The sequence below is a fragment of the Lepidochelys kempii genome, chromosome 10 (assembly GCF_965140285.1).
Source record: "Lepidochelys kempii isolate rLepKem1 chromosome 10, rLepKem1.hap1, whole genome shotgun sequence".
Lineage (NCBI taxonomy): Eukaryota > Metazoa > Chordata > Testudines > Cheloniidae > Lepidochelys > Lepidochelys kempii.
The window spans coordinates 43,285,535-43,710,248 of NC_136389.1; the positions used below are offsets into that span (position 1 = coordinate 43,285,535).

The window sequence follows — 424,714 nt, forward strand, 5'->3', positions numbered from 1 at the left end:
TACAGCAACCCCCTCCCCCTCAAGTAATCATAATTTTCAGGCTAGAAGGCACCATTATGATCACCTAGCCTCACCTTCTGCATCACACAGGCCAGAGAATTTTAGCCAGGCAAACAACTTAACCAAGGTCATATAGCAAGTTAGTGGTCAAACTGGGAATAGAATTCAGGCTTTCTGCAGCTATCTAGGCACTAGAGACCACACTGCTTACCCAAAACCCTGTATCATGCACCACTGGGATTTGAACCCAGACCCTTCTGGTTTGTAGGCAGCTGCCTTAACCAGCTAAACTACAGTGCTCTGTTATTAACCCCTCTCAGACCCTCCATAGCCCCACCCCAACAGTTCATGCTCTCATCACCCTTCCTAAATGTCTGGGAAGAGGGGTGAGGAAGGTCACCAGATTTAGGCTGTGCTCAGGTGGATCAAAGGTGGAGTGACTTCCACAGGCAAGGACCCTCCTGGGAAACATGGGTTCGGACAGAAGGGACTCCAGCTCAGCTGCCTCCACCCATCACAATTGCAGCTGCGCAACACAGGGGCTGGCTTCTTCTGTTAGCAAGTGTTGGATGCCTGCAGGAAGATGGTAACTCAGCTCTGGGGTCTCACTGTGGCAGGAGTAGCTTCTTATCTCCACCCTGTACATAAGGGCTTGATCCTATGAGGAGTTGGACACCTTAAATTCCCACTGAAGTAAACAGAAGTTACAGAATCATAGGACTGGAAGGGACTTTGAGAGGTCATCTAGTCCAGGCCCCTGCACTCATGGCAGGACTAAGCATTATCTAGACCATCCCTGACAGGTGTTTGTCCAACCTGCTCTTAAAAATCTTCAATGATGGAGATTCCACAACCGCACTAGGCAATTTATTCCAGTGCTTAACCACCCTGACAGTTAGGAAGTTTTTCCTAATGTCCAACCTAAATCTTCCTTGCTGCAATTTAAGCCCATTGCTTCTTGTCCTGTTCTCAGAGGTTAAGAAGAACAATTCTTCTCCCTCCTTCTTGTAACAACCTTTTATGTACTTGAAAACTGTTATGTCCCCTCTCAGTCTTCTCTTTTCCAGACTACTTAACCCAATTTTTTCAATCTTCCCTCATAGGTCATGTTTTCTAGACCTTTATTCATTTTTCTTGCCTTTCTCTGGACTTTCTCCAATTTGTCCACATCTTTCCTGAAATTTGGCACCCAGAACTGATCACAATACTCCAGTTGAGGCCTTCAGCATGGAGTAGAGTGGAAGAATTACTTCTTGTGTCTTGCTTACACCACTCCTGCTAATACAACCCAAAATGATGTTCACTTTTTTTTGCAATAGTGTTACACTGGTGACTTATATTTAGCTTGTGGTCCACTATCACCCCCAGACCCTTTCCGCAGTACTGCTTCCTAGACAGTCATTTCCCATTTTGTGTGTGCAACTGATTGTTCCTTCCTAAGTGGAGTACTTTGCATTTGTCCTTATTGAATTTCATCCTATTTACTTCAGAGCATTTCTCCAGTTTGTCCAGATCATTTTGAATTATAATTCTATCCTCCAAAGCACTTGCAACCCCTCCCAGCTTGGTATCGTCTGCAAACTTTATGCATACTCTCTATGCCATTATCTAAATCATTGATGAAGATATTGAACAGAACCAGATCCAGAACTGATCCCTGCTGGACTCCACTCATTATGCCCTTCCAGCGTGACTGTGAACCACTGATAACTAATCTCTGGGAACGGTTTTCCAACTATTTATTCACCCACCTTATAGTAGCTCCATCTAGGTTGCATTTCCCTAGTTTGTTTATGAGAAGGTCATGTGAGACAGTATCAAAAGCCTTACTAAAGTCAAGATATACCACTTCTATCACTTCCCCACATCCAGAGGCCTTGCTACCCTGTCAAAGAAAGCTATCAGGTTGGTTTGACACAATTTGTTCTTGACAAATCCATGCTCACTCTTACTTTTCACCTCATTATCTTCTAGATGTTTGCAAATTGATTGCTTAATTATTTGCTCCATTATCTTTCTGGGTACAGAAGTTAAGCTGATTGAGTTGTCCTTGTTTCCCTTTTTATAGATTGGCACTATATTTGCCTTTTTCCAGTCTTCTGGAATCTCTCCTGTCTTGCATGACTTTTCAAAGATAATCACTAATGGCTGATTATCCACTAATTGGCTCAGATATCTCCTCAGTCAGCTCCTTGAGTATTCTAGAATGCATTTCATCAGGCCCTGGTGACTTGAAGACATCTAATTTGTCTAAGCAATTTTTAACTTGTTCTTTCTCTATTTTAGCCTCTGATCCTACCTCATTTTCACTGGCCATCACTATGTTAGATGTTCAATCAGCACCTACCTTCCTGGTGAAAACCGAAACAAAGAATCATTAAGCACCTCTGCCATTTCCACATTTTCTGTTGAGTAACGGGCCTACCCTATCCTTGGTCTTCCTCTTGCTTCTAATGAGTTTGTAGAATGTTTTCTTGTTACCCTTTATTTCTCTAGCTACTTTGGTCTCATTTTGTGCCTTGGCCTTTCTAATTTTGGCCCTACATACTTGCGTTATTTGTTTATATTAATCCTTTGTAATTTGACCTAGTTTCAACTTTTTGTAGTACTCTTTTTGGATTTTTAGATCATAGAAGATCTCCTGGTTAAGCCAGAGTGGTCTCTTGCCATACTTCCTATCTTTCCTATGCAGTGGGATAGTTTGCTCTTGTGCCCTTAATAATGTCTCTTTGAAGAACTGCCAACTGTCTTAAATTGTTTTTCCCCTTACACTTGCTTCCCCTGGGATCTTACCTACCAACTCCCTGAGTTTGCTAAAGTCTGCCTTCTTGAAATCCATTATTTTTATTTTGCTGTTCTCCATTCTACCATTCCTTAGAATCATGAACTCTCATTTCACGATCACTTTCATCCAAGCTGCCTTCCACTTTCAAATTCTCAACCAATTCCTCCCTATTTGTCAAAATCAAATCTAGAACAGCCTCTCCCCTAGTAGCTTTCTCCACCTTCTGAAATAAAAAAATGGTCACCAATACATTCCAAGAACTTGTTGGATAATCTGTGTCCTGCTGTGTTATTTTCCCAACAGATGTCTGAGTAGTTGAAGTCCCCTTATCTATCAACTCCTGTGTTTTAGATTATTTTGTTAGTTGTTTAAAAAAAGCCTCATCCATCTCTTCATCCTGATTAGGTGGTCTATCACAGACCCCTACCGTGACATCACACTGTTTTTTACCCCTTTTATCATTACCCCAGAGACTTTCAACAAGTCTGTCTCCTATTTCCATCTCAACCCCAGTCCAAGTGTATACATTTTTTAATATATAAGGCAATACCTCCTTTCTTTTTTCCCTGCCTGTCTTTCCTGAGCAAGATGTATCCTTCTATACCAATATTCCAGTCATGCGTATTATCCCACCAGGTCTCTGTGTTACCAACTATGTCATAGTTGTTTATTTACTAGCATTTTGAGTTCTTCCTGCTTATTCCCCATACTTCTCGCATTAGTATGCATACATCTAAGATACTGATTTGATTCCCCACCCCAGTTCTGTCTTCTCTCTTCCTTATCCCTGCTATAACAGCCCATGCTTCCCCCAAATTCCGACCCTTCTCCCAGGTCTCCATGTTTTTAACTTACCTGTGGGCTTTGGTCACCTGCCCCCTTCAAACCTAGTTTAAAGCCCAGTCTGTATCCAAATATGCTCTTCACCTTCCTGGAATAGCATCCCATGGTCAAGGAAGCCAAAGCCCTCCTAGCGACACCATCCTCACAGCGAGGCATTCACCTCCAGGATGCATCTGTCTCTGCCTGGGCCTCTACCCTTGACCGGAAGGATCAAAGAGAACACCACCTGCACGCCCAACTCCTTCACCCTTACTCTCAGGGCCCTAAAGTCACTTTTGATCTCCTGAGGGTCATACTTTGCAGTATCATTAGTGCCCACATGGATGAGTAGCATGGGGTAGTAGTCAGAGGGTTGGATGATCCTCAACAATCCCTCCATAACGTCTCAGATACTGGCCCCTGGCAGGCAGCATACCAGTTGAGAGTGCTCAGCACCTTGCAGGACTGAGGCTTAAAAGAGGCAGGAATGGTCCGTGATCAGAGGGAGCTGGGGCTGGGGACTGAACGGTCCCACTGGAAGAAACTTAAACACAGCCAAGACTTGGGAGATAGCTGGGACTGGTGTGTATGTTGTTTCACATTGAATTATGGGGTTAATAAAGCCAAATATCATGAGCTTTCCTCATCTTCAGTCCCACCAATGGGTTGTATCTCTCTTTTCTGTTGCCGGGTGGTAGAGATGCTTGCTACATCTTACGCTTGCTAAATTATGCAGGTTCCCTGTGTACAGTGGTTGGAGAGATAAACTAGTTTAGAAAGCTATCCATTCACAGGAGATGCCAGTGCTATTCAGGACAACATTATAAGAGATCACACCATTGTTTTTGGTAATTTGCCTTTTTCTCCAATTCATCGTGAACAGCTTACTAAAAAGCTATGCTTGATTCTCTGCTATCAGTGGAGATCAGAATTGTCTTGGCTTTTTGTACATAAGTTTATTACCAACCAACAAATTGTTCAAGATGAGGTCCTCAGATTTTGCTCTAGAGCAGAATTTCTGTGATTCTATTATACCACCAAACCATCTACACAGTGATTGTCTTCCCCAGGCTCCCAGACATTAAGAAACAGCAATATTCACTAGCTCATCCTCCACAGGTTTAATTTCTAGTTTTTATACATCCTTAAGTCTTATTCTGGAATATCAAATTCCCTGTTTAAGTAACTAGCAGGAATACATCAACATTGTTTACACAGCAGCTCACCTATAAATACATATTTAACCGTTCTTGGTTGCTAACATTGAAACATGTTTAATATCTTGTGTCAAGAAGCCCCGTTTAAGTTCAGAACAGATTATAACCCTAGCAAAACTGTCAAGTACTAATTAAAGTTTGTCTTTTCTTTGCTAGAAACATTGCAGCCAAAGAGGCACCCCACTAAATCTGTGGTGGCCATGCCCCAAATTTTCTTCCTTCTTGTTATTCAGACAGAGAAGTTTCAGACCACAGCTGCTTTTCACACCTGAAATTTTCCTTCTGGGATTTCATCCCAATGATAAATTTTTATAAACAACCACGAGATCATCTTCCTGCCACAAAGACTGCCCTTGTGCAAATGGGGAAAATGAGATTCTCCTCCTACAGAAAGAAAAGGGATTTAGCTTAAATGGGCTTAAATTGCAGCAAGGGTGGTTTAGGTTGGACATTAGGAAAAACTTCCTAACTGTCAGAGTGGAAGCACTCTCTCCCTATATATATATATATATAAAAGCACTGGAATAAATTGCCTAGGGAGGTTGTTGAATCTCCATCATTGGGGATTTTTAAGAGCAGGTTGGACAAACACCTGTCAGGGATGGTCTAGATAATACTTAGTCCTGCCTTGAGCGCAGGGGACTGGACTAGATGACCTCTTGAGGTCCCTTCCAGTTCTACGATTCTATGATTGACAGAATCTTCAACATGGAGAAACTGACTTATTTACTACAAGATATGCGTCAAAACTTTGCCAGTCTCTGGTTTCCTTTTCATACAATTTTATGGAACTCAATTATCCAGGAGCTAATTATTCATCACAATTCCATAACGTTGATATTTACTGGTTACCAACTTACTTCTTAGAGATAATATTGCCTTGTAAGATGACACTGCTGTGTAGTTACAATTGTATATAGAGTACAATTTTTGAAGAAGTGTGGATTTTGTTTGCTCTTGTTTTTCATTTTTCCTTGAATGTTTCTATCCAGGTTGAAATGTGATTTAGATATAAGTGGGCACCCCGTGCTATTTCAGTCTATGTTAATTACATGAACAGTTTTAATAATTGTTAATAGTGAAACTTACAAGAGGAAATATTGCATTGTAATCATTGCCCTCGGTAAAGTTAAGCAAATGCTTAACTGCTTTATTGAACTGGAGCCTTTCAACACACTCATTTCAGTTAGGCCTGGTCTACATCTAAAACTTAGGTCAACCAGATACACCGCTCAGGGCTGTGAAAAATCCATCGACCTAGTTACCTCCTCTTGAAATAGTGGATTTACTACAGCAATGGAAAACCCTCTTCTGTCGCTGTAGTAAGTGTGTACACTACAGCGCTACAGCACAGCTGTAGAGTAGACATACTCTTATAGACTGAGGAATTCGCCAATGTACATCTCTGGCTACTAGTTGATTTAGGTTCACCTAGCTGCTTTAACTCTGTCACTAGCCCCACAGACTCGATTCATGGCTCCATACTCTCTGCCCCCACCACACACAGACCTGAGAATTTCACACACTGAAGATTCTCAGCCTGCATGATTCTCAGGTGCTGATCTACTAACATGTCCACCTCTCAGCCAGTGCTGCTGACCTCTGGAAGTGGGTAGGCAAAACAAACATATAAAGAGGCATGCTCTGAGTTGAAGAACAGCAGATGATACAAATCAGACTATCTATTGCAAGGCCTCCCCTTAATATAGAGGAACCTCCCCTGCTACCTATAAGAAGGCGCAAGCCTCTGTATTTAATGTTATGACTTTTTTTCTTTTCTCATGTAATGATGCCCTTATTTAGGTCATCTCTGGGTCCTTTGGGGATAAAAGCATGAGCCTCTACTTCTTAACTCATAATGACAGGTTTCAGAGTAACAGCCGTGTTAGTCTGTATTTCAAAAAGAAAAGGAGTACTTGTGGCACCTTAGAGACTAACCAATTTATCAATTGATTAGTCTCTAAGGTGCCACAAGTACTCCTTTTCTTTTTACTTCTTAACCAAAGGAGCAGGTCCCAAAAACTCACAGTAAGTAGCTCTCATAGATGCCTCTGCATGGTCTAGCCACTAGAGGGCAACAAAGACACATCATGTTAACCTGGTTTATACATGCATGCATTTGTTGTATTAGGATTATAACTTGCACAGTATGAGACACCTTTCATTACAGCAAAGGGATTCACAAACTTATACCGAAATATAGGAATCATTTCACCCAGTGCTGAAATGCAGCTACATCTGGGATGGAACCTGTCAACTGCTTAACAGTGCACAGCAGCAGTTCCAAAGAGAGAAGAAGATTGTATCCAAATGAAATAACACAGGGAATTTGTAGATATGCAGAATGCAGCTACCTGAGTTTGACTGGCCAGGACAGTTGAGTTAACATTCCTATACTGACAAGTGCACAAGATCTTTAATTATTAATATTATCCATCATTAATAGTGTGGTAGCATCTAGAAGCATCAACCAAGTCAGGACGCAGTTATACTAGGTTCTGTACAAACATATAGAAAATAACATACCTTGCCTCAAAGAGCTTACAATCCACTTACATGGTCAAGACTCTGGTTTTACATCTCTTCCAAAAGGCAGCACAGCTGCTCCTAGGAAAGAGTGCCACTTACTAGATCAATATCACTTCCCGCAGCATACACCATAGGTATTCTTTGGAGGTCTCCACTCCCACTATTGACCCAGCCCTGATTTAGCTGGAGAGATTTGAAATGATCGCACAGGAAGGGTTTTTCTAGACTAGACTTTGACTTCCTGATTTAACTAGTTAATTGACTGCCAGTAAACTCATTAACTAATACCACTGTATTACTAGTCTAGATACTATACAAACATTTGCAGTTTGCCCAGTACTGAAAGCAACAAAGCCGTGAGTTGAAAGCAACAAAGATATTTGCACTTTGTACACCTATAAATAAATAGATGCTTTACAAAAAAAATCCAATAGTTTTTGACTGTGCAAATATCCCTCAAGGCTGAGGTAAAGATTTCCAAAGCTGCCTGAACTGGATAGCCACATCCTTTCCCTGGCTTTGAAAAATCTCATCCCAAACTTTTTGTAGTAAACTTGCCTTTTAAGTTACTATTTGTTAAAATGTTCCCATTCACAAATATATCCACAGCTGAGAAATTGCCTGTCTGCTAATACTGAAATTGATAATATTTTGTCATGCTTCCCTGTGCCCTCACATCTCCACCGGTCCCTTCACTTACACTCTAACTGAAATATAAATTGACCACATTCATCTGTTAAAGCCATTCAGCGGCAGAATATAATGTAATAGGAAGCCATATCAACAACCGATCCAGCTGCAATGTCATGGATTGCTTTTTAATTGGTTCAAAATTACACCAGACTGAATCCTGCATTAGAATCAGGCTTCTGGTATAGAAGCGGGTAGTCAATCAAAGTTCTCTGCACCTTCGGGTACCAATTAAAAACCGTCTTTAGCTTAGGAGCTTCTTTACTAATAACTGTGTTACATTGTACTTAGCTGTCATTTTCTAACCTTAACAACCACCAATTCAGGTTACTGTTACTTTAACTCTTAGCCCTCTGTCTAATGTAATTAATCATCCAGTTACACTACAGGATTTAGAATGACTATATATTAGCCGTAAAAACTTTAGTAGAACTGACTCCCAGATAAATTATTCCAAACCCAATGAAGGAAACACATTCTTGTTGTTTCACTTTCAATATAGCACAGCAAATATGCCAGACACCACCTCATCCAGGAGGCTTGTTACATTCCAGCTCTTACGTGAAGTTGTCCTGAGCTACCTTGTTCCAAAAGTAGAGAGATTTGCAATATAAGGGCCCAATCCTGCAAACGCTTGGGCATCTGCCATGGCCCCTTACAGCTGGGACAGTTGGACATGCTCATTTCAGGAGTCTGATCCTGGAAAGTGGGCAGTGACACAGGACTAATGCTGGGCAGCAGAGTCACCACTCGGAGAGGGGGAATGGAAGAGCTCAAGAGAGTGTGTTAGTGTGGACCCCATGGCCAGGGGTAACTAAGGTCCTGGGCAGTGCAGGCCTGTGGCAAGGGGTTCAATGGCCTCATAGGTTGGGCATTGGCTGTAGGAGCCCTGGCCCCCACGCTGGGTCTCATTTGCACCCTTGGCTGCATTTTCCACATTGTGCCTGGCTGGGAGCGTCAAATCCCCGGTCTGGAGGCCCAAACCCTTTGAGGATCTGGGTCTGGCCAGGGGACTCCTCCCCAGGACTCTCAGGGCCCATCTCTGGGGGGAAGGGAGTACTGACAGGCACTAGTGTTGCGGAACTCTGGAGTAGAGTTTTGGGCCCAGCTTTGTGGCTGTAGATAAATGACTCTTGGTTGTGGGGGTGTCCTGGGGGGAAGGTTATGCTGGATGAAGCTGAGGAGATACTTGTGGGAGGGGAGCTCCAACTTGATGGTTAGAGGGGCCTTTGAGGAAAGTGCCTTCCTCTCTGGGGATGCAGCCCCCTGGCATTCTCCTGATTTACAACACTTTCTCTGCAAAGGCCCTAAGTGTGATCCATTAGTGTAAGCCCCAAAATACAGCACAAGTGGACTGAGTTAAGGATCCTCGGGAAATGGTAATTCAGGCACTTCTGAGCTTGCGAGCTATTGGCTTTGCCACCTAAATGTCCATTTAACATCAGGGTCTGGGGTGAAATAGGGAAAGAGACAGGGCCCAAATTTGGGGGTTTGTCTCAGGAACTAGCCCAGATTGTCTAATACATAAGCTGATAGCAGGGGCACCTGGAGATGGGTACTTCATTGAAATCGCCACATAATAAATGCTTTGGGGAAATATCTGTTACATTTTCCATGTTTCCATGACAACCAGCATCTCTGCCTTTACCCAGGGAAGCTGCTGTTGCAGACAGTGACACTGGTCCTGTTTCTCCTCCCACTCCCTCCTAGTTTCACCCCTGTGCCTGCCATTCATTTCCGTGGAGTTCCTCTTGATACCCCTGGTGTGAGATCAGAATCAGACCTACAGGCCTGGGTTAGGCGAAATGCACTTCTGAGAGTGGGGAATGTTTCCATGAATTGGCTTTTACGGCTTCAGAGGCCCCGGTTCAGCAAAGCAGTTATGCATGTGCTTTATTTACAGCACGTTATAAATCCTACTGTAGTTAACTGGAGTAGAGTTTAGGTATGTGCCTAAGTGCTCTGTTGAGCTGGGACCTGAGGGTCAGATTTTCAAAGGGATTTTGGCACCCAAAGATGCAGATAGATAGCGAGGTGCCTCACTCTCTGGATACTCCTGGGAAGAGTCACACTGGCCCTGGGGACCCACTGGGCTGTTCCCATGGGGGTGAGTCATATGTCCTTTCAGATGCTCACCCCAGGGGATTCTGGGGTCCCCACAACTGTACAATCTGCCATCCCCTGGGCCTCCCCACTCTCCCCATCCCTTTGCAGGAACTGGTTGTGGTTCTGGGTGCCAGTGACTGCAGCTCTCCCTTTCCCAGGAGCTCAATAACAAGTCAAAGCCAGAAGCAGCTCCTGCCTGGGAACCTGAAGTCACAGAGGCACCAAACCGCCCCACATCTGTCCACACAGGTGTTGCCAATGGGCACCTCTGGCTGGGACACAAAGCATGGTCTGGGCCCAGCTGCAGATATGATGAGGGCAAACCCCAAACTCCACTCCATCCCAGATTCCACTCATCCCTAGGTAGGGCTGCCCCCTGCCCCACTGAGTGAGAACTGACCTATTCCCAGCCCCAGATTGAGACACCCTCCCCAGCCTCTGGGCCCCCTGGGGATCCACCCAATCTCCCCAGCAAAGGCCCCAAAGAAACCACTGAACTCTCCTCTGCCCAACAGAACAAGCTGGAAGTGGCTCCCATCCCACCTCTCACATGGAGCACCAGGGTGCAAGTCCCTCCCCATCCCCAGAACAGGTCCTTCTGCAAGGACAAACACAAAGCAGCAGGAATCAGGGGACTCACCCCCAATCTGCACTATGGACACTTCTCAGTTCCCTCCCCATGGCTCAGACCCCTCCAGCCCAATGGAAAAGCTGGAGATAACAGCTGAGCAATGGCTCCTACATCTAATGCTGGCCTGAAACCTGCTCAGAGGGCACAAGGCTTCTTGCCATCTTGTACTTAGCAATTGTATTGGAAGAGGCAATGGAGATGTTTGGAGTTTGGGCAGTGCAGTTCTGCTATTTCTCCGGAGCCCGCTCTTTTTATGTGATTAAATATTGGTACTGCTTTTGGACAGACCAGCCACCATAGAAATACAGGATAAACCGAGGGTGGATTCCTCCTCCTCCTGAAATAGGAGCAAGGAAAAGAAAAAAAGTGTGTGTGTGAAGCTATGTGGCATTGTTATAAGGGAAAAAACAGAAGAAACTTAGGGGTCTGCCAACTCCAATATGCCGTGGATGTTGCCATGTGACTGATCAGTCATTCCCAGGGCAGTAGAGACAAGTCACGCTTCATGTTCCAGTCCAAAACCACATTTGTTTTATTTTATCATGGTGTTCAAACTCTCCGTTCCCTCCCCAGCAGCTCTCTTCATCACTGACATATTGTTTGCACTATTTTTCTGTCATTGCAAGTTACAAAGTCAACCGAGAGGCCCTTGAGAGCCATCTTTCAGCTGAACCTATGAACTATAAGGCATTGAAGATTGCTACCAACACTGACAGTTCGGGGCTCCTTGAAAGGCTCCCCTGACAAGTGAGATTAATGATAGTGTCTAATCTGTAATTATAAAATCCAGCCAGTAGTGTAGTCAAGGGTAAACAGAGTATTGGTATATCCATTAGGGGTGTAATTTTTTACCAATATAGCTGTACAGCCCACAGTAGGACAAAGTCATAGAGCTATAAAGCTCCCTTACACTGGGACAGCACATTCTCCTTCCCACGGGGGAATAGCTGCATGAGCCTACATCTATGCTACAGCAGCACAGCTACAACATGGCACTGTAGATGCTTCCTACCTCAGCGGAAGAGGGCTTTCTGGCAGTGTAATTAATCTACCTTGCTGGGGGGAGTAGCTGGGTGGGCGAGAGAATTCTTACATCTCCCTAGCAGTGTCAGGCGCCCTTACTACAGTACTCAATGCCTGCCCTGACCAACGCAGCAGGTTGATCTAATTTTTAAGTGCAAACCAGGCCCTAGTATAAGCAGCCTTTGTGTGGTAAGTGCACACACCATGTGCGTGGATTAGGCCCTAGAGGGTCTGTGCCTCCCGCACCAGAGGGCCGGGTGCTCCCCTATACCCGGGGCGTGAGGCTGAAGGGGTTAGAGAGAATGAAGTGCCCAGATGTTGTGGTGAGGGGACTGTGCAAGGCCCTTGGTACATGGGGTGTGAGGCGAGACCCTGACCCCAGAACACCCTGCTCTCTAGGCCCCCCTGGACAGGCTCCTGGGAGACCCCGTTTGTGTGGCCAGAGCCCTGAACTCCCCTGCGCACGCCTCTCTGGAGGAGCCCCGCCCCCTCTGGCTGATGCCTGGCCCCTCTCAGTGGCCCGCGGGGGCGATTGTCACGCGGCCCCCCCGTCACCTGGATCACGTGACCGGTGCCGGTGCCATGGCCGGGCTGGGGCTGGCGCTGCTGCTGCTGGGGTTGGTGCCCGCGGGCGCCGTGTGGCCACAGCCCCAGCTGGTCCGCGAGTCGCCGGGCGGGGGTCGCTGCCGCCTGAGCCCCAGCCGGTTTCGGTTCGGCTACGCGCGCTCGTCGGCGGTGGGGCCGGGATGCGCGGTGCTGGACCAGGCCTTCCGACGCTACCAGCGGCTGCTGCGCGACGCCGGCCCGCGGGGGCCAGGTGAGGGGCCCGAGGCCGCGGCGGCCCTGCCAGGGGGTACGGGGCACTGCTCCTGGGGGGGCTCCACGGATGTAGCGCCGCCCTGGCGAGTGCGGGGAGCGGCATGGTGAGGGGAGGCTTGGGCGGGCTGCCGTGGAGTTGGGGAGAGCGGTATGGCGCGAGGGGGGATGGGGTGTTATGTTCTGGTGGAGGAGAGGGGTATAGTCGGGGGAGGATGTGAACTGCCCGGTGAACTGCCCGGGGGGGGGGGTGGCAGGTTCCTGCTCTACTAAATGGTTCCCCGGTGTGCGAAGCCCCCACGTTTTGGTATTTCCAATGAAGGCTCGAGGCTGGCAGGCCAGATACCATCTTGCTTCCCCTGTGGTGCAGGTACTTGGCCTGGGCTGGGGTTTGTAGGGATATTGCAGACTTGGGAACAGCAGACCAGTGTGCTTATTATGTGTGTTGGGGTGCTTCACATTGCTACCTCCCTCCTGTTTGGGAAGCACAAAATAAAGCTCTAACTCCTTGTCTAAAGTGGGGTGCTTACCTGGACTGGAAGCTGGTGGGGCTGGGATAGCTTGCCCTATGTCAGCACTGGGCTTTGAATTAATGCATGTCAAGGGACTTTAAAACTTCTGCAAAAGTAGCAATATTTCCATGAAGTTTTTAAAGAGAGTCCTATAGCGACACTTCTTCAAGCACAAATGTTCCACTGCAGTCTTTGCAGCCCTGGCAACTTGAAATAAAATATTACTACAAACAAATATGCTGCTGGCTTCATGACTTCTGAGACTCAAGGAAATGGAGTGCATTGGTTTAACATAATGTAAGGTTAATAATGTGACTGTATTGACTAACCAGTAGCACCTCTTCCTGTCAGTTGCAAACCTGCAGCCATTGGGCAAGTTGTCCTCAAAGTGTTTGCATGTCTGATTATGAAAAGTGCATGCACTGGGTTGGCTTTTGATTACAGCAGCCAAAAGTCTGTGCTTCCTGCTGGTCTGCATGCCCTTGCTCCTCAAACCAGGTTTTACAGTTGGAAATTAACACGTATGGATAGAGGGCAACAAATAGCAGCTGCACAAAAATAATTCAAGTGATCCTTTTAGATCACGCCTATGGTACATATCCTATAATAATAGCTTATGGAACATCTATGTTCTAACACAACTTTTTCTTTGTAGTGAGTACTGGACTTGTTGGGCTATAACACTGATCTATAGTTGTTGTCCCACAAATACTACAAGCCAAAACCATGTTAATCTGATTGGGGCAGGCAGCAGTGAGTGGGTACAGTTAGATTTGTATATATGAGTCCAGCTGCCTCTTCCTGAGTCACACAAGTAGTATATAATTTCTTCCTTTAAATGCACACACATCTGTTTTCTGTCTTTTAAAAAGCTTGATCTTGTTAAATTTCATAGTAAGATTATATGTTGGTAAACTGGGAGTCAAAGTGGGCTCCTCATTTAAAATGAACCCTTGCAGTAAAATATCTGGTACGGTGCTGTGAATTCTGAGTTTTCAAGACATTGGAAAGTTAATGGCTTGAACCCTCCTAATGGGTCCCTTCCCTAGATTCACACCCAGACTGGCTTCCTGTGAGAACAAAACTGGCTACTAGTTGTCTGTTGGAGTCTAGTAGCCCCAGTCATAGATCAGGGTCCCATTGTACTAGTTGCTGAATGAAAATAATATCTAGCTCTTACGTCAGACTTTTCGTCAGTACCTCTCAAAATGCTTCAGAAAGGAGGTCAGTAACATTATTCTCATTTAACAGATGGAGAAACTGGGGTATAGGCAGGTGAGGGAGAGATAGCTCAGTGGTTTGAGCATTGGCCTGCTAAACCCAGGGTTGTGAGTTCAATCCTTGAGGGGCCATTTAGGGATCTGGGGCAAAAATTGGGGACTGGTCCTACTTTGAGCAGGAGGTTGGACTAGATGAGCTCTTGAGGTCCCTTCCAACACTGATATTCTATGAGTCTGGGAAATTACTTGCCCAAGGTCACCCCACAGGCTAGTGCTAGAGCTGGAATAAAACCCAGATCTCCTGATCCTAGTTCAGTGTTCTCCCTGCACCAAAGAGTTAACAATTTTAACATAAAACTATAAGAAACACAAACGAAATCACAGTGAGATGTCAGGTTAAATGTTTGTAGCAGATATCCCAATCCTTAATACGAGAGGAAGCACAGCAGTGACTTGGCAAACATCCCCTGAACAAGTGTATATAAAACTCAAGCACACTCAAACAGTACACTGTAGATTGTTTAAGCAAAAGAAGTTTCTTCTGGTTTATTAAAGTCGATGATTACCAAACATTACCCTCCCCCCCCCCCCCGCCCAGCCTCCAGACCGGCGAACAAAGCAGTTTCTCTTCCCATCTCGCTTCCTGGATCTTGTCAGTTCTGTCAAACACAGGCAGACACTAGATCAGAGGTGCGCAAACTACGGCCCGCGGGACCATCCTCCCCGGCCCCTGAGTTCCTGGCCAAAGAGGCTAGCCCCCAGCCATCCCCTGCTGTCAGCCATCCCCTGTAGTTATGCCGCCATGTGGGCAGCACTACTTGCACCCGCCCACCTCCCAGGCTTTCCAATAAGCCTGTCCTTCTGCTCTGAGCAGCATGGTAAGGGAGCAGGGGCAGGGGGGTTGGATAAGTGGCAGGAGATCCCAGGGGGCAGTCAGAGGACAGGGAGTGGTTGGATGGGGCAGAGGTTCGGGGGGGCAGTCAGGGGATGGGGAGCAGAGGGTGGTTGGATGGGGAGTGGGGCCCTGGGGGGGTAGTTAGGGAGTGGGGAGTCCCAGGAGGGGGCGGTCAAGGGACAAAGAGCAGGGGGGGTTCTGAGGGGGGTGGGAAGTGGGAGGGGATGGGGGCCAGGCTGTTTGGGGGCCCGCGCTCGAGCCAAAAAGTTTGCCCACCCCTGCACTAGATCCCATTTTCATTGGCAATCCAGTCTTAATTCTAAGAGTGGTGATAAATTGACCATACTTGATTAAATATGGAAATCACATGAACGCTCATTGAGCTCTTATCTGTATGGGATGAGGCTGCTGAATTGGCCTGTGTGTTCTGTTCTGAATTACATTCCTCCCTTTTGTGCATGGGCATCAAGGTGCTTCATAAATATCAATGAATTAACCTGTACTGCCCGCTCGGGTGTCAGGGAAATGTCACCCCCATTCTACAGATGGAGAAACAGGCAGAGCTGACAGGCCAGATCCTCAAAGGCATTTAGGTGCCTAACTCCAAGTCAATGGGAGTTAGGTGCTTAAATGCCTTTGAGGATCTGGACGTAAGTTAATTGCCCAAACTCATAACTGTTTATAAGTATGGGAACAGAATCCAGAGCAGTCCTCCACGCGAGTACTTCAACTACTAGCCCATGTTCCTGCTCTGAAGATGAAAGTGGCACTTATTTTATTCCACCCCACCCCCTTTGGTGTTCACAGGGTGTGATGGTAACCTAGGCATAGAGGGTGTGGGGCCTACAATTCTGGTAACTGTGCTTGTAATCCAAGGTCAGTGCTTGGAGGATTGCCCCTTACTGGAGTTCATTACTGTTGCAAATGCAGGAGGGCATTCACTGCAGGAGAATGTGTCTAGTTCAGAGGTCCCCAAAGTGTGGGACAGGCCCCATAGGGGGTGTGGAGAAACGTTGGAGAGAGGGTGTGGTGGGCCTGGGCCAGCCCCCATGGGGGGCAGGGAGGGAGCACCACCCAGCCCCTCCCAGCTCTGCTCCAGTCCTGCCCCCAACCACCTCCCCAGCTCCTGGCCTTGTCCCCAGCCTCGGCACAGCTTTGCCCTCAGCCACTGGCCACGGTTCTGTTCCCAGTTCAGGGCCAAGGCTGGGGCGAGAGTGGAGCGCACCTGGCTGTGGGCCTGGTTGCCGGCCCCCACAGCCGCCCAGCTACAGCTCCGCTCCCCCGCCCAGCCTTGGCCTCTCGCCCCGCTCCCAGCCCAAGACCCATCTCAGCTCTGGCCCCAGCCTCGGCCCCATTACCCCTGTCTGCGTCCCCCCCACCCATCCCCCTGGGCAGGTGGACGCAAACAGGGGTGGGGGGAGTGACCCTCAACAGTTTGCGGACTACTGGTCTAGTCTCTTATTAAAAGAAGTTGGGTCAGTTCCAAGCCTTCATGCTCTCAGTGCAGAGGCAGTAAGGAATCAGCTGCCTCACTTCACTCTCTGGGAGGGTTCTAAATGTGAGTACGTTCTCTGTCGCTTTCTCCTTGGGTGTCTTGGTTTCTTTACTTCTCTTCAAATCCTGTCCATGGCATCGGGGTTCTACTCTTTACCTTGCTTCCCCCTCTCTCCCTTGTGGTGGGCTGCTGCTGCTGCTGTAACTGCACCAGCTTTGGTTTTCTCCACTGTCTTAGCTCTTTCTAGCATGGCCCTGGCCCTGAACATGCTGCTCACTGTTTGAAGAGTAGTTGGAAGGATACCCCTCCACGTGTTACCCTCTCACAAATGCATCTCTATCCTCAGCACATTCTCTCCATCCAGGAGCACCCGCTTTGGCAGGGGAAATTGTCAAGCACCCCTGTCCCCAAGACAAAAAGCAAGGTTTTTCTATCCTGGCAGGAAGGGGACATGACTTACTCCTGGGTTCATGCTACAAGGTCAAGTACTGAAGGGTGGAAACTTGGTGTGGGATGGCTCATGACTTCCCAGTGAGCCGGTACCTTTTCATGGTGGCTGCAGTCATGTCCTCCAGAATCTAAACTTCCATTTAAAAATATTCCCCTAGCCCTGTTGTCATAAGGCTGTGAACCCAATGTACACTGAGGCTGTAATGTTTGGATAAGTCTGAAGACAGCCTGAAGCAATAGCTCTGAGAAACACAAAATGCATCCCATTAATCAAAAATAAACAGTAAATCACATGCCTAATAACTTGAACCATTTCACCATTGATCAAAGTGGACAAGGAAAGAAGGGAATTGGTAGTATTAGAATTCACTCTGCACAATCTGCAGTGAATGCACCTTATTGCAGGTGAATAGAGCTGGGGTTTGACCAGACAGGAAAATAAACAAGTGGTTCACTCCCAAATCTGACCCTTTAAATAGCAGTGGAAAACTTTTGATTTAAGATCTGAAGGGACCCCACATTTCTAGGTGTTGCTAGAAATATAAACTTACGTGGAATGGTCTCTTAGAATATGAGTTAACTACTTATGCTAAACAATCTGTTCCACCTTGTATTTAGCTGTGATACTGTGTGACCTTTCCCAGACCTGAAGAAGAGCTCTCTGTGGCTCAAAATCTCATCTCTTTCACCAATAGAAGTTGGTCCAATAAAAGATCTTACATCAACCACCTTGTCTTGCTAATATCCTTGGACTAACATGGCTACAACTACACTGCAAACAAAGAATAAAACTAGTATTCACGCTTCACCATCTATGCCAGCAGGAAAACATGACCATCAAATCACTTGGAACATTTCTTAGTGCTTGGACTCGTGATTCTGTGTGCCCATATCTTCCTCCTCAGCTTCAACATGTGCTTGCATTCTTTCCAAAGTACAGTGGCTCATGCAGGGCTCAAATTACTTCCCTTGTGACTTTTCTAATTGTGTTGGTTTAAAAAAAAAATCTTATAGCAAGGTTTTGTTAGGTATAACAGAGAAAAGGGAAAAATCCAAGCAATATATGGAAGGATATATTGTGTTCCATTGAACTAGGTTGAATTGGAGTTCCAGTTAGAAAGGAGCATTGTGATCGTATTTCAGAGAGTTGGGGAGACTTCAATGTGGATTAGCTACTTATTCAAAATGTGCCCATGCAAAACTCTGATCTAGTTGGTCTGGGTTGTTTGTGTTTGGAGTGAGCATCCAGTGCCCACAAACTAAACCCCTCTGAGCTCCGCAAAATATTCCCATCTACTCAGCTTCCTCTTGCCCTTCTTGAAAGAGCCCATTCAAACAAATAAACTTTGCAGCCTGACCACCTGGTTACTAAACCTGGCCTCTGGCAGATGGAGGTGTTGTTTCACACTGTATTTTCACACTGTATTTTCCACTGCATGCATCTGATGAAGTGGGCTTTAGCCCATGAAAGCTTAAGCTCAAATAAATTTGTTAGTCTCTAAGCTGCCACAAGTACTCCTCGTTCTTTTTGTTTCACATTGACACTGAGAACACCCTCCCAGCAGTACTCTCCCATCCACACAGAAGGCTGATAGCTCAAAGTGCTTTAGCTGATTGCAGCTGTCATGGTGTCAGTTGGTGAGAGAGAATCATAGAATATCAGTCCAACCCCCTGCTCAAAGCAATCCCCAACTAAATTATCTCAGCCAGGGCTTTGTCGAGCCTGAGCTTAAAAACCTCGAAGGAGGGAGATTCCACCACCTCCTTAGGTAACCCATTACAGTGTGTCACCACCCTCCCCTTGAAAAAGTTTTTCCTAATATCCAACCTAAACCTCCCCTGCTGCAATTTGAGGCCATTATTCTGTCATCTGCTACCACTGAGAACAGCCTAGATCCATCCTCTTTGGAACGCCCTTTTAGGTAGTTGAAAGCAACTATCAAATCTCCCCTCATTCTTCTCTTCTGCAGACTAAATAATCCCAGTTCCCTCAGACTCTCATATGTCATGTGCTCCAGCCCCCTAATCATTTTTGTTGCCCTCTGCTGGACTCTTTCCAATTTTTCCACATCCTTCTTGTAGTGTGGGGCCCAAAACTGGATACAGTACTCCAGATGAGGCCTCACCAGTGCCGAATAGAGGGGAATGATCACGTCCCTCGATCTGTTAGCAATGCTCCTACTTATACAGCCCAAAATGCTGTTAGCCTTCTTGGCAACAAGGGCACACTGTTGACTCATATCCAGCTTCTCGTCCACTGTAACCCCTAGGTCCTTTTCTGCAGAACAGCTGCCTAGCCACTCGGTCCCTAGTCTGTAGCAGTGCATGGAATTCTTCTGTCCTAAGTGTAGGACTCTGCACTTGTCCTTGTTGAACCTCATCAGATTTCTTTTGGCCCAATCCTCTAATTTGTCTAGGTCCCTCTGTATCCTATCCCTACCCTCCAGCGTATCTACCACTCCTCCCAGTTTAGTGTCATCTGCACACTTGCTGAGGGTGGAATCCATGCCATCCTCCAGATCATTAATGAAGATACTGAATAAAACTGGCCCCAGAATCGACCCTTGGGGCACTCCGCTTGATACTGGCTGCCAACCAGACATGGAGCATTTGATCACTACCCGTTGAGCCCGATTATCTAGCCAGCTTTCTATTCACCTTATAGTCCATTCATCCAGCCCATACTTCTTTAACTTGCTGGCAAGAATACTGTGGGAGACCGTGTCAAAAGCTTTGCTAAAGTCAAGGAATAACACGTCCACTGCTTTCCCCTCATCCACAGAGCCAGTTATCTCATCATAGAAGGCAATTAGTCAGGCATGACTTGCCCTTGGTGAATCTATGCTGACTGCTCCTGATCACTTTCCTCTCCTCTAAGTGCTTCAGAATTGATTCCTTGAGGACCTGCTCCATGATTTTTCCAGGGACTGAGGTGAGGCTGACTGGCCAGTAGTTCCCTGAATCCTTCTTCTTCCCTTTTTTAAAGATGGGCACTACATTAGCCTTTTTCAGGTCATCCAGGACCGCCTCCGATCGCCATGAGTTTTCAAAGAGATAATGGCCAATGGCTCTGCAATCACATCCACCAACTCCTTTAGCACTCTGGATGCAGTGCATCCGGCCCCATGGACTTGTGCACGTCCAGCTTTTCTAAATAGTCCTGAACCACTTCTTTCTCCACAGAGGGCTGGTCACCTCCTCCCCATGCTGTGCTGCCCAGTGCAATAGTCTGGGAGCTGACCTTGTTCGTGAAGACATTGTCAAAAAAAGCATTGAGTACATTAGCTTTTTCCACATCCTCCGTCCCTAGGTTGCCTCCCCTAGGCAGTTGTCTAGTTAGTCAGAACCCCAACATCTTAAACTCCTGGAAATCAGGTGTGGCCAGTGCAGGTGTCAGGACCCTGTTGGGAACTCAAGTCTGCGCTCCCAGCTCCAATCACCCTTGATGCTTCACTGACCCTAATTTGCTGTGATTGTGGGGTTTTTTTTAAGACTCTTGCTTGTGTTCCAATCCCAGACAATAGCTGGCTCATATAACAACTTCCTGGCACTGCTGTTAGCCTGGATCCTTGGCCAACAGGGTTATTATGTGATCGTCTCTATGTCTCAGCTCAAATGGCGAGCATGTCTCCTTCCCTCTGGATGCCTGCTTTATCTATGTTTTTCCAAGGGGTGTGGCTGCTCTGCTATTTGCTTGCTCTCTGATAGTCAAACATACTCTTTCTAGCTAAGATCCATAGGGCTGGCTGGGTGGGACTTAGTTGCGGGCCCTGCTTGGTTATTGTTGCCCCATTAAATTCCTTGCTGGCTGTGGATCTCGTCCCATCCTGGGGATGGCCCTCCATCAAAGGCATATGGGTGCACTTTGCTCTGCTGATGCTCACTGCACTCTTTGTATTAGAGGATTATCTGCGTTCATTGGGGTTGGTTGCTAGATCTCACTGGGCCGGTTAGCATGGGGCAAGATTGTCGGGGGAGATTCTATCAAGGCTCAGTGCTTTCCTTACAAAACCCACTTCTGTTGCATGTAGCATTCCCTTCGCATGCTCCTTGGAGAGCTGGGGCAGTGTTCTTCTCTTTCTCTCTGGGACAGGTTAAAATCGTATGGGCTATTTGGCTAGTGGGTGCTTTGCCAGCTCTCAGTTCATCATTGAGCAGACAACTCCATTGCTTCCTGGCGATGCTGCTTAAAGAACAGCTGGTGCCTGATGGAAAATTCTGAAAGGCCTTTGCATTAGAAACAGTCCTGCCCTTATTGGATCAGCCTTGCAAGAGAAGAACCACAGCTATTGTTCTGCACTTGGAGAGAGCTGTTTATATCCTGCACTATTGGCCTTCCTCTGCCTACTCATAAAGAAGTCATCTAAAAAAATCCCTTATTCTCCTGACTCGAGTCTCCACTTGACCAAGCTGGGAAATGCTGTCCCTTGTTTCTCTTGGTCTTGGGAAGAGTCCTGGGGTGAGTCAAGGCCCTACCTCTTCAATTTAGTGGTGGCTGTTGCTGTGTCACTCCCTCCAGTAGTGGGGTTGTGAGAAAGGGACATTTCTATCCCTGATACACTATGGGATCTGGGTTTTCTGCTTTGCCGAGCATGGGCAATGTGGCAGCCTTTGTTACTGACCTCTCTGTATTTGGGAGTTAAATTAAAAGGCTTGCTACCCATCCCTTCCTCCTTCCCCATATCCTACAATCTGTCATGGAAATATTTTTTGTGGTTCCTTAGAACCACTCTGCAAACTTTAGCTCACAGCACATGGTCCCTCATGCCATCTGAATACTTGGTGGGCCAGAGCCCTTGGGAAGTCTTAGTCTCTGTAACTGTGTGCACTCTCATTTGGATCCTTTAGCATGTTGGGCCCTTCATCTTCAGCCAAAGTGTGTTGGCACTGGTTCCCCCCTTGAGTATTAATCCTCAGGGAGGGGAGTAGCTAATGGTGCTGGTTAAAGTGGACAAAGTATGAGCAGGTGCCATTGGGCCTGGTAGGCAACACCTCTTGCTACTTTAGATCTGAGCTCTTTCTGAGCTGAGACTGGACATAGCTGACCATGGTTCCCAGTGGTGGCTTTACATTACTGCCCCTCAATTAATCATCCTTGAAATTGCTTTGGACAGTCCCACCCCTCGCCCTCCTTGGCCTAGCTGCTCCCATTGGAGTCAGTGAGTGTTTTTGCCGAGGGACTCCAAGGTGGAGCAGAGTTAGGCTGATAATGGGTACTTTGGAAAATCCTACCCCAAATCAAAACTGGGCTCTGGTTTGCAGGAAGGAGTGACTAGGGCTTTCACCTGGTGAGCCACCAAGTGCCACTGTATCCTTTCCACTCTTTAACTTGGCTTGGTTTATTCTCCTCTGAACCTGTTGCTGCCTTGGCCGCACGAGGGGGCCTGATCAGTGGGGACTCTCTCTGCTAATTTAATTGGATTGGGGCCTGGTGATAAGATTACATTACATAAGCCTCTTGATGCACTCTGAGATGCATCATCATCTTCCCCCACAGTGTTTGGAAATGGGGAGGAATGCCTTGGGGCCTCTGTCTCCATCCAAGTACCCTGAAGCCCTGCAGCCCCTGAGACTGTCTAATAAAACATGACCTCACCTCTTCGCTTTCCAAACAGGGTTCTGCTATCTAAAGTTCCGTGTGAGTTGGTGATAATGTGGACTCTGATCTCCCTTAGCTGCCACTAATCAGTCTAACCAGCCTGTCCTTTGGCCTCTCTAGCGCTGGGGGCAGACGGCACTGGTGAGAGTGGCACTTTCTGCTCAGGTGGTTTGTTAGTTATTGGTCCCGTTGCTGATTCTCCCATCATGTCCAAGACAGTGCTTATCAGATTCTGCTACATCAGGCTGTTCTTCCAGGTGTCTGGGTTAGGGTTCGAGAGGCAACACACATTACTCATGTTACTGTTGTCCTGGAATGAGAGAATTAGGCAGCAGCCTAGCAAAGGGTTGGCTGGGTTGTTTGCTTTGTCTTTGTCTTCCAGGACAGGCCTTTGACTTTGGAACTCACTGTCCCCTGTGGTCTGACGAAGCCCCTGTCTCTTGACCTTTATGGCTCTATGAACAGGCAGAGTCCTTGCCTCTCTGGATTAATACCTGCATTTGTCCCACTTGCTGGGGCAGTTCTTTTATTGGCAATTGAAGCAACAGTAACATGACATTCAGCTCAGTCTAAGTTTGTTGCTTTAACTAGGCTGTTCGTAGAGTTTCTCTACAGGACCTCTCTTCCAGACCCTAGTTCACTCTGCCCTGACAGCCCTTCCAACCTTCCTTAGCCCCAGCCTGTAGTTAAAAGCCACCCCTACCACACATGTGAGCAGTGATCAGTCAGCACTTCCATCACTTAACGGACAGCAGGTACCCTGCAAAGCTTGGCTTGGGAGGCAGAGTGTGCTGAGTCGGTGTTTGGTTAATCCATATTCTGTGTGTGTTGCAGAGGATACGCGACCCTGGGAGCCTCTTTGCGCTGAGTTGCTGGTCTCTGTTGCCACGCCGCATTGTGATGGCTTTCCCGACATGGACTCTGTGGAGAGCTGTAAGCATCAGTCCGTCACAAAGCAAGAACTGCTGGTTGGGTAGCAATGATCAGGACCAAAGATCTAGGCCCACTTTACATGAGGAGGTGATATGCTGCAGCCAAACAGCACTGCCAGGAAGCCCTGGATGGAGTGCAACAAATGCAGGGTGTACCCGGCTGTACAGAATGTGCCCTCTTTTAGGGAGTAATTACTTCTGGCAGCTGTCAATGAGACACTTAACCAGGGAGTCTCCTGTTCCCTGGAACCCACAGTGCTGGGCCCACCACTGAGTCACTGCTGTGGAAAACTTCAGTGCTCTGTCTGTTATACCTAGGATCTTGAGTCCTGCCTCACTGGCGAGCAAGTGGCTCTGAGGGAGTGTGGGGCTGGTTCTGGGCCTACAATTGTCAGGAATATATAGTACTCTCTATCCCTAGATCTCCAAGCCCTCTACAAAGGAGGGCAGTATCATGATTTCCATTTTACATTTGGGGAAACTGAGGCATAGGTGGGGACGTGACTACTGGCCCAAGGTCTCCCAGCAGGCCAGTGCAGAACCAGGAGTAGAACCCAGGTCTCCTGACCCCCTCTCTAGTGCTTTATTTGCTAGGCTATGCTGCTTTCCATACAAACGTCAAGTTTACTGTTGCCCTGTTCTTTCTTTAAACATTTTCACCAGAGATTGTATAAATGGGAAGGCTAAGGAAGGGGTTGATTATATCTGGCTCCCACACATCTTCCATTATTTCAGAAGTCCACCTTTCAGTCTCTCATCTGTTGGTGTACACCAGTTATTGTTGAAGTGACCGAAGAGTGCCAAAGGCATTAAGCTAGGCAAGCAGTGTGGATTGGACCCTGGGTGGGAGCAAGGGTTCCTGGTGAAATATTCCTCTTTAAACTATCTAAAACTTGGCAGTGCCCGGCTCAATCCAGGTCCTGGAGCTGGAGCTGTAATAATTTGCAGTGGGGTTCACCCAGCTGGGGAGGGCTGTGCTAGAGGTGCTAACATCCTGTATGATGCTGTGTTTCAGACAAGCTGTCTACTTCAGAGGACCTTTCGCTGCTGTCTTCAGAGAGTGTCTGGGGAGCTCTCCGAGGTGAGGCTGCATTTGCCATTTGGGGTGTCTGTCCCCATTAGTGCTTTCTGCTGAGCCTTGCTGCTGCCTCTACTCCCAGGCCCATTGGATGGAGCATCTCCCTGTTCCAGTGTGTTCTAGCTTGCTTTGTTAATTGGGCTCTTCTTTGGGAGGAATCCATGCCCAAAGCCTAGCTCTGTCTGTCTGCTTCCCACAGGCCTGGAGACCTTCAGCCAGCTCATCTGGAGAGATGAGGACGGGACGGTGAGTGTGACACTTGCTGAGCTGGAGGGAGGCATTGATGCAGTACAGGGTGATGGGTGCAAACTCTAGTGGGGAAGCCCTGCCCTGCTCTGCCTCATGGGGGAAGTATTGCTTAGCTGCTAAATGTGGCCACGCTGTGGCTGGACTGCAAAGAGAATTCTCTTGGGCCTTCCGCCTCAAAGACTGGGGCTTCAGAGGGGAGTTTTTAAACCGGGGACCCAAGTGGACTCCTGGGGCACCAATGAGATAGTGCAAGTAGGGCTGGGGACCTCATGCTTTGGCAATATAAGGCTCTGAATAGTGCCCAGCCCCTGGCAGGAGGGAGCCATGTCCTGGAACTTTGTACTGATTCTTCTGGCTGGCTTCTGCACAGTGCCATCTGCAGGCTAATGAAGGCACTCCTGCCCAGCTGTCCTGTGCCCCAGGGAGGGTGCAGATCTCTGCCTGGGGAGGCAGCTAACCCTGCTGTAAAAAGCACTCTCCTGATGATGTTATGGTGTCTGTATATTTGCTCTGGGCCTTCCCTGAGGGGGCTGTTCATCTACTGCATGCCCTTTCTTGCAGTTCTACCTCAACAAGACGGACATTGTGGACTTTCCCCGCTTTGCTCACCGGGGCCTGCTGCTGGACACATCTCGCCACTACCTGCCTGTGAGAGCCATCCTAGAGACTCTGGTGTGTGCCCGGGTGCTCAAGCACATGTCCTGCCTTGCTGGCAGGCTTGCCAGCCTTTGATGTGGCATTGTAGGCAGAGCAGTCTGGCTAGCTGTTCCCTTCGGCAGGTCAGCTGGGGGCTTCCTGAGGGCCTCTGGGCCTGGGCACTGCATTGGCTCTGCAGACATGTTTGATGGTGCTACAGGGTCAGATAGTGCCTCCCAACCAGGGCCAGCCCTTACAGCTGGGAATAGGTAAAGCACCATGGCAACGCTCAAGGGCGAGGAGAGGAGCTCACAGAGTGAAGCTGTCTGATGGGTTTCAGCTGTAGTGGAGAGAGGGGCTGTCGGAAGGGGGTTGGGTGATGGCGGATCTAAACCAAGGACAAATGCTCCTAATGCCCCACACCCCTTCTAGTTTGCTGTTCTCCTTAGCTCCCCTTGTGGGTTCACTCCCTGGGGAACTCACAGCTGACTCATTTGGACTGTTTTCATTCTCTGTGCAGATGAACTGGAGAAAGAGAGAGAGCCCCACAGACCCTCCCACTACCCTCAAAGCTGGCCTTTTCTCTAGGCAGTAGGAACACTAGCCCACTGCACTTGGAGCAAGCCACAGTGGCTTTTCCAGGAAGAACAGGGCCAGAGGGTGGTGATGGAATCCTTGCAGATAGTCCCTTGGAATTATGCATCTGGTATCTTTTCCCCAAGTCTCCCCCATCCCCGCTGGGGAGCACTGGCATTTCCTGCCAGCCCCAGGGAGTAAAGGACTATAAACCAGTGTGTCTAATGAAGGGGCCTCCCCTGCCTCCCCATGGTTTCCCTTTTCTGTACAATGACTCCTCGCTTAACGTTGTAGTTATGTTCCTGAAAAATGCTACTTTAAGTGAAATGATGTTAAGTGAATCCAGTTTCCCCACAAGAATTAATGTAAAGGGGGAGGGGGTTAGGTTCCAGAGAAATTTTTTTCACCAGACAAAAGACATTATATACATATATAGTATAAGTTCAAACTATTTAATACTGTATTCACCAATGATGATTATGAAGCTTGGTTGAGGCAGGGCATAGTGGGGTCGGGGCGCGGGGCTTGCCCCACTCCGCCTGGCTGGCGCTCCTGCCAGGGGTTGGGGGCTTGCCCACTCCCCAGCTGGAATGCTGGGCAGGCAGAGTGGGATAAGTCCCTGCACTCTGACCCTGCTTCCCAGCTGGAACGCCAGGTGGGCAGAACGGGGTAAGCTCCCACTCCCCAACCCTGCTCCCTGGTTGGAATGCTAGGTGGGCAGAGCAGGGCAAGCCCCCATGCCCCGACCCCTCTCCCTGGCAGGAGCACCGGGCGGGCAGAATGGGGCAAGCCCCCGTACCCCGACCCTGCTCCCCGGCAGGAGCACCAGGTGGGCGGGTGGAGTGAGGCGAGCCAAACAACCTTATAACAGAACGTTGCGCGACTTTAAACAAATATGTTCTCTAATAGATCAGCAACCTAATAACGAAACAGTGTTAACTGGGATGACTTTAAGTGAGGACTTACTGTACAAAGGGAGTACCCCTGGGGCCTGTCTGTGCAGTGCCTACGGTATTTCTTTATTTGGCCTTGTTTACAGGATCTTTGTAAATGAGAGACTCGTTCATCTCCTTGGGCCTAATCTCTCTCACCCCTCTCGTGATGCTGGTGTCCCTTTCATAGAACCAAATGCAAAGCAGTTCATAGATCAGGACAAGCTCGGTTTACAGGAACAAGTGTAAGATTTTCTACACTTTCCACAGTATGCATCCGATGAAGTGAGCTGTAGCTCACGAAAGCTTATGCTCAAATAAATTGGTTAGTCTCTAAGGTGCCACAAGTACTCCTTTTCTTTTTGCTAATACAGACTAACACGGCTGTTACTCAGGAACAAGTGTGGGGCAGTCTTGAGATGGACTAGTGTCTCTTCAAATGATTCCCAACTTAACTGAAATAAAGGGAGGAGAAGAGGGATTAAACTTGTTGGGCTCGCTTCAGGAGTAACAGGGTGAAATTTCCTGGCCTGTGCTATTCAGGAGGTCAGATCAGATGATATAATGGTCCCTTCTGCCCTTTGAGTCTTTGATTCTGAAAATGACAGGGAAGGAGAGAGTGATCTAGGGCTTGGAGAAACGTAAGGAGCCGTGGGAAGGTCTGTTTAACTCTGTCCCTTAGCAAGGAACCCCAGAGCAATAGTCTGAAATAGAATATTTCCAGCCACTCCTCACATTGGTGTTTGGCTCTGAAAAATGGCCCTTACTGGTGTGCCCCCTTTGTGCTTGGAGTCTTAGTTGCCAACCTTACTGACAAAACCCAGGCTGTACTGTGCTTGTAGCCCTGCCAAGCCAAGGTAAACGGCCTAGTGCAGGATTGCCTTACATTGGCAACACAGTTCTGTTCCATCAGTTCCTCCTGTGCAGATCCTGTGGCAGTTTCACAAGTGTCAAGGGCAGCCCTTGACCTGCAGAACCTCTTACTAGTGACAATGGGTATATCCCCCGTGACTCTCAGATCCCAGAGGGAGCCGGAAGGGCTTGTGTGTGTGTATGAGCCTGTCTTTGTGATTGGAGTTTGTTCCAAATGTAAGTCGAGAGGGAATAGCCCTGGGTATCCTGATCCCCATTGGGAGGCCACTTTGGCATAGAAGGGTGTGCGAAAGCAGGCTGGCTGAGCTGCCAGAGTAGGGCGTGGGTGTGTTTGTCTGAATCCTGTTGCTCTCTTATGGCTCCCCAGGACGTCATGGCTTATAACAAGTTCAACGTATTTCACTGGCACATCGTGGATGACCCCTCCTTCCCGTATGAGAGCGCAGCTTTCCCGGAGCTCAGCCAAAAGGTAGCGCATCCCATTTCCTGTGTGGCACCCTAAACTCTGACATGCTCTCAGAGCAAGCACCAGGGGTCCTGTTCTCCCACCACTAATGTCTGGGGCCCCGATTAAAGCCAGTGGGAGTCCCCTGTGTCCTGCAAAGGAGAAGTTGGCCCCATATTCTTTGTCCTCTCCTGATGGATATCTCTGTGCGTGTGCTCTCTGTGTAAAAGGGGGTCCTCAGCCCATATGCCATCAGGCCAAACCTCTGTGCTCCCCTCAGCACCTGATTCTATTAGTACCCCCTCTGTTAGAAACTGCAGCATCATGCATTCTTTGGCTTTGTGTTGCAAGGAAAGATCAGGTTTGAAATAGAAGCCTGGATCACAAATGAAATGAGTCCAGTGGTCTCAGTCCAGGCCTTGGACAATATTTGCATCACTGAATTGCAACATGCATAACTTAGCATAATTGGCAGTGTTGGTGTCTGACGGATCCAGGGCTGGGATAGCGGGGCGGGTTAGGGCAGGATTGAGGTGCACGGGCAATATGTGTGGGGTCAGAGCTGGGATAGCAGGGAATACAGGTCCAGGGCTGCGAATGGAGAGACCCTGGCCATGTGCTGCACTTTAGCTGGCATGACTGGTCTCAGTTTAAGAGCCGTATTCTCTAATTCAGCTGTTCTCAAATTGTGGGTTGGGACCCCAAAGTGGGTATCGACCCCATTTTAATGGGGTCACCAGGGGTGGCTTAGACTTGCTGGGGCCGAAGCCTGAGACCCATTGCCCAGGGCTGAAGCTGAAGCCCGATGGCTTCCGCCCTGGGCATCGGGGCTCAAATTACAGGCCCCCTGCCTGGGACTGAAGGCCTGGGGTTTGGCTTGCCCTCCCCCCTACCCGGGGGGCAGGGCTAGGGCTTGGGTGGGTTCACGCTTCAGTCCCCCTCCTGGCGTCGTGTAGTAATTTTTGTTGTCAGAAGGGGGTCGCGGTGCAATGAAGTTTGAGAACCCCTGCTCTAATTTCACCCTAGAATGTAAGGAGCAATGCTGGTGACCTGTAACGAGCAAGAGCTTCCTTGCTAGCAGCCCTGGGGACAGATCTGGGTCCCCCAGGGGCAGCTGCCCATCTTTCTTCGCTCTTACGTGACTGAGTCAGAACAGAAGTGAGGAAAGAACTTATGCAGTTCCTGGAAATTTGCTGGTCAGCCTGGGAACCCGGGCTGGGCTGCAGCCTGGCAGGAGGAATTCCCAACCACATGCTGGCCTGCTGGGGGAGCACATAAAGTGTAGCCAGTTACTTGGCAGTGTTTGCTGGCAGTGGCTACTGCCCAGCTGGTACTGTTGTGGGAGGGAGGCAGAGCTCTGTGCACTGCACCAAAGCTTTCTAATCATTACAGGTTGCTTGGGCCAGGCACAGGGCCTTTCCTGTCAGCGCAGTGGGAAGCTGACTATTGGCGATGGCTAACGATAGGTGGGGTGGGTCTGAATGGGCGCACACTGGAGCAGTAGGGACCTGTGATTCCTGTGCCCTCCCAGGGAGCTTACAATCCCGTCACCCACGTGTACACGCTGAATGACGTGAAGCTGGTGATCGAGTACGCCAGGCTACGTGGGATCCGAGTCATTTCGGAGTTTGACACCCCTGGCCATACCCACTCTTGGGGCCCAGGTAAGGAACGGGGCCTGCCCTAGGCCCCAAAGCAAAGCGTGGGTTGGGGATTCTGGGGTTGTGCCCAAAGATGGGTCTCAGTGATCTAGGTCTTAGCACAGATATCCAGCTAGATGTGTGTGCATCCCTTTGTCAGAGCCTGGGCCTGGCCAGTAACTTGCTCTTAGCTATCCTGTCCGCTTGTCTGGTGGGTCTGAGGAACTCAGGGGAGGATATAACCAGGCATAGTACAGGGAGATGCTGTTTGTGCTGTCCTCCCCCGACTGTGTACCTCACTCCTGACCTACAGCATCCTTGCTATCCCAGTCCTGGGCCCCCAACGCCTCTGCCAATACACCTCAGCTCATCTCAGCACACACCTGCTCCACGCCTGTCTCAGAACATTGCTTGCTAATCTGCTTCACAAGCACTGAATTTGTAAGGGAGGGGATGGGGTCGGGGGCCATAATCCAGTCTAGGCCCATTAATGAACACAAGATTTAGGCCAGGGGAGGAGAATTCCAGATCTTGGCTAGTCCACGTCCTTCCAGTCAGTTAGTATTGTGCTTTCCTTCGGGAGCACAATAGTCTGGAGCCATCACCCCCTTGTGGGACCTTAGGCCATGTAACTGTTACATTTCCCAGTCCATCTCCTCACGTATGCTAAGAGCCTGGTGTGGAGGGGGTCAGGTTCTGGCCCCTTCCCATCCTGCAAAGATGACTCCCTGCACACAGCTACCTGCTCCAGCGCAGCCGCAGAGTTCTCAGCCTTTCTTGGCATACTTAGAATCATAGAATCATAGAATATCAGGGTTGGAAGGGACCCCAGAAGGTCATCTAGTCCAACCCCCTGCTCAAAGCAGGACCAATTCCCAGTTAAATCATCCCAGCCAGGGCTTTGTCAAGCCTGACCTTAAAAACCTCTAAGGAAGGAGATTCTACCACCTCCCTAGGTAACGCATTCCAGTGTTTCACCACCCTCTTAGTGAAAAAGTTTTTCCTAATATCCAATCTAAACCTCCCCCACTGCAACTTGAGACCATTACTCCTCGTTCTGTCATCTGCTACCATTGAGAACAGTCTAGAGCCATCCTCTTTGGAACCCCCTTTCAGGTAGTTGAAAGTAGCTATCAAATCCCCCCTCATTCTTCTCTTCTGCAGGCTAAACAATCCCAGCTCCCTCAGCCTCTCCTCATAACTCATGTGTTCCAGTCCCCTAATCATTTTTGTTGCCCTTCGCTGGACTCTCTCCAATTTATCCACATCCTTCTTGAAGTGTGGGGCCCAAAACTGGACACAGTACTCCAGATGAGGCCTCACCAATGTCGAATAGAGGGGAACGATCACGTCCCTCGATCTGCTCGCTATGCCCCTACTTATACATCCCAAAATGCCATTGGCCTTCTTGGCAACAAGGGCACACTGCTGACTCATATCCAGCTTCTCGTCCACTGTCACCCCTAGGTCCTTTTCTGCAGAACTGCTGCCTAGCCATTCGGTCCCTAGTCTGTAGCTGTGCATTGGGTTCTTCCGTCCTAAGTGCAGGACCCTGCACTTATCCTTATTGAACCTCATCAGATTCCTTTTGGCCCAATCTTCCAATTGGTCTAGGTCCTTCTGTATCCTATCCCTCCCCTCCAGCGTATCTACCACTCCTCCCAGTTTAGTATCATCCGCAAATTTGCTGAGAGTGCAATCCACACCATCCTCCAGATCATTTATGAAGATATTGAATAAAACCGGCCCCAGGACCGACCCCTGGGGCACTCCACTTGATACCGGCTGCCAACTAGACATGGAGCCATTGATCACTACCCGTTGAGCCCGACAATTTAGCCAGCTTTCTACCCACCTTATGGTGCATTCATCCAGCCCATACTTCCTTAACTTGCTGACAAGAATACTATGGGAGACCGTGTCAAAAGCTTTGCTAAAGTCAAGAAACAATACATCCACTGCTTTCCCTTCATCCACAGAACCAGTAATCTCATCATAAAAGGCTTGAGGCTGCCTGACCCAAACAAAGCACTGGACTGGGAGTCCAGAGGTCTGGGTCTATTCCCAGTTCTGCCACTGACCTGCTGGCTGACCTTGGGTACATCACTTCCCCTCTCTGTGCCGCAGTCTGCCCCTGTCCAGTGGGGTGATGGGACATACCCCACTTGTGTGCTGAGTGTTGAGATCTGTGGCTGGGATATGCTCGCTTGGTGTTGGGGGCTGTGCACTGGCATGTGCGTTACTGAAGCATGAGATGGGAGAAGACAGCTCCAACCAAGCAGCTGCCTGTCCTGTGTGGAGCCTTTGCTCTCTCCTCTCCCTTGTTTGCTGTGCCTGGAGTTGCCTGGCTGTCCCCTCCAGTGGTGGGGAGCAGCAGGTGGCATTGGCCAGCCAGTGACCCAGAGCTTGGTGGCACGTAAACTTCCTTACAGCATTTTTTGGTATTGATCCAGGTGCTCCGGGCTTGCTGACGCCCTGCTATGCAGGCTCGATTCCCTCCGGGGTCCACGGGCCAGTCAACCCCATCCTCAACACCACTTACCAGTTCATGACAGAGCTCTTTAGGGAGATCAGCACTGTGTTCCCAGACTTCTACCTCCACCTTGGTGGCGACGAGGTTGACTTCACCTGCTGGTGGGTTACGCTTCTTTGTAGCTGCTCGACGGCGGCCGGGATAGCAGGGACAAGTCCATGGGATAAATGACCTTGGACTGTCGACTCTGATCACTAGCTAGGAATGGTCTGGATTATAGCAGTGCTTAGAAGCCCCAAATGAGATTGACACCTTGCTGTGCTAGGCACTGTACGTAAATACAGTGAGAGACAGTCCCTGCCACAGGGAGCTTCCAGGCTAAATAGAAAAGAGAGACAGGGAGGCACGGCAGTGCTATTATCAGTGGGGGAACTGAGGCACAGAGAGGCATGAGGTCACACTGTGTTTGTGGCAGAGCTGGGAACACAACCCGGTCCTCCGAGTAGTGCCTTGGCCACAGACCATCCTTCCTCACTAGCAGTCACTCTTGGCCTAATAAAACAAATCAGCCCCCAGCCTTTGTCCTACTACACAAGGCAAGAGACATTAGCGCTGAGTGGCTGCCCGAGGGAAGCAGACACCACCAGCCCATCCAGAGACAGCTCTCTGGCTTGCATCCTTCAGGCCATTGGGGACGATCCCTCCCACCCTGTAGAGATGGCCATTGAGGCACAGCAGCCCCGTGATTCGCTCTCCTTCCTGTTGCTCTCGGCACATGTCTCCAGGGTGCTGCACGCTCCACAGTGTGGCCTGTGCTTTCATACTGCTCCTCTCTTTGATGCACAGGAGGTCGAATCCGGAAATCCAGGCCTTCATGCAGAGGATGGGGTTTGGCCAAGACTACGCCAAACTGGAGTCTTTCTACATCCAGAGGTGAGGGCTGTGACAGGGGCCTGCAGAGAGCAGCAGCTGCAGCACAACCAGTGTGCCTTCTGTGGCTCACACATCCACCCCACCACTCTGTATTTCCTCCTGGGGAGCAGGCCCTCTTGAGAATACCCACCTCTACTCCAAAGCTGGTACCTGGGTATGGCCCCAGCACACCTTGTCCCACACAGGCTTGTGTGGAGAGTTTACCCCAAAGGGGTTCAGGGTTGGTGATGGCTCTCGATAGTGGGTGGGTGATGGACTGGGAGCCCTGGTTAGGACCTGCCTTGGGATGGGGAAGGGAGAGAACCAAGGTAAGCTCCTGGCCTAGGTAATGTTCCTGTCTAGACACAGGCCCTGACTTGAATGATGGAGGCTCTGGCTGGACTCTCCTTGGTCACTGCAGCTCAGTGATGGGGGAGCTGTCCCTGTTTATTCTGTACTGCTTCTCTCCTGGCTCCAGGCTGCTGGATATCATCTCTTCCTATGGCAAGGGCTATGTAGTGTGGCAGGAGGTGTTCGATAATGGCGTGAAGGTGAGAGCCACTCTGTTTTCCTTGCTACAGGCCCCTGGCTCTCAGCAACAGCCGATGCAGTGTGTCTCAGTGTGCCTTGGGAATGGAGGGGCCTGGCTGTGTGTTGATGGAGGGATGTCTGCTTACTGCATGGTCTCCTCCTGCCCCATCCCCTGCTGGGCTCTGCCAGGCACTGGGTTTGCTCTTGGGCCAGGGGTTGGTGGGGGGAATTCTCCACCCTCGCCCATGGGCTTTTTCCCTCCTTTGTTAGCCATGGTTCTTCCCCTGATTCCTTGTGGCCTGATCCCTTAAGAGGCAGGTCTTTGATCCTGTCCCAGGCATGCTCTCCCTTTAGGTCCATAGCTCCCTCCGCAGCAGGTGTGCTGTTCACAATCTGTGGCTATTCGGTCACAGCCTACTCTATCAGCTGCTCACTATACCCACTCCAGGCCAGTGCAGGGGGCTGGCTCACACCATGACCCTGCTGGTGGTGGGGGTGGGTGAGGAATACAACCAGGCACTGTCACTTGCTGGCATGGCATTTGAGAACTCAGAGCTGCCCTGCTGCTGCAGCCTTGCTGCTCCCTCCTCAGGGAAGGCACTCCCAGCATCTCTCTCTCCAGGCCCCTTCCGCTTCTCTTTCCCCAGCTGAAGCCAGCCACTTCTGCCTGGTACCTTGAGGGGATTGTGGGGGTCAGAGAGGGCGTCGGCTAGGGGAAGAGCAGCAGGGACTCCCCTGGGAGCGAGCTGTCTAGGTACTTACACGGCCCTCATTGCCATAGTAACTGAGCACCTCACACTCTTTTCTCACTGGGAGGCTTGCAGGGGCTGTAGTCTGGGGTACTGAGGCACAGGAAGAGCTCAGAGACTTGGCCGAGGTCACATAGGAAGTCCAGAGTCTTAGTCCAGTGCCCTGTCTGCTAGAGCATCCTTCCTAGTTTACCCTTTGGGCTGGGTGCGTGGAGTAGGAAGGATGACGGAAGTGCCCTCCGTGGGGTCAGTTTCACATGAGGGCACAGCATGCCTGTGCTACATTGCTGTCAGGTAGGGGTGTGGTTGTCTAGAAGAATCGTCTTGCTGACTCTTGCCATTACCAGTGCAGCAGTGACTTCCCATTTCTGCTGCAGGGTCCCAGGCTGAGCTAGCAGGAGAAAAGTGTGTACAGCACAGGGGTGTGTGTGGCTCTGGGGAGTGTGAACTGAGGGTCGTCCTTGGGTGGCACTGTTCCCATGTCCCTGCTGAAGGTCCCCACGTGGGTGGTGTGTGCCTTGCAGTGTTGTGTGCTGCAGATTGCCTTGGGGGCTGTTGGCCTGGCTCTTCTCGTGTGCTAGGGGAATGGGGCACGCTGACCCCTTGCATGGAGCATCATGCGTATTTCTGTCATGTGTGGCCAGGTGAAGCCAGACACCATCATCCACGTATGGCGGGAGAACGCCGGGCCGTACCAGCAGGAGGTAGCTCGAGTCACCAAGGCCGGTTACAGGGCCCTGCTCTCTGCCCCCTGGTATCTCAACCGCATCTCATATGGGCAGGACTGGCAGACGGCTTACCAGGTGGAGCCTCTGGAGTTTGAAGGTGTGTCCCTTGCACATGTGGGCTGTGTCAGCCTCCCCTGTGGGGCCTCACACACAGCTGGCTGTCGAGGGGGTGATGTAGCAGTCCTGGCTGGTCAGTCAACTAACAAGCAGGCCAGTCAAGTACTTCCTACTGCTGAACCAAGTGAGCACAAGTTCCTGTGCCCTTGGCTCCAGTGACTGGCAGCTGCCCTGCTTGTTAGGGGATGGGCACTGAACAGCCTCCCTCTGGCGTGAAACAGTCAAACTGTCCTTCAGCACGTGTAGCTGATGTTTGCCATCGGGGACCTCCAGGGCAGAAGCCTGAGTCTCTACAGCTTGAGCTGATTAGCTAAGCCCTGTAGCTGGATGCTATAACAGACTCCTCTCTGTGGGCGGGGACAGAGGGGACATGCCACCCCACATTCTGATCCTTTGTCATTCGAACAAGTGTCTCTTTTGACAGGCAGCCCTGAGCAGAAGGAGCTGGTGATTGGCGGAGAGGCCTGCATGTGGGGTGAATATGTGGATGTAACTAACCTGACGCCCAGGCTCTGGTAAGAGAACCCATCAGAGTGGTGGGGGGCTGGCTTGAGCCCTTCTCTTCTAACATGGGTGATGGTCCTTGGCCCGATTTCCCACTGCATTGTGTAAATTGCAGGGAACTCCACTCCACTGGGGCCAATAGGGTGAAATTGTGGGAAGAGGAGAATTGGGCCCCTGTGTCTCAATGGGAGTACAGCAGGTGTGGTGGTCTCCTGATCTGTCTCCCATCGCTGTAGTGGCTGGCTCACCTGTAAACCTGGATTTATGGCTGTCTGCTTGGATATAGTGAAACTCCACAGAGGGAAGCCCCACGTTGTGGTGAGTGCATCACAGCATCCATAGCGGCTCAGGTTGTAGGGGACCTGTGCCTAGCACGACAGTCTATGGGAGGAAGGCAGTGTAGTGGAGGATTCCCTGTTTTCAGAATGTAGATGTACTGGCAGATCTTAGCAGACAGCGTCCTTCCAGTTGGGCATGTTTCCACTGTAAATGCACAAGCCCCGGGTGGCAGGCAACCTTTGTAGATGAGCAGCTGTGCTTCGGTGCTTTAGAGTCCCCATCTTTTGGGTGCTGAATGGTACCAGGCTTTGGTCCTTGTGCCTTACAGTGAATCCCACCTCCATCTGACTGCCTTGTGCTGAACTGAATGGCCTGAATTATTTACAGTCTCCAGTTCCTGCTGGAGCAGAGTTAACTGGCTGTTATCATAGGCTGGGCACAAAGTGGTTCCTTGAGCTCTTGTTTTCCAATGGCTTTTTTTTTAAACACTCACTTGCTAAATTATTATAAAAATAAAAAATAATTACGTTGACTTAAAATGTTGTCCCACCAGACCAGTGGCCTTGCTCTGCTCCTGTCATTCTCATGCCAAACTGGCCTGCTCCAGGCCCCCCAGCTCAATTAGCAAAGGAGAGGTGTCAGCTAGTATTCTCTAGGCCCTGTGGAACTCATTACCTCCCCCAGGAGGGAGGCATTGTAAAACCTCTATGCGGTTATCGTGCTACCGTCCTCCTTTTGTTTCCTTTCTGCCTTCTCCCCTAGACGCTCTAAATGAATTAATATAACTGTTGATCAATGCCTGATTTAGGGACCCTTATACAGGACTTAGCCAACCTTCCTGTCTTAAAGCCTCTGTAGAAAGACTGGTTAATCTCAGCTCAGCTTTCTCCTCTTCTCCACTTATACTTTACTATGCAGGGGCAGGGGCTCATGTTTTTGCTGCAAAACTTCGTGAGCATGTAATCCTGTGTTGTCTGCTCTGCCATCCCACCCCGTTCAGTCTGTTTCAAGGTATGGCAATGATAGGCATGTTGGTGTTTGTTGGGGGAACATCTGCAAGGAACCAGCAGGTGGGGTTTCCTTAAGTACATTCAGTGTAATGGCTGTGGATTGGCATAACATCCTGTTTGCTAAGAGGCTCCTATTTCTCTTCTTTCCCACCACCCACCTTTCTAGGGTCTGTCTATGCTGCAGTCACCGGGTGTGATTGCCACATGTGCAGACATATCCAAGCTAGCTTTAATTTAGCTCAGGTACCAGTAACAGCGAAGCCATGGCAGTTCTGGGAAGATTTGTACAGCCTGTGCTGAAGTCCCATGCTCCCACAGCTTCACTAATCTGGGCCCTGAGCTAGTTAGATTAAGGCTAGTTTGAGTGTGCTGGCTTGAGCTGCAGCCACACCATTAATCCCGCAGGCAAATGGCACTCTGCTTTCCCAGTGACGTGGAAGCATGAATGGGTCAATGTTATTAATTTGCTCAGGTGCCAGTTAGATTTTAAAGCTGAAACCTGACAAACTAGATTTGCCAATTGAATAAATGTTCTAGCCAATATTGGAATGGAAAATAATTCAGAGAACCCCTTTTTATTTAGTACAGGGAGCAATAGCTTACTCATTAACACTGCCTTCTTTTCAGATTTACTTTTACCTTGGGACAGTGCTTTTCTAATCAGGACACTGAGTTGTTCTTAACCAATCAACAAGTTTATTTATTCAGCCAGAACCACATAAGTATAAAATCAATAGTCTATAGTCAAGTTTAGATGTCAGACGTTCTAGTGTGTACGGAATACAACATGTTGTTTATATCATAGAATAGTACAAATAACCAATATTTCTTATTATGCTTATAATTGTCAGTTATCAATTCTTTAGTATCTGTAGTACATTTGTCATATTTCAAGTAATTCTGCAAAGAGTTAGGATGTACTTGTTTTAAGGCAATCTTAGCAGTGTGGTCCTAGTGTTTGGTACAAAAAGGACTAGTTTAAAACATCAAAAGCAATTTCTTCAAGTTATGATTTAGTTGGGGATTGGTCCTGCTTTGAGCAGGGCGTTGGACTAGATGACCTCCTGAGGTCCCTTCCAACCCTGATATTCTATGATTCTATGATTATTTGACAGGTTTCAGAGTAACAGCGGTGTTAGTCTGTATTCGCAAAAAGAAAAGGAGTACTTGTGGCACCTTAGAGACTAACCAATTTATTTGAGCATAAGCTTTCGTGAGCTACAGCTCACTTCATTGGATGCATCTGATGAAGTGAGCTGTAGCTCACGAAAGCTTATGCTCAAATAAATTGGTTAGTCTCTAAGGTGCCACAAGTACTCCTTTTCTTTTTATGATTATTTGAGGTTCTCTTCAGCCAATTTTATATATTCAATATAGGGTTCGTTGAGGTCTCACTAGAAGGGGTGGTGACTCAACAAGGGAACTTTCAGGTTTTTATTTAAAGAACAGAAATAAATACAATCTCTGAAATGAAATCTCACCCCTCCTTTGTGCTGGGAACCCAGGAAAGGGAGAGTCTGCCCATTCCAGGGGCTGGTCAGGTGTCTGGTATTGAATCTCACTTCTGCAGTATATTTTGGAGAGAAGGTTCAGCGAACTGAGCCCCACCCCCACAGTGACCTCAGTTTTACACCTTTTCAGGGACAGGGAGTGTTGGAGGGGGCATGGCTTTTATTTCCAATTGGATACTGACCAAACAAACTCACATTTCAGCACTCAGTTTTCCTGCTGCTTCCCTCGATAGCCAGTAAATGTTTTTTTTTTTTCATCAGAAGTTTTTTATCAGAGGTTTTTGTTCTTCATTTCAAGGATTGTAGTTCTCTATTAATCCCTACTGTTAATTGGAATTTTCTCCCCTTTTAAGCAATTTCTTTCAATATTTCAAAGCTGTACCCTGTATAGGTGCTTATATCTGTCAATGGTCTTTTTCCTCCTTGTTCTTTACAATTAATATCACTTCTAGAGTGCAACAATAATTGAAAAAGAAAACCAACAAAATTCCTTATAGTTCTGCTAAATTTAGTGGATCTAGCCTATTCATTCTTTGATTATATATACAGCATTTCACATCCTTGAGGGCTTGCAATACAAGAGAAAATATTTTGAAGGAACAAGACTGGAGAGAGGGTGCATTTGATTGATAAAGCAAGCAAATGTACATCTTAAAATTTGGGGTGAAAGCTAATTGGTTGGATTTCTTGGGGTATTGGGAAGTTTGTCCTGTGGAACCTTTAGTTTTCTGGGTCTCACAATAAGCAACTATTTGAACAGTTTATTTGATTTATAGTTGCTCCCCTCTGCCCCAAAAAAGTTTCTGGCACTTAATTCACTCCTAGGATGAAACAGGCTAACGATCACTGCTGTCAGAAAGCAAGGGGTTCCTTCGGGATTTTATGGGCAAGAGAAAGGGGGTGTTCATAGCAGCCAGCTAGCATCACAAGATGCTCTATCCACATGCTGCTCATGAGAGGACCTTGTCTGAGTAACAAGAGCTTGCAGAGTTTGTGTTTCCTGTTTCTTATTTCTGGGGGTCTGAGGTTTCTTAACCCCATCTGTCTTGCACTCTGGAGGTGGATGTTGATCTCTTGTTGTCCAGAGTTCCTTTAGGAGGAGCTAACATTTGGAACAGGCGAAGGAGTTGTAGGTGCAATCCTGGTTGTCATGGAGAAGGGAATAGAATGGTTGCTTTTCTCTTTTAAGGTCTTAAGGACTAATAGTTACTAATAATATTCAAGGCATATTTGACATTCTTCTTCTCACAGCTCCCCAGCCTCCTCCATCATTGTTCCAATTTTTCCTGGCCTCGGAGAGCCTTTTGTAAATCATGTCTGTGCTGACCCCACGTATAGCAAAGTATAGCTGCCTGGGTGTTAGTAATGCCTCTCCACTCCCAGGGATTGCTACTGGAGCCCTTTGCGTTCCCTGGGAGGTTAGTCCAGCTTTTCTGCTGACATCCCTGCATTTCTGCCTCAATAGGAACAGTTTCATCTCACAGTTCAGTGCAGGAGTGTTTGGGAGCGCCTGCTCTTAGCAGCCCTCTGACTTCCAGTGTAGAGTAACACATCTTTGCATCTCATTTCCTCAAGGCCAAGAGCTGGGGCTATAGCTGAGAGGCTGTGGAGCAATAAGACTGTGAGAGGTCTGCAAGATGCATATAGACGACTGGCAAATTTCCGCTGCACACTGCTCAGGTAATTGTGACTTGCCTAGCTCCTTTCATCCAAGACCCCAGCTAGACACAGGAAATCACTCAGTCATCTCTGGGGTGGGGCAGCAGTGAGGAGTGAGTCCCTTTGGAGCTGCTAGGGAATCTAGGGAGGCAGACTGTAACTGGCTGCTGGGATTTCACCAGGGCACTGGGGTTATGCAAAGTGCCATGGCATCATTAATGCCTATGAGTGGTCAGGACCTTAGTTTGCCAACTCTGGTAGATGGCACCACACAGCAGCACAGCACCCCTAGTGCCATGCTGAAGCATTGGTTCAGTGCTGATTCAGTGGCAGAGCACTCCCTACAGAGTTGCCAGCACTGCTGCTTGTAGCATGTGGATTTTTCGTGAGGGTCTCCCTTCAGGTAGAGACCAGGCTCCACCCTGCTTAGCCTGTGAAAACTGGTCTAATCCCTCACTTTCCTGAGCCCTAAAATATCATCAGGTACCTCAAAACTTCAGTATGCAGGGGAGAGAAGAAATGAACCCTGTACTTCAGCACATCACTCTCATCAGGGCACCAAAGGGTTAAGAGTAACTCCCTCCCCTTTAAGGACTGGAAGCCTCAATGGGTTCTGTGTAGTATTCCTGTGTCTCTTCTATTCCAGGCGAGGCATCCAGGCTCAACCTCTCTTTACAGGATACTGTGATCCTGAATACAGTGGGTTCTGAACGGAGAGCTCAGCTGCCCCCACCCCTTCGACCTGCGTGCTGTGTGTGTATCTCAGACAATAGCTGCTCCCATGTGCTACAGGTCGTCCCTGTTGCTCTTGTTCTTGCAATGAGCTGATTTAGATACTTTGCCTTTTTTCTACTGTTTGAATTTTAAATCCAATAAAGAAGGAGTCCCAAAGAGAGAAGGTGCCTTTCAGTCTGTCCCAGTGCCGGGGCAGGCTGTGTGAGGCTCCTGGCCCATCCGCAGCAGGGTAGCTCCAGTCAGCTATTGCACTGGGGATGCACAGGGTTTGGTGTGTGGAAGAGCCCAGGCTGGAGCTGCCGGGTTGGCAGCTACAAACCCTCTTTACTTTGTAGTGACATATGCAGTGCCGCAGTACCAGAGTGAGAGTCGCTTCAGAGCAGATGCCCCCCGCTCCACGCCAGCAGGGAAGCCTACAGACCCTGACCTGCATGTGCTACTACACCCGACTCCTAGTGCAGCAGAACAGCTCCACTCCTGCCTACCTCCATGCCTGCCTACCTCCAGGAGCAGAGGCCTCAGCTCAGGGTTTGCTCCCTGTCCCGAACATGCCTGAGCATGATGATATTGCTGGGAGCCCGGCTGGCTTAGCTCGCGCTGTGTGCCTAACTGTATAGCTTGTGACTGGTCTGTGTCTGTCTCAGGTCTTGGGGGCACAAGGGGTTTAGCCAGGTGGGGCAGGCAGTTGTAGTCTTAGTTGGTTGGATGAAACCTTAGGCTCCGCCTAGCTTTTACCTTGACCACTGAAGGTGTTAAAACTGCAGACTACTTTCTCCATGCTAAGCTGTTACCGTGTGGTAACACCCCCCCCCCCCTTCCTAGTGTGGACACACCTTTGGCGTGTAAGATTCTCTCCGCACCAATGCACAAGCTGTTAGTGCGGACTAGCCATTCAACCCAGCCCTTGTTTGTTCTGCTGTTTCTTTTCTCTTTGTTCCTCCTAACTCTGCCTGCAACCCAGTTGTGCTTTCCTCTTCATGCCACCGTCTCTGCTCCTTACCCTGGATGCTGCCTTCTTCTCTTGCCTGTCTCAAGAGAGTGGCCCCCCCCAAAGCCTCTATGAGGCAATAACTCCAGATTCCTCCCTCAGCTTCCTTCTTGCCTTCTCCTTTTTAGGAATTGAGGGAATTGCCCAATGATATTACAATCCCCGCTGGGCCCTCACTGGCCAGTCCCCTTGTCGGGTATGCAGCCTCACACAGGAGTCAGTCAGCGTATCCAACTTCCCAGTGTTTGAGTCCCTGCAGTGAGGGTCGGCTCAGATTTACCTTCTTCTAGTCTTTATTGAATTGATTGTACACTCCTAGAGGCAGGGACCAGCTTAGCTGTTCACTAGATGATCAGTGAGTTGAGACACTTGTCTTTGACAGCTAGGATCTCCTGGTGAAAGCCCCTACCGATGCAACTGGTATCTGGTTTTGGGTTAATTTTTCTGAACTGGACAAGATGCTGCACTGTAGGAACGCTATGTGACTTTGCTTTAAATAAGCCACTGCTGTGCTGTCACTTCTCTACAACTGTTCAGACATTATGATTGTTAAATTTTCATTAAAAATATCCAGAAATGGCTGAGTTTGAATTTATTTTTCATCTCTAGTTCTAGGGTATATTCTTAAAGGGACGATTATGTCTGCAGTCCTTCCTGTCACCACTAGGGGACAGTCTTGGGAGATCTGCTGTTTACGTAGGCCAGTGGTTTTCAACCTGTTGTCTGTGGACCCCTGGGGGTCCGCAGTCTGTGTCTAAGATTTCCAAAGGGATCCACACCTTAATTTGAAATGTTTTAGGGGTTTACAAATGAAAAAGGTTAAAATCACTTCTGAGCTAAAGCCCTCAGTACTGGCCCATGTCCATGGAGGGTGCTATTAAATGAGGGAATAAGAGGGAACATTTCCAGGGGCCCTGCATTGTAATATGAAATAGTGTTGCAAATCCCAACCTTTTCCATAGCAGGGTGCCCCTTCCAGGCAGCAATCGGGGCAGTGCCATGACCTACAGGGTAAGAACAGTTAAAACAGCCTAAACACTGTATCTGATTTAAAGACTGGGGTAAATGAATTTACTGCCTACAATGTGTGTTACTAAAAAACAAAACAAAAAGGAAAACAGGAAACTGCTGTCTTCAAAGTACATTGAATTGTGCCACACAGCCTGTGCTGAATGAGGTAGACTTCCCATTGGTGCCTTTAGTTGCAAGTGGTTTAGTATGCATGATTTTTATTATAAAGATCACTGGAAAGCCGTGTTTCATAGTGGTTAGAGCACTGGACTGGAACTCGAGGCCTGGGTTCTATTCCTGGCTCTGCTGTAGACCTGCTGGGTAACCTTGGGCAAGTCACTTATCCCTCTCCATGCCTCAGTTTCCCCATCTGTAAAATGGGGATGATAAAAATGCTTTGAGGTCTATGGATGAAAAGCAGTATAGAAGAGCTAGGCAGTAGTATTTCTTTTATCCATGTACGTTTGTTAACTCTTTTAAACATCATCCAACTTATTGAGAGCAATTTTCTGGAAAATCCAGATACATTTTTATCTTAAAAGGTGTTGCCAACTCTCATGATTTCATCGTGAGACTGGCACTACTTGGTGTTTTTTCTTGAAGCCCTAGCTCCTGGAGTCCTGGGGTTATGTGAGATCTCAGCTTTCATTTTAAAAACTTCAAGCCCTCAGTGCGGAAATAAGCTTGAAAACATGATCCCTCAGGGCTCAAAACTCCACAAGGGGAATAAAAAGATCCCAACATTTCTTTTTTTAAAAAAAATCTCATGATTTTTAAAGCAATGTCATAACTTCTATAGGTGGGGCGGGCCTCCCAGGCCCTGCAGGCCTTGAGCACAGCCCAGACTCTCTGTGGGGGGTTGGGGGGAAATCAGGGACGGCCCTGCCTGGGTGGTAGCATGGGCACTTGGAGCAGCGTGGGGTGGGGTAGGAGAGGGAGACAGCACATAAAGAGCCCTGGCATAATCCTGCAAAATCCAGTTCTTGAGCTAAGACCAGAACAACCTGGGGCCAGCTGCGCCCTGCTTTGGAGGCCAAACACCGCCTGGCCTGGTGACCCAGCTCTGGGTGACTCTGCTGAGGATCATGCCTGGCTTCCCCTTTGTGGCAGCAATTCCTGAGTGTAACCCCACCCTGTTATCCCTCAGCCAGGCTTCCTGGCGCAGTCACAGGGCTGGGGGAGGCAGAGGCCTGTGGACAATGATCACATTTGGAGTGGCTAGTTATACTTCACGCAGTGTGGCTGAGGTGCCAACAGGGGGCAGTACTGCTCTGGGGATGAGCGCCCTTCTCCCTTTCTGCGAGGGGCAGCCCACATGGAGGGGAGGGATTCTCATCCCTTCCTATTTTTAAAAGTGACTATAGCTTTTCCCATGCAGCGTAAATTGTTACCATGTGGCGTGGGCGCCTTTGTTCCGCATGAAGCCGGTGAGAGCAGGCGGAGGCTGACTGGCACGGGTTGCCGCTCGCACTACGCCCGATCTCGGCTTCAGAGCTTGGGTAATGGGGAGACTGGGGCCCTACCCCCCCAGCCACAGAAGTGCAGAGCCCTGGGGCTGCTGGTTGTGCTGTCAGGCCTGGTCGCCTGCACTCTGAGCAGAGATCCCCCTACCCCACACACACACTTCCCACAGGCTGGCTTTCCAGTCGGTTTGCAGTGAATGTGAGGCTGCCTTAGGGAGCCTTCTCTACCCTACAGCATGGACACAGCATGAGAAGCAGCAGGGCGAGCATCTTTTGTGCTCTGGTAGCAAAGGGCCTTGCTTGTTGTCTGGCACGGAAGAGAGGGATTCAGCCTCCCATTATATGTCCTTCCTGCTCTGACTGCTCCTGCCTCACGCCTTTCCTCCCCCACCCACAGCGGGGTGTCTCCCTCCTCTCGGCCTCTTTCACCCTTACTTCTTGCCTCTCTGCCCTTCCCCTCACTGCCTCTTTTATCCCGTGTGTCAGCCGCTCTGGGACTGTTGGTAAAATGTCTTACACTGCTGTCTAAGGGCCAGCCCCTCACCACAGCTCAGCAGCCACTAAGGGGGTCCTTAGCCCAGCAGGGAGCTGCCAAACCAGAGCTGAGTTGGGAGCGGGGCTAGATGGACACAGGACCGGACCAGCCCCACCCAGATAGCAGCGGGGTCACTTTCCCCTGGAGCACCCATCAGTGTACCACCTCGCCGATATGGGGTGATGGGCACAGTAGGAGAACCTTGAGTAGACTAGGCTTCCCTCGCTCCCTTTGATCCTCGGTCTCTCTGCTGCACCTGCCCATATGGGGCCAGCTGTAAAGTGGAGTCAAACCCCCACCCATTGGCCACCAAGTGACCATCTGCTGGGATTGACTTGTGATGGGTGTCAGTCTGGGCTGGATCTGCCCTGCCAGCCTGGAGGCAAAGGTGCTGTCCCGTTCCCTGTTCCTAGAACCATTGGGCTACCTTGCTCTCTCTCTTGCACTCTGCAGCTTGAGGGCGGTCTGCTGCCTGTCTGGGCAGGGCTGCAGTGGCCACGGGATGCGATGGAGGTGCCAGCGGGACAGAGCAGCCCGATCCACATCAGGGATTTGTTGTGAAAATCAGGCTGCGCTAACCCAAAGGCCAGGATCAGCTTGGTTTACCCAAGCTTAGGTAAGACTCGGAGATTGCCAGTGGTGGCCTTGGAGTGACTGACTCACCACCTGTGGGCTGCTTTGTCAGAAGTGCTGAGCCCCAGCATCTCCCGTTGACTTCAGCTGCAGCCTTGGGTGCTTCAGGGGGAACTCCCATGTGTTGCCAATGGGAGCTGGGTGTCCTGCTCAGCTGAACTATGGCCCTGCGCACATAGGGCTGGGGGCGGGGGGTGATTGACCTAGCATCGCCACAGCTTCGGACTGCCTGTGAGATGGGGCCCCAGGTTCAGCTGCAGAACTGAGCAGACGTTGATGTCCCACAAGCTGTCCCCACTCAGTCCTGGCCTTGTGGAAAGCTGCCCAATGACGCTAAGGCAAGGAGACAGCTCAGGAGGGTGATGGCTTACTCCTGAGTCCCACGTGGGAAGTTGAGAGACAAGGCCCAAATTCATTCTTGGTGTAACACCACTGAGATCAATGGATGGGGCTCGGTGTATCCCCCCCATCCAGCACACAAGGCCGCCCCACCTCTGGAGAGCGATACCAGGGAAGCCACCCCTGTGAAGCAAGTTTGGGCTCTGGCCAGTGCTCCCTGCGGCGGGAAGCATGCTAAGCTCACCCCAGACTTCAGTCCAGGCTCTACCCACTGGGGTTTGGTGTTCCCAGACCCTTATGAAGAGGGGAGGGGATGGAAGTAAGGGGTCACAGCTTGGAGGGGGCTGGGGAGAAGCAGATGGAGTTAGTCATTGCTGCAGCGTCTGGTGTGGGGGAGGCAAAGCACAGCCAATGATACCACCTGTCTGCTGGCACGGACGGCGTCAGCAGTGTGCTGAGCCCCTCCCAGCACTGGCACTCCACAGCAGCGACTGACAGCCCGGCACGGTGACAGTTCAGTGGGAGTGAAAATGCTCTTTCTCTTTGGAGAGGAAAAAAAGCCCAGGGAGCAAATAATAATCCAGAGCCGGTAATAACACAACTCCCGGTGTTCTGGCCTCGGAGTGGAGCTGCCTCTGCCTTGAAGGCCGCATTCGCCCCATGCCACTAGTGCCATTAGGAGCCACCTTAGACTCTCTCTTGGCGGCTGGCAAGCAGGACTCAGCTCCACCGCAGATGTGTCAGTGCCCTGAGAGCGCTAGACACGGAGATGCTCACACCAAACCCCTGCATCCGCCATGCCCCATCACACGCACAGCCATGCGCCCAGAGGCACGCTTGCCCAGCTGTCCTGCCACAGCCACGAGTATCCATGCGAGATCTCGAGCTACCCGCACAGCCAGATGCTGTCAGGTGCTCACAGCATTGTGCACACACTTGTACGTTCCCAGAGCTGCAGGTGTGCCTGCGGGCTGTGCCCCTACACGTTCATGGTGTGTGCACACGCCCGAGTCACTCAGCTGTGCCCAAACACACCTGGATGTACCCCACCTACAGCCTGATGCTCTCTCGCCTGCCCCCCAATGTGTAACCCCTCCACCCAGGAGCTGGGAAAGCTCCAGAACTCTGTATCACGCTTAGGAAAAGACATTTGCCATTGAAATAAAAGCTGCTGCTCTCCTGGCTTTGCCTCAGCCATTTGTGTAACCCCCTGAGGAGTGAACCCACACCCTCCAGGCCTCCAGGCCTGCTGGGAGCTCAGAGCTGAGATCTGGAGGGCACAGCTGGTGAGCCCAAGTGCCCGCTGGGCGGGGCCCTGGCATGCAGCTTTCCATCCTCCAGCCCTGCTCCGCTGGAAGAGCAGATGGCTGATTATTACCTTGCTCAGAGCTCGGCGGTGAGAATGCTGAGTGAAAAGCACCTGGCGGCTGTTGTCTATCCACAGGGCAGGTGCAGTGCAGGGCCTGCTTGCCCCAGGCTGTCCTGCCCTGTAGGGATCAGCCCTAGGCAGGAGAACACCCCCCTCCCTGGCTCCTTCTGTTCTTGGCCTTCAATGCAACTGCCCCCAAAGGGCCAGCCATGCTGGTGTGTGTGATGACGGGCTGCTCCCCTCCCCCCTGCCAAGGGCTGTATGGGCCATGCCACGTGACATCCCCTCCCAGCTCCCAACCCGCAGTCCCCAGGGCTCTCCTCTCCCTCCCTGAATGCTCTCACCCATGATCTCGAGGAGCGCCCTCCGCGGCCGCCTCTGGTTCCCAGCGGCCTACTGTGCCCTGCATGGCCTCTTCCTCCTCCACCCTTGTCCTTAGTGAGAGCGCCCCCCTGGAGCCATCCCACCCCATAGCAGGCTGAGAGGCCCAAGGCTGGGCAGGAGGGTCCATGCTGGGGACTCGCCGGAGGGAGCGGAGTCCCGCTGGCAGCTGCTTGTGCATGGGACAGAGGGGAGCTCTCTGGGCCTGCCGGCACTGCCTCCCTTGGGGGCCGTTCTGCTGCAGCACTGGGCGTGGCTGCGGAGGGGCACATCCCAGGAGGTCAGGTTGGCTTCCCAAAGCTGCTTGCCAAGTGGTTTGAGAGGGCCCCTGCTTGTTGCTAGGGCAGTTGCTGTGATACAGCAGGTCCCGTGCCGTGGAGCTGGCAGGTGCCTAGCCCAGGAGGGATCAGCAGGTCCAGCTGCAGGTGGCGTTTCATTACTGTAGGTTGGTTGGGGTCCTGGTTGCCATGGCCACACTATTTAAGGCCAGCTCCGTAGTTACCTAAACACAACACCCACTGGAGGGACTCAGAGAAATCCCATGCCCAGGCCGCCCCCTCCCATCATTACCATTCAAACCCTGCCCCGTGCCCACCCGAGGTCTCAGATCCTGTGCCCAGCCCCCTGAGTGCCACCATTCACACACTGCCCCATGCCTGCCCGAGGGGCTCAGATAAAGGCTGTACCTGCCCCCTGCCACCTCCAGAGATGCTTTCCCTGCCCCCACCCAAAGGGCTCAGATTATTACTTTGCTATGTGCCAATGGTAAAGAATCCCAGAGTTGCTTTATTAGAATAATGGAACCAGCGTTATCCCAGAAGCTCCTCCCTCTCTCTGCTTCTCTGTCACTTCTGCTACAATCTCCCCAGCCCCCACCCGGCTTCTTGCTACCAATTCAGACACAGCACACACAGCCACACGTCTTGCCCACCATTTTTTGGCACAAACTGTCCTTAGCAAGAGTAAATACTTACCAACAGCATGTAGAGATCCAGCCAAGTCACTGGCTTCAGCCCCTGCCCATTCACCTTCTGGCCTTGAGCCTGGGTTTGTCTGGTGGATGCACCTGGACCTTTACATCCCAATGTGTAAAGACTGTTCTGGAGGGTGAGGGCAAGTGTCACCATAACAATCTACAGCTGTGGGGTGAGTGCCTTTTCTCTGAGGGTCACACGGCCAATCAACAGGCTTTCAGAGCAGCTGAGGATGGCCCTGGTCTACTGCACTGAGTACTTGGTACCAGTCTCAGCCAGGTAGGGTGTCAGGATATGGCGAGGACAGGTGATAACCAAAGCTGGCTTAAGTGTTGGGCTGCACTCCCCAGTTGCAGAAGGCCTGAGTGTGCTTGGATTTGCAGCCATTTCTTTGGGGCCCCAGGGGATGGAGGTTACCTCTAGGGCTGGGGCAGTGTTATTTTGACAAGTCCCTGGGCTGACTGCAGGGACCGGTGGGGCGTAGCTCAGCAGTGTTAGCATGGGGGGTTTGAGGTGAAATTCTCTGTGCTGCTATCTTGGCTAGTCCATCCCCTGCTGGGTGGTGGGTGCTGGCATAAATATGCCTGAAAAGATACTGTATCCCAAAAGCTTGGAATTTGAAGTGGGCAGACAATGGCCTGTTGGCCAGGGTTATTCCTCCTGGATGCCAGAAGGAGAGAAGTTGCCTTTCTATTGCTCTGTGACCTGGTGATCCAATGAGAAATAGAATCTGTATGGCCCTAGTCAATGGTTCCCTGATAGGTAAGTCCTGGTCCTTACACAGCTCCTCCAAACCTCTCACGTCATGCTAAGAGCTCCTTCGAATTGTGTCTCTCTGGTCATTTGGTAAGAGTCACGTGATGCCATCTTCCTTTTCACTTCAAACTATCTTAGGGGCTTGTAGGGCTTCCTTTGCCATAGTACCTGAGTACTTCACAAATCCTTAATGTATCCATTCCCTGGCAAAGCAGGGTATTATTCCCATAGTACAGAGCGGGAACTGAGGGACAAGTGACTTGCCCAAGGTCACATATTGTCTGTGGCAGAACAGGGACTTGAGAGCTGGTCTCTCAAGTGATAGGCTAGTGCTCTAACCACTGGGCCATCCTTCCTCAGTTTCCTGCTCTGTGTTGGGCCACCACACTGAGACTCATGCCTAGCATTTTGTGAGGCCCTGGTGTCCCATATGCAGCCTTTCCATCATGTCCTGCAAGGTCTGTGGTTCTACAACATGATAGCCATAGGAAATCAGCCCTGCAGTTTTGGAGAGTTCCCATCTCATTGCAGAGGAGTCACAGGTGGATGTGGGATCCCCACTGGAAACTGGGCCAGCTGTGTCTGGTAGCCATGAGTACACTTAGTTGTATAACGCTAGGGGCTAGTTTAATCAGGTCTAATTTCTGCCATGGCTGACCTGCCCCAACAAGTGGTCACTATGTGGGCTTCTCTATCACCCAGAGTTGAAGAAACAGTGGGATCACTGAGGATTTTGTTCAACATCTTTATTAATGATCTGGATGATGGGATGGATTGCACCCTCAGCCAGTTCGCAGATGACAATAAGCTGGGGGGAAAGGTAGATAAGCTGGAGAGTAGGGATAGGGTCCAGAGTGATCTAGACAAATTAGAGGATTGGGCCAAAAGAAATCTGATGAAGTTCAACAAGGACAAGTGCAGAGTCCTGCACTTAGGACGGAAGAATCCTATGCACTGCTACAGGCCAGGGACTGACTAGCTAAGCAGCAGTTCTGCAGAGAAGGACCTGGAATTAGAGTGGATGAGAAGCTGGATATAAGTGAAAAGTGTGCCCTTGTTGCCAAGAAGGCTAATGGCATATTGGGCTGCATTAGTAGGAGCATTGCCAGCAGATCGAGGGAAGTGATTATTCCCCTCTATTCAGCACTGGTGAGACCACATCTAGAGTACTGCATCCAGTTTTGGGCCCCCCACTACAGAAAGGATGTGGACAAATTGGAAAGAGTCCAGCAGAGGGCAACAAAAATGATCAGGGGGCTGGGGCACATGATTTACGAGGGAAGGCTGAGGGAACTGAGCTTGTTTAGTCCCCAGAAGAGAAGAGTGAGGGGGGATTTGATAGCAGCCTTCAACTACCTGAAGGAGGGTTCCAAAGAGGATGGAGCTCAGCTGTTCTCAGTGGTAGCAGACGACAGAACAAGGATCAATGGTCTCAAGTTGCAGAGGGGGAGGTCTAGGTTGGACATTAGGAAACACTATTTCACTAGGAGGGTGGTGAAGCACTGGAATGGGTTACCTTGGGAGCTGGTGGAATCTCCATCCTTAGAGGTTTTTAAGGCCCGGCTTGACAAAGCCCTGGCTGGGATGATTTAGTTGGTGTTGGTCCTGCTTTGAGCAGGGGATTGGACTAGATGACCTCCTGAGATCTCTTCCAACCCTAATCTTCTATGATTCTATGATTCATACAGGTTTAAATTTCTCCAATCGCATGAGAGATCTCTGGGACTGAAGGGCACCTTGACTAGGCCGTTGCTGTTTATTAACGGTGTGGGTGGCTCATGGTCTGTCATAAACTTGATATTATCAAGACCCTGAAAATAGCTTAGGACACATTTGCCTGCCCATGCCCGCACCAGACAGTCGAGGAGACATGGCAAAGCTCCCCGGGACTTTGATGGGGTCAGGATTTCATCCTCTCTCTCTAGCAGGGGATACCTGCTCTTGCAGTGTGAAAGTCACCTGGAAAAACATGCTAAGGGCTCCCAGTCGTCTTTAAGTGGAGTAGCACTCCACCCCTCCCGCAACTGCCCAAATAGTTGTAGGCTCCAAAACAACATAACATGCAAATAGTGGGAGGTGGTCAGTTGATTCTGTAGATCCTCAACTGCATTTGATTCCTGAGTGTCTCTTGTAGGTCATCCATAGAACACTTGGCCTTTTAGGGCCAGATCAGGACTGAATTAGCACCAAAAGTCGATCATGCCGAGGAGCCACATCAGTTCTGATGCATTTTGAGGTGGTGACATTTCATCTGGGGCTAGGCTGATCAGATAGCAAGTGTCAAAAATCAGGACAAGAGGTGGGAGGTAATAAGTGCCTATGTGAGAAAAAGACCGAAAAATCGGGACTGTCCCTATAAAATCGGGACATCTGATCACCGTAGCTGGGGCTTGGACTTTTTCTAGCTTCTCCCACTCCCACTACTTGCAGAGTGGGACTTGACAGCTCCATGTCATTCAAATCACCAATTGAATCTGCTGTGTTGATGGGATAATCAGTAGTTTTCCAAGACTCCTTCTCAATTGTGTGGGCTTGAGTGACTGGCTCAGAGTCCCAGGTGCAACAAGGCATTGAGGCCTTCATTTATCTCCTTAACAGCTGCTCTCTGCTGTTTCTCCTGGGCTAGCCCACCTCTCCCATGCTGGATTCCTTAGTTTTTATTTCATAGAATCATAGAATATCAGTGTTGGAAGGGACCTCAAGAGGCCATCTAGTCCAACCCCCTGCTCAAAGTAGGACCAGTCCCCAATTTTTGCCCCAGATCCCTAAATGGCCCCCTCAAGGATTGAACTCACAACCCTGGGTTTAGCAGGCCAATGCTCAAACCACTGTCTCTCCCTCACCTTCCTGTGCTCCCGTTTCTCCATCAGTTAAATGAGGATAATGTTACTGACCTCCTTTGTGAAGCATTTTGAGAGGTACTGACGAAAAGTCTGATGTAAGAGCTAGGTATTATTTTCGTTCAGTAGTCTCTAAGGTGCCACAAGTACTCCTTTTCTTTTTGCGAATTAGTACAATGGGACCCTGATCTATGACTGGGGCTACTAGACTCCAATAGACAACTAATAGCCAGTTTTTCAACCATGACATCATTTTGCTTGTGCCTACCAGCATATTGCTGTGTCAACGCTCACACTACATCGGCATGGCTTCCAAGTAGTTAGGAAAGGGCTGGGTGCCAGGGATAAGAGTCAACGCTGATTCCCTGATGTGTGTAACTCCAGCGACTTCAATGGGGTTATCCCTGATTTCCATCTTGGGGAGCGACATAAAATCAGGCCCTAGTGTGGGGTAGTTCCTTGTTGGGGGAGAAACGAGTGGACACAGAATCAAGAGGCTCTTACCTAGTGTGACCCTTCGCCAAATGTCAATGGCAGCAAGAAGGAGCAGGTTCTAGGATCTAGAGGACCCTGTCTAGGATCATCTATAGCTGTTTGCTGTGTGGTCGTGACTACAATGTTCCGTAAGCCTGAGAATCTTCCCCTGTGCAAGAGATGAAAGGGCTGGGAGCTAGCCCAGCTGGGGATCTAGCCCAGTCCCAGTGGAAGGGCCAGCTCAAGGGAAAGGGTAGGCTGGGCAGGGGCAGGGATGGGACAGGAGCTGCAGAGCACCATGCACGAGACCTGGCTCAGTGCTGTGCGGGCTGGGCTGAGCGAGGGAACATGTTCCTGAATAGAAGGAGATAATGAAGGAATAATGGAGGTGGCCCCTGTGATTTATGGGAATGGATTAAGTGTCAGTGCTGAAAAGTACAGGTGAAATCGCTGTGACCATCTGTTACCATGTGGGCAAGGCCAGGCTAGGGCATGCCACTGAGTTAACTCCTTCAGTGCCAGACTGGGGAAGGACTAGCGCATGCCACTGAGTTAACCCCTTCAGTGCCAGATTGGGGGAGGGCTAGGGCGTGCCACTGGGTTAACTCCTTCAGCACTAGATCAGGGGAGGGGTAGGGCCTGCCACTGGGTTAAGCCCTTGAGCACTGGAGCAGGGGGAGAGAGCCAAGCTGGGCTAGTTCATTTCCAAGTATTAACCCCTTCAGCACCAGGACTGGAGGATGGTGGCTAGCCTGGGCAAATGTATAGCACTGCATTAATTTCTTAAGTGCCAGGACTGGAGGGGGCAGAGGGCCACACTGAGCTTGGGTAGATCCCTCCAAATAATAATTCCTATAACAGCGGGATGAGGAGGCTGGCATCTGGTCTGGTCTAATGAGTACCATGGCATCTACTTCCCTGGCAGAGGGGCGGTGGGAGGGGGTAAGAGAGCTGAGCTGGACTAGGACCTACCATCATATTAACCCTTTCAGTGCCAGCATTTGGAGGAAGGGGACTGGGCTACTGCATATCACAACATTAACCCATTCAGTACCAAGACTGGGTAAAGGCAGACAGGTTGATGTAGTGCATATCCCAGTGTTAACCCCTTCAGCGCCAGGAGCAGCAGGTGGGGGTAGGTGAATGGGAAGAAGATTGGCGTAGGAATAGGAGTCTTGGGGAAACTGTGGGGACATGTTGGCTACAGATCTGCTGGGGCTGCTGTGCCATTCCTAGAGCAGTGTCGGGCAGAGGGCAGGGGCAGGCAGCAAGCAAGACATGGGGGGAGAGGGAGTGGAAAGCAGAACTCTGGCCACTCCTCTGCCCCTCCATGGTAACAGATGGAGTGGGGGGTGCCCCGGGGACACAGCTCAGGCTGGAGAGGCCTAGTCACACCCTGAGAGACATGGTCTCGTAACCAGCTACCTGATCTTCCCGCTGCCCTGCCATGGTATGGAGGGCAGCAGCAGTGTGCCTGCCTGCCTGACCCCCCTCCAGAGCCCCAGGGGCTAAACAGCTGGGGAGGGGGGTCCATGGATGGGAACACAGGCGAGGAACACCTGCCCTTTGTTGACAGGTCAGGTCAGTGATTCCTGAAGGAAGGCCAAGCTGCCTACAACCCTCTGGCAGGTAGGGATCTGGCCCTGGCTGGAGAGGTCTTCCTTTGCCTCTCCACCACACTAACCTCCCAGTGATAGGAAATGCCACCCAGCTCAGGGCAGCTACCGATCAGGATTGAACAGTGCTAATCTCTGTGATCCACACCCTCCTCCCGGAGCTGCCCTGGCTGGTGCAGCTCACTTTGTCCGCAGCCCTTGATGCTCCACCAGGAGCTGGGAGCCATGCAGGGGTGCATGCATTGTCCTAGCTCTGGGTGCCCAAAGTGGGGATTGCGAGGGGGATGCCGGGGGATCTCAAAGCCTCTAACTCAGAGGTACTGCCTGTTCTCTGGCCGGGAGAGAGAAACAGCCTTTCCTTTAACTGGCAGGTCTCAGCCACAGAGGCAGGGCTGACTGTGGGGTCTGGGAAGGAGCCCCGGCTATGGGGCACTGGGCCAATGGGCGCTGCTGAGAAACGGGAGGTGGGAGGAGGTGGGGCTTAGGTGCCTGGCTGGACCCAATCAGGTGTGAACTCCCTCCTCAGTTCCTCCCACTCCAGCTCCCTCCTGGCCCCTCTGAGCTGCGCCTGCAATGGGCTGCCTGCTGGGATTGTGCACATTGTGCAACTACTGCCTGCCATCTGGGCGCTGCCTGGCCCATTGGCGCACAGTGCCCGCTGCCTGGCTCTCTGCAGCAGGCATGTCCCAGTGTGGGGTCTGTGTGAAGTTGGTGTGATTGCCATGACTGCTCGCGTACAGTTGCCATCAGATGAGAGCCATTCCTGAGAGTAGGCTTACCTGGCACGCCTTGGCACAGTGACCGACCCGCTCACCCCACAGTGAGGGCTGTCGCTGGCTGAGTGGGGAAAACGAGCTACTGGTGTATATGTCAGCCTTCCGAGGGATCCGGTCTCCCGACGGGCTCGCCTAGCTCCTGAGCCATTCGCACCAACACACAGGAGACCCAAGTCGTTACGTGGGACCACACCGCAAGTGCAGATGTGTACAGATATACGCACAGTGCTACATACATTGTAACCGTGCAGTGCGGCTGATGGAGTCTCATCCAGTAGCTTATCTGTGGGGAAGGGGAGGCATTGACTATGAGTGGCCTAAAAAAGGGGTCATGACTTTGAAGCTCAGAGTGTTTCCACTCATCCTGTGGCAGAGATCCTGGGGAGCATCTGAGGGGCCTGCCCGACCCCATTGGCTGGGGGTCTCCTGGGTAGAGCTGTTGGGGGTGATGGGCTCCAGGGGCCATCTGTATGCTAATGGCACAGCCCTACGTCTCCTTTTCATCAGATCCAGACAAAGGCATTTCCTTGCTCTCTCAGCGTCTGGCAGAGACACAGACCTGGACAAAAGCCAGTTGGCTTAAACTCAACCCGGATGAGATGAATGTGAGGCGTGCTGGGAGGGGGCAGCATCCTGAGACCCAGCAAAGCCTGGCATGGCCTCAGCACTCCAAGGCCTTTGCCCCCCACACCCATGGTCAAAGTGGCCTGAGACATTTTTGCCCACATGGGATCTCCTGTGTGACGAACGTCTCACCTCCATCACCCATGCTGGGCTACAGCACTGCTGCCACCTGGGACTAAGTGCAGGGGGCAGCCAACAGCAGTGCACGCTCACCTCAGGGGAGCCCCTTGCTCTTTGCTCTGTGCTGCCTGCTGGGAGGCTGCTGGCTGGAATTCAAGGGGCAGGTTCCTAGGGCAGGTTTCCCTACCTGCCCAGCCCTCCAGCCTGAGTTACAGTGACCCAAAGGCCTCCAGAGGCCAGCTGGCAGAAGGCACAGAGGTACTCGTACATACACTAACAGTTTTGTGCTCTTGGGCTGTAGGTAAAAGCAGGTCGCTCAAAGGTAGCATGTCTTGAGATAAACTTCTCCAGGCAGGATGGGGGAAACATTTATTTTCCTGGGGGACCATTGTGTATTGTGTGTTATACAACAGCTGCCTATTAGCATACTGAATCAAACGCTAATGAAGAGCTGGCAGAGGCTTCAGGAGGAAATGAAGGGGAAGAGGTAAAGGGGGGGAGGGGAAGGAGGCGGTCGTTACCATAGAACAGTGGTTTTCAACCTGTGGTCCATGGACCCCCTGGGGGTCCACAGTCTGTGTCTAAGATTTCCAAAGGGGTCTGCACCTCCATTCGAAATTTTTTAGGGGTCCGTAAATGAAAAAAGGCTGAAAACCACTGCTATCGGAGACAGGGAAATGCCTTGTGAGTTAAGGGCAGGCTTTAGAAAGCATGTTAAGATTTTGTTTTATATGTAGCCTTTTGTTTCCAGTATTCTGACTTTCTATCGCTCAGATCTGTTGGTAAGAGTCTTGTTTTCACTCTTTCTATCTCAGTGCTCTGCTAAGCAGAGCCAGGATCCTGAGCTGACTCCTGCCAGCCGGTGTGTGCTGTTCCTTTGGGAACAGTGTGTCTGAGTGCAGGGAGTGCTCAATGGAGCAGGGCGGGGCGCTGGAGGACGATGGAGTGAGGCCTGATTGTGTTGTGTCGCCAGAGGCTGGTGGAGTCAGGCAGCTGACCCAAGCTTCATGCTGAGGGCTGGTTGGAGCGAGGTGCCTTACAGCTTGGGACACATCATGGAGTTAACTGGGGGTGGCGTGTCCTGAGGAGCTGGGGCCCTCCTCTGGCTCTCATGCCAGCCAGGAGTTCCTCAAAGCCTGAGGCTGACCCCAGACAGAAAATGCCCTTGAATGCAGCTGTTTCTCCAAGTCTTTGATCAGTGGCTCCCCCGCCATCTGCTCTCTATGTCCTGATGCCAAGGGGTTTGGGGGGGTGGTATCTCCTAAGCCAGGGAGAGTTTGTGCCTTCATCTGAGCCACGGGCCATGCTCCCAGACACTGCGGTGATGGACAACATGCGGATAATCATCAATAATAGCTCCTGCTGGGGACAACAGAGTCAAACAGGGTCCATGCACTCATGGCCGGGCAGTTCCCTCTGTTAGCCAGGTAGCCACATATGACCCCTGGGCGAGACACTCATTGCTCAGCATCCCAGCACAGCAGCAGGGTCCATGCTCCCATGCAGATATAAGGGAGAGTGACGGCTGACAGGAGTGGACTGGAGACAGTGGATCTCACTGGCAGTCTCTGGCAAGCCCTTCCAATGAGGTCACCAAGTGACTGACAGCTGTCATGTCAGCCTGCTGTTCCTGCTCCCAGCCTGAAGGGAGCAAGCAACATGAGACATGCAGGGCTGCTCTGCAACCTGTATTCGCTCCTACTGACATGCTGCCACCCTTGGCCTGGGCTTGTGCCCTGGGATCTGTTGCTCGTTCTGCCACTGGTGTGCTGGGTGACACTGTGCAGGTCATTTTCCCTCTCGGTGCCTCAGTATCTCAATCAGTGAGACAGGAATGATGACACTGACCTGCTGCCCAGGGCTTTGGGATCCTGGCCTGGATCTGCAAGGAGCCCTTTAGCTAAAAGAGAAGCGGTCAGTGACTGCCAGAGGGAGACGGAGGCTGAAGAGAAATTCCCCGCCCTGAGCAACTGGGGTGGGCCCTGATATCCGGGTGGGACTCTGCTTCAAGTGGCGGAGCAGATCTGCCTCAGCAGGAAACACCCAGCAGCAATGAATAGGAGGTGGCTCCAGACACAGAGGGAATTTGTAGCCATGCCCCCCTCTCCCTTGAGAGTTGCCACACCCCATTGCACAAGGAAGGCCTTCCAGAATCAGGTAGCTGTGTGGAAACTGGGGGGATCCCCGCAGGCACCAGGGAGCAATGAGTGAGGATAAAGATGTTGCAGAGACGCTACCACCGAAAATGCTTACCCTGGAACAGACCGAAGACACGCTTAGTTTGTAAGCCCTCTGGGGCACAGCTCTTCTCTGTGTACAGCACCTAGCACAACGTGGCCCTGATCCTAAGTAGACTGTAGGCATTACTGTAATAATAATAATTTCCAGCTGCAGCTTCTGTGTTGGCAAGGAAACACAGATACACCAGAGTGCTGAAAGCCAGCCTAGACTGCTAGCTGGGAGAGCCTTGGCCATCTACCCCTGTGTAAAGCCAGATAGAGTGCACTTAGAGGAACAGCCATCAGGCAAGCCACAGCCCCTGCTGGAAGCTCAGCAGCGTCTGTGTGGGGACTAGGCAGCAGCCGAGATGCCGGAGTGAGGACCAGAGACCGTGATTGCAGTTGGTTCTTTTCCAAGTCACTTTTCGTCACCTGAAAGGTGGAAAAAAACAAACGGTTTCTGAGCGGGGAATGGAGAGAATTACTATTCATGGTGGTTCTAAACAGAAAAGAAAAGAGCATTAAAGCCCGCTTTATAAGCAGAGAATGCTCACGTGAAGAGCTCATCCACAAAGACAATTGCCGTGCCAATATCTGCCATGCCACTCCACTTCCTTTAACTCCTCTTTGGAACAGGCGCTGATCAGTCAGGGGAGGGGCTGGCTCCCCGTTCTCTCCTCGCCAACTGGGAACAGCTTGGGCTCCAGGCCTTGGCGCTGACGTCAGGGACGGGGGACGCAAACACCAGCAAGAAGCCACCATGGGGAATGATATAGTTTGTCTGGGATGAGCCCCACGCTTCCCAGCATCTCGCGCCCCAGGGATACCTTTGTATTCAATTGATTGTTAAACAAATCAGCCAGCCTTACAGTGAAATTAGATTAGCAATTTACACCTTTGTAAAAGGATTAGCGGAACTCAATTCTTTTGATGTCTGAGTCTTAATTTGCATCCTTAATGAGATGGGAGCCCATCCAGGGAGCCGGCTCCCGCGCCTCCATGTTTGCAGCTCCAGACAGGATGAGGCAGGGCTGGGTGTCTTTGAATGAGCACTGGGGCTGATTCTGCCCTCAGTTGGGCGTGCTTGGGTCCCAGAGAGGTCAGTGGGGCCCGTGGAGCCAGCGGCGGCCATTATGATTTTGCTGCTGGCTTCTGCAGGGATCAAAATAGCTGTGTAGAGGCTTGGGCTTCAGCCTGGACTCTGAGACCCTCCTCCCTCATGTGGTTTTAAAGCCCTGGCTCCAGCCCAAGACTGGATGTCTGCACTACAGTTTTATAGCCCTGCAGCCTGAGCCCCATGAGCCCGAGCCAGCTTTATTGCAGTGCAGACACATGCATTCCAAAGTCACATGGTGCCAGAGCTACAAGCAACCCATTACACTGGGGCAAGGATAGCCATTTGGTTAGGCCCAGGGCATTCGCCTGAGACATGGGAAACCTAAGTTTGTTTCCCTGCTCTGCCATAGACTCCAGTGACGTCGGGCAAGTCTCTTGGTGTAGTAGGCCTGGCTCTAGCACCCGCTCCAGCAGGGAGGCAGCAGTACAGAACATTGGCCTCGGGGGAGAGACAGTCACTGGGAGGCAGCGTGAGCTGGGGACGGGGCTTGGGACCACAGGGAAGGAGGAGAAAAGAGGCAGTGCTGGGTGAAAAGGGGATTTGCTGAGGAAGCTGGGCCATGAGGGCCACAGAGCTATCCGTGGTGAGGTCGGCCATTGGGACACTGACAGAGGAATAAGGTTTGGGCACCTGGGGAATGGGCATGGCTCTGCAGGTGAGTAGCCATGGGCTGCGGGTGGAGCTGCTGAAAGAGATGTGGGCATTGCAGCATCTGAGCAAAGGAGCATGGCAAGCTGGAGAGAGATGAAGACAGTTCAACTGGGTGAACTGGAGTTTGTAGCCAGGCAGAGGAGGAGCTGCTCCCTGTCCTGGGGTGACATACCATGGAGTTGGAAACCTTCTTTCATGGTGCTGGTAATTTACAGTTTATTGTTTTGCTAAGCGAGTGTTGGATGTTACTTGTTATTCTATTGTTCTGTTACTGATGCTTCTGCCAAATTTCTAGTGGTTTCCTTTAATAAAATTTAAAATGGAAGGTTATCTCCAGTGTGTTGGTTTGCCTCCTCTGCTCCTCACAATAGGCGCAGCCTAGCCGAGGCCTGAGTCACTGCAATTGGCCTCACAAATAGGCTTGGAGGAGTCCAAAGCAGGAGGTTACCATTGTAGAACACGAGTCAGTCAGGAGAAAGGTTTTACAGGTGGGGTCCAACTGCCCCTCGGACAGACACCTCTAAGCATCCCATATTTCTCTGGCACACCCAAGTTACCTAGGTTTTCTGGAGAAGACTATGAAGATTATGCTGTTTCCTTTGGGGGAATTGAAGGTAGTGTTTAGATGGCACGAGCTGCTGAAAAGACAGAAAATAGAGGTTCGCTGCTGGGGCAGCTAGAAGGGCAGTGCGGACGTGGCTGGAAAGGGAAGGCGCTGTAGGGCAGGTATTTCGAAGGCTGGGCTCTATGCTGGACACTTGCACTTTGTCAGAGTTAAAGCGAAGGTTCTTCTTCAGAGTCCAGCAGAGTCTAAGGGAACACACAATGGATTACAAGAGGCTTTGCAAGCAACAGAAAAGTTAGAACCGCTTGAAACCCAAGATACAGACCAATGCTGAAGGCACATTTGTTGAGGAGTTACATGCTGATACTTTAAGGAGAGAACTAAGGCTGTCACAAAGACAGAATCCAGAAATTTCCTTCCTAGACATTAAGGAGGATGCTATAAAATTTCTAGGAGGTAAAGGACCAGACAGGGCAGTTGTGATGTGTCCCCGCATGGATACAAATGTGTTGTTGCCTCGTGGCTGGGAGATCCTAGGCACAGTGTGGTGCAGGCTAGCCAGAAGTCAGAGGATGGTAATTCTGCAATGGAAGATACTTTTCAGAGGAGATTTAGAAGGGAGCTAGAGGGTTTGGATAGTTGTGCACAGGACAACTGATAAGTTTGATCCTGATGGCAACCCTATTTGCAGAAAATGCGGTGAGGTGGGACATATAGGAAGGAGGGGCATGTCTGAGGATAATAATGCCAGGGCATTAAACACAAAGTCACCTGGATTGGGGGTAGGATTTTGGGAGACAGAGAATAGACCCAAATGGCATTAAAGGGCAGGCTACTGCTGTGGGCAGGTGCCCGACTGTGTTGGTTAAGGCTAATGGGATATACATGTGGGCTTTGATAGATACTGGATCTCGAGTCACCACCTTACAGAGCCAGATTTTAGGAAACATTGAACTCCTGATTGGTTGTTGACTGCCGAGAACAGGGTCAGACTGGTAGTAGGACATGGTTTGGCTATCCCATGGGCTGGCAATATGGAAGCTGAAATTCAAATTAGAATTACTAATCTCCAGACCTGGGTATTTCTGTTAGCAAATGTCAGCAGTGAATGTTTACCCCCAGCAATCACCAGCCTGGATCCACTGCAGCATTGTTACAAGGAGTTGTTACAAGTATTAAAGGAGGAGGGGCAGCAGCTCCTCAGTCAAAACAAGAACGTTTGGCAGAACACTACTGGGCATGTCAGAATTTATCAATGTTTTGCCAGTCAATGCGGGAAGCTGGGAAAGTGAGAATAAAAGATCTGCATCCCATAAGCTACACACAATACAGAAACCATTCTCATGTGTAAACCACAAGTTGGTCTACAGGGTCAGAAGGAGATCCCACAATGGTAGCAAAAAGTGTTGTCACAGTGGAAACAGGATTAGTACCAGTTAGGGTCTGAATTATGGAGCCAGACCAATGACACTATATAGAAATCAGGTGGTTGGCATCTGATGTGCACAAGTTGGGCAGAGATCTTGGTGCCTGGGGAACAGATTGGGGAAGTCGGACAGTGATCTGGGATGCTGGGATAGATAGATCCATATGCACGGATGAAGGAAATAGACTTGGGAAGTCCTTCAGCACCTGCAGAGCAGGTGGAAGGATTAGTACAATTAATTAAGAAACATGAAAAAGCTTTCTCCTAACATCCTTTGGATTTTGGGTGAGCCCCCCAGATAAAGCACACCATACTCACAGGGGTACATCCTCCAATTAGGGAATGATTTTGACCAATAGCTACAGCTTTATATTAGCCGGTGAAGGAAATGAAAAAAAGATGTTGGAAGCTAATTTAATAAAAGAGAGTCAAAGTCCATGGGCTGTGTCCATTGTGCTAGTTAAGAAAAAAGATGGGAAACTATACTGTTGTTTCAGAGTAGCAGCCGTGTTAGTCTGTATTCGCAAAAAGAAAAGGAGTACTTGTGGCACCTTAGAGACTAACCAATTTATTTGAGCATAAGCTTTCGTGAGCTACAGCTCACTTCATCGGATGTTAATTACCGAAAATGGAACCAGGTCATCCATAAGGACGTCTATCCCTTACCTAGAATTAAAAATTCCTTAATGGCATTAAAGTCTGCAAGTTTCTTCTCTACTATCGATTTAGCAAGTGGGCACTGGCAAATTCCAGTGCACCAGAAGATCAAGAAAAAAAAACACCTTTGTAACACTCCTGGGACTTTATGAATTTACAAGAATACCATTTTGGTTCTGTAATGCTACACGGACTTTGCAGAGATTGGTGGAGCATTGTCTAGGCTCTGAGAAATTTAATACCATTTTGATGTATCTAGATGACATCAATGTATATTCAGAATCCTTTGGGGAACATTTACAACACATGTATGTGATATTCGATAGTCACCTTTTCGGTTAGGAAATGAAACTTTGAAGGTTTTATTTTTAATCCATACTGTGTGAGTCTATTTGGGACACCCAATGTCTGCCACAGGGAAGGCTCCTGATCCAGACAGTGGCAGAGGAGTGGCCAGTACCTGATTTGGTACAAGACATACAGAAGGGCATAGGATTTCTCAGTTAGCATCATTGATTTATTAAGGACTTTGCTCAAGTTGCTGTGCCATTACATGAATTGTTATAAGACACTGAAGACAAGAACATTTCTAAAGCTGCCCAGGTAAAATGGAGCTCAGAGTGCCAAGTAGCACTGAAGAATTAAAATCTCTCCTAGTGCAACCACTGATCCTGGCACATCCTGATTAGGAACTACCTTTCAGAGTGCATATTGATGCCCATAACAAAGGATGAGGAGCTGTCTTTGCTCAGGAGCAAGATAGGAGGGAGCGAACGATTGCTTATGCAAGTCAAGGCTTAAAGGGGTCTGAAAGAAATTATGAGAAATACAGTTCTTTCAAATTGGAATTCCTAGCATTGGTCTGGGCAGTGGGAAAAAAGTTTCACCATTATCTTACAGCAAGCCCAGCTGAAGTGTTTATAGTTAACGGACTGGTGACATATTTGCAACTGGGCAAACTAGGGGCATTGGAGCAATGGTGGACTTCTCATCTGGTGAACTGTAACTTCACCATCAGGTACCGATGAGGCAGAATTAATGTCAATGTTGATGTATTGTCTAGGCCTCCACAAAAGGTGATTCCAAAAGAAGGCTCAGATGAAAGGGAGGATTTGGAAATGCCTCCATTTCTGAATGTCCCTATCAAAGCAGTACAGGTTTATTGCCAATTCTATGTAAGGCATGAGGTTGGGGATGAAGAGCTAGAACTTGATGTACAGCAAGATTTATGAAAGGAGATTTAATCACAAAGTCTGGTAAACCAGGAATTAGTAAGGCATCTGAGAAAAGACCAAGTGCTGATGTTTGATTGCTGGAAAATGTTACCAGCTGAGGTAGTAAAACTGTAGAGACAACAAAAGCATCTCCAGGAAGAGAATGGGTGGGTAGTAAGGAGGGTTATAGATCCTAAATCTAATAAAGAGCCAATACTGATTGTCTTTCCCAGAGAGAGAGTAAAGCTGGCATCAGAAGCTTATCACAATGTGTCTGGACAGTTTGGACATAAAATGACAGAATTAAATTGAAAACACAGGTTCTGTGGGCTTGGGATGAAGGACGACATTGCACAGTGGTGTCAGAAATGTGAAATGTGCAACCTGACAAATAAAGCAGCAGTTCTGATAGAGCCTCCTCACATCCCGTTCATAGCAAGAGTCCAGTGGAATTGGTGGCCTTTGATCATTTACAATTGGAACACAGCCGGGATGTAGTTACCGAGGTACTTGTCCTGACTGATCATTGCACAACATTTGTGATGGCTGTTCCTGTGAAGGATTTGTCTGAGCAGACTAGGGACCAGGCCTTCTGGGAGTATTTTGCAAGGTCTTAAGGATACCCAATGAAAGCGTTGACAGATCAGAGAGCTGCTTCTGAGTCCCAGTTGTTTAAAGAACTTGGTACGCTTTATGGCGATCATAAACCGAGAACAACAGCATATCACCCTCAAACAAATGGATTGTGTGAAAAAATGAATTGGACTATAATTGGAAGGATTCACAATTTGCAACAGGAACAGAGAGCAGACTGGCCTAGGTTATTACCTGAGTTAATTTATGTCTATAATAGTTCAGTGCATTGCTCCACTGGTTACACTCCATACTATCTAATGTTCAGTAGACATGGAAGGTTACCGATGGACGTAGCTTTATGGATTAAGATAGAGTAAAACATCCTTAATGTGTCTGATTGGGTACATGAACAGCATAAATGAATGAATGTGGCAAGAACCCAAGTGCAACAGAATATGGGAAAAGTTAAGTTCCCACAAGAGTACTATGATAAAACAGCCAGTGCAGAGCCCTTAATAATGGGAGAAAGTCTTGTTGAAATGCACAAGGGGTGGAAAGTTAGCTGACAGATGGATGCCTGAGCCATATATCGTGACTGACATCCCCTATGAAAATTTACCTGCGTAAGAAATCCAAATGGAATCTAATGAGCATGTGACTAACGTTGGACATAGGAACCTGCGGAAGTAAATCTCCCAGTGAAAATGGCGACTCAGAACTCTGGCACTGTGTGTGAGCAGCAGGGTCCCGCTCTTGAAGAAAGGAAATGATGTGGGGGTCCAATAGAACAGTGGGTTTTGATACCAGGGCAGACACCTAGAAGCAAAAACAGGCTGGTATCGGAGATGAGGCTGCTGGTAAATCCCCAGGCAAGTGTGAGGTCAAATCTGGGTATCCCTCCGAAAGGACTGATTGAAGAGGTGACTGGGGTAGAAGGGCCTGAGCTTTGGGAGTGGTGGAATCTGCTAAATGTATGTTAGGACAGTAAAATGTCACTGGTTTAAATATATCCAATGATTAAGATGGTAGGGTATATGTGAGGACATGGACCATTAAGGGAGGGTGACTGCAGTGCCCCTGACCCTGGCTCTGGCCCACTCCAGCAGGGAGGCAGCAGTACAGAACACTGGCCTGGAGGGAGAGACAGTCACTGAGAGGCAGCTTGAGCTGGGGAGGGGGCTTGGGACCTGCCTGAAGGGGGCAGAGAGAAGGCAGTTAGAGAAGAAGGAGGTGAAAAGAGGCAGTGCTGGTGGAAAGGGGATTTGCTGAGGAGGCTGGGCCGTGAAGACTGTGCGGTGCTTAGATACTATGGTGGTGGTGGGGGAGACGCACCGGGGATGGATGGCTGAGAGGCCTGACCTACAGAGTTTGGATCCAGAACTTCTGTGGTTTTGATTCAGCCCATTCCAGAGATGAGGACCAGCCCTGAAGGCTGGATCCATTGCTGGCCCTGTCGAAACTTCCTGAGCTTGCCAACTTGCCCCAAAGAGTTTACAAGCTAAATAGACATGACAAAGGTTGGGCAGGGAAACTAGGGTTGCCAATCCACCAGGATTGGCCTGGAGTCTCCAGGAATTAAAGATTGTGTCATGTGATGACATCTCCAGGAATACAGCCAACCAAAACTGGCAACCCTAGGAGAAACTGAGGCAGAAGGCAGAGAAGTGACTTGCCCAAGATCACCCAGAAGGTTGGTGGCAGTGCTGGGAATAGAATCCAGGCCTGGTTAATGCCTTCTGTAAGTCTCTACTCACCATGTCTCCTGTATTTCAGCACTGAGCCCCCCGCCCCCGCACCCGATGTGTGGCCGACCGGATTGGTTAGGGAGGGTAAGCAGGCACTCCTTGGAAAGAGCGGTCTTGCTCCACCGCAGCTAGGACCCAGCATCTGGCTGATTATTTGAAGCTACAACCCCCCCCCCGCCCCCCACTTGTCATTCCTGTTTCTTCTGTTGTTTCCCGTCTGCATGCTGCATGCACCATAATGGCAGGAGAGAATCTCACGCTTGTGCTCCCCCTAGTGGCTGTGCCACACTGCCACTGCTGCAGCAGGCGGCGATTTCTCTTGAGTTTCAATCAGGGAGGGGTATGTTTTGGGGGCAGAAGATCCATAGATCTGTCCTGCAGGGTGCCTGTGTAGGGGTCAGATAGCAACTGGGGGTGTGACTGAATGAAACTGCAGCTTCCTTCATACATTTCAATGCCAGAAAGGAACCTGTGTGATCCTCTGGTCTGACCTCCTGCATAGGGGACCCATTACCTAGGGAGGATGTGGAATCCCAGTGTAACCCTTCTGCCCGTCAGAGTTGGCAGCAACAAGGGCCGGGTTCAATATCTAGGGGATCCATTCCAATAACACAATGCAAACCGGCTCGAGCCCCAACCCAGTGACCTGGGACAAATATATACCACCCCCGCTGGGCGCCTCCAAGAGGCAATACTTCCCCTCTCGCAAGCACATAGTCTGAGTGTAGCAAAAAGCCTTTTAATAACAGAAAGAAACAATGTGGCATTCTGTTGGGGAAACACCACCAACAGGATTCATAACACAACCCATGAGCAAAAATTGGGGCATGCCCTTTCCCTTTGATTCTTGAGTCCAGCAACCCCAAATCACCCAAAGTCCCAAAAGTCCAGTGGCCCAAAAGTCTCTGTCCCTGGTCAGGGCAGCCCCAGAGTTCGAAAGTTTATCTGCAGAGCTTTACCTCCCAACCTGGGTGGAGATGGGGGGGGAGGGAGGGAGAGAGAGAGGTAAGGGGCACCTTACATGATCTGAAGCTGACCGCCCCACAGCTCCATAGGCCTTCGCTTCGCTCCGCCCTGTTTCGCCAGCCGCCCCACGAACTGCTTCGCTTGGCTCGGCTCGGCTCTGCTCTGCGGCCCACAAGCAGCTCCCGCCGTCCTATGAACTGCTCCACCAGCCTGTCCACAAGGCACTCCAGCACTCCTTGCAAACTGGTCCACAATATATCTTCAGGCTCCCCCACTACTTAACACAGCGCTCAGTGATTTCAGCTCTTAGGTGAATTCAGCTTGTAGTAGGGGAGCCTCAGTGCTGGTACACCATTAGCCCAAAGTGAGCTCAGCAGCCTGTAACTAGACTCCTAATAGAATCAAAATTAGCTCTGACATTCCACAACAGAGAGAGGAGGCAGTGCAATTAGTATGTAAGACCCTCACCAAGAAGCCTATACCACCAAGTATTAATACTTGCCCTCAGCCTCCCTCAATTCACAGAGTTTTGGAACCCATGACCCTTGCCTAGCGAGTGCTACTTAGTTGATGGTGAGTCCCTCCATCATAACAAAAGGCCAAGTACAGTTCCAAGCACAGTTCCCATAATCAGGGTAATAACAGTTTATTCTTCCTGCCCCAATAACAGAGACACTGGGGATCCCACAGCAGCCAAAGTGACCATTTGGGCAACTATGGGCTCATGCTAGGCGGGGTGGGTGTGCCTATGCAAATGAGATCAGCCCCTGAAGTTCTTTTCCACAACTTGCTACACCTCACCACAAGATGTCAGGGTGCAGGTCATCCTGACTCTGCTTACACCAGCACTGGAGGATTTTAAGAATGGATAGGTCTAGGTTTACTTTATCTTGCCTCAGAATACGGGTGTAGAGTTTATGATCTCTTGAGGCGCCTTCTGTGGTTTTATAGCAGAGGCCAGAGAACTGCACCCAGTGATTCCTGCATTCAAGCCCATCACATCTGGTTGAGCTAGAGCAGGTTGTTTAGATGAACATCCAGTCTCGATTCAGAGATGCCAAGTGAAGGAGAATCCACCACATCCTTTGGGGATCTCTTCAGTAGTTAATTCCCCTCACTGGTCAAAATGAGCGTCTTATTTCCACACAGAACTTTGCTGACTTCAACTTCCAGCCATTGGCTCCTGGTCATATAGTTGTTAGATTAAAGGGCCCTTTAATATTGGCCATCTTCCCCGGGCAGGCCTTCATAAACCCTGATCAGGTCACTTTGCCACCTGTTCTGCCATAGGATAAAGAGATCGAGTTCCTTTAGAATCTGCCTGTAAGGGAGTTTTTCTGGGCCTAGGATCATTCTTGTAGGTCTTCTCTGAACCCTCTCCCAATCTCCAACAGCCTTTGTGATGCAAGGAGGCTGGAACTGGCCACAGCCCTTGAGTAATGGTCTCACAAATGCCATATATATATAGGTATCCCCACAGTGTTCCCCTATTAATACAATGCAAATGGCAGTGATGCCACAAGAACATGCAACAAGCCATCTCCCTGGCTGGATTTCAGGACCTTGTGAAGCTGCCAGCACAGCCCTGCTCTGTACAACTCTTCCTCCTTGGATGTGTGTCGTTAAACGGGTTAATATGGGCCTGAGAGGCCCGTTAGCTCACCTGGCTACACATGGAGAGTGGGCCAGGCCTAAGGAAAGCTGAAGTCCAGCTGGGGGGTGCTATAAAGAGAGGGAGGCTGGCGCAGAAGGGGGCTGGTGGGAAGAACTCTGTCATCCCACACTGGGCACTAAAAAGAGCTGAGGGGAACAGGAAGGCTCCTGCAGGGTGGGGAGAAGGCAGGCGGAAAATAGCTGGAAGAACAGGATTGGTGCAAGCTCCTGCTGCTGAACCTGCCCCACGGGTGGAACCAAATGTCTGGGGCGGAGCCCTCGGTGGTGGTGCTTGTCACAAAGAGCACAGGGAGGGGGTGGGGGAAAGATCCAAAGAATGGTAGGGAGGAATCCAAGAGGCAGTAGCAAAGTGCATGATGGAGCAGACTGTGGCTGCTCATCCTAGGCTCCCGGACTGGAACCCAGTGTGGAGGGAAGGCCTGGTTCCCACCCAGCCCCTGGGAAGGTGGCATGAGGCCCCTGACATAAGAGGATAAGGACGACTGAAAACCCAGAGAGAAGGAGGGCAGGTCCCACAGGGCCCAGAGCTGGGGCTGAAGATCCCGGATAAGGACTGCGACTATTTGTTGGACTTCTTGCTACCCTGGCAGGGAAGGGACTGATCCTGCCTGAAGGGCTCTGAAGAGAGAGACCACTGCAGGGCTGGAGTGGCTGCCAGCAGGAGGCACTGGAGAGGAAAGAGCTGCTGTGCTGTACCCAGCCACGAGGGGTATGCTAGCAGCGAGGCCTTCTTCTGCACGCCCTCATTCACGGCTGTCCTCCTCCCTCTCTTCCTCGTGTAATGTGTGGGGGGACTGGGCTGTTTGATTCAGCTCTGGCTATGCATGAATCCCCTGATCACCACTCCCTTCCCAACAGAGAAGCAGTCACATGAAAGAATGGCTGCTTAGATAACAGCTCAGTACAAACCATGCAGCACGACCGGGCCACGTGCCAGTTAACATTCTGGAGATGCAAAGCGCCAGAAACCTGGTAGATCCAGCCAGCTGAGAATTGCCACTATGAGGTGTAAAGCTGACAAAGAAGCTCCCCAGAGGAAGGTGGGAGGGGGTGGCTGGGGAATAGGGGGCAGGGCCTCAAGCAAAGGAGGCAATTGCTTGGGGCCCTACACTTTTGTGGGGTGCCAACAAACAATTTCATGGCCCATCTTTCTCCAGCAGCAGGAATGGAGGGGGAAGCAACTAATTGAATATGCTCAGGCCCCCGCTACCTACACTGAATGCCAGGGCATGGCTACAGGGCCTTCCCTAGTTCCAGCCGGTGCTTAATTTGTGCTAGGGCTGAGCACATCTAGGCCTGGCAGTTCAGAGCCCCGCCACCTCTCGGCTCGGCAGTTCAGAGCCCCAGCACCTCTGGGCCTGGCAGTTCAGAGCCCCAGCACCTCTGGGCCTGGCAGTTCAGAGCCCCGGCACCTCTGGGCTTGGCAGTTCATAGCCCCGGCACCTCTGGGCCTGGCAGTTCATAGCCCCGGCACCTCTGGGCCTGGCAGTTCATAGCCCCGGCACATCTGGGCCTGGCAGTTCATAGCCCCGGCACCTCTGGGCTCGGCAGTTTATAGCTCTGGCACCTCTGGGCTCGGCAGTTCAGAGCCCAGGCACCTCTCGGCTCGGCAGTTCAGAGCCCCGGCACCTCTGGGCTTGGCAGTTCAGAGCCCCGGCACCTCTGGGCTTGGCAGTTCATAGCCCCGGCACCTCTGGGCCTGGCAGTTCATAGCCCTGGCACATCTGGGCCTGGCAGTTCATAGCCCCGGCACCTCTGGGCTCGGCAGTTTATAGCTCTGGCACCTCTGGGCTCGGCAGCTCAGAGCCCAGGCACCTCTCGGCTCGGCAGTTCAGAGCCCCGGCACCTCTCGGCTTGGCAGTTCAGAGCCCCGGCACCTCTGGGCTTGGCAGTTCAGAGCCCCGGCACCTCTGGGCCTGGCAGTTCATAGCCCCAGCACCTCTGGGCCTGGCAGTTCAGAGCCCCAGCACCTCTGGGCCTGGCAGTTCAGAGCCCCGGCACCTCTGGGCCTGGCAGTTCATAGCCCCGGCACCTCTGGGCCCGGCAGTTCATAGCCCCGGCACATCTGGGCCTGGCAGTTCATAGCCCCGGCACCTCTGGGCTCGGCAGTTTATAGCTCTGGCACCTCTGGGCTCGGCAGTTCAGAGCCCCAGCACCTCTGGGCTCAGCAGTTCATAGCCCCAGCACCTCTCGGCTCGGCAGTTCATAGCCCCGGCACCTCTGGGCTCAGCAGTTCAGAGCTCTGGCACCTCTGGGCTTGCTGCATCAGTAATGAACATAAAAAAATTGCTTGTGCCCCAGCACCTAATTGCTTGAGCCCTGGCACCTCTTTTGTTACAAACGAAGCACTGGTTCCAGCCCTCTGGATTGCCAAGTAACTTTGCCTTTTAAATGGGAAGACTCATGCAGGGCCCTGGAAATCCAATTTCTGCCTGTCAAACCCAGCCAGATGACCATCCGTTAAGAGTTAATGGGCTTCAGATGACTAGAGTGCTATTGGCAGGTTGTTTGTGTCTCTTTAAAAGCTGCCTAATGAATTGGATTGTGGGTATTGATCCTGCATTTCCTTCTTGCACTTGTTCTCCTTCTGTTCTGCATTATGGGCCTGTCTGGCTTCATTAAAACTTGCAGCTTGTTTAATCTGTTGGATGGGCGGTGGGGAGGGTTGTGGAGGAAGGGCAAAGGGGGCTTTCTCCACTCCCAGTGTAGCTGTGGGAGGATGGCTGCGCTCCTAGGCCATGGGCCTTTGGTGGTACAGCCCAGAGACGTCCCCTTCCCGAGGCTGCAGATTCTCTCGTCCAGCGGCTGAACAATGTCGGCAATCGATACCCAGCCTATCTCACAATAATGAAAGGGGAAATGGACGTGAGCTTCCTTACCATATCTCAGAGATGGAGAAGGAGGACATGGCCACGGGATCAGAGGGGCAGGGGTGGGAAAGTCTTATCAGGGCGTCCGGGGGTCCTCAGCTCGGGCCTGTCCCCCGCTTTCAGTGGTGTCTGGTCCCTGCCGGCCAAGGGCCCCTTGCAGAGCCTTCAGTGAGACTGACCGCAGGCTGGCTGAGGCCATGTGCTCTTCAAGAGCCATCCCACTCCCAAGTAGCCGCCATACCACCTGCCAGCCCCACCCAGCCTCCTACTCAGCTCCCCTCCCCTGCCCCTTGGGTATAGAGACTCTCTGGCCCTGACTCTGGTTCCTGGGCCTTAGTCCACCTTTGCAGTCTTGGTCTGGGTCTATCCAGGGCCTTCCTCCTCCCTGTCTCTACGTTAGCACAGCTCTGAGGTGGAATGGCAGGTGGGGCTGTGGGTCAGATACATGGGCGGGACAGAGCTGTGGGGCAGGATTGAGGGGCAGTGGCAGGAGGCGGGAGGTGTGCATTGTGTCTCCACATAGTACCCCCTGGCTCCAGGCGATGCTATACCAGCCCCTGCCTTACAGGCAGGAAGACATGACTCCACTCTGTGTTCCGGCTTCACTCATTGGGGCTGACACGGCCGTGTCAGGCACCGGTTGGCCGTGTCGGCCCTCGCTCTGTTGATCTGGGTGTCCCATCACAAGCAATAACGCTGTTCCCCAGGACGAGTTGGAGAATCTTGCTGCGAGTCTCCACTGGCTTTTCTTGCTCATTGATCGCTGTCAGGCCGCCTGCCCATTGCCTGGCTTTCTTGCACACCCACGTGGCACCATGATTAGATCTGATGCAACAATAAGGATCTTAACTTAATTTCTCTTTGGTCAAGCCCCCTGGTCTCCAGAGGGGCAACGGCATTTCTGTTTGCTGACAGCTGGGATGCAGATCAGAGTGTTCAGCTCTGCTCCCTGCTTAATTCACGAGTACTTTTCCTTCCTAGCACTACTGCTCCTGCAGAATTCACCCATTTGCAGGTTCCCATGGCAAGAGACAGCTCAACTGGTGCATTAGTCATTGCTGCCTTGTCCCCCATCCCTGTGCTGTGGCTTGCTGGGCTCGTATGGAATGGAGACTCGCCATAAGGCTCCACAGAGACCTCAAGGGTCAGCACCCTGTGCACCTTCCCTGCCAGGAACTCAGGGTGCTCCACCAGCATTCACTGAGCCTCACACTGCTCCTCCCCCCGGGCACAGAGAGAAGGGACTTGTCCAAGGTGACAGTGAATCAGTGGCAGGGCGAGGACACAGGTGTCCTGCAGAGCAGGCTTTTGGGGCGGCATACAGTAACCCCTTGCTAATGAGGCTATGTGGGTGGGCCACTGAGCTCCCTTCTAATATGAATTCCCAAAGACTGTGTCCCCAGTGTGACCTCAGGGGCCTTGTTCTGTCATCGTGAGATACCACTCTTCCCCTGCAGGAGCATGGCAGTCCCTGGTGCAAAGCAGGCTGGTGTCGGGTCAAGATAGAGGCTTCTTAGGAAACTGCAGGGTGTTGACCATGCAGTTGGTCCCTCCTCCCTTACACTCAGTGCTGCAGCCATGGCCCTGTATGCAGGGGTCACCAGAAGAACAGTCCTCAAGCATCGCCATCTGCGCTGGGGATAGTGTGGCTGCTAAGGCAGCCTGTTGATCAAAGAAGAAAGGAAAATGCCATCTGTTGGTCCAGCTGCATGGGGGTGTCCTGCTGTCCGGAGGGGCTTATGGCTGTGAGCACCAGCCTCAGGGCAGATTGTCAGGAACAGGGCAGACACCCCGAACTGGTGGTGTGTTCTATAGATTTCATAAACCCTATAACAAATGTGAGCCCCTGGATCACTGTAACAGTCCTACCATGGAGTCACAGATAGACAGTCCCCTGGGGCTCTCCAGTCTGTCTTGCCAGGCAAACTGGATTTGGTGATAAATGTTCACTTGCTCCAAAAATGGTCAGGTTGCTTCCAGTCCCAAGAGACCAGTCACTTACCCCAGATCAGTTTCTACTCCAAAGACAATGCATGTAGCCAATCCTGTAATAAACTGTCTAAAGGTTTATTAACTAGGAAAAAGAAATAAGAGCATTATTTACAAGTTAAAGCAAGCAAACATATACACACCAATGAGTTGCAATCTAAATCCTATGAGTGACTGAGTTGGAGTGATCTGTCAATTCAAAATGTCTTTCAGGACAAACCCTGGGATAACTGTGGGCGATCTCTCGCTTCAGTTTACAGTCTCTGGCCCTGGGAGAGTTCCAACAGCAAAGAGATGAAAAATTCTCTTGTGACCCTGTTTCATCTTTTACATTTAGCCTTCCAGGCTATGTGACGAGCTCCCTGGCACGTAGCATTTCCAAGGCAGGAGAGGGCCATTCACCGATCCTTTGTACCGTGATGCTCTTTAATGGCACGTTAGGCTTGACAGGCCTCCTGAATGCAGAGTGGGGTGTGTGATTTTTGTGCCTGGGTTCACAAGTTCAGAGTAAACATTTTCCAAGTTATAAAGCAAACATATGTATTTCCTTCTAGCCTGGGATACAGACATTACCAGTGAGATTAATGCAGGCAGCAACTTACAAGCATTTCATAGTGTCTGAACACTAAATACATTCTTATAAGATTAATACTGATTTTGAGCAAAGCTAACATACAGGGGAGCTGGTTTGGTTTCAAGCTATGAGTTTTTCAGTTCTTAGCTAACCCCTAAGGCCTCGGCCAGAGCTGGCACTTGGTTTACCAGCATCACAGGAGATTCTTCTTCTCTTCCTGGCCACAGCTCTTATATAGTGCCGCTGTGCCCAGCTAAAGAGCTGATGTGTTCCACCCCAGCGGTGATGCGACACTCTAGAGATGAGCCGCTATCATTGCAGGGTGTGGGGGAGGGGTTTCTCTCCACATAAAATGGGCTCCACTGGGGTAAATATCTCAGCTTAGGGTTGCCCATAGGCCCCTGGAGAGGTGTCACATGGGGCTGGCTGTTGGCAGTGATTGGCTCAGGGTGGACGGAGGCTGCTAGATACAGCACAGCAGCATTCCTGTTTAAGTGTTCCATTTACCTGACAAGCAAATTCATTCTCCGCACAGCCAGTGTTTTGGCCAACCCGTCCTTGGGGCTCAGCAGGAAGCCCTGGTTTAAATGAATTGGTTCAGCCGAGGAAATGGATATAAAATTAATGAGAACCTTTAAATAACCCAGCTCTGGAAAAATAAAATACCACTTGCTAAGCTGGGCAGGCAGCAGACAGGATCCATGAATTAAGCTGCTGTGTGCGTCTACCCACCAAAGCATTGCAAAGCGCTTTACAAACAATGCCTCCCCAGTCACATGGGCCAACTGCATTGTCCCCAGTGTCCCCATTCCACAGGGGGAGAAATTGAAAGGAAAGTGACTCAGCCAAGGTTACTCAGCAAGGCAATGGCAGAGCAAAGAGTAGACGCCAGGTCTTGGGGCTCTCTGTGTGAACCACTCAGTCATCATTCCCTCCAGACCAGCCTTCTCCTTGCCTACCTTTTTAGTTGGTTTGGCCACATTTTCCCCTGTCCCAGGGCCTTGTCTGGGCTAGAGATGGTTGGGAAATGGGATTTCTCTTACAAATGAAATTCATTTTTGTTTTGAATTGGAACAATAGGTTGAAATTTCTCCTGGAATAGAAATTCAGAAAAAAATTGGTATATAAAAAGGTTTTATTTCAATATAATATAATATTAAAACGAATGGTTTAAAAATCTAAATGGAATGACGACAAACAATAAAGTTGAAACAAAAGTGTTATGTTCACAGCATAAGAGAAGTTAGTGTATTTATGTATTTATCTTTCTGGAAGGTGGCAATGTAACAAAACTTAATTTCTCAAAATCAAGAACCTTAACACACAAGGACCAAAACCACAGAGAAACAAAGCAGGCTGCTCCTCAAGGCAGTGAGGCACAACTCATCCCACCTTACTCTAGGCTGACTCTTCGCAGAGTGATGGCTGACAGACCCATATCCCACAACTTTCCTACAGATCTCAAAGCAGTTAGGAAACCCCTTACAATTAAAGTGGTAGCTTGTAATTGTAACAGTTTGCAAAACACCACAGAAACGTTTTTCTCTTTTCAAAATGACCTGTTTTGACATTATTAAAATGAAGCGAGAAAGGCAAAATGGTTCATTCAGATGGTTTCCCCATAAAATTTTTTGTCAAAATGGACACATTCCCAGAAAATGTTTTGATTTCTATGAAGCTGCATTTTCTCATGGAAAACTGTTCTGTTTTTTGACCAGCTCTTGTCTAAACTGACAGCTTGTGATGGGGCACATACGCCCCACACTGGCAAGGAGGGGGTTAGTGAGGGCCTGTGGATCCAGTTAGGCCGCCCCGCTACACCTGCATAGGATTGCCAACCCACCAGGATTGTCCTGGAGTCTCCAGGAATTGAAGATTAATCTTTAATTAAAGATTATGTTCTGTGATGAAACCTCCAGGAATACATCCAATCAAAACTGGCAACCCTATACCTGCAGCAGATGTCAGGCACAGGAAAGGGAGTTAAAAGAAAGAAACCTAGCCCACTTCAGGGCTGGCCAGGAAGGAGAGCAAAGGTCTGCTTCTCCTGATGTGAGAGAAGTCCAGAGACTGAGGTAACTTGCCAGTCTGACAAGCCAGAACGGATGGCCAGTGGAAGGGATGGCCAGACCCTGTCAGAGTGGCAGGAGTACTGGTTATTGGAAGTCAAGCCCTGAACAGAAGGGTGAGGTCCCGCTGAGGGTTCATCGGATGACCCTGTTCAGAGTTGTGGCTTTTCCTGATTTCTGTTGGACCTTAACAAGAGTGCCTTGGTTGGAGGACGTCGGCCCTCACACGAGACAGCAATCAACTAGCAGAGACCTGTGGCTGTGTGAGTTGTAACTGGATTGGCCATGAGGGGGCGCCAGAGGCAAACCCGATCTCAGGCCTTGTCTAGAAGCTGGTCAAGTTACAGCAGAGCCTGTAACTTGCCCAGTTTTGAGTGTGTTAAAGCCAGCATGACCCTGTCTACACTAGACTCTTCGGCTGTGTTCGTTAGAATATGTTTCTGTGCTAACATTGCTCATTTTAGCAGGCAAGACCTGCTTGACATTTTGGGTAGCTCTTCACTGCAAAAAGCCCTGGTGTGTTCTCAATGCGTGTTTTATCTTGGGTGAGCAGCTCCAGTTCAGTCCCAGGATACTCTGTAGCTGCTAAGCCAAATTAAAAGCTGATCTGCTGTGTCACTGCTATTCAAAGCCAAGTTAGCTAATGAGGGGTAAGAACACACCTTGGGGGTTTTGTGCAGTGAAGACATTCCCTTTGAAAGGACCAAATTAGAGCTTACCTAGACTAGAATTTGAAAACTAAGTTTGGTTCAGTCATGTTGGGGATCCTTTTGGGTTCGCTGCCCACAGAGGTTTGTGAACCAGAGCGTCGCCGAGGGTGAATCCTGACAAACAGCCAACACTTGGCACAACCAGCCAATGTCCAACTGCATAGCCATAACCTTCTCCATTCCCACATATTGGGATCCAGTCAGCGGCTGGGAACAATATCACATGACTACTGTAACTTACCAACAAAAGCAGTCCTGGATTGGTGTCGGTGTGGAGGTGGGAGTCTGTGGGTTATGTTCATTGATCATGCCTGTGAATGTTGTGAAACTGAGAGTGGGTTTCCCAAGTTACTGGGCTCAGTACAGGAAGAATGGAGGGAAGTTCTCTAGCCTGTACTCTGCAGGAGGTCAGACTAGATGATCATGGCCAAGATGCTCCACAGAATAGTTTATGGAGAGAGATCACCCCCTGCGAATTACTGGCTCTGCTCTGCTAGTGGTTAACTTTCATGGGGTGTGTGGATGTTGCACATCAAACCTATGGTATGGAGATCTCAAGCCAGGAACATTTGCCAAGGAGAGGAACTGCAAGCAAACCACCTTACTTTGCCGCCTGGAAAGTATGCAGATTGCTTCTTGCTCAGGATTACATTTATAAATAGCAGCCTGGCACAGGCTGCTGCTTCTAGCCTCCTCCCTCCAGCCATTACAGAGTAAACTCGAAAGTGAGAGAGAGAGACATGTACATGCAGAAAGAGACAAAGGGAGGAAGAGATGCAGAGAAGGAGAAGAAAAAGGGAGAGAGAAATATACACAAGATGAGAGAAAAAGAACGGGTGGCAACACAGGGAACAAGGCACGCGAGCTGCAGTGTCTTGAAGAATCTTAACCCAGAGCTAAATAATTGTGCTGCAATGTGTGTTGCGTACTCAATTTGCCCTGCTATTGATCCCAGTTAGTAAATAGGAACTGCGAGCCCAATAAAAATTATTTATCCTCCCCAATTCCTTAATCCAGATCCGATCCCCTCGTTAAGGTGATTGACGACGCTGACAGGCGGAACACTGCTCAAACTCCCTCCTGTGCTGTTAGCAGCTTTCGGTTCCCTTCTCCAGCTCCCATCACCTCCTGTTAATGACACTATTGATCCAGCCCTGGCTAGTGGTTCACTGATAATTCAAAGCCCATCTGGGTCTCCAACAACCTTGTAAAACACCCCACTGAAAGCAGGCTGCCGCGGTCCGTGAGGCATGGAGCAGTCCAGGTGCTCAGCGGCCCCCCTGCTGTTTCTGTGGCTTTCCCCAGACCCCTTGATGAGCAGGGTGGGTGACGCTGGCAGACCCTACAGATCCTGCATCACCCCACCACTGCTCTTTCAGGAAGGCATTTCACTGGCCAGAAGGCAGAATCCCCAAGTCCCATCTCCTTGTCCTCCCCACCCGCACACAAACGTCTCCCCAGAGCACCTGCCCCACTCCCCAGAGCCCCTGCATCCCTCTCTCCATCAGATGGCCCCATGGAACAGGCCATTATGCTGTCACTTTGCTGAGATGCTGCATTCTGAGTTGGGCACCTAGAGCACTGGCAGCGCAGACTCCCCCGCCATGCCTGAGCCCTGCCCTGGAGGGACAAAGGGATTTCGGTGCCCATGGCCCAGCCAGTCCTTGGGGGCTGCCCACAAGGGGGGCAGTGAATGCAGATGGCCTTGGTGGGCTTGGGGATGTGGCACTGGCCTGAGGTTCCCCAGCTGTTACCCCTGGGAATGAGTTTTGGCCCCTGCTGATCTGTGTGGGGTCAGAGACGGTAGCAGGCTTCCCATCTGCTGTCCATCCAGCCCTCCTCAGTGACATCCTTCACCCCAGAGCTGCTCAGACAACTGGAATCCTGGGGAGAGCTATAGCCTGGATTCTAGGGCTGCTGAGCCCCAGCCAGGACTTAGGGAGACCTCTGTGGTGCCTGGGAGCTAGGCAGCCAAGGAGAGCCCTAGAGATGTCTGTGTCCAGTAGCCTCAATACAGGATCCCTTTTGTATTCACTGCCCCCGAGTCCTGCCTCTTCCCTACCATACTAGATGCTACAGGGCTAAATACAGCCTGCCTTTATGCCAGGGGCAGGAAGCAGCAACAACCTCCCCTTCACCAAGGAATCTGCCATGACAGAGTGGCACTGGTTGTGGAGAAGGCTTGGCCAAGGTGCTGGGTGCATATGCTAAGCCAGGGCATGACCTCTGCAGCCTCCACCTGGGGAGGTCCTATGGTGCCCCCAGCAGATGTTAAAGCTGCTTCCCTACCCCTTCAGGGCAACATGTTCTGCCAGGATCCAGGGTATAGCGGGACACTCAGGGCTCATCTATGCTAGCTATTGCTGTGGAACAATGACAGAAGCCTTGTTCAGACCAGTTCTGAGCAGGGTCACTTGGCTCGGTGGGAGTCCAGCCTTGTGCCCTCGCTGCTCTAATCACTGGCAGTAGTAACCATGGGAAACATGGGGAAAATTTAGGACAAAGTCTTGGAACCAACCACGTAAACAGGGGAAATGGGCTTGTTTTTCCTAGTTTTCTATTGTTGGGGGCAGGCCATCCCTAAGGTGGCTCCATCAGGTGCGGGACAGGAGACACGCAGGAGTAGCAAGGGTGTCTTCATCACCACAACATATAGCCAGCTTGGCATCTCTCTTAGGGCAGTGACATTGTGGCTAACTTGGCAGGCTGAGCGCTGTGGAACCCTTCTGGTGCAGTACTTGGAGGCTGAATGGGATGGCATTGTTGGATACCACCAGACCACAACCCTAGAGACAGGGCAAGCTGCTTATACCCAGAAACCCTGGGCCTCCTCAGCATCTCCAAACTACCCCTGGTGGCTCTGAACCAGCAGGGTCTACAGTGACGCTTCCATCCTTTCCTGCAGTGCCATAGTCTAGAAGTCGATGGTTTCAGCTCTAACATCTCGACATTGGCCAAGAGACATCACCTCACAATGGGACGTCTCTCCTGAAGTGTTGCTCTCAAGGGCAGCAAGTCCCTGGGCATGATGAGTGCAACAGAGATGGTAGAGCAGGTAAGGAGATGGAGGATAGAGAAGGCACAGAGACAGGAAAGAGGGCTAGGGTTGGATCCCTGAACACTACATGGATTTAGAGCCCAGCAGTAACAATGACCCTGAGATTGGCTGATAACTTGGAGCTCCAGTTGAAGGCAATGGGTTTTGCACATGCTCAGCACCAATTTGGGCCTACATGAGTCTAGGCATTAAACCATGCACCTCAGTATGGCACCAGAAAGGTCACCAACAGCCCTCTAAGATGGTGTGACCAGAGAATGAGTTCAAGTGGTACTCCCAGGCACCCCCATGATGGGGTTGGGTTGGTCTGCACCCAGACATGGATAACCCAAAGGTGCAGTGTAGCAGGGTGGACACCCGCTCAGGCCCAGAGGGGTTTAAGATAGCTCTGGGAGAGGGCTTGAGCAGGGGAAGAGCAGGGCTGATTGGCAGAGCAGCCGCAGCTGGGGGCCATGCCCCAAGCAGACCCAGTGGGCCTTATAAAAGCCAGGGAAGCCAGGAGCAGAAGAGCACTCTCTCTTTAGCTCTGAGAGAGAGGGATCTGGCTGTAGAGACCCGAATAGAGGACCCAGTTTGGAGCAGGGCTGGGGAAAGGCCAAGGGAGCCTGGGAGCTCCGGCTTAGGAAAGCCCCAGGCTGCGGGCCTGGTAGGGTCTATTAGGTACGGGGGTTGCAGGGGCAGCCACAGGTAGGCAGAGGCAGCAGGTCCAAACCCAACCTTGCCTGTGATGAGTGGCTCATACTGCAGTCTGCCCCAGGGCGCAGTGGCTAGCTGGTGACTGGCAGGAGCCTATGACTGAGGTGAGGTAAGGATAGTGTGTGGGGGTTCCCCTGGCAGGGGGAGACCCAGAACTGTGGGGTACTGCCAGGAGGCAGCACCCAGTGAAAGGGGCACTGGGGTCCTGGGAGGGACATGGGAGCCAGCAGCAAGGTGAGACACCAGCCTGAAGAGGGCACTCTAGAGGCTGGAAGGCTAATTCCCAAGGACAACCAGCAGGAGGTGCCGCCGGTGAGTCTGCATCCTGCTACATGCAGGAAGAGAACGTCTTGGTTCTCCTTCTGCTGGGAGCCAGTGACCAGCCTCTCCTGGCTCCCTGGGGAGCTCTTTATTGCCATGAAGTTAACAAAAGAAAATTTCCATGCAATTGACCTTTAAGTATCAGATAATTTATCGTGTGTTTACCCCCAATGACACTTGGTCCCTGCTGGGGATTTAATTACTAACCCAGATTGTTCCAATAAAGCTGCAGGGAGGCAATTACTAGGTGATATTTATGATCAGGTGTAAATATCACCTTCCTCTTGCATTTACATTTGTTATTTATTTCTTCTATCCCCTACCTCTTTCAAGATCAAACAAACAGGTGCTTTATATCCACTGGCTACAATGGCCTGTGGAAGCACGCAGACCCATGGGCTGGTTCGACCCAGCAGGGCTCCTGCTCTCAGATCCCAAGCTGTGATGGTTGTGTAATGTCGAGTGGCCCCATAGAGCGGCACAGACACAAATGAGCCCTGGAAGGAGGCCACCGTGTCACAGTGGCTTTGGTGTGGGGGTTAAAGGTAGAACAAATGGCAGGGGTAGAAGGAGCTGTGCAGAATGCCCCATCCTCCCAAGGAGGAAACCAGTGCTGGGTGCTAATTGTGCTTTAGCACCATAATCTCCACCCAGAGATGCTTTGCAGGCTCCCAATGGCTGGAGAAAGTCCTTGGCAATGTGGGCCATGAGCTCATCAGCTACAAGGGTTTGTGTCTGCCCAGTGTATGCATGGGAGCTGCCAAGGAAAAGCCAGGTAGACACTGGAAGAGGCCTTGGTGCACTCTGCTGTATTGGCCCAATGCCCTGACATGGTACTTGGGTGCTGAGCCCTGGGGGGGGGCGGGGGCTGAGGCAGGGGTATGCTTCTCTGACAGAGAGCACTGACCCAATGCCTCAGCCTAGTTTTAGGGGGCCTTGCAGTGGGGGAGGCGTCCTCTTTCAGATGATGCATAAAAGAGAAATCCCGACTTCTGCTCCTGGCCCTTCTCATGTGAGTCGGGGTGTTAACCCCGCTGGGCTGGCCAGATTCCAACTGAGCCAGTGAAAATATTCTGCTGTTGCTTCACTTAGATAAAGTTTTCCTCTTCCTGTCCTGTTCAAAGCCGCTCTGTAGCATGGCTAGAATGCTCATAACCGATGCTTCATCCCACCTGAGAGGTGACTGCGTTTAGGTGCTAGGTGAAATGACCTCCTTGCTGCAGGCATCATCTGCCATTCCGTAAAGCACCGGGACATGCCCCAGGGAACCAGTCGTCCTCCGAACAGGATGGGACGGAATAGCCATCCCCCACGGGCACACAGCCAAGGCTGCTGTCCTGGCCCAGGGAGCGGGGTGACTCGTCATTGAGACGGCAGTAAGGCATGTAGCGGTAAGATTCGGAGAGTGACTGTGTCTTTGGGGGGAGAGGCAAAAGGGTCATCTGGAGTCCAGAGAAGTGAAGAGCACCAGGAGGCAGGAGCAGGCGATCGGGGCATCAGGTGAAGCCCCAGAAGGGGAGTTAGCGGCTCAGCTGTTGTCTCTGTGAGCGGGAGCATCGACAGACACTAGTGGTTTGTTCTAATGAGGCCATCCTACCTCTGCTCCCGTCCAGCTGTGCTGTGAGGTGTGTTCTGGTGCCTCTGCCGGTTTCTGATTGCTGCCCTCTGCCCTGATGGCTAAACTGGGGAAAGCAACCAACCTCCACACGGTGCCTTCTCACTACGCACCTCCCATGGGGTCTGCACCACATTGTCAGCCAAGCAGCTGATGTGTTTCATCCGCCTGGCAGTCTGGTTCCCCACACATACAGGGGGAACGACAGTTTGTGTCCTCGCCACATGTTTGATTCCTTCAAGAACATCTATTTTTAACTTGTATTTGTCAAGCCGGGCTTGCCAGGGATACACAAGAACATACAGCGTGCGAATCACGGATGGCCAAGGCATTTAAAAATAAACCCAGGCTTCATTAAAGAGCATCTGATACCTCCTGCACAACACTGCGAGACATTCTATTTTGGAATAATTACATGCTGCTCTCACCTCTCCACCATAGCCAACTCTTCCCGGCTTCTTTATTGTCGAGGAGATATGGCTGTTTGCACGAACACAGGAGCTGGGATTCTGAAGGGACCATCTTCTTTCATTGCTTGTCATTCACTGGGGACAGAAGATGTACGTACAAAGGCACCAACAATGTAGTCCATACCCACCCTTATCCAACTCTGCCACAGAAGATTACAGGTCCAGCATCCAATACTACATCTGAATGACCTCCCTTGAATGTATCCCTATCCAGGGGGCTGTCTTTGGGCCCCAAATGGCCCCTGGAAGGTCTCACAGCTTCCTCTTGCTACAAGGAAACAGTGGGGGCCCCCTTGGCTTGGTGCCAGTGGACAATTCTTTCTGGGGAGCAGGCATAAGAGTTTTCCTGCACTAGTGGGGCCCAGGGTAGCTGGATGTCATGCAGCTAACCGCATAACCCACACAGGAGCACTGGCTGAAAGAAAAGCCCAGACATGAGGGGCTAGAGGAGCCCCCAAAGCCCGCTGCAGTCAGTGGAAAGACTCTCTCATGGGTTTCATTGGGTACAGGAACCAGCTCCAGCTTGCAAAGTTCACAAATGGGTCGGATGATGGAAGGAGGAGTCCTGACAAGTTGCAATGGGGATGTGGCACCGGGCAGCCTTCAAGGTCTTCTCTGCCCCTACAGTCAAGGTGCTGAACCCCTGCCATGTCCCATGGAGTCAGTAGCAACTCAGGGCATTCAACACCTCTCCACTTACGCCTGCAGGCCAGCACTCTCGCCTCAGGGTTGGATGCCCAGTCTGAGGCACCTGGTGCTGAGCACCCCCAGCTTTAATTACAGTGAATGAGGAGCTGAGGGTGCCAGCACCCCTGAAAATCAGGCCCAGGGAAAACAGAGGTGCCCTAAATCCAAGGCTACTTTTGAAAATGCTGGTCCTCATGGCGTCATAATCCTCTGCCGTGACATCACCTGCTGTTGCTGTGGAGATGGTTGTGAGGTCACAGACATTGGGTGGGGAAGAAACCATGTCACAATTTAAGCTCCATAGCCCAGGCAGAATGGGTGGGCAGCATTCTGCAGCCCTAAACTCAGCAGGTGTGAGCAGGAAAAGCCACAGTAAATAATCACCAGGGATTCCTCCTCAAGGACTGAGCTCAGTCGCATGGAGATCTTCCTGGTGAGGCTCCGAAGGCAATTCCTAACCTGGACTGGGATCTCCTGTGCCTGGCCAAAAGGGAGAGGAATTCAGCAGGCCACTGCTGTTCTGAGTGACCCCACCGTCAACTCTGGCTCGACAAGCAGTGTAACTGTGAGCAGACCGTAGCCCTAAAGCAGGGGTGGGCAAACTTTTTGGCCTGAGGGCTACATCTGGCTATGGTAATTGTATGGCAGGCCATGAATGCTCACAAAATTGGGGGTTGGGGTGCAGGAGGGGGTGCAGGCTCCAGGCGGGGGTGTGGGCTCTAGGTTGGGCCCAGAAATTAGGAGTTCAGGGTGCGGGAGGTGGTTCTGGGCTGGGGCAGGAGGTTGGGGTATGGGGGCAGGGGTGAGGGCTCCAGCTGGGGGTGCAGGCTTTGGGGTGGGGCTGGGAATGAAGGGTTTGGGGTGCAGGAGGATGCTCCGGGCTAGGACTGAGGGGTTCGGAGGGCGGGAGGGGGATCAGGGCTGGGGCAGGGGGTTGGGGTGTGGGAGGAGGTTGGGGTGCAGGCGCCAGGCGGTGCTTACCTCAAGCAGCTCCTGGAAGTAGCAGCCTGTCCCCCCTACAGCTCCTACACAGAGGTGCGGCCAGGTGGCTCTGCGTGCTGCCCCATCCACAGGTGCCACCCCTGCAGCTCTCATTGGCCACAGTTCCTGGCCAATAGGAGCTGCAGTGGCAGTACTTGGGGAGGGGGCAGCATGCAGAGCCCCATGGTTGCCCCTACACCTAGGAGCCAGAGGGGAGACATGTTGCTGCTTCTGGGAGCCACACGGAGCCATGGCACACACGGAGCGGGGCAAGCCCCCGACTCAGCTCCCTGGTAGGAGCTTGAGAGCTGGATTAAAAGGTCTGATGGGTCTGCTAGCAGTAATTTGCCCACCCCAGCCCTAAAGGGCCTGGTGGGGTGCATATGGTGAGCAGGATTGGGCCCTTCGCGGTTTCCTGCTGATGAAGCACGCAGAAGGTTGGGGCTCACGGCAGCTTGTTTACAGGCAATGTAGACACCACCCAAGGTTGGAGGCCATTGATAGACTGGCTCTCGGAGGACCATGCTTCCAACTGGACCGCATGGTAAGGCAGCGTGGTTTTTTTTTCAAGAGCCCTTTCATGGCTGTCTGTGTAACCAGCATGTGTTCTCGTGCCTTCCGACCCTCAGTCACATCCTCCTCTCAGAATGGTCCTGCTCTTTGTCTGCGGAGTTAATGAGGTTTAATTGTTCATGATGTTTGCAGTTCTAGCCCATGGGGATGATCATTCAGCCCTTGCATTGCCTGAGCTTTGTTGAGCTCTCCCCCTCCTGCCCTCTGCTCAGCGGTGCCTTCTGGGGCCGTTCTCGGACAGCTCCCTTACGGAGGGCTCTTTGTGAAGGACTCTGAGGACCCCCGAGACGGGCCGTGCCAGCGTCCCCGTGACGGGCTGTGCCAGTGTCCCCCTCCCCCCCCGTGACTGGCTGTGCCAGCGTCACCAGCGAAGGGCTGTGCCAACATCCCCTGTGACAGGCTGGGACAGTGTCACCCTGCAACGGGCTGGGCCAGCAACCCCCCCTGACGTGCTGTGCTAGCGTCTCCCCATGACAGACTGTGCCAGTGTCTTCCCCCCTCACCCCCCACAATGGACTGTCCCAGCGTCCCCCTGTGATGGCAATGCCAGAGTCCCCCTGTGACAGGCTGGGCCAGCATCTTCTCAAGATGGACTGTGTCAGTATCCCCTCCCCCCCATGACGGGCTGTCCCAGCGTTCCCCCGTGACAGGTTCCCCCGTCATGAGCTGTGCGAGCATCCCCCCACAACAGGTTATGCCAGCGTTCCCCATTACAGGCTGTGCCAATGTCCTCCTGTGATGGCCTGTGCCAGCAGCCCCCCGTGACAGGCAGCATGTCCCCCACTGACAGCCTGTGTCATGGAGTCCCGGGGCGATGCTCTGGAACTGCTCCCTACAAAGCCAGTCAGGACTTGGGTGCCGTCTCCTCTCTGAGCAGCCTGTCTTCAGGGGGAGAAGCTCACACAGCTTCCACCTTCCTGGGTCTGACCTCGGAGCATTCAGCATCCTCTGCCCCTCCGTGCGCTTCCCACAGCGAGTCTGCCCAGGTGGGACTCGTGGGGAAGCCAGAGGGCCTTGCACCCCACCTCCGCAGTTAGACGTGACTCTCAGTCAGCTGGTAAAACAGAAGGTTTATTAGTCCACAGGAACACAGTGTAGGGCAGAACTTGTTAGCACAGAAATCAGTGACTTTCAGCCAAGTCCATCCTAGGGGGAAGGGAGCCCAGAGCCAGGGTTCTAGCCCTCCTCCCATGCCGCAAGCCAGCAGAGAGTGACTAGCTTCCAGCTGCCTGGCCCTTACCCTGCCCGTTGCTCCTCCTCTGGTCTTTGTCTCACTGCCCCCTCCTGGGTCTCAGGTTATGAAGGGGCAGCCATAGCATCCTTGTAGGCAGCTGGAGAAACCCTCACAAAAGTCACACACGCTTATTCCCACCACCTAGACATTGGTGCAATACAAAGGGAAACTGAGGCACACATAGCATTCATGCAAAACAGTAAGACTCACATACAACATAACAAGGGAAAATCTCCACTTCATCACATCTCCTCTTCAAGACCCAGCTGAGTGGGATCACTTTAGTCAGTGACCTGGAGAAGTCCAGGCCCCCCTCTCCAGGACAAAGCATCAACTATAACATTTGCACTCCCCTTAACGTGGACCTCCTCCATCTCATATTCCTGAAAGGACAGACTCCACCTCAGGAGCTTGGCATTGGCCCCTCTCATCTGGTGAAGCCATGGCAGGGTGAGTGCTCCATGTACACAGTAAAGTGTACACAGTGAAGAAATCTGATGAGGTTCAATAAGGATAAGTGCAGGGTCCTGCACTTAGGACGGAAGAACCCAATGCACAGCTACAGACTAGGGACCGAATGGCTAGGCAGCAGTTCTGCGGAAAAGGACCTAGGGGTGACAGTGGACAAGAAGCTGGATATGAGGCAGCAGTGTGCCCTTGTTGCCAAGAAGGCCAATGGCATTTTGGGATGTATAAGTAGGGGCATAGCGAGCAGATCGAGGGACGTGATCGTTCCCCTCTATTCGACATTGGTGAGGCCTCATCTGGAGTACTGTGTCCAGTTTTGGGCCCCACACTTCAAGAAGGATGTGGATAAATTGGAGAGAGTCCAGCGAAGGGCAACAAAAATGATTAGGGGTCTAGAACACATGAGTTATGAGGAGAGGCTGAGGGAGCTGGGATTGTTTAGCCTGCAGAAGAGAAGAATGAGGGGGGATTTGATAGCTGCTTTCAACTACCTGAAAGGGGGTTCCAAAGAGGATGGCTCTAGACTGTTCTCAATGGTAGCAGATGACAGAACGAGAAGTAATGGTCTCAAGTTGCCGTGGGGGAGGTTTAGATTGGATATTAGGAAAAACTTTTTCACTAAGAGGGTGGTGAAACACTGGAATGCGTTACCTAGGGAGGTGGTAGAATCTCCTTCCTTAGAGGTTTTTAAGGTCAGGCTTGACAAAGCCCTGGCTGGGATGATTTAACTGGGAATTGGTCCTGCTTCGAGCAGGGGGTTGGACTAGATGACCTTCTGGGGTCCCTTCCAACCCTGATATTCTATGATTCTAAGTGCCACCCAAATAGATCTGGCTGCAGCCTTTTAGTCACAGCCTGTGCCAGCGTCCACCATGACAGGCTGTGCCAGTATCCCCCCCTGACGGCCTGTGCCAGCATTCCCCCATGATAGGCTGTGCCAGCCTCTCCCCACAATGGGGTGTGCCAGCATTGCCCATGTCCCCCAGGTCAGGCTGTGCCAGTGTCCCCCAGGTCAGGCTGTGCCAGTGGCCTCCCGCAACAGGCTGTGCCAGCGTCCCCCAATGACGGCCTGTGCCAGCGTCCCTGTGACGGGCTGTGCCAGCCTCCTCCATGATGGACAGGTGATGTGCCCATTTGCACACGGGCACAGCACTGCCCTTGGCTGGCTGGAATGTCACAATGGCTCCAGCAGCTGCCATCATGTTGCCCTCTAGTGATAGCAAGGGAATAAGCCTTGATAACCTCTGCAATTCCTAGAACAGGGGAGGGCATACTTTTTGGCCCGAGGGCCACAGCTGGGTATGGAAATTGTATGGCGCTGACTTCCCCTCTTAGACACATAGGCTCTGACTTCCCCTCTTTTCCGTGGGTGCTTGACCCCGTTCTGCCCCTGGCCCCGCCCTCACTCCACCCCTTCCATGAGGCCCTGCCCCCTCCCCGCCCCATTCCAATTTTTCCCCCAAATCCCTGCCCTGGCCCCACCTCGTCCCCGCCTTCTCCCCAGAGCGCGCCATGTTCCTGCTCCTCCCACTCCTTCCTGGAGCCTGCTCCCCGGCAGGAGCTCAAGGGCCAGATTAAAACGTCTGAAGGGCTGGCTGCAGCCCCTGGGCTGTAGTTTGCCCACCCCTGTACTAGACGCTTTCCTCTCTGCCCACACGGCCACCCTCTCCTCTCAGCCCTGATCCTCTGGTGCCTCGATAATGCCCTCCCCTCCCCTCTGGCTCCTTGGTAATGGCACTCCCCTCCCCTCCCCTGTGGCTTTGAGACCAGCAGCCTCGTTCATCTCAAATCCATTCCTGATGTGGCTGCTAAGATCAGCTGCTCAGACTCTGCAACCACCCCACACCTCCAGTGGTTCCCCATCTTCTGCTGCATCAGACACAAAGTCCTTCCTGGCAACCCCCCTGCCCTCCCCATCCCCCGGCTTGCTTCTCGCCAGGCCAGTGTCTACCTTCGCTCTGCCATTGACACCAGCCTCCATGTTCTCTCTCCAGCCACCCCGCTCGCACCAGTGGGAAACAAGTCTAGCCAGAGTCACCCCCATATCCACCTGCGACTCCCTTCCCCCAAACTCACCTCTGCCATTGTGCCGGAGGGTGGTGAGGTGTGTGCCCTGATTGGCTCAGCTATGCCATGTAGTACCCCCTTGCCCACATGCACTTCTCTGCCTCGTCTGCCCAATCCCCCTTGTCTTTGGGGCAGGGCCTGTCCTTGGATTTTTGGTTTGTACAGTGCCTAGCACAATGGGGCCCAACCCTGCAGAGGCCTTCAGTGCTAGCACAATAGCCATGTTAATGAGAACAGCAGTTAGCTCCAGTGCCTTCGGAACAGGAAGTGTTATCTGTCCTTAGTGCAGCATGGTGGGAGCTAGCTGACACCAACGGGGCTTGGCCGTGGGCTGTGTTAGACACCTGGGGTCTGCAGCACCCACCCAAAGGGAGCTGGGGGATTCAGAGCTAGTTATTCAGGAGCATAGTTAAGAGACGCTATCCGCTTGTGCACAGGAATAAGGAGGCATTTGACCATCTCCATTTGAAACACAGCTGCTGGGCATTAGGGGCTGTGGGTTATTTTTTGTCCTGTCCTAAGGTAGCTGCTGCTGGAGCCAAGACCCTAGATGTGTCGGCTCAGTCATCTGGCCACTCCTATGACTGGCGCCTGGACTCAGAAGGGGAATTCCCCTCCATTCGCTCATGGCTGGGAGGTTCTGCTCCCAGCCACCCCCCATAGCCTCAGTCGGGCTGCAGGGCGTAAGGCAGCAGGGTGGAATTTGGCCCTCTGTGTACGGACAGGCAGCCTCCCACTGCACAGTGACTCCAGCTGTGGTGTGAGCCGGCTGTACGGGGAGAGGGAAGCACAACGGCAGTCAGTGAGCAGTGCCAGTCTGGCTGTGAGGGGAGAGCTCTGGGCTGAAAACATCAACATTCGGGCCCAGACGTACAGGGGTGGGTGTGTCAAATGTGAGTGAAAATCTGAGTGCACAGTGATAACCCTCCCGCCCATTTCCATGGACAGATCTAAAACTCCTGTAGGAGAATGGCACTGATGTTTTCTGAGCTATACACATATGTGCTGGGAGTCGCTAGTGATCAGAACGCCCTGTATAACAATGTGGTGGGTGCTCCACCCCACACAAGGCCTGAGGAGGCTGGGGGGGGGGGGGGGGGGGCAGGTGGACCAATTAACTGCAGAGGCTGCACCTGCAGGAGGAGCCAGGGAGCAGTGAGGACTAATTACAGACAAGGCTCAGCTGGCAGGAACAGGATGCAGCTGTATAAAGCCCAGCAGTTGCAAGCAGAAGGCATTGTAGAGAGAGGCTGTAGTCACTCAGGGGGAGAGATTGTGCACACACGCACCCCCCACCCCCCCCGGGGTAGGACTGTGAAGACCTGGACTGCTTGTTGTAGGGTCCCTGGGCTGGAGCCCAGCATAGAGGGTAGGCCTGGGTTCTCTGTTAAGGGGCAGGTTTCAGAGTAACAGCCGTGTTAGTCTGTATTCGCAAAAAGAAAAGGAGTACTTGTGGCACCTTAGAGACTAACCAATTTATTTGAGCATGAGCTTTCGTGAGCTACAGCTCACTTCATCGGTATGCATCCGATGAAGTGAGCTGTAGCTCACGAAAGCTCATGCTCAAATAAATTGGTTAGTCTCTAAGGTGCCACAAGTACTCCTTTTCTTTTTGTTAAGGGGCAGTGAATTGGAAGACTGCCTGGGACATTGAGAGACTTTGATTACCCCTCCCCCTCCAAGAGGGGAATACTACAGTGACCTAGCTGGAGGGCCAAGCCATAGAGTAAGAGGAGGAGAGAGAGAGATGGAGTGAGTGACTGCAGGAAGGGGTGTCAGACTGGCAGAGCTGGTCCCCAAGGAGGCTTATTCTGTCTTAAGCCTCCTATTCACAGAATAAGCCAGAAGGAGGCGCACAGGGTGAGTAGAGCATTATGTGAGCAGTAGATAGGCAAATGGCTAGCTTAGATAATAAGCAGTCTCCAAATGTCCTGTATAAAATGGCTTGGATAAAGAAGTTTACACACAGATCCATGGTGGGGTCCTCAGAGCTATTGGTTCACTGGGAATAAGGAAAAGGGTAGTTTCATAGAACCATAGATTAGGGTTGGAAGAGACCTCAGGAGGTCATCTAGTCCAACCCTCTGCTGAAAGCAGGATCAACCCCAAATAAATCATCCCAACCACGGCTTTGTCAAGCCGGGCCTTAAAAACCTCTAAGGATAGAGATTCCATCACCTTCCAAGGTAACCCATTCCAGTGCTTCACCGCTCTCCTAGTGAAATTGTTTTTCCTAATATCCAATCTAGACCTCCCCCACTGCAACTTGAGATCATTGCTTCTTGTTCTGTCATCTGCCACCACTGAGAACAGCTGAGCTCCATCCTGTTTGGAACCCCACTTCAGGTAGTTGAAGGCTGCTATCAAATCCTCCCTCACTCTTCTGTAGACCAAATAACCCCAGTTCCCTCAGCCACTCCTCATAAGTCATGTGCCCCAGCCCCCTAATCATTTTCATTGCCCTCCACTGGATTCTCTCCTATTTGTCCACATCCTTTCTGTAGTCAGGGGCCCAAAACTGGCTGCAACACTCCAGATGTGGCCTTACCAGTGCCAAATAAAAGGGAATAATCACTTCCTTCGATCTGCTGGCAATGATCCTACTAATGCAGCCCAATATGCCATTGGCCTTCTTGGCAACGAGGGCACACTGCTGACTCATATTCAGCTTCTCGTCCACTGTAATCTCTAGGTCGTCTTATGCAGAACTGCCGCTTAGCCAGCCGGTCCCCAGCCTGTAGCGGTGCATGGGATTCTTCCATTCTAAGTGCAGGACTCTGTACTTTTCCTTGTTGAACCTCATCAGATTTCTTTTGGCCCAATCCTCCAATTTGTCTAGGTCACTCTGGACCCTATCCTTACCCACCAGCATATCTGCCTCTCCCCCCAGCTCAGTGTCACCCGCAAACTTGCTGAGGGTGCAATCCATCCCATCATCTAGATCATTAATGAAGGTGTTGAACAAAACTGGCCCCAGGACCAACCCCTGGGGCACTCCGCTTGATACTGGCTGCAAACTAGACGTCGAGCCATTGATCACTACCTGTTGAGCCCAACGATATAGTCTTCTTGTTGTCCGTTCATCCAAGCCATACTTCTTTAACTTGCTGGCAAGAATACTGTGGGAGACCATATCAAAAGCTTTGCTAAAGTCAAGGTATATCATCCACCACTTTCCCCATATCCACAGAGCCAGTTATCTCGTCATAGAAGGCAGTCAGGTTGGTCAGGCATGATTTGCCCTTGGTGAATCCATGTTGACTGTTCCTGATCACCTTCCTTTCCTCCAAGTGCTTCAAAATGGATTCCTTGAGGACCTGCTCCATGATTTTTCCAGGGAATGAGGTGAGGCTCACCGGTCTGTAGTTCCCCAGATTCTCCTTCTTCCCTTTTTTTTAAAAGATGGGCACTATATTTGCCTTTTTCCAATCGTCCGGGACCTTCCCCGATCACCATGAGTTTTCAAAGATAATGACTAATGGCTTTGCAATCACATCCGCCAACTTCGTCAGCACCCTCGGATGCATTAGATCTGGACCCATGGACTTGCGCATGTCCAGCTTTTCTAAATAGTCCTTAACCTGTTCTTTCACAACTGAGAGCTGGTCACCTCCTCCCCATACTGCGCTGCCCAGTGCAGCAGTCTGGGAGCTGACCTTGTCTGTGAAGACCGAGGCAAAGAAAGCATTGAGTACTTCAGCTTTTTCCACATCCTCTGTCACTAGGTTGCCTCCCCCATTCAGTAAGGGTCCCACACTTTCTCTGACCGCCTTCTTGTTGCTAACATGCCTGTAGAAACCCTTCTTGTTATTCTTCACATTGCTTGCTAGCTGCGACTCCAGTTGTGCTATGGCTTTCCTGATTACACCCCTGCATGCTCAAGCAATATTTGTATACTCCTCTCTAGTCATCTGTCCAAGATTCTACTTCTTGTAAGCTTCATTTTTGTGTTTAAACTCACTGAAGATTATCTGTTAAGCCAAGCTGATCGCCTGCCGTATTTGCTATTCTTTCTGCACATCGGGATGGTTTGTTTCTGCACCCTCAGTAAGAAATACAGCCAGCTCTCCTGGGCTCCTTTCCCACTCATATTACCCTCCCAGAGGATCCTGTCCATCAGTTCCCTGAGGGAGTCAAAGTCTGCTTTTCTGAAGTCCAGGGTCCGTATTCTGCTGCTCTCCTTTCTTCCTTTTGTCAGGATCCTGAACTTGACCATCTCATGGTCACTGCTGCCCAAGTTGCTACCCACTTCTACTTCCCCTACCACTTCTTCTCTGTTTGTGAGAAGCAGGTCAAGAGGAGCACAGCCCCTAGTTGGTTCCTCCAGCACTTGCACCAGGAAGTCCCCAACACTCTCCAAAAACTTCGTGGATTTGTCTGTGAACTGCTGTATTGCTCTCTCAGCAGATGTCTGGGTGATTGAAGACCCCCATGAGGGTCTGTGATCTGAAAACTTCTGTTAGTTGTCTGAAGAAAGCCTTGTCTACCTCATCCTCCTGGTCTGGTGGTCAACAGCAGACTGCCACCACGACATCACCCTTGTTGCCCTCTAATCTTAACCAAGGCTTAACAAGCTTTTCTCCAGTTTCATACCGGAGTTCTGAGCAGTCATACTGCTCTCTGACATATAGTGCAACTCCTCCACCTTTTCTTCGCTGCCTGTCCTTCCTGAACAGTTTATACCCATCCATGACAGTGCTCCAGTCATGGGAGTTACCCCACTGTGTCTCTGTTATTCCAATCACATCATAGTTCCTTGACTGTACCAGGACTTCTAATTCTTCCTGTTTGTTTCCCAGGCTTCTTGCGTTTGTGTACAGGCTGTGATGGTGCCCCCCATAAGTCTTTACGGAAATATGCTTATGAATGTATATATGACATAACTGGAATATGTTTTATGCTACATATGCCATGTAACATATCTCTGTAAAGGTTATGATCTACTGAATCTATTCATCCTATTTGTATGTATGTCATTATTGTATTCAAAGTTATGAATATTGGCTGCATACTTGATTTTTAAGTAGCCTTTGTAAAGCATCTGGTCAGCTTCTTGAGAAAGGAATGTGCAAATTAAGTGCCCAGTCAAGAAGCACGTAAGGGACAATGAATCAGAAGGCTCCAATCCACATAAGAAGTCTCATGAGGACTTCAAGGTAACATGTGAACAAGCCTGTAAAAATTGAGTCATGCATGAACATGTGACTTGCCCATGTGACTCCAAAACTCTATCTTGGAGCTGGACTTTGCATAGGAGAGAGTCTCTACCCACAAGGAAAAGTCTGTTTAAACCCCTGGGAGACCCCTCCATTTTGTCTTCAGCTGGCTAAAGAGAGAGCCTGTCCACCCCCAAGGATACCTGAAAGAAACTGGAACAAAGGACAGTAACTACAGGGGGTGTGAGTGACTGATGAATATAGAATCATAGAATATCAGGGTTGGAAGGGACCCCAGAAGGTCATCTAGTCCAACCCCCTGCTCGAAGCAGGACCAATTCCCAGTTAAATCATCCCAGCCAGGGCTTTGTCAAGCCTGACCTTAAAAACCTCTAAGGAAGGAGATTCTACCACCTCCCTAGGTAACGCATTCCAGTGTTTCACCACCCTCTTAGTGAAAAAGTTTTTCCTAATATCCAATCTAAACCTCCCCCACTGCAACTTGAGACCATTACTCCTCGTTCTGTCATCTGCTACCATTGAGAACAGTCTAGAGCCATCCTCTTTGGAACCCCCTTTCAGGTAGTTGAAAGCAGCTATCAAATCCCCCCTCATTCTTCTCTTCTGCAGGCTAAACAATCCCAGCTCCCTCAGCCTCTCCTCATAACTCATGTGTTCCAGTCCCCTAATCATTTTTGTTGCCCTTCGCTGGACTCTCTCCAATTTATCCACATCCTTCTTGAATATAAGTTTAGGGGATCTTTCATGCGGGTCCCTACATCTGTACCCCAGAGTTCAGAGTGGTGGGGGGAACCCTGACAAGTTGGATCCCATCTCTGCCTAAGTTTGTCCTGGACTCCAGTGCTAACCTAGTGCAGTCTCTGGCAGGAGACCCTGGCTGGTCTCTTGCATCCACCTAGAAGGCACTGCTGCTCTCCCAGTGAATGGCATGCTAGCTAAGCCTCCCATTTCCACCCACACACACCACTGGCTGAGTGGCCTCCCCACTAATTCCATAAACTAATCAGGGCCAAAGCAGTGAGTATGCACTTGGTGCAGAGAGAGCCTGGGCAATCGGAGACTGCAAAAAGGTTAATGACTCTGGAATTGATTAATTTATGACCTCAATACATCTCCAGTTTTTCGCAAGCAAGATGCTTTTCGGAGAGCTGCCAAAAATGGCATATGTCTCCTTTAAACCCAGCTCTGGTCCCAGCCTGGGCAGGTTGCAGGCCAGGATACCTCCCGGAAAGCAAATCCACAATTAGTTTGTGAAGTTTCGCCCCTAGGCATATGGATGCAGAACAAGCAATGAATGGCATTCGCTGGAGTCTGTTACATTCCCAATTGCCCCAGGTCTCCCTCCAGCTCATACAACTGCTAAGAGAGACCTTTCCAGCTCAATAGCTGTCCCTGGAGGTGATTGTGGGCTGAGTGCGACCCAGCAGCCGTTCCCTGCCAGAGGGAGAGCTCCCCAGCTCCGAGTCAGCCCATGCAGCATGGTAACAGCCCTGGGCTCCTGCTGTAGCATGACTTCCTTTGGTGGATTGCAAGCCTGGGACGAGGCCCTCATGCTTCCTGTCCCCTCTTAGGGCCCTGGAGGAAATGAGTGGGTGGGGTGACCAGTGGGTGCCGCTTTGCCAGAGTGAGCCCAGCATAGTGCTACATGCCTGGCTGCTTCGGAGAGCTGGGAAAGTCCAGGAGGCCTGGAATAGCAGGGTGTGAGTGCGCAGGTCATGGGACATTGAGAGAACGGTGCGGATCCAGGGCTGGGAAAGCAGGCAGCCGTGGGCCAGGACTGAGGGGCACTGGGCAGGGGGATGACCAGGGCTGGGCAGGGGGATGACCCAGGGAGCTGTGGGTGAGAACTGAGGCACACTTACCCCCTCCCATCATATAATGGCCCCCACTTGCCTTAGGATGCTGAGTGAAACCCTTCCTGGGGCTGGTTCATAAGGAAAGCTGCACCCCTGGTAGCATGGCCCTAACCCTGCCTAGAAGGAACAGCTACATCCAGAGCCGCTGTCAAGCTCACCTTGGTGTGAGTGCAACATCGGCACCCCAACAGTGTCCCACCCTTCACCACAGCATGCTCAGCTCCCCATCCTGACCCGCAGCCCCCTGGCTATCCCAGTCTGGGGCCTGCCCCCAGCTCTGTCAAACCCAGCAGAGAGTGAACTAGGAGGCCCCATGCTGGGGCCCAACAGGTGTGCTGGAGCAGGAGGTGAAGCTGGTGCAGCGGGAAGGGAAGGTGGGGGGGATCGCTGGAGGCAGTTCAGCCATAGGCAGAGGCCAGAGGGGCTGTGTTCCCTTCCTGCTCACTCAGGCTGCAGGGAAATGGGGCAGAAGGTGGGGCCTCAGCAAAGGGAGCAGGCTCTTGACCTACCCAGACTGGAAGCTCTCTGGGGCAGTGATTGTCTGCCCAACGGCTTCCTGCTCCCTGACTGGGGCCCTATGGGCGGCCACAACGCAAGTCCTCCTCCTCTGCCCCCCCCCTCCCTAGGGATCTGATCCCACCGCCTCCCCGCTGGCTGGGGTCTCTGAAGCAGGGTAGTTTTGTGCTGCCTTCAAACAAGCCCTTGTTGTTGGTGTGAACGTAGCTGGGGTATCCCTGCACCGCCCCCTCACACAGCGCAGCCTGGCTCCCAGGCAGCCTTGGCTCTGCCCTCCCCACTGGGGAAAAGTGCACGTTACCGCCTCGAACGGGAGTGAAGAGCTCTCAGCAAACACAGGCAGAGAAGGACTGAGCCTGGGTCTGGAGAGAGCCAGATTGGTTCCTGGGACGGAGGTGACAGTATCCACAGGACCCACCATGCTCAAATGGCCATGACACAGAGATGTGCCCCATCTAGACACCACAATGGATCTAGACTCTTCCTTGGGACACTCAGAGGCACAGCCTGTCCTCAGTGTGCTCCATGGCAGAGACAATAACTGGGGACAGCCACGCACCAGCTGAGCTTAGGACCCCCTTCCATCCCAAGCAAAGGGCACAGCCAGAGGGCTCCGCTGATTCTGTCCTGCAGGAAAATGGTTGCAAAGCATATCTTGTGAGTTTACTTGGTAACTGCTAGGCCGCCAGCAGTCCCTTCTCTGGCAAGGACCCATTCTGGTTCTCTGTCCATCTCATTATAACATGCAGGCTAATTGTGTTGGTGACGGCACAGATCCACCGTAGGGCATGAATTGCTGAGCCACTCTCCCAATGCATTTGCATGCGTTTGTTTCTTGCGTGTCCCAGGCAGCCACGCAGTGAAACGGAACCCTACAGGCTGAGAGGGGCTGTGACATTGTCCTGAGGGTCTGGGCCAGCGCATTCAGTTCCTGTCTTCTAATGAACTGTCTTTGTAAATTTCCCCAGAGCTTTGGGCCTTGGCTCCTGTGTGTTCTGGCAGGGAGCAGGGAATTTTTCATGACCCACAGAGTCAATTATGCTGGAGTAATCCCATGCAGGGCGCTGACTGCATTACAATGAATTTGGGTGTAATTTGAACTCTCTCAACCAAATAAGTCAGAAGAAGAAAGAGGCGGGGGAGCGCGTGTGAAAGAGAAATACAGACCAGCAACAAAAACACACACAAAGGAGGAAAAAACAGGCCCTGCCCCCGAACTGCTTGTGCTGGGAGATTTCAGGCAGGAGCCAGAAACTATTGGTGGAAATGCACTAGAAGGAAAATATTTTGGGGGCTCTGTCTGTGTGGTGCAGAAGCTGTGTGCAATGTATGTATAAGGGGACTGTTGCTCCCTTACTAACATTCAATGGGGGTGTTTTAGTTGCTACCTCCCAGTACTAAAAGGAGGAAGGGTCGATGGGAAATCAGGAACAATGGGGAGAGGCCAATGCTCCAGGTCAGCCTGAATGACAGGGTGGGCAGGCTAATCAGGGAGTCAGGAGGCCAGGGAGGGCCCGTCCTCCGTGTGAGCTGGAATTGTCTGGGTCAGACAGAGTGGGGCTGAGCTAAGGAGAGAGCAGGGGTCGGAACTGAGCTGGGGAGCAGAGCAGAGTGGGGCCAGATCCAAAGGGGCCAGAAAAGCAGCCCAGAGAGAGCAGACCCTGTGCTGGGAGCAGAGCTGCAGCAACCAGAGCCAGAGGGGCCAGAGAAGCAGCCCAGGGAGCTGGAGGCAGAGCAGCAGCCATGCTGAGGCAGAGTGGGGCTGGGGCTGGAGCAGTCCGGATCCGGGTGTCGTGAGCAGCTGGAGAGAGCGAGGGGGGACCCTGGGCAGCAGGCCCAGCACAGGGAGACGCCTCATCCAGGAGGCTCTGCAGGCCAGACTTGGGGGGGATTGGTAACCCCGACAGGGCGGGGGCGACGCTGGGAAGAAGGGCCCTGCCACCTAGAGCCTGAGAGCGTCTGGCCACCACCAGAGTGAGTGTCCAACCCACAGCATCCCTGCAGCACAGCCAGAGCCGGAGAAGAAGGCCTGGGACTTACAAGGAACAGACTGTGAACTGCCCTGACGTTCCAGAGACACTGCTTGTGATGTTCCCTGCCACAGAGCGGGTTGATATGTTTCCTTTAACCTTTCCCCTTTTTCTTTATTCTTTTTAAAATTAATTGTTGATTAAATAACTTGCATTTGCTTTAAATTGTATGTAATGATAAGTGGGTCAGAGAAGTGCCCAATGCAGAGAGAGTACCCCGAGTGGGGACACCCTAGCCCCTGTCCTAGGTGACCACAGCAGGGTTGGGGGTCGAGCTCCCCAGAAATCCTGGACCCAACCTTGTCGGGGTTACGAGGACTCTGTCAGACAGGAGAGTGGAAGGGGAGTCCTCAAGGGCAGGGAGGCCTCTGGGTAAAGGAAGTGGGAGCGAGGACTCAGATCCTTTCGCTAGCCCACTTCACCGGGGTAGTGCAGAAGCCAGAAAAGTTCCCCACAATAGCAGGACTATTCCCCCGCTTACACATGAGCTGGGGCAGAGTGACAGGCGGGCTGGAACTGTGAGCCGCTCTCCCAGTTAGAGCACCAGCGGGGAAATATGGAGGGCCAGATCCTCAGTGGGTTAAATGCGGGGAACTCCACTGAAGTCAATACAACAATGCTGATTTGCACCAGTCTGGCCCAGGATCAGGTCCAGATATGGGCTGGATCCATCTCTGCAATTCACACTGGTGTAGTGCGCTGTGTCCCAGTGTGGAGCAAACATCTCCTCTGCTCCAATCCAGCATGGAAGCTGACTCACTGCATCCCCCGGTGCCACAGCCATGCTCACATCCCGCCAGCACTGCCCACTTTGGGTGTCACACAGGGCCTCCTGGCAGAGTGGCGATGGTGCCAGATTCCATAGACTCCCTGCATAGGGCCCAGAATAAATTCAGCCGTGTGGCTGGAGTGTGCCCTTGATAGTGCTAGATTCCCTAGCAAAGAGCCCGAAGGGAGTGGGAGCATTTCCTGGAGCCCTGCCTTTCTGTGAGCTGAGCAAGATGAACCTGCTGCACTGAGTGATGTTCAGTTTCCAAATGTCCCCACTTTCAGGACCAGACTGAGGTCATTCGTCAGCTCCCTGAGATCACCCAGGAGAAGCGGTGATCAAACATCCATTGTGACCCACAGCCTCCCACTCTATCCCCACTGTGCTACCAGCTCTGAACTAAACCTTGATCTTTAGCTGAGCTCAGCAGTGAACTCACCGAAAGCTCTAACCATTTGGAGAGCATCAGATGCCCTATGGGAAATGAATCAAAAGCATGAGTCCAGCTCTGAGTTAACAGGTTTCAGCATCACAACCCACAGCCTCCGCTGAGAAGTCAGGACTGGGACAATAATGGAGACAAGCCAACGTTTTCCAAAGGGGAAAATGTGGAAACAAAATGTAAATAATGTCCGAAATAAGTCCATACACATTTTTCATTTTCATGGGGAAAAAACACCCACAAAACATTTGTGCAAATTTGCCATTTTTTTTTTAATTTTTGTATTTTTTTTCAATGGGAGAAAAATGTCCAGTATTTCCCCCTGATTTCCCTCTCCCCCCATTTTTTCCCAACCTGTTGTAGAAAATACTTCTCGTCCCATCCTCCTTTCTGGAGGTCTCCTTCCCAGAGCCTGCAGCTCAGCAGTGTATCCCCCTTCTTTGCTTCTTCCTGCCTCGTCTGGGATCGGCCTCTTTGCCATCAGTGGGCATAGGGCGTGAGCTGGGTTCACCTGGCATCAAATGGCTGCTTCGCCAGCAGAAGAACAAGGTTATCAATCGTCCCTTTGGGTGCTGTTTTCTAAGCGAGCAGAAACAACTGTTAGTAAGAATAGGCCAAGCTGATTGTTTATGGCTCTTAAAGGGCCCGTGGGAAAACAAATCCATAGCTTCTTAACTATGGCATAAAATCCATAACTGTACATCACATTAAAGGGCCTCCTCCTGCTAATGCATTTATTAATGATCAGCTGCAAAGCATGAGGTGCAAGCTTTGGCTCAGCCTGGCATGGTGACTGGTCGCCTCCATGACTCTAGCATGGCAAGCATCACAGGGCTCTGAGCACAGCCAGCCTCTCAGTGGAGGAGAGAGGCACTGGAGAACCTCTGGGGAAAGGACTTTGGAGCCACAGGTTCTGTGTCCCATCAGCAGCACCCTAGGAATGCATAGGCAGCTGCTGTTATTGCTGCTGGATCCACAAAGCTCTGGGCACTGAGCTCCCGGTCCCCCAAACCTACATTAGAGATGCACTGCTGGGGGCGGAGGCTCTACCTAGGTAGACTGGCCCCGACTCAGCTTCCCCCTTCTTGCCCAGGTGCCCGAGGTCTGGGACATGTGAATTTGGGAGCGTCGGGCCACACAAGCAGGGTCTTTTGCAGGCTGGAAAAAAATCTAGTAAAATAAAAGCAATATACTGTAGATATAATTCAGTACATTCAAAACTGACAGCAAAAGCCAGGCCAAGCAACCCCTGAGCATTCAAATTCAATACAGTAGAAATCCAGTCGAATGCCTGCTAGCCATCTAGTTCTGGGCGTTGCAGAAATCCCATTCTATCACTATTGGAGGCAGGTTTGCTAGTCCAAGACACAATATTTTGCTAGTACACAACAATTGCCTTGCATTAGATTCAGGAAAGAGGCAGACACTGCTGCTGGCTCAGAGGGCTTGGCTGGGACTGGCCCATGGAACTAGTCGGCAACCACTGCTCTCCTGCACTTGTAGAGCTTCTGATTCAGCCTGACCTGGATCTTTCAGGCCAGTGTTGTTTGACCTGCACGTTTCTAGGAAGAGCAGCTTGTCTCCAGCCATGGTCCAGCCCCTGCCCACGCCATTCTGCAATGGGCACTGGGGGGCCCAGTGCCAGGAAGAGCCTGGCAGCATACGGCCCTGGGTGACCTTGCGCCACCTTGAGCAGCTGCCAGTGATAGATCCACCAGGCCCTCCCGCCTGGGATAAGTTTACAGTGTTCACGACACTGTCCCTGCCCTTGCCTGGCAGCTCCCCTGCCCCCTTCGGTTGGTTTGCAACGTGCTCCCATGTGCCCCCACCCATGCCAGGTGCTGTCATGCAGCCCTGAACAAGCCATAGTCAGTGTGAGCCTGTCCGTATTCTTATGCAGATCTATAGGGGAAAACCTGCAGGGCATTGTGCCACTTCTCTTTTGCTGCCTACTAAGCCCTTGACTCTTCCAGTGGCTCTGTCTAGTTGTTTCTCTGATTGTGACCTTGGCTGGCTGTCCCCTGCACACATGCAGAAAGACTAACCGGTAGGGGTAAGGTGGAGGAAGAGCCACCCAGGGGAGGACGTGTTCTCAGAGCTGCTCAAGGCCACAGCCTGTGAGGGCAGGACCGGGGACACGTGAGGAAAGGCAGAAGGAGAGAGGGGGCAGCGGCATATGCACCAAGCCACCATGCAGCAACCCAGGCAGCAAACCCAGCTGCTCCAAAGTACCATGGAGCCGAATGGCCAACGGCCGACACCCAGCAGCCATGGCACTGCTGGGACACTCCTTTCGTCCTGGGGCTCGGAGCATATTCCCTGCGCCCCAGGCACCAGCCTGCCCTAAAGCAGTACTCCTGCCACTCCGCCGTGGTGCCTGACAAAGAGGAGGGGGATGGGCACACGGCTGTGTGACGCAGCCAGCCCCTGGCACTCTCGGCTGTAGCACTGTGTTGGCTGTTCGTTACAGTATCGTAACGTTCTCCTTTGTGATATTCTGTGTCTGACAATACAGAGATCTCATCCCCCCCCGCCCCAAATTCAGAGCCCTTTAACAGATTAGAGGGCCTGGCCATGCCCCAGCAGAACCCAAAGCAGCACCTGGCTGGCCACAGCCCAGCCAGAGTGTCTCTTGGGGCTCCCTCAGGGTTCCAGCGTCCAGCGGGCTCTGCTAGCTGCCCTCAGGTCAGGCTGATCACACCCTGCAGCCAGCCTGGCCCTGCCTTCCAATTCCCCCCAGGAGCAGCAAGTATTACAGGAAACACAGCGTGCTGGAATATGAGGCTAGTCATGAGACCTCTCCACTGGCCCACCCAGCACCTGCTCAGGGCCCAGTTAACACTTTCCTTTCTGCTGTCCAGTTGCCCAGTTTCTGCCTTCATGAGCCAGGGAAGTCTGGGTCCCTGAGAATCAGTTAGCATTGCCGCCCCAATGTGACGGCTCCCAGAGGTAACCAGGGCTGGGAGGCACCTTGCTACCACCTGCCCTTGTCTAGGCCTGTTGCGGGTCAGCTCCCTGACTCCACCAGCCACGGACCACGCAAGCCCTCCCATCCCAGCCTGTGCAGGCCCTGCCATCCTCTTCAGGCTAGTGAGAGGCACCCTCAGAGCCTCTCCCTGGAGTGGCCAGCACCTGGGCCTCTGGGCTCTCGCGGTATTCCCCAAAGGAACAGTGACCCCAGCTAATGGGTTACACGGCAGCTCACCACCCCGTTGAATGCCCTGCACTTCGGATGTTTTATAGTGTGAACACGCTGATGTTTGTTTCCCAGAGAACAAAGCTTTAGGCGATACAAGTAGAAGTCTTGGACACAAATGTTTACATGGAAATCCTCAGAGGTTTTCTGGAGCCTAGACTTACCTCACAAGGTACTGGCCTGGCTAAGGACATGTAGCTCACCCAAAGTCTGTGCAGTGTTTTTCAGCCAGGCTGGCTGGGACCCACCTTTCGTAAGACAGAACCCTCTGGTAGTTCATCTCCTTGGTGAAGGATCTTGGGTGTACCTCAATCCCCCAGCTGTACCTCCCAAATCCATTGTCTAGTACATGCAATTCCTTCCCTGCTGGCTTTGTTGTTTCCTGCAGCTTTCATCTCTTGTGATTTCACAATCTCTTCATTAGCACCAGCTCAGTGATGCAGACAGGCCTCTGCTGGGATACATCCAGTGCCCAGTACACATGTGATCAGACCAAGAGAGGCAGGTGTCTGCTACCCTGGCCTGAACAGAACTCGATCCAGGCACATCCCTGCGGTGAACCTGCCTCTAACTTCAAGACTTTAAGAACACAATTTCCAGCCTAGATACATAACTCCATAAGCATTACATGTGCAGACGTGTCGCAATGATCCTGATACCCAGTGGGCTATGGGCTCTCGGCAGGATCTCACATGCCACCCTTTGGTGAATATGGATATGTCTGCCCAGGGGATCCCTGTGCCCCCCGTGCCCTCCGCTACTTAGCATCATCAGGTCCCTGGGCCACACCCACCAGTGTGAATGTCCCTGCTTGCAGCTTGTCAGGAAGGCCCGTGTACCTGAAGATGTGAGTGTCATGCACCATCCCCAACCAGCCACCATTGATGCTAGCGCCAAATCCCAGTGATCTACCAATGCCTGCATAGCCGGGAGAAGTGCCTCTTTCTGTTATGTGCTCGGAAGCAAGGTGAGGGGGGTGGGGGCACCAGAATCGAGAGACACGTCCCCTCTACCACCCCCAGCATGGTTTGGGAAACTAATTTAATTCAATCCATCAAATATTCCCTGCACATTGACCAGAGTCACAGCCCTGTGTAGCAGGACACACTCAGGGGCCTTGCACACCTGGATGACAACTGCCCCCACCATTGACTTTCCAGCACCTACCTGGTTGTTCACTGACCAGTAACGATCCAGGGTTGCCAGCTTCCCCGGTGAGATGGCCTGCTGCCAAGGCAGCTCTCGTTCTGGTGTCCCTGCGCTGCAGGGCTGGGGTGAGCTCAGCACGCAGATCCAGGAATGTGGCCTTTCACATCTGAAAGCCCATCTTCCAGAAGTACCTCTGCTTCTTCGCCCAATGCACAGTCACCCTGTGGCGTGCACTGCGGGATGTTGTGAAGGCCAAAAGCATAATGGGGTTCCGAAAAGAATTAGATTTAAGTTCCTGGAGGATAGGTCCATCAATGGCTATCAGCTAAGATGTTCAGGGACACAGCCCCATGCTCTGGGTGTCCCTAAAGCCTCTGACTGATGCTGGGACTGGACAACAGGGGCTGGATCACTTGATAATTGCCTGTTCTGTTCATTCCCTCTGGGGCACCCAGCACCACTGCTGGAAGACAGGTTTCAGAGTAACAGCCGTGTTAGTCTGTATTCGCAAAAAGAAAAGGAGTACTTGTGGCACCTTAGAGGCTAACCAATTTATCTGGGCATAAGCTTTCGTGAGCTACAGCTCACTTCATCGGATGCATACTGTGGAAAGTGTAGAAGATCTTTGTGTGTATATAATAAGATCTTCTACACTTCTACACTTTCCACAGTATGCATCCGATGAAGTGAGCTGTAGCTCACGAAAGCTTATGCTCAAATAAATTGGTTAGTCTCTAAGGTGCCACAAGTACTCCTTTTCTTTTTGCTGGAAGACAGGATACTGGGCTAAATGGGCCATCGGTCTGACCCAGTGTGGCCGTTCTTATGTCCTTAAAGTTCTGCAGCCTCTGCCGATCATCTCAGATCATAGAATCATAGAAGATTAGGGTTGGAAGAGACCTCAGGAGGTCATCTAGTCCAAGCCCCTGCTCAAAGCAGGACCAACACCAAATCATCCCAGCCAAGGCTTTGTCAAGCCGGGCCTTAAAAATCTCTAAGGATGGAGATTCCACCACCTCCCTAGTGAACCCATTCCAGTGCTTCACCACCCTCCTAGTGGTCTGCATCACGACCTAATCCTAGCACTCGGGGATCCTTTCACCAGCTCGACAGTGCCCCTCCACCCTGGACAGCTGGTCAGTGATTGCCTGCAGCATCCAGCCAGTTTCATTCACTGCCCCTGGCATCCACTCCAGCTCAGTTGTCTCATGTTCACTGCTGCGCACCTGGCGCTGTGGTAGTCGTCATAGTTCCTCAAATGCAGATGAATGCAAATGCAGACAGGATTGCCCTGTCTCTAAAACACACAAGCCAGCTGTGCTGATCTGTTCGGTATCCATGCGTCAGCAGTGAGGTGGCAGGGAGATTGAAAACAAGAGCCGATTATGGGATGGAACAGGAGGAACTGTGGGAAATTGACCCCACAATGTTCTGAGAGTAGTGCTGGTATCCCACAATGCACTGCAAAAACCCTCCCAGAAGGCAGTGCGTCAAATGGTGATGCGGGGACCTGGGGGACGCCTACATCTTTCACTGATATAGCCTGTTGCTGGGAGGACATGCGGCACCGGGCGAGGCGGCCGAGCCTGATTGCACTCCAGCGATGCAGCACCACCAGCAGCTGTGGGCCAACAAGAGACGAAGCCCCGCGTGGAGCCTGCTGAGGGGCCCATGGGATGTGCACACAAGGGTGCCAGTGTACACTGCCCGCAGAGGGCAACGACCCCCAGCGCAAGCAGGACCCAGTCCGGGGGAGACTTTCGGCTGCTCAACGCGAGCCACGCAGGAATGGTGAAGTGGAATAATTCACGATGAGCGGCTGATAAAGGCTAAACATACCCAGCAGGAGTCCTTGCTGCCTGGGGCCAGGGATGATCCTCTGAGTGGCGAAGGGAGAAGAGTACTAAATGAGCAGAGCTCATGGCCAGGTGTGGCTGGAGGGGGCGGCGCTGTGTGGGGAATGAATGCAGCTCTCATGCCCCCAGTGGCATGATGCAGTTCAGGTTCAAATCACAACAGGGGGATGGGATACGCTAGGAGCAGCAGTGTGGGCTAATGGATAGAGCAGTGGGCAGAGACATAGGGGATCTGGGTTCTGTTCCCTGGCTGTCTGTGACCTTGGGCAAACCACATTCTTTGTCTGCTTTGAGCTTGTCGGGGTAGGGATCATCTCTCGCTGTGTGTGCTCTGTGTGTGCAGCACCTGGCACAGTGTGGCTGCATTTATTTAAGAATTCAGCCTCCCTGAAATCTAGCGCAAATCCCTGAGTAAGTCCCTTGCTGCCACTGTGCCTTAGTTTCCCACTCTCTAGAATGGGGCTAATGATACTTGCTGGCCTGGCAGGGTCTCTTTGACCCTTCCTCTCCAAGTCCCTTTGAAGATGACGGCCCAGGTTCTGCAGTCAGTGCCATGGGGCCCCCTGGAAGGGCCAGTGTTATGCAGGGCTGAGGACGGCTCCCAAAGCGCTAAGTGACACCCCTGTGTGTGTTCTTGCCTGGCTCTCATCTCTTCAGATGTAAGTGCTGCCTAGCGGTTAGCGTGGGGAGATTCTGGCCAGGACTCCAGCGTTCTGTTTGTGTCTCTTCCACTAGCCTGGCCGCATGGCTTTGAGCAAGTCACATAGGGACAGATTCACAAAGGGGTTTAGGTGCCTCATGCTGCAGAGAGGTGCCCAGTGGGAGTTTCAAAAGCGCCTAAGCAGGTTAGGTGTCCAACTCCTGTTGACAGGTGCTGAGCTGCATCGTTCTGGAGCTGCCTGAATCTGGCCCTTCACTTCCTTGTCCTCAATCTACTCAGCTGCCCCCTGGGAACTTTGTGGAAGGCAGAGTTCAGATCCTCCTGCTCCAGAAGCCCAGGCCCCTGAGCTACAGAAGGATCCCCAGGAGCTGTTAGCAGTATAGGGACTGTGAGACACAGTTAAGCAGTCCTGATTCCATCCAGTAGAGGGCAACACAGCAGCCAGCACATTGAGGGCACCTAATGGCCCAGTTAGCCCAGTGTGAACATAAGAACGGCTGGGTCATACTGTGTCAGACCAAAGATCCATTTAGCCCAGTATCCTGTCTTCCAACAGTGGCCAATGCCAGGTGCCGCAGGGGGAATGAACAGAACAGGTAATCACAAGTGATCCATCCCCTGTCTCCCATTCTCAGTTCCTGGCAAACAGAAGCTAGGGACACCATCCCTGCTCATCCTGGCTAATAGCCATTGATTGCTCAATGATGAGGTGCAGGAAGAGTGTTACACGGCAAAGTTAATTCACTGTAGAGGTTCCTCCCCTAACACCCTGGCTGATTTCCTGCTTCCAAATGGGGTGTGGAGCAGTCAGCATTAGGAGCCGGTACAGTACATCTGTCAGAAATTAACTTGGATGACTTGGAATAATGGCCATTAACTCCCTAAAGCAGGCTCCCCGGGTGTCTCCCGCGCCTGTTGTTAATTGCCAAAATGAAGGCAATCTTTACCTTTTCAATGCATTATTGCTTTCCTAACAGCTTTGGAATTTCGGTACCAGAGCAAAGGGTGGGAGAAAGGATCTTTAAATCCAGGCTGCTGCCGATACAGTAACAGACTGTGGCCAACAGAGGCGGGCAGGCACTGGAATTCATGAGCTGAAGGAAAGCCTGCAATTTCCACAGTTGTTTTCCTGTCGAACCAGAGCAAAACCAAACGCTTTGGAAGTTTCCCTGGAAATGAAATTTTTGGAACAAAAATATTTTCAGTCAATTGAGATGTTCCATTTAGATAAACATAAAATGTTTCATCCTGATTTTGCCTTTTTCTATTCTATTCTAGTCTATTCTATTGTCACTTTTGAAATGTTCAGGTGCTGGGTAAATGCCCGCAGTGCTCCTCAGTTCTGACCCACAATCCTCCTGCTACTCCAGGCCTGGGCTTCCACACAGTTGTGTATCTGTGCCAGTTGTGTGAGAACCTTGACCACTGGGGGGGTGGCTCACTTCACTTAGATCCCCTGACTGCCACCAGATGGCGGCAGTTATTACTTCTTGTATCCAAAGGAATGCATTGCACCTACTGACCTAGTGGGGAAAGGCTCCGCAGATCAATGCCAATCCCTGAGCCAGCCAATCCCTGCAGATACGTTATTCCAAAGATCTAAGGAGGGTGCTGCAGACAGTGAATTAAAAAACAACGCAAGATTGAACCCATGCTGCAAACACCATAGACAGACAGACAGGCAGGCAGATTGGGATTGCAAGAGAGACAGACAAGTAGACAGGTGTGTATAGGGATCAATAGAGAGAAAGAGACAGACAGGTATGTATAGGGATGGATAGACAGACAGACAGGAGTGTATAGGGATAGGGAGAGAGAGAGAGAGACAGACAGGTGTGTATAGGGTTAGAGACAGACAGACAGGTGGATGTAGGGATAGATGGATAGACAGACAGTCAGATGGACAGGTGTGTATAGGGATAGATAGAGAGACAAACAGACAGACAGGTGTGTATAGGGATAGACAGACAGACAGACAGGTATGTATAGGGCTAGATAGAGAGACAGAGATGTTGCTTTATATAAAACTCAAAGCTGTTCAGACACTGACTAAGCCCCGTCCAGCCCTCATTAGGGCACCATGTCCATTAACCCTGAATTCCCCTCAGCTTTGGCTGCTGCCTCCTGCAGGGCTGTTAAGGGCCAAGCATCTGTGCTGATTGAGACAGACCAGCCATGTTACCTCGTCCGATGCCTGGTTGGAGATGGGCTCCCAGCTTTCTGCCTGCTGAGCTGGTCCCAGCTCATTCCAGGAAGGTGCGGGTGGAGGATGGAGGGCTGGGCTCCCACAAGGCATGGGAGTGACTGGCTTTTGGAGGGAGACTCCTGGGCGGGGGTAGGGTCACAAAAGATCCTTTGAGAGGGAAACAGGAACCCCAACTGCTGACTGTGGCAACGGGGAAATGGGTGGTTGGGGAGCTGCTGCGCAGCCTGTATCAGAGGTGGGTCCCTGCACAGGACCACATTGGAACCTGTCCCTGCTGATCAGAGAACCTGGACCTTGCTCCTGCGCTTTGGGGTTTACATATACCTGGACGATGACAAGTGTAACTGTGACCTACAGCCTGTGTGTGTACAGGGATCACAGCAGGTTACATGTGTGTGTGGATATACAAGTATGATGGGGTTTATCCCCACCCAGGTGGGAAAAGGGTTAATGGGGGCCTGAGAGGCCCAATACCCACCTGCTGGCACCTGGAGGGTGGGCCAGGCTTGATGGAGCAGCTGGGATGCCTAATATGTATGTGTGTGTATGTGCACACCCCACACCAGTGGGGCCCAGTGAATGCAGTAGGGCGTTGGGGTTAGACCCCTGGGTTCTGGCCCTGCCTTTCCCTAGGGGACTTGGCCCACAACAGCAGTGCGTGGGCAGAAGGTAGCTCTCCTGCTGCCTTTAGTGAAGGAGGGGAGCTGCCGTCTCTGGATCACATTTTCCCAAGTTACTACAAGTGGGGGCCCTTTGTGACACTCTGCACCTGACTCTGAAGGTGGGTGGGGGGCAAAGCCAAGAGGGAAGAAAGGACATGATAAAAGGGATAGACATTTGCCATGCTCTCTCTCTCTCTTCCACCTACATCTACAGACACCACACTAATCTGATCAAAGGGGAGAGCCTGGCTGAAGAGCAACCAGCCGGCCTGTGGTAAGAAGCATCTAAGTTTGCAAGGGTATTGAAAGTGTTAAGATCAGATTAGAATGCGTTTTGCTTTTATTTCATTTGACTAAATCTGACTTGTTATGCTTTGACTTATTATCACTTAAAATCTATTTTTCATAGTTAATAAATTGGTTTGTTTATTCTACCTGAGGCAGTGCGTTTGGTTTGAAGCGTGTCAGAGGCTCCCCTTGGGATAACAAGCCTGGTACATATCAATTTCTTTGTTAAATTGACGAACTCATATAAGCTGGCAGCATCCAGCGGGCATAACTGTACACTGCAGGATGGGGGTTCCTAGGGCTGTGTCTGGGACCGGAGATATTGGCTAGTGTCATTCAGTTGCACAATCCAAGGAGCAGCTTACATGCCAGAGGCTGTGAATGAACAGCCCAAGAGTAGGGATTCTCACAGCAGAGCCGCGTAAGGCTGGCTTCCAGAGTCAAGGACTGGAGTGACCTAGCAGATCACCAGTCCAGATAACACCAGAGGGGAACGTCACACCCTGTTTTGGGGGCCCTGCTTGAGACACCTGGGGGCTGACAGTCTGAGGTGGGCTGAGCACCCACAATTCCCAACAGCTTCAGCTGGAGCCACAGAGATGCAGCGCTTCCAGATACTGAGCCCCCACAAACCAGCGGCTGCTCCTGAGAGCTTTGCCTTCCCCCTCCATGTGCTCCACCTGAGATGGGGGTGTTTGCGGCATTGCCCAGAGCTGGCCAGAGTGTGCCTGCTACTGGGTGGAATCAGACCCACTCAGCAGCATGACATGATCCAACCTGCTACTCGCACATCTCCTTTAGCTCAAGTGGCGGGGGACAGGTCTTCGGCAGCAGGAGGAGCCGAGTTCTGTCCCCGCTATGCTGGGAAGCTTTGCGGCATGGTGCTGTGAGCCGCTCCCTGTGACAATCAGAGCACAAAGCGTTTGGGAGTGAATTGCTCTAGCTCACGGATCCTGCTCCATTTGTCCCAAGCAGGGACAGCAGACAGCAGATGACTGCCATCAGCCCAAGAGCCCACACCCAGCCAGCCCTCTCATCACCCCCACCCAAGCTCCATCGTTTCCCCCTCCTCACTTGGCCTGCGCCCTCAGTGGTGCTGCCTCCTGCAACGGGGCACTTATAAGGCCTCTCCAGGATCCCATGGCACAGCTGAGCCCCCTGAGCCGGTACTGGGGGGCTGGTTGTTGGGGGAAGCAGCTTGGGAGCTAAAGGGAGAACTTGGAGAAGCTACAGGTGGGCTGACGTCATGGAGATGCTGTGGTAGGGAGGGCTCTGATTGGCGGTTACCATGGTGACATGCTAGTGATGATCTTCTTTTGGTTTCAGTGGAGACTCAGGGTTGTGGCTGCTGTTTGCAGGGAGCTGCCCGATGAGGTGGGTCTGGAGATGCTGCCCCAGAGACGCAGAAAGGGTTCCCAGCCCTGCAGCAGGGCGTGTGCACATGTGCGTCACCACCGTCCCTGCAGCAGGGCGGGGCGGTGGTGACGCACATGTGCACACACCCCTGCTGTGCACACACTCTCCCACCCATGCTGCTCACACTCATCTCCATGCATACGCACAATCCCAGTTCAGTTCAATCAGGTTTTACTGGCATGATAAGCAGTGCCAATGTGTAAGAAAAAGGCATGTGCTGGAGTAGGCCCACCCCACCCTGGCTAGGGGCTGGGGGCTAATCCGGGTCCTGACCACTCCTGCCCCAGGGGCGGGTTGTTCCATAGCACAGCACTGTCTGCTGTGTCTCTCCATTCTCCCACGGCAGGCACAGTTTTCCCTTGTTGCTTTTTGATGAGGCATCTTTCATGATTCCAGATACTCCAAGGAAATCTCTCTTGGGCTTCCTTGTGTGTGGGCCATCAGAGTGGGAACTGGCTCGGGCTTGGGCTCAATCTCTCCTGCTGAGACCCTGACATCTCACTGCTCTGCCCCGGCTGGTACCAGCCTGCCTTGCAAAGCTCAATTCCAGGGCCCCTGCCAATGACCTTGCATGGACAGTTCATGCCAAGTCAGGCTGTGCAAAGGGTGCCATCGCGAGCTGTGGCGGCACAGAGCAGCTGACGCCCAGCGGGGCTGGATCTAGCTTTCCTGGGGCCCCTGTGGCAGCATGGATTGCACATGCCTAGCGCTGCTGCTGTACAGAGCCACTGGTGTGCAGCGCTTATTATCTCCTGCACCCACAGTCCAGGCACATCCCATGGGGACACTTCGTCCACCGGCGCTGGGATTGCTGCCACGCAGGGAATGGCCATGGCCCAAGCAAAGCAGTAATGACTGCAGGAGCAGTCTGAGCTGTATTTCGAGCTAGGCAGCAAACATTTTTGGTGTCCTCCCGCCCCTCACCCCCAGAGCAGGCAAGCCCAACCACTGGAGCAAAAATGTCTGGCAAAGCAGATCAAAAAGAGACCAGTGATAAGACACGCTGTAATGATTCTGCCTCTGGCAGGACACAACTGAGAGTATCAATTCAGGACAAATTGCTTAGAGCAGGGCAGTCACAGTCCAAGGCTGGGTTTGCTTTATTATTAAGGCACGCCAAACCAGCCAAACAGAGAGGACTTCGGTTTTACCCCACTGGCTAACCAGAAGTCAGACAAGCAATTCCCTCAGACACTCCAGTTTCCCAGTATCACCACCAGTGCCACTCATTATGGGGCTGTATGGTTATGGAAACCAATGCCCCAGTAAAAGAAAAAAGGTTCTCCTGATCCCAAAGGACCAAGCCCGAGACCCAGGTCAATATACAAATCAGATCTTACTCACAAATCACACTGTTGCCAATCCTTTAGAATCTAAAATCTAAAGGTTTATTCATAAAAAGAAAGAAATATAGATGAGAGCTAACATTGGTTAAATGGAATCAATTACATACAGAAATGGCAAAGTTCGTCATTCAGGCTTGTAGCAGTGATGGAATAAACTGCAGGTTCAAATCAAGTCTCTGAAGTACATCCACAGCTTGGATGGGTCATTCAGTCCTTTGTTCAGAGCTTCAATGTAGCAAAATTCCTCCAGAGGTCAGAAGCAGGATTGAAGACAAAATGGAGGAGGTTTCCAGGGCCTTTTTTCCTCTGACAGGTGGAAGGACACCCCTTTGTTCTTACTGTGGAAAATCACAGCAGCAAGATGGAGTTTGGAGTCACATGGGCAAGTCACATGACTCAGTTCTTTAACAGGGAGAGCAGCCGTTGCTCACTTGCTACCTTGATGGAGCTTGGCTGTTCTCAATGGTGGCAGAGGACAGAACAAGGAGCAACGGTCTCAAGTTGCAGTGGGCGAGGTCTAGGTTGGACATTAGGAAACACATAGGGTGACCAGATGTAAGGGAGAAAATACTGGGACTCATGGGGGAAGCACCAAAAAAAAAAGCCGGAGCGGCCAAAGCCGCAATATGGGGACAAATGGCATCCCGACCATGCATCGGTCAGGATGTGGGACAAAGACCTAAAAATTGGGACAGTCCTGATTTTATCGGGATGTCTGGTCACCCTAGAAACACTATTTCACGAGGAGGGTGGTGAAGCACTGAAATGGGTTACCTAGGGAGGTGGTGGAATCTCCATTCTTAGAGGTTTTTAAGGCCCAGCTTGACAAAGCCCTGGCTGGGATGATTTATTTGGGGATTGGTCCTGCTTTGAGCAGGGGGTTGGACTAGATGACCTCCTGAGGTCTCTTCCAACCCGAATATTCTATGATTCCATGATTCTACCTTGAACGTTCCCAGGAAGACTTCTTAAGTGGATTGGAGTCTCCCAAGGTCCATTGTCAGTTAAGTGTTTCTTGATTGTGCCCTTAATCTGCAAATTCCTTTCCAAGAAGCTGACCAAATGCTTTACTAATGCTACTTAGAATCAAACACATTGAGATACAAGTACATAGCCAATATTCATAACTTCACCTACAAAAATGATGCACACATACAGACAGAATAATCATAACTAGCAAATTATTACCTTTTCATAGAATATCAGGGTTGGAAGGGACCTCAGGAGGTCATCTAAGCCAACCCCCTGCTCAAAGCAGGACCAATCCCCAATTTTATTTTTGCCCCGATCTCTAAATGGACCCCTCAAGGATTGAACTCACAACCCTAGGTTTAGCCTGCCAATGCTCAAACCATTGAGCTATCCCTCCCCCTGATTTCATAGACACCTCACATGACAACCTTTGTACAATATTTGCTGCAAATCTATAGCAATGGTTGCTACAATGATCTATAGGGTCACAGTTCATGTCAACAACGTCACACATGCCCACCCCTGGAAGTGGCCCTGAATGCATGGGGTGCAGTGCAGAATATGTGAGAGCAGGAAGTGGAATGAGGGAGCAATTGGCATGGGACAGAACAGCAGGAACCCAACTGGGGCAGGGTGGGTCTCAGGTAGTGACTAGGGCAGGAGAACTGGCCGAGAGGGGAAGCAGTTAGTGGTGGAAGGCCATGTCCCAGCCAATCATTCCCTGCAGCCCCTTAGGCAGGGCTGGGTCCAACCTAGTTCTCAACAACTCCATGACAGGGTCTTGTTGCTCTCCTCCAGAGAAAGCTTCACAGGCCCGTGTCTTTGGAAACTTTGCTGCAGATCAGTTCCTATCCCATCCTCTTGGGGTTACCCAGCTGGGAGAAAGGCCAGCTGCCGGGTAAGCCAGTTTTTGTACTGAAATGCTTTTTTTTTTTTTTTTTGCACTCAGATAACTTAAAAATGGCTTTCTAAAGGTGCTAGAACTTGGTACCAGCTTGCTGTCCAATGAGGTGCATGCAAAGACATTTGGGCTAGAAATAAAGCCCTTGGCAGGATTATGCGGGGCCTTTATGGGGCTGGGCGATGGTGGGATCCCCATAAACATGCTCATGGTTCTTATTCAGCAGCTGGTACGTGAGCTACTTCCACCAACTGTAACGAGTGAGGCATAAAAGACAGTGGAAGGAGCCCGACGGGGGTGGGTTCCGGCTGCCCCAGGAGCGCTCACTGGGAAGGTCTGGAGTCTGGCTTATTTCACAAAGGGGCAGCCACAGCATGTTGTGGCTCCCTCCACCCCCCTTTGGTTTAAATTTCTCTTGTGGGCTCTCCCTGTGAGCTTGCTAGGGCAGGGTTTATAATGAGAACCTGGCCAGAGCCTGGGGCCAGTATGCAACATTGTATTAAAACAACCCTGCCATCACCGAACATTCTAGCTGCAGCAGGTAAGTCAAGAGCTCAAAGGCTAAGAAATGCCAGAATTAAGGTTGCCATGCAGCCGGAACTGGGCTCCCTTGTACATATGCAGTAAGCTCAATCTTGCCCAACAACTGCATCATCCAGGAGGTCAGACTAATGGTCCCGTCTGCCTTAGAATGAATGAATCACAGCGGAGTTCCATGCCAAAGCCAGAAACAGACACTGACCCTCCCGGGTCCCAGCTTTAACTACAGAGAACTTCCCTGCTCTCCTTAAAACCTCCTGCCTGGTTCATTGTCCAGCTGGTGCACTGACTGAGGCAGGGGTTCTCTACAGCACATCCTGTGTGATCATGTAATTACAGGCTGTATCATAACATATATGGACAAAGGGGCTGAATGGAAATTGCACGGACAACCTTGGTTCGCCTTGCCTAACTCTTAAGGTCTTGACTTTGCAACCTTAAATGAAAAATTTTATAACATGATTTCCTAGGTTTTTTTTATAATAATAATACCTAGCTCTTTCATACCATGTTGTCACCTACTGATCTCCAGGCTCTTTTCAGAGGAGGTCAGTAGATTTATCTCCATTTTACACATGGGAAAACTGAGGCACAGAGCAAAGAAGTGACTTGCCCAAGGTCACCAAGCAGGCCAATGGCAGTACTACCAGGAATAGAGCCCAGGTCTCCTGAGTCCCCATCCAGTGCTCACTCCACTAGGCAACACCACCTCCCTATCTTTAAAGAAAGAAAATGTTGGGGGGGAAATCCCCAAAAGGCCATCATATGGCACCACATTGATTCTACTGCATATCAGCAGTCACTATGGCTCTATTGCAGCCTTTTAGATCTACAGCACAGAGCTCTACTGCATAAGCTGAAGGAGTAACCAGTAGCAGCAGTAAGCTGTTATGCCCTGTATGGACCAGTCACTAGAGGGGGACATGGCATACATAACCCCTTCCCAAACAGCAGTTAGATGGTCAGAATCATGGGTCCCCAGCGGCGTTTTTGGACTGCCCTCTCGTCCAAGAGCTGCTCCAGAGTGTGATTCTCTCTGGTGGTTGGCTAAGAGAACAGCGGGCAATGTGACAGACCTGGCTGCGACTGGGTTCTAAATGCTGCAGACCCGTGCAGGAGTGGGGCAGTCTGGGGCGGGCATGTAGCTCGGTCAGACCAGCCTGCACGCATGTTGTGACCTGGCTGGGATCGATCTACTTCTCTTTGCATGGAGACCAGGGCACCTGAGTTTTACCTTGGGCCCTCATCAGGAACAGCTCTTGATTGTGCTGTTCCCGACGTGCCGGAGGGTAGCACGAAGCAGCCTGATGCGTTCTGACTCACGCAGCACCCACGAACTCTCTCTGCACTGCGGGGCGAGTGATAGGACTGACAGATGTACCAGGCAGGGGATTACATGCTCCACTATGATTACAACAACCTGTTGCCCTCCGGATCCATCTCCCGGCTTTTAGCAAGCGCCGGTAGGTGCTCAGCCCTTGCTGATCAATGGAAGGCAGGAAGCGGGAGGAGCCGGACCTGTGCAGCTATGGACAGGTCCACTGGTACCCCATAGGCGTCTAGGAGTGGGATAATGAACGCTGTGACCCCCATCAAACTTTGCTTTGAATGTTGCCTGCTCCCCTGGTGCTACCTGGGTTTAGTTTAGAGTTAATAGGGTTTCTTGCTTGCAGTTGTGTTCCTCTCCTTTCACCAGTGCACAGACGGCTCCTCCAGGAAAGCAGCTGGGATGGCTGCCATCTTGGACTTGAGCTGGGGACAGCCAGATTTAAAAGCGTGAACTGCAGCAGCCCAGCTGGCCCTGTAACAGCCTGATAGGCTGGGGCATGGAGGGGCCTTGGGACCACCAGTGGGTTACAAGGCACTGTCCTCTGCGGTGTGTGTTCAGGTTGACTTCCTGGGAGCTGAGGACACAAGGCAGGGGGATTTACTGCTTGGACTCTGCTTTGTTTCCGCCCCGCAGGTTTCACCCCAGATAGGAAACAGGCTTTTGCTGGGGAATTATTTGCTTATCTGAGCCCCCTACGGTTTCCATTTGACCTTTAAAACCAGAGGCATAGTTTGAGTGATATATTTGGTGGGGGGGACACGGGACGGGACACACATGCGCTGAAGCCGGTTCCTCTGGCTCTGTCCCCCCGGCTGGAATGGTACCTGGGCTGCCAGTGCTGGAGGGGGGAAGGGCCTGCTTAACTGGGGAGCCCCAGGTGCTGCTGCCATTGAGGGGATGCTGCATGCCAGGCTCCCGCTACCCCATTGTTCCCCTATCCCAGTCTCTTCCCCATCCCTTCCCCTCCTCCTGCCCCACTCCCCTATCCCCTCCTTCCCCCTGCCCTATACCATCCCTCAGGCCTGTGGCATGCCTATACAGAGTCACCAGCAGGTGGAGTGTGGCCGCTGCCTCCAGGAATGCACCAGCCCAGAGTGTCAGGCACGCTCCTCCCACTCCCTGGGAAATCCTTAGTGTGTTCCTCCCTCCCCCGCCCACCCCAGGCCCCTTTCTCTCTGTGTCCCGAGACTAGACACACACAGCCGCTCTCACCTGGGCGCACCGCTGCGGTGTGTTATCTGGAGTGCAACTGGGCACCACTGCCCTCTCCTGGCTGGACCCAGAACCACCCCACTGGGCATCAGGCCCGGCCTGCTCCCAAAAACGGGAGGCTGGGGCTAGTTCTGTGACTGGGGTCTGAGCAGGAGGGTTGCGGGAGGGTGGGGGAAGACCTGCTGTTGGCAGGTGGTTCTGAGTGGGGGTGCGTGTATTGAACTGTTTGCAACACACATTGTCAGGCCTGGGCACATCCATGTGCCAGAGGCCACCGCTGCTTGTATGTGCAAACTGGGAGCAGGGGGCATCTGCCCGTTTGGCAATGAATTCCCTGATGGTGTCTGTGCCTTTGCTCATTGGCAACCCTATGCCTTAGCTATGGGGCCTGGCCACTTTGCCATGTCACCCACATGCTGCTACACACGTTACACAAATGCAAGGCATGGCTCAGGGAGGACTGGTGTGTGTACAAGCTCATGCGGGCACACGTACATTTGTTCACCCATGCACAGGCACGAACATACTTGAACACACGTGCACACACATTCACATTCACATGTGCTCACCAACCCTCCCCGAGCAGGTTTCCTCTCTGCTCCCTCCCCTCTGGGTTGACCCCTGCCTTGCTATGCACCAGAGATCATCAGTGATTCTGTTGCTGTCTCTGGCTGGTGCTGTGTGCATAAATACGAGCGGTGCCCCTGGGCATTGGCCCTGCCCTGACCTCAGCTCTTCGTGCTTCCCTGGTGCTCTTTGGAAGAGGGCAAGGAAGTGTTTCCTGCTTGGCATAATGATGCCAAATCCTCTTTTCTCCTCCCCAGGGACCCAGGGCTGCTTTGCGGCTGCATTGCTCCAATTAACCGGCTAAAGGGCTGACAGTGCCTCAGCAGATGGGACTGGCTTGCTAGGGGTCTGGCTATTGGTATTTCCAGTGCTCGGAACCCTCACACATCTGCAAGTCACCCAGTGCATCTCAGACTGGACCTGCAGTGTCCCATGTTATTCCAGGCTCAGCCCCTGGCCACACAGCTCTGCCAGTACCTTCCTGATCGATACCCCTCCTCCACCCACTATTCCAGCCGTGGACTCTGTGTCGTCCGCCCAGCTCTGCTAATGCTCCTCAATCCTGATCTGCAGCCCACCCCTCGCTGTGCCTGAGTCCCCCCTCCCACAACTCTGCCAGTGCCCCTCAGTCTGTTTGTCTCCATCCATTCCAAACCTCCCTTTGCCAGCACTGGTGCCCTGTGTCTCCCTGGTTGGTCCCAGTGGCTGGCAGTGTTTTCCCTAGAGCTCAGTTAGGGCCATCTCTTCTCTCTGCCCCCACTGTGGGTCTTAGACTCCTGTCTCCAGCCCTGTGGGGTTTGCTCTGTCCTGTCCTCCCAGTGCCTCAGACCATGTCTGAACTTCCCAAGCCCTCCACCTTGCTTTGAGCAGTCACGAGAGTCGTGTGTCCCCGGAGCTGTTGGACTGGGGCCACATCTGGGCTGAGTGGGCCTGGCTAGGTTTGCGGCAGCTTTCAGAGGGGCTTCCTTGTGCCCATCCTTCACTGCAGCTGTTTTCTGTCCTCTGAGTTCTCCCAGAGGCTAGAGACAGGAGCCTGAGGGTGTGGGGAGCTGGATGGCATGAGAGGGGTCATGATCTGCACACCTGCTGGCCAGCAGTTCACGGTGTTAGAATCCTGCTTAGGCCCCATTACCATCTACGGCCCAATTCCCCACCCATTTGCTGTCCCTCGCTCCCCATTCCTGAACAGCCGGGGGCCTGGCGGGTTGGCGTCATTAGCAATAGCCATGCAATGACTGTCCCGGGGACACCGGGGTGGGTGGGTGGAGCAGGTCTCCTGGAGCCCTCAGCTCATCGCCTCTCTGCTCAGGCCCCTGGGTTATGCCCATTCTGCGCAGTGAACAGGGAGTGCGGCGGAGACCCTTTAGCTAGCTGCAGGCCATAACTGGGTCACCTCCACTGCCACGTGGCTGGACATGTGCAGTGCTCAGAGCTTTCCTCCCATGCCTTGGGGCTCTGGTTGCAGTGCACAGATGGGGGAGTGGGGCCTGTTCAGGGAGGGGGGCTGTGGGTGGGTGGGGTCTCCTGCCCCTGTGGTGTTGCTAGGCAGGAGGGGGGGGTAGGAAGGTGTCTCCAGCCCCTGTGGTGTAAGTCAGCAGGGCTCAGAGGCCCATGTGGGGATGGTGGTAGAGGCCCAGGCCTGGGTGCTCTCACCTGGTGCTGGGACCTTCCCGGAGCAATGCCCAGCAATTCCACTCACATCTGGAACGGCTGCAAATTCCTTTTCTTTGCTCCCTCCCCTTTGGGTTGGGCATAAACTTTGTCTCATGCTTAACCCTGAGCTCTGAGTCATGGAGAGGGGGGGAAATTGACTCTCTACCACAACCCCCCCATCTGCCCCACTAGCCCTTACGGCCGAGGGCCCCTTGGCACAGATCCAGAACCTGCTAGGTCCTCCAAGCCATTTAAAGGGCAGCACCCTGGTTTTGCTGAATCACCCAGGGGGCTGGTTAGCAGAGGTGCAGGAAGCTGTGCCTCCTTCTGAGTCGGCTGATTGGCTGCCCTGAGCAGCTGGGCATGGTCCCAGACTTGGGAGTGGGGGTGGGGGTGGACTAGCCTGCATGGAGGGGCTACACCTGTGTGTAAAGAAAGCTCCATGGCAGGGTTTGGCTGCCCACGAAAGGGGCAGGGGGTAGGAGAGGGGAGCTGGGGCAGGATGTGGGGGTTAGATGTTCAGGCCCAGATCCTCCAGGGTATTTAGTTGTCTAACTGATCTCATTGGGTGATAGCCACCTGTGGGGATCCTGGCCTCAGACACTGCTGAGTGTGTGGGTTCACTAGTGGGGCAGCCAGCCATCTGGGGAAGATGCTGTGGTATGAAGCCCGGGGCTCTCCTGGGGACTGGGTGCCTGGCACACAGAGATGGGTAGACAGCTCTCCACGGTCTAGCAGGCCCGCTGAGCTCTTGGCAAAGGGGTGTTAGCATGGGGCTGTGCAGGCAGGGAGAGCTCAGTGTTGGGTGTCTGGAGGGGAGGCCCTGTGGGAGGGAGGGGGGGATTGAACTCGTTTCTCTGCCCTGGCCTTTCATGCCACCACACCGCAGCAGGAAGGGGATGGGTCCTGAGATGTACATGGGGAACTGTCCTTATAGGGTTCCTACATCCCTTCCCCTTGCTGATGGGCTGGAGACCAGTGTGTGGGCCTGTGCATGTGCAGGGGTGTGTCCTTCTCCCCCCACGGACGAGACAGGATACCCGCGTGTGTCTGGGCGCATGCAGACGCAGGAGGACTGGCAAATGCAAATTGCAAAAGAAATGCTGATAATGTTTGTACAAAACCTCCATATATCAGAAATGAGATTAAAAAAGTAATTACCAAAGTCGGGAAGGAAGGACAAATGTATTTCGCAGTGCAACAAGCAGCAGGAATCAATAATTCCCAGCTCAGGTTAAGATGATAAAAGATAAGTACATTTTGCCTTTGGGTTTAGTTGTGAATTAAATGGAGCTTCATGCTGTATAAATTAATTTCCATTTTCCATATAAAACTATCAGTCCTTGCCTGGAAATACTTAAAGGTCAGATAGACACAGCAAATCAGCTTTGCCAAAGGCCTTTGGAAGTGAGCCAGCAGTTTGCAACATGCTGTGAAAACATACCCGCTTAACACACACACATACACGCACACACGCACTTCTGAGTACATCACACCCCCCCCACCTCTCACAGTATCATTAACAATATACACAGTGTGTGTACATGTGCGTACAGATTTCTAAACACACACGATTTGTTACGGGTGATGGCCCCATAGCTGTGGCAATAATAACTTTCTTTCTACTGTAGGGCTAATTTTGACAGTTGCCTCCCTCTGTAACTTTTCTGGAACAAAACCACTTCCCCAGATCTTTTCCTTACAGGGGTCTCTGCTAGAGCGAGGTTTTGGAGGGTGGCTGGAGGCTAATCGGATGAGGAGTTGATGAGATAGGAGTGTTTGAAGTGAGCTGTAGCTCACGAAAGCTTATGCACAAATAAATTGGTTAGTCTCTAAGGTGCCACAAGTCCTCCTTTTCTTTTTGCGAACACAGATTAACATGGCTGCTACTCTGAAACCTGAAAATTTAAAGGTGTCCTAGTCTTGCTAGTATTTCCTGGCATGTCCTATTTCGAGCACACTCCCTGGAGTTGGTCCATTCAGCTGTGTTCATCTGTACCTTTGGGGTAGGGTAGCTGGGAAGTAGCACCGTTCTTTGCTTTGATACTGTGCAGTCTTGTAGGAATGTCACTAGCGAGCCAGCACTTTATAAACTCTGCAGGCTCCCACGATGTGGAGTACATGGAGCCTTAGGAAGTTTGTTGCTTACGTGTGGCTGTTTCCCCTTTAAGACCTGGAATATTCTGGATGGAGTGTTCAGGCTTGTGACCTGCGATCAGCTGCAGTGGGCATTAATTGGAGTTCAAGCCCAAGAATGAACGTCGCTTATAAACAGGGCTACAATTTTGTCACAGAATCTGAGACCTTCGTGACGTGAGCCTGTGTGGGAGCTGCAGGGTGCCCCTGCCGCCTGTGGTGGCTGGGAACTGGAGAGGCCTGAGCTCCCAGCCGCAGTGGGCAGCGGGGGTGCCCTGCAGCTCGCAGCTCCTGCGGGGGCAGCAGTGCCCCGGAGCTCCCAGCAGCCACGGGCAGAGGGGCCCCCAGGAGCTCCCAGCTGCCGCAGGTGCCGGGGTTGCTCCGCAGCTCAGAGCCGTCACGGGCTTCCATGAATTTTTCATTATTGCCCGTGACCTGTACATGACTTTTACTAAAAATATGTATGACAAAATCTTAGCCTTACTAATAAACAAGGCCAGCTCAGTTATTTACCTCGGTTGTTTCTCTGCCTCAGGTAAAATCATTGGAAATAAATTAAAGGCACAATTGGCTGACTGGCTTCCTCAACATTAGACTCCCCAAAGCCAATAAACTGTGGAGTTTCTGGGAGAGTTTGCCCATTGCCACAGATGTGAGAGTCAGCTGGAAGGAAAGCAATGAATGATGGCCTGCCCTTGCCCATTGCACCTTGGAAGAAGAGAAGGGGCTTAACCCCAAAAAAGAGCTGAATTCTCAGAAAATGAAAAATGGTTTGTAGAGACATGGATGGATGCAGTGAAGCAAGTTGATGGCATTTCCCTTCCTGATAATCCGAGGGGTAAGTGGGGCTAAATTTTATTACCATGAGAGAGTCTTGCTGTACTCTGGGCTGGGTGTTTCAAAGGCCCCTAAGGCAGTGCCAGGCTCAGCTCCTAGGGGCTGTTGATAGGAATTGGGTGCCAGATTCCCATGGGCCCCTTTAAGTTGGTGTGCGAGCTGGAGACTGCTTAATGTGACAGCCTCACCGCAGCCCATCTGTGGTGTTACTGAAATCGTTGGAGTCCTTGGGGAAGGAGCTGGAAAGTGGGGAAGCACAAAGCACTGAACGGGGAAAGGAAGGAAAGACCCCTGCTAAGACTGCTGCTGCCGCTTTAAGGATACGTCCACACTGGAGCCGGAGTGAAATTCCAGCTGGAGGAGAACATAAGAACATAAGCACGGCCATACTGGGTCAAACCAAAGGTCCATCTAGCCAAGTATCCTGTCTTCCAGTGGCCAATGCCAGATGCCCCAGAGGGAATGAACAGAACAGGTAATCATCAAGTGATCCATCCCCTGTCCCCCATTCCCAGCTTCTGACAAACAGAGGCTAGGGACACCATCCCTGCCCATCCTGGCTAATAGCCATTGATGGACCTATCCTCCATGAATTTATCTAGTTTTTTTTAACCCTGTTATAATCTTGGCCTTCACAACATCCTCTGGCAAGGAGTTCCACAGGTTGCCTGAGCATTGTGTGAAAAAAATACTTCCTTTTGTTTGTTTTAAACCTGCTGACTATTAATTTCATTTGGTGGCCCCTAGTTCTTGTGTTATGAGAAGGAGTAAATAACACTTCCTTATTTACTTTCTCCACACCAGTCATGATTTTATACACCTCTATCATATCTCCCCCCTTAGACATCTCTTTTCCAAGATGAAAAGTCCCAGTCTTATTAATCTCTCCTCATATGGGAGCCATTCCATACCCCTAATAATTTTTGCTGCCTTTTCTGAACCTTTTCCAAGTCCAATATATCTTTTTTGAGATGGGGCGACCACATCTGCACGTGGTATTCAAGATGTGGCCGTACCATGGATTTATATAGAGGCAATATGATATTTTCTGTCTTATTATCTATCCCGTTCTTAATGATTCCCAACATTCTGTTTACCTTTTAGACTGTCACTGCACATTGTGTGGATGTTTTCAGAGAAGTATCCACAATGACTCCCAAGATCTCTTTCTTGAGTGGTAACAGCTAATTTAGACCCTATTATTTTATATGTATAGTTGGGATTATGTTTTCCAATGTGCATTACTTTGCATTTATCAACATTGAATTTCATCTGCCATTTTGTTGCCCAGTCACCCAGTTTTGTGAGATCCTTTTGTAGCTCTTCGCAGTCTGCCTGGGACTTAACTGTCTTGAGTAGTTTTATATCATCTGCAAATGTAGCCACATCACTGTTTACCCCTTTTTCCTGATCATTTATTAATATGTTAAATAGGACTGGGCCCAGTACTGACTCCTGGGGGACACCACTATTTACGTCTCTACATTTTGAAAACTGACGATTTATTCTTACCCTTTGTTTCCTATCTTTTAACCAGTTACCAATCCATGAGAGAACCTTCCCTCTTATCTCATGACTGCTTACTCTGCTTAAGAGCCTTTGGTGAGGGACCTTGTCAAAGGCTTTCTGAAAATCTAAATACACTATATCCATTGGATCCCCCTTGTCCACATTCTTGTTGACCCCCTCAAAGAATTCTAGTAGATTGGTGAGGCATGATTTCCCTTAACAGGAGACATCCCAGCGCTACCTCTGATGGAGCTAACACACTAACCATCCATGTGCAGCTGCAGCAGCACAAGTGGTGAGCGTGGCTAGTGGTCCCGAGTATGTACCTAGCGTTTCAGATGGGATTGGGCTCCGGTAGCCCTGCTACAGCTGCTTGTCTGGTTTGAGTGTGCCCGTGGGTATGTGTCCTCCTGCTGGAATGTGCATTTCCCACGCCAGTGAAGCTGTACCCTGAGACACAGGGCCTCTGGCTCTCTGCTCTGCTGTGGGAGATGTACATGGAGCGGCTCTGCCGAAGGCAATGGAGTTGTACAGGCCTGAGTGCTCTGGTCTGGTGTCTATAGGTTCTAATACCGCATTCATCACCATAGTACCTGAGTGCCTTGCAGTCATGCAGTAAGCAGCGTGGCTAACATCTGTCACTCTGGTGTTTGTTCTCTCCTCTCCTAGAGAAGAGAAGTGTGTGGAGTGTCTAGTTAGGGAATTTTGTATATAATATACCTTGCTGTGTGCCTGGACTAGAGAAGGCAGGCCCAAGACACGTACATGGTCCTTGCAGTGGGAGGCGGGGAGGTTTGAATGGTCCCTCGTTCCTGGGAGAGCCTGTTCCACAGTCCAGGGTCAGCTTCTGAGACAGGTCTGTCTCCTGCACAGAGGGAGTTTACTCTGGGTAGAGAGCTTCCTGGTGCCAGGGGAGTGGAGCTGTAACCACGCAGCAGAGCGGAGAAGCAGGGCCTAGGGCAGGAATAACCTGCCTCTTTCCTATTGCTGGTCCATCCCATGGTATCTGGTCATCTCATTTCACACGAATTACCCGTCTGGGCCTGCCTGTGGGCCATAAACAACCTAGAACCAGTGGAGCAAGGCTCATGCTATCAAGCCAACTTCAGTTGCTGTTACCAGCCTGGCAGACTCCCTGTATACTGGCCTATTTCAGAGAAATCATCTGGCTAAGATTTGGGGAAAGATTACGTTTTGCAGGCGATCAAGAGCCAGATTTCCTGTTTCCCTGATGCTGGTGTCATCATTTACACCACTAGGTGTAAAATGTGTCTGAATGAGAATGGCACCAATTTACTGTGTCCTGGTGTAAACGATAGTAGTCCACATTTCAGGGCACAGGGAAATGTGTCTCCAAAGGCTGTATTGATTTTCCAGTCCCCCAGTCCCCCATTTACGCCCCACTAGTTTTTCCAATGTCAGTTATGGCACATCAGTAACCACAGGTGGTAAGTGCTGCACAGATGCAGAGGGAACCGCAGGCCCTGTCCCAGAGCTTACAAACTCAACAGACAAGAAGAAGAAGAAGAAGAAGAAGAAGACTCGTGGATAAGTGGGACCACTGGCCACATGGTGTTGATGGGGATCCTGGTACATCCCTGCCCCACCAGGGGGAGTGCTGTGCTTTGTGAGTACACTCCTCTGAGATCCCGTCTGCGCGTACTGATATAATGACAGGTGTCAATTTATACCAGGTTCATTAAACTGTTGCACCTTCATGTGTGGCCATTGACTTTAGCTTGTAAGGCCTGCTCTGCACATGGCTTTTGCAGCCACGTTCTGAGTGAGCTCTCCCGTGCCCTCTACTGAGGAACTGGGGGAAGAGACTGCTCAGGAGCAGACCGTATTTGCATAGACATCTGCTCTGCCTAGAGGATCAGCAGAGAGACCTGCTGTGCCAAACTGATTAATGTTTTGGGTTAAAATTCACTTTAGTCTTGGATGCAGGCTAACGAAATATCGTTATCCTTATTGCATGAGTCAAGGGCAGCAGAACTGTACTTTACATGCACTATCTGAGGAGGGTCACCCTAACTGAACCTCACTTGCTAAGCGGTGGAGGTGGGAAGGTAGGGATGCTCTATCCAAGTGAAAGGCAGGGGGAAAGGGGGACAGGGACAGGGACAGGTGTTGGTGTTCTTATCTGGTGGCATAGTCTCTATTCAATGGTCTTAGATGCCTTTTGATCCTTTCTCCAGGGTTTCAAGACAGAGCTGATCAGAGTGAGCTGCGTGCCCTTGTTTCTGCTCAGTGTTTACTACAACTGAAATTGCTGGTGTGAGGGGACAGTGTTGTGGAGAAAGGCAAAGCAGAGGATTCAGTAGCAGGGAGGTTCCCCGCGGCAGTGGCCCAGTGTGATCATTAAAACTGGCCTAAGGGGCGGAGCCTCAGAACAGGGCATCGCAGCTAAAGGCGAGTGGCAGCAGGGATGCTAGCGGGAAGCAATAGTGGCAGAGGTGGTGGTCACAGAGGTGAACAGCAGCAAGGGCAGGCAGCGGCAGAGGTGTCACTTGACACCCCTCCACGGGGAAGGTGAAACCACCTGAATGCAGCCCTGGATTCTGGGACTTGGCTGACCTGGGACATCCAACCATGAATGGGGTGCGGTGGCAGGTGAGGGAAGGGGCGTGTTAAAGGGACATTCTTCTGTCACACTTTCACCCAGCAAGGTGGGAAACTGAGGCAAAGGACACTGCCCAAGACACTGTGGTATGGGTGTTTACTTTTTGTTTACCTAAGAATGAATCATTGTTGCAGGATTTTCCCAAATGAATGCTGGGCTCCTTCTCATTTTGTTAAAAGTTTTCTGTTGTTATACACAAACTCATAGCGAGAGGGGACATATTGTCTCTTGGAGGCGCGCAGAGGTGGGGTTCAGTTTTCCCAGATTTCGGGGTGCGTGCTCAAACTTGGTCTGTTTTGTATTGTTAAGAGGAACCCTTAGATATTGAACCTGGCTCTTGGTGCTGCTGACACCCCCTGACAGAAGGGTTACATTGGGATAACTATGTTAGTTAGGGGCGTGATTTTTTTTAACTCACGTTGTTATGTTGGTACAACACCTAGCAGTGTAGCTCATTCCCCTTCATGTACAATGATAGCCAGAGGCACCAGAACAGGGGGGCCCAAGGGGCTAGGCCCCATCACCTTTAAAAGTGGGAGGGTATTTTTGCTAGCCATAAGGGTGAACAATGGGGGGGGGGCAGAAAGGAGCAAGCAGGGGGTGGGGACAGGGGGAAAGGGGTGGTGTGGGGGCAAGGCCTCAGGGAAAGGGGCAGTGCAGAGGGTAGGACCACAGTTTGGGTGCCGGTGGCCCCCCCACATTTAAGGAGCTTCTGCTATGCCTGGTGATAGCTCTCTTGCTATAAAGCACCTTTATCTTGCTATAACTGTATCCACCTGTAATGGGGCAGCTGCCCCACTCCATGAGGAAAAGGGCTAGTACCGGCCAGAGAGGTTGCGCAGACCAGCAACCACTCAGCAAGGGCCTGTGGAGAGCCAATCAGGACAAAGGGAGAGGCAGCGAATCAGGTCCAGGCTGGGTCCTATATAAAGGCTGACTAGCGAGGGAGGAGGACTGGCTCCTGGAGTAAGAAGGTAGCACCTTGGACAGAGCAGTGCTGGGCAGGGGTTGAGAAGGTGCATGGGGCCAAAGGGGAAGTGGCTCAGGGAAGACAGGCGGACAAGAGGAGAGAGAAGGAGGGCAGAGAGAGGCTTTCACTAGAGGGTCCCTGGGCTGGGACCCAGAGTAGTGAGTGGGCCTGGGTCCCCCCCTTGCACTGCGCCTGGCCACAGAGGAGTGTGGCCGAGACAGACTGCAACTTGCCCCTGAGGTGAGGGGCTAGACTTTGTGGTTGTGTTTGGCCACTGTGGCAGGTTCTAGCCAAAGGACTGTCATCATTTCCCCCTCCCCACAGCCCCCGAAGGGGCTAAGAACAGAGTAGGGGGCACTGCCAGAGGGCAGTGTCCTGAAGTGGATACTGCCGAGTGGGGAGCACAGCGGTTCCCGAATCAACAGAGCAGTCAAGATGGGTCTTCAAGACAGGCCTCTCCAAAGCAGCCATTTTGGAAACCACAGAGATGGGTCCTCCAAGGACTAGCAAGCCTAGTAACAGCCCGTTAGGGCCTGGCTGGCCCAGATAAAAGGAGCTATCTAGGCTTAGCAGTTCAGTTCCAGGCTGGCTGGGACTACAGGAGGGAAGAAGGGTTCTCCCCTCTGGCCAAAGGAGCCTGACAATCAGAGGCTATGGCTGGCTGAACTTACGTTGCTGGGATTGCTGAGAAAGAAGGACCTGAGGATGCCAGCCCTGAGATAGGCTGGAGATAAAAGGGGCCGGTAGGAAGAGGCCCAGGGAAATAACAGCGACAGACTGGAGTGAGCAGCACGCAGTTGCTGTGTATAGGGTTCCTGCATTGGAACCCAGAGCCGTGGCTGGGCCCAGGTTCCCCCACCAGCCATAAATCTCACAAAGGGGACTGGGCTTATCCGAGAGCCTGAACAAAGACCAAGTTACTGAAGACCCACCGGGGTCGGCTGGCAGCCTGCTGGGGTAAGACAGGACTGTGGTACCGCACCCAGCTGCTCAGAGGCGAGTGCCCCTTTACAGAGCCATACCAGGTTGTTGTGGTGCCTTCAGAGATGCCTACCAGAGACTGTGGCTATAAATCACTCCGCATGCATGTGTGTCACTGACAAGCCCATAACGTGTAACCAGTATGTGGGAACTTGATTGACAGGTTGATGGGGCGTTACACTTTGGTGGCTGCAGGAATGGGACATATCCGTCCCTGAGATGTGTGTGGATATCTACTCCTTCCTTAGTCAGCTTCTCATGCTCTTGGTGTGTGCGGTGGGGGTGGGCCTCTCCTAGACAGAATGGGAGCATGTCTACTATTGACCTCACCCTATGACAGCCTCACACTTCCTCTGGCAACTGGCAGGACAGTCACCATATCAGTTGGGTTGCTGCCGGCGCGTGGCATTGTATTCACGCAGCCCTGTTGCGGGTACGCCAGCCATGTTGGATGAGACAAGAACCACCCCAAACCATGGCCCAGGGCTTGGTGGGAGCCTGGACAGGACCTTGCCATGGGGGTTAGCAGCTGAGAAGCTTTTCTGTTATTTGCAGATTGCCACTGTGTTCTGTGGTGCCAGCTTGGGGGCAGTGTGGGGTGCTATGCCCTTGAATGGGCATGGAGGTACATTTACAGAGAAGATGGCCCTTGTAAGGGGCTCTGAGGTGTTTGCATGGGAAGAGGGATGAGTAGACATTCTGGGTGTTTGGCATGCACATGTGCACATGCAGGGGTGTGTGTGTGTGATTCTTCCCCTGGAAGATGTTCTAATAATGCCTGCCCTGTGGCACACCTCTCCAGAAGGGACCTGGGGAGACTGAAGCCCACCCCCTGGAGGAATCCAAATTGGGACTTGGGTCTCCTGAGGTAGGCAAGCTGGGGAGGTCAGGGCCTGTATGTGCCAGATTGGCCCCCTCCATCTCTGCTCTCTCTGTTTCACTTACAAGGCTGTGTCTGGAGACCAGTGATTGCCCCCAGGGGCCTTCTATAGCATATAGCTGGGCTGGGCTTCATTGCCTCCTCCTGCCGTCACACCACAGATATCGAGGGTGATTCTGCTGCTGGAGAAGTCACATGGATGGTCCTGTTAAGCAGGGGCTGGGTGGAAAGCTTGGGTCGGTCCCCCACCCCCGCTCTTCCCTTCCCTAGAGAATGGCTCCTTTAACAAGCAGTTAATTAGTACTCAAGGGTGAGATGAATCTGTAGGATCAGAGAGCGCTTTAAAGTGCTCCAATGAGAAGGGAGAGGGAAAAAGTCTCCTGCCCATGATGTAATTACATTTTATACAGCTGTGTGGTTCCACACAAGCTGGGGAAGGCTGACCTGATTCTGGCAGCCCGGCCGGCCAGCGCACTGGCCCAGCTGGGGTGGGGAGCTGTCCACAGGGAGAGCGAATGGGCCTTGGTCTGCATAGTCTGTGCCTCAGGAGTGGGGTGAAAGGGGATGATCTCCTGCCCTGTGGCAGCCCAGAAGAACTAACATGACTCACCCCAGTGCTGAGGAGGCCAGGTTTAGTCACTTGAGAGTGTGGCACAAAGACTTCTTGTTTTGTCCCTATCCAGGATATGGAGGCTCGGGGAGTGGGGAGCTCTTGGGGCACCAAGGAATGGGAGGTCTCCATGCCCAGAGCCTGACCCTGTCCCCTGTGAAGTTGATGCAAAACTCTCAGGCCCAGACTCTGAGACCCATGGGTGCCCCTTGGCACACACTCAGGCTGCATGCACAGGAGTCAGGAAATTGGATGCACACCTGGGGCATCCTGCATGTGTGGGCAGCCAGCAGCACGGGCAGAAACTCCCTGATGCTGGGGGGCTCCTCACCGCATGGGGGCACTCCCAGCACATGGGGGTAGAAGGGCTCTCCATGCATAGGGCTGGGTGTGACTGCAGTGCAGACTTCCAGCACAGTGGTGGCAGCATCTTGCCTGTGGATGGGGAAGGCAGAAGAGCGGTGGGATTAAGATGGAGGTGGAGGGGCAAGCAAAGGACAGGAAGAGAAAGGGGCTGTGGGTAGAATTAAGTGGGAAGCCGGAAACATAGTACAGCCTGTGTGGATTGAAATCTCTGGTGTTTGGAGTGGAGATCTGTGAATTCAACTGAATTCGGAGCAACCTGTCCTCTCCCCACCCCCGTCCTGACCTTGAGAGCACTATCAGGCCTGGTCTGTGCAGGTCAATAACCTTTGCAATTGATGACAACTTCAATCAGCCATGGGATTTGTGCTCCTTCTCTTTCTGCCTTTGCCATGGCACTGATGTGAGGAGCTGGGTGCTTATCTCTGGCAGGCAGCTACCTCCGAGCCACATTCAGCCTGATTGATTTACAAGCCCAGGGTTTTTAGTCTCTCCGTCTAACTGCTGGTGACGGGGGGGGGGGGAAAGCTGCTCATAGGTACACGGTGGAGATACATTTTGTTATTGTGAAACATAACTGTGCCCTCCCAAACCCCTCCAGTGTTTCAACTTGTTAATATCAGAGCTTCATCTTGAAGGAGGCAGAAGCAGGAGCCCTTTAGCTATCCAGCCCTAGGAACTCAGCGTGCTACATGAAGTGGGTAGCTCATAGAGTGTGGGGAGGCAGAGAGGAGGGGGGTTGTAGGCCAAGCTATGGACAGGTAAAGGAGAAGGAGTAGCTGGCTACATTGTGGCATGGGAGTTGGCCCAGGCTGGGAGGGGGCACATGTCTGACTGTCCTGGAAACTCTACCCCAGCCAGATGGACAGCATAGCAACGGAAAGCCCTGATTGGTTGAGGGAGTCTTGCCCATGTGACCTCATAGCAATGGAAAGTCCTGATTGGTTGAGGAAATGATGACCTTCCTGGTGGATCCACTGGTAGCTCCTCTAATGAAGGTAGCACAGGGGCACCCTGAGTATTTTGGGGCTAGGGGCCTGTATTAGGCACCTCAGGACACTTCGGGGGTGTGTGTCCGTGTCCGTCTGTCTGTCAGTCTCAGGGCTTGCCTGGGGAGGCTGCCTTTGCTTGTCCCTTGCTGCAGCCATCGTCCATACAGGGGTTGTGGGGTGAGGTGTTGGGTGGAAGAGCTGGGACTTGGCTGTGTGTGAACAGTGCAGAAGGGCCTACCTGAGACACACAGGTCCAACGTGCCCCCCTCCGCCAGTGTCACTCACGAACCCCGGGCACCTCCCAGCCCCTCACAGCAACCCCTTCACACCATAGGGGGCTGGCTCTGAGCCATCCCAGAAGCTTTAGGGCCTGACCCAGTGTCACAAGGCTCAGGGTGCTGGGAGCCCTGGCCCAGCTCTGGTATCTGCCCTGGGCTGCTCTCCCCCACTCGCTGCAATGGGTGGGAGCCGATGAGGATCTTACTGCTGAGCCGTAGCTGGGGACGGGGTGCTCCCTTGCCACGCCAGGCTCAGCCTGGCCCTAGGCCTTCACCCTCGCTCACCCCGTGTGTGGTGCCCAGGCCTTTCCCTTGGCTGGGTTTCATCAAGGATAGGCTAAATATAGCAGGAGGATCCCTTGTTTCTCCCCAGTGAGCCGAGCGGGGGTGGCCAGGGGAGCAGCTGGGGAGAGCCAGCATCCACCCTGTGGGGGCCGGCACCTCCCCAGCCAGGGCGATGGCAGAGGGGGCATGGCGGGAGCTGTGATCATGGGTGATTTGAGGGCTCCCCCACGCACCCACAGGCAGCAATCCCATCTGGTCTCGTCTCCTCTGTGCTCCCCACAGCTCAGCAGGATGTTTGGGGAGGATTCCAGGCGGCTGTGGCTCAGGAAAGCCTAATTGGGTCCCTTGGGCAGCACAAGGGCCCTGTGTGGGTTCCAGAGCCCGTGTTCTCCTGCCTTCAAGTATTTCAAGCCCTCCCTCTCCCCCTCCTCCTCTCTCTGCCCCTCTCCCTCACCCACCTCTTCTCCATCCCTCCTTCCCTCTATTCCACCTTCTCTATCTCCCACCTGTCCCTCCAGTCACCCCTCCCCTGTTTTCTCCCTTCCCTTCTATCCTTCCCCTGTTCCACTGTCCCCATCCCCCTCATCTCCTGCTCTCTCCATCCCCTGAGCCCCTGCCTCAGACGGCACTAGGCTCTCTGCTTATCTCCTTCCCCAGGAGCTCAGCTGGTTCCTTCGGGGGGGCAGCTCCGAAATGCTCCTGTGTTTTGCTCTGATGTGCCCGCTCTCCAGCCCCCTTTTATCTGATTGAGCAGCTGCCCATTTGTCAGGCTCTGGCTGAGCCCTTCCAAGCTGCGCTCTTCTCAGGTCCATCCCATTTATTGGACACCAGCTTGTTCTCCCCGCCTTGAATCACAGCCTCTGGAGCCCCTCTCTGGCCTGGGGCTCTCCGGAGGGAAGCAGGTGGGAGAGCCGATGCCATTACATACCAGGGACGAGTAAGATGGCTTGGCTAAGATCCCACGTGGAGCTTTGTCCCAAAGTGGGATCGGTGTTGCGTGTAACTGAATCTGCAACGCTGTGTGTGTGTTCTGTGGTCTGCACCTTTACATTGCCCCAGACTTGCCCTGTGGGCCGTGCTCCTCTCCACTGGCCACAGCCTGAAAACGTGGTTCCTAAACACTGCCCGGGGAGCTCCACTTTGGGCCCCCATTCCTGAAAATCTTGGCCTAAGCAGCTGGCCCAGGATTACAGGGCCAGTCAGCGGCAGAGCTGGGGAAGAGCCCCCAGGAGTCCAGGCTCTAACCTAGCACAGATCGTTGGCACAACTCCCCTGGTGACGTGGCAGGTTCTGCACCACTTGGACTCTTTAGCTGAGACTGGCTGTCTTAGCTCTGCTCTAGGTCAGCTAGAAGAGATGAACCAGACGCAGGGATCAAGGAGGGAATTCTGTTGCCTGTGTTATGCAGACTGGATCACGCTTCTCCTTTCTGGCCTTAAAATCTCCTAATTTGTGAAGCTCAGCTCTCTATTTACTCGCCACTTCTTTCTTACTGTGTGTTCACAGCCTGGGGTGCAGGTGTGTGTGGCAGGAGTCAGGCCAGCCTAGCAGTGCCAGCTCCCTCCCTTTGTACCGTTGCTAACGACCTGATCTGTCCCATTCCCAGCCCACCAGGGCTCTGCGGCTGGCGGCACTTTCCTTTTTATGCAGTGCTGGTTAGTTGATAAACAGACGGTTCAAGCACCACATGCTTTGCAAGGAAGAGCATCGTGTTGCCTGCAAAGTGCCAGGGGACTTCCAGAAGAATAGCTTGAGCTGTTAAAGTGAAGAGGGAGGCAAAATCATTTGTCTTGCTGCTGCAGCGGCTGTTCCCAGAGCGCAGCGTGGCCAGCGGCAGGTATATCTGCTTGAGTTTGGTTTTCCAGACACGTGGGGCTAGATGGCCCCCGGTGGAGAACATAAGACTGGCCAGACTGAGTCAGACCAATGGTCCATCTAGCCCAGTATCCTGTCTTTCGACAAAGGCAGGAGAAAGATTGGCTGTGGATCCTGGAGGAGCTCAGCAGTCTGGACACCTCGGTTACAAGACTCTCCGCTCTGATGACAGAGTTTCCCCACCATAACCAGCTCCATACCGGAGGTGGAGAAGGAAAGGAAGTGATTTCCCAAGCCTCATCTCCTACAACAGGGACAGAAGAGGAGCAGAGCACTCACGGAGTCCACTAGAGACCGCGCCTCGCAGAGCTAAATTACCAGGGCAGCATTAGACACAGTGATGGGAACCATAGGAAACCTAAGATAGAGATACATGGCTCAGATTCTCCGCTGTTGGCACCACGCAGACATAAACTTAGGAATCTGGCTTGTGGAGGATTTGCCCAGTGTCAGGGTAACCTCCTGGGGAGTAAGAGCACTATTGCAGCTAGTTCACTGTCCTTCTCCGGACCCATGGCTGGAGAAAAGGGGGCATCCCTGCAGCCCAGTGGTCCCTGGCTGCAAGAATGTCCCTTGGGAATAAAGTAGAGCAGTCCTGAGGCTGCTCTGCTTTACATGGAGACTGGCTGACATGTGGGGGGGTCCCCATTCTCTGAGGTCTGTATAGAGCATGTGAAAGTAGCTCAAAGCCACCTTTGCCCTGCTTGGGCTGTGCTGGGCCATCGCCGAGGCTCTGTAGGAATTAGCTATTGGTGAGAGCTGTGGCATTTGGCCAGTCTGGGACAGCCCAGGATTGGGGTAAGTGTTGGGGTGATTCTGGGATCCAGAGTTTGTTGTGAGGGGTGGAGTTCTGTCTGGGCCAGTTTGTGCTGGTCTCACCCCTACAGAGCACAAGACAGCATCTGGAATGCAGCTTTGCTAGCGAAAGGCAGAGTCAGGACTCAGATAAATTACACCCCTGATTCACCCTCTCAGCTGGAGGGAAGGCTTATTCGTAACAACCGCGCAGATAACGAAAGGTTATTTCAGCCCCTGACCAGGCTGCAGCTGTGCAATGATACATCTGAGACCTGCTGCAGGGTCCTCAGGGCCTGTGTCCAGGGCTTGATCTATGCTGGACTTTGATCCGGCCTCCCTTCACACAGATTTTGTCGGTGCAAATAACTGTGGGTGCAATGCTACACACACAATTATTTGTACATGTAATTTACATCACTTAGATAACAAAGCTTCATGTGGTTAGGCATCTCTGGGCCAAAGTCTGTTCTCGATTTCAATGGCGCTCCTCTGGCTATAGCGCTCAAATGCTGTATACTTTGCCTGGGCATAACTGTGACGCCAGCCACTAAAATCAGCAAGGTACGTTTCTAGTATGACCTCTGACCTCCGAAATACGGGCACTTGTGGATCAGATGACAGTTCCTAAGATAAGCATTTAATTAACTACCAGTATTAGGCCTGTGAAAGATCCATTTGAGGTAGAGTCATGTATTTAATTAAAGCTTCTTTAAAGGCTGCATTCCCTTTTGAGGTACCTGCGCTGAAATTTCCTGGATTTCATTAAGAGTTGGAGTATTTTTCTCTCTTTTTTTTAAATTTAAATGTCGGGTTCAGTTACGATCTGGCTGTACTGACAGATCATTTATTTCACTTCCAGACCCAGACTGGTTACTGGCTGTATGTCAAAAGGGCTTTGTCGTTAGTTTTATTTGTATTGCGGTAGCATCTAGGAAATGTTGTAGCACTTCAGTATAGGCACTGGCGGGAGGGCTTCTCCCACCTGCCTAGGTAATCCACCTCCCCGAGAGGGGACCGAAGAACTCCTGACAATGTCTACACTGGAGGTTACATCGGCAGAGCTACATCTCTCGGGGTGTGGATTTCCCCTGAGACATGTAGCTATGATGGTGTAAATTCCCAGTGAAGAGAGTTCCTGCCCTGAAGAAATTACAGGGTCTGTCTTCACTGCAGAGTGAACTGGAATTCCCTACACCCCACTTACTCCTCTTGAGTGAAAGCACCGTGCTGCAAAATAGCCCCCGAACACGCGGTGCTCGCTTGTGCCTGGCTTTAAGATTTCAGGGGGCATATTCCAGGGTTCTTTGCACTGGAGTGAGCTGAGCTGCTTATGAATTCTTTCCTGGTGAATTGAATTGTGGAAGAACGTGTCTGTCCAACAGCATATTGGGGGAAGGCATTGGAGGGCTAGCTGCACTTGAGTGTAGCTAGCCTGTGTCCCCACTGCAGCATGGTTGGGTTAGCAGCTGACAGTTGGTACTAACACAAACTTTAGCCTATATGCCCTGGCAGGCCAGCCAGCTTGAGATAAAAGCACCACTGGGCTAGAGTTGAAGGTTTTATGTGCAGAGTTATTGGCAATACTCCAGTTATAACTCAAGTTAACTTTGCAGTGAAGATAAACCCACAGTCCAAGTAGCCGAGACAGACACATAGCTGGGGAGAAGAGATATCACACACAAGCAGAATGAACAGCATGAGGGTCTGCAAATGTTGTGTTTGATTCCTTTAAAAAAATATTGATGGTGGGGGGTTAGCTACAATGAAAGAGCAAAAGTCCCGGTTGACAGGAAGATTCCACTTCTAAATGGGTGACAAATGAATCATCACAGATGTTCTCAAAGTGTTACAGACATGGGCAGTGCATGTTGGTAGATGGTTTGAAGCATGTCAGCAGCAAGAGCTGCGAGTATTCGGAGGGTTCTCAGTACATGCTAGGCTCTCACTTCAGTGGCTGGGACAGGCTCCCAGCTTCAGAATTGCTTTCCCAGAGCCATTTGCATTGCCAGCATCTCTCAGCATTTTCCGAATGTCACATCTTGTTTGTTCTCTGCTCCAGTGTGGTTTCCTCCTCCCAAAGGAAGGATACTTGCAGCAGGTAGTACTGTGGCTACGGGGTAATGGTTGGGATTGGCTGGAGTCTCGGTGAGTGGCTTGGAGATCGTCTTTGGCAGTGTTACTGTGGAGTTACATTCAGGACTCAGGAGTGAAGGAGCCACTCACTTTCCTGGAGTTCACCTCCCTTTTTGGTTTGTTTCTTGCTCACCTCCCCTGGGTACATTCCCCTCTTTGCTTTATCTGCTGCCCAGAAGCCCTTTTGGTGCTGCATGGCTGTTACTCAGAGCTAAGGTTTTGACCCTCCCCCTCTGTTTCTCTCCATTGTCACACTGGGAGGCACATGGTAGCATGTTGCCGTGTACACATCATTACTACTGGGCCACAGTATTGTCCTGACACCACAATATCATGACAAGAGGGTATCACATTAGCATGAAATAGATTCTTCCAGGGGGTGGATGCTCTTGTATTTACAGCCTAAGGCTAAGGACTGGGACTCAGAAGATCGGGGCTTGATTCCCTCCTCTGCCAAAGACTTGCTGGGTGACCTTGGGCAAGTCTCTTAACTGCTCTGTGCTCCAGTTTTCCCATCTGTAGAGTGGGGATAATATTTCTGTCTTGTTGATTTAGCCCTTGTCTGCCTGGGATGGTTGCATGACTATAATCTGTGGTGTGAACTTAAACTGATCTAGTTCAACAGGTCAAATCCCTGTGCCTCTGTGTGGAGAATCTGATTTCGGGATAAGAGCAGCTTTTATCAATTTGGTTGACATTGATGAGGAATAGATTAAACCAAAAGCTGTGGACTGGTTTAAAGCCCCATTTGTGTTACAATGGAGCTACTTTCCCATGTAGACATTTTCAAAAGCACCTAAGCCCCATTTTCAAAGTGACTGATAAAGACGTAGGCTCAGATGCTCAAAAAAATTGGGGCACCTGCTTTCCATTGAGGATCTGGGCCTATGTCTCAGTGAAGGTCAATGGGACCTAGCTGGAGGGGCACGAAGTGGGGAAATACTAAAGGATGGGGTGGGAGGGAATCACCGACAGGAAGGATCCCCTCTCAGAAAATAAATGAATCAGTGACAAGTCTGTGCCTGCCTGCAAAGGGTTAAGCAGGTCAGACAATACGGAGGCAAGACATAAAATGCAACTAAACAAATAGAGAAAACCTTTTGCTTTCAAGCAGTTTCCATTTATTTAAACCCTGCCATGTTCCCCGGTTCCTTTCTTTAACGAGTTGTCTTTGTAAATTTCCCCAGAGTTCTGGGGCTCAGCTCTTGTTTGTTCTGGCACGGAGCGGGGAGAGGAATTTTTCACGACCCACAGATTCAATTACGCTGGAGTAATCCCGCTCAGGGCGCTGACTGTATTACAATGAATTTGGGTGTAATTTGAAATCTCTGGACTAAATAAGGAAGAAGAAAAGGGGAGGCGAGAGGAGCATTTAAAAAAAAGAGAAAAGACTCAAACTCTTCACATTCCCTTCTCACTAACAGCCCGTTTTCATGGCTTACTTCCTGGCCAGCGCAAAGGAGAGCATGAAAGCGCAGATCAGCTTGAGGGAGGCTGCTACAGCAGCGCAGCTCCGGTCATTGCTGATGTGGTGCTGGGCCGCACGCTCTGCAGGGTGAGGGCCTAGCAGAGCTTCCTGGTCATTTCCTGCTTGCCCAGTGCTCAGAAGGGACTGGTGGGGGAGTGGGGTGTTCTCCTGGCCCAAGGTTCAGATTGGCGATCTCTCACTCTCAGACCTTGACTGTGCGGATGACGTTCTTCTTCTAGTACAGAGCCCAGACAGGTTTTGAGAGGCACTCCAGCAAATCGAGGAGGCGTTGGCCATGGTTGGCCTCCATGTTTTGTGGTCAAAAACAAAGCTGCAAAATCTCGGACTAGCTCCACCCACGAGCCCAAACTGTCGAAGCAGTCTCCAGCTTTTGCTGTTTGGGTTCTGTACTCACCCGTTCCTCCAACACTCACATGGAGGTTCTCCACTGGGATTGGCATCATGGAGTCTGCCATGGGTCATTTACAATGAATGTGGAATCAACATCATCTTGGCACAACAACCAAATTCAGGCTCTATTCAAGCTAAATCCTCCCTGTACTTCTGTATGGTTGCAAACATGGACACTATGCCACTTAGACCAGGCAAAGCTGGACTTTCCACACAAAATGCCAACATTGTATATGGGGCATAAAGTGGAACGACTTCATCTGTAATGCAGATGTTTATGGTTGCTCCCGTCTACAGACTCCTGGGGCCATTGTATGCAGATGGTGTCTTACGCTTTTCGGACATATTGTGAGAATGCCACAAGGCATTCCAGCGAACGCCATTCTCTGGGTGGCTTGTAACATCCGGGATAAAATTCCACCCACTAAGGGGTGGAGGCAGCTCAGAGGCAGACCCCCTATTACATGGGTGTATCATGTCTGTTCCGAAGTTGAACTCTCAATGCTTAGCCAGAGAAGAAGGGTTCTGAGCTTTTTGGTGAATTCTTGCCCGCTCTGAATATGGACCCCTCGATCTGCTGGGCCGGTGCATAGGGAACTCTCCCCAGTCATCTCCTTTGGAGGGGCCTAGGTATCCAGGGCACACTGCCCTGTGCAGCCAGGCCTAGTCCCATCCTCTCAGCTTCTCCTCCTCTCTCACCAGTGCCCCCATCCAGCTGCATGGGCTTTGGCGGGAGGTTTTCTGCCAGGCTGACCCCACCAAGCAGCACCCTGTCATGCTCAGAACAGGGCCAGGGGCTACAGTAGAGTCCAAGGCCTCCATGCTCCCCCTGCATGGGGCCCTGGTCAGCAGATCAGTGTAGTGGGGGATCCACCAGCTACTTCCTAACTTTCCTCATGCAGGGGGAAGGAGAGAGCTGCTGCTAGGCACTCCAGGGAAGAGACCTCTCCACAACTGGGACACCCTGCGGAGCAGAACAGAGCTGGACTGGCTGCTGAGCAGCCCCCAGTGGCCAGCATCCCAGGGTACTTGCCCCCCACTGCTCTGACTGAGCAAGGTGGGTCACCATCCTCAGCTGCCCTTGGGGAGCCCACTGGAGACACCCCCCAGGATGAGAAGCTAGGAGAGTGGCTGATCTGTGAATGGGATGCGGGGCATGAAATGACAGAAGCATTGCAGGGGCGGGGCGGGGCGGGGGGGGGCGGTATTAGGATTGGATACAAAGTCCAGTGAAGCAACGACTTCCACTGATCTCAATGGGCTTTGGCTCAGGACGTCTTTCCATTCCCTTCCCCCGTTCTAATATAGTCAAACCCCAGCCCGAGAGCCACGGAGCCAGATTCTCCCTTCCTGGGGCTTGCCCTCACATCCGTTGCCTGATTTCAGGAGATGAATATTATTATTGAGGTGATATGAGTTATAGGCACGCCAATTGCTCCGATCAGAAGATAACAGGGTCCTTGTCCCAGCATCTGGCTACGCAGAGTTTGCAAGGACCCTTGGGATGTATGACAAGGACACAAACTGAGAACAAAATGCATCTTAAAGACTTTCACTGAGATACAAGTAATCGAATGGGAAATAGTCACTCAGAATTACAGAGGCAATAATATTGTTCTAGTGGTACTTGTGGCAGTCTATACTATAACGGTTTCTTTCAGAGGGCTGCCCCTTTTACAAAGCCTGAACTTTATGTGCCCTCCTTCCACGTCCAGACTGAATGTCCTCACCCACAAAATATCCCGGTACACTCACTCTATAGGCTGGCGTGTTCGTGTGTGTTATGACATAACCTATTAATGCTATTAGCTCATTCTCGCCTCTGTTCTTTCTGGCCTAACCGGTTCTGTCCATGTTCTTTGTGGTGTACTTGTTAGGTTTAAAGAGGATATGAACTTAGGTAGCCCTCTACTTATACCAACTTGCCTTAGCATCCTCATTTATCTATGTTAAAGGTCACAAATGTATATATACTTTATGCTTTAGCTCATCACCACATATCTAGGCTCACGGGCTTGAACATATGTGCGCTAACTAGTCTTAGGTCAACATACAGGAGGTGGCCTGTAGGTTCCTTACGTTACAGCCAGAATACGCTAATACAAATCTATAAACCTATTATAATAAAACAATAATCAAGCCTATAAGAAAAGATATATAAGCAAGGGGGGGTTAGCCCTATAGGCTACATGTCTCTGCTCGGAAAATCTCTGCAGAAGGGACTTGCTGTGCCTGGATCCTCTGTGGCATGTTTCCCTGCTCCGGGCTGCCTTGGTGCAGAGGGCAGCTGGGAGCAGATGCTCACTGTGTCCTGCTCTTCCTCTCTGCCCCAAGCCCCTTGCCATCAGGGGAGTGAGCTGCTGGGAAGCTGGTGCCCATGGGCAAATGTGATGCAGAGGGACAGGCTCGGACGCCTCGGTCCCAGCTCTTGGGCAGGCGAGGGCAGAGCAGGGTTCCACCTCAGTGCAGTCAGTGACCCAGGGACATGTCCAGGTGGGAGCTGGGGGGGTGACTGCAAGCTGGCCAAGCATCCCCAAGGCCCAGTGTATTGATCATGCCAGCACTATCAGCACCGAGCCCCTGCCCGTTACAGGCTGGGATCCAGGGGTTACCAGTCAGCTGAGGCCTGGCGTGAGCCATCACTCTCCTGGAACCAAGAGGCAGCAAGCACAGGACTCCCAGATCCTTGTTAGGCCAGGGACTGCTCCTGCTTGGAGCCCATGGGAGGCTCTCTGGCAGAGAGATCCCAGCTGTGGGGCCCTTCTGAGCAAACAGCAGGGAAAATCTGCGGCTTGGATTGCAAAGAGGTTGATGATTAACTGGGAGGTGAGTTCAGTGCTGCAGCAAGTGGGGTCTGGCGAGCACTGCAATCATGTGGGCAGGGGAGCTAGCTTCCTACGCCCTGCCAGTGCCCCTCAGTGCTGCGGGGCACCCCACTGCTACATCACACCTGGACATCCCTCCCCCCCAGCCCTGCCAGTGCCCCTCAGTGTGTCTGATCTGTGATCAGCTGCAGGGGATGGGGTCTGGGCTGCGTCTGACCTGTGATCAGCTAGGGACAAGTCTGGACTGCATCAGATTCTAACCTATGATTAGCTCCTGGGGATGAGGTCTGGACTGCGTCTAAGCTGGGGACAGGGTCTGGACTGTATCTAAGGTGTAGTCAGCTCCCCACTGCTAAATGAATAATAGTAGGGACCCAGTGAGGGACTTTCCAGAACCCACCCCTGGGGGAGCCAGAGCAGCATCAGGTGCTAGCCAACTGTGTCAGCACTAACAGGCAGGTGTCCCTGCTCAGGCAGTGCCCTCCTCTGGCATGACAAGTGGGGATATGTACCCCTTTTCCTGCCCCCCACCCACCTGACTGCCCTCATTGGGGGTCTGGCCCTACAGAAAGAGGCCTGGGTTCCAATCCACCCACCGTTACGTAGCATGCTGGGGGTGGGGAGCCCAACAGGTGCCCATGTCACACTGATCCCTGATGGGCAGGGCTGAGTGGAGACCTAATGGAGTCCAAACGCCCTTTAAACCCCACAGCTGATCCCTCGCTGGGGCTGGTGAGGGGGCAGCAGGCCCAGCTGCTGCACCGGCTCTGCGGGGTGATCTGTGGCCTGGCACCAAGCCCCAGCACTGGCATTGTTCAGAGGGGACCCCAGAGCCTTCCCATGGGGGGGAGTGGCCTGTCCCTTTAAGGGGGGCGCCGTGCCAGCTCCTGAGGCCGAGGCGGTGCAGGGCTCCATCTGCTGCACTTTACTTGTTGATTGTGAAGACGCAGTAAAGCAAATGGGCCTTTGTCTTGAGCGCTTGGCACAAGCTGCGCTTGGCACGGCCGTCCGGCGTGGGCCCACTGACTGTAATTAAGTGGGATAAATATGTTCTCTTGGCTGGCATTTGCCTGCAGCTCAGCTCTGCTGCTTGCTAAGGTATTCATGTTGGGAAGGAGCCAGCAGGCGCTGCCTAGCCCCAGGAGACACCTTTGGAATCAGAGCTGGGCAAATGAGGCTTGTGTTGGCATGGGTGTGGGGCCTTGGGTCTGGGGGATGGGTGCAGGGGTGGGGGATTGACGCAGTGGGTTGGAAGTGGGGATGCAGGTCTGGGCTCCAAATCAGGGGATTGGTGCAGAAGTGGGTGGGCAGAGGTGCAGGTCTGGGAGACTGGTGTGGGTGTGGGCATGGGCTGGGGATAGTGCAGGGGTGGAGAATTGGCCTGGGCATGGTGGGGAGCCGTAGAGCTGTGCTCCAGGGGATTGGCACAGTGCTGGGTGGGCAGGGGTGCAGGGCTGGGGGATTGGTGCGGGGGTGGGCAGATGAGGGTTTGGGGGTGGAGGACTGGCATGGGGGGGTACAGGACTGGGCTCCAAGGGATTGGCTCAGGGATGGATGTGGGGGGGTGCAGACCTGGGTGATTGATGTGGGGTGGAAGGGTGGGGGGGCATGAGTCTGGGTGATTGATGTGGGGGTGGGGCATGCAGGGCTGAGCTCCGGGGGATTGGCATGGGGTTGGGCAGGGGAGCATGGCTCTATGTGATGAGTGCAGGTATGGATGGGTGGGTGGGGTCACAGGTTTGAGGGATTGGGCAGGCAAGGGCATGGGTCGAGGGACTTGGTGTAGGGATAGGCAGGCAAGTGGGGTGGGGGCAAAGGCACTGGTGCAGGACTGGGCAGGTGGGTGTAGGGGCTTGGCATTGGGGTGGGTAGCCGGGGCACAGGTCTGGGGGATTGGTGTGGGCGTGGGTGTGGGCAGGCGGTGGGCACAGGTTTGGGGGATTGGTGTGGGTGTGGGCAGGTGGTGGGCGTGGGTCTGGGGGTTTGGTGTGGGTGTGGGCAACCAGGGGCACAGGTCTGAGGGATTGGTGTGGGAGTGGGTGTGGGCAGCCAGGGGCACAGGTCTGGGGGTGGGGCGGGCAGATGGTGGGCGCAGGTCTGGGGAACTGGCCTAAGGGTCGGTGGGCCCCAGTTCTGTGACATGCAGCAGGTGGTCTGAGCAGTTGCTGCCCCCCCAGGCCTTGCTTCTGTTGCTATCAACACCCCAAAGAACCCTTGGTGACACTGGGCCCCGCCCAGGAGGGAGCCCTGCTCTCTCAACATGGGTTTCTGTGGTGCCCACCCTAAACCAGCCCCATCCTGCCCCTCATCCACATGCCAGGGGCTACTCACCGGCCCTGCCCCAGTGGGAGAGGCCCCTGTTCCAATCCTGTGGCCCATGGGAGTCTCGTGCATCCTCAGTCGTCTGCCAACAACCCGGCACCCTGCCCGGTGCACTGCCACCTCCTCCAGGAGCCCAGTTCCTGGTGTGTGAGCCCTCCTGCCCTGGCAGTGCTGCAGCCCACAGAGCCCTGCCCCCTTCCCGGGCACCGCCCTAGGGCTCCCTCTCCTGCGTAAGAACCACACTTTCCCACACACTTTCCCATCACCTCAGCTCAGCTGGGGAGCAACCCGGGCCCCCCCAGGCACTGCAGAGTGCTCCGCTCTGGAATGACTCTCCTGTGCCCAGAGCTAGTCCAGGCCCCCCGCCTGCAGTGCCCTGGGTGCTCATTCCTGGGGGTCTCAGGTGAGCTGGGGGGCTCTGTTCCCCAGCTCATTCTCAGCTTAGCCACGCAGAGTGGCCCACGCAGCCCGACTGCTTGGTGCTGGCACCCGGGGAGATGGAGAGCGGCTCGTGGGCGCATGGCACGCGCTGCGGCTCCCTCGCACAGACCATCTGCTGCCTCTTCCTGCCAGCGATGGTTGTGGAGGGGTTGGGAGGAGGCTGCACAGCACCAGCTCCACTGCAGAGAGGAAGCCAAGCCCTGTTTGTGCCAGCTCCATGCTCCGTGGCATGCTCTGAGCAGACTGCGCGGGCCTGCATCGGAGCTGGGGTTCTCATGGTGGCAAAGGAGGATGGTGCCACATTCCCCCTCCCATGTATAGGGCATGGGCCGCAGAATGGGGCTCCCCGCTCCCTGAACGCAGCAGCTCTTTAACCAAGCAGATGAGTGGAGAGCTCCCCAGTGGGCGTGGCATCAGCCAGGCAGACCCGGAGTGTTCAGGCACGTAATTCAGTGACTCTGGGGACCACAACAGGCACAGATCCCAGACTCCAGCCCCCATTTCCCTAGGGCCACCTTGCACCAGGCATTCCGAGAATTAGGGGCACATGATCTGGGGAACCTTGGGCACATGGGCGGGGACAGGGACTTCACCCCACATCTTCACAGCATTCCCACTCAACCTTAGCTGTGCTTTGCGGGGGGGACAAAGGTGAGGGTCCCGCATACCAGCCATGCACAGACAACGTGGATAGCAGGACCCCGGGCCCGTACTGACCAAGCTACAGGGGAATCCCATCCACTGCAGTGCTAGGAAGGTTATAGCCTCTGTAAGCTGCAGCCACTAGAGGGCGACACGTGTGCGTGCGTGCAGAATGCTCATGTTCTCCAGCAGAGGGCAGTGGTGCACACATGCACCCAGGTGAGCTAGGAGGCTGGGAGCCGGGATCTGCACACCCCAAGGCAGCAGCATCCATCTCACAGCGTGGGTGACATGCGGCTGTGTTGGGGTGTATGGACCCCCCACGGATGACAAAGGTGCCAGAGAGGTCTTGGGGGCGGGGCTAGCCCCACCCCCTCAGGTCCTGTCAATCATATATGGTAGGGAGGAGGAATTTAAAAGAGAGGAAAGTGCAGGCCGCTGGGCGGGGGAGGCTCAGGATTGAGTGCGATTGCACTGAGCAGCAGGCTGTGGGAAGACTGATGAAGCCAGGCCCTCCCAGGCAGGGGACCTTCTCCCCAACCCTATGGCAAGGGCAGCAAACTCCCAGGGTGAGCCAGACAGACTAAGCCACAGAGCCAGGGAGATTTCTCAAAGCCCACTCTGCAGGCGCTGTGTTGCTGGCAGCACTGTGGACTCACCCCCCCGCCCTGATTTTGGAGGAGCCCTGGGAAATGGGGTACCCTTGAATGTGTTGGGGTTTGTGACTTTCCTTTCTATCCCCCATCCAGGGAGGCTTAAGAAGGCCACAAAAGGGAAGACCCGCCTTCCAAGTAGTAAGGAATTGGGCCTTGTGCTAGAGCCATCCAGAGCAAATAACTGGGCGCAGTCACCTCCCACCTGCTGGGGGAAGAACCACAGGGGCCTCTCTTACGGTGTTACTGTCACATGCTGCTAGACTCAAGTGACCGTACTACTGCCATGCAGGAGCCCAATGCACCCTTCCCTTCAGAGCGCTGATCCTTGTGCCCAGCTCTGTCCTCTTCCAGCTTGCTGGCTGCCAGCAGCCCAGCCTGGGTAGTGCTCGCCAGATGGTCTGCTTTCCAGGGCAGAGAGCTGTGATGGCCCAGCACCACCGCGTGAGGACACAAGCGGATAGCTAGACCCTAGTAGCTGACCAAGCGTGTGTGCGTGCGTGCATGCCTGTGTGTGTGCACAAGCAACTCCTTCTTAGGGGTTGTGCTGACCTGTTCCTCCAGGACTCCAGAGGCTTCTGCTTGCCTTGGGCACAACCCCTGCAGGAGCTCCTTTCAGGCAGGGAATCCCCACAACTCCCTGCACAGTGGGTCTCCCCAGCGAGCACAGAACTGGCATCATGGGCTCTGTTCCCAGCCACTGCTGCAGAGGGGTGGGTCATGGACAAGGAGGGGGCATGGCCAGCATGCACAGAGCGCCCTGAGAAGCAGAGCGCAAGTTAGAGCAACCTCAGGGCTGCTAACTTCTCCCAGGGGCAAGGCAGGCTGCAGCTGCCCCAGAATATGGGGAGCCCCACATGGCTTAAAGTCACCTTGTTCCTGGCTGTCATGTTCCTGTACCAGATCGGGATTGGTCATAGAGCTTCCTTATGACACTCCAGATGTGTTCAGCATCAGATCCTTTAATACTCTGCCAGATATAGCTGACTGTCATTTAAATAAGGTCTTTTACACAGAGCACCACCTGATAGCTGGACAGTATAATACAGTTCAGCATTCCATTCGCTGTCCCTCTTTAAGTTCTACATTCCTACCATTTACAATATTTACATTGTCATACTGTCTTTGAAGTTAATTCTGCTAAGTGTCTCTGAACTGTACTGGTTTTCTAATGACATGACCTGAATATAACTTGGTCATCTGGCTGTCCATTAGTTGCAACGACTGGCTGTTGGCGGTTTGGAATCCTTGAGTCTTCTTCTTTTTGTTCTGTGTCTGCCACTTGTAGAGTTTGCTCTGTTGATTGTTTTTTCTGAGGAGCAAACTAGATGTTGACAGTATCTGTTGAACTCTCCAGTGTCGGTCTCAATCACATATGATCTGGGCACTGAATTCTTTTTCTTTATGATAGATGGAGTTGTCCATCCCTTTTCATCATTCAGTTTGACATGAACACAGTCACCAGGTTCTAGACCAGGGTAGGCAAACTTTTTGGTCCGAGGGCCACATCTGGTATGGAAATAGTATGGCAGGTCACATGCTGCTAGACTCGAGTGACCGTGCTACCGCCATGCAGGAGCCCAATGCACTGTTCCCTTCAGAGCGCTGATCCCTGTGCCTAGCTCTGTCCTCTTCCAGCTTGGGTAGTGCTCACCAGATGGTCTGCTTTCCAGGGCAGAGAGCTGTGATGGCCTAGCACCACCGCGTGAGGACACAAGCAGGTAGCTAGACCCTAGTAGCTGTCCAAGCGTGTGTGCGTCCGTGCGTGCCTGTGTGTGTGCACAAGCAACTCCTTCGTAGGGGTTGTGTTGACCTGCTCCTCCAGGACTCCATAGGCTTCTGCTTGCCTTGGGCACAACCCCTGCAGGAGCTCTTTTCAGGCAGTGATAGATCCCAGAAACAATGTCTTTTGATTGTCTGTAATATGAGCTAACACCCTAACTACTCTGGTGTGGCAAAAAGCTGCAAAATGTTCATATTTGTGCATTTATTACACACTGCGCTTCTGACTGGACATGCATCATCTCTTGGGATATGACTTTTTCCACACCTTGTGCATGAAGGCTAGAATTTGTCCCTCTTAGCCTGGAAGCTCTCTCTCCTTGCCTCAGGGGTTTAATGATAATGACCTTTAACACTCAAGGGTCTGTTTACAGCTTCTAAGATAGTGTCAGGTTTTTCAAGTTGCGCCTGCCTTTTGTTCTGTTGTTTGACTAATTCTGACTGCTTTGCTCTCTGTATAGCTGTGGCTAGGGTTAAATCTTTCTTCAACTGAAGCTGCTGCGAAAGGTTTTTATCTGTTAACCCAATAATGAGCCTGTCTCTAATATTTTCATGTTTTGCATTCCTAAAGCCCAGTTTTCAGCCACTGTAAGCAGAACTCTTATAAAACATTCAACATTTTCCCCTCGTTCTTGAATTCTGAGCTGAAAACATGCTCTTTCATAAACATCTTTCTGAGGTATAAAGTATACATCAATCATAACCAGAACCCTTTCACAGTCATCTTTGTCTTCAGGATTTAAAGATATATCCTGCTTGCTTCCCCATAGCATAACTTAGAGGAGATCCCTATATATCTCCAAGTTTCTTTGTGGAGTTTGTGTGCAGTGCAAAATCTTGTTTCCAGTCCCTCCATTGTGAAGGTTTGTGAAAGCATGTGAAGGTATGTTTCTCTGTGGCATTGAAGAGTGACATGTTGATGAAATCCGGCAACCTATAATGCTTTATTTCTTCTGTCTACAATCTTTGTTACTGTTTGCCTTCTGTTTCTGTTCTTAATTTACTCCTGACACCATGTCATGTGCCTGTACCAGATCTGGACTTGTCACAGAACTTGTTTATACAAACCAGATGTGTTCAACATTAGATCCTTTAATGCTTTGCCTGGTATGGTTGAGGTTTGCTTAAATAAAGGTATTTTACTCATAGCACCACTTAGTGGCTGAACCATATAATACAGTTTAGTATTTCATCACACCAGCCTTATTCTTCCCTGCCCAAATGTGGGAATGGGGAAACTGAGAATCAAGCTCCTTATGTCTTTATGTTTCTAGTTTTTATAATCCCAAAGGAAACTTTCCAAATGTGAACTGAGTGTGACTGGTGCAGTGTTGTCTTCCTGAGCCTGCAGCCACCCTGAAACAATGGCTCTGAGGAATGTGAACCGTCTCATTCATCACAAGGGGGTGTTAACATCTACGTTACACATTAGGTCCCAGAATTAACATTGTTAACTGTTTCACTGCTGGTCATTTTGTCATTCAGGTTGCATGCTCATTGTGTGGTGCGGGGCAGATACTGGAGAAGGAGACAGTGGGACAGTGGATTGCTGTCAAGGGGTATGCCATAGGGTGACTGGCCCCTTTAAGAGAGAGATGAGCCAGTGCACCTGTGACTGGTCTGCTGACTCTCAGTTAAGCTTAAGAGAAGGCACTTGACTTAGGTCATATAAACTGGAGACAGGAAGGAGACTGGGTGAGGTAGAAACTGGAGAGTCAGGGCCTGAGAGGAACAAGGAAAGGTGAGAGCTGCCTGGGAGAGACAGAGAGTGGAAAGGAATAGGGAAGATTTGGCAAGGAGACTAGTGGAGGGGTTAGCCTGCTGATCTTCCAGGCCTGGAGAGCTACTGCCGGGAGGCTAAAAACAGCCAAGTTATTGGACTGTGTTTGGGCAGAAGAGTCATGGGACTGGTCCCTCTCAGCTGGACAGCGTAGAGCCTGGAGCCTGGGACCAGGACCTGAGTGCTGCGGCTCCCCAGCTGAGGGAATTGGAACCATGCTGGGCCTCTCTCTGTCTTGCTCTGGGAGTCGGGAGGAGAGTTTGCCAGTGGACTGACAGAGAGAGAGACAGTGCTCTGCTTATGGCTAGGCCAAGGGGAAACTGTGGTGTCCTTGTGCCAACAACCTGCCACAGGGGGTTTCCCCAAGTGAGGGCCACCCTATGATAGGAAACCAAGAAGTCAAGTCCCCCCTGCCACCATCAAATTTCCAGTCAACCTTGCATACATGAGTGAGGCACCCCCCTCCCTCGATAAAATCCTTAGCTACCTTCTAAGAGCTGCAGATACGAACCCACCCAACTCCCCTCAACCCCGTGGCCAAACTCTCCAGCTTTCCCCCACCAACCGCTGCAATGCTGCCAGGGATCAGCAATGCAAAAAAATTTGGTAGCTGAATGGGAAGCATGGTGGGCAGTGTAAAATCAATGGAACAGAATCCCAGAACGCACAGCAGGGCAGCTGGACTGGCTGGCTCAGCCATTGTCACACTGCGGCCTTTAGACTGTAAACTAGCAGGGACTGGCTTCTGTTACCTGTTTGTACAGCACCCAGCACAAATGAGGTCCCAGTCCCAGCTGGCACCTATAGGGGCTACTGTACTGCAGTATGGGCAACCCCCCAGCTTCAGATATCATGAGTCAGGCCCCGCAAGTCATGATCTTGTCTTAAATATCAAGCAATTTTTTTAAATGTTATTTTTATTTCCTTTCTGGTTAATGAACCTTTAAGGTACATTGGGTCACATTTTCAAGCTTTTCTCAGCTACCTTGTGGGCTAGATATGTACTAAAAAAAAAAGGCTGAAATTCTCATGAATAATCACATGACTCCAGGAGCTAAGGCTTTAAGAAAGATATCAGATATTGCGAGGCTCGCGTCAAAATCACAAGAGTCTTTAAAGCTCAGGTGTTCTACAAATAGCTAATAATTAGAGCTGGTTGAAACATTTATGGTGGAATGTTTTCCATTGGAAAAAGCTGTTTTGTCTAAATTAAAACTTTCTGAGAGGGGGGGACGGGAGTGCTGATTTCAATGAAATTTCATTTTGAAAAACAATTGAAAAAAAGTGTTTCCATAAGTTCAAAACACAGTTTGGTTTCAGCATCTTTGGAAAGGGAAGTTTAATTTTTTTTTGTTTCAAAATGGCTTTTCATTTTGAAATATATATCATAAATTTTGTTTCAAGAAAAAGTTAAAAATCAAAATTGAAAGGAAACTTTTTGATTGACTGGAAATGAATTTTTTTTAACATTTGGTTTCACAGAAAATTGAGAAATTCTTTGCTTAGGGTCCGATTTGGAACAAAGGCAAATTTTGAAATTGTGGAATGTCTCACCAAAGAGAAATCCTAGTCCCCGCACAGCTCTGCTAATAATGATTAGAAAGTGAGGGTGGCCCAGTGGTTAGAGCACTTACTTAGGATACTTGGGGTCAATTCTTTGCTCTGCTGAAGACTTTGTGTGAACTTGGGCAAGTCAGTTAGTCTCTCAGTGCCTCAGTTTCCCATCTATGTGTTATGAGATGTGCCAGCTTGGACGCACAGATTCTGTGGTGATAGGGGCCTGCTAATTCCGCTCAAAACTTGAAGCTGCCTCCAGTTTCCAGTGTGATACAGCAGTGTGCCACGCTAACCAGGGGGAGGCACTGTAGAGCATAGCTCCAGCTGGCCACAAAGTGCGGAAGATCTTGTTTCTACCCTGAAATCCCTCCTTTTTAGTGGCTTGTTCAAACAGGAAGAAAACAACCCTAAAAGCCCCAACCCCCATATACTTTTATGCGTTGTCTGTATAATTTATATAAGCACATTTAATGCTTTATGGAGAGCCCCATCTGCCTGGCTTCTCACTTTCCAGAGACCCCTTCCTGCATACTTAACAGAAGAGAAAGCAAAGCCCAATAAAGTCTGAATAATGAGCTCTTCAGCAAGCTGGCACATCTCCCATCGCTGCCGCACACTCCTCGGCAGGGACAACTGCCCTATCGAACCATCAGGCTTCCAGCGCCCAGCCCGCCTGGAGCGACAGCTTCCGGTCCCAGCAGGGCTGCCTGAATCCTTCAGCTTTCCGCAGCACATAACCTGGCCTGGATGGGTGGGATTCACAAAGGGAGTTGGACACCCAAACACCTTTGGGAACTCCATCCGCTGTCTCTGCATTTCTTGGGTCGGGGCCAAATTCAGCCCCAGTCTGAACAGGTTACAGTTTCCCTTCAGGTTAAGGGAGCATCTCTGTTCTCTGACCCCCAGGCTGAACCTGGCCAGAGACCTCTGCAAGTGGAGGGTGTTTAACTCAGTGCAGTGTTGTCCCAGTTTCACGGAGATCACCCTGACATCACTGCTGAGCAGTGCCCTGTGCATTGCTTTTCCTCCAGGCTGCTGCTCTCCACCCCAGAGGTGGCTGTTTCCTTGAGGAACTGTCCCTGCCTATATGGCTTGTAAAGTGCTTTGGGAGCCTTTGCAATGGAGGAGGCCCTAGAAATAGAAAATGGAGAGAGAGAGGCTTGAACCCACCCGTGATCAAACAGCCAGGACTTCAGGGTCATTGCGCTCTGCAATGGAACAGGGCAGCCCTGGGCTAGCTCTGCGCAGTATTTAGGCAGTGAATGGGAGAGGCCTGTGGCGAACACGTGGGGCGGGGAGTGGGGAGATCTGGCATTGCTGAAAGCCAGGGGCTAATGGCAGTAGCCAGAAGGGAGAATAGCCCAAACGGGGAGCCCCACAGCTTTGCCACTGTCCTGACCTGCACCCCTCCCCGTTGTGGTTCCAATCCTGGGCTCTGGCCCAGCTGTTCCAGTGCCAGTTGGGTAGCACAGAGGCGGGGTGTGCTCTGATCCCAGGAAGGCTACGGCATCACCAGCCCCCAAGGGCTGCTGCACACACTGTCCCCTCTTTCCTCTGTGCCAAACTCAGCTTCTGAGGCATCCAACCACCTGACTCCCATACATCATCCATGGGGGCAGTGCCTGGGACATGCCCCAGGCTGGCATGTGACCAACCCACGTGAAGCACGTCTGACTGCATGTTACAAGAGGGTACAGCAGGAGCGGAGATCTCAGGTGGGCAGCAGGCCCTGGGCCCTTGAAAATCAATTCAGTTGCAGCTCAAACCTTGCGGGTGCTATGAAACCAGCCCTGATTTGCTGGTCACCTCCAGCCTTCAAACCCCACCTCTTCCCACAGAGACTGGTGGCTTTCTTCACAGGGATGTTGCTGTGCAGTGGGATTCCTCCCCCAGGGTGGGCTGGGATTTGTGGGATTCCAGGACTGTGTATTATGAAGGCCAGCTCTATGTCAGTGAGGGGTATGGTATTATAGAGCTAGACTTATGCTGGTTATACTGATATAAAGGTGTCTGGGTCCAGTGTAGCCTATTCCCCTTCCCATATGGGAATAGTTCTGCTGGACTAAGCACCATTCTACTGGTACAATTGCGTCCACACTAGGGATGTTGTATCACTTTAACTCTACCAAGCTAGCGAAAGCGTAACTACTAGGCTAGGCCTGTGGAGTGTAGGTGTGTCGGCGGAGTTCTCCGAGGCATGCTTTGCCTATGGAGAAGGAGGGATGAAGAACACTAGAAAACAACTGGGGCTGGTCAGTGGCTGGAGGGCCGGAAGAGGCTAGTCTTGCTCCTACTGAGTCTGAGATTGATCCAAAGACCGCTGGAGTCTTTCCATGGGTTTTAGCCATGGATGCTGGGGACTGAGCCCCTTGCTGTACTTATTGATCCACAGAGGCTAGACTGTAGCTGGCCAAAGTGAGCCTGTGGCTAGGAGGATGCCAGGGGCCCAGCATACCTGGGGGTCTAGCATTGCTGTCAGAGCTAAACATCCCCAGGGGACTGGGGCATGCGGCCATGGCCCTGCCTTCCCCTAATGCCCGCACAACTGGGGGAAGGGTGAGCACATGCTGCCCCCTGTAGATGAGTGCAGCAGTGTCCACTCTGGCTTGCTAGCCCTGTGCTCCACAAGGCACCAGGCCTCTCCCCACCCGTTGTGAGCCTAGTCTGTGGAGAGTATGTTGTACCCCGCTAGCCCCCTGGGAGTGCTCCCACTGATGCCTGGCATTGGTACTGGGCTCTACTGGCTCCAAGTGGCACAAGGGAACAAGGCCCTTTGCTTCCCCAGAGAATCTCAGGTGTGCCTGATAGTCTGGGAACATGGAAAAGTTCTGCAGTCTACGAGGAGAAAGAGGAAAGTACCAACTACCCACAATGCACTATGCCCACAGCCAAGAGAGACTGACTACCCACAATGCACTATCCCCAACACTTCCAATAACAGAGGATGTGCCAGCTGGTTCTAGTGAAATAAGAACCACCCCAAACTGCGCCAGGTTCCTGGCCTGGCCTGGCAGACTCACGCAGGTTGGAAAAGCATCTAAACTTTCGAGAGTTTCTCTGAACCCAGCTCTGGCCCTTCCCATGAGCGAGTCCCACGAAGCCCGGGACAGCAGAAACCTGGAGAGCCAAAGCCAGCAAGCAAACAGCAGGAAATCAAGCCAACTCAGCTGGCAGAGCCCTGGCCTGTGGCTGCCCCCCCAGCAGACATGGTGACGGATGAACAGCCATGCGCTGGCTGTTTCCGAAGATGCCAGCTATTTCTGGAGAGCTCGGTTTTCATAATTAAATTCCTAATTATCTGTTTGCTTGTTAATTAGGATTGTCAGGATAACTGGCAATGAGACGCTGCTAAAGAGGCAATTACCCGGGAACGGGCCTGTGCGCTGAGCAGCGATGGCTGTGCGCTCACTCACTGCAGTCAGATTGCTAAAGACATCCCCCAGCTTGGCTGGTTTACACTTTCCTTTATTCCCTTCCTGGTACTGAAATTCGGCTCTAGATGCGGGGTGTTTTTTCATGGGGGCAGGTGCGGGCAGCTGTGTGCTCAACGGGGGCAGCTTTCCTGGGCTTCGTTCCCCCTGGGGGATGCTAATTGCATTTCCCTGCACCCCACATGTCCAGCTGTGCCAGAGGAGGCATGCGCTCCAGGTAGCACCACCACTGCCCTGCCCCAGAGGGCCTCCCAGAGCCGCACGCTGGCTGGCAGCTGCTGGGGCGATGCGCTGAATCAATGCAGCTCCTGGGCCATTTTAGGGCTGTGCCAGTGTCCCCAAGCCGTTCAGCAGAACTGGATTGGAACAACCTGTCGCTGCACCCCTGTTCTTAGTGAACTTGAATCAGGGCTTCTGTTGGGATCTGGGCACAGTGACCACAGACCCCCAGGTACCTCAGGGTTGCGGTGGTTCAGTCTGGTTCACACTGCAAAGCCTGGCTCCTTCTCTGCTTCCAGGTCTGAGCACATACGTAGCAAGGAGGTGTTTCCACCAGCTGAAACTATTCAGCCAGCCTTAAATGCTCAGTCGGCTCCCTGATGGACAAACAGAAAATGGGGTCAGTCTTGGATGGAGCTCAGGGGGTGGGGTCGAGTGATCATACAGAACTCCGCCCACATTCTCTGTCTGGGGAGCTCAACCCTTAAAGGCACATCCCCATATACTACAGATAGGGTGACCAGATGTCCCGATTTTATAGGGACAGTCCTGATTTTGGTTTTTTTTTCTTATATAGGCACCTATTACCCCCTACTCCCATTCCAGTTTTTCACACTTGATATCTGGTCACCCTAACTACAGAGGACACAGTAAGGGGCCCATCCTGTAGTTCTTGCTAGCTAACATGTCCATTGACCACAGTGAGAGCTTAGTACAGCAAGATCAACCGCAAACTCCTCTGTTCAGGCAGCATTCACTAATCAAAGCAAGGTACATTGCCAGGATCTGCTCAGCTAACGGGCAGGAGGAGGGGAAATGAACAGCAACTGGCATGGTATCAGGCAGATAGGTTGGCTTAGGGTAGCCAATTCTCAACGAGTAAAGAGCCAGTGATCTGCATCCTTAATACCATGAATGCCGGCCATGCTGTGACAGAGTTTAGGAGGCTTCAGTAAGCTTCAGGGAAACATCTGCCTCTCTTGAATTCAGCTAGACTCAGCTAGCTCCTGAGTCATAGCCTGCGCTGTGACGATCCTCTAACGGGGCCAGTCACTGAATGCAGCGCTTGCCCCACTGGGGATGTCAAATTCCACATAGCCAGAAGGAGAGTGCCCTGGCAAAGGACAGATCTACAGTTTCCCAAGCCATGCACCATGATGAGAGATGGGATGCATCCACTAGCAGACCAGGCAAGCCACAACGGGAAGAAAACCGGGACAAACCAATTTCCCTGGAAGAAATGGGGTTTGGGGAGGTGATGAATAACAACACTTGTGTGAGTCGCAAAGCCCCTGGAGGACCATTCTCCCAATTTAATAGATGGGGAAATTGAGGCACGGAGGAGAGGGCCATTCTCCCCGTTTGATAGATGGGGAAACTGAGGCACGACTTGCCTATGGTCACTGCTGAGAGGGGCTGGTTGAAATTGTTTTTGACAAACAGTGGCTTTTCAAAGGAACCACAGATTTTCATGGGAAACCTTTTGGTTCCTTTGCAGTTTTCTGATGTTGCGCCGAAGTCCAAAAACCGAAAACAGTTTGCTGTTTGCAAACGGCACATTTCAAATGCAGATGGAAACGTTTTCAGTGTTTGTAGAAAAATGTTTGCTTGAAAAAAACCTGAACATATTTGTGGAAAATTTCGGGGGGGGGAGTGGGTGAGGAAGGGGCCCAGGATGCTCTAGGCTCAGTGCCTCTGTGGCGAACTCCTGCACACCTAGTGCATTACTCTGCAGGGAATTAATTCCTGCATGCACAACCCTGCTGCCTCCTCTGTCACTTCCCTTCCATGGCACAACAACTCCCGCCCCTGGGTCCAGCAATCCACCTTGCATCAGCAAACACCTGGCCCCCTGACAAGTTACCTTCATCCCCATGACGTTCCACATGATCCGGAGAGCCCTCCCCCAAACTGTGCAGCGGATTGTTCACACTCTCAATGAGGAGGACACCTTCTTCCCACCCTCAAGGACTAGGTTTCCCAGGGGGAGCCTGGTGTCATCTCACCTAAGCAGCAGCAGACTTATGTCCTGATTGATGAGTCACCCTATGAAAGCCAGTTGGACAACTAACAGGCTTAAAGTTGAGCATGTGCTTAAGTGCTTCTGAAGGAACAGCAGGCCAGCCTCCTCCCACACTGGAGTGCCCAGCAGAGAAGGGACAGGCCAGATTGCTCCGTCCCTGCAGGCACATATAGGTCTCCAGCAAGGATGTTCAAGGCAGGCACATGACCTGGCCTTCAGGATCTTCGAGAGCCATGAAGCTGTTTGCAGGGGCTGCTCACACTAGCACCATGCAAATACAGTGTCCAACCAGGCGCATCTGGGTTTACAGACGGGCCCAGAAGGTTGGCAAGGATGAACAGAAAAGGGAGGAGGAGAATTCCAGGTAAGGCAATGGCATCTTGGAGAGAAGGAAGGTTTGAGGAGCCTTCCCAGCTGCTTCATGTTTGGAAGAGGTGCCTGGGCATGGTGAGAACCTAAATCCATTCTTCTTTATTTCTGTCCCAGTTAAACTTTGTTATACTTGAACTTGTTAAATCTTTCAGCCTCTATGCCCACAATAAACCACTGCTGACCCTGGGAATATTTGCCTGTGTTTAATATCCTACTTAACCATCTCTGCCTGTTAGCCAAAAAAACAAAAAACAATTCTGCTTCCAAGAACCTGTCACAGCCAAACTTGGCCTCAAGGAACTCTAACCATGGCTCTCACGACTTAGAATTGTTTGCTTTCTAATTTTAATGTCATGGACCCCCAGGATCAGTGCTACACCCGAGTTCTGGAGGAACCCCTTCAATATGCCAGACCCCCAATGGGTCTCACTCTTCCACATGACCTCACTGCCTCCTGAGACTGAACCTCTTCATGCCATGAGCTCCATTCAGCAAGTCCAACTGAGACAGACTCCTGGGTCAGACATGTCCACCCGTCAGAGGTTAATGCACCTCCCCCAGTGATGCTCAGGCAACATTTGCAAAACCGTGAGGTTTATTAGTCAACTGGAACTCAGCATAGGAGGTCCTTAGGTCAACAGAGAGACATGGAGTTCAAAGCATAGTCCATTCTGGTCAGCACAGAGCACCCGCCAAGTGTAGTGAACTCCATGTTCAGGCTCAGCGTGTCCTTCCTCAGTCAGTTCCCAGATGAGAGAGCTCCCAACTCCTCCCAGAAGCCAACTCTTATTCCTGACCCAGTCCTTTGTTCTCGAGCTGGGGTCTCCTCTGCAGTCTGGAAGGAGGGCCGTTGGTTGTTGGTGTCCATGTCCTGGTGAGTGGGCTATCCATCCTCCTCTCAGATTTTTCCTTGGTATGGGTTGGCCTAGGCCAGTCCTTTTTAATGACCCATTCAGGCCACACAGACAGCCAGTGACGCACACACATCTATGTCTCTTAGCCTGCCGAGCAAACTTAATCCTCTCCCCCCCTGACTGGGTAGCCATGCAAAGTAGGGGAAACCCAGGCACACAAAGGACTCATAAAAATACTACAGAAAATTCCCACTTCACCTTCAAGTTCCAGCAAATTCAACAATTGCTTTCCTATAATGGCACAATTCTAATAGAGCTGTGTTAAAGTCATTTAGAACGACTTACAAACTTAACTCTAGCTTAACAAAGGTTTTTGTCTGAGAATGTCCTTAGTTTTTTTAAGAAATTATTTAAAAACATTGCTAGGTGAAAATCAGCTGTTGGTTATTTGAAATTAAGGAAGAGTCTATGTTTTGCTACAATTACAGGTGTGGTAGGCAGATTCTGTTCTATAAAGGTTCAAGTCCCGCCTTCGTCACCATTGTAATCGGAGCACCTTCCAGTAGTGTAATAAGCGACATGATTGACATCTGTCATGTGTGGTTCATTCTCTCTCTCACCCTTTCCCCAGAGGAGAATTGTGTGTGCAAATACGCTTGTCATTCAGTGAAACTCCAAACATTGTTGCCCTAAATAATGTATACTGCTGACAGAGTTTGTAACTTCCTTGCACCTGAGAAGTTTAGCTGATGGGATTTGAAAATGGTGCTGACTGGGCCAATAAAGTCTCAGATATGAGTGGTTCACTGGTTAGATTTTACAAGCCAAATTTCCAGTAGAAAAGCATTTTGCCCTTGGCGGTGTTGTGTGGAGGGTGTTGAAATCAGACTTACAGTGGAGAATGAATTACAACTTTAACGAGAGCATGGGGTCACTGCCGTGTCTCCATATCCAAAGCCATCTAGGCAGAAAGGAAGCCCATTAAAGGATAATGACTCCAGAGAGGCCAGTGGATATGAAACATAAACTGCCCAAAGACATGGGTGTTAACTTGGAGATAAGTTCTTCTCTAGCTGGTGAACTCAGAGGAGTCCTGGGCCGTTAAAGAGCCTGCATCCAAGACCAGAGGGAGTGCTTTTAGGAGAAGATAGAGACAGGCCAGTGGGGAGGATCAGGATATGACCATGAATTCTGAAGAGTAATTCCAAGTTATGGTTTATTCCCTAACTCTGTGTAATGGAGATTTCTGACCACTGGCCCATACGCCCCATAGATTTATGTCAGGCAGCTAATGGCAAAACTTTCCTCGCTGTGGTTCTCACCTTGAGATAAGAAGCTATTTTTATGCCACCAGCAAAGTGGAGTGTCTCAAAGTGACTGCATGGCCAGGCCAGGGCTGAGGTCTTCCTGTCTCTGTTTCATTGTCGGTATGGGCAAGGCAGCGCTGCCGGAAGGAGCCTCTCATTTGGCAGAGGCAGCCACTTTTGCTTGCTCGGCTGGAGGCAGCAGAGGTGACATGAACACCCACAATTCCAAGGGAAGGTACAGGAGCTGCAGGTGCTCAGGCCACGCGGGCATCTCAGGCTGGCCACCCATAAATGGAGGTGCCCAAAAATCAGAGGTCGCTTTTGAAAACTGAGGCTTGACCCTTTTTGGCCCTCAGTTTTCCCATCTGTAAAATGGGGATAATGATTTGGCCTGATGCCTGATAAGGTTATAATAGCATGGAAGTAGGGCTTGTGAAGTGCTTGGAGCTCTTCAGCCAGAAGGAGGTGAGTGATACTGTTCTATCCTATAGCTTGCTGAAGCCCAGCATTGCTCTGCCTGTGAGTGTCAGGGAGGTGAAATTCCCCGCCACTTGGCACCTTTCCTTGGACGGCCAAAAGGAGGAGCTGAGAGAGAGTACTGGGTTTGCTGGGTCCATTTCAGCGCTAGCCAAGCCGCGGTCTGCTGGAGGAGCTGGGGCCCAGGGCCATGTGGCGAAAGGGTCACTGACTTCTTTAAGACTAAAATGCCGCCACTCAAGCAGCTGTCGGAGACTCCAGCCCATGAAAGGAATGAGACGAGATCTGTGCTGCCATCGCTCATCTGTAATGGGCTCAATGTTCTGTGCAGGAACATTAAATTCTAAGTAGCCCATGCGTGGAGCATCATGGGCACGCCGGTGGGTCTGAGATGAAGCGATGGCCGGGAGACGAGCACCCACACCGCATCTGTCTGGAAAGAGGCATTAGGAAGGAGAAGGTCACATGGGGTGGGACCGATAAAAGTTTCTTCTGAAAAATGAGGGTCCTGGTCTCCCCTTGCCTTGTGTAGCCATCCACGCCTTGTGCCTTCTGATCTGCTCACCTTGGATGCCACTTTGCCCACAGTGGAGAGCACTCTGCCTTGCTGGGTGGGTCCGGGGCTGGGGCCAGTAGCATTTGCTAAGCAAGGTGAAGGGATAGCTCAGTGCTTTGAGTATTGGCCTGCTAAACCCAGGGTTGTGAGTTCAATCCTTGAGGGGGCCATTTAGGGATCTGGGGCAAAAATACAATTGGGGATTGGTCCTGCTTTGAGCAGGGGGTTGGACTAGATGACCTCCTGAGGTCCCTTCCAACCCTGATATTCTATGATAAGTGCAGGGTGTAGGCTAGATTCAGTTTTGCTTCAGGGGGCAGCATTGCCTAGTGGCTAGGGCACTGAATTACAATTCAGGAGCCCATGGTTCAATTCCTGGCTTTGCCACTAGTTTGCTGGGTGACCTTGGGCAGTTTCTCCACCTGGAAATCACTGAAGACATATGCGATATCAGGTCTGGTGGTGGTGGTGGTGTTATTATTGCTAACATAGCCTGAACTCTGCCTAGCTTTGCTCCCCAACACGCCAGCCCCCAGTGTCAGAGCTGAGTTCCATTCTCTTACTCCAGTGGAACGATAGCTCGCACAGAGAGGTTCCCCATGGGAGTCAATGGCTTGATTAGCCTTTATACTGAGGCCGCTTTGCATCTGCAGAGTCTTACAGTGAGTGTCAATGTAATTCACTCTTGCCTTAGGCCCCTTGACACCCCCAGAGCCCCGTGGTCTTCATGCGAATGAGAATCTGCCCTCCTAGGGCTACTTGTGGAGCCAGGTCCTACTCAATGGGCTGATGCAAAACAACATGGCTCATTGGGTTCACCCTGGCTATGGATCTAGCCCCAGGAAAGGAAGGGAAAGGAAAGGAAGGGAATTGCAACTCAGCCCACAGTTAATCACCTGCCCATGCATGTCCCCAAGGCTCTTCTAGTCACAGAGTCAATGTCACTGTAGCATCAGGACAGGCCACAGGACTATCGAGACCCTTTCAGCTCCGTTCCAACACACAGCCCCAGAGCAAAGGCGGCGAGAACAGACAGGCAGGTACCTCTCCCAGGCAGCATTGCCCTCTGCCAGTTGACGTTGGCCAGTGTGGGCAGGTCTTACAATTTTACTCCAAATTTTGTAATGTTGAGGTTTTCTTAACCTCCCAGCTTCTGGGGTCATGTTATTACCTGAACATCTCAGCTTTCCTTTTCTTTAAAGTAAGGCCCCAGCCCGCATGGCTGCAATGCAAAGCTTGAAAACATGAGCCCCCAAAATTTCCAGTAGCAGAAGACAAATAAAAAGACCTCCATATTGATCATGTTTGAGATCTCATGATTTTAAAGGCAGACTTAGGATTTAGATGGGGCCTGGCTCACAATTTCTGACTCCTTGTGGCTGGTGATTTTGAATATCCCAGAGGGGAACACCGCTGAAAGGAACAGTTGGCTAGGGAAGGGATTTTCTATTTCATGGGAAATTCCTCAATTTTGAATTTTTTTCCAACCTGAAACGGAGCCAAACCCCCAAATTACCCGTGACATAAATTATTTTTTTTAAAATGGATCAGTCAAAATGAATCACTTTGATCAAATAAATACAGTTGTTTTGAAGCAAAACATCGGGACATTCCATTGTGAAACTGGCAAAACAAAATGTTCTGCCCTTAGCAAAACGCTTTTTCCAGTGTTTTCCCAAAATGAAATGCATCGAAATTGACGTGTTTCCCTGAAACATGATGATCACAATGGACCCTTCTGTTCTGGCCCGGCGATCCATGCAGGTGTTTTGCTTTCGGTTAATTGACATTTTCTGATGGCCTGGCAACACTCCCAACCAGTCCAACTGAAAAGCAAAGTTCCTGAGATGGAAAGCTGCTTCCAATTGCCCAGAGCGCCCCAATCTCCAGGTCAGCCCCTCTCTGCCGCTGAATACGCAGAGGTGCTCACTCCCAGAAAGGGCTGCAAATTCCAGCAAGAAACATCTCTCCTCTGGCTCCCGAATGGGGTTTGTAATGTGTGCCAAGGTCCCTGTCATTTAGGAGTCCAAGTCCACACTGGCAGCACCTACTCAAGACTTGAACCCCCTGTGCAGGGCGCTGCATGGAGAAGACACCCGCTGACCCAGAGAGCTCCCCCTCCACCCAACAGACGGGACAAAGCCCAAGGCAGTAGGGGTCCAACTGCCCCCTCCCAGCTTTCAGCTTCCTAGGCCGTAGGTTGGTGGGGTACACTCAGCGGGTACTTTGTGTATTTTCTTGCTTTTCTTTCCCTTATTCCATTTCTTCCATCCCTGATTTCTCTCCTCACTGTTCCCTCTCTCCTTTTCCCTGCTCTCTGCTCCCTCTCCCCAGAATTTCCTTGTCCTATGTCTCCTTTCCGGGTCTGAATCGCCTTTCCCACACTGTCTGGTCTCTGCCCCTTCCTGTTCCTCCCTCTCTCCTCCCCTCCCCTCCCTCTCTAGGGCAGTAATAAAGGGAGGGCAGTGCTGCTTGTGTGCTAGGCCCAGGGCAGAGCCCAGCCACAGAGCAGCCATCTCCCCACGGTCCCCTCGCATGTGCTGCAGACAGGCTGCAGCCAGAGTGCTGGTTTTCCAGGCTCTGGCCCGGGACCAGCTCTGAATCACCCAGCGGGGCCTTCAAGGTTAACTCAGACACGGCTGAGGTGAGCCTGGTGCCAAAATCGGGCCCGGAAGCGGCTCCTGTCACAAACCTCTGCGAGATCCTTGTCACCATCCCCTGCCAAGGGCAAATGCCTTGTGCGGTTCCTGAGCCACCTGGGAGAATGCCACACACAGTCGTTAGGCACCTCAGGAGGCCAGACATGGCATGGGAGTGGGCACAGCCTGCCACCCCTGTGCCGTTGCTGCGTCCCTCCACAGGGCTCTCAGAACTCTCCTAGAAAATTACTGGTGGCCTGGATTCTCTCCAAGAGTCGCCAGACTTTGGGGGCAAGTCCCCGCTGGAACACGCACATAGCTCTTGGGACCATGGGACCGAAGGTGTCTCAGCTTGCCGATGGGAAAGTCACAGAGCTCTGGACGCACCCAGGCCAACCTGGTGCACAACAGACTCGGTCCTGCATTACCACAGTGCCTAGAGACTCCAATCAAGTCAGAGCGAGAACATGTGTCTGCCTAGGACAGTTTCCCTTTGCCAAACAAAGTAGAGGGGACCCCTGAGAGAGTCCCTCCCTGGTGCCACACTGAGCGCAATGCATGCTGGGACAGGACTTTGGAAGTTTAGGGCCACTAATACAAAGTGGCCAGTGGTTTGGGTGCCAGCTTGACACACTGAGGACCTGATGTTCAGAGGGGCAGAGTCCCGCAGCACCCACTGGCTTTATGGCTGGCCCCTTCCTGCCAGGGTTGGCCCGCTCAGCATCAGCAATGTGCTGCAGAGACTCCGGCTGGGCCTGTGGAACACCTGACCTGGAGGGGCCCGGGCCACAGGGCGAAGGTGGGTGACCTTGAGAGCTGCTCGTGTCAAGCCCCATGCCCAGGAGGGGAGTCTGATTCAGCACAGCCAGAGCACAAGGAACATTCCCCTGTGGCAGCCGAGGGCTGCAGGCAATGGGTGTTGGGCATGGGGGTGCTAACCATGGGCAAGGGCGGGGTGTGTGGACACTCGTTATGGGTGATGGTATGAATGCTCGTTATGATATGCGGACTCCTCCAGAGAGGCGGCCAGTCTGGGACAGTGGCTCAGTCCCCTGACTTGAGAATTCCCGCAGGGCGGACAGCCCATCCTCAGTGCTTAGCGGGGTCGACCTGTGAGCAGGGACAGCTGCACGGCTGGGTCCGACCTCATGGAGGACAGGCTGAGGGCGGCACTAAGCCAGATGCGTGTGAGGCAGGGTCCTCAGGAAGGGAGAGGGGCTGAGGCTCCTGGGATACAAAGCTGCTATTATGGGAGTGTCTCTCTTGCGGCATGAAGGCCCTCCCCAAGGAAGCAGAGGGTGAATGCTGTGGGGGGGCAAGGCAGGGCAAGGTGCCAGAGCTGGACATGCCATAAGCAAGAGGAACTACCCAGCCTGGCAATGTCGGCCTGGGTCCATGCTGCCCCAGCTGGCTTTGCGGAGGTTTTCAGGCTGCCCCGGGCAGTAGGCACAGGCTGGGGATGTGGCAGCCAACCAGGCTCCAGATGAGGTGGTGCCCCATGACGAATAGTGAGCCAAACAGGACCTGGATGGGCCTTGCTCCAACCACTGATGCTGCTAGGCCTGGGCCAGCCACAGCCTCCCTCACAACATCCTGGAGCCGCTCTCCCTGCCCACTGGAGGCCGCGGGAGGGCAGAGAAGTAGGGTGCCAGGAGGGAGATGCTGATAAGTTAGAGGAGAGCTCTGGCTGGTTCCCTTGTTTATAGCCTAGTGCCTGGGTCACTGGGCTCAGAGTGAAGTGATAGCTTCTGGGATCTCCTCCCCAGAGCCATGAGATGAGCCCCTTGGCATGGCACTGCACCACTCAGGCCAGGTGCTTTGGGGTGGGGGGGCGGCTTGGCTCAGGACTCCCATGGGGCATCTGCCTCACATGCACTGGGCCAGGCATGCCACCTCCTCCTGCCTGAGTTACCAGGGCTCTGCCCTGGCCTATGGGCTGGTGACTTCACCTGGGCTTCACGGAGCTGTAACAGGTAGCTGGGACCCTTCCAGCCTGAGCGTCTGCTCCATGGTCTCGGCCCCAGTCCTTGGTGGCACCCGACAGGGTTAGGGTGGGGCAATGATTTCCCTGCGTGGCCAGGTGCCCTCCCCAGTGCCAAAGCCTGGTGCCCTCGGCATGGCCAGGAAGAGTGCTGTGTCCAGCCTCCATTATGAGGCATTAGCTCAGCCACCCCATGGGCACTTTTCAAAGGGACGGCAAGGCAGTATCAGAGTGGCTGGCAGGGACAGGTGTATACAGGCATCCCCCTGCTCAGCTCTGCCCTGGCATCGCTGCACATCTGCACCGTCCCTGCTGTACTCCCAGCGCTGCCCATTCCCCTCACTCCTGCCCTACAGCACCCTCTTGCTAGTCCTGTCCTGCACCCTCACACAACACCTCAGTCCTTCCCTGTAGCCCCCTGTTCATCCAGTCCTGGGGTCCCCCACACAGCTCCTCTGCTGTGCATTAGCCTGACCTGCAGCCCCCTGCTGCTCCACTGCTGGGCTTGTCCGGAGCCAAGCCTCCCAGCCTGCAGAGCTGTGCGCTGAGGGTGTGGAGAACTAACTACGCCGGGTGAGTCTGAGACCCCCGCCCCTGCTAACACCAGAGTTTGGAGTGTGTTCTCCCTTTGAGCCCATGGCCAGTGCCCAGAGTGAGAGCCCATGGCTTATGGCTGCCCAGCGTGCCCACCCACCGCCCTGGGAAACCAGCGAGCTCGCACGGGTGCACTGCAAAGCCACCTGGCTCCCTTCCATGGGCAGATTAGATTAAGAACGGAAATGAGGGGCTGCAGCTTTAAAGGGCCCCTGCATTTTAGGGAGAGAGAATCCCGCCCCAGACAGTCCTGGGCCTCTTGGCAGAGCTAGGCACAGACCCGAGGGGAGCACTGTTCTTATTGAACTCACCCCTGCGGGCCCTAGCCAAGATCAGGGCCCCGCTGGGCTAGGCACTGACCAAACCCAGACGGAGAGACAGCCCCTGCACCAAAGCCCTGGTGGGTGAAAGACACAAAGGGCGGGAGGGGAAGCAGAAGGAATTTGCTCCAGGAGATGAGTGGCAGAGCTGGCATAAGTCCTAGGCTAGGGCCCTGCTCACTAGGCCACGCTGCTGCTATGTAGTTAGCTAGGGGGAGCTGGAATTCGAACCAGAGGGAAGCCAGACTTGGGCAGGAGGCTGCACTGTGCCACGTAGAGACACACACAGCCCAGTGGCACAGGGCTCCGTGGTTGATGGGGCAGCAGAGCAGCCAGCTCTGCCATGCTTTCAGGGGAGATGGCTGGTGGGAGCCTGCTTCGGGGGGTGGGGGGCAGACAGGCGGAGGAACTCAGAGCTCTTCAGAGCCAAAGCTCAGGACTTCCTGCTGGTGCCCTGGAGCGAGGGAGCAGCAGGCACAGGGCGAGGAGGAGAGACTGGAGGTGGCTCTAGTGTTCAGTGGGAGGCCCCAGTGAGGGGCGGGGGGGGCACTAGGAGCCAACAGGTGGCACTGGCAGTTGTGTCGTGATTGTGGAACCAGCTGGAGACGTCGCCGTCCAACCATCCTCTTCTTTTCTCTCTCCCAGGGCTCACGCCAGTGAAAGGGCATTGCCAGATCCCAATCGGTTGAGGGTCCCTCTCTCTGGCCAGACCCTGCCCTACTATAAGCCTCTGTGGAGCTCTCTTCCCCGGTACCCTCCCCCTGACCTGGCCCCTGCTCAGCATGTGCCGTGGGGGCAGTAGGAGCAGCAGGCTGGGCGTCATGGAGATCTCAGCACAGCAGCCTCCTCTCCAGGCTGCTCCATGGCCGCACTCTGCAGGAGGCCACCTAGGGACAGATCCCCCAGCCCCAACCACTGCATGGGGCTCCATTGCACACTGCGGGGGGCACCCCTCCCCCCGGCAGTGCACTAGCTCCGGTCCCACTGCAGGTGGGGCAGTGCCCTGAGGGGCTGCATTCTGAGCTCAGTCAGCCTTCTCCCTCAGTGGAGTCACTCTGGCTTTGCCCTGGTGCCAGCAGGCTCAGAGCATGGCTTTCGTGCGGGCCAGGACCTGGCTGCATGCCTGGCAGGTGAAGCTCTGCTTTGCTGTTTAGTCCATTGAGCCAGCAACTTCATTTTCTGTGGCCCTGCAAATGACTCAGGACTAATGAGTGACTTATTGGAAGGGCTCTAAAAGAAGGGCAAAGTACCCAGGAGGGGAGTGGAGGGGCCTTCCTCTCTTGCCAGCAACCAATGAGATTCTGGAGGGAGACTGCCCCAAAGTGGGGAAGCAAGGAGAAAGCTTCCATCAATCCCCTGCCCCCCAAGACAGGGGCTTTCTTTGCCAAATGTACCGGTGCCCCCAGGCCTCCCCAGATCTCCCAGAGCAGCGCAGAGGGCATGTTGCCAGCGGCACCCAATGCCTCAGAGGGGCAGTCCCTGGTGTTTCAAAACTGAAGCCAAGAAAATCTTCCAAGCAAGCATGACTCTTCAATCAGCTGCTGGGCTGCTAGGCCTGGAGTGTGAATGCACCATGCTACCCCTGGAGCAGGAGTGCTGAGCATGGATGCTTCTCCCTGCATGCATCTGGGGTTCACAGCTATCCCCAAACTGATCCCTGTGAAGGTTTCTCACTGCGTAACTCCCACATGTGCTGTTCACGGCAAGGAGCAGCGCTCTGACAATCCAGCTGGGTTGGTTAGTTTCCACTTGATATTTCTCTTCCCCGATTGGGTGACACTCAGGACCAAATTTTTAAGGGCTCAGCACCCTAGATGAGGATTACATTTTCTAAACTCTGGCATCACCCATGACTGAGCTGTCTGAGCTCTTCCTCAAATCCACCCAGGCATCCTGCTGCCTCAGTGCAGGAAACCCTGGGCCTGGCTCTCTGGCCCGTGCTGTGCAGGAGGCCAGACTGGATTGTCACACTGAGCCCTTCGGGCCTTGGGAGCATGGAGTTCTTTTGAAAATCACAGCCTGACTCTTGGGGCTGGGTTTCCGGTGCGAATCCTCAGGGTTCTGAGACGGTGATTAAACTGGGACTGTTCCCAGGGCCGATGCTATCCCCAAAGCGGCTCGCTGGAGCAGTCCCAGCACGTGTGGAGTGGCAGGTCGTGGAGCACTTTCCAAAGGCACCTCCCAGCTCTTCATTTCACAGCCGCCACCAGCTACAGAGATGGGAACGAGTGCCAGCTGCTGCTGACACTGACCGATCTGAACCTGCGACCTCGGCCAACTAGCAGCGTCTCCTGGGGTGCGGAAGAGATGTGACTCAGTTGCCCTGGGCACAAAGGAAGTTCATTAGGGAGGTGCTGGGCATGCACTGATCCTGCCACTCTCTGGGTTTGCAGGAGGGCAGGTTGTGATGCAGCCTGTTACCATACAGGGCCAGCCTAAATCCTTGGCTGGATTAGGCTCTCATGGGCTGGATTGCTGACAACTTGGTGGCCCAAGCGTCTCTGAGCTTGGTGTGAGGGCACAGTATGATTGGGGCCAATAGTGTGAGCACACTGAGCTGGGACTCAGGCTCTCTGGAAGGAGACTGGGGGCTGCATCTGTGTTTGCACACACAGTGGGACTCTCTGCTCGGCTCCATCTGGGCAACGGATGCAAGTCCCGTTTTTGCCGTTTTGTCAGTAAGGCAGAGCTGCTCATTGGCTTTGCCACATTTCCGTTCCAGGTCGCTAGTTCCACCCCAGCTTGGGCTGCTAGGGACTAAGACACGTTTTCAAAACTAGCCACTGAATATGGATGGCTCAGAATCACGAGCTGGGCACTCAGCAATGGCCATGCTCAGAACTGGAGGCCACTTCTGAAGGGGGGTCTCTGGGCTGAGGGGGTCAGTCTCTTTTCTGGGCGACAGGTGGGTGCCCCCATCACGAACACATTCCTTTATTGGTAACCCCAGCAGAGAGATCCTGGAGACTAAATTTCCTCTCAGTGGAGTGGGGTCAAGAGACTCAGCAATTGGCAGTGCGTTCTCTCAGGACTGTAGGGAGTGTTTGCATGTAGCTTAGCATCAGTATAAAATAATGCTGAAAGAAAAAAAGTCGCAAATCAAACCAGGAGGCTGAGCCCAGCTGCCTGTGCGTCCCAGCCCTGCCTGGCATTGCCACGTGGCATTGTCAGAAGGAAGGTTCATTTTGGTCTGCTCCCAAATTTTCATTCACGCTCTGGAGTCGTGTGACGGTGGGCAGTCAGTCCTCTAAATCACAGTAGAGCCCAGGAGTCAGCCCACTCCATCCCATTGTGGCCCTTTAAGATTTGGGGAAGTCTGATATAGGCAAGGACCTAGGAAACAGGAGACGTTGGCAGAGAGGAAGCGGTCCCAGGAATAAGTAGTATTTAGCGGGGCACCCAGTACCTTGTCTTTAAGGGCCTGGGACGAGGAGCCTTAGAGAGTGGGTGGGGCAAGGCTCTCCCCTCTCTCAGCCAATTCGGATGAGCTTTGGGAAGGGGACCAATATAAATGCTGTTTCCTTCCCCATAGTACAAGCAGTTCAGTCTGCTGACCTGGCGGAGGCTGAAGGTAAAGAGGCAGCTTTGGGAAAAGGAGAAGCAGGCACAAAGTGCAAGCCTGCTCTAGGAAGAGGGCTAGGGGCACCGGAAAGGGGAAGGAACCTGCCAGGCCTTACGTGGACCCAGAGTGGGTGTGAACTCATGAGACTAAAGCAGTGGGTTGCAGCCTGTAAAAAGGGTTAATAAACCAGCCCCTGCAAGGCAGGTGTTTGTTTGAAGTAATCTGGCCTGGGTAACTGATTGAATGAACCAGAGCCAGGTTGGTGGGCAGGCCACAAGGGACCACAAGGGGGCGTGCTCCAGGGCGGCACCCCATTCTGGGGGAATTCAGTGTTAGGAAAGAGACGGAATAATAAGCATCAGCTGGAGTCAGGTTTAGTGCGTGCAGGGGCTGTATTAATCATCCCCCCAACTTGGCCAATGAACTTCAGTCCTGACCTGTAGCCCCCTTGTTAGTCCAGTCCTGGGCTCCTATACATTGATCTGCAAACTTACTTCAATCTGCCACCCACCCCCATTTCAGTCCCAGGGCTCCTCTTCAGCTCTGACAACGTGATCTTCAGCCCCGCACTTCTCTTCCAGTTTTGGGTCTCCACATCAGGGTCACAGAGGTTTTTGGGGATCCAGGGCAAAATCTGAAAGTGACCCCCCCCCTTCCAAAAAATGACCATGGAGATGAGGGAGTTTCCGAAGAGCACTACTGAAAACTTTCAAGCTGATTTGTGAGGACAAAAGACAAATCACATCATGTTTATCTTTCTTGGGGTTTTTTGAAGCAGACGCATTTATGACAGCAATTGGAGTCAGGTTCCAAAGCGGTTGACTTTTTTTTCAGCTGCTTCAGATTTTGTAATTTTGCAGATAAGTGAATGTAGAGCAACATTAAAAGATGAACCTTCAACTTGCTTTCCTGGTTTTCATGGTCGTATGCACTGGGCCTGTCTTCATCATGGAGTGTTTTCCTCTTTCGGCCTCTTCTCTTCTGGAAATCTTGTTCCAGGCCAGTTGCCACAAGTTTGGATTTGCTGAGAATCAGGCCAAGATTCTCAAGGGTACTCCAGTTCACTTAGCTGGGATGGCGCCAGCCTTGGTTCTTCATCAAGTTAAGCTCAGAGGCTCGAAGTAAACAGCTGATGTTGTCAGCGGCTGGGAAGGTTTGAAACCAGAAAATACGCAGGAAAACGCATGTGAAAGATTGTAACCATTGAGACAAACATTCCACTTGGTTGCATAAGTTGAATTCTTCCTTCCGTTTCACCGGAGCCTGGTGAATTTCCCTGGGTCTCTTCACTAGCGCTTTCATTGCTTCAGGTCTTGCCCTCCCCTGAGTCTGGGATAGACCGTGCAGTGAAATGTGCAGCGTTCTGTAGGATTTTCCATCGGGCAAGACTGGAACTGAAGAAATCCACGGCTAGACTGGTCAGGGAGACAAGCTGTTTTGCACCTTGGCTTATTTGCACCTTGGCTTATTGCACCTTGGCTTATTAGTGATCTAGAACCCCCTTTCATCTTCTTCCCTGCACCTGAGTGAGTTATACGGAGAGCTGGAGCCCACCCTCTAATGAAAACTCAAGAGGAGGTTTATGTAAGCTGGAGCGCCTGCAGCACTGGCCTTTAGTGAGCTCGCTACTTAGTAAAGGGTCCTGCTAGCCCAGGCCTGTGCCGGTCTCACACACAGGCTGTGCAGAAAGCAGACACAGGGGGTCTGTGACAGAATTCTCTGTTCCCCCAGTTTTTGCATTTTATTGTTTCTCGAATCCATGTCAATTCTCCTTGCGCCTCTCGTTGAGATGGAATACCAGAGTTGATGCTTGAGTGATCGGTGGTCACTAGTAGAGACACGATAAATCGACCCCTGCTGGATCAGTCGCTACCTGTCGATCTGGCCGGTAGTGTACACATGCCCTAAGGGCCAGATGTTCAAAATCTGACACCACCTCCCCCAAGCCCCCTTTTTGTATTTTCAGTCTGTGGATGTAAATAATTGCAAGTGAAAATCAGGTTTGCAGCGGCTGCAAGTGCCCTTTAAGAGGGGGGGGGAGCTTTTTGCTGCCCCTGGCCATGCCACTCCCCCCACACACCTGACCTTCTTTGGGACCCCCCCCCAGCAGCCCAACCCCCTGTCCAATGAGCTCCACCCCTGCCCAAAAGCCTCAGATCTCAAGGGGACCACCCCAGCCTGTCTGCTCCCAAGAGCTCCTGCCCTCCTTCCTTGCCTTACCCCACTCTGCCAACCTCTCTCTCAGGGGACACGTCCATCCTGCTTCCAGCCCAGTCCCTGGTTTCACCAGCCAGCCGGTGAAGACCCAGGGCGCCGCACACAGGAGTTGCACTCACTGGAGTGGTGCTGTGACCCCCTGCGCCAGGTCACACCACCACTGGCTCAGATTTGGCTGGGCCCTGGCCTGGGTGGCCCCTCTGGCTCTTCAGCCTGAGATGCATATGTCTGGATTGTGTCCATGGACATATGTCAACCAATAATCATGTTGTGCCAGAGCAGGGAGGCCTTGTCAAAGGGGGGGACCCAGAGCAAATTGCCCCTTTTCCCTCCTCCCTGCCTCCCCACCACCACCCCCCTGCACCACTCTGCCAGTGCTCCTCAGTATCTTCCTGCAGCTTGCCCTTAGAATCATAGAATATCAGGGTTGGAAGGGACCTCAGGAGGTCATCTAGTCCAACCCCCTGCTCAAAGCAGGACCAATCCCCAACTAAATCATCCCAGCCAGGGCTTTGTCAAGCCTGACCTTAAAAACCTCAAAGGAAGGAGATTCCACCACCTCCCTAGGTAACACATTCCAGTGCTTCACCACCCTCCTAGTGAAACCGTTTTTCCTAATATCCAACCTAAACCTCCCCCACTGCAACTTGAGACCATTACTACTCATTCTGTCATCTGCCACCACTGAGAACTGCCAGGTGGGCTGCATTGTCCTGAACTGCAGTACGAACAGAGCCCTCTCGGGTCCCAGGCTGAGGTTCCCGGGCTTGTCTCACTTGCAAACTAGCCTGTGCCTTCCCTGGATTTGTCATTCGTTCCCCTGGGAATGTGGGCTGCGGAGGAGCCGTCTAGCCATATAGTTTTAACTGGCAGGGCCACTTCATCTTCACTGCCTTTTGTGGAGGGAGCGGGAGGCACCGAAGGGACCAGTCGATAGTACTGATGGTCGCAGCCCATGGGTGCGAGGTGCTATATGGCCCAAGAGGGGAAGGGGGCCCTATGCCCAGGCAGCTAACTGTCAAAAGGGTGGGGGTGCAGTGTCCATGCAAAGGGACAGTGTTACGGATGGGCACACAGATACAGAGACAGACCCAATATGGACCTTACTTCATGAGGAAATTAAAGCACAAAACAACGAGCCCAACCAGGAGATGCCCTCAGAGATCTACAGGTTCAGGCACGGGGCCATTGGCCTCTCCTGCCCCTCCCTAGCATTTTGGGGCAGTTCCTCTGTGGGGCGGCATGGGGTCTGCTGGGCTGCGGACAGAGACTTCATAGACTCTCCTGCCCCCCAGGGTCTATAGGAGGGCTTGGCACTTCTAGACTGTGTGCTTCAGCCAGGCCCCTGACTCCAACCTCGCCAGCATTTGGGGGTGAGTAGAAGTGTCTGGCAATGCCTTTGTTCCCCTATCTCACTGCCTCCCCACATCCTGGGGCTCCTGGGTGGACTGGGCCCCCCTTCCCCTTTGCAGCCCAGTAGTCTGTAACCCCAGCGTGCTGCTCTGGCAAAATTGAGTTTTCTGTAATGTAATTGCTGCAGTGATTCAGTTCCTGTAGCATTTAGTGTAAATTGTGTTCTTCCCGAGCAGCGCACAGGTCAGCTCTGACAATAATGACTGCAAGTCAGAGTCCCTGGCACCGGCTGCACAGAAAAGGTGCAATTGGTTCCCCAGCAGAGCTTTAGCCAGAGATACAGCTTCTTTGATCAAGTGTGAAATTCATTTCCTGGCTGTATGGAATACAATTCCAGTGCCGTGCTGCTCCCTCCACGGGGACAGGGCTGCAGGAGGGGGTCTCTGCTTCGCTTTGTCCGCAGGGGCTTGGGGGCAGGAAGAGGAGGTGACTGGGGAGAGGAGGAAGGATGAAATGGGGGGACCAGAGAGAGCTGCATGAAGTTTCCCAGGGCAGCACTCCCAGTGCCAGTTTGCTCAGCATCTTGCTGACTCCCTGACCAGCCTGAGACGAGTCTTGTGCAGATTCCAAACCCTCCAGTCACAAGAGTCACTCGCTGCCCCAGCTCTGGGCTTCCCCGTCCACAGGCCTGCACAGCCATCCCTAGGGGTCCCAGCAGGGCCTTTGCATGAGTGTTGCTAGGTGGAGGGGTAGAGCTAGCGGTGTTTTGGGGTGTTTGGAGCAGGGGAGGAAGGGGGAGAAAGAGATATCCGGTTAAAAATAAACATTGCACATCACCCGTACATTTAACCCCCCTACACACTTACAGCCGTGTGCACATACACACGAGTACACGGAAACAGACGTACACACCCACGTAGATGTCTTTATACGTATGCACACACCCAGACACATGCACACAACAAACTCATTATGTAATGACTGGGGGTCTATTTCCTTTTGCTAGTTTCAATAAACCACATTCTAATCCCGATTCCACCAGAGTTAATCCAGAGTCAGGCTATTGAAGCCCATAGAGCTAATCCTGATGTACAGCAAGGGGACACGGCTCAGATGCTAACTAGCTAACGAGTGTCATGATTTCCTTTAAGTGTGTGGAGCTGACAGTGGTGCTGCCTGGGGTCCATGGTGCATCGGTGGGTGCTACCTAGGGACAGCCTGCAGGAGGCTGTGGAGTAACACCAGCCAAGGATCTGGCCCCAGGACTAACCTGGGTAGCGTAGCCTGCACTGAGTGTGATCGGGTGAGTTCCTGAGCGCTGCTCGGGGATGTGTAGGTCAGCGCTCCCTGTGGCAGTGCCCACTCGCAAGGAGAAGCTGGTGGAGGATGGGAGCCAGGAGGAGAGACCAGTCCGGATTCAAATTGCGTCCTGGACCTGGGAGCAGGTTGTGCCAGGAGGTGGGCCAGTACTGCCCAGCCCCTGAGGCAAGGACGCTCATCGTGGCTTTACGAGCTCTTTGTCACCAGCCCCAGCTTGCAGGCCTTGTCCCTGCTCTGCGTGTGCTGCAACAGGCAATGGGACTTATAAGGGCGGGTGCCCTGCAGCTGCCAAGCCCTGGTGGTGGGTGCCAGCCTGCTGCTCCTTACTAGTGGGCTCCACCTCCTGCTTCTCCCTCACAGCCTTTGTGTGAGGTCTGAGCCCAGCCAGAGCTGGCACAGCACAGCTCCAGGGCCGGGGCAACAGGGGCTTTGCTGGGATGGGGGCAGGGCCCCATGGATGCTCCTGCTCTCAGCCCTGGCCGCTGCCCAGTGCGGAGGGGACTGTTCCTGGAGAAGCTGCTCCAGGCCTTGAAGGAGGCGAGAGGGTGGGGAGGAAGGGGGAAAAGAGAGATGTCACAGGAAAAGAGGTTAAGGAGGGAATGGGGGGGGGAGAGATGGAGGGTCATCGGGGGGTGGGGGGAGAGGAGAGAAAAGGGGGTCAACAGACAGGACCGGTAAAGAGAAAACGCTGAAGCAACAGATAAGGGGAAAGAAACTGGTGTCAGGTGGCTCCCTTTGTGCCCTGTCCACAGGCCAGGTGAGTCTTTTATAGCCCTATCCAGGAAGCCCTGGGGGGTTTCAGCTCAAGCTGTGGCTGCTCATGCGTTTAGCTCTAGAAGTCTCCGGGGTGCTGGCCGAGATGGCAACCACCACCCTGGCACTGTCCCAATTAACCACGCAAGCCGCCTGGGATGCACCCGTCCCCCAGGACAGCCCATCCCGCCCCCTCCTGTGAGGATTGTGCAGGCCGTCACCACAGAGCACGCGTGAAAAGGGCTCCCCGAGCAGGGCTAGAAGCTGCAGCAAGGAGCAGACAGGCAATAGGCTCAGGTGGGGAGGATCCGAGGGGGCTGATCTGGGGGAAGAGACGAGGCACCGGAGCTTGGCGGGACGGGGATGTTCTGCTTTGAAGTCATGGGATCTCTTGCTGTTTGGTTTTATTTCTAAACGAAACCCAAGAATGTCAGCATTTCCCGGGACATTTTCGAAAAAATTCCATTTTGGGTCCATGAGAAGGTTCTGTTTTGAGAAACTCAGCATGGTCCACTGAGATTACAAGTGGTTCTTGTCTCTCTCACATCACTTAGATCAGACTCAAACCTCAAACCAGTTTGGAAACAAAAGGTGCTTTGAAGAGAAAAAGCAAAATTTTGTCAAAATCGAGGCTTTCCCAGGGGACGTTTGGATTTTGACAAAATGGCATTTTCCCACAGGAAATTTCTGACCCACTTTCCTAAGCTTTGTTGGCTGCTATTTCTCTGGGCAGCACATACTGTCCAGCCATGACTGGCATCCCCCTCTCCCCTCTGTACACACCCAGGTAGATCTACAGAGTCATTTCCCACATGGACTCTGTCCCACCAACAATGGAGATGTGGCCATGTGGCCAGCATATAGAGGGGACAAGTTTAGCCCCAGGTCCTCAAAGCTATTTAGGCACCTAACTCAATTGATGTCAATGAGGATCTAGGCCTCAGAGTTTGTCAGGAGGCAGCATGGCAGGGGTGATACAGGACATCTGGGATTTCTTCCTGTCTCCCCATGTGGTTTTCCCATCTCATAATACTTCTGTGTCTCCTAAGGAGTTTGCGGTCCTTATTAGAAACAGACTACAGACACACTCGGTGGCAGTGAGTCAGTCAGCCCTTCTGTGCTGGGCTGTGCCCTCATGTCTCTCCACTCACTGGGCCAAATCTGCCCGAGGGATAGTGCCATTGGCTTCACTAGAGTTACAGCAGGGCTGAGTGTGGCCGGCTGCATTCATGCGCTGGGGGCCTGTATGCTTGCAGAATTCATAGGCGGCTCCCTCTAAAGACCATCAGTGACTTGAGAAGCGTCTTACACTCCTTCTCTTTCAATAAGTGTCTTTGGAGCTCGGTGGCCCGGTAGTACTGGGTTTGGATACGCAATGGGTCCAGCGTGGGCACCAGCAGAGTAAGGTCTCCTTCCACGGCCTGCCGCCTCCGCCCCAATCTGGCAAGATGGCCTCTCAGCCTGAGAGGGGAGTAGGGTCTATGCAGTCCTTGGTACTTCTGCTGAGGCTGCCAGGGGAAGGGGCTGACCAGCCCCCGGGATGGAGGTATTGTCTGTGGTGTAGCTGACTAGCTGAGATCCTCAGTGCATTTCACACAGGCCACTCAATGGGCATCGGCTGGGGGACGGGGTTTACAAACCCCATGCTGAGCACTGGCAGAAGGGAGAATCTCCCCCGCATACAGGCTGAAAACACCCATCACAGCTGCTAGAGCTGCCCATCATGGAGGTACGCACCACAGCTGGGACCAATCAGGAAAACAAGCCCAGCTAGAAAGGAAGGAGAATGGCAAGAGCTGGGGAAGGAGAAAGGCCTGGGGGGGGAGGGGTGACAGCAGACCCATGCTAGCTGCTCTGCAGGAATCTGACAGCCTGGTAGGGGATGAGGGCAAGCCCTGGTAAGGGCTGAGTGACTCATTTTAGGTTAAGTTGATGGGCTGGGCTAATTTGAGATGAATAGAGGGCCACCAGTTAGGAGAAAGCTGGGACCTCTGGAGAGACTGCCCCAAGAATAGCCAGCAGACAGTAATTAGGTCAGCACTAGCCTGGGATGGATTTGAACTCATGCCATGGAGGAGCAAGATGCTGTAACCCATCACCAGATCCCAGACAAAAAAGAAAAAAAAAACGGGCTGGGGCTTTTGCCTGCTGGCCGTCCCCTCCAGCCTCCCTAGAGCAGCGTTAAGCCATGGTCCAGACCCATAACCTGCCAGTTTCCCAGGGAGCTTTTCTCCTGCAGACACTTGTCAATTCAGATCACTCAAACCTAAGGCAGGAGGATTTGGAACAATAGTGTTGCTCTTTCCCCCACAGAGCACCTTTCATAAGCCCACCATTGAAATGCAGCCTCCACTGAGGACGGCTGCTTATCAGCACCCAGCGCCACTAAACAACGGTTTATGAGACGCAGTGAAGAATCCCATATCCTGGGGGATCTGCAGAGGGAATTTAAGGAGGCAGAATGCTACAAACCAGGCTGGAATCTGGGGATGACAGCCTGCCTTGTATAATGGGGGCCATGGGCTCTTTAAGAACTACTGGCTAGACTGCTGAACTCACTGCCACAGGAAGTTTTTGAGTTCAAGAATTTAGCAAAATTCAAAAAGCATTTGACCATTTATAGGGCTTAAGGTGATCTCCAACTATGAGAGAGCAGGATGGTCTATGTGGGGGACTGCATGGTTCTTGCATCTTCCTGGAAAGCACCTGCTGCTGGGCAGTGTTGGAGAGAGGATACTGGCTGGACCTCGGTCTGACCAAGTCTGGCAATTCCCATATTCCTTTGACGTTCAGAACCTCCTGTAAAATGGGCCCTCCAGCTGCTCAGTGCCTCCTCACGCTCTCCTGGGGTACTGCATCAGTCCTGACTGAGATGGAAGAGCACCATCTTCTGTCCGGTTTCAGAGTAACAGCCATGTTAGTCTGTATTCGCAAAAAGAAAAGGAGTACTTGTGGCACCTTAGAGACTAACCAATTTATTTGAGCATAAGCTTTCGTGAGCTACAGCTCACTTCATCGGATGCATACTGTGGAAAAACCATCTTCTGTCCATTTGCAGCATCTTCAGTTAGCCTTGGCGGCACCCCATTCCAGCACTGACTCATGTACTGGATGATCTGCCAAGATTCCACCCCATGGTGGTAATGCTCCCTTTCTGGCACTGCGTCTCCCACCTGTGGGAAATCCCTGCCCTGGGTGGGTTGCTAGGTGGCTCGTTGCAAAATTGCTGAAAAATTGAGCCCATTTGGGAAAATGCCAGTGCGAGTCTTTGAAGAGTGTGTTGGAAACAGCTCCAGTGATCACCCGGGCTGCTGAGCTCTGGATGTATTAAATAAAATAGACTTTCATTATGTAAGTGGCAAGAAAACTGCCAGAGACCCCAGTGTAGTAATTATGATGTCTTTTATTAGAAGCATGGAAAAAGATGAAGATTGTATGGCCCTGGAGACCTCCTGCAACTTCTTTGAGGTCTGGAAATCTCCTGTGTTTTTGTCCTCTCTTTTAGACTAATAGGAGATGTCATGATTGCATTCCCCATGCTACAGTTCATTTTACGAGGCTGTGTGAATCTGGAATCTGATAGAAAAGTGGCATGTGAACCCGGCCGGGAGGGAAGGAATCCAGAGTCACAACTTGCCTTGGAGATGGTTCAGGACAGGAGGGAAGTGTGTGTGTGTGTGCTCACACCTGATGAGGTGTGTCTGTTATCATTATTGTAGTTGTGGCCTAGCAACCTCAGTCATGGACCAGGCATAGGCACTGTACAGACACGGAACAAAAAGGCAGCCCCATCCCTCAAGAACTACAATATATATTGTAAGTATAAGACAAGAGACAGCAGGTGGAGACAGACAGACAGATGGGGGAGCACAAGGAACCAATGAGATAACATTGTGTCTATCTGGGTGTGGTTTTGTGTATATACAGGTATGTGCAAGTCTCTTTGTGTTGTTATTATTAACCGTTGAATTGCAGTTATGCTTAAGGTCCAAGCAAGACAGGCCCTCGTTGTGCTAGGTGCTGTACAAACAAAATTCCCCTGAGATGCATTCCATATGTTCACCTGCCCTCCCCTCCCATGAGAGCCATGCTGGGTTCTAATATTAAGCATGTAGAACCAGCATCTGTCTCTCAACCTGCCAGAGCTGTCCTCTTACCCCTTCAGAGGGCATTAAGATGAGTGTGCCCTGTGTATTCTGGGTCCATTACAATAACAATATGCAAAGTTTCTTGGAAATCACTGGGACCTGTGCACATGGTCTCCATGATGCAGAGCTGTCCTGCCCATGGCATCATATGACACGGGGGGAGATCCAGGAGAGAGTCACTTTCCTCTAGCACTGAACAAGGAACTTGGGAGATAGCGTTACCCCTAAAGCTATTCTGGCTCTCTCCTTGCCTCTCTGTAGAGCTTCTGCATAGCATCTTCCCCAGCACCCTGGCTTCCTGCTACCATTTTAAAGGCACAGGACACATGTCCTCACATATGGAAAGAAGCTGGTTTGGTGGTACACAGGCAGTAGCTTTTGTTGCTAGACAGGCTGGGCCAGATCCATAGCTGGCATAAATCAGCAAGCAGTGATAGTATGGAGGAATGCAAACCACCATGCAGCAGGCCTCCTTTCCCAATCTGGGTTGTGATCTCAGATTTAAGCAGGGTTGAACTAGGTCACTACTTAATGGGAAATCCCGAAGGAACTTGTAGATGCTGTGCATGATTCACCAAGAGGCGCTCTCCCTGCTGAGTCAGGGCTGACTCTGTGTCCCTACCTCTTGTGATGGGGAGGGATGTGACCTCTGGGGTTGCTTCTGAAGACAGGTATATAATTGGGGTGCATAATTCCCTGTTATCCTGCATCTTGTGTCCTTCACACAATGATTGCAACCCTGCACCCACTCTATACACACTTTGCATGGGTGAAAGGAGTGAGAGAATAGAAAATCAGTCCTAAGCGGGAACGGGGAGAGAGGCAGCAAGAGAGAGACAGCGAGAGAGCAGGGGTGTTGAACCTAATGTTCTGGCTAAATCTGACCCTGGGTCATTCTGCTCTATCCAATGAAATTCCCTCTGATGCCTCAGTTCGATATGGGATTCTTGTCCACCTTCTACCTTCAAACGTGGCTCTAGCATTGCTGGGCGCTGTCAGAGAGCTGCCATGCTCTGTTCCAGAAATGGATGCAGTGAGCAGTGTCAGTGAGCAGTGAACAGTTAGCCAAAAACTCAAAAGGTAATAACAAAATGTTTTTTAAGTACATCAGAAGCAGGAAGTCTGCTAAACAACCAGTGGGGCCCCTGGACAATCGAGATACAAAAGGAGCACTTAAAGATGATAAAGTCATTGCGGAGAAACTAAATGAATTCTTTGCTTCAGTCTTCACAGCTGAGGATGTTAGGGAGATTCCCAAACCTGAGCCGTCTTTTGTAGGTGACAAATCTGAGGAATTGTCACAGATTGAAGTGTCACTAGAGGAGGTTTTGGAATTAATTGAGAAATTTAACAGTAACAAGTCCCCGGGACCAGATGGCATTCACCCAAGAGTTCTGAAAGAACTCAAATGTGAAATTGCGGAACTATTAACTATGGTTTGTAACCTGTCCTTTAAATCAGCTACTGTACCCAATGACTGGAAGATAGCTAATGTAACGCCAATATTTAAGAAGGGCTCTATAGGTGATCCTGGCAATTACAGACCGGTAAGTCTAACATCAGTACCGGGCAAATTAGTTGAAACAACAGTAAAGAATAAACTTGTCAGACACATAGAAGAGCATAAATTGTTGCGCAAAAGTCAGCATGGTTTCTGTAAAGGGAGATCATGTCCTACTAATCTATTAGAGTTCTTTGAGGGGATCAACAAACATGTGGACAAGGGGGATCCAGTGGACACGGTGTACTTAGATTTCCAGAAAGCCTTTGACAAGGTCCCTCACCAAAGGCTCTTATGTAAATTAAGTTGTCATGGGATAAGAGGGAAGATCCTCTCATGGATTGATAACTGGTTAAAAGACAGGGAACAAAAGTTAGGAATAAATGGTAAATTTTCAGAATGGAGAGGGGTAACTAGTGGTGTTCCCCAAGGGTCAGTCCTAGGACCAATCCTACTCAAATTATTCATAAATGATCTGGAGAAAGGGGTAAACAGTGAGGTGGCAAAGTTTGCAGATGATACTAAACTGCTCAAGATCGTTAAGACCAAAGCAGACTGTGAAGAACTTCAAAAAGATTTCACAAAACTAAGTGATTGGGCAAAAAAATGGCAAATGAAATTTAACGTGGATAAATGTAAAGTAATGCACATTGGAAAAAATAACCCCAACTATACATACAATATGATGGGGGCTAATTTAGCTGCAACTAATCAGGAGAAAGATCTTGGAGTCATTGTGGATAGTTCTCTGAAGATGTCCACGCAATGTGCAGCTGCAGTCAAAAAAGCAAACGGGATGTTAGGAATCACTAAGAAAGGGATAGAGAATAAGACGGAGAATATCTTATTGCCCTTATATAAATCCATGGTACGCCCACATCTTGAATACTGCATACAGATGTGGTCCCCTCATCTGAAAAAAGATATACTGGCATTAGAAAAGGTTCAGAAAAGGGCAACTAAAATGATTAGGGGTTTGGAACGGGTCCCATATGAGGAGAGATTAAAGAGGCTAGGACTTTTCAGCTTGGAAAAGAGGAGACTAGGGGGGTTATGATAGAGGTATATAAAATCATGAGTGGTGTGGAGAAAGTGAATAAGGAAAAGTTATTTACATGTTCCCATAATATAAGAACTAGGGGCCATCAAATGAAATTAATGGGTAGCAGGTTTAAAACAAATAAAAGGAAGTTCTTCTTCACTCAGCGCACAGTCAATCTGTGGAACTCCTTGCCTAAGGAGGTTGTGAAGACGAGGACTATAACAGGGTTTAAAAGAGAACTGGATAAATTCATGGAGGTTAAGTCTGGCTAATGGCTATTAGCCAGGATGGGTAAGGAATGGTGTCCCTAGCCTCTGTTTGTCAGAGGGTGGAGATGGATGGCAGGAAGGAGATCACTAGATCATTACCTGTTTAGTTCACTCCCTCTGGGACACCTGGCATTGGCCTCTGTCGGTAGACAGGACACTGGGCTGGATGGACCTTTGGTCTGACCCAGTATAGCCATTCTTATGTTCTTATTCTTATGTTCTTGTGTCACCCATATGGCTTATATCGACAGCTGTCCATTCCCTCCCTTAACATACATGTTGTCTTGGAGTAAATGCACATGAATCACTACAAATGATGGGTGAAATCCTGGCCCTACTGAAGTCAACGGCGAAACTCCCACTGGGGGGGATGGGCTGGAATGACGGCCCCTGCAGCTCAGAGTTTTCTATATACCAAAGCCACAGTGGAGTAGGAGCAGCAGCAATGCCTCTCACCCTGCCCCATCGAGGTACTTCAAGGGACCAGCCCAGAAAAACAGAAGGGAGTTCACACTGCACAGCTCACTCAGCCCTTGGCCTCTCCACTTGGACTGACAAGGGGGCCAGCGGAGACCCCCCTGATGCTGATTATAGTGGTGCTGGGCAGTTCCTGGGTTCTTTTCAAACACCTCCCACAGGCCAAAGAGGCTGGCGGTGTTGCTCCTCCCAGCTGGCCCATTGTCTCCCATGATCTTGTTCTTGCCCGTCACAGCAGTGCCCATTTGAGCCTCCAGGTGGGGTCTGGAGATTGGCCTTCAGGTGCTGGTGTTCCTCCAGCTACCACACTGCTCTCCAGGCCTTTCAGCTCACTTCCTCTCTCTGCAGCCAAGGGCTGCTGGTCTGGGCTGCGGGGGATGCTGAGGGGGGCGGGGGAGGCAGCTCTCACACTCATGGCTGGCTGGTTTGTGCAGAGGGAGTATGAGGGGTTTAAACATTCCCCTGTGGAGCATCTGGTAGGTGAACAACCACATGTCTGGAGGCCCCTTTGGAGCAGCCATTTCATCATACACCCAGGCGGCTGCGGTTATTTGGCAGTGTGCGGGGGATGGTGGGTGTCACGGAGTTACCGCGTCAATGCTCTGGAACTACTCTGTATGAAGCCAGTCAGGACTCTGGGGGAGCCTCCTCTCTCTGAGCACACTGTCACCAGGGCAAGAAGCTTACACAGCTTCGACCTTCCTGGGTCTGACCTCGGAGCATTCAGCATCCCCATCCACACCGTACGCTTCCCACAGCGAGTCTGCCCAGGTGGGGCTCCTGGGGAAGCCAGAGGGTCCTGCACCCCAACTCTGCAGACAGACGTGACTCTCAGCCAGCTGGTAAAACAGAAGGTTTATTATTCAACAGGAACACAGTGTAGAACAGAGCTTGGTATCACAGAAATCAGTGACTTTCAGCCAAGTGCATCATCAGACGCCCTGGACTTCCCCTCTTCCAGTCTCCCCACCAGACTGCCAGCTTCCAGCAACCAACCTCCAACACCCCCCTTGTTGTTCCTCCTCCTTCTCTTTGTCTCTCTTCCGGGGCAAAAGGTGTCACCTAGTCACATCCCCCCTCCTGGGTCACAGGTGACATAGGTGCAAACAGCTGGGCAGCCTCACCTGCCCTGAGGGCATCAGCAAAAATCACACACACCCAATTCCCACCACCCAAGTATTGGTGCAGTACACAGGGAAACTAAGGTACACACAGTATTAGTATAGGACAGTAAGACTCACATGCAACATGACAAGATGAATAAAACCCCACTTCGTCACAGGAGGATAAATGTGGCTCCTTTCCACATGAGGCCTCCTCCCACCTCAGCTTCCCACAGCCTGGGAAGACCATGCACAGCCAATGGTGCTGCACATTGCTACCAAGAGAGGGACTGGCTAGGCCTGAGCTGGGAAATATGGGCATCTCCTCCAGTGCCCATGGTGTACTGAGCACAAGCTGGAGAGGTTGAAGGGATGGGAATTAAGCAAATGGCATCTCACTCCCACTGTGTTTGCCCCCACTGGGAGTGGGGGGAGGGCCTGAGCTCTGAGATCTCATTTTGCAGGATGAGGGTGCTTCCCCTCCACACTGTTAGACAAATCCAATCTCCCTCCCCATCATCCTCCATTCAGGGCAGTGTGAACTCAGGGGGAAGTGTGATCTGAGATCCCATCTCCCTCTACCCCCATATGCAGAGCCCTGGCATTAGGCTCTGAGGGCCCTGCCCCTGGGGATGCAAGAGGAGCCCAGGTTCCCCCCAAAGCTCCCTCCTGGGTTGAGAGCTTTTTACAGGCCCAGGGAGCTCCCCAGTTACATGTTCCCTTTCAACTGACCTTTCAGTTCCTCCAGGCTACTGGATGAGACTATAAAGAGTGTGCTGAAATCCAAAGTGCCTCACTGCATAGCCAGCTTGCTAGGCTTCTACCCCAGCTTGTTTAACATAATATTTGTCATAACAGCTCCCATTCTGCTCCTGACCAGTGTATTTATGTTAAAAACAACATAGGCCCAGGTCCACACAGGTATTTAAATGTCTAAATTCCACTGAAATCAATGGAAGATCTAAACTAATCTATCTATCCCCATACACCACCTCTATCTAATCTATCTAATCTGATATTGGACAGACACCTAACCTTAACACATCTGATGAGAGAGGGTGGGATTTTATTAGATATTTCTGTTGCATTCTGTCCCCTTATACCCCTTGTTAAAAGGCAAATGTTTCTGTCTGGCAGACCCTAAAGTTGTCAGTTCATGAGCAGCTGGAGAGATCCTTCTTCTGATTGCACAAAGCCTCCCCTTCTGCAGGGGTGCTGGAACAATCTGCGTAGCCGGGGTGCTGATAGCTACTGAACCAAACTGTGCCCTGTAGGTGATGGAAACCACTTCTAGCCAAGGGTGCAGCAGCACCCTCCCGCGCACCCCTACACCTATGCTCTTCTGCTGCCAGCTGTCAAAACACAACAAATGCCCTACCGGGGAGGAAAGAGGCTGGCAGCTTGGCTGAGTCCAAGGGGTGTGCGTGGTGCTGGGTGCTGCACCTTGCTCCGGCCCCTGGTGTCTGCTCCTGGGGCCAGCACGCACAGGGCTGGCACCGCTCCCCTCCCACCGCCTTGGCATTTACCCTCTGCCCAGCTCCCCCAACTCTTGGTTTGCAGGGCAGTCAGCCCTGATCCTCCGGCCTCTGCCCCGGCTCCCGCCCGCCCAGCTGAGCCGCTCATGCATCTGCGGCAATAGTAGCTCCCTTTGCTCTCGGAGCGGCTCCGGCGCCCGGTGCCAGTCCCACGGAGCAGGCTGGTGCAGCCCACCCCGCCCTGCCGCTCCGCAGCCCCCTCCCCGCCGCGCCCCGGGCACCCCCAGCCCCGTGCGCGGGGGAGCGGGGCTGGCAGGGGGCGGGGAGAGAGGTTGTCTCCCAGCCCCTGTCCCGCTGCCGGCTGCCCCCTCTGATTGGCTCCCGCTGCCTCATTATGCTAAACCCTTGCGTCTCGTGGCGGGCTAGCCGGCTGACGTCATCCGGCCGGGGGGCAGGCGCGAGCGGGGCGCGGAGGGGCGCGCAGAGGCGGCCCCGCGCGCGGAGCAGGAGCGCGGCCGGCCGCGGGAGCATGGCCACGGGCAGCGGCGGCGCCGCGCTCAGCACCGCGGACAGCGCCGCCAGGATGAACGGGCTGAGCCCCGGCCCGGCCGGCATCGCCATGAAGGACCACGATGCCATCAAGCTGTTCGTGGGGCAGATCCCGCGCAACCTGGAGGAGGGGGACCTCAAGCCCCTCTTCGAGGAGTTCGGCAAGATCTACGAGCTCACGGTGCTGAAGGACAGGTTCACCGGCATGCACAAAGGTAGGGGCGCCCCCGGGCCCCGGCCCGGAGCAACAAAGGGCCGGCTGCTGGGGGGAGTGGGGCCCGGCCCCAGCTCCCCGCCTGCACCATGCACCCAGCCCCCACACCCCCCCAGATTACCCACCCAGCCCTGCTTCAACTGCCCCAGCTCCCCCACCTGCACTGTGCACCCAGCCCCCAAAGCCCACCAGCTCCCCAGGCCCCGTGTGTGCAAGGGGGAGAGGATCTGGCCCCCAGCATCCGCACCTGCACCCAGACACTCTCCAGTCACCCACCCAGCCCCTCTGCAGCTGCCCCCAGATCGCAGGACTCTGAGCCATGGAGAGGGTAAAGTTGGGTCAGATGAAGAGCAGGGTGCCTGGTTATACATTTCCCCCTCCCCCCGTCCTTGTGGGGCTGAGCCCCATGTGTGCCATCGGTAACTGCTGGCTTTGCCACATTTGCCAGGAGTGGTCTGGTTCAAGCATGGATGGGGGACAGGCACTGGGAGTTGCCTACCTCTCCCTCTTTGTCTAGTGATTTAAATTAGTGCCAAAAAATTGAGTTTGTGTTTAGAAATCAATATTTTCGTGCCCATGGGGGGGCAGCTTTTCGGTTTGGTTTCTAGCTGGAGAGAAAATCACTTCAAAATAGAGAATAAAACCTCTTGATCCCTTTAAATAATAATAATGGGGTGTTTATGGCTGGGCTTATACTGCAGTTGAGGAACAACATTTTGCAGGGAAAAATGGTGTCTGTCATCGGCTGGCAGCTGGTAACCTCGCTGAATGTCGAAAGTCGGGGGGAAACAGTCCTGGAAAGGATTACCTGTTGGGTGACTTCTTGCAACTGTTGTGAAAGTAGTAGCATGCAAAAAGCAAAGGGGTAAACCAATTGAGTAGCAGCAGCCAAAGAGCTAGGCGAGGGAAGCAGACTCAGTTTGCCTCTAGGTAAATGCTCTGATTTGTAATACAATAAATGTTCCTCATCCATCCCAGCTAGGTCCTTAACAAATACTCTGTTTTGTATTTTTAAAAGGAATAAAGAAGTAAGGTACTCCCTCTTGATTTGTAAAAAGCAGAGGATCCAAATCCGACTCTGCTTGATAACGGATTCCCTACTTATGTTTCAAAATCTTGGTTTAGCTTTAAATGTGTCATGGAATATTCTCTGCTCCTCAGAGGGATTCTTTTCAAGGGAGAGAGGTAATGAAAGCTGGTAAATTTCAGAACAACCTGACCAGGTGGGAGCTTAGATCACTGTCCCCCATCCCCAAAACTGCCCCTCCTGAAAGATCTACAATAATAAAATCATCCCATGCCTTTGCAACTTTTCCTCGGATGGCTGTTCTGAAAAGCTCCCCTGCTAAATACAAACCAGAGGCCTTGTAATCCTGATTGCTTTCTCCTTTGCAGAATTAGGAGTTAATACCCTGTAGCATGCGTGAGTTCATTACTCCTTGATTTCCAATATTTCCCAGGTAGGATTCCTGAGATAAGGGGTTTATATAATGCTGAGCCCCAGTTCAGGTAGAGGCACCAGATGACTGAAACAGTCGGGGAAGCACAGAACTGGTACATGGGAGGTTAGATCTCTCCCAGATGGAAAGAACAGAATGGTTTCCAAGACATAAAATGAGACTCCAGGATGCAGGTAGCAAGAGGTATTCTCTGGAGTTTCTAGGAAGCCAAAATGAAACTTGGTCTTTAACATGATAGATGGATGATTGTTCCGCAGCTGGCAACTGTCTGGCCATTTTAACTCTCTAGTTCTCAGGTCTGTTACTGTTACCCTTCCCCAGTCCAGAAGAATAATCAGACTTGTGCAACTTTAAATATCATACTGAAAAAATGCATTTTAATTTGAGACACTCATCTCATTAAAATGTCATCCCTCTTTACTTTTTAAGTTTTGGAGTGGAGCTAGCTCATGTGTGTGCATTCAGAACTTCTACCAGACATTTCAGGATAGATAGATAGATTCCTGCAAACCACCCTCCCACCCCCCGCAACCCGGAGGAGAGTGCTGAGTTGGTTTGAAATGGTAAATATTCTAAATGCAGACAGCTGATAGGAAAGGGACATAAATGGCTAGTATCTAAACGGCGTTAGTTGGATATTTTAAATTTTACATCAGCAACTTTTCTAAAATGCCAAAAGATAATTTGTGTGAGTGCATGTGATCTCCCCGCTTTACACAGGAGAGTAAATACATTACACATAAAGGAAGTTTAAAGATTGCTAAACAAACAGAACAAATTGGCCGCCCCCAATCGCTGTTGTCTATCCCATTGCAGGCTGATGGCAACACTCATTGCATTGCTCCACTCCTGAATTCATTCTATTTGAAGGCAAGTTGATTGCACTTATTAAGAGTTATTAATACTTAATCATCTGGCAGATTTAATTGTGCCAATATTAAAAATGCATCAATGTCAATTTCATTCATTAAATATTTACTTTTTTTGAAGGGAAACTGTTTTGCTGCTGTTTTAATATCACTTTAAGAAGCTTTGAATAGGACCTAATAAAATAATTGGAAGAGAAAGATGTATACAGCATACAGGGAGCTGGGCAAAATTCTTCTTTCCTGTTTGCTTTGGCTAATTCTTTTTGCGAAACTCTAGTGAAATATCATTCATTCATTTCACCAGCATAATAAAGACGGGGTAAATAGATTTGTGCCTGGGCTGGGCAAATTGTGCTGTCAGTTTTGCCAGCCAGAGATATAAACAGTGCAGGTTAGATTGTGCAACCCTTATACATAACAACGAGCATTTACTCACATGACTGTGGCAGAGTTACTCATGTGAGTAAGAGCGCACCAGATTGAGAAATCTTACGCTAGTTGCATTTTTGAGTCACAAACCAAAGCATGTGATATTGAAAGGGCCAGAAACCAGTTCCCTTTTTCACACTGAGTAGCCCCTCTCCTCAGGAATAACCCCTTTACAATCAGTAGGAATTACTGAGGGCAATGCTACTAAGAGGATCAGAATCAGGCCCAAAGAGATTAGATCGAAAGATGTCAAAATTCACCCTTGTAGTTTAGTCCTGAAAATAAAATAATAAATTTGTAGTGTAGCAGAAGGTGGCTACATTCTCTAATCTAATCTAATCTAATCTATCTGTCTATCTGTCTATCTATCGAGTGTTTTCTTAGCACTCAGCACTGGAAGGAGCTCAGCTGAACTAGGCTTGACCCATAAGGACAAGATTTCTGCTTGCACCCCTTTCCCGCCTTAAATTTAAAATACCAATCAAACCTTTCCTAGAATAGTTTTACAAACCCTTTCCCTGCAACACTAAGTCCTGTCCATCATCCCCGAGTATTTCCCATCACAATAACACTCTGAAACAAAAATCTGGGGCACAAATGATGTCTCATAAACAGCAAAGCACTCTGAATTCCCCAGAATTACTATCCCTTCATTTTTGCTTTCCTTCATTTTTTCCCTTTTCTTACTTTTCCCTTCTCTACCCCTTTCACTCTTTGATCTGGCATCTGCACCATCCCTCCTTGCTCCCTCCTTCATTGACAATTTTTCCGTACGGTGTCACTGCTGAGATTTGGGCTCTTCCTTCAGTCTTCAGGATTTTTTTTGTGACTAAATTGAAATGTGCTATTGAAATTTAGCCTCTGGACCCAGATTTGGTGACAGAGCTGATGGGGGTTGGAGAAAGTGAATCAAAATGTCTAATGAAGGAAGAAAAGGAGCTGTGAAGAGAAGGAAATAACTGGCAGCACCAGTTTTGCTCCTTTCAGCACGAAGACACAGGGCCAGGGAGACCACACGCACGCACACACACACGATCTGCACCAACATAGATTGTGGTTTCTTCCTATGTACTATAGTAATTAATACCAATAACATCCGATCCCCTGTATTGGTACATAGTGCCTTTTGCCGGGAAGAATTGGTGCATGGTATGTTACAGACAGCTTCTGGGGATGTGAACCCCAGGGCGTGTTACAGACTGCCTCTGGGGACATGAAGAGGTGTTTATTTCTTTGCCTTTGTCCACCACTGAAATGCAGCTGCCTCTGGGGAGCATTGCATTGCAAGTGTACTGGTGCGAGGCACAACAGTTCAGGAGAGGGAGGTAATGGGACCAAGGTGCTCAGTTTTGCAGGGGGAATTTAGGGAGGCAGAATATAAATGCCAGAGTTGGGTGTAAGAGTATAAATACAAAAGCTAAGTGTCTGCATAATGTGAGTGTAGAGAGACTTTGTGAAGGGCGGGGGAGGGAGATCTGTCCTGCTATACTATGTGCACAGGGCCTAACTTCACTGGCTAACACCAGCTGCCCTCCCTCAGCAGCCAGGAGGGCTCTGCTAGACACCAGGCGTGTAAGCACAGAACCTGCATTGAGCTGGGTTAGCAGATGCAGTGCTTGAAATCTCAGTGCCTGGACCCCTGTCTGGACTGAGGGTCCCACCAGAGGATCCAATGTGGCAGAAGAGCCAACTTTGGGAGTGTTCAGCGAATAGATGCTGCTGTAGACAGAGTCACAATTCATGCTCCTGATCAGAGACAGCTGGGAAAATGCTGTCTTTCTTGAAGGGCCTAGTCCAAAGCCCATTGACCTCTGTGGGGCTTACTGGTTTCTGATGACAAATTGTAGCCCATGCAAGGCTCCCTGTTCCCAATCCCACATTGGTTAGGGGCACATCAAAGCCCTTCCTTGCAGAATTAGCATACCCAGTGCAAACTAAGCTGGGGCCTGGCTCCTGAAATGCCTTTGTGCCCATCTGAGGAGCTGAGGAGATGTGGCTGAGATGGGCTGTGTTCTCCTGAGATGTGGGGTGACCCTGTCCTACAAGGGCACCCCAGCTTGGCTCTCAGCAGAGTCCTTCTCCTGATGCATGGAGAGCTCTCTCGGTAGAGCGCTTTTGGAGTCAAGTAAAGGTTATGCTGGGAAAGGCCTTGGATTGCCAGCCATGGGGATATGTTTGTCCATAGAACAGGGACTGCATGGGTGACTGCAGGGTAAGCATCCTCCCACATTGCCCCATCAGTGTGCATCACTGCTCCAGTGAGAGGGGAGCTCGCTCTTCACATCACAGTCACTCCTTGGTGACTCTCAGCCAGGGGGTCTAGCTGGTGCCAGCTCTCATGAGACCGCTAGGACCTGGTCTGAGACCCATTCGCTCAGCTCATGCTGAGGCCACCAACCAGCCATCGTGGTCTGGACGTTGGGTTGCTACAGTGTCACGTCCATTGCCTGGCAGAACAGCCGCTGCTGGTCTTTGCTAGTGGCCTGTTGGGAGAGAAAGAAAGGGAGAGGCAAGGCTGTAGGAATATGAATAATGGCCGGAGAGCCAGAGTCTAGCTGCCTGCAGCATTTTCAGCCCCTTGGGCCAGGCAGAGGGGCAGGGATGGGGTGGCTGCCCTCTTGGCTTGTGGAGGTAGGGAACCTTTCTCTTTCCAGTGGCTTGGCTTGCTGAGGGAGAAGAGGTTACAGTGACATGGTCTCCCTGGTTACCAGCTCCCTGGAGAGTCTGGGAAGATCTGTGTGACACACAGCACCCCCTGGGGAATGCCGTGTGAGCCACTCATGACAAAGCTCCAGTGGCATGGGTGTAATGCAGAGCAATATCCACCCACCCACCACGGGCAGGAGTGCATGGACACTAGATACCAGAGTAGCTGCAGCACTCATGCTGGCTGAGAGAGGTGTGTGCCGCCAGTACCTAGATGTACAGACAATACGGACTGCCAAGGCTGGATCTGCCTCTCTGCTTCCTTAGTAGAGGAGACCCAGATCTAGGGGGATCAGCCCTGGGGGGCCACCCGGGGGGAGCAACCCTGGAGGTCACCTGTGGGGAGCAGTGCCAGTTTGGTGGCATCTTCCCACCTTCCTCCAACCCAGGAGAAGTTTCTCTGGGAGGTGGAGGCTCCCGTGGATACCAAGGTCAGGGCTGAGCTAGCAGTATGGGGTGGAGAGCAGCCTCTTAGCAGCTCTGTTGCTGCCCCCAAGGATCTCTGAGCTGGAGCTAATGCTGCATCAAGCTGCATGGACCCCTGCTGGGCCTCTATATAACTGCTACATTAGCTGTGCTAATGAGGGGTGGTGAACACAGCAGCTATGCACTGAGTGCTGGAGACCACCCCAAGATCCATAGGATGCTCAGGAGATCTCTCCTAGGCAAAAGAACCCCCCTTCCTGGGGCTCTGACAGCACCTTGCTTTCCTTTCCTCTAGTTTGCCCAGCTCTGGAGAGGACATCCCCTGAGTGATGTTCTGGGCCATGTCAATGCTCACTAATTTCTCTCTAGGCAGCAAAACATGCTGCGGAAGTGACACAGCTTGTCTGAGTATAGGTGGAGGCAACAGGTGTCTTGCTTGACGTATGGGTCTGATCTGAAATTCAGTGGCAGAAAATGACCTTAGCACAGAGTTCTGTTTGCTTAGTGGTTGGTCGTCCTGAATGCTGAGCAAAACTCAAATGTCCGAAAAGCGTTAAGGTCACCCAGACAACCTTAACTGCCCGCTTTCAGACCTGTTAATGCACACACCTTCACACTGCCAGCTACACCATTGTTGAAATATACAAACTCTTCCCCTCCTTTCACAGCCTGTTCACTCACCCACAGGACTCCATCAGACACTAGTCAAGGGCAAAAGGGAAATAGAAAACCCCAAGAGGCTGCCTGCCCCACCTTCTCTGTGTTCCCCTGGAGTGGGCAGTAGCTGGGGGGATGCTGCGGGTACACTTCAGGTGCAGGCAGGGGATTAGGAGGGCCAGTGGAGGCAGTAGGCAGGCCTGCTTGGCATTGTAAAGTCCAGAATACACTCACACACTTAGCCACGGCCCCAGAAAGTGTCCCCACAGGTTCAATTTCAGAAGTACTTCACAGCCTTGTACAGCTCCCTTATGTGTACTGCCAGGACACCCTCACCTAACCATCATTAAAGCATTAGCATCCTCTCATGTTCCATCACACAACTGGCAGGATCCTTTGGAATCAAAGACCGATGTCCAGCAACCACCATAACCCAGGCACTTCTGCACTGACATGGTGCATCCTGGACATGCACCCCTTTCCTTTCCTCACACAGGAGGGGGTGGAAAACATGCATCTTCCCTCAGATCACAGTCACAGCCCTGTCACAACCCCCCTATGTCCTTACAGCACGAACACTCCTGTACCAAACAGGCAGTGATTCCTGTCGGCCATTGCCCACTCGAGAGGAAGAGCGGGCGAGTGGCCTGGGCAACCTTTTTGTTTTGTCCTTTAATAGTGTTCGATGGAATCCAGGGTGGGGGCATGACTGGGTGGTGAGAGGAGGGGAAGAGCTGGCACATTTCAGCAAGTGTGGGGTGGGCAGGGTGTTGACAGGGCCTGTTGGGGCCTTGCTGGAAGAAGGCTGTGTTGAGGCTGCCTGGGCACAGCCAAATCAGAGAAAAGTATCACAGCTCCTGGGCGCAAATCTCTGATGCCGTCCGCAGCTGCTCTCATACATTGTAGGAGGGACACATGGGAATAAGGGCCAGGTCATTTCTGCCTGAGTGAATTACCACAATGGCGGGTAGATCACAACCTCCTTAGACACTGCAGAGTGGGCTGAACGCAAGGCCAACGCGGGCCACCTCTCGCCACCCAAATCAGCCTGCAGTCAGCAATCCCCATGCCGTGGTGTTCTCCTTGCTCTCCTGCAAACTTTTGCAACCTGGGGATCTAGGAATTGTCCTGAACCCACACGTTGGCAACGCTGCCAGCGCAGATAGTTCTTTTTTCTCACAGTCCTTGTGCTTTCAGTTCCAAACCTCTGTACTATGCCTCTTTGGAGACACCACATTCATCTGCCCTGAGATCAGGAAGTAGATACTTGCCTCCCCTCCTGCAAAGACTAGTAAAATACAGGTTTCAGAGTAGCAGCCATGTTAGTTTATATTCACAAAAAGAAAAGGAGTACTTGTGGCACCTTAGAGACTAACAAATTTATTTGAGCATAAGCTTTTGTGAGCTACAGCTCACTTCATCGGATGCATTCAGTGGAAAATACAGTGGGGAGATTTATATACATAGAGAACATGAAACAATGAGTGTTACCATACACACTGTAACAAGAGTGATCACTTAAAGTGAGCTATTACCAGCAGGGGGGAGGGGGTGAACCTTCTGTAGTGATAATCAAGGTGGGCCATTTCCAGCAGTTGACAAGAACATCTGAGGAACAGTGGGGGGTGGGGTGGGGAGGAATAAATATGGGAAAATAGTTTTACTTTGTGTAATGACCCATCCACTCCCAGTCTCTATGCAAGCCTAAGTTAATTATATCCAGTTTACAAATTAATTCCAATTCAGCAGTCTCTTGTTGGAGTCTGTTTTTGAAGTTTTTTTGTTGAAGAATTACAACTTTTAGGTCTGTAATTGAGTGACCAGAGAGACTGAAGTGTTCTCCAACTGGTTTTTGAAAGTTATAATTCTTGACGTCTGATTTGTGTCCATTTATTCTTTTACGTAGCAATTGTCCAGTTTGACCAATGTACATGGCAGAGGGGCATTGCTGGCACGTGATGGCATATATCACATTAGTAGATGTGCAGGTGAACGAGTCTCTGATGGTGTGGCTGATGTGATTAGGCCCTATGATGGTGTCCCCTGAATAGATATGTAGACACAGTTGGCAACAGGCTTTGTTGCAAGGATAGGTTCCTGGGTTAGTGGTTCTGTTGTGTGGTGTGTGGTTGCTGGTGAGTATCTGTGTCAGGTTGGGAGGCTTTCTGTAAGCAAGGACTGGCCTGTGTCCCAAGATCTGTGAGAGTGATGGGTCATCCTTCAGGATAGGTTGTAGATCCTTGATGATGCGTTGGAGAGGTTTTAGTTGGGAGCTGAAGGTGATGGCTAGTGGCGTTCTGTTATTTTCTTTGTTGGGCCTGTCCTGTAGTAGGTGACTTCTGGGTACTCTTCTGGCTCTGTCAATCTGTTTCTTCACTTCAGCAGGTGGGTATTATAGTTGTAAGAATGCTTGATAGAGATCCTGTAGGTGTTTGTCACTGTCTGAGGGGTTGGAGCAAATGCGGTTGTATCGTAGAGCTTGGCTGTAGACAATGGATCATGTGGTGTGGTCTGGATGAAAGCTGGAGGCATGTAGATAGGCATAGTGGTCAGTAGGTTTCCGGTATAGGGTGGTGTTTATGTGACCATCACTTATTAGCACCGTATTGTCCAGGAAGTGGATCTCTTATGTGGACTGGTCCAGGCTGAGGTTGATGGTGGGATGGAAATTGTTGAAATCATGGTGGAATTCCTCAAGGGCTTCTTTTCCATGGGTCCAGATGATGAAGATGTCATCAGTGTAGCTCAAGTAGAGTAGGGGCATTAGGAGACGAGAGCCGAGGAAGCGTTGTTCTAAATCAGCCATAAAAATATTGGCATACTGTGGGGCCATGCAGGTACCCATAGCAGTGCTGCTGATTTGAAGGTATACATTGTCCCCAAATGTGAAATAGTTATGGGTGAGGACAAAGTCACAAAGTTCAGCTACCAGGTTTGCTGTGACATTATTGGGGATACTGTTCCTGATGGCTTGTAGTCCATCTTTGTGTGGAATGTTGGTGTAGATGGCCTCTACATCCATACTGGCCAGGATGGTATTTTCAGGAATATCACCAATGGATTGTAGTTTTTTCAGGAAGTCAGTGGTGTCTCGAAGATAGCTGGGAGTGCTGGTAGCATAGGGCCTGAGAAGGGAGTCTACATAGCCAGACAATCCTGCTGTCAGGGTGCCAATGCCTGAGATGATGGGGCATCCAGGATTCCCAGGTTTATGGATCTTGGGTAGCAGATAGAATACCCCAGGTCGGGGTTCCTGGGGTGTGTCTGTGCGGATTTGTTCTTGTGCTTTTTCAGGGAGTTTCTTGAGCAAATGGTGTAGTTTCTTTTGGTAACTCTCAGTGGGATCAGAGGGTAATGGCTTGTAGAAAGTGGTGTTGGAGAGCTGCCTAGCAGCCTCTTCTTCATATTCCGACCTATTCATGATGACGACAGCACCTCCTTTGTCAGCCTTTTTGATTATGATGTCAGAGTTGTTTCTGAGGCTGTGGATGGCATTGTGTTCTGCACGGCTGAGGTTATGGGGCAAGTGATGCTGCTTTTCCACAATTTCAGCCCATGCATGTCGGCGGAAGCACTCTCATATGCAGTCCAGTCTATTGTTTCGACCTTCAGGAGGAGTCCACCTAGAATCCTTCTTTATGTAGTCTTGGTAGGAAGATCTCTGTGGGTTAGTATGTTGTTCAGAGGTGTGTTGGAAATATTCCTTGAGTCGGAGACGTCGAAAATAGGATTCTAGGTCACCACAGAACTGTATCATATTCATGGAGGTGGAGGGGCAGAAGGAGAGGCCCCAAGATAGGACAGATTCTTCTGCTGGGCTAAGAGTATAGTTGGATAGATTAACAATATTGCTGGGTGGGTTAAGGGAACCAGTGTTGTGGCCCCTTGTAGCATGTAGTAGTTTAGAAAGTTTAGTGTCCTTTTTCTTTTGTAGAGAAGCAAAGTGTGTGTTGTAAATGGCTTGTCTAGTTTTTGTAAAGTCCAGCCACGAGGAAGTTTGTGTGGAAGGTTGGTTTTTTATGAGAATATCCAGTTTTGAGAGCTCATTCTTAATCTTTCCCTGTTTGCTGTAGAGGATGTTGATCAGGTGGTTCCGCAGTTTCTCTGAGAGCGTGTGGCACAAGCTGTCAGCATAGTCTGTGTGGTATGTAGATTGTAATGGATTTTTTACCTTCAGTCCTTTTGGTATGATGTCCATCTGTTTGCATTTGGAAAGGAAGATGATGTCTATCTGTATCAGTACGAGTTTTTTCATGAAGTTGATAGATTTCCACTCCATATGGCTAAATTCAGTGCCTTGCATAATGACAGGTTTCAGAGTAGCAGCCGTGTTAGTCTGTATTCTCAAAAAGAAAAAGAGTACTTGTGGCACCTTAGAGACTAACAAATTTATTTGAGCATGTGCTTTCGTGAGCTACAGCTCACTTCATTGGATGCATTCAGTGGAAAATACAGTGGGGAGATTTATATACATAGAGAACATGAAACAATGGGTGTTACCATACACACTATAACGAGAGTGATCACTTAAGGTGAGCTATTACCAGCAGGAGAGCGGGGGGGGAAAGTTGCAATTCTTCAACAAAAAAACTTCAAAAACAGACTCCAACGAGAGACTGCTGAATTGGAATTAATTTGCAAAGTGGATACAATTAACTTAGGCTTGAACAGAGACTGGGAGTGGATGGGTCATTACACAAAGTAAAACTATTTCCCCATGTTTATTTGCCCCCACCACCACCCCCTCACCCCCACTGTTCCTCAGACGTTCTTGTCAACTGCTGGAAATGGCCCACCTTGATTATCACCACAAAAGGTTTTTTCCCCCCTACTCTCTTGCTGGTAATAGCTCACCTTAAGTGATCACTCTCATTACAGTGTGTATGGTAACACCCATTGTTTCATGTTCATATAAATCTCCCCACTGTATTTTCCACTGAATTCATCCGATGAAGTGAGCTGTAGCTCACGAAAGCTTCTGCTCAGATAAATTTGTTAGTCTCTAAGGTGCCACAAGTACTCCTTTTCTTTTTTAGTAAAATACAGACTCCCTCACACAGCCAATCCAAGGCTTGCCTACCACCCAGGCCCATGTCCTGTCCCCTCCACAGCCCCTCTCCCTGTCATCCCCTGCCCCACACACATACAGTCCTCTCCCTCCATCTCCTCCTCACCCCACAGAACACAAATGTTGGTTAGACTGGCTGTTGACTATTCCGCTGTGTTCACAGTAACCCTCCCATAAACTAAACACACGTTATAACAGAGACAGCTTGCAGCAAGCAACATGTGTTCTTCAATCTTTATTGCACAGACATACAAGGGTTCGGACTAGAAACTTGTGTGGCAGAGTGCTGAAGAAGAGAGGGGATCCAGGAGAGGGGGCGGGGACAGAGACTGGAGTCCGGATTTTCCCAGTGTCCCAGCAGCCAAGAGGGAATTCCCTCAGGGTGCCATCTGGAAGGGAGGGGTGTGACTTGGGCTAAGGGGTGGGATTTGGTGGGAGGGGCTTGAGCGTGTGTTTTGGCAACCCAAGTAAGGCCACCTCCAGAAGGCAGGGTTTCCCAGAAGGAAGTTACTGTCAGCTAATGGGACCTCACTTTCCAAAGACTGCAGGTTGTACCTGGGAGGTGGGAAAGGTCTGTGTAATGTCCCAGGGCCAGGCCCTCCAGATCCCTTACCAGGACTTGGCAACATCCTAGGGTCCCGCAGAGCCCAGTGCCTGCTGGGACGAGGCTGTGGGGATGCCTGTGTAGTGGAGGGTGGAGTCAGACACTCTATTTATGAGCATCAGGGTGTTGAGCAGCCAATATTCTGCCTTGTTTGGAGGGGGCTGGCTCCCCCCACCCCAGAGACAACTCTGGGCTCTACAAAGAGTGCGGGAGGAAGAATGTGGCACTGATGGATTTACCCAAGAGGTACAGGGCGAATCACTACTGCCTGGAGGGAGCCTCGTCTGTGCCCACTGCTACTGGCAAAACAAGCACCCCACTTCGGGCTCTGAGAGCCCCACTCTTTTCCTCTGTAGGCTGGCAATTTCCACCCCCAGCCTTAGGCTCCCTGAGTGAGTCACTGGTAGGGTTGCCAGGTGTCTGGTTTTCGACTGGAATGCCAAGTAGAAAAGGGACCCGGGCAGCTCTGGTCAGCACCACTGATCGGGCCTCTAAAAGTACAGTGGGTGGCGCAGTGGGGCTAAGGCAGGTTCCCTAGCTGCCCGGGCTCCGCATGGCTCCTGGAAGCAGCCAGCATGTCTGGCTCCTAGGCACAGGGGTGGCCATGGGGGCTCTGTGAGTTGCCCCTGCCCCAAGTGAGGGCTCCGCAGTTCCCATTGGCCGGGAACTGCAGCCTATGGGAGCTGCGGGGGCGTCACCTGCAGGTGTGGACAGCACGCAGAGCCACCTGGCTGTGTCTCCACCTAGGAGCCGGAGTGGGGACATGCTGCTGCTTCTGGGAGCCGCCTGAGGTAAGTGCCACCCTGCCAGAGCCCGCACACCTCACTCTCTGCCACACTCCAACCCTCTACCCCAGTCCTGAGCCCACTCCCGCACCCAAACTCCCTCCCAGAGCCCACACCCCCACCCTCTCCCCCACCCCAACCCACCTGCCCCAGCCCTGAGCCCCTCCTGCACCCCAAAGCCCTCATCCCTGGCCCCACTTCTAAGCCCACACCGCCAGCCGGAGCCCTCACCCCCTCCCACACATCAACTCCCTGCCCCATCATGGAGCCCCCTCCCACACCCTGAACCCCTCATTTCTGGCCCCCCCTGGTGCCCACACCCTCAGCCTGAGCCCTCACTCCCTCCTGCACCTCAACCCCTTGCCTCAGCCTGGTGAAAGTGAGTGAGGGTGGGGGAGAGTGAGCGATGGAGGGAGCGGGGATGGAGTGAGCAGGGGTGGGGCCTCGGAGAAGGGGCAGGGCAGGGGCGGGGAAGGCGCATGGCAAGGGTCTTTGGTTTTGTGCGATTAGAAAGTTGGCAACCCTAGTCACTGGGACAGAGCAGAGAGAAGCTGGCACTAAATCTATACAGCTAGTTCCCCCCAGAGTTCTGCACTGGCCTGGGGCACAGGTCTCTCCCACCTGTCTATACACCCCACTGCATTACACCTGAATGCCCAGCCCCGCGACCCTGGACACCCACAATGCGCACACATCCGCTGTTTCCCCTCTGCTCCATGCTGCATGAGCTGTGTCTCTGGGAAAGGCAAGAGACGTTTCTTTCACCAAGCTGAAGATGATGATTCCAAGAAAAGGCAGCGTTAGGATTGAAAACATGATCACAGATAAAAGAAACAGATAAACTGCAGCCTAGAGCCTGTGCATACTGCCAAGGTCCTTTCCTGGCTACTGGGGTACTTCTCACCCTCTAGCCTGGCCACCCAGTGCTGGGCCTGTCCAGAGAGCTGGGAGCCACTTTTCATGAGACAGAGTTTGACCACTGTAATCTGTGTCCTTCTTTCCCCTCTTACACAGTTCCAGTCTCTTTTCAAAGCCAGGGTGCTTCGTTACCTTCAGCTGCCCACCCTTCTCCCCGCCAATGGTCCCGCTATTCAGCGTCATCTTCCTGGGCTACTTTGTAAAGGCCCAAACCTGCACCTTGTCTTGACTGTCACGTGGATGTCAGTGATTTCACTTGTGCCTGAGTGAGCGCTGAGAGCCTCTGCCCCAGGTGACCGGTTTTGCCTCCCACAGTTTTGGAACACAATGTCCTACGTGTCACAGATCTTCAAATCTTTGCTGTCCATCTGTCCCGAAATAACCACGAGAACCAGCGAGTATCTTAGGGCAGAGACCCCGCCCTGGCCCCCTGTGGTGAAACATCCTACAGGTGGTGAACACGGGGCAGGGTGCCCACCTGGGCATGTCCTGGCAAGTCCCTGGCTACAGACTCATAATTGTAGGTTTCAGAGTAGCAGCCGTGTTAGTCTGTATTCACAAAAAGAAAAGGAGTACTTGTGGCACCTTAGAGACTAACCAATTTATTTGAGCATAAGCTTTCGTGAGCTACAGCTCACTTCATCAGATGCATACTGTGGAAAGTATTTCACTTCATCGGATGCATACTGTGGAAAGTGTAGAAATACTTTCCACAGTATGCATCTGATGAAGTGAGCTGTAGCTCACGAAAGCTCATGCTCAAATAAATTGGTTAGTCGCTAAGGTGCCACAAGTCCTCCTTTTCTTTTTACTCATAATTGTGTAGCCCCATCTGTTGCCAACAGGGGGCGCCTGGGACACAGCTACTCACTCTGGGCCAGCTTTTAAAGTGTTCAGCGCCCTCTGTTGGGGCTGCATTGTCAGTGCCATTTAGCTTCAGTGGAGGCAGCAAGGCTGAGGTTTCCAAAGGAGTCACAATTCCCATTGAATGCCATGCTGCTGTGATACGCCCCACCTGCCTCGGGGCACCACCTTTCTCAGCAGGATAAAATCCTATAGCAAGGGGGTGTTGGGAGCTGGGAGGGGGGCTGAGCACTGCGGGGGAGACTCTGGCCTGTTATTTCAAACCCAGCAGACCTAGAAATCACTTTACAAGCCAGCCATTGGCATGCAAATATCTCAAAGGTAAAGCAAGGCCAGGCGGCCAGCATCCTGGTGATTTTGGACATGCTTCTACCTTGGTCTACTTGTATCTTGGCTGCTCAACAGGGTCAGACATGGTCACTGCTTGGCTGGGAGACCTCGGTGGAAAAAAACGTGACGCTCCAGGAAGTGGCAGGTAGTGCTTCCCCTCTGAGTCATGCCCAGGCTTCAGGAGAGGAAGGATAGCCTTGTGGTTAAGGAGACGGACACAGATTTGGGTTTGATTCCTGCCTCTGCCACAGACTTCCTGCCTGTTGGGCAAGTCAGTTAATTCTCTCTGGCCCTTGGATCCCCATCTGTGAAAAATGGGGATAATAAATCTTTCTGACCTTGCAGGATGTAAGCCGGATAAAGCCATGTTAGTGGGGTGAAGGGGCTGTAGAAATAGCCAGACAGCACAGGGTTAAAGGAAGAGGAGTCTAAAGATGTTAGCCTAAGCCCTAGGTCAGAGCCCATGTGCACTAAAAGATGCTTAGTGCACATGGAGTGGAGCATGAACAGGTGGTCCACCCCCTCCTCTGCAATTTTACCAGCCTGTAGCACTAATTAGACCATCCTTGGGGCTGGTCTAACTTGTGCCTGCAGGTACTGGCTCCCAAGGAGCCACTCCACAAGCGCCAGTAGCGAAAATCCCCAATGGCTGGAAATGGGACATTACATGGGGAGGGCTTTGAGTTATAACAGGGAATCTTTCCTAGGTATCTGCCTGGTAGGTCTTGCCCACATGCTCAGGGTCTAACTGATCGCCATATTTAGGATCGGGAAGGAATTTTCCCTCGGGTCAGATTGGCAAGAGACCCTGGAGGTCTTTTTCCTTCCTCTGCAGCCTGGGGCATGAATCACTTGCAAGTTTGGTGGATTTTCTGTAACTTGATGTCTCTACATCATGATTTGAGGACATCAGTAACTCAGCCAGAGGTTGGGGGTCTATTACTGGAGTGTGTGTTGGGGGGGGGTAAGGTTCTGTGGCCTGCAATGTGCAGGAGGTCAGACTAGATGATCACTATGGTCCTGTCTAGGGTGACCAGATAGCAAGTGTAAAAAATTGGGATGGGGGTGGGGGGTAATAGGTGCCTATGTAAGAAAAAGCCCCCAAAATCGGGACTGTCCCTATAAAATCGGGACATCTGGTTCCCCTAGTCCCGTCTGACCTTAAAGTGTATGAGTCTATGAGTGCATTGTGTAGCAGCTAACCTTAGAACAACTGGGGCTGGGCTGTCTAAGCCAGCTGTGGATTTCCCTATGCTAAGGGACTCCTTTGCTGAGGGCAGCATTAGGTAGCCACTGGACTCCTGCAGGAAAGTAGGAATCCAAAAGAAGTACCCCATCACCCCCCAGAAGCAGATGCTGAGGCCAGAGGGGTTGACACCCAGGACTCACAGGGACCCATGGCTGGCAGTGGGAATGATCACTGCTCTCTGGCTAAAGGACAACTGGGCAGCCCCTACTCTTTTCTAGGCAAGCCAGTTCCCAGAATCCCCACTCACGAGCTCCTATTCTCCAGTTCTGCTAGCCATTTGGGACTACATTTCCCAGGATGCCCTGCACTTGAGCCTCCCACAACCAGCTGACTATGAACCCAAGCCAGGGAATGCCTCTTTGGAAACAGCCATTGCTCCCAAGGGGAGAGCGCACGCAGCACTGCTGAGAGCACACAGCAGGCTTCCCGCAGTGCTGGGCACCTGAACTGACGGGACACCTTCAAACAGCAACCCTGCCACCGCATGCCTGGAGAAGAAGATCTGGCTGACCCTCAATGAATGGAAATGAGGAATCCCCCCTTGTGCTAGGCGTGCCCCGTCACAGCCTTGGCCAGCTTTGGCCTGTAATGGGCAACCGATGGTAACAGGGTGGGGCTTTGGACTTGTCCAGTGGCTATCCAGATTTCTGAGTCTGTTCCAGCCTGGGCCTTTAGCTCAAGCCATGACAGCACCTGATCTAGATCCCTCAGTCCTTTGGCCAGAGGACGCAGGCAGGGGCATTATTGCAAGTGGGCATTATCAGTTCCTCTAGGGAGGAGCAGAGGGTACCAGATGCCCAGTGAAGCCTCTTTTCTAGCAGGGTTCCTGGCCTCACAGAAGCACCATGCTGGTGTAGATGCTAGGAGATGTAAAAGTGAGGTCCTGAGCATTCCTGGCCATCAGAGATCATCCCGGGGCCCTTTTCACAGTGTCAGGGAGCTGAGCCCTGGGATCCTGGCCAAAGCCCACCTCCCCAAATTCCCTATGGCAATTTCAGGTGGAGGTTGGATCACCCTTGGTTACCTGATGGGGCAGTGTTGCTGTGCTCTGTGAAACAGCTGTCCTGACTCACCCCAGAAGGGGCTGCATTTCAGGAGAGGGTGAAGTGATCCCTGGATAAGGTGTGTGTGGACGAAAGGTGAGAAATGCTTGTAAAATAAGGGGACAGATTTATCCCTGGTGTAGTCATTGGCATTACATCGGGGATGAGTTGGACCCACCCTCACTGTCCGAACCCCGGCTGGATGAAGAGCAATCAGTCATGCCCTTTGAGATCAGTACTTACAGCTGCTTCCACAGCTGATCGCAGGGAGAGCAGTTCCTCATGGACTCTTAGGCCATTAACCCCTCAGTGGCTGAAGTCTTTTAGCTACTAAATGACTGAAAGGTAGCGTCTGTCTTGGGGAAGGGTGTTTGTGCGGGGGCAACTGGGGAGGAGACACCCACCTCTGGGTCTAACAGTCTGGGTCAGATCCAGGCAGGGACAGTGCCCTGCACTCTGCCCCACACCCCGTCATGTTGCCCAGCCTCACTGTACAGCCCATCCCTAGTCGGACATGGGCATTGTAGGCCCTTGCGTGGGGCCAGCTCCTGGAGCCATGTAAGGAAATCAGCTTTCATTAAAAACCAATAGGAAGATTCTGAGCCCCCTGGCTGGGAAGAAAAGCTTGAAAACATGACCTGGGTGCAACAATTTCGCCTGCGTTTGCAGAGACCCTGAGATAATAGCTCTGAGAGCCCCAGGCAGCTCAAGGGAGTGTTAACCTCCAGCCCTACTGCTCTGGGAGCCCAGCCAGCCTCACCCCAACAGCATGAGAAGAGCCCAGCCCCAGGCAGATACACCCCAATTGTGGGGGTAAATACTGCGGGTGCCCCCTGCCTCCTTGGGGGACAGAGGGTATGCCTGCTGCATCGCCCAAGGGGAGGAAGACTTGGGCTGCTCCTGGGGATATGGGAGTCATACTGCTGCCCCAGCCTCTCTGGGGGAGGGGTGACCCCAACTGGAGGTGGGGGTAATGGCATGAGGGTGTGGCTGTGCTCAAAGGAGGGCCTTGTCTCAGGGCAGCCTGCTCCCCACAGCCTGGTCCGATCCCCATCTCCCCACCTTGGCAGCCTAGTGCTGCTGATTTGTTAATCTGGAGGGATTTGCTTTAATCCTGGTGTGTTTGGCTCTGCTCGCTGATTTCAATTAACCAGACCTGGCTAATGCACTCCGATTGCCTTAGATCCAAGCCTGTTTCCCCTCTCCCTGGACCCAGCACTGTCCTTGCACAGCGGCCAAATCCACATCACCTCATTTGTGATTTAGACCCAGTTCCGTGGACAGGCGGGGCCTGCAGCTTTGGTCTCCATGCCAGGGGAGCCAGTACCGAGTACTGGGCCCCTCTGGGTGGACAGCCAAATTTCGGTATCGATTCCCTGGGGCTTACAGTCAGTCTCCATGGCACATCCAGCCCCAGGCTTCCCCAGGGGCAATGCCAGTGACGGTGCCAATGCAGTGGTGGTTGTGGTGCCGTGTTAGGATGCAGTGAGACTGCTCCTCTGCCCACAGGTGGTAGGAATGATTGGACTGACTCCCTAGTAATAGCAGAAACAGCATGCAAGTGCCCCTGACAAGAGAAGGTGATGATAAGAGACCCAGCATGAGGGACAGACATGTTGGAGCCTCTTTGGTGCCCCCTACCCAGGGTCTTGCTGACCCCTCCCTGGCGAGGAGCGCAGGATTCACCCTTGTTAGGCCTCCAAGACTTGGGAGTCTGCAGGTGGCCAGTGAAGAGATTTGTTTGCTGCGCCCCAGCCCAGCACGCTCTCCAGGGCGTGGCGGGGTCAAGCCGGGCTCTGTGTGGCTCCTGCAGCATCCACAGGGTGAGATCCTGCTGCCCAGTCCTGCTCTCGGCTCCCCGGCAGCATCAGTGAATGGCGCAGAGCGGGAGCTGAGCACAGAGCGGGACTCTGCTGGTGAACTGGGGTGATGAGGGCCGAGCTGGAAGAGGGCAGTGCTAGAGCTTCAGGGCATGAAAGAGGCTCAGGAGACGCAGCGGGGCGGATGTGCTCAGGAGAGGCCATTATCCAGGATCACTGCAGAGCGGTGGGAGTCTGCAGTCTGCCTGGCCAGGGTTTCGCTGAGGACTGGCTATGGCACACCTGCCTGCGTACCTTAGTCGCCCCTTTCCGTGCTGCCATGTGCCCTTCGCTGCAGCTGGGGAGAGGCGCCATGTCAACTCCGTGCTGGGTTTGTCGTCTGGGCAGGAGCTCTGGCTTGGCGTCTGTGCAATAACTGCCTTCTCTCCCCTCCCCAGGCTGCGCCTTCCTCACATACTGTGCCCGGGACTCTGCTCTGAAAGCCCAGAGTGCGCTGCATGAGCAGAAGACGTTACCTGGGGTAAGTGACACCAGCTCGTTCTTCGGGGAATCGGGAATGGCCGGTGGGGCAGAGTCCGCAGCCCGACGTGAGTGGGTGGCATCTGGGCAAACCTTAGTTCACTACTTGGCATATGGGATCTGGATCGTTTGTCAGAGTAGAGTGAGTTCAAGCCAAATCCTCAGTGCTGTGCCCTGCGAAATCCCGTTTACTCCAGCTGGGGAGCTGGCCCCATGCAGCTGCAGCTGTTTCAGGGCTACGAATTCTGTGCTGGCTGAGGCATCACTGGGGTTATTTTTTGGTTAATTTCCTTCATTCAATGAGGCCTGCCGTAAACCCCCTGGGTTTTCTCTCTGTTTGGAAGCATCTCTCCTACTCTCACATACTGGTAACCGAGCAGCACCCCAGTGGCAGCCAGGCTGCTAGCCCCAGGGCCAATGTCGCAGGTGGAGGGCAGAATCCAGATCCCCAGGTATGTGGGGTTGCATCCAGGTTTAGTGCATCTCCTCTGCCTCCCTGAACTGAATCCGCTTGTGAGGAGAGAACAGATCTGGGAGCAAGTGGGATACGGGCCTTTGGCCATTTGCTATCATAAATTCTACATTAGCTCCTTCCCTGGTAACTTCAGCCTCCAATGCACCTGAGAAGTGCTCGGGCTGTTATGTAATTTTCCTTCCTGTGTGTGTCAGAGGAGATTCATCCCACCAATTCATCCCATGCCCAATCCAGAATGCAAGAAAACCTGGATTTCAGCTTGTAGGAGTCCAGTGGCTGCTTCTGCATGGGATCCTTCTTATTTACAGAGAAGGGGCGATTCAGCCCCTGGGCAGGGGGCCAGCACGAAGCCAAAGCTCTGCTCACATCTGGCTGATGCCTTGGCCCCCTGCCCAGCAGTGAATCCCTCCCAGAGGTGCAAAGATGCCTGGAAATCCAGGTGTGAATATGAACTACCAAAGCAAAATAACACTACTGATTTGAAATGGACTGAGGGGGTAGGACAGCATGCCCCTTGGGGCAGCTCTCGCCTCCCTGTGGTCAAATTCTCTGCTCAGCCTGGCCCTGGGGGCCTTCGCTCACTTGCGGGGAGAGAAGGGGATAAGATACAGTGATCAGTGTTTTGGCAGGCACCCAGTGAGGTAGGTTTGGTGGGAACAGGAGGTCCAGTTCCACTCAGCCTAGCCCATTCCCAAGGCCCTCGGGCTGTGATGGTGGGAAGACCAAGCTGGCTTGGTCCTCAGTTGCGGAGGAGAGCAGAGAATCTGTGTGTGCAGCACCGCGCTCCCGGTTGGGTTGTCGGCGGTGGGCGTCAGACCTGGGATGGCAGGCAGGCATCTCTGTTAGCTAAGGCTGTGGCATCTTCACCAACCTGTACCTGTGACTGGGCCACCATGCAGGGAGGACAGAGCTTGACGCAGAACGGATCACACATGGTGCGCATGCCTGTTGCTTTGGTACCAATCCATGAGTCAGAAGTGGCTGATGATTTTAGGGGAGCAGCCCTGAGAAACCTGAAAGCGTACTGGTTCCAGGCAGTGCTGAGCAGCCACCCACATAGTCTGACCCCGGTCAGGGATCTCGGCTTGGGCACCCAAAATCACACGTCACATTTGCAAATCTTGGCCGGGGTGACTGGGCCAAGACTCGGGGGATGTGTGGCAGAGCCAGGAATTGGATTCTGCTCTCCTAAGTCCCCGTCTGGATCCCCAGCCGGAGCCACGGCAGAAGGCACTGAGGCTCTCCTGAGAAAGGCTGTTCTCCTGAGCTCTCCAGCCCAAGGCAGTGCGGGTGCGTTCAGCGCAGGCGGCATCTGAACGTAGGCATGCTCACATGAATCTTCTACCTCGCTACATGCAAAGTGTCCAGCCCAGGCAGAGATGGGGGCTGTCGCAAGGATCTCGCTCCACCATGTCAGGCTTTGGTTGGGGTTAAGAGGATTCATTCTGAGGGAAGCTAAGAGGGGTACAGGGATGCATGAGATAACACAGGGGCAGGAATAACAGCAGCTTGCTCCCCTCTGCTGCCTTCCCTCTGAGGACTCACAGAGCTCTACAGACATGAATGGTTAAGCTTTGCCCCCTCCCCCACAATGGGTTAGGCCTTGTCCCCATTGTACAGATGGGGGAACTGAGGCACACAGCAGGCTTGTGAGTTGCTCCCATAGGAAGTCAATGGAAGAGCTGGGAATAGCAGCTGGGTCTCCTTACCGCTCTGCCCCACCAGTCTTGTGCCTTGTTAACGTGTGTTAAATATGAGTACAGACTGTAGAGAAGACAAGCTCATAATGAACAGCCCAATGTCCATATGTTCTCGCTAGTGTGCCAGAGCAGCCAGTAGATGGCAGTGTTGCAATCAGCCGTGCTCAACTGTGTGTCATAGCCTCAGTACTGCTAAGAGATTCATATGTAGTTCACGTGGTGGTGGTAGGGAGGGGATGCTTTTGGAACAGAGGGTTTATAGTTCAGCTGTCGGAGCAGCTGTGGTGTCTGAGTACTCATGGTGAATGTAGCTTCTTTATGTTGTTGCACTGTGCTCAGCAGTAACAAATATTGGGGTCTTGCAGGTCGGCTTTTCATCAGAGGAGAAATGATGGGGCGGAGTCTGGGTGTATTCCTAGTACAGCTTGTTTTTTACACGTCACGCAGCAATCCTAGAAGAGAGGTGGTCCCATGCAGCATGCAGGCAGTCCCCTCTCTGCAATCGTGGCCCAAACTCCAATGCCCGGTGCCCAGGGGACAGCTCAGCAGCAAGAATTAACTCTGGTTAAAGAGCTCAAGGCACAGAGCAAACTCCTATGCCATTTGCCACAGCTCCCCAAACAGAAACTGCATCACAAAACTAACAGCGATGCAGCATTTCTTCCAAGACTGCTTGCATGCTTAGAAAAACCTTGTCAGTTCACCACCCAGTGACCCCTGCCACAGCGACATGTAATACATGGCTCTGTCACCAGGGGTATCTTCTTTCTTCCCTGATGGTGTTAAGTGTTTATGCTTATCACATACTCCTCTCCCTGTCGCCTGCATCCGAGATCACTAAAGGTATTATCCATCCATGCTATCCTTTCCATCTCCACTCAGTAGACTGCCTGGAGTGCAATGCTATAAACACTCATTAGCTCTCTGGCCTTGTGCAAGTCACACAATTGATCTGTGCCTCAGTTTCCCCATCTGTAAAACAGAGGGGGGGACTCCCTGATGGGAGAGTGGTGAGGTTTTGTTAGTGACTCTTTGCAAAGTGCTGGGAGATTCTCGCATGCTGGTAAGTGCATGGTTAAAATGACTGCCCCCAAGGTATTTTCCATTGTGAACTCTTTGCGTGTTGGGGAGTCTGCCTCTCTGGCTATAAGTTGCCTAGTATAACAGGAGCTGTGGGCACTCTGGGAATATCGATATTAAATAATAAGGATAGGAGCAGTTCGCTTGTGGCTAGAGCTGTGGGGGGAGAAATGTCCATGAATGGGACTTTTGGTAGTGACTTAGCTAGAGGGCCAAGTCACTGCAGCAAGTCACCTCTATGGCAGGAGGAGGGCAAAGGTAACTGTGGGGATACTGAGGCAGATCCCTGTAATGCTGGGTCTTGCTGCAAGGGGGCACTCTGTAAGTCAGTGAGGCTGTACCCCACAGTTATAATTAGTGACAACAATAATTTTGGAAAGGAGATAAGACCTTATGTGTCAGGGCTTAACCAAACTATTAGGGATCACGGTGAGACCTTGGGGGGTGGGGTGGGGTGAGATTATCGCACAACTGCCTGCTGTGGGGGTTTTTGCACCTTCCTCTGAGCTGCTGGTGCTGGTTACTGCCAGAGACAGGATATGGGCTAGATGGGCCTTGGGTCCAGTCCAGTTGGGCAGGTCCTATGTTCACAGGAGCACCCAGTTTTTAACAAACTTTGGAGAACTCTGTCCGGGCTTGTCATCCAGAAGGTTTGTAGCAGAAACCAGATTCTGGGAGCTCCCCTCCTCCTATCAGAGAAGAGAAACACCAAGTCTCCTCCACCTCCAATCAGAACACCTGGAGTTTCACATGCTGACAAGGAACAAACCAAAGAGTGCTTGTGGATAGGAATTATTTCAAATAATGCCTCAATTGGAGGAAAGCCAGGGTGGCTCCGGGAACACAAAACCCGATGGCATGAGTTGAGGAAAGGATCTGTTCTAAATGATCCAGCTACAGCACCTGGGCCTGTCAGCAAGAAAGTCAGAGCTGGGCTCGCATTGGCCACCTGCCGAAAGTGGATTCTGGCTCAGTTCCCTGATTAGGGACTGATCATAGCTTCACAGGTCCTGCACTGTACTAAGGGCTTGAGCCCATTCCGCTATTATTAGTGACAAAACTCCCACTGACTGCAATGCAAGAATCAAGCCTTCAGCGTCTTCTGGGAGCTTTTGAGCATCCTCAGCCCCCCTTGACTCCAGTGAAGATCAGAATGCTGAGCACCTCACAGAATCAAACCCCGAAGCCCCAGTTCCTTAACTTTATGCACATGCTTGAGTCCTTCCCTGTTGAGCAAAGCTCTTAACCACAGGCTTAAATCCCACTGATTTGATGGGACGTAAGCTCACGCTTATAGCTAAGCACATGCGTCAGTGTTTCACTGAATTGGGGCCTTGATGAGGAAACAAGCAGGAGACTGAGGCTCTGCCTCCACTAGAAATGGTCCAGCTGCATGGTTGTGTTGGAGACACGACTGGGATAGAAGGGGTAATTAATCCAACTCTCCGAGAGGCAGTAGCTGAGTCAATGGAAGAATTCTGCCATCAGCCTAGCAATATCCAAACCAGGGTTTAGGCGGGATTAATCACATCGCGTAGGGCATGAAATGAACTTTGTAGTGTATACCAGCCCACAGCAGACATATATATAACAATGGAGAGTGTAAAGGAGGCCAGTCCAGTTCCTGCGTATCATGCCCATGATACAGTGACTTGGGGATTGTCGCTGAAATGCAAAGGCAATGTGTTTGTAAAGCACTGTGGTTAGTAGTAGCCATTTGCTTACCACCTCACCCGGACAGAAACACGTCTTTGACAAATTTCTGTCACAACCTTTTCTTTGATGAAAAACGTCTCTTCAATGGAATAGAAGTTTCTTTTTTCAGCAAAGTTTTTTTTGGGGGGAGGGATTAATTTAAAAAAAAAGTTGGTTTTCAGTTTTTCAGTGAAAACTGGAAAATTTTCATGAAAATTTTCAGGAAAAAATGTTGAGTGTTTTTTTTCCACTCCAAAATTGTCCCAGAAAATCAAACCCCTCTCTTTCTCAGCTCAACTTCTGACGCAGTGTTGAATCGACTTCTGGAACTCATTGCTGCAGGATGTGACTGAGGCAGCTAGCTGAGTTTAACCAAGTTAGGCACCTAGGAACAAGAGATTCTACAGTGACAATAGCCAGGGTAAAAAGGACAAGTTCTCTCTAGACAGCATCATGCTTCAGGGAAACAGCTGCTCTCCAGCAGGGGTCAGGTGCAGAGCAGAGGTCATATGACTGAAGTAGTGAGCAGAGGCAGGTGAGCAGACTGGATGGTTTGTCCAGTATTGCAGGCTGTGAGCTGGATCCTGCCAGGTGCTGAGCCCCGCCATTTCCCCTCATTCCAGAGTGTGTTTGTTAGCCAGAAGCCTGTTCTTGGGATCAGCAGTTTGGGAGGTCATTGCAGACCTGGTGAAATGAGCTAGTGAAATGAGCCTGCACAATTGCTTCTCCTCTCCACTGGCTGCTCTAAGACCCCACCTGGGGCAGAAGAACTCCTGGGAGCGAGTCAAGGGGCAGGATCCCAGCCATTGAATCGAGAGTGAGGGGGCCATTCTAGGCAGAGAACTGAACCAAGTGCAGGAGAGAAAGCTGCAGTGACGGACACTGCCTAATTTAATTGTTCCGGATTTTGTTAGATCCTCCTCATTTCACCTGTGGCTTGCTCTGCTGCTCCCTGTCTGTCTCTGCTCTGCAGATGGAAGAAGAGTGGTGAAGAACTCAGGAGTCACTTTCTCTGGGACAGTTAAACTGTATCTGTAATTCTACTGCTTTGGCCAAGCCCTGAGCCTTTCCTGGCATGGGGCATGCTTGGCTTACATCAGAGGAAGGCATTTTGAACCAGGGCTGAAGGCAGCTAGGTAAGGCGCGGAGGACAGTAGAGCATCAGCCATGCAGATGGATCCACGAAGGCCCGGCTGTGTGATGGGTTTGGATTCAGACTGGGTCTCGGCCCGAGCGCATCGGAGCGCAGGAAGCAGCCCTTGATGGACTGTGTGGGAGATCTGGGGAACTCTGCAACGAGGCTGGCCAGTTGCACTTTGGGAACCTCCTGGGGAAGGTGTTAATTGCTCTGGGCCTTGGTTCGGTTCTTCGTACCCTCTCCTCTCAGCGTGGGAAGGAAGGGGCAGGGGAGATGGTAAGAGACAAGAGCAATGAGAATGAGTGTCTGGGATGGGACTGGGGAGGTGAAGGGGGTTGGGCCTAGGAACCAGGGACTGGGAGTAGGTCTGAGCTGCTGCCCTCTGGAAGGGATCTGAGCGCCCTCTAGGGGCAGCGCTAATCACACCACTGCTGCGCTCAGGGGATGCCCCGTGGATGGTACCACCTTGATCCTCAGCCAGGCGGGGCAAGCGTCTGTGGAGAGTGGCAGAGCAGTTTGGAGCATTGTGAGCAGTGCCCCCAGGCCTCTACCCCACTTAGGCACCCTCTCCTCGGGGTGCAGGGTGCCAGCACAGAGCCCATCGGCCAACCTCAGGCAGGGCTTCCAGCTCCCCTCCCACACCTCTCTGTCCCTTCTCCCTCCCCCAGTCCCTGATGGGGCTTCTAGATTTCAGTTCCCAAGGCCCAGATTCTGAACCAGGCGCCGGATTGGGCCATGGTGGAGGATCAGTGAGCCCAGGAGGGCGATGGAACTGACAGGATAGTGGGGTGAGAATTAAGGAGAGGCAAATCCTCTTGAGTGACCTTTGACTTCCCTAATGGATATTCAGGGAGGCCCAGCTATTCCCTTGCTCCCCCCACCCCCCTCCACTCTTCTCTGCTGTATCCGGCCACTGGGGGGCAGGTGAATAGGCAAGACTTTATGTCATCCCTTCAGGCTCTTCAATGGAAGCTGGCTGGCCTGCTGCCCTTTCTTGTTCTCATCCAAGGTACAGTCCCACCCCACCCATTCTTCAGCCTGGGGCCCCCAAAATGTTCCTCTGAGACCCAATATAGCTGCAGTTAGCCCTGCCCAGCTTCCAAGTGCATTGCAGTATAGTGCTGGGAAACCTCCTATCACGTGGGGCATCTCCGTGTGCCCAAACTCATCCTATGGCAAGTGATCACATGGAAACATGCATCCCATGGGAAGAGACCACATGGAAACACGCATCTCATGGCAAGTGATCACACGGAAACACACATCCCATGGGAAGTGACTGCATGCAAACATGGATCATGCAAAACAACCACATGCAAACGTGAGTCACATGGGAAATGATCATACACAAATACTATTCATTTCTCCCCAGCAGCACAGCGCCCCCAGCATCAGGTCCATGAGGCCAGGGCCACTTATTGGAGTGCCACCAGCACTCCCAGAATCTGGGTGAGCTATGGAGTCTCTGGCCCAAGTGTCAACCCAACCTGCTGCATCTTAGCTTGGGAAGTGGGCTAAGAACCCAGCCCGAGGGGGCAGAGCTGCAAACACTCAGCTCTGTGGACTCCAGTGAGGTCAATCCCACGCGACAGGTGAGAGCTTCGCTCCCCGCAGCTCCTAATCTGCGTGGGTCTTGCCAGCTGAGCCCTACATCCTGCTTGAAGAGAGGCTGCATGGAGAGCTATTGACCTGCTGTTCTAATTGCCTGACATTCTGTTTAGTAAACCCTAATTACTGCAGCCAGGAGTTAAATGGGAGGCTGTTAAACGGGGATTGACAGCTGGGGCCGGGGACCTAATTACAGACGTTCCTCGTGCCCAGCACGAGTGTGCACTGCCGCTGTTGCCTTGGAAACACACAGGCCCCACATGGCGTGTGGGAAGGAAATTGCAGGCCTCAGACAGCCAGGCCCGGTGGGTGCTTGTTCTTTAAGTCTGTGTGGGCAGGTGTTTGCTTGATGCTGCTAGGCGAGGGCAGCACCCGGGGGGATCATTAGCGTGAGGCCCGTGTCACTGCTGCAGCAACTTTGGGGGGCTCAGACCAGATGGAAGTGGTGTTCCCCTGATGAAATGCCCAGAGGGGAAGGCAGGGCTAGCGGTGAGCAGGGTGCTGGCGCTTGACGCAGTCAGTGCTCCATGCCCACTGTAAGGGCTCGTGACGATATCCAGCCCCAGCTGTAGCCCAGCTGCGATGCCAGGGATGGAACGGAGGATATGGCAGCCAAACTGGCTGGAACGCACGCTGTATGGTGGGGGCGCCGGACACTGCTTTGCTGGAAGACAAGCGCAGGAGGATGGGAGATTAGAGTGCTGCTTGGTTGTCAGCCCTGGAGCAGGTACTATATGGCAAGAAGCAGCAGACCCTGCTTCACGCCTGACCTGGAAGGACTGTCTGTGAGGCTGGGAGGGAAGTTTGGCCTCCCATAACCTGTTCCATCCTTGGTTTCTCAGCTGGGGCTGCCATGGGGAGCAGAGGCTGAGAGTGACCAACTCATCGGCCACGAGGGGCCCCCAAGAGCTGTCAGGGGGGCGATTCTGAGCCATTCTGCAGCTGAGCTGCAGAGTTGGGTTCCTGTGGTGAAAGGCTCTATTGCTATTCCACTGGCACACAGGGTACGTCTCTACTACAAAAAGCACCGGCGACAGCGACTCTCCGACCCGGGCCTACAGAGTTGGGCTGACAATCTGGTGCTAAAAATTCCCACTCAGGCTCTGACACCGGGCCAGGGGGTTGGTCTCTGAGCTCGACTGGGAACATCTGCGCAGCGCATCTTAGCGCCATAATGTGAGCCCAGCGAGCCTGAGCCTGAAGACCTGCCTGTACTCACTGCTGCGGGAATGTTGTTTGCAGTGTAGATGAACCCACAGAGGTGCCAGCTCAGATCATGGCTGAGCACTAGATGGACACACAGACAGAGTGTAACAGCATTGCTTGGAACTGGCTAGCCCTGTTCAGTAAGCCCTGTTTGTGCCATAATTAGCTGCCTCCCAGGCTCAGGGGCAGGACTGGTGGAGGTGGGTGACAGCCTGAAACACCTGGGCCTCAGCGAAGGGCAGAGGACCCAACTTAGAGAAGGACCCACAGGCAGCAGGTTGGGTTCCTGTTGAAGGCCTAGGAAGGACTCTGGGGAAGCAGTCTAGGAGTCAGTGCCCTACCCCAGGGAGGAGATTCAAAAGTAACCCAAAGGGGTGGGAATGGAGCCCAGAGGGCATGCTGTAGGCAGCCCAAGCAGGGTGGAAAAACCTCATTACCGTGGAAGGGGATCGAACTCTGTAGGGGCTGCACCCTGTGAATCCCTGGGAGAGACAGAAAATTCTGCTGAGGGGAAACTGAGGCAGGGTGCGCCTGCAGCCCCATGCTCAGCCAGCAGGGGGTGTTACAGGGCAGTATACCCTGTGACACAGCAGCTGCCCCAAAGAGCTTACAATCTAAACATACAGACATGGCAGGAAGTATCACTGTCCCCAGCTTCCAGAGGGGGAAACTGAGGCACAGAGAGACTAAGTCACTTGCTCAGGGGAGCCTGTAGTAAAGCAAAGAATTGAATCCTGGTCGCCTGAGAGCTGGACAGTGCCTCAATCCCTCTTCCAGCTCCCATTAGCCAGAGGGAGCAGGCATTTGTCAGTAATCCAAGCCAGGCAGCATCCCGATTTTGATTTGTGTGGCATGGGCTGGGAAGGGTGTCTGAACTCAGCTGCTGCAACAGGGATCGAGGCACGTACGTGTGCCAGGTGCGCAGACCTTTCACAGCTGGTCACCTTTCAGGCTGAAACGTTCTAGCTTTCGCAGAGCGTGGTTAAAATGGCACTGCTGCTGCTTTGAGTCAAAGATTGAACAGAAAAATTCCTCTCCCTTTTGTTTTAAAGGTGGGGAGGGGAGAACCCCCTTGCCATCCTTTGCTGGGTTAGCTAGGGAGCCCCTGGGACTTGTGCTGGCTTGCTCCAGGATGATTTCTCTATGTCAGGCAGCACCAAGAGGATTTCACAGGCTGGGAACGGGGGAAACTGGTTAGCAAACCTGCTCTTATAGGTTCCAGGGTCAACAGGGACCATTCTGATCATCTGGTCTGACCACCTGCACAGCACGGGCCAGAGGCCTTCCCTGAATTAACCCCTGCTTGAGCTAGAGACGATCTTTTAGAAAAACATCCAAATCTTGATTTGAAAATTGCCCGTGATGGAGAATCCACCCAAGCCTTGGTCAGTTATCCCAGTGGTTAATCACCCTCCCTGTTAAACATTAATGCCTAACTTCCAATCTGAATTTATCTAGCTTCAGCTTGAATCTTGTTATGCCTTTGTCTGCTAGATTGAAGAGCCCATTGTCAAATTTTTGTTCCCCACGTAGATACTAACAGACTGTGATCAAGTCATCCCTTAACCTTCTGTTGGTTAAGTGAATTAGTCAGAGCTCCGTGAGTCTCACTGTAAGGCAGGTTTTCCAGCCTTTCTCTGCTGAATACCCCACACCCTGAGCTCAGAAAGCTGGCCTGAATCTACCCTGCAGTTCCACTTTAAATGAGCCTCTTCCAGACTCTGTCAAAATGGCTGCTTGTACTCCACCGTTTTGATTGTGGTTTTTAACAGGGGCAGCTGAGCCCTGACAAACTCCGTGCCTGGGTGGGTTTGCAGTATTGTGCATATTCCCTTTAAGTGTGGGTGTCTGGAATGAGCATGTGCGAAGTGAGGATGATGGCAGAGCAGCCCGGAGGTCCACTGTCACAGCCACCGGTCTGGGTGTAGCAGCACCGTGCACTGGGGATGCACTTAGCAATGCAGAAATAAAGGTAGGGATTAAAGATTCTTTCTGGGGTGAGCTCAGAGCACGCAGCTCTTTGGAGATGTCTGCAGATGCTGGCAACTGGAGATTGGGTGGGAAGCTGGGGACTAGCAGGGCTGTGCGTTCATTCTTTACACGTCTGTGCAGATTATGTTTCATGCCCTCTTTTTGATAAGCAAACCAGGGGATCTAAACCCTGCAGTGGTCCTCCCTTTAGCAGGTCCCGGCTGTTTGAGGAAATATACTGTGGATTGGTGTCCGGAAACTGCCTCCGGACCAGAGCTCCCGGTCTCTGATTAGATCCCTCTCCTATATTATGTTTCCCTTTCGTGTGTGTGCCCTGGTGAACTGGCCCTTCAGCAGGGGTGCCTGGGGACCAGCGCTGGCTATCAATTGCTGCTCAGCATCTGGCGGGCAGGGTGTGAAGTGGGGTCCTTTCACAGGGCGAGTTTATTCCATGGGTTCTGCTCCTCCTCTCCTCCCCAGCACTCCCACTGAGTCTCGCAGGCCTGATCCATCCCCACCCCCTGACCTGATCCAAAACCCACCAGAGTCTATGCAGAACTGGTTCTTGACCTCAATGGGCCCGAGCGCCTCAGAGCTGAGAGGGATTAAGCGCAGCTGTAAGAATCAGGGGGCGGTGCTGCATCTCGGTCCAGGTATTCCAGCATCAGCAGGGCAAATAGAGACAAAGGGGGCCTCTGCATACACACAGGTGTGGACTGTGGGGACTGGCTCCCAGCATGCAATGCTCCTTCGTGGGCTGGGCGGCAGCCCTGCGGAGGGGGCACCGTGCTCAGAGTTAGCTAGGGCAGAGAGGGGTTGCTGGACAGAAGTCAGGCATTCAGCCACAGGGTCCTAGAGGCTCCCCAGCTGGACAGCGGGCTAGCCCCACCACAGAGCCAGCTGTGGGGGTCGGGGCACTTGCCTTGGGTTCGCAGATCTGGAACACGAGGATCTGATTTAGTTATTCCTGATTTACACCAGTGTGTTGGGGGGGGAAATCTAGCACTGCACCATGCTTTGGGGTGGGGGTATACAACAGCTCTCTCACTCACACACACACGTGTACACAACTGCACACACTGAAACCCACAAGGCTGGCTAGATGCAGAGCCACTTGCTAGCCATACTGGGCTGCACCCCTGATTCTTGCATCTTCTCCTGTCCCCACCCCTCCAGCTCTGAATTTCACTCTTCCTGATCCGGGGGCTGGTCCCCTTCTGCCAGCTATGCTCCCACCCACAGCAGGTAGGCGGGGGTGTCCCTTTACAAACTAGCTCCCCCATCTGTGGTGTCCCTGCATGGCTGCTGTTGGATCCCTGCAGACTGGCCCCGCTGGCTGAGTGTGGGGAGAAGCTGGGCTGGGGAGGGAGCTGGAAGGAATGAATGGTTCCCATGCCATCTCCGGCTCTGGCAGAGTGGGGAGATGAAACAGGTCTGAGCAGCTCCCCCGGCCCCTGTTGTCTCTGGGTTTGGTTAGCAGCCTGCTGCTTGCTTGTGAGTGGGATAACGGGGTGGGGAGGTTGCTGGAGTGTTTTTCCCCGGGGTGGGGGTTCTTGGGCCAGTTGGGAGAGGGAGCTGTGACATGCTGCCAGTGTCCTGGAAATTCAGATGAACAAGAGGGAATGACATTAACCCAGACTGAACTCGGGTTAAGCCCTTTGGGGCCCAGTGCAGTCATGTCTGAGTTACGTGGCATTGCATGCACCTTTGCTAGTCAGGAGCTGGGAGGCTTGTGAACATCTGACATCAGCCTGGGAGGCCACCCCCGGGGGAGATTTGCATAGGCTGGGTCAAACTGGGCTCTCCAGAGACCAGCAGGCAAAGCAAAGTCTTTTGGATGAACAACCAGAGTTTAAACAGGCTCAGGGCCTTCTTCCTGGCCCAGCGAAGGAACAGGACTGCTGGCCCACAGAGGGCCCCAATCCTGAGGGGCGGGATGGAGGGACTGGGCCTGCCATGGTCAGGTGACCACGGTGAGCTTATCAGCATGCGTGCAGGTTCTTGTGGTGTTTCTCCGATGCTTTCTACCTGAAGTGGGCCAGCTGAGAGTGGAAGCTTTTACCTCTCCAGAAGTCTCTGAGGAGAAGCAGGCCAGTCTCTCTGGGCAGCCTGTCTGTGCTAGGAATACACAGTGAAGGCAGGGGACTATGCAGCCTGGAAATACCCTGCTCAGAAGGGAGTGAGGCGCAGATCTGCACCCAGCAGCCAGGGAGCTGGGCGCCTGAGGGTGGGTATGGACCACTGCCAGAAGATACAGGTGCCCTGAGCTGTGACGGCAGGCACCAGGTGCCATGATTTCATAGTGTAAGCACCACCCCCTTGTGGGCTTTAGACACACCCAGGCCCCGTCCCCTGCCTTACACCGTCCCTCAGAGTGCGTTGCCAGGCACGCTGTTGCTAAGGAAGATGCTGTAGGACAGTGCTTTCGTTGCTAAGGCTGCCTGTGCCAATGGCCTCCAGCGCTGTGCTCCTCCCAGTGCCCTGAGTGACCAGTCGCGATCCCCAGCAGGCTGCAGAGCAGGTGCCAATGGCACGTGGGCTCCCACTCATTTCACCCGCTCGCAGTCATTGCTTGGGGTAATGAGGCAGCACCGGGGAGTGCTTAGAGCAGGGTGCTGCTGGCCAGAAGACTTGGGTTCTGCTCCTGACACTGCCTGTGTCACCCACGGCCAGTTGCGGCCCCTCTCTGGCCTCATTTTCCCCATGTGTGCAATTGGGGGATGCTGCAGCTCACCCTGGGTTCTGGGAGGAAAGGCATGGTGTAAGTGATGGATATAAGGGTAATCAGCAGAAAGAGGGACCAGGGGGTCACGCTGGGGGGTGAGGTTGAACGAAGGAGGCTGAAGAGTGGGAGGCATGTTCCTGACCGGGTGCTCTGGGAAGAGGGAGCTCACTTGGCTCAGTCCAGAGTGGAAGGTGCATCGGCAGGTGGTGTGCCACGGACAGCCCTGTCCTCTCCCAATGGGGCAGGCTGGGGGCCCCAAGAATAGGCCATTTCCCTCTGCCAAGTCTGTGACTGAGGGAGGGTTCCCCAGAGGGAAGGGGCCCTCCTGTGGCTCCAGCAGCCACCCCACAGAGCCTGTGGCAAGGACGGCCTCAGGCAGGACCACGGAGGCAGCTGCCTAGGGAGCTATGTATAAGGGGGCTGGCTGTGGGATTGCTCACTAACAGGCATGCCCTGACCCCTGCCTCTGCCCACCCGCACCGCCCCTCCCAAGCAGGGCTGGCTCCAGGCACTAGCTTTCCAAGCAGGTGCTTGGGGCGGCATTGAGAATGGGGTGGCAGTCCGTGTCCCACGGTGGCAATTCGGCGGCAGCCCCCCTGCTCTCCCAGGCGGGGGGCGGGGGAGCAATTCGGCGGCCTCTCTGTCGCTGTTGTGGCGGCGGCAATTCAGCGGCGACTGCTTGGGGCGGCAAAATTGGTAGAGCCACCCCTGCTCCCAAGGGGCTGCTCTCGGCACTGCCCAGTCAGGTGAGGCCTCAGGTACATCCCAGAATCCTTTGCACTTAGCTGCCATGGCTTCCTTTGAAACTTGAGTGCAAAGGATTCTGGGAAGCTGTGGGGAGCTAATGGCACATGCAGCGTGGGAGTGAGAAGAACCGGAGACACACCTGCCCCTTGGGAGGAGGATGGAACCAGTACTGGGGTCAGGAAGGATGGGGCAGCCCCACAGTCCTGTGGGAAAAGAGGAAGGGGACAGTGCCAGCTACTGGGCCATTGTAGCACTGCCCGTGGACTGCCCCGCATAGCTGCCCCTAGGGCAGGGTGGGGGAGTCTCTTTGCGAGTGGTTTGGTGGCCTCTGGCTCAGCATGGCTCGCTCTGTCTGGCTCGGGATGCCTCTGAGGCAGAGCCTGACAGCTTTACTGATACTTTTTATGGTGCGCTGACAGATAGCTTCGTTACAGAAGGGGAGAACTGTCCATAAATTACCAAGGAAACATCTCCCTGTCCCCTAGGGCGCAAGCTTGCAAACACATTCTGATCCTAGCTGGGAACTGCCATGGGGTCACTCTCCTCCACTGATTTCCAGTACCTGGGGGGAAAGGAGCAGTGAGGGGAGGGGGGACTGGTCAGTCACATCTGGGAGAGGGGGCCAATCGAGACCTTGAGATCAAGTCTGGGAAGCTGTGGTCTCTGGAGACACTGGTGCTGGTCCATTGCCCAGAGTCCTAGGACTGACTGTCTGATCTCTCTTGTTGGCTCTTACATGAGAGCTCCCTTAGCGCTAGCGTCAGAGCCCCTTGGAAATCCCACTGTGTTGGCAGGAAGAAATGCCAAGCAGCTAGATAACCAGTTTGAGGTGCTGAACAGAAAGAGCAGAGCTGAGGAAGCCCAGTTTTTATTCAAAATGGGAACCGGGCCACCAGTTCTCCTGGGTGGCTTTGGAAATCTCAGCCCAGGTGCCTCCAGGCTTGAAGAAGGTTGGGATCAGTCCTGATCGAGGTTAGGCATTTCCCTCACCCCAATCCTCTAACTCTTGGGAGCCACCACCCTGGAGGTCTCCTGTCCTGCACGTCCTGCTCTGGAAGCCCATGCTACAATGAATTGCCCACCAATTGGAAACAGCGTTCCTAGGTAGGAGGTTCCGTGTTTCCTGTGGTTGAGGGTACCGTGCATTGCAGTCTTGGGCAGCGCTCATCTCCAGGAGACTGGGCTATAGTGTGGGAATCCAAAGGGAGTAACCGTCAAGAGTAGGAGGGAATGGCAGGCTAATGGCTGAGAAACTTCTGTTTAGCAAGAACCTCTTTGGCCAAGGTAGTTCATAAAGAAATGTTGGCCCAGGACAGGATGTACTTGTAACCACAACTCAGGGGATCCGGGCTCTGTCCCTGGATTGGGTCACTCCTGTGAAAATCCCAAGCTGTGCCTCATTTCCCACATCTAAAGAGGAGAACTATTGTTCTCTGCCTCACAGGGTGTTGTGAGACTAAATTCATTGATGAAATGAGGTGCTTGGATACTAGACTGATGCGTGCCAAAGACAAGCCCATACATACCTCTGGGGTGAAACCAACCAGCTGTTTAATAGTGCCCAGTCATGCTTAACAACAGGGTTTGGGTCAGGAAAGGGCAAAAGAATTCAGCTTTAATTGCCCATGCAGACCTTTAGATGGGACAGCAGTTGTGATACCTCTACCCTTATGAGAAGACCATGATGGTTTTAATAATGACTATGAGTGGTCAGGATCACTGTTGATCATCTCTGTAGAAAGATGATTCCACCCAGCAGCAAAGCACCCGCTAGCATATTGGTCGCTACTGACTCCAGGGAAGAGCTACCCTTTGCTGAGTTCTGCGCTAGCAGCCGGGCCCTACACTGTTCAGCCTGTGGGATGCAAGGAGACCACAGCCCCTGCTGAAGCAGCGATGAGTAGAAGAGAAACGACAGAAGGTGCAAACCCAGGAAGCTCCTTAGTTAAGCAAGAGGTCATCTCAGAGCTAAGCAGTTTGGAAGTTACGAACATTTTAAATGCTGTTCTTTCCCTTGTGTGCACTGGAACTTTTCTGTCTGTTTTCTTCAATGCAGTTTTTAAATAGCATTTGGAAAAATGCTCCAGTTGCCCACATGCCATTTAAATGTTCATCACTTTAGAACTACTGATCTGATTTGCCTCACCCTGGCATGACTTTTAAATCTCTACTAGATCTACAAAACAAGCCAGGTCGGACGTTTCTGGCTTTGAGTTGTCAGCCATAATTGAACTAGTCCTTTGCCTGGTAACAATGGATTCTATCCTTCCCCACCTCATCCCTTGAAAAAAAAAAGCCTGTCTCATGAAATGCTAGATAAGTAAATACAGTGAGGTTTTCAAAAGCGCTCTTTGCTATCCAAAGTCTGGTCCCATTAAATCAATGGTAAAAGTCCCATTCATTGCAATGGGAGCAGAGTTAGGTCAAGGCTTTGAAAATCCCCCTGAATACGAGATTTAGGCTGTGAAATCAGTTGCTCTTGTGAGATTGAATCAGTCATGTTGCATACCGGTAGACTATTCTAGTCTTCTTCAGATGCCAACTTTAGAGCTGCTCAGGAAAGGACATCTCTTCTGGGGAAGAACTTTGATGAAAATAAACCACAGAAACATTGTTTTTGCACAAATCTTCCATCCAGTCTTTTTCATAGAATTCCAGGGTTGAAAGGGACCTCAGGAGGTCATCTAGTCCAACCCCCTGCTCAAAGCCAACAAATTCCCAATTTTTGCCCCACATCCCAAATGGTCCCCTCAAGGATTGAACTCACAACCCTGGGTTTAGCAGGCCAATAGCTCAAACCACTGAGCTATCCCTCTTCTCAGTGAAATGTTTTGGGTTTTGGTGGCTGCAGGTTTTAATTATTTTGTGGGTGGAAAATCAGGCATTTTTTCCATGAACATTTACATTTTGATGGAAATTGTCCTGAATTTTCTGAGATGGAAATGTTAATGTTCTGTTGTGAAGCTACTCTGTATAAAGTAGAGACTGCCTGTTATGGAAGCAAAGTCTGTATTCAGGGATCCCTTGGCTTGATATAGCCTCTATGTGGTATTCATGAGTTTTGCTGAAATTCTCTATGGGTAAAATGAGGCCCAGGTTTGAATGTGTATTTTACCCACCCACCCAAAATGTATCTGCCAATCAGTCTTGCACTTGCTTAGCTGCTAAGACCTAGCCTCAGTGGTCTGTGATGACCTCACGAATGCAGAACATGGAGCTGGATCTCTGGTGCTGGAGTAGTTGGAGGAATGGAAAAGAAAACCCTGCCCCAGGGCTTGGCAGGATAAAAAAAATTGCCCTGCCTGTGAAACAAAAAGAACCCCTCGCAGGAGTGCAGTCTGAGAACTTGCTGCTTTATTCAGCTGCATCACAGCAAAGTGCCAGGGGGCAGGGGAAACTCCCCCTGACAAACAGGAAGCAGGGATGGGAGGATGGTGTGGAAAAAGTGAATAAGGAAGTGTTATTTACCTTTCACATAATACAAGAACCAGAGGTCACCTGATGAAATTAATAGGCGGCAGGTTTAAAATAAACATAAAGAAGTATTTCTTCACACAATGCACAGTCAAGCTGTGGAACTCATTGCCTGGGTATGCTGTGAAAACCAAAAGTATAACTGGGTTCAAAAAAGAATTTGCTAATTTCGTGGAGGATTGGTCCATCAATGGCTATTAGCCAATATGGGCAGGGCTGCAACACCCGTGGTCTGGGTGTCCCTAACCCTCTGACTGCCAGGTGCTGGGAGAGGATGACAGGGGATGGATCACTTGATAAATTGCTCTGTTTTGGTCATTCCCTCTGAAGCATCTGGCACTGGCTACTGTTGAAAGACAGGATACTGGACTAGGTGGGCCATTGGTCTGACCCAATAAGGCCGTTCTTGTGGATAATTTAGCCATGATCACCACTTTACTCCTTTCAGTGCCTTATAGTGTCCATCATAGTAAAAGAGACACCACTATTCTCCTGCAGTGAATACAAAGGGGATTTGTTATTAAGGCTGCTGGACACAGACAGACCCTGTGATTCTCTCTGGCTCCCGCCTACCAGCTTGTGTTGTTTAGGGTCACTAAGGAGATCTCTGGGAATCCTGGCCTGGATCAAGTGATGGGGGAAGGACTGCTGACTGCATCCTCATTGAAGGTGTCAGGAGCAGTGCTTTTAAACTGGAAACTCCAGTAGTGATCCTGCTCAGCCAGGCCAAGTGCTGCAGGACTGTGCTCCTCACCTGAGGCAGGGCCGGCCTGGTCCAGCATCTCTGCTGCAGCTGCTGCCGAAATCCATTAAAAATTGAGCAACAATTTGAAATAACACCAAACAGATCAATCAAGCATGTGTGCATTAAAATACAACCAAATTAACCACGGGATCATCAATCTTTAATGAGCCCCCATCCACAGCTATTAAAGGGGAGCTGCTGGGAACTGGTGTCTGTGGAGAGGGCTGCCATGCAGCGCTTGACTGCATGACATAGCTAGAAACACATTGAACGTTCCTTCTCGCCGTGATACATGACAGACCTGGTAAACACATACGCTTGGTGTAATGTGAACTGATGCCTTCCTGTGGCTCCTTCGCCTGCTCTCTTGTGAGCTGGAGAGGTGCATGGGAGACCAGGGAAGTGCTTGCTGTTTGCTCATAAGAGGGTAGGATCCTTGTAAGTTTCCTGCAATGGCACCTACACATTCCTGGGTGCACTGAACATTGGGGTGGGCTGGATCTGGGGCACAGTGAGTCACCTGGCTTTCAGCAACCTCCAGCTGTTGATTGCAGTTGACTGCCAAATAAATGGACCCAGACATTGGAACGCAGTGAACTGAAGAGCAGCGAGAGCCATAAGTAACGGCATCTCTTGTCTCATACTGACACGGACTTAGGCACTGTTTTGCTAATAACAATCAATCAGTCTACAGCCTTTTGGGTAGAGCCCTTTTGAATTTCTTGTTCCAAACTTATTTTCAGTGAAAATGGCCTTTTTTCTCCCCCCAAAAGAAAACATCCTCATCGTTGGAGGGGTGGCGGGGCGGGTTGTTTTTGTTTTGGAATTTTCTGATTGTTCTCAACAAGGAAACTGCATTTTTTCAGTTTTCAACACTGAAAGGGTGTATTTTGTTGCTGTTGTTCCCCTCTCCTTTTCTCTTCCTTTTTCCTGCCTTTCTCCTTTTTCAGGGGCAGAATGGAAAGGGAGGGGGCAGGGAGAGATGAAAGGAAGAGAAAAAAAAACAAAAAAGGGAAGTTTTTACTTTTGGTTTCAAAAATTGAAAACATTCTCAGTTTTCATTTCTTTTGTCAGGGAAAAAGATGGAATTTTATGACGAAAAGTTTTGAGGAAACTGTGTTTTGGCTTACTGTGCCCCTGGGCTAACAGAGACCTTGTTAACCTGGTAGCCTCTCATGGGGCGTACAGACCCCATGCTCTCCCCACCCCTGGGCTCCTCAGCTGGGGCTGATTGGTGACCCCGCAGTCGCTGACCAGATAAAAAGACTGCAGGTCAGAAAGGCAGACGGCTGCTAGACAGGCTGAAGCACCGCTGCCTGCAGCAGTGTGGAGGGAAGCCGTCCAGCTAGCTGGGCCTCCAGAAGCAGAGGATCATGGGGTGGACTAGAAAGACATGGCAGGAACCAGTCAGGAATTGAGAGAAACTGGCCTCAACTGTTTCATATTGGGTCCCTGCACTGTAGCCCAGAGGACTGGGCAGTCCTACCAAACTCAACAGAAGAGTTAGCAAAGCCCGTGGGTCAAAGGGCTCTGAACCCTCCAAGAGTCTGGAAACTGTTGACCCATTGTAGTGTTACTGGCCTCCTGACTCATTAGCCTCTCTGCTGCCTTGAGAGGGGAGAGACTATTCATGAGCTGGCTGGAGTTAGAGTGAGGAACTACCAGATCTGGAGCTAAATGATGATTGGTTGAACAAAGGGGAAACTGAGGCAGACTTTCCATAACACCTGCTCAAGTGGGGAGGGGGCGGGGGGTGTGCCATCCAGTGGCTGAAGCAGCCCCAGACCCTGCCCTGATGGGAATTCCCTACATTGTGAAAATAACCCATGTTCCTGTGCTCTATTAATGAGGGGGGAGAAGATGAATTACAACTTTTTCCCTCTTCCCCATCCCCTGAGTGCACAGACTGGAGCCTTGTTTCTGTGCTGACTCAGCCAGGGCTGCTTGCAGCCAGGCCTGGAAACGGACGTGCTAAATTCCCAGCAACACGGCTGTGCTCATGGGGCCTCTGGCCATGCAGGATGAGAAAGAGGCTGGAAATCTCATGCCACAGGGAGACTTTCTGGCTCATTTTCATAGGTTCATAAGTTTTAAGATCAGAAGAGACCACTGTGGTCACCCGGGGTGGCAAATGCTCCGTGTGACACAGACAGGGAACCTCACCTAGAGATTCCTGCAGCAAACCCAGAACATCTGTGGCCGATGCCAGGCCCACTGCTCCTGGAGAGTAGTCAGCATGGCTCATGGGCAGGGGACTCCGCATCAGTTCACTGGGGCTCTACTGACCAGTCTTGGCTAAGTCACTTCATCTGTGCCTCAGTTTTTCCATCTCTAAGGTGGGGATAATGACCCTTCCCCGCCTTTATAAAGCATCTTCAGAGCTTCCTCTGGGCAAGTCCAGTGAGGTTCATCCAGCACTGCCACGGCTCCCTCTCCAGCTGCTGTGCCTGAGAGCTGCCCAGCCGCTCCCACAAGGGTTTGCTTTTGGAGAGCCCACTGAATGCTGGGATCTCCAGGAATTCACTTGTGAGGCGCCTGCTCTCCAGGCAGGGGAGCTGAGAACCTAGCTGTGCGTGAGGGGATCCCAGCCTGATGCAATTGACTTCATGGGGAGCAGGGCTGGGCCCAGCAACTCCGCCCAAAGTCATCTCACCACTTCTCTGGCTGCAATCGCTGCCCCTGCCTCCTACAGAACCTCAGCCAAGTGTCTCCCTGGGGTCTGCTCCCACTGACAGCTTGGGGGAGCCGCTCATTGGTTTCAGCGGGGGTCAGGTTGGGGTGACTTGGAGGCGCTGGGGCGGGAAAGTGCAGATCTAGCCCAAGTGCAGCGGAGATGAAATATTCCAAAAGCCACAAACCAGAGCATTGATTTTCTCCCGCGTGTGTGCTGTTCTGCTTTATGTGGGCTTCGACCTCCTGAGCTTAACAAAGTGAAAATAAATATTTAATTATTCTCCTAAATAAAAATCAATAGCGCTGCTGGTTGGCTAAGTAAATCGCCGGGCCCATAAATTTCCCCGCCACACAGCTAGCAGATCTTCTATTAAGGTTACGACTAATGGAGAGAGGCCTTCACTAAATGGTGCTGCACAGAAGCAATAATTAAAGAGCAAGAGGGGAGCCTGACGGACCGCAGGGAAAACACCAGCCCAGGCTGAATTTGCTATATGATTGGGCATTGCCTCCCCTACTGTTGGTCAGAGAGGAGTCCCTGGACTTTGTATTCCACTGGAGTAGCTGCGACGCAAGCACACTGTGGTCCTTAAGAATAAAGAGATGAGTTATACAGTACATCTATAGACCTGTGAGTGAAAATGGAGCATGTGTGTTCTCGCAACAGGGCTGGAGTGTGTGTGTGTGTGTGTGTGTGAAAGAGAGAGAGAGAGAACGGCCATACTGGGTCAGACCAATGGTCAATTTAGCCCAGTATCCTGTCTTCCTACAGTGGCCAATGTCAGAGGCTCCAGAGGGAAGGAACAGAACAGGGCAATGATAGAGTGATCCATCTTTTGCTGTCCAGTCCCAGCTTCTGGCAGTCAGAGGTTTAGGGACACTCGGAGCATGGGGATGGAGAGTATGTGGGTACATGCAGCAGACATGAGCTGTATGTTGTCTGTAGGGAGTGTGCTGTTCATATATGGTGCATGTACCCATGGCAGTATCTGGTGTGTGTGCATGTTTGCAATGGACGTGTATGCTGCGGGTCTGTGAAAGGTACAGCATTTCCCCCCAGCAGTATGTAGCCTTATGTAGAGATGGGTGTTTTTCCCCCCTTGGAGTGGTAGATGCATTGGATTGACATGCATAGGAATTGACTTGAACTCATAAGTCATAGCAGGCTGGGCTAGAGGAAAGCATGTAATAGTCCGAAGTTGGCCTGCTACAAACCCCTGGCTAGGCACTACTTTGCCATCGTGCACTTCTACATATCCATGCACTCGGGAAAGGTTCTTCCTTGGCACACCCTGGGTCTTCTCTGGGCAGTCCCCCAGCCACCTATGGGCCAGCTCGACACTGCTTAGCTTGCCAAAGCTCCGAAGCAGGCATTAAGCGATAGCACTTTCTTTTTGCTAACAGCAGATCCAGCCTTGGTCTACAGGTGCCCAGCTAGCCTGGTGCTGTCTTCACTCAAAGGCTTCCTGAGGCATGTGCCCATCCGGCACGGCGTCTGGAGCCAACTGCTGGTGGAGTTCAGGAAGCAAGTTTTTAATCTTGGTATAAAATTGAATCTGATTTTTTCCTTTTTTAAGTTCATCCACCTAAGTCTAATTCACTTTACACAGCCCATAGCTGTCAGAGGCTGACTTAGATTGGAGGAGAGTGCTGGCGAGAGGAGATTTCGGCTCCAATGCTCAATCACTGACAGACGTCTCTGCCTTGATTATCTCTGTGCAGTTCCTCTCCTGCTGCTCATGCAGCTCCCTTAATGTCTGTCTTGTGTTCTGTCCCATCTCTCTGCTGTGGGCTCCAGAAATTCCTGCTGCTGACAGGAAACACAGTTGTATGAAGGGTTGATAGGTGGAGCATTACCATTAGTCGTCACAACTCTGTGGGGCCGCAGATAAGCAGCAAAGCTATGGAACAGGAACACTGGAGCCTTATAAATGTGAACCAGGGCTGGGAAATCTCCCACTTGTAGGAAATTTCGGACCACACCAGAAATATCCAGTGTGCACTTTCAGGGATAGGGAAACACATAATGTACTGATATGTGTATATGCAAATGCAAGATGCACAGAGATATTTTTGAGAACTATAGAAAACCTTGAGAGGGGTTAGATTGCTTATTTAATGAGATTGTGCTAGGTGCTGTGGAAAAACACAGAGACCTCAGGGCTGGGGTTGAGGGGCAGGGAATCAGACTGGGAAAACAAAGAGAGGTGCTCCTCCACACTCTGCCTACAAAATAAGCTCTCCCACGTGACACACGGCTCTGAGTTGTTTGTGCAGACGTGCAAAGTATGATCACCCCTGCTCCCTGGGCTTGACTGTCCCTCACTGGGATCCAAATGTGCACTCGGCCCTGCTGGGAGCCCCATGCTTGGCTTCCCCTCGGTGCGCCTGGGGTCTCTGGTGGGCTCTGCTAGGCTCCTTGGGCATGGCTCCTTTTCAGCTGGGGGAGGGAGGAGTGGGTGAATCTCCCAACTCCATGCACACCTGGTCCCAAATAGTTGTCACTCACAAGAGGCTATGGAGATCTTCATGGCACAATTGCCCTCTCCTTTCTTGGTGACTAGTGAAAAAGGTAACACTGTAATGGTCGGCATTGTTATCCTGGAGTGTCTGAGCTGGCCCCCATTGAGATGAACAGGGCAGTTCACACCTCTGCTTTTCTGCTAGGCATCTGTTACGCTCCACTCACGTAGCCGAGGCATGCCAGGACAGCTCGAGATGCTCTGTTTTTAAATGAAAGCTTAGGTGCTAGAGGATAAGCAGGCTGCCAGTACACCATACCAGCTGCAGCTGAGCCCTGCCTGGAGGTGATAGTGGACAGCGTATTAGACATGAGCTTGCATGGAGTTAGTGACACAATGTGCCAAAGCACCTGCAGGGGTATCAGTCACAGAGCAGGGATGGTCTGGGCTCTTCTGCTGAAAGGAATTCACAGTGGAGCAGCAGAAATGAAGGATGTGAAAGGATTAGCGTGGAAGGAGAGATCAAAGCCCGGCTCCTGCTCCCTTTGAACTTGCATTGATCTCCATTACGGGTCTGATCCACCTGTCACTGGCAAGACGCCCATGAAGTTCAATGGGGGTTGGATCAGTTCCTCTGTGCATAGGCTGGCCAAATGGTGACAAAGCAGGAATCTGCCAGCCTGCGAGGTGTGTAAATGTCTGAGAATGGTCTTGGGTGTCTGACTGTGGCTCACATGGAATCATAGAACTGGAAGGGACCTCGAGAGGTCATCTAGTCCAGTCCCCTGCACTCATGGCAGGACTAATTATCTAAACCATTCCTGACAGGTGTTTGTCTAACATCCTCTTAAAAATCTCCAATGATGGAGATTCCACTGTGACGTTGCACTCCATATGTTTTATGGAAATATGCTAATGAGTGTGAATATAATGTAACTGGAATATGCTTCATGCAAAAGGTCTCTTGTAAGGTATCATTACAAATCTTATAATCTACTGAGTGTGTTCATCCTGTTTGTATGTATGTATCATTCTTGTATCTAAAGCTAGAAATGTGAAGTATTACTCTAAAGTCTATTGTAACTATGCAAAGTGTTGGCCATTAATAATGGCTTGGAATCTTGATGGCTCCCATTAACCAGGACAATTGGTTGTAAATGGCTCTGTTTACTCACAAACCTTCCTGGGTACTGTCCAGGCCGACCCTGAAAGAATGGAGAATGAGGTCTTACAGTGACATGTGATCATGTCACCTGGTACTGGAATCCATCTTAAACCTGGTGCTTTTCCATTTAGAAGGAAGGGTGGGAACCCAGAGAGAGACAAAGGATTCCCGCCTTATGCCAAAGCTATAAAAGGGGGTGGAACAGAACAAAGGGGGATGCCAGTCATGAGAAATCTCCTAGTTACCACTGGAGCTGGAACCAACAAGAATTGTACCAGGGAAAGGATTGGGCCCAGACTAGGAAGGAGTCAAGTCTGTGAAAGAAGCTTATTGGAACATCTCTGAGGGTGAGTTTTTGACCTGTATTCAGTTTCTTAATGTATTAGGCTTAGACTTGCGTGTTTTGTTTTATTTTGCTTGGTAACTTACTTTGTTCTGTCTTTTATTACTTGGAACCACTTAAATCCTACTTTTTATTCTTAATAAAATCACATTTGTTAATTATTGAACCCAGAGTAAGTGAGTAATACCTGAGGGAGCAAACAAACAGCTGTGCATATCTCTAGAGGGCAGACAATTTATGAGTTTACCCTGTATAAGTTCTATACAGAATAAAACGGATTTATTTGGGGTTTGGATCCCATTGGGAGCTGGGTGTCTGGGTGCTGGAGACAGGAGTATCTGCTGAATGGTTTTCAGTTAAACCCTGCAGCTTTGGGGGTGTGGTTCAGACACTGGGTCTGTGTTGCAGCAGGCTTGCGTGTCTGGCTCAATAAGACAGGGTTCTGGAGTCCCAAGCTGACAGGGAAAACGGGCTCAGAGGTAGTTTCAGCATGTCCAGTGACAGTCCCAAGGGGGTTTCTGTGACCGAACCCGTCATATTCACAACCTCCCTAGGCAATTGATTCCAGTGCTTCACCACCCTGACAGTTGGGAAGTTTTTCCTGATGTCCAACCTAAACCTCCCTTGCTGCAATTTAAGCCCATTGCTTCTTGTCCTATGCTCAGAGATTAAGAAAAACTTTTTTTCCTCCTCCTTATAAGAACCTTTTACATGTGTGAAAACTGTTATCATGTTCCCCTTCAGTCTTCTTTTTTCCAGACTAAACAAACCCATTTTTTTCAATCTTCTTTCATAGGTCATGTTTTCTAGACCTTTAATAATTTTTGTTGCTCTTCTCTGGACTTTCTCCAATTTGTCCACATCTTTCCTGAAATGTGGCGCCCAGAACTGGACACAATACTCCAGTTGAGACCTAGTCAGAGTGGAGTAGAGTGGTAGAATTACTTTGCATGTCTTGCTTACAACACTCCTGCTAATACATCCCAGAAAGATGTTCACTTTTTTTGCAACAGTGTTACACTGTTGACTCATATTTAGCTTGTGGTCCACTATCACTCCCAGATCCCTTTCCGCAATAACTCCTTCCTAGGCAGTCATTTCCCATTTTGTATGTGTGCAGCTGATTGTTTCTTACTAAATGGAGTACTTTGCATTAGTCCTTATTGGATTTCATCCTATTTACTTCAGACCATTTCTTCAGTTTGTCCAGATCAGTTTGAATTTTAATCCTATTCTCCAAAGCACTTGCAACCCCTCCCAGCGTGGTATCATCCATAAACTTTATAAGTGTACTCTAAATGACATTACCTATGTCATTCATCACATGACTATGCAGTCTCCTACTCTATCAGTGTCAGAGGTGGTCTCCTTTCTCTTGGGAGAGGCTGTATTTTCAGGGTATAAAGCCCTGGGTTCAGTCCTCCATGATAACTGTAGGGTACTTGCTTGCTGCTTGTCACACACCCACCAAGGCTGAAGAGGCTCTCTTTAGTGTAACTAGGAGAATGGGGTGGGTGCAAGCAAGGGCAAATTAAGGAGGAATATCTAAACAGCCTAGTAGTGAGAACTGGTCAGCTGTGGGAAGTGGTGGAAGCCCTCTTGCTTTAGACATTTACAACCAAATTGGACATAACACTAGGCAGTGTGTTGTAGGGGACAATCCACAGCTGCACAGGGGATTGGGATGGAGTCCAGCTGTGTGGCCAACTTTCATGATTTTCTTGTGAGTCTGGCAATATATGGGGTTTCTCTTGAAACCCTAGCTCCTGGATCCATGTGATTACGTGAGACTCAGCTGTCATTTAAAAAAGACCTAAGTTCCTAGAAACCCATGGTTGTAGAGCAAAGCTTCTATGTATTGAGCAAGGCTGGTCCAGTAGTTAGGGCACTAACCTGTGACTTGGGGGACCAGGGATTAATTCCCTGCTTGGTTGCCAACTTCCGGTGTGATCTTGTGCCAGACACTTAGGTTCTATGTGCCTCAGCTCACTACCCCTCCATGGTGTGTGTGAACAAATATATTCAAGATTGTGAGACACTGAGATTCTCTGGGAATGGGGGCCCATAAGCAGCTTAGAACAGACCCAAGTGCCTTCAGAGATGCAGAAATGAACTCAAATGTTCTTGGTTTTAGACCTCTCCTGGTTTTTGGAACGTTTGGGGTTGGCAATGCTAGAGTCTGTGAGTCAATGGGTTATTTTTAACGACTCGGGGCCTGAGCAGCTGCCATTGTAGTCATGGGAAGATACCCATTGACTTCAGCTAGTTGGTTTGTGCCCTCTGATTCATCACAGTGAATAAGACTTCATGTAACCCAGATACAATAGACATTTACTCTGCAGAAGGATGGGAACATAGGAACGGAAGGGATCTCCTGTGTCATCCAGGCCTGGCTATCACAGGCAGCATCCGATCTTGTTTATAAACTTATCAAACGCCATCTTCAAGCTAGGGAGGTTGTTTGCCCCCCACATCTTCTCTTGGGAGGCAGTTCCTGAATCTCCCTCATCTGGTGCTCTGTTTATTCATGGAGAAAGATTAAATAGTTTGCCTCAAGGACTCTGGCAGCTTAAATTTCACCCCAAATTTAAGCCTGGTGAAAATGAGCTTTTACAAATCGTGAGACTAATCGACACGTTTTCATGAAGTTTCATTTGGATTCAAGTTCCTCCAGAAGCAGAGTTTTAAATATGGAACAAACATCCACCCCACTGCAGAGCCTGTGACCCAGCCATTGCCCTGCTGAGCTGGGGTCTGGGGCTCCAGATGTGCAACTGACTAGCAACAAAAGTGGTACTGACTAAGGGCGAATTTCCTCCATTTCTGGCAGTCTCAGTCATTCCTAGTAGACTGCAGAGGTTGTGGTGCTCGGGGCAGGGAATGCTCCGGCACTGCACAGGGGTTGGGCAGCTGTTCTTTGTTTCTGCAGCGTCTGGCACAATGGGACCCAGTCCATGAGCAGGTCTCTGAGGTACCATGAGAATAATGATAATAGGTAAGAAAGAGCCTGTCAAGGTTCCTCCCTGACTCTGAACTCTAGGGTACAGATGTGGGGACCTGCATGAAAACCTCCTAAGCTTACTTTTACCAGCTTAGGTTAAAACTTCCCCAAGGTACAAATTAATTTTATCCTTTGTCCTTGGAATAACCACTGCCACCACCAAACTCTAACTGGGTTTACTGGGAAACGTAGTTTGGATACATCTTTCCCCCCAAAATCCTCCCAACCCTTGCACCCCACTTCCTGGGAAAGGTTTGGTAAAAATCCTCACCAATTTGCATAGGTGACCACAGACCCAAACCCTTGGATCTGAGAACAATGAAAAAGCATTCAGTTTTCTTACAAGAAGACTTTTAATAGAAATAGAAGTAAATATGAGTAAAGGAATCACCCCTGTAAAATCAGGATGGTAGGTACCTTACAGGGTAATTAGATTCAAAACATAGAGAATCCCTCTAGCCGAAATCTTAAGTTACAAAAAAGACACACAGACAAAAATAGTCATTCTACTCAGCACAATTTTTTTCTCAGCCATTTAAAGAAATCATAATCTAACGCATACCTAGCTAGATTACTTACTAAAAGTTCTAAGACTCCATTCCTGGTCTATCCCCAGCAAAGCAGCATACCAACAGACACAGACCCTTTGTTTCTCTCCCTCCTCCCAGCTTTTGAAAGTATCTTGTCTCCTCATTGGTCATTTTGGTCAGGTGCCAGCGAGGTTACCTTAGCTTCTTAACCCTTTACAGGTGAGAGGATTTTTCCTCTGGCCAGGAGGGATTTTAAAGGGGTTTACCCTTCCCTTTGCATTTATGACAGGGCCAGATTCTGAGCTGGTGTCAATCAGTGCAAGTGCTATTGACCTCAGCGAAGCTGCACTATCTGGGGAGCTGGCCCTATGATTCTTGAAAAGACAGTACAGAATTTTTCACCTGTCCATACTGCTGTAGGTTCAGAACAATTCCTTCCCACCCAGCGTCCCCTCAAGCTGTAGCAGGCCTGCAGTGACAAAGGGCCCATCTCTGCAGTTAGCTGGCAAGGCCTGGTGCGCCCTCTGTGTGCAGCATGGCTGGGCTGGGAGCTCTGGGCCGGCTGGTTACAGATGCACTGGGGAGGAGCAGGGCTGGGTTTTCTGGCTGGTGGTTAGGGCCTGCGTGGGAGGGAAAGGTGCTACATACAGCAGGCCCTGGAGAGTCAATGGGACTGACCACCCAGCTGCCACAGACACGTCCCCGCAGACAGAGGGGGCTGGGTGCCTTTGAAACTGGAGGAAGCCCCAGCCCCAACTAGGCTCTCAGCACTGAACAAACATGTCTGCACCAGGGATGTGTTGTCAGTGTTTGGAGAGCGCTGATAACTGATCCCTGGGGAGGGGGGCGCCTGAGTCGGTCAATTCATGTATCCCTAATGACTCCTGACAGCTGCTGCTGCTGTTCACATCCTCCTCGGCTTCTGCCTCCCAGCCTCTGAGCCCAGGCTCGCTGGTGCGTGCACACACACACGCACACACTCAACACACACACACACACACACCCTCTGGCCTGCACTCTCTGGGCTTCCCAAACCCCACCCCCCATCACTTATGTCCTGCACTTATGAGCCAGGCAGACTCCAAGCTGTATGCTCACTTTTGCCAGAGCACTTTTGTATGCTCACTTCTGTACCCACCTCTCCCCCATCTACACTCACTTCCACCCCTCCTCTGCCCAAGTTCTCCAGCTCTGCCCCCCCCCATACCCTGTACACATTTCCCCCCACAGACACAGTCCGCCTCTGCCCCTGCTCTGCCAGCCCTCCTCTGGCCTACACTACCCCCACCCCGTCCTCTGCCCTGGCACTGCATTCCCTGCTCTGTCACCCTTCCTCCCATACCCGCCTCTGTGGCAACTGCTCCCCCTAGCTACACACACACATTGCCCAGTGCCGTCTAGGCGAGGAATCCTCTCTCCACCCAACACTGCAGGAGAGAGGAGAAGAATGGAAGGCAGAATTAATTCCCCTAGTCAGTGATGACCCAGAATGGGCTAACCCCCCCGTCCCCCATTCTGATATAAACCACAAGGGGAGCTTTCCTGACCACATGTGGCCATGGCCCTGTGTTACATCATCTCTGAGAGATGGCACCTCTAGCCGCACAGAGCCTGCTGCACCGTGCCGGGCAGCTGGCTTTCTGGGAACCTGTAGTGAACTGCCACCACCACTTCCTACCACAGCCAGGGCTCTTCCCTGCTCTAGCCTGCCCCAGCTCACCTTAGGAGAGCATGGCGGAAGTTGTGCTGACGAAGCTGCTCGGCTATAGGAAGGCTTTACAGAGTGTGTGGTATGAATACAAGTCGCCACGCTGTCTCCTTGCATGGTACAGTGTTATCGATGCAGTGGCAGGGCAGGGAGACTCAGAAAAGATGTTGAGGGGAAGGCAAGCGGTCCTCGCCTGACCCAAGCCTGAGATCGTGTTGTATGCAGTGGGGGGAACATAGGGCATGGGTTAAGGCATTGATCAGCATAATGGTACATTAACAGAGACAATGGTACAACCCACAATCCCAGTGGATTAACTGACCATGGTATGACCCACGATTCCATTACATTAACAGTGAGCATCATACGACCCATGATCCCATTGCATTAACAGTGCCCATGGATGACTCACCATCTCTGTGGCCAGTGATAATATCCCTCTGTTTATTTTGAATATGAAAAAGTTCGGAATGGCCAGTTAAAGTGAGCTGATTGGCTGGGCCTGCTCAGGGTGCTGGAAGGGGGCTTGATTAAAGGTGGCTCTGGGGACCTGAGGTCTGTTCCTGGCTCTCCCAGTGTCTTGGGTGAGGTGCATCCCCCTCTGTGCCTTAGTTTCCCCATCTTGGAAATGAGACTCAGGTTAGTGACTTGCCTGTGTGAAGAACTTTGAGATCTACAGGCGACCAGCACTCCATGGAGCTGTGCTGTTCTATCACCGCTCACCAGCACCCTGGAGATGCAGTGCACATTTCTGGAGAGGCCTTACTCACAGGAAAGCTAAAAAAAGCTACTTTCCTCTGGTGTGGTTCCTCTTTCTTTAGTTTACTGGGAACACCAGGCCCATTTCCACATGGGACCCAAGTGGTACCAACCCTTTGATATTCTCCTGACCTGCTGGTGCCTGGATTTGTCTGAGACTTGTGTATTGTCAGTTTGGATGACTCCTTTCTCTACTCTTCCCACCTTCTGCCTCATGGTGTGAGGTCTTTTCTCACTCTTCCTGTATGGCAAGTGGGTAGGTACCACTAGGTTTGGGGGAAAAGAAAATGTTTGTACTCTACCTAAGTCCTACCTTCCATCCCAAGAACTGGTGTCAATACAAATTCCACCCACCATGCCAGGAAAACTGGAGGTCAGCAGTGAGACAGTTAGCAGTGTTGATGTCTCACTGTCCATCGCTAGGTTTCAGAGCCAATGCCCCACTCAGACGACTGGGGGGTAGCTCGCCCAACTCTTGAAGCTGTGGCTTTAGTGTGTATGTTGACTCAGGAAAGCTACTATTACAGCAGGCGAGAAACTTTCTTCTTTCTAATGAAAGTTGACGGGCTGCTGTGGATTTGCTGATTTGGGATTTCAGCCAATGCCAGCTCTATCCAATTGCTGTTTGTCCATCACTGTGTACTGATGTATCATAGGCCTTGTTTCTTGGGCTGGGTGCTGAATTAAAACAGGAGCGGATCTGTGTTTTGTGGCCGTCTGTGCAAGGCTTAGATATAAACCCCAATAAGCAAACACAGTGCACTCTAAACACCGTGTTTAAAAATAGACCCTATCTGTAAATACAACCAATCCGACATACTGCTGAGCTCAGGCTGAGATTAGACCCAGAGTTCTGGCTGTTCTCCAGAAGGCTGGATCAATGGGTATCAGTTTCCCTGATAATAAGGGGACAGATGGTTTAGGCAGCCCAGGAACTGCACATTATTCCAAGGTCCATGCATGTGTTTGAATGGGAAGGAAAAGTAAAGAGAGAGAGAGATAAGGATGCAGCTATGGCTCAGTACGGAAATGACAGGGGAGGCGGAGGACTCAACATAAGGCTTTGCTTGGGGACGTACTGAACCGCATACTATGGTGTCTGGAACAGAAAGAAAGCGCTACCAGGAATAGTGCAGTGCTACATGTTAGCAAGAGGCCACCTTGGAAGCTGGTAGCATAAGATGGCTTGGATATGCTGTTCCTAGCAGCTAATGGAGTTGCTCTCTTAGCTGCAGTGACGGAGTTCCATGCTGCAGTGCTGGGTGTGACCCTGATCCATGGTGCTCTGTTACCTGTGAGGCCCTTACTCTGAACTTCAACAGCAAGTTTGAGGACTCTGCCGTGTGTGAGGGCAGGTAACAGTGCATGCTGCTGGACTAGCTCCATAGGAGAAGGGCTAGTGGGGGGGCCCCGATCTGAGAAGGTAAAAGGGCTGCTGACCAGAAGCCTCTGTCCAGTTCCTCCCAGTGCTGGGAGCCGTGAGGGTGGTGCCCAGCTAACTGTAAAGCCTCCTATCCCTGCTGGCTCCCAAAGCACCTACTCTCCCGTCTTCCCTGGAGAAAGACGCTGAGCTGGCATTAACCCCCTGCCGTGCCATGGTTTGGGGACATATCTCGTGTCTTTCCCCATGGCAGGGCCATGGTGCGATGGAGGGAAAGCTCCTTCCTGCCTCCCCCATTCAGACTGGGGGGATTCACCTGACAGAACTCTGGCCAGGGATCTGAGACCCAGCAAGCCCAACAGGGGTGGGATAACTCGGGATCACGGTCTTGGTAGGGAAACCAAACCTTCCTTCCAGGCGACTGGCATTGGAGTGCCTAGAGCCCGAGCTTGGCTTCAGCATCCTGCTCTGGGGGGCAGGCCTCCCTTTCTGAAATAGTGCAGTCACCTGACATGCAGGAGCCAGCACAAGGCCTAGGCACCACCCCCAGCCCTCTCCCGCCAATGAGGTCTTGGCCCCGCCCCTGCCTTCCTCCCGTCAACAAGGCTTAGGAGTCACCCCCACCCACCAATGAGGCCCGGGCACCACCCACACCCTGCTCCCACCAATGAGGCCTGGGCGCCAGCCCCGCCCTCCTCCCACCATTGAGGCGTGAGCACCACCCCACCCCCTCCCACCAACAAGGCCTGGGTGCCATCCCCGCCCCCCTCCCGCCAACGAGATCTGGGCCCCACCCCCGTCCTGCTCCTGCCAGTGGGGACTGGGGGCCATTCGTGTCCTTGGCATGCACCTGTGGTATGGAAGGGCTGCCTGGGCCTCATGCTGTCCTCTGCCTAACTGATGGAAACTGCCTTCCCCAGGGGTCACAAGAGGCTCTGTGAAGACAAAGCTGAGGGAATCTCTTCCCCACAACCCCAAACCAGTTTGTTTGGTGCTTTTCCAACCCAGTAAGTTGCCATCTTGCAGAATCCATTAGCCCCTTGCTGTGGCAAGGCTGCAGCTCCTGGGAATGCTCGTTATGCTGCGTCTAATGAGAGCTGGGCTTCCTGCCTCAGAAAAATGAATTCCCCCCACCCCCCGATGCCAGCAGTCAGGCTGGGATGCAGGAGCTGCAGCACTTTGGGTGGGATCGGCTGGGTTGAGCAGCTTGTAAAGCCCATGGGTGTCTGTCTGGCTCTTTCTTACCACCCTGCAGTGATAATTACTCCCCTTCGCTCCCAGCCAATGCAGCCAGGCCCCGCACTAAGCCCTTTCCAGGCACTTTGCTCTGGGGCAGGAGGAATGAGTGAGGGGGGCATTTCCCCTGAGGGCGAGGCCCAAACATGGGTGGTGCTGGGGGTGTCGCAGTCTGGGAGCAGCAGAGGCAGCGCTCAAGCCGGGAGCCTGCCTTCCCCTGCTAGCTTCAGCCCTGAAAATTCCCCACAAAGAATCTTGTGGTGCCTGTTGGCAAAGTGGGCATCCAAGAGCCGGAGGAAAGGAACAGGGCCATGGACTTACCGTGCTAGGGATTTTAATGGAAGAGGCTTGCTCTGAGTAGCATACACATGGTCAAACACAGGCCCTTATGCACCAAGGCACTGTAAGAACCTGCAGGACTAGAACCAGCTCACACGGGCTGTTTGCTGGAGGGTCTCTGTGACGCTAGGCTCTGCAGGAAGTACCGCCCAGCAGGGACTGAGTGGGAGCCCCTCACAGCCCACTGTGGCTGTGCTGATGATTGGCTGATGCTAGTATTTAAACCAAGAAGGCAGTGTGGGGACTTGGTGTTTGAGCAATGCAGACTGCCTGATCCGGATCCTGATCTTGCTTGCTGCAGACCCTAAGACTGGCTTTTGACCCCGATTTGTCCTTGAGTTTGCTATTTGCTTGCTATCTGTAACCGCCTGACCCAGCTCACTCCTGACCCTGCTGCCTGTCTCCTGGCTGCAATTTAACAGCTGACTGGTGCGGACTGGCCACAGCAGTCTAGCCCTGACATGCACACCTTTGTACCTGCAGCCAGATACCTCCATGCACACATTTATCTGTATACACTTCCACAATGAGGGGAGGTTGTTACATCTTGAACAAGGAAAGTTAATGAGCACAGCTGAGTGCACCAGGCTCAAAGTTCACAAGAAGCCTTACCATAACAAGTCAGGGTGCGTAGCCCATTGGAGTGGGGACAGTGTTTGTAAGCAGACCTACTGTAAACAAATCCCCCTGCCTCATTTCTAGGAGAACAGCTTTTTACCTGCTTCGTCTCTTGAGCATGGAAGCCCAGAGATTATGCAAATGTGCCAGATTTAGCATGATAGGGCCTGGATCTTGGGGGCAGTCTCTAGGCGCTACCATGCCATGATCAATGACAACCATTTGCAGGGTCCAACAGGTGCCCTGGATTTGGGGGATAGAACCATGGGGATAGCTAGTGAAATTCACCAATGGGCTGCTCTGAGGCCTGGGCACCCCTTGTGCCTTTGGACAAATGGTGCACAGCACTGAAGCAGTGCCCAGACCTCATGCCAGCCCTCTGCCCATGGGGGAATTCCCCTGTTGCCTTACCCTCTCTGCTAGGGAGGCGAGAATCAGGTCCCCTAAGAGTCCCCAGCACCATTTGCAAGAGCAAGAATCCAAAAGAGCTCTGTGTCACCACTAGGGGTATTGCACCGGCTCCCACTATGGGTAGGGTGAATGCCAAGGGTAATTACTTCCCAGGAAAAATTAAAGAGCGCAGTATTAGGGGTATTGGCCCAGCTCCTCAAGAGGATTTAGGCACCTAACTCCCATGGGATCGGAGTCATCATCGGAGTCATCGGTGACAGTGGACGAGAAGCTGGATATGAGTCAGCAGTGTGCCCTTGTTGCCAAGAAGGCCAATGGCATTTTGGGATGTATAAGTAGGGGCATAGCGAGCAGATTGAGGGACGTGATCGTCCCCCTCTATTCAACATTGGTGAGGCCTCATCTGGAGTACTGTGTCCAGTTTTGGGCCCCACACTACAAGAAGGATAGTGGATAAACTGGAGAGAGTCCAGCGAAGGGCAACAAAAATGATTAGGGGTCTGGAACACATGACTTCTGAGGAGAGGCTGAGGGAACTGGGATTGTTTAGTCTGCAGAAGAGAAGAATGAGGGGGGATTTGATAGCTGCTTTCAACTACCTGAGAGGTGGTTCCAGAGAGGATGGTTCTAGACTATTCTCAGTGGTAGATGAGGACAGGACAAGGAGTAATGGTCTCAAGTTGCAGTGGGGGAGATTTAGGTTGGATATTAGGAAAAACTTTTTCACTATGAGGGTGGTGAAACACTGGAATGCGTTACCTAGGGAGGTGGTAGAATCTCCTTCCTTAGAAGTTTTTAAGGTCAGGCTTGACAAAGCCCTGGCTGGGATGATTTAATTGGGGATTGGTCCTGCTTTGAGCAGGGTGTTGGACTAGATGACCTCCTGAGGTCCCTTCCAACCCTGATATTCTATGATTCTATGATTCATTGCCCTTAAAGATGCCCTTATCTGTGGGGGAGGGAAGAGCATGGCATGTGGGTAAGGCTATTCCAATAGCCTTGTGGCAGCACAGGCATCCAGCCCCACTTTTTGGTCCTGCTCCCATCTGCCTTGCTTGGGCACTGAGGTAACTGGGAGTTTGCACAGCTGCCACGTTCCCCACCCCGCACCCGCTCATTAGGATTCTGCCCGCACACCCGGTTGCTGTGTAAACCCTGTGGTTCCACTAAGTGGGCACATTTTTACATCCCATTTGGGTCCAGTTATGTAAATTTGACATTTGTAGCAAAGAGCCATTCCTAAGCCACTCGGCTCTGCTGAGCCAGATGGGAGCAGCTTGGTGTGTCAAAGTCCACAGCGTTGAGGGCTCCATATCATGTCCACGAACTGCGCCATTGCCCCTCCCCCTGCCGGGCCTCAGCAGCAAAGCAGAATCCTGTGGATTTGAGTGCCATGGCTGCCCTCTGCCCCTGCCGCTCCTCTGGGGTGGCTTTGGTTACTGTGGGGCACAGTGGGGTAGTTTGCAGGGCGAGGGTCTCTCTAGGCAGCGTTCTGAATTAAGGCGGCTGAAACTGGCCTGGGTAAGGCTGGAAGTGGGCCGAGGCCAAACCCCTGCATCCAAATGGCCGGGTGGAAGCTGACCAGAGAAGGCTGATGGCTATGCAGCATCTCGGGAAGGGGTTGGGAGGGCTGAGTGGGCAGGAGTTGGTGCTGTTCAGCGGGGAAAGAGTGCTGCAGGGCATGCAATCTGCATCTCCGCATCAGCACAGCATTCTCTCACATACCCACATGCATGTGCACACAAGCATGTATGCGCACACGCCTGCATTCAGGTGTTCACACACAACCTGGCGTTGTATCCCAACGGCTTGTCTCTGCCATTGCATGACCGCCTTCTGGAAGTGAAGTGGTACTGAAATGGTACTTTGATTTTCTGTCGGAGAACATGTAGAATGAAGTCAGATTACTCATATGAGCAGTGTTGGGGGGGGGGTGTCCCATCCCCCCCACAGTGTGAGGCTTTGTCTAGGCAGCTGTAGATATCTTTATTCATCAAGTCAGGCCTCTTGTTGATGCCTGTCAAATCATAGAATCATAGAATATCAGGGTTGGAAGGGACCTCAGGAGGTCATCTAGTCCAACCCCCTGCTCAAAGCAGGACTGATCCCCGACTAAATCATCGCAGCCAGGGCTTTGTCAAGCCTGACCTTAAAAACCTCTAAGGAAGGAGATTCCACCACCTCCCTAGGTAACGCATTCCAGTGTTTCACCACCCTCATAGTGAAAAAGTTTTTCCTAATATCCAACCTAAATCTTCCCCACTGCAACTTGAGACCATTACTCCTTGTTCTGTCATCTGCTACCACTGAGAACAGTCTAGAGCCATCCTCTTTGGAACCCCCTTTCAGGTAGTAGAAAGCAGCTATCAAATCCCCCCTCATTCTTCTCTTCTGCAGACTAAACATCCCCAGTTCCCTCAGCCTCTCCTCATAAGTCATGTGTTCCAGTCCCCTAATCATTTTTGTTGCCCTCCGCTGGACTCTTTCCAATTTTTCCACATCCTTCTTGTAGTGTGGAGCCGAAAACTGGACACAGTACTCCAGATGAGGCCTCACCAATGTCGAATAGAGGGGAATGATCACGTCCCTCAATCTGCTGACAATGCCCCTACTTATACATCCCAAAATGCCATTGGCCGTCTTGGCAACAAGGGCACACTGTTGACTCCTATCCAACTTCTCGTCCACTGGAACCCCTAGGTCCTTTTCTGCAGAACTGCTGCCGAGCCATTCGGTCCCTAGTCTGTAGCAGTGCATTGGATTCTTCCGTCCTAAGTGCAGGACTCTGCACTTGTCCTTGTTGAACCTCATCAGATTTCTTTTGGTCCAATTATCCAATTTGTCTAGGTCCCTCTGTATCCTATCCCTACCCTGCAGCGTATCTATCACTCCTCCCACAGGCCATGGAGGCTGGTGACCAGCAAGGTGGGACAGCATCATCATATCTCGTGCTGCCACTGGGAAAGTCTGAACCTCCAAAAGTGGTCTTCTAAACATGGACATGGCCCTGGATGGTCAACTGTCCAACCAACCTGTGGCTGCGTGCACATTCTTCGGTGGTGGTTGGGCCCCCTGGGTCTGTTAAAAACACTGGACCGGAAGGCAGGTCCCAGAACAACATTCACACGCAGCTCCAGTGGCTGATGCCCACCCTGGAAGGGGGTACAGCCAGCCTCCAGTTACACCCAGAAATCCCCCTGAGCCTCACACAGTCCTGGTGCATACAGCCAGACCATATTGTATTGCGTTCTAGCCAGTTCTCAGCAGCTGTACAGGTCCAGACCTAGTTACTCCAGTAAATGGTGCTGCTGTTCCAGGAGGTGATGCGTTTCCTTCAGTTTTTAGTCTCTCAAGAGTGAGTGTGTGTGAGGTCCTGACCCCATTCCTATGAGCAGGGTTGCGGCTAACGCTGCTGAATGCCTGCCCAAATTCCAGCTCCAGTAGTAACATGTTGCTTTCCTGAAGTTTTAATTGGATTTGAGGATTCTTTACTTCCTCTCCTAAATGTCGCTGTGCTCTGCTAAACAGTTGCTGCACTCCAAGCCAGAATGGGCTGCATTTCAGAGAGAGGTGACAGGATGAGTAATCGTGTGGGGGGGTGGGGGATGAGCCTTAATTAGTAAATGTGTGTGATGAGATTTGAGACACTGTAGGAGTGGAAAGTGGTTTCTATGATTATTATTCCCCCCAGTCCGCAGAGGAGCTAGCCATGTCCCAGTGGGATGGAGCAGGAGAGAGGCATGTTGGGTTTGAAACCACTCCAACTTCAGGAATTTTTTGCTAGGGATTTGGATCCAGATTCCAGCTTTGTTAGAGCACCCCAGGGATGCTGCTGCGCTGAGGGGCATGGGGGACGGGCCAGCCCACCATCACCCTGTTAGCGGCGCGTTTCTGAGGACAATGGTGTAGTGTTGTCAGCAAGGAGCACATCAATCGTATATTGGGCTGCACTGAGTCAGGAGACAGGCTCCTGCTATGTGGGTTGCTCCTAAATGAAGTGGAGCGTAAGTGTGGTTTCCAGCACTCTGTTCCCATTAATGAAACTCTGAAATGCCTACTGACTAATGAGGCCTCCCTAATACCCACTGAGTTGTGATCTCTGGTGGGCGGGGTCGCTCCCACACACTGAGCAGCTACACAGGGACTGGAGAGGCACCGCATTGTCTTGCCTTGGTTGATAAGGGCCAGTACTGGCCCTTACAAGGCAGTCACATGCAAAGTTTGTGTCATGCAACCCTCTTGTGATTAGTCTACATGGAGGATTACAGCCTGCTACTGCTGCCTGTGATTAGGGTCACTCCTTTAGCCTGGTGCTTCGGTGCCAAAGGTCCCTAGCTCAAGCCATGCTGAGTGGGCTCATAATGCGTGTGTGTGTCTACATGCACAATCGCATGTGCACAGAGATACAGCCAGGCACACATCTTCGCATGGCGACTCACAGCCCATGATTGCAGCAGTTAATAAAACAATGTACACGCTTTGGGCAGACCCCAAGGGGGACTTCTGAATTGCAGCTGGGCTCAAGCTGGTGTGGTAAAAGCAGTAGTGTGGATGTCCTTGGCTGGGACAGCAGCTCAGGCTCTCCAGCTCCCTGCCCCCCAACCCCCTGAGTGTGAGATCAAGGGCCATGATTAATGTGAATTCTGCTTGCTCCCAGCTGCAGTGTAGACACACCCATGGGGCCAGGACAGAGCCTGGGAGTTGGGAGAATTGAGTATCAGGACCATGGACAGCGGGACTGTGCCTGGCACCAGGGGCGGAGCATAAACCGAGGTGTTTCTGGGTGTAGCTGATGCTCAGAAGTTGAGTTTGAGGATCACGTGGGGGTGGGGGGGGCGGGGTGACAGTGATAGATGCTGATTGAATGATAAGAGCAAGGGGGAGAGTGACTGAAAACACTAATATTAGCCTCCAGCTGGGGGGAAGAACTAAGTAACTGCTGCTAGCAGGACATCGCCATCCAGTGCAGGAACACAACCTGCCTCCCACCGGAGCGCCCTGCAGCTGGAGAAGGTGGGAGGACAGCTAGCAGGGCCCTGCATGTGGGGATAGCCCAGCAGGAGCTCTGCTGCCTGTTCCCCATAGGGTTGAAATCAGAGCACAGGAATTGCTCCCCCATGTGGATTTTGATTGTTTACGGCTCATCTCATTGGGTGGACAATCACACATATAGGGGACGGGCTGTGAGAGTCACTGGCAATGTCTGGCCTGCATGGCCATCCATGCAACTCTGACACTTCTCCCGCAGTCCTGCCGCAGTGTGACCCTGCTGTGGGCTCTCGTCTCTGGGTGTTCCCAAAGCCTGGTCAGGAATGGACGGCTGTGTCCCCAGGACACTAACCTTCCTGAGGTCAGAGATGGGTCGCCCAATCCCTGACCATGTCTAACTCCCATCTGTTAGTGAATGCCCTGGCCCATGTACAAGGGAGAAGAGGGGCCCAGGTGTGAATGGCTCCCCTGGTCACTGCTGGCATCAATGGGGGCAGGCCCAGCTGCTTACTAGCAGTGGGGAGTAGGAGGCCAACACTGCAGACCCCAGATCCATGAAAGCTGGGACCCTCCTTCCTCTTTATAGGCGGTGACAATAATATCCCCTTGCAGCGGAGAGAGACAAGTAACACTGCTGCTTTGGCCTTGTGTACACGGGGAAATTGTTCCAGTGTAAAGTAGGGTGGGAATTCAGAGTGCAATAGTTATGCTGGAATAGGGGTGTTCCCATTCAATATTTTCATTAATAACCGGGATAATGGAGTGAAGGTATGCTTATAAAATGTGTGAATGACATCAAGCTGGGAGGGGTTGCAAGCACTTAAGAGGATAGGATTAGAATGCTAAATGACCTGGAAAAACTGGAGAATTGGTCTGAAATCAACAAGATGAAATTCAGTAAAGACAAGTGCAAAATATTTCACTTAGGAAGAAAAAATCAGAGGTGCAACTACAAAGTGGGGAATGACTGGCTAGAGGGTAGCACTTCTGAAAAGGGTCTGGGGGTTCTAGTGGATCACCAATTGAATATGAGTCAGCGATATGACACAGCTGTGAAAGAAGCGAATTTCATTCTGGGGTGTGTTAACAGGAGCAGCATATGTAAGATGGGGGAGGTGGCTATTCTGCTCTGTTCAGCACTGGTGAGGCCTCAGTTGGACAGAGCTGTGTGTTGTCTGGGGACAAACGTGAGGAAAGATGTGGATAAATTGAAGAGAATCCAGAGAAGAGCAACAAAAATTATAAAAAGTTTAGAAAATCTGTGGGGAAAGGCTAAAAAACTGGGTGTGTTTAGTCTAGACAATAGAAGATCTGATGGGGGACCTGTTCAGGGCTGTTATACAGAGGACAGCGACCAGTTGTTCTCCCTGTCCATTGGAGGTAGGACAAGAAGTCATGAGCTTAATCTGCTACAGAGGAGAGTTAGATTCGATATTAGGGAAAATTGTCCAACTCTCAGGGGAGTTAAGCTCTGGAACAGGCTTCCAAGGGAAGTTGTGACATCTCCATTACTGGAGGTGTTTAGGAACAGGTTGGACAACACCTGTCAGGAGCAATCTAGGGTTACTTGGCCCTGCCTATGATTCTGCAGTAGCTATTCTGGTCAGCATCCCCATGTAGACAAGCTCCTAGTTAGTCCATTGCTGTTCACTGTCCTTTCTCCATTTGTTAGTAGTTTCCCGCCCTTCCAGTGGCCCCATCCTGGTATGTCACTTCGAGGTAGGGAGGGTGATTACAGGTATGTGCATTACAGTAGCACCTGCAGCCCGTCTTGAAATCAGAGCCCCACTGTGCTGGGTGCTGTACAAACATGTAGTGAGAGACAGCACCTGACCCCAGTCTGAATAGACAAGGCACTGCTGAGTGCTCGGGCCATGGGGTGGCAGCTCGCTGAGTTGGGTCTCACTCGTAGCTCGGTGCCTGTCTGAGTGGGATGGCCTGACCCTCTGTTGCTGGCAGCCAGAAGCTAGGAACTGGGGCTGCTGCCATGCACAAGAATGGAGGCTGATCCCCATTTTCTCAGCTAGCAGAGTGACTGGTGTGGGGGTTAAGGCTTGGGAATGGGACAGGGATCCAAGGTGGGCAGTGGTCAGAAGCTGCCTCTCTCTGGTGACAGGCAAGCAGCCTCCATGAAATGAGGCAGGTGCCCAGTGTCCCCTGGCATTGGGCACTCACAGGCAGCCAGGGCAGCAGAGGGGGACGAATGAGCAACCAGGGACTGACTGGCCCTTCGTAGGCACTTGCTCCAGGCCCTGAGCAAGACACATTGACAGGACAGCGTGGAGAGGGGAAGCAGGCACCTGCTGCGCCCGTTCTGTGGCTACAGAGGGAATGCCAGCACAAGAGGGCTCATCTCCCAACTGCAAATGGGTTTATTGTTCTGATCCTCCCCCCCCCGCCCCCGCCATCCTTTGTGTGCCAGAGTGCCAACCCCATGCGGGTCGGAGATGGCCCCAGTCATGTGACAGGGAGCACAATGCTAGCCTGCAACCCCAGACTGAGCATCACCACTGCCGCCATGTCCCACCCCTTCTCAGAGCCCAGCCTGGCACAGGGGAGCAGCTGGGCTGCCGCCTTTAGTCAGGCTCTGGACAGAGGGATGAAGCACTGTCTGATCATCATCATCAAGGCAAATCCCAAAGGGCGGGGCCTCCTTGCAGATCCTGCACCGCCAGCTCAAGCTCTAGACTGATCCTGAAGGTGGCCTGGCTGGTCACAGTCCAGGTGTGGCACTGGTGATCTCACCACACACGGGCCGTGTAGCAGCATTCCTGCATAACTACCCCCAGCTCTGATGGGCCTGCTCTGCTCAGTGGGACGAAATCAGCTCTCCAAACAGATTTGTTAGCAGGCTGGCTGGAATGACAGCGCGGCCAATGCGTCTCCTGATGCCTTTGCTCTATAGCAGGACAACCCTCCCCCCCTTCTATCCTTATTATTTTTTCAGTGCATGAAAACAGGATATTACAGGAAAAGAGGAGAAAGGGAGAGAGCACAATTGACAACATCCTATTCAAAAAGAGAAAGAAAAGGAATTGGATCAAGCTGTTCTGTGGAAATCACAGCTCTAATAAGGACACGTCCATCCTGGAGCCTCACCCTCTCACTCATATCAACAACGGGGCAGGAGAGTTTATTAATGGAAAAGCTGGAGAAAGCTGGCGCTTGCAAACCCTCCACATTTAATATGATTTTCTCAAAGGTTAAAGCATAAGAGAATCCTATGGCTGGAAGCTGCAGCCAGATACATTCAGTCTGGAAATGAGGGGTAAAGAAACAGGGAAGGAAATTAACCATCCAAACATCTGCCCCAGGAAGAGAATTAACCATCTGTCCCAGAACTGTGATGGACCATCCATGTGTTGGGATCTTTACCCCAAGACAGAATGGGTCTCTGAAAGATACACGCCATCACAACTACATGCTATTGGGCTCAGTGCAGAGGTCGCTGGGCGAATTCTCTGGCCTGGGCTGTGCAGCAGGTTGGACTTGCTGATCACAAAGGTCCCCTAGTCTGGCCTGAAGATCTAGGCATCTATCTATCTTTTTTTGTCTGCCAGGCACAAATTTGCTGGCAGTTCTGCCTTTGAAAGGGACTGGCGTTAAGTGGACATTTGGAGGGCTTCATAGATTGGCTCCAAAGAGAAATGGCCAATATTTTGGAATGAGTATTTTATTTATTAGTTTTTTTCCTCCTGCAAAGCTACCATTGGCATTGTAACACCCTGACAGACAATGGAGCAGGTGCAGAGGCAATGCCCGGGTGGGCCCAGGCCCGAGATGGCTTCTGGAAAGGGAATCATTTTTGTGTAGGGCATGTTTTTGGAAGAAGGGTGAAGCTGGGACCTGATGATGATGATGAAGGCAGGTGGCAGGACAGGGGTGGGTGCTGGGGAATTGGTGCAGAGCAGTATGGATCTTCACAGTGGAGCAGGGCCATGTGCCTGGGGGTGCACTTTACTGTTTCTCACACCAGGAGCTGAGTCCGTCCCTGCTTGTTTTGAGGCAAGAGCTCACAGTTGCTGGCAGCCTGTGTTATATCGGGGAGGCGGATGTGATGGACACCCCCTCTCCCGGTGGGCTGCACCCCCTGGAGGATGTGACTGCAGGCTGGCACATTGGCACACAGCACCTCTTGGAGGCGGGCCCAGACAGAGAGGGGCTTTGCCTGGTTCTTTCCCATCAGCCCTTGCACAGCAGTGCCACGGGGTGGGCGGTCGGGCACGATTTAACTCCTGTGTGATACCAATCCTCAGTGGCCCCTCCCTTTCTCATTTACATATGTGATTGGCAGCTCTTTAGAAGCACACAGCAAGCAGAGTCTTCATCTTGGAATTACAGCAGATATATAGCTAAAGCAGCAGTGCTTCCCCCCTGCATAGTGTGAGCAGTTCTGACTGTCCTGGCCCGAAAAGGCCAGAGCAGAACCAGGAAAGCTCCAGCGAGGAGCAATGAAAATACTTCTGTTTTGAAAGAGATTGAAAGAAGTGGGGCTCTGCACCTTGAAGAGGAGACACAGGAGGCAGAGAAGCTAGAGAGCAGGTTTGAGAGGTCAGTCGGGAGCTCCTTCTTTAGCCCTAATCCCAGAGCAGGAAACTGAAAGGGAGCAAATTTAACTGACAACACAAAAATGCTGTTTCACCCACAGCATGAATTCACCTGCAGAATCCACTGCCACAAGATTTCGTTTTATTCCAAAAAACAATCAGACATGTTTATGAGCATGAGTAGCAGATATCTGCAATTACACAGCAGGGGAAACACACAGATTCCCCTGATGGGAAGACATCCTCATTTCAACCCCCACCTCGGCACTAGATGCCCCTTTGCTGGCAGGCTTAGCAGAGGATTGAATGGGCAGTGGCCGCTGATGCCCATTGGCAGAGGGTTGAGGAGGCTGCATTGTCCCAGTCCTGGTTCAGATTCCCGGGCTGTCGTCTCTCACCAGTGCTAACTTCACAGCTTGTTCAGGGCAGAGTAAGTGACCCAGCCTGAGCCTGAGCCCAAGGAGTTCCCTGCCCCCACCCAGCCCGTACTGAGGAGACGCCAGCCCTCAGATGTGATGGGGTGCGAGCTAGAGCCTTGACAGAATGAAATACTCCGTGCTGGATCCTGCTGTTTGCGAGGTTCTGGCCACCCATGGCTAAGGTGATTGGATTTGGGGTCATGGCAGAGTTAACAGCAAAGCAAAAGAACAGCCACACTGGGTTAGAGCAGTGGTCCATCAGGCCCAGTATCCTGTCTTCCGACAGTGGCCAATGCCAGATGCCCCAAAGGGAATGAACGAAACAGGGCAATAAGTGATCCATCCCTTGTTGTCCAGTCCCAGCTTCTGGCAGTCAGAGGCTCAGGGACATCCAGAGCATGGGGTTGTGTTCCCTGCCCATCCTGGCTTATAGCCATTGATGGATTTATCCTCAAGGAACTTATCTAGTTCTTTTTGAACCCTGTTCTGCTTTTGGCCTTCACAACATCCCCTGGCAATGAGTTCCACAGGGAACTATGTTTTCCAATGTGCATTACTTTGCATTTATCAACATTGAATTTCATCTGCCATTTTCTTGCCCAGTCACACCACCAAAAAGAAGGTTCTGATGTGAGTTCCGCGCCTAGGAGCTGTGCAAAGCCACCAGAATGCCCAGCCCCACCAGCCTGCCACGCCAATCACCTCCAGCCTCTGAATGAAGCTATGTCCGGCTGGGAGCCAGAGTGGGCTCAATGAGCAGAAGGTTTCCAGGCCAGAAGGGACCCGTCTGACAATCTGGTCTGACCCGCTGCCCAACCCAGGCCAGAGAACCTCCCCCAGGAGTCTCTGAGTCCAGCTCGTAACTCCTGGTGGAGCTGGAGCAGTGCCCTGTGGTTAAACCAAGGGGCTGGGATTCCAGAGGTGTAGATTCTCTGCTACGGCCTTCCTGTGTGACCTCAGGCAAGCCACTTCCCCTTTCACGTGCCTCAGTTTCCCTGTCTTTCCCATGGGGCTGTGTAATAGAGCCAGACTCACCCAGCAGCACCTCCTGCTGGTTGTCCTTGGGAATTAGCCCATCAGCCTCTAGAGCGCTCTCTGCCATATGGTGATCTGCCTTACCACCGGCCCCCATCCCTCCCAGGACTCAGTGCCTCCTCTCACTGGGGTGCTGCCCCTTGGCAATAAACCCCAACAATCCCTGAGGGTCTCCCCTCCCCAGGGAACCCCCACCCACTACCCCCACCTCGCCTCAGTCTTGGCTACTGCCAGTCATCGCTTAGCCCTGCTCCCCAGCGCAGACTGCAGTGTATGAGCCACTCATCACAGGCGAGGGGGCTTGGACCTGTTGCCTCTGTCTACCCGTGGGCTGCCCCCTTGCAACCTCAGTACCTAATAGGCCCTAAACTAGACCTCGCAGCCTGGGGGTTTCCAGGCTAGAGCTCCCCTGGCTTTTTCCCCCCAGCCCTGCTCCAAGCTAGGTACTCCCTCGGGTCCCTGCAGCCAGGCCCTTCCCTCTCTGAACACAGAGACTCTGGCTAAGCGTCAGCCGAGCAGCTCCTTTATAGGCGCAGCTGCGACCTGATTGGGCATGGCCCAGCTGCGGCCATTTCCCCAATCAGCCTAGCTTTTCTTGCCCTCAGCCCTGGCTCTCTCCCAGGGCTGGCTTTTAAGCCACATAGGGCAGGAGCGGGTAACCACCCTGCTACAGGCTGAACAGCAGACTCCACTCATTACAGCTTGCAAATCTGTCTGCGATGGTCCCGTGGCAGGCGCTGGAGAGAAGGAGGGGGTTGTTCTAATTGCCAAGTTGATTGATGGGCTCAGCTTCCGGGCGGGCGTCACTCCCAAAAGCTTCCTGGGCACCATGCCAGGGACAAACCCAGCCTCGTGATTGGCAAGGGAGACTGTTGTGTCTCAGCAATGGCTTTCTTTTCCTGCGCCCTTGTTTTGTGGCTGGAGCTGGCACGACAAGCCCTTTCAGAGGAGAAACTGAGGAGGCCGTGAGCCATGCAGAGCACACCAGAGAGCGTCTCGTCTTGTGCAGCCCCCTCCCTGACACCACACCTGCCCCCTGCCCTCCCCAGGCCTGGGCCATCGCTCCTGCTGGGGTCCCAGCTGGACGTCTGCAGGTGCAGTGTGGCTGTGGGTTCCTGCTGGGCCGGGCACACCATGCCATGCCCCGACCATGCCTTACCTTGTAGTAACGTGGCTGTTTCAAATACCATCCCCACCGACTTTGGCCTGCATGAAAACCCCTCCCTGGGAATGCTCTGAACAGCCCTGCTCTCCTTTGCGTGGCTCCTTCCCGGCCCGGCTGAACACATGGAGTGCTAATTGCCTGAGCTCTTCCGCAGGCCCTGTAGTTCTCCAGTCCATCATTAACTACTGGGTAGAGGAGCCACGCATCATGCAATTTACGATTAATTAATTCAGGGAGGAAGGACGGGCTGGAATTTGTTCCATAGCTAGATGAAGCAGCGAGGGCACCCAGCATGGACCTGCTCTTGTGAATACTTCACAGACAATAAACCATTAACACGAGGGGCCGCTGGAGAAGTCTAATGAAATCCTGGGGATAACTGACTCCAATTGGTACCGGTGCTGCTGTGGGTTTGATGCTGGCACTCCAGGCAGTAGCTTCCAGAAGGCAGCTCCAGGCCATCTCTGCTCCTGTTGAAATGTCAGTGCTTGGGTTTCAGACCGCCAAGCCCTGCAAATGCACTGGCTGCAATTGTACGAGCAGGTCACGTAATTGCATGGACATGGGCCTAATTAGCTGCCTAGATGTACAGTCAGCTGATCTGTGAGCGCAGTGGTGGCCATCATGGGCTGGCTTCTGATCCCCCTCAGGGTAAAGCAGCAGTGATGCCGTTTAAGACAGCTTTATGCCTGTGTAAAGCTGAGCTCAGAATCAGGCCCTCAGTGGGAATTGGAATCTGCACACCTAACCGGGCTGAGAATCTGGCTGGCATGCTCCAGGCACGCTCACCTCCAGTTGAATGTTTGTTGGTGCAGGGACAAACCCAGAGGGCCGAGGACCTCTGGCTGGGGTAAGTTAGGGCTCAATAGCACTGCCCAGAGCGGACCTTGTTGGGGCCAGGCACTGGGCAAGCATCTGTGCCAAAGCACCCGAAGCATCGCCCATAGCTTCTGACTCTGGACCAGCACTCTGACGGTTCCCTTGCCCCACACCCGCAGCGCCCACCACTTGCCCAGTCTGGCAACTTCCTCCTCCCACAGCTCTGCCAGAGCAATGCTACTGACTCAGCGTCCATGCCTGGCTCTCCCCAGCCACCCTCCCACACAGCTCTGATCAAGGAAGTCAAGTCAGGAGCCGAAATATGTAATGCTGTTGTGGTCCTGGGACCCCAACAGGCTCCTCAGTCCTGAATGGCAGCCCCCTCCAGCCACCCCCACCCCATCATAGTCCTGAGCTCACACACACTGTTCTGCCAGTGCCTCTCAATACAGGCCCCAGCCCTGCCAGGCTATCTCAGTCCTGGGCTACCCTCCCTACACAGCTCTGTGAATGCCCCTCAATACCGACGCACAGCCCCTGGCTCTTCCAGCCTTGGGTTCCCCTGGGAGTGTACACACAGATCTGTGAATGCCCCTCAGTACGGACCCACAGCCCCCACCTCTGCTATGCCAATCCTGCGGCCCACCTCACCCACAACTCTGCCAGTGCCTTTTAGTCCTGACCTGTAGCCCCCTCTGCTATTTCAGCCCTGCGCCCATGCACCGCTCTACCTGGAAGCTCTGCCCTTCTGTCCTGCTGGACTGTTGCCTCTGACATTGCAATGTTAGCCATTCGCACAGCTCTGACGATGCCCCTCTGGCTTGCCCCACAGCAGGTATGCTGAGCAGTGGGATGGTCCGGTGGTATCAGGGATTGGGGGAGCCCATCACACTGGTGAGCCTGGGCATGGCTGCGGGCACTCCTCAGCACAGATGGGAGCCAGGGCATCCACTCACTGTGCCTCCATGCCAACTGGGCACCTGTTAGCCTGAGCTGAGTCAATGAACAAAGCCAGGCCGGAGCGAACTGCTGCCCAAAAAGCAAAATGCGGTCACAAGGCAGCGTGAGGAGGATTAGAGCAGTTTGGAATAGAGCAATAGGGCGTCCTTGCACAAGCTCCTCCAAATCCAGGCTTAGCAAACAGCTGCATTCTCCAAGCACCTGGCCGTTGTTCCAGCATCTCCGACTCGGGCCTCTGGGCAGGACCCCTTGGAGTGCAAGACGCTTCACTTCAGGTCTTAATAAGTATAATGGAGCCTACTTAGTGTGGCAGCATAATTCATGCTTTAAACAAAGCCACTTTCTCTGCTCTGCTGCCTTACGCGTGTTATATAATTTGACAAAAGCAGAGTGGGCTATTTGCTTAATACGAGCATCAGTGTCACCCCCGCGCTGCGCTGGGTAAACAGGAGCCGTTATGCTGCTTAAAGAGCTGCGGGGACCCCCTGGCATCATTGCAAGGTTGAAGCCAATTGCGCTTTGGCTCCTCAGCAACTTTTGAACCTCCAACAAAGGCCTGACTTCACTGACATGAATATTTGATGCTGCATTTTTTCTTCTTTTTCCCCAAATGAAGCAGGGAACAAAAAGTGTCGTGATTCCATTTTGCAGAGCAGGGAAGTGCAGCTCATTAGCTTCAAGTTCTAACGTGATTAGAACTCTGCTACAATATGGGTGGATCAGTCCCAGAGGATGGGCCCCAGGGTGTGAGGTGCTGTACAGGCACATAGGGAGAGACAGGTCCTGTCCCGAAGAGCTTACAGCCAGAGCCTCACAGGGATTTAGGGTCAGAATCTAAATACAATTGAGGCTCAAGGCCTTACAGTCCATATAGAAACAGAGAAAGAAATCTTCTTCTCCCCATTATTCAGGTGGGAAACTGAGGCACAGAGCAATGAAGTAATGTATACAGAGAGTCTGGGGCAGAGCTGAGCACTGATTCCAGCTCTCCTGAGTCCCAGTCTAGCACTTCAACTATCCTCCCACCAGGGTGAGTATTAGAGCATCACAGGACAGAGAGCGTGGGTCTGCTGATGCGACGTGCTGGTGGCAGTAATGTCCAAGTAGCACTGAACCCAGGAAGTAAAACACATCCAGAGTCAGGAGTGGGCAGAGGGAAGCTGGGGATAGGACTGAGGCCATTTTGCCTTTAGCCAAACACTGTCTATGACCCAGTCATGAATCCCAGGAGAAGCCCCCATGAAAGATGACTTAATAAAGAGGAGAGAAGTGTTGTCTTGGCTTCTGTGCTCAGCTCAGCTACTACTGGGTGAGCTCGGTCAAATCACTTATCCATCTGTGCCTCAATTTCCCTATTTGTAAAACTAATCTCATAACAACTCTTACTTATTTCTAAAGGGGCTGTGTGGCTTAATGAGATAGAGGTTGCAAAGCTCTTTGAAATCCTCAGGTTGCTGACACCAGAGTGACCAGCAATGATTGAAGCAAGAGGGAAAATGGCTACAGAGCTGGTTGGGGAGTCTGACTGAGACATACAGAACCTGTTGTAAACTAGAATCTGGCTCTAGATCACCCCATATGAGTTCACAAGACTCGTTCCACCCTGAGTACTTAGATTCTGTGCTATAGGGGTACAGGATGTTTGTCCAGTGATCATATGCTACAGTGAGCACTACATGGAGGTAGGTAGGTAGGTAGATTATATGGAAGGATATGCATGGTGATGATAAGTAGGTAGATAGAGGAATGTGTATGGGGGTGGATAGATAGATGGATATGGAGGGATATGCATAGGATGGTAGATAGGTACAGGGATGTGTATGGGGATGACTAGATAGCTATGGAGCGATATATATGGTGATGATAGGTAGATAGGCAGAGGGGTGTGTATGGGGATGGATAGATAGACAGATATTAAATACTGATGTTTAAAACTGAACCTCATCACATCAGCCGTTTCTATGATTAAGCCCATGTGACACCTAATACCGATAAAAGCTGTAGTCAGTTTTGTTTATACCATTGGCTCCACTTCAGCACCTGGGACAGCAGCTCTGCCATTCTCTTGGCCTGGGGAAGACTTCGGACCAGGGATCCAGAAATCTTGTGGGTCTGTGTGTTTGATCAAACCCCGTCTGATTAACAGGAAGCAAGAACAGAACATGGACTCCTTAGAACAAGGCCAACTGAGTCAGTAGCATTTCTAACCCTGACACAGCTCTTTAAGCCAGAATCCTTGATGTACTAGGACCTGCCAGGAGATAATTGACCACAACCTGAGTTATGTATTCCAGGCAAAGGTGAGGATCATTTACTTGATTGCCAAGTCTTCTGCAAAGGTGGCTGCTGCAATCAGAACATGCCATTAAAAGAGACTTAGTGATTTCTACTATTTTGAGTTGCTGCACATTACTTTAACAGTGATTGTGATATTGCCCAGGCCCAGCAGCCCCTTGGAATCATGCCGTTTGTACTGTAGAGGGCTGATCATGCTGAACTGGTTCCTTCTTGGGGGCAGGGGGCAGGTCTTGTAAGTAACAGGAATTAGAGCCACTGCTGGGCACAGAATCTGTTTGGCTGAGTTTCATCAAGAGTAACCCAGGAGACTTGGGGATGTTCGCCATTGGTTGAATGATTTAGTCAAAGGAATGCAAGTGTTGTCATATGGGAGCAGCTGACTGTGAGAGAAGATCATTGGCCCCCCTGAGCTGGTAGCTGCTTTCTGATGTAAAAGTGAAGCTCGCTGGTCTGTCTTGCCCAGAATCCTGCCTTCTGCCATATCAGACCAACCCCCTGGTCCATCCAGATTGGTTGGCTGCCTCTGGGAGTAGTTGGTACCTGATCTTTCAGACGATGGTGGAACTATCTGTAGCATATATGGACATCTGTGCACTGCTGTACATGAGGCAGGAGTGGAGGCAGGCAATTCCTTCCTGAGGACTTGAAGGTCACCTGATGCAAGAGGGCCAATATCACCTGAATCTGTGTGAACCATCTAGCATGGCTGCAGATGCCCAGTGGGAAGATCAAGGGGTTCACTCCTGCCAGATAGAGATTACTCAGGTTCAGCATACGTATTAAAGAACAGTGCTTCAGAGCTTTGGGCAGCTTAGTACGGAAACCACAGCAGGAGGCAGGGGATCAAACTCTCCTGGAGGAGAGACAGCTTTAGCTCATGATGAGGCCTGGCTGAGTTTGCAGGTGTCCTCTGCTGCAGGATCTATGCAAACCAGCTGAGAACCTAGCTCTTGAGGGGCTGAAGCTGTGTAGAACCAGAACAGATGATATCATAGGGCGGTGGGAAGGTTTCTCCTGCTGTCTGCACTTCTAGGGTCACATCAGCCTTTCTGCAAGGAGAACATTCCATCCTGGTCCTGAGGTAGCAATGATCCTCAGCTTGACCTCAGAAGTAGTCAGACTTTGGGATGCATCAGAGGCAGGAGGCAGCTTCTTCGGCCCCAGAGACATCAGCAGAGTTGAGGGTGCACCCGGTGAGCACCAAGAGCCTCACTTTGGATGTGTTCCTTTCCCCTTTTCCTTTGGAGGAGTCACTGTCCATTTTTGTGCCAGCATGGACTGTAATATATGGCACTAATGGGTGTTTGTAATTTTCTGTCCAGCTCCACCCCATGCCAAGCCCTACCCATTTCTCCATCCCCATTCAAGGATCTTTCTCATGAGAAGGTTCTTTGAGCAGAAGTTACCTCCCTGCTCCCAATGGGATCAATGGAAGAGGTTCATCAGCCGTTACAGATATCAGGAGGCCATTGTACTGTTCTGGATTTGAGGAGTTCAACAGGAGACCATCTGCATTTGTGATGGTTACATACTGTTTTGGAGCTCCTGGATTCAGGGGTACCTGCTTCCCCATGCCCGTCAGACTGGCACACAGGAAGCATCTCATTTTGCAGCTGCAAGGATCGACACCTGCATGAAGTGCTCATCTTTGGCATGTGCACCACACCATGAGTCTTCATCAAGGCCCTGAGTATAGCTGCAATAGGTCCACACTCTGTTCGGACAGCTGGCCGGTGAATTGCCTCAGGGATGCATCATACCATAGAATCATAGAATCATAGAATATCAGGGTTGGAAGGGACCCCAGAAGGTCATCTAGTCCAACCCCCTGCTCGAAGCAGGACCAATTCCCAGTTAAATCATCCCAGCCAGGGCTTTGTCAAGCCTGACCTTAAAAACCTCTAAGGAAGGAGATTCTACCACCTCCCTAGGTAACGCATTCCAGTGTTTCACCACCCTCATAGTGAAAAAGTTTTTCCTAATATCCAATCTAAACCTCCCCCACTGCAACTTGAGACCATTACTCCTCGTTCTGTCATCTGCTACCATTGAGAACCGTCTAGAGCCATCCTCTTTGGAACCCCCTTTCAGGTAGTTGAAAGCAGCTATCAAATCCCCCCTCATTCTTCTCTTCTGCAGACTAAACAATCCCAGCTCCCTCAGCCTCTCCTCAGAAGTCATGTGTTCTAGACCCCTAATCATTTTTGTTGCCCTTCGCTGGACTCTTTCCAATTTATCCACATCCTTCTTGTAGTGTGGGGCCCAAAACTGGACACAGTACTCCAGATGAGGCCTCACCAATGTCGAATAGAGGGGAACGATCACGTCCCTCGATCTGCTCGCTATGCCCGTACTTATACATCCAAAAATGCCATTGGTCTTCTTGGCAACAAGGGCACACTGCTGACTCATATCCAGCTTCTCATCCACTGTCACCCCTAGGTCCTTTTCCGCAGAACTGCTGCCTAGCCATTCGGTCCCTAGTCTGTAGCGGTGCATTGGATTCTTCCATCCTAAGTGCAGGACCCTGCACTTATCCTTATTGAACCTCACCAGATTTCTTTTGGCCCAATCCTCCAATTTGTCTAGGTCCTTCTGTATCCTATCCCTCCCCTCCAGCGTATCTACCACTCCTCCCAGTTTAGTATCATCCGCAAATTTGCTAAGAGTGCAATCTACACCATCCTCCAGATCATTTATGAAGATATTGAACAAAACCGGCCCCAGGACCGACCCCTGGGGCACTCCACTTGACACCGGCTGCCAACTAGACATGGAGCCATTGATCACTACCCGTTGAGCCCGACAATCTAGCCAGCTTTCTACCCACCTTATAGTGCATTCATCCAGCCCATACTTCCTTAACTTAAGACTTCCTTAACTTAACTTAACTTAAGAATACCCTTCGGACATTCTGGTCTCCATTCCAGGCATTGGGTCTGCAGATCAGCTTTCATGGCTGCTGAGGAGAGAACTTCTGTAGGAGCTGCCATCAGCTCAGCAACTGCATGCCTCCGACAGCCCAGGCTTCTAGAGGTCGTGCCAGGCTCTGAGCACAGTCTGCTTCTTCCTGAGCTGATGAGGAGTCACGTCCTCTTACCTATTTGTTATTCTCTCTGCCAGTCTCAGACGGAGATGGCTGAACTAATGGTTTGAGTGTTGGTTTGGACAACATCCAGACTCGGCTGACCATTCCTCAGGAAACCAGAGATTGCCTTGAGTGAGAGAGTCTCATGAAACAGCATGCGAGGGCGCCTCATCTGCCCCCCACCCCTGTTTCATCAAAGGTGACAGTGCCAGAAACTTCAAGGACAGGATGGGTTACTCATTTCAGCTGCTTGTCTATATACACCTGTGGGCCTGTGCATGGGAGCCTACAGGAACCAGACTGCATGTGTAACCCACACACCTCCTGGGTGTGGTGTTCTCTCCCCTCTAGTGGTACCAAGACCACTTAGAGATTAATGAGTCTGCTCCACAGCTTTAGCTAAGAGCCATATGGTTTTAATTCATGTGGTAGAGGCTCATGCACTAAGCTCCTTAGGTCCCGGGTTCGATCCCGCCCACTGATGACCAGGGTCTGTCGGCGTTACAAGGGGGCGCTCATCCAGGATTTCAACTGGGAAGTCTCTGAAGCTCGGGACGCGCTTCCTCAGCTAGGGGAAGTATGTAACCCACACACCTTCTGAGTGTGGTGTTCTGTCCCATCTAGTGGCACCGAGACCACTTAGAGAGAGATTAATGAGTCTGCTCTACCGCCTTAGCTAAGGGCCACATGGCTTTTAGCTCCTGCGGTAAAGACTCATGTATTTAACTCCAGAGGCCTCAGGTTCGATCCCGCCGACCCACGACCGGGGTCTGTTGGCGTTACACAAGTAACACCTCCCATAGCTGAGAGCAGTTCACTCACCCGCAGGGCTCTCTCCTGCACACGAAGTTCTGACACACAGCCCCCCTGTGATGTATTACATCAGTCAATGAGGTGGAGCTCAGCCCACACTCCCGTGCCATGGATCAGTCTGACTTGGGAAGTGGCGCATTCATCATCTGATCTCACCTGCTGTTGCCCATCTTCCAGGCAAGGACGATGTCCTGGCAGGTGATGTAAGCAGGAACTGGAGTGTTCAGTACCAATGGTCACTGAAGGACACTGCAAATCGAGTGTTTTGCAGCTGGGACCATCTCAGATAGATGTGATGGTGAGGAAGGAGAATGCGAAATGTCAGTGTTTGGGCTCCCCATCGCAGGGTCCTGACCCCTAACGTCTACATTTCAGTTTTAGAGCCCCGCAGCCTGATCCCCATGATCCCGAGTCAGCTGACACGGGCCAGCCGCGGGTGTTTAATTGTAGTGTAGACAGACCCTAAATGCTTCCATAACAATAGTAATGGTGATGATAATGTCTTATTCAGACCGCTTTGTGAACCACCAACTTCTTGGGGCTTGAAGTTGCTCCCTACCATGTTGACTGGAGGCTCCTAAGAGCTTTGGGAGAATATTCTTTAATGCTGTCTATCCCTGGAAAATATATCCTTGGCAGCAGTATCACCAGAGCCAGGGGAGTCCATGAGATCCACACCTTAATGGAGGAACCTCCTTACATAGTGCTCCATGAGGATACAGTAGAATCAATGGGAGTTTGACACCAAAATATAGTTAAAAATCTGGTCCTTAGATTTATGTGTATCAAACAGGAGACTTGCCTGCGTAGGTAGGAGATGATCTCTAAGTGCAGCTCACGGAAGGCAGCTCACGGGCAGCTCACGGAAGCTACTAGATCGCATGCCCTGATTCTCATGGGTGACTTTAATTTTCCTGATATCTGCTGGGAGAGCAATACAGCGGTGCATAGACAATCCAGGAAGTTTTTGGAAAGCGTAGGGGACAATTTCCTGGCGCAAGTGCTAGAGGAGCCAACTAGGGGGGGCGCTTTTCTTGACCTGCTGCTTACAAACCGGGTAGAATTAGTGGGGGAAGCAAAAGTGGATGGGAATCTGGGAGGCAGTGACCATGAGTTGGTTGAGTTCAGGATCCTGACGCAGGGAAGAAAGGTAAGCAGCAGGATACGGACCCTGGACTTCAGGAAAGCAGACTTCGACTCCCTCAGGGAACGGATGGCCAGGATCCCCTGGGGGACTAACTTGAAGGGGAAAGGAGTCCAGGAGAGCTGGCTGTATTTCAAGGAATCCCTGTTGAGGTTACAGGGACAAACCATCCCAATGAGTCGAAAGAATAGTAAATATGGCAGGCGACCAGCTTGGCTTAATGGTGAAATCCTAGCGGATCTTAAACATAAAAAAGAAGCTTACAAAAAGTGGAAGGTTGGACATATGACCAGGGAAGAGTATAAAAATATTGCTCGGGCATGTAGGAATGATATCAGGAGGGCCAAATCGCACCTGGAGCTGCAGCTAGCAAGAGATGTTAAGAGTAACAAGAAGGGTTTCTTCAGGTATGTTGGCAACAAGAAGAAAGCCAAGGAAAGTGTGGGCCCCTTACTGAATGAGGGAGGCAACCTAGTGACAGAGGATGTGGAAAAAGCTAATGTACTCAATGCTTTTTTTGCCTCTGTTTTCACTAACAAGGTCAGCTCCCAGACTGCTGCGCTGGGCATCACAAAATGGGGAAGAGATGGCCAGCCCTCTGTGGAGATAGAGGTTGTTAGGGACTATTTAGAAAAGCTGGACGTGCACAAGTCCATGGGGCCGGACGAGTTGCATCCGAGAGTGCTGAAGGAATTGGCGGCTGTGATTGCAGAGCCATTGGCCATTATCTTTGAAAACTCGTGGCGAACGGGGGAAGTCCCGGATGACTGGAAAAAGGCTAATGTAGTGCCCATCTTTAAAAAAGGGAAGAAGGAGGATCCTGGGAACTACAGGCCAGTCAGCCTCACCTCAGTCCCTGGAAAAATCATGGAGCAGGTCCTCAAAGAATCAATCCTGAAGCACTTGCATGAGAGGAAAGTGATCAGGAACAGCCAGCATGGATTCACCAAGGGAAGGTCATGCCTGACTAATCTAATCGCCTTTTATGATGAGATTACTGATTCTGTGGATGAAGGGAAAACAGTGGATGTATTGTTTCTTGACTTTAGCAAAGCTTTTGACACCGTCTCCCACAGTATTCTTGTCAGCAAGTTAAGGAAGTATGGGCTGGATGAATGCACTATAAGGTGGGTAGAAAGCTGGCTAGATTGTCGGGCTCAACAGGTAGTGATCAATGGCTCCATGTCTAGTTGGCAGCCGGTATCAAGTGGTGTGCCCCAAAGGTCGGTCCTGGGGCCGGTTTTGTTCAATATCTGCATAAATGATCTGGAGGATGGTGTGGATTGCACTCTCAGCAAATTTGCGGATGATACTAAACTGGGAGGAGTAGTAGATACGCTGGAGGGGAGGGATAGGATACAGAAGGACCTAGACAAATTGGAGGATTGGGCCAAAAGAAATCTGATGAGGTTCAATAAGGATAAGTGCAGGGTCCTGCACTTAGGATGGAAGAATCCAATGCACCGCTACAGACTAGGGACCGAATGGCTAGGCAGCAGTTCTGCGGAAAAGGACCTAGGGGTGACAGTGGACGAGAAGCTGGATATGAGTCAGCAGTGTGCCCTTGTTGCCAAGAAGGCCAATGGCATTTTGGGATGTATAAGTAGGGGCATAGCGAGCAGATCGAGGGACGTGATCGTTCCCCTCTATTTGACATTGGTGAGGCCTCATCTGGAGTACTGTGTCCAGTTTTGGGCCCCACACTACAAGAAGGATGTGGATAAATTGGAAAGAGTCCAGCGAAGGGCAACAAAAATGATTAGGGGTCTAGAACACATGACTTCTGAGGAGAGGCTGAGGGAGCTGGGATTGTTTAGCCTGCAGAAGAGAAGAATGAGGGGGGATTTGATAGCTGCTTTCAACTACCTGAAAGGGGGTTCCAAAGAGGATGGCTCTAGACTGTTCTCAATGGTAGCAGATGACAGAACGAGGAGTAATGGTCTCAAGTTGCAGTGGGGGAGGTTTAGATTGGATATTAGGAAAAACTTTTTCACTATGAGGGTGGTGAAACACTGGAATGCGTTACCTAGGGAGGTGGTAGAATCTCCTTCCTTAGAGGTTTTTAAGGTCAGGCTTGACAAAGCCCTGGCTGGGATGATTTAACTGGGAATTGGTCCTGCTTCGAGCAGGGGGTTGGACTAGATGACCTTCTGGGGTCCCTTCCAACCCTAATATTCTATGATTCTATGATTCTAAGTGGGAGATGATCTCTGCTTAGAGCTTAACCATGCAGCTCAAGCTTTGCATGCTCTGACTTCTGCAGGAGTCATAGTACCTGAAGGACCTATCTTCACCAGCTTCACAGCTTGCCTGCATCATTATAAATGCTTCCTAATACACAAGTCTTACATGTATGCAGAGCCACATTTATAACTGAGCTAGTTCAGCCCCGACCCACCTCCTCTGACAACTGGTACTGCTTGTGCTTGTTACCCTCTCCAGACAGACAGCACTTGGAGAAAACACCATCATTAGCCAGTAGTGCAGGCTGTCTGTCTAGATCCACACTCCCCACCCTCTATCCCTATTTCTCTGGACTTCATTAGAGATTGTAGGTGGAAGGGACTGAGTGGAATGGAATGCCTAATCTAGCCGACAATAGCACATGCACACAGCGATGTGCTGATATACACTGAGAATCTATTTGAATAGCACCCATTAGATAATCTATCTGCAGTGATATTCAGAATGGAAAATCTCACTCCTTGTAAGCAGGAAATGGAACAGTCCAACAGTAACTATGACAGTTCCTAAGAATGGTTATTTCCCCAACATGAGGCCTCCTGTGTAAGCAACACTGAATGGTCAGTCAGTGCAGCGATCTCATTGGCTGAACATGCTTATGTATTTCATAGCTACTGGGATATTTATCTAGTGTATAGAAGTAAATCAACCCCAACCTTCATTTATATCCAGCCTCCACTTACAATGGTCAAAGTCGGAATATGACAACAAGATTGTAAATATGAAGATGATCTGTGTGTATATGTGTATAGATAGAGGGGAGGGGATGGGAATGGATGGATGGATGGATAGATATGCATGCAACATAATCTCTCTAAACAAAGACTACACCCCTTACGAAACATCCCTCCAACAGCATCATACCATACTTCATATGACATAATAAAGAAAAAAAGAAGAATCCGATTCTGCTCTCAGATATGCCAGTGTAAATCTGGAGTTACTCTGGATTCACACTGGAGCAAGGCCAGAATGTGGCAATGTAACTATACCAGCATGTATATTTGTTTGTATAGGTTTCAGAGTAGCAGCCGTGTTAGTCTGTATTCGTAACATATCGTATCCAGTGCATGTCCTGTATATGCCCATATGAGCTGGGGTGGGTGCTTTTAAACGGTGATTACCACACGGTTGGAGGGAATGTATTACACCCCAATGGTAGGTAGGCAGGTCACCCCAAATGAGTGCTGATAAAATCTTTGGTGCACCCTACTACACCATCGGCTGCTTTATTTATACCACTTATTTTTGTCCTTCTCTAGTGCACCTCCAATTTTCCCTCTTGAAGTACATTAGTTTCTATGGAAACAATGGTTTCATTGCTATAGGCAGAACTTAGCATCAGCTACATGTGCAATATAAGATCAGTGTATGTAATTGTTTAGAACTGGATTGGGAAACCTTTATGTATTGGCATGATTTTGTTTGTGATATAAATATATATGTATGCAGCAATTCTAGGCATAGCTATGTGATTACCACATGAATCTCTCTCTCCCTATCTAATTCCAGTCGGTGGAGTTGCTCTTGCCCCATAGCAAAGTGTAGCCTATCTGTTGGTGTGCCTACCTGTCTAGGTGTTTATGATGTGCGCATCACCATGGTATCAATGTACAAATATAACTGAGGATGTACTTTCCTAATGTTAACTGGGCACAGGGCTGTTTTCCATAGCAAATTAAAACCATGTGCCAATATAAATGGCTCTAAAACAGATTTCATTCCCCGCACTAAATGACAGCTTAATAAAGCACCACTGAGGAACCATTCACTGGAGCTTGTCAAATGAAGCAGTAGAATTAGCTCAGAAGAAAAGAGTATGTTTGCTAAAATAATTATATGATGCCCCTTCCATGCACGATTGTACACTCTTTGAAATGGGGATGGTTTTCACTTTGTTCTTTGTACAGTGCCTAGCACATAGTTAGCTCTTGACACGTAATAACAAATAATCCTGCAGCTGCTCGGTACTTGGAGTTTCCACTGAAGTCAACTAGAATTCTGTGCATAGAGACTAGGACAGTATTTGTGTCTGTTTGGTGTCCCTTCCTTCCTTTGATTGCTGTCTGTCAGCTCAGCAGCAGTAATGGGGCCAAATGAAGTCTTCCCACTGCTGTCTTTCTTATACCAGTTTCATGGATTTGTTCATCTTGAAATATTTTAGGTCTATGTCATTCTTAACATGTCTATGCAACATATCCTTGGTTGTCTTCTACTTCTAGTTCCTTGCACTCTGGTATATATTGCCATGCATGGTATCTTTTCTGAATCCATTCTTGACACGTGTCCAAACCATCACAGTCATCTTTCTTGAATCTTCTGTAACAGCATCATTTCTTGGCCTAGCTGTTTTCTTATCCCTTCATCTTTTCCCCCTGCAGTTTTGGAACTCAGTATTATCCTTTAGCTAGTTCATTTCGTCAGTCAATATCTTTCATTCATTGGCTTTCTTCGTATGCCACTGTTCCAACCCATACAGCAGTACCAGCATGACAGTTGTCTTGTGTACACTGATTTTCATTTTTATCTAAATGTCGTTAGCCTTCCAGATCTTGCAAAGTTTTCCAAATGCAATAGCGGCCAGTCCAATTCTTCTTTTTATGTCATCTTCACAATTCCCATTCTTTGACATTAGTCCTCTAAGGTACACAGTTTTTTCCGCTTGTTCTAGTTCTTTGTCTCTGACTTCAATCTTTACCTCTTCCTTTTGTCTGTTTGGTGTCCAGCTAACCAAATCATAAACTTAACCGATAGGCAGTTAATGAGAGCTAGGCAAGGCAGAATTTGATTTTTTTAATGATTTTGACAGATCACATCAATGTTTATTTTAAAGCTTTGTTTTCTATTTTTATAGATTTTAAGTTTCACGGTTGTACACAATTATAGGTTTTAAGCTTATTTTTAAAGCTTTTTATCAATTAAAATTTGTACAGTTATGGGAAGTTATTGGGGGACAGACAGTGGAGAGGGTCAGATAATAATTATTTAATGACAGTAGATGTTGAGATTCAAAAAGTGAAAGCTCTATAACTGTCAAAGCACATATTGTCAACGTCACATGCCAAAATATGCAAAGTAAATATCCTTAAATCAAATGCTAATAAGTTCTCAAGCAGCACTTTTCTTACTGTGTCTGTCTGTCTGTTCTGATTGTTATCGGTGACAATAGTTTTTCATGGGGGGGAGTGTACAGTGAAATCGATGTTTACTAACACTGACCAATAAAAATCGAATCCTGCCAAGCCTAACTGGAGATGATGCAGCATGGGGGTTAGGATCCGCAAAGTAAACCAGATCCTTTGCTGCTGGAAATCAATGCCATTCAAGTCAATGGAGTGACGTGGTCTACACCAGCGGAGGATCTGGCATATGAGCTTAAAAGGATTATGTCATTATTTGTATTTATTTAATCCATTTAAAAGGCACCTGTCAACACGCATGTAATTCATGGAGCTGCCCTTGTACCAGCTTCTCCACTGGTACTCCCATTTCCCAGGTGTTCAGAGCAAGGCCAGCAGGCATTAAACAAGGGGGGAGTGCGAGGGAGCACTGGGGAAAGGCCTCCCCCAGAGTACCCTCTCCTCTTACCTCCTCAAGGGGTGGGGCACTCTGAAACCGGAACAGCAGGAGGAGCTGGGTCCTGGCTAAAGGGTCCCTGGGCTTTCCCCAGCACAGAGAAGAGGTGTCCCCTCACTGCCTCTTCCATTCACACACCAGTCTGTCCCCTCCCAGCTCCCTGCCTCCTCCAGGGGCAGGGGGAGGAAGCCCCAAAGAGCCAAGGGGTCCGAAGAGGAGATCCAGCCAAGCTGGGGTGACAGGCTCTGGATCCCCTTCCTGGCTTGGGGAGGGGGGTCCTGCCCAGATCATGCCTCACAGCCTGACATGGGGGAGGGCGCCAGAGCCCGCTGTCACTGGAGGCTGGGAAGGGGCAGGGATAGTGGCCATGCAGGGAGGGGATGGCTAGTGATGCTGGGCCCAGGCAAGCAGCACGGGGCTTTGGGGCTAGCCCAGCCTGAGCCCTGGGGGTGCGGGCCGAGCCCAGGCTAGTTATGTGCTGCTTGAAGCCCGTTTGGGCTGGGGGCTGCTTGGAGCCAGCCAGGCCAAAGCTGCCCAAGGAAGGCCAGGGGGCCGATTGCAGCATGGGCTCGGGCTGTCTCTGTAGCTGGGCTTGGGGACACTGCTTCACACAGTTTGGGCCCTGAGCAGCGGTCACACGGCAATGGGGAGCGGCGGGACCTGGAGCCGTGGCAGCACCATGCAGCTGCCGCCCTGCTCTGCTGCTCCGAGGTGGGCTGCACTGCCCACCCCGCACTGTTCAGATGTCTGGCCCCCAGAGCAGAGCCTGGAGGCGAGAGGGACCTGGCTTGGGGTGGCTGGGGAGTCCCCCCAGTGTGGCAGGGCTGGCTTGGCATGGGGCTGGCGGGGGGCTGGGCCGGTGGGGGGGCTGGGCTGGCCTCATGTGGGGCAGCTGAGAGGTCCCCCCGAGTGTGGTTGAGGTGTGGGGCTGGCCTGGTGTGGGGCCCCCAGTATGGCAGGTGTGGCATCCAGTGTGGCTTCAGTATGGTTTCAGTGAGGAGTGTGTGTAGTGGGGGGTTGTACAGTAAGGGTTTGTGCGTCAGTGTCAGGGTGTTGGTAAGGGGTGTGTGTAGTGGGGGAGTTGTGTTGTAAGGGTTTGTGGGTCAGTGTTGGGGTGTTGGTGAGGGGTTCATGTAGTGGGGGGGTTGTGCGGTAAGAGTTGTGTGTTGATGGGGGTATGTGAGCGTGTGTGTGAGATGCCCAGAGAGTGAGCCCCCAGCACATGTGCTCTCTGCTTCCTCCCAATGGGGGCCTGCACAGCCCAGACCCTCTGGGAATGGGCAGGTTGCCCTGAGGTTGTTTATCCTGATTCCCTGGTGTGATATGGGGAAGCCCATATGCTCAATCTGCCTTGGAGCAGGCAGCGCCACCCCCGTTAGCTAGAGGCCATCCTGCCGCCAGGCTCTGGGTTGGGGCTGGCTGGCTCTAGCTCAGCCCCTGGGGCTATAACCCAAGGGAGGCGCGCACAGCGAATTGGGCACACGTGTTACTGCGTAGGTGACATGCTCCCACACAGCACCCAGTGGGAGCAGCCTGGGCACGGGGGCTGTGTGTGCAGTCGCACCTCAGTGACACAGCATGATGACCTCCCACTCGCTGCGGGCCAGGGATGAGTGGGAACCCCGTGGAACGGGGGTTAGCTGGACAATGAGAATATTACCGAGCTCTGGCAGGGGCTTTTCCTCTCTAGAGCTGGAAGGAGGCCAATGTCATCATCCCATTGTAGATATGGGGAAACTGAGGCACGGAATGGCAGAGACTCACCCCAGGTCATGCAGCCAGTCAAGGACAGAGCCTCGTCCTGCTGACTCCAAGATTGCTGGCATGCCCACTGGCTCATGCTGCCTGCCTTTATCCCTACTGCACTAGCCCCCACTGCCCCGTCTAGTCCCCTGCAGGGCACAGCTCACCGCCTGAAGCTAGCTATTGTGAAAGGGCTGCGGGCATCTCGGCAACATGCACCAATATTGCAAACACAACCTTGCCCAGCAGTTACCATGGAGATGCTGCCATGGAACATCCAGCCCATTAGTGACCCGCCTGCTACCAGGTAGACGCAGTGAGTTGGTGGGGAGGGATAGCTCAGTGGTTTGAGCATTGGCCTGCTAAACCCAGGGTTGTGAGTTCAATCCTTGAGGGGGCCATTTAGGGATCTGGGGCAAAAATTGGGGATTGGTCCTGCTTTGAGCAGGGGGTTGGACTAGATGACCTCCTGAGGTCCCTTCCAACCCTGATATCCTATGATTCTATGACTTGGGGTAGCTCCACTCAAGCTGGCATTCTAAAAATAGAAGCTCAGGCTCTCAAGCCTAGGGGCTGGGTGAGCTGCAAAGCCTCACTGCCGTGTCTAGGGGGCTTTGGCTAGCCATGCTGACTGAAGTGGAGCTAGTGCGAATGTTCACCCACATTGAGAGGCTGCCTGCTCCCTGCAGGATGGATGTACCCAAAGGGGGTCCGGGTGGCTCAATGCAAATGCCCTCTGTCTCGCCCAGGACCTGGGCCCTGGACCAGTGAGCACAGAGTGTGCTTCCCCTCCCACCAGGGCACAGTTAGAGCTCCTGCCCATAGGTGAGTACCAGTATGCACCCTGGAGGTGGGGCCCTGCCCTCCGCTCCCCTCGCTCCGAGCCAGCAGAGCCAGAGCAGAGAATGGAGAAGGGCTGTAGAGGTTTTCACCCTCAGATCCTTTGCAAACCCAGCCTGCGCTGGTGGGGCAGCCAGGCTGGTTCTGTCAGAGGGAGTGCCCGGCCGGCTCCGAGATATGTAAATGCAGCAGGTCTGGGCTGAGGCTGAGCGCAGAACGCTGGCCAGCTGGCAGCATGTGCTGAGATTTCCCAGGACAGCAGCCTCAGAACTGGGACCATCCTGGGAGATCCTGAGCAGCTGGCAGCCCTGCCTCGTGGGCAGGCTGAGCAGAGGTGCTGAAGACTGGCTGGGCTGGGCACACAGGCTCCCCTCGAGCTTCGGCAGGTTTGGGAGCTCTGTATTTCAAACCTTACTGCAGCCCTGCTCCCGCCTGTCCTCGCCTGTAACCCCCGCCATCTGCCCTCCTCCTCCAGGCGCCCCTTTAACTGTCCCAGAGGTTCCAGGGGGACAAGAGCACATTTCTGACAGCACCTCTGTTATTGAACCCCCACAGCATCACTCAGTGGGCCTGGGCCTGGGAGCCCATTTACACTGCAGCTGGGGCCCTGTGTGGGCCTGGCCAAGTTTCTGAGAAGGGTGCTCTGAGTACCCCTCCTCCCCAGTGCCTTCTCCCCCTGAGCAGAGAGCCAGCTATTCCCAGAGCAGTGGATTGATTGAAGCAGGCAAGCTGACTGTTCTGCTGTACTCTCAGGAGAGCTGCTGTCTGGGCTCCAGCCCCAAGAGCACTGCACAGGGCTGGGTAGCAGCCAGCCACAGAGCCTTCCTGGCCAGCCACGGGGCAGGAAAGAGCCCATGGTAGCTGACACATTTTGTGTGGCCAGTGCCTGCTGATGCCACCGGGATGTCTGTTTCAGCACCAGTTCAGCCATACCAGAGCGGGTTTGTAGAGTGATTTGATGAGGTTGGTGAAAAGAGCGCCATCCGGGGTCAGGCAGTGGCGTCAGGCACCGTCTGGGGCCGGGCAGTGGTGTTGGGTAGTTCATTGATTCCTGCCTTGGTCCCTGTTCTTGCCTTGGCACAGGAAAGGAAGGGATGAGGAGCATGGCTTTGCTCTGGGAAGGCTACCTGCTGGTCAGAGGTTTGTCAGCCCTGGAGGCAGATGCCTCCTTTACTCACAGAACGCCCAGAGCAGCAGAGGCCAAAAGCGTGCTCCCATGTTCCTGGGCCACAGAGCAGCCCTGAAGGGACAGTCGGGAACGGAGAGAAGGTGACTCAGTCTCTGTACTTCACGCAGCTGTCAGACCTGCTGCCAAAAGGACACCAGTGAGAGTTCCCCAGGGTTGCGTCCTAGCTGATGGGGACACCTGACCATTTTGAACTGGACAGAGGTCATCATTCATTCCACACATGCCATCAAAGAGCCAGGAGGTGTGAACAGCCGCAAGTTACCCCAGTGTTGGCCACCCAGAGGGACCACCGCTCCCCAAGCCAGTGCCTTTTCCCATTCTCATCCACCGGCTGTACAGAGGCTCCCATCTGAGTTTGCCCTTGTTTCTGGTAAAGACAGCTCTTTCCACTGTGGTTCTTAGACCGCCCTCCGTGAAGCTGGGCCCTGGCTGAGCCTTGTCAAAGCGCTTACTGGCACCATTGACTGGCCGGGTTTGGTTGGCTCTGCGTAGCCCAGGACAATAGTGCTGCATGAGCTCCGTCAGTTCCAGCAGGTAGCTTTGGTGGATCTCTGTCAAGGGCTCCTCTCCTCTTTGACAATCAGTGTGTTCTCCATTCAACTTGTGATTGTGTTTGCACTGGATCTGGAGGCAAAGCAGCCAAAGCCTCACAGCCTGGTCTCCCGATCAAGCCCTCTTTGTACTAGAATTTCCTTTCTGGATGAAAGAGCAGGGTGGGAGCTAGGAGGTGTTGTCACCAAAACTGCCTTGGGAAGCATGCTACCTACCCCATGCTCTCTACTGGCCTAGATTCTATGTTATAGCCCCTGTTTCAGGCCTGAGTTTACCTCTGCCCAGTGAAGGTACTCAGCAGCTGCCAGATCCTGACACCGAAGTAACAGAAAATGATGGATACAACTGAAAAGGACTGAATCCATTGCTTGTAGCGTCCTCCTCTTCCTTGGGTGTGGCAATGTGTCCCTCCTCTGGGATCTTCTCAGGATCTTCCCTCCCACCCCCCATCTCTTGACTGGAAATAGAAATAACTTTCCACTGGAATATCTCCATGGGCTTCATGTACAGTAAGGAGTTCAGCGTCACAACTCCCTCCCCCCCAGCAAGGGAAGAATCCTTCCCCCCCACATTTTGTAGGTGGGGAAACTGAGGCATGAGAAGGCTAAGCAAGGTCCCACAGTAAGTCAGTGTCTGGCAAGATTAGGGCACAGCTTTCCCAGTTGCATGCTCAAATCAGGTCATGCTGGCTGTCCCAGGTTGTAAATAGGGGAGCAAGGTAAAGAGTGAAGACTCTGTGAATGGGACTGTGATTCCCCACACCCGCCATGCACATGGCAGAGCCTTGGTTCTTTAAAGGGGCCGCATATAACATAGCAGAGTTGCTCACCACTGGTTGCAGCTAAGGACGTCCCTTGTAATGCTGTCAGCTGGGTGGTCCCCATGGCACACTAAGGCACACTCTTGAACTGGAGCAGCCAGGGGAGGGAGCTGAGCAAGATCAGGTGATGTGCCAGAGCTGTGAGTGGAGGGCCCAAGTGGAGAAGTTGGTGCCGCGGGCCAGTCCAGATGCGCATTGGCGCAGCTCCCAGGGCAGATTGGCAGAAGTGGAGTAGAAATGGGAGCTGCAGATCTGGGGTGCAGTGCGTTCATGGTGCTGGCCCAGTTCCTGCCTGCCCAGGCCTCTCTAGGTCCTTCCGCTGATAAGGCCTGTTCTCTTGCACACCATTCTTCCTGCCAAAGGCCAGTGGGCCATTCTGTAGGGGCTGGGTTTGCTCTAGAAATCCAAGAGGCCCAACCCTTCCCCGCAAGCTGTCCCATAGAGGGGCTCCCTGGGCGATCCCAGACAACTGCTTCCCTCCACCCCTGCAGGGACCCAGCGGAGAAATTCCTGCTGGCCTCAAGAGAATCTCCACTGATCCCAGCTGTTATTTATAGCCCTTGCGGCCAGCAAAGCAGGTGATGTTCTTGCTGGGGGCAGGACAGTGAGGGGTGGGGGCATCCTGGTTAGGAACCCTGGCCCTTGGGGCTTTTGCAGCGAGTGGCAGGGCAGGGGTCATGGAGGACGGCTGCAGAGGTTTGGTGGGAAGGCCCCTGTGGGACAGCGTTGCTAACTGGCTCCGAGTCAAAGGGATTGCACCTGGAACACAGGCATGACAAGGGGTGGGGTTTGGTCTCTGGCCATGCTGCTGGGCCTCCAGCTGAGCTAGTCCAGCAGGGAGCTCTCAGCACAACCAAGGCAGGCTCCTCACTGCCCAGCCTGGAAGGATGGGTGCTGGGGGACAAGGAGGCATCCTCTGACCTCTGCTCTGAGCAGCTCAGGTCCCAGAGGGCCCTCATTCTGGGCAGTGCTTCTCGGGAGCTCTGGCTGCTAGGGAGCCCTGCATGGGGCGGCTGCCAGGCCTTGAGGCAGACGCGATTCACTTTGGCACACCTAGGTTCCCACAGGGCTGAGATCTCAGCTAGGTGGGTTTCTGTGCTCCAGAGGGGTCGGTTCTGGCAGCAGGCGAGAGGGAGAGCAGCGATGTTGTTACGACATGATTCCTTGCTGACATCAGGTTGCAGCTCGCTCCCCCACTGCCAGATTCCTGGTGCGATGGGCTGTCTGATACCATCCCCGGAGAGCCCACGCCTCTCCAGCTGGGAGTGCAGCCACTAACAGCATCAGGCAGCAGGGCTCGCATTGGGAGAAACACCTCCCAGGGACGGCAGGGCTTGGGTTCCCCATCTGCCCAATACTGCGCAGCTCGCCAGTCACAGCTGCCTTTTCTAGTGAGGACAAGCTTTCCAACCCCCGGGTTTGCCCGGGAGGCTGCAGGCTGGGGAAGGGACTAGCCCTCACTGGGATTCTTGGGCAACTAATTGCCTCTTCATGCTTCACGTTGGGGTTCATGGTCTAATGTGTGAGCAGAAGGTTCTCGGCGCTGCGTCCCAGCCAGGCACTGAGCTGCCGTGCTTTGTAGAGTTAGACTGGCCCTTTAAGTTCATGGAGTATCAATTACAGCATTTGTGAGACTGACTCTGGCTAGGGGTGAATGGGACTGGAGTAACTGGGAGTGTGTCCTGACCCATTCCCTACAACGCCTCCTGCTGGGGAAGGCTGGGACTGGATTAGCTGGAAGTGTGTCCTGCACCATTCCCTCCAGAGCCTCCTGGTGAATCATAGCTGTCACAGGAGGTCATGGTCACAGAAGAAGCAGGATCTGGCAGGTAGCCAGGGCTAACCACAAAGGATGGAGCACCAGGACAGAGGCCTTGAGCTTGACTGTCAGGTTGGAGCCAGCCCAAAGAGCAGGGCACCACGGTGATGTATGCACTGGCAATGAACAGATGGGCTGCTGCATTTTGCCCTAGGTGGGGCCTGTGCAGGCTGTTTGGCCTCCTTCCTGGATGAGAAGTGCAGTAATCCAGCCGGGAGTTCCCAAAAGCCTAGCATCCTGGCCAGCGGTGTCTGGGACGGGGTCGTCTGCAGCGGTGTCTGGGATGGGGTCAAGTTGCAGATGGAAGTGGGTGTATTTTGCCGCTATGGCTATTTGGGCCTGGAGGGCCCAAAGCTGTGGCCCCATGTTCCTGATGGTGAGGGAAGCAGTGGAGGAAGAAAGTTCTTCCACCGACTTCCCACCCTGGTTGGGTCAGGCTGTAGCCACCTGCTTTTCCTCCAGGCTTAGACTGGCTGGGCATTGAGTGGAGTGGTGTCCTTTGGCAGCGCTTTGTCTATCCAGATGTCCCCAAGTTGTTGGGAAGGAGTGAAGAGGGCGCTTGAGGGTCCCGTCTTCCTAGGGTGGGATGTGCTTGTGCTGGTATTTCATTCAAAGAGAGCAGTAAAAGATGTTTTTATCTCCAAGGGTACAATCTACACGCTCCCCCCCCTCCCCATACCCATACACTTCTCCCACTACGTTGCTGGATTTGGAGCTTGCTCTGTGGTCCCACTTGGAGTCCTGCTGCCATGGACTCTCCTGGCATCCCCCATGCCAGCTGATCACAGGAGGGAGGCCTCCCAGGAAGTTGCTGGGCTCTGCAGGTGGTTTGTTGTGAGCTGTTAAGCAGCTGCCATGTTCCACCCCAGAGAGGGCTTCGTATTTCAGCAGCCAGTGACGGGCTGCCAGTTATACTAGCTGTGCATTTACTATGCTCCTGTATCTATGCACACAAACCTCCCTGGCCTAGCTCCTGGACATAGAGCTCTTACGTGAAGAGACCCAAGGTGATAAGGCATCAGACTTACAGCTGACATCAGCACTGCACAGGTAACTCCAGCGGGCACAGCACCCATGTCACTGGGGCAGAGCTGAGCCGGTGGGTTCCATTCTGGCACCACAAAAGTCAATGGGAATTCTGCTGCTGACTCCAAAGAGACCAGCATTCAACTCCCCCAGGTCCTGCACTGCACTGACCACTCAGCCGTTTGCCGGGGCCTGCCAGGAGCACCATGGGGAGCAGGGCTAAGTGTCCAGGTCGTGGGCTCTGCTTAGCCTCATCAGGGTCATTACAGCAATGAGGTAGAGGAGAAGGGAGGCCGCTGTGACTATCAGTGGATAGTGCAGAGCTGGAGAGTTTCAATAACAAATTAGTCCTGATCATTAGGAACATTCCCCACCACCACCCTGGGGCCCAGACTGCCTGCAGAGGTGGATTACCATTTTGTGGGGCCTTGGAGTGCCAGGCAGAGTGGGTCGGGGCATGGGGGCAGCCATTTTTCCAGGGGACCCCAATTAGCCAGGGCCCCTGGGCACAGGCCCCGTTGGTCCAGTGACTAATCCGCCACTGTGCCCATGTCTGGCTTCTCTCATCCCAGCTCTGGCTGGCAAACGGTACCTTTGCAATCGTATTTCCCCAGCCTGCCCCCATCCCCCATGCCTGAATCGTTACCAGTGGCAGTTTCAAAACCATAAACAAACCGGGTCTCAACATTCCTTCCCACCCCGCATTTTTATTCCTTAATCAAAGAGTTCATGGCGCGTTGCATTCTAGGCCATATGCAGAGCAGGGAGCCAGCAGAATAAAAGAGCTCGCTGTGATGGCTCCACAAAAAACAAAAATAAGTTCAGGCCACCGTTCCTATAGCGAAGAGCCTGTGATCAACCTGACGTTAGCAGAGATTTTACAGCTGTATTATTGCCCATTAAGTCAAGTAAGTGTGTTTGTCAGAGGAGTTCAAACATAACAGCTTATGGGTGCTGGTTAATACAGAGCCCCGGACATCAGCCAGGGACAAGTCCCATCCCCCCACCCCTCCCACTACCCCCACCCCCGCAGCTCTCAGTGCAGGATGTTCCCGACAGTCCTGCCCAGTACTCATAATAGCTAACGCTGTTTTGTTAGGATAGCAGGAGCTTGGCTGCAGTTTGATGCTCAGGAGACTAGAATGAGGCTGGTATTTTTCTCCTGGCGTAGTTGATGCTGCTGGTGTGGGCAGGCAGAATGCCCGCCTGGGCTGTGGGGAGAATCTGGTGCCAGCTGAGGAAGTCCAGGGCAGCGTTAGGCAGCTGGTGGCAGAGCAGTCTCAGAATGAATCAATGTTCACCTAGGAATTGGGATGTGCCCTGTAGTGCCCCCTCACAGCAGAAGCAGAACTCAGACAGATCCCCTGCTCGAGAAGACGAGGGCCCTGCCGCCTGAGCTCACGGAGAATTGCCAGTAGCAGTGTAGGGTGTATGTCCTGCAGTTAAGCAGTTCACATTCCGCCCAGAAGAAGGCAGCACCAGCCAGCTCATTACACTAGTTAGCATTTCTACGCTGCCTTAGAGGATCTCCAACCTCTGGACAAGCATCAGGTCGGCCCCCAAACTCACCCCCCTGTGAGCAGCATCTCAGGAAAACAACACTAGCCTTTGTTTTGAAACCTGCTCAGTACCCCCACAGCGTGGCAGGATTAGAACCCAGGTCTCCTGCTTCCTGCCTGTGCTTTAAACTTAAAACTAATAAAGGAAACAAGGAGCAACACTGGCTTCTTCTGCCCTTTGGAAAGGCCTGGTTAACGCCCCGCAGGGAGAGGAGGGAGGGGGCAGCATAGAGATGATTGTGGAATGTGAACCCAAAGGTCTTGCTTCTTGAACTGGTTTGAACGAGCTGCTGGAATGGATTCAATCCTTTAAATCCCAGGACAGCAACCTAGGCTGGCATGAAGTGTTGCTGGCACCTCCAGCCTCGCCACTCTAAATACCGCTGGTGCCACGCAGATCCCGATGAGCCCTTTGGCCGCTGAGCAGGGAGGGGACATGTGGTCGTTGGCTAGTCATCATCTGGAGTGAAGGTGGAGGAGCGGATTGAAAAAGCATGGTGTGTGGGGCCGAGGCCAGCTGCTCCAGCCCCACACTCCCAGCAGGAGGCGCTGTTGGATTAGGGTGGGAGCGGTGTCTGCCGGAGAGCTCTTGGCCCTTCCAGTCCCGGTCTCTCTGCACCAGAGCACCTATAGGGCATGCTGGGGGCATCACGGGAGGATGCTGCCCTGGTCCCAGCCACTCCAGTGGAATCGCTCTGTGGGGATGGTATGAGATGGCTTCTATGAGGCTACTTGATTCTGAGCCTCTCGCGCCTGTTTTCCCAGCCAGGGACACAGCTGTGCACAAAGCAACCCTCCCTGCCGTCTCACTACACTGCGCAAGGATGAGCTGCTTGGGCTGGGGCCATGAATGAGTGAGGGGAAGGTTCTGCCATTGAGTGTCCTAAAGCCGTTTGCTATTCTGACTGTTATGTCACCCGTGACATGACATGCTCAGACCCATTGCCTGTGAGCCGGTGTAGTCCAGAGGAGCTGGGTGTCTCAGTATTTTTGCTGTCTTCAAACTGAGCCGAGATGGGGGTGAAGTCAGGCTTGGTATGTTTGGCGGAGGGAATGCAATGGGCGGTAGGGGCCAGACCAGGCCTGGTGGGAAGTGTGGGCAAAGCCAGGTGTGGCATTTTCCTGCTCTTCCATTGTGATAAAACCCCAGGAGGTGGATATGTATGCACCCGACTCACACTCATGTGTGTCCGTCTTGTGCTTCACACGTGGGCGATGGCTGTGGCAGGTGTGAAAATGAAACCACAGGTATGGCCCAGGCCCAGGCAGGCAGATGGTTCCCTGGTGTGTTTGAAGTAGTAAGGGTACGGAGGAGAGGTACAGAACGAACAGCTGAGGGTATTAGTAAGGGACTAAACTGTGCTGCAGGCAAAGGCTGTGCCGGTAACATTTGGTTGTGAAACCTGCCAGTCAGGGTGTTGTGCAGGCTTGCCCTGTGCCAGTCTATAGAGGATGAGAGACTGTTACATTACCCGCTAGGTAGGTTAGCTTGAGCTGTAGCAGCTCAGGCTTTCTATGTCCGGAGGTCTCTGGTTCAATCCCCAGGGGCTGGCCAAGATGGTGCCCGCTGCAGTTACACAGAAGCTCTTCTCTTTTCTCACTTACCCTCCTCCACTGGCACCTGCAGCAGTCTGCGCAGTGCGGGGAGCATTGCCGGATAGCCCTGGCTCATTGGCATCTGGGCTTCGAGCCATCAAGCCACTGGTCTGTAACGGATTGCAGCAGAAACAGCTGGTGGCTACTGAAATCCTAGCCAAGGCAGAGAAGCAACAGGGCAGCTGCCCGCATGAGGGGCTGTCTCCCCAAACATTGCACTGAGGTTGGGGCTCCCAGTGCAGGCTCAGAGCAACAGGGGTGGGGCTTCTACCTAAGGTGTTTGGACAGCATCTCCTCAAGGCTGATCTGGTCTGTTCACAATCCACCAGCAGAAGGGACCCTCTCAGGCAAAGCACTTGGGTTCTTACTGAGCCTCCCAGGGGGAGAAAAATTCTTTAATGACAACAGGCAGGGGAACATGCAGCCATTGGAGATCAGACATCAGAGCCAGGAGGAGACCTGGCAGGTCCCTTCCAGTGGGCCCAGCACTGGAGGAAGGAGGAAGCGGTCTGTTTCCCAGGGCTCTGCCCAGCCTGGGTAGCAGTGTCATGAGGTGAGCCGGTGCTACATGCACTCTTAGATCTGGGCAGTAGCTGCATAGAATGGTTCCAGCCCAAGCGGAGGGAGCCATAGTGAGGAGTTTGTTGATTAGGACAGAGGGCCTGGTGGGGCTACTGGCTTAGAAAACGTAGCTGTTGGAGTGGGAGGCAGGTGGCCCCAGTGTGTGACTAGGAAAATGTACGTTTGTGGGCCCATTGGAGGAGAAGGACGGTTTGTTACAGCTTCACACACTTGGGCACACACTTCACCTTGGCAGGAGGAGGAGATACCACCCCTACTTTTGTCTCCACCCAAGAAGAAGGCAAGGAGCCGGTGCGTCACCGGCTGCTTCCCCCCAACGGACCAAGGCAGCCTGCAGCAGCTCCCAGCTGAGTTGTGGATGTTCCTGGGGTTGGCCATGCTGGCAGCTGTCACATGAGTGGGAGCTCCTCCGGGATTCACCTAGGCAATGGCTGCACTGACAGCCCCGAGAGCTAAACCCACGGGCCCCCATTCCATGAGCTGCTGAGCCAGGCTCAAGAGCTGCCACCAGCTCAGACGCTACGTGCCTGTAGGTTAATTAGAGAGGCAGAGTAGCGTATCTTGGCACTCAGAAGACCTCAGTTCTGCCACTTACTGGCTGCATCACTGTGGGCAAGTCACTTCCCCTCTTTTTGCCTCAGTTTCCCCTCACACCCTCCATCTTTGTGTCTGTTTAGGTTGTAAACTCTTTGGGGCAGAGAGTCTCTTTCTCTGTTTGTACAGCACCTAGCACATGGGGCCTGCATTTGGCAAGGATCGCTAGGCACTGCTGGCATATAAATAATAGCCTCCTGGAGATCTCTCTTAGGAACTGCCTGGGTCCCTGTCATGATAGCATTTGAGCACCTCCCAATCTTTATCCTCCCAACGGCCCTGGGAGGCAGGGCAGGGCTATGATGCCCATTGCACAGATGGGGAACTGAGACAGAGAGACTGTGTGACACCCAAGGAGTCTGGGGCCGAGCAGGGGTTGCGCCTGAGTCCTAGTGCTCTAACCACTGAGCAATCCTTCCTCCCTCTAAAGAAGGTCTCTCAGGACCTCCATTTTAGCAGGGAGAAAACACTGTGGGAGGCCAGTGCTGTCCTTTCCCTTGCTCACAAGGGGTCTGCAAACAGGCCGCAGTGTACAAGGAACAGCTGGCTGTGCAGACTTGTCCTGACCATGAGGGAGAACCATGGGGGTCCCTCCCCTGCAGAACATCCATGGCTGTTAATGGCTGTGAGGAGCCACAGGCTTGGGAGGGACCAGTGAATTTCCACGTTCCTTAGGCCAGTAAAGATTCTGGGGAGGATGGGGGACAAGCGTGCACTGCACGCTGCGGACACAGGACGGGGGAAAGTCATGAAAATGCTCAGTTGCCGGGGGCTAGCAGGGCCCCCAACCTCGAGAGGGAGAGGGACAGAACAGGTTGTTCAGAGCTGGGTTCTGGCTGATGAGGGCGAGCTGCCTTGACACCAGCCAGAGTGGCTGGGAGAGAGCATGAACCGGTGGCTGCGTCTCCATCAGGAACAAACTGCCTGTCATTCGTATTCAGGGTCTATTCCTGGAGAAATTCGTCTGGCTGGCTCGCTGCGGGCACCACTGAGGAGGGAGAGGCGATGGAGGGAGACACAGAGAGAGGGAAAAGGCAGGAAGAAAGATAGAAAATAAGAGAGTGGGAGAGAGAAAAGGGGAAATTGGGCATCTAAGGCAGAGAGAGAGGGGCAAAGGTCAGGCGTCGCCAGGGCGGGGCAGTCGGGAAGCAGAAGTGACTTTGATTTATGCCCATGAGAAAATTGAAAACTGTGTTACATCAGCAGGTCATGTAAATGAGTCTTGGGCATGGCGCTAGGCAGATGTGGGGATCAGAACAGCGGGCTACTGAGCAGGGGGGAATGGCTTAATGAGCTGAGCTGCACAATGGGAAATGAAGATTAATGCCCAGAGCCCAATGGGCAAGCCTGGCCTGTTCTTTGCCTCTTATTATTTATGTGTGTTGTGCAACTGGTGATAGGGGATGGGACACCGTGCTTGGCAAGGAGAAGAAAAGAGGGATAAAGGGGTATTTGCTTCAGTTTCCCTGTCTTTATTTTGCTGCTGTGCCACTCGCGGCTAGGCAGTGTAGTCACATTGTGGGACTAGATTCCAACCTACGTTTATTGAAAAACCAATTTTGGAATGTATTTTCACTGGGAAAATGGAATATTTTGAGTAAAAAAAATCAATAACTTGGGGGGGGCTGAAAATATTGATTAAAATGTGAAAATGTTCGAAACCCTTAAAATCCTCCTGCTTCCAGAACTAGCCCAAGGAAAACCATTTCAGAGTTTGCCAGCTCTGTTTAACAGCACAGGACACTGCAGGCTTGTCTAGACGGAGTGGAACCAAAGTAATATAAGTTGCTGCTGGAAAGTGATTTCTGATTATTTATTATTGGTATTGCTGTAACACCTCTGGGTTTTCTGATGGAAACTGGTTCCATCAGCCAGCTCTAGGGGTAGGTTCATATAGATGCTTTATAAGGGCATGGAGACTTTCAGCTCAAGTGGTAGCCACTCCTGCTCTTAGTGCCAACGGTCCTGGGTTCAAATGCCTCTGTCAGACCAAGGCAGGTCAGTTACAGTTCTGGGGAGAGGCCCGTCAAAGGAGTAGGGAGGTGCTGTGCAGGAACCAATGGGAACACACAGGAAATAAGTGGCGGAGGAAAGGTGAGGGGATCCAGTGGGAAGAGGCTGTGACTGCCTCCCTTTGGCAAGTTCCTTCTCTGTGGGAGGCACCAAGGCTGGCTCTGCAGCCTAGCGTATCTAGGGGCTGCTTGGGGCAGCAGAGATCCTATGGCCATGACGTGGGGAGGGTCCCTTTTTTTCTGCGGTGGCCTGGTGCTCTGGCCCTAGCCCGGAAAGGCAGATGGAAAGGGGGCTGGGCTGCTTTCCCCGCTCCCTCCCCAGCTCAGCTCTCAGGGGGATGATTTATGGACAGGCAGTTGGCAGCCTGGCTGAGTTTAATAGAGTGTTTTGCAAAGGCTCAGGGCTGTGAAGGAGCCAAGTAGAAACCGGAACAGGGAGGATGCAAAAGAAATAGAGTAAAGGTGGTGGAGAGAAAAGAAGGGGACATGAGCCACAGTGCTAGTGTCCCCCACACCCTCCCTCCCTTCCTAGTTGAAGCCTCAGACAAAACTACCCCCTTGTTGGTGTTCGTCCTTCTCCTCCCAAGTGGCTCATGGGGTCTGAACGAATGTAGCTAGCTAGCCAGCCCCCTCCCACTGCGTTACCGGCAGCCTCCCTCAGAGGGCGGCGCAGAGCCCTGGGGAGAAGACGTGGTCAAAGGCTGGTTGGGCCCTCCCAGGGTTCAGGCCCTGAAGGCTCTGAGGAGGCCTGTAGTGAAGTGAGCAGAGGCAGCTGTCGTGCACAGTGCGAGTGGGCTGCCAGGCTGGAGGCTGCTGGCTGCAGGGCGTGGCTGGTGTGTCCCTGCCTGAGCAGTGATTTTCTGCCCCCCACCCCGTGTTCTGTCCCTCCCTAGCTAGCTCCACCGCCCCCCTCCCCCCCGCTCCCTGAGAAGCTGGACTCCCTCCAGCTTGCTGACCCTGGTCTGTCCAGGGCTTCCTGCTGCTCCCTCCAGGTTGCCCGTCCCATCCCTCAGCTCTCCAGACCGGGAGAGGGGCCGGGATGGGTTGGTGCTCACATGTGCCACCTGCCTGTTCCTGCCCTGGCCGTGGAAGGGGAATGTGCTGCCCATATGCGGGGCTGACCCCACCCCATCACCTTCCCGAGGCCTGGTGCTTACCTGATAGATGTCCCTTTGGCGCTCATGCATCCACCATTCCTCCTTCATTCTGTGGCCCAGGCCCCTTTGCACTCCCTCATTGGACACGTTCTCTGTCCTCTGGGCCAGTTGGGCCCATTGGTCCATGGCTCACCCCGCCCAGCATTGACCTGGGCCACCTGCCACAGGGGCATACATTGGGTCCCTCTGCCCTGGGCTCACAGGAGGAGAGAACAGATTTCTAAGAGCCGGAACCCCAGATCTACTGAGCGCTAGGCCCAGCGCTGGGGGCAGCCTGGGCCCTGCTGGATTACCTGGGCTGGGTTGGCTCGCAGAGCCCCCTCTGACCAGCACTGAGGCAGGGAATTGAGCTGTGACTGGGGAGCTGTCACACCTGTTTAAAGGAGCCGCTCGTCTCATTTGAATGGAAATGGAATTTTCTCCTGTTTGACATAAGCCAATTTGGATGAAAAATCGGGGGAAGGGGGAGAGCACGGGGGGGCACACTGGGGGGGGAAGCTAGCAGGAGGTGGGGAGGCAGGAGTGTGGGGAGGCAGCATGTCCTAGTGGTTAAAACACCCAAGTGCAAGGCAGGCTTGGGGAGGGGGTTCTGCTCCCAGCTCCACCCCTTGCTTGCTGTGTGCATGTGAGCAGGTTACGTGGGTTTTCGGATTGGGATTATGATGCTGCACTAGGTGGTGTGTCCCTGCGGAGGAAAAGCAGCCCCGCTCTCCCCAGGGTGAGTAGGACAAATGCTTCTGCCTGGCCTCAGCGCACATGCTGGGGATGTGATGCAGGTGTGTGAGGTTGTGTCTGGGGTGTGCGTGAATCCGTGTGTGAGTGCGTGGTATGAATGTGTGCAGGGATATATAGATGGTGCACATGTGCGTGCACGAGTGAATTTGTGATGTGGGTGTGTTCCGAATGTATGTAGAGCTGTGTGTGTTCATATATGTGTGTGGGGGGGTGCACATCCTAGTGTGTGTTACCAATGTATGTGGGAGTGTATGTATTGTACATGTGTGCGTCTGCGCATGTGAGTGACGCAAATGGGTGTGTGTGTGTGTGTGTGGCGAAGGTGGCTGGCCCTGTGTCAGTGTGCACTGTGAGGCTCCCTGTAGCGTGTGATGCATCACCAGGCAGCTTCCAAAAGAGAAGTGTAGGGACCAGTTCTGCTGTCAGTTACCCAGTGGGTTACTCCGGACTTGTGCCAGAGAATCCCATTGGCCCCACAGGAGATGCCATCCCACGCCATTCCTTTGGCCCATACAGTCCAGGAACCTGGCCCTGGCACTTGCCACAGCTGATGCTGCAGAAGGCATATAAAAACTGCCCCAGCCCATTGTGTCCTGCTTGGGAAGGACTCCCCCATATTGCCTGTCCATTCATGGGAGGGTTACTGTCTACGTGCAAGATAGTCGTCCTCAGGATGTTACCTCATGCCAGTGCTGCAGCCCGCTGTGTTCAGGATATGGGGCCTTCCGCTGAGGGACCCTCTCAACTGGCACCTCCCCTGCACAGTCTGGACAGAGGAGGAGTCTGTCTGCCCAAGCAGCTGTGCAGCACATCTGCTGAGTCTCTTCTGCACGTGGTTGGGATGGAGGATCTAACCACAGACATTTCCAGCTCCCATCCAAATCACAAGGGATCTTGCCATTATTTCCAAGCAGGTTCTGCTTTTTCATGCCCTGAGTTCCAAAGCATCCCCCTGCACCTTATCATGTGATACAGCAATTCTTTCACCCAGCACTGTAACGCAGCCACCTCTGGGGTGAAGCATCACAGCTGTTTAACTGTGCACAGCAACACTACAGGCTATGATTTGAATACTACGTCTTGGGGGGTGGGGTAGTTAGGGAGGCAGAAAACTGGAATTTGGCCAGGACACTAGGGCTAACACCCAAAGATCCAGGAGATCTTTACTGAGCAGAAATGGTAAGGCTGTCAGCTATAATATCCTAGTATAGGATTCACCAGTAACTGCTATACCATGCCTATTAGCCAATACATTGGCCTCCGTACCTGGCAGGTCTGTAGGACAGGTAACAGAACCCAGGGGGGATGCTGGTGCCCACAGCATTTGTGCTGGGGGAGCTGAGAGCTGAAGTAGAATGGCAGAGTGCTGACTCACAATGGTGAGAGATCAGCTCCTCATCACGCCCGAAGCAGGGACATATTCTGCAGGAGATAGATGAGTTCTTCACGTCTCCTTGGTAAAGTCGTGAGCTGCTAATGGGCAGCTCAGCGCTGAATGGCCCGTCCCTCACCTGGTGACTTTGTCATGCCTTCCAGCCTGGTGATTGCCCTCTCAATCAAACATTTAACCACAGGGGCATGACTACCCCAGCTGGCATATTCTGGGTGCTTCCTTGCATCCTGGGAAATGCAGTCCAGGACAGAAGGGCTGCCGGATCCAGAGGAGCCTGGAGCAATGAATCACAATTCAAAGATTAAAGCAAATTCCTTGCACTGGACCAACACACCCAGACACACAGCGAAGCTCTGTTACGTGACAAAGGAATAAGACTCAGTCCTGACCTGCAGCCCCTCCCAGGTACTCCAGCCCTGGGCTCCCCCCCCCCACCCCAGACAGCTCTGCCAGTGCCCCCCACTCCTGACTCACAGCCCCCTGCTATTCCAGTCCTGGGCTCCCTGGACAGCTTCAACACCACAACCTTACCTGTCCCACCCCCTGGCGCTGCATATTGGCACCTCGCCCAGTGGCATGATGGGTAATTTAAGCAATAGCTGGTGCTTTGGTTCATCCATTTTGTCTTAAAGTTTAGTATGGATAAAAGTGGGGGAGGTGAGACGCACCTCCCCCTCCCTCAGCCCAGAGCAGCACCTTCAGATAGTGCCCATCCCCGCCCCAGCCTTCTCTAACTGGATGGATGCTGCAGGGCTGTTCTGGACAGTGTTCTGTTCTGGAGGGGGACATCTGGGCCACCTCCTGCTTCTGGGAGGGCTGAAATAAAAATGGGAAAGTCTGGTGGGATCCCAGCTGGAGCAGTGGAAAGGGAAAGTGTGTGTGTGTGCGGGTTTGTGTGTGTGTGTATTGGGGGAGAGTGATCTGAGTTTATGTGAGCCTCACAAGGGGGCAGAGCTAGTTTGGATAAGGCTCTGCTCACACCAGTATAATGATTAATTATTGTTTAATAATTTCTTGCAAAGCACATGCAACTCCCCTGCATTCTGTTGCACTCGGGGCCTCTCAGAAGCATGGCCAGTTAATGATTATTATGTACTGGATAATTAGTACCTGGCCCTGTTTCCTGTCTCTGACTGGCCAGGTGCTGTTTCCGACTGGCTAGGTGCTTCCGAGGAGGATGCAAGCCTCCCTTCAGTGGGCAGCCTGTGATTGTTTGTACTGTCCCCCTTTATCCTCCCTCTGTGGCGAGATGGGGTGACCAGACCTGAACACAGCACCCAAATCAAGGGCTCCCCATTGGTTTACAAACAGTTGTTATCATGGGTCCAATCAAATTTCCCCTCCTGGCCCTCATATGCCCTGGGAGTTAGCTCGCCTGAACCCCAGGCTTAGCTCTGCCACGGATCCAGTGCGTGAGATTGGGTGAGTTACTTGACCTCTCTGTGCCACAGGGTGCCCACGAGATCCCACTGACCCCCTCCCAGGGCTCGGGGGAGATTGAAGGAATGTTTGTGAGACTCTGGGGGATTCTGGGATGAAAACCGCCAGGCTTGGGTCCATCCCTGCTCCAACTGCCCTGGCTTCAGCGGCATTCCCAAGCCGGCCTGTTGTTCCTATGTCAAAAGGCTCAGGCCTAGATTCTCCTTGTGCCCAGGTGGTGCTCAGAGGCAGGGATGGGCAGAGCTGGCTGGGATCCTTGATCCTGTGCTACCCAATCCCAGTGTAAGTGAGAGCAACTAAGGAGCTGCCAAAACTTATGCCGATTACAACAGGTCCTGCAGTGACCTTACATCAGCCAAGGATGGCGTACTCTGCTCCCCTCCCCCTCCTTCTGCTATTCTGGGCGGGCACCAGCAGAAAGCTCCTCTTTCCAAGGGCTCTTGCCTGCCACCTCCATCCAGAATACAGCTGCTTGGCAGGCCCGGAATGGCACAGAGCTGACCCGAGAATCCCTGTTCATGTCCGGAGTCATTTCCTCTTGGTGGGGAGGAGCGAGAAGGGGAGCTATCTTTCTGACCCCCATCCCCCCGCCCGCCCTTTTAGAAGTCCTCGTGAGCCTGGCAGCACACACAGTCCTTGGGTAGGTTAGTCAGTCCCTGAAGTTCGTATCACGCAAGCCGGCTTGACATTTACAAACATCAGACAGTCCCCAAGAATCAATAGAGTTTAATAAGCGCCTGGCAAAGACGAGAGACCCGTCACAATGACATTCTGCGTTCTGTAAATGTTATTCGAAATCATACTCACAAGGTTTTTATTCCATGCAGCGTAGAGCGGCAGGGCTCTGGGAATACGTCCCATCAAAGGCCATTTCGCTGGGAACTGTGATGGGCTGGTCGGTGAGGGGCTCAGCCAGCCCCCCAGCCCTGCCCCACTTTGTACAATGTGTGTATTGCCACCATGCTTCAGTGCACTGGGGGAGGCCAGCATCTCCTGAGGGTGTCACCCAGGCAGAGCCAGCTGGTCTCCTTGGCCAGGGGCCCGGTGGAGTTGGGATGGAGATGTCAAGCCCCAGGGTGTGGAAGTGGCAGAACGCTCCTCGGGTGGGATTCCTCCGAGAAAGGGAGTAACGGCGACATCAAGGTGAATGAGCCCATGCCTGCAAGGTGCAGAATGTGCCCGCAGCATGAAGCTGAGGCTCTGCCAGTGGCCTCCAGGGGAGCTGCTGAGCATCCACTGGCAGCACTTGAGGTCAGCTCCTCCGAGGGGGCATGCAGGGCCACCAGCAGGGGCTCAGCTTGGGCTCATTCACCCTGATGTTGTCGCCGTTATTCCCTTTCTCAGAGGAATTCCATCCAAGGAGCAGCGCCTCTGAGGGGGTACGCAGGGCCAGAGCCTCTGATGGGGTACGCGGGGCCAGCACCTCCTAGGGGGAACACAGGGCCAGCGCCTCCGAGGGATCAAGTTACTTGGGCTCCTAACGTACATCACCTGCTGAGGCTTTCTGTGCCTTGCAGGGCGAGTGGGGGAAGGGGTGCGACACTTTTCAGGGTGACCTGAGGTGTCTGGGGGGATTTGCTAGCACCCGCTGACGGCACAAGGGAGTCTTGTCTGTGCCGGCCGGGGGCAACTCCCAAAGCTACCCACTGCCGCCAATATGAGCCCTCCACACCGGGCTATGGGCAGCCCCTCCTTTCCCTCTGAAGGTTAGCAACAGACACCCCACCTTGTCACGCTTGAGTGCCCACTGCCCGCTCTGTACACCGATCCGTTGCCTCCACCTCATTCCAACCCTGTCGGTAGCACGAGGCGCTTAGCTGTGGCTGTAGTGAAACATACCAATGCTCAGATTAAAGATCCCAAAGCCAATGTAAGGGTTTGGACACAGAAGGTAACAGGTGGGAGAAAAAAATCACAGGCAATTATAGCCTCTACTCACGAGCAAGGTCCTTGCCTGGCCTACAAGGTCTCTCACCCCATGGTCCATCCAGACAGCGCTTATCCAGCCTGGAGCTCTGCAATCCCCTCTTCATGGCATGCTCCCACAGGTGGAATGTCTTTTCCATAGCAGGTCCCATTGGTGCCGTTTCTTCTGCTCTTACGTAGCCCACAGCTGTTTATCCCTTTTCAGAGTCTGGTAATTTCACTTGCTTCAGCCCTGAGCGTTCCCTCCTCCAAGTCTTTTCTTGGGGTTCTTCTGTCACCTATTGGGTCCAGGCTGGAGATGCTGGGCTGGGTGGAAAGGGATTGGTTGCTCCCACTCTTGCTGAGGTAGCAGCGACCCGCCCTGCCTCAGGTGATGTACGCCATTTCCAGGAGTTGTGGAACCTCAGATGCCACATTATACGTGTCTCTCCAACTACTCCCCCTACAAACATCTCACAGTAATGGGGGCGATAGGCTTATTCTGCAGAGATGACCCACAGCCCCCTTTGGTGGCATATTGAGAAGCCAGTCAGACTCTGGTGTGATGCCTACCTGGCCGTACGTATGCCGCCAACGCCGAAGCTTTCAGGTGCTTGCCAGCAGTGCTGGAGATGTATGGTAGAGGTGGGAGGGCAGAACCAGATGGAGGTTCTCAGAACCATGCTTACCCCTCGGCTCTGCAGAGTCAGGCTGGAAGAACAGGCCTGGTGGGATGTTAAGCCAGGAGCTGTGCAGGGGCATTTGCTGCGGTGGAAGCCTGGTGCTCCTGGTAGCTGATGCGTGGTCTTGGTGCTGGCTGGGGATGTTGGAGATCTTGGGTCAGTTCCCAGCTGTGCCCAGTGTCCCTTTGTCAGGCCTGAAGAGAAACACTTTCAGTGCTAAGGAGGAAAAGAAAAATTATCCGAATGAACTAGTGGAACCCAGGAGCATGTCACTGGTCTGCCAGGGAGCTTTGAATCAGGACTGCTGACGCAGCTTCCCCTGGGCATTTTGCCCTCTATACAATGAGGATCATAGCACTGCTGTGCCACACAGAGGCACTGTGCAGCTAAACGTGTAAGCGACTGTACGGTAATGGGGCTGGAGACATCCCTGAGCTGGCTTCAGCTGACAGGACAGTGAGACAGGACATTAGTGGAGTGTCTCCATAAACAGAAGGTTTGTTCCAGTTTACATAGAAACCACTCGGGATGGAGGGGTTCGCTGTGGGCGCTGGTAGACCTGGAGGGGGCACTGGTAGATCTGGTGGGGTTTGCTGGTAGATCTCTTTGGCTTCAAGAAGGTATTTGACAACCCACCGTGACAGGGTGTGGAGATCCGCACTCGGCTACAGCCATGAAGGGATTACGGGGCAGAGTCACTACCTCCCCAGCTGAAGCAGTTGAGATAGAGATCACAGGCCAGACAGGGAGCTGGCTGCTAGAGAGGCAGAGAGAGGGCTGTGCTGATCTGTGGCAGACAGGCAGAACGCTGCCCGGAGAGCAGGACCAGCAGCCTCTGAGGACTGGGCTCAAACTGCTGTGGGGAGCAGAGCTCCTCAGCCTATACCCCTTCTCTTATGCTCCAAGAGCTAAAGGAAAATGGGGCTCCTAGGGCCGAGTCAGCAAGTCTGGGAGAATGTGACAAGTGGGGTTGGACTGGGAGGCAAGGTGAGCAAGGTCCGAGAGAGCTGGTGGCTTCCCAGGCACTGAGGCCAGGGGAGGGGCTGAGTCCCCACCTCCTCCACTGGATCAGTGTTGCGATGGAATGGAATGGGCTGCAGGGATCTCTGCAGTGCTACTGTAGATTCCAACAGTGTACCGGACTGAACTGCATTGCATAAGATGTATGGCGTAGCCTAGGGTATTTGGGACCCCATTGTGCTAATACTGTATGTTGAACTAGGCAATCCTAGGGGTCTTCCAATTAAATTAATTGGCAGCAGGTTTAAAACAAACAAAAGGAAGTATTTCTTCACACAGCGCAGTCAACCTGTGGAACTCCTTGCCAGAGGATGTTGTGAAGATCAAGACTATAACAGGGTTCAAAAAAGAACTAGATACATTCAATGGCTATTAGCCAAGATGGGCAGGGATGGTGTCCCTAGCCTCTGTTTGCCAGAAGCTGGGAATGAGTGACAGGGGATGGATCACTTGATGTTACCTGTTCTCTTCATTCCCTCTGGGGCACCTGGCATTGGCCACAGTCAGAAGACAGGATACTGAGCTAGATGGACCTTTGGTCTGACCCAGTATGGCCATTCTTATGTTCTTATCCTGTAGCAATATTGTCACCCAAATAGTAAAAGACAGGGCTCTAAGTGTGGCGGGAGAATCGCAGAGGCCCTGCATCGGGTCATACTGGCAGCCAGACAGAGCTGGACACAGTGAATGTTGATTTGCACTAGATTGGACTGGAGCTCCTAACGAGTGGTAGCAAAGCAGGTTCTCTGCCCAGACACGACCTAGTGTTGGGTGGTGCGCTCTGGACACAGAACGAAGGGCCTGTCTAGGGGCTCTGAAGTCAAAAGTCAGGACATAGAGAAAGGAATGAGCTGGACTCAGATGGGCCAGCCTATGTGCCTCTGAGAAATTCTGCCTGCTTGGCTTTTTCCTATCCCAGCCTCTCACTCCCTAGCCCAGCCGAGGACGGGGCCCTGGGTCCAGCCCTTGGGGAAGAGGGGATGAATCAGGCAGGAGCAGCATTGATGGGCTAAAGAGCCCCACTGATCTTCCGGAGAGGAAAAAGGGGACTGCAGTATGGGAGGGGGTCTCTGCTGAGGACAGCACCTGTACCACAGGCTTGGGGTCCTGCTCTGCCTTAGGCTGGGAGGTCTGAAGCAGGCAGCACCTGGGCCCATCCTAGTGGCCACACACAGCAGGCATTTCATGTTGGTTGGCTGCAGTGCCAGGAGGGGAGCGGGCAGAGGAGAGGGGGATGAGGAATCAGCCGGACTTCGGAGATCCGGTTCAGGGCTGGCCAGGGCTGGGGTTCGCATGCTGTCTGCTTGTCCTCGAGGGCGGGGCCACTCCCTGCCATCTCCCTCTCACTGACTGTAGCGATGGCATGTGTCAGGTGGGCACCCTTCTCCACCAAGCAGAGGGGCCTTGGGCAGGGACAGTACTGGCCATGGGAACCCATAGCTCTCCAGGTACCAGCTGGCGAGCCCAGCTGGTGGGCTGCGTGAGTGAGTGAAGGAGGGAGCGTCCGGCAAGGAGCCGGCATGCCCGGGGCAGGGAAGCGCTGCTGGCTGAAGCTAGCTGTGAGCTGGAAGAAATGCTTAGAGATATTGAGGAGCAGGAGCCATGGGTTAGCCGGGCCCCCAGCGCGGTGTGTGGGAGTGCGGGACTGATTACTGTACAATAGCAGACTGGAAAATCTTTCCTATGTGGAACTGAACCTGTGGGGATCTGTGCAACGGGGTGGAGCCCTGCTGGCATCTATGGCTGCTGGAGTTTAATCAGTTCAGTTTAAATTAGTGTCCAGAGCAGATTTTCTCCTGGTTTCAGGAAAGCAAGCTGGGGTCCAAAGGGTCCACACAAACCGAGCAAGTCAGCATACAGCAGTCATGGACCAGGCCAGACCTGTTCCCATTCCCAGGGGCAGGACTGCATGCCCTCTGCTGATCCCCCTCGCCCTCTTGCATGGCCTGGGAAACCTGGAAGGGAGGCTGCTAGCTCGCGGGGCAGGCCCCCCACTGGAGGAGCCCGGCCCTTCGTGTGGGCCTGGTTGTTCAGGGCCTTGTCCAGAGCACGTCACAGAATCGGCACTGAAGCCCAGAGCCAGAGGGGACTATGGAGACGTGGGAAGAATCAGTTGTTTTTCAAACCCTGTTAAAGGGGAGCAGGGTGGAAGGTGACTGCGGACCCTGCCATCCTGGTAGGTGGGGAAGGAGCAGGAGGGAGCTTTCCCAAGGGCACTGGCTATAGGAGGAGTGCGCCTGTGAAATACATTGGGAGTCCATGCAGCGAGAGCCAGGCCGCAGCTGGAGCCTGCTAGAGCAGGGAGGCACAATGAGCTGCTGGGGCTGGCTGGGCAGGGATGGCCTTGCCTGTGTAAACACACCGTGTGTCTGTGGCAAGGCCACAGGAGTAGGGAATGGAAAGGTGGGAGCCAGGAGATGCTGGGGCTGTTGGTCAGCACCTGCTAACACCCTGGAGAGAGCCGTCAAGCTGAGACTGACGACTGGCCTGGAGACAGCAGCTCTGACAGGACCCAGCAGAGCTTTTCACCTGGAATGGATTGTGCCGAGGAACCTGACCTCTGCTGAGCAGCGTAGGGCCAGGGGAACACAGAGGTGCCATCCAGCTCAGCTCCCCGAAAGCTCCCCACACACCACAGAGACCAGTGAGCCTCTGGCACCGTTCCCACCCCGGCTGTGACCAGTGCACAGGGCCTGACAGAACACTAGATGGGGGGCCACGTGTGCCTCCGGGGAGGGGGGAAGGCTGGGAAATCCCTGTCCGTGGCACACAGTGCCCCTCTGACGCATAGGCACCAACTTCTCCTGGCGCTGGTGGGTGCTCGACCCCTCGGCCCTGCCCTGACTCCACCCCTTCCCCCCCATTCCATCCCCTTCCCCAAGTCCCCACCCCAATTCCGCCCCCTCCCTGCCACTATTGGACTCCTTTCCCAAATTCCCACCCCGGCCCCGCCTCTTCCTGCCTCCTCCCCTGAACACGCCACGTTCCCGCTCTTCCCACCCCCCCCAAGAGCTTGTTACTCCGCGAAACAGCTGTTTTGCAGCAGCAAACGCTGGGAGGAGAAGTGGGGATGCGGCACGCTCAGGGGAGGAGGCGGAGGTGAGGGGAGCTGGGGCGGGGAGGGGAGCTCAGCTGTCGGTGGGTGCAGAGCACCCACCAATTTTTCCCCCTGGGTGCTCCAGCCCCAGAGCACCCATGGAGTCAGCGCATATGCTCCGAGGGACAAGCTTCGTGTCCCATGGTCTCCCTGCACCGGCGTGAGGTGGGATGCCCGAGCTTGGGGCTGCTCCTGTGGAAGGGGTGGCTGGACATGCCTTCCTGACCCAAAATGTGGCTGAGCCCTTCCCAACTCCTCCTTCCGGGGCATTGACCAGGGTTGTAGTGGGCATGCTCCCACTTTGTCCGGAGCACAGAGCAGGTGTCATCTGCTAGAATCCAGTGGGCAAGCGCTACAGAATCAGTTTCCCTGTGATTGAGGGGGCAGTTGATGGATTTCAGTCCTCTCCCCTCCTGGCCCCCTCTGCCCACACTGACCAGCCTGCCAGCCTCCACCACTGCCTGACCCAAACTGTGCCTGCTCCACCCTGGCTTCCTCCCTGTACTGCCAGCATGTGCTGTATGAGCCCCTCCAAGCTGTTCTGAGCTCAGCCCGGTGCTGGCAGGGCACTTCAATCCACACTGTGGCTCTGATGCGGCTTTGGTCCGGGGCTCGTGCTCCTGTGCCATGTGCCCGCAAAGCAGGTGCTGCCTGGGGACCCTGGTAATTGGTTAATGGAGCCCCTGATCAGTTGCGTTTGCCTGGCTGGCAGGGCAGCGAGCAGGCTCCTGTCCAGCTCAGCAGCAGCCTGGAAGGAACAACATCAAATTAGAAACCCCAGAGTCATTTCTCACACCCTGGTGTATCACAGCCCCAGCTTTGGGGCTTCCTGCAGACCAGGAAGGGAGAACTCCTGGGGGAGGCCCAGGCCTTTGTCAATGGGGCTACTCGCCCACCCAGTCCAGAGAGGTGTCTGTGTGTTGTGGGAGGGAGGTGTGAGTGTCAGCATGTGTGCACGTGTGGTACACACTGGGGTCAGTTCTGTGCCCGCTTTGTCTGCGTGCGTGCGTCTGTTTCGCCCCAGGTGTGTCTGTAGGTGTAGGGCTGTGTGTCAGGAGCTGTACTGGGCTATGGCGGAGTGTGTCAGGCCGTGGGTTGTGGTGATGGAAGGAGGCCTGTGCCCATTGCGGTGCCAGCTGCACTCGGTTCTCTGCCCCTCTCATGGTCAGCGGCCTATTAGCGGCTCACAAAGTCAATTGTTCAACTGTGACTGTCTCCTGGGTTACCATAGCTACCATCCTAAGCACATGGCATGTCTCCAGGGCAACGCAGGAGAAGCACGCTCTGTTGCCGGGGTAACCAATATAATTGTAGTGCTTTTAGGAAGGGGGGGGGTTTAAAGAGAAAAAGGAGGCGACAGCACAAAATTGCTGGCTGGGACAGTGGGTGGAGAGGGCACCCAGCACACACAGGGCTGGGTGTGGGGCAGAGGTGGGTGGGCGTAGGGCAGCGGGCACGGAGACAGCCCCTGCCCCACTCTGGATTGGGGCCAGGGATGTCCACAGCAGTGGGTGATCAAATGTTCCTCATCCTCTGGCCCCAAGGGAATCGTGAGCCACATGCTGGCACTAGGGGGGGGAGGGGTGCATGCTTTGTGCATAGGGCGCTCTGCTCTCTGGGGAGCCTGGGGTACAGCAGGCAGAGGGGTGGGAGTGAAATGGGGTCGAAGGTGTCAGTTGCAGTAGCCGGGGCTCAGCCCGTTTCCTTGTAAAAACCCACCTCAGCAGCGGGCAGCCTGCGCAGGGCAGCTAAGACCCAGTGCCCCCCTCACAGCCTCTGGGGGGGGTTCCTGCGGGGCAGGGCTGAGGCACGCCAGCGAGGGGCAAAACGTGAGGCGCATGCTGTCCCTATCCTGGGGGTGAACAGACACCTTCCTTCCACAGAGTCCTGGACACACCCACAGGCGCACACCCCTCAGCCATGCTGACACGCCCAGCGGGGGGCACCTACGGGACACACGCACCCCATACAGACACCCACACAGGACACACCTACAGAACACACCCACTCCAGACTGGCACACACCCCTCGGTCATGCTGACACACCCAGCGGGGGGCACCTACAGGACACAAACACACCCATACAGGTACACCCAGACAGGACACACCTAAAAACACATATACACACACACCATACAGGCACACCCATATGGAACACACCTACAGAACACACACACCCCATACAGGCACACCCAGACGGGACACACCTACAGGACAGATGGACCCATACACCTGTACAGACATATACAGCGGGGTGCACACATCCAAACCCCACAACCATGTGCATGCATAGAGTTACCCCCCACACCTCCATAACCAGCAAATGGCAACACTCACACACCACCAAGGGCACAAGCCAACACAGCCGAGCCCCTCCCAGCAGCCAGAGCGTCACTGGGGAAGGACTGTCCTGATTTGTATTTCATCCTAAGAGCAGCGGTGAGAGGGCAGCTTGACCCCCCCCCCCCAACCCATCCCGCATGCCAGTGGGAAGTATGGGACATGGCTGGGGCACCTTCCAGGCTCGAGCACCAGGGAGCGCTTGGCAAAGCAAGGAGTCAGACGGTGCCCAGAGGCCATGCAGCAGCTGTTCTGCACAGGCAAAGGGCTGGCACACAGCCTGGGCTGGCCCGGGACCAAATGCCCCTCCCCTGCTCCCCAAGCGAGGACCCTGTTGTGGGGATTCAGCTGGTATTCAGAAAGGGAGCACAGATACAATGGGGCAGGGGAGCATGTGCTCCAGAGAGTGGGGGAGGGTGGAGGGGCTGGGAGAGATTTAGGAACTGGAACGAATAGTCTTATCCCAGGATGGCCTTTATCTGGGTACTCCCTTGGAGTGGCGGGCAGGATTTGCCATCTCCCCTTCTGGGGCGGCACAGGGAGCAGCACGTCGTCCGGGCAGCAGGGGGGCTGGTTTCTAGCTCCAGTCATCCCCACAGAGTTCCACGTGCCCTTTGGACGGCCATCAGAAAAGCTGGGCATCCCATCAGCCATCCCCACACGGAGCAGGGCAGGAACTGGTCGGTGCTCAGCTGGGCTGGAGGGAGGGGCTAGCCGCCAAGAGCCAGCAGCCAAGCGGCGTCGCACCACTGAGCCCTGGGGAGATCCTCTGGCTCAACACCAGCGTAACCCAAAGGAGTCGCTAGGCTGGGCCACCCGGTAGCAGCTGGGGAGCTTCAGAGTCCGGGAAGCGAGGATCTCAGCTCATGTGGGGGGGCCTGAGGAGCATGTACGGGGGACGTCCCCATGCTGGCTGCCCCCTGAAAAGCTCCACACTCCCCCTGGTGGGGTGGGATGGGCCAGGGGCTGGCCTGTGAGCTCAGGGACGGGGTAAAGGGGATTCACGCCACTGACGTCAGCGGAGTTACTCTAGATTTACACCAGTGTAACTCAGATATGAATCTGTCCCCTTGCATCTGATGTTACCTTATGGGCTCGGGGAAACGCCCTAATCTGTGAGCAAAATTCTGATCTGATTTACACTGGTGTAAATCTAGAGTGACTCTGCATACTTTAATGGAGTGATACCTGATTTTCAGGCTCCACCGTAGGAGCCTCAGTCTACCATGGGAACCCTGCATGTGAACACGCGTGTCGGGTCGAGTCAGGGAGCAGCCTTAGTACGAACATGAGCACCCAGGGGCTGGGCTGGGCTACCCTTCAGTGGCCGACTTGAGAACTTGGGCTCTGAATGGTCAGGTCCCTGCAGGACTGAGAGCCAAAGCCCGAAGCATGAGTGGCTGGCTGTATTTGCCTGTCCCACTCGTGAAGGAGGATGGGGATTAAGAAGGCAGATGGGCCAGTTGTTCTGCCTGATGGCCTTCCTCTGTCTGTTCAGTGCTCTGGAAAGAGCTCTTGGGGATCTCCAGGGGGTCCCGTCACTCCAGGTGGGCTGGGTCCTACTCCTGTCCACGCACTCTTCCTCTCCCTGTGCCCTCCTTCCTTTTGCCCTCTTCCCCTCCCTGTTCCTTTGGTCTCGGTTTCTGCTCCAGGTCTGGCCTGGCCCCAGAGCTTCCTTGCACACCCCAGGTGTGTTCAGCACTAGATTCTCTGTGGCTCTGCCAGGTGTGGCTGAGGTTAGCTCCAGTCAGGTATGTTACACACTGCACCACCTAGTGGCTGAACAGTACAACACAGCTTAACATCCCATTACAGTTCCTCCTCCTTTCTTTTCTCTTCCCTCCTGGCTTTCTCCACCCCCCTCCTTTGCTAGTTCCTCATTTCCCTCTTCACTTTTCAACCCCTCCTGGCTCTTCTCTCTGTTCCTTTTCCATTGTCTCCACCTCTCCACCCAGTGCTTTCCTCTCTCTTCCCCCGAGCCAACAAGGACCAGCAGGGGCCCGTGCAGTAGTGCTGAGGGGCTGGGGCATGGTCCAGTGCTTGCAGGGAGAATTGAGCCTCTGAGCTGTGGGGCTGAGCTCCCGGAGCTGCCTCCTGCCACAGTTATGAGGCTCAGGGCTTCCCAGGAGAGGGGGTCCGCTTGCCTCTGAGCTCCAGCTGGGGGACGTTTTTTCAAAGAAAAGATTTTTCATCAGAAAAACGAGTTCTCATTGAAAATAGCAGATTTCATGGAAAAAATTTACTTTCAATGAAAAATATCGGGGGGCTTTCAGTCGTCATCATCCCCCCCAAAAGCCCCAAACAACCCTGGATGGTTTGGGTGGGGATTGGGCAACTGAAAACCAAATTTTCTTTTTCTTTTTTTTTTACAAGACCCTAACATTTGCCACAAAAAAGAAAAAAAAAAACTCATACCCCCAGCAGCTCTGGACTGGACACCTCCTAGGATTGACCGAGCCAGCTGAGGCTTAGCTGTGCTGCCAGCTGCCGTGGCTCTGTTAGGACACTCAGGATATGCGACATTGGTCTCAGACCCCAGCTCCTGGCGTCCTGTGACTGCGTATCTCAGTTTTTGTTCCAAAACAACATCTCTAGTTCTCGTGGTGGCAGAGAAAGACCTGAAAGCCTGGCCCCATGATGCCCCAGAGCCACAAAGAACCTGAGCGCTAGGATTTTTATTTTAGATCTCACACTTTTTAAGCCAGTCCCATGATACTTTGGGGGCTGGCTACTGATGTTGGCGGTTGGCAGGGCTCAGGCCAAGGCGTCAAGGGGGGTTACACGCCAATGAAAGTCGATGCGAGTTGGGTACCAGATCCCGTAGGACCCTTTGGAACTCCTGGCCTTAAACTATTAAGCCAGTACAGTTATGTGGGGCTTGTATGTCCCTAGAGATAAATGGTTCTGCACACTGTGCCAGGAAAGGCTCTGCTGGGCTTAGCACCATGGCACAGGCCTGCCCTCTGCCCTCCATCCAGCCCAGGAGCCTGGAGCTGAGCAGACCCAGTCTCCGCACCGTGCAGGGAGAGAGGTGTAGCAGCCTGGGAGTGGCAGGTGCATAGAACATGGCAGATCCAAGGGCTGCTGGTGCCTTATGCACTCTGGGAACAGGGAAGGAATTTGGCAGGGACTGAAAGACAATCCCTCAGTTGCTGGCAGGTTCCTAGGAGCGCGGGGTCACACATGGATGCCCGCATGCCCTGAGGGGTTGTGAGGTTCTTCTCTGCACACTGCAGGGGAGAGCTGGATGATCAGAAGGTGGGATCCTCATCTCTAGATCACTGACTATGCTGAAGAAGGAAGGAAGGAGTTGGGAAGGAGAGTTTTCCTCAGGGTTCCCACAACATCCAAGCAATCGGCCAGATGGATTGTGTCCGCCTTCCTCTGTGGCATCCCTGATTGGCCAGAGCTGGAGACAGGCCACCCAGGCCAGTGCTCTGAGGAGTTCCGAGAATCCTCTCCCTTGCTGCCTGGCTGGTGTGTCCTGGTCACGTAAGCAACCACCAGATTTGGGCTCAAGAAGGGAGGTGATGCCAGGGTGATGGGGTAAAACCAAGCGAAGGCTGACCGCGAGGAGACGCCCCTTCCTGGGAACTGGGGTGTGTGTATGTGATTTCTACCTGGTCAGGAAAAGCCCTTGTGTAGGGGGTGCCCTGGAGTGAGGTGCTGGTCCCCTGTGCAGACACTAGGAAGGTGTGGGTCACCCAGCTGCCCATGGTGTAGGGGAAGGTGTAGCCACTGCCAGGGGGGAAGCACCTGATCTCGGCTCCATGGCTGGCATGGGCTGGGTGCGGTGGGGCAGCATGCTCAGCCCCGGAGGGAGGGGTCACCTGCCAGGGCACAGCAGTGACCCAGCCAGCCACATGTGGCCCAGGGCAAGCTGGGGTGGGAAGGCTGGAGGGGTGGGAGTGTCCTCAGGACAGCCAGTGCCAGCCTCTGCCGCCCCGATCCCTGTGGAGGGACACCAGGAAGAACAGGAAGGGCCAGAGCCTGTGTGGCCCCTGGGCAGCATGTGCCTGGAGCTGGATTCCAGATGCATAAGGCTGGGATTTGGAGTCTGGATGGTCCTGTCCTCTGTCCATCCCTGTGGGGCTTCCCACACCAACACCCACCCCAAGTGTAATGGATGCTAAACTGCAGTACGCTATTTAGCCCCTAGGGGGTCCTGTGCATAAAGTACCTTATTTAAGCCAACCTGGGCCATAGCTGGGCATGAAAGGCACTGATGCTGAGCACAGCTGGGGTGGCTCAGCGAGAACTGGGACAGTCCGGAGCTGGTACTGGGCCATGCCAACGGGGAACAGTGGCTCCTCCATTCACCAGTGTGTCACTGTTTGTGGTTTGCCAGAGCTGATCTCAGTGCCCCTGGGCAGAAGATGGGTTCCCCAGGGAGGGAGGGGGACCTTGGCAGTCCAAGCCCTCGCCCTTCCTTCAGGTATAGAGGAGCGTGGAGATACTGCAGGTGACAAGCTGGAACCGGGGCTCGTAAAAATTCCCCTCGGTGTCAGTTTGACTAATTTGTTAGTCTTACCGCTGGCAGGATCCGCTGGGCCCGGCCCAGGCCCAGGCCATAAAACTAATGTAGTGAGGCAGCAGCCCGGCGTAATGAGGGGTACGGCTCACCGCCTGGAACAGGCATTAGCTTTATGAACCGGGGGGTAATTGAAAGGAAATATTTGTCATTGGGCTCCGGCAGAGGAGAAGTTCACAGGAAACTTTGTGGCTGCTGCTGCCTTGGCCCTGGCCTGCCAGGTCTCCTGCCCACCCAGATGTGCAGGAGGCCCGTGCAGGTGGGTGGTTGGAGAAGGGCACCCAGGGGCACTTGTGTCTAAACAGCCATTTCACAGCCCTCCTGTCACTTAGCTCCGTCATGCTGCAAACCCGTTCCCAGCCTGTGTCTCTCCCTCGGAGAGAGAGGGGCTCAGCAGAGGCTCCAGGGGCATGAGCAGCTAGTGGTGCTGATTTATGACCGGTCTCCACTGACACCCCCAGCCCTACCTATGCAGCTAATGCCGGACCTGCAACCCTCCACACTATCCCAGTCTACTGCTGCACCCCCTAGCCTACCATCCCCCAGCTAGCCCAGTCCTGACACCCCCTCCCGCCCAGTTCTGCCAGGGCCTCTCAAGCCCAATCCATAGCACCTTGGGTTTGTCACCTTTTCAGTCTTGTAATGTAGGAAAAGAGCCACAACCCAAAGCTGGAGCTGGTCTGGAAGCCCAATTAGAAACCCAGCAGGATCAGGGCATGATGCTCTGAGGTCAAGCCGGGAGCCCTTTCTCTGATCTTCCACCGCTATTATCAATCAGCCAAAATCCACCCCCAGAGTAAATCCACTGCACTCTCCAATGGTATCTGAGCCCCCAATTTGCCCAGCCACCTCCCCCTTTCTGGGCTGATTTCCTGCATCGGCTGCAAGTACTCAAACCAGCCTCCCAGCAGGTAGCCGACTGCAGCGTGGCCCGCGCAGCTGCGTGCGATTGTGAAGTAGTGGACGTGTCGTGTGGTTGTGTCAGGCGGGGCAGGTGAGATGATGGATGGGAGATGTCAGCATCCTTTCATCTGTCATTTTGACGAGGCCAAGGAAAGTTAATTGACTTTAATAGCCAGCAAATGACATCAACAACTTCTCCTAATACGCAAATCAGTTAGCGAGATGGTTTGGCAGGAGCGGGGCTGCTGGGTTCCTCAAGCAGCAACGAGCGAGCAATGCAGGCAGCCAGACAGGCAACACGGAAAGCAGCATTTGTCCAAGGATTCCTGCTGCGAAATGCAGCCACCTCTGGGGTGAACAGCTGCAGCCTTCCCACAGCACTGCTTCCCTTCTTGACACTTTATATGGCATGTTGCCTCTGGGCAGGGGTGGGATTAGACCAGCAGACTGTCCCCCATCTCCCACAGAGGGGACTGAGAACCCTAGTGGGCAGGGTTCACTCCCTGGGAGAAGAGGCAGAGGGATCAGCCTCCAAACCTGTGGATCTCCTAAGATTCATATGGCTCTTGGCAGACAAGTGCCTAGTGGCCCTGGGTCCTCGGCTTGAAGCCACCCCTGTTCTGGAGCTTCCTGTGTACACACGGTTCAGCTGAGAGGGGAAACTCACCTGGTCTGTTTCACGTTTGTCCCTGGTCAGTTTCACCTCTGGCGCCCCTTCCACTTGGTGGAGCGGGTTGAAAAAAATCTTCCTGCCCCAAAATGGGGTTTAACTGGGGTTTCCTTGCAGGAAAATGTAAGTTTTGGTGACATTTTTCATTTTGTTTTTCAAAAGCCCCAAATGTTGGGATGGGGGGACAACCCCCCGCCCTTTTCTACTGTCCATGGTTGGACCCAGTCTAGCGCTAGTACAAAGCTGTTGCATTGGAGCTTCCAGCACCTCAAGGGACCATCTAGAACTGAGAAACAGAGACCGGCCTTACCCAGCCCCCAATGTGCCAAGTCATGGGCCTACACACCACAGCCGTCAGCAGGGCCAAACCCTGGTCTTTCAGCCCCTTGGGTTAAAGCACAAGCCCTGCTGGCTGTGAGCCACCTGATCTAGCCTCTGCGACCAGCCACTACTGGGTGCCCTGGTCCCGGGAGCACACAAATACTCCCAAGCTTGCAGGCTGCTGAGATCTGGATCCAGGGTGCTTTTGATTCAGCAGCACGTTCATAGTATAGTTTATAAACTCTGTATTCTGAGCCGACGGGGTCCTTGGAAACTAAGCAGGTGTGCGCTGTGGGGAGCTCCCAGACTGGAGAACAGGCAGTGGAGTAGATCACCTAAGTCTCTCCCTGTTTTGCCATCTCCATGGGAGCATGGTCTCTTTAGGGCTGGCTGGGTGGATAGCACCACCAGGCCCAGCTCACTTCACAGGGGCTGCACTGGGTGTGTTTAACAAACAGCTTGGGAGACCTGGACTGAATGCTCTGTGTGAGACAAGGCTGGCAGTTCTGTTTGGGCAAAGTGCTGGGATAGCTGGAGCTGCAAAGAGCAGCCCTGGAATTGGATCTGGACCTGAATCTCCCCCAAGTCTGTGGGGTTTGCTCCCTTAGTCTGGGCACATCCCTGTCGCTGTCGCAGAGCCACGGAGAGCAGCCGTGGGGTCAAAAGGTATTTGTAGGCAGACATTGAGCCGTGTGCTGCCACACCCTGAGAACCCGGCTTTGCTGTGTTCCCCAGGGTATCGCCTGGCCATGTACAGTTGTAATTGGCCTTACCACCCACTGAACCACAATTAAATAGGAACAAATGCCTGAGACACTGTCTCCCCCCACCACCACCCATGGGGGTCACTGAGTGCAGAACACAAGGCAGGCAAGGGCAGGTATCACTGTCTCTCTTTTGTAGTGTCCCCCAGTTCATACTGCCGGGCCAGGCCCTTTCTGCCTCTAGCTGGCAGGGTCACAGTCACAGCCTCAGCACAGAGCTTGGTTAGCAGCTAGCACTTAGCAGGCTTCCCCTTCACCCCCCTCCTTGTTAGCCCTAACACTCACCAGCTACCAGCTACAGCCTTATGGGCACAATCCAGGCTGTGGGCTTTTCCCCCACAGCTCTGTGCTGACTTGGGGAATCATGAGATGGCTGGAGCCCATCCCCAGCAGCAAGACCAGAGGGGTAGGAAACTCCTTGCTGTCAGATCCGCTGGCTGGGCATGGGACCTCCCCGTTGGGAGCTCCCCTTCAGCAGCTTGGGGCCTATGGCCAGGACAGCCTGCCGTGGCACCAGCAGCCTGGCCTCGGTTCCTTTGGGACGGGCGGTGGGGTCACCTCCTGTGTGTATGCTTTACCAGCAGCCTTTCCAGGGTGAGGGTGCAGAGGCCTGCCTGTGATGGAGAGCCCCTGAGAGCAACCGGGCTAGGGGACAGCCGCCCAGAGCTGGAGTGAACCGCTCCAGGATGGTCCGGGCTGGGCTGCTGATGCAGTTCCACCTGCTGCCACATGGGGCAGCAGGGCGCCAGGCTCAGGGGGACCCTGTGCTCCCTGGCCAGAGAGGGCACTAGTGAGCGATGCCAAGACTCCCTCGCCCAGGGAGTCCTACTGATGGGAGCAGAGCCGCCCCCTAGTGACCCCGCTGGCTGGGCTGCCCGAGTGCCCAGGCACTGGTGGCAGGACTGGGCCTGAGGTTGCTGGCTCCTCATACAGATGGGAGGTGTCACCCTCTCCCGACAGCAGCGCCCCCCGTCAGTGATCTGCCCTCCCCCTCTCTCCTGCCCCAGCTCCTTGGCCCCCAGCGAAGCGGCCAGGCTGGGGGCTGTGGGAAGGCCAGGCCCTGATGAAGTTAATCATTATCACCCTTAATTCCTCCACTAATCCCTGCGATCTGGGGAGAGTTTAGCGCTGCTGTTCTCTGGCTGCCTGTGGGGAGGGTGGCTTTGCGTCGGGACGAGGGATGGGGGAAGGGATGGCTAGCTGGAGATCCTGCTTTGCCATGCTGCGTTGGGGGGGCGGGGCTGTCACTCCCACCGCTCCTCCCCCATGTTGGGTGCTGTTCCTCACCCACACCCTATTGTCCTCGCTGGGCAGAGTCACTGACCCAGCTCCTCTACCTGCTCCAGGGACTGGCCCCTGCCCTCCAGAGAGGGGAGTGGGTGGGGCACAGCACAGGGCCCAGCCGCTCAGTCCTGCGGTGCATTAGTCGGGTAAGTTGCTCGGCAGAGGTGGAGGTGGGAAATATTCTTGCTGTTCCCCCTCTAGAGGGGCTGTTGGTAGGTGTGATCTGACACCCTCCCCACCACCACCCACCCACCCACCCATGCCTGCCTGGTTCCGAGGCCAATCCTCAGGCAGGTTCTCTGGCCAGTGTCTCTTTTTGGTCTCTGTCCCAGGACACCCTGCCTACCCCTCCATCCCAGCAAGAGGCTCCAATCCCATGTGCAGCACATCTGTCCCTTCAGTGTCCCTGGCGTAGAGCTTGCAGAAGCTTGCCCCATTCCCTGTGGCTCTGCCCTGGCCCCTGTGAAGTCAATGGGACATTTGCCATTCAGTGGAGCTGAGATGTCAGCGTTCATCCCAGCTAGGCCCACAGATCCAGGGCCAGCTTCCTGATGACTGAGCTGGGGGTATCTTTCTTTCTCTTGATACTAACACTCCCCACCTGGGCCAGTCATGTGGAAATCCCTAACTGGACAGCTGTGCCCGCTTGGAACAGATCACGCTAGTGGCTCCTGCTTCCATGTGTCCAGCTGGTAGTCACCCTCCATCCTCTCCCTCCTCCCCCAGCCAGCAGCCCATCCATGCCTGCAGACTCTAACCACGCTGCTCCTTGTTTTGTTTTGCAGATGAATCGCCCCATCCAGGTGAAGCCAGCGGACAGCGAGGGCCGAGGAGGTAGTTGTCTTTTGAATACATACCCATGTGTCTTGGCTGGCTGCTCTTGCTGGGTTAGCTGCTTGCACAGTGCAGGGAAGGGCGAGGACTAATTATGCTCTTCTATTCCATCCTTCTCCCTCCTGGGGCATTTGCCTATAGCAAAGGGCCATGGAGAGCGGGGAGAAGGGATTTCATTTGTCTGCAGTGATTAAAAACCCTTCAGAGCCCATGCTTCTGGCCCTGACAAATTGTGGTGCCTATAAAGCACATGGGAGGTGGTTTATCATATAAGGAACTGCTTAGGCACTCTAGGGAATATCCATCATCTATCTATCTGTCTATCTATCCCCATACATCCCGTCTATCTAATCTATCTATCAGTGAGGGCAGGGGGTCTGGGTATCAGGGGGTTCAGATGCATGGGGGTTAGACAAACAGGGGGCAGCTCTCCGTACAGTGACCCCTCCTCCCACGGCTGAGGAGCAATGGGGGCAGGAAGCAGGGGAGAGGATGTGGAGCTTCCTGCAGGCGGGGAAGATTTCTGGGGTTGGGTTTGACCTGGCCCTGGCCTGGCTGCTCTGGGCAAGGGAAAAGAAAGCCCCATCCTTCCCCACCCCCAGTCCAACTGGAACTAGCATCTGAGCCCAGCGCAAGATAGGAGCCACCAGCTGGAATGTCCCCAGCCTCCCCCCATCCCCCGCAGTGATTTACCTCTCCGCTAGCTGCTCCGGGCACCCAAAATGATGCACCCACACTGACGGAGAGGGCTGTGTGACCATTCTTGCAGTTTCCCTTTGTTTGCCCATCATTTTCTGCAGGGAAGCAAAAAAACCTGGGGGGACATGAGTGCAGCATGCGCACAGTGGTGCAGAATTCCCGCAGGAGTACATGGTGCTGGGCATGTACAGACACAGAACAGACAGTCCCCACTCCAAGGAGCTGCCCAGCAAAGTAAAGAACGAAGTCCATTAGCTGGGACTTGGTAGCAGACTCATTAACCTATGTGTGATCCGCATGCTAGAGGAAGTCAGAGACCCACTGCAGTAGCCGAGGCGGTACCAGCTAGCATGCACGTGTTCTGCAACCGGGGGCAGTTTGCCTGGCCTTCTGCTCTCATGTGCCCTCATAAAATGGAGCCAGCTAGTAGCTGAATCTGTCGGTAGCTTCCCCTGAAGGGGCCTGGGCTTGGATGGCCCTGGAATAGAGTACACTTACAAAGTTTGTGGATGATACCAAGCTGGGAGGGGTTGTAAGTGATTTGGAGGATAGGATTAAAATTCAAAATGGTCTGGACAAACTGGAGAAATGGTCTGAAGTAAATAGGATGAAATTCAATAAGGACAAATGCAAAGTACTCCACTTAGGAAGGAACAATCAGTTGCCCCCATACAAAATGGGAAATGACTGCCTAGGAAGGAGTACTGCGGAAAGGGATCTGGGAGTAATAGTGGATCACAAGCTAAATATGAGTCAACAGTGTAACGCTGTTGCAAAAAAAACCAAACATCACTCTGGGATGTATTAGCAGGAATGTTGTAAGCAAGACACAAGAAGTAATTCTTCTGCTCTACTCTGCACTGATCAGGCCTCAACTGGAGTGTTGTGTACAGTTCTGGGCACCACATTTCAGGAAAGATGTGGATAAATTAGAGAAAGTCCAGAGAAGAGCAACAAAAATGATTAAAGATCTAGAAAACATGACCTATGAGGGAAGATTGAAAAAACTGGGTTTGTTTAGTTTGGAAAAGAGAAGACTGAGAGGGGACATGGTAACAGTTTTCAAGTACGGAAAAGGTTGTTACAAGGAGGAGGGAGAAAAATTGTTCTTCTTAACCTCTGAGGATTGGACAAGAAGCAATGGGCTTAAATTGCAGCAAGGTTTAGGTTGGACATTAGGAAAAACTTCCTAACTGTCAAGGTAGTTAAGCACTGGAATAAATTGGCCAGGGAGGTTGTGGAATCTCCATCATTGGGGATTTTTAAGAGCAGGTTGGACAAACACTTGTTAGGAATGGTCTAGATAATACTTAGTCCTGCCTTGAGTGCAGGGAACTGGACTAGATGATCTCTTGAGGTCCCTTCTGGTCCTATGATTCTATGCCCTTAGAGACGTCTGCCCCTAGGGCCAGGTGGGTGTGACTGGCCGCAGGACTGGGCCTGGCATGGAGGCTTAGAGCAACTTTGGGGTTCATTTTGCTTGACCAGGAGGTTGCTTGAACTGACCCCCACTTTACGCCCCAGCACCCTAGCTGGGTGGAGAGCCTCACTGTCCGTGGTGCATGGGCTGGACTCCAGGCAGCATGGGGCTGACGGCTAGCGAGCAGCACCCAAACGCTGCCTGTGACCTACAGTAGGTGTGTGCGGCAGGTGGCCTGGGGCGTGCACATGTAGAACTCAGCTCAATAAGAGCTGGGGGAAGCCAGTCTGTGCTGGGGGAACCGAGGGCCAGAGGCTCTCCAGAGGGATTGCTGGGCTAGAGGAGCTAGAGAAGAACTGACCCATAAGGGCTGTGGGAAACTTGTAGGCCCACGTGTGTGCTGAGTCCCATCCTGGTGGGTAAGAGCTCTGTGTACACAGCAGGTCTCAGCTCTCCCAGTTTAAGGGCCTTGGTGCATTGGGGTGGCAGGGCAGGGAGAGGAGAGAGGCTGCGGGGGGACCTGGACAGGGTAAGGAGGAAGCAGAGGCTGGGGGAGATCCAAGCACTTGAAGGAGTGGTAGGAAGCTTGTGAGGAGACTTTGGCAGGGGAGGGAGGGATGGAGGTTGGAGGAGGCTGGTGGCTGGGGTGAGGGAAGAGGGGGCAGAGGCTGAGGAGATGGGGGCTGGGTTTGCTGGAGCGTTGGTGGCCTCTCTTCACTGCGAGATGCTGGTTCAGAATGTGCTGACCAAAGGGGAGGTGCCCGAGTGGTGTTCCCCAGCACGCCCTGTCCACGTGGCTCTGCCAGTCGTGCCACAGGGTCTCCGCAGGCTCTCTATTACATTGAGTTGCAGGACCCAGGGCCACAGATCTTATGTCAGGGATGGGCAAACTTTTAGGCCCGAGGGCCACATCTGGGTATGGAAATTGTATGGCGGGCCATGAATGCTCACAAAATTAGGGGTTAGGGTGAGGGCCTTGGGGTGGGGCCAGAAATGAGGAGTTCAGAGTTCGGGAGGGTGCTCCGGGCTGGGACCATAGGGTTCGGAGGGTGGGAGGGGGATTAGGGCTGGGGCAAGGGGTTGGGGCGTGGGAGGGGGTCAGGGTTGCAGGCTCCTGGTGGGGCTTGTCCCTTCTCCATCTCCTATGCAGAGGTGCGGCCAGGTGGCTCTGCACACTGCCCTGTCCGCACGCGCCACCTGTGCAGCTCCCACTGGCCGCGGTTCCCAGCCAATGGGAACTGCGGGGGCAGCACTTGGGGAAGGGGGCAGCATGCAGAGCCCCCTGGCTGCCCCTACATGTAGGAGCTTGAGAGGGGACATGCCGTTGCTTCCAGGAGCCACGCGGAGTTGGGAAAGCCCTGGACCCCGTTCCCCCACGGGAGCTCAAGGGCCGGATTTAAATGTCTGGAGGGCCGGATGCAGTCCCCGCACCGTAGTTTTCCAATCCCTGTCTTATGTCACCACCCTGCTTCAGTTTCCCCTCTGTAAAGCAGGGACTATCCTGTTAGCCCTGTCCCCCCAGGGGGCTGTGGGTGCCGGGAAACCCTCGGGAAGAGCTCTTTTCTCTCTTTTGTGTCTCTCGGTGCAAAGGCCGGGCACCTTCCAGCTGACACCAGCGTTTAACTCCCCTCCACCAGGGCTAGATTCCAGGCTGTAGGAGAGGGAGAGCACGGCTCTGCCCTGCTAAGCCCCCATCACCTGCCCAGGCCGGGGGGTGAAGTACTGGAAAGCCGCAGGTGCCGCTGCCAGAACTCCAGCAACCGCTTGCAAATCACATGGGTGCCACTGCACCCCATCCATTACCAGCCAGCATGTGGGGAGGGGACAGGGGGCAGCGCTCGGGAGCTGCCAGGCCAGTAAGCAGACATGCCAGAGCTGGGCCTTCGGTGGGAGAAATGGGGCCATTCGGCAGGCTGGGCTGGGAATTGGCAGGGATAGGAAAACAAAGGCACCATGGGGAGCAGGCAGCTCCTGCCAAGCCTGTTCAGCACACACCTGTGCTGGGCATTGCAGGTACAGGTGGGCATTGGGGAGGGCAGGGACAGGAGAGGAGAGTACTGTCCCTTACACACACAGACACATGCCATCTCGCCGCAAACCCCCCAAAACACCCAGCTGCAGTCTTTGCAAACATGCTTTTACACAGACCAGCTTGCCACGCCAATGGATCCACGCATACATGTTTACCGACACAAACGGGCACCCATATGTGCACACACGCTCATCCAAGCACACCTCACAATTGCATACCTGCACCCACACAGACGCCAGCTTTGGCATCCACAGAACCCGGCCCCAGCCTCCTGTGCTCTTTGCCTTCGTGAAAAGCACGGCTAGGGGATTGCCTAGTATTCAAGTGCACACCCCCTCTGGGGTGCAAATCTAAAATTGTATTGTCTTGTGCTGAACAGAAATCTGTACAGCGTAAGCTCATGAAAATCACCCCCTCCCTCAATGTGGAGGAAGATATGCACAGCTTTCCCCCACCCCGTTATGAATTGCACAAACTGGTTTAAAAAAAACAAAACAAGTTTATTAACTACAAAGGATAGATTTTAAGAGATTATAAGTAAGGCTGCAAGTCTGTCACAGAGGTAACGGATTCCATGACTTTCCGGGACCTCTGGGACTTCTGCAGCTGGCAGGTGCAACTGACCCCAAGTCTTGGGGTGGCCCTGGGGCCAGCCACACTACCCCCATCCCCTGCCCAGCTCCCCGCAACAGTGGCAGTCCCAGGCCGCCCTCCGCCAGCAGCAGCTGTGGCGGTCCCGGGCCGGCAGGGCCAACCCCCACCAGCAGCGGCAGTGGAGGCCCCATGTTGCCCCCCCAGCACCAGCAGGCACCCCAGAGGCAGCTCCAGCACCAGTGGATGCCTCCCAGCAGCAGCAGGACCCTCCCCCCCCACAGCACCAGCAGGTGCCCCAGCCCCCCTTTCAGAGCAGCAGCTACACCCCCAGAGACCCGCAGAACACCATAGATGTAGTCAGGGGTGTATAGTACAAGTCATGGACAGGTCACGGGGCCATGATTTTTTGTTTATTGTCCATGACTTTTACTAAAAATGCCCATGACTAAATCTTAACCCTTATAAGTAAGGCTAGCAAACAGATCACAGTAGGTTACTGAGCAAATAAAACAATCGCAAAAACTAAATACACTGAAGAAAGTGGTTACAAGTAGTAATGTCTCACCCTAAATGTTGTTTTAGGCATTTCTTTCACCGGCCAGACACATTTTCCAGCATGGGCTCAGCATTTCTTCTCCTCCTCCTCCTCTCCCTCTCCCCCACCTTGTTTCTTAGATGTTTCCAGCAGTCATCCTGGGCAGGGATTCAGTGAAGAAAAGCTCCTGGATGAACTCACTTCCCTGCCTTAAATAGGATTTACATATGGTGGGAATCCTTTGTTTCCCAGGTTGGTCCCCACCCCCTATTAGCAGAAAAATACCAGTAGGCTGAGATGGGGGTCTAGTACCGGGTGACATGATCACATGACCCTGCAGTGTCACACCAGCATCCCAGGAAGCTTCTCAGGAAGGAGGGTCCTACTGTTCTCCCTAATGGCCCATCCAGGCTGATTGCATTGTCTGGTGGGCGTGCCCCAGGTGTAAACACATAAAACATATCTTAGTTATGCCATATTCATAACACCAGCTCTATGAAGAATATTGGGTGTAGTGTCACATGCCACCTTCCCTGCTGAGATGCAGTGTCCTGGGTGACTAGGTTTTCTGTTGTCTTCTTGGCTTTTCCATCATTATGGGGTTGGCCTTGGCCAGTGCTTTAAGGGCCCATTTAGGGACAGCTGGGTGACACTCCTCCTCCTATCTCTCTTACCCCACCCTGAGAGCAACTTAGTCCTTCCCTGCCACTCCCCCAAGGAGCCATTTAAAATACAGGGGAAACTGAGGCACACCTAAGACTCACAAAAATGCTACAAAATTTCCTCCGTTGTCATAGCCAAGGGCAGAGATTAGAGGGAGACCCTATTTGGGGTCTGGGCAGAAGACTTTATTTCAAGTTTATTTGGATTTAATAAAGTAGCACCCCTGCAGGAGGAGTTTGCCTTCCACTTTCTGGGGCGGGGTGCAGTTCTTAAGGGGAAACTGAGATGGGGGCTGCTGAGCTATGCTTGGCCAGTGGGGGCGCTCCAGGCCTGGCCTGCCCCTCTGACAGGCAACCAACTGTTGTTTGGGACTGGACTGTTCTTTTCAGAAACGTGAGGGTCTAAAGCACTTAGAGCTAAACCCAGTGTAGACAGATACTGAGCGATCCAGCCCCACCCCTCTCTGCTGACATGCCTCGTCTGGCCTTCACCTCTGGCTGCTGCTCCTGTACTGGGCTCCCTGCCACAGTCCCCCACTCCCATCCCACTTTCCCCATCCTGGGTTCCTCACCCAGCCCTGCCGCTGCCCCTCAGTCCTGCCCGCAGCCCCCTGCCATCCCAGTCTAGGATCTCCCTAGAGCAAAGATTGCTAAAGGCAGATCTGTGCAGTGATCTCTGATTGGCGCCTATGCTGACCCCCTTCCCCTCTAATTCATTTCTCGTGGGTTGTAACCTGACCTAGCTTTGAACCTGCAGCTCTAGAGTGAAAGCCGGTGCCCTGCAGGTGAATTCTTGCCATAAGGAGTTGATGGGTCTTGGAGACGGCTGACCTGGCAGCTGTGGCCAGTGCTGGGTTCTGTCGTTAGGGCGTCAGGTCACGCCCTGGGTGGCGGATACAAGCTGTTGGTAGCATTGCTTAGGTACCGCAGCCTTCCTCCTCAGATAAACCGGAAGAGCGGCGGAGCTGCCGCCGAATTGCCGCCGTGGGACATGGACTGCCACCCCATTCTGAATGCCACCCCAAGCACCTGCTTGGAAAGCTGGTGCCTGGAGCCGGCCGTGGAGTGGGGGCACGTGTGTGGAGAAGGCAGAGAGAGGTCAAACCCAATTCCCAGATCCAGACTCCCCAGGCTCTGGGAAGGATCTGCTTTGAAGCTGCGTCTGGATTTGGTAGCTTAGGCCCATATCTGCTCAGAGGTGGAGAATGGGGAGGTGCTGTGATTGGCTCAGAGTCCATAGCAGCCCACCTCTTGGGCACCCACATGGAGTATTACAAAGCACCGGCAGGCTGTCGCTCTGAATGGTGGCCTTGTTCCCTTTCCTTGTGTGCTGGAAGGCTAGAATGAGGATCCACGTCAGAACATGTGAGACAATTAGAGGATCTCAACGCACCAAGTGACTGAACTAAGCCCTACAGCTGCCCTGTGAAGTTGAGCACCAGTATCATGCCTTCCACCTGAGCCAGTGATTACCCCATCATCAGAATATCATCACTTGCCTAATGAGAGTTTGCCTGGAAATCTCTCTCTGCCTCTGTGTAAATTCTCCTGTTGCACCCATCACCGTGGTATCTGGTAAAGCACTCAGAAGTCTACCTGAGTCTTGGTTCCAGAGGAGGCGCACACACTGTGCTCTCTTGGCGAGAGTTTCCTTGGCTGCTTGTTGTTTTCCCACATCCTGAAATAAGCAGAGCCTGAGAGCCAGAGTCCAGGCTTTGCAGGGGAAAAGCTAACAAGTTCTCATGTGAGTCAGGCCCAAGTGGTAAAACCGGGGATGGACGGCGGTGTTTTGGTTTGGCCCATTATAGCAATAGAGACCAGGTGCAAATTTTGGCACTACATGTGACTCAAACTTCCCCAGCTCCAGCAGGAGTTTGTTGCCGCTCAGTCTCTGGTTCACTTTCATCCAGTCCAGTTCCCTCGTCCCTGAGATAAATGAAGAGCCAAACCAAACTCTTTTGAAGGCACCTTCTGGAACTGCAGCTAACTTTAAAGTGAACACTCTAGCCGAATTCTGAGTGCTTTCTCGCCATTCAGATGCTCACTGGGGAGTTCTCTCTTGCCTAGCGAGAGGCCAGCGCTGTTGCAGGGCGCATGCCGATGGATGTGTCTTGAATCTTAAAAGCCATGGGGCAGCAGGCTGGAGCAGGACGCCTTTGTCCCTCCAGCCTGCCGTTAGACCCATTCCTCTTCCCAAAATGTCAGGGAGCTGAGATTATCATCTGAGATGCCCAGCAAATACAGAGATAAACGGCCCAGGAATCAATAAGAACTTGGCCTTGGCCTGGTTCCCCAGTGATTGGTGAGCCCGTTCCCTTCTCTGCATCACACACAATTACTCCAAGCGGCAGGCTGTCACTCGCCCAGCAGCATGGACAGGCCTGAGCGTGGGGCTGGCTCACCTTCTACCCGCAGGGAGCAGAACAGGGCTCCCATCCCTCGCAGGTGGGTGGGAGCATTGCCAGTGTGCGTGGGACCCAGCATGAGGGAGTAAAGGACAAGAGATGGCCGCAGAGGAAGGCTAGGCCAGTGGTTTGAGTGCCAGCCTGCCACATGGGGACCCCCACTTCCATTCCTGTCTCTGCCTTGGACAAGTCACTCGGTTGCTCTGTGCCTCGGTTTCCCATCTGTACTATGGGGATTCTTGCGCTGCCCTACCTCCCTGGGGGCTTGCTAAGGGAAATTCATTAAAGATTATGAGGTGCTCAGCACCAACGGTGATAGGGCCAGAGAAGTCTCTGAGGTAGAGAAGAACTGGCAGGGATGGGTGATGCTGCGTCTGTCTCCTAGGCCTAGGGCGTCTGGTGAGGCTGAAGGCCTGGAGCTGTCAGTTGTGCTTCGTGTGATGATAGTTCTCGACCATGGCAGACTAGACTCCAGGCCCCGAACTCCGAAGCAGACCTGGTCCAAGTGTCTCAGTAGAAACTCTTGTGACCAAAAAAATAGCCTGTCTGAAAATGATGGGTTTGGAGGAAAATTTTCATTTTTTTTCTAAATGTTCCAGTTTTTTATGAACCCCCACCCCGCCCCAACCACTGACATTTTTGCCTTTTCAGTTCTCTCTCTCCCTCCCACCATCACTGGGCTGATGTCCTGGAGCTGCTCCGTATGAAGCCAGTCAGAACTCTAGCGTGCCTCCTCTCTACACTGTCACCAGGGCAAGAAGCTCACACAGCTTCAGCCTCCCTGAGTCTGACCTCGGCGTATTCAGCATCCCTTTTCACACCATGCGCTTCCCGCAGCGAGTCCGCCTGGCAGGTCTCCTGGGGAAGCCACAGAGCCCTGCACCCCAACTCCGCAGTCAGCCATGACTCTCAGCCAGTGTGTAAAACAGGTTTATTAGTCAACAGGAACACAGCGTAGAACAGAACTTGTTAGAACAGAAATCAGTGACTTTCAGCCAAATCCGTCTTGGGGGAACCCTGGACCAGACGCCCTGGACTACCCCCTCCTTGAGTCCCCCACAGGAGACTGAACTCAACCCTGCTGCCTGGCCTCAGACATACCCGTTGCTCCTTCTCCGGTCTTTGTCCTGCTTCCCTGGCAAAGTGTCACTTGGTTGCATAGTGTCACTTGGTTGCATCCCCCTCCTGGTTCTCAGGTTATGAAGGGCACTGTCCATAGCTTTACCTGCAGGCAGCTAAAGCAGCCTCACTGGCCCCCCAAGGGTCTCAGCAAAAATCACACACCCTTATCCCCACCACCTAGGCACTGGTGCAGTACACAGGGAAACTGAGGCACACACAGTATTCATGCAAAACAGTAAGACTCACATATACACACATAAAGCATAACAAGGGGAAAACCCCACTTTGTCACACCACGTGCCAAGCCATTGGCCTAGCATTTCCGCCATTGGTGGAGCTCTGGCATGACCCTTGGCCCATTAGATGCTTTGGAGAAAGTTGCTGGGCAGTGGATATGTACAGCCCCATTATTCTCCCTGCTGGCCTGGCAGGGCCAGAGCGCAGCCTCTCTCTAGGACAGCTAGCATGGCTGCCTTGCCATTCCCCGGGACTGACTCGCACACACAAGTCCCATGGCGATGGTCGCAAGAGGTTCCCAGGAGGCACAGAAGGGCGTGAGACTGGTGTTTGTAGCAAAGTTTAATGGGGAATATCCATGTTTATTTCCAGGCGGGTTGTTTTGGTTTTTATCCGCTGGAGGTTTTGTGCCAGCAGAGAATTGAAAGGGGAAAATCCCTGACAACCCCATAGCTGTAGAAATCAACCCTTATGGAGAAGCCCGGTAGAGTTTAATAGGGCTAAACGCAATCAGGGTCTTTAGAAATGACCCGAAGAACAAGAGGGGTCTCTGAACTCTGCTTAGGGTCTGTCTTCACTGCACCGTTAACCCAGGGTCTTATCTGGGTTTTAGTCTAATCCCCCTACCATCCACACAGAAAAACCTCTAACCTGGGTTTGGAGGGGCCTTAAGGCTGGGCTAGCTGACCCAGCTGTGGGGGGGGCGGGGATTACAAACCAGGCTCTGTTTTAACTTGGGCTGAACCCACCCTCCTGGATACAGGCAAATCACTGGAATGTTGCTAGTCCTCCAGTGGAAGCTGGGGCATTGGGTCAGGACTTGTTATTCCTTACTTGGAATATTGATTGTGCGATGGTGCTTCTCTGCTCCCCAGTATGCAAGGTGCTGTACAAACATGCCCTGAAGACACGCTCCCTGCTCCACAGAGCTCTGAATTGAAGAGAATCTTAGAAGGAAGAGCGCCACCTGCTGATTCGGCTACGCCACTTCCTGGCAAAGTGCCAGGCCAGAGTTTGCTGGTGGGCAGAGGGGGCACCAGAGTGGGCAACCTGTGTTTTCGCTCCTGCCAGTCCCCATGAAAGGTGCCCGGTTCCTAGGAAATCCCTGACCAGGCCATTAGCTCTGGGGAGCTGAGGGAAGCAAAACTGCAGGGTCGTACGCTAATCTCACACCCTCTGCTCGTCTTCTTGGCCTCGTCTCTCTTTGATTGGGTCATGTGTCTCGGGGCGAGGAGCCCGATTGATTGGTTCTGCTAATGCCTGATAGGAAATGGCTGTTATCTGAATGCGATCTGTTTGTTCTCCTGCCCAGGGGAATCTCAAGATCTATGGCAGGCAGATATGGAGACAAATGGAGATCTCACCTCAATCACAAACCTTAGATCAGATGTGCTAAAGGTGCCTGGGTTATTGGTTCTTCTTCCCCTCCCGACAGCTAGCAAGTGGCGAGTGTGATGGGTACATGGGCTGTTTCTGGACGGTGCATTTCCATGAGGGTGCCCCACTCCGATCCCCCGCGTGCGGCACCAGAACCATCGAGCTGCAATTTGTTGAGCTCTTCTCCAGGTGGGCGGCTGGTTTCTCTCTCCGGGCAGCTCCCGTCATTCCTGTCGCTCTCTCTCTGCCCTTTCCCAATAGAAAATACGGGCCAGATCCTCCACAGACGTAAATTGGCACAGCTCCATTGCCACCAGCTGAGGATCAGGCCCAGTCAATGTATTTCCCGTCCAGGTATCCCAATAGAATGCACAGACACCCAGTGGAGCCTTAAACTTTCTCAGGCCATATGGTCTCACGATCAGTGGGTCATCCAATGTAATGACCCAGAGATCCATCTTCCCTCTGTGCCGCCATTGGCTTCCGAGCCATAACTCCTGAGTTACGCAGGTGTCAATGCCCGGGGCCTGATTCCGATCTCACAGCCCTGTTAACCGGGGTAAGTAATGAAGTGACGTCAGTGTAGAGAGCTGGCCATCCCCAGGAGGTCAGACACTGCTCCCCAGCACTCCAGTGTAAATCTGCGGTAACTTCACCGCTCTCAGCCCAGCATAGTGCCATTGACGTGAGTGGAGCTGTGTGGATTTACGCCAGCAGATGACTTGGCCCACCGCTAATTTCACAGCGTGTTTGGAGGCAGCTGTGTGCGACTGCTGCATTTTCAACCTCAGTGATTAACATTTAGCCCTTGTCTCTGTGCAGTGCGTGGCCTGGCTGGCTTTCTCCGTCTCTCCATCACACCGGCCAGCCTTGCTTCCATTCCCAGGCCTGCAGCCTTTGCTTTCTCCGTCTCTCTGTCACACCGGCCAGCCTTGCTTCCATTCCCGAGCCTGCAGCCTTTGCTTTCTCCATCTCTCCGTCACACCAGCCAGCCTTGCTTCCATTCCCGAGCCTGCAGCCTTTGCTTTCTCCATCTCTCCGTCACACCAGCCAGCCTTGCTTCCATTCCCGGGCCTGTAGCCTTTGCTTTCTCCGTCTCTCTGTCACACCGGCCAGCCTTGCTTCCATTCCCGAGCCTGCAGCCTTTGCTTTCTCCATCTCTCCGTCACACCAGCCAGCCTTGCTTCCATTCCCGGGCCTGTAGCCTTTGCTTTCTCCATCTCTCCGTCACACCAGCCAGCCTTGCTTCCATTCCCAGGCCTGTAGCCTTTGCTTTCTCCATCTCTCCGTCACACCAGCCAGCCTTGCTTCCATTCCCAGGCCTGTAGCCTTTGATTTCTCCATCACACCAGCCAGCCTAGCTTCCATTTCCGGGCCTGTAGCCTTTGCTTTCTCCGTCTCTCCATCACACTGGCCAGTCTTGCTTCCATTCCCAGGCCTGTAGCCTTTGCTTTCTCCATCTCTCCGTCACACTGGCCAGCCTTGCTTCCATTCCCAGGCCTGCAGCCTTTGCTTTCTCCGTCACACCGGCCAGCCTTGCTTCCATTCCCGGGCCTGTAGCCTTTGCTTTCTCCGTCTCTCCATCACACTGGCCAGCCTTGCTTCCATTCCCAGGCCTGTAGCCTTTGCTTTCTCCATCTCTCCATCACACCAGCCAGTCTTGCTTCCATTCCCAGGCCTGTAGCCTTTGATTTCTCCATCACACCGGCCAGCCTTCCTTCCATTCCTGGGCCTGCAGGCTTTGCTTTCTCCATCTCTCCGTCACACCGGCCAGTCTTGCTTCCATTCCCAGGCCTGCAGCCTTTGCTTTCCTTGGAGGCCAGGCTCAGCCCCTTCAGCCCAGAACATAGCCAGAAGAGCAGCAGGCATATTCAATAGCTGGAATGTGGATTTCATAAACGTTAGCCAAGCCTGTGTCCTGTAGCAGGGCAGACACACACGTCCAGCATACACAGCATCTATTGCACCCACACAGGCAGAGATTCCTCAGCCACACGCCTAGCTTGTGATATCCACACAGACTCACAAGCGTACACAAACATCACTTATGCTGCATCCACACACAGGCAGAGATCTCTTAGCTACACGCCTACCCTCTGTTACCCACACACACTCACAGGTGTACACAAACACCGCATATACTGCACCCACACACCGGCAGAGATTCCTTGCCACACACCTACCCTCTGTTACCCACATACACCCCCAAGCATACACAAACACTACATGTGCTGCACCCACACCCTGTGATACACACACACACTCACAAGCGTACACATGGGTCTACTCACTCACACATTACAGTACACAACACACCATATGGGCACCAAACACCTCAACAGCTGTAGATGCCCTACACACATGCGTAGGCCATACCAGATACACAAACGCACACCACACACAGACCACATTGCACGCATCAACACTTGTCACAGTCTGCAAAGGTGCAAGCAATGCAGGGGGGGGATGAAGAGCCCAAACGGGGATACAAAAATAGAAGGAGCTTTAGATCTCCTGGGTTGAATTCTGTAGCCCAGTGAACAAACAGGATCAGCCCACCCACATGATCCAACGCTGCTGATGGTAATACATGACAAGAATGAATGCAAAGTCTCACCAAGGGAGAGGGGCACCCCCTTAACAAGAAACATCTGAGAGCTACCCACACATCATGGAAACACACACACACACCCGCCCCACACATAGCCTGGGCAATACACCATATTTACACACACACCATTTATCTACCCCTTCTGCACACAAACCCCCGTAAACAAATACATTGTATGTATTCACACGCGCGCACACACATCCTGAGCAGTTCACCATACTTACACACACACACACAGTTTATCTGCCCCTTCTGCACACACACCCCATGAAGAAATACGCTGTATGTATTCACACGCGCACACACACCTTGGGCAGTACACCCTACCTGCACACACGCTTTATACTCCCCTTCTACACCCTACACCATGACCAAATGTATTATACTAACGTGCACATTTTGACACAGACCGACAGAGAATGCAGACCCCCTCGCAGACATACTGTGTATGTATCTTTCACTCTTTAAACAGGAAACCACACTCCCTTTGCCATCCCTGCCGCAGTACAAGCACAGCCGCACCTCACACTACAGCCGATGCCCACAGCCCATGACCAGGCACCCCCTCCCACGGCAGCTTCCAGGGAAAGCCAGCCCATGCGCTGCCACATGCCTGCACTCACACCCACACCCCAGGACAGGCACACACGCAGCATGTGGCCTGTCCACGGCCAGTCAGTGCAGCTTGTTACAGCAGCGGAGAAAAGGGAAAGCGGGCCAAGTCTTTAATTTCCTCCTCGGAGACGGATCAGGGTATTGATGAGGTGGTTGACTGGGTGCTGGGAAGTGGCCCATGTGCAGTATCCATGCAATCTTTTTGCCCATCCAGGGCTCCTTCCTAGAATGTAAATCCAGCACCAAATCCTTCCTGTCCGGCCCCTCCAGAGATCCCATAGCACAGCCTTGTGTCCTCCATCCAGCCACCTCTCTCCCTCGCCATCCATCTGCTGGGCTTGCTGCCCCATCGCCCCCGCCCCTGGTGAGAAGAACCCCTGCCTTGTGGACAGTCCCAATGGCTCTGAGCAAGGGGAAAAGGGACCCTCTGATACTGTCTGATGTTGCAGTCTGGCTCCTAATGGGGTTATTATGTCAGGAGTCACCAGGTGGCAATGTTACACATAATCTTACCAGCTCTTTTTCTTAGTATGAGAGAATGGTTCAGTCATGCAAGAAATATTTTAATACTGTGTTGCTAATTTTGTGGTGGGGAGCTGTGGCAAGCAGCTGGAGAGTTTGCATTTTGCCTTTATCTCTAACCTGGTCAGTTCTTAGGAAAGAGTTGCTCCCTGGAACCTAGACTTTGGGGTTTGGGTTGCAATTGCTGAGAGGAGATCCGTGCGCTGTTTGTGACCACCTCTGTTCCAGGACTGTGTATATATAGTGCAAATAAATTGCACTACGAATATACCCAGACTCTGTGTCACTGATTCCTCTTCCAATGGGATGTCGACCTGCAAGGCCGTGATGTCTGCTACTGCTGGATAGAGGGGCAAAAGAGATGTGGGGCAAAGTCTGAACTTGGAGTGGGATTTATCAGTGAGAGAAACAGAATGAAGAGACCCAAGGGAAGAGTGGGGAATGCATTGAGCAATAGGCCCTGGGAAGAGACTCTGCCTCTCTTTGATATTTATATAAGCTTTGTTCATTTCCAGACGCACAGAGACTGGCTACACTGTGCAGAGACACACAGCTGAAAGCTGAGAGATGGTCACAGACTCCTCGTTAAAATATGTTGTTTCTCTGAAACTGAAACGTTTCATGGAGATGTCTGGGTCTCGGTGTTGTTTTATCTGGGAAGGTTTCTGAGGTCCGGAACTCCCTGCTCAGTTCTGGCAAGAGAGAGAGGAGAATCAGCAGCCTGACCTTTCTGAGGAAGGAGTGGCCGTTCCATTGTGATTTCCTCGTGACGCACTTTATTTGCAAGGTTTCATTTTCACTCCAATGTGGAACAAAAACAAATTTCAAATTCAAAACCTTAAACGTTCTTGCAAAACAGAGTTGTCCGCTGGCCAGTTTTCATTGTAAGCTCTTCAAACGGAGCTTGGCTTTTGTTCTTTGTGTGTACGGCACCAGCACAATGAGTCCTGTCCCTGTCTCTGGCCCACAGGGGCTATTCCAGCGCTAAGAATAATAATGATCACAGGGGTTGCTGGTTCAGACTAAGGAGCATTGGCATTGCGGTATGGGGACCCAGGCCTGGGGGCTGTGGCTCAGGGTTGAGGGATACTGGCAGCGCTGTTTGTGGGACTCTAGGACTGGAGTAGTAGGGGAAGTTGCATGTCAGGTTTGGGATCGGGAAGCGTTCCACTCTGAAGATCATGAGTAATGTTTACACACCATATTCATACAACACGCAGCTCTACTGCAAGTAGTGCCTTGGCTGGGGCTCATGTTACAAGAGTTATATGTTTGCTTAACTTATTTTTCTAAACTGGCATTTCCCTGCACCGGGTTCAGTGTTCCCAGTGTAAATCCCACCGCAGCCAATCTAGGGCTCAGGATCCGGCCCATTGTAGTTAAAATGTCTCCCCTCGCGTTTGGTTATTAAAGGGAAAGAAGCGAGTAACCAGTGAGAATACTTGTCACTGCTGAGGTTCTGTCTTTGCTTGTTACACCTTGCACAACATGTGCAATGACATTTGGAATGTGCCGCATTTAAACTTTTGCGTTTCTTGGTGGTTGGGGGAAAACGATCCATTTCAAGATCAGCCTTGGAAGTGTTACCTGCTAGTGAGAGTTTTTGAGCGAAGCCTCCAATCCTAGAAAGGTTCCATTTTAAAATTTGGATTTACGAAATTGGTGTTTGTCAGCTGCCTCGAAAGGTATGGAAATTGGAGCAGTCAGCTCTTTCATGACAAACCCCCATTTCCTGAAATCCTGTGCACTGCAGGGGAATCATCACCCCAAACAATCCTGACAGAATTTCCCAGTAAAGTTTGCTGAACCATGCCCAGCCCCAGAGCCTGGTCAGTTGCACTTCCTTGTTGCTCTTATTTGTATTACAAGAAGCATCCTAGCAGCCCCAACCAAGAGCAGGCCCCCATTGGGCAAGGCTCTGTAGAGATGGGTGGTAAGAGACAGGTCCTGCTTTGGACAGCATCAGCACATCACCCTGAAACTTACTATAGTAGCGCCTGGCGTGCCCACTCGAAATCAGTCCCGTCATGCTGGATTCTGTAGAGCCACCTAGTATGAGACTGTCCCTGGCCCAAACTGCTCCCAAGATAGACAGGGTGGGAAGGAAACAGAGGAAATGACTTGTCCGAGATCACGAAGTGAGTCAGTGGCAGAGGCAGAACAGCTACGCCAGTGCTCCAGCCACCAGCCCGTGCGGCCTCTCGCTGACCAGAGCCATCTGGTTCTCCTGCCCTGGCCCCATGCTGCTGCGTTCTGCTCTGCAGCTCTGCATGTTTATAGTGCCTCCCCCAATGGCTAAAACACCCTCTTCTCAGTATTCAAACAGCAAAGCAGGCCATCCTTTCTCTACTAGCCAGCATCTTTGAGGGCCTGGGCCCTGGAAGGGGTGGGGTTCTCCGCCCCAATGAGCGCTCCTGGAGGGAGTCTGCAGGCACACAGCCCCCTTCAACACTCTATTCATAGTACCCAAGGCTCTAGCTCAGCTGGCTGGTGGGCAGGAAAGCAGACCCATGGCCCCACTCTGCCCCCTTTGGGAAGGCTAGCAGTGCTGTCTAGATTTCGGCTCTTGGGGCATTCTGTCTCCTGACCAAATACCATCAGGAAGATTTCACAGCAGTGCCAGGCAATGAGAATATTGTCAGCCGCAAGCAATGGGCACGCCCTGGTCCAGGCAGTGTTGTCTAGTGGTTAGAGCAGGGGCCTGGGAAAGTATGTCCCTCACTCTGCGGGTGTGGAGTATGGTCTAGCTGCCAAAGCAGGAATGTGGATCTGATCTTCCACTTACACAGGAGTGAAGCAGGAGTCGTTATGCTGAAGTCAGAGGGGTTACCCCAGTGTAAGGCTGGAGTCAGGGAGCAGAGAACACGGCCCTGGGAGTCAGGACTCCTGGGGATGAGGGGCCAGTTTATTCCTGGCTGTGGAAGGAAGTGTGGTTTGGCTGTTTGAACCAGACACTGGGAATCAGGAAGCCACAGTGCTATCCCTGTCTCCATTATGAGCCCATTGTATGGACCTTTAGCATTCTGTGCCTCAGTTTCCCCATCTCCTGGGTATTGTGGTAGTGCCCAGAGAGCCCAGCCTGGCCAGAGCCCTATTGTGCTCAGTGCTATCCAGACAGTAGAGGGATAATGCTCCCCTAGCTCAGAGGCTGCTGGGTGGGGGGTGCAGTGTGAGCAGGAGTGAAGGGTGGAACTTTAGCCTGGTCTCTGCCTCCTGGCCCAACACCCACCTCCCAGCTGAAAGCCAGTGAGCTTGGTGGGATCTGGAAAGGCTACAAAGTCCCCTGGACCAACTACGTTCCTCGTAGGCCCCTGTCCCAGGATGAAGCTGCTCCCTGGGGTAGAAGCTGCCAGGGCGTGTGAGCGCCAGTCTTTCCTCCCTGGCCACCTGTCCCTGGTGTGATGGGCGTGTGTGAAATCTCTATAGCAGGGTAAATAACTGTATCCCAAGCGAGATGTAGTTATTAACCACGACTCAGCTGATGCCAGCGACACCTCCAGTGCATCCCAAGGGGACCCTGGAAATAAATTACCCACTTACAGGACGTAATTGGTGAGGGATTAAAAATCAATAGGAAGGAGAGTGCGAGCAAGCCGCCTGCGCCTGGCCGCAATGCATTGCTCAGTGGAGGAGAAATCCCACGGAGGCAGGTGATTGCTTCTCCCCAATCCCCCAGCCCTGAATATCCAGCATCCCCCACCTACTCCTTCCCCTTGCTGTCTCCAGACCTCCTTGTGGGTGTCTTTAAGGAAAGGGACCTTGACCTCTCCTGAATATACTGTGATGACAACCAGCTGGCAAAGAACTCAGCCTGACCACACCACGTGCCAGATCTGATCCTTGTGCTGCGCAATCCCAGAGGCTGCCATGCAGTCCCGGATGTGACTGCTGAGTCCAGACCAGGGTTTAAGTAGACTAGGTGGTAGAGGCTGTGAGTCAATCTGGGAGCTCAGGAGAACCACATGGTCTGTCTGTGTTCAGCACAGCAGCCTCAGTATTGTATTCATTAGTTGAGTCCTGTCTCTTCTCTGCCATTGCGCTGGAGTACCAGGAAATAAGCCGCTGGCCCCTCTAGGCTGGTGTCCCACCTCTGGCCATAGTGGACCAGAGCATTTGGCCATCACATCCAGCATCCAGTCCTGCCAGGCACATCAGTTCAGCTTGTCTCCAATACCAGCTGCTTCAGAAGACGTCAACATTAAAAAACCCCACTAGCCAATTGTGTGCTCCGCACATGGAGGGCAAATTCCTTCCTGACCCATGGGCAGGCCAGCTGCTGCCCTTAAGCATGAGAATGGACTCCCTCTACCTGCCACGCGTAATTAGATGTGTGGTTCCTTGGTGGCAGACACCAGGACCCTGTCTAGGAATGCAGGGCTTTTCTGCTGGATCACCCGAGGATGAGGTGTGAAAACCCTACAATAGTCAGGATCATGCTGGGCAGTGCCAGCAGGTAGCTCCAGCCAGAAAACCAAGGGGAAGGAGTGTGTCTCTGCCAAAGGGGACGAGGGACCTGGAGCGAGGAGGTCCTGCAGGGAAAGCAGGGAGGAAGGTTGGGCTGAGGGGACAACATGGTGCCTTGGCAGAGGTGTAGTCCAGCCCAGGAGCACAAGGCAGCTGAACAGCAATGCCCATGGGGCACCACAGCAGCATTCCCAATGGAAATATTTGGCGTTTTCCATAGACAAACCACACCTCCCCGTGGGAGGCAGGCGCTTCTCCCATGGAAAAGCCCAATTTTTTGTTGGAAACCGGTTTTGATGGAAAACTTTTGACCAGCCCTAATCACAACAATTAACATGCATGTGCCTGGATCAGTGTCCTACTCCTCTTGGGGCAGGCTGATAGCAGCCTGTCCTGGATCTGTGGGCTGGGTCGTTCGTAAGGGGGCACCCTACTGTGGCTGAGTGGATGCACTCCTCCGTCTCAGAGGGACAGACGGTTGCTGGGCTTACACTTCTCTGAGGGGGTCGGTGTCCAGGAGTAGCCATCTCTTGGGAAGGGCATTATACCCACCCTTCACTGAGCAACAGCCAATTCGCAGATGGAGTGTGTTTCTGTGGGGGGTGTTATAGGGTTGTCTCACACATGTCCAGGACAGGGAAGGTTACACAGATGTATCCATATGTCTATGGGCATGTCCACACATCTCGGGGTGCTGGCAGACAGGTGCCGAAGGAGGCAGGGTTATACAGGCATAGAGAGCTCTGTGCCTTTGGCGCTAGATGGTCATACACATCTTGGATGGGCCCACATGTCTCGGAGATTGAGGAGGACATGTGGATTTCCTTTTCTCTTGTTTGGGGGGTGTAATTTGGATGGGCAGTAGGGCTGTAGGGTGGGCAGTAGGGCTGGTCAGAGACACTTCCAGGGCACCTGTTCCGGTAGAATCTGCAGCTCTGTGGAAACCGAAACTCCTTGTGAAATCAGGTCAGTTTCACTGACGTTGTGTTAGGGAAGAAAACCAGGGTGATGGGGTAGTTGTGACTATGCCAAAAAATCCAGTATCGACATTTCCCGGACAAAATGTTCTGATTCTTTGTTTTGAAATGACTTTTTATTCTGATTTTTTCAAAATATTGTAACCCTTCTGCCTGTTGGAATTGACAGCAACCAAGGCCGAGTTCACTATCTAAGGGTTCCTTTTCAACAATACACCACAGAACTGGCTCAAGCCCCGACCCAGCAACCTCGAACAATTACATACCACCCGCTGGGTGCCTCTCGCAAGCACAGAGAATGAGTGTAGAAAAGAAACTTTTAATAAAAGGTGGGAAGTAACCAGCATTAATTTGGGAAAACGCCACAAGCAGGATTCATAACCATAACCATGAGGAAAAGCCCCACCCCAGAGTACATTGGGCAGTGTCCTTTTGCCTCAGGTTCTTAAGTCCAGCAACCAAAAGTTCCTTTAACATGCCCATCCCTTCTCTGCACCCCACTCACAGTTGTTGTCCTTGGTCAGGGCAGACCCAGAGTTCAGAGGTGCATCTGCAGAGTTCACCTCCCACCCTGGATGCAGGGGTAAGAAGGCACCTTACTCGCACCACTTCCCAGGTACTCACTTGCCACTCCTCTCCATAAGCTGCCCAGTCACCTCGCCTCTCTGCAGGGCACTGCTCCAGTCCTCTCCACCAGCCACCCTGCCAGCCAATCACAGAACCACTGTGATGTTTTCAGGTCACTCCACTTAACACAGACCTGCAGTATGTAACAAGACTCTTATTTATCTCTCTATACTGTGTAGCAACAGAGTCTAAATTAGCTCTGTTGCTACACAGTATAGAGAGAAAGAATGAAATGATGCCTAGAACCCTTAAGCCGGCCCCCACACCACCAGATACCTGTCCCCACCCCCTCTCAACTCACTGGGTTTGGGGATCCACGTGCCCTGCCTAGCAAGTGCTCTTCTGTTGTGGGTGAGTCCCTCAATCAGGGCATGCCAAGCACAGTTCTGCTGCCTTACTCCTGCCCCAATAACAAGGACACTGGAGGTGTCAGCCAAAAGTGATCATTTGGGCAAGCAATCCCATCATGCTGAGCCCCTAGGCAGGGTGGGTGTGCCTATGCAAATGAGATCAGCTCCTGAAGTCCTCTTCCACTGTCTCTGGGCACCACATCACCCATGACGAGCGTCCTGGGGCAGGCCACGCTTCCCTGCTCATAGCCCCAATGGGAGTCTTCTCAGGGGTGTGCATGGGACTGGCCTGCCCCCCCGAAGCAACCGCTTCACTTCCAGCACAGCCCTTGGAAGGACGCAATGCCCAGGCCTAGCTCCTGAGCTGTGCATTCCCAAAGGCAATGCTGCAGCTGCAGCCCTGTGGGTCTCTGTGTCGATTATAAAATCACTGTTCAAAGGCGACTTCCCAGTGCTCCTCTGAATGGTGATTTGCAGGAATCTGGCTAATAGCCCTGATCTATCTCTCTGTGGCATTTATCTGGGCCCCATGACCATGGCATCCGAGCACCTCCTAGTTGTTAATATATTTACCCTCACACCATCCCTGTGCGGTAGGACAGTGCTACTATCCCCACTGTACAGTTTGGGAATAGGTACAGAGAGGCTAATGGACTTGGCCAAGGTCCCACAGGAAGTACATGGCAAAGCTGAGCATTGAATCCAGTTCTCCCAAGTCCTAGGCTAGCACCTAGCCAATAACTAGGGTCTTGTCTGGATTAAGGTAGGGTGTGAATTTAAAGAAGAATACATGGCCGCTCTCATTCCAGAATATGTATTCCTTTTTCCAAATTAGCTTAATCCACTTTGGAAGTGGGTTGAACCGGAAAGCACACCTGGAGTTATTCCAAAGTAAGTAATTCTTCTTTAAATTCACACCCTATCTTAATTCAGAGTAACTCTCTTGTGCAGATGAGCCCAAACAAGGCCCAGACAGCAATCCCAGGGATCCGAGGACAGATGGAGGAGTAAAACGTAGAGAGTGAAGCTGAGGCATGGAGCTGTCAGCAAAATTTACACCAAGCTGAATCCTACAGCTCAATAGAAGCCCGGCTTTTATCGAGATGGTTTATGTTTAACTAGACAATATATGAGCCCTGTTCCCTTAACTAATTTTCCTGGTGCCGTAACTGACAAAGCATTAATCGTCCCCTGCCATTATTTATTTATTTTCTCCGGCCATGCTGTGACAGGACACCTTATTTTCTTTGTCAAATGCCATTAGCCTCGGCACAGGCATACAGGCTGCAGAAGACAGATGCTGGTAATAATCATGAAATTCTCATTATTTACCATCACTTCCATCGTGTTTCAGTTATTTATGTCCCTTGGGCACGGCCAGAGACTGTGGGTTATTCTGATAGTCAATCATAAAAATGCAATTGTTGTGAATAGTCGCTCTGTCTCTCTTCATTTCACCGGCTCACCCTCCGCTGCCCCCCAGACACATTCTGCCTTGGCCCGCATGCTCTGCCTTTGGTTTGCAGGAACGAGTGTGGTCATCATGTGGATTGGGAAGGGATAAAGTACCAGAGAAAGACAGGCCCCAGGCCAGGTTCCCCAGTGTTCTGAGCTCTACCAGCTCTCCTCTTCCTGACCCACAGCTCCCTGCTGTCCTGATCCTGGGCTCCCACATGCAGCCCTGTCAATGCACCTCTGTCCTGCTACTTCCCCGGCTGTTCCAGCCTTGGGCTCCCATGCAGCTCTGCTGATGCCGCTCAGTCCTGATCTGCAGCCAAACCTGCTATTCTAGCCCTGAATTCCCACCCACCCAGCTCTGCCGGTGCCCCTCAATCCAAGCCTACAGCCAGCTCTGCTGCTCCAGTCAGGGGACCCAGCCAGGCTGCACCATTTGGGAGCACTTCAGACTGCTCCCTGCCGGGGCTCTTTTGTGATCACTAGGATCCGACCAACAACCTGATGTTCACTGCGACCCAAAGCATAAACCCCAGGTCTCCCCCCACAAAACCCGCCAGGGTCTCCTCGGCTTTAAAGTGGAATTGAATTCAGGGATGGCTCGTCGTTGGCCTTGGAGCTTCAGCAAAGCTGATGCAGTCCTCGCAACACCATGCACGCCATCCTGGCCAACATTCCTGGTTCCCCTACAGAGGAAGGGCAGGGGTGAGGGATTCACTTCCACGGGTCATACATAGGTTGGCCTCTCCACTGCGACGGCCAACAGATACTAAGTAGGGACAACTGGTTTAGCATTGGCCCCATGGGGTACCTCCCTTGCAGGAAAGGCACTGCAACCCATTTCCGTGAAGGCCTCTAGGGTGGGTTGAAATGCAGATTCTCCAGGCTGCAGGAAATTGCGACATTTCCAAATTTCCCTTTGTCCTGAATTGGAATGAAAAGTTGAAATTTTAAATTTTCCTGGGAAACAAAATTTCTGAAAAATTCTGCTTCAGGAACCTCAAAACCACCTTTTTGACATGCCTCATTTTGACTTTATCTTTTCGGCAGGGGTGCCAGAACAGAGTGGGCCAGGGGACCATGATTCCATCACTTTTTAGCAGCCATAAGGGCAGGGGGTGGAGAGGAGCAAGTGGGGGGTGGGGCATTGGGGGAAGGGGCAGCACATGGGGTGGGGCCAAGCTTTAGGCACCAGTGACACCACACACACTTTTAGGGAGCTTCCTCCACTACTGCGTTTTGGCCTTTTATGTTATGTTACAATTTTATATATATATATAAATTTAAATGGTAAAGTTGAAACAAGGGGCTCCAATCATTTTTCATTGAAAAGGTTGATAAGATGGACACATACCCACAAAACCATTTGCTTCTGTCCAATCAGCATTTTTTGATGGCAAACTTTCCTGTGAAAGGTTTCGACCAGCCCTAGGGGCCACTGAGCAGTAATGCCATGGGCTGTATTTGAACCAGAGACGAGGTTGTGAGAGACACCATATCCCACAGACCTGTTCCTGCTCTCCTTTTTTTCCCTAACACACTGCTCTTTTTATAATGCCCTCCCTGGACACTGCACATGTTGCGTGTCATAAACGGCACAGGCGCCAACTTTTGTTGGCGCCGGTGGGTGCTCACCTCCCCCAACCCCACCCCCGCCCCAACTCCACCCCCCCTCCCTCCCCCATTGGACCCCTTCCCAAATCTGCACTCCGACTCCACCTCTTCCCCCTACACGCCGCGTTCCTCCTCCTCCCACCTCCCAGAACTTGCTGCGTGAAACAGCTGTTTTGCGGCGCAAACGCTGGGAGGGACAGGGGAGAAGCAGGACGCGGTGTCATGCTCAGGGGAGGAGGCAGAGCGGAGCAGAGGCAGAGGTGAGCTGGGGCCGGGGGGCAGGTCAGGGAGCTGCCGGTGGGTGCAGAGCACCCACCAATTTTTCCCCGTGGGTGCTCCAGCCCCGGAGCACCCATGGAGTCGGCACCTATGATAAACGGGCACTGAAGAGAGAAGTCTGATGCAGCTGGGAGCCAACTTTGACTTGGCTTCCATCTGAGAGAGCATATTATGGAATAAGACCTTCTCGGTGGTCTGGGCTATCGATGGGCAGATCTCACCCTAGTTTGGAAGCTCAGCCAGACCAAGTGCATGTTTCTGAGCCTCTGTACCAACGATTGCTGTTAGTCTCTAGCACTATCTGCACCCACCGGTTTGATTGCAATTAAGATGCCCGAAATATTTCCATTCACAATGAAATCAGCACTGGGAAAGGGTTGGCTCTTTTATTTGAATCCCACTTTGTAAGGGATTATTTGCAGTTATGCATGGCTTGATCATGCTAATGATATCTCCTGCCTCAGGACATAAGGGATTCACTGCGGCATTAGGAAGAATTCACCCCAGTAGCGCTGGTGGAAAATAGTGCAACTGAGCATTTGCCCATCAGAAAATGCCATTTCATCAAAATTGAAACGTTCATGGAGAATTTGTCAATTTTGATGAAAATTAATTTAGAAAAAAAATCAAAACAAAGCTTTTCGATAATGTCAAAATGGGATGTTTTGTCATTGAATGTTTTCCCTTTTTTAAAAATGACTATTTTGTTTTTTCTAATATAAAATAAAATAATTTCATGTTGAAATTTATTTTCTATTATAATTTTTTAACTGTTAAAAGTTGAAATAGAAACAAACTGTTTCATTTTATCTGCATGAAAAACTTTAATGGATCCAAAATGATTTTTACAATTTCATTGGCGGGAAATTTTGAAATTCAACAGTTCGTTCTGATTCCGAACAAAACCAAGTTTTAAAATCATGGTGTTTCTCATGCAACAGACATTCCAGTCCCTGTGCAGCTCTCACCCCCAGCCCCACGGCAAGCAGTGGACAATTAGCAAGATGCAAACATCACTCACTGGCCACTGCTAGAGACAGTGTTTCAGGGACTGAGCCAAACCCAAAGACGCCAGCTCTTTGCCATTACCTGTATTTATAATGGGAAATCGTCTGAAATAATCAGACTGCCCAAGTGGTCTTTTAGAACAGCACAAAACTTATGAATGCAAGGAATAGGTTAATCTTCCTTTTGCCACCCACTTTCCTTCTGGCCTGCTCCAAAATTTTGACCCCCAACTTCCCTAGACTGCCCACGACATGGTTTTCAACCTTTTTTCACTTGCAAATGCCTAAAAATTTTGAATGGAGGTACAGACCCCTTAGGAAATCTTAGATCTAGTCTGCGGAGTCCATGGACCACAGGTTGAAAACCACTGGACTACAGTACTGGCAGCCAGGTAGACAAACAGTAAAAGTGTCCACAGTGTTGCCAACTCTTGGGATTTAGTTGTGAGTCTTGTAATATTTGGTGCTTTTCTTGAAACCGCAGATCCTAGAGTCAGGGGATCATCTGAGAATCTCGGCTTTCATTTTTAAATAAGCAAGTTTCTAGCCCTCCTGCCTGCAGAGAGATGCTGGGAAACAAACAAACTCAGTACACCCCAAAGAAACCAGCAGCAACTAAAAAGACCCCCCCAACTGATGGTCTATTGAAATCTCATGATTTTTAAGCCAGTCTCATGAGTTTGTTGGGCCTGAAGCAGAGCTTTGAGGGCTCAGGGTTGGCTCACCTGCCTCACACGTGTGGCGTAATGGATGCAACACAGTGTCCGAAGGCCCAGCGAGCAGGCAGCTAGCCACATGACTGAGTCAGATCAAAGCAAGACTGGAAAGAGTTTATGTGGAATCTGTCTGTAGCCACCCCAGGCCATGGCCCGTTGGTTTGGTGCAGCATATTCTTCCAGTGTGTGTGTTTATAATGCCTGAGTGCCACCCTGCCTCCCTGCTCGCTGCGGCAGTGTGCATGCCTGTTCCGCTGGCTAACCATGTTTGGTTTGGTTTCAGAAGACAGGAAGCTCTTTGTGGGGATGCTGGGGAAGCAGCAGAGCGAAGACGATGTAAGGCGGCTGTTTGAACCCTTTGGCCAGATCGAAGAGTGCACCATCCTCAGAGGGCCCGATGGAGCCAGCAAAGGTGGGAGACCATCAGGCCCCACCTGAGAGCTGGACAAAACCGCGACCCACCTCCCACTCAAACAACTGCGTGACTTGCCTTTGCCCAGGCTCGTGACCCCCTTTGTGCCGGCTCCTTTCCATTAGTGTTTGTGCGTAGGGACAGAGCGTCGCCATCAGCCAGGCACAAGCCTTTGCACCAGAAGTAACACGGTTGTTATGGGTTGGAACACAAATGTGTCTCAGATACTCCAGGCACCCTCATGGGGGCTCCTTGCTGATCACTGCCCAGATGGAGGCGCCCCCTCAGCTCCAGACTCCTCCCCTGCCAGCCAGCGCAGCCCCCTCAGCTCCAGCCTCCTCCCCTGCCAGCCAGCGCAGCCCCCTCAGCTCCAGCCTCCTCCCCTGCCAGCCAGCGCACCCCCCTCAGCTCCAGCCTCCTCCCCTGCCAGCCAGCGCACCCCCCTCAGCTCCAGCCTCCTCCTCTGCCAGCCAGCGCAGCCCCCCCAGCTCCAGCCTCCTCCCCTGCCAGCCAGCGCAGCCCCCTCAGCTCCAGCCTCCTCCCCGGCCAGCCAGCGCACCCCCCTCAGCTCCAGCCTCCTCCTCTGCCAGCCAGCGCAGCCCCCTCAGCGCCAGCCTCCTCCCCTGCCAGCCAGCGCACCCCCCTCAGCTCCAGCCTCCTCCTCTGCCAGCCAGCGCAGCCCCCTCAGCTCCAGCCTCCTCCCCGGCCAGCCAGCGCACCCCCCTCAGCTCCAGCCTCCTCCTCTGCCAGCCAGCGCAGCCCCCTCAGCGCCAGCCTCCTCCCCTGCCAGCCAGCGCACCCCCCTCAGCTCCAGCCTCCTCCTCTGCCAGCCAGCGCAGCCCCCCCAGCTCCAGCCTCCTCCCCTGCCAGCCAGCGCAGCCCCCTCAGCTCCAGCCTCCTCCCCGGCCAGCCAGCGCAGCCCCCTCAGCTCCAGCCTCCTCCCCGGCCAGCCAGCGCACCCCCCTCAGCTCCAGCCTCCTCCCTGGCCAGCCAGCGCACCCCCCTCAGCGCCAGCCTCCTCCCCTGCCAGCCAGCGCACCCCCCTCAGCTCCAGCCTCCTCCTCTGCCAGCCAGCGCAGCCCCCTCAGCTCCAGCCTCCTCCCCTGCCAGCCAGCGCACCCCCCTCAGCTCCAGCCTCCTCCCCTGCCAGCCAGCATGCCACCCTCAGCTCCAGCCTCCTCCCTGGCCAGCCAGCGCACCCCCCTCAGCGCCAGCCTCCTCCCCTGCCAGCCAGTGCAGCCCCCCCAGCTCCAGCCTCCTCCTCTGCCAGCCAGCGCAGCCCCCCCAGCTCCAGCCTCCTCCTCTGCCAGCCAGCGCAGCCCCCTCAGCTCCAGCCTCCTCCCCGGCCAGCCAGCGCAGCCCCCTCAGCTCCAGCCTCCTCCCCGGCCAGCCAGCGCAGCCCCCTCAGCTCCAGCCTCCTCCCCTGCCAGCCAGCGCAGCCCCCTCAGCTCCAGCCTCCTCCCCTGCCAGCCAGCGTGCCCCCCTCAGCTCCAGCCTCCTCCCCGGCCAGCCAGCGTGCCCCCCTCAGCTCCAGCCTCCTCCCTGGCCAGCCAGCGCAGCCCCCTCAGCGCCAGCCTCCTCCCTGGCCAGCCAGCGCACCCCCCTCAGCTCCAGCCTCCTCCCCTGCCAGCCAGCGCACCCCCCTCAGCTCCAGCCTCCTCCCCTGCCAGCCAGCATGCCACCCTCAGCTCCAGCCTCCTCCCTGGCCAGCCAGCGCACCCCCCTCAGCGCCAGCCTCCTCCTCTGCCAGCCAGCGCAGCCCCCTCAGCTCCAGCCTCCTCCCCGGCCAGCCAGCGCAGCCCCCCCAGCTCCAGCCTCCTCCCCTGCCAGCCAGCGCAGCCCCCCCAGCTCCAGCCTCCTCCCCAGCCAGCCAGCGCAGCCCCCCCAGCTCCAGCCTCCTCCCCTGCCAGCCAGCGCAGCCCCCTCAGCGCCAGCCTCCTCCCCTGCCAGCCAGCGCAGCCCCCTCAGCTCCAGCCTCCTCCCCTGCCAGCCAGCGCAGCCCCCCTCAGCTCCAGCCTCCTCCCCTGCCAGCCAGCGCCCCCCACAGCTCCAGCCTCCTCCCCTGCCAGCCAGCGCAGCCCCCTCAGCTCCAGCCTCCTCCGCGGCCAGCCAGCGCAGCCCCCTCAGCGCCAGCCTCCTCCCCTGCCAGCCAGCGCAGCCCCCCCAGCGCCAGCCTCCTCCCCGGCCAGCCAGCGCAGCCCCCCTCAGCTCCAGCCTCCTCCCCTGCCAGCCAGCGCAGCCCCCCTCAGCTCCAGCCTCCTCCCCTGCCAGCCAGCGCAGCCCCCCTCAGCTCCAGCCTCCTCCCCTGCCAGCCAGCGCAGCCCCCCTCAGCTCCAGCCTCCTCCCCTGCCAGCCAGCGCCCCCCACAGCTCCAGCCTCCTCCCCTGCCAGCCAGCGCAGCCCCCTCAGCTCCAGCCTCCTCCGCGGCCAGCCAGCGCAGCCCCCCCAGCTCCAGCCTCCTCCCCGGCCAGCCAGCGCAGCCCCCTCAGCGCCAGCCTCCTCCCCTGCCAGCCAGCGCAGCCCCCCCAGCTCCAGTTTCCTCCCCTGCCAGCCAGCGCAGCCCCCCCAGCTCCAGCCTCCTCCCCTGCCAGCCAGCGCAGCCCCCTCAGCGCCAGCCTCCTCCCCTGCCAGCCAGCGCAGCCCCCCTCAGCTCCAGCCTCCTCCCCTGCCAGCCAGCGCAGCCCCCCTCAGCTCCAGCCTCCTCCCCTGCCAGCCAGCGCACCCCACTCAGCGCCAGCCTCCTCCTCTGCCAGCCAGCGCAGCCCCCTCAGCTCCAGCCTCCTCCCCGGCCAGCTAGCACCCCCCTCAGCTCCAGCCTCCTCCCCGGCCAGCCAGCGCAGCCCCCTCAGCTCCAGCCTCCTCCCCTGCCAGCCAGCGCAGCCCCCTCAGCTCCAGCAATATGCGCCGACTTCCCCTCTGCCCAGTGGGTGCTCGACCCCTGGCCCCGCCCCTGCCCCACCTCTTCCTGCTCCTGCCCCACCCTCGCCCCATCCCCATTACACCCCTTCCCGCTAGCCCAAAGCTGTTCAGCAATAACATTCCTTTGCATGTACACAGGACCGTCCACCTGAGGATCTCAAAGCACTTTACATACTTGGGTGACTCTGACCATCCCCACTTTGCGGATGGAATAACCGGCACAGGGACGTGCCCAAGGGGATGCAGCACGTCCGTGCAGAGCTGGGGCGAGAACCCTGGACTCCCAGGGCTCTGTTCTACCCACTAGGCAATGCTGCCTCTCCTGAACGTCCTGGATGGATGCGACTATGCAGGGCAGGCAGAGTCTCCTGCCAGCATGTGTTATAGCCACGAGCACACATTCTCCTCTGCAAAGTTCCTCTTGCTGTAGCTCCCAAACTTAACACTTGTTCTTTTCTCCCCCTAGGATGTGCCTTTGTAAAATATGGGAGCCATGGGGAGGCCCAGGCAGCCATCAACAGCCTGCACGGCAGCCAGACCATGCCGGTAAGTGCTAGGGCTGGGGCAGGAGAGAGAAATAGGCTCATCTTTCTCTTCCATTGCATGGGCTAAGTAACTGGGAGCTGCACCTGGTACCACCAGAAGAGAAAGATATTGTCACAGAATAGTCCACACACTGTGTTACCCCCAGGCATCCACACTGGATTGACTGGGCTTGAACCAGGAGAACATGGCCCAGTGACTTACTGTCCATCTCTAGCTTAAACCAGTTCACTGAGGCTGAAATTCCATCCCAACTGATCAGCTCCTGAGGCTCCTCCTCAGAGCGGGTGGTTTTACACACGCACACTGGGTGTTGTAAGGAAAGTCCATTGGGTCAATGAGCTCGAATCCCCAAATGTCCTCGTCTCTGAGTGTACCTAAGAGACTCCAGGAATCATGGCGATTAGCGATCAGTGGTGCCAAATCACGGGGTGTGGTGGGGACAACCCCCCAATTTTTGCACTTGCTCCAAGTTCTATAGGAGCTGGGAGGGCCCCGGCCTGACCACTTTTAAGCTGTGGTCCCATATCCAATCAGTACCGCCAGTGCTGGAGTGGTCAGGAGCATCGCTCCAACCTGCATGCTTGCAATGCCACTGAAATTTGACCCAGCTGCCCCTCCATACAGAGTGGCAGTGAGGGCTGGCTGGGCCAAACATCCTTGCAACCTGGCGCACTGGGAGTTTGTTCCTGTCCAGCAAAGCGTGGGGGGTCCACCGAGAACTTGATTCCTGGCAGCACTGGGTGGGTAAGAGAAGGGGAGATTTATGGGGGGAGGAGCAGGGACCAGAACGGGGTCCTGGCTGTACGGGGGATGGGAATTTACCCCTCCCCAGGACACATCTGATTTGAAGCCACTGGTAGAGATGGAAAAGGCCTGCGCGGCACCAGCTTGTCCAAACCCTTCTTGCCAATGCAGGATTGCTCCTGGGAGCACAGACTCAACATAGGCAGGTGCTATGGGGGGTTCCCCCACACCACTCTGTGAATGCCCCTCAGTCCTGAGCTCCCCCTGCTCGTCTACTCCTGTATCCCCACATCCCTACGCAGATATACAGCTTTGCCAGCAGATCTATGTCTTAATCTGCAGCACCCCCTGCTGTTCTCATCCTGGCACCCCGCCCGGCTTGCAAGTGTCCCTCAGTCCTGTGCTTGAGCGCTCCAGCCTCTCCTTCCAGCCCTGGACCTCCCCTAAACAGACACTGTGAGCAGGGCAGTGACTTTGTGACGTGGGAACAAAGCTGCTAGGAACCAGACCGAGCCCAGCAGCCCTCACCTTTGGCCTGAGGCAGGATTTGAAACCAAGCCTTGAGAGGGGAAAGGCAATTAGAGCCGTAGCTCCGTCATGTCACTGAATTCAGAAAAAGGGTTTGCTGCTGAGCTGGGACTTTGCCCGTTCCGTGCCACTGTCGCAGCTGGCATTGGGCACATCACATTCCCTCTTCTCTTTCACCACCGCTCTCAGAAGAGGAAGCTCTCATCTCTCACTCACATCCACACCTCTTCATCTCAGTGCCCTTGGCACTGCACTAAAATTGCCCCCTCAGTAGGCACTCAGAGGGGTAGAGAAATGGATACGCCTACTGGCCATGCTCTCTTTTCCTTCCCCACCTATGCATAGTGCTGTCTCCTTAATCCAATCACCAGCTAATCTGATCCTCCATTTAATTCGATCAAAATCTCAGGGATCAAACAGTTTCTTGTAAAAATAACACCAGGCCCGTCCTTTATTTTGATTAGCGCTGAGCTCTCTAGGCAGGTGTTAGGGGTTAATTCAATCACAGGCTAGAGAAAGTTGCCATTTAATTAACAGTGAAGGTCAACATTCTGAATGGGAGAGGAAGGAAACAGAGTCCAGGGAAAAGCAATGAGTATAAAATACGACTGCAATTAAATATTGCATTGATCAGACACTGCTATGGAAAAGCTGGGCCAAATTCTTCCCTGGCAGGACTGCACAGAAGTCAGTGGAATCATCCTGGACACGAATTAGCACTGTCACCTGCAGGGTGGCTGAGAGATGCTATCTGATGCTCTTGAGATATACAAGATCAGTCGCTCACATAAATCTGATGATGGGATCATACCACAGAGAAATGAGAGGAAATCTCCCTCTCCGCATGATCCCCCAAGCCTGACCTCAACTAAGGTGACCATATTTTCAGACTCAGACACTTTTGTGGCTACCTGTTTTAGGGCCACAAAGTATTCCTATAAAACCCAAAAGTCCACTTGGTTTTAATGTGTGCCAGCTTTTGACTCAACAGCAACATTTTCCTGTTTCTCGGAGTGGAGGATTGTTTTTACTAACCTAGATTCTGAATGAGTTTATCATGAAATGCTGGACAAGTGTCATTAATGTTCACTCTGAGCAAAACAGCAGCTTGGAAAGTGTCTGTGATCATTCCACTTCTCCCTTCACTCCAAACACTGTTCATCACTCTGAACACTCATTCCACTGGACTCTCGGTTCCTGGTAAACACAGAGCAAATCCTACTTGGTACAACACTACAACAAGAACAGATATTTTGTAGTCCACAAATTTGGACAGGTGCAATGAAAATCTGCAACATTCCAGCTATCCTGAAAGACGTTCGAGGGACATAATATAAAAAAAATCCGGGCCTATGTAGGATGGTGAAACCAGGACATATGGCCCAGATCCACAGCTGGTGTAAATTGACATAGCTCTGCTGACTTCAGTGGAGATCTACTGATTTACACCGGCCTAGGTTCTCCCTACCTCGATCACTAACACAGAAGTTGCAGCTCGCAAGAAGGAGAGAGAGCGGTCAGGAGGGGTTAATAATGGAGAATAAAGAAACCTGCCAGGTGCCATCAGAAAGTTTGTGCTCCAGGTTCATCACCTATATTTTATCGTCCCCTCTAGGGTATACCTAGCCACCTGCTGCCAATGCTCACGTGCAGAAGTGATGCAGCTGTGCTTTCTCTTTCCCCTAGGGAGCCTCCTCCAGCCTGGTGGTGAAGTTTGCAGACACAGACAAGGAAAGGACTTTAAGGCGGATGCATCAGATGGCAGGACAACTGGGAATCTTCAACCCGATGACCATCCAGTTTGGAGCCTACGGGGCATATACGCAAGCGGTAGGAGATGCTGCCTGATTAGATGGGGTGGGGGGTGAATCCTTTATCACAGATGTGGGGCACCGTACCTCACTGTCCTTCAAAGAACTGATATGGATACCTTCATGTGTACTGCAGATGCCCTAGCTCAAGTTGTGCCCATAATACATTCTTAGCAGTAGGGTGTCCAGGTATCCATAAAGGCCCAGCTATTAGACACTAAGGTCCAGTGCATGTGGGAACTGGTATGCCCACTGCTTTGGAAGAGCTGTACCACACAGTGAGACCACTGCTCATCCCTTCCAACCATGGCTAGCCCTTTCTCCCCACTGCTTTGCAGTGGGGCTCCAGGAGCAGACACACCCACTTCCCTCAAACTCATCTGGCTGGAGGCCAAAAAAGTTTAACTAGTGGCTTATTGTAAAAGAATTTCCTGTTTTTTGTGGCTACCATCTTAAGTGGCATATACAAGACTAGGTATGTGCTAGACATACCAAATTACAGCCCCCGCCCCCCTCCAATACGGAAATCATGTCCGAAATGTATTGCAATACCCACCAATCAAAATTGGCAAATTCACATTCAAGCCAAAACCAAGCCCTCAGTTTAACTCATCATGCATTGCTTTTGCAGCGCACATGCTTTTAAAGCGTCCCGCTGTTGAAAGCACCTTGCAATACACAGAAGCAGCGAGTCTCTCTCTTTCCAAAACTGCTGTGGAGTTTTATACAATTTATCATCCTGGCTTGGTAGGTCTTTGTCGACAAGAGGCCCAGGTCTGGACTAGCAGGTCACACTGTGGTGTCGGGGAAGGATACATTCACCCCGCAACTGCTATCAGTTTCTCGCTTTCATAACCATTACACCTACTCAGTCAATGAGAGCCTTAAAGACAGTGTTGAAATGGAACGGAGCAGGACACAGTATGTCATAATGCACTTTTCATTCCAAAGGGCTAGAGGCAGGAATCACTGGGCGCGGGCGGAATTCTCTGGCCTGTGTTTTGCAGGATATCAGACCAGATGATAACGATCTGTTCAGGCCTTAATATCTGTGAATCTGTGCTTGGCAAAGCAATGCTTTGGATAATGACAATGTAGTGACTAGCAGTAAGCACTCTGCAACAGATCACACACCGCCTTAGACCTCTCTGACCCAGGGAGGGAATGCTGGCACAACGCTTTTCTGTACAAGCTCTCTTATTTCAGTCTTCAAAGCCACTAGAGATAGCTAGAAAATAGGACCTCGGTGTTCAATGTTAACTGAAGGCTGCCATGCAGCAGCAGCCTTTGGCTACCCTCAGCACTGCAGACTAGTGCAGGTATTTGGTATGAGCCCAAGTCCTGTTGTGGTGGCTGAATCCGTTTCTTCCTGGCCCAGAGGGAAGAGTGCTGCTAACAGAACTGGGCAGACCGAAAGGAAGACACACAATTCACTCACTCTCCACTGTTGCAATATTTTCTCACACACCATTAAACACCCAAAGAAACAGGCCAGGGAAGAGACAGATTCAGCCCAAAATCCCCAAATCCAAAACCTCCCTGTAGTGTGGGCCGGTTTAGAACTGGAGCTGGAGCCAGACGTCCCTGGAGAACCTATTCCTCCTTCTGGAACTCAAGGAAAATGTCAGGAACTCAGGCGCACCCCTGCTTATCATTAAACACACGACTCGGCTGTAGCAGGCCACAGTGACGAAAGTTACACAGGAGGATGTGACTGGATCCTGGGTACAGAGAAAAGCTAATTTTCAATTCCCTTCCTTCTCCCCTTCTTCCACTTCCTTTCTCTTTCCTTTTCCGTTCTTCATTTTCTTTTTGTCCTTCCACCTTTCTTTCTTTCTCTTTTTCTTCTGCTTCTTCCCTCTTTCCTTCTTTCTTTCCTTAAGATAATGCAGCAGCAGGCAGCCCTGATGGCTGCAGCACAAGGGACCTGCCTGAACCCCATGGCAGCCATCGCCGCAGCCCAAATGCAGCAGATGGCAGCCTTTAACGTCAGCGGACTAGTTGCTGCTCCTATGACCCCCTCATCAGGTATTTGTCACCCACCCTGCTCAATCTCTCTATGGTGGGTTTCCAGATCGTGTTATGGCAGCCAGATAGCACCTGTCTGGTGTAAAACATGGGGTGGATCCTCTTGAAACTAGGAAGCCTTCGTCAGGCATGCAGAGGGGACTCACAATCTCCTTTCTTAACAAACTTTGCCCACATGATGATTTGTTTAAAGCAAACAAGCCAGCAATCACTGTTCACCTACAAGCCCCCAAATCCTCCCATATAGGACCCTAAATCCCCCCCTCATCCTCCTAAGTGACTCAGGGCTAAAGCTCTCATTCTTTCTCCCCTGCACCCCCTTTTCTTTGGGGGTTAGGTACAAGCACACCTCCAGGAATCAGCACAGCGCCCGTCCCCAGCATAGCCACTCCCATTGGGGTGAATGGGTTCAGCCCCCTCCCACCACAGACCAATGGGCAGCCAGCATCCGAGGCCATTTACACCAATGGAATCCATCCATACCCAGGTAGGTCCTGGGGAAGGAAGAGGGAGGAGCTGGGAATGTTCTGCCGCCAGCGCTCTTGCTGTTGGGCTGGCTTGTGCCTGTCTGCTGGAGGAGAGATGGGTGGTGGGGTGTGCACCATGTGGGTGCACAAGCGTTCCCCCACCCTTGTGTCAGCCACACAGGGGAGGGCCACCTCTGCAACCCTTGTGCTCACCTGAGCACAGAGATCCCTTAGGGCTAGCACCCTTGTCAAGAGTGGCAGGGAAGAATTGGGGCCAGGCCCTTCTTGTCCCTCCCCACCCGGTGCAGCGGCTATGCCCAGCAGGAACTTGGTGAGTCATTGTACCCCCCTGAGTCACAGAGTTCCCTGCTAGAGCAAAGCAACACCATGCCACCCTGGACACAGCACAATGCCTGAATGGCCCCGAATGGCTCTAAAGGAGCAAAGAGAAAAGCCGAGTGAGCGCCCCTAGATTACGGCTTTCAAACAGGCTTAGGTGAGGAGCGGGGATATGCTGGATGGCTGAGTGGCAGCAATTAGTGGTGGGATACCAGCTCTTTCAGGTCCAGCTCACCAGCTGCTATCCTTCTGGGGTCAGGAAGGACCCACTGCGTGTCTGCTCAGAGAGGAAATGCCATGCTGCATGCTACTAACTAATGGGACACAGGGCTCAGGGGAAGGCTGCCCTGCTGGCAGGAGAGCGGTAGGTAGTTCATTTAGGGTAGGGGTCACATCCAGACCCAGGGGTCTCTGCTGGTTGATTTGCTGTGTCCTAGCATTCAGTGGCATAGAGAGGAGTGTTCACTGTCAGAGCTGGGCAGGAATTATTCAGTGACATATTCCATCAATTAGTCTAAATCAAACTTTGCAGAAACGGATTGGCTTTGGAAAAATTCCCATTTTGAAAAAAAAAATTGGGAAGAATGTTATGGAATTGTCAAAAATGTCCTATTTCAATGTTTCCTAGGTGAAAAGTTCTGGTTTTCAGGTCCAAACGACTTGTCGTTTCACAACAGATATCAATGTACAGTTGGTTTGTATTTCAATTTAAAAGATCAACATTGAAACGGAACGGTTCAGAATGATCAAAATGGGTCATTTCGGCTAATCCCAAATTACTTGTTTTTCAGATTTTCAGTTCGTGCCAGTTTTTGAAGGTTTTGACTGTTTGTCCTGATTCGAGATTGAAAGTAAAGCTGAAAGCTCAAAACTTTTTGCTGAACCAGAGTACCATTTTCCACCCAGCTCTGTTCACTTTGTTCTCTGCTGCAATTCACTAGAATATGGCTTCCAGATGCTAGCTGGCCTCTGATGTGAACCTGGACACTCTCCAATTTTCTAATAAAAACCTCCTTCCCTCTGAAAGGGCCTGATCCTGGAGGGCGCTAAGAACCCTCCACTCCCTTTAAAATCACTGAGAGTGGAGAGCACTTAGAGCCTCAGAAGGTCAGGCATAAATGTTTCAGAGGGAACATTTGGCATCCCCTAGTTTCTGAGTAATTAACAGTGATCAGGAGTGTGTCTGTTACTTTGTTTCTCAGTACACTACAGATTGCTTTGCTGAGCTGTGGGAGGGGACGGGGACAAAAAGCCAAAAGGAAAATGATAGGGGGACAAATGATCTGCTGTATCTCTGAGTGATTCCTGCTGGCTGCTCCTGCTGCAAAACCTGTTTCTCCTCTGGTTTATCTTGCTTACTCTTTCTTCATTCTCCCTTCTCTTCTCTTCCCAGCTCAAAGTCCCACTGTGGCAGATCCCCTCCAACAAGCCTACGCAGGCATGCAGCACTATGCAGGTCTCAAACTTTGCTTTGCAATTCTCCCTCTGTCTCTGCCTTGAGCTCTTTCTCTGTTTCTTGGTTTGTTTTTGTTGCCTTGTGGCTTTTAAGTAAAATGACCATGAAAAGAACTGTATGGGGAAGGTTTCAGAGTAACAGCCGTGTTAGTCTGTATTCGCAAAAAGAAAAGGAGGACTTGTGGCACCTTAGAGACTAACCAATTTATTAGAGCATAAGCTTTCGTGAGCTACAGCTCACTTCTTCAGATGCATATCGTGGAAACTGCAGCAGGCTTTATATATACACAGAGAATATGAAACAATACCTATTCCCACCCCACTGTCCTGCTGGTAATAGCTTATCTAAAGTGATTTCCAGCACAAATCCAGGTTTTCTCACCCTCCACCCCCCCACACAAATTCACTCTCCTGCTGGTCAACACTACAGAAAGAGGGATTCTAGGTGGACTCCTCCTGAAGGTCGAAACAGCAGACTGGACTTCTACATAGAGTGCTTCCGCCGACGTGCACGGGCTGAAATTGTGGAAAAGCAGCATCACTTGCCCCATAACCTCAGCCATGCGGAACGCAATGCCATCCACAGCCTCAGAAACAACTCTGACATCATAATCAAAAAGGCTGACAAAGGAGGTGCTGTTGTCGTCATGAATAGGTCGGAATATGAACAAGAGGCTGCTCGGCAGCTCTCCAACACGAGTTTCTACAAGCCATTACCCTCTGATCCCACTGAGAGTTACCAAAAGCAACTACAGCATTTGCTCAAGAAACTTCCTGAAAAAGCACAAGATCAAATCCGCACAGACACACCCCTGGAACCCCGACCTGGGATATTCTATCTACTACCCAAGATCCATAAACCTGGAAATCCTGGGCGCCCCATCATCTCAGGCATTGGCACCCTGACAGCAGGATTGTCTGGCTATGTAGACTCCCTCCTCAGGCCCTACGCTACCAGCACTCCCAGCTACCTTTGAGACACCACTGACTTCCTGAGGAAACTACAATCCATCGGTGATCTTCCTGATAACACCATCCTGGCCACTATGGATGTAGAAGCCCTCTACACCAACATTCCACACAAAGATGGACTACAAGCCGTCAAGAACACTATCCCCGATAATGTCACGGCTAACCTGGTGGCTGAACTTTGTGACTTTGTCCTTACCCATAACTACTTCACATTTGGGGACAATGTATACCTTCAGATCAGCGGCACTGCTATGGGTACCCGCATGGCCCCACAGTATGCCAACATTTTTATGGCTGATTTAGAACAACGCTTCCTCAGCTCTCGTCCCCTAAAGCCCCTACTCTACTTGCGCTATATTGATGACATCTTCATCATCTGGACCCATGGAAAAGAAGCCCTTGAGGAATTCCACCATGATTTCAACAATTTCCATCCCACCACCAACCTCAGCCTGGTCCAGTCCACACAAGAGATCCACTTCCTGGACACTACAGTGCTAATAAACAATGGTCACATAAACACCACCCTATACCGGAAACCTACTGACCGCTATTCCTACCTGCATGCCTCCAGCTTTCACCCTGACCACACCACACGATCCATCGTCTACAGCCAAGCTCTGCGATACAACCGCATTTGCTCCAACCCCTCAGACAGAGACAAACACCTACAAGATCTCTGTCAAGCTTTCTTACAACTACAATACCCACCTGCAGAAGTAAAGAAACAGATTGATAGAGCCAGAAGAGTTCCCAGAAGTTACCTACTACAGGACAGGCCTAACAAAGAAAATAACAGAACGCCACTAGCCGTCACCTTCAGCCCCCAACTAAAACCCCTCCAACGCATTATTAAGGATCTACAACCTATCCTAAAGGATGACCCAACACTCTCACAAATCTTGGGAGACAGGCCAGTCCTTGCCTACAGACAGCCCCGCAACCTGAAGCAAATACTCACCAACAACCACATACCACACAACAGAACCACTAACCCAGGAACTTATCCTTGCAACAAAGCCCGTTGCCAACTGTGTCCACATATCTATTCAGGGGACACCATCACAGGGCCTAATAACATCAGCCACACTATCAGAGGCTCGTTCACCTGCACATCCACCAATGTGATATATGCCATCATGTGCCAGCAATGCCCCTCTGCCATGTACATTGGTCAAACTGGACAGTCTCTACGTAAAAGAATAAATGGACACAAATCAGATGTCAAGAATTATAACATTCATAAACCAGTCGGAGAACACTTCAATCTCTCTGGTCACGCGATCACAGACATGAAGGTCGCTATCTTAAAACAAAAAAACTTCAAATCCAGACTCCAGCGAGAAACTGCTGAATTGGAATTCATTTGCAAATTGGATACTATTAATTTAGGCTTAAATAGAGACTTGGAGTGGCTAAGTCATTATGCAAGGTAGCCTGTTTCCTCTTGTTTTTTCCTACCCCCCCCCCCCAGATGTTCTGGTTTAACTTGGATTTTAACTTGAAGAGTGGTCAGTTTGGATGAGCTATTACCAGCAGGAGAGTGAGTTTGTGTGTGTATGGGGGTGGGGGGGATGTGAGAACCTGGATTTATGCAGGAAATAGCCCAGCTTAATTGTCATGCACATTGTGTAAAGAGTTATCACTTTGGATGGGCTATCACCAGCAGGAGAGTGAATTTGTGTGGGGGGGTGGAGGGTGAGAAAACCTGGATTTGTGCTGGAAATCACTTTAGATAAGCTATTACCAGCAGGACAGTGGGGTGGGAATAGGTATTGTTTCATATTCTCTGTGTATATATAAAGCCTGCTGCAGTTTCCACGATATGCATCTGAAGAAGTGAGCTGTAGCTCACGAAAGCTTATGCTCTAATAAATTGGTTAGTCTCTAAGGTGCCACAAGTCCTCCTTTTCTGTATGGGGAAGGACACTGAGGGAGGAAAAGGGGACACTTAGCAAGATCTTGCAACTGCATGTTTTGGTGAACTTCTCTTCTTACTTGCAAGCAATGGATTCCCCATCACTTGGCATCTGTAAGTCAAGATGGGATCATTTCCTAAAAGACATACAACCACAGGCTGTTGGGATCAGTGCAGGAATCACTGCGTGAAACTCTCTAACCTTGATTATGCAGGGTCAGACTAGATCATCGTTTTTCAAACTGGGAGTCCTGACCCAAAAGGGGGTCACAAGACTATTGGGGGGGGAGGAGGGGGGGTTGTGAGAGAAGTGACAGCTGCTGGCAAGGCGCCCAGCTCTGAAGGCAGCGCCACCACCAGCAGCAGCACAGAAGTAAGCGTGGCATGGTGTGGAGGGGTGTCACTTTTTGCGGGGTCATCACAACCTGAAATATTTTAAAAGGGGGTCCCAGCCAAAAAAGTTTGAGAACCCCTAGACTACATGATAGCAATGATCCTTTCTGGGTTTAAAATCTGTGCAGTAAATGTCAGGAAACTGAGAATGGGAAAAGTCTTGCAATGACCCCAGAAAAGAGTAGAGGTGAGACCTCGATCTTTCTGCTTGTTCCTGAAACAGCGCCATCCCCAGCAACGAAGCCAGGAAATAGCTCTGAGCTCATTTACACGGTGTGCTCATTTACATGGCCTTACCCCAGGTGTGCTCATTTACATGGCCTTACCCCAGGACTCTGGCTAATTTAAGGTACTAGTGGGTAGGATGAAAGTTTTAGTGCAAATAAGCCGGAGATAATTCAGCAGAGGGAGGCTCAGTCGCAGCACAGATATACATTAAGGGAGTGCTAGGGAGAAAGCAGCCTCAGAGCATTAGAGAGATGTGGGGTAATGGTGGAGAACCAGTTCAATATGAGTGCTGACTGAGAGTCGGTTGGGTTGAAGATCAGGTCAGTACAGTTCTAGTAGGGAGTCTGCTGAGAGATCACTTGAAAGAAAGCAGAGGTTCTAATTAGGTTTGCGAGGATTCTGGTTTTATTTGTTGTTGATGGTCTCAAAGGGTGTTTTTCCTGAAAGGTTTTTTGGGGTATGTTTTTACTTTTATCAGCTTAAATTTTGTACTAGTAGGAAATTTTTAAAAATAGATATTCATAGTTGTAGTGTGTTCAGAATATGAGGATTGTAGAAAATGGGAATCTAACAGACTGAGAAATAAAATCATAATGTAAGATCAGCATGGACTTTCATAATTTAATTAGGGATGGTCAAAAAATTTCCATTTAAATTGTTTTATGACAGAAAACTGGGGTTTTGACTGGGGTTTTTGGAATTTTTTGCAAAAAGTGTGTTTTCCACCAAAAAAAATGTTGTTGTTTTTTTTAACTGAAAAACCAAATGCCTGCAAACTGAAATATTTCAGTATGGAAATACTGCTGCAGTGCCTCATGGGAGTTGTAGTTCAGGCACCTCACGTCTCCATTTTCCTCTGTGGGCCAGGCTCCCCTCCCAGACTACATCTTCATGATGTACCATGGCCAGGGACTCCCATGATGCACCACTTCCACCAAGAGGGATGACCGTGGTGCATCATGGGCAATATAGTCTGACCAGGGAGCCTGGGATATAGGGGATAATGGGAGCCTGTGGCACTTAACTACAACTCCCATGAGACATTTGGCATTTCCAAAAACAAATATTTCAGTTTGTTTTTCAGCCAAAATATTCAGATTTTGATTTTTCCATCAGAATTTTCTATGGGGGCAAAAAATCTATTTTCTGACCAGCTCTAAACTTAATAGTTCATTTTTAAGTCTGATGGGATACTGCTAGAGTCTCTCTCATACATTTGAGCAGGGATTGAGTCTGCTGGAAAGGTTTAACTGAGTTACTATTAGCAGCTGTAGAAGTAGCGTAGTAGCACCTAGAGGCTGAGATTGGAGCCCTACTGGGCACTGTATAGACGCATAGTAAGACAGTCACTGCCCCAAACAGCTTGCACTCTGACCAGACAAGACAGGCGAAGAAAGTATTCTTATCCCCATTTTATAGATGGGAACTGAGCACAGAAATTTAAATGACTTGCCCAAGGCCACAGAGAGAGTCTGTGGGTGGCAGAGTTGGAAAGTGGACCCAGATATCCAGAATTCCAGTCCAGTACCTGAAGCACAGAACCATCTTGCCTTTCTGCTGACTCACTGCTGCAGCTGGTTTGTTACCACACCCAGACACAAAGGAAAAAGACGGACCTCTCTAATCAGATTGGATCTAGGGTGTGGGCTGAGTAACTTCCAGGGAGGAATCCTGGGAGCTGCCAAGTTTGCCAAAATGGCTTAGATTGGCTTTTGTTTCTCTTGGAATTCTGTTTGTGAATAAAACCAAATGGTAGGAAGGGGCTATGTTCTGAATCAATACAGTGTGAGAGACCTGAGTGCAGAAAGGCGGGGAAGCCAGTTCTCTCTCACACATACTTCTCAGCCCTCCAATTTAATTTAATTTTTAAAAATTTCCTCTCTATTAATGTTGATCATCACCAGTGTAATCATTTTTCACTGGGGTTTGGGATGGGGGAGAATTAATAGGTTACAGACATGTACCGGTTAAAACTGAATCCTTCCAAACCTGCTGTAGTTACATACCCCTGCAGGCTGCAAACCCGAGGTGAGACAGCATCTGGCATACCATATGCAGGTCTGGTCTCTGCTCTCTTACAATAGAAACTGAGAAGATACGCATTCAAACAAGGGAAACCAAAGTGACACAGAGATGTGAGAATTCCATCAGCAGGAAAAGAATAAAGAAGCCATGTTTATTTGTTTAGCCTAAAGAAACCGTCCTTGAGGGAGGACATGATGATGCTGTATAAATACTGAGGACCATATCCTCAGCTGATGTAAATCAGTGTAACTCCAGTGATTTTTGGGAACTTCCCTTATTTACACCTGCCTACCATCTGGCCCTGATAGAGCAATAATAAAGTGAGAGAAGGAAAATGATTATTTACATTGAAATGAAGTGATGGGTTTTATCTTAGTTATACTAGAGTAAATTGAGCTCAAAATAGGGATCCGATCCTGCAGGCCAAATTCATCCCTAGTGTTTCTCCATTTACTTCAAAGGAGTTCATAGCAGGGATGAAAATACACGAAAGTAGGCACAAGTGTTGGCTGCTTCCCAGATTCCTCCTTAAGCTCTGCTCAGCTCACACCCTTGGTCCTCGCTCACTAGAAGTCCACTCCTATGTCCCAAATATCTAGGAGGGGTAAGGACATACCTGCCTCAGCATATCCCACCCAACACTTTCCTGCAGGACCATCACCTGCTGCCAGCCTGCTACAGGGAGTCACGTGGCTAGAAAGTTTGCTCAATACACTGAAAAGAGACCCTTTGAATGCCTGCAACCTGTGGGGTTTGATTCCTTTTGTTGCATTATAATGAACATGTTTGGAATTACCCCTCACTCTAGACAATTCACATGTGCTATTCAGAGCTTTCTCAGAGGCTGAAATAGCAGCTGGCTCCCTTTTCATTCTGCAGAAATAATGCTGTAGACAAAATGCTACTCATGGGTATTTCATCCAGTTAATTAAGTGTTTCTCTGCCAGTACAGAAAAATCCACATGTCCATTAAAAGCATGCTCTCTAAAACACACTGCAGCACTGAGCCAGTCTCTCTGCTCAGTTACTCCAGTGTCTGTAGCTCAGCAGAGCACCACTTGTGGGAGTGAGCGCAGAAGCTTGTCCATTGCACATATGTACTGTATCTGAAATGTGAAATACCATCAATTTCGCCCCTGTTCATTGCTGCTGTTCTGTGTTCTACAGCAGCATCTACCAGCTGGGATTGGGCCCCATTGTGCTAGGCGCTGTATGTATACATAGCAAGATACAGTACTGTCCCTAAGGAGCTTGCATTCTAAATAGACAAGACAGACAAAGGGTGGGAGGGGAAACAGAGGTACAGGGAAGGGAAATGACTTGTCCAAGGTCATATAGCAGGTCAGTGGCAGAGCGAGGAATGCAGTCTAAATCTGCCTCCCACCAGCATTCAGCTAGATCAGGCTGCTCCCTCTATTTATGTTATTTAGCATGTACATACCACATGTCTCATCATAGGTGAACAAGTTGTGTATAGGTTCACACTCTGACATGTATGGGCCAGATTCTGATCTCTCTGAAACAGAGGTAAATCAGGAGTCAGTGGAGCTACACTGGTGTTAACCTGGTGTAAGAGCAGAGTCAGGCACCATGGGAAGTAGGAGGCATGGACATGAACTGGGGTGCCTGGAGCAATGCCAATTGACAGATGGTATAACTTCAACAGAAGCCTCCACGGATCAGCTGATCACTGAACACAAAGAGTGCAGGACTTGGTATGCAGTGAAAATGGACAAAGCTCAGAGACTTCAGAGCTTCAATCTGGATAAATCCCCACAAGTTCTGAGACTGTGCTGCCTCCAATTGGTTGCAAGGATCTGCAGAATGGACCATAAATCTCGTGAGAACAGGATTTTACAGTAGTTTTAAAGTTCTTCCTGCTTCTCATCCAAGCAGGAATACCAACAGGACAGCTTGTTTCATTGTATTCAAATGCTTCTGCTTCCCAGCCAGACTGGACCCCAGATGGGCAAAGGCACTGGGCAAAAGTGGTTGAAAGTTAACCCATCTTTTTCATGCTCAGTTTGGTTGGAGTTGGGGGTGGGAGGGGGCCTATCCAAGGTTTGGTATCTGCCCTGGTGCTCAGATCAGATATGGAGATGACCACAATAATATTCGGTATAACACTGGGAGAAGAAAGGAGCAGATTGTGCAGGAAGGAATGAGAAAGTGTTCCATCCTAGTGTGGAAAGGAAGCTCCCGTCTTTCTGGAAAGAATTTGGACACCTGTGCATTGCCAGGCAGGATGTTATGGAACAGAAACAAACACCCCAGGCAGACGCTCCCAGACAGGGAAGAGGGCCTCCCAACTGACACTGCAAAGAGAGCAGGGGCTGATTGTTGTCCCTGGAAGGGCCTATAAATGGGGGAGCAAACTGCTGCGCTTCCCCTAGTGAAGAGTTGCCACGGCAGAAAGGAGTGGGTGGGGCCGGCAATGTAGTGCTGGCTTTGGGGAAGGAGGAATGGCTGGCCTGCTCCCATCTTTCTCTGGGAGGGAGGGAGGAGTCCTCAGCCATTCTGAACATCAGAAATGCTATTGTTTGATTCCAGCTCTAAGACTGAGTGGAAACCAGGTAGGGGACACCTAGCCAGTCTAACTGACCAACCTGCTACCCAGGGCCAATGATTCCTCTCGCTCTTCATTCCCTGGTCAATGTCACACTGAGAAAGGGACCTGGCAGATTAGCGGCTGTACTGATGAGGAGCAAAAAGTGTCCAGCAAATGCCACTTTCCTGGATTACGTCAAGGGGCAAAGAGCGAGCCCCAGCCGGAGTGGGTAAATGAATGCCCAGCCCAGCAGTCCCAGCTGAGCGTCACAGTCCTGAGAAATTCTGTGCACAGAAGAACTGTGTCCACATGCTAATGCAGTCAGGGCCATTCCACTGGGACACCTGGACCATTTCCTTTTTATGTACTTCTCATAGGGCTGGTCCAAACAGAGAGGGGATCAGCTGGAAGCAAATTATACACTATGATCCCTGACTGAGATCAGTGGAGAATATGTCCCTATGGTGCTGGGTGGGCTCTGCACTGCTTTAGATGGGATGTAAAACCCAAGAACGATTCTCCCTGCAGTCCTCCAGGGTGTGCAGAACCCCAGTGCTCTGTGGGAGCTTTCATTCCCATGGGCACAATAGTTTCCTTTCCTTCCCAGCCATCCCGTTCCACCCCTTTTCCACATCATAAAGTGAGAACTCTTTTGTGAGCTGTCTTCTGAATGAGTCTTACACTGTGGATGTCACAGGTGTAGAACTAGGAGCCTCTGGTACAAAACAGAAGCAGCTTTCTGGGAGAGACTAGCAGCGCTACCTGAAGCTTCAGAGCTAAGCCAGGCAAAAGAAGCTGAAGGGCTCATGAAAACGTGGCCCCTATACCTGGGTGTCTCTGAATCGTTCGCTGGGGATGCCATTTGTGCCGTCTCGGAGTGTTAGCAAAGCAAAGCAGGACAGACCACTGAGGCTTGACCCTTTTGTTTTTCTGTTGTCCAGCAGCATACCCAGCAGCCTATGCACCTATCAGCCAGGCCTTTCCCCAGCAAGCGCCCATCATTCCACAGCAGCAGAGAGAAGGTAAGGGGGGGGAGGCGCACGTTCGGGAGGGGATAGGCTGAATGATGAATTCATTGATGTGGGTCTATTCGCTGGTCACTTATCCAGCTGTACAGCTATTCTGGGGTGGGGGAGCAACATCTGTTGGTCAATAAAGTAGTGTGTGTGTGGCGGGAGAAAGAGAGAGCCCATTAAAAAGGAAAGATAAGTGAATGATGTTAGACTTTGCTGCTTCAAAGACCATAGAAGGTCTCAGAACAAAAGATTTCCAGGCCAGGAGATAAATAAGCAGGCCCAGTAATTTGAAAGGAAATATCGAGGCAGATCTATTTTCCTGGGTTGAGGTAGGGCCCCTCATCTCAAAAAAGATATACTGGCATTAGAAAAGGTTCAGAAAAGGGCAACTAAAATGATTAGGGGTTTGGAACGGGTCCCATATGAGGAGAGATTAAAGAGGCAAGGACTTTTCAGCTTGGAAAAGAGGAGACTAAGGAGGGATATGATAGAGGTATATAAAATCATGAGTGGTGTGGAGAAAGTGAATAAGGAAAAGTTATTTACTTGTTCCCATAATATAAGAACTAGGGGCCACCAAATGAAATTAATGGGCAGCAGGTTTAAAACAAATAAAAGGAAGTTCTTCTTCACTCAGCACACAGTCAACCGGTGGAACTCCTTGCCTGAGGAGGTTGTGAAGGCGAGGACTATAACAGGGTTTAAAAGAGAACTGGATAAATTCATGGAAGTTAAGTCCATTAATAGCTATTAGCCAGGATGGGTAAGGAATGGTGTCCCTAGCCTCTGTTTGTCAGAGGGTGGAGATGGATGGCAGGAGAGAGATCACTAGATCATTACCTGTTAGGTTCACTCCCTCTGGGGCACCTGGCATTGGCCACTGTCGGTAGACAGGATACTAGGCTGGATTGACCTTTGGTCTGACCCAGTATGGCCATTCTTATGTTCTTATGATTGAAGTCCATGCTACCGGAGATGCTTAATAGAAATCAGCCATATCCCAGAGGAAGAAGAATTACTGGTAGCATGTGTGTGTATATGCTAGGTGTTTTAATGTAATCCCAGAGATTGATGGTTGGATGGTGTGTAGATGAATGGAAAGGATGGATGAGAAGACAGATAAGTGATAGGTGATGTGCAAATAGAGAAATGGGGAAATTGAGACATGCCAGGAAAGGTGGGTGAAAAAAATGAAAAGAAAAAGATGAAAGGAAACATAGCTGGAGAGGTGGAGTGGGGTGATGAACAGAGTAATGGGTATATGCAGGGACCTGAATGAACTGGTGAAAGGAAGTAGCTGAATTGCCAAGTGAACATTTAGATAGATTGCTGAATGGGCAAACAGTTACATGAAAAGACCTAGAGATGTAGAGAGAAATGTGTGGGCATAGATGGCTGGTTGGGTATGTCAACACAGGGCTAAGCAAAGCAATGCTGGGCCATATGGGTGAATGGAGTAACAGGTAGCTGGACACATTTAGAAAGAGATGGGTGGGTGGACTGACAGAAGGATGCACTAGTAATTTACTAGAGAGATCACTCAGTGACTGAAGATGCTCATTACAATGCCAGCTCAAACACAGTACACTGCGCAAGTCTGAGAAAGAGGAGGAAGGCACATGTGGCCTCTTTGCTAATGGGCGGCTGTTCTTTGTGTGTGCACGTGTGTTATCCCAGGTCCCGAAGGATGTAACCTGTTTATTTATCACCTGCCCCAGGAGTTCGGAGATGCGGAGCTCATGCAGATGTTTTTGCCTTTTGGCAATGTCATCTCTGCCAAAGTCTTTGTTGACCGTGCCACCAACCAAAGTAAATGCTTTGGTAAGTACCAGAGAACCTGCTCTCATCTTTCCCTCCAGGAGTTTTGCAGCATTGGCTCCTTTGGATAGTTGGGTCTCCTGTTGCATTTCACACAAAAGAGCATTTTGATGCATAGTGATGCTATGCTTCATTAAGGAGCCAATTAAGCCAATCGGTGGCCAGGTTTACCAGCAAATCTGAGCTATTTGGGAAACACGTGGGACATTTCTTCAATCCCACTCCAGTTACACACAAAGCAATCTGCATATGAACCTTTCTGCCTGAACTGATAGCAGAGAGACTAGACCCTGCATCCCCTCTGCAATCACATCATTATTGATATGTCCAGTCTGTTACATGAATAGGCTGGAACCATGTCTGAAAGGACTGACCACTCAAGGAACCAACAACACTTCTAGGTGGGCTTCAGAAGGAGGTGGTGCAGAATGGTACTCCGTACACCAGGGTGGTATGTTAGTGCATTCCATTCAGACAGGAGCTTACCTGATTAGGGAGGCTGCTTGCACAGGTCTCACTGTGTTCCAGAGGCTGAGATGTTCCCCTTAGAAATGGATAAAAGTTGAGTTCTGCAACATGAAATGTACCCAAATACGCAGGGTTTTGTGGCAAAGTTTCAGCAAAGTGAAACTGGTGGAATGTTATGTCTGGGGCTTCCTTCCTTTCATTCATAAGAACATAAGTATGGCCATACTGGGTCAGACCAAAGGTCCATCTCACCCAGTATCCTGTCTTCTGACAGTGGCCAATGCCAGGTGCCCAAGAGGGAATGAACAGAACAGGTAATCATCAAGTGATCCATCCCCTGTCACCCATTCCCAGCTTCTGGCAAACAGAGGCTAGGGACACCCCCATCCCTGCCCATCCTGGCTATTTGCCATTGATGGACCTATCCTCCATGAATTTATCTAGTTCTTTTTTGAATCTTGTTGTAGTCTTGGCCTTCACAACATCCTCTGGCAAGGAGTTCCACAGGTTGACTGTGCATTATGTGAAAAAATACTTCCTTTTGTTTGTTTTAAACCTGCTGCCTATTAATTTCATTTGGTGACTTCTAGTTCTTGTGTTATGAGGAGGAATAAATAACACTTCCTAATTTACTTGCTCCACACCAGTCATGATTTTATAGACCTCTATCATATCCCCCCCAGTCATCTCTTTTCCAAGCTGAAAAGTCCCAGTCTTATTAATCTCTCTTTATATGGAAGCTGTTCCATACCCCTAATCATTTTTGTTGCTCTTTTCTGAACCATTTCCAATTTCAATATATATATTTTTGAGATGAGGCGACCACATCTGCACCCAGTATTCAAGATGTGTGTGTACCATGGATTTATATAGAGGAAATACAATATTTTCTGTCTTATTATCTATCCCTTTCTTAATGATTCCCAACATTCTGTTTGCTTTTTTGGCTGCTGCTGCACATTGAGTGGATGTTTTCAGAGAACTATCTACAATGACTCCAAAATCTCTTTCCTGAGTGATATCAGCTAATTTAGACCCCATCATTTTATATGTGTGGCTGGGATAATGTTTTCAAATGTGCATTATTTTGCATTTATCAACACTGAATTTCGTCTCCCATTTTGTTGCCCAGTCACCCAGTTTTGTGAGATCCTTTTGTAGCTCTTTGCAGACTGCTTGGGACTTAACTATCTTGAGTAGTTTTGTATCATCTGCAAATTTGCCACCTCACTGTTTACTACTTTTTCTAAGTCATTTATGAATACGTTGAATAGGACTGGTCCCAATACAGACCCCTGGGGAACACCACTATTTACCTCTCTCCATTCTGAAAACTCACCATTTATTCCTACCCTTTGTTTCCTATCTTTTAACCAGTTACCAGTCCATGAGAGGACCTTCCCTCTTATCCCATGACAGCTTACTTTGCTTAACAGCCTTTGGTGAGGGATCTTGTCAAAGGCTTTCTGAAAATCTAAGTACACTATAATCAACTGGATCCCCCTTGTCCACATACTTGTTGACGCCCCCAAAGAATTCTAGTAGATTGGTGAGGCATGATTTCCCTTTACAAAAACCATGTTGACTCTTACCCAACAAATTATGTTAATCTATGTATCTGACAATTTTCTTCTTTACTCTAGTTTCAACCAGTTTGCCTGGTACTGAAGTCATGCTTGCTGGCCTGTAATTGCTGGGGTCACCTCTGGAGCCCTTTTTAAAAATTGGCGTCACATTAGCTATCCTCCAGTCATTTGGTACATAAGCTGATTTAAATGATACATTACAGACTACAGTTAGTAGTTCTGCAATTTCACATTTGAGTTCCTTCAGAACTCTTGGGTGAATACCATCTGGTCCTGGTGACTTACTACTGTTTAGTTTATCAGTTTGTTCCAAAACCTCCTCAAATGACACCTCAATCTGGGACAGTTCCTCAGATTTGTCACCTATAAAGAATCGCTTAGGTTTGGGAATCTCCCTCACATCCTCAGCCGTGAAGACCAATGCAAAGAATTCATTTAGTTTAACTGCAATGGCTCTATCATCCTTGAGTGCTCCTTTAGCATCTTGATCGTCCAGTGGCCCCACTGGTTGTTAGCAGGCTTCTTGCGTCTGATGTACTTAAAACAAAATTTGCTATTAGTTTTTGAGTCTTTGGCTAGCTGTTCTTCAAATTCTTTTTTGGCCTTCCTAATTATATTTTTACACTTTATTTGCCAGACTTTATGCTCCTTTCTATTTACCTCACTAAGGTTTAACTTCCACTTTATAAAGGATGCCTTTTTGTCTCTCACTGCTGCTTTTACTTTGTTGTTTAGCCACGGTGGCACTTTTTTGGTTCTCTTACTATGTTTTTTCATTTGGGGTATACGTTTAAATTGAGCCTCTATTATGGTGTCTTTAAAAAGTTTCCATGCAAATTGCTGGGATTTCACTTTTGGCACTGTACCTTTTAATTTTTGTTTAACTAACTTCCTCATTTTTTTGTAGTTCCCCTTTCTGAAATTAAATGCTGCAGTGTTGGGCCGCTGCGGTGTTTTCCCCGCCATAGGGATTTTATGCTTAATTATATTATGCTTAAGGATCCGTGTTTGTCACAGAGGTCACGGAAGCCACGGATTCTGTGACTTTCCATAACCTCCATGACTTCTGCAGCAGTCCGTGGGGCTGGCCTGGGAGCTACCTGAGCAGCTCAGGCAGCCCCTGGGCCATTCACACCAGCTGCTGCTGGGGCAGTCTTGGACCCCACCGCCCCCCAGCAGAAGGAGTTTGGGTGGTGGGGGGCTCAGGGCTGGGGATTAGGGTGCAGGGGCGGTGCTTATGGGGGGGGCTCCCCAGAAAGGTGACAGCAACTCCCCTGCCCACAGACACCTCCCCCACAGCTCCCATTGGCCGCAGTTCCCAACCAATGGGGGGTGCCGGGGGTGCTTGGGGGGGCAGCTGCAGGGGCACTCTGGAGTGTGGGGGCTTGGGAAAGAGCGGAGGTAGCATGTGGAGCTGGGAGCTGGAGGTCACTGCTTCCAGAAGCCGGGTAGGGAAACTGCCCCAGGTCCACCAAACCTCCCCCTCCACCCCCAAGTACCCATGACACCGCCCCCCCCAGGCCACAACCTCCCCCCGTGGCACCCCTGGGACTGCCACCCCCAGCACACCCCTGCCCCCCCCAGCACCTGCAGTGCCCCCAGGGCCGCCCCCTGGAGCCACTTCCCCTCTCAAGTTTTAGTCAGGGGTATATAGTAAAAGTCATGGACAGGTCACGGGCTGTGAATTTTTGTTTTTTGACCTTGACCTGTCCATGACTTTTACTAAAAATACCCGTGACTAAAACGTATCCTTCGTTATGGTCACGATTACCAAGCAGTCCAGCTATATTCACCTCTTGGACCAGATCCTGTGCTCCACTTAGCCCTGGTCTACACTAGGACTTTAGGTCGAATTTAGCAACGTTAAATCGATGTAAACCTGCACCTGTCCACACGATGAAGCCCTTTTATTCGATTTAAAGGGCTCTTAAAATCGATTTCCTTACTCCACCCCTGACAAATGGATTAGCGCTTAAATCGGCCTTGCCAAGTCGAATTTGGGGTACTGTGGACACAATTCGACGGTATTGGCCTCCGGGAGCTATCCCAGAGTGCTCTATTGTGACCGCTCTGGACAGCACTCTCAACTCAGATGCATGGCCAGGTAGACAGGAAAAGAACCGCGAACTTTTGAATCTCATTTCCGGAGACTGCGGGAACTGTGGGATAGCTCACCACAGTGCAACACTCCGGAAGTCAACGCTTGCCTCGGTACTGTGGAAGCACTCCGCCGAGTTAATGCACTTAATGCACTTAGAGCATTTTCTGTGGGGACACACACACTCGAATATATAAAACCGATTTCTAAAAAAACTATTTCTATAAATTCGACCTAATTTCGTAGTGTAGACATACCCTTAGAACTAAATCAAGAATTGCCTCTCCTCTTGTGGGTTCCAGGACTGGCTGCTCCAAGAAGCAGTGATTTAAGGCGTCGAGAAACTGTATCTCTTCATCCTGTCCTGAGGTAACATGTACCCAGTCAAATATGGGGATAGTTGAAATCCCCCATTATTATTGAGTTTTTTATTTTTATAGCCTCTCTAATCTCCTTGAGCATTTCATAGTCACTATCACCATCCTGGTCAGTGGTCGGTAATATATCCCTACTGCTATATTCTTATTTTTAGAGCATGGACTTACTCGCCATAGAGATTCTATGGTACAACTTGGTTCATTTAAGATTTTTACTTCATTTGACACTCTGCTTTCTTTCACATATAATGCCACTCCCCCCTGCCCCACAGCATGACCTGTTCTGTCCTTCCGATATATTTTGTACCCTGGTATTACTGTGTCCCATTGATTATCCTCATTCCACCAAATGTCTGTGATGCCTATTATATCAATCTCCTCATTTAATACGAGGCACTCTAGTTCACCCATCTTATTATTTAGACTTCTAGCATTTTTATATAAGCACTTTAAAAAATCCTCACTTTTTATCTGTCTGCCATTACATGATGTAATTGAATGGGACTCTTTTTCATTTGATTGTTTCTCATCAGATCCTACCCATATTTTATCATCTTCATCCTCTCTTCCTTACTAGGACATAGAGAATCTTCATTAATAGAACCTCCCCTAAAGGATGTCTCTGTCAGAACCACGTGTTCCTCCGTACATGTTGGCTTTCTACCCCTTCCCTCCCCTCCTCACCCCCTCCTATTTCCAAGAAAATTACATGTTGCCTAGATTTTGTAGACTTTATAGACCTTGGCCTGAAGAAAATGACAAACAAAATCACTTCTCATGCACTGTTTGTGTAGGTACCGGGACTTGAGCGGGATGTCATGCATTAGCCTTCTAGTCAATGGTCTGCCCTGAAAAGAGTTGTGTAGAGCAAAGCACTGCAATTCCTGTCAGCCAGTGGGGCAGCCTGATGCCTCAGCACAGTTTGTTGAGGTTTTGACAAGCAGTGGTGGCTAAGGCAATTGGAGTGCAGTGCGTACTTCCATCCAGGTAAGACAAGGAGGACTGATACTATGGTGATGGGTTTGGTATGGGAGAGTGGATGGATGATTGGTAGATATCCCTGCAGTGAGCTGGGATGAGCCAGGTAGCACTTAGGCTTCATGATGGCTAGATACTACCTCCAGGAGTACAGAGCCATCCCAGAGAACAACTATTTTTCCTATCCTTTACTCTGACCTAGGCCTGGGTGGTCACTAAGTCCTGGACCAGGTGTGGCTTCTTTGGTGGGCAGAAAAGTATGTTAATTAGTGAGAAAAGATGGTTTCAGGTGAAATGTCACAAGCTTTCCCAACCCTGCAGAGGTGGGACAAAGACAAACTTGTGCCCAGAGGGCATGTGAAGACATTTACAAAGCCCTCTTTATGTGTAGAGGATGGAAGTACCCTGAGGTCAGCTCCCTCAAGTCTTTATCTCATGCCAGGACCTGCTCAGGCAACAGGCGTAACATAATGATCAGTTTTATGTTGCATAGTCACTGTGCTGCGTATAAAGAATGTTATAAAAGGGACCAGCAGTCTTGTGTCCAAAATCAGTTTAAAATAGAAAGCAGGCATGGCAGAAAGTCTGTCTGATTTCACTTTCCACTAACCAGAACAGACCCCTACAAACACGTCCATGCCTACCTTGGGCCAGCTCTTCAGCTGGCATACAGAAGTGTGGTTTCATTGAGGTCCATGGAACTAGTGCAGTTTACACTAACTGAAGCTCAAGCCCAGTTATTTTATGGCTATTGAAGTCCTGAACAAACCCATGCAGCCAAAAAATCAAAAGACCTGTATTCATGTGAGCAAAGTCAGCACACAGGGCTGGTCCAGTCAGAGAGACAGGATGGTTCAGTGGCAAGGGTACTAGCGCAGTACTCAGTTGATAGGGCTATACCACAGACTCTGCGTATGACCTTGGGCATATCACTTAGTCTCGCTGTGCCTCAGTTCCCCCTCTGTGAAATGGAAATGATAGTTCTTACCTACCTCACAAGGTGTTGTAAGGCTAAGTAGATGAAAGAATTCAAGGCACCCCCATGATCATGGGGGGCCACATAGGTTTAATCAAAGTCCAGATGAACTTAGGGCAGGTGTTTTTCATGGCAGCTTGCACTAGGAAGCCCCAGTGAAAAGGGCAGAGGTTGTGCAAATGGAGTAAGTAGTGAGAGGCTGGGCACAGGATTCTCAGCATTTCACTCTGCAGCTCTCCTGGAGGTTTGTTCCAGTGTGGCCATCCCACTCCCACACCCGCTCCTGCTCAGCACTCAGCTCACAGACAAAAGCAGGGGGCAGGAGTCATGGCTTGTTTCGAAATCTTGTACTCCTGAGACTAATAACAAAATCCCTGCCTGGCACGTGCTGCTATCCCAGTGGGAGGAGTATGGAAGGAGACAGTGTCACAGCCAAAGCAGCCAGACTCCCCAAACCCACAGGTTTGATTCCCTCCCCCAGACTCAACTCACCCCGTCAGTTTTCTGAGGCGGATAAACTGAGTACTGGCCTCTGGCTAGTGACCTTAAAACTCAAGATCTTCTGTGTGTGTACGAAAGAGCCCCTGGCCCTTTCCTTAAGATGAATCATAGAATATCAGGGTTGGAAGGGACCTCAGGAGGACATCTAGTCCAACCCCCTGCTCAAAGCAGGATCAATCCCCAACTAAATCATCCCAGCCAGGGCTTTGTCAAGCCCTTAAAAACTTCTAAGGAAGGCGATTCCACCACCTCCCTAGGTAACGCATTCCAGTGTTTCACCACCCTCCTAGTGAAAAAGTTTTTCCTAAGATCCAACCTAAACCTCCCCCACTGCAACTTGAGACCATTACTCCTTGTTCTGTCATCTGCTACCACTGAGAACAGTCTAGATCGATCCTCTTTGGAACCCCCTTTCAGGTAGTTGAAAGCAGCTATCAAATCCCCCCTCATTCTTCTCTTCCGCAGACTAAACAATCCCAGTTCCCTCAGCCAGCCTCTCCTCATAAGCCATGTGTTCCAGTCCCCTAATCATTTTTGTTGCCCTCCGCTGGACATTTTCCAGTTTTTCCACATCCTTCTTGTAATGTGGGGCCCAAAACTGGACACAGTACTCCAGATGAGGCTCACCAATGTCGAATAGAGAGGAACGATCACGTCCCTCAATCTGCTGGCAATGCCCCTACTTATACATCCCAAAATGCCACTGGCCTTCTTGGCAACAACAGCACACTGTTGACTCATAGCCAGCTTTTCGTCCACTGTAACCCCTAAGTACTTTTCTGCAGAACTGCTGCCTAGCCATTCAGTCCCCAGTCTGTAGCGGTGCATGGGATTCTTCCGTCTAAGTGCAGGACTCTGCACTTGTCCTTATTGAACCTCATCAGATTTCTTTTGGCCCAATCCTCTAATTTGTCTAGGTCCCTCTGTATCCTATCCCTACCCTCCAGCATATCTACCTCTCCTCCCAGTTTAGTGTCATCTGCAAACTTGCTGAGGGTGCAATCCACACTATCCTCCAGATCATTTATGAAGATATTAAACAAAACCGGCCCGAGGACTGACCCTTGGGGCACTGCACTTGATACCGGCTGCCAACTAGACATGGAGCCATTGATCACTACCCGTTGAGCCCGACAATCTAGCCAACTTTCTATCCACCTTATAGTGTATTCATCCAGCCCATACTTCTTTAACTTTCTGGCAAGAATACTGTGGAGACCGTGTCAAAAGTTTTGTTAAAGTCAAGGAACAACACGTCCACTGCTTTCCCCTCATCCACAGAGCCAGTTATCTTGTCACAGAAGGCAATTAGATTAGTCAGGCATGACTTGCCCTTGGTGAATCCATGCTGACTGTTCCTGATCACTTTCCTCTCCTCTAAGTGCTTCAGAATTGATTCCTTGAGGACCTGCTCCATGATTTTTCCAGGGACTGAGGTGAGGCTGACTGGCCTGTAGTTCCTCCTTCTTCCCTTTTTTAAAGATGGGCACTATATTAGCCTTTTTCCAGTCATCCGGCACTTCCCCTGATCGCAATGAGTTTTCAAAGATAATGGCCAATGGCTCTGCAATCACAACCGCCAACTCCTTGAGCACTCTCGGATGCAGCGCATCCGGCCCCATGGACTTGTGCTCGTCCAGCTTTTCTAAATAGTCCCGAACCACTTCTTTCTCCACAGAGGGCTGGTCACCTCCTCTCCATGCTGTGCTGCCCAGTGCAGTAGTCTGGGAGCTGACCTTGTTCGTGAAGACAGAGGCAAAAAAAGCATTGAGTACATTAGCTTTTTCCACATCCTCTGTCAGTAGGTTGCCTCCCTCATTCAGTAAGGGGCCCACACTTTCCTTGACTTTCTTCTTGTTGCTAACATACCTGAAGAAACCCTTCTTGTTACTCTTAACATCTCTTGCTAGCTGCAACTCCAGGTGTGATTTGGCATTCCTGATTTCACTCCTGCATGCCCGAGCAATATTTTTATACTCTTCCCTGGTCATTTGTCCAATCTTCCACTTCTTGTAAGCTTCTTTTTTGTGTTTAAGATCAGCAAGGATTTCACTGTTAAGCCAAACTGGTCGCCTGCCATATTTACTATTCTTTCTACATATAGGGATGGTTTGTCCCTGTAACCTCAATAAGGATTCTTTAAAATACAGCCAGCTCTCCTGGACTCCTTTCCCCCTCATATTATTCTCCCAGGGGATCCTGCCCATCAGTTCCCTGAGGGAGTCAAAGATGAGAGGTGTGCCCATCTCCCCTGACCTCTCTGGCTATGTTGTGCCCTGGAGATGGCTGTACGTTGGGCTGTCAAGCATTTTGGAAAGCTGTGGGTTGTGAAATACAGGAGGTGTTATTGTGATGCATGGGATCAGCTGTCTTTGCCTTCAACATTGATACACCTGAACCAAGTAAACTACAGTGTGTTCACCTCACATTTACTGCCTCAAGCCAGTTATTAGGCACAGACCCATCATGTCTATAGACTGCCCGGGGTGGGGGTTTTACTACTGTTGGGATAATCCTGGGAATGGGGCTAGGAATATATGCTTTTATATAAGCTATCAACACACTGGTAAGATACTTTGCAGCTGGTCTTCCACTCCAGACGTGCTGTGGCAATCCCTTAGCATCCCACTGAAATCAATGGGATACCCTTGGTACAGTACATCATTCAGCAAAGGGAGGTGCATCCTGCCTGAGGAATGTGGCATACTTAGCAGCATGCTTACATGGACAAGATGGAGACCATTTCTCCAAGGGAGAACAAACCTTTTGAATTGGCATTAAAGACTCAGGTTGGTATAAATCACGTAACTCCATTGGTAACACCAATTTTCACTGCTGAGTATTTGGTCCTAGAAGAAGACAGTCCCTGTCGTGATGATTTCTCATATAGCTGGACAGATGTCAGAGGCCATTCAGGTGTGGTACAACCTTATAAATCGCAGCAGCTGTGTTCATTGCTGTTGACCATGCTAGGCTGCCCTGCAGTGAGTCAATAATCGTCTCTTTCAGCCTGGTTTAGTTGCATGGCACTGCCAAGAGCTCCTGAGTAAGTTCTGAGGCACCTTGCATTGGCATAGAGCTGAGAAATATGAGCATGCTATGACAGCCGGTAGATGCCAAGTGTAAGGATGCAGCCTCTGGCAGGACACAACTGAGAGTATCAATTAAGGACAAATTGCTTAGAGCAGGGCAGTCACAGCCCAAGGCTGGGTGTCCTTTATTATTAAGGCACGCCAAACCAGCCAAACAGAGAGGACTTAGGTTTTACCCCACTGGCTAACCAGAAGTCATACAAGCAACTCCCTCAGACACTCCAGTTTCCCAGTATCACCACCAGCACCACTCCTTACGGGGATGAATGGTTATGAAAACCAATACCCCAGTAAAAGAAAAAAGGTTCTCCCGATCCCAAAGGAACAAGCCTCAGACCCAGGTCAATATACAAGTCGAATCTTATCCACAAATCACGCTGTTGCCAATCCTTTAGAATCTAAAATCTAAAGGTTTATTCATAAAAAGAAAGAAATATAGATGAGAGCTAAAATTACTTCAATGGAATCAATTATGTACAGTAATGGCAAAGTTCTTGATTCAGGCTTGTAGCAGTAATGGAATAAACTGCAGGTTCAAATCAAGTCTCTGGAGTACATCCACAGCTTGGATGGGTCATTCAGTCCTTTGTTCTGAGCTTCAGTGTAGCAAAGTTCCTCCAGAGGTAAGAAGCAGGATTGAAGACAAAATGGAGGAGTTTCCAAGGCCTTTTATATCCTCTGCCATGTGGAAGGACACCCCTTTGTTCTTATTGTGGAAAATCACAGCAGCAAGGTGAAAAGAACGAGGAGTACTTGTGGCACCTTAGAGACTAACAAATTTATTTGGGCATAAGCTTTCGTGGGCTAAAACCGATTTCATCAGATGCATGCAGTGGAAAAGACAGTGGGAAGATATATATACACAGAGAAAGCTTATGCCCAAATAAATTTATAAGTCTCTAAGGTGCCACAAGTACTCCTCATTCTTTTTGCTGATACAGACTAACACGGCTACCACTCTGAAACCAAGCAGCAAGGTGGAGTTTGGAGTCACATGGGCAAGTCACATGTCCATGCATGACTCACTTTTTCACAGGTAGAGCAGCCATTGCTCACATGCTACCTTGAATGTCCTCAGGAAGACTCCTCATATGTGGACTGGAGTCCCCCACGGTCCATTGTCAGTTAAGTGTTTCTTGACTGGGCACTTAATCTGAAGAGTCCCTTCTCAATAAGCTGGCCAATTGCTTCACTGATGCTACTTAGAATCAAACACATTGAGATACAAGTACATAGCAAATATTTATAATTTTAAATACAAAAATGATATATGCATGCAGATAGCATAATCATAACCAGCAAATCATATCCTTTTTATAGACACCTCACTCGACAACCTTTGTACAATATTTGCTGCAAATATATAACAGTGATTGCAACAATGATCTATATGGTCACAGTTCATGTCAATAACGTCACACCAAGGTCAGGACCTGTAGATAGATCTCCACTGTTATGATGATCAACACCCCCAACAGCACACCTTTCAAGACCCAGGGGTCCCAGGACATGCCTATCACAACATGTGGTATATCTCATCCAGTGCACCCACAACAACTATGTGGGCGAAACCGTTCACTAAGCTCTCGAATGAATTCACACAGGAAAACGATAAGACAATAACACCCTGTCACCTGCGGGTGAACAGTTTTCACACAATGATCACTCTATATCTAACCTCTCGGTCATCATTTTCAAAGGAAACCTGCACAACGCCTTCAAAAGACCAGCCTGGGAGCTTAAATTTATAACACTGCTAGACACTAAAGATCATGGACTGGACAGAGACACTGGAATCATGGATTATTACAACAATCGGTAACCCACTAACAACCCCCGCAAGCTGCCATTTTCCCCCTCCCTTCTTCCCCCCTATGACTGCAGGGGTGTTAACAGACCACTTCATGTTGAATGGTCCCTTGAAATATGGGTTAATGACTTATACTAAACAATCTGTTCCACCTTGTGTTTCGCTGTGATTCTCTGAGTACCTTCCCCAGACCTGAAGAAGAGCTCTGTGTGGCTCGAAAGCTTGTCTCAGGCCCTGTCTACACTGGCAAGTTTCTGCGCAGTAAAGCAGCTTTCGGGTGACCAACCGTCATCCCCACCCCATAAATTCCTTTGGAATTTTGAAAGTCCCCTTCCTGTTTGCTCAGTGATGCATGCAGTGGTCTCAGCGCATCTTTCCAGGTGGCGATGCCTGCTCCATGCACCAGGCGATCCCCAGCTTGGAGCAATGCTGAACTGCTGGACCTCATCAGCATTTGGGGAGAGGAGGCTGTGCAGTCCCAGCTGCGCTCCAGCCATGGGAGTTATGATACCTACAGACAGATTTCACAATGGATGACAGAAAGAGGCCATGACCAGGATGCATTGCAGTGCAGGGTAAAAGTGAAGGAGCTGCAGAACGCCTACCACAAGGCGCTGCGCCCACGAGCTGCCGGTTCTACAAAAAGCTGGACGCGATACTCTGTGGCGACCCCATCTCCACTGCGAAGACCAATATGGATACTTCATTGGCTCGTGTGCCAGTCAAAAGTGGACCAAGCCAGGAGGAGGAAATCTTGGATGAGGATGTGGAGCGGGACCCAGAGGCAGAAGATGACTCAGACGTCAGAGATGCATGCAGCCAGGAGCTCTTTTCTACCCTGGAGGAGGCTAGCCAGTCACAGCTGTCAGATGTTGGTGAAGCGCAAACAGGAGAGGAAGCCCCTGGTAAGTGGATTTGATTTTGGGAATCACTGATGCAAATTGTTGGGGGCAGGAGGGTTGCAGAAAGCAGGCGTGTCTCCCACCACATGCCTAGTCTGAGCGCCGTAACAGGCTGTTGATTGATTCCCTCACTTCACGGGAATCTCCCTCAGAGATCTCCAGAAAACTCTTGTAGAAATACTGGGCAATCCACTGCCACAGGTTCTTCGGCAGAGCTGCTTTGTTTCTTGCTCCATTAACAGTACCTTTTCCGCACTACTGTGCCGTCACAGGGAGAGTGCGGACAGGAGGGTGAACATTGCTGCACACAGGCAAGCTGCATAGGGGCCAGGGCAGAAGCTTCAATCTTGGAGAAGACCCTCCCTTGATTCCCTGCTCACCCTCAGCAGCGAGATATCTTCCATAATGATCACCTCCTGTGAAAAGTGTGGGGACAGGAATGATTATCAGGCCCCCCACTACAGTGCTGGCTTTCCCCGAGAGCCATGTGCCCAGTGTACAGCAGAGTCCGGGAAGAGTGATTTACCCTGCCCTGGTGGCTACTCACCATTATGGGGGTCTTGTGGCTCATGTGTGCTTGCCTGGGGTCAGCCAGTTAGTGACAGGTGTCAGTGTATGGGCTGTGTTTTAATTCACTGAATCAATGTTCTCTGTGTTGCAAACAATACTGCTTCTGTAAAACGTTGTGTTTAAACTTCACAGAGATGACCTTGGGAGCCCAGCCTCCTTCTTTGTTATTGGCAGCTGAAAGGCTGTGCAGAATTAGAAAGCGGCCAAGAAGAACTAAGGAGGACTTTCTGTGTGATGTTATGATGCACTCCGCCACCAGGAAATAGGAATTGAAGGAGTGGCTGGACAGTGAGAAGAGGGACCAAAAGGATAATGCGGCATGCCAGAATAAAGCCACGGAGCGGCTCTTAAAGGTTATGGAGCACCAAGCAGACACGCTCCAGGACATACTAGCTCTGCAAACCGAGCAGCTGTGTGCCCGCCCTCCCCTGCAGCCGCTGTTGCAAAACTCTTTCCCATGCTCCCCCCAGAGACCACCAACACACTCTGATCAACCTCCTGTGTCCAGTCTATACCCATATCATTCCACTCCTCCCCCATCACAGTCCAGCACTGTGGACTTCCACTACCCACTGCACTCAACACCCATCCCTCTGCAGTTTGGCCCTGCTGAAGTACAGTACCCACTGCACTGTACTCCAAAGGAGAAGGTTGGATATGATCCTTGGACATAAATCTTTAGCTGTCCCAGGACCCCACCTCCTCCTGGGACCTTCCCTTCCCCCATCTCCCTCACTGCTGATGTTTTTTTTTGTTTGTTTGTTTGACTCTCTTCTCCAGTTGTTGTTTTTTAATAAAAGAATTGTGTTGGTTTGAAAGCAATCTTAATTCTATTAATTGAAAGCAAACAGAGACCTGCAAAGCAACAGACAATTATCTTAAACCTTCATATTGCAGCATCTGCACCAATCACAATCCCCTCCTAACATTACAAGTACTGCACTCCTGAGCACAGCAACAAATATTAGTGGCTCTCAGCTTTAGATTGCTGCCTCAAGGCATCCCTGATCCTTATGGCCCCGCGCTGTCCCACTCTAATAGCCTGGTCTCTGGCTGTTCAAACTCAGCCACCAAGCACTGAGGCTCTGCGGTCCAGCCATGAGTGAAGCTTTCACTCTTCCCTTCACAAATATTATGGCGCGTACAGCACGCGGCTATAAGCATAGGAATATTGTCATCGGCCAGGTCCAGCATCCCACAGAGGCAGCGCCAGCGGGCCTTTAAATGGCCAAAAGCACACAAAACAGTCATTCTGCACTTGCTCAACCTGTTGTTGAACCGCTCCTTGCTGCTGTCAAGTTGCCCAGTGTATGGCTTCATAAGCCACAGCATTAAGGGATAGGCAGGGTCTCCCAGGACCACAGTGGGCATTTCTACTTCCCCTACGGTGATCTTCTGGTCTGGAAAGGAAATCCCTGCTTGTAGCTTCCTGAACAGGCCAGTGTTCCGAAAGGTGCGTGCATCATGCACCTTTCCAGACCAGCCTGCCTTAATGTCTGTGAAACGCCCACGGTGATCCACAAGCGCCTGGAAAACCATTGAGAAATAACCCTGGCGATTAATGTACTAGTTGGTTAGGTGGTCTGGGGCCAGAACTGGAATATGTGTGCTATCGCTGCCTCCACAGTTAGGGAAGCCCATTTGTGCAAAGCCATCTACAATGTCACGCACATTGCCCGGTATCATGGTCTTTTGGAGCAGGATGCAATTAATGGCCCTGCAGACTTCCATCAACACGAATCCAATGGTAGACTTTCCCACTCTGAACTGGTTTACGACCGATTGGTAGCAATCTGAAGTAGCCAGCTTCCACAGTGCAATCGCCACACGCTTCTCCGACAGCAGGGCAGCTCTCATTCTCATGTCCTTGCGCCGCAGCGCTGGGGCGAGCTCATCACACAGTCTTATGAAAGTGGCTTTCCTCATCCGAAAGTTCTGCAGCCACTGCTCGTCATCCCAAACGCGCATCATGATGTGATCCGAGCACTCTGTGCTTATTTCCCAAGCCCACAAGTAGCATTCCACTGTGGTCAGCACCTCTGTGAATGCCACAAGCAATCTCATGTTGTAGCTAGTACACGTGGCGAGATCAATGTTACATTCCTCTTGCCTCTGTAGTTTAAGGAATAACTCCACTGTCACTAGTGATGTGTTGGTCAGCACGAGCAGTATACTGGTCAACAATTCGGGATCCATTCCTGTAGCCCCAAGAGGCAGGGCACACAGTACACAAACCATTGAAAGATGGCGCCAAATATGGACGGAAGCACAGAGATTGCTGGGAGGCGAAGCAATGCATCGCGGGGCATTGAGACAGGACCCAGGATGCCCCGCGACCCCCTCCACTTTCCCACAACTCTGAGCGGCAGAAGCAGAAGAGGTGCTCTGTGGGATAGCTGCCCAGAGTGCACTGCTCCGAATAATGCTGCACGTGCTGCAAGTGTGAACACGCTATTGCGCAGGCAGCTGACAGTGTGAACACACAGCAGTGGTTTCCCTTCAACACTCTCTGAGCGGCACTGCAACTCCCGGCGCTGTAACTCTGCCAGTGTAGACATGCCCTCTCTCACCAGCAGATGTTGGTCCAATAAAAAATATTATCTCCCCCACCTTGTCTCTGCAATATCCTGGGACCAGCATGGCTGCAACTACACTGCATACAATCATGACCGTGATGCACAGGTAATAGACAATGTCGGGAGGCATTAGTACCCTGCAGTGGAACCTTCACTATCCTTCTAGGGCAGTGTGATCAACAGTGCATTGGAAGAGTGTATTGGAGAGGCAGGAGGGCTCCTAGTGGTTACTCTGGGGGTAAAAGTCACCAGTCCCAAGTTGGTTTCCTCACACAAGGAGTCATGCTGGACTCTTGGCTCTCACTGCTTTGGGTCAGGGAGGCTGGTAGATATCAAGCAGTGTAATAATAATAGTTGGGAAGCACTGTGCAAACGTATTAATCCTCCATGCATGCTAAGAAGGAAGAGTTCCTCTCCTCTCTGCCACTCCTTCCCCACTCACAGACTCACGCCTCCGCATCACACACATGCCTGCAAACTCATACACAGGAGAGCACGTGCTTGCATTTGGAAGCTCAGTCACGCTACTCTCTGCACCCACAGTCCCTTACGCTCCTGCACATTCGTGCATCATATTCACAGTCATGCTCCATACGCAGATCCACACACCAACCCCTGCCCACGTACTCTCAGAAAAACTTATACATGCCTCATCTGTGTTGGCTAAAGTTGAGCTGGAAACTGGAGGGAAAGAAAGGTGATAATATGTAATATAATAATATTTATAATATATAGTCTGGGAGCCTTCCAATTCCATTGTTCCCCCAGAGGGTTTCCAGTTTAGAGTCCCAGCACATTTCTCACCACAGCTCATCTACAAAGCTCATCCAGATATATTCATTACACACAGGTTTTGGCGAGAACACTAGTAGCAACAATGGCTTTTTGTCTTTCCCTGGCATTTCTAGCACATCAGGTATCTGGAACTGTGCAACTGTCTCAGTGATAATGAATCCTTTCGTTGCTGGGTTAAAATGTGCAAAGCATGTATTTTAAGATGTAGCACTGCATTCATTTCAGTGTTAGGCTTCCCAGAAGAACTCACTGTAACAGCTCGGAATAGTTGCGCTCTGGAGAAGGTAAAGAAAGCCATTACGGAGCGTGGTGTGTTGGGCTCCCAAATTGCAGCCCTGTCACAATGGGTTAAGTCTCACACTTCCTTGCCACTGCAGAATTCACTTGCTCTCTTTGTGGCTAGAGCTTTAGCATCACCCTGGTTCACCTGCCCCACCCCTTACAGTTCTCTCCCAGCCAGGCCCCAGCAGGAAATTGCATTGCGATAACTGAAAATGCTGTCAGCTCTTTGGGGCAGAGACCGTAGCTATGATTGGTGTTTCCACAGCTTCTGGTCCACACCTGAGGCACCTAGGCGTGACAGTGATAGATACACCCCTCTGTCCCACATTTTAAACAGCTGCTCTTAAAGAAACGTGTATTTTCTCCAGATACCGTCCTCCAGGGTTCTTGCTCCATCAGCCCTTCGGGTCATCATTTGGGCTCATGTTTTTCTAGTGTTCTGAGGAACCCCCCTCTCACCCTCATGCTCCGGCACCTCTACGGTTTGGCGCCTCAGCACCTCAGTACTGGCACCTAGTGTCCTGGCACCTGGGCTTTGTTAATGGCCCCGCGCCTGGCTTGGTGCTTCAGTGCATTGTGTTACGGTAGGTGGCGTCCCCCTGGGCACCAGATACATCTAGTCTTTGGTGCCCATCTCGGTGTGCAGAGACCTGTGGTTCAGCACCTGGTGTCTCCCTCGACCCACCTCAGCAGCCGCATTGGTGTCTCAGGTAGTATCACGTCAGGGCCCCACCATTCTCCTCAGCACTCTGACCCCTTCCTGCAGGATTTCCCTTTGGGGACCCTGGAAATGGGGTTCTTTGTCACTTACCCGAAAAAACAAAACAAGCACCTGAGCTGCTGCTCCTGGCACCAAGCAAAGCGTGCATTAGCAGGGCACTGCGCCAGCCACTGTGCCCCTCCAGGAGGTCTCTTAGAATGTGGCCCTAGGCTTCCTGGCTGCTGGGATCCCCTCTGGCAGCAGGAAGGGGTGGAAAGAGAGTGTGGAGTGCTGCAGTCAGGCCCAGCAGCCCCTTTACTTGCCCTGCCTAACACCAGCCTCACTTCCTCCCTCCCCTGGCTGTCTGACTGAAAGCTGGAGCCCGTCCAGGCATAGGCGCTGACTTGCCCTCTCCCTGGTGGGTGCTCAACTCCCGCCCCCTGCCCCTGGCCCAGCCTCTTCCTGCCCCTGCACCTCCCCTATTCCACCCCTTCCCCAAAGTCCCTGCCCGTACCCTGCCTCTTCTCCACCTCCTCCCCTGAGTGCACTGCGTCCCCGCTCCTCCCCCTCCCTCCTGGAAAGCCCTAAGCGCCGCCAAACATCTGTTAGGCAGCTAGGGGGCAGGAAGCGCTGGGAGGGAGGGGGAGGAGCGGGGACGTGGCACGCTCAGGTGCGGGAGGGGAGAAGGAGGCGAGGAGAGGGAAGCTTGGCTGCCAGTGGGTGCAGAGTACCCACTAATTTTTCCCCAGGGGTGCTCCAGCCCCAGAGCATCCACGGAGTCAGCGCCTATGCATCCAGGTGCCTCTGGCAGATATCTTACTCGCTCGCTCATTAGTGGAAGGTTGGCCAGGGTCTCTGGAGCCCCTAGTGTCAGGTTCATGCAGGGCTTGACACTTTTGAGTCCTCACTCCACCCAGTTAAAAAGTCTTGTGAAACACCAGATATTAATGTGATCTCAGCAGAGCTGACCCAAGTCCCAAGTTCCTGTGTGGTTCTGTGTTTCACATGGAAAGTTGTGGTGTCACTGGTAATGGGCTTCAGTGCCCATCATGGGTGCTTCAGGCCCTATTGACTGATCCATCTGACCCCATGTTTTGCAAACATAGGCACCCCTTGTTACATAGGCCTCTGAACTTAATTGGGGGTGTCCTGGTCAAGAAGAACTTGCAGGCTGCAATCCAGCCTTGGAGACTACAATTCCCATGATGCTTAGAGGAAGAGACAGACTTCTGCTTCCAAGGGTGAGGCCCTGGAGCCTTGATTTTGGACTCGGAGGCAGATGTGCTTTGTGGGGAGCTGAGGCTGTGTTACTGGTCCCCTGGCCAGGGATGGCAGGTTGCTTTGTGGAGCTCTGGCCCATCTGGGAGCTGCTGCTGAGAAACTTCCGGGGCTTGGACCAAGGAGGGAGCCAGGCAGGCTATTGCTGGCAGGGGTGCTGGAACAATTTGTGCAGTGGAGGTGCTGTGAGCCATTGAACCAAACTGTAAACCCTGTATATGAAGGAAACCACTTCAAGTCCACCCCCCTCGCCCCTAATTCCAGCACCTATGATTGCTCAGCATCAGTGGAGCTAGAGCAGAGACTGCTGTTGTGCCCAGAGCTGCCTGAGGCTGGCCTGCAGTGACGGCAGTGGAAGGAACCACCGCCTTGTTTGTTGGGGCAGTGTGTGAAGGGGAAGCGGGACAGCAAAGAGACTTCAGTGTGAGAATAGACTAAATGGTCTTATTGGCTGGCCAGGATCCAGGTTACTGCCCCCTGGTTCTAACAGCTCCCATCCTCAGGGGCTGTGCAGCTTGGAATGATCCCAGGTTAGATTCACTCTGCCCCATGTTGCCTTGGCTGGACTGCGTTACTTGATCCACAGAGCTTTCCTGGCCCCGTCTTCACGATCTTTAAATGCGCCCACACATTAATGAATTTAAGAGGTCTGAAATTAAGAGGAGTTCCCCACTCTGGGGTGGGGTAACTGGTGGCAGTGTAAAGGTAGTGAGTTGGTTACGTTTTATTCATTATTCTAAACAGCATTCATCAGCTGACTTAAAGCGATTGTGACATTTTAATTATTCTCAGTCTGTTATAGTGTGTTTTTCTAAATTGTGCAGTGAAGGGGTGCTAACTCTAGTGTAAGCAGGTATTGTTTGCGGAGAGTGTATAATTGCTAAATTTGTTAGTCTCTAAGGTGCCACAAGTCCTCCTTTTCTTTTTGCGGATACAGACTAACATGGTTGCTACTCTGAAACCTGCTATTTTTGGGTTAGCCCCATTGCATAGATTAGCTCAGGTTTATTCCTGGAGGCTCCCCAGGCACCCCAGTGGGTGTGTGCAGGGCCCAGCCAGGATTAATTTTGTTACAAGTAAAAGGACTGCAGCAGAGGGGTGGATCTAGGATTCCCACCTAGCCACCACCACCACTGGGATACTCAGGATCTCATTCACTGTTGACAGCATCAGGCAGCCAGAGAGGTGTTGCCTGCTCCTGATAACCCAGGGAGAAAAGGAGGGGTTACATTTTGGAGGCACCATTGGGATCCTTCTGCCACCCCCAAATTCTCCAGCAAGAAACCTTTTATATCTATTTTATGCTATTGTAGTTCTGCCTGTTTTCCTGAACCCTTCTGGACTTTAGCTAAAGTCCTGGTGTAAAGAGATCGGCGTGCCACCCAGTCGAGCCCTTATACTGGGTAAGGTGCTACTGTCTGTCAGTTGTTGGGAACTGTGAAAATCTTCGGGAAGACCATGATTTTTACTGTTGCCAAGGTGACTCTAGCACCCAGACTGTGGCTGTATTGGTGAGAGCAGCTGCTGACTTGGACCCACTGTGTGTACCCCAGGAAGTTGGGATTGTGGGTGAAATTGGCCCCTGGCCTGTGTTTCTGCCTGGGAGTGCCCAAAAAAGGAGACTACACTAGTTGGGACTGCTGATTTTGCAGCTAAATTGAAGGCTTTACTGAAAGATGGGATGGCCATCGTTACACCAGCATCTGTTACGAATGAGCGTCTGATAACTGCACTAGGACAATTGGTGGAAGGTTGTACTCGGCCACTTTGTGAGGGAGCTGGGTACTGTAGCTGAGTTTCTTCTCAGGATAAAACCTACTCCTGCTGGAGAGGGGCAAAGAGTCATGTGGCACCTTATAGACTAACAGATATATTGGAACATAAGCTTTCGTGGGTGAATACCCACTTCACCGGATGGATGTAGTAGAAATTTCCAGAGGCAGATATCTTCTCCTAACATGAGTGGGATGTGGGCTGTGCAGAAAATACTCAGTGTGAAATCCATCTGATCATAGGTGCCGACTCCGTGGGTGCTCCAGGGCTGGAGCACCCACGGGGAAAAACTGGTGGGTGTTCTGCACCCCACCAGCAGCTCCCCAACCTGCCCCAGCTCACCTCCGCCTCCTCCCCTGAGCGCTCCGCTGCATCGTGCTTCTCCCCCTCTCTCTCAGTGCTTGCACAGCGAAACAGCTGTTTCACACAGCAAGTGCTGGGAGGGGGGTGGGAGGAGGAGGAATGCGGCATGCTCGGGGAAGAGGCAGGTCTGGGGCAGGGATTTGGGGAGGGGTCCAATAGGGACATGGAGAGAGCGGAGTTGGGGCAGGGCCAGGGGCAGGGGGGTGCGAGCACTCACCAGCGCCAAGGAAAGTTGGCACCTGTGTGTCTGACTCTTGACCTTTTCGAGAACAAGCTCCTTGCCTAGCTCTGGCTGTTGTGGAAAATGTTCAGAGACACCTACATCACTTGATGGCTGCTGGAGTAATTTCTGAGTCAGAAAGTCCGTATGCCTCCCCAGTTGTTGTGGTGAGGAAGAGGAATAGGTTTGTCAGAATGTGTGTAGATTATAGACCTCTAAATAGGTGAACCATACCAAATCAAAGGCTGAGGACTGAGGACATCCTTAACTGCTTACATGGAAGTAAATGGCTCACTGTATTACATCTTCGTAGCGGATATAACCTAATACCTATGAACAAGGTGGATAAAGAGAAAACTGTGTTTATCTGTCCACCCAGATTTACCAATTTAAGAGAATGCCCCAAGGCATTTGTGGGGCTTGTATTATCTTTCAAAATTAATGGAGTGAACAGTTGGAGACGTGAATCTCCAGGAGTTACTTGTCTACTTAGGTGACCTAGTTGTTTCTGGGCAGAGTCCTGAAGAATATGAAGAGCAGTTCCTGAAAGTCCTTGATCGTTTGAGAGAGGAAGTCTTGAAACTGTCCTTGGACAAGTGTAAGTTTTTCCATCATTCAGTCTCCTATGTGGGACACATAGTGTCCGAGCAAGGTATTGCCACAGATCCATCAAAAACTGAGGCTCTCTCCATTTGGCTTAGACCACATAACCTGTCTGCCCTGCATTCTTTTTTGGGGTTCTGTGGTTTCTGTATACACAGTGTGACGTAACCACTGAAAGAGCTGTTGCAGGGCTATGCACCATCACTTTGTGGGAATGGATCAAAATCTAAGTCTATACAACTTGATAAAAGCTATTTCCATCCCTCTGAGCCATTTGGAATGATCAGTGTGAAGTGGCCTTCCAGAAAATTAAGGCATGCCTCACCAATGGTCCCATCTTAGCATTTGCCGATCTTCAGAAGCTCATGTTTTGAATGTAGGCATCAGCCTCGATGGCTTAGGAGCAATACTGTATCAAGAACACCCTGAAGGATTGACGCCATTTACCTTCATCAGCCAGAGCTTGTTGCATACCAAGAAAAACTATCCTGTGCACAAACTTGAATTTCTGGCTTTAAAGTGGGCAATAGTAGACAAGCTGTGTGATTATCTGTACAGGACGAGGTTTGAGGTTCACATGGATAATAATCCTTTGATCTACATTTTAGCAGCAGCCAAACTGGATGCTACTGATCACCGGTGGTTGGCAGCATTGTCCACCTGCAATTTCAGCCAGGATAGTAAGAACTTGGTTGTCCACAAATTGTCTAAACAACCTCATAATGTCCTAGCACCTGAGAATGAATGGGAAGAGGTACCTGACCCAGGGGGTTGCGCATTGTGTCTAGTATCTACAGTTCCTGGGATACTAGCTATGATGTTAACAGCCAGCTCAGACTAGAGCCCTAAGGCAATTCACTGATGTGTGAATATCAAAGAAATATTAAAAGGTCCTGGGGTGTTCAAGCCAATTCATTTGTATGTATAGATTAAAAGGCAATATTAGTGTTATTGTCTTCACTTATCTGTAACTTGTTGATTTACATTATGTATTTGTTAACCCGAGGTTAAAAGGTGTTTTAGTATTTGGATTAGGGCTGTCAAGCAATTTAAAAAAATAATCGCGATTAATCGCACAATTAATTGCACAATTAATCGCACTGTTAAACAATAATGGAATATCATTTATTTAAATATTTTTGGATGTTTTCTACATTTTCAAATGTATTAATTTCAATTACAACACAGGATACAAAGTGTATAGTGCTCACGTTATATTTTTGATTGCAAATATTTGCATGGTAAAAAACAAAAGAAATAGTATATTTTAATTCACTTAATACAAGTACTGTAGTGCAATCTCTTTATCATGAGGGTTGAACTTACAAATGTACAATTATGTGCAAAAAATAACTGCATTCAAAAATAAAAGAATGTAAAACTTTAGAGCCTACAGGTCCACCCAGTCCTACTTCAGGCAATCGCTCAGACAAACAAGTTTGGTTACATTTTCAGGAGATAATGCTGCCCGCTTTTTGTTTACAGTGTCACCTGAAAGTGAGACCAGGCATTCGCATGGCACTGTTATAGGCAGCATCACAAGATGTTTACTTGCCAGATGCGCTAAAGATTCATATGTCCCTTCGTGCCTCATCCACCATTCCAGGGGATGTGTCCATGCTAATGGCGGGTTCTGCTTGATAACAATCCAAAGCAGAGTGGACCAACCCATGTTCATTTTCATCATCTGAGTCAGATGCCACCAGCAGAAGGCTGATCTTCTTTTTTTGTGGTTCAGGTTCTGTAGTTTCCGCATCTGAGTATTGCTCTTTTAAGCCTTCTGAAAGCATGCTCCACGCCTCTCAGATTTTGGAAGGCACTTCAGATTCTTAAACCTTGAGTCGAGTGCTGTAGCTAATTTTAGAAATCTCAAATTGGTACCTTCTTTGCATTTTGTCAAATCTGCTGTGAAAGTGTTCTTAAAATGAACATGTGCTGGGTCATCATCCAAGACTGCTATAACATGGAATATATGGCAGAATGTGGGTAAAACAGAACAGGAGACATACAATTCTCCCCCAAGGAGTTCAGTCACAAATTTAATTAATGAATTATTTTTTTAACAAGCATCATCAGCATGGAAGCACGTCCTCTGGAATGGTGGCCGAAGCATGAAGGGACATACGAATGTTTAGCATATCTGGCACATAAATATCTTGCAACGCCGGCAACAAAAGTGCCATGCAAATGCCTGTTCTCACTTTCAGGTGACATTGTAAATAAGAAGCAGGCAGCAGTATCCCCCACAAATGTAAACAAACTTCTTTGTCTTAGTGATTGGCTGAACAAGAAGTAGGACTGAGTGGACGTGTAGGCTCTAAAGTTTTACTTTGTTTTGTTTCTGAGTGCAGTTATGTAACAAAAAAATCTAGATTTGTAAGTTACATTTTCACGATAAAGAGATTGCACTACAGTACTTGTATGAGGTGAATTGAAAAATACTACAGTAAAAGCTGTTTTATCTGGCACTTCACTAACCGGAAAGCTCTATAAACTGGCATTTCTGATCTTCATTGAAATTCCAGTTTATAGTCCAGTTGGCGTGGGGCCAGCAGGGGGTTGGGGTGCAGGAGGAGGTGTGGAGCGCGGGCTCTGGGAGGGAGTTTGGGTGCGGGATGGGGCTTGGGGCATTGGAGGGAGTGTGGGCTGCTGGATCTGGGGTCCAGTCACGTCGGGCAGCTCCCCGCAAGCAGCAACCTGTCCTGGCTGCTCCTAGGCAGAGGCGCAGCCCCTGCGCTGCCCCGAGCGCTAGCAATGCAGCTCCCATTGGCTTGGAACCACGGCCAATGGGAGCTATGGGAGCAGCACCTGCGGGCAGAGGCTTAGGCAGCGTGCAGAGCTGCCTGCCCCGCCTCCACTTAGGAGCAGCTGGGACAAGTCATCATTTGCGGGGAGCCGCTCAAGGTGAACGGCCCCCACATCTGGCACCCCGCACTCCCTCCCACGCCCCAAGCTGCTGCCCCAAGCCCCTCCTGCACCCAAACTCCCTCCCTCTTAGTTAACCAGCATTTTTCACTAACCAGCACCCTCCATTCCCCCAACATGCAGGACAAAACAGCTTTTACTGTATTTCTTTTATCATTTTTACAGTGCAAATATTTGTAATAAAAAATAATAATATAAAGTGAGCACTGTACACTTTGTATTCTGTGTTGTAATAGAAATCAATATATTTGAAAATGTAGAAAAACATCCACAAATATTTATTAAATTTCAATTGGTATTCTATTGTTTAACAGTGCGATTAATCGCGAATAATTTTTTTAATCACAATTAATTTTTTTGAGTTAATCGCATAAGTTAACCGTGATTAATCAACAGCCCTAGTTGTAACTGATCATTTCACTAGGTATGCACAGACCTTTCCCACTAAATATCAAAAATACTTTGTGCATTATGGGCTGCCCAAACAAATGCACTCTGATCAAGGCCGGGACTTTGAGAGTCATCTACTTCAGGAATTTCAGACTAAGCTAGGTGTAAAAACATCTAGGACAACACCCTGTCACCCACAGGGAGATCCCCAGTCTGAATGCTTTAATCTGACCCTGCTTAATATGTTGGGAACTTGAAATCCCTAGCAGAAATCTAGATGGAGCTAGCACGTTAGCCATATTGTGCATGCTTAAAACTGTATGCAAAATGAGGTCACAGGGTATTCTCCATATTTCATAATGTTAAGATGAGACGCTTGATTACTTGTGAACCTCTTTTTGGGGGGTCTCATCAGATGGATCCTCCCACCTGTTTTACCTTCAGTACGTGGCTACATTAAAAAGAGACTTGCATGCTGTTTATTCGCTTGCTTAGGCTACGGCCGATAAGATAAACCAAGGTAATAAAGACCATTATGATCAGAAGGTGCAATACTATGATCTGCAACTGCGTGATCGAGTTCTTATCAGGAATCTTGGGCTCCCAGGAAAACATAACCTTGCATACTGTTGGGGTTCGCAGCCCTCCATTTTGGAAAGTCAAATGCCTGGGCTACTTGTCTACCAACTAAAGCTGGAAAAGAATGGCGGCCCATTAAAGATCTTGCACCGAAACTGTTTACTTCCTCTGGAGTAATGTGAGAATGGATCCTCCATTGATTACTGAGCCTACCCCTGTACCCTGATCATCTTGCCAGAGGAGAGCGTAACATGGTTACCCCAGTGGCTATGTTTGGTTCCCTATCGGTGACTGATTCTAAGGAGGTTTACTCTGACTATATATCTGTGTATCCTGGACCCTCAAATGTGCCTCCTGAGGCTGTTGTATTGTCACTTGAACCACACCAACCTGAAAGTTTAGCTGAAAAACCTGTTTTTACCTCCAAGAGATGTTTCCAGGGAAGGCTCGGACCCTCTCAGTAGCCTACTTGGCTCTCTTGTGTACACAGGGATCCTGCTACAGATAATTCCCCTCTTCCAGTAGTAATCCTGTGCAGAATGTAGAGCCTAATAAAGTGTTGTTGACTCCTTCTACTGAAGAAGAAGAAGAGCTTGTGCAGCCCTTAAGGAGGTCCCTGCAAGAGATCAGACACCCCTCTGTGGTTAACGTATGATGCAGCTGGAGTTACCAGTGAGGTGTCCAGACCTACTGTGCACCATGGTGTGGCTGTGTACCCTGGCTCTAAAACACCTATCGAGTCAAAAAGGGAGATAGAGCCCTCTAAAGATGGGGACAAGTGTTTTTCATGGCAATGCTCCCCTCAGGTTCGGTGCCTAAATTGTGGCTATTCTAGTGGACATGTACTTTGCCCGGCATTTAATGTTACCCCAGAGAGCAACAGGGATTAAGAATGCATGTATTATTTTTGGGTTGTTTTCTTCCTTGTTCTGGTTCCTTAAAAGGGATATTAAGGGTTTTTCTGGTGGGGGGAGAAGTGTAGGCACTCCATAAGAGGGGCCTTTGAACTTAATTAGGGGGAAAACATGAGTGCTTCAATCCAGCCTTGGAGACTACAACTCCCATGATGCTTAGAGGAAGAGACAGACTTCCGCTTCCAAGGGTGAGGCTGGGGACCCTTGGTTTTCCTTGCTGAGGCAGATGCGCTTTGTGGGGAGCTGAGGCTGTGTTACTGGTCCCCTGGCCAGGGATGGCAGGTTGCTTTGTGGAGCTCTGGCCCAGCTGGGAGCTGATGCTTTGAAACTTCCGGGGCTTGGACCAAGCAGGGAGCCACACAGGCTATCACTGGGCGTCAGGGGAGCCAGGCGTCAGGGGAGCCTGAGGCTGGCCTGCAGTGAAGGCAGTAGGAGGAACCACCCCCTGCACACTGCAGTGGGGCAGTGTGCAGGGGGATGGGACAGTGAAGAGGTTGGGGTTGCTCTGAGTGTGAGAAGAGATGAAATGGTCTTATTGGCTGTCCAGGATCCAGGTTACTGCCCCCTGGTTCTAACAGCTCCCATCTTTAGGGGCTGTGCAACTTGGAATGATCCCAATTTAGATTTGCTCTGCCCCTGGCTGGACTGTGCTACTCGATCCACAGAGCTTTACTGTCCCCGGCTTCAAGATCTTCAAGTGCACCCACGCAAGCATCTAGAACTCTGAAATTAAGACAGAAATAATGGTAAAGGTGGTGGAGTAGCATTGTATATCAATGATGAGGTAGAATGTAAAGAAATAAGAAGCGATGGAATGGATAAGACAGAGCAAAAATCTGAGCAAAAATCACACTGGGGAAGAAAACTACATAGTGCTTGGGGTGTGCTATAGACCTCCGGGATCTAATTTGGATATGGATATAGGCCTCTATAGTGTTTTTAATGAAGTAAATACTAATGGAAAATGCGTGATCATGGGAGATTTTAACTTCCCAGACTGGAGGACAAGTGCTAGTAATAATAATAGGGCTCAGATTTTCCTAGATGCGATAGCTGATGGATTCCTTCATCAAGTAGTTGCTGAACCGGCCACGGGGGTTGCCATTTTAGATTTGGTTTTGGTGAGTAGTGAGGACCTCATAGAAGAAATGGTTGTAGGGGACAGTCTTGGTTCAAGTGATCATGAGCTAATTCAGTTCAAACTGAACGGAAGGATTAACAAAAATAAATCTGCGACTAGGGTTTTTGATTTCAAAAGGGCTGACTTTCAAAAATTAAGGAAATTAGTTAGGGAAGTGGATTGGACTGAAGAACTTGTGGATCTAAAGGCAGAGGAGGCCTGGAATTACTTCAAGTCAAAGTTGCAGAAACTATCAGAAGCCTGCATCCCAAGACAGGCGAAAAAATTCATAGGCAGGAGTTGTAGACCAAGCTGGATGAGCAAGCATCTCAGAGAGGTGATTAAGAACAAGCAGAAAGCCTACAAGGAGTGGAAGATGGGAGGGAACTGCAAGGAAAGCTACCTTATTGAGGTCAGAACATGTAGTGATAAAGTGAGAAAGGCTAAAAGTCAAGTAGAGTTGGACCTTGCAAAGGGAATTAAAACCAATAGTAAAAGGTTCTATAGCCATATAAATAAGAAGAAAACAAAGAAAGAAGACTTGAGACCGCTAAACACTGAGGATAGAGTAGAGATTAAGGATAATCGAGGCATGGCCCAATATCTAAACAAATACTTTGCCTCAGTCTTTAATAACAGGTTTATTTCTCCCCCCCACCCCCTACCCCCCACTGCTCTTCGGAGGTTCCTGTTAACTGCTGGAAATGGCCCACCTTGATTATCACTACAAAAGGTTTTCTCTCCCCCCCCCCCACCCCCAGCTCTCCTGCTGGTAATAGCTCATCTTAAGTGATAACTCTCCTTACAATGTGTATGATAACACCCATTTTTTCATGTTCTGTGTGTATATAAATCTCCTCACTGTATTTTCCACTGAATGCATCCAATGAAGTGAGCTGTAGCTCACGAAAGCTTATGCTCAAATAAATTGGTTAGTCTCTAAGATGCCACTAGTACTCCTTTTCTTTCAGTCTTTAATAAGGCTAATGAGGATCTTAGGGATATTGGTAGCATGACAAATGGGAATGAGGATATGGAGGTATATATTACCATATCTGAGATAGAAGCGAAACTCGAACTGTTTAATGGGACTAAATCGGGGGGGGGGCCCAGATAATCTTCATCCAAGAATATTAAAGGAATTTGCACATGAAATTGCAAGCCCATTAGCAAGAATTTTTAATGAATCTGTAAACTCAGGGGTTGTACAATATGACTGGAGAATTGCTAACATAGTTCCTATTTTTAAGAAAGGGAAAAAAAGTGATCTGGGTAACTACAGGCCTGTTAATCTGACATCTGTAGTATGCAAGGTCTTGGAAAAAATTTTGAAGGAGAAAGTAGTTAAGGACATTGAGGTCAATGGTAATTGGGACAAAATACAACATGGTTTTACAAAAGGTAGATCGTGCCAAGCCAACCTGATCTCCTTCTTTCAGAAAGTAACAGATTTTTTAGACAAAGGAAACGCAGTGGATCTAATTTACCTAGATTTCAGTAAGGCATTTGATACGGTGCCACATGGGGAATTATTAGTTAAATTGGAAAAGATGAGGATCAATATGAAAATTGAAAGGTGGATAAGGAATTGGTTAAAAGGGAGACTACAGCGGGTCATACTGAAAGGTGAACTGTCAGGCTGGAGGGAAGTTACCAGTGGAGTTCCTCAGGGATCGGTTTTGGGACCAATCTTATTTAATCTTTTTATTACTAACCTCGGTACAAAAAGTGGGAGTGTGCTAATAGAGTTTGTGGATGATACAAAGCTGGGAGGTATTGCCAATTTAGAGAAGGACCGGGATATCATACAGGAGGATCTGGATGACCTTTTAAACTGGAGTAATAGTAATAGGACGAAATTTAATAGTGAGAAGTATAAGATCATGCATTTAGGGATTAATAACAAGAATTTTAGTTATAAGCTGGGGACACATCAATTAGAAGTAACAGAGGAGGAGAAGGACCTTGGAGTATTGGTTGACCACAGGATGACTATGAGCCGCCAATGTGATATGGCCGTGAAAAAAGCTAATGCGGTCTTGGGATGCATCAGGTGAGGTATTTCCAGTACAGATAAGGAGGTGTTAGTACCGTTATACAAGGCACTGGTGAGACTTCACGTGGAATACTATGTGCAGTTCTGGTCTCCCATGTTTAAGAAGGATGAATTCAAATTGGAACAGGTACAGAGAAGGGCTACTAGGATGATCGGAGAAATGGAAAACCTGTGTTATGAAAGGAAACTCAAGGAGCTTGGCTTGTTTAGCCTAACCAAAAGAAGGTTATGGGGAGATATGATTCCTCTCTTTAAATATATCAGAGGGATAAATACCGGAGAGGGAGAGGAATTATTTAAGCTCAGTACCAATGTGGACACAAGAACAAATGGATATAAACTGGCCATCAGGAAGTTTAGACTTGAAATTAGATGAAGGTTTCTAACCATCAGAGGTGTGAAGTTCTGGAATAGCCTTCCAAGGGAAGCAGTGAGGGCAAAAGATCTATCTGGCTTCAAGATTAAACTCAATAAGTTTATGGAGGAGATGATATGATGGGATAACATGATTTTGGCAATTAATTGATCTTTAAATATTCATGGTAAATAGGCCCAATGGCCTGTGATGGGATGTTAGATGGTGTGGGATCTGAGTTACTACAGAGAATTCTTTCCTGGGTATCTGGCTGGTGAATCTTGCCCATATGTTCAGGGTTCAACTGATCGGCATATCTGGGATCGGGAAGGAATTTTCCTCCAGGGCAGATTGGAAGAGGGGGGAGGGATAGCTCAGTGGTTTGAGCATTGGCCTGCTAAACCCAGGGTTGTGAGTTCAATCCTCGAGGGGGCCATTTTAGGGATCTGGTGCAAAAATTGGGGATTGATCCTGCTTGAGCAGGGGGTTGGACTAGATGACATCCTGAGGTCCCTTCCAACCTTGATATTCTATGATTCTATGAAGAGGCCCTGGGGGTTTTTCGCCTTCCTCTGTAGTATGGGGCACGGGTCACTTGCTGGAGGATTCTCTGCACCTTGAAGTCTTTAAACCATGATTTGAGGACTTCAATAGCTCAGACATAGGTGAGAGGTTTATCGCAGGAGTGGGTGGGTGAGATTATGTGGCCTGCATTGTGCAGGAGGTCAGACTAGATGATCCTGATGGTCTCTTCTGACCTTGATATCTATGAATCTAAGAGGAGTGCCCCACTCTGGTCAACTTACTACGTTTACACTGCCACCAGTTACCCCACCCCAGAGTGGGGCACTCCTTTTAATTCACTACTCTAAATAGCATTTAATAATTGACTTCTTGTGGAGCACCCCCAGTGACTTAAAGTGATTGGTAGTGTGACAAGGTGGGTGAGGTGATGTCTTTTGCTGGATCAACTTCTGTTGGTAAAAGACAAGCTTTCCAGCTACACAGGGCTCTTCTTCAGGTCTGGGAAAGGTCTCTCTCGCCAACAGAAGCTGGTCCAATAAAATAAATTACTTCACTCACCTTGTGTCTCTAATCTCCTGGGACCAACGCTGCATACATTAAAGTGGCTGTGACATTTTAATTATTCTGAATCTGTTATAGCATGTTTTTCTAAATTGTGCAGTGAGGGGGTGCTAACTCTAGTCTAAGCAGATATTGATTGCAGAGAGTGTATAATTCCTATTTTTGGGTTAGCCCCATTGCATAGATTAGCTCAGGTTTACTCCTGGAGGCTCCCCAGGCACCCCAGTGGCTGTGTGCAGGCCCCAACCAGGATTAATTTTGTTACAAGTAAAAGGACTGCAGCAGAGGGGTGAACTGAGGATTCCCATCTAGCCACAATCACCACTGGGGTACTCAGGATCTCTCTCACAGTTGACAACATCAGATGCCCAGATGAGCATTGCCTGCTTCCCCAGAAACCTGGGAAGGAAGGGAGGTTACATAAAGCTCAGGTGGTGCTGTGGACTCACCCAGGATTCCTTTCCAAGGTGGTGTGGGAGATCTGCTGTTAATGAGCTGTGCTAACATGGTTCACACACTCGCAGGTTCCCCCTGGAAAGGCCTTTCTCCGTAAGCTCTCTGTGAAAAGGATTGACTTGAGCAGACCTAAAAACCTTTGAACATTCATCTGACTGTTTCATCTGACACCAAGTGGCTGAGCCATGCTCTTCTTGAGAGGACTGTATGTAAATGCATGTCTGATCAGGCCTCACCTTGCTGTGGCCAGGCTGTCCTGGAATTAGAAGGCCATGTTAAGGCACACACGGACTGAGACAAGGGGACCCTCACAGTCTGCCTCAGGGAAGTTTCCATTATTGACATCTGCTGAGCAGCTGCATGGTCTCCTCAGCATGCTCACAAATCATCATGGCTTGGATTCAGCCTGCAGGTGGGAATCCGGTTTCAGTGCCTGAGCCTACCTAATCCAGAACTGGGTTCTAAGGTAGGGAGTCCAAACCCTCTCACCCCAAAAGGTTTCATTTCCATTTAGTATCTCTCTCATTTCAATAGACCATTTTTTCCCAGGCTACCCATGGAATTGATAATGTTGGGAGGGATTTTATTGTTACCACAGTTAGACAGGTAACTGGACAGAGCTATGTGAGAACCCTCTCTGTTCGCTCTGTTGGCTTGGGCCTGGCAGTTGCTGCCTGTTGTGACTAAGCTCTCGTTTTCTCTCTTGGAACATCTTTCAAGTTTCTTCTCCAAGAGCGAGATTCTTGGTGGTTGGTATCTTTCGAGAAGGAGAAATTGCAGACCTGTAATTCTGCTTCGTTGCGCCTATGATTCCGACCAAAGTCTCCCCTCCCCTCAGAGCTGGGGGGCTCCCTTTGCAGGGGGTGTTGATTTTGCACTTTTATTTTATTTTGTCTTGTGAGGTGTGATTGATTGGCTTGTTCCTTTGGGAGCTTCGCCTCCTGCACAATCAGCCCTGACCACTTCCTCCAAAGGCAGCATTTCAGCTCAGCAGGAGGGCATGTGACAGATAATAAGAGCTCTGTTACCACCACTCGTAAGGGTTAAAACCTTTCAGAGCCTGGGGAGTTACAGCACTCTGGTACTAGGTGATGAGACCCTGCAGTGAGAGGCAGAAGTTCAGGTAAGTCATTTCCCTTTCCATGCTACACTGTTGCAATGCTGGATTTTTCTCTGTTACTGATTGTGATTTAGCCCAACAGGCGAGGTTCATGGCTGTGAAATTCCTGGAGGGGCACCTACTTGTCATACATGCTACCTTTAGTCTTTCCTGCACTGGGTTTTCAGTACTCTGTGTGAGTAGTATGGTCTGTTTTCCTCTGGATTCTCATGTGGTTGTCAGTGTCCAGAGCTCTTTATGCTCATATAATCATTTATCTTGCAAGTGGGGACATTAGTTTCTCCTTCCTGCCAGTTTATCTTTTCCATGGCTCTGCTGTCTGTGAAAAGCACCAGACTAACCGCCCTGGACATTGGTATGTTCCATGAATCCACGGAAGGGCTGGGGGGGAGACGTGGGCAGCGGCAGGGCAAGCGTAGGTTCACACACACGGCTCCCTTCGTCTACACGTTGGCAGCATGCTTTAGGTCTGACCTGTGACCTTTATAAAAGGTACACCCACCTTGTCTCTCCAACAATAACCCCAGAGCATAAGAAGCTGGGTCACTCTGCAGGCCTATTCAGTTCTCTGCTCAGCCTGCCATGAAAGGTGCCAGTTGTGATGTTCACTGAGGAGATGGTACACCAGATGAGAAAAACTTACAGCTGCTATTGACTTGGGCAGCATTTGAATGAATGCCGTAGAGGTGACAGACTCCAGTTCCAATAGCCTATCCCCTAATCCCTCTAGCGCCTATCTTGGACTTAATAATTCTTGGTACAAGTTGGTCATCAATGTTAGACATAACCAGCATGATAATATGCAGTCTTGCCTCCTTCTTGTTCCGAAGAGGATTGCTGCTGCTCTTGCTGTTCTTGTGGTGTATGGTGTGGTTGTGGTGTATGGCACCACCCCTTAGATGTGTACATCTGACGGCCCTGGTTTGTTTTTTGTCTTGGCAACCCACACCTACTCTTTCCTGCTGAAGGCTCACATTCAGATGGTCAAACAGAACTGCCCCACCCTACCAGTGTCAGCATGTCACAACGCAAGCATTGCTTTCGTAGTACGCTGTCTCACAAACATCGGCCGTCTTCAGGCAAATAACGTAGGGTGATGACGTTGCATCTTCCCCCAAGTGAATGCAGGACACTGGCAATGTCCTGCCACCTTACAATCAAAATTGTTACTGCCCCACACAACTCAGCAAGCTTATTCTGAGGACGCACATTCATACTATATTCAGTGTGAGCTCTGATGGGACCTTGCACAAATGCCACCTTGTGGCTGGAGCGCTGTTTGGTGGTTAAAACAAAGGAGTGTAGGAAGGGGATGTGGGTTCTACTCCCAGCTCTGACAGTGGCTTGCTGCATGACCTTGGCTGAGACACTGCCCCTCTTTCCACACACACACGTGCATCAAATGACACCCATACTCACTAACTCACACTGGCATGCAGATGAGGCTTCATTCAATAGTGGCTGTGAAGCGCGTTGAGATCCTAGGCTGGAAGGTGCTGGGAAGATCATTACTGACACCAATAAGTGCTGCAATTCTCATAACCTTACCACCACTGCTGTTGCTTCTGTCCTCCTCCTACCCCCAGCCCTGCTCCATTAATGGCTGCTGCTGCTCCACGGTGCCTCTCCCTGATGCTCAAAGGAAAGGAGGAAAGTATTACAGAGTTGCCCCCTGCCATCCGTGGGAAGGAAAGTATCCATTCCCTCAATGTGCCCCCTTTCCAGGATGTGAAAATGGTACGTTCAATTAAAATGCCCTCCTGCCGGGACTGGCTGCCAGTTCCCAGGAGATGCAGGGACAAATGGAGCTGCCATGCACACTGGAACGCTGCAGCTTATTATTGTATGTTACTTTTTTATTGCAGCAGATGTTAGCAAGAAGAGAAAAAAATACAACAATAGGTGACAGGAGAAGCCTTTCAAATATACAATACCACCACATCAGCCTCTTGTGAGTAAGGTTGACGCTTCAGGCAGTTGTAGGCACCACGTGCTATATCTCAGAGATCCTGGATTTAGCTGAGGTCTTTTGCCAGCCAAGTGGGGAACTGGGAGGATGCTTTGCGGGGACTCTTTTAAATGCTGGAGAAGTTGGTGGTTGGTTTGGAGACTGTACTCTTGGCGAAAGGCTGGGTGTCTTTAATGTGGACGCTTGGGTTGATGTCAAGCATGGCGAAGCCCAGCAAAGATTGGAGCTGGTTAAGTGAACATGCAGGAAGGGCAGTGTTAGCAAAGGGAAAACTGCAACAGAGTCCACAGCAGAGATTAGGACAAAATTAGTTTCCAGGAGCCTGATTCTTCACTGCTTTGTACCCTGTGTTGTCACTGTTCCTGTGCAAACTGGTTGCAAAATGCTGCAGGATCTAAGTGGCTAATCTAACTGTACACCCGCTTTGCACAGCTGTAAATGACAACCCAGGATGCAAGGCAGAGAAACAGGTCCCAGATCTCAAATTCTCAGGAAATTCAGAGATTTACCTCTCCTGGGTTTTGTTGAGACCACTATAAAAATACAAAATTCATACACAGGTTTGAATTCCAAATCCTCCCGTAAATTGGGGTGAGACGATTGGTGCCGCCCCATACTGGGGGGGCACCAACTAAAGGGGAAGACCCGTGACCTCCACAGGTGTCTCCTCCCCGCCCTGACCCCAGCTCGTGGCCTCTGTGCTCTCCCCACCCCACATTACCTGCGGGGGAAAGGGGGAACTCTGTCCTCCCGCTGCACTGTGTCCTCCTCCCCCAGGCACATTCAGCTGCTCTCCCTGGAAGCTAGGCCTGGCCCAATGCAGCACAGCAGCTGCCTGGGAGAGCACCTGGCTGCAACAGTGGCAGGCTGCCCCCCACGCAGGCTTGGCTTCAGGGACATGGGCCAAGTGAGCCGGAGCCCCACCTTCCCCTTCCGGCATGCTCCCTGTGCAGCAGCAGCTGCCTGGGAGAGAGGCTGGCTACGGAGGGGTGGCAGGCAGCGGCAGCCTGCTCCCTGCCCAGGCTCGGCTTCCGGGGATAGGGGCCGACTCCAAGCATGCTGAGGGGAGAGGTACTCCGGCTTGCTCTTGGCCCCTGTCCTGGAAGCCGAGCCTGGGCTGGAGGCAGGCTGCTGCCACCACAGCCAGGTGCTCTCCCAGGCAGCCGCTGTGCTGCACCAGCCAGTTCATCTAAGCCCTTAAAAGTTCAGATGAACCGTCACTAAACTTTCCAACCCTCTGGAGAAGTTGCAAATTCGGGCTCATAGTCTTGGGAGAAGGAGCATTTCCTGTGCTGTATTTTCTGCTCTTAGTAGAGCCTGTGCCATATCTCCTCCAAAATGGTGGTTCTCAAAGCTGGAGGTACAGAGGCAGCACTCAAAGGAATTGGGTGGAGGGAAAAAGTTGTCATGCCTCCAAGGTTCAGGGTTTCCCATTCAATGGCAGTTGCGGGGAAAGGTTTGGCAGGGTGATGGCATGTTCATTATATTATATCCAAAGCAGCCCAAAGCATCCTTTGTGACAGAAGCATAGACCTCTTGGCTTTAAAAGTGAATTGTTTTCTTCTTTAATGTCTACATCTTTCTGTTCTGTATCAGGAGTAGGGTAAGGGAAAGCATGTGGCTTTTGCTTTAAAATGCTTTCCTTTGAACACCTTCTATAAGCCTGTTCTCTTTGGGGAGTGACTTATTTCGTAATTAGCCTCGGGACATAGGACAATGTAGGAGTCCAGGGCTGCGTTTGGGAGCAAGGGGCTGTCAAGGTTCCTTCCCCACTCTGAACGCTAGGATACAGATGTGGGGACCTGCATGAAAAACCTCCTAAGCTTATCTTTACCAGCTTAGGTCAAAACTTCCCCAAGGTACAAAATATTCCACCCTTTGTCCTTGGATTGGCCGCTACCACCACCAAACAAATACTGGTTATTGGGGAAGAGCTGTTTGGAAACGTCTTTCCCCCCAAAATACTTCCCAAAACCTTGCACCCCACTTCCTGGACAAGGTTTGGTAAAAAGCCTCACCAATTTGCCTAGGTGACTACGGACCCAGACCCTTGGATCTTAAGAACAATGAACAATCCTCCCAACACTTGTACCCCCCCTTTCCTGGGAAATGTTGGATAAAAAGCCTCACCAATTTGCATAGGTGACCACAGACCCAAACCCTTGGATCTGAGAACAATGAAAAAGCATTCAGTTTTCTTACAAGAAGACTTTTAATAGAAATAGAAGTAAATAGAAGTAAAGAAATCACCTCTGTAAAATCAGGATAGTAGATACCTTACAGGGTAATTAGATTCAAAACATAGAGAATCCCGCTAGGCAAAAACTTAAGTTACAAAAAAGATATTCGGACAGAAATAGTTATTCTATTCAGCACAGTTCTTTTCTCAGCCATTTAAAGAAATCATAATCTAACACGTACCTAGCTAGATTACTTACTAAAAGTTCTAAGACTCCATTCCTGGTCTATCCCCGGCAGAAACCAGCATATAGACAGACAGAGACCCTTTGTTTCTCTCCCTCCTCCCAGCTTTTGAAAGTATCTTGTCTCCTCATTGGTCATTTTGGTCAGGTGCCAGCGAGGTTACCTTTAGCTTCTTAACCCTTTACAGGTGAGAGGAGCTTTCCCCTGGCCAGGAGGGATTTCAAAGAGGTTTACCCTTCCCTTTATATTTATGACAGGGGCAGACATAGCTTCTCAGATCTCCTGATTTCTGGCAGAACTCTCACCAAGATTGGCCCTTGTTCCAAAAGGCTGCTGTCTGCCATTACATTAAATGGGACTGAAGCCACAGGAGGCCTACAGTCAAAATAGCAGCCATTTCCTTACAACTTTTCCTTGTGGAAGTGAGTGTGCCCCTAGCAAAGATGGGCTGGCACTTCCCGTTGTTTCCAATAGGACTGAAGCCAGGCTATCTTTGGTTATAATGACTGTGAGGGGACAGGACTAGGAGGGAAACTCAAGTGGTGCAGGAGAATATGGGAAGAAGAAGGGAGACTGAGGAGGATGCAGGGGAAATGTGGGGTGCAGAAAGGAGTCTGACAAGGTGTAGAAGGGATATCATGGGGATGCTGGGAAATGGGGGACAGAGACAGAGAATGTGTGGATTATGCAATTGTAAGGGGAAAGAAGGAAAAATGTAGGGGCAGGTGAGGGACAGGAGACTAGGGGAGTGTAAAGGGAGAATGTGAGTCTATCCCGGGGCCAGTGCAGGGAAAGTAGAGCTCCTCTCTAAAAAGCCAGTGAGGAGGCCCACATTTTTGTGTACACGTCTAATATTGAATTTTGACCCTTACATGATCACACACTAAGTGAGGGCAGGCAGCTTCCGCCCTTAAAAGCTCCAAAATCAGGAGCCAGCCAATGTGAGTTTAAACCTCATGATTTGGGGGGGAGGGTCTGATTATTGAATGCGGAGGGCTGTGGTCACAATATTCCCAGCATCACCTCTCCCTTCCCTGCACCAGAGTCTTCTGGGTAATCCCATTGCCCTTGTCCAGCAGTTACTGATGGATGCTTGGAGTCAGGGTTGGCTCCAGGCACCAGCTTTCCAAGCAGGTGCCCGAGGCAGCATTCAGAATTGAGCGGCAGTCCGTGCCCCGCAGCGGCAATTCGACGGCGACTGTTTGGAGCAGCAAAATTGGTAGAGCCGCCCCTGCTTGGCGTGAACTTGTGGTGATGAGTGGAGAGGGTCTCTGGTGCTGTTGGTGATGAATTGTGTCCTTCCTTCTCCGTCCCCCCTCTCACCCTCCCCTCACCCCCAGGTTTCGTCAGTTTTGACAATCCAACTAGTGCTCAGGCAGCCATTCAGGCCATGAACGGCTTCCAGATCGGCATGAAGAGGCTAAAGGTCCAACTAAAGCGGCCAAAAGATGCCAACAGACCCTACTGACCCCTGCTCACCCTGGCCCTGCAAACAGGTAAGGCACTGGCAGACCAGACTGCCCCAACTGTGGTACAAGTGGGAGAGTGGGGTAGTTTGGTGTTTTCACCAACTCATCTGTGCTTGCTGCCAGGAAGCCAGGGGGCAGTATGGCATCTCCTGTTGTTTCATTCATACCAGGATGATGCTGACTTCTGTTGATCTGTGCACCGCTGCCATTTGTTGGAGAGTGTTGGACCTTTGACTTAGCTATCAGAGCTGCTCCTTTGGCTCTGCCTTATTCTTTCGGACCTGGTAGCCCTGAATTTGAATCAGTGTGGTCCAGTGGCTAGGGCGCTGGACGAGGACTCACTCCCAGATCTGCTTCTGACTGGCTGGGCGACCTGGGGCAAGTCACTGTCCCTCTCTGGGCTTCAGTTTCCCCATCTGAAAAATAGTGATAATGATGTTTGCCATCTTTTTAAAGTGCTTTGAGATCTCTTGGTGCTAGATATTGTTATTATTGTTGCTTCCTTCCGACTTGGTGTCTTGTGTGTATCATATGCAGCCACAAACCATTGCAGAGTCTCTGATCAGCAGGGATCCTAGAAATCCATTTGCCATGGAACAACACAGAAAAACACAGCATTTGCGTTTTTACAGAGAATCTTTGGTTTTTATTCCGGGTGCCCAGCTCTGAAGGCAGAGTGGAGAGCGGCAGCTGCTGGCAAGGCACCCAGCTCTGAAGGCAGTGCTGCCCCAGCAGCAGTGCACATAGGTGCCGACTGCATGGGTGCTCCGGGGCTGGAGCACCCCTGGGGAAAAATTAGTGGGTAGCCACTGGTAGCCAAGCTCCCCTCACCCTCCGCCCCACTTCACCTCCTCCCCCCACCAGAGCACGCCGTGTCCCTGCTCCTCCGCCTGCCTCCTACCACTTCCCGCCACCAAACAGAAACTAAATGAATTCTGTGCTTTAGTCTTCACAGCTGAGGATGTTAGAGAGATTCCCAAACCTGAGCCGTCTTTTGTAGGTGACAAATCTAGGGAATTATCACAGATTGAAGTGTCACTAGAGGGGGTTTTGGAATTAATTGAGAAACTTAACAGTAACAAGTCCCCGGGACCAGATGGCATTCACCCAAGAGTTCTGAAAGAACTCAAATGTGAAATTGTGGAACTATTAACTATGGTTTGTAACTGGTCCTTTAAATCAGCTACTGTACCCAATGACCGGAAGATAGCTAATGTTACGCCAATATTTAAGAAGGGCTCTAGAAGTGATCCTGGCAATTACAGGCCAATAAGTCTAACATCAGTACCGGGCAAATTAGTTGAAACAATAGTAAAGAATAAAATTGTCAGACACATAGAAGAGCATAAATTGTTGCGCAAAAGTCAGCATGGTTTCTGTAAAGGGAGATCATGTCTTACTAATCTAGAGTTCTTTGAGGGAGTCAACAAACATGTGGACAAGAGGGATCCAGTGGACATGGGGGGAGGGATAGCTCAGTGGTTTGAGCATTGGCCTGCTAAACCCAGGGTTGTGAGCTCAATCCTTGAGGGGGCCATTTGGGATCTGGGGCAAAAATTTGGGATTGGTCCTGCTTTGAGCAGGGGGTTGGACTAGATGATTTCCTGAGGTCCCTTCCAACCCTGATATTCTGTGACATAGTGTACTTAGATTTCCAGAAAGCGTCTGACAAGGTCCCTCACCAAAGACTCATACGTAAATTAAGTTGTCATTGGATAAGAGGGAAGATCCTTTCATGGATTGAGAACTGGTTAAAAGACAGGGAACAAAGGATAGGAATAAATGCTAAATTTTCAGAATAGAGAGTGGTAACTAGTGGTGTTCCCCAAGGGTCAGTCCTAGGACCAATCCTATTCACCTTATTCATAAATGATCTGGAGAAAGGAGTAAACAGTGAGGTGGTAAAGTTTGCAGGTGATACTAAACTGCTCAAGATCGTTAAAACCAAAGCAGACTGTGAAGAACTTCAAAAAGATCTCACAAAACTAAGTGATTGGGCAACAAAATGGCAAATGAAATTTAATGTGGATAAATGTAAAGTAATGCACATTGGAAAAAATAACCCCAACTATACATACAATATGATGGGTACTTTGGGGAAGGGTGGAATGGGGTGGGGCAAGAGTGGTGCAGGGTTGGAGCCAGGGCAGGGGTAGCGTCGAGCACCCACCGGGCACAGTGGAAGTTGGGGCCTTTGGCAGTGCACATGTAAGGTTGGCATCAGGGCTGTCCTTAGGCATATGCAGCATACATAGCTGCATAGGGCACCTGAAAATTTGGGGCACCCCTGGGTCTTAGTGTCCACCCACCAGCCTCTTCCTATCCCTGTTCTGACCCTTCCTGCAGGCTCCCACCGCAGCTGGCTGCTGCAGCCTGGTGAATCTTCCTCTGGAGGGGATCTAGTACTTAAAAGTGAAAAAGGCTTCCAGCCTGCCAGACCTATTAGCACAACATTGAAACTGTTAAAGAGCCATTCAAGTGGTAATAAGAAAAGGAGTACTTGTGGCACCTTAGAGACTAACCAATTTATTTGAGCATAAGTGGTAATGAAACCATTTAACAGGCATTTGCCAACGCCCAAGTATATACTGTCAGTTTCTGAATTTACTGATGAAAACAGTTGTGCATTACTGTAATATTTACTCAGAACATGTTATTCTACAAGACCTTAGTTTAAAATTTTCTTTAAAAATATTTCATCAGTGTGTTGCTGAAGATTATAAAATCACATCTCTAAAAAATCCTTGCATAGATTTTTAGATGGACAATCTGAGTATTCATCTTTAGCCTTAAATGCTTGGCTCTTCAGACATAGTTTTTTAAATAAATCCTTCAAAAGACCACCCTTATCTAAAATACACATGCAACCCCGGGCTGCCGTTAGGCATGGGGCAGCAGTTTAATAATACTGCATAGGGCCCCATAAATCCTAAGGATAGCCATGGGTGGCATGGTATGGTGTTGCCACCCTTACTTTTTCACTGCTGCTGTCTGCAGTGCTGCCTTCAGAGCTGGGCACCTGGCCAGCAGCTGCTGCTCTCCAGCCACCCAGCTCTGGATGGCGAGGGAAACCAAAGTTCAGTGTTTATTTTTTAATTGTGGAAAAATGTGGATTTTAATGTTTTTTATCAGAGAATTTTGGGGGTTTTATCATGGAAAACTAGGATCCCTGCTGATCATGCGCTGTTTATAGTAATGCATGGCTGCATATGCACATATGCTGATGTCATCAGCTATCTACCTCCATGCAATAGCAGCATCAAGACTGATGTCCAAAAATACATGGGGTAACTGCTCTCCTGAAGCAGGTCCCCTGAATCTAGCCGAGGGCAGTGATGCACAAGCACATGGTGTGCCAACCATAGAGATGATTAGAAGCTCTTTATTTGCTAACTGCTCAGGATTCAGCTTGTTTTAAGAGGGATAAGCACTAGGTTTGTCCTTGACCCTACCAGATGCCTGTTCCCACCACTTATTAGACCATAGATGTCACCTTCCAGACTGCTGAACCCTTCCCAGATACACTAAGGGCACTTTCCAATAGAGACGACTCAAGCTGCAGAATTGGGATCTGAATTTCAGAGAAGGGAAAGAATTGGATTCAGGGTGTGGGTTCGGGTCTCTCTCTGCTTTGAAAGTGTGCTGGACTTTCCACTTCCAAAACATCATCTGCCAGTACTTCCAGCCAGAGGCTTCTAAAGAGGGCATTGTGTTTAGGGAAAGTCAGGCCTGAACTTGAGATGGCTGAACCATATTGGATAAAAATCAGATTTTCAAAATGAATCATCCCTAAAACTCAAACGCACCAGAGCACCCCTCCCTCCACAATATTAATCAAACTGCCACTCCACCATCCAACCTCCATCCCAAATGCAACTAGACCAGAGCCCCCAAGCCCTTTCACAGGTTTAAAATGCTCTGTTTAAGTTTTATTTGCTATTCCCATTTTATTTTCAGGCACATTTTGCTTCCCTGCCTCTAGCCAGGACATGGAAGCAGCAGACGCTGAGCTGAAACTAGGAAACATTGGAGAAATCTAGTGAGAAAGCCTATTCTTGTACCATTTCTAAGCTAGCTGCGAGGCCAAGGGACTAGGTGGGTTTAGATGAGTATCCAAAATCCTGGCTCTAACCTTTGGTTGATCACTATTTTGAATGTAGACAGTAGTGACTGGAGGTGCTTGTGGACTGCTTGTTAGTCAGAAATTTGTGGCTCTCCAGGACTGGCACTGTGCTGCACTAATCCTCATGGGAACATGACGGCTTTTATATAGTGACACTGGGCCTATTACTCTGCCTCTTCCAAACACTGGGGGGATGCAGCAGTTTGACCCTCTTTTAGAACTGGAGGAGAGGGGCTTCCAAAGAAAATGTCAAGTTCCTGGTGAAAAATAAAAATCTGAACTATTTTGGCCAAAAACTGAAATAATTTTATTCTGAAAGGCTGCCGTAGTGCCTCATGGGTGTTGTAGTTTGTGTGTATCATACTCCCATTCTCCTCAGTTGTGCAGGCTCCCTGGTCAGGCTACATCTCCCAGGACGCACTATGGTCCTCATTCTTGATTAGGGGAGGTGCATCGTGGAAGCTGCATGGCCATGGTGCAACATGGGAAATAACGTCCTGCTAAGGGTCGTAGCTTGTATAGGAAAATAGGGTAATGAGGTGGGCTTATGGTAAGGTGAGGTAAGGTGAGGTAAGGAGGTGCCTGAACTGCAACTAGCATGAGGCACCGCAGCCACATATCCAGACTGAAATATTGTTGGGTTGGGCTGAAAACCAAAACAATTTCAGTTTTCACTCGTTTAATTTTTTGTTGAAAAACTGATATTTTCCACAGGAATCAGATGCTTTTTCAAGAAAAATTAATTCAGTCAAAACCCCAAATTTCTGTCAAAAACCAGTTTTGAGATAAAAAGAAATTTTGGACCAGCTCCACCCTTTCTCACTGTGTTGCCACCTGCTGCTCTGAGTGGTCGGGTATAACTACGCAGCCGTCCTGCAGCCGTCTACATCTGCTCCCTGCATCAAAGTGCACTCCCCAGAGACATGTCCACTCAAATGTGACATTTCATAGGTCACCCAGAGAACAGCCAGCTGAGAAACAGCCCATGCTGTTTAGAAGATAGGCTGAGATAAGATGTGCAAGGGTCACATTCGGATGCACTTTGCCTGGTATGGGCATTCCGAGGAGATAAAATAGTGTAAACAGGTTCAGCACTTACTTGCACATCTTAAAGCCGCAGGCCACGTTGCCACAAGATCATTATTCCCTAGCGTCTGAGGGGAAGGATATATGGGTGAGCTTGTACAAGGAGTTGCTGGCATGTTGTCCCTCTTTGACACTTGAAACTAGCTCCGACCCTCTAACTAGGGGGATGGAGCAGAGGGGATGGAACAGCTGATGGCAGGGTTGTACTCTAAGGCGGGTAGTTGTGGCATGATCCTCATCAGGAAAGGCTGGTACATGAATTAGTGAACCCCTGAGAGACACCCCAAAATTAGCAAACAGTTGGCTTGTAGATTCATGTACGCGCGCGCGTGTGTGTGTGAGATATACAGGCATAATTACAAGACTCTTCCAACACGCTCTCCAGGCTCTCCCAACATACACAGCTGCACACATACCAAAGCTCACCCATGCTCTCTCTCTCTCTCTAGGCAAAATATTTTCAGTAAATGGTAAATTTGTGAGGGCTCCTGAACTATTTGCACATTCAAGTTGAATTTGGTGAATAGTTTTGGACAGAAAAAAATTTTTTTTCCAATATGTCAAAACAGTTCATTTTGACCATTTTAAAATTAAATGTTTCAACTTTCCATTTTGAAATATTTTGTTTCTAAATTTAGCTATATTTATTTTGAAAACACAAAAAAGTGTGAAAAGCACCCCATAATTAAACACACCCACACATGCACTCTACTCCCATCGTGCACTAAGAAAGGGTATACGACTGTAATCCACACACCTTCTGGGTGTGGTGTTCCATCCCATCTAGTGGCACCGAGACCACTTAGAAAATGAGTCTGCTCTACAGCCGTAGCTAATAGCCAGTTGGCTTTTAGCTCATACGGTAGAGGCTCATGCACTAAGCTCCGGAGGTCCCTGGTTCGATCCTGCCCGTTGACAGACCAGTGTCTGTTGGTGTTACACAATACTCCTGCAATGATACATGCTGCTGTCATGACCAGTAATGCCCCCTCTCTCAGTAGCCATTTGCGAGTTTGCTGCAACTCCCAGACTTGTTTCTCCAATAAGATACAAGTCACCATCTGAGCAATGCTGCAAGGGGCTCCTGGTCCAGGCTGATTTTTACCTGTTATGATCCTGTAACACACTAGAAGTTTAGTGATTTTTTTTTTCTTTCTCTCAAGAGTTGTTCCATTATTTTACTCAGGTTAGGGATAGATCTTATGGGGTATCAGTAGGTAGGATCATGCTTCTTTCTGCTTTTGGAAGATCAGTCCTGCCTTTTCTTTTCTCCATCCTTCTGGTACCTTCCCAGCTTTCTGAGAGTTTTCCAAAATAATTGTCAGTGGTACAGTAAGTTTTTACCAATTCCTTTGATGCCCTATGATTCATAATGTCAGGACTGGCTGGCTTGACCACGCAGAGACAATCAGCCACACTGTGAGAAACAAGCCCTCAGCAGACTTTGCCATACAAGGTCTTTCCCAAGTAGCATCTAAGCCAGAGGTTCTCAAACTGTGGGTTAGGACCCCGAAGTGGGTCACGACTCCATTTTAATTGGATCACTAGGGCTGGCATTAGACTTGCTGGAGCTCAGGGCTGAAGAAAGGGGCACGGCTCGAATGGGCTTGGGCTTCAGTCCCCTCTCCTGAGATCATATAGTAATTTTTGTTGTCAGAATGGGGTCACGATGCAATGAAGGTTGAGAACCCCTGATCTAAGAAAACATGGCTAAAGACACCTAACTTCTGTGTTTGCTTGTGTAAGATGTGAAAGTGCAACAGGAGAGTAATTAGATTGCTGAACTGAAAAACTAATTACAAGCAAAGGGCTTGGTGGTGCAGGGAACTATAGTCTGCCCCTATCCACTCTGGAGACTTAAGAACATGAACCTGAATTAGGGCACGGTGACACATGGTTTGAAATCATGGTCCCTTAGAGGTGTTTATCTGCAGTACTGCACAGATTGATGCAATTGGCAGAGGTGTGTGGGGAGCTCACAACGGAACCCCACAGAGTTGCTATAGCTTGGGAGCAAGGTCAATTGGAAGAGCTGACTGGGAGAAAAGCAGGAGGGGCTGCAGATCAGGACCACGGACTGGCCTGGGTTGCTAGGCATGGGGAAGTCTGCCTACTGTCAGCCTGATTCTAAGCAAGATTATTTCATTTCTGACTTTCATAAACACAACCCCTGCAACCAGCCCATCCAGGGAAAAAGAGAGGTTGTGTTTTGAATCAGTCTGTGCTACAGAATACAGTGGTGCCAACCCACATGATGTTACCAAGGGTCTGGTGATATTTGACGTTTTTCTTAAAGCCCCAACTCTTGGAGTCATGTGATGTGGTGAAAATCTCAGCTTTCATTTAAACAAAACCCCAAGTTTCTAGCCCTTCTGGTTGCAGAGATAGGCTAGAAAACATGGCCCAAGTGTACCCAAAATGCTTGGAGACCAGAAAGCATATAAAAAGCACCCCAGATTTTTTTTAAAATGTTTTGGATTGTATGCCAATCTCATGATTTTATGGGGCCTGTCTCATGAGTTTTGAACGCTTGGGGTTAGTAATACTGAAATATACAACCATGAAGCTGGGGCAGTGACTCATCAAGATGAGCTGCTATGAAAGCACAAAGGCCGCACTGGGAATTCGTGACAAGAGAGACAGTGGAGGGGAAAGAGGCATTTGCTTTTTTGTCTTTCCTCATGCTCCAGGCAATTAGTAGCTCCATGGATGATGTGACCTGAACAGATAGTACTGACTGGCCAAAAGGAGGCCCATTCAGTCTCTAGAACAGGGGCGGTAACCCCCGTATCCTGGACAAATTCTAGCTCAAGTAATTTCATGTTGTTGATTTGGATTCCTACTGCTGCTTCATCTGGCTACAATATTCTCATCTGTCCAAACTGTGGCATATTGTTGCCAATCACTGTTAAAAAACCAGGTGCCACCACAGAGGGGACTACAGCCAAGAGGTGAATGAACTGATTCCTTGTATACTATATCAGGCCAGAGCTTGTAGGCCTCACTTGGCATTTAATCATGCCCAGCTGGGCGAATACAGCAACAAAGTATTCCCCAAAATTAGTTTGATTGTTCAAACTAATTGGCTTCAGCTGTGTTTGTGACCTTGTTGCATTTGCTTTCTGCAGATAAACTTGCCAGTGAGTATGCTGGCAGGAACACAGGAAATCATGAGGGAATAGCTCAGCAGTTTGAAAATCAGGCCCTCAGGGTGTCATGTTGGGCACCCAAAACAGAGACACTTGGAATTACTGGCTGCTCTGCGGAAATGGGATTGTACTGACAGCCCCTGAACCTCGGAGGTGGTGTGGCTGAGAGGTGCAGGACGGGCGGGCTGTGTCACTGTCCCACCTGACAAGAAGACCTGTCAAGAGTAGGGTGATACCCGGAGCCTCACATGCACTTTGCCTTATTTCTTTGTCCAGGGTAGCTAAGTGTAGCTATGAGAACTGGCTAAGAACATGGGCATTCAGAGTAAGGAGGGAGGGAGGATGGGTCAGTCTGTGGTGACTGGTTGATCATTTCCAGGGATACCAAAGGGGATGTTTTTAAAGAGGTTTTTGAAGAAATCACCCTCTTGTCACTCCCATTAGCAACTTTGTGCAGAGGAGACCCTGGGCCCCTCCCACCTGTCCTCTCTAGGGTGCCATATCCCCGCACACCCTCTCGGGACGGGGGGGGAACCATGTCCCCATATGCCCTCTCAGCGGGGCAGTGTCCCCGCCTACCCTCTCAATGGAGTGGGGGGCGTGTCCCTGCATAAGAGGATCAAAATAAACCCAAACTAGTACTGCCCGGAAAGTAAACGAGACCCACTTGGGCCCCCTGGTCCAAATTGTGTTTGTGACTAGGGCAGGAAATGCAGCTAGAGTGGGGTTTCTCATGGCCTGCCAGCATTTCTCCTCCCAGGCCTGGCGGGAACCCAGAGAGAAAAATGCGACAAAAGCGAGCCTCGGTTCAGGGTAATTTCAGGCTCTGGATGATGATTGTGCGTGGTTTTTCCATGGAGAAATTCTTTTCCTCTCCCCTTTCCTATAGCTTCTAACCTTACCCCCTCTGCTCTGCCCCTGCCTCATCTCCCATCATGCTCACCCTAACCACTGCGCTCTACATTGGCCACAATGTCCTTGCCGTGTGCCATCCGCCCAATCTAACCCCATTCTCTTCCATTCTTGCTCCCTCTCATGCCTTGCCTGCTCTTCTCCCTATTCCCAATCGACTTCCCATGTATGCCCACTGACCTCCCTCCCTTCCTTTTAATCCCTCCTGTAACGATGCTGGTTCTGGCGGGACCCAACTGAGAGTCCCAATTCAGAACAAACTACTTAAAGCAGGGCAGTTACAGCCCAAGGCTGGAGTTTCTATGCACACCAAGGCAAACCAAACCAGCCAGACAGAGAGGACTTTGGTCTCACCCCACTGGCTAACCACAAGTCACACAGGCAATTCCCTCAGACACTCCAGTTTCCCAGTATCCCCACCAGTGCCACTCGTTATGGGGACAGATGGTTATGAAAACCAATACCCCAGGAAAAGAAAAGAGGTTCTCTCGATCCCAAAGGACCAAGCCCCAGACCCAGGTCAATATACAAATCAGATCTTACCCAGAAATCACGCTGTTGCCAATCCTTTAGAATCTAAAATCTAAAGGTTTATTCATAAAAGGAAAAAGATACAGATGTGAGCTAGAATTGGTTAAATGGAATCGATTACACACAGTCATGGCAAAGTTCTTGGTTCAGGCTTGCAGCAGTGATAGATCAAGTCTCTGGAGTACATCCACAGCTGGGATGGATCTTTCAGTCCTTGGTTCAAAGCTTCAGTGTAGCAAAGTCCCTCCAGAAGTAAGAAGCAGGATTGAAGACAAGATGGAGGAACTGCAGCAGGTTTTATGTTCTCTTGCCATGTGGTCTTTCTTTCTTTGTCCCAAAGACAAGCCGTCCATCACATGGCCTGGAAAAACCTCAGAGCTCTGTCCATAGGCATGTCCCTGCGTGCCTTGCTGAGTCCCAAGGTGTGTCTGCCTTTTCTCAATGGGTCAGTTGTATAGCTGATGGTCCTTAATGGGCCATCAAGCAGGCTAGGCAGAGCTGACACCAACTTGTCTGGGGTGTCACCCAGAAGCATAGCACAAGTTTGAACTACAGATGTATACAGCCAATACTTATAACTTTAAATACAAAAATGATACGTGCATACAGAGAGCATAATCATAACCAGCAAACCATAACCTTGTCTTAGACACCTCATTTGACCCCCTTTATATATGATTTGGTGCCACTACAGGACCTTGGTTGCAACCATGATCTATATGGTCCCAGTTCATGTCAATAACGTCACACCTCCTTTGCCTTTCCCTGCGCTGCCAGCTCCTCCCCTGTGCCCACCCTCAGTGCCTGTTTCAACACACAGAACTTACAAGATTGGCTCCCTTTGCAATGTGACCTGCCCGACCGTTCCTTGATTTCACTCCTGCCCCTTCTTTCCCAACCCATGTCTTTTGACTGTTCTCTTCTGATGGAGATAGTCAGCTCTTTGGGCCAGGACTGTGTCTCTTTCACTCTCCTGAAAGCGTCACACACAGTTATGTGTGATGTAAATTCTAATGGATGATGACAACCACTGAGCATTGCCCCTGCAGATCCTCACAAGTGCATGCCTTTGCATCGCAAGCCCCGGACCATTATGGGACCATGTGCCCAACCTCTCAGAGATTCGCTTGTTCAATGCAAGGGTTGGTGACCCCAGCTGCCTTCAGTTCCATTCCTACTGCCATAGGCAGCATGTCTCAGAACCATCCTTCAGCTCACCTGTGCTGCAGGCCATCTTTAGCTCAGGTTAGGTAGCTAATTTACATGTTTTCTGGAGAAGTTTGAAGCTGTGTCCAGAAGCGTATCGGTTTCTTGGCTGTTAGATTCACGACAGTTCAGCTGGCTCCACTGCAGAGCCCCAGGTCAGTTGTCATCTGTGGCATTGCAGGGTTCTGATCCATCCTCATCCCCTTCATTGCCCTGCTGAGAACCTAGAGTTTATCATCCGATAGCCAGATTTAAATGGTGTGTGTCTTGTGACCAGATATCCATAACAGCCCCAGGCATGGGAGAAGGGCCGTCCCTGAAGCCATTGGGATTAGCTTTACCCCTCCAACCTGCCTTGAGCAGAAGGGGCAGCTTAAATGCCTATTGATGGATAATTCCTTGAGAGGCCAGCCAGCCAGCACTGGACCCATTTCCTCTGTACCAAAGGTTTCAAAGGAACTGGCCTCATCGCATTTTGGTTCCACCTCAGAACCAAAGGATCAAAAGAAAGTTCAATGAGCGAGGGACTGGTTGCAATACTTCTTGAGATGTAAGGGCTACAAAAAACCCAAAGGCCGTGACTCCTCATAGGAAGTCCTCGTTCCTGTTCTCTTCTCTCTTAACCGAGAATAGGTGCAGACCCACACACTCTCCTCTAGCTCAGTGCAGGAACTGGTGGTTTGCAAGCATCATAAAGCCCTCAGATCCAAGCACCTGTTAGTGCTGTGGGCTCTTCAGATCCATAGAGGTTGGAGCTGGGGCTGCCTGAATTGAAAGCTTGAGATCCAGTGACTGATGTATCTCTCTCTGCCCCTGTTTTGTCTGGGAGTTCAGGGAGGCAGTAATCCATGCTCTCATCCTTCTCAGGGCAATAGGAGATCTGCCACGGTCCAAAAAACCAAGCTCTCCTTTGATTTTTCCTGCCTCAGTGGCCCAAATTCAGATCCAAGGACTTCCTGGACAGAGATAAGAATGGAGGGTTGTCCTGGTGGCTCTCTGATCCATACATTTCCTTGCAAACCCAAGTGTAAGATGAGAGAGAGGGACCATTCTCCCTCTCCTAGCACCTTGGACACATGCTCCCAGTATTACAGGGAGGTTATACTGAGACATGCTCTTTGGACTTCTCCCTCACCATGAAGTTCTTCTAAGAGGTCACTTATGGCCATCAGACACCACGGACAGTATGGCACAAGTGGCATTGTCTGTCCATCGAGCCAAGAGGCAATCCACTGAGAGGCCTCTTGCAAAGCTCATCTTCTCCAGAGTACCTGGAAGAAATACTCACCTCATCACCTAAGCCTGCCTTTTCCTCCACTGACAAATCTGGAGGATGATCCTTGGAGTGTGAAGAAAAGGAGGAGGAATTAGAGAACCCAGAAGATGCATGTGGTGCAACAAAGGCTGAAGCCATCCTCTCTCACCTCCCCAGAGGGAAGTGAGACTGTGCCCTCACTCGGAGAGATGGAGACTGAACAGCTCCAGGAGTTGCAGAGACCCCTGACAGTCCAGGGTGGGCAGTGAGAGGGAAGTCACACGAGCTCTTTGGGATCGGAGAGCAGAGAAGACTATTCTTCCTGTACACAAATGGCTCTTAAAGCCAGCAAAAGGCCTCTGGCTCAGGCCGGCCTCACTTCCTGCTCTGGCAGAGAGACATGGCCACCTTTACTGAACAACACAGCAGAGATAGGGTATTTCATCAGCTGGAGCTAGGCTACGTATGTTAGACAGTGAGAAGGCACTGTGTCATCACCTGGGGAGGACAAAACTCTTTTGCAACTCTTCAGAGTTATTTGTGATATTCGGAGACAAGTGTAAGGGAAAACCAGTTGCTGTTCAGAGAGTGTATAAACAGATTAGGCTCTGGAGTCAGTCCTGACCAAGCACGTGTCCCAGTGCCAGATGGCTTAGAGGCCCTCAAAGCAGTTCACACAGCGAGTTTGGGGGATGTCTCCATCTCTGAACTCTGGGAAGTCACTCTGTTGCACTCCATTCATAACATCACACAACATGACTGTCTTGACTTAGGGGCCAAACATGGTGCTAATTTTAGGAGAACAGTCCTTTGACCTTTCTTTAACCAAGGACTCCTCAACCCTCCTCTAAGGGGTTCTTACTGCTAGTCAGTCTCCCAAGCATGGGGATATGCAGAGGCAATTCTGGGTGAGAAAGAAAATATACTTATCTGTAACTACAGTGTTGCCCCTGCAAATTCACACTGAACCAACCTCCTTCCCATACACAGCATTCTGAATTTGTGGGAAGAACTGAGGGTGGTCAGATGTGCAGTCCTTGCATTACTTCATACCGAGCCTTGAGCTCCACAGGTAGGTGTATGTGTGGGACCATCCATCTCTGCTTTCTAGGTGCTATCTGGGCTCATGGCCCTAAGGCATATGCACCCCCAAAGGTGTGGCTCTGCAGAGGCAATGCACACTCAGAACGCCACTCACAGGTGAGTAATCTTACTTTATTAAATCTGACCTGGGTCATCCATCCATTATGTGTTTCCATTCCATCGTTGTCACCCATTCTAAGCCTAACAGCAGGGCAAAGCCTTCACCTGCTTTCACCCAAGCCCCTGAAAAGCTGGGCCTGGAACTCTGGCACATGTGCCTACTCGTTGCAGGTCTGTAGGTTGAAAAGTCATGGCAAGACTTAGACAACTCAATCTCCTCACTGACTTTGTCCTAGTCGCCCAGCCAGAGATAACCCTTTTCTCTCTACAGCCCATATGCTTTGTGAAATGTCTTGCTCATATGCTGCATGTGAAACAGGGGGGCCTGCCCTCTGCCTGAGAGAGACATACCTAGAGCCTTAACTGGGGCCTAGTTAAACAGAACAGATTGCAACTATCCTGGGTGCAGGGGGACTGGAACAATTTGTATGGGGGGGGGGTGCTGAGAGCCATGGAACCAAACTGTAAACCCTGTATGTGATGGAAACCACTTCAAGCCAGCGGTTACAGCAGCACCCCCAGCACCCCTAGTTCCCGCACCTGTGCCTGGGTGTATAAAGTAGGAAACTGTGGCCTGAAGAAATAGATCACAGCATTCAGTGTTCCACCTTGCACCTGGCTGCTTGCATCTAGGAGCTTGGCATGCCAGGCCCTGAACACCCTGGTCTTCACTTCTGGGTTAAGAGGAGAGCAGTGGTGAGACTGCGTAGAACTGATTTTCCATAGGAGTGAGTGGACTGTTCAAAGACAGCCATTCCTGACGGTACTGTTCAGTCTAGCACAGCAGCGAGGAGGAAGTCTCTCTGAAGACGGGGCAGTTTCTCCATAAACACTTTGTCAAGTGTTTAGCAAAATTTCCTGGAAGAAAAGAGCCAGAAGGTAAAATCTTGGTCTTCCTTCACCACACACTTAGTATACGTGACTCATATAACCTAATCTTCCTTTCATTCATAGAAATAGGTGAATAAGTTCCATTTTTCCTTTAACATGCAGCTATTTAAGCTGAGAAGCAGTGTCTCTAATGGCTAGAGGGAATGGGTTTGGAGCTAGGATCCCCAGGTTCTAGTCCCAGCTCTGATTCACTGTGTGATCTTGGGCAATTCACTTGCCACCTTTATGCCTCAGTTTCCCCCTAAATGGGCAGAGCAAAGCAATTAATGCAAAAAAAAAGGGAAAGAATGAAAGAAGTTGTTCATCATGGTGAATTTCAAAGTCACATACGTGAGTATTTGCAGCTGCCAAATTTGAAATTTGCACACCCAGATTTTCCAGTTGGATGTGTTTGCTGGCTCACATCCAGTCAGGGAAGAGAAATTATACTAGGTAGCTTATGTAACCAATCACAAATGAGCATCCGTTAGCTCTGAGAATGGGGACATTCATACTCACCTGACCCTGGGTCTCTTGCGAGTGATGTGACATTAATGTGTAAAGCATTGTGAGATTCACCAAGGGGAAGGTGCTAGAGGAGATCAAAGCATTATTACACATGACCTCAAAGGATCACTTTCTGTTCTTGATCAACCAAAAATGAAAATGAAAAACTCCATCAAACCAATTCATCTTTTCTTTATGTTTTGTTTCCTCCAACCCAACCACTACTGTACCTAACCAGACCAGGCCAATCATTGCTCCAAGATGGCCCCCCAGTTGCCTAGCAACCCTCTAGCTGTTGTGGGAGTCCCAAACCAAAACTATCTCTCCCAAATAAACCGAAACTGTAAGTGACTAACTCATGTTGTCATCGTCCTCTGCGATGACGCCATGTGGCCGGTTGTAATCTCGTTGCATGATTTGACGTTGAGTTTTCTATATCTCTATTTCTATATCTTTATTTTTTCTGTATTGGTGCTTTTCTTTTGGCGATTGTGAAGTGCCGTAGTGAAGCCCCTGGTGGATAGTTTTTGGAGTGCTGATTGGTCAGTCTTGATTAGTTGTGAACTTTGACTCCCCACCCCCCCAAACTCCGTCTCCTCTGCCCTCTCTTCTTTTCTCTTTGTTGTAACGTAACAATCTGTGTTTGTGTTTCACCAGCATTCACTATATGGCCCTAATGACTGGGGGAATTTAATTGTTAAGGAATCACTCTTGGTTCCAATATTATTTCTGAAAAAAGGGGGTTTCACTTAATTTCGGTTGAAACAAGAAATGAAGGGTTTTATTTCGTATTCTTTTCCCTTTTGTTATTTTCTATATATAGTCTCAAAAACTTGGTAGTGCATGCAGAAAAGCACTTGGGAATACCACGAACGTTGATCCTTCAGCAGTATGGTTTGCGGATTCTGAGTTGGAACTGAAGTCTTGTATTTCTTTGCTGAATATTCCTTCTCATCCCATCCAAAAGGGAATTCAGAGTAGAATAGCAGAAAGTGAGGCTGGAGCAGGAGAGAGTGAGTTATGAGCAAAGACTGAGGTGGGATTTACAAAAGAATATACGGTAGTTAGGTGCTCAGGTCCCATTCCCTAACACAGGAGGACTAATAACTCACCTCTGGTTCAGCCAGTGCAGTTCTGTCCCGTTAGCACATCAGATCTCCATGCAGACCCTTTCACTTTCATAAGAGGAGACAGAGCGGGCAGTCTTTGTGATTCCTCAGAGCTAGGAAGCCAGTATTCGCAGTAACAAAATGAGCCAAATGAGATTGCAAAGGAATCTAGGGCAAAATTATCAGCTGATGTAATTGCTTTGACCTCAGAGGAGTTATACCACCAGAGAGTTTGGCCTCTAACATTCTCACTGCTGAACATTTTGCAGAGACTTTAAATAAGAAGTGCCGTCTCCTTAAACAATGGACTGGTTATTTTTGTGGGGGGGGGGGGGTGATGAACCAGCTGAAGGGCACATGTATCTCACTAGTGCTCCTCCATACCACTTAACCAGCTAGTAGAATCCTGTGAAATTTAGAGGTGCCCTTGCCTTTTTACATTTGAGAACTTAGCCTCAAGTCTAGCCTCAGTTCCAAGTGAAAATGTGTTTAGTGGATCTAAATGTAGTTCCTACTGGACATTTCTCCAAATTGCAAAACCACTGTACTATTTAACATAAAGGTAGTCTGGGCTGAAAAGCACCCAGTACTGGAATAGCAGGGTCAGCTACAGGTCAGGATTGAGGTGCACTGGCAAAGTTGTGCGGGGGCCCAGGACTGAAGTAAGTCAGGACTGAGATGCATTCATTGGCAGATCTGTGTGGATAGTCCAGGACTAAAATAGCAGGGGTGCTACAGGTCAGGTTTGAGGGTCATTGGTAGAGCTACCCAAGACTGGAATAAGAGCGTGTGCTTAAGTTGAGGATGGAGGCACGTTGGCAGAGCTGGGATGCTGATGGAGCTGCAGGACAGAGTTGAGGTGCCTTGGCAGAGGTGGGTAAAAAAAGGGAGCTTGCATAGTTCTGTTTCCTCTGTTTCCCAAGCACTAAAACTCACCCAACATTAAAGCCGTTCTCAGGGGGCTCTCATGCATTGTACATTGCAATGGGCCTTGCAAATCCTGGAGCCTTGTAATGTGCCCTTTGTTGTCTTGCAGGTTGGATGCCCTGCAGCGTATGAAGAGTATTAACCCTTTTCCCAAGTGCAGTATCCAAACTTGTAACTCTCTTTCTTTGCAACATATCATGGAAGAGGCGGAAGCGAAGGAGGAGAAGAAATGCTGGCGAAAAAGAGAGCCATCGTGGTTGTATCTTCTTTTTCTTTTTTAATTTTTGAATCAGTTTTGTTTGTTTCTTAACAAGAAAGAAAAAGACACAGTGATGTTGGAGAAAAGACAAACAGGTGCAGATATTTGCTGAGTCAGACTATGAAATGGTGGCTGCTGGAGAAGACTTTGAATTCCTCGCAAGGAGAGAGGTGGGATTCTTGGAAGGAAAAACAAACCAACCTAGGATTCAGAGCTAGGACAGGTCATTCATGAGGATGAACCCTACCTTTTTAAAGCACTCATTTGCTGCTACAAGTTTCAAAGGAGGAACTAGGAAAGAGGATCCAAATGGATATAAACCAAAGCCAGTGGGATTGGACCAGGCGTGTATGTTTCACCTGGATAACGTTTTGTTTTAAAAGGGAAAGAGAAATTGATTTTTTTCCATATCTGGCTGGAAAAAAAAAATCAAAGGCTAAGCGCATGTTGGACTTATAGAAGAGATATATAAATACGTTTATATATATATATATACATATATATATATGTATATATATATACACACATACACACACCATGGAGCAGGGCAGAGGGATGTGCCCCCTCCTTGCTTGTCACTGGCACAGGGACATAGGATTTACTTCTTTCAAAGTCATATCATTCCTTAGAGTTTAGGGACCAAAGGACTACTGCTTTTTTAAAAATATATATAAATAAATTAATTTAACAAAAAAACAAAGAAAAAAGGTAGACGTATCACATAACAGCTGCGAGCGTTTCAAAAAGAAACACAAATAGAGGGAAACTAGAAAGAGCTTTGTTTACCGTGTCGTGTGTTCCAGTGGCCCAGCGACTCCATAGGCTGTAGGAGCCCAAGGGACCGGAAAGCAGGGAAGTTTTTCCAAGGCTATGGAAAGTGAAATCGTGGCATTTCTGTCATGGCAACTTCTTCTCGCACCTCTGTCCCACCCCAGACAAAAACATAGAAATGAAGATTTTGGCTGGTAAGTAGAGCTGGTTGAAAGATCCAATTTTGCCTCCACTGAGAACATGGAAGAAATCATTCCATTTGAAATTGTTAAGGAAGATTTGGGTTTTGTCAAAGGAAAATTTTTAAAGAAAGCGAAGATGTTTGTTTCAAAGGGAAATTTTCATTTTGTTTTGAGTTCTTGAGAAATTGAAAATTCCATCCAAATTGGCCTGTTTTCACTACACATTTCAATTTTGATTAAACTCCCTTTGTGACAAAAACCGATTTTGGTTGAGAAATGTCAACCAGCTCTACTGCTGAGACAATTATGAGAAATGTGTTGCAACCTTCACTAGCTCCTGAGATATATATGATCTCCTCGGCCTCTCCTTTACACTGTGTGCGAGAGGTGAATTGGGGCCATAACGTTGTACATCCAAATCCAACTCTGTTACACCAGTGCATCCCTTGCTGAGGTCGCTGCATTATCTGGGCATAGCCGATCAGAATTTGGTTCGTGGGTTGCAGATATATTAACATACGATACCTGATGCTTCAGCATAAGACTATATCAGACTGTGCCAAATATGTATGTGGAGCACACGTCCCCTCCAGGTGCTTACATGTTTCATTGTGAAAACAAAAGATTTTCTTTCCCACACACCCTTCACCACCTCTCAGATTTCCTATCAGCAGGGCAGATTTGCTCAAGGTCAGATATTTGCATCATGGTATAAATCTTCCCCACCAGCTGATCTCACTGATCGCTGCATGCGTCCAAAGGTAAAATTCAAGCCAGGAGAGGCAGTGCGGGAGGCTGTTATTAACTATAGTGGACCAGACTCTGCACTGATTTATATTCCCTGCAATCCCAGTGGAGTCAATTCGATTGTATGGGGCATCCATCAGTACAAAGTTTGGCCCATTAAGTTTAAACAAGGGCTGAATTCATCCCTGAGGTATCATATAATCATAGAAATGTAGGGCTGGAAGGGACCTCAAGACATTATCTAGTCCAGCTCTCCCTCATGAAAGCAAATGTTCATCTTTCCCCACCTCCAGGCCCAGAATAAAAAAACTAGCAACTTGGTCATATACAAAAAATAAAACAAGAGAGAGAGCAAACGTCTGAGAGACCAGCAGCCTCTGGGAGAGGTCAGATTTTACATGTCATGGAGATTTATAGTCATAGCATGAAAACTTGACTGCACTGGAATCAGGTGTTTCAGGTGACTTCAATGGGGTCAGGATTTCACCTGTGGATTGGAAAGCCAGAAGGGACTGCATAACTGCATCGAACACAATAATTTTGCAGAAGGGTAGAAGCAGATATCCCCTGCCATCCATAAATACATATATACCAGTGGGCTCTTGTCTCACCTGTCCCTTTACTTCTTGTCTTTGATGTTCTCCAGGGTGGCTGAAGCTTTGCTCCCCTCCTCGCAACCATTGGAAAGGCCTTGCCTTCAAGTCTGAGAGGATGTGCAGTCATGGCCCTTTAAAACTCCCCCTGTCCTGCAGGGAGGGAGTGTCCTTTTTGACAGGAACTCATTGTTATTCAATGGAATTCACCCTGCAGAGCAGAAACCCCCAGATAGGACAGATGGGACCTTAAATGAGCTGGACTATATCTCCTGTGGGATCTTAAAGGAGCAGGCCTGTAGCACTTTGTTTTAAATTTCTTCACACATCTGTCACTTCTCTTTTCTTAGTTTCTGTCACAACTTGTGTTTCCCACGGGCAGCAGGCTGTGCTTCCCCCAGTGCCTGAACCTGTCACCTTGCAAGCAGTTGGAAGGAATCATCATAAGGCTCACAAAAATAGAGGGGAGTGATTCAGGATCTAAAACCATGCCCCTGAATTGTGCTCCAGAGTCAACTCAAGGGAGAGGAGGGCATTTCTGAAGCCTCAAAATGAGCACCTTCCTCAGATGTCTCCATCCCTGACTCCATGATGCTTTCACACTCATAGTAGCTATAAGCATGCCAATGCATGGACCACCTTCTGTTCCCTGCAAGCATTACCCAGGAGCGTTACCTAGAAGAGTATTCCTTGACATGCAGTGTTCCATCCATTGTCATTACCTATAGGGCTTGGACTTATAAGGAGCTCTTTGATCCAAATCCACATAACCAACTGAAATGCCACAGGATCCATTATGCACCAGCCAAATGCTGGGTGTTGAAATGGTCACAGACCTGCTCATTTTATACTACCAGTGCATTTACTTGGATTCACTGCTGCTCTGCTGGGCTAGGTTTATGGTTTAAGTAGGTGTTAATTATCATGCTGTGTATGGGAGATCCTGCTGCCTTTGACCTGTTTAGAACTAAATTAGACTCTATTTCAAACTAAAATTGTTTGCAGCTAGGCAGGAAGGAAGAGGGGTGTAAGGAATGGTGCTGTACACGCACTGCATGGTTAGAGCAGAGGACTGGGAGTTGGAACTCATGGCCTTTATTCCTGACATTGCTGCAGATTCACTGGATGGGATAAAAGCTCTGTTTAAAGTCACTGTCCTCGCTCTGCCTCAGTTTTAAAACAGGAATAATAATAGTGCCCTAACTCACAAGACACATTGTGAGGCACGTTTAATCGATGTTTGCAAAGTGTTTTGAGATCTTTGCATGCAACGCACTGTAGAAGTGAAAAATATTATGTCTGTATAGCGGTCAGATACTGAATTGCCAGCCCTAAAGTACATCACTCAGAGCCTTTCAAGAAAACCCTTCTACTCCAACAGTACTAACTAAGCCAGGGCCTGATCCTACGCTATTGGAGCAGGATCCATCCATCCCATTGCAGCTTTGCCAATGACTTCAGCATGTACTGAATCAGACTCTCACTGCAGGCTGCCCCCGAGCCTCAGCCCGCTCTTTGCCCTGCTGAATGTACAAAGAAAAGAAGTAGCTGGCACCAGGCACAGCTCTCACAATGCTAGTGGGGGTAGAAAGAAGCGCATACTGTTGAGCATTCAGGGGACAAGGGAGCTGGTTGACTAAAGGTTTGTGGAAGCAATCTAACCAAAGAGCTTCTAAAGCAAGTATGTAGAGCCAGGCCACTCATAAAGCCTAGCTGTTATTTAGTGCTAAATGCCATGCTACTGAGGGTAAATGTGGTCAGAAATTCCGTATTTCTAAGACTAGGGGTTGTCTCCAAACCCTCCTTGTTTTTTGCATCTCTCGAGCCATCTCCTGCCTTACAGTCCCAGGCTCTGAGAGTCATATTTGAGTCACAGCATTGATGAACATACACCAACATACTCCACAGCACTCGCACCTTCTTTAGCCTCTCTGGTGCCTGCAGATAGCCCACAAGGGAGGTGGGCTCTGTGTCTCTTGAGCAATATTAACCAAGGGCCAGATCCTGCTCTCAGCTGCACTGGTGTAACTTCACCCACATTTGTTCTTCAGTACCTAGTGACCAGTCACTTTACGACATGACTTTTGTGGGTACTGGTTGGCCATGAATGGGTTGCCCAAAGCCACAAGGGGAGGAGAGGAGGTCCGAGATGGAATTTAGGAAATGTCCAGCCGAACAGAATGCAGGATGGATAAGGCATGTGAAGAGACTAGATGTGTCTAGTTGCCCTTCACAGCTCACATGCCCTGGTTTGGTCGCTTGGCCACTGGACTCCTTTTTCTGTGATTCATTGTTACATTTCCTAGTGGTTTAGAACAGAATGCTTTTGTAGAACGTTAGCATTTAACGTAGGATAACTCTCCATTTGAAAACAAAAAAAAAAAGACAATCGACTTTAGTGATCATGTGAAGGTGACTTTTTTTTAAAAAAAAAAATGAAAAAAAGCAACAACAACAAAAAATACATACAACAGGGGGGCTCCAATCAGCAAGTGATACTCATAGTACAACTGAACAATGTGTTCCAGGCTCTACTTCAAACAGCAGACCACTGTAGTGAATATGGGGCCTGTTAGGTGTGATAGCCCTGTTCCAGCTGCCTCCAGGAAAGTTAATGAGTGGCTCAGTCCTTGTTTCCATATAAGTGACCTGAGAAATTCAGTGACCTGCTCCCAGCTGCCTAGTATCAAAGGGTGGTATGTTGAGTGCCCCGTCACTCTTTAGCTCATCCATGTCTCTTTCTGAAAGACTGAGATTTTGATGGCTTAGCTCCAGGTATAACCTACATAAAGAAACTGCATTACCCAGGGAAGCTACAGGCCTAAGTTTTAGAAGGCAATTTATGATCTATAATCACCTACTAAAAAAAAAAAGAACGTCTTACACCAAGAACCAAGGTACATTTGGCGGGAGATCTTGTTTATTCTTAAATTATGGTGTTATCATACAGAAATAGGTGTTTCCTCTTAATGGTGAAGGGCAGTTGAAAACCTTGACTCATGCAAGAAATTCACTCAATAGAAAGAGGCCCTAATTAGCCTTCAGTTTGCAATTTGTGTTGTCATTACACCTGTTCAAAGTGAGTGTAGGACACTACCAGATCAGCGTTGGTGCATCTTATATCCACTTGGTAGCAGTGAAAATAGCAACAAACGATGCAGGACATCAGAGAATTAGGTCCAGAGTCTTCTGACCCAACCATTAACTTAAACCGCCAAATTTTTGTGCTTCCTTTGTCAAATGGTCCACTCCATTCCAACTGTTGGAAAAGTCTGTAAGTATTTCAAGACAGCATTCTCTTCCAGTTCCCATTTACTGCCATTTTGGTTTGGATTCGCTGCCCCAAAACGTTGGGGCCAAAAACCGATATGCAAGTAACTGAAGAAGTGATGGTGAAGGGAATAAAGGGAAGCTTTGCTGACATGTCCCACTGTTGGGATCAAACTACAGTGTAAAGCAAAGGGGTGGATGTTCTACAGATCCTGTTAAACCATACTTAGTATTACAGCTAAGAGAAGTAAAGCTAGTCTGCTACTCCCTGCCTTAAAAACTGGTCCCTCAGTCTAGAGCAAGCAAAAACAAGACTTTCATAAGACTTTCCTGGTTATCTTACTGGCTTGGACAACACCAAATAGGCATTAAGATACCATAACGATTGGCACAGCATAAGAACCTGAATAGAATAGAAATATGAAGGGGTAAGTGGCAAGCAATAAACAGGGAACCAATAGAACAGGGAGGTTTGGACAGTGGAAATGTAGGTCACTGAAATTGTACTGTACATCCCTGCCTCAGTGAGGGCTTGGGAGAAGCCATGGGTTCATGTTGTTAGTATGCTTTGAGAGCAGGGAATGAAGGATGCGTTATACAAGGAAGAGATTAGTAGTATTCTAAGGTTACTTTAGTATTTCCTGATTCTCACAAATTCAACGGTCAATGGTTGGGCCCAAGACTCTTCTCTGTATCACAAAGTCCACACATTTTTGTAGACCTGGAGGCTCTGACATGGTGGACAGTCCTGGCTTGAGATGCCAATTCACCCTTTCTTGTTCATAATTTCACCAGTGGAGGAATGAAGGCTGGGATTTCCAAAGGAGCCTAAAAGAGGTAGGTGCCTAATTACCATTGACTTTTAATGGAAGTTGGGTACATAACCCCCTTTGGCTCCAGACTAAACGAGCATTCTTAAAAGGCTTAGACAGAACAGGCAAGAGCCTGCTCATGTGATTTGCCTCTTGTTTCATTTCCCATAGTTGCATAAAAGAGAAAAGGAAACAACTGAGGCCGGTAACACTAGTGGGGGATAGTGGGCTCACAGAGTAGAGAATCTGGCAATGATCTAACCTCAGCCTTGTGCTGTCTTGGCACAGTATTCACTCTCCCACCACATCTGAATTTCAAAGATCTAGTAGATTCACTAGCAGCAGAAGAAGCTAGACAAGACCATGACCTGGCCAGGCTCCATAGTACAAAGTGTCCATGGAACATATTTGTCCCAGTTATTTGGATGAGATTTTCTTTTTCAACAAACAGATTTTGCTCACCAGCCGCTGCCCACAAACCCTGTTGGGTGATAGCTGTTGCCAGATACAAGGGATGATATTCTCCACCTCCTGTCTTAATACATCTGCCAGGTCCCAGAGCATGTTGTGTTGTAACTGAAAAAACAATTGCTTCTTATTTCTTAAAGAGCTGACCACCTTCTTGCCCAGCATAAAATATTCACTAGAGTGTGTTAACTCATAAAAGGTTGAGTGATTGGTCCATTGCCTTTTGCCTGTGGACAGCCTTGGGCCAGATCCTCAACTGGTTTCAATATGTGTAGCTTCACTGAATTGAATTTGTTGGCTCCAACAGAGCTACATTGATTTACACCAGATGAGGATATGGCCTTGTGCATCTCTCCATTTCAAGCCTATTGTGATAATGACTTGAGCTGGCAAATTAACTGACCAAAAATGCAGAAATACCAACCGTTGCTTTCTTCTTGACAACACATGCAGTGACCAAGTGGACGTGTACCATCCCACCCACACAGAAATTCCAGCTGCAGAATTTCATCTAGTTCCTACTGGTCCAATTGGACAATGACCAGCAGGGTTTGGAGCAGAACAAGGGACCTATTAATCTGCTTGTTCCTAGGGCTACTAGTTCATGGGGCTCCTGGCACTTCAGTTGAAGGATTCGGATTGTGCTTACTGGAACTGTTACCAGGGCAAAGGTGGCCGCATTTCAATGTGGTATGAAGTGATCTCTGAATAGATAGGGCTGATTCTGGAGTTCCCACTGGTGTACTGCCAGTGACTTCCCTTACTCTTACTGTCTCATTGTGATTTATCCAGAAGTGTGATCAGAATCAGGCACTATACATTTGTAAAGCACTTTGGAGTCCTTCACCATGAAAGGCACTAGTTCCAGGTACAAGGCTGACATTAACGATGGAAAGGCAGAGAGACAGTTTCAATCAGCTCATGTGCCTGGTTCATCCAGTCTCATTGCTGTACCACACATTGAACAGGGAGGGAGCGTTCCTGATCTACGCCTGCTCCAGTGTAGCACCATTATGGCGCCTACTCCTCCACCCCATTGGCATAGACTAAAAGTAACTACACTGAAGTCAACGGAATAACACTGATGTTCAACCAGTGTAAATGTGGGGAGAATCAGGCTCATAAAGGGTTAAACATAATATATATTATTAGTTGCGATTATCAATACATTTTAAGAGGCCCAATAAAGATGCCTATATCTGTGCATTCCTCTAACTTTGTGGAATCATAGAATCATAGGGTTGGAAGAGACCTCAGGAGGTCATCTAGTCCAACCCCCTACTCAAAGCAGGACCCACCCCAACTAAATCATCCCAGCCAGGGCTTTGTCAAGCCGGGCCTTAAAAACCTCTAAGGATGGAGATTCCACCACCTCCCTAGGGAACCCATTCCAGTGCTTCACCACCCTCCTAGTGAAATAATATTTCCCAATATCCAACCTACACCTCCCCCACTGCAACTTGAGACCATTGCTCCTTGGAGTGTCATCTGCCACCACTGAGAACAGCCGAGCTCCATCCTCTTTGGAATCCCCCTTCAGGTAGTTGAAGGCTGCTATCAAATCCCCTCGCTCTTCTCTTCTGCAGACTAAACAAGCCCAGTTCCCTCAGCCTCCCCTGATAAGCCATGTGCCCCAGCCCCCTGATCATTTTTGTTGCCCTCTGCTGGACACTCTCCAATTTGTCCACATCCCTTCTGTAGTGGGGGGAACCAAAACTGGATGCAATACTCCAGGTGTAGCCTCACCAGTGCCGAATAAAGGGGAATAATCACTTCCCTCGATCTGCTGGCAATGCTGCTACTAATGCAGCCCAAGATGACATTAGCCTTCTTGGCAGCAAGGGCACACTGCTGACTCATATCCAGCTTCTTGGCCACTGTAATCCCCAGGTCCTTTTCTGCAGAATTGCTGCTGAGCCAGTCCGTCCCCAGCCTCTAGTGGTGGAGCTCAGAGGCATCAGTGGAACTAGCGCCTAAAGCACTGAGGCAGGGATGGGCAGGCTACAGATGGAGATGGACTGGGAGGAATACCAAAGGGGCAGATTTGCTTCTCTCTCTTCCCAGCAGCAGCGAGTGCTTGGGACCTTTTTCCCTCTTGATGCCTGACTGCAAATAACCAGGGATGAGCCCAAGCAATCGGATCCACGTGGGCTCTTTGCCAAAGATCGGCAGTCCTAGGCCCAGCCCATCTCTATAAAACGTGAGTCTAAGTCACAAATGATGGAGCCAGCCCCTGTCTAAGAGCCTACACCCAGGGTAAGATCACAGGCCCCCAAGCAGCTTGTAACACAACTAGACTGCAATTAACAAAACGGCAGCATTTCAACAGAGGACTGGGGCCAGGTTATTTTTCCGAGTGGGAGGTTTTCTCCTGGCTTCTGGAAAGGGCTGTATGACAGTGGGGCTGTGGCTCTGCTGTGTGTGCAGGGGTCTTTATTACTCTATCCTAGCCATTGCTCTAATATTGCCTTCATTTAGAAGTACAGTCACGCATGCCTGAACTTTTATCCGTGAGCCTTGGCAGACTCCCTAAGGAACATGCTTGGGGGAAACAATCTGTCTGGGAGCCTCACAGTGGCTGTTGCAGGGCAAGCCCAGAATAGGTTTCTCAGTGGAGTGAGGGCAGGGATTTCGCTGTCTGATATTATTATATGGTAAAGTCACAACTGACATATGTGTGGGCCCAGGCCTGGTCCCCAAAAAAGAGGGTCTGAGCCAGATGATCAAAAGCAGTCACCTGGGAAGGGCTTCAGCAGAAAGCTTTCGGATGAACGACAGGTATGAGTCATGAGTTCAGCTAATACTATAATTCAGTAGCAATCAAGGGGGACTATCTTGGACAGCCAAGGCACACAGAACTGAGAGCCAAGCTTCACTCCTCCACAGGGCATGTATGTCTCCAGCTGATGTAACATTTTCAGGCACGGGGAAGAAGCGAGGGAAAGTGACCCCTGTGCTGGCATATGAGCCCAGCCAGCCGGCTCCCAGACTCATTTTCAGCCTGCGCACGCTCCCCGTCAGCAGCGAGGCGCATCGTGCTCTCCGGCTGCGCCATCGCCCTCAGCCCCAAGGGCTGTGGGACGAGACTGTCAGCTCACCGGTTCTGCAGAGCGCAAGCAGAGGCAGAGACAGCGTCCAGCGTGGAGGTGCCAGCACCTCACCACTGGGTTTGCTCGCCCTAGTCAGGCATATCCAAAGGAATTGGACAAACTGGCAGCCAACCCAGCACGGTGACCTCACAGTCTTGGGCAGCGGGGAGCACACACCAGGTGGCACGTTGTGTAGCTCGGCTTGTGGTGAAAGGCTGGGATGAGGGGCACAAGCGCTGGCTCTTCCACAGACTCACTGGGTGGCCTCGGACACATTATGCCACCTCCCAGGGACTCGGCTGCCCCACCTGGAGCATGAGGCTAATAATCAGGACCAAACTCATTGGGCTGGGAGGCTAAGTCCAGTCATGTCTGTAGCACGCTTGGAGACCCTCCCAGGAAAGGCAGCACCAACCTGTAAAGGCCTCGTGTTACTGGGTGCTGAGCCGTGCACAAGGGCCAGTGCTGGTGAAGAGAGGGCACCAGATAGCAGGTCATTTTGAGCTATGACTCATTGCAGGGCCTCTGGCTCCTCTAAGTTCATCCTCACATGAGTGTAACCCCCCAGGTTTTTGAGCCATGCAGCACAGACCCTAGCGAGAGCTAACCACCATAGAATCATAGAATACCAGGGTTGGAAGGGACCTCAGGAGGTCATCTAGTCCAACCCCCTGCTCAAAGCAGCCAGCAAACCTAGGGCCCATGTGGCAAGGGGAGGGTCCATTTTAAAGGCTATAGCGAGGGAGATGCAGAGAGATCAGGGCTGAAGGCCAACCAGAGGCCATGTGCTCTACAGGACAGTAGAGCCAGCTGCATCAGCAGTGCCAGCCCCATCCCCTTAGGGCAGGGATTTTGACTGGGCAGTCCAGGTTGCTCCCCATCACTCACAAGGAGGGCATGGCAGACTCCAGCAGAGGTAAGGGCCCTTCAGACATGAGTACCTTCCTGACAGCCCGGGGCTATGCAGCGTGGCCCATGCTAGTTAAATGGGACTGCTGGCCAGTTGGGGCTGCACAGCAGTTTGAATGACTCCTGAGCCGCTCTTGCCAGCAATGTCAGGTATCAGTAAAGGGACAGGTGTGAAATGTGTAGGGAGGGGGCAGGGCCCAAGCCACTGGTACATGTTACCCTGCAGGCCTGCAATGTCAAGCAACTGATCATTTTGGGTGCCCAAAGGGAGGCTGCTTAAAAAGAAGTTTCAGAGGAGTGGTGCTCAGCACTGTCTGAAAACCAGGCCCCCTTCGGGTCTCCAAGCTGGCACCCAGGTCACTTTGGAAATCGCAGGCCTCAGTATACAGCAATACACATGCGTCAGCCTTTGTGATGCCAGCAAGTCCTGGCTGGCTTTCTCTAAGCAACCCCAAGGCTTTTTCTACATCTGGGGGTGAGGGGAGTGTTAGAAAGTGCACTGGGCCAGATCCTTCACTGGTACAAATCATCTCCATTGACTTCAACAGCCCTACCCTGATTTACACCAGACGAGGGTCTTCATGATTAGCATTGTGATAGCATTCCTCGGAGCCCTAGTCAGGGCCCAGGACCCCATCATTCCATGTGCTGTGCAACCACAGACCAAAAAGAGCTGGCCCTCTGCCCATGCAGGTACAAGCCAGGGATTGCACCGAGCAAGTCTTGCTGCCTCCCAGAACTCCTGTAACGAATGTCCCCTTTGCCTGAGAAACAGTCCAGTCCTAGAGCCAGTGCTGGGAGCTATCCTATGCCATGAGGAGATTTTCCTGCTGCAACAGGCTAGCTGTTCTCTTTGCCTCTGCTTACCCTGACTGCCAACTAGCCACAGCGACTGTCAGTCATAACGCATCATTTTAATTACATTGTTAACTGCTTTATAAATCATGGTTTTAAAATACAAGTGATTTCAGTGGGTTTGTGCAACGAAGGACAGTTTGGAATTCCTGATCCAAGACCACTGCTGCGCCAAGGGGAACAGAATTCTTCTCTCTTTGTTTTTGGCTTGAATTATCTGTAGGGTTGAGAGGGAGTGGTGGGCAAGGTAATTTCTCCTCCGCCATACATTGAAATCCTTACACATGAGCCTAGTGAGGAGAACAAGTCCCCTCACCAAGTTGGTTCTCTTGGTGACCAGAGGCCGATGACTCGGAGGGAACCAGAATTACAGAGGTAGGCAGCTACTGAGCTACAGAGAATTGATGGCTCAAATGTCCTGGAGCTCTGGGCCTGGGGTGGAGGCTTACCAGTCTGAATCCCAAAGAACCTTGGCTGCCTTTTTGGGTCTGGATGGGGGGTGGGGGTAGTTGGTGCACAATCCCTGAGAGCTTGGTTAAAGACGTGTGTTGTCATGAGCGAGCAGGGAAAGAGCTTGGTCTGCTTTGCTATCTCCCAGCCCTGGCAGGGCTGAGCTCACACGCGGTTGTAGGGACATGGCCCTGTCCCAGCAGCTCTTCTGTTCTCACCCTTCTTCTTCCCGGCGACCCAGCCCCGCATGTACATTGACACAAACCCAGCAGTGACTGCCGTCTCTAAGGGCTAACTTTCTGCTGCCAAGGTCTATTGCTACCTTGAAGGACCAGGGCAACCACAGGAGAATTCTCAATATAAAGCTACCTCGGACATAAAGGCTGCTATCTCCCAACCCCATCTTCCATTGACTCACCCTCTGTGCCCCCCTCGCTGCAGCATGGACCCTCCCTGCTTCCTGCCAGCTCTCGGGAGTAGAATCCATTAAGGAGCATTGGCCTTCCATTCAAAAATTACTTATGTCCCAGCCCACCTCCCTCCAAGCTGGGAAGCCTCTTCGGAGACCGGGGGACCCAACCAGCCAGTACCTTTATGCAGTTCTTCCCTTTAACAGCAGATTTGGAATTCCTGGCGCTTTGTCCCCTGGCCCAACATCTGTGTCCAGGAGAGGGCTGGAGGCCCACTGGGAGGACCATGTGGGCCAAGGCAATGGTTCCACCAGGTTTGATGAGCCAGTCAGAGCCATGCTAAGCTTGTCTATAGTGGAAGATGCTCTTCGCACAATGCGTTCCTGCACCCTGTTCTCACTCCCTCTTTTTCTCCTGGTCCCAGCCCATTGCAGCATGGATTGGGGGGACAGGGGAGAAGAGGAGTTGTAGCTCAGGGGATCACAGACAGCTCCCATCCCAGGAGACCAACGCCAGCTCAGGAGCCCTCCCAAACCCCACCATGACTAGAATGGCATCCCCCGGTGAAATACTGAGACCCCCCACACATACACAAACACACACACCCTCCTTCCCCCAGCCTCCTTTCCCCCTCCCCCCTCCCTCCAGCCTTTCCCAGCTGTTGCCAATTCCCAGCTGGTTTAGTGCCGACACCCTTTGCTGCATGGACTCCTTCTGCTATCGCACCCATTGTCTGTCGTTCCTACCCCCACCCTAGAGCACAGCCACTGGAGTGCTGGGCTGAGTCCTCCCAACTGAGCGCTTTTTCTGATGCCTCAGGCTTGGGGCGGGAAGGCTGGGGACTCCCTGGCTGAAAAGCAACACCTGAATCCTGCCTTGTGAAGGGAACCAGGAAATGGGCAGGAGAGACAGTCCATCCTTCTGGCCATATCACACTTCAAGGCACCAGGCCTGTTAGCAAATGCTTTTCAGTGGTCCAATTCCTCACCCCATCCATGCCCGGGGCAGCTTGGTGAAAAGCTCCTGACCCATAATGACCTACCTTCCTTCTTAGGAACAAAGCTCCAAGGCAGAGTCACCTGGCACTCTGGCTAGCTACACACCCAGCCCTCATCTGGCTTTTGGCAAGGTCTAAGTGGGCCTTCTGGGCTGACAAAAACACATAGACCCCCCAGCAGGCAAGCCAAAGAGAACAGAAAACGTTGCCCCTGGCCTGCTGGGATAGACGTTTCTTTCACGCCCACCTTGTCGCTCAACTAACCCTTTTTAAAAATCTTTTCCCTCTCCACCCTCTTCCTTTCCCATGATTCTAAGCAGAGCACTCGGCTCCAAGGAGTGGGGGGGGGGGGAACAGACCACAACAGGCTTTGAGATTCCAATTGAGTCCAATTATTTTGAATGAGTCTCATTTTGATGTCCTTGTAGCATAAGCGAGATGAATGGATGGTAACTCTGTAGCTCTGTAGTTAATGATATGCTGCTTAGACTGAAATAAAGCACAGTCCAGTGGGGTTTTGCCTGGTTGTTTCATGTGGGGGTCTCTTATTAATCTGTGTGTCTTCATCCATCTGCAGGACACAGCTGGCCCTGGGCCCTGGTGCCATTGGCATTAAAGCCCTGGGATGTTTCTCATGGTCACGATGCCCCAAGCCAGAGCTAGCCATTTGCTCTCCTAATTTCATTTGTCCTGTATGTCCCACATGGCAGTGCTGATGCTTTCTGCTCCACTCCAGGTCTGTCACGGAGCATTCCAAGTCAGCAGCCGCAAAGGGCAGGTTCTGATTTATTGGGACAGGGAGACGCAGGGGATGGAAACAAGATCCCAGGTCTTTCCAGGACAGCTCTTCCCGCTTCCAAGCAGCTGCAGTGACTCCAGCCAGCGGGCTCTCTCTCCCCACACACCGCATGGCTCCGAGCTGATGGCAGGAGCACTGGTCTCTCCCCAAGCAAGGCCATGTTTTCTTCTTCAGTAAGCCTGGCAATGGGGTCTTTTCTAGGGAGCGGCTGTTGGGGCAGGGTGGTGCCTTGGGGTGGCCTGAGTTTTCCAGACTGGCCTCTGCGTTTGGAACCCTCCATTTTGGCAGGGCAGGGGTGTAGACCAGAGGTGGGCAAACTTTTTGGCGAGGGCCACATCGGGGTTACGAAAAGGTATGGAGGTCCGGGTAGGGAGGCCTGTGC

The 424,714-nt window shown here is 51.3% G+C and overlaps 2 protein-coding genes across 29 annotated transcripts; both read left to right on the plus strand.

The window, feature by feature from the left end:
* The first annotated feature begins 12,363 nt into the window (after positions 1 to 12,363).
* On the plus strand, positions 12,364 to 42,926 carry HEXA (hexosaminidase subunit alpha). 10 transcript variants are annotated; one of them, XM_073363121.2, is made up of 15 exons: positions 12,364 to 12,656; positions 23,625 to 23,723; positions 24,738 to 24,803; positions 25,000 to 25,046; positions 25,611 to 25,721; positions 28,434 to 28,535; positions 30,043 to 30,175; positions 32,605 to 32,785; positions 33,471 to 33,557; positions 34,015 to 34,087; positions 35,461 to 35,641; positions 36,086 to 36,176; positions 40,541 to 40,645; positions 41,271 to 41,377; positions 41,695 to 42,926. In XM_073363121.2, exons 1-14 carry the CDS (start codon positions 12,386 to 12,388, stop codon positions 41,332 to 41,334), a joined length of 1,611 nt encoding a protein of 536 aa, XP_073219222.1. In that variant the 5' UTR covers positions 12,364 to 12,385; the 3' UTR covers positions 41,335 to 41,377; positions 41,695 to 42,926. The 10 variants fall into 10 exon arrangements, 7 of the variants coding, with proteins under 7 accessions (XP_073219222.1, XP_073219221.1, XP_073219224.1 ...); XR_012161212.1 differs by lacking the exons at positions 41,271 to 41,377; positions 41,695 to 42,926 and adding an exon at positions 36,281 to 36,483 and having other exon boundaries at positions 40,541 to 40,630; XM_073363120.2 differs by having other exon boundaries at positions 41,271 to 42,926.
* Positions 42,927 to 185,851: 142,925 nt separating this feature from the next.
* Positions 185,852 to 424,041, plus strand: CELF6 (CUGBP Elav-like family member 6). Of its 19 annotated transcripts, none has more exons than XR_013636416.1 (13): positions 185,852 to 186,103; positions 205,768 to 205,850; positions 305,497 to 305,545; positions 332,149 to 332,277; positions 335,663 to 335,742; positions 338,701 to 338,844; positions 340,709 to 340,853; positions 341,191 to 341,340; positions 343,053 to 343,115; positions 352,140 to 352,220; positions 353,892 to 354,035; positions 365,429 to 366,823; positions 367,523 to 367,611. XR_013636416.1 is itself a non-coding variant. In XM_073363131.2 (13 exons), exons 1-12 carry the CDS (start codon positions 185,869 to 185,871, stop codon positions 392,840 to 392,842), a joined length of 1,431 nt encoding a protein of 476 aa, XP_073219232.1. In that variant the 5' UTR covers positions 185,852 to 185,868; the 3' UTR covers positions 392,843 to 392,870; positions 409,831 to 424,041. The 19 variants fall into 19 exon arrangements, 17 of the variants coding, with proteins under 17 accessions (XP_073219232.1, XP_073219233.1, XP_073219246.1 ...); XR_013636417.1 differs by having other exon boundaries at positions 353,933 to 354,035; XM_073363131.2 differs by lacking the exons at positions 365,429 to 366,823; positions 367,523 to 367,611 and adding exons at positions 392,715 to 392,870; positions 409,831 to 424,041.
* Positions 424,042 to 424,714: the final 673 nt, after the last annotated feature.

Excerpts from the sequence above, each read along its gene's own strand:
- HEXA (XM_073363120.2), top strand. The coding sequence starts at position 12,386 with ATGGCCGGGCTGGGGCTGGCGCTGCTGCTGCTGGGGTTGGTGCCCGCG. Across the intron at positions 23,724-24,737 it reads CATGGACTCTGTGGAGAGCT|ACAAGCTGTCTACTTCAGAG; the intron begins GTAAGCATCAGT and ends GCTGTGTTTCAG. Across the intron at positions 28,536-30,042 it reads TCCCGGAGCTCAGCCAAAAG|GGAGCTTACAATCCCGTCAC; the intron begins GTAGCGCATCCC and ends GTGCCCTCCCAG.
- CELF6 (XM_073363128.2), top strand. The coding sequence starts at position 185,869 with ATGGCCACGGGCAGCGGCGGCGCCGCGCTCAGCACCGCGGACAGCGCC. Across the intron at positions 305,546-332,148 it reads GGACAGCGAGGGCCGAGGAG|AAGACAGGAAGCTCTTTGTG; the intron begins GTAGTTGTCTTT and ends GTTTGGTTTCAG. Across the intron at positions 352,221-353,891 it reads TCCACAGCAGCAGAGAGAAG|GTCCCGAAGGATGTAACCTG; the intron begins GTAAGGGGGGGG and ends GTGTTATCCCAG.